Raw genomic sequence first — 576,716 nt, forward strand, 5'->3', positions numbered from 1 at the left:
AGAGTTCCCACCTCATGCTAAAAATATCTTGTTTATCTTAATAGAGATTATGATGTTCCTAGCTTGGTTTTAGTTGGCTGTTTTGGTTATTTTTTTTATCCTGGTCAGGGTCGTGGTGGGTCTGATTCAATGGGCGAACAGCAGAAAATACCCCAAACAGGTCCCCAGTCTGTCACAAGACTTTTTTTGAAAAAAAATAAAAATCTGACTTAGTCATGCATGTGTACAAGTCTTACTTATGGTTACTCTCTGTGTGGAGGACCCTAGTTTTTATTTGGGTTCTCTATCATTTGCCACCAAGTGTGAGTAAATGAGCATCCTGTTCCCCCATCCAAAATGTTAAGATATTTTTGTCTGCACCCAAAGTTTGTTCTAAAAGCATCAGTGCAGGTGGTACTTACAAATCAGAATCACTTTTCACAATGTATGTTACACATACAAGAAACTGTCTTGAGTGCACTCGTATGACATGTAACATACTAAACAGACTATTAACAAATGAAAATATCCCAGTAACTGGACAATAGTATATTACTACTTAAAAACTATATAAAACATACTACATGTAGTTCATTAACAAACAATTTACAAGCATATTACACACCACAAAACTTTTTATATCTTTATTTCTCTGAAGTAAAATGTATTAATGTTTCCTGTTATGCTGTAAAAATCTGAAAAATGTAAATGTCAGTGGCCAGGGTCCTGGCATGTGTGAACTGTGATGTGATGTTAGCCTTGGTCTGCTCCCTGAGCTTTGCTCAAGTCCTCGAGTGGGCTTAGAATAACACCACAGGACTGCACAATCTCTGATCATCTCAAGCTCTACACACATACAGTGAGAAGGATTCTGAACTTTAGGATCTCTTTACTGTAAGGCCAGCCATTGTTGCTAATTTGTAGTCTGTTCCATTTATAGCCCCTTGTAACTCTTGCTAAGTTCCCATGTTATCTTTTTCTAGAAATACTGGCCTCACATCTTCATTTTTGCTAACATGTATTTTATTCTCGAGAGATTAATTGTTTCTGGCTGAAAGTCTCCAGCACTCTTATTTCACTCTGATGTTTTCTATAGGTAAACCAAATTATTGTTTAATGACCTAAAGAGAGAAAGAAAGAGAGAGAGAGAGAGGTGTTTGCTTAAAATGCCTGGATAGCAGCCCTCTGTGGAATGTAATGCTAATGCTCTGACTTGCTTTGTGTCTTTTGTCTCATGCAGATAACTAAAATGTGTTTCACTATATGTGCCACCAGAATAGCTTTAATGCAGCTTGGCATGAAAATGGATTTGAAAATGTACTAGGGGATTGGAACATCTGTCCTTTGTAAGATAGTCTCTAAATTGGTAACTTGAAGCGCAATGTCTAGCATGTTGATCCCAATAAGAGCATATGAACCATGTCTGGAAAATTTACCTCACAGCTTACCAGAGCCACAAGACACCCAGTACAAACAATAAGTGTTTAGTTTTGTATTGTTCTCTTACTGTTAGGCACACATGAACTCTTACCCACTTGTCAAGAATTTGGTGAGAAATGTTTTACCGTATTACCACACATATATTCATTTGTGCAAGGAATCTGTGAATAGGTGTATATTTATTAATCCCGAGCTATTACTAGTACAGGGCAGTTGTAGCCTAGTGGTTAAGGTACCGGACTAGTAATTGAAAGGTCGCTGGTTCAAACCCCACCACTGCCAGGTTGCCACTGTTGGGCCCTTGAGCAAGGCCCTTAACCCTCAATTGCTTAGACAATATACTGTCACAGTACTGTAAGTCGCTTTGGATAAAAGCGTCTGCTAAATGCTGAAAATGTAATGTAATGTAGTACTATCCTGGTCACGGTTGCAGTAAACCTAGGGCCTAAGTACCCACTGAGTAACCAGGAGCTTACTTAATGTTGCTAAAAGGCAATATTACCTGCTGTGGCACTATGCCATCCTTTTGTGATAATTTTATGAATTTTTTTTTTTTTTAATTATCAGCATGAGCATGTTTTATTCTTTTGTTCAAACTACACTTCAGGGTTGCATTTAACAAGCCTACTAGCGCTATGAGAATACTTGACATTTGCCACACTTTTTAAACTTCCTTAAAGAATGACTTTTCCCCTTCTTACATCTTAATATAGATACAATCCATATCCATTGACAATCACAAATCATCTGATATTCTGACTCAAGTAGCATGTGGGTTATGACTCTGCTTTCTATTCATTGTAATACAGCTTGCATGTCTGTGTAAAACCAAATCCTTACTATGCCAAATACATAGATAAGATTCTGACATAGGTCAGAAAGTCCACTAGTAAAAATGCTTCTATTTTGCAATTAGCACATTCAGTTTTCAAAATTAGAATTCTTGGAATAAGCATAAGAATTTGAGTGGCTTCACAGAAAGCCTGACCAAGACAGTTGAAGAGAATTAATAAATGAATAACCGAAAAGTATGATCAAGGCTGCCCTCTAGTGGAAACATACTTAATGCATAACATTACTTGTGTTAGGATGAGGCTTCATTCTGTACTAATCTACAATGGTAAGGAAGACATTGAGTTTTAATCAGTTTAAATAAAATACAAACAAATTTGATTGGTTGTATGACATTCAGATTTTAATAACAATAATAATAATAATCTTTATTGGTAATAACGTCACACTTTGCAGCACAGATTTTGAAAAACCTCACAGTGTTGCATGTGTAATGATCCGATTCCAAAAGAAAGGCACGCACAATTTATGATCATTACCAACAAAAAACTGAACATTTAAACAATTATTAAACAACACAGTTCTGATTGTCCTTTTTACCATTATTCATATAGCGTATACATAATGCATACAATATATACTGGTGCTGGTCATAAAATTAGAATATCATGAAAAAGTTGATTTATTTCAGTAATTCCATTCAAAAAGTGAAACTTGTATATTATATTAATTCATTACACACAGACTGATATATTTCAAATGTTTATTTCTTTTAATGTTGATGATTATAACTGACAACTAATGAAAACCCCAAATTCAGTATCTCAGAAAATTAGAATATTGTGACAAGGTACAATATTGAAGACACCTGGTGCCACACTCTAATCAGCTAATTAACTCAAAACACCTGCAAAGGCCTTTAAATGGTCTCTCAGTCTAGTTCTGTAGGCTACACAATCATGGGGACTGCTGACTTGACAGTTGTCCAAAAGACGACCATTGACACCTTGCACAAGGCAAGACACAAAAGGTCATTGCTAAAGAGGCTGGCTGTTCACAGAGCTCTGTGTCCAAGCACATTAATAGAGAGGCAAAGGGAAGGAAAAGATGTGGTAGAAAAAAGTGTACAAGCAGTAGGGATAACCGCACCCTGGAGAGGATTGTGAAACAAAACCCATTCAAAAATGTGGGGGAGATTCACAAAGAGTGGACTACAGCTGGAGTCAGTGCTTCAAGAACCACCACGCACAGACGTATGCAAGACATGGGTTTCAGCTGTCGCATTCCTTGTGTCAAGCCACTCTTGAACAAGAGACAGAGTCAGAAAAGTCTCGCCTGGGCTAAAGACAAAAAGGACTGCTGAGTGGTCCAAAGTTATGTTCTCTGATGAAAGTAAATTTTGCATTACCTTTGGAAATCAAGGTCCCAGAGTCTGGAGGAAGAGAGGAGAGGCACAGAATCCACGTTGCTTGAGGTCCAGTGTAAAGTTTCCACAGTCAGTGATGGTTTGGAGTACCATGTCATCTGCTGGTGTTGGTCCACTGTGTTTTCTGAGGTCCAAGGTCAACGCAGCCGTCTACCAGGAAGTTTTAGAGCACTTCATGCTTCCTGCTGCTGACCAACTTTATGGAGATGCAGATTTCATTTTCCAACAGGACTTGGCACCTGCACACAGTGCCAAAGCTACCAGTACCTGGTTTAAGGACCATGGTATCCCTGTTCTTAATTGGCCAGCAAATTCGCCTGACCTTAACCCCATAGAAAATCTATGGGGTATTGTGAAGAGGAAGATGCGATACGCCAGACCCAACAATTCAGAAGAGCTGAAGGCCACTGTCAGAGCAACCTGGGCTCACATAACACCTGAGCAGTGCCACAGACTGATGGACTCCATGCCATGCCGCATTGCTGCAGTAATCCAGGCAAAAGGAGCCCCAACTAAGTATTGAGTGCTGTACATGCTCATACTTTTCATGTTCATACTTTTCAGTTGGCCAACATTTCTAAAAATCCTTTTTTTGTATTGGTCTTAAGTAATATTCTAATTTTCTGAGATACTGAATTTGGGGTTTTCATTAGTTGTCAGTTATAATCATCAACATTAAAAGAAATAAACACTTGAAATATATCAGTCTGTGTGTAATGAATGAATATAATATACAAGTTTCACTTTTTGAATGGAATATTTACTGAAATAAATCAACTTTTTCATGATATTCTAATTTTATGACCAGCACCAGTATTTTAGATATGCACATCTTTTCTGCAAAACACAGTCTAATCTGCTACATCTCTTCCAAAAATATATTGTTTTTACATACTGCACAAATTATCAAACATCTACAGCATGCAAACACACAGTATATGATGGGTGAATCTTAAGACTCTCCAAAAACTACTGTGTGTCTCTTTTTCTTTTTGTATACCCACCAGAAGACAGTTCACATTCAATAAACCAAAAAGAACAAGAGCTGAATCTTAGAATAAAGCTGTACAACAGGTACTGTAAAGTAAAACAGTATTTGCCTCCAACAATTTTTCTTTATATTTGCATATTTGTTCCACAAATTGGTTTCAGATATCAGGCAAATACAAGATGAGGAAACACAAAACAGTTTTAAATAATCTATTTATTTATTTTATATATATATTATGCATTTTCTCACAATTTAGTGTAGTCAATTTGTCTTCCGCTGCTGGGGGATCCCTGATTTCTTGCAGTTGAGGAGGGTATATTGCTGCTCACGCCTCCTCCGACCCGCGCGCAGCCCTTAATGGAACCCTTTTCCACCCATGCACTCTGCACAGGCACCTCTATCCGCTAATCATGGTTCTTACACAGCGTTTGAAGACCCTGCCCACATATTCCGTTCATCCCTCCCTGCAGGCACTGCCAATTATGCCCGCTAGATGTCACCCAGCCGACCGGTGGCAACAGCGAGTTTTGAACCGAGGAGTTCAGAATCTCTGCACTGGTGCGCTAGCAGAACATCCCGCTGTGCCACTTGGGTGCCAATAATCTATTTATTGATGCAACACTTACTGTATATCACCCATGTGAGAAACTTTACCTTCCTAAACTTGTTAACTGGTTGTGCCCCTTTAGCAGCAACAACTGCAACCAAATCCTTCTGGAGATAAATCACATTGCTGTAAAGAAATTCAGCAGAACTACAAATGCATTTTAAGCATGATCTGTTTAGAAAATCTCAGTAAGGGTCAAGGCAGGACATAGGCTACTCCATAGGCTTTCTCTTATATTTCCAACAAAATTTAAACATTTCATGAAATATTTCATAATTCACAACAATTAAACCATCTGTAAACAATGTGATGCTTTGGAAAATACAAATGACAAACATTATGATGAACTGACACTTTTAAAGCTTAAATGTTACTTTTGGAATGGAACACCTGGGCTACTACTGTAAAATGCTACATAATGTATGTCTAACAAAACGGAGACTAATCCGTGCTATAGTGCTTTGGTTGCTGTTACCTATGTATGGTTATAACTATTACGTTAAGTCATAAAGTGTATATTTAAGCATTAATAATTTTTGCACAACACTATGTTGGTTTGGATTTGTGTATACAATTATGTTGCCACTAAAACTGGTGTGCATACAGCAGGCATTCTAATGCCGCAGGTGTGCGTTAGCCTACTACCACTGAGATCCGGGGAGATTCAAAATTAAAATCACAGTGGTGCTATCGGTCGGTTGAGTGTTTGCACAGACATGTTTGGGTAATGTCTGGGGAAAGGGGGCAAAACAACCTAGCTATTGGGAGGTGCATCAGTGTACTCTCAGTGCCGGTCCCAAGCCCAGATAAAAAATAAGAGGGTTGCATCAGGAAGGGCATGCAACCTAAAAACTGTGCCTAAAAACTGTGCCTAAAAACTGTGTCTGGTAAGCCAACTAGATCTGCTGTGGTATAATATATGGAAGCAGCTAATATAAATAAATAATATTGGTAAATATAAATAAATATATAAATAAATAAACAGCACCTTTTAAATAAAGACAAATGCTATTGTGAATATTAGTGGGGGTTTTTCTGTACACTGATTACCACACAAACTTCTGATTGCTGCATGTCAGATTTTGTTACTAGTATTGATATTGAATATTACAAGTGTTTGAAGCATTTGAATATTACTCGACACATTCATATTGCAAGATTTGAGATATTATGCATATAGATTAGAATCAGTTTAGATTTTCTGTAATGTGGACGATAACCTTGGCAGCTAAGTGTAACACATTTAAAGGGTAATCTCACCATGTGTCCATGTCAACAGTATGCTTTTCATTCAGAGCACTTTACAGTTTGAACTGTAATAGCATATAGTGACTTGGTATGAAAACAGTAACATGCCAAAGTTTCAATATTTCAAACTAATAGGGTAGGAGTAATAAGATTAGAAGTGAAAAATCTCCCCACCATCATTAAAAGCATCACATCAGTATAAAATTAGTCTCATTGTTTCCTTCTTTGTCATTACACTGGTTTGGCCTTAATTCAGTTGCAGGTTAAATAGGTGCACCTACTTTTCGCTTATGTCATTTTATCAGCTACACCTACCATATAAGTGCATAGTTACTGACTATAGCTTGTTTGTGTGGTGGTCTATTTTCAGCAATAGTTAGAAAGTGTTTTGCTATTAGTGCATCAGGCACAACAATGTTAATTGCAAGAGTTTGCACACTGTACAATGTTGATACCAGCCATCAGGCAGTATAGTATGACATGGTACTATATATACGATACCAATCAATAATCCCACATGATGTTGTTTTTACTGCTAAGTGCGGCATACCATACCCAGTTAACCCTACTGTATCTAAAATAGCAAGTTTACATAGTCTACAGAACAGTATTACAAAGCAATCTTTAACAGAACTGTAGCAATTGCCAAAAAATCTTTTTGCATGTGTTTTTTTCTGATTGCTATTTGAGTCACATGAAATTATAAACCTCTAAAGGCTTCCAATTTGCCATATATTCTCACTCTAAATAGTATAACATAATAAGTCTGACTGTGTTGTGTTTAATAAAAACCGTAAAACATATTAAAATTAAATTGAAGATAAATGTATATGGTAGTTTTGTCACCTTTCTCTCCAGTATTCCTCAATATCAGCTGTAAACAGGAACACAGGGAAATCAGCAAACATATTTTCTGTCTGTTGTTATTTTTTAGGCAAATATCTTGCTAGGATTGTGTAAAGGCATGCTTGCTCCAAACAAGGGAAGATTTTTACTGACAAAAGCAGTTTCTTTTCCTATAATGCTGATGTTTTTCTTATTAATATTTATAAACGCATTGTCAGGGTCGCAGCAGGTCTGGTTCCACCAGAAAAAGGCAGGTATACCCTGGACAGGGCACCAATTCATCGCAGGGTTTCAGCCATACCCCTTTCAGACAAAGCCTGATTTATTGAGAGTAGTTTAGCATCCTTCATGCAGTTAAAAATACTAAATATTATTTTAAATGTTAAGTAGTTTTTTTATTTATGTTGCAGGTCAATATACAGTTTTAATGAAGATTTTGTGTTTTTAAAAACTTTAACTGTTAATGTTAGTTTTTGTGAAAGTTTTTGTGAAGTTACGTAAGTACCAGGTAGGTGTACCTAATAAACAAGCAACTGAGAGTATGTATTGACTAAAATTCGAATACACAACAATTTAAACACAAAAAATGTTCAGTAAAGCCATGGACCAAGTCCCTAAACCTCATAACCATCTGACCTTCCACCCTGAAGCCAGCTGTGATGTTCTCGTCTCTCCCCAGAGGCACGATGCCCATGTAGCAGCTCCTCATCGTGGTCAGGCTGTGCTACTGTAGACCTAGCAGTAAATATCGGAAAAGGTAGGCTGTAGATTGTTTTATAGCATTTGTTATAAATCCAGCATTTGTATACATAGTACATTTAAAAATTACTCTTATTTATTCTATAATGTTGACAAATAAAGAGAAAAGAATGTTACTAAGCCATAAAGCATACAAAAAAAACCTAATAACAAATAAAGAAATACAAGCTGAGCAATAATGTTGAAAATTTTTACTAATAAACCCGAGAAATAATCCTTTTCTAGCCTTGTTATAACTTAAAATGTAATGAGCAAAATATGTATGTTGCAAGGGCAAATTAGGCAAATGTTTATCAGACAACACCTGACTTTACTGTCTGAAAATGTAATGAGCACATTTCAATGCCACAAAATGCTTTCCTAAAAATGACAAGTTCACAAATATATGCTTTTAATATTTATACAGTACCTGCTTTTCTTGATTTTTAGATGACCTGTCTCGGTCAGAGCAGATACCTAAACAAACAAGAGTTGTGTGAGTAGGATTTACAGAGACATGCTGTTTGCATTAGCCAGCAATATGGATGAAATCAGAATGTAAGGGTTTAAATAAAAATCATCAACTAATTTGAATGTAACCTTTTACATTTAATTTGGAGTCTAAATAAAATTGTATATATACAGATAACAAAGTTTTGTACATTTAGAAGCTTGGACCCTGCACATGTGAATCTCATTAAAATGTTAAACCTTATTTTATTAATGACATCTTACATACAAGATGTTAAACCTGCAGCTTCAACAGAAACAATTTATAAAACATCTTACAGCCTGCATTGTCACTTTGAAGCACACAGTGTGAAATTTATGCATTGTCATGTGATCTTACAAGTCTGACATACCGAGTGAGCTGTGCAGTAGTTCTGATGGGGATTGTTCTGGTAATATTCCAGCAGCCTTTCAGCAAGAGCAATGCGACGTAGCAGGCCTTCGATAAACCGACGCAAACGGACTTTTCCACATATCTCATGTTGTGCTGCCGCTTCCAGAAATTTCTGAATTGCAATCACTTCCCTAAAACAGTTTACAAACTATTACTTTACAACCGCATTAATTAACTGCTCATTTAAAATATATATAGTCTTTTTATATACAGTGTATCACAAAAGTGAGTACACCCCTCACATTTCTGCAGATATTTAAGTATATCTTTTCATGGGACAACACTGACAAAATGACACTTTGACACAATGAAAAGTAGTCTGTGTGCAGCTTATATAACAGTGTAAATTTATTCTTCCCTCAAAATAACTCAATATACAGCCATTAATGTCTAAACCACCGGCAACAAAAGTGAGTACACCCCTTAGTGAAAGTTCCTGAAGTGTCAATATTTTGTGTGGCCACCATTATTTTCCAGAACTGCCTTAACTCTCCTGGGCATGGAGTTTACCAGAGCTTCACAGGTTGCCACTGGAATGCTTTTCCACTCCTCCATGACGACATCACGGAGCTGGTGGATATTCGAGACTTTGCGCTCCTCCACCTTCCGCTTGAGGATGCCCCAAAGATGTTCTATTGGGTTTAGGTCTGGAGACATGCTTGGCCAGTCCATCACCTTTACCCTCAGCCTCTTCAATAAAGCAGTGGTCGTCTTAGAGGTGTGTTTGGGGTCATTATCATGCTGGAACACTGACCTGCGACCCAGTTTCAGGAGGGAGGGGATCATGCTCTGCTTCAGTATTTCACAGTACATATTGGAGTTCATGTGTCTCTCAATGAAATGTAACTCCCCAACACCTGCTGCACTCATGCAGCCCCAGACCATGGCATTCCCACCACCATGCTTGACTGTAGGCATGACACACTTTTCTTTGTACTCCTCACCTGATTGCCGCCACACATGCTTGAGACCATCTGAACCAAACAAATCAATCTTGGTCTCATCAGACCATAGGACATGGTTCCGGTAATCCATGTCCTTTGTTGACATGTCTTCAGCAAACTGTTTGCGGGCTTTCTTGTGTAGACACTTCAGAAAAGGCTTCCTTCTGGGGTGACAGCCATGCAGACCAATTTGATGTAGTGTGCGGCGTATGGTCTGAGCACTGACAGGCTGACCCCCCACCTTTTCAATCTCTGCAGCAATGCTGACAGCACTCCTGCGCCTATCTTTCAAAGACAGCAGTTGGATGTGACGCTGAGCACGTGCACTCAGCTTCTTTGGATGACCAACGCGAGGTCTGTTCTGAGTGGACCCTGCTCTTTTAAAACGCTGGATGATCTTGGCCACTGTGCTGCAGCTCAGTTTCAGGGTGTTGGCAATCTTCTTGTAGCCTTGGCCATCTTCATGTAGCGCAACAATTCGTCTTTTAAGATCCTCAGAGAGTTCTTTGCCATGAGGTGCCATGTTGGAACTTTCAGTGACCAGTATGAGAGAGTGTGAGAGCTGTACTACTAAATTGAACACACCTGCTCCCTATGCACACCTGAGACCTAGTAACACTAACAAATCACATGACATTTTGGAGGGAAAATGACAAGCAGTGCTCAATTTGGACATTTAGGGGTGTAGTCTCTTAGGGGTGTACTCACTTTTGTTGCCGGTGGTTTAGACATTAATGGCTGTATATTGAGTTATTTTGAGGGAAGAATAAATTTACACTGTTATATAAGCTGCACACAGACTACTTTTCATTGTGTGAAAGTGTCATTTTGTCAGTGTTGTCCCATGAAAAGATATACTTAAATATCTGCAGAAATGTGAGGGGTGTACTCACTTTTGTGATACACTGTATATATATATATATATTTATATATATTATAATATATATAGTCTCTTTAAAATATATATATATAATATTAGCTAATATTAATTAAAGCTATCTTTTTTAAATATCTGTTTTGATAGATAACAAACAGCGCCTCCCTTCTATGTTCCTTTCTATGTGCCCTCCAAACCCATCTAGGTTAAAATGCATGTGTAAAAGATAAAGCTTTCTGAATTATCTAATAACATTTTTCTTCTGAGCTTATTTTGTTTGACAGATGACAGCTTTTTGATGACTATTGCATTGCACAGTTAAGTTATCCCTCAAAATTGTGTGCCATGTATTGCTTTGGGATGTATAGTACATAGTAGTGACATAAAACCCTTTTTACTAGCAGGTTATTCAAACAAGTTTGAAGACTAAAACTACAATCTAACCTAAATAGCCATGTAAACAAACAAATCAGTTTTATAAAAATTCTTTTAGAGGATGTTTTAGTGTGCATTCAAACAGTTTGTAAGACCGAAGCAGACTGTGAATGTAAACAGTTCTAAAAACTACACCAGATCTCTTGAAATCACCTACTGCACATTGAACTGTCTTGGAAGTATTTCTCAGATATAATTGTTTAAATTAATCAACCGAGGTAAGGCAAATTCAGCAAGAGACACTTACTGTTCCCTCCGCTCCAGCTCGTGCTCGGACAGGCTAAGCTGCTGTCGCAGTGTGGCAATGACCATGACGGCAGCATTAACCTGCCTGCTGAGAGCCTGCTCCCGTTCCAGCACTTCCTGCCGCTCCTGGGCCAGGTGGTGCGAGTGAGCACGTTCACAAATAAGCGCTGTATCTGTCTGGGCAAGCTCAGAGCTGAGCCGGAGCAGCCGCCTCTCCATGCTGCTACTGGCCATCCTCATCATACCCTCCAGCCTCTGCCCAACCGATGGCAGTGGAGCAGAGAGGAGCTCAGTACCAGTGGGGACCTCCACTCCAGCTACACACTTACCTGGGGACACTAATGGCTCTGGGCATGTGTCTGCATTTTGAGGGGCATCAGGGCTGAATGAAAAGTCATGTGAATTAGTGTCAGTGCCGGCGTCTTTTTTTGTCTTGGTCTCAGGGGTGGCCCTTTTGTTGTGAGAGCTTGAGTACCCCTTGCTGGCTGGGAGACTGAGATTGTGTCTTGGTTGGTATGTATGGCCAAACTCCAGATGGGCCCTCAATGCAGCCAGGCTGTGAAAGCGTTCATGTTCGCCACAACGGGGGCATCTGAATGGTAATGGTGGTTCCCCTGTGCCACAAGCCATGCCATTCTCCACAAATAGCGTTGTGTTGCCTGTGCACAACTTTTGCTGCATGTTAATGCCAACCTGTCAATAAAACACCACAGATGCTTAGGCAGAATTTGATCATTTCAACTTAAAAGATGATGTGAATTAGTAATTACTGTAGGTGAAAACAAGTATTTAAACCACGTTTGTTTTGTAAAATGCAGTAAAAACAAGAATTCTCATAAAACTCTATTTAACTGCCAGTTAGGTGTCTACATACAGTGTTAGTTAGCTATGTCTAAAAAGTGGGGCTGGCTGAGGCCCCTATGATGGATTGGCATCCTGTCTGGGGCGTTACTGCATTGTGCCCAGTAAATTCATGGAAATCAGACTCAATATAAAATGCAATATATATATAGACATTTTGCAGCATACTCAAAGTTAACAGTGGAAAGTTCACCACTGTGTTATATCACCTTTCCTATTAATTACACTTTTTAATGGTTTGGGAATTGAGGTTACTAATTGTTGCAGTTTTGCAAGTGGAAATTATAGCTATTCTTGCTTGATCCAAGACTTCAGCTGCTCAACAGTCAGTTGTCGCTGCTGTCTGATTCTTCTCTTCATAATGTGTCATGTATTTTCAATAGGTGACAGATCTGGACTGCAGGCAGGCCTGTCAAGCACACGCACAAACATGTATGGACTTTCCAAGTTACCTTGATTTCAGCACGTCTCCCTAGAATCCCAATATGCACCTACACGTCAGTGGTTCCTTCACTGATGTAAAGGCTACCTGTGCCATAAGCTACCTGTGCCATATTGCACCCCAATACCATGACAGATTTTGGCTTTTGCATCTTCAATTGACAACAGTCTGGATGGTTCTTTTTATCTTTTGCACAAAGAAAACAAGATTTTATTTTGGATTTTCAAAATCTTTTTATAATATTATGTGTGGTAGATGGTAAAAGACCTAATTAATTAGCAATTTTGCATTGAGAAATGTTTGAACGAATTGCCAATTCTTGCTTGTAGGTTGGCACAAAGCAGTAGGCCACAACCTATCTTTGCTTGCAAAAAATGAGTCTTTGGTAGATTCTAATTTTATACCCAATCATCATACACTCACCTGTTACAGATTCACCTGTTTATTGTAAAATGTTACAAAACATTGCAACTAAAATTCTCTAAACTGTTCTCATCTGTTCTTACTTTTGTGTTGTGCCCTTGCCAATTTGTTTATCTTTACAAAATACCATAAAGTTGGTCAGCAGTTGGTCAAGAAAATTAACAAATAGATTTTTTTTTTTATTGCATTTTACAAAATACCATCCATACTCTTTTTTTTTTTTTCAAATATATATGCTTAGAAAAGTTTGTATATGTTTAAAGAATATAAATTAATATGAAAACCATATTTATACACCAGTTAAGAAGTTAATAGTCTGTATAATCTGAAAATTGTCTAATGATCTAATAATCTAAATTGAAATCTTATATCACCAAAAACCTGCTGGTAGGTTGATTGTCTATTTTAAATTGCACCTAGGTAAGATTTACTGGAACAGAACCACAAAGACATATCCTCATTTTAATAATGCCATTTTAGTACATACATTAGTGTTTCCAGGCTATGATTGAGTAATATTTTTACACATCGAAATGTGAACATTTGAACAAGATTAACAAGCACATTATTTTGTATGACGTACATGGCAAATCCATTGAACGCAGCTTGTCTTACTTGTTCAAACGCTTTAAATATAATGATCAGTTAGAAATTAGATGATCTTTGTTAGATCTTAGTGGCTAATTGCAGAAGAATCCATTCTTTTGGATCATGTAGTTCTTACAGTTAGTTCCTAACTAAGCAGCACATAATAACGTAGCCAGTAAAATGAATAATATAACGTCATTCCATCATTCATACCTCTGTGGAAGGTTTCACCCTGCAGACCAGTTCAGTCTGGTACTCAGAATAACTGCGCTTTGTATCAGATACCTTTCAGATGACGATCAGTCGGATGTGTTCGACCTGTAGCTGGTTCGGATTCTCATTTTTCACTCAGCTGGCCTGATGATCACATCAACGTGTAACAGCAGCGAAACTGTCACTCACATGTTTGCTGAAATGCTAAACGATGTCCTCTGGTCACAAAATCGTGAAATAAACGTGATAATAATCGCTTAGTAGCTGCATGAAATTATTTTGAGTAACTATGTCGGCGATAGTGATTTAATGAGCTTAACTGGGACGAAGGACTGGGAGTCGATTTTATAATGAGTCGATTCCTCGAATCTATTTTATTTAAAGTGCACTCCGACGCTGTGCACTTTGTCACAGAACCTTGTTTTATATGTTTTACATCTGTTTAATTTAGTGAAAGATGCTGGTGTTTATCAAACCCTAACTGTATGTTTGAAGGATTTTTTCCATTTATTATCAACCTCTTTATCCTGGTCAGGCTTGTGGCGGGTCCGGTTACACGGGGAAACACTAAGCTCAAGGTGGGAATATCCTGGACAGGGTGCCAATCAATCGCCAATAGCCTATTTTTATTGCTGATACTTTTATAGCTGATACATGCTGTTTGTTAAACAAGCTAAAAAAATCACCTGGGCATCTATTGTAACTTTGATTTAGTAACTTACAGGAATATTCAGTTAAAGTACATATACTATTGTAATTGTCTAGTATTTACTCCGTAATGTCATGCTTATGGAATTAAGAGTCGGCTCTAAAATCAGTTCTACCGATCCCTAACACCTGGAATCAAATCCGGAGTCGACTCTGAACTCGCACGGCTTTACCAGGGATTCATTAGCATGCAGAGCGCGACGGACTCTCGGGTTGAACCATTCGTGCACAGACGGGAGAGTTCACCTAAGCGTATTAACAATATAATCGTTTTTAGTGGGCAAAATTCACAAAAAAAGCAACATAATTAATTAATATTTTTCAAGAACTTGAAATACTAAAGGGATCACATTTAACTGGTGAATTTACTTGCATTCGTTTATACTCATTCATTGCAAAATTCAAAAATGGTACAACCCTTCGGTTGTTTAGCAACGGAGAGGCTCTGGAGCAGATTATTGGCTGAATCAGAGCTGTAGACTCTGAGGCGTTATTGAAGTAAAGGAGGTCTGGCTCAGATAGGCAGCCAATATGGATTTACCGCGGGATCTTCAAACTTTTAAACGGAATGACAGGGCAAGGTCCACCATATCCTCATGCTCATCATTCGCCATGGAGATCAAGAGAATGAAGACAAGAGAAAGTGTTTTGTTTGTGCAGAATGAGGTACGCTTATGTTGAACGACTTCGATGATAATATAGCAGCGTCCCACACCGCGTATAAGTGTTACTGAGTATTACACGGTATATTGAATGTAACGACGGGGTTGGTAGGACACTCATTTAACACACTTTTTAGTAAATCAGTATGCGGTTTGGGACGCAGCCTTTGATTGCTTAACGTTTGTATAGCGTTTAAAACTTTTTTGAAACTACGCCCTGCTCAAATTACCAAATGAACAGGTGTGTCTAGAGTGGTCAGTCAACTCGACTCAAAAGAAGCTTTATTGGCATGACAAATAAATAAAGTTACAGAGAAATAATAAAAATAACAATAAGAACAAAAATATACAAAAATATAAAATGGAATAAAATAATAATAAAAACAGTGCAAATAATAACAATAAAAAGGTGACATTTAGAAAAGAATTAGCTAGTGATAAATCTACCAAAGCACTAAATTACTTATTAATAATTTCAAAATCTTGTGTAAATAAATGAGCACTTGACAAATAGAGGTTAAACAGAATTTTTTTTTTTTAACTGCTCATTTTCATAAGGATTTTATGAAATTCTAAAAGTCAAAGTTTTTCTTTTTGCTCCATTTTGCTGTTTACCACTTACCTTCATCTTTTTTCACAGTTTTTTAAGCTTTGCTCACCGAGAGGAACATATATTTTCTTTTTACAGTTAAATTGTGCAGTGTTTTCAAAAACATGAGGATTGAATTAAATGTATTTTCATAAAAGCCAATTAATTTTATTTGAAATTATGTCATACCACATTTTCATTACAGCTCTTAATTTACTGTGATTATTATTGTAGGAGTAAAATCAGGAGTCATGTCACCCACCCACATACAGAAATATTTAAACACCTACAAAACATTTTACAGAATCTGATCTTATCTGTAAAAAGAATTTCCTAATGGCTTTACAGATCACAATCACTGTAGTTGTGTATTGAAGAGCACACAAGAAGAAGATATAGAAGATATACTTTATTTGTCATATATACATATACAGGTGTACAGTACAATAAAATTCTTTCTTCGCACATCCCAGCTTGTTTGGAAGCGCAGGGGTCAGCCATCGTACGGCGCCCCTGGAGCAGGGTTAAGGGCCTCGCTAAAGGACCCAACAGTGGCTGCATAGCCTGGATTTGAACCACCAATCTTCCGGTTGATAGCTCTACCCACTAGGCTACCACTGTCCCAATAAATGTTTGAAGAGACTGCAGGAATGAGCATACAGATTTAATTAGATAACTGCAAAACAAACCTGATATTCACCAGTCAGAAACTGAAAGGAGGTCCAGCCTTTTACAGTAATGATGCCTTATTTAAAATACTACTCTTATAAATAGATGAAAGATTGAAACTTGTTTTGTATTCCAATCCTTAAATAAATAAACCTTTTTTTAAATATTTTTTCCTATTTTTTTTTTTTATAAGTTACTGCTAGGTCATGAACAGTATCATGGTGTTATTCATTTGGTGCTGTGGAAAGGTGTCACTTAACTTTGTGGTATGGCCTTCTAATTCTTATTAATGTAGGTGATTGACTACAGCTGGTGACTTCACTGTACACACATAAATAGGTCTAGTTTGAATACACCTATTAAACTATAATATGGAATAGTGTTTATCTGCCGAGGTTAGGAAGAAAACCAAAGGTTTCTTTGTATGTTGTAACGGAAATTCACAAATCACCAAAAAAAGTCTATAAGGAATAAGAAAATGGAGAATGAGTGACATTTGTATCATAGTCAAGACACACTGAATTATTTATTTAGGAGCAGGACAACTAAACAACATTTCCCAGTTCTTTAAACTGGTTTGGTAGCTAGATATTATTAGGGTTGTTCTTTGGTCTTTCCCACTCCACCCTCTTACATGTATTATTTTCAACAAAGTGGAAACATTAGAAAAGGTGCCGGAAATATTTTCCAGCTTTCTTTTTTCATTGCTTATAAATGATTGTTCCTGTGCCATTCATACTTGTATGGTAAAGGCACATGACTTCCTTTAATCTTTTGTCATGTGTATACTTGTATAAATGTATTAACATTGCTTTGAACCTACAAAAAGAGTGTACTTGACATTGGGTCCACAGAGTTTACAAGGTTAATAGAACAAAACAGGGGCAAATTTGAGCTTTTTTGTTCAGGTGATATAACACTGCTGTTTCAGATTGCATTTCTGAGGCTAAGCTATAGTCTAATTTTTGTTTCTTTACTTTTACTTTAGGAGAGGACTATGACAGTGTTTTAGTTCCTCTGTTTCTTGTTTGAATATGAGTCAAAAAAGTCCAAATGCAGCCAAATGTAGGGTGTTCAACAGAGAAATACCAACCTCCTTGTGTTAAACCTCGGCCCTCTATTAATACTCAACTTTCCTAATTTTAAGAGTCACAGTTCGCTACTGTCAATAACAGTATTGATATTGTGTTGTCATATTGCTCTTCTAAAGAATTGGCATACATTTTCCTGTGCGTGTACTGTTGCCTGCCTTCATAGAAACATGTAGAATCTCTGCTGCTGTATTTTAGGACCGTGATCTACAGGAAAAGATGGACTTTGAGATGAGAATGAGAGCAGGAGCATACAAGCTTCTGGTTGCTAGCACCAAGAGAGAACAGATCCTTGATGCAGCAAAGAATCTCTTCACCTGCAACACACGAATCAAAGCCTTCATGAACAAGGCACAGAGAGAACAGCACAACATGGCTCCATGTCTTAAAACGAGGTTGGGCTCAGTGTGCTTATACATTGCTGTGCAGTATTTTTTTTTACAAAATGTGGAGAACAGATAATGTTAAATAAATATTCATGTGATTGCGTTTGTGCTTTACAGGTCATCAGATTCTGATATTCAAGTGTCCTGCAAGGGCAAGGTAGCCATAACAGGTACTTATTTTGGTGTTCAGTTAATGCTTTTATAACACAAATTCATATGGTTAATTGGATTGTTTATTTTTTTACATTTTGTTTAAAGGTCTGCGCATTCCATTATTTTGGAAGGATTCTGAGCACTTCAACAGCAAAGGGAGTAAGTGTTTTGTTTCTAAAAACCTCTGTTTGGTGAATGTTATTAAATGTTATTGTGTATATATAAAAAATTCCTTCTTATCAGTAATAATACAGTGGTTGTGATGTTATGGTTGATTTGTGACAACACAGAGACACATGTACCACTCCCATAATTATTAACCCATTAAAAGTAGTAGTAACTGTCTGCCAAAAAGCATAATCTTAGGGTTTTTTTTTAATTTAAATTAAATTATTGGAAAAAGCATACTGTAAGGCCAAATATACAGGTCCTTCTCAAAAAATTAGCATATTGTGATAAAGTTCATTATTTTCCATAATGTAATGATAAAAATTAAACTTTCATATATTTTAGATTCATTGCACACAAACTGAAATATTTCAGGTCTATTATTGTTTTAATACTGAAGATTTTGGCATACAGCTCATGAAAACCCAAAATTCCTATCTCAAAAAATTAGCATATCATGAAAAGGTTCTCTAAACGAGCTATTAACCTAATCATCTGAATCAACGAATTAACTCTAAACACCTGCAAAAGATTCCTGAGGCTTTTAAAAACTCCCAGCCTGGTTCATTACTCAAAACTGCAATCATGGGTAAGACTGCCGACCTGACTGCTGTCCAGAAGGCCATCATTGACACCCTCAAGCAAGAGGGTAAGACACAGAAAGAAATTTCTGAACGAATAGGCTGTTCCCAGAGTGCTGTATCAAGGCACTTCAGTGGGAAGTCTGTGGGAAGGAAAAAGTGTGGCAGAAAACGCTGCACAACGAGAAGAGGTGACCGGACCCTGAGGAAGATTGTGGAGAAGGGCCGATTCCAGACCTTGGGACCTGCGGAAGCAGTGGACTGAGTCTGGAGTAGAAACATCCAGAGCCACCGTGCACAGGCGTGTGCAGGAAATGGGCTACAGGTGCCGCATTCCCCAGGTCAAGCCACTTTTGAACCAGAAACAGCGGCAGAAGCGCCTGACCTGGGCTACAGAGAAGCAGCACTGGACTGTTGCTCAGTGGTCCAAAGTACTGTTTTCGGATGAAAGCAAATTTTGCATGTCATTCGGAAATCAAGGTGCCAGAGTCTGGAGGAAGACTGGGGAGAAGGAAATGCCAAAATGCTTGAAGTCCAGTGTCAAGTACCCACAGTCAGTGATGGTCTGGGGTGCCATGTCAGCTGCTGGTGTTGGTCCACTGTGTTTTATCAAGGGCAGGGTCAATGCAGCTAGCTATCAGGAGATTTTGGAGCACTTCATGCTTCCATCTGCTGAAAAGCTTTATGGAGATGAAGATTTCATTTTTCAGCACGACCTGGCACCTGCTCACAGTGAATGGTTTACTGACCATGGTATTACTGTGCTCAATTGGCCTGCCAACTCTCCTGACCTGAACCCCATAGAGAATCTGTGGGATATTGTGAAGAGAAAGTTGAGAGACACAAGACCCAACACTCTGGATGAGCTTAAGGCCGCTATCGAAGCATCCTGGGCCTCCATAACACCTCAGCAGTGCCACAGGCTGATTGCCTCCATGCCACGCCGCATTGAAGCAGTCATTTCTGCAAAAGGATTCCCGACCAAGTATTGAGTGCATAACTGAACATAATTATTTGAAGGTTGACTTTTTTTGTATTAAAAACACTTTTCTTTTATTGGTCGGATGAAATATGCTAATTTTTTGAGATAGGAATTTTGGGTTTTCATGAGCTGTATGCCAAAATCATCAGTATTAAAACAATAAAAGACCTGAAATATTTCAGTTGGTGTGCAATGAATCTAAAATATATGAAAGTTAAATTTTTATCATTACATTATGGAAAATAATGAACTTTATCACAATATGCTAATTTTTTTAGAAGGACCTGTACATGAATTATTGAGCTAGGCGTTACAGCCAACTTCTTATTAAAACAAGTTTATGGTCAGGTGTCCACATTCTTTTGGCCATGTAGTGCATGATTAGCTTGGCCATATTATTAAAAAGACAGAACTTGTAGTATTATCCCACTTTGTACTTTTATTTCATTTAATTGTAAAGAAAAATCCAGTTAGTTCCGCCTATTATTTTCTTAGATCACACATCTTCAGGGACCAGAATTTAAATTAACCTCTACAGGGCTCTAGAGTGCGACCAGCACATGCGACCTAATTTCTCAATGGTGCGACTAAAAAAAATCTCAGGTCGCACCGGTGCGACCAGGCGTCCGAGGGAAAAAAACAACAACAGACACACATTAGGCCAATATCATGGTCTAAACCAATCAGAGATGGTGAAGGGCGGGACAATATTGTAGCGGCGATATGTGAGCGACATTCAGCTCAGCCAATCAGAATGCAGCACCAGGTTTATACACGTGCGTTCGGACGTTCTGCAGTAAGTTTAGTTTTGTATATGAGACTCGCCGGATGTTCCAGAATGGAAGTTCGGGTTCTGGAGCTCGGCGGTGTAAAGTGTTGTAACGCTCACTTAAGTCCTGACTAAACAGTTAAAGTGACTCGACCCTGTCGTGTGCCTTTATTCCCACACCTCCACCACCGCACAGCAAAAGACCCGCAGCATCCCCACCGGACAGCGGCTAGGTGAGCCGACCCTCTAGTAGCAAGTGGCTAATGCTAGCGGTAAAGTGCCGCGATAGTGAAAGTAAAAACACGACAATATTTTCGTTAAGTAAAATATTAAAATAACTAAAAGACCAAAATATATTACAATACATGTAGTCAAAATACGCAGTGAGTGCACCGCAAGCGATTTTGGGAATCTGTGTAAAAGATTCAGTAAAGCCGATAATATAATGCACTGCATTTAAGATTACACTCTAACACACACACAAACATATACATATAATTTTAAATATACACACATATAAGTGTGCTATAATTAGTCTGTAATACTATAATTAACTGTAAAGAAGACAGTGGCCGGCAATAGTATATTTGTGACCGGTTCTAATACATTTTGAATTGAAAGGCTGAAAAAGCCCAATGCATCTATAAAACACATTACATGCCGCGATAAATGCACTGCCCAAGTGTCCCCTCTCCCCACTGCCCTTCATTGTCAGGCAGCAGCAAACAGATCATCAGACGAGGCCATGTTGACCAGATTGTTAGTTATTTCCAAGTCAATATTGCCTGTATGGACAGTGATAAAAAAAAAAAAAAAAAAAGTGAACCTGTAAAACTGCGGTGTTAAATGCGATGCGGTCGAAAATTTGGGTGCACCTAACTTTTGTGCTGGTGCACCTAAGAAAAAAAGTTAGGTGCACCAGTGCAACCAGTGCAAAACGTTAGTCTAGAGCCCTGCTCTAGTTACTTTTTATCTTAAGTTTGGTATGTTATCCCCTGTAACTGTTTTCTGTGGTTACTGTGGTTTCCTTTCACCCTCCAAGAGCATATCAGTAAATATCTTGACCACTAAAATTGCAGCTGTTTGGGCCCTGACCAAGGGTTTAATTACACCTTTTCTCCAAATACGTGTATGCAATTCTATTCTTATTTTACAGACTCACAGCGGGTGGCTGTCTTTTGTTTAATGAAGATTGGCACTGAGATTTTTGACACAGAGATGGTGATTGTAGACCGAACAATGACCGATATCTGTTTTGAGGCTGTAACGGTCTTGTAAGTACTTGCACTCCTACAGTGTTTGTAATGAAAGTTATACACACAAAGGATCTCTAATGATGTCTGACTGTCTATCATCATAGCTCTGAGGCTAAACCAGAATTTGAGCTGACTATTGAGCTCTACAGCTGTGCAGTGGAAGAGGAGGGGACTATGGTCAACACACCGAAGAAACTGGCCAGAAAGCTGCGCTCATCCTTTGGCAAGGGATCTGGGAAGAAAGTCTGCAACCTTCTTCAGGAAGGAGACCCTGACACTTTTCTTCAGTCTAACCCAGTACCACCGTATGAATGGATCTTTATTTTTACCTACTCAAACCACTGTAGAATTATAAAACATATAAAATGTTATTGTCTCTTTCAGTGGAACACAATATTTACTTTTGGCATATACAACTTTGGATTTGGAGAAGACAGGGACCTCATTTCAGTCTTGCTCAATGATTGTTTCACAGAAAGGTACGTAAAAGCACACCTAGATAACAATGTACTGCTGTTGCATGCTAAATGTATTTTTTGAATAGCAATACGAACCCCATTTCCTTACAATGGGATTTTTTTATGTAATAAAATGAATAATCTGTGCATTGTGAACTGTCTTAAACCTTTACTTAGCTTAACTATCTATATGGGAATAGAGACGATCAAATGAAATTTATACTAGTGTTCCAATCATCCAAATGTTAAACCATTCTGTTTGGGCTATATATTAGATGTAAGTGTTATTTATATGAAATACGATCATGACTCCTGACTCTTACCTTAGCGGAAGCAGGATCATGGCTGCCTCTGTATGGGAACCTGTGCTGTCAGCTGGTGGCACAGCCTGACTGCATGACCCAGGATATGATGAGTGGCTATCTCATCCAGCAGGTAGGATGCACACATTTTTGTGTACAGTCATATACAACATGTTTGCATGAGGGTTCTGATGTTTTATGTTACTAGAAATGTAATAAATCTGTGTGTTTAGCAAAGCTTTGAGGGTTTGCAGCGCTGCTGCAGGCTATACTGTGTGCTAAAGGCTGGTCTGCTATCCTGCTACTACTCCCCTGAAGAGATTGAAGCCAAGATTGAATCCAGCCTCAATATTCCTATAAATAAGGTGAGACATTGACAAAAAATGTTGCATTTACCATATCTAGTGCTTACATTAGGTGTCATCATAGTTTTAATAGCTTCAAGGCTACAGCTACAGGAGTCTTTTAAGCTGTCACCAGGAAGGATTGGTCTGTTATTGCTATTGTTATTGGAATTGAATGCAAACATGATTATGGCTTTGGTGGGGACGCCAAAGGGAAAGACTGTGTGTTTCTAGTTATTGTTTTAAAATAGTGAGCTTACTAAAATTACTAATTTTATATAACTGATATAATAAGCAAGCGTGGCCAGTAGTGCTACACTGTATAAACTGTTTTATCACACTTTTTGGGATTGAATTTGATTTTCAATATCCAACAGTAATATCTTACAGATATTTATTTAAATTTCTTTGGGTACTCACACCCATATTATATCGCAAAACATCCTAAATATGCTCTTATTCAAACAAAGCATTGACAGAATGTTTTAGGAGACATTTTATCCAGCTTGTTATATGGACATTCCTTTGCATTTAGCCCACCCAGCCATTTGACAGGGTCTTGTCACAATTATTGGAGAAGAGCCCTCCTCTCAGTTTTTCCTAATTTTTATAACAATGTGTCCTAGGTCACCATATGTACTATGTATGCTACTTTCCATCAGTTAATGTATTACACAGGGCTTGTTGGATAACTTAATGCTAAATGTAACTCACATTAAGGGATTAATGTAAATACAGTTTATTTCTTTACTATAAATTTATTGGTGTCTTTTTCTTTAAACAGTAAAAATATGTTTTGTCTGTAGGACACTCGCATTCGTAAAGTGAAGGATCAACTTAAAAGTGGGGCCAGGCTGAGCCTTATCAATCCAGGAACAGGAGACCCTGCAAGCCACATATTCATAGCTGAGACACCTGAACTACTGCAGGATTGGCTGAAAGCTTTTTGGCAACACATCTATGACCAGAGTGAGTTGTGTGTTCGTTTATAGAAACTATTATGCAGTTTGGGATGCAGCACCTTTCATGTGAAGTAGTTCTAAGAACTAAATCTATTAGCTTGTAAAACTGTCATCTATTTTTTGAATGTTCTCATAAGATATGCATTTTCTCTGAAACTATTTAGCCTGCTGTAATATACAGTAGATTGTAGCACAGTGGTGCAGCAGGTTTGCAGTATAGGGTACTACACAGCTCCAGGGTCCTAGGTTTAATCCTTATCACTGCAGAACACACAGATTTTTGACAGTGAGTTCATATTGGTCCATCTGGTACCTATTACTTTTAGGTATGAGTGAGTTGAGAGTGTAAAGCGCTGAGATGTATTGACATGCTGTCCAGGCTGCACCTAGGTTTTAGATCCACCATGTCCCTGATCAGTTAGAATTGGTTGTTAAAGGTGAATGACTATATTAATGAAGATACATCAGATTGTATGAAAGCAGTAAACACAATATAGCCATTTTTGCAAGCTTAGCACACTTTTTAAACCTTAAGACACAAATAGTTTGCTTGTGCTGTAGGTCAGTGGCAGCATGCTTGTGACAGGCTGATGGAGATTGAAGTTTTGTCACCCAGGAAGCCTCCACTTTTCCTCACCAAACAAGCTGACTCTGTCTACAATGATCTAAGTAAGTAGCATGCAATGAACAAAATGGACCGTCTGCATGATTACCTAATCAGCTCGAATTGATTTTAAAGCTAATATCTATTTTTGCAGGTATCAGCTCACCAGGAAAATTTGAAAGTCTGACTGACATAATTCACAGTAAAATTGAAGAAACCAATGGGCGCTTTCTCATTGGTCATGAAGAGGAAAGAGATCCTCCTCACTGGGCAGCACTGTTTGAGGGTTCGCGACCAATGGTGGTGCAGAAAACTGTGATGTCACCAAATAAAGAAGGCATCCCTTTTCCTTCCAGTCCAGTCCAAAACAGCAACAAAAAAAGAAGAGCCCCTCCCCCTCCCCCTGACAAATTACCATTTGTCCAGTCCAGCTCTGGCCCGTCCTGTCAGGAGAAGGAGAACTCCTGTAAGAGTGTAAAGCCTCGTACAGGACGGCCATCCTTGGATGCTAAATTCTCGGCCATCATACAACAGTTACAAAAGAGCCATGCACCCTATCGGAAAAATCCACCATTAGCCCAGATTGAGCCCCCTTGCAACCTTTATACTCCAAAAAAAATTGACACAGAGACTGAATTGGTAGAACATGCAGAATATGTGGGTACCCAGGTTCCCCTACCACCCATCCCTGCTCCAAGAAATAAACTGAGAAAGTCTTTTAGAGAAAAGATGAACCCAAAAGCCTGGTAAACTATTAATAGGCTATCAGGGACTAAGCTAGTTCAATGTTGTTTGTTTCCAATAAGCTCTGATGGAATTTTAATACCATGAAATTACTCCTGGCCTTCTCTTCTTGGTCAGTTGTGTTTACTGAGTTTTCGAGGTGTGTTAGTGTATTAGACTGCATTGCCCCTTGGGCACCACCCGTACCCATCAGTTTACATTGCTGCCTTTTTCTCAAGGGACCAAAACTAAGTGCAAAATTGAGCCACATTATTTTATGATATCTTAATATCTTATTTTATGAGATCTTATTGAGACACAGTTGTGAAAAATGCTTTAATACAATGTCAACTTCAGCTCCATCACATCAGTTGACATGTTTATTTTGACCAATTAATGTTTATGCTTTTATAATTAAATGACAGAACTGGAATTTTGGCAGCTAATATTATGCATGTATTTTTTTTAAAATGGAAAATGAAACACTCGCAATTCCAACATGAAACGAACCACTACTTTCTTCGCACTTTTTATAAGAAGCTTTGCAAATGTGAAAATGCACATTAGGATGTGGCTGCTGGCTTTATATCTTATTTTTATGTTCTTTAAGGGTATTGCACATGCAACATTTCAACCTGTATTTATCAAATGTAACACATATAGCATGATGATCATGATATTCACTAAGCCGTCAGCTACTATTGTTAGTGGAACAAATATAATTAGTCAAACCCTAGCAGGGATTATTTTATTTTTTATTATTTGCCTTATACAATACACAGTCATGAACTAATCCATTTTCAGTTATTTTCTTCTGCTTTAAAAATAGTGACTTGTTTCCAAAATGTGTATTTGGCTAAATGTCTTTTATCTAAATACTGCAGACTATAAAAACAGCTCTTACATTTAGTCTTACAGGATTAAAAATATACATTTCTGCTATTAATTGAAAATGCTTAATGAAATCTTACTATTAAAATGCAATATGTGATAGTTCTAGCTATGGAATGTTGCATATTCATGGGAGATGTACAGTAGAGCCACAATGTGTTTCCTGTGATCTAAGGATTTAGAGGGGTACATTAGATTAGTTTTTTCTCAGAGCTTACAAAGATTTCTTCAGCAATTTATTTTGCATGGCTAACCTGCTCCAATTGGGTTAATATGCTGGTTATCAGCTGCTAAAATGGTAACCATGTTTGCCATGTGCTAACATAGATACAACATGTGTGGATTGTGTAGAAAAGCTTCATTTTAAATAGTTTGTTGTAAGGAATGTGATTTATCAGACTGTAATAGCATATAAAGGCACATATGTTGGAGAATAATTCAGCTGCTGATAAGTTATTAAATTGACTTGTCAGATCTATTTGTTGCACAGCCCTTATGTTCCTTTATTCATGTTATGACTAATAGAGCTACTAATATGGAGTGTGAATTAAGTCATGCTTCTAACAAACTTTAGTCTTAGTGTAGTGAACAGTTGCTGTGCAATATGTGATTAGAACGTTCTCTGAACTAATTTTCTTTTTGTATTTCATTACTACCTTAATTAACTTAATTACAGTTTGTCTTTGTATTGTCTTTGGTCCAAAGTAAAGCACTCTGTAACCCGGCTTACTTACCTGTACTAATTTTCGTGTACAGGGCAGTTGTAGCCTAGCGGTTAAGGTTCTGGACTAGTAATCGAAAGGTCACCGGTTCAATCCTCACACTGCCAGGTTGCCACTGTTGGGCCCTTGAGCAAGGCCCTTAACCCTCAATTGCTTACAGCACTGCTTTGGATAAAAGCATCTGCTAAATGTCATAAATGTAAATGTACATTCAAATAAACATCATGGTTTAGGGGTTGACCTTAATTCATTTCACATTTTATTATACTGTACAGTTATTAAAATGCTCCAAACAGGGAAGCATTCTTTTGAACAGACACTGTATGGCCAAAAGTATGTGACACCTAACCATGAGCTTGATAAACATCGCAACAGCCTCCAAAATTCTGTAAAAATGTTTGCGAATTAAGTTCAATTGGCATTTAAGGAATTGGGTTGGGGATTGATGTTGAACAAAAAGGTTTGTCTTGCAAGTGATTTTAATTCCTCTTTAAGGTGTTCACCTCAGGGTTGAAGTTCGGGCTCTGTGCAGACCACTGGAGTAGGTGTGGCAGTAACAACTAAGCCCAATGTTTAGAGAAGATGTCTGAATACTTTTGGCAACACAGCATAGAAAACATAACAAACAGTAAAAATGGTTGTAGTTGTTTTTATGTAGTTATTTCTTGACTCGAGGAAGTATTTCTTCTAGATGCTGCTCTCTGGACTTGTTTCTCTAAAGTCTGCTCCAGCTCTAGCCAGTGCTGCTCCTCCAGTACCTGCTGCTTTCATGGGTGGGAAGGGGTATAAAACATCTCATCATTATTATACTGCTAAATATTATTGGTTACAACATTCATGGTTACTTATAGAAGAGTGAAACTTCTCACCTTTTTATGAGTGTAGCTCTTGACTTTCTGAGTTGCGATCTGTTCATTTATCTTTTCTTTGGCTTTTCGATTTTCTTTAATTTTCTGTCTCTCCTGCTGTTTCATCTCTAGTGTCCTCTGCAGGGCCATCACTCTGTCATCCATGCTAACTGCTCTGTTCAGCTTCAGTTTTGTTTCCTTTTCCACCTGCCTGTTTAACATAGACATTAACACATGTAATTTTACTGAAAACCTTTATAGCTGTACTGTGTTTTTTAAGCTGTTTTACCTCTAACTTATATATTTTCAGAAAACTTCACAATAAACTAATTTTTTAAATAGATAGATAAATAGAATGCCTTTATTTGTATACAGTGTATCACAAAAGTGAGTACACCCCTCACATTTCTGCACAAATATCACAAATATTTCATTATATCTTTTCATGGGACAACACTATAGACATGAAACTTGGATATAACTTAGAGTAGTCAGTGTACAGCTTGTATAGCAGTGTAGATTTACTGTCTTCTGAAAATAACTCAACACACAGCCATTAATGTCTAAATAGCTGGCAACATAAGTGAGAACACCCCACAGTGAACATGTCCAAATTGTGCCCAAATGTGTCGTTGTCCCTCCCTGGTGTCATGTGTCAAGGTCCCAGGTGTAAATGGGGAGCAGGGCTGTTAAATTTGGTGTTTTGGGTACAATTCTCTCATACTGGCCACTGGATATTCAACATGGCACCTCATGGCAAAGAACTCTCTGAGGATGTGAGAAATAGAATTGTTGCTCTCCACAAAGATGGCCTGGGCTATAAGAAGATTGCTAACACCCTGAAACTGATCTACAGCATGGTGGCCAAGGTCATACAGCGGTTTTCCAGGACAGGTTCCACTCGGAACAGGCTTCGCCAGGGTCGACCAAAGAAGTTGAGTCCACGTGTTCGGCGTCATATCCAGAGGTTGGCTTTAAAAAATAGACACATGAGTGCTGCCAGCATTGCTGCAGAGGTTGAAGACGTGGGAGGTCAGCCTGTCAGTGCTCAGACCATACGCTGCACACTGCATCAACTCGGTCTGCATGGTCGTCATCCCAGAAGAAAGCTGACGCACAAGAAAGCCAGCAAACAGTTTGCTGAAGACAAGCAGTCCAAGAACATGGATTACTGGAATGCCCTGTGGTCTGACGAGACCAAGATAAACTTGTTTGGCTCAGATGGTGTCCAGCATGTGTGGCGGCGCCCTGGTGAGAAGTACCAAGACAACTGTATCTTGCCTACAGTCAAGCATGGTGGTAGCATCATGGTCTTGGGCTGCATGAGTGTTGCTGGCACTGGGGAGCTGCAGTTCATTGAGGGAAACATGAATTCCAACATGTACTGTGACATTCTGAAACAGAGCATGATCCCCTCCCTTCGAAAACTGGGCCTCATGGCAGTTTTCCAACAGGATAACGACCCCAAACAAAACCTCCAAGATGACAACTGCCTTGCTGAGGAAGCTGAAGGTAAAGGTGATGGACTAAACCCAATTGAGCACCTGTGGCGCATCCTCAAGTGGAAGGTGGAGGAGTTCAAGGTGTCTAACATCCACCAGCTCCGTGATGTCATCATGGAGGAGTGGAAGAGGATTCCAGTAGCAACCTGTGCAGCTCTGGTGAATTCCATGCCCAGGAGGGTTAAGGCAGTGCTGGATAATAATGGTGGTCACACAAAATATTGACACTTTGGGCACAATTTGGACATGTTCACTGTGGGGTGTACTCACTTATGTTGCCAGCCATTTAGACATTAATGGTTGTGTGTTGAGTTATTTTCAGAAGACAGTAAATCTACACTGCTATTCAAGTTCTACACTGACTACTCTAACTTATATCCAAGTTTTTTTTCTATAGTGTTGTCCCATGAAAAGATATAATAAAATATTTGCAGAAATGTGAGGGGTGTACTCACTTTTGTGATACACTGTACATATACAGGTGTAACAAAATTATTTCTTCGCATATGCCAGCTTGTTTGGAAGCTGGGGTCAGCCATTGTACTGGGGCAAAGAGGGTTTAAGGGCCTTGCTCAAGGGCCCAACAGTGGCTGCATGGCAGAGCTGGGATTCGAACTCCCAACCTTTCAGTTGATAGCCCAAAGCTCTACCCACTAGGCTACCACAATGTGTCCTTGTCATATCCTTTATTAAAATCAGCTTCATAAATCAGTGAAATCCAAAAATATATTTAAAAAGTCACTTTTAAAGTACTTTTGTATTTCAGTTTTATCAAGTAGATTAAAATGTCATGATAGCGGTACTACAATGCTGTCCCTTAATCTGAAGAAGTTTTCTATAAACATATTCGTTACAAAGTATTTAGTAAGCATGACCATAAACAGTATAACTAAAACAGTCAGTCTAATCAAGCATGTTATGTGACTGCAAGCCATATTGGCTCTATTTTTATGTGATAAAATCTCATGGATCAAGTCAGGGCTTCGTTCATTTAAGAACTACTCGTCTGGAGCATGACTATGTATGCCTGTCAGAAATCTGAAATGGAAAACCACTGACTCAGAGAATTTGTAATTTATTTAAAGTAATTTGTTTTAGCCATTTAACTGTCCATGGCTCTACACTACACATGTGGTGAAAGGCAGTGGGTTAAAACACTGAGACATTACTTCACTATCCTAATCTCATATTTAGTCTAAGGTATGCTTGTTTCTGGAGTAGCCCAATTACTTTCGTGCAGTGACAAGTCCTGCGGCAGTTCTGCGTGTAGCAATAGTGTCTAACTGCTCGAGCAGTAGCTGTTCTCTGCTCTGCTTCTCCTCTAAGATCTTCTGTCTCCTTTTTTCCTGCTCTTGTCGCTCCTCCTCCTTTAGCCTGGCCAAGCGTTCTCTTAGTTCTGCCAGGGACATCTCACTGAGAAGTTCGTGTCCACCTGTCTAAGGCAACAAAAATTGTGAGCTAATGATGTACTTGCTCGGACAGATTCATAACCAAAAATACAGTATTAATTATAAAATGGTAAATACCTCTGTGTCGTCCATAAACCTTTGATTAATATGAGGTACTGACTCAATAGCCCGAATCTGACGGATGAGCTCAAACTTCCGACTCAGTTCAGCTTGAGCATTCTCTAGCGCCTGTCGAAGCATCTCCTGGCTCTGCTCAGAAACCTCCTTAACTGCAGCACACATGCACAAAATATGCAGCTCAGTTTCACAAAAGCAATGACATCTTAAGCTAACATGATCAGTTTCACTACATCAATCTAAAAAAATAAGAAAGAAATACCAATGCGTTTCTTGATCTCCTGCAGTTTAACTTTGGCAGCTTTGGAGTTTTTATGGCCATTGGCCACCTGATGCACCAACTCTTTCATCTCTCTTTCTTCCTCCAGTCGCTTTTCTGCATACTTGCGCATCAGCTCTGCTTTCTAACTCACAAACAGCTTTGTTTAAGTCATGTTAACATGCACTGGAATATTAAATATTACAAGCACAAATGACATAAATACTAATAAACTGAGTAAATAGGATTAACCTCTTCCTTTTTAAGCAATGCTTTGTGCTGGTTCTGCTCCAGGACACGTTGTCGGGCCAGCAGGGCTTCCTCATGGCTGATTTTTCCTTCTAGTCTCCTGCGTTCCAGCTGAGCCAGCTCATCATGGAGATCCTTCTCCCTCATCTCCTTCTGCCACTGCAGAAATGCTGAAGGCTCACTAGCACCCTGCATCAGATGCTCAAGCCTGCAAAGACATTTAATTGTGGTTATCAGTGTTTGCAGTGTATATATTAACATCACAAAAAAATTATAATGAGTACCTGTTCCGCTCCTCTTCCATCTGACGATTATACAATGCTCCCTCACGCAAGATAGCTGTTGTGTTTAGTCTGATGGGTAAGTTGTTTATCTGGAACATTTTAAAACAAATGCTATAAAGCCTTAAGAGTATTAAGTAAACCATTCATAGATTTGTAAAAACAAGCTGCACTTAAACATTTAATTTATTTTTCTGTACCTTATGGGTAGCTGGAGTTCCAGAAGAGTAAACAGTGTCAAATTTAAGTTTGGTGTCCAGGTTCTGCTGAATCTGGGACACTATGTTCTGATTAAGAGAAGGAATATGCCTTTAAATGTGAAGCAACATTTAAAATTACATGGCTTGTTTAAATTAAATTTAATATAGACAGACTCACTTTGGTTTTCTCTGACTTTTCTGGGTTTGCACATCGGAACTGTTGAGTACTTGCTTCATACAATACTTGCTATGAATCAGAGAAATAAAAGTTATCTAATATGGAGATGGGGGTAGGGATTGGCATTGTGATGAGCTGTCAGAAAAACAAAGCTGCTTATCTTACACTGAGTGTGCAAAATTGCTTTACATAATTTCCATGTGAAATTGTGAGATGAAAAGGCATGAGAGACATTTCATTTATGAAGAACAACAAATGATCACTGAGTTTTTAATAAAAAAAATCACACTAGCTTTGTTGTGTGAATATGGTTACATTTAGATTTAAATCTGACACTAAAGAAAAACATAACAAAAACAACCGTTTGTAACACTTTTCATTTACACATTGTACCATACTGTGATATTCACTGTTAACTGGTATATAAAATCACTTCTACTATAACAGTGGCATTTTTTCCAGTAACAGCAGGATGCAAAAGCTTTAAAAGCAGTTTGATTTCCAAAAACTCAAACCTGTGCTTTCAGGTGATTCTTCTGTTTGATGTCTTCTAAAAACTGTTGTTCTTTGGGAGCCTTGTATGTGCTGACAGGTACCTAAGTAGGAGCGAAGTATGTGTTTAATTATAATAAGGTAAGAGGTATTAAACACATATCAGGTCTAACAGTTTAACATCAACAGCTTTCTGAATCACAACACCTTAAATTCAAATCTAAAACCATTAACATAGCATGGATATGGAGTTTAACCCACTTTTCTTGAAAGGTTTTCCATCAAATTTTGGACCATAACTATGTGTTATTTGCTTTTATTCAGCCATGAGAGCAATAGTGAGGTTGACCTCTAATGAGACCACAAAAGGGTCAGCCTACTGTCAATATTTTCATTTATTCCAAACTAAAACTATGAAAATTCACCCCAAACAGTTAACAGCTGGCACTATTGTAAATAAAATTTGCCGGACATCAACAAAACCCAATTTATCTTTAAGGCTGACATATGTTAAGGTGTGGTTTACTCCAGTGTATGTGTTTCCACTGTTTCAGAGTTAAATGGTGATATGCCCTACACTCCTCCATCCAACCATTGGAATTGTATATGGCAATTCTTTGGTCACCTTGACCATCTAATCATTGAAGTCTATGCTAAACAGTTTTTTGTGCTGATGAGGTTTCCATAGGCGGTATGAAACTCAGCAGTATATAATGGAACCGGGTACAAACATGCTGTCCCTCATTCTGTGAGCTTATATAGCATCACAGCTAAGCTGCTATTGCTACATGACTATAAACTATACAAACTGTATGACTGTAACCACAGAGTTGGCAGTGAGTGTGGCTGAAACAGCTAAATTTACTAGTTTAATGGGATTTATGTATTTTTAAGTTGTAGCGTATGTACTGTAGTATGCATGTAAAGTGGTAGGGTATTCGAGTAAGTTATACTAACCAGCTTTGTATTTTCTTGCTGTGAAATCAAGTCAGGAACAGGAAGTGGACGAGGTTTGGGTTTTGTCAGATCAAACTCCTGAGGTTCAGTGTACCTCTTAGGGGATTTCCTTGGCAAGATGTCCTTTGTCATTTTTTTCCCAAGCTGATCTAACAAATCGTCAATCTCATTCTGCCAGCTTATTAGAAAGAAAAGGAAAGACTTGAATTAGGATTACTACTATTGTGTGTAATTAAATAAGTAATTAATTTGTAAGTAAAAATGGTTGTAAGCCTTCTGGACCCAACACTTTCTAATACCCATGTATTACCTTAACAGTGGTGCTATCCATCTGCGCTCTACATAGTTAGCATCATAGATTTGACTCCACTCTCCATGGATCCATGTGGTGAGGTTGGTGGAATTTAAGAAGAAACTCAGGAACTGAGATGGCAAAAATTAATATCAATAAAATCAAACTATATATTTTCCTGATGTATTAGTAAATCATTTTGTTAACAGTTACAAAGACAAATGTTTACTAAAACATATATTTATTAGTCTAGAGAAAATCCATGTAGATTTTGACAAGAATATGACATGTACATTTCACCTTACTTTGTACATTTTTGAGCTGTCCAGTGACTTAATCACTGCACTAAACTGTTCCCAACCCAGGTCATCAAGATGAAACATGGTGATGTACAAGACAACTGAAAAAAAATAGATTAAGGACAAAAATAAGGACTCAAGGCTTCATGTAAACTTCTAGCCATAATTAAAAAGATGCACAATTGTCACAGGCAACACTGCCATCAGTGTGTGGGGGTGCATATAAATTTGCAAATATATAATGCAAACCTTATACACATACCAACAAATTGATTCCGATCAGCCTTTAAAAATAATTTTCCCTTCTGGTCGTAAAAGACATTGACCACAACATTTAAAAGCTTTTGATGTGCAAAACATCCATAAACAATGTCGATGATAAACTTCTGCTCACTTGATGGACAATTCTGAAAAAGAGAAAAAAATGAATTTTCAGTGTCATATGATTTCAAGTAAATGTTTGTAAACGCATTTGGGTAACCTGAACTAAGCATTAATTATTCATAAAATTCCTCTTAACAGTAGCTTCCAAAATACTTTTTTAAAAGCACTTTTATATTTGCATTGTTCAACTTCTTGACTTGATTTTTCTGTAAAAACATTTGCAATAAATCAAATTTTTCCGTTTTATATGTAAGCCGTTCTGGCCCTGAGGCAACAAATCACAATGCTTTATCTGCCACCAATCACAAGTGTATTAAAATGTCATTGTACTGTCACTGTTGTTTTTTACTGTTCACTGTTCATTTTTGCCAAAACCTTCCTTTGTCCCAGCTTTTTACATAATATTTTCTCACATGCATCAATGTTTTAAGAGAGCCGTTGTTTGCCCTTTTCAGTTGTAACAGCCTCCACTCCTATGAGCAAGCTTTTTACAAGATTTCAGTCAAAAGAGCATGTGTAATGTCACATTGATGTTGAATGAGACATATTTGATCATTTCAAAAAGGTTGGTTTGATTGATTATAAATGCATGAAAATGTGATATACTTACATATTAAGCTACATTTACATTTTGTTTTGTAGTCAGTACACGGCTAGTGGTGCAAAGCTGACTGCAAAGCCATTGCAGAGTTAAAAAATTTATATTTGTGGCTACTTTTCAGCTCTAGATGTTTAATTTTGCTAGAATAATTGTGTGTGAGATGTGTAAAGAAGAATACAATTAATGTTAAGACATATGACATTAGTTTTCTTTTTAGGTTTCAGAATTAGTAAAATCAATCAAAACAATAAACTACACTAATTGTGTTTGTAATTTGCAACCTTATTTCAAATTATCAGGTCAATTTGTTACTTTTTTGGGCAACAGAAACTGTGCAGTCTGAAAACTCTTCTTCTTAGGAACTTTGGGGTTTTTTCACCTCCTTTAACATCACACCTCTTGTCATCTTTACAGGAGCCTCACTCCTTCAGACAACAGCAGCAACACTGCATGTGATTAATTTGTAGAGAAAATGTCTTCTTGTGAATTGATAAAACCACCAGATTTATTTTTGTATATATTTTTAGCCTTTTCCTCATCATGCAGTTTTTTTTAAATCATCTTGTAACAGATCTTCCTTAAAAAGAGCAGACCTGACTTTAATCCACACCTTCATTCTTACATAAATAAATGGAATACCTAACTACAGAAGTCAGTGATTTACTTTCACATACTTGTTTCAGTCTGGACAGTAAATTATTATTCAATGTGTGAATAAAAGACTGATTGTGTTTTATTGGTATTGTAACCAAATAATGCAAAAAATTATATTATTACAAATTGTTTAAAAACTTATGTCTTGCAAGTGTATATGATGGATTACTTTCATCTAAGAATACCTCAAGGATCTTGGCAGATTCGTCTACAAAAGTGTCCACACGCTGCTTGTCAGGTTCGTACTTGTCCAATACCTGAATGGCCTCTTTTACCAGCTCGCTGTACTTCATCTTGTCACTGGTTCTAGAATTACCCACTGTAACAGGGGTGTAACCTGAAACTAAACTCAGTGCGAATGTAATTAGGTTAAGGCTTAATAAAAAGGCACGTTATTTTTAAAAACCATTCGGACGGTTTAAATTCAGTTTACACCTTATATATACACAAGTCCTAAAACTATGATAACAATGTGACGAGCATTCTCCGCTCCTGGCTTGAGATGTTTGCTGTTGCTAAGCAACAGTTTTGGCGGCTCCCAAACTGAAAACAAGTCCTCACACATTTTTATATTATGAACAATATTATGAACACAGTCCAGTGTAAAATATTTTCTCATTTTATGTTTGACGAAATAAAAGAAAATTATAGGAAAAACAGAATACAGGCATTTTGCAAGTTAGACCGAGCTTGTCTTGGGTTGCTAAGGTTGGATACCCGCAAAGGAGTTCGTTTGGGAGAGTGAGATAACAGCCAATCGTACAGCAGAATGAAAGCTTCTCACACTATTACTAGCCAATTAAAGTACAAGAGGCGGGATTAAACGCAATACAAGTAGAGAAAACAACATGAACCTAGTGCGTTTAGCGTTGGCGTGTAGAGATGAGTGTTGTTATCTGAAAAGTGTCTTCAAGTCGATTTCCACGATGATATAGTGTTTCCCTAGAACATTATGTCTTCTGTTTGGTGTTTCAGGCTTCTTAATGGCTCGTTTATTAATACTCTAATTGTATGCAAACATGTTGCTGGCCGTCCTCATTTTTTATTTTTAACCCTTTCAAGCATATTTCTCCTTTCCGGTGAATTGGTTCTTTTTATTATTATTATTACTATTTTAATCTATTTTTCTCACTTTTTTCCCCCAATTTTTCTCCACTATTCTAGTCGTGTCCAATTACCCTGATTACGTCCTCTATACTGGTTCAACCCTTCACCGCTGACTGAGGACGCCTCTCAACTGACTTGCACCCCCTCCAATACGCACAGTCAGTACAGACTGCATTTTTCACCTGCATGAGTCGAGTTCATACACTAATGGACGCTGTGTACGGAGGGTCACACCCCCATCAGCATTATTCCTCAACCCTGTGCAGGGGTCATCAGTCAGCCAGCAGGGGCCGCAGTTGTACCAGTTATGAGGACCTATGATCCGACTCTCTACCCTGTAACCCTGAACAACAGTCAATCGTTCATGCTGCCGCCCAACCCAGTCAGAAAGGTAGAGTCGAGATTCGATGCGATGCATTCAAATCCCCAACTCTGGTGCACTAGCGTACTTTACCGCTGCACCACCCGAGCAGCTCGAATTATTAAGCTACCTTCAGTTAAATTATTAAGGGCATTATTTTGTTCTTTCGCTTCGTTCTTTGCTGTCAAATGCACTCTCCATAAAGTTCTTCCTCTGCAAAGTGCCAGTCTGTGTAATATGTTCTGATTGCTGGTTACGTTGTTAATAATTGATCCAAATAGGCAAAAGCTGTCCAGGTTGAACAGGAATGGGTTAGAGAATACATGATTCATGTTTCTCCTTCAGATTTCTAACTTTGGCATTTCAGTCTCCTATAATCATCAGCACATCTTGCTTGAACTTCATCATAAAACTTCTTTCTTCGCTGACATCTGTTGTTGGTCCATCAATTCGGATGACATTAATGTTTAGTGGTTTTGCATGAAATCAGATTAACATCGGTTGATCATTAACAGCGTTGTATCCAGGAACGGTCTTGTTGACATCCTTGTTTATGATTAAAGCCACTCAATTTCTTGTTTCTTTGTTTATGACCTGAGTATTAGTGTGTTCTCCTGAAATGTTCTGATCACTAAGGATGTGTAGACAATCCATTTCCATCTTCTCGACTTCCAGCTTGCCAAAATTCATATTTTATTGTTTCGCAGCTTTGAATTCTCTTTTCTTGCTTGTCAGCTTCAGCAACTGGGCATCCAGAATGCTTTGACCTAGGTACCATACCATGAGAAGGAGTGATAAGCAAGTCACATTAATTAGAGTAATCTCTTTTGTTATTGACATTAATGTAGCACTGTACGTTATAAAAGGTTTAATATTAACCAACCTTTTTGAAATCATCATCAAATACATCTCATTCAACATAATTCATTCATTTAGACTTAGATAGGTATTTTATAACATTTGTGCAGTTTCAAAGTGTCAGAAGTACATATATTTATAAATAATAGTAAAAGCTACAGTTAGCATGTCAATTTTCTAAATGTATACAAGGACGTTTGTAAAAGTGAAAAAGTAAAGGTATTTACGGAATATGCAAACAATCATCGTACTGTACACGTGTATAAACACATATGACAAAATTACTCTTCTTCCTAATTGATCCGATGAGGAAAAATAGATCAGTGTTGTGTTAAGAGAAAAATGAAGCTGACATTTCTGTGTACATCAAATAAAGATGATTGAGCTCAATTGTCACATTTACATGTTTATGCTGCAAAAATGCAGTCCCAAATACCATCCAGCAGGGATGGCTCGTTCCTTAGCGCGATCAGGCAACACACCACCAAAGGGCGAAAGGGAAGAAATTTTTCTATCACAGCTGTGACTGTTCTGGAGTCTGTCTTGCCTTTGAATATCGTAGTCCAATCAGCGTCGAGTTGTGTTCCGTACAGTACCGCCCCTTTTAGGGCGATTTCAGTCTAACTGAAAATCGCCGGGAATTGCTCTCATAGACTCTCATGTTAAGGCTCTTTTTTTCAAACTGCAGGCACTGCAATACATTCTGAATGGGTTCTGGGAGGGCACGCACTTACGTGCTTGTGTCACACGTAACCTGGTGTCGCGATCTCGTCACCATGACTACCATCACCTCAGTTCGGAGCAACTCCATCGTGTCAAATGCCATTCAGTCGTCGTAGTAATCAGGATAAATTAGCAACTTAAGAATTAGGGCCACCCAGACCAAATTTAAATATCAAGCATCTACAAAGGGGGGAAATCATATAAGTTACAAGTAAATTACAAGTAAGTAATACAATTTTTTTATTGTGAATTGTGATTGCACTTATTGTATCTCCCCAATTGTTTAATTGTACTTTTTTATTCATTGCACATGAGCCCGGATGCCAATCTTTATTCTGGATCTGCTGCACCTAAAATAAAATGCTATCTGATGAAGTCTGAATTAAATTGTTAGGGTGAAGGCTTTACTTAATTTTATGATTAATAGTAAAGCTGGTCTCTCTCCATGTTCAAAGTTTTTTGTGAGGGCAAACTAACAGATGACTTAAGATGTTAATTATTTAAGCTTTAATTTACCCATTGAACGGGTCACCTTGGCCATCATGGCAACAATTGCCCCCCCTGAGAGTTTTGGCAGGAGCCGCCACTGCCATCCAGTATACTAATCAAGGGTCTAAATTAGATTTCGACCAACTTCTAGGCTACTGTTTTGAACACACTGTATAGGCTATTGAGGGCGGATTAAAACACAGCCTTTCAGCTAACCCGCAATAGTGCAGTGTAGTGAGAGCACCTTTGACAGGTTGGGTAAAGTTTAGTGTTGTCGGTGACATTGCTGCCACGCATTTAATATTTGTTTCAGTCCGTGCGCACATCATTTGAATTGCTTTGTTTTACATTTCAACGTTCAGTTGGCAGCCCACCCTACTTAAATATTTTCAAGCGCGTTTGCTGCTCAAGTCAGCTCAACACAGATGAAAAAGAGCCGACTTAAAGAGCCGACTCGTTCTAAAACAACTCATGAGCATTGGCGTCAGGTTGATGTCATTTCCGCAGTCCGGCTGTGTACCTGTTCAGCTCTGTTTCAGCTCAGTCATGAGAAAGGAGCTGGATTCAGGGCTAAACGGCGTCAGAATTGACACTTACATGGAGAGAATACAACACAGCTGTATATGTACACTGAAGTAACACGGAATGGCTTTATTTTAAGCCATTTCTTACCCCAGCTAACATTGAAATTAAAAGCTGGGTAGTCAATATTAGGTTAGCTAGCTAGTTAGCTGTTTTTCAGGGAGCTGCTGCGCTCGCAGTCAGGCTATCCGAGCTGACAAAGAGTCGAGAAGCTGGCGAGGTGACTCAGGATGAACCGCTTCCGAAAGTGGCTGTATAAGCCAAAGGTACGTGAGACCTAAATCTCGACATGATTATTAACTGAACGCCTACATGTCTTTCACAAAAATGCTGCAAGATTGGCTGTAACAGCTATTGTTTTGTTGAATTGTCAAGTGTCGGTCATTTGTGCGCACCCAGTGTGCCGCTCAGGTAAAGATAATACATTACTTCTGTATATCCTGACAGGCATTGAGGGTATCATCACAACAATACTATTTCTCATTTAATCGCCAGCAGTTAGGAGCTGGTCTGTTTCAGCGTCTACTTTTACCAAAATGCGTGCAATTATTAAATTACATTAAATAATAAATGCATTTATTCATTGAAAATTATTTAAATAGTATATAATAATTAAACAGTAAATACTTTGTTGGAGGGGAAAGGAGTAGAAGGTCAGAGGGCATTATGAAGGTTTGTCCCTTTGCGGGAACAAAAGGTTCTACATATTATCCAACAAACTATGGTCCCATTTTTAAACTCAAACATCAATTTGTAGCAGCAAATGACTTTTCTATCCTCAAGAGGGATTCTAAACTAGGTATGTGCGATGATGTACATTGTGAACGTGTACCACTGACACACATCTTTTGCATGAAATACAGATTAGCAGGCCACCATCAAGCCTATACTATTTTATATGCTTATGGACACACGTCAATATAAAACTATTTGCCAATACTAAGCTTTAAAATGAACATTAAATGGAATAAATACAATATTGGAACAAATAATTTAGGACATATAGATTTGACATATTTGTCGAATATCATTAAGGCATGTATGTCTGACACTTCATCCACATTAACACTAGACACAGCAAGTCTTAGTCTGGTGCTATCACACCTCTGATGTTTGGCATGCATTGTTTGATAAGAATTGACAAGCTTACTTTGAAGACATCAGAATCTGATGTCTAAGTAAGATCTTTAAACTGTGCACTATAGTAACTAGGTAAAGCCTTTACTGTTTTGCACAGGACTAGCAGATTGTTTGTTGCTTTGTAATCTTTTTGTTTTTTAGTAATCAGTTTTAAATATGTAAAGTAGTCATGTTGATAAATAACATAATAACGGTTAATCAATTCAAGAGTTAAGAGAATTGTATGCTGAATGACAGTTAATCACCAATTAATTTTTTTTTAAATAAGACAGGCCAATAGTGTTGGAATGGGTTGGTTTGGCTGTAGTGCTAGACATACATTTCATACAGTCATCTGTTAGTATTTGTTTGCCAGTCATAAATTACAAGCAAATGTTCTGCAAATTTTGAGCGGTTTGTAGCAAAGAAATGACTCCAATTTATTTATTAAGACTTAAAGGCTTGTGACATAGAAATCTGGACAGCCGTGTTTTTTTTTATTCATATTCTCGGACAGTAAAGATTTTGGTAGCGTGGAAGGATTTTGTGGAATTGCCAATTTTGTGACTGTCTGGGAGAAGCTAGGCTTTGCGTTTTTTAGATACTGTTAATGAAAATTCTGTTTTATTGCTTTCTTTAGCTATTTTACTTTATTTTTAGAGGCATTTTAACATTAATCATTGCAATTTCTACAATTTATACACAAAAACCAAACAGTTTTGTCACATTGCTTTTTAATGACTGGGAATTTGTGGGACATGTGATAGTAAAGTTTTGAGGCCTACTTGTTTTAATAATAACTGCTGCTTTAAATGTGAGAGAAATAAACTCAATCAGGTCAAGTTGGCATTGGCCATAAGTAAATTATTTATATTGTGGAGTATAGCGACAGGGTATAGCTGGAAGATATCCTTTTTTATTTTTTGAAAAGTTTGTCATAGTGTGCTGGAATTCACTATCAGTTCAGAGTGAAGTAACATGCTACTTATCAGCACTTGTTTGATTTTGTAACTGGTATGTTTACAGTGTTTTTGACAACCCATAAACCTTTTGACAAGTACATATGTTTATCAGTAATGTGTGGCCTATAAGGTCTGACTTTGCACCTCTGCAATATCTGATATCTGTCTGACAACCCCATTATGACGAAGCATGTATAGTTCTCCTTAATATGAGTAGAAATACAATATCAAGATAAAGAGGGCATGCATTATATTTTTAATACTCTTTGTAAAAAGCTGTTAGAAAAGTTTGCTATATTGACATGACAGATCAGGTGTGACTTTCAATTCCAAACTCTTTAGTTCCAAATCTCTTTTCACTCAATTTAAAATAAGCAGCACTGTTTTTTGACAGTTCACAGTGTAGTTATATGTCTATTTGTATTAATACAATCCTTGCTTGTGCACCCTATATAAGTTTTTAGGGTTTTCCCTTCCCAAATTTAAGGTAGGTCAGCTAACTGTAGCATCCATCTAAATAAAAAAATATTAACTATCATATGTTGGGTGTCAGTTCTAAACAATGAGGCAGAAAGTAAAGCCTAGCTAGATTAGTGCTTTTTGACTTAAAGGCAATGTCAAAGTTTTTTTTTTAATTAATAATACCTTAAAATAACTCTTGCTGAACTGAATCTAACTAATAAATCAACCACACCTCTGTTCTGTACTTAATGCTACTGGCAGGCCAAATTGTTTTTAATTACACATTACAGGATAGACACAGCTAGTAAAACATACACAATACAGAAGATACAAAATGATAAATATAAAATGTGACCCTCTCAGTGTATATTTATATAAGCATCATAGAGTTATGGGTTTGTTGGGCACAGAAATCGGCTTATTTTCTATGCTGATATGTGTGCCAAATACATTTCATTACCCTTTTATTTTTAGTTAAATTCTGCACATTAGTCTCACCTATATGAATCAGTGACCATAATGCTTGAGTAGAGAAAACCATAATATTAGGGACAACATGTCATTAGGCTTGGTTAACAAGGAACAATAATGTAAAAAAAAAAGCTTTCATGGAATCCTTTCTAGAATGCTCCCCTCCCTAACCCATAATGCACTGCCTGGAGAATGTTCCATTTGATGTGTGGAATGTGGCAGAAAGAGGCCAAAGGTTGGCCTCTGGATCAGGGCACTTTTTGAATCCAGTGGTGGCATCCTTTGCTGCTATGTTAGACATTTTTTGTGTGGGTGGCCTAAAATTCTCAAGAATGTTGTCAAGGAACATGGTTGTTTTACGCAGTATTATGCTCAGTAGAAAACTATTTTGGTTTTTCATATGCATACTAATATAACAATTGCATTTTTTATGTCATTCTTTAATAGTAGTTTAAGACACGCTCTCTCACTCATCATTTTGTGTGGTACAGAGGTCAGACCCACAGCTACTCGCTCAGTTCTACTATGCAGATGAAGAGCTGAACCAGGTGGCCTCGGAACTGGATAGTCTGGATGGCAGGAAGGATCCTCAGAGATGCACACTGCTCGTAAACCAGTTTCGCTCCTGCCAGGTTAAGTCTCTTATCTGTTCCATATTGCAGGAGACTGACTGAGATTTATTTGCAACCAATGTCAACAAAAGCCACGTGCCTAATAACTTCATGCAGAGGTTGTTTTTCTGCCTTTGTTTTTTTCTTTTGCAGGATAATGTGCTGAATATCATAAACCAGATCATGGATGAGTGTATACCAGAAGACCGAGCAAACAGAGACTTCTGTGTGAAATTTCCAGAAGAGATCCGTCATGACAACCTTGCAGGACAACTGTGGTTTGGTGCAGAGGTATATTTTAATGTTGCTCCTCACATGGATTCTTTCTGTGACACTGTTCTTTGAAGTTTTAAGGCACAGAAAGCTGTATACAGTATATGAAAAGTGAAATGGCTTAACCCTTCATTGCATCGCGTAGCCTATTTGCAACAAATTTTTAAAAAATCAACGCTCTGCCAAAATCTATTGGTGAGATATATATTTGTTGCATGTTGTTGAATTAGAAATAAATTACTTTTTTTCTGTGTATTCAGTGGCTTTAACAAACAAAAAAATCATGCAATGAAGGGTTAAAGTTCCCTGGTAATCAAAATCAGTGCTTTTTGAATAGCCAATTCAAATAATTTGGGTCACATTCATTGACAACGGCTCTCCTTTTTAAATAGATTAACAAATGGGATTAACTCTGTGCAGGTCACTGGTGTTCCTTTACACCAAACTCAGTAAACCAAGGCTTTATAAGCCATTATGTTTTATTCACTTTTTATCAGAGTGTGACAAACAAAAAAAAGTTAGAGGTGTTTCTACACACTGTTGGTGATACAGTGTATTTTTATATATAAGCACAATAGAAGAGAACAAAGTGCACATCCATGTAGCACAGAACATTCCTGGGCATGTGTGGCTATTTTTATTTAGAGCAGTTAATTTCTGAATATTTACCTTTGGGCAAAAAGCACCGATATACATTCATCAGCCAGAGTATTTGGCCCACCCCCCAATGCCAATGCCTGTTATATTACAGTTGTGCATGTCAACATCAGGGATATGTTAAATGTTTGGCTGATGTTGGTTACTCATAGTACATGTGTTAAATGTGGCAGATATGATCAGGCATAATGACCTGACTGGCTTTGACAAGGGCAAAATTGTTATGGCTGAGCGACTGGGTTAAAGTATCTCTGACACAGTAAGGGGTGCTTACTGGCCATAATGAGTACTTGCAGACAGTGGTTCGAGGAGAAACAAGCCACAAACTGATGACAGGTTGTTGGGTGGACAAGAGTCAATAATGCCAAATGACTGTAAGGGTATGGAGTCTGGTATGGATCAAGCAAAGGGTTTTTTGTGGCTCAAATTGTGGTGCACTTAATCCTTCGGTGCGTGGGTCTGCGTAGTTGCTGGCCAGTCAAACTTCTTATGCTAACTCCTGTCCACCGTCAAAGGTATGCAGAACAGAACATTGGAAAAAATGGAAGAAGCTCAACTGGTCTGACAAATTCTGTTTTTGACAAATTCTGTAAAATGTATTAAGTGACATGTTTGAGAAGAAGTGTCGAAGTACTTGTGCTGATTCCTAGCAATGAGAAATGTGTCGTTTCCAATTTGCATAGGTTGCATATTTACGGTGAAGGTATAGGAATGTGCTTAGGCCATTTAATATGTCATTGGTCACTGCAAAAACCCAATATATTATTCATTTAATTTTTGATCATTTAAGGGGAAAAAAGAAAAATGAATAGTTGAAAAACGTTTGTTATTTTGGGTCTTTGTCCAGTGCCTGGCAGCTGGCTCCATCATCATGAATCGGGAAATTGAAAGCATGGCAATGCGACCACTGGCCAAAGACTTGACACGTTGTCTGGAGGAGGTGCGCAACATAACACGTGATCAAGCTCTGAGAGACCTTAATTTCTACACAGAGCGTATGAGAGAGGCGCTACGTCAGTTTGACAGCCTTTTTGCTGAGTTTGAGCTCAGGTACGTTCACCTTTAGATTGCAAAAATAATAATGCAATCACGTTATATTATTAATTAACATTCTAAAAGTATATATTAATTTTGTTAATTTTGATTGCAATTGTATCTGAGCTGTAATTGTGACAGTAACAGCACTGCAAGAAAAAAAATTATGTTATGCTTAATGCTGGTTATATTGTAGTTACGTGTCAGCCATGGTGCCTGTGAAATCTCCTAAGGAGTATTACGTTCAGCAGGAAGTGATAGTGCTCTTCTGTGAGACTGTAGAGAGGTGAGTGACACACAGATTGCTAAAGCAGTATTTTATTTTCACCTGTAATGAACATGAATGGCTGTAGGAAAAAAACATGTAATTTTGGTTATTCAGATTTAGCTCTGGGACAAAACAAGAATCCAAATTTAATTGTATTATTATTTGTTATTATATTCACTCACAGACTTAGTCAGTATTTATATCTTATATCTTTATATGTTATTTATCTTATTCTTTATCTATCAGTTTTATGCTGAATAGTATAGTCCATTTAGATTTTTTTTTTTTAGCAAATAAACATTGTTTCTTTTGATTTGTTATGTATGTCAATTTGACGTCAAGTTGATTTAGACTCCTGCTGAACATTTTCTTCCTTTTTTTTTTTTTTTACTTTCAAGTCTGCCAAGCATAATTGTATTTTCCAGTAAAAAGGTTCTTTACATTAGGTGACTTGGCAAGTGTTCAGCTTAGTTGATGAACTCAACACTCATGTGCAGATACATAGTTTTTTTTAAGTAAAAAAAAAAAAGTCTGGCTTGTTATCAAAATGTAACTGAAGCATCCAAGATTGTGGCTGTCATGTCCTTATAGCTACAACTGAAATCTGGCAACCCTGCCAAAACAGTCTGTAGCTTTCGTGTTTCGGACCAAAAGATAGATATCCTTTATATCCAAAAGAGTCATTTCATTTATTTCTCAATGCAGTGCCATAATGAACAACTAACTTTTGTTTTTGATCACACATTGTGTTTGTATTCATAACATTCGTAGAATTATTTTTTTGCTTTGTCTTATCTTTGTGAACATTAAATTAAAATGTTTTGTTTATATTTAATTTATCTACATTAAAATATTATTAAGCATTTTTATTAATAATTGTGTTGGCAAGATTAGGCATTGTGCAGTATCTGTTTCCAGGGCTCTGAAGCTTGGCTATCTTACTCAAGACATGATTGATGATTATGAACCTGCTCTCATGTTTACAATCCCTCGACTAGCCATTGTCTGGTAAGTCATTATTTTTTTCCAATACTGTAGATAACAATTTAAATGTTTTTAATTAAAACATTTATTATGTTGTTTTTAGTGGCCTTGTAGTATATCCAGAGGGGCCCCTTAACCTGGTAAACAAAGCAGAAGATATGTCTGAACTCTTCCGACCTTTTCGCACATTACTGAAGAAAATCAGGTACTTGTGGTGTCCAGAGTGGGTTTTGACATGTCCAGCCAACATTATGTGCTGACTGTCACTGTGCTTATGTACCAATTACAAACTTTGTATTGTTAGTTATTTAAATATATCTTGTTGTTGTTTTTGTATGGCCCTTAAGCCAGTGGTTATAAAGTAAGAGGTAAAACACACCCTCCTGTGACCAAGCTTAGCCAGGCTTAGTGTACTCATACTGCTAATAACAGTATGTGGTTTTCATGGTTCGTTTGTTGACCACTTATTTTCAAAGCAGTGTTTTAAAATGACGTTTTGGCATTATTCTTTCAGGGACCTGCTGCAAACTCTGACGGAGAATGAGTTAACAACCCTGGAGCGGAATCTGTGCATCTCACAGGATGGAGAGTTCCCCACAGGCTCTAATATCTCCACTTCAGAACCAGTCAGCTCAAAGAATAAGTCTCATCCCAAAGAAGAGTCTCATCAGAGAGAGGAGCAAAATGAGGTGGATAAAGTGGTAGAACTGGCTCTGTGTGCCTCTCAGTGTGAGGAAGATGAGGTGTGGGAAGAGAGCAAAGGCCAGCAGGAGGTCCCAAGTGAGGAAGAGGAGGATGTGGAGGTTGACCTGGCCTGCTCCATGCAGTATGATGAAGAGGAGATAGAGCAGCTTAACATGATGGTGCATCGTGTAGGTGATCACATGTCGACACTGCTCTCACCTCCAAGCCAGAAACCTTCTCCAAGCCACTATCACCAGAAGAACCGGCCCAGCCTGTGTGCATCAAGTGCACCTTCTAGTACTGAAAACTCCCCTCACAAGGCTCCTGTCACCCACCATGAAGGGGATGAACGGGTTTTTTTTATGGATGACCTGGAGGGAATGGGTGGTGGCGGCAGTTTTGAGACTAGCTTAGAAGACGTCCTCCAAGGACAGCTAGTGTCTCCTACTACACACCTCAAACCCCTAAAGCACACCATCTCTCTAGGTGACTCCACCTGCAGTGGTTGGACGGTGGCCTCTTCTGAACCTGGCGAAAGTTTAGACACATTACCGTTAGTAAATGGTTGGGAGGGACAGCAAGAAGAGGGGGAGGATGGAGAGGAACCGGCAGAGGTCATTGCTAACCGAACTGGAGGGATGAAATTGTCGGCCACGGTAATCTTCAACCCACGCTCGCCTAGCCTGCCTGACCTGGTGGTATTGCCACGATCATCCGAAGGAGCTGCCCACCGCCTGCTTAACTCCTGTGTGTGCTGTGCTGCTGGCTGTGTTGACACCTGTGACGATTCTTCTACATCAGATATCACCACTACAGATGGGGCACTTGAGTTTGACAAGCTCAAACTAACCATCACCAGCTCTGTTATCCAATCAGCAGTTGGGAGTGGTAGCGGAGGGAAGGGAGACGCACCTTTGGCCCTTCCGCCTCCGCCTGGTCCGCGATTGCTGAAGGAGGAAAATGAGGAGCAGCAAGCAAGGTTTTCACACTCACCCTGTTGTGAAAAGTGCCTTGCTTGTAGCTTAAGCACCTTGCCTTCACAACACAAAGACTCTGGAGAGTCAGCAAACAGATGTCCTCGTCAGGACAGAGCCTGTCAAAGCCCAACCAGCTCTTTAGCGAATGAAAGACTGGAAAAACAGTCCATAGAAAACAACCACAAATGCTCCAGGTGTGTATGTTTGTGTGAAATGAACATGATTAAGTTTAGTTCATCCTATATTATTTTTATTTGTTTTGATTTTATATACATATATTGTGATTGCTGTTTGCTTTTTGGGATATTTTTTTTCAATATTGAGTTCTTATCCTTTTTTTCCTTTGTTCCCCTTTTTCCCTTGTGTACTTGTAATTGGTGGGCTGCAGTTTACAGGTGTCACCTCTCAGTTCAGACACCAGCAGTGACTGTGAGAGTGTGTCAGTCACGACATGCAGTCTGTCCAGTTCATGCACACCCAGGTAAACAACTACAGCTTTGGGCAAATACAGTGTCAACATTTTGGTTGACCAAAGCCTAGTCTCAGGGTTGGGCTTCAAGTGCCACAAAATAATTGCTATTTTTTCTGTTTGACAGAAATGTTAAACATTTAATTAAAAATACATAATCATAAACTGAATGCTTTAGCTTGTGTCCTTGCCACAAAAGAAAGTCACCTAGTTGTATCTAGCCTACACTGGCTCCTTGTTAACCTCTAAATTAATCATGTTCTGCTAAAAACGTTCATATCTCATACTGGTCTTGCATGAAAATATTTTGCTAATCTCCTGAAGCAGCTAAGCCTATCCCAAGCAGTGTGTTCAGCCAATAACATTTTTTCTGTTAATTCCTGATTATAACTCATAGTTTAGCCTCCAATTTATGGGAGTTGGTAAGTTTGTACACACCTGATTGAAGTAAATTACCTGAGCAAATAAATGAAAAAGCTTTCAAAGTGGCACAGCCCAATCACTTCTTCCAGGTTGCTAATTCTTAGAAGTTTTTTTTTTTTTAATTATCTATTTTTCCCCCACTTTCCCCCCCCCAATTTTTATCCCTATTCTAGTCGTGTCCAATTACCCTGATTGTGTCCTCTATACTGATTCGACCCTTTTTGCCGCTGACTGAGGACGCCACTCCCCCTCCGGACGCCCCCTCCGGCAAGCAATCAGTACAGCCTGCATTTTTCACCTGCACGAGCCGAGTTCATACACCGAGAGACACTGCGCACGGAGGGTCACACCCCCCTCAATGTTATTCCTCAGCCCTGTGCGGGCGCCGTCAGTCAACCAGCAGGGGCCGCAGTCGCACCAGTTATGAGGACCTATGCTCCGACTACCCCTAACCCTGAACAACAGCCAAACGTTGTTCATACTGCCGCCCAACCCAGTCGGAAAGGCAGAGCTGAGTTTCGATACGATGTATCTAGAAACCCAACTCTGGTGCGCTAGCATACTTTACCGCTGCGCCACCTGAGCGGCTCTTAGAAGTTTTTAAGGGTTTTTTTCTTTCTTTGTAAATACATATTAATTACATTTCTTTTTTTTTTGCACCAATTATATTTTGAATATCAATCTATTTTGCCTTTATTTTCCTAAATATATAAGTCAACATGCCAATTACAATTAATAGTGTATTTTATGCATTATTAACCTATTGAGTTTACTCTGTTCTTTCTGTGCCTTTGTATTTCTATTAGTTCTGTCAGTAGTCTGACCACCAGCACTGAGATGTCAGAGGATCTTGATAACCAGGAGATTCAACTGGCTCTGCATGCTTCTAAACTGGTTGCTCACAACAAAATACGTGCACGTTTCCATAGCAGTAGTGACCTCATCCATCGTCTGTTTGTCTGCATATCAGGTATGTGCTGACTCAGTCATTTAATCATTTGCATTTATAGAGAACTTCAGGCAACAGTTGGAGGGTTGAGAAACACTATGGTGATGTGTGTGGTTACTGTAGCAGTGCCTGATGTCAGAGAGAGGCAGAGACCTTTTTTTTTTTTTTACATTCAATGACCTGTCCATTTGTTTGGTTTCAATTTATCTTGAATGCACACGCACACCCACACATTCTATTTTTAAAATTATTGAGAAAACAAGTTTAAACAATCTGATACATGTTCTACATCCGGATGCATTATAGTGTCTCATTAAAGAATTGCACACAATGCAGAACAAAAGGGGAGCATAATTATGAGACCAGAAATGAATTTGGGATTCGCTGTCCCAGAAATTAGGAGGAGTGTGTTTAATCTCTATATTTAACAATTTTCTTAGTAGTCCATCTGTGATAGGGAAAAAAATCATTTTAAGAGACACTGAAGTGTTTTCAGTGTAAATGTAAGTACATGCTGACTGTCTAACCCTGTATACACAGTAAATTTAAACCTTTTAAACAGTAATTGTAGTGTTTGTCAACCAACAATTTTTTTAATTATTAGTTAATCTCTTTCAAATCTGCACTTGCTCACCGCACCTCTGCTCATTATCTTGTATTGTTGCTGTCTTTAAAGTCAAATGCAATCCTAAAATATCAAAACATAGTTCTCACCTAAATGAACTGGCCTTGCTGATGATTACATTAATTGTTGTACTCATGTCTGTATTGTGTGCCCTTAGGTGTGGCTGATCAGTTGCAAACAAACTATGCAAGTGACCTGCGGAGCATCCTTAAGACATTGTTTGAGGTCATGGCAACAAAGTCTGATCAAGGGGACACTGAGAAGCAGAAGAAACGTAAGTAAACAAGGGAATAAAAACCTTACCAGGCTTGTGTCTTGCATCAGTGAGGTGATTTACCATTTGATCTTTTTGCAGGACCAAGAGTGGGAAGTGCTGGGTTAGAAGACTGTGCTCTTTGCCAGGAGACGATGTCCTCATCAGAGCTTGCAGCCAAGGCACGAGACGGACAGTTTGAAGGTTGGTACACACCTCATCATGCTAATGTAGTTTGCAAAAGGCTCTGTTTATTAGTAAGAACTGTTAGAAGTTATTGGTATTTTGTTGATCAGTTAAAAAAATAATTTAAAATGTTTAAAATTTGGATAAAGTATGGAACATCTTAACAGTTTCAAAAAATGTGAATGCAGAAAATGCTAAAGCAACTGCCCCTGTTTTTGCATCATCCCAGTTTGGATATCCTTCTGTGCTCTGGCAATCTATGGGGGTTGCACAACTCTCTTGTCTCAGCCGAAACAGTGCCTTGACAATACAATACAATAGTTGCCGTGAGAAGGAGGTGACCTAATGTTTTTACACTTTTACATAACCAGTCATGGTTTTGGTTCCTTAAGCTCAATCGAAACCCACTGACCTGAATGTTTTTTCCTGCTCCAACTCACTGAATGCATAATAATTAGCTCATGAGCTAAATCAGGTGTGTTGCGATAGAGAGAAATTGAAGCTTTGCAGGGATAAATGCTAGCAGGACTGACATAGAAATCTTGGCCTATAACAAGCTTAGCTAAATAAGTAGTGATACACTTCATATTACTGCCACTGCCCTCTAATTTTGACCAATGTTTTGTTTTTCTTATTGCCAAAGACCCTCCTGAGTGGGTTCCAGATGAGGCCTGTAACTCCTGCATTGCCTGTAAGGCTCCATTTACTGTTATTCGGAGGAAGCACCATTGTAGAAGCTGTGGAAAGGTACAGTGCGGCACAACAGCCATGGCACCCAGTTCAATTACATACTGTTTACTACTGAAATACAAGACTGATTTATTTAAGTGTCAAAAATGTGAAGTGATTCATTATTTAACATTGCTGTTTGATCTGAAAGACATGTCTTCACCAGTGTAAAGTATGTAGAGTTTACATTTAATATAAGTTGCCTCAAATCCTTTTGCTGCCAGAAATAAATTACTAAATCACATATAGCAATCAAACCTCGAATTTGCTGCTGAGAAAACACTGAAACTACTGTGTTCATTTTCATTTAAATTTTAAAGGATCTGTGGTGGCAAAACCTCAACTTGATCAAACCACCACCAGAAGTAGCAGAAAAAATATAGATTTATTGCATATTACAGTGAACACACAATAAAGCGAGCCATCCTGGGTAACGACTGACATGCATTGCCTTTGTCCCTCTCTTTATTCTTCCAATTTCTGAGGGTAGGCTTTGGTGGGCCTCTCTTTACCTACATAAATTTCATATACAGACATACAAGGCACCTCTCTTTTATATGAGCTAATTCCTTTTTGTCACTGGGCCCTTCTTCCCACAATTTAGAGTCACCTAACATCTGGTTCTTATAACCTCAAGTTGAAAAACAATCTTCTACTCCCACAATAACTGACCAATCCAGCCGATAGTAAATTTCTCTTCTTACACATAGACTAAACAAAAGCAGTACAGAATATGACCAGAGACAAACGCATCTGACAAATATATTGGTGATTTACCATATAGGATATTATTCCAAAATTCTGCACTTATATTGATTAAATATTTAACTGAAAAGACACTTCAAATCACAGTCATAAATAGTACATTTTAAATTAGGGTAGTGTGGTGTATCCTTTTAGATCAGGACAACACAGTTGTAAAAAAACTGAATAGAGATTATTATTCGATTATTATTTTCGATTTCCTTTTTTTTTGTCTGTTATCATTGTTTGTCATTTACTGTTAGGTATTTTCAGAGAGGAAAATATCTATGTCGATTATAAATGAAAAACATAAAAACATATTGTTAATTAATCTGTATTGATAATCTGTATTAATTCCCATGCAGTAATAACATTTTTATGCTGTATGTTTTAGTCAAACTAAACTCCACCACAGAAAGACTCAACATAATATATAACAATGTAATATATATATATATATATATATATATATATATATACAGTGTATCACAAAAGTGAGTACACCCCTCACATTTCTGCAGATATTTAAGTATATCTTTTCATGGGACAACACTGACAAAATGACACTTTGACACAATGAAAAGTAGTCTGTGTGCAGCTTATATAACAGTGTAAATTTATTCTTCCCTCAAAATAACTCAATATACAGCCATTAATGTCTAAACCACCAGCAACAAAAGTGAGTACACCCCTTAGTGAAAGTTGCTGAAGTGTCAATATTTTGTGTGGCCACCATTATTTCCCAGAACTGCCTTAACTCTCCTGGGCATGGAGTTTACCAGAGCTTCACAGGTTGCCACTGGAATGCTTTTCCACTACTCCATGACGACATCACGGAGCTGGCGGATATTCGAGACTTTGCGCTCCTCCACCTTCCGCTTGAGGATGCCCCAAAGATGTTCTATTGGGTTTAGGTCTGGAGACATGCTTGGCCAGTCCATCACCTTTACCCTCAGCCTCTTCAATAAAGCAGTGGTCGTCTTAGAGGTGTGTTTGGGGTCATTATCATGCTGGAACACTGCCCTGCGACCCAGTTTCCGGAGGGAGGGGATCATGCTCTGCTTCAGTATTTCACAGTACATATTGGAGTTCATGTGTCCCTCAATGAAATATAACTCCCCAACACCTGCTGCACTCATGCAGCCCCAGACCATGGCATTCCCACCACCATGCTTGACTGTAGGCATGACACACTTATCTTTGTACTCCTCACCTGATTGCCGCCACACATGCTTGAGACCATCTGAACCAAACAAATTAATCTTGGTCTCATCAGACCATACGACATGGTTCCAGTAATCCATGTCCTTTGTTGACATGTTTTCAGCAAACTGTTTGCGGGCTTTCTTGTGTAGAGACTTCAGAAAAGGCTTCCTTCTGGGGTGACAGCCATGCAGACCAATTTGATGTAGTGTGCGGCGTATGGTCTGAGCACTGACAGGCTGACCCCCCACCTTTTCAATCTCTGCAGCAATGCTGACAGCACTCCTGCGCCTATCTTTTAAAGACAGCAGTTGGATGTGACGCTGAGCACGTGTACTCAGCTTCTTTGGACGACCAACGCGAGGTCTGTTCTGAGTGGACCCTGCTCTTTTAAAACGCTGGATGATCTTGGCCACTGTGCTGCAGCTCAGTTTCAGGGTGTTGGCAATCTTCTTGTAGCCTTGGCCATCTTCATGTAGCGCAACAATTCGTCTTTTAAGATCCTCAGAGAGTTCTTTGCCATGAGGTGCCATGTTGGAACTTTCAGTGACCAATATGAGAGAGTGTGAGAGCTGTACTATTAAATTGAACACACCTGCTCCCTATGCACACCTGAGACCTAGTAACACTAACAAATCACATGACATTTTGGAGGAAAAATGACAAGCAGTGCTCAATTTGGACATTTAGGGGTGTAGTCTCTTAGGGGTGTACTCACTTTTGTTGCCAGTGGTTTAGACATTAATGGCTGTATATTTAGTTATTTTGAGGGAAGAATAAATTTACACTGTTATATAAGCTGCACACAGACTACGTTTCATTGTGTCAAAGTGTCATTTTGTCAGTGTTGTCCAATGAAAAGATATACTTAAATATCTGCAGAAATGTGAGGGGTGTACTCACTTTTGTGATACACTGTATATATATATATATATATATACATATATATATATATATATATATACAATAATGAAATATATGAACATTATTAAATTTTTTTTAGTATTTTTATCACAATTGGCATGCGTTTATTTTTAACTTAGTAGTACCAGGTGGTGTGAAAATGTGCATTTGTTAGAAGCATAATTAAAAGTTTTATAAGACCTTTCTGTACAGTTATTCATTTGTACTACCATTGTGTGATTATTTTTGCCCTGTGTCTTACAGATCTTTTGCTCTCGCTGCTCTTCACACTCAGCCCCATTGCCCCGCTATGGTCAGATGAAACCTGTAAGGGTGTGCACTCACTGCTACATGTTTCACGTCACACCTTTTTACAGTGACAGGAATGGTGTTTGACGGTAACCCTTCCTTGAACCAGCTTAGTACCATCAGACATGAACATAAGCACATTACCTTGCAGCAAGATCAACTGTTTAGTTAGAACTGCATACTTCTTTTTTAAGTTTGTAAATATGTGACATTCTCATTTAATTTAATTTAAACATTTAAATATAAATGCACTACTGCATTAGTAAAGCAACCCTGAGCAAAGAACAAATTAGCTTTAAAGTAATAAATAAATAAATTATTTAAAGTTAATGAATGCCTACTGTTAAGCACAGATGCTCTGTTCAGTATTTGTTCCTCCCAAGTTTTTGCGAATCTGGCAGTTACAGGTGAGCTGTGATGAAAAGCAAATCTAGTCTTAATGATTCTGTCTCAGTTGACTCTGAGAACGTCCTTATTATTTAAATGAAATGAAATCATTTTATCTCTTTTGCTATGTTTCACAGGGCTAAGATACATTACTGAATGTAAATCATGATAAACACATGAGCAACTGTGACAAGTATGAAGACAATAATATTACGTTGTTCTAATAATGATGTAATAATAGAACATTGTTTGCACCATTCATTTTAAGTGTGGTCATTATAGCACACTAAAGAGTTTTTAAATAATATTATTGTTATTCAGATGTTTTTATGTAAGAAATGATGCTGCTCTCTGTAATATAATATTGGGGTTTTAGGACATGTGGAATGGCTAAAAATGAAATGTACATATGTTGAAGTGGTTACAATGGGAGAAGATACTGTGCTCGTAATAGCAATGAATGTGTAACCATATAGACGTGGATGCTTTTTATATTATTTACTGAACTGGAAAGTTATTGCTTTTTACAGCAGCGTCTGATCCCTGATCTCTTTAAATGCCCTCACTGTTCCCCCAAACCAGGTACAACCCATTTATTTTAATTTCACACCATGTGAACTGCTAAGAAGCCTGCAAACATTTCCATCGAAACACACTTATGATCAGATTAAAAGTACATTTTTAAAGAAGAATTTTTTACAATTTAATGTTACAGGTATATTAATAGATTTGCAGAGCTGTTTTTGGCGGAACCTTACAACCCCTACCTCTTTAGTGCAGAGGACTTATTCTCATTGTTTTAACATTAGCCATGCGTTGTGAATACTCAAAATTCTAATTCACGGTGACTGTGTACTAATTTAACACACTGCCCCCTTCTGTCAACCCAGTGTCTACAAAATTTTTCAAGCAGAAACTGCTTCTACAGAAACCAAGTACCACAGATTGTCCTTAAATAGTCACTTAAAATTTATAGTATAGGCAAAAACTTTGCAAGCACTTAGCACTGTCTTTTTTTGCTTTTTTTATTAAATGTTAAATGTAGAGAGGGAAAAATAAAAATTTTAAGCTCCTGAGTGGTGCAACAAAAATTGTTTGTTTTGTCATCTCTTTAGGCCGTTAGTTCAAGCTCCAATAATGCCCCTCACAAGCCATTTAGTGAGAAGCTGTTGAATGTTGCTTCTTGGGTGGTAGCAGTGACATTTATGTCTCCCTTGTGTCGTGACACCAATCAACCCCACACTTGTCAGCTCATGTATGGACAAAAACAATTAGCACCTCATCTAAAGCGCATTGATTTGCCCAATTACATTGCGATTACATCCAGCTTAACTAAAGAGAGAATAGGGCAGGGGAAAAAATATTTAGTAATTGTTTAAGGATAAATATTACTTAAATAAAACACTTTATTAAGATCTGGTTCATTCATTTGGCTTAGAGGTGTATTCTGGAAACACTGGACACAAGGCGAGAAGGACAGCCGTTTATTGCAGAGCATATGAAAAGAAAAAATCTAAAATATGACTAAATAATTACTAATTTATTCAACTCTGCATTTTAAATAACAAGCTATACATGGACTGCTGTCGCAAAATACAGCATTTACAGTTACAACAAATGTGTTGGTACTCTGTGTCCTAGTCTTGCAACACAAAATTGACTTGTTATACAGTGTATCACAAAAGTGAGTACACCCCTCACATTTCTGCAGATATTTAAGTATATCTTTTCATGGGACAACACTGACAAAATGACACTTTGACACAATGAAAAGTAGTCTGTGTGCAGCTTATATAACAGTGTAAATTTATTCTTCCCTCAAAATAACTCAATATACAGCCATTAATGTCTAAACCACCGGCAACAAAAGTGAGTACACCCCCAAGAGACTACACCCCTAAATGTCCAAATTGAGCACTGCTTGTCATTTTCCCTCCAAAATGTCATGTGATTTGTTAGTGTTACTAGGTCTCAGGTGTGCATAGGGAGCAGGTGTGTTCAATTTAGTAGTACAGCTCTCACACTCTCTCATACTGGTCACTGAAAGTTCCAACATGGCACCTCATGGCAAAGAACTCTCTGAGGATCTTAAAAGACGAATTGTTGCGCTATATGAAGATGGCCAAGGCTACAAGAAGATTGCCAACACCCTGAAACTGAGCTGCAGCACAGTGGCCAAGATCATCCAGCATTTTAAAGAAGCAGGGTCCACTCAGAAAAGACCTCGCGTTGGTCGTCCAAAGAAGCTGAGTGCACGTGCTCAGCGTCACATCCAACTGCTGTCTTTGAAAGATAGGCGCAGGAGTGCTGTCAGCATTGCTGCAGAGATTGAAAAGGTGGGGGGTCAGCCTGTCAGTGCTCAGACCATACGCCGCACACTACATCAAATTGGTCTGCATGGCTGTCACCCCAGAAGGAAGCCTCTTCTGAAGTCTCTACACAAGAAAGCCCGCAAACAGTTTGCTGAAGACATGTCAACAAAGGACATGGATTACTGGAACCATGTCCTATGGTCTGATGAGACCAAGATTAATTTGTTTGGTTCAGATGGTCTCAAGCATGTGTGGCGGCAATCAGGTGAGGAGTACAAAGATAAGTGTGTCATGCCTACAGTCAAGCATGGTGGTGGGAATGCCATGGTCTGGGGCTGCATGAGTGCAGCAGGTGTTGGGGAGTTACATTTCATTGAGGGACACATGAACTCCAATATGTACTGTGAAATACTGAAGCAGAGCATGATCCCTCCCTCCGGAAACTGGGTCGCAGGGCAGTGTTCCAGCATGATAATGACCCCAAACACACCTCTAAGACGACCACTGCTTTATTGAAGAGGCTGAGGGTAAAGGTGATGGACTGGCCAAGCATGTCTCCAGACCTAAACCCAATAGAACATCTTTGGGGCATCCTCAAGCGGAAGGTGGAGGAGCGCAAAGTCTCGAATATCCGCCAGCTCCGTGATGTCGTCATGGAGGAGTGGAAAAGCATTCCAGTGGCAACCTGTGAAGCTCTGGTAAACTCCATGCCCAGGAGAGTTAAGGCAGTTCTGGGAAATAATGGTGGCCACACAAAATATTGACACTTCAGGAACTTTCACTAAGGGGTGTACTCACTTTTGTTGCCGGTGGTTTAGACATTAATGGCTGTATATTGAGTTATTTTGAGGGAAGAATAAATTTACACTGTTATATAAGCTGCACACAGACTACTTTTCATTGTGTCAAAGTGTCATTTTGTCAGTGTTGTCCCATGAAAAGATATACTTAAATATCTGCAGAAATGTGAGGGGTGTACTCACTTTTGTGATACACTGTATACTTATCTTAATTGTAGGCAAACTGCAGAAGATTCTTTAGCAAACTGCAGAAGATTTTTTTAATGTCTGGTGCCATTTTATCCTTCTTTGTGCCTAGTAGGCATGTCCAGCTTTGCAAGAGTTTCAACTTGCCTGTTTTTATCTTGTTGCCTATGCTTTCTCCTTCACTCTTTGAGAGATTACCTCATTGACTATACCTCCGAGTTTATAAATAGTTCTAGGATTTGACCAAGTTGCTTGTCATTGTGTCTGCAAGCAAACCAGAGGCATGAAAATGCACCTCAGGATATTTCAGTTCACGATGAAGTCTTCTTCAACTTTGCTGATAATTCCATATTAAATAGAGATTAAATTAGATTTATTATTGCTACTTCTCGAGAGCTAATGTAACTGTACATTGTTTTAGTTATTTATAGTTCATGCTAGCCCTTGAATTAGTCCTGCTTTCTCACACACCTCTATTGGTATCCTCAATGTTTGAGGTCCTCTAATAGCAGTACTCTGTGTACGTAGTACATTAGTGTCTGCTCACAGTAAGCTTTAAAGTACAGTACCTCTACTGCTTTTTGATCAACTAGTGGTCATATTCATATCTTCAGCTAAATACACTGATTACTATTGTTCACACAACTGAACATCTAGTCCTCTGCTTTTACAGGGACCATTTAAAAACAGCATACATGTCTTCACAAAATATTTACACGTAAAACTGCATTTGATATTACTGACCTGGCTTCCCATATACTGTTGCTTCCTTTTCTAAAAGAATTGCGGTTTCAGGACTGTATTTGTACTTTGACATGGCACTAAATAAGGATATGCTCTTACGGATTAGATATGAAATTAGCAGGACAGTCAAGACCCAGTTGATATCTGTTGGCTGTTTGTAAATAGCTGTTCAGCTGTTGAACTTGTGTGGAAAGTTTGGATTTAACTTGCAACCAATCCTCAGGCCTCAAAGTGCAGTTTCATTTTGCCTTTTCAGTCTTTTTTTACACAAAGAGCAAAAACAACGAAAATATTTAAATGTACAAAACTTTGTTTTCTGTATAAAGAAGAATCTGTGACAAAATTGTAAACCCTATTTATTCAAAGCTTGTTTTTATTTTAGAATGGCTGTTTTAATTCAACTTTTCAAATTCTAAAATTACGTATTTATGTCATGCAATGAAAATAATAAATACATTTTTTCTTCCAAAAGCAAGAACTTTGTCTTTTTTCCAGAAAAGGTTGTTGCTGCTAGGATTGGACTAGTATCAGTATGATAATTAAGAATTATGTTTTACAAACAACACAAACATAGTATTGCAGTTGAAAGATTAATGATAGTTGACCAGTCTTTTTAAATTCAAAATAAGAATGAATCATGGTCCAGGAAAAAGCTCTAGGTCTACCACAGACCTTTATTGGCCTAAGTCTTCCTAAACTTTAACATGATTTGAAATGTTGGATGGAGAATATAGTTATACAGTGGGTTCAGACAGTATTTTAAATTCTTTGACATTTTGTTGATTTGAGTATGAATGTATATAATTGCCAATTTTGCTCAGAAATCTACACTTATTTCACTCATGGAAAAGTAAAAACGTTTTCTCCCTGAAACTTAATTAATATATATTTTTTTTCAAATATAACTCCAGGTACATCTACTATTCACATCATTACACCATAATAAGATTTTTAAAAACCTACTTTTATAGTAATTTATTGTTGTTTATTTGTCCTTACAATAGCTAAAAATTAAGACGTAGGTCCCACTTGTTTCTACCAGAGAACAATGTGAAATGGTGTAATTGCACTAACCAACCTGTCCATTGTAGGCACTTTTGGAGCTAGACGCTGGTCAGCATGAGTACTCTGACTGGTCTGTGGCTATGCAGCCTCATATGCAACAAAGTGTTTTGACACTTTTCTATCACAGCCAGCACCTTTCAGCAATTTGTGTTACAGTAGCTCTTCTGTGGCATCGGACCAGACAGGCTAGCCTACGCTTCCCACAAGCATCAAGCCTTGGGCACTCATGACCCTGTCACCAGTTGTAGCTTTAAAAAATTGCTATAAAAAGAAAACAGCTTTCTAAAGCACTCCTTTTTCATGAATTCATGATGTAAAACACTCTGAAAAAGTGTGTAAGGCCTTGAGAAAACATGGTAAGTGGTAAACAAAGTCATTCCTGTTTTAAAACTATATTGGAATACTTTAACTAGATACAGAAATCAGGCTTGTGTTTACCTGTGATAAATAATTTCTAACAATTATTATCAAATCTTCTGTAATATTACAAATCAAATTTGAAATTAAAATTTTATATTATTCATAGATATTTGTAGCCATTTAAAATTTTACTGACTAGGTCTAAGGGTGGCATGGTGACACAGCAGGTGATGTTAGCTTAATGATGCTCTCAGGGTCCTGTAAACCTGGATTTGCATGTTCTCCTTGTGTCGCTATGTGGAATTTCGCAAGGTACTCTGTTTGCCCCTGTCTCCCAAAAACATGCCCGTATAGCTATTGGCTGTTCAGGATTGCCTGTAGTTGCGGTAGTGAGCAGTTTAATTTTTTTTAATTTTTTTTTTAATGCATTTTCTCCCCTTTTTCTCATTTTTAGCGCGTCCAATTGCCCGATTGCATCATGCTTCCTCTCCACCAATGCCGATCCCTGCTCTGATTAAGGAGAACGAAGCTAACCCACGCCCCCTCCGACACGTGGCCAGCATGCCCTATGCATCTTATCACCTACACTTTGACGAGTGCAGTGCAGCTCAGCGTTGCGTATGGAGAGGACACACCCTGACAGCACTCTTTTCTCATCTCTGTGCAGGCGCCATCAATCAGCCAGCAGAGGTCGAAATTGCACCAGTCATGGGAGAGAGAGACCCCATTAATTAACTGGTTAATTTTTTATGCCTTGCACCCGTGTTCCAGCTAGGCTCTGTACCCAGTGTAACACTGATCAGGATGAAGTCATTATTAAAAATAAATGAATGCTTTGTAATATTTTATTAGGTATTTATAGGTATTCAAACCATTTAAATGGTTTGGTAGGACTAAAAACCTTTAAATTGTGTGGCTTTTAATGAGGAAAACATGGTAGGTGACGGTGTATGTAGCGTCCTTGACAGCTTTGATGTGATACAGTCTTATATCAGTAGTTGTCATGGTAACGGCTGTTAACTGCATTGCTCTGGTAAAGGGCTTAAGAATCTAAAAATAAATGTTGTCTTCTGTTACCAGCACAGAGCTGTTAGAGAAATAATTCATAGACATGCTGGAGGGAGTGGCCTGTGAGATGACTGACAACTAATTCAACAAATAAAGAGACAGAATGCCAAGAGGAGGAAATATAAAGCTAAATCACCCCTAGACGGCTCTGGTAAACTGAAGATTCATTCTATAAAGCTTTTTCTCCATACTCTTCACTATTGATCAGCATCCATCCAGCCATATTTCCCCAGAGGCTGCTACTGGAGATCAGCGAAGGCAGGGGCTTCTGTTTCTCTGCCATAAAGCAGCAGCTGCAGCAACAATGAGCATCAGCAATGAGCAGACCATTAAAAATGTTGATGCAAATGCTTTGGAGGGCAAGAAGCTGCAGGATCAATCAACCCCGACCAGGAATCCTCAACCAGTGAGTCTAAACTGTTTAAAATAGAATAATTGACCATGTAGATGTTGTTTTTATGTTGCTTTGGAACATATAGCCATTAATCTTTTAGGCTGTTAAATCATGATAGAATTTCTTTAGAAAATGTAAAACATAATTTTATCATACATTTTAACTGTCATTTGTTTTTCTTTGTAATTAAATTGTTGCCATTATATGATATGCACTGACCAGACCAAGTACTGATAATGCCATATTAAATTAGCTCCACTTGGTGCAGGACACAGAACAGATGCAGGAGTGTAGCAGGCACTAGGGAACTAGACCTGTAGAATACTATTTCTTTTAATATAATTATATAATTTAATTTAATATAATTTAAGATCATTATTATTTCATATAAATCCATTGTTTTGTGGTTCTTCTAAAAACAGTGATAACACTGAGACATACACATTACTTAATTTGCTGGGTTATATTTATTAGGTGCTCAGTTTGTTTCTTTTCTGAAGGCTGTTTATATTAGCATTTTAATGTGCACCAATCTGACATTTTTACACTCCTGAACTAACCTGCATGTGCACAACAGCACTCATCAGGGACTATACTAAATGTATTTATTGTCCCTAAGGCTTCATACAATAACCTTCTCTGTCCTAATACTATTGATCTTTCTAATACTTATAGATTTAAACTGTAAAAAACATTCCTTTATATTCTGAAACTATCCATAAATGTTATAATTTAACAAGTCAACATAGGGTTCAAATAAATGCATGTCATTTAACCCATGCATTTTATGCATTACTTACTATTTGCATGCATCAATATTCCAATTAAAAACTAACAAAAACACTTTAATAAGCTATAAACAGTTTAGGGATGGTGCTTTTCTGTTTCAGCATGACTGTGCCCCTGTGCACAAAGCAAGTTCTATAAAGACATAAAGAAAAGCTTGAATTAAATAAACCTCAGTGACCTGCACACAGTCCTGACCTCAGCCCCACTGAACAGCTCTGAAGTTTACTGGACTTAAGGCTTTTATAAGCAACATCCGTGACCAGTCATACAAATGCTATTTTGAATGGGCCCAAATTCCCACAGACATATTTCAAGTCTTGTGAAAAACCTTCTAAAAAAAAAAGTGGCTGCTGTTATGGCTGAAAAGGTCAGATAGAGGTCACACTATTTTATACTGTCTGTTTTTGAAATGGGATGTACAACAAGATCAGCTGTCCAAATACGTTTGGCCATATAGTGTAAATTTACCAGCATATATGCAATTAGAGAATGAAAACATATTAATGGGTAGCTCGTAATTTAATGTACTATAGTAAAACAAAACACTGCTTTCTGACGTTAGCCTATTAGCTAATTTATGTAAACTACCTCACCAGTGTCTCAGCAGGTTATATTAACACTTAAGGACCAAAAAATATGATCTGTGTTTTAAATACGATTGGTGTGCATCCCTAAATACCATAAAGCTACACCCATATAACACTTAGATGTTTTTCCATGATGTTGCTGAATAAGGTGTTATGATTGTAGCATAGCAACATGTTCATGTTATTATTCAAAACCACACCAGCCTGACTGAGCTCATTAAATGTATTTAAAATATTGTTCTTACTAAGCTTAGCGGTTACATTTACAAAATCTTGTGGAAACCTTTGTTTAAATACAGTTTATCATGTGGGCTGAAAGTGCTTGCTAACGAAAGTCTCCATGTTGAGATTAAAACTCCAAACAGAAGTCAATCTCACTGAGAATTAAGGAAAATAAACTAAATCTTTTTCACTATTTATTTTGTTGGTTTTATACAATTAACATAAACTAATTAAGTAATTTAAAGCAATGTAACATCCAGATTTCTATCTTTAAAAGATGATTTTGTGTTTTCATTGTGTCTATTATCAAATAACATGTTTTATTAGTTTAAAACGTTATAGTTTTCTTAATTTAAACTGCTATTGGGTGTGGTGTGGATATATCTCTGCCTGGTTCTTCTACACGATAAGCAAACGTGCTAAGCCCGATCAGAGACATGATCAATTAGATATTTTATACAAAATTATAAAACGGATAATTCCGATCCTAAAATCTGATTGGCTGAGCCGCGTTCGAAGCCGTTGTAAAATCCCCGATAAACGCACACCTATGACCACCTCACATCATTCCATATTAATACGCCACTGAAAAGAAAAAGTTAATGTTATTTTCGCCCTCATGTTGCCTAGCAACACTGTTAATCGAACTACCTTGCGTCGCGGAAGAATGCTTTATTGTAAGTTTATACACAATAAATACATTTATGAATTAAACATTGTTGTATTTATTGTATTTTATGTTGACCGCCGTTTTATAAAAGCAATAAGCCACTCGAGACCGTGCGTTACTGCTATGATTTTAGCACGGGAAAGAAGTTTTAGCAAAAACGTCATTCCCCGTGCTAAAATCACAGTAACGCACGGCCTCTCGTGCCTTATTGCTTTAGTATCATTCCTGATAAAAATTCGCTTAGTAAATTATAAATTTTTGTGGTACGGTAGGTCCATATAGCGGTAGTGCAGTATATCGTACGTAGTTTGTATTGAGCCTAGTAACATCCTAGTAACATGTTTTGATTCTCGGTATGTACATACAAACATAGAGCTAATTTATCGTATGTAATTTGTATTGGTCCTAGTAACATGTTTTGATTCTCGGTATGTACATACAAACATAGAGCTAATTTATCGTATGTAATTTGTATTGGTCCTAGTAACATGTTTTGATTCTCGGTATGTACATGTAACATAGACCTAATTTATCGTAAGTAATTTGTATTGGTCCTAGTAACATCCTAGTAACATGTTTTGATTCTAGCAGGTTATACATTATAGCGACGCGGTATTGTTATTATTCAAGACGCGTCGTCAAAATAGCGCCTCCTAGTGCAGTGTTTCTGTATCAGTACATAACGTGACCCATCATTCTATCACAGAATGCAAACTGTGTCTTCTAACACCGACACACCGAGTGTAAACTTCGTAAGTTCCTTACATACCTGAATAAAACTAGGTAAAGTTAAAAATAAAATAAAAAAGCCGTCATCTATGACGATGCACTGCACTGTTGGATTTAGCGTTAGTATCATAGAACCACAAAACGTGTATTTAAAACCGCTGTGTGTGTGACTCAGACTGTATTACTGATGCCAAGACTTTACAGGCAGCGAGATGCATTATAAAATAGTTTAAAATAAGCTTACATTTTCCTTGGGAATTCTTTAAACATTTATATCTGTGGGTGTTGTTAAATGTATAGTAATAATTTAAAGATTGAGGGAAATTAATAAAAATAAACTGTCAAAAAATCTCTAAAATCACATTTTTCCATAGGCTGCCCCCATACACTTAATTAAATACCATGTTCTAACAACGTTTGTTTTTCCTGTATTTAGCCCAAGCCGGAGAATGCCATTACTATTGCAGTCTCATCCCGTGTCCTGTTCAACATGGACTTGGAGCAGCAGATTTATGAGCAGAAGGGCATGGAGGATTATCTGAAGTACCAGGTTGACCATGAAGCAGAGCCATTTTCACCAGGACCTGCTTTCCCCTTCATTAAGGTTTAAATTAAAGTATATAATTGATTGTATACTGTACACATTTATATACACATTTATTATTTTATCAATTATCTTGATTTATGTTGAAATTATGTCAATTACATTTTACATTTTCTGCATTTAGCAGACGCTTTTATCCAAAGCGACTTACATTACAGTTACAGTATACAGTCTGAGCAATTGAGGGTTAAGGGCCTTGCTTAACCCTCAATTGGTAGACGCTTTTATCCAAAGCGACTTACATTACAGTTACAGTATACAGTCTGAGCAATTGAGGGTTAAGGGCCTTGCTCAAGGGCCCAACAGCAGCAACCTGGCAGTGGTGGGGCTTGAACCAGCAACCTTCTGGTTACTAGTCCAGTACATTAACCACTAGGCTACTGCTTGCCTATTAAATTGTCTGTTAATAAAAAGGCAGCTTTTGAGTGAGAATGCTAAAAACAAGGTGAAATAGGCCATTCAGCTCTGTTATTCAAACAAATTATTGCCATTTAAAAACTAATAGTCTTTTCACTTATGATTGTCATTTTTGGTTCATTAATCTTTGCTACTGTACTTTTGTTACTAAACTACTTCATCCTGGTCAGGGTCACTGTGGGTCACCTGGAAACCATGGACACACATTTAGAAAAAGTTGGAACAGAGTCATGTTTACAACTGGATGACATCTCTTTTTTTTTTAATTATACTTTTTAATTGTTTGGGAATTGAATATACTAATTGTTGCAGTTTTGCAAGTGGAATCTACTATATACAAGATTTGAGCTGCTCAACAGTCCATGGTCACCGTTGTCTAAATCTCCTCTTTATGATGCGCCATACATTTTCAATAGGCATATGTCTCTCTCTCGTCTTGATGCAGCAGCATACTGTGTTTTTTTGAGTGTGTTGCCAGCGTCACATTCTATATTTACAAAATACTATTGGGTTTGTCAGTGAAATATAAGTTAAAAGTTAACAAATTACAGTTTTTAGTTTTAATTGAATTAATTGTCCCAAATTTTCTGGCAATGTGGTTTGTAGAATATCCAATTTACCTTTTGTGTTTTTAGAGGAAACCAGAGTGCATATACATGATTTGGCTAATTCGTAATAGTAGTAATTTTTTTAGTCAGACAATAACATATTATTATGAATTTCAGATTATGACAGAAGCAGTAAGTGGTGAAATTCTGTGTGTCATCTACAGGCTCTGGGTACTGTCAATGATCAGCTGAGACAACTTTACCCAGACAGTGAAGAGCTTTTCGATGTAGTGCTGATGACTAACAACCATGCTCATGTTGGAATCAGACTTATTAATTCACTCAACTATTACAGTAGGTGTTGATGTCAAAAAGGGGGTTAACAAGCTTTCAAACTAAAGAGTATGTTATATTAAATATTTCCGTCTTACATGATTAAACAATTAAGTAATTGTGTGATTAAATTCAGTCATTAGATTACCTTTTTACCTTTTTGTAATTACATGACAGCCCTAAAACGTATACATTTCTGTCCCCATTAGAGCTGTTCATTGAGCGCATCTGTATGACTGGAGGTAACAGTCCGATTGGGTACCTGAAGGCCTATCACACCAACCTATATCTCTCTGCTGATTCAGTAAAAGTAAGAGAGGCCTTAGAGGAAGGTAAGAGTGAATAATCTTGGTTTTACTTTAGAATTTTTACTTTGATGAACCACTCAGTGTTGTAATTGAAACTTCTGTTTAAGGCATTGCTGCAGCGATCATGTTCAAACCAGAGAAAACAAGACAGGTTTCAGAGACTCAGCTGCGAGTGGCTTTTGATGGAGATGCAGTGTTATTCTCAGATGAGTCGGAGAGGATCTTTAAAACGCAGGGCCTGGACAAATTTTTTGAACATGAAAAAGCCCATGAAAACAAGCCACTTGATCACGTAAGTATGTTGTTATATGTGGGCAGAGTAGCAAATGTGTACCGTTGTTAAAATACTTTAAAGTAAAAGGAACAACTTAAAAGAGAAAAATAATCTCAATAAACTCAATATAGTGCATTAGTTCTTGACAGTACAAATAATGATATACAGTGTATCACAAAAGTGAGTACACCCCTCACATTTCTGCAGATATTTAAGTATATCTTTTCATGGGACAACATTGAAAAAATGACACTTTGACACAATGAAAAGTAGTCTGTGTGCAGCTTATATAACAGTGTAAATTTATTCTTCCCTCAAAATAACTCAATATACAGCCATTAATGTCTAAACCACCGGCAACAAAAGTGAGTACACCCCTTAGTGAAAGTTCCTGAAGTGTCAATATTTTGTGTGGCCACCATTATTTCCCAGAACTGCCTTAACTCTCCTGGGCATGGAGTTTACCAGAGCTTCACAGGTTGCCACTGGAATGCTTTTCCACTCCTCCATGACGACATCACGGAGCTGGCGGATATTCGAGACTTTGCACTCCTCCACCTTCCGCTTGAGGATGCCCCAAAGATGTTCGATCGGGTTTAGGTCTGGAGACATGCTTGGCCAGTCCATCACCTTTACCCTCAGCCTCTTCAATAAAGCAGTGGTCGTCTTAGAGGTGTGTTTGGGGTCATTATCATGCTGGAACACTGCCCTGCGACCCAGTTTCCGGAGGGAGGGGATCATGCTCTGCTCAGTATTTCACAGTACATATTGGAGTTCATGTGTCCCTCAATGAAATGTAACTCCCCAACACCTGCTGCACTCATGCAGCCCCAGACCATGGCATTCCCACCACCATGCTTGACTGTAGGCATGACACACTTATCTTTGTACTCCTCACCTGATTGCCGCCACACATGCTTGAGACCATCTGAACCAAACAAATTAATCTTGGTCTCATCAGACCATAGGACATGGTTCCAGTAATCCATGTCCTTTGTTGACATGTCTTCAGCAAACTGTTTGCGGGCTTTCTTGTGTAGAGACTTCAAAAGAGGCTTCCTTCTGGGGTGACAGCCATGCAGACCAATTTGATGTAGTGTGCGGCGTATGGTCTGAGCACTGACAGGCTGACCCCCCACCTTTTCAATCTCTGCAGCAATGCTGACAGCACTCCTGCGCCTATCTTTCAAAGACAGCAGTTGGATGTGACGCTGAGCACGTGCACTCAGCTTCTTTGGACGACCAACGCGAGGTCTGTTCTGAGTGGACCCTGCTCTTTTAAAACGCTGGATGATCTTGGCCACTGTGCTGCAGCTCAGTTTCAGGGTGTTGGCAATCTTCTTGTAGCCTTGGCCATCTTCATGTAGCGCAACAATTCGTCTTTTAAGATCCTCAGAGAGTTCTTTGCCATGAGGTGCCATGTTGGAACTTTCAGTGACCAGTATGAGAGAGTGTGAGAGCTGTACTACTAAATTGAACACACCTGCTCCCTATGCACACCTGAGACCTAGTAACACTAACAAATCACATGACATTTTGGAGGGAAAATGACAAGCAGTGCTCAATTTGGACATTTAGGGGTGTAGTCTCTTAGGGGTGTACTCACTTTTGTTGCCGGTGGTTTAGACATTAATGGCTGTATATTGAGTTATTTTGAGGAAAGAATAAATTTACACTGTTATATAAGCTGCACACAGACTACTTTTCATTGTGTCAAAGTGTCATTTTTTCAATGTTGTCCCATGAAAAGATATACTTAAATATCTGCAGAAATGTGAGGGGTGTACTCACTTTTGTGATACACTGTAACTGTGAAATTGTTAAATTCAAATTTACTCATTAAGAGGTTCACTGATTAATAGGTTTTAAATATTATTATGGGTATAATTTTAGATTTGTTCAGTTTTAACTGTTTACTTACTGAATTGTGTTTGAACAGAGATGAAAAAGAAAAGCTCAACTGATTGTCTCTTTACTCTGTAGGGTCCACTAAAAGGATTCTTAGAGGCACTGGGAAAACTTCAAAAGAAATTCTATGCTAAAGGTCAGCGCATGGACTGTCCCATCCGCACTTACCTGGTGACAGCTCGCAGTGCAGCCAGTTCAGGTGCTCGTGCACTGAAGACCCTGCGTTCCTGGGGCCTGGAGACAGATGAGGCTCTTTTTCTGGCTGGGGCCCCTAAGGGCCCTATGCTGGCAAAGATCAAGCCCCACATCTTCTTTGATGACCAGATGTTCCACATAGAGGGAGCTGCTGAACTGGGTACTGTTGGAGCCCATGTGCCTTATGGAATCTCCCAGAAGCTGCCACCTAGAAAACCCAACAATCCAAAAGACACCAATGGTGCCAAAAAGTGACTTGAATGAAATAAAATAAACAGCATGGCTTTATGAGGAAATATATTTTGCATTATATTTCTTTTTTTTAACAGGGAAATTCAGCTGCTGCATTTCAGTGAAGTGGTTGTTTTAATATAGTACAATTATTTTTGAAACTTACATGGAGTATTTTAGGTATAGAATAAGATGCCATTAAGTCTTGTTCTGTACCTTTTAGAAAGTTTCCTAAGATTCCTAGCTACATCAGAATTTATCATATTGTACATTTATTAATTATTTTATTATTAATATTTTTTGCTGGATTACAAAGAGATAAACTTACATTTATAATGACTTGAGCCTTTAGGGTAGTATATATATACTACAAGAAAACTCTACTCTGTGTCACATATTATATTATTTAAAAAAAAACCCTGACAATAAATTTTACTGTCAATGTGTGTTTAATATAAATAAGTGTTGAATGTTGACACAAAAACAAAAGCTGAGTTTTCCAATAGTGTGGGTCTTGTTATTTAGCTGTAAATAATGTATTGTCTGTGTATGATATACATGTAAACTATTTAACTGTTAAATGTGCTTTGTTTTGTGTGGGATCATTGTGTATTTTGGTACCTATGTTATTGTTATATTCCATTTAAGATATGTGTTACTGTTTTTCTAATAATTAATTACAGTGATTTAAAATGGTTTTAACCCAGTAATACACCTCAGAAAGATGACAAAGGGCTTTTAATATATTATTACCTGTGCTTATATCCACTTCTAACTGACATGCATGATGTCTTTTGGTTATGGACTTATGAATATGAACTAAAAATACATATTCATAAGTATAAACAAAGATACGCTATTTGACCAAAAGTATTTGGATACCTGGCCATGAGCTTGTTGGACATCCTAGTTCAAAAACAAGTGGTATTAAAATGACCTACATGTGATCTTTTAAACTATAACAACATCCACCTTTGGAGAAGGCTTTTCATAAAACTTTGTTGTTAGTTTCTCAAGTTTTTTTTTTTTTATGTATGTTTGTATTAGTTGTCTTGTTGAAGTGTCCAGATTTAATGTCTTGACTGATAAGATTAAATTTTAATTAAAATATACCAAATAACATCCCTTTGTTTCTTCCTTGCATGTGTACTCCTCCAGCTCTATATTGTGTATGCTCCCAACTGTATACTTAATTGTGGATATGGTGTTCTTGGAATGAAATGCACAACACTTTTTCCCCAAGTGTGACTAAATTCAGCTTTGGTTTAATATAATTATTATTCATTATTGATTATTCTGATTTGTCTAAATGTTCATGTGCAAATTTTAGGTGTCTTAGTTAAAATTTTATATGACATGTAGAAATGGAAATGACTGCAGTTGAGTTAATTGCCTGTTTACTGTGTAACTGCTGTTTTCAAGTAATTATCCAACTACATTCAACTGTGCTCCTTTTTAATATTGAGGTCATATATATATATATATATATATATATTATCTTTAATCTTTAAATATATATATATTAATCTTTAACATTAACTTGGAAGACTTGTGGTTTCATTAACTTGGTAATTATTTAACCAATCGTATGAACAAGAGTGTTTAAGACGTTTGCTATTGTTTTAAATTTTAGATTATTTTTAAATTTTGATTTAAGAATTCAATAGCAGCTTTAATATCTAGAACATTTTTGCGTAACTTTTACATACACTTTATAGTAAACAGTAACAAAATGTACATATACGTATATTAAGGATGTACATATCCAATCAAATCCACAACACAAACTGAGCAGTCAAGGTGTTTGAATACTTTCTAAATTTAGAGTGTATCATATATATATCATATATATATTGTACAACAAAATTTTAATGATTCAAGTAGGGCAGTGGTAGCTCAGTGGTTAAGATGCTGGACTGATAATCCTAAGGTTGCCGGTTCAAGCCTCACCACCACCACTGTTGGGCCCCTGAGCAAGGTCCTTAACCCTCAATTGCTCAAACTGTATTCAGTCATAATTGTAAGTCGCTTTGGATAAAAGCGACATTAAATGCTGAAAATGTAAATGTAAGTCACTTACGTAAATAATAGTCACTGTTACTTAAATAATATTCGGCTTTAACAAGGCTACAGTTGCTGTAGCTTTCCATGTGAAGACAGTTAGCCAAAAAATATGTAAAAACTCATTTATATTAGTGAGTATAGAAATTCTTGTACCACACAATCCTATCATGTGCATAAAATGTAAGTAGAGCAGTTCATACCAGTAAAGAGTTTTTTTTTTCCTAAAAACATCACCTTGCCTATGTCAAATCTCTTTCCTGATACCTTACTGAATTGTGAAATGTGTTATTGTAAATATACAGTATGAATATATAGGAAAAACAGCTGATGAACTCAGGAGCAGTAGAAATGCATTCTCTGCCATGATAGATCACATTTAACCATCTACCAGTCTAAAATATAAATCTGGGTTTGGCAAATGCTGGAAGAATCCTCCCCATCCAAATTAAAAGGCTTAATTTTTGAAGTGTCTAGTAAAGCAGTTTATATTAATGACCATGTTTTGAAATCGGATGCCCTTGTGTCCTATTAATCAGGCGTCCACATACAGGGGTTGGACAATGAAACTGAAACACCTGTCATTTTAGTGTGGGAGGTTTCATGGCTAAATTGGACCAGTCTGGTGGCCAATCTTCATTAATTGCACATTGCACCAGTAAGAGCAGAGTGTGAAGGTTCAATTAGCAGGGTAAGAGCACAGTTTTGCTCAAAATATTGCAATGCACACAACATTATGGGTGACATACCAGAGTTCAAAAGAGGACAAATTGTTGGTGCACGTCTTGCTGGCGCATCTGTGACCAAGACAGCAAGTCTTTGTGATGTATCAAGAGCCACGGTATCCAGGGTAATGTCAGCATACCACCAAGAAGGACAAACCACATCCAACAGGATTAACTGTGGACGCAAGAGGAAGCTGTCTGAAAGGGATGTTCGGGTGCTAACCCGGATTGTATCCAAAAAACATAAAACCACAGCTGCCCAAATCACGGCAGAATTAAATGTGCACCTCAACTCTCCTGTTTCCACCAGAACTGTCCGTCGGGAGCTCCACAGGGTCAATATACACGGCCGGGCTGCTATAGCCAAACCTTTGGTCACTCGTGCCAATGCCAAACGTCGGTTTCAATGGTGCAAGGAGTGCAAATCTTGGGCTGTGGACAATGTGAAACATGTATTGTTCTCTGATGAGTCCACGTTTACTGTTTTCCCCACATCCGGGAGAGTTACGGTGTGGAGAAGCCCCAAAGAAGCGTACCACCCAGACTGTTGCATGCCCAGAGTGAAGCATGGGGGTGGATCAGTGATGGTTTGGGCTGCCATATCATGGCATTCCCTTGGCCCAATACTTGTGCTAGATGGGCGCGTCACTGCCAAGGACTACCGAACCATTCTGGAGGACCATGTGCATCCAATGGTTCAAACATTGTATCCTGATGGCGGTGCCGTGTATCAGGATGACAATGCACCAATACACACAGCAAGACTCCCCCATGGCCTGCACAGTCACCAGATCTAAATATTATTGAGCCACTTTGGGGTGTTTTGGAGAAGCGAGTCAGGAAACGTTTTCCTCCACCAGCATCACGTAGTGACCTGGCCACTATCCTGCAAGAAGAATGGCTTAAAATCCCTCTGACCACTGTGCAGGACTTGTATATGTCATTTCCAAGACGAATTGACGCTGTATTGGCCGCAAAAGGAGGCCCTACACCATACTAATAAATTATTGTGGTCTAAAACCAGGTGTTTCAGTTTCATTGTCCAACCCCTGTATCTCTTTTTTATCAAGTTTACTTAAGAAGCCAGGTCACACTTTACCCCAGACACCGTGACTTGTTTGTTTATGGGCGTGTCTTTGTTTTGTTATGGGCGTGGTTTCTAGCTGAAATAATAGTCTGTTACCCCTTTTCCACCGACGCGTGTTGAATGTGTTAAACATTTTCATGGAATCGTGCTGTGTGTAGGCTTTCTAACAAAAGCGTTCGATAATCAAAACCTGAACAAATTACACTGATTTCGACAGCACAGAAATCACATGATAGTTATTTTCCATATGACATTAAAAAGAAATGGAACGGTAGGAGAAATGAGTAAAGATGACTGAACAGCTCATGGATCTTGATTATACTTCGAGCAGCTTTAAAAAGACTTTAAGATATACATTTATTTCGAAAGAGCAAATGTGACTTCTCAGGAAACAACTGAAATATGCCACAGGTTCGAGTCCACGTTGTGTTTGTGGTTGTCACGTGTATGTTTGGTAAGTCCAGTCACTGTGATGACTGTATTTTATGTTGATATTCTAATTCACATTAAATGCAGTCAGTTAATTTAGAAGTAACGTGTATCTGAGCATGGTTGATGAGGACGATACAGACTTTATTGTCTTGTCAGTTGTATTATGACGTGAAGTGTGTTTAAACAAGTAGGAGCATGAGCTGAAAAGGTTGTAATTTAAGACGAGGTGTTATTTTAAATCAGATCACGTCAGGTGTTTTTTTACTGTTAGTTATGTTAGTTGTGGGTAGTTATGAAGTCATGGTAAGATGTACCTAAGTTAGAATGGAAAAACACTGGGTTGCTGTGTTGTCAGTTGTGTTAAGACATGGGATGTTCCTGAGTTCGAATAGGGGGACATGGGGTTGGTTGTCTTGTTGTCAGTCTTGTTAAGACATGGGATGTATCTGGGTCAGAATATGGAGACACAAGGTTGGTTGTCTTGTAAGTTGTTTTCAAGACATGGGATGAATCTGAAAATAGAGGACACTGATTTGTTGTGTTTTGGGTTAAGCTTCATTTTCTTAAATGGAAAATATCTGTTGTTGCCTTTAAAAAAATCTTAGATCCTAAGATTGCATGTCAAGTTATGACACTACTATTGTAAATTATTGCTTTTTTATTTATTTAACAATAGCCAAATGTAAAAATGTACAATGACAACTGTGATGAATCAGAAGAGAGGCACTGCTGCTGCCTACAAGCTCAAATCTCAAATTTCATAATACTTATTAGAACTGTTTAATATGAACGAGTGTTCAAAATCTGTTGATAAATAAGTCAGTTTACACCAGATCAGATAAATAGAAAGGGAATTTTATTAATTTGGTTGCTAACACAAGATGACCTTAATCACATTATCCATGTAAACACAATACAGCCAGGGAGGAATTCAGATTCAAGGTCAATTTTAAGAGCTCAAACAAAAAATTCACAATATGGCTTACCCACCGTATAGTGACATTTTAACGTGTGGTCATACCTCTTTTTTTTAACAACTAAAACATCAGCAGTGTTACTGGGACTTTTGAACCTGGGACAACATTTCAAATTTTGGGTGCAGTGTACCCCTTTAGCCTGAACATTTGATCACCTTTTGAATCCTGTGGCACCATCTACTTTACAAACATGTTTCTGGACCATCTAAGTAAATGGAAACCTGTTTGAATTCTTGTCAGTGATAATTATTCAGACTGTAGATGGAAGTTACGAAATGCAGAAATGTTCTTTTATGAGTAATAAGAGGAGTTAGGTCTTGTTTAAGTAAGTAAAGGGATGGCCTACTTCCTCAAACTAGGTTAAACAAATGAACATTTCACAATGAAAACATTATTCAGAGTTTCCAGTGTATGTACGTAGGGGTAAGAAATTGAAAAAAAAATCCAACTTCTCTCACTGGTGTTAGCATATTTGGATTTGAAGTCATGAGACCTGGCTCTAAGAATAAGGGCATATCAAAAGCCACATGCTTTATGTGATTACTTGCACAATACAGCCTCTGTTTTCCTCTGTGCTGATATGTCATTTTCAGATGTAAAAAAATATGTAATTTTAATATTAGAATTTATAAAACGATCTACATGTTTCCTGAATCCATAGTTTTATAAAACCTCAGAGGTGTACCAAGCACCTTCAGTTAGTATGTTTAAAAATCCTTTTTAAATCATACAGTTTTGGATGACCCTTTCATATAATTTGTCTAAATATGTCATTATTGATAATATAATGACATTTTACTGGATTACTTCATTTTTGTTTTATTGTGTATCATCTGAATCCTATTCATCTTTTAGTACATAAGCATGATTCCTTTCTGCCCTATTTCCTAGTGGCTTGATTAGCTCATGAGTTTAATAGTTTTTGTTTCTACGTAAGCACATTAGGTGAAATATGCTAATGTAGCTAATAAACTAGGTGTAATTCTGAAATGAGAATTATTTAATTCCTCTTTGTCCCTGTTTTTTAAACTGTGATCCTAATTATTATATCAAATATGTGAGAGCGAGAGAGATTTGTAGTCATGTAGAAAAGAATGTACACTCCTCTTCAGTTCGTTCTCATCTACTAAGTAACAATTGTGTAGTTCTTACCATCATCTATAAACAAATAACATTGGGTGACAAAAACACCCTAATATAACAGATTTTAATAAATAGTCATATTTTGTCCCCCAAAAAGTAAACCAATTTTTATGTTAGGTGGGAAATAAGTACACTCTACCTACTTCCATAATAATTAAGAAAGTAACAAACAGGCAGATGTTACTATTTAAATGCACAACATTAATTATCAAGAAGTGTGACTACCTCTTTACAAACAGAACTTGGCAGTTTGATAAAAAAAAAAACGAGCTACATCACATTAACTACAGCTCTTTGTAAACATGAAACATCTATATTCATGACAGCACAACTAGAATAAGACTAAACCAATATTTCTTGCATGAAAAGGGGGCTAGGAAAAGCCTAATCCAAAAAAACATAGGTTTGCAAAATTGTATCTGAAAGAACCAAAGCAGTTCTGAAACAATATCCTTTAGTTTGATAAAACCAAGGTGAAGATGTTTGTTCAAAATGCATTGTACCATGTTTGGTGAAAACCAAATATAGCGTATCACCACAAGGATGGAGACAACTGGGAAGTCAAGTGGGCTGAGATTGGGTCATGCAACATTAGCAAATGACTTCTGAATGGCTAAAAAAAAATCAGTGTTGGTGTAGCCAAGTCAAAGTCCAGACCTCAACCCCATTTAGATGCTGTGGCAAGATCTTGAGAGAGCTGTGCTTAAACTAATGTATTATTGTGGAAAAACAGTTCACCAGAACAATGTGAGGGACTGGTATCTAATAAGGAAACTGTTATCTAGTAAGGAAACTGTACTATCACTATACTGTTTTATGTGTTTGTTTATATGCAGGGCTAGTGAAAAGCCAGACCACCTTTACTCCTTTTGTGACTGCCAACACAGTCAGTGAGAATGTAAGCACTACCACAATCATTTTGGAGAATGTGACCACCACTGGTCCTGTTCTGTTCAGCACCACTGCACCTGGCTGCTCGGCTCTGAACACCTCCAGCTGTCAGGCCTGTGCTCCAGGCTTCTACTATGATAATGGTGGGTAGAGTTCAGAAAATCTGCATTAGGGCTACAGTCATTACTTTAGCTCTTTACTAAACGTCTGACGTGTTTGGTCATATCTTGTCATTAGTGCTGTAACTTTAGAATTCCTTTTTAACTTAGTTTAAGATGCATTGTTTTTAATTTTCCATTCATATTATGACCAATAGTGCCTTCCACAATACAACTGTCTTCTGGTTATTACAAGCTAGTTTATGTGACTTGAAAACCATAGCAAATTCTAAATAAACTCAAAATAATTATAAATGTTCCATTAAAACAGTCATATCTTAAAAGTCATTTGTCCATTTCAAATATATTATGTCTGCTACTCCATCAACCAATAATTGTAAAAATGTTATCATACAACATCTCAATTAATAGTTTTATAGTAATATGGTTAATGCGACATATTGCATTTAATAAAACAATGAAAGGAAAATGGACAACCATAAAGGTTTTGTTATTATAATTACTATTCTTTTTTCTACCAGAGACCTTGCTGTGTTCATGTTGTCCGGTGCCAGGGCTGTGTATGTTTCCTGGGGCTTGTCGTTCTTGCCCTCTGGGCTTCTATCAGCCACTAGCAGGCCAGCAGGCATGTCTGCCCTGCACACCAGGTTTCTACACCAAGTAAGTCCTTACTACTTACACTTTGATATCAGTGTGGTCTGACTAGTTGCTTTTGAGATAACTTATAAAAGAATACATTGAACCAAACAGCTTGATTGTTTTTCCTGTTTTTTTTTTTTCAGCATTACTGGAAGCCCTGTGTGTCAGGCCTGTCCTCCAGGTTCATATAACAATGAAACTGGTTCCTTATCCTGTAGAGTCTGCACACCGGGTATACATTTAGTCTTGTAATGTGTAACAAACGTTCATAAGGAATACAAAACATTGATGTGTATCTGCTTTTTATAGGTTCTTATACATCCAGGCAGAATGCTACCATTTGTAACCCATGTCCAGAGGGCACATATTGCAAGTAAGCAGCACACTTATCTGCAGAATTTTATTGCCATAATTTAATCAGCTTTATTATATTAATGTGTTCAATTAAAGGTTTGGTGAGTCAAGTACAAATGTTTGATTTTGTGAATGCAATCATGTGTAATAAAATATATTACATAGAATGTATAATGAATTGTAGGCTATACAATGCAGGCATACTTTTTATACCATAGACTCCTAATTTAAGTGTTTAAGTGTCTAGCTAAGTCTAGATAGTTTAAGGCAGAGTTACAGTAACACTGTGTTATTACACTCTTCAAATCAGTGTATTCACTGACTGGAAAGTGGTGTCACATGCCTCCTATCCTGGGATTTTAATTAGAGGCTGCAGTTCATGATTTTTCTCCTGAATGGTAGAGTGGACATATCGACAGTCACAAGACAGCACAGATTTAACGCTGCCATTAAGTATATTAAATAAAGCATTCTGAATTGTACCCATTTCTTCCTTTCACATAGCTCATCCAGTTGTGCTCAGTGTGAAATTTGTCCTGCTGGCTCCGAAGCTTTACAGATTGGCGCCAAAGAGTGTACCCTCTGTCGTCCAGGTAATCTGTACCAACCAATGATATTCTGTGTTACTATATCAGCAAAGGGAAAGTCATTGTTTTATGTCTAGTAGACATTAGTAAATAGTTTTGCAGCCTGTGCTCTAAAACTTGCCATGAAGTTTTAATGTTTACATTTGGTGATCAAATGGGGGGGGGGGGGGGGCAGTAATCACACTGATACAATACAGTTTTACAGTGCCTGCATTTTATGCAATTTAATAAAAAATTTTGTCAGAGCTAATTTATGCATGATACATGCTGTTTAAGTCTAATAAACCTTATGTGACTCACCTGTTCGACTACTGTTGTGTCTGTTGTTACTGCTGAAATTGCGATTAATCCAATTTCAAGTCCTGCTCATGTTTATGTGGCTATTTGTCAATCTGTCCACTCCCTCTGTGTGTAATTTATTAAAATATTTTATAGCAAAATTCCAATTAGTGACCAAATGATTGTCATTTTGCTTTTTGTCTTTTTTAATAGTGAACATAACTTGTTGATTAAATGGAATAATATGCTGGATTTGTATAATGCGCTTGTTTATGTGTATGTGTTGAGCAGGTATGCACAAGCCCTCTCACCAGACAGTGTGTCAGATCTGCAGCAGTGGTTTCTACCAGATACACTGGGGCCAGGAAAACTGTGACATTTGCCCTGATAACCACTACTGCCCTGTGAGTAATCAAACACACGCACACACACACAAACACCTAGGTGATTCCCTGTAATGAATGGGCACCCTGCCCAAAGTGTATTCCTGCCTTGCACTTAGTGTGTGCTGAACACACTGCAATCATAAATAGGAGAAACACGTAATTGAACTCAAACAGTTAATGAATAAACAAATTTTGACAAAAATTACATTCTGCAGGGATACTGGGTTATTTTTTTATGAATTTTCCAGCCATTGTTCCTTTTTGCTGATAAACCCATGTGGTTTAACTCCATTGGTCCGGCTTTCTTCATTTTTTTTTTATTATTTGAGGCTATATAGCCAGATGTGGCCTTTCAAATGTTAACTGTTTGAATAAAGTAATATTTAAAAGTTAAATTCTAGAGTAATTAGTGAGTACAATATGAACATTGGGCCATTTCTCTTTCAGAGTCCAGATGTGAATCCAATCCAGTGCCCCAGTGATGCATTTTGTCCAAAGGGCAGCACTGCTCCAGGTTATTGTATGGAGACTTTCTACAGGAAGGCTGGGAAGACATGCGAGCTTGCTCCTGTTACTATAGCCCTAATTGTTATTGGAGGAGGATGTATGAACACTTTTCATTTTTTCATTCTTACATTACTGTTAAAATAAATTAATGTAATTGCTGAGTTTCTCTTATGCTAACATCTCTACCCCATTATTTTTAGTGGTTCTGCTGATTTTTACACTCCTGGTTCTGCGAAGAAGAAAGGATTCAGACAGTGAGCTGTCCCAGTCACGTGCCCCACTTTTGCGGAAGGATCGACCTCCTGGTCATTTGTATGGCGTCCCATGTGATGCAGAGCCAATGTATGCAGGCTGGTAATGTCCACCAACTCTAAAAGCAAAACAAGCTAAATTTTATGAAACTAATGGAAATGTCTATGCTGTGCAATTTATATACTCTGAAAATGATCAGAAGACATTTTTTTACATTTGAAGTTTTTAGCTGATAGCAGCACGGATTTTGTCTTTGAATGTGCTTTCAAACAAATCAAACCGTATTTTTAATTTATGCTGTTCTTTTCAGTGTGTAGTTTTAAAACGCTTAATTAATGAGAGCAGGTATTATTTTGTGAAGTGCTGGTTTTTATTCTGCAGCATTGGGCACATGGAATTGTGACCCACTGTTCTGTATTATAAGCCATTTTTTTTACATCAATGAAGGTATGCGAGACTTGCTTTAGGCCACTTTTGTGATACAGTTTACAAAAAGGTAGGAAACCACTGTTAAAGAGGTACTGTTTTGTTCCACAACATTTGACCTTATTGTAAAGGTGTGATTGAAAGAAAATGTTATTTAGACTTTAATTATTGTTTGTTTTGCAGCCGACTTTAGAACAAGTACTGTTTAAGAATATGATTCTGCTGGACTTGTTGAATTGTATTGCCTGTGTTACTGAAGAAACTGTGTATAATGTCATTTATATATACATAAGTGGTCTATTAGAACTTTTAAAAAGGCACAACTGTTAACGGTTTCAAGGCTTTTGCTGGATGAAAAAGCTTTGAGCAATTTTCAAATAAAATCTTGTAACCCTCATGTTTTACATTGTACGTTTTATTCAAGTGTTTTCCTTAATTAAGGTTTTTTATAATGTTAATTAAATTCATTAAATTGTCTTCTAATTTCTGGCTTGTGATTTGTTGACTAGCTCTTTACCATAAAAATAGGTCTAGATAGACTTGCACAAAAGTACATGGAAATTGTTACCGACGCCACAGAAAAAAAATACAAACTGTCACCCTGTACATATGAATAGATAAATAAAATAAAAGCTTCTGGAAAACAGGTGACAGTTCACTGTCAAAGTATGTTTTAAAGAATATGAGGTAACAGGGATGCAAATTATTTACAATAATTTTAACCAATAACCGACGGTCATTAGTCGATGGTTAACCGTTATCCATCTTAACTTCTGGGGTGCCATCAACACAGAAAAACATCACTTAGGTTCATAAAACAAATCTTCATATTTAATTGAATAAAAAGGGGGAAACCGTTATACCTTAAAGCTACAATCGACTGAATCAATTTCACTTGTGTGGAATCGATTCTTCTTTTAGGTATCGACACCCAGAACATAACGCTAAAGCTAGGACCTCGAGCGATTGGGCTGCAGTATTTACCAAACTAAATAACAGCGCAAAGTTTTAGTACCATTAAGAAACACAAACATTACACAACTGTTGTATTATAAAAACTGAACTTTACTTCTGTAAATAAATCGTTGCGTTTGAGAAATATCTCACATTTGTGAATTCTGTTTGGTCTTTGGATTTTTTGTTTCGCATTTTTTTGATCCAAACTGCACACTGTAGCTTAACAGTCTCTGTGGAGATCCAGCATGGCGGCCACCTTGACTAGAGGACTGTCAGGTATTTATTCTTTAGTTCTTTATAACGTAAAAGACATACACATTATTAAAATTCAGCTTGTTTTTAAATAAGCGATGTGTAAAGATATATGAATGGTTCTGTTTATTTATTTATATGTTTCAACGTATACGAGCGCTAGCGCTAGCTAAATTAATATAAGCAGCAAACGTATGCTAACCGGTAGTTTTTTTCACTGTACTTTACATGTATTATAAATACACACTAATGTAATAACTGATACATTCTAATGTTGTGGTGGTAACATTTTATCTCACAGCACGTTTGCTGCTATACACACTTTGTCAGCATGTTTTCCGCACAGCAGAAACGGTGACATTGGCGTGGTCGCGTTTGTTGTGGTGGTTTGCAGGTGTAGCGTTATTACTGGGGTTTTAAACACATTTTGTTTGCGTTGTTAGTTAAGATAGTAGTTTTTCTTTTTCCATGTGCAATGAAGTGTTAATCCTCTTGTACGCGTCAGTGGTCTGGGTAATGTGGACTGTTCACTGCAGCAGTGACAGAATAGTTACTATGCTGGTTTGCGTATACTGGGTTTAGTTTCACATTGTTTTTATGAGCAGTTTGTGTCTGTAGTTTTTTTATGCTAGTGAAGGTAAAGAACCCGCTCTAGCATTTCGAATACTTTTAAAGACTACAGGCTTAGCCCTTGTTTCATCAATGCCTAAAAGCCACTTTGTCAAGAAATGCTCTTTAAATTAATTTTAATAAAACTACTTCTGCAACTGGGTACTTAAAAAATCTACTGCACATATGTCAGATAGGGGGGGGGGGGTACAGGGGTACAGCCCTTCTCATTTAGGGTAGGGGTCTGCAGCAGTAGAAAAGATACAACCATTTAAATATGATGATTGTTTTGCAGTCGACTTTGGAATAAGTACTGTTTAAAAAGATTATTCTGCCTGTGATTATTTTATTTCCTTTGTTACTGAAGAAACTGTGTGTAATGTCATTTTATATACATAAGTGGTTTATTAGAATTTTAAAAAAGGTACAACTGATAATGGTTTCAAGGTTTTTGCTGGATTAAAAAGCTTTGAGCAATTTTCAAATAAAAGCTGGTAACCTTCATGTTTTACATTGTACATTTTATTCAAGTGTTTTCCTTAATTAAGGTTTTTTATAATGTTAATTCAATTTATTAAATTGTCTTCTAATTTCTGGCTTGGGAATATTATATTAGGGAAGAAGGAAAAATGCGTAAATAAAATGAAACATAATTCAAGTAATAACATCACAGAGCAATTTGTGCTTAGTGACTTCTCTTTAGACCATGGAGCAGAGTGCACCTGATGTGACATTTTTAATCCCATTATTAACTTAACTTTTATTGCGTCATGTAGCCATTTAATCGTTACCACTCATCTAAACACTTAAAATCATCTCTGTTTTATTGTCAGGGTTTGTGCGGCCTCTGACAGTCCTGGGAAAGAATGTCTTCAACCACGCAATGAGAGGTTCTCTATCCATTCCTCGCTTTTCCACACTTGTCCAGAGACAGCTTAGTTTTAAGCCACTGCCTCCTATCAGTGGCAGTGGATCTCAAAATACTCTACTTCAACGGTAAGATCCAGAAAGTAGTCATTACCTATAAATCAAATACTTTTGCAAAATTCTTGAATATTGTTTTCCATTTCCGTTCCTAGAGTACCCCCACTCTGTTTACTTTAATCTCTCTTTAATTTGATCAAGACTACTCAGAAAGAGTCTGTCAGTTAGCTTATTAGTTATATTAGGGTATTCCACATTCAACTATGGTGAGCGGTGGGCTTAGGATTAAAAACCAGGCTGCCCTGCTTTGTTAAAAGACGTAAGTAAAGTAAGTTTCAGTTGTGTCAGTATTACTGGACTGGTCATGACATTTTGTTTAATGCAGAAGTGTCATGAACAGTAACTTTTACATTAATACACATCACAGAATTAGCCTGCTGTTTGAGCAGTGCCATATATTAGAATATAGTCTGTGCTGGTTATGAGCATATTAAGTTATTGGCTCACAAGCTACTTTTAAAGCTGAGAAATAATCTGGTACCACCTCTGTATGGTTAACTAGTTTTGTATAATATAATGTATATGAAAAAAAAGCATACCTGTTGTTATATATTTGAGGAGATGAGGGGTGTTGGGTGTGTGGATGGGTTTGTGTAAGTTCTCTTATTATCTCTTATTGCACAGAGTCACTCCCCTTCTGCCATCACTGATGCAGCAGCCCAGCAAGAATTTAACGTACTTCAGTGTTAAGAAGGGGAAAAGGAAGACTGTGAGAGCTGTGGTGCACAGGTTTCTCAGGCTGCACTGTGGCCTCTGGGTGAGGAGAAAGGTAAGGCATAAAGCACCATTCAAAATCACAAGTTATTTCAAAAGATATCCAATTGATATTCTGAAATACAGACACACATGGAAATGATTTGTGCTCTGCGTTTATCATCTCACTGAGTGCTATTATTTCAGTGAGTTAGAGTTCCTGTTTTTTACTCACATTTAGCTTTTGCCACATTCATTAAAATTTTGGCCTATCCATCTATTATCAAATTACTAAGTATATCTGTAGTCAAAAACAACCAAACACAAATTAGTGATAGTTTTAGAGATACTGCACTATTAAATGACATGCACTAAATGAATTACTAAAGTCTTTCTACTACACCATTTACAGTGAAGTTTGTAAAGAGGTTTCTATTTCAATAAATTTTCCTTACAGTAATGTACTAAAACATGAGTGGGAATTATTCATATTGCAGGTAGTTTTGTTTTCCTTTATCAAAGTGAGAGTTAGGCATGCAATGAGTAATGAGTTTGATTAGCAAGATCCTGCATTTTTGTCAAAGTTTGTAAGCAATGTCACTGTGCATTGGATTATTTAAAAATAAAGGCTGGAAAAGATGTAAAAGTGGTTCTGCCATCAATAACATGAACTACCACATGCAAGACAATATTCTCTCTGTATTTCCATAAATGTTTATTTATGGAACATTATGGACAGACACCTCAGCACTGTGTTCTGCAGAGCCTGCATTTACATTTGCGGCATTTAGATACTTTTATTTTATAGAACTTTGTTATAAGTAAAAATAAGGTAACATCATTTTCAGGTAACAAAATTACACATTGAACAAAGAATAAATGTGCCATACATTTTGCACATACTACCATCTGTTTTACTTTTTGTTACATGTTATATGTAGCTAATGAGCAGTAATTAATGTATTTTCACATGGAAAATCATCAGAACAAAGCTTAATACAATGCAGTTGTGGGTTTACATAAATGTAACCATTATACCTGCAAATTTATATCTATTTTATGGTCATTTATTTTAAGTGCCGCAGTGGAAAAAGGTTATAGTTTGTATCCAGCCAAACTAGAAACCATAGTTGGTCCTGGTCTCTAAGCAAGAAAAACATCCCTGAGTATCACTAGCCAACCATGATCATCTGTGAGTGGACAGAGGAAGGCAGTTAACATCCTCCTTAAAACACATTGATCTGCCCGATGCTGCTTGCATAAGCAGTATTTTTTTTTTTAAAAGAGATGGTCTCTGGCTTCAGGGGTCTAAAAAGGAAGCATGTGCTACCCCCCACCCTCCCAGGTTGGTAGCTTTTTTGTCATGGCATTGACTAAATTGAAAGAAAAACAAGAACTTTAGTGTGACCTTTTTATTTTTCAGGCTGGATATAAGAAGAAGCTGTGGAAGAAGGCAGCAGTCAGGAGAAAGCGCTTAAGGGAGCATGTTTTCTGCAATAAGACCCAGTGCAAGAAATTAGATAAAATGACGACGTCCTTCTGGAAAAGAAGAAACTGGTACCTTAATGATCCCTACCAGAAATATCATGATAGGGTTAACCTATCAGTGTAAAAGTCTGTTATAATTATTTTCACATACAGAAAATCATGTATAAGCCGTAATATTGACCCTAAAACCACAACTAGTAACACATTTGTTGTTATTTGTCATCACTGTAAATAGCCATGATTTATTAAATAAATGAAATAAAACTTTGACATGTTCAGATTGTCTTTATGTGTTAAAGTTTTGTACTGTATCATAGCAAGAAAGAAGTCAAAAGAGACACTGGTTGATTTTCTCTTTTTTAATAGCTCATGGTAACACACTGTCAGATCCATTTGAAGCGTCTGTAACAGAGATGAGTCCACCATTTCACACCAGTTTCTTTTTCCACATTATTCACAACAGAATACCATCATTTCTCTGGCCTGCCAGACATGAGAGCTATAGTTTACAATACATTTTAACAGAGGTATAGTAAGCTTCAAATTAATGATCAGGCTCTTCTACACAACAGACAAACAAAAAAAAATCATTGTAATGTCAGATGTATGGAATAGAAATAATAAAAAGGTATTAATGTCTTTAAAGGCACAGCCTCTTTCTTACGCATGGCTCTGATGTCACATAGAGATTACTTGTTTAATAATGCAGGACTGCTCTCACATTCATCTATTTTTTAACATACATTTAGGCTAAAGGTTTTATGACTTTTGGGATTTATTAAGCCAGCTCAGACTCCAGACTATATATAGCTAAGGTGTTGTAAAAGTAAGCCTAACTTACACTGCACTCTGGATGGGTAGGATGCTGTACTTCTCTATGAATCAAATGGTGTGTGTCAGCATCCACCCATCCATGATGTCTAATGTTTGCTGTGTAGGTTCAAGCCAGCACAGATAAATGAAGAGCTCTCAGTCAGCTGTATAATCTTGGTGTTTGCAGGATCATTTATATGATTGAGCACATTCTTCCAGATAGGCAGATCTGTTTTATGACATTACTTGAGGTGCAGCAAAAAGAGATTGTTGGGCGAAAACTGGCAATATTGAAATTTGGAAAAATAATTGTGAAGAGGGCGCACAGGTGGCGCAGCAGTAAATTATGATAGCCCAATAATGCTGCTATTCAGGGTTTGAATCCCCAGCGATGCTGTTGGTCAGTCAGGGTGTCTACATACAGACACAATTGACTATGTCCAGGGGGGGATAACCTGAACAGGATAAAGCAGTGGTTAAACATGAAAATGTTGATAAAAATTGTAACGAGACAAACGAAAATTGTTGGAAATTAGCTCAGCTTTAAGAAAAGGTTGTGCCTCTAACTTAAAAAACAACTTTCAATCATACCTTACACTACCTTGATATCTAATCATTCCAATAGCTATGCACAGAGCAGTTTAGTGCAGCATACATTTAACAGAAATCATTCACCCAGGCTGTGTACTTTTTGTTTGTCATATGTTAGCAAAATATTGCAGTCCTGTCCTCTGCAACATTCAGTGTTAACAAAAAAAAAACAGGTTGAAATTCTTTACTTTACACAATGTTGTATGCTATGTTGTATGTTTTGTAGCAATTCAACATTTAATTATTTTTGCCCTTTGAAACAGAGTAGATGTGTTTAAAATAAAACAAACTATACCTGAGGCAAATTTAGCAACCAGACTAAATGAAGGTTTCAGCTGTGTAGCTGTGAGACAGTGAGCATTTGCTACCTGATATCAGAAGTAAACAGGTTGAAATAAAATATGATTGTCATTAAAATTTCAACCTGACAGATGCACTGTCTATCTCCAGCTCCAAGTCATGGACCCAGTGGTGTCCAAATACAGTGAGGATTGTACAGCTGCAGTGATATATTATTCTTCATGCTTTAATGAGAGTATGAAATAGTATTGTTAGAAACATGACATGTAGGCTGAGTGCACAGTGTTTTGACAATATCTGGCTATTTGGCTCCTATTTGTGGTTAAATGTGTGAATGCTACAAGAACTAAACTAAACCATGCTCGATGAGAACTAAGTTCTGTTTTTAATGAACCACGTTCACCATCCAGTATGTATTGAACAACGATCAATACGGTTCACAGCGTCATAATGCTTGTTCAAGCACGAAAGTGATACGTGCCAATACTGACCAATAGACAGCTATAAAGTGGTGAAAATAACTTTCAGATTCCATATGAGTTCATTTAACAACAAAAATGGTCTGAAAGGTGAGTCGAGAATTTGCTTTTTAAACTGAAATGAACAATTTAACAGAAATTAAATGCTTGGTCTGCTTGCTCCAAAGCAACAAAATGTCATTACTTAAAAATGATTACATTGCACATCTTCAAAAGCTTATTCGATCAATTATAAATGCAACTAAAAGTGGTGACTTAATTTCCATGCATGAAATATGCGTAAAATAAGGGTAATAACTTTCCTTGAATAATGACGTTGCATCAGCAACGCTGATGCATTACCCATTTGACGTTTTTGCTAATTATTAATTTCTTATCATTATCTAAGTACAGAATGAATAGAATGAATGTATTTTGCTATCAGTGGCTCAGTTTAAAAAGCTTTTCACGTAGAGTCAAATGTAAAGTAACAGCATTGCACACTTGTCCTTTATACATTACTTTAACATATACAGGTCCTTCTCAAAAAATTAGCATATTGTGATAAAGTTCATTATTTTCCATAATGTAATGATAAAAATTAAACTTTCATATATTTTAGATTCATTGCACACCAACTGAAATATTTCAGGTCTTTTATTGTTTTAATACTGATGATTTTGGCATACAGCTCATGAAATCTCAAAAAATTAGCATATTTCATCTGACCAATAAAAGAAAAGTGTTTTTAATACAAAAAAAGTCAACCTTCAAATAATTATGTTCAGTTATGCACTCAATACTTGGTCGGGAATCCTTTTGCAGAAATGACTGCTTCAATGCGGCGTGGCATGGAGGCAATCAGCCTGTGGCACTGCTGAGGTGTTATGGAGGCCCAGGATGCTTCGATAGCGGCCTTAAGCTCATCCAGAGTGTTGGGTCTTGTGTCTCTCAACTTTCTCTTCACAATATCCCACAGATTCTCTATGGGGTTCAGGTCAGGAGAGTTGGCAGGCCAATTGAGCACAGTAATACCATGGTCAGTAAACCATTCACCAGTGGTTTTGGCACTGTGAGCAGGTGCCAGGTCGTGCTGAAAAATGAAATCTTCATCTCCATAAAGCTTTTCAGCAGATGGAAGCATGAAGTGCTCCAAAATCTCCTGATAGCTAGCTGCATTGACCCTGCCCTTGATAAAACACAGTGGACCAACACCAGCAGCTGACATGGCACCCCAGACCATCACTGACTGTGGGTACTTGACACTGGACTTCAGGCATTTTGGCATTTCCTTCTCCCCAGTCTTCCTCCAGACTCTGGCACCTTGATTTCCGAATGACATGCAAAATTTGCTTTAATCCGAAAACAGTACTTTGGACCACTGAGCAACAGTCCAGTGCTGCTGTTTCTGGTTCAAAAGTGGCTTGACCTGGGGAATGCGGCACCTGTAGCCCATTTCCTGCACACGCCTGTGCACGGTGGCTCTGGATGTTTCTACTCCAGACTCAGTCCACTGCTTCCGCAGGTCCCCCAAGGTCTGGAATCGGCCCTTCTCCACAATCTTCCTCAGGGTCCGGTCACCTCTTCTCGTTGTGCAGCGTTTTCTGCCACACTTTTTCCTTCCCACAGACTTCCCACTGAGGTGCCTTGATACAGCACTTTGGGAACAGCCTATTCGTTCAGAAATTTCTTTCTGTGTCTTACCCTCTTGCTTGAGGGTGTCAATGATGGCCTTCTGGACAGCAGTCAGGTCGGCAGTCTTACCCATGATTGCAGTTTTGAGTAATGAACCAGGCTGGGAGTTTTTAAAAGCCTCAGGAATCTTTTGCAGGTGTTTAGAGTTAATTCGTTGATTCAGATGATTAGGTTAATAGCTCGTTTAGAGAACCTTTTCATGATATGCTAATTTTTTGAGATAGGAATTTTGGGTTTTCATGAGCTGTATGCCAAAATAATCAGTATTAAAACAATAAAAGACCTGAAATATTTCAGTTGGTGTGCAATGAATCTAAAATATATGAAAGTTTAATTTTTATCATTACATTATGGAAAATAATGAACTTTATCACAATATGCTAATTTTTTGAGAAGGACCTGTACATAGTTCATCGACAACTTAAGTGACATACAATTTCTTTAAAGCCTGTCCATAAAAGTCAGTGCATGTATATACAGATGGGTGACAAATGTAGGAAGAACCTTTATAAAGTGTCTGAGTAGAGTGATGAGACATGACAAGCTGCCTGCTGTCTCTGTAACCTTACTGAAAAGGTCGGAACTCCTTTCTATCAACAGATACTCCATTAATTAGTGCACTGACTAACGTGGCTCTTACTCAGTCCAAAATCTGCCACGGATGTTCGACTGAGTTGAGATTTAAATAAGCTATGGCATGTTATTTACATCATTTTTATACTCAAGCATTGAGGCCTGCTTTATTTAGTTTTTATATGCAACACATGCTATTAAACACATAAAACACTAGCCAGCTGCGCAGTCTTAATGGTCAAACCCTCTTTCACTCATTTTCCTTCTCTGCTAGTCTGATCCAACATCAAGTTGAACTGGGATGACCTAATATTTTAATACGTTTGAAGTTTGTTTCTTCATTGTATTATGCAGTCTGAAGGCCACACTTAATGATTCTATACTTACATATGTATTTTTCCTTTTCCTTTTCCATTTGTCACCTGTGTTAGTAATTCTGTATTCAGTTTTTAATCTGATCATTCATCTATAGGCTACATATCCTTAGAAGGAGCAAGAATAATGCCCTTCTGCTCTGAGTATGTGTGTGGGCTTGGAAATTCCATTAGAGAGTAGGTCAGTTGCTTCCATGGGTGACAATTGCAGCTTCTGTACATTGTTTCAAGTGCTCAGTGAAGCTTCAATGACTGACCAGCAGAAGGACATGCATGCTTATGTCTTTCAAACCATAGAAACAAAAAAAGCAAACATACACTCTCCACATGAAGGAAATATGTACAACACAAAAATGCTGAATGCTCAAAAGAGTCTTTTGAATAGTGCGACATACACGTGCTACTTTAAGAAACCTCCCGTTTGAGTGTCAAAGATCGGTTGCAATAAGGCCGCACATCGCTTTGGTTACCTCAGAGAGCAAGGCTGCTTTAAATATTTGATCTTTTGGCTGCATTCTAATGTACTGAGTCCGTCTCCATCTTCTCTTTTTACTTGTCCTCAAGTTGCATCTAAGGCAGCTAAAGCAGTCTTGCAGCATCCTCACAATCACATGGCCTCTGAGTTTGCACATAGGGTATTCTTGGATCTGGATCTGGTAAGAGGCCTTAAGGTTCTAAGAGGAGGCTGAGAGGGAGAGAAAGAAAATAAACTGAATTTAGACACAACACGTCTTACTTGTGACCATGTTTACTCCTAATCTGAGATTTCTAAAGCCAACTTGTATCTCTGGGTGTTAGAGGTGAACGGTAACATGCTGGGTGTACTTATTTACTCCACCTTTTAAAATACATTTTACTAGTGTTTAGACATATTTAATTTTTTTTTTTTTTTTTTCAGTAACTGCTTTTTGATAAAGAGGGTCACAGTGGGAAACATTTTACAGTTTGGTGATTTATCACTTACTTTAATGTACTGTACTTACACCTAGGGGCAATTTACAGTAGCCAATCCCCCTTCTGCATGTTTTTGGGATTTGGGACAAAACTGGCACCAAGCCACTGTCTTACTCATATAAAAGGACAAAGGACAATTTAGTTTTTTTGCCCACGTCTATCCTGCTACAATCTCTTAGGAATGTAGTGCATTAATTAGTCTCTCTTATGGCCATTATGTACAGAGGGAGCTTAGATAGTGAAAAGAGTGTCATTTGGGAGTTGGCATGTATGTTTAAAAATAGCCCAGTGTGCTGACATGTCTCTTGCAGACAAGGTGAAAGAGGCAGATTATGGGTGGGCAAAACATGTTACTGCCTTATTTATGTTTTAATTTCAATGTATGCCTGACGTAATGTATGCACATGATATGCACCTATGTACATCATTGGTGTGTCCAGATTGAGCCCAGACAACAAAGTTAAGATTGTCTGTTTATAAAAGTTCTGACAATTACAGATGATTATAAAATATAATGCTTATATCCTGCTTATTATTTAGCTTGTTTGCAAAAGCAGCTGATTTCATCTTTTGCTTTTTAGCTGTAGTACATAATAGAGCACTACAGCTAGTGTATGTGCCAGTGTAAAGATTCATTTAAATGCATTTTAATAACCTTTAATAACTTGAGTCTGGCAGCTCCAGGTTAATACAAATGTTTTGACCAAAACATATTAAAGAACTGGTCATATCTTTATTTAAATATGTACTTTTTGTAATAAACAATAATAAACTAACTAGAACCAATACAAAATGCACAATCTTCTGTGGAACAGATTTAGAATGTATGTTGACATCTGACCAAACTCATACTGGACATCTTATTCCAACGCCATGAGCATTAATTTTAATGTACTTTTGTCATAGAATACCATAGTTCTTAGCTGGTTTATTACATTTTTGTATATTACCCTCAAATGCAGCACTTAACTAATGAGTTCTAAACTGCTTTTGGAAGCAACTAAAGCATAAAAACAGTTTATCTGAAACTTTGTGACGTTTTCATGACCAAGCAGCCACATGCAATACATAAAGGCAAGCACTGAAGTATCATCAAAGGGGGACCAAACTGTATTAATGTTTATGATTTTAGAATCAGGTATTAAACAAGCATATGGATGTGTCACAACAGAATAGGAAATCTTAATAAAACATGATCCACAGCAACAAAACACAGTGTTGCATCACCACCATCCACTCTACAGCCTAAAAATATCACCTGCATAATATTGCCCATGCTCCCTAGTAATGTGATTTGAGGAGGTCTCTATTAATGTCAATTTAAACATGCATTTCTGGAAAGGATTCTAGATCATCTATTGTAACATTTTAAATTCTTTTATTTTAAAATGTTTTAAAAACATTTTAAAATGTTTTAAAGTCACATTTAAACAGTGATATTATGTTTTGACCATCTGAAGCCAAGAGACTTGTATGATCTTGGTTAAACACTTTTGCTTTTTTTAGAAACAGATCACAGCATCCCAGACACAAACTTCAAAAAACCATGCTGATTAGTGTTTGAATTAGTTAAGTTACAGACAGACCAACAGAGCAGAGCCAGATATCTACAGAGGGGGGCTACCTCTGGGGCACGCCTCTTTAGCGGTCTGAGATCGGCTGAGTCGGTTTTGATGCCCCTCTGATTTTTACTTTCCTCGAGAACCTCTGGGGACTCAGGTGACTCAAGCGAAGGGGCCATGGGGTAGTCCTGGAAGGGCTCAGGGAGTGATATAGGCTGGCTTGGGTTGTTGACGAGCAGACTTGGGTTCACAGTGGGTTTGGGGGTCAGAGGGCAAGAAGGCTCCCCAGAAGGACACTGATCCATTCCTAACATCTCAAACTCACTCGTGTCAAAATCTGGGCCTGCACCATAACAGGGGAATTAAAACAGGCATGTACTCATTCAATTTACACAGCTGTTTCTTCTTTTCTCTCAGTGCAGAATGGTGTGTAGTGAATTCAAGCTAAAATAGTACATTTGCGGTAAAGTTAGATAAATGGGTTGCTGAAACCCACATGGCTCATGGTGGGGCATAAAAAAGGCTAGCCTTGGATTATCTTACACTAATTGTTACATAAAAGGTCATCATGCTTGTCATGCTTAATTATAATTTTTTATATAATTTTTTTTTTTAAATAAACTAATAGTCACAGATTACTGATGCCATCAAATTTAGATGTTTTTGTTTATGTGTACAATAGTTACTTTCTGCACACATCTCATGATGTGGCATTACAATTTTGACATGATACAAATAAGATATAAAAAGATTATAGTTTAGATTAAAATTTTTAAATCACCATCAATATCAATTTAGAATCTGAACCAAAAATTAACGATTAATTGTGAAGCCATTAAATATTTACTTTTTTTATTTTTTTATTTTAATAATTTAATAAATATATTTACAAATATATTTTAAAAGAATTAGTCAAACATTAAATAAACATGCCCATGACAAATAAACAATTGTAGTCATTTCAGGAGATTCTTCATTTTCATTTAAATAGACACACAGTTTTTTATGTGTATATAATGTATATGAGCAAATTTTTATGGACTTACCCTTGGTGTATGCAGCATCTGATTTGCTGCGCATCATGGCGCGTGATCTTTGCTGAGCTGATGCAGGCTGGGTGGTGACTGAAGCAGAAGGTCCCTGACCTTCTGATTGGATGGAGGTCAAATCATGCATGCTGAAACTCCGAAGTCGATCTGATAGCACACCCTGACCCTACAATAGACAAAGCATTTTATTTCACATTTTTGTATTGGTAACTGATGTACATATTTAAAATACAAGGATGCAACAGACACATCTACTATATAGTCAAAGGTTTGTGGACCACTGGCACCCTAACAACACATTCAAAATCATGAGCATTAATATAAAGCTAGTCCTCCTTGCTATTATAACAGCTTCTATTTGTTTTTAAAACATTAATGCAAGAATTTGCTTCCGTTTACCTTCAAGAGCATAAGTGAAGTGGGCCATGCTGCTGCGTAATATGACTTGCTAATAAATCCCATTTAACTAATGGTTTGCAAGCTAGTCAAGTTCACATCACACTTAGCAAACTTAGCTTCGTAGACTGGGGCACTGCCATGCTGAAACAAGAAAGGGCCAAACTGTTCCCAAACCATTGTCTCAAAGCTGGAAGCACCCATTTATTGTTGTTGTTTGCTGCGGCATTAACATTTCTATGCTCTGGAACTAGAAAGTCCAGTTTGGACCACAAAACCTTATAGCGGACACTGTGGCAACCAAGAGTAGCTTTTTTTCTGGTATTCTTCAAACTCTGATCAGACTGCCAAGTTGTAAATACTAGACAATATGTCCAGTGGTGGTGGTGTTTAGAATTAGGCTAGCTGATGTTAGGTGTGGCAGCTTAGCCATTAAACATGAAATCTTTCAAATCCTTCAAAGAATAGTATTTGTCCTGATGTTGCTTTCAAAGGCAGTCTAAATCTAAACTGGAAATACGATCTTTATGGCTATAGACTTGGGGGTTCTGAACTTTAAGCTTGTGTGGCCTACCATTTGGTGGCTGACCATAACTTTCAAGCAAGGAAGAATCTGACAGGCTGATTTTGAATGAAATTTTCACAGTTCACAAAACGGCATGTAAATAACTATGGCAACATGAGGAAAAAAATTCTCTGGTCTGATAAGATAAAATTTACACTCAACAAAACATCAAGCATAATGCCTAGTAAAAAACAGACACTGCACATCACCTGGCTAATACCATTCTTATTGTGAAATGTGGTGGCATCATCATGCTATTGGGGTGCTTCTCAACAGGAGGGACAGAGAGACTGATAAGAATTAAGGGACGGATTAATACAGTCAAATACACCGATCAGGCATAACATTATGACCATCTTCCTAATATTGTGTTGGTCCCCCTTTTGCTGCCAAAACAGCCCTGACCCGCTGAGGCATGGACTCCACTAGACCCCTGAAGGTGTGCTGTGGTATCTGGCCCCAAGATGTTAGCAGCAGATCCTCCTTACTCCTGTAAGTTGCGAGGTGGGCCTCCATGGATCGGACTTGTTTTTTCATCACATTCCACAGATGCTCGATTGGATTGAGATCTGGGGAATTTGGAGGCCAAGTCAACACCTTAAACTCATTGTTGTGTGAAAGAGGCCACAGCCATCATGGAATACCGTTTCCATGAAAGGGTGTACATGGTCTGCAACAATGCTTAGGTAGGTGGTACGTGTCAAAGTACCATCCACATAGATGGCAGGACCCAAGGTTTCCCAGCAGAACATTGCCCAAAGCATCACGCTGCCTCCGCCGGCTTGCCTTTTTCCCATAGTGCATCCTGGTGCCATGCAGTGTTAATTTCGTTGACGAATGATTTTCGTCAACGAACCTTTTTTTCATGATGAAAACGAGACGATAACTGAATAAAAACTACATAAAAAGATAAAAACTATGACGAAATAAATCGACACTTTCGTCAACGAATAAAAACGAGATGAAAATGTTTGGACATCCAATCAGAACTGATTTAGTTTTGTGGAAGGAAGGGACAAGTTAGGAAGAGATCCAATCAGAACTACTTTAGCGTATGTGGAGAGGCGGGACAAGCCGATTAGCCATCCAATCAGTACTAATCTTTTGCAGTACCGCGGTAAGAGCACACTTGCACATATTTGATCTAAACCCGGGAAGACCAGACTAGCCTGTGAACTTTCTTTACTCATGGAACTAGATTAACTCCACTATGTCAACAGGGAGGAAGAGGAGAGTCGATATATGGACACATTTCTCATTTGACGTCGTGAAAAACAAGACGATGTGTAAACCATGTGGGGCACAGCTGCTTTTATGGTACCCAGTTTTATAAAGAATGTAATATGCAATTTGTTATGAACAATGCATATATTTTTCAGGCAGAGCAGGTCTACTGGTCATTAATATTTTGTTATTGTTATGCTTAATAAGCAAGGTCAGGTAAATAAAGATGTTTGAAATAAGTTAAATCTGTTTTTGTGTGTATTGTAATTTCAAACATTAATAATATTCCATAACTGGTTAAAACATTTTTAATTTTGTGTAAGTGTATATAATGACTTAAATAATTCAAGGGAAGTGATAAAAAAGCATTTACATTTTACACCCTTTATATTTATTTTAGGGCGGCACGGTGGCTAAGTGGGTAACACTGTCGCCTCACAGCAAGAAGGTCCTGGGTTCGAACCCCAGGTGGGGCGGTCCGGGTCCTTTCTGTGTGGAGTTTGCATGTTCTCCTCGTGTCTGCGTGAGTTTCCTCCGGGTGCTCCGGTTTCCTCCCACAGTCCAAAGACGTGCAAGTGAGGTGAATTGAAGACACTAAATTTGTCCATGACTGTGTTCGATATAAACTTGTTTAATGAGTAACTACCGTTCCTGTCATGAATGTAACCAATGTGTAAAAACATGACGTTAAAATCCTAATAAACAAACAAACAAACAAACAAATATGTATTTTAGTCGACTGAATCGACTGTAGATTTAGTCGACTAAAGTCTTATGATAATTAGTCGACTAAAACTAGACTAAAACAATTCAGATGACTAAATTATGACTAAAACTAAATGACATTTTAGTCAAAAGACTATGACTAAAACTAAATCAAAATTTGCTGTCAAAATTAACACTGGTGCCATGTGTTTCCCAGGTAAGCAACACACACACACCTGGCTAATATATCCCACCCACTAACACTATCAGTGTTCTCTTCACCTATCAGTGGTCATAATGCTATGCCTGGTCGGTGTACATTCTTTAAGAAAACATCTGCCCCAATGACTGTGGCACCATTAATTATTTACCTTAGTAGCAGCCATTACTGCAGCTGTGGCAGCCACATTTAGACTTTTCCTTCCAAAATGTACCAGTGTGTCATAACTTTTGTCCTTTGCTTGGCACAGGTATTCATCAATTTCCTGGAAAAGGAAAAAGGTCAGTAAAATCAATACTGGACATGATGTGGAATCCTAAATAATAATAATAATATAATAATTGGTACCTTTTTCACATAACTTGTGATTCTTTGTTTCCCCACCAAAACAGTTTCCTTGCATTTATAAAGAGGTTTTGTTTTATCTTTGTTTATGGCTCTTGGACTTTTACTCTATAGTAACCCTGATAAATAATCTTCCTTACAGGGCAGAGGAAAATCTTTAGAAAAAGGAAATGAATAAATATCCTTCCTTAGAAATAAAGGGCAAAGTCCTCTGTGCTTTATTTCTAAGGAAGGATATTTATTCATTTCCTTGTCATCATTTTTCACCCAAAACACATTACAGGAAACAGGATCAAGCCCACTTTTTTCCAGTGGCTCCAAACAATCCAACTTTTTACTTCCAACAAAAAAAATTGGAATTGCCCAAATTCCTTTTACTCTGCACCTATCAGCAAAACCCTTAAAGGTGCAGCAATTTCATGTTTAATAGTTTAAAAAACATCTCTTTGCTTAGGAATAAATATCTAAGAACACAGGAAGAAACACAATAGGTTCAGATAAACAGATAATGGGAAGCATACCTTCTCTTTCGAGGACAATGTAGGGTGGACAAACTTCCTATACAGCACACTGGATCCCTTTGTGTAGGGTGAAAGTAGCCACACCATAAAGGCGATTTTCAACTCATAGTAGAACGGAAGCCTTTAAAAGAGAGAAAAAAGTGATAGAACAGTCACATATCCTGTCGTCATGATTTGAAACTTTTCACTATCAGGCATTACCAACCACATGCAATAATGGATAAACTCTTAGTGGAAAATGAAACCACAGGATAATTTCACGTACCAGCACAAAAATATGTCTGTAATCACTTCAGCTGTTGTAAACAGTGCAAAAATTATCCAGTACATCATCCATTTCACCTGTGAAGTGAAGCAAAAAAATGAACTTTAAATCTAATAAATATAAATGGCAATAAATAAACATATACATATTTAATAATACATATGTAAAATGACACTGACAGGAACACTGTGTCTTATTAAAGCAGGAATGAAAAGCATTAAATGTGGAGGTTTGTAGCATCATGCTGCTCATACTCACATATTCTCTCACATCTTTTGATTTGACAGCTTTATATGATGAGTAGGCAGGGTAAAGGGTCCCAAAGATGAGCCTATCAGACACAAACAAATCATCAAACTCAAAGTGTTATACAAGTTTATGATGTTTTAAATAATAATTGCTGTTGATGGTATCCAGTAAATACTTATTTTTAATACTGTTCGATGTTCATGGGCTTAAGACTAGGGCTAATTATCTGCAGGTTGACTTGGCTGTGACTGTATAGTAGTAATAACATTTATTTAGAGGATCTGAAAAAACTGCTTTTGTATCTGGTTTAAAAACATTTAATCTCTAAAAAAGGTTACAAAATTACATCTTGTTGATTTTTTGGCTGGTGTATCTTTAGCTGTTGTGGGTAATTTGCATAATTTTTTCTGGTGCCAAAAGCACCAGAAAATCCTTTTCTATAACCAAACGATTTTTTTCCAGGCAACATTTCAGTCTATGAGTGCTTTATTCTTGTTATTCCTTTTCCACTGATTATATAATTTGTGAGGACAAAGTGCTTCTGATTCTGTAACCCACACCCATTACAATAATCGGTCAGTATTTGCTCCTTTTTTTCTCTATTTTTGTATTTGTCGCCCTAAATAGTTCTAGATTCCCATATTGAAATTTGTCAAAAGGCAATAACATAAAGAAATACAAACATTTAAAAATTATAATTTAATTTACTAAAATTAAAAATGCAAAACATTTATCTTCCATGTACAAACCACATTTTCAAAAAAAAGTTGGGATATTTTGTAGAATGCAAGAAAAAGAAGAATCTGTGATTTGTTAATTCTCTTACATTTCTGTTTAACTGACAGAAGTAAAAAAAAGAAGATTTTCAATGTTTTTAGTAATGAACTTAATTTAACCATAATCATACAGTAATCATACTTAATATATTTTGTAAAAATATAAAAAAATTAAGAATTTGATGTCTACACTTTTTCTTTTCATTCTTTTTTTTAACTGCATTATAAAAAAGTGCCACATTTAACAGCAATAACTGCAACTTAACGCTCCAGTTAACTGGAGTTCAGTATTTAACATCAATATTAAGTAGTTTTGGCCCAGGCTTTGCAGAATTAATTTAATTAAGTCACATTAGAGGACATTTTAACATGGACTGCCTGTTTAAGAAAGTGTTTTAATGAGGACAGATACAAAAGCTTAATTTTGTTTCTTTTGAGTAACATTGGGAAAATAAGAAAAATAAAATTTTCTGTCAGCAAAAGTGTATTTCAAAACCCTAAGCACGGTACACAATTGTAAAAGTAATGTTACTTAGTAATTTATTAAAGTGTTATTACTTAGGTTGGACAGTATGTAGACACAGTAATTCGAAACTGTATTTACTTAATAAATCACTGTTTTTAGTAGAAGTGATATTTCTACATAGAAAAAAATGTACTTGAAGGTGTAGAAGAGTAATGAAAACAAAACAAACCCAACAATTAGGACATGCATCCCACTCATTCTGAGTAATCGAAGCATTGATTGAAAGGGGCTTGTTCAAAATAATAGCAGTGAGGAGTTCAATTGGTGAAGTCATTCATTCTGCAGAAGAACGGATGTCAATTTTGGCCCTTATTTAAGGTAGGAGGGTGGCAAATGTTGCACAGGTTGGTCATAGCGCATTTTCTTTTGAAATACTGGGTAAAATGGGTTGTTCCAGACATTGTTCTGATGAACAATGATTTGATTAAAAAGTTGATTGTAGAGGGAAAAAACATACAGAGAAGTGCAGCAAATTAAAGGCTGCTCAGCTAAAATGATCTCAAATGCCTTGAAGTGACAACCCAAACCTTAAAGATGCAGAAGGAATCGTGGAACTACTGTTTGAATGGATCAGAGAATAGCCAGAATGGAAAAGGCTCAGCCAATGATCACCACCAGAAAGATCAAGGAACATCTGAGGTTACCAGTGAGTACAGAAGATGATTAAGTGAAGCCAATTTACCAGCAAGAACTCCTTACAAAGTTCCGTTGTTAAGAAAAAGACATGACCTGAATGGGTTAAAATTTGCCAAGGAACACATTGACTGTTTCAAAGAGAAATGGCTCAACATTTTGTGGACTGATGAAAGCAAAATTGTTCTTTTTGGGTCTAGTGGCCGTAGACAGTATGTCAGACGACCCCCGAGCACTGAATTCAAGCCAAAGTTCACTGTGAAGACAGTAAAGCATGGTGGTACAAAATGATGATATGGGGATGTTTTTCATAACATGGTGTTACGTCTATTTATCACATACGAGGGATCATGGATCAATTTAAATATATTAGAATACTTGAGGAGATCATGTTGCACTATGTCGAAGAAGAAATGTCCTTAAAATGGATGTTTCAACATGACAATGACAAAAAAAATCTTGGTTACAGACAAACAAGATTGAGGTAATAGAGTGGCCAGCCCAATCCCCTGATTTCAATCCCATAGAGAACTTTTGTTCTGACATCTGAAACGTGTTTTTTGAGGCAAAACCCAAAAATGCAGAAGAACTGTGGAATGTAGTTTAATCATCCTGGACTGGAATACCTGTTCAGAGGTGCCAGAAGTTGGTCGACTCCATGCAACACAGATCTCGGAAACAATTGTTATGCCACTAAATATTAGTTCAGTAATTTAAAGTAAAGTGAAACCTTAAACATCTTCAGTTTATACATTTTTGGAGTTTTTAAAGAAAATGCTGGCACTGCTATTTTTTTGAACAGCCTAATATTCATTTTTCTTAACTTTCTGTAAAGGATTAACACAAACTGACTAAATGTTGTTAATGTTTTGATTTAGAATTGAAAGTGTAGTATTTTCAGTGCATTTGCATTTATGGAAATAAAAGTTATTATAATGATTTTGTGCTTTATTCACTTTTTTAAAATCACTGCTATTTTTTTGAACACTACTGTATATACAGGGGTTGGACAATGAAACTGAAACACCTGGTTTTAGACCACAATAATTTATTAGTATAGTGTAGGGCCTCCTTTTGCGGCCAATACAGCGTCACATATGACATATACAAGTCCTGCACAGTGGTCAGAGGGATTTTAAGCCATTCTTCTTGCAGGATAGTGGCCAGGTCACTACGTGAAGCTGGTGGAGGAAAACGTTTCCTGACTCGCTTCTCCAAAACACCCCAAAGTGGCTCAATAATATTTAGATCTGGTGACTGTGCAGGCCATGGGAGATGTTCAACTTCACTTTCATGTTCATCAAACCAATCTTTCACCAGTCTTGCTGTGTGTATTGGTGCATTGTCATCCTGATACACGGCACCGCCTTCAGGATACAATGTTTGAACCATTGGATGCACATGGTCCTCCAGAATGGTTCGGTAGTCCTTGGCAGTGACGCGCCCATCTAGCACAAGTATTGGGCCAAGGGAATGCCATGATATGGCAGCCCAAACCATCACTGATCCACCCCCATGCTTCACTCTGGGCATGCAACAGTCTGGGTGGTACGCTTCTTTGGGGCTTCTCCACACCGTAACTCTCCCGGATGTGGGGAAAACAGTAAAGGTGGACTCATCAGAGAACAATACATGTTTCACATTGTCCACAGCCCAAGATTTGCGCTCCTTGCACCATTGAAACCGACGTTTGGCATTGGCACGAGTGACCAAAGGTTTGGCTATAGCAGCCCGGCCGTGTATATTGACCCTGTGGAGCTCCCGACGGACAGTTCTGGTGGAAACAGGAGAGTTGAGGTGCACATTTAATTCTGCCGTGATTTGGGCAGCCGTGGTTTTATGTTTTTTGGATACAATCCGGGTTAGCACCCGAACATCCCTTTCAGACAGCTTCCTCTTGCGTCCACTGTTAATCCTGTTGGATGTGGTTTGTCCTTCTTGGTGGTATGCTGACATTACCCTGGATACCGTGGCTCTTGATACATCACAAAGACTTGCTGTCTTGGTCACAGATGCGCCAGCAAGACGTGCACCAACAATTTGTCCTCTTTTGAACTCTAGTATGTCACCCATAATGTTGTGTGCATTGCAATATTTTGAGCAAAACTGTGCTCTTACCCTGCTAATTGAACCTTCACACTCTGCTCTTACTGGTGCAATGTGCAATTAATGAAGATTGGCCACCAGACTGGTCCAATTTAGCCATGAAACCTCCCACACTAAAATGACAGGTGTTTCAGTTTCATTGTCCAACCCCTGTGTATATTTAAATGTATGTGGACACCCATCCTAATTAGTGAGTCATGCCACACATATTGCTAGTGCCCCTATGCACAAAGTGAGGTCCAAAAAGACAAGTTTGATAAGCTTTGTGTAGAGAAACTTCAATGGGAAAGGGAGCAAATACAGGTCAAGGTACAGAGCATGTAGAACAGTGTATTTATTATTCAGCCATGAATAATTTTTCAAAGTGTTTTGCCCAACCCTGGTTATAACTATTGTGCTGAACTGATCCCTGCACATTTCTATAGCAGACGACAGCTTTGTGGTCTGCAGGCTAAACACATTTGTCTGACCCTGATTTTTTCCAGGTTTACACTTGTCCAAAAATAGCATGGACAAGTTACTGAATTAAAATAACTCATGGACACATTAACGCAACCTAAGCAAGCAGAACAGAGGTAAACAAAGATGATTCAGAGAGCACTGCTGTGAGTTGTGTTAACTCAGTACAGTTAGATGAATCAGAAATGCTAGAAAAGCTTAGATTAGACCTGCACCTGTGTGAAGAGCACATTTCTGTTTACATGTGCTGTCTCACTGTCACAGCTCAGCAACAGCTGCTCATCTAACCTGATCAAGTAGCCAACCTACATATAAGCTCTTGACCAACTGCCCAGAAACGCACACTGATATGTGACCGATATTTAACTATCTGGTAGTAACTAACACCATAATAGCTTCACCAGGATTGGGATATGGCCATATTGTGGTCTTTCAAACTGAATGCCACACATTGCACACTATATTTAGAATGTTTTATAGCACAGTTTTATGTGGATCAGTCTGGCAAAGTGTAAGTCATGTAATCTGATATTGTTATCTAAATTTAATTGATATACTATTTCCAGGTTTCTTGTTGGCTAAGTATGAGGCATGGAGAATAGTACCACTTTTTTTTTTTTTTCATCTTTAAATATCCATAAATATCATGAGGGACGAAAAAAAAACAACTTGTGGCTGAATAAATATTTTTTGGGGTAAATCTTCAGATTTTTCTACCACTTATACTGTGAAAATTTATCTCTTGTTAATAAAATAATAATGTATATCATAAATACACATCTCAAAATATATATTTCATGGATTATTTACCAAAAATCTAAATTTTGTTGAGGTACAATGTTAACTGAACTGTGAAATGTAAAGAAGATTTTATTTACATTAGTAAATAAATTACATATATTAATTAGTCAAAATTACATAATAGATCTTAGGTTTGATATTCAGTTATGACATGTAAATTGCTTCTGATCTGATAATAACCAATTGCGTAAAAGTTATATATATATGGAGAATTTCTTCTTAAGTCTGTTTACTTTTCTGTATTGTAAACACTTGAAAAACCCAGTTGTTAAGATGACTTATCTATCATATTGGTTCCTTCCCAACAAGTAAGGGTGTGTGGTGGGGGAGCAAATTGATTTTTTTGTCTCGTATCAATTACACTTTTTATTGATGATACATTAGCAAAAAGCTGCTATAGTGGCTGTTGACACCCGGCCCAACCTTAAAGTATTCTTCACTGCAAATGAGGTTTTCTTTTCTTAGGAAGGCATACCCAAAAGCCATGTGGGCCACATTATTTCTTTTAAACAGTTATGTAATATAATATTGAATTAATAATGAATTTTAAAAAAAAATATTCCTAACATTTAAACTGGTAATGGGTTTAATCATTGGTTAGTTTACATGAAGCCACTTTAAATGTTAAAGGGGACACCCCCCACCCCACCACCATCAGTCTCCTCTGGTTCCTACGCCCCTGCCAACAGGTACATGTGCCAGGCCCAATGTCATATCTGGACATCAGGCAAAATTAATCTCCAGCCCTAATGCATTATCCTTGTAAACTGAAGACCTTTAGGTAAGCACTATGTTTACACGACACCATTTCATAATACAGTATCCAGATAGAAAGCAGCAGCCCAGCAGATAGCGTCATACCGCCTTTGTTTGGCCCTTAATCAGCTCCTGTATATCAAAGACTCAACTAACCAGTGTATTTAAAACAATGACATTTCGCAAAAATAAATACTGCAAATAAGACATTTTCCTCAGAACATGACATGGATCTGATCCTTTTAGAATTAATAATATAAACAAGCCATGGTCCTTAATATGACACCTTACTTGGGAAAAGACGACAAAACAGCACTAGCTTTATGTAAATCTTAACTGCTCTATTATAATAAAATAGCTGTATGTATTAAAGAAAATACTTACACCACAAGTCTAGAAATAATCCACGATACCATTGCGCTATGGGAGCAGCAGAGCTGGCTGGCAGCAGGGAGGAGCTTCCTTCACGAGACTGCTTGCAGTGACCGTTTGACAACAGCCGCTCATGCGCATGCGCACTTGTCCAGAAACTGTTTGGCAGTAACCAGAACTACAGTGTGTGTAACAAACATACAGCTAAAAACTTTAATATTCAACATGCTTCATGTGCATATGTCCACTTTAAAATTTATTTAATAACATTTGATTAAGGAAATTACTACTTTAATTGTAGATTTTAACGATTAAAGATTTAATATTTAATATTACATTGTCCAAGCCTGTTGTCCTGACATTGAGAAGTAAGCAACGGAATGTCACGTGACATATCTAACTATTATAAATGCAGACCAATTATATATTTACCCCTAATTATACAATTATATCAGTTTAAATAGGCCAAATACAGCAACAAAGCAGATAGCACATTCCACTGGCTGCTAATGGAGCGCACCCTTTGGTATGTTTTTATAAGGCCATGAGTCACTGTAGAAGCCAACACCCTCTGTTTCAAACATAAAATTACAACAAGAAAAAAATCATTAAATGCAATCTAGTGACAGCTCAGTGGTTAGGGTACTGGACTAGTAATCAAAAGGTTGCCGGTTCAAGCCTCACCACCACCAAGTTGCCACTGTTGGGCCCCTGAGCAAGGCCCTTAACCCAATTAACCAATTGCTCAAGATTGTGTTCAGTCATAATAGTAAGTCGCTTTGGATAATAGCGTCTGCTAAATGCCGTAAATGTAAAAAACCAAAAGACAAAGGAAATGTGTGCTGTGATCAGATAAGCCCATCAGTTTAGCAAAAAAACTGGATTGATCAAAAACTGTTATCAAGTTATTTGTGCCAAAGATGAACGGTATGTCCTGGTATGGGGTTACATCAGTGCCCATGACATGGCTAATTTGCATACATGTGAAAGTAGCATTTCTGTAGAGGCGTATATTTGGATTTTGGATAGACACATCAAGGTGACATCTTTTCCTGCAAAGTCTGTGTTTATTTTAGCAAGACAACATCAGGCCTCATTCTGTATATAATACAACAGTGTGGCTTCATAGACAGAGAGTGCACATGCCAGATTGGTCTATTAAAATGTGTGGCACATCATGTAAAGGAGAATCAGACAACGGCAAACACAGGCTGTTGAGAAGCTAAAGTTTCATAAAAATGGAGCAAAAATTAATTCCACTTTTAAAACAACAATTAATGTCCTCAGTAGTAGGTGGTGCTACCATGCCTCTCTCTCAGCTTTTTTGGAGTGTGTTCCAGGCTTCAGTTTCTAAATGTGTTTATATTTACAAACTACAATAAAGTTGATCAGTGAAAACACTGGAAATCACTTCCATTTTGGCAGTTAAATAAAGATTCAGGATAATCACAGATTCTTCATTTTATTTCATTTTACAAAACGTCCCAACTTTTCTGGAAATAAGATCTGTAAAATGTAGTGTTCAAAAAGCCCAATGTGTTAAATTTTGACCTTCCAAAGAAGCAGAAATTGTGGTGAACAATGCCACATCACAAAACCTCTTACTGCTAGTGTTTCACAAGGTGACCACTCCAATGAAATGTCTTGCAATGAAAATCACACACACAGATACAAAGTTGATTAAAACTATAGGTTCATCAAGACTTAAGGCTTAAACCAAGACTTAACCAAATTATAATTTCATTAAAGGTTGACACAAAAGTATTTCTTGTAGGACACACTGGATGTTTAAAACAAACATTCCGCCAACAGGAAACAGTCTAAACTTTTATTACAAGCTGCATTTTTGGACATTAATATTTTAAAGTAACATAAAAGAGGAACCATTACATATTATTTTTTCCTGTTATTTTACTAATATAAATGTTCTCAAACACATCAGAGGTCCTAAGTGGATCAACAGAAGAGCATTGCCCTGTTGTCCAGAAAGTGTGACAGTATCATTACAGGTCGCAACAGTCTAAGCAAAAGTGGTCCTACTTTTTGGGTAAGTATGGCATTTCTGTCTTCCTTTTAAGCAAAACCATTCCCAGCCAATCTTAGGTGCATTTGAGCTCATGGAAGGTTGGCAAAGTGAATGCCATCCTTCAAGTATGTTATGCATTATAATATTACATGAGCTGCTGTTTAAAATGACAGTAACTTCAGATCTCTTGGACAAACATGTTAGACACTTACATTCCCAAATTGGTTTCTGTTGTGTGATAGGGTGGAAATTGGCAATGACTAAACTGAGGAAGGATGATGTGTGTTTAAACTGTGAAATACATACCATGGGAACATATCGCAGTGAGTTTAAGCTCAATGGCATGTAAAATGTGATTCCAATATCAAACAAGTGCAAAAGAATAGATTCATTACAGGAGTATCTGTATTCTGAATGTGTTACAAATACTGGCTGTGGCGCTAAGCTCTTTGTGAAGACATGACAGTGACCAAAAGTATGCAATGCATGGCTTTTATCAACCTTGTTATTAGCCAGATCATAAAAAATGACATAAATAGAGGGCTTTACTTGATATGAAAATAGGATAAACACAATCAATATTTATATACAAAACATGCATACATTGACCATAATAAATTTCTCTTACTCAACAAAGCCATATTTTTACTGGTAGATAATAAAGTGGAGCATTCATTTTAACACCAAATAAGGCTTGAGAAACCACAGTGAAGATAAAGATGGAAGGAGACCAAGACAACTGCAGTGTAAAACAGATTCCTCATCACGTTACATCAGTATGGTCTAAACGTACATGACCATTTAAAGCAGAAATCACTGACATGTTCACAGAAGATAAACAGAGTGAAATAACCAAGCAGCCGAAACTAACCACTCCAAACTGCTTATAATAAATCCTGTTCATTAAACCCCACAGTAAGCAAAGATTATTAAAGCCATACAAGCTTTTCTCGATCTCATTTTCTGAGTAATCTGATAACCTGCTGATTCTAATCCAATCCCTACAGACACACACACAAGAATCAAGAGTCAATAGTAAGTGATTCAGTGTAATTGAAATGAAGCTTCTATCTATGCCTATAAAGCTTTAGTGGGAGGAGCTGTGGTGTTTTAGCTCCTCAGTGCTGCCAGTCTAGATTGCATTTCCTCAATGTCCTCCTCTTCATCCTCTGATGCTGCTGTAGCACCGCGTGGCTCTGGCTCAGGAAGAGCATCTGTGACTTTACTGGGAGCTTTTCCAAGAGCTCCTAATAGAAACCAAAACAAAAATGCTGCATTAGATTGTTATAAATAAGTTTTTTATTATTCTGTCCATCACAATTAAGTACTTTTACTGGCAAACAATTACACAACAACAACAAAAAACTAGAAAAAGGACATCACTGTGATGCCATTGTATCTGTAGAGAGAAATTAACTTCCAAGAAATAATGTAATGACTTTTGTTTGTACTTTTACCAAATGTTCCCTTAGAGGAGTAACTCATAGCAAATAGAAATGCAAACAACAGAATCTCTATAGATAGGAATACTGGTACGTTACCTGCTGTAATCTCAAAGAGGATCTTATCAACCTCAGCCTCTGCTGCTTCCTCCATTTCCTCATCCTCCATGCCCTCAAATGTGTCTTCCAGCATCTCTTCTATAATACCAGCCTAGACAACATGAATTACCTACATTAGGGATAACAAAGCCACTTAGAACTGTAAATGGCATATACATTTTCTGGTGGATGAATGATGTACCAAAAGTGGCTTTATGCAAAACGTCACTACACATAACCCATACATTCTCCAATCATGCGTACTGGCATTGGGTCCTATAAAATTAGTTTTAAATATATGCTTTAATTACGAACTGGAATAAAGAGCAAACCTAGTGGATAGCAAATTGTCTAATGAACAGGCACACAGTATGGACAAAAAAATTGGGACACACATTCTAATGACTAATTTTACACCTTTCAGCCACAACAATTAAGAGGTGTAAAAGATTCATTATATAAAGACAAATATTATGCTTTCAACTTTGCAGCAACAGGCTCTTTCCTGTTCCAACATTGCTGGACCCCTCTGCACAAAGCAAAGTCTATAAAGACATAAAAAAGCTTTGTTTAAAGAAACTCCAGTGGCCTGCGCAGAGCCCTGACCTCAGCCTCACGAAACAGCTTTGGAATGAACTGGAACATCAAGTGAGCCTTTACAAAGACCACAAAGAGATCACTCTAATTCAAGATGGGCTAGTCAGCATTTTTAAGAACAGTGATGACTTTTCAGTTGGATAGGGCATTACAAAACCTACAGTACAGTTACTATTTGACTATTGTGCCATCTTGAGCTAGTCACCCTTTCCTTTAAGTTAATGTGCTCTCAATGCCTGTAATCTATTGCATGTGTGGTAAATACTGGCTACTCTAACTTCTGTTTTAATTGGCACAAATGGCAGCTGCAGAAATCAATGTTCAGCCTTTATTTTTGTACAAAATATTATTTATTTGTCCAAAATATAGGCTTGTTTTTTTCTATCAGATGCAGGCTACACAGCCTACTTTTATTTTTTGTACTGATAAGTCTATATATATAATGTGAACAGTGTTATTTCTAGTACTGTCATATCCATACCTAGCCATCTCACTTCTGTCTGGATTGATAGAAGAACAGAAGGACAGACAGATGGACAGGCATGCAGGATTGAGCAATGGCTTGAAGTACCAGGTGATCAGAAACACATGTTTTCATGAACTCTGATCTTCCTTTCCCTAATTTTGATTCATTTAAGTAATTGAAGGGATGAGGCAAATTACATTTCTGTGAGATACCTATCTGTGGCTTTTGTAAGGTCAGGCAAGTGACCCTACAAAAAATCATGAATACCTAATTAATATGTAGGATCTCATGCTTGATGTCTTATTTTTATAAGTTGCATGCCCATCTTAAGTCAAAGATTCAGACCTTCATCATCTCTTTTGAAAGTTCCCTCATGGTAGCCTGGATCTCTGGAACTTTAACCAGGCTCTGCATGGCCTTCATGACTTCTGTGCTTTTCTGCAATGCACCGGCTATTCTTAGTACAGCTGTTAGAACATAAAAAGTCATCAAGTTACTGTTGCTGAAAGATTTTTTGACAATACATTTTATCAATATACTGTAGCTAAATCGTATAAACCGATAAACCATGTCAATATAATATGTAGAATACTCACACAACTGATTCTTCATACTTAGAAGCACTGAGTTCATTTGAGCTTTGGATGCATAAAGTTTGTTGACTGCCTTCTTTGACTGTATCATCTCTTTGGCAAGAATGATGCATACATCCTTTTGTCCTTTTTTAGCTGCATCTTTGATCGATCTCTTAACCTTCTCCTCCTCTCTCTGTATATCTTCATAGTGGTAAAATGTTACATGTAAATATACAGGAAATGCTTAATCCAAGTACTGACTAAAGCAGCATATAGAAACCAATAAACTGAGGTAAATTCAGATTATTATTTAGTCAATAATATTTAACATTAATTCTTTTTCATGGAGCTGCATTACATTTCTTGTTTTAAAAACTTACCTCGGATTTGCCTGTCCATAACTCGCATTTCCTTTCGTATTTTTAATGACCATTCATTGACCTATGTAGGAAAGAAAAAAAATCAACGTAATGTACTACAGCAATGGCATATTATCCACTCTGAAACAACAATAATATTATGACAACAGCTAAAATTACAGCTTTCAAGGATTAAACAATAAACAGAAGAAAAAAAAAAACTAAAGATTGCACTATTCTCTGACTGCAGTCTTCTTTTGAATCACAGTGGTGTCATATAATTGACATTATTTACATGTAATGTAAAATTTTATTTCCCTGCTACCAAGATAATGTTACATTACAATCTTGTTAGGTGTCGTCCGGAAGCAGATTTCTTGTGTTATTGTGTCTAATTTGATCTTGAGCACTTTGCACAGCTGAAGATAGTCTTCTGTCTGGGTGGCCATTCCCAAAAATTAAAAACACCCAGTTTTTTTTTTATTCTTGTTCCACCAAACTTGGCACTATGAAGTCAAGCAGATAGCTTTCTGAAGACATGCCAAACCCAGATTTATCAAACTGTCCAACTGAAAAGCTTGACTTGTTACCACAATGGTGATGTGCTCTTTACGATTTAAACCAACACATTGCATTGTGCATGTTGTTCTTAGGCTTGTGCCCAGATGCTTGGTCATGTGGATGCTGCTTCCAGGGGATGTTTGGCAGTTAGTGTTCTGCCATTGAAGACTGCCATTTTTGTATGTTGTATCCTTAAACTTTTATGAGTTTTAGCTGTTCCTCAGGCTTTTTTGGCTGTTTTATTTCACAACAATGTCTGATCTTGGATGTGTGTTTCACTTCGCAATTACAGTACTTACAGCTAACCATGGCAGTTCTAGCATGTCTAAATAACAATGATAAAACGTGACCGCTCTTTATTATGATTTCTTCTGCTACCAGTCATGTTATGGACACTGATTGTCTGTTTGATGCTTAAATGCACCTACTGATTAAGTGTTTGTATACTTTTGAGCGTGTATCGTATCTGTAATAAGAACATAAGCATAGCACACTGGTGCTGAGTAAGTTTGGGTTTAAGTGCTGCAGTACGAGGGTTGGAACTGTGAGTGTTGTGTTACCACTGAGCACTTTAACGCTCTGTGCCCGTCAGTCAGTTAGCTTAGCAATGTTAGCTAACTGATCAACGATTAGTTATTACAAAGTAATTAACATTCACATTGTCCAGTCTATCTAAATAATTTACATTATAGTCTGTCTGTAACATTAACTTTTAATAATACTCAAAAGTGTAGTTTATATATCTAACTAAGGTAAGCTAGCCACACTAGCATACGACCTGACAAGCTAGCTGACGCTTCACATCGGAAACTTTACACTCACTGTTCAATCTGTGATAAATAATTCAGTCATCTACCCACCAGATCTTTGGGAGGTTTATCTGATGTTTTACCGAACAGTCCCATTCTGAACGTGTAGCTCGATCAAGCAGCACTGCCCAGAAATCTACCAAAACAAAACATCACTTCACTTCCCCATTCCAAACAAGCTACGTCAACCTTCTGACATCACGTGCGGTCCCAAAGCTCATCCCACTCATGTTCAGAGTAAAAGTACATAGAGAGAGTTACACACAGCACACGCAGCTTTACTTCACTTATACACATGTACAGAGTAAAAGTACATAGAGTTACACACAGCACACGCAGCTTTACTTCACTTATACACATGTACAGAGTAAAAGTACATAGAGAGAGTTACACAGCACACGCAGCTTTACTTCACTTATACACATGTACAGAGTAAAAGTACATAGAGAGAGTTACACACAGCACACGCAGCTTTACTTCACTTATACACATGTACAGAGTAAAAGTACATAGAGAGAGTTACACACAGCACACGCAGCTTTACTTCACTTATACACATGTACAGAGTAAAAGTACATAGAGAGAGTTACAGCACACGCAGCTTTACTTCACTTATACACATACAAGACTGAATTACTCTTCGATTTCTTCCTTTTGTTAATTTTTACTTAGGTCTTCTACATGAATTGTTAGACTATATTCGAATTACAATGTGTATAAAATGTGCTGTGCATGTTCAAAGAAAATTTCAGTCCTTACATTGAACTTTCAGTAAAGCACTGGATTCATTTTAATATCCTCACATTTACAAATGTTCAGATGCCACAGCTTATTATTATTATTATTATTATTATTATTATTATTTTGGGTTGCTATGATCATCATATGGTATTATTATTACTATAAGTAGTAGTAGTATACAGTGTTGTTATAGTTATAATTATAATCATCATAATATTAGAAAATTAGTAATAATATTATTAATATAATTATTTGAATATATGGTGTTATTATTGTTATTATTAATACTTGTTATTCTTATTATTCATAGTAGTAAAAATGTTTATCTGGTGTTCTTCTTTATATTATTGTTATTGTTATTATTATTATTTAGGGTTGCTATGATCATCATATAATATTATTATTACTATAAGAAGTAGTAGTAAATTAAAATCATCATAATAATATTAAAACATTAGTAATAATATTATTAATATAATTATTTGAATATACAGTGTATCACAAAAGTGAGTACACCCCTCACATTTCTGCAAATATTTCATTATATCTTTTCATGGGACAACACTATAGACATGAAACTTGGATATAACTTAGAGTAGTCAGTGTACAGCTTGTATAGCAGTGTAGATTTACTGTCTTCTGAAAATAACTCAACACACAGCCATTAATGTCTAAATAGCTGGCAACATAAGTGAGTACACCCCACAGTGAACATGTCCAAATTGTGCCCAAATGTGTCGTTGTCCCTCCCTGGTGTCATGTGTCAAGGTCCCAGGTGTAAATGGGGAGCAGGGCTGTTAAATTTGGTGTTTTGGGTACAATTCTCTCATACTGGCCACTGGATATTCAACATGGCACCTCATGGCAAAGAACTCTCTGAGGATGTGAGAAATAGAATTGTTGCTCTCCACAAAGATGGCCTGGGCTATAAGAAGACTGAAACACCCTGAAACTGAGCTACAGCATGGTGGCCAAGGTCATACAGCGGTTTTCCAGGACAGGTTCCACTTGGAACAGGCTTCGCCAGGGTCGACCAAAGAAGTTGAGTCCACGTGTTCGGCGTCATATCCAGAGGTCGGCTTTAAAAAATAGACACATGAGTGCTGCCAGCATTGCTGCAGAGGTTGAAGACGTGGGAGGTCAGCCTGTCAGTGCTCAGACCATACGCCGCACACTGCATCAACTCGGTCTGCATGGTCGTCATCCCAGAAGGAAGCTGGCGCACAAGAAAGCCCGCAAACAGTTTGCTGAAGACAAGCAGTCCAAGAACATGGATTATTGGAATGCCCTGTGGTCTGACGAGACCAAGATAAACTTGTTTGGCTCAGATGGTGTCCAGCATGTGTGGCAGCGCCCTGGTGAGAAGTACCAAGACAACTGTATCTTGCCTACAGTCAAGCATGGTGGTGGTAGCATCATGGTCTTGGGCTGCATGAGTGTTGCTGGCACTGGGGAGCTGCAGTTCATTGAGGGAAACATGAATTCCAACATGTACTGTGACATTCTGAAACAGAGCATGATCCCCTCCCTTCGAAAACTGTTTCGAAAGCAGTTTTCCAACAGGATAACGACCCCAAACACAACCTCCAGATGACAACTGCCTTGCTGAGGAAGCTGAAGGTAAAGGTGATGGACTAAACCCAATTGAGCACCTGTGGCGCATCCTCAAGTGGAAGGTGGAGGAGTTCAAGGTGTCTAACATCCACCAGCTCCGTGATGTCATCATGGAGGAGTGGAAGAGGATTCCAGTAGCAACCTGTGCAGCTCTGGTGAATTCCATGCCCAGGAGGGTTAAGGCAGTGCTGGATAATAATGGTGGTTACACAAAATATTGACACTTTGGGCACAATTTGGACATGTTCACTGTGGGGTGTACTCACTTATGTTGCCAGCCATTTAGACATTAATGGCTGTGTGTTGAGTTATTTTCAGAAGACAGTAAATCTACACTGCTATACAAGTTGTACACTGACTACTCTAACTTATATCCAAGTTTTATTTCTATAGTGTTGTCCCATGAAAAGATATAATAAAATATTTGCAGAAATGTGAGGGGTGTACTCACTTTTGTGATACACTGTATGGTGTTATTATTGTTATTATTAATTCTTGTTATTCTTATTATTCATAGTAGTAAAAATGTTTTATATAGTGTTATTCTTTATATTATTGTTAATATGATTATTATTATAATACCATACCATAATTATTATAAAGTGTGTTGTTATTATTATTATCTTACTAGGTAATTGTCCCTGCTTTAAATAAGTGAGTAAGAAAATGTGGGCATGTGTGTTCTTCTGTGATGATTTGGCACCATAGTGTATTTCTTTGCCCCCAGTGTTTCTGGGTGTCATCAACGTGACCCTGACAAGGATGAAGTGGTTATAAACAAACAACCTCAAGTGAAAACAAATGTACTGTTTCAATATTTAGACATTAAAACACATTTTAAAACCAGGTGGGAGAAATATGTAAGCTATAAAATTTAGCAATAAATGCGAAGTGAATATTTTCTCTGAGAGCTTTTAGTATTATTCATGCTGATTTGCTGGTTTCCTTGAACCATTGTCCTGTTGACCTATTAAGTTCAAAATTCAAATACATTCATATATTGTAATAATATCTAATTGTAATCAACATAGCGACATAGATTATAAATTTGTTAGTGCAAAAGGTTTGATTATTACAATTTTACATTATTCTTCATTAGTGATTAAGATTGAATCCAGCTGGTGACTTCTCTATGCCCAAATACATAGGGCTAGTTTCTCTCGCCAAAGCCATAAGGAACAATCAGTCAGTTACTTTATGCTGATAGGAAATGTATCTAGATGGTCAAATAAAATAATATGAACTATTAAAAGCAGGTCTGTCATTAGTGTAAAGTCAAGTGAGCATGACATCCCAGTGGGATTAGAAGCTGCAGTACAAAATCGAAACAAATAAGCCTGACATTAGTTTGTTGCTGATTATGTGTTTTGGTGGTTCTTGAATTGGGGCGGAACGGTGGATCGGTGGGTAGCACTGTCGCCTTACAGCAAGAAGGTCCTGGATTTGATTCCTAATGGTCTGGGTCCTTTCTGTGTGGATGTTGTATGTTTTCTCCATGTCTGAGTGGTTTTCCTCCCACAGCCCAAAGACATGCAGTCAGGTTCATTGGAGTGTGTGTGTGTGTGTGTGTGTGTGTGTGTGTCCTGTGATGGACTGGCAACCTGTCCAGGATGTTTCCTACCTTTCATTGAGTGAATGCGGCCAACTGCAACCCTGACTAGGATAAAGGATAAATCCTTTCTGTGTGGATGTTGTATGTTTTCTTCCTGTCTGAGTGGTTTTCCTCCCACAGCCCAAAGACATGCAGTCAGGTTCATTGGAGTGTGTGTGTGTGTGTGTGTGTGTGTGTGTGTGTGTGTGTGTGTGTGTGTTTGTGTGTGTGTGTGTGTGTGTGTGTGTGTCCTGTGATGGACTGGCAACCTGTCCAGGATGTTTCCTACCTTTCATTGAGTGAATGCGACCAACTGCAACCCTGACTAGGATAAAGCTTTTGTACAACAGACAATGAATTAATAAATAGTTCTTGAATTACGTCTGACCATCCAGACAGCGTTCATTAAGCCATAAGACAGTTTGAGATACAGTTATTAATTATTATTATTATTATTATAGGTGTTGTGTGTTACAATTTGTTGTAAAAATGTATTAATGTTTTTTGTATATATATATATACAGGGGTTGGACAAAATAACTGAAACACCTGTCATTTTAGTGTGGGAGGTTTCATGGCTAAATTGGACCAGTCTGGTGGCCAATCTTCATTAATTGCACATTGCACCAGTAAGAGCAGAGTGTGAAGGTTCAATTAGCAGGGTAAGAGCACAGTTTTGCTCAAAATATTGCAATGCACACAACATTATGGGTGACATACCAGAGTTCAAAAGAGGACAAATTGTTGGTGCACGTCTTGCTGGCGCATCTGTGACCAAGACAGCAAGTCTTTGTGATGTATCAAGAGCCACGGTATCCAGGGTAATGTCAGCATACCACCAAGAAGGACAAACCACATCCAACAGGATTAACTGTGGACGCAAGAGGAAGCTGTCTGAAAGGGATGTTCGGGTGCTAACCCGGATTGTATCCAAAAAACATAAAACCACGGCTACCCAAATCACGGCAGAATTAAATGTGCACCTCAACTCTCCTGTTTCCACCAGAACTGTCCGTCGGGAGCTCCACAGGGTCAATATACACGGCCGGGCTGCTATAGCCAAACCTTTGGTCACTCGTGCCAATGCCAAACGTCGGTTTCAATGGTGCAAGGAGCGCAAATCTTGGGCTGTGGACAATGTGAAACATGTATTGTTCTCTGATGAGTCCACCTTTACTGTTTTCCCCACATCCGGGAGAGTTACGGTGTGGAGAAGCCCCAAAGAAGCGTACCACCCAGACTGTTGCATGCCCAGAGTAAAGCATGGGGGTGGATCAGTGATGGTTTGGGCTGCCATATAATGGCATTCCCTTGGCCCAATACTTGTGCTAGATGGGCACGTCACTGCCAAGGACTACCGAACCATTCTGGAGGACCATGTGCATCCAATGGCGGTGCCGTGTATCAGGATGACAATGCACCAATACACACAGCAAGACTGGTGAAAGATTGGTTTGATGAACATGAAAGTGAAGTTGAACATCTCCCATGGCCTGCACAGTCACCAGATCTAAATATTATTGAGCCACTTTGGGGTGTTTTGGAGAAGCGAGTCAGGAAACGTTTTCCTCCACCAGCATCACGTAGTGACCTGGCCACTATCCTGCAAGAAGAATGGCTTAAAATCCCTCTGACCACTGTGCAGGACTTGTATATGTCATTTCCAAGACGAATTGACGCTGTATTGGCCGCAAAAGGAGGCCCTACACCATACTAATAAATTATTGTGGTCTAAAACCAGGTGTTTCAGTTATTTTGTCCAACCCCTGTATATATATATATGTTTTAGATGTTTTTGGGGATGTTTTATAATTGGTGGCTGCTCTGCACGATTATCTCTGATGACGTAGGCTGCTGCCTGTGCTAAGAGCTTCTAGATGTTTCGTGCTTATCTGTAGCTCTGCACCAATCCCGCTGCCCTACTCCAGCCACTGTCCAATAAAATACCACACAGGGCGGTGTTTACTCTATTCCAATGCGCAATTTTACCGTAATACCGGCCGCAAACACCAGTGGAGGCTGCGAGAATGCAGTAAAAGCGTCCTGATTCAGGGTTACACTGGACTGAAGGGCTGGCGTTATATAATAGCTAGCTAGCTCGGTTTGAAACGCACTGTGAAGGTGGTCACGCATTTTAGAGTAGCGCTGGTTCAGAAATACAGGCTCTGGAGGAAACGAGATAAATAAAACACATATTTAAGCTAAGATGTCTGTTGTAGGTTTTGATGTGGGGTTTCAGAACTGTTACATTGCTGTTGCCAGGAGCGGCGGTATTGAAACCATTGCTAATGAATACAGTGACAGATGCACTCCGTAAGTACAGCACTAACATCTGTGTAAAGCATAGCTCTAGTTTCTTATGCACTGTTCAAAGCTGAGCTGTCAGTGCGCCCTTTTCAACGTGTACGAGTCCTAGTGCTTGTTTTTATCGCTGTTTTACACTTGCTACATGATACCATGTATTAATTTTGTATGAATTGAATTTAACTGAGAAATAGTGGCTCAAACGAGTGCAAAGGCTGCCGGGATATCGCTACGCCCTGACCGAGGTTAAACCCATGTTACCTCGGTGATGGCTTTCTGTGACAAATTCATCCTTTCCCTTCCCAATTTACAATATCATCATGCCTTATTTGATGCACTGTTTTAATCAGTGCATATGCACTGCAAGTCGAAGTATCAGATAATTACTTGTCATTTACCTCACTGTCAAAATGTGCTGCACAAATTCTTGGTGTTCAACCTCCTCCCGATCAAATATTAATGGTGGATAACATTACAGTACCCTGAAACATCCCTAAAGGCATGACTGAGGGTGCTGTCTGAGGTCCTGATCTGTGGTCACCCCTGATCCGTGCTCGGCCCTGATCTGTTATCCTGTGACCTCTGTCATAGCCTGAAGAACACATGAACTGTGCATGTGATCTACTATAATAAATGCAATGTCAATGACAGGACAATTGACATCTTTTTCTCCCACAGGGCATGCATTTCTTTGGCATCTAAAAACAGAACCATTGGGAATGCTGCTAAGAGTCAGGTAAAGAAACAGTAGTTAGCTTATTTAATTCCATTGTGTTAGTCACTGAACACTTGTTTTAAAGAGCAACATTTTCTCCCTGTACTGAATAACAGATTTCTTGACAATGTGATCGCACACAAAATTTCATTAGACATCAGAAAAAGGCACAGATGCATGGATTATGGAAATCCTTATTTAAATAAAAAGATTCAAATCAGCAGTAATGCACACACAAACATTTTCTAGTAAACTTGTGTTGCTTGGTCTGCATTTTGGAAATGTTGATGACTCAAAATTTTGACACACCAACACTTGTTTAATGATAACATTTTATTACTGTGACAAAATCACCATTGTGCACTCAAATGTATTGTCTCAAGATAATTAAAGAACAAAATGTTATCAAAAACATAAGCTTGATAATCATGTTTCTTTTAAAGAACAGTAATTGTGACTAAGGCTTCTGTGCTTCAAGCATCAAAATTCTTTTTGATCATTAAGATATTTTCATTTTTCTTATCTCCTGTCTGTACATATCTAATATTATTAGCAGTTAATTATCTCCAACAGATTTATTTTGGTAGTAAAACATCCTAAATGTTACCTTACAGATCATTACAAACTTTAAGAACACAGTACATGGCTTTAAGAAGTTCCATGGTCGAGTGTTTGATGATCCCTTTGTACAGGCTGAGAAAGCAAAATTGCCTTACAGCCTTCATAAGGCCCCCAATGGCAGCACTGGAGTGAAGGTAAGGTTTTCATTAACATTTTATTGTCACGCTGCGTTATAAAAATTAAATGCTTAACTAAAATAAAGATGAAAATAGCTTTATCTTTTTTTAGTATTGTATAAATAAACAAGTGTTAGCAATGTATAGTTAAAAAATCCTCAACCAGTTTGGTTGAAAGATCAACTAAAACATCCAGAAAGTTATTTTAATTACAGTTGCTTAAAACAGTAAAGAGCACAAAAGGTGATGTTTTGAAATGTCAAAGATTTGAACCATGTGTGGAAATTACTTTTTTAAATTGTGTTTCAAATTTCTTTTTTCCCTTTTTTAGGTTCGTTACTTGGATGAAGACAAGGTATTCACTATTGAGCAGGTGACAGCCATGTTGCTCACCAAACTAAAGGAGACATCAGAGAGCGCTCTGAAAAAGCCAGTGGTGGACTGTGTCATTTCTGTATGTTGTCCTATTGCTTCACAAAACCATAAAAAGTAATCACAAGTACATTTTACCTTTTTTGCACAATACTAAAAACTAATTTGTCTTTTCCTTAAACATGTAGGTCCCCAGCTTCTTTACTGATGCAGAGCGAAGATCAGTAATAGATGCTTCTCAGATTGCTGGGTTGAACTGCTTGAGGCTAATCAATGACACAACAGCAGGTCTGTGAGCAAAGACAATGATATTGAACAGGATTGTTTTTATTTTGAGGGTAAATGAAGGATTTAAGGGAATTTTTGCTGCTTTAACAATAATGGGCAAGTTTATTTCTACAACACTACTCTATAAAAAGTTAATTAAAATAAGATTTAAGGAAAGTATAAAAGACAGGTGTTTTGTACTCTATAATTCTTTACAATTAAGTGTATTTAGATTTCCATTAATCTACTTCATTTTGAATATCTCAAGTATGTTATTATTGCCAGTCTTGGGCAGTTGTAGCCTTGCAGTTAAAGTACTGGACTAGTAATCAAAAGGTTGCTGGTTTAAACCACACCACTTCCAGGTTGCCACTGTTGGGCCCTTAAGCAAGGCCCTTAACCCTCAATTGCTTAGACAACATACTGTCTGTAATGTACTGTTAGTCGCTTTGGATAAAAGTGTCTGCTTAATGCTGAAAGTGTAATATAAATGTAATGTAAATGTAAGTATTGTATAGTACACAGATTTAAAATGGGCAGACCTTCAGCACCAAGGACAGCTCTATCATTGCCTGCTTTTGGCAGTTTCAGCAGTAAGGAATGTTAATGGAATGTTAATGATGAACCAAAGGCTGACGAAGAAGTCATTGTTGGCTTAATATTAGTGGTTAAAATTTAATTTACATTTCTTACAGCTGACACTTGATTTGATTTGAAAGCGGAGTTAGTTATTTCTACACACAGGAGCAACAGATTGAGAGCCTTGACTGTTGAATTGAGACACCCTCACCCACAAAGTGCATAAGTTGCAGCTTCAACTTGAACAGTAAAAGTTTTTAAGTATTTAAATTATTTAAAATACTTATATACATATACAAATACATATCATAACTCTGCTCCTCAAAAAAAGTTAAATACATTGATTGAATCTGTATACTCTATAGCATGTTTAGTTAGTGCTTTTAATCAACTGTTTGCTACCTGGCCAACATATTAAATCTACATTAAGAATGTTGAACTAGTTCTGATCATATTGTCTGAGTTCATCTTATTGTTCTACGTTATAGCTACATTTACTCTGCTACTACACTACTATGCTTTTTAAATAACAGAGGCATAAGACTTGTTGATATGAAACTCTGTGATGTGTTTCATATAGTTTTGGGAAGTGATATGCTTAGTATATGGTTATCAGGTGACACAATCGGCATCCTATTGCAGAAATGAGTGAATAACAGTAACAGACTGATTTATAAGTTATTCATATATTATTAACCATTAGTCATCAAATTTTTGTGCTTTGTTTCCTTTGTTACAGTTGCATTAGCCTATGGCATCTACAAACAGGATTTACCAAACCCAGAAGAAAAGCCACGTAATGTTGTGTTTGTGGACATTGGTCACTCGTCCTACCAGGTCTTGATTGTCTCCTTTAACAAGGGGAAACTAAAGGTAAATTGTATGATTTAAACTAATGAGCTAGTTACATTTTCACATTTAAAACTACAATTTGTAACATTTTGGGGGGTTGTAGTCTTCAATCGAAATAAGTATTACCACAAGCATCTCTGTTTATATTAATTAAAACAATGCAGCAAGAGAATCTGGAAAACTGCCTTTGCATAACTTTATTTTTAATAGCATAAGTTATGTACTGCAGCTTTAAGTTGTAATTACACTATATTTGATTATAGCTATTCCCTACATTCTCTTAGTCAGCAGTATTTTAACTATGCTTAAGCAATGTAATGTTAGCAGCACTGTAATGCTAACCCACCAGGAAAAAAAGGAATGGACTAGATATAGATAGATTAATATCCACACACAGTAGGAGTTCTGGTACCATATTCTCCTTTTAAACGTCTCTCTTCTACTCCTAAATTCCCACAGGCCCAAGGCATCTGTGAGGATACTCATAAATATCAGGCTAATGGCCTCGCAGTTAGAGTTTGTCCTGGTAAATGAGAGAATTTCTTCCTTGAGACTTCGGGTTTCAGTGAAGAAAAAAGATTTTTTGGCAAACCGTCTGATGCCTCAAAAGGGAAAGGCAATCTAGAGGAGATTGTTCATTATTACTGGGGAAACAGTTAAGATGTAAAATAAGTTATTTAAGGAACCCAGTGGACATTGCTTACTCTCTAAAAGCAGCACCACATACTAAGGTTCACACAGTTATTAAAAACCTTCAGATGGATGAGATTCAAACAGAGATGTTTAAGGAATAATGGACCAGCCTTACTGCTATGTAAGAGGTTTTGGGCATAAGCCAACACATGCTAGTCCTTGATCTATGTTGTGGGCGGTGCTGCATGAGTATAAGGTATCTGCACTTATTATTTGGACATCCAGTTTAATAAGTGTAGTAAGAAGTGATTAGTTAAAGGTGGGTGTTTAAGTGCATCAGCATGTATTTGATTGTTTAGCAGCTTAGTGTGAAGTAGGTGGGATATTTTGCAGATGTTTTCTTTGATTAGCTCCTGCTGGAGCTGTTTCAGGCATGATTTAATGGCCTGAGAGCACAGGGTAGAGCAGGAAACTGAATGTAAATGGTAGATTAAATGAAATAAGATATATTAATACTAAACAAAATTTTAAACAAACAGTCCCATTTAATGAAGCTTAATAACCTTGCATTGTCATTTATGACACTTGTGTGGCCTGGTATTGGTTATAGGCCCAGTGGTTGAAAACTTCAGCTGCACAAGACATTTAAAACCTAGAAACAAGTTGTACAAATGTACATAATTTGTCTTTTTCCTTTACCAGGTATTGGCGACAGCATACGACCCATATTTGGGTGGGCGTAACTTTGATGACGTGCTGGTAGAGCATTTCTGTGAGGAGTTTAAGAGTCGTTACAAGTTAAATGTAAAGGACAATCCTCGGGCCTTGCTAAGGCTTCATCAAGAGTGTGAAAAGCTCAAGAAGCTCATGAGTGCCAACTCTTCAGAGCTACCGCTTAACATTGAGTGCTTCATGAATGACATTGATGTCTCTGGGAGAATGAACAGGTAAGGGCACATGGAAAAATAGTTTCATACAACATGACTGAAAAGCTTATGACAGTTTGTGTAAAGGATGCATGGGCCTTCGCACGTTGCCGTATGTAACTAGCACTGGGAAATAAGAATTGTCCGGCGCTTGTATTTAACAGGGGCCATTTTGAGGAGATGTGTGCTCAGCTTTTGAGCAGAATGGAAGCACCACTTAAAGCAGTCGTGGAACAATCAAGTAAGTAAAACTAATACCTTTGAACAGCCAAATGGTCTCTAAGTGGAGTCATAAAACAAAATATTTCTTTGTCTTTGTGACAGAGCTAAGCAGAGATGACATTTATGCTGTGGAAGTTGTTGGTGGTGCTACTAGGATTCCTGCTATTAAAGAGAGTATTTCCAGGTTTTTTGGTAAAGACATCAGTACCACCCTGAATGCAGATGAGGCAGTGGCTCGAGGATGTGCCCTGCAGGTAAAGAGTTAGGAAACAGTCAGAACACAAACCCATTCAAAACACTAAGCGTTATACATAAGTAATATAAGTAATTATTGACTTATATAGTCTGTATAGTTATTTATTTGTTTAGTCTTTAAATGCCTAGTACGTACACATATATTGGATTTGATTGACCACAAATAGCTGAATGAAATAGCAAAAAGGGGCGTTTTGGTGTTACAATTGTTATGTTAGCCCTCTACCACTTGATTCCAGAGTTTGAATCCACAGTGGTGCTTATCTGTTGGCTGGGTGGCTAAAGCTGGATGGATTGGCATCTTGCCCAGGGTGTGATACTTAGTGATTCTTAGGAAACCAGACCCACCATGACACTGACCAGAATAAAGCAGTGATAAAACATGAATATGAAAATAAAACATTAAATATTAAAATACTAATACTGTATGAATGTAATACAGTTTTATGTACTGATTAAATGCAGGAACTTTTTTCAGTAAGTCAGATGTAATCCAAGAACTGCCAAAAACACACCTGCCACATCTGGGTGACACTGTAAAAAGTTAAACAAGCTTGACATACTATGGGCCCAAGGTGACATAAAGCTCTTGTTGGTTATAGACAACAAGGATCGACCTTGGCAAAAGGCAGCTTCTTTATAAAGTGTATTTATAAAGGCAAATAAAGGTGTCATAACTTACATTCCCCTTAAAAGTGTATGTAAACATTTTATTTTAACCACACCATGAATTCTTGGATTAACAGGCATAACTAGCACTAATTCATATCAAAATGCTTAGTATCATGCATTGATGTGTGTATCTGTGTCTTTCTGTGTCTATGTAGTGTGCAATCTTGTCCCCAGCTTTCAAGGTCCGTGAGTTTTCTATCACAGACGTTGTTCCCTTCCCAATCACTCTTCGCTGGAAGTCTCCCACAGATGGTGTTGGGTAAGACCTTATGAAACTGAAAATAACCTAAACGTAATTAAATCATCTGGGTTATTATGAGATGCATCATTCATATTAGGTTGTTCGTTCATTATTATTGCTGTTATTATAGCAATAGTTATTATAGCATAATAAAGGTTAATAGTTCATAGTGATAATTAGAAAATGTAACTATTTTCACACTACATATCTCCACTTGATGTGTGGCTTGGTTACAAAATCATGTGCTTCTGCCCTACCCAATATGGCTGACACAATGGGCATATAGGTTCAGATGATTAGTGTGTCAGTTTCTCCTATCTGACAGTCACCTGCATATCTTTGAGTGTTAATTCGCTCTAGGTGGAAGTGTTTTTATCTATCACAGTTTCTTCCTCACAGACTTGCCAGTCTCTCTATTGGGCAACCTGCTTTTCTCTTGAAGCCATGATGATGGACTTGGTCCGATTCAGTTTTCCGCTGACATATGAGGCCTGAATACTTTGTGCTTTTCTGGAACTTCAGCCTGTATTTGGACCCAACATTTGGACCAATACTTGTACATTGCTATCTCTGTTTTTTTTCTTTACTCTTTTTCCAAAAACTTGGTTGTCACAGGCATTCTTTGGCACACATTTTCCATCCAGTTTTTTCCACTGTAGGCTGCAGATGTTTTTGTGTCTTTCATTTGTTACTATATTTCTGTTGTTTTGGCCACCGCTTTTATTTTCTTGTTACTCTTCTTGCTTGTTTCTTTTTAGCCACATTATTGATCTACTTCTGCAAACATGGTTTGTAATATTGTTTTACCATCCTGCAAACATGGTTCATTTTCAATTCCTGCAGCTGCCTTACAAAAAAAAAAGTATTCAAAAAATAATTGTTATTTATTTATTTTATTTATGTCAATTACTTTATATGGGTTAAATGAAAATGTATTAAAGTTACAAGTTTAAAAATCACAAAGAAAACATTAGGAAATTGCAGTTATATTATTAAAGTTCATTTTAAATGGGTCATGGCTGTATTGTCTTAGTGTAACTGGGAGAGCTATTCAGAATGCACTATTTGGAAGGGCCTTAAAGTAATAGTCTGAACTGTTTGTAAAAATAGCTGCTGTAAGCATATGCATATGCTCCCATGCATATGATCCAGGTAATTTGTTTGAACTAGACCAGATGGGACTTTGCTGTTAATTATGTGACAGTGAAGAAGAGTAACGTTAGGCTGTCTGTTTCTGGGATTATTTACAGGCTATGATTGCTCACTCAGCTTTTTGTTCCTCTTATATTCTTAGTGAATGTGAGGTATACAACAAGAATCATGCAGCACCTTTTTCCAAAGTCATCACCTTTCACAAGAAAGAACCCTTTGACCTGCAAGCATTTTATAGCACTCCACAAGATTTGCCATATCCAGACACCAGAATAGGTGAGTAGTGTATTTAGAGATTGCCCCAAAATTCAGCAGCTCTAATAACATAATAATTACTTTAAAATATCATCTTGGAAATACTTTGTCCAGAGTTCTAATAGGCACATGCACTCCTATTTGAACATAGGTACATTATTGCTGATGATTTACTATGTACTAAGCTAAGCTGAAACTAGCATACTAAAAATGATCTGCCTCTAAGGTATGGTGCAAGTGTAGCAGCTGTTTAGAAATTAATATTAAGACATTTCCATTAATGTCCATGAAGCATTGACTTCCAAAGAACATGAATTACCAAATCTTGTCATATTACGTGTTTTATGTTTTTTAGCAGTAATCTTTACTTTTTTGCTTATTTTCTCACCCTTTAGGCCGCTTTACTGTCCAGAATGTTGTGCCTCAGTTGGATGGAGACAGTTCGAAGGTCAAGGTGAAAGTGCGTGTTAATGTGCACGGCATCTTCAGTGTATCCAGTGCATCACTGATAGAGAAGCAGAAAGGCGAAGTGGAGGATGTGCAGATGGAGACGGATCACACAGTTCAGAATGAGGGCAGGCCAGAGGACCAGGTGGGAAGATAGAACACCTTTCTTACAAGTGATAGCTGAAACAGCAGTACTTGGTTGTGAATGTGAGCCAGCTGATTGAAGTGGTGGGACAACTCTGTATTAACGCCCATCATTCTGAAAGAGATGTCCAACAAGCTTATGGTTTACGTTTAGCTATGTATTGTATTTGATACACTGAGTTTACATTTACAGTATCCACAATTTTAAAAATGAATAAGGAACCATGAACTATGTGGTAATGTACTGGCCTAGTAAGGCTGCTGGTTCAAGCCCCCTCAATGCCAAGTTGCCGTGGGTCCAGTTCTACCAGAAAACACTGGGCAATGGCAGAAGTACTCTGGACAGGATGCCACTCCATTGCAGGGCTTCAGCCATCCCCTCAGACATAGCCAATCATGGCTGGCTGATAGCACCAATGCAATGAAATTTGAACAGCAATCAGCAGTAGTGGGCTACAATGATAGACTGTTGTGTCACCCAACCGCCATAACAGTTTATATGCCTAACTGTTTGGCATAGGGCCTGATGCTTTATATGACTCATATTGATACAGATACTGACTGTGTGTGCATGTGTGTAGGCTAAAATGCTGGTGGATCAAGATGCTCAAGGTGAGCATCTCAGTGAAGAGGGGAAAGCGTCAAGCTTTGATAATAAGGTATAACTTACATTACCTCACACGTGACACATTCTGTTATCTGCATACATCTGTGTAGAACCAAGACTGAATTATTGCTTATATGTGCATGTTTGGTGATGATTTATATATGTATATTATATATACTATTTCTGTTTATTCTAAGGAGGGTGATTCCCCTGAAAAGCAGGGGGCAGGCACAAGCAAACCCAAGACAAAAGCAAAGAGTGTTGATTTGCCCATCCTGACCTACACTATTAGGCAGCTGGACAGAGAGCTGTTGAACAATCTGGTAGAAGAAGAGGTGCGTCTTATTTAATCTGTTGCTCTGTACATTTTGTCACCCCTTGTACCCTATTTATGAATGGAAAAGAACCCCCATAGGACCCACAATGACAAACATTGTTTGAGTGGGTGACTATTCTGACACTAACCGGGTAATAACATGCAAATGTTTATGTTATTGGTAAGTTTAAACAATGTGTAAAATCCGGACAAGACTTGAAAATTGCTCTAATGCCTAGTTCACACTACACAATTTTTGCCCTGATTTTCGCTCGGCGACTGGTCAGCGCTTGATTTTCCGGGTCGGGAGCAACTCAGCGTTCGCTCGGCGATCAAGACTCGGCTCTCAGTCGCTAAGTGTGAACTATCCAACAACTCGACCTGACCGGCTCGCCGACCGCTCGGTGACTGGATTGAGTTTTCTAGCACGTCAGATGTCTGATCTCAGATGTGCGACTGAGAATGAGTGACATGCCGAACAGCCAATGAGAACGCAGGATACAGCGTGAGGGGAAACGCAGGAGAGGAGGTGTAAACACTGGGACAGGGGCTTAATTAATATAGTTTATATCAGAATACACCGGCACACACACGTTTTACAGTATTTCTGACTTGATCGTCCTCTACAAAACATAACACCCACGCTGCATTGCAAAATTATTAATTAACCTCCAACTTACTACAGAACAAGCCATATACTGTTCGTGTTGCCAAATCCACTCAGATTCATTTATTTTTCCTCCTTGATTTCATCACGTCAGCGCACAAACTTTGATCTCTCGCTATTTGTTGACGTGCATTTTTGGACGTGGTATCATTAAACTTCTCGCCACATCTCACGTGTGTTTTAAAAAAAAAAAGAAAAAAAGGGAGACCAGAGAAGCTCGTCTGCGATTCCAGTTGGTGATGGATCATGTGGTGTGAAACCCCCTATTGCCGATCAGTCGTGTAGTGTGAAATATACAGGTCCTTCTCAAAAAATTAGCATATTGTGATAAAGTTCATTATTTTCCATAATGTAATGATAAAAATTAAACTTTCATATATTTTAGATTCATTGCACACCAACTGAAATATTTCAGGTCTTTTATTGTTTTAATACTGATGATTTTGGCATACAGCTCATGAAAACCCAAAATTCCTATCTCAAAAAATTAGCATATTTCATCCGACCAATAAAAGAAAAGTGTTTTTAATACAAAAAAAGTCAACCTTCAAATAATTATGTTCAGTTATGCACTCAATACTTGGTCGGGAATCCTTTTGCAGAAATGACTGCTTCAATGCGGCGTGGCATGGAGGCAATCAGCCTGTGGCACTGCTGAGGTGTTATGGAGGCCCAGGATGCTTCGATAGCGGCCTTAAGCTCATCCAGAGTGTTGGGTCTTGTGTCTCTCAACTTTCTCTTCACAATATCCTACAGATTCTCTATGGGGTTCAGGTCAGGAGAGTTGGCAGGCCAATTGAGCACAGTAATACCATGGTCAGTAAACCATTCACCAGTGGTTTTGGCACTGTGAGCAGGTGCCAGGTCGTGCTGAAAAATGAAATCTTCATCTCCATAAAGCTTTTCAGCAGATGGAAGCATGAAGTGCTCCAAAATCTCCTGATAGCTAGCTGCATTGACCCTGCCCTTGATAAAACACAGTGGACCAACACCAGCAGCTGACATGGCACCCCAGACCATCACTGACTGTGGGTACTTGACACTGGACTTCAGGCATTTTGGCATTTCCTTCTCCCCAGTCTTCCTCCAGACTCTGGCACCTTGATTTCCGAAAACAGTACTTTGGACCACTGAGCAACAGTCCAGTGCTGCTTCTCTGTAGCCCAGGTCAGGCGCTTCTGCCGCTGTTTCTGGTTCAAAAGTGGCTTGACCTGGGGAATGCGGCACCTGTAGCCCATTTCCTGCACACGCCTGTGCACGGTGGCTCTGGATGTTTCTACTCCAGACTCAGTCCACTGCTTCCGCAGGTCCCCCAAGGTCTGGAATCGGCCCTTCTCCACAATCTTCCTCAGGGTCCGGTCACCTCTTCTCGTTGTGCAGCGTTTTCTGCCACACTTTTTCCTTCCCACAGACTTCCCACTGAGGTGCCTTGATACAGCACTCTGGGAACAGCCTATTCGTTCAGAAATTTCTTTCTGTGTCTTACCCTCTTGCTTGAGGGTGTCAATGATGGCCTTCTGGACAGCAGTCAGGTCGGCAGTCTTACCCATGATTGCAGTTTTGAGTAATGAACCAGGCTGGGAGTTTTTAAAAGCCTCAGGAATCTTTTGCAGGTGTTTAGAGTTAATTCGTTGATTCAGATGATTAGGTTAATAGCTCGTTTAGAGAACCTTTTCATGATATGCTAATTTTTTGAGATAGGAATTTTGGGTTTTCATGAGCTGTATGCCAAAATCATCAGTATTAAAACAATAAAAGACCTGAAATATTTCAGTTGGTGTGCAATGAATCTAAAATATATGAAAGTTTAATTTTTATCATTACATTATGGAAAATAATGAACTTTATCACAATATGCTAATTTTTTGAGAAGGACCTGTACACTGACTGAAAGACTCCCGAGTGCAAAAGATTCAGTCGTATAGTGTGAACTGTACAGCGACCTGACGACTTGGAAAGTTGTGTAGTGTGAACTTGGCATAAGTGTGTATACTGTATATGTAAGTGTGTGTGTGTCTGCCCTGTGATGGACCTGTCTGGGGTGTTTTCTTGCTTTTCGCCCATTGAATCAACCCACCGCTACTCTGACCAGAATAAAGCAGTGGTAAAACAGACAATAAATAAATAAATGTATAAATGAATGAATGAATTAATATCAATATCAGGTCCGTTTTGGTTGTTACCTTCTAATATTTGTTGAACTTAAGAAATTCTGCATCTGTAATTTTATCCTCTTTCTTTCAGAGGAGAATGATTGCTCAGGACAAGCTGGAGAAGGAAAGAAATGATGCCAAGAATGCTGTGGAGGAGTATGTGTACGATTTGAGAGACAAACTCTGTGGCATGTATGAAAAGTACATTACTAAAGAGGTAAGTAGATCACCCCTATAATTAGCTAATGCCAATTATACCTAAAATATTAATCTGTCTATTTAAAGTAAGTCAATTACTAAAAAACATAAAAAAGGGTTTGTTTACTACACAGATGCAGTGTTTACACTGGAATGCTATACTCTGCTTAATATTGTGTATTTACAGTCTTGTGTATGTGTGTGTGGCCCATGTAAAGGAGAGTAACAGACTTACTCTGATGCTTGAGGATACAGAAAATTGGCTGTATGAGGAGGGTGAAGACCAACCAAAGGAGACCTATCTCGATAAACTGACTGAGCTGAAAGTAGGTATTTTTGCTAACATACGGCTGAAGTCAAAAGTTTACATACAGTTGTAGGGAATGTATATTTTAGGGCACTCTTTTCATACTTACTTACTTTAATATACTGGTTCAGAAATATACAGCACCAGAACCAATAGACACTCAAAAATTTAGAGGACTCAGCCTTAAGCTAAGTACAGAGATGTGAGAAACGTTTGGTTAGGCACAGAGAATGCTTTTAAAGTTGTCGATTATGTAAAGTTTTGACTAACCCCTTTGTAACTTGCTCATATTCTGTGGAGATCGGTGGGGGGTCGGTTTGCCGAATCATTCCATCTGCCATATCATTTAAGAAGGTGCAAATGACTGACATGTCATTATCTGTTCACTGGCAGTCGCTCTTGTTGAGCATTAATTCGCACCAGGTTGAGAGATGTGCATTTAAATCATAGTTTCCACGCTAAGCAGTGCTAACTTCTCCGTTGGCAACCTGCCTTTCAATGAAAAACCCTGATGTTGGGGTCGATCCAGTCTAGTTTTTTGCTGGTGCAGCTGTTTGCACTCTGTATTCAGGGGAACTCAGTCTTTAGTGGCAGCGTGACAGTCCTTTCTGGAGCAGGTCCCATCATTGATCCATATTGGATGCAAACTGCACCAGTCTCTGGAGTGGCTGTCCTGCTCATTTTATTGCTTTCCCTAGTTTGTACTGGATTTCCCCTCTTCACTTATTTCCCAAGAATTTGGTTGTTGCAGACTTGTGGATTAAGCCTTATTGTGCTAAGCAGTTTTCATTCTTACTCTTACTCTTTCCCTTTCCCTGTTTTCTCTCTTAATCTTAAATGACATTTTTCATGTTTTTAGAGGTTTGGTGAGCCTATTGAAGAGCGATATCGGGAGCAGGAGGAAAGACCACAAGCTTTTAATGAATTGGGCAAGAAAATCCAGCTTTTCCTAAAGGTCTTGGATGCCTACAAGCAGAAGGTAAGCAGGTTTACTTGAATCTTCCCAGTGTGTGAGTAGTGGGGGCATTATCAGAACTGGACAAAGTGGTTGGCATTGGCCCCTAATTATTTTAGCCAAATTTGCTTACTGGTGTATTCTGTGTTCAGAAATCTGGATCTTGGGTGTTCTCTGTGTTACACAGTTTGATCCAATTATACAGTCATAGTTGTCCTATGACATATGAAATGCTCATTATGATTCTATAATAATGTGTTGCGGCTTGCAGGGTTCATGATCAAGTGTTCATGAGTATGATGAAAATAGCGTAGAGTATAATAGGCTAATGTATTTAAAAATTTGATTCTAAGCTTTGTCATCTCTTTAAAGAATTTTAATGGATTTTCTAAATATTGCTGCACTGCTAGGTCTGTCCTAATTACTTTTTTCCCAATGCTAAATATTTTTCTTCTCAGCCTGCTAGATGGGTCTTGTTTATTCTGTGTAGAAACATATGCATTATTTTCTGAGGCAGTGTTTAATGAGAACAGTCTGTGAAGTCATATTAGGTATGGCTATTTAAAGTAGAAAAACTAACTAAAAATAATGAATTATTAAACAAATAGTTAAATACAAATGAACTACTTACAATACTATAGAGGCACACCCTTTAAGTACAGTTGTAGCTTAGTGGTTAAGGTACTGGACTAGTCATCAGAAGGTTGCCGGTTCAAACCCCACCACTGCCAGGTTGTCCTTGTTGGGCCCTTAAGCAAGACCCTTAACCCTTAATTGCTTAGATAATATACTGTCACAGTACTGTAAGTCGCTTGGGATAAAAGCATCTGCTAAATGCTGAAAATGTAAATGTTTAATGTTTGGCAAGTATTGGATGAGGCAGGATGCATTTGCCTGCTCAAACTTTTAACAATTGTGGACAAGCATTCATGTTCATTACTTGTGTATTTACATTTTAATGACAGTGAACTAAGAGATTTAAGAATACAGATGTTGGGCAGAAATGTTGTTCAAAGAAATTGTTCTGTTATCAAAATTCAATTTAAAATGTTCTACAATTACCTTAACAAATCTAATTGTTATTAAATAGAGATAGGCATATAAAAGGGGTGTTATGTGGTGTGTGTTTTGACCATCAGGACGAGCGATACCAGCATCTAATGCCTGAGGAGATGAGTACAGTGGAGAAGAGTGTGAATGAGGCCATGAACTGGATGAACTCCAAGATGCTTGCTCAGAGCAAACTCAGCATCACTCAGGATCCTGCAGTGAAAGTAGCAGAAATCATACAGAAGATTCAGGTGGGTTAACAGCAGGCGGATCCATGCCATAATTAACCAAATATGAAGGAAAGTGTAGTCCTTAAATATGCTTTCAAGCATACAATGCAGAATAAAAAGCCAAAAACACTACTGTAAAATAATTTTTTCTGTAATGGGTAGAAGAGTACCTTGCCACAGTGGCACCAGGTAAAGCCACATGCCTGCAAAGTTTTAGGAAATGAACCCAGTTTGCAGAATGCAGGAACTGTCTAAGCCATCTGGCACAATGATTAAGCATTTAAACTGCATTGTGAGGCAGTTTAGCATAAGGTGAAAATGTGACGGGTTCTCACATGGCTGCATGGGTTTCCTTTAGACATTCCACTTTGCTCATACCTCTCAAATACAATGTAGGTTTTTGCTATAACAGAATGTTCCTAGATGCTGGTGAGTAAGTAAATGGTTGGGGTGGCACGGTGGCTAAGTGGGTAGCACCGTCACCTCACAGCAAGAAGCTCCTGGGTTCGATCCCCAGGTGGGACGGTCCGGGTCCTTACTGTGTGGAGTTTGCCTGTTCTCCCTGTATTTGCGTGGGTTTACTCCGGGAGCTCCGGTTTCCTCCCACACTCCAAAGTAATGCAAGTGGCGTGAATTGGAGATACTAAATTGTCCATGACTGTGTTCAGTATAACCTTGTGAACTGATGAACCTTGTGTGATGAATAACTATTGTTCCTGTCATGAATATAACCAAAAGTGTAAAACATGACGTTAAAATCCTAATAAACAAACAAACAATAAGTAAATGGTTGAATTTGTGATGTCTTATGATTGATTAGTGCCCTGCCAAGAATGTGTTTCTGTATTCCCAGTGTGACACTGGGCCCACCATAACCCTAATCAAAATAAAGTGGTTACTGAAGATAAATAAATCAATTAATTGATAACTATCTTAATGTTTTCACTGAGCGCAAGGCAGGAATACACCCTGGGAATGGTGCCAATCCATAACAGGGTTTTAGCTAATCCCCCCATAGACACAGCCAATCATGTCTGTACATAGACACCGTACTGGCTGATAGCACTGCTGAGGATTCGAACCCTGGATCACAGCGGTAGTGGGCTAGCGTATTTTACTGCTGCACCCCTCAAGCCCCTTGTATTGTATAGTTTTCATTGTTTTTGAACAAAATTAAAAAGACACACTAATTTCACTTTATCAACAGATCATTCAGTTTGTTATGGTTGAATGGTGTTTTATTTATTATTGTCTCAAGTCAAGGAAGGGGGAAATCCACTGTGACCTTGACCAGGATAAAGCTTTGGTAAACATGAAAATGAATGAATGAAAAAAGTTCAGATTTGAGCAAGCAGACATGGGACGATTAGAAATCCATTATCCACATCCACTGATCCTTCTTTTAGCAGTTCGGTATTAACCCTTTGTACAACCTAATTTTCTGTACTAGTCACTGGTAGATGACAACTGATCAATAATAAACAAAACAAAAATTACAAAAAACAAAAGTTAAAAAAATAGTTAAGTTTTTTCTCCAATTTTGGCATATTTGGAATTTTTGTAAAATTGAATGGGAAAAACTAAATAGTGTCATACTCTCCTGTGTTTCTTTACTGCAGGAGCTGAATGACATCTGCAGTCCTGTGGTGAACCGACCTACAGACGAGAAGCCAGCGGAGGACAACAACGCTCACAATGGCCCTACAGCAGGACAAGCCCCTGACAACAAGAGCAGTCAGCACACGAAGAACCAGGGAGAGGGGGAAATGGACTGAATGGTTTAAGCACTCTTGTTGTTCTTACAGCAGTCATTGTTGGACCCTCACAGCTGACTCTTAACCTGTCATCAGTACCATTCCCGTTTTGTCCACAGTTCAGCTGGTCGTAGTTTGCACCCCAACCTGTGTTACGTGTGCTTTCTGGTTTGTTGTGATGGAGTCAGTCTGTTCTTGGAATATTAAAGTTATGTGTGAATCTAGGACCAGGGTGAGGCATTCATGGTAGAATCATTATTAGCTGTAGCTTAACAATGACAAAATGCTGCCACTCTTGACAAAATGTTGTCTTAATGCAATGTGATTCTGGATTCTGTGTAATCCAAAGTGCTGGTTTTATCAAGACTTATATTGCACATGGAAAAGTGAATAAATTGCTACTTGAATCATTTCTAAGGTTAAGGAGACACAAGTATGTATGCAATTATATGCAGTAGATGATATATTTGTATATGACATTCAAAAAAGATGTGTGCTACCTAGGACTGTACATATTATATTAGTAATGTGAATTTATAAGTTCATAAAAGGATAGATATGGGATCTGGTGATAAATTAGCAATGCTTCCAGCTCCAAGCGATTAGTTAAAAGTAGAATGCAATGAGCTCTTTATTATTTTCACCTTATTCATCCATTTCCCAATATCCAATATCAAGGAGAGATTTAATGATGGAATCTAATAAAAACTAATCTTCACGATCAAAGTGTGTTGGCTTTGTAAAAGATATATCTATCTGATGTGGTTGAAATCTTTCCTTCCACTGTTTTTTTTTCTGTTTTGACTAGGGTATTATTGTACTATATCAAAGTTTAGACAATAAAACAACTGAAAAATATGCAAAAAATTAAAGGCAGCAAATACTTCTTTATGGCACTGTATTAGCAGATGATTTTTTCTTTATTATTTTTTTGGCTGCTCTTGTGTATATTAAGCGGTCGCCACAGCAGATCATACAGGACCCACCGCGACCCTGGCCGAATTAACACGCTGAGTGAAAATCAAATAAACAGCTGAATAAGTGACCCGCGTGGGGACTGTTATAAACAATCGCGCGCAGGCGTTCAAATACTTGAGGGGCGTCGGTTGCGTCGGTTTTGCGTCATTACGTCACTAACGGGCGGCTTTTTCAAAATGGAGGAAAGAAAAATATTTTGGAAACGAGCAAATGTAGAATTTATAAATGTATTTTTAAACAGAGGAACTGGCAAAGACTCCAGTTTAATGAAATAAAAACGAATTCGAGCACATTTAAGGACTATTTTCGAGTGCAGAGGATATGAAATGAAGATGAGTGTCTCTATCGGGGATAAAATTGAGGTAAGTGAAGTTGCGCGGCCACTTTTGCAAGCTATGCTAGTTCACACTTAGCTCGCTAATTCAGCAGCTAATGTTTGGTTTAATATTTTATTTAAAATGAGACCTGTTATTCCGACTAATTAACAATGTTTTGGACTGCATTAGACCTCGCGTTAGCTGTGTGGATGTATTGATGAGCTATGTAGCTTTTGTAAGGTTGTAATGATTGATAGTATTTAGAGTTAGAAAGGTTTGCTTCAGTGATGATGTATCTGACTCCAGCTTTGTTGATCTCTAGTAATCGCAGTCTGACAGTTTATGTTTGGGGAATTGGGGCTTGTGCGGTTGCTAGGAGACATGTGAAGCATCTAATCGAGGTGCGTTAGCGGGAGGAAAGCCGGGATAAATCTCCTCATGTCGGTTTACCTAATGTCATTGTCAGATGCAGGTAACCAGGGACGCTATCGGAGCATTGCTCATACACAGATCGACCTCAGCACCGATCACATCGCAGTCAAATATCACCGTCTTACACTGTAAAGATGTTTGACGTGATTCAGTCTTTAATGCATAACTTAACAGCCAGCCGAAGCTGTGCAATAAATGATAAAATCTTTTCATCATCCCAGGATCTAAAAATCCAGGTAGTAAACAGATACTGTCTAGACCTACATTTGCATTGTGATGCTTCGGATCTTTTAAAAATGGCACAAACTACTTCATGTAAGTGATTTTACCTGATTTTCTGTCTGTTTTTATTCTTAGGACTTTAAAGTCCTTACCTTGCTGGGTAAGGGCTCTTTTGCGTGTGTGTACAGAGCCAAATCTGTGAATACAGGACTGGAAGTGGCAATCAAAATGGTAAGACAGTTCTCTTTTCCCTTCACAGCTTTGTATTCCAACAGATGGGCGGATACGGGCGGCATCTGTTCTAATTAACTGTGGTTGATGCTTGTGTGTGTGTCCCTGCAGATTGACAAGAAGGCCATGCACAAAGCTGGCATGGTGCAACGTGTTATTAACGAGGTAGAGATCCAGTGTCGGTTGAAACACCCGTCAATACTAGAGGTGAGATACACTTACTCCCTAAGGAAGGCTCAAGCTGGTGGATTGTAACATGACTTTTGTAATACAAGTATTTTCTAAAGGAAGAATTAGTCATTTTAAGAGTTAATATGTTCATTTCTACTGGTTGACACAGGTCAGTCCAGTTAAAGTATCTCACACAAGCTCACTGACATTTTGCTGAGCATATGCTCATTACCTATTTTTTTTTTGTTTTTGTTCAAGCTGTACAATTACTTTGAGGATAGTAATTATGTGTACCTGGTCCTGGAGATGTGCCATAATGGGGAGATGAGCCGTTATCTGAAAGACAGAAAGAAGCCATTTGCAGAGGAAGAAGGTAATTTTATTTACTGTGTCTGTTATTGCTTGAATGGTTAAGCTGGTTAAGAAAACATATTAGAAGTAACAGAACCATCTGTATTTTAAAGTAACATGGTTACGCTGACAGTTTTAATTAATCCTCTCTTGTTGAGCAATACAAAAGCTTGAAGAAAGCAGCCTTGGTAACTAAAACAATATCAGCATAGGATTAGTGTCCTAAGTCTTAGCCAATACGATTATTTTCTTATACTGAAAATAGAAAATAATATTTAATGCGTATTCACTAAACTATATTTTAGATATTTATTTATTTTGTGTACTTGTGAATCTTTTCCAACAGCAAGACACTTCATGCATCAGATTGTAAAGGGCATGCTTTATCTGCATACCCATGGTATTATGCACAGAGACCTGACCCTGTCAAACCTGCTACTCACCAGCAACATGAACATTAAGATAGCAGACTTTGGCTTAGCCACTCAACTCAAGCTGCCCACCGAGAAACACTTCACTATGTGTGGCACGCCTAACTACATCTCTCCTGAAGTGGCTACACGGAGCGCCCATGGCCTGGAGTCAGATGTTTGGTCACTTGGCTGCATGTTTTACGCTTTCCTCACTGGCAGGCCTCCTTTTGACACAGACACTGTCAAACACACCCTCAGTAAAGTGGTTCTGGGGGAGTACCAGATGCCTACTCGTGTATCAGCTGAGGCTCAAGATCTGATCCAGCAGCTGTTGCAAAGGAATCCTGCTCTGAGGCCGAGCCTGTCAGCAGTGCTGGACCACCCTTTTATGACTAAGAATGGATCCAGTGCAAGCAAAGACTCTGGGTCTAGTGATGGAGGGTCCATGGACAGTGGCATTGCAACAATATCTACAGCATCCAACGCTGCCAGTAACAGTGGCAACAGTCGACTCCAGAGAAAAACTATGCAGGTGATTGGACAGACCTTGCCCAACCGCATGATGCCTTTGCCAAGCCAATCGCAGCAATCTACAAGCTCAAGTTTTAAGGGGGAGCAGGACTGGCAACCACATTCAATGGGTAATGTTAGGGTTCCTGTGAATCCTGTCAGTGGAAGACCATATTCACGCTACCTGAGACGGGCTCACTCCTCAGATCGTTCTGGTTCTGGCTTTAGCCACTGTAAACAGGATGTGGAGCTAGAGCGATGCCACTCGGAGGAGGTGCTTCCTGGGTCTGACCGCATCTTCCCATCAACTTCCAGTTACCAGGACATTCCCCATGGCTACACTGAACATGGACGACTTCCTTCACCTCCTGTCAAACAGCCTGCAAAGTAAGTGATTTTGTTTTGTTTTTTTTACAGAACAGGGATATTATACACTCACTGAGCACTTTATTAGGTACACCTATCTCATACATACAGTACATTTAATTATTTATTTTATAAGCTACACTATCCATACAGATGAACAGATGAATTGGTGTGTACACAATTACTTACTGTAGCCCATCTGGTGCTCTGTACACCTTGCCACCCCATTTATTAATCAGAAGGGACACCGAAAGGACCCTGAGTGGCCAGATGTTATTTTCAGTTCACCCTCAAACATCATATTTTGCCAAATGAAATGTAAATAATTTATTACCTACTGTAACTTCTTCATCATGGTCCAGGATCCCATATGGGACACTTTAAAGTATACAGTCCACCTTCTACATGTTTCTTTGAAGATAAAAGAAAACCTGTACCTGGAGAAACCCAATTGGACTGTATATCTCAGAAACTTTTTACAGTGTTAGGAATCTTGTGCTTTTGTAGCACCCACATTACCTGCTGCACTGTCTCAAATGTAAATATATAATGTACATAATATTAATAATAATAAAGGTAAAATTTACATAACAAGTAGAACATATTCTGTGTTTTTTGTGGCATTGCAGTTCACTGTGCCTGCCCACAACCAGATAATTGAGTTTGGTTTGGCACCCAACAGACACAATTGCATGTTTCTAAAGACAAGATAGCCAGAAGGGTAATCCATTCTCCGGCTTTAGTATCTGCCAAAGACAGTGATTGTGTTATGGCTTGCATAGAAGGCATGTGCAAGTCAGCAGCCCTCCTTAGCCAGCAAGGGTGTGGTGCAAGTGGCAGGGGGCTTCTAATTGCACAGGGGAATTGTATATAACCAAATTGGGACAATGAAAAAGGAGCAAAGAGGATTAATTCTGTGAATGATTATGACTTGTGTGATAACAGATCGTCCACATAAATACAGGACCTAAACTTAAAGCATATCAGTGTCATGTCTTTGATGATTTGTATAACTTGCTTTTTGAAATTTGACTCGGGTACTGTGACTGCGACGTCTCAAACATCTGATTTTAGAGTTGGGTTACAACAATTCAGTGCTTTGGAATGATAAGATGATTAGGATTCTTACTTTATGTGCAATTGCCTCTTTTTTACTCCTACAGCTCTGGGTCCTCCTTCTCTGCCTCATCACATCCTGTCAGATTACAGACAGCAGAAAATGGGCCCTGGTTCAGCTCTGATGGTATTACATTTTTTTCTGATTCTTTTTAGTTTTAGCTTTGACATTGGTTAGTTTTGGGCTAAAGATAGTTAATTGGCCAACTGGCTGTAGTGCATATTGTACACCTCTCATCAAAAGTAATATATAATTTATAGTACAGTGGGGAAAATAAGTATTTGATCCCCTGCTGATTTTGTAAGTTTACCCCCTTACAAAGATTAGAACAGTCTATAATTTTTATGGAAGGTTTATTTTAACAGAGAGAGACAGAATATCAACAAAAAATCCAGAAAAAAAACATTAAATAAAGGTTATAAATTAATTTGTATTTAATTAAGGGAAATAAGTATTTGATCCCCTACCAACCAGCAAGAATTCTGACCCCCACAGACCAAAGGGACCATGAGGCACACAAAATAGTCCTGTCCCTGTATAAAAGACTCCTGTCACAGAATCAGTTTCTTCCGTTCAAATCTCTCGACCACCATGGGCAAGACCAAAGAGCTATTAAAGGACGTCAGGGACAAGATTGTAGACCTGCACAAGGCTGGAATGGGCTACAAGACCATCAGCAAGAAGCTTGGTGAGAAAGAGACCACTGTTGGTGCGATCATTCGAAAATGGAAGAAATACAAGATCACAGTCAATCACCCTCGCTCTGGAGCTCCATGCAAGATCTCACCTGGTGGGGCAAGAATGATTCTGAGAAAGGTGAGGTCAGTCCAGAATTACACGGGAGGAGCTTGTCAATGATCTCAAGGGAGCTGGGAGCACAGTCACCAAGAAAACCATTAGTAACACACTTCGCCGTAATGGATTGAGATCCTGCAGTGCCCGCAAAGTCCCTTTGCTCAAGAAGGCTCATGTACAGGCCCGTCTGAAGTTTGCCAATGAACACCTGAATGATTCAGAGAAAGCTTGGGAGAATGTGACATGGTCAGATGAGACCAAAATTGAGCTCTTTGGCATCAACTCCACTCGCCGTGTTTGGAGGCAGAGAAATGCCCGGTGGGGAGGGTGTTCTTGGGGTCATATCCAGCATTTCTCTGCTCCCAGCTCCCTTGAGATCATTGACAAGCTCCTCCCATGTAATTCTGGACTGACCTCACCTTTCTCAGAATCATTCTTACCCCACCAGGTGAGATCTTGCATGGAGCTCCAGAGTGAGGGCGATTGACTGTGATCTTGTATTTCTTCCATTTTCGAATGATCGCACCAACAGTGGTCTCTTTCTCACCAAGCTTCTTGCTGATGGTCTTGTAGCCCATTCCAGCCTTGTGCAGGTCTACAATCTTGTCCCTGACGTCCTTTGATAGCTCTTTGGTCTTGCCCATGGTGGTCGAGAGATTTGAATGGAAGAAACTGATTCTGTGACAGGAGTCTTTTATACAGGGACAGGACTAATTTGTGTGCCTCATGGGCACATAACCGGTCTGTGGGGGTCAGAATTCTTGCTGGTTGGTAGGGGATCAAATACTTATTTCCCTTAATTAAATACAAATAAATGTATAACTTTTATTTAATGTTTTTTTTTCTGGATTTTTTGTTGATATTCTGTCTCTCTCTGTTAAAATAAACCTTCCATAAAAATTATTTGTAAGGGGGTAAACTTACAAAATCAGCAGGGGATGAAATACTTATTTTCCTCACTGTATATATAAAGTATGCAGTACAACTCCTTATAACTCATACAACTGCTGCTTAGTTTTAATATTTGTTATATTTTTTATTGTTAGGCTCGTTTAAGAGACCAGCAGACGTCAGCACCTGCAGCAGCAGCAGCAGTTTTCATTCTGGGCGGGATACAACGGGGGCACTGCCTACCTGTAGTGGCAGACCAATGGCAAGAGGAACGAATGGCATTCCCCATCAGTTGTACCAACAACCTGCCTCACAGAACAACACAGGACCCTGTAAGGAGGACGGGTTTGGCATGAGCCACTTCTCAGCACCGCAGGGGTGTTTTGAAATGCAGACGGCTCCCCTGTCCAAGAGTAAATCTACTGAAGAGAAGAAAAAGCCATTTCTTCCTCTGTGTGCTGCCAGACTGAAGCCCATCCGACAGAAAACCAAAAATGCTGTGGTAAGTGTTGTTATTCTGAAGGAATATTTAATGACTGAGAGTTTTCATATCCATTAGAATGCCATACAGCCAAATATAGGTGGACCCCTGATTATAAGCTTGTTGGATATCCCATTCTAAAACTATGGATATTAGTGTGGAGGTGTTAGCCCGGCACAAACCTTTCCACACAATACTTTTCTAGGAAGGTTTGTTTTCCACAGGGTTTGGTGATGTAGGACTTTTCCACCCATTTAGTCAAAATTTGTAAGGTCGGGCAATTGTGTTGGGTCAGGAGGCCTGACTTAATCCCAAATTTGTTATATATGTTCTATTTAGGTCAGCATACTGGACACAGGAGAGGTGTGTATGGAGCTTCTGAAAGGCCAGGGAGCTCAGGAAAGGGTCAAAGAAGTCCTGAGGATATCCTGTGATGGCTCCATGGTAAAATAATAGCTTGTTTATTTTCTTATTTCATCCATGAATTAATTATTAATGTATGTGTGTGTGTGTATATATATATATATATATATATATATATATATATATATATATATATATATACATATTGTACATAATTCATTAATGTATTTAATTAATGTATGTAATTAATGTGTTAATTATCTATCTGTACAGGTGACTGTGTACCAACCCAATGACGGTAAAGGTTTCCCAGTTCTAGACCATCCACCTTCTCCCCCTGAAGATATTTTTATATGCAGTTATGAGGATTTGCCAGGTAGCACACTGAATAAGTAAAATGATTACACTTGGGGATTCTAAAATTCAATAAACAAATGTATTTGCTTGTTTTTGTGTTTTGCGTGGCTGCCCTTGTGAACTAAAAAATTGTTTTTGCACTATTTTGCTATCATTTCTCTTTCAGAAAAGTTCTGGAAGAAGTATCAGTATGCCACCAAGTTTGTTCAGCTGGTGAAATCAAAGACTCCCAAAGTAACTCTATACACCAAATATGCCAAGTGCATGTTAATGGAAAACTCTCCTAATGCAGACCTAGAAGTGTGCTTCCATGATGGTGAGTAGTACTTTTGATTTATTACTACCATATTTGTGTTCTTGAGTATATAGTATTAGTGTATCATGCTTGTAGGTAGTCATTTCTCTTATTCTTGCTCTTCTAGGGCAGCCAGCATGCCTGTATTTGTAAGATCTTAGCAAGGGAAACTGAATAATTGCTTTCCATGACATGATAGTAAATGATCATTATCTTTTGTCCTTTATTTTCAGGTGCAAAAACTCATAAGACAAGCGATCAGATGCGAGTGGTCGAGAACAGTGGCAAGTCGTATACAGTGAAGGGTGATGTAGGTCTGAGTGCCGTTAGCCCTGAGTGCAGACTCTACATGGAGCTCACAGAAGAGGTAAATTGATTTTGAGCAATTGCTTAAACTTTGTTGGATTTTCATGCAGAAAATATGTGTTGATGCAGAGTCATCAATTAAAAGTATTTTTTACATCAGATGCCTTTCCTGACAACCTTCCTATTTCTATCTGGGCTTGGGACCAGCATCGTAAGCACACTGACAAGAGAATCTCCTAATGGCTAGGCTCTGACTGGTCGATAGCACTGGGGTTCGAATCTCAGCAGTAGTGGCCTTGTGTGTTTTAATGTTGTGCCACTCTAGTGCCCTGTTTCTGTGATTGTCAGCCACATACACTAAATAATCAAAAGATTTCATAATCAAAAGATTCTCATTGTCATTATTAAAAAACACATGCACACACACAACAAAACATGGAGCTGCTTACATGACTACATTTTATGTGCTTTTTCAAATAAAAATCTATATAGTGCTTCACAGAAGGAGGAAAGCTGCTCTGCAGAACTACGTTTTATATAAACCTTGTTAAATAAACAAATCCTAGAGTATATTTGTATGTTAGCTATACTCTATAGCAGGGGTATTCAACTAAAATGTAAAGAGGTCCAGTTAGAGAAAATTTCTTGAAGCAAAGGTCTGGAATGTTTAACTATATATATATATACATACAGTATTGATATATATTATTTATAAATAGCCTAGTAGTTGTATCAACATCTGCATGTAATCAATAACTGACTGTCAAATCAGATGTCTGTTTGTTTATTAGGATTTTAACGTCGTGTTTTACACTTTGGTTACATCATGACAGGAACAGTAGTTACTCATTACACAAGGTTCATCAGGTCACAAGTTTATATCGAATACAGTCATGGACAATTTAGTGTCTCCAACTCACCTCACTTGCACGTCTTTGTACTGTGGGAGGAAACCGGAGCACCTGGAGTAAACACGAGAACATGCAAACTCCACACAGAGAGGACCTGGGCCGCCCCACCTTATCAAACCTTTCTCTTATCAAATTAGGAGAAAATAAAAATAAATTGTGCTCCAGTGGGAAGTAAGAACAGAAATGAGTCTCTCCATCACGGATTAAATGCTGTATTTTTGCTGTACACGTTTCTTTTTTGGAGAGCGCCATTTGTCTCCTGTCTCACTCGTCTTTTTCTCAACTTTCTCCTGCACAGTCGTCTGTATCTCTCCCTTCGTTTTTTCTACGTTCGCTATCTTTCTTTTTCTTTCCACCGTCTTTCCACATGTAACTCGCCTCTAACTCTCTCATCTGTCTGCACTGCAGAGTCGCAGTGTTTACCGGCTGGAATGCACAGACTTGATTGGCTGAGTGGTGTCACGTGATTGGTTCTCATCCGCTAAACCGCTACCGTAAAGACTACAAAAGCTGCGCCGGTTAAAATAGAAGCGCTCCGTCAGGTTTCAAATAATAACTTTCTGTTTTGGCTGTAGGTCCGGGTCCGTATGGGACAGCTTCTGGGTCCGGATCCGGACCGCGGTCCGCCTGTTAGTGACCTCTGCTATATAGTATATAAAAGAATCATAAATTTATCTACAAAAATACAAAACATTTGACTTCACCAATAAGAGTCGGTTGACCCTTAAGTTTAAGAGAAACCTTGTTTTTCATTTTTATTTAGTATGTTAAAGATTCTGTTGTGATTCCACATATAGTATGCTTCATGAGATGGATAATTAATGGTAGCATAAAATCCTTTATTTATTGTAAGCTTTTTGTTCAATGGATAGTTTTTGTTCAGATGAGTTACTTTAATTCTTAAGCTCATAATGGGTTTGTGTTTGTAATTTAATTGAATGTACCTTTTTTTTAGGGACACAGGATGTGTCTGTCTCTGGAGGCTGCCATCAGTGCTGAGGAGCAGCGCAGTGCTAAAGCCACTCCATTCTTCCCCATCACTATTGGCAGGTGAGACTCTTTAAACATATTTGAGGCAGTTCCAGGTGTATTCTGGTATTTTCAGGCCTCTCGTAAAACACATGCACACATGCACTGAGGCACTGATGTTTCTTAATATTATTTATTTTTCAGAGTAAAACGACTCTGGTCTCTGTATTACAATGTCCTGAATGTCTAAGTCTCACTCTTGTCATCTGTTTGCTTTCTGTGTTTGTCAGGAAACCAACTAACCCCGCCTCCCCGTTCTCTGTGGCCCAGCCTGCCTCTGACCGGGGTCCTGCAGCCCCTGTTGAGGTTGAGCAGGTGTGTTTGAGCCCGCCTCAGCCACCCCACATCACTCCATCTGTAGGTTACATTTTATATTCCACTTTTTAAAGTGAGTAAGAATGGGGTTGTAAAAGCACTGATGCTGTAGTCCTAAATACCTAATACATAATTTTTTCAACTTAGAGTTGAAATATATCACATTATTAAATTCATGTTTTGCAGCCATATTCATGATCCTATTGTTGCATTTATTTTACAAATGTCTCTGTCAATGTTGGCTTTTTATTAAGTATAATATGTTTCTTTCCTTTTTACACAACTGTAGATGATTTCCTACAGTGGCTCTGATTTTACGACAGCCAGTCTGGCTAAAGGCAGCTCACCACAATCACCTAAAGATGGACGTACAGGAAAAGTACTCAAGTCCATCTTTGTACCCAACATTGGCTGGGCCTCACAGGTAAAATCTTGCTTTTGCACTTTCTGAAAAGAAATATAATAGATATAATAATATAATTATATTTACCTGGCCGGGTGTCAGACAGACAATTAGCTGTGTCAGAGGGAGTGAAATGCTGCTGTGATATGCGACTGGTTTAGACGCCAACACAGGTGGTGAGGGAATCACACAGGACATAGTGTGTCTCTCCATACACTGTATGGCTCTGTTTGAAAACCCAGCTCTCCTAGGTGATAAGAAGTGGTCGGCATGTGGCAGAGGAACTACAGTGAGGAATAGGAAATGACTAAATTGGGAGGGAGAGATTAATAAAAAGAAAAAAAAGAGTTAAACAAATCATATATTACTTACTATCTAAATCTGAGTTCCACTGTAAGCTGCCAGATAATCGTAAAGATTAACCTGCTTTTCTACCTAAACCATTTATTTATTGCCTTTTCCCTGTAGTTAACAAGTGGAGAGGTGTGGGTCCAGTTCAATGATGGGTCCCAACTGGTGGTCCAGGCAGGGGTCTCCTGCATTACATTCACCTCCCCTGAAGGACACACTACCAGGTAACGAAACACTAAAACATATAGAAGTTACAAATGGCAAGCAATGGAATTGCACTTTCAAAGAGTATTTAAGTTGTGACACACATCTCGATATGACAGTAAATCATACAGTAGGTTTAAATATTTTCTTACGTTTTTGTTTGTTACATTCTTGGCTCAGGTATAAGGAGAATGAGAAGTTACCAGAGATTGTCAAAGAGAAGCTCCATTGTCTGTCCTCCATTCTGAGTCTTTTGGCGAGTCCTGCTGCACGACGCTGAGCAGCAACAGTTGAACAGAGAACGTAGAGCAAGCTGTGATCACTGAACGTGGTTAAAAGCAGTCAAAGGCACTTCTTTTTTAGCTTTGTGAAATGCATTACATGTCTGTAAATACGTTTTAAACATTTGTACAGGTGGTTCCAAAATTATGAAAATGATATATTTTTTATGTTGTACAGCTTTTCCTGAACTTGTCTTGTGCATTTGTACTGTGTCAAAGAATATTTTTTACCTTGCAAAATGTATCTCAGTGGCTTCAGTAAAATGTCAGATGTATTAACAATAAACATCTGTCTTCTGGATATATGACTGGTTAGCCAACAATTTCTGCTTGTTCTGCTGATTTCAGCTCAACACTAAATGGATGAAAGAAGGATTTTGCTGCACTTGTTGTAAATGTTACTAAAATGCTTGATTTTTGCAGCAGCATCTCTTAAAGCTTTTAGCTGTGGACAGATGCTGGGATCTGATTGCCACTGTTGAAAGGGATGGCATTTCTGTCTCCTGTTAATCAAGTGACACCAGGCATGAGCTTGTTTGTAGATGAAGGCGGTTAACCTCTCCCAGTGTACTTTGATCTACTTAACGACAAAGAACAGGAAAGATGGTAAAATAGGTTAAAAAAAAAGTTAAAAGATAAGTTAAAGTGAATACACTTATTCCTTTTTTTTGCTTCATTGTGTAAAATGGAAGGTTAACAATTATCACAGCAATATTGCATAGACATCAGCAATAAACATGTCTTTTGACAAAAAATTTTAATATTGGCAAAAAAAAATTAACTTATGAAACATGAAAATATGTGAATTGTATAAATACTGCTTGTACATTTGTAAAAGTGTAGCCATGTGTAACAGCAGTTATTAACAAAAATAGGTAGATTTGAAGTAAAATGGAAATCAGTTGTGAACAAAACCACTCTTTACATTGTAGAAGTGTCCAGAGATTTAAAAAAACTTTTTATTTATTTAATTTATATATTCACTCCATGTGGGTTATATGTTTGTTTACATATGATTGATTCCAGGGTTGGCTCCTGACACCCCGAGATTATAGAACATTAAAATATACACACACACATACAGTTCTTCCCCGTTTGTAAGATGTTTTAAACTTCATGTGAGGTTTCTGTTATTTAGTCCACTAGCAGTCATATCTATCGGGGTTTAAAAATGTAGTCCAGGTACAAAGGCACTAGGGCTCAGTAAAATACAGATGTGTAATGTGTGTATAAAACAGCAGGAGGAGCTGGTGCATTGTGGAGCTGTAGCCTATAGCAATGGGCATTTCGGATCTTTGAATAATACATATCATTTGAATCAGCTCGGTGAGAAGAATCGGCTCTTATGGCTTTGTTTAGTAGCATTGCCAGTGTTGCCTGTAACCAGAAGTATATGCTGGATTTAACAATAAAGAGTCAAAGTGAAAAAAAGAATTGACCAGTCCATTTATTCTTTCATCTTCAGCAGTTCTAATTTTGGTCGGGGTCGCAGGGCAGCTTATTCTATTGTATGGAACCACACAGACAAACTGAGTCACTCACATTTAAAGGAAGTTTAGAGCAGCGAATCCATTAATTTTAAGTTCTGAGGGTTTTGTGAGATACTTTATTATTTATTACTTTATTACTTATTGTATTCAGATTTGCTCAATTGTCCCCTTGAAATACTAATATAAAACCTTGAATATATTCCTCTCACCTGGGATAGTCAAACCAACTGAGCTAAATTGCCCCATAGATCTGAGTGAATAGGTGAGTAAATGGCTGTGTGCCTCCCTGTCTTGCCCTTCCTGACACGACCCTCCCTATTTTATCCGGGCTTGGGACCGGCACTACAATGCACTGGTTTGTGCATCTAGCGGTTAGGTATCTATAGGACAATTCAGTATTTAAAATTAGCCTGGTGGCATGTTTTTGGACTGTGGGAGGGAACCGGAGCCCCCAGAGGAAACCCACGCGGACACGGGGAGAACATGCAAACTCCGCACAGAAAGGACCCGGACCGCATCACCTGGGGATCGAACCCAGGACCTTCTTGCTGTGAGGTGACAGTGCTACCCACTAAGCCACCGTGCTACCCACTAAGCCACCGTGCCGCCCCCTGTCTTGTTTTATGGTTTATTCATGCCATAAGCCCAAAGTTGCCATGTGGTGCTGAAACCACCACGAGCGCGAACAGGATGGTAATAAAAATGAAGAAATGAAGAAATACAAACATTTCTGAATGTATTTGAAACATCTGGGTACTCATCCTATATGCTGTGCACTTTACTTTACTGTTTTGTAAATATTCCACATGCTGCTAAATTGCATATCTGTATATTGCCTGTATATAGTCTCATAGTTTGTATATTTTTGTGTTTAATGTTTAATGTATACTGTACATTGCTTGTACACTGTATTAATAATAGAGAGATAACATCAGCCGAATACAAATTCCTTGTGTGTATCCACATACTTGGCCAATAAATCTGATTCTGATTCTGATCCCAAAGACGTCTTTTCACTGCCCGTTGCCTCGGTCACTCACCTGAAAGATCCGATTCAAAGAACCGACTCGTTCACCAGCACCCAAGACTAACAGGAACGCTGCCAGCGTGACTTGAATGAAGCCGGCCTTACGTCACGAGGGTGTGATCAACCCAGAGGTTAAAGCTCAATATTTCTGCGCGGTCGGACTAAGATTTGATGCTGGGTTTAGTCTCGGTGCGTGTTTTTAATCCCTGCTAGAGAGATCATGGCGAATCTCTTTCAGTCCTGTAGCTAGTACTGAAGAAGACGGTGGGAATGGGAGATGTGTTAGCTGGCTAGCTTGGTACGTACCTGAACAAGTTGTTTGTATCCCGTTATTATGCGTTATAAATGCGTGCAGCTCTGTTGAATCTTACTAGGCTGTAAAATGTGACTAGTGTTCGTTATGTGTTGTTTGTTTTTTTTTGGTTCAGGGCTTGTAAACAGGGCTGACTGAGACGGTGTATATAAGCCACTGCTAGCTAGCTAACGTTGCACTGTGTTTCTGTAGTGAAATGAACAAGTTAGTGAGCGTGTTTAGTTCTGATTTCATGCATGTAACAGTTATTTGAGAGTGTGGGTGACGCACATAGCGTTTAAAAAAGTGTGATATTTTTCACATGTAATAGATTAACGTTACCGTTTAACCAAAGCAGCAGCATCATTTGCTCAGCACTAAGTGGAACTATTGATTGCGTTCCTAATTTCTTCTCATCATATGAAATAAATAGCATGTCAGACAAGTACACCATCAGTGGTGTCGTTATTGCTGTTGCACGAAGGTTAGTTAAAAACAGCCATGCTGACACCCAGTTTCTATCTTTCTAATTAATTACAGTTAAATATTACAGTTAATATTTCATTAGGGATGTTTTAGCAGGCCTTTTATTTCTGGGTTCCTCCACCACTGGTCAGGTTTTCTCCTTTTGGAGATAATGGTTTTCTTTCACTGTGGTTCGGTAAAGTCCTTGATTGTTAGTCCTTGGTAATTCTTTCATCAACTATTTCTTTAGATTGTGGTATAATGTTCCTGTAGAAACTTTAAAGGTGCAACAGTCAGTACAGTTGTTGTTATTGCAAATATTGTGGAAGTATGTCAAGTCGTCACCTTTATTTTTATAGCACATTTAAAAGACAACGTGTCAACCAAAGTGCTGTACATTAACATCAAGTATAAATACCACTCAACTATGCAACATTTAGCAAATCATTAACATACATACAAAATAACATACATACGCACCAGCATATAAATAAAATAAAACCACTAAAACAAAGATGGCTATGACAACCCAACAAATATTAAAAACCTATTCATTAAGAGGACTCAAATGCCAAAGAAAACAAATGAGTTTTTAAATTTGATTTAAAGGCATCTGTTGTGTGGGACTCCTTTATGGAAAGTGGAAGACTATTCCACTTGGGGCAATAGTCAGACATAGACAATAGACAGTCTTGGGGCAGCTACAGAAAAGGCCCTGTCACCCTTGAACCTCATTTGAGAGCAGGGAATAGCTAAGAGTAGCTGGTTAGAAGATCGTAGAACCCATGGAGTGGAGTGAACACAGAGAAGGTCAGCGATATAGCTCTGAGCCAAGCCGTGTAAAGCCTTAAAACAAATAATAGAACCTTAAATTTTTTCCTATACTTTACTGGTAACCAATGCAATGATGCAAGTATGGGGGTAATGCTCTCCCTTTTCTTGGTACCGGTCAGGAGCCTCGCGGCTGCATTTTGGACCAGCTGTAGACGTGACAAGCTTGACTGACCGATTCCCAAGTACAGTGAATTGCAAAAATCAACAAGTGAGGAAACAAAAGCGTGAATTACTGTTTCCAAATCATTAAAAGAAAGGATACTTTTTATTTTAGCAATGTTCCCAAGTTGAAAGAAACTAGCTCTCACAACAGCATTAACTTGTTTCTCAAACTTGACACCCAGTTTTAAAACCTGGATGTAAAACCACAATGGAACATACTTGTTCCATATAACAAGTATAAAATAACAATACGATATAAAAAAGAATATAATCCAAGTAGGTTTTAATATAAGGAAACAACGGCTTTAAACAATAATGGATGCATGTTATTGACATGCCGGCATGAAACGTCACTCGCCACTGCTCATAAATAAAAACATGACCGACTTCCTTGTTAAACATCTAACATTTAATAATGGCATTGTGGGGGAAAAAAAGCAAACAAACAGAATATGTTTTGCCACAGTTAATTTCGAGCCAGAATCTACCCTTTACATTTTGATGTAAATATGTAATGTAACATGCATGACAGTCTTGAGGTTTGAATGATTGGAACATGTACTATTTTTTTTTTCAAATAACGTTTACAACTATTAATTATTTTATACATTTATTGTCTTTTGTTCTCGCCGTGTCTGCATGGGTTTCCTCCGGGAGCTCCGGTTTCCTCCCACAGTCCAAAGACATGCAAGTGAGGTGAATTGGAGATACAAAATTTTCCATGACTGTGTTTGACATTAAACCTGTGAACTGATGAATCTTATGTAACCAGTAACTACCTGTCCTGTCCTGAATGTAACCAAAGTGTGAAAAACATGACATTAATATCCTACTAGTGCGGCACAGTGGCTACGTGGGTAGCACTGTCGCCTCACAGCAAGAAGCTCCTGGGTTTGATCCCCAGGTGGGGCAGTCCGGGTCCTTTCTGTGTGGAGTTTGCATGTTCTCCCCGTGTCTGCGTGGGTTTCCTCTGGGTGCTCCGGTTTCCTCCCACAGTCCAAAAGACATCCAAGTGAAGTGAACTGGAAATACAAAATTGTCCATGACTGTGTTCGATATAACCTCGTGTGAACTGATGAATCTTGTGTAATGAGTAACTACGTTCCTGTCATGAATGTAACCAAAGTGTAAAACATGACGTTAAAATCCCAATAAACAAACAAACAAACAAAATCCTAATAACTAAGTAAAATTAACATTTATAGTGGATGATCTGAGGATCACCAAATTAAGGTCTTTATATAAACACAGGTAATACTCTGTAAATGCAAGCAACTTGATATTGCCACTGGCTTGAAGGCATTTTACATGGTGCAAATTTGTCACCAGATATAGTTAATCATAACACTAACAGTGAATTACAAGACCATGTCAGAGAGTTGACATTCACAGTCTTAACTTGCTTAGTGTATATATTTGACCAATAATCATTTAAAAAAAGATTAATTGCCATTGACTGTCACAGAAAAATAACAGTCGCGTAAATTCAAATTCATGTAAAATTTTAAATTCAGTGACTTAAATTTACTGTACCTGTTACAGCTGGATATCTAATGAGTTCTCTGTTCTTAATTTTACAGGGCTATGTACTGTTAATAAACAGTTTTTCATTTGCACTTCTGGGCTGAAACTGGGCTTGTTGAGGACCATGCAGACCTTTCTGAGAGGAAAACGTGTGGGTTACTGGCTCAGTGAGAAGAAAATGAAGAAACTTAATTTTTTGGGGTTTGCTGAAATGTGCAGGTAGGTTTTAAGACGTATAAGACATAAACGCACACATGTGTACACAGAAAATGGTTCACCTATTGCTTGGCTGAGCTGCTGTCAAAATAAGGAGAAGTCTGTAATATGAAGAACCAGTAGAACTACAGTGCAGTAGCTTCCCTTTGTGAAGAAACCCCTGCAGTTTGGGATTTTTATTAGATTCTCATTCATAAACTGAAACTAGAATGAGCATAAAATAAAATCATTGTAATAATCTTAGACCATATAGGTGTCAGGACGGGTGCTTTTGTGGTAGGGGTTTACATTTCATTTCCCATGGATTTGGCTAAACGATGGTCAAAAGGTAAAAGTGGACACTGGATGCCATTAGGATATGTGGCATTTTTTTAAAGCAGTGAAGTAGAACAGAACTGCCAGCTTGACAAAAGGTTACAGCTACGTGCTGGTATGTGTAATCACATCTGACAGTGGAGAGCATAAAAGCCACTGTAACCTAGATCTGAAAGTTTGATAGCAAATCTCTCGTGTTTTAAAGTAGGCTGGTCTTCACACACATGAGTGGTTGTAGGTGTTATTAAGCTTAATAAGCTGTGATTTAAAGAACAAAACCATGGTCACTGAGCTCCCACTAGTTTAATCTACAGCATGTTATACGTTGTCTGACTTGTTTGGACTATATTTATGTTTACATTTTCAAAGCAGTTACAGAAAGATTACAAGTTCAAACCCTGACATAGCCACCCATTGGATGGAGTCCAAAAGAACGTATTTGGACTTGCTCTGTGGGTGGTAGGAATGACAATTATCTATCTCGTATCGATCAAAATGACATTAGCCAATCTCTACCCTGTCTTCAATAAGTTTGTTTATAAGGAAAAGCTTATTTCTAACTGTGCTTAGCTGCATTATGATACTTAAAAAGATCTGGTGGCTTCACATGTTTTAGAGGAAGTACATGTCCTCCCCATACTGCTGAATGCCTGTTGTGATAAGGGATGTAAGCAGTGTGAGAACTAATTTATAGGTGGGAAAGGGGATATGAATAATTTAAAAAGAGAACACTTATGTTGAAATTATTATTGGAGTTTTTCAAGACACTTAAAACCTTAAACTACATTAAACAAAAGCAGAACATTTTGTAAAGAACATAAAATTATAAATGCTTTAAAAAAATGTCTTAAGAGACATCTGGTCAAGAATTTTAGAAAGCACATTTTTGGATTTTAACACTTGAAAGTGTGTTGTTAGGCTCTGAATACACTGTATGGCCAAAAGTACTGAGACTGAGATTTTTGAGTTCAAGTGTTTCAACAACACCCACTGTTAAGACGTCATCATTTGCTTTTACTTTTGAGGCAACAGTTTAGGCAAGGCCCTTTTATGTTTCAGTATGACTGTGCTCCCGCCCGCAAAGCAATTTCTGTGAAGACAGTGTTTGATGACACACGGTTCGGTGTGGAGAAACTTCAGTGGCCTACATAAAGATCACTATTGGGCTCAATTACAAGATGAATTTCAAACCAGGCTTTAATCCTAGATCAGTCCCCAACCCTAAAAAGTGCTTTTTTGACTTAATAGGTATAAATTCCTAGATACACACTTCAAAATCTTTTGGTAAGCTTTCTCAGGAATGTAGAGACTGTTCTAGCCATGATCAGGATGCCAGCTCCATATTATTGACCAAGGTTTTGGAATGGGATGTCCAAATAGCTCATGGTCAGGTTTCCATGAATCAAGTCTAATGAGTCATGAATTAAACTATGTTTATACATTAACTGTTCATTAAAACGTTTGCTGCCGCAGCTGTAATATAGTATTGGAGGAGTAAAATTAGTTCCGACAGCATTGGCGGCTTGTTTTCTCTAATAAGAGTTGGATACAGGACACAGTAAAATGCTAATATGCACAAAGTAAAAATAAGTTTTAAGCAGAACATTCACACCTCACAAAATAAGAGCACAGTAGTGTTTTCAGTCAGGCAAATGCAGTCTGTAATGATTTATGTAGGTTTTGGTTGTTGTGCTTGAACGTGCAACTACATTAATAACAGTGTCAATTAAAGTCAATCGTTTAATATTGTTTGCACAAATATATTACTCCAGCCAGTGCATATCACATTTAATCACATTTAAAGAGAGATCATCCTTTCCTAAAGAAATGATAAAACCTCCAAAAAGCTTTGATATAATTGAATCCTATGTAAAGTATCAGCAGTTTTCTTTCTTTCTAGACATGTTGTAGTTTAAGGGTTGCTATGCCACATCCTGTTCCTTAAAAGTGATGAGTGCAGTTTGAAAACTACACAGTGGTTTAGCGAAAAAAATTAAAGAGCTGACATACACAACGCTTCAAATATAAAAATCAGGTTAGGATTTATATACATACACACAAAATACCAAAAATATCTGACACATGAACATCAAATCTGTACATGCTGTTAAGGAACTCTCTTCTAAAAAAAGCAGGTCTAAACTTTTCTGACAAGGCTTTTCACTAGGTTTTGTAACATGACTTTGGAGATTCACTTTCAGTTAGTCACAGGTGCTTTAGTGCTGAGTAATAAGACATAGCACACAGTCTTTCAGGTCATCCCAAAAGTGCTGGATAAACCATTTTACAGACCTTGTTTTGTGTACAGGGGCATTGCCATGCTGCAACAGAAAACAAGCTTATTTAAAGCGATGCTACAAGGTTGAAAGTGCAATTCTCTAGAATGTCACTGTGTGCTGTAACATAAAGATTCTGGCAAACCAAAATGGTAAAGAATGATTTAAATAGCCAGTTTTGTTCATCTGTAGTACAGTGGTGGTGGGCTTTACAAGTCCAGTCACTGCCAGCAAATATGACTCATGGCTTGTAACTTTGTGAGAGATTTGCAAATCACATTTTTCAATGCAAGATTGCAAATTGTTTAGGTCTCAGGGATTCAGGGATGATACAGGGAATAAAGAGAGAAATCACTGTTGAATGTGCTTGACCTTTTGAGACTTCAGACTGCATTGCATGAGAAAATGTCATTATTATGTGATTAAAAATAGCCACAGTGGCTTGGGTGTACTTCGGAAAACCGTTGTCAATCTTAACACAGACCACCACTGCAGCAAGAATTGACATATGAAAGTCTATTATGCAAAGAGAATACCATACACCAATTCTGTGCAGAAAGGCCACTTTGGTGTTTGGGCTTGAACTCCTCTCAGATGGATTGAAGGACAGTGGAAACATTCTGTGGATAGATGTTTCAGCTTGGGGAGAAACGGACATTGAGCTGTCTGTGCCAAAGACAGAAAGGACCATCCTGACTATTATCAGGTGCAACTTCTGTCATGGGATGGGGGTGCATCAGTGGGGGACTGTCATATGTATGACGGTACCATTGCCATTGGGAGAAGAATCGGACAATGACCACCACAGGCGAAATCTGTTGCAGGCATTAAATTCTCAATTTACAAAACATGATTACGTTGGTTATTAAAAATATTGGAAGTATTTTTGCCATACTGTTGTCAGCTAAATAAAGTTTCAAGAGAATCAACAAATCATACATTCTTGTTTTTATTACATTTTGCAAAATACCTCAGCTTTTTCAGAAATAGGGTATTTATTTATTTATTTTTTAATGAAAAGTGTACTGAACGTTTAGTGTTCATTTTTTTGAAAGTTGCATCTCCGTTATAGACAGCTGAGTGTGGGCATAAGTAAATTACTGCTGGAAGTAAATGAAAACTGTAAAGTAAAGGTTACAGACTCTGACCTTTTTGTAGACACTAAATTTAGATAGAAATAACACAATGCAGGAGAAAACCTGTTCTAGAGGAATTTCAATTACCAAATGGGCATCTTGGACTTCATACAGCGCAGGAAGGCATTTGCACTCAGCATGAGGGGGCTCATGGGTATTACGCCACTAAAATCTTTATAGGGAACTTCAACATCGGTACTAAAGCAGCCTTGTACTCATGGTTTATGAGTTTCCTTATTTAACAACATACTTTACAGACTCAGAAAAAAACTATAAAATCTATGTAAGTAAATTATATTGGCCTTTTATGTAATAAGTTAATTGTTTGCACTGAAGGATCAGATAGATGTTTAGCTCCAGTGTAGCAGTAACTAGAACCATCAACTCTTCTTCAATAAAGAATATCAGATTTAAAATTAGACGACTTGGTGCATGGTGACTTGTAATTATAAAATTTTTCTTAACTTTTTAGTCTTTCTACAAGTATTGTTTATGTAAAGTGGTGTGATGAAATTATTTCACCATTTTTGCACATTTTATATTATATTCAAAAAGTAGATATTATAATTCACATTCTTTTGCAAGGGAAGTAAAACATTTTGTAAAACATATTATTTATTTATGATTAAATGTAGTCCAGTTCTTTTAAAAAGATCACTTGTTAAGATGGGATTGGCCCTGTGATTACTTATTTGAACGTTAACAAAATGTAATCATTAAACCGGTTTGTCTAATCAAACATGTCTTTTTGGTCGTCCCTGTACAATATCAGTCTTGCTCCTCCTGAACCTTACCATTCAAGTTAAGCAGTCACTTTTTATTCATTGTCTGTTTCTTTGTGTTCTTCAGTTGTTTTAATCTAGTCAGCAGTCGTGAGAACAATCAAATATTGGCTAGTGCACCTTTCAAAAGTCTCTTCATGAATACTGTTATAACCTGAGGTCAAGTAAGAAGGAAATCACTAACTGAGTGTGATCAATGCTCATCTGACATTTACAAAAGCATCTGAATGACTTGCTAAATGTTCAATGAATAGTATTTTTTGGGAAATGGGTCATACATTGTTCTTTAATTCTGAAAAACAGGCCAGACTAACACTGGCACTCGTTTACTATAAAGCTATGCTCTTTTGCCACATGCAGAATATGGTTTGGCATTGTCTTGCTAAAACAAAAATGGGGTCACCTAGATAGAAGCACATGTTGCTTCAAAATGTGCTTAATTTACAGATATCTAAGTTACCCATGCCATTAGCACTAACACCCCAAATCATGGCAGTTGCTGGCTTTTGAATTTTGCATTAATAATGGTCAGTACAGTCCTTTTTTTTTTTTTCTTTTTTTTTTAATATGCATTTTTCTCCTCTTTTCCTCCCCCTTTAGCGCGTCCAATTGCCCAATTGCATCATGCTTCCTCTCTGCCTATGCCGATCCCTGCTCTGACAGAGGAGATCGAAGCTAACCCACGCCCCCCTCCGACACGTGGGCAGCAAGCCGTATGCATCTTATCACCCACACATTGACGAGTGTTGTGCCACCTAGCATTGTGTACGGAGAGACACACCCTAAGAGCACTCTTTCCTCATCTCTGTGAATGTGCCTCTAATCAGCCAGCAGAGGTCGTAATTTCACCATTCTGACAGAGAGAGACCCTATCCGGCTTAGTCCCGCCCAATCTGAACAACAGACCAATCATTGTTCATGTAACCACTCATGCCTCAGCTGGCAAGGCAGAGCTGAGATACAATACGATGTATTCGAGATCCCAGCTCTGGTTGCAGCGTGTGTTTTTACAGCTGCACTACCTGAGCGGCCCAGTCCTTTTTCTCTAAGGAAGAACACAAAGTTTCCCAAGAACAATTTAAAAGGTGGACTCATCAGTTAATTCGTCTGTTCTTATTCAAATGTCTTATTTAATTAAAGTAATAAAAGCCACGTATGGCTGTTAAACGCTGTATTTCACATTCAAATTATTTGGTAGTATGAGACAGCGTGGATGAGTGCAATCTGTGACCTAATATTGCAGATATTTAAACAAGGATAATTGAAAAACATAAAAGGTGTATACTAGGGATGTCCCGATCCGATCTCACAGATCGGGATCGGGGCCGATCAAGGCATTTTTAACTGATCGGAAATCGGCATTAGATCATAACCCGATCTTTTGTTTTACGTCAGCATGTCCGCTGTGTGGAAATACTTTAAATTGGAAAGTGAAACGTGTCCAACAGCGGTGTAATGTCTGCAATACGAGCGTTTCACGAGGCGGTAGGAGCAGAGCTGCGTTCATTACTGTAGAATTTTACTGTTTATATGGTGTGTGAGTCGAGGATCACTCCGGTTTACAAAACAATAACTTTTAATCCCAGTATGAAAACTTCAGGACCATAACATACAGCTTTTACAAGTTTATGTGTTACAAGACTGAACGACATCTCAGTATCAAGCTCTCTGATTGGCTTAGTTATGTAACCGAGCGTCGTAGTGATGCACTCGCTTAATAAAGAAATAAAATACACGGTATATTCACAAATTGTCGGGAGCAAAACACTTTATTAACTTCTTCTGTTCCGAATAGCGGACAGCCAGAGCCGAGCACGCTATCCCATGCACTATGGAAGCCCCAAAGGGTCAAAACACACTCACTTTGCGTAGACCCGTCCATCAAACCATTGTCACAATACAAGCACTTTAAGAACTGGCTTTCCTTCATAACAAAAGAGTGACTTTCCATTTTATTTTGGTATTCAGGTTTTACTGTAATGCTGTTAAGTAACTTATTTGTTTTTTTATATTCAAGTTAAGCTGCTACACAGTTAAGCTGTGAGTGGAGATTTTTGTTCATTTTTAGTGTATCACTGCATTAAACAGAATTATGTTCTTTGAATATAAAGTTCAAAGTGAAACTGTAATTATCTCACTTCATTTTTACTACAATGCTGCACAATGCTGTTTGTTTACTTTTATTTTGTAAAAGAACATTAAGCAATAGCTTGGATGCAGGCAATTTTTTTCCTACAGCACTGCAGAGCTATTCAGTTGTTAAACATGTACATTGGATTAATTTGAATAACTGTAATGTACTTGAAGTGTGCACTGTGTGAACAGTGTTATCTAGTTCTTATCTAGACAATATCTAGAAAATACAAGTATCGGTTTGAGAATCGGTATCGGATCGGGATCAAAATTAAAGATCGGGATCGGGAACAAAAAAACGTGATCGGGACATCCCTAGTGTATACTTGTAATTTCAGGCATATTAAACACTTAATATTTGGAAAAAGTTTATTGATCAGTGTGATTACATTTCTCACACATTTATATACTCAGTATCAATGAAAATATTTATGTAAACTAAATATAGTACTTGAAAAGTTTTACTTTTAGAATTTAAACCAATTGCATTTTTTTGTTTGTGCATTTTGGCAGGACACAGTGTTCATGACATGGTACAAAGTACTTTGTGTTACAGACATCCTAACCCAAGCCTGTTCTGTAAATATGTGAACATCTACCAGCTTATTAGCCACACTTTTTAAAAAGGTATGATTGAGTTACCAATTTAACTATCAAGCTTTGGTGCTTTGTGTGTGCAAGGCTTTCACCAATCACATGACACTCTGCACTGTTGCGATACAGTATTTCATTTTGTCATTGGTTGTGTCACATACCCTAGCTCTGGCAACATATGCTCAAATGTTTAGCTTTTTTCCTGTTGCTTGGGGAAGAGTAGGGCTGGACGATATACAGTGTATCACAAAAGTGAGTACACCCCTCACATTTCTGCAAATATTTTATTATATCTTTTCATGGGACAACACTATAGACATGAAACTTGAATATAACTTAGAGTAGTCAGTGTACAACTTGTATAGCAGTGTAGATTTACTGTCTTCTGAAAATAACTCAACACACAGCCATTAATGTCTAAATGGCTGGCAACATAAGTGAGTACACCCCACAGTGAACATGTCCAAATTGTGCCCAAAGTGTCAATATTTTGTGTGACCACCATTATTATCCAGCACTGCCTTAACCCTCCTGGGCATGGAATTGACCAGGTTGCTACTGGAATCCTCTTCCACTCCTCCATGATGACATCACGGAGCTGGTGGATGTTAGACACCTTGAACTCCTCCACCTTCCACTTGAGGATGCGCCACAGGTGCTCAATTGGGTTTAGTCCATCACCTTTACCTTCAGCTTCCTCAGCAAGGCAGTTGTCATCTTGGAGGTTGTGTTTGGGGTCGTTATCCTGTTGGCAAACTGCCATGAGGCCCAGTTTTCGAAGTGAGGGGATCAGGCTCTGTTTCAGAATGTCACAGTACATGTTGGAATTCATGTTTCCCTCAATGAACTGCAGCTCCCCAGTGCCAGCAACACTCATGCAGCCCAAGACCATGATGCTACCACCACCATGCTTGACTGTAGGCAAGATACAGTTGTCTTGGTACTTCCCACCAGGGCGCCACCACACATACTGGACACCATCTGAGCCAAACAAGTTTATCTTGGTCTCGTCAGACCACAGGGCATTCCAGTAATCCATGTTCTTGGACTGCTTGTCTTCAGCAAACTGTTTGCGGGCTTTCTTGTGCGTCAGCTTCCTTCTGGGATGACGACCATGCAGACCGAGTTGATGCAGTGTGCGGCGTATGGTCTGAGCACTGACAGGCTGACCTCCCACGTCTTCAACCTCTGCAGCAATGCTGGCAGCACTCATGTGTCTATTTTTTAAAGCCAACCTCTGGATATGACGCCGAACACGTGGACTCAACTTCTTTGGTCGACCCTGGCGAAGCCTGTTCCGAGTGGAACCTGTCCTGGAAAACCGCTGTATGACCTTGGCCACCATGCTGTAGCTCAGTTTCAGGGTGTTAGCAATCTTCTTATAGCCCAGGCCATCTTTGTGGAGAGCAACAATTCTATTTCTCACATCCTCAGAGAGTTCTTTGCCATGAGGTGCCATGTTGAATATCCAGTGGCCAGTATGAGAGAATTGTACCCAAAACACCAAATTTAACAGCCCTGCTCCCCATTTACACCTGGGACCTTGACACATGACACCAGGGAGGGACAACGACACATTTGGGCACAATTTGGACATGTTCACTGTGGGGTGTACTCACTTATGTTGCCAGCTATTTAGTTATTAATGGCTGTGTGTTGAGTTATTTTCAGAAGACAGTAAATCTACACTGCTATACAAGCTGTACACTGACTACTCTAAGTTATATCCAAGTTTCATGTCTATAGTGTTGTCCCATGAAAAGATATAATGAAATATTTGCAGAAATGTGAGGGGTGTACTCACTTTTGTGATACACTGTAGCTCAAATTTATATCACGATATAACTCCTAATTTCGGTCGATACGATATAATTCCGATATCGATATGAATAATACAAATGTCAGAAAAACTGCCAAAAACACCAACATTGAATGGCAGTACCTGCAATCCTCTTTTCTGGTTTCTGGCAAGAAATACAAGCTGAATACACCACTGAATTAGTCCTTCCTCTCTTATCAGCTATTTCATCTAATTCTTTTTCAACTGTGGACAGTGGCGGAGCCAGACAATCATCTGAACCCCAGAACATGCTAGGCGTGAATGCATGGAAAACAAATTTTAATTTTCTTTAAAGAATATGATACATTCTGACCAACACTATTAAGCCAAATCAGCATTGAAAATTGATTTTACTTTTAATAGCCTTCTACAATGCTGGGGCTTCTTAAAACTGAATTATTCTCTTTTTAATAGAAGTGTTATTTAAATGATATTATATTGTTTTTCTAAAAAAAAAAAAACGCCCAATTTGGAGGAAAACCGCCCAATCTGGCAACACTGGAACGCGCAGAGTCCGTTCGTGCCTTTACTCGTAGCGCGCAACAACTAATATTAGTTGTATTAGTACTCACTAGTATTAGTACTCACTAGTATTAGTACTCACTAGTATTAGTACTCAGTAGTAGTACTTTTCTGTAATAGTGTTGGTGGTTGACGTTTATGTTGAGTGTATTACTGCACTGTTTTGGTGGAGAACTACTTGCTTGCGCTGTTGAATTGCGTCCCTGTGGGAACACCTGCGAGCAAAAATGCTTCCGCAAAAAAGTACGCACTGATATAATACGTAATATATATCGTTCGAATTTGTTTAAAAATCATATCACCGTTATTGAAACATTTTCTATCGCGATATATATCGATATCGAATTATTGTCCAGCACTAGGGAAGAGCTACGATAAGAAGGAACATTACATTTACATTGAAATAAAAATTTAGGAATGTTGGCATTGGTATTGATACCAGTATCAGGTCTGATCGCGCCTCAATGCTGAACTGATTTGATATGGCGTTGGATCAGACGTGCTACATTTGAACTGCATATTAACTGCAGGGTTTCCTCTACTTATTGGTTATTGGTATTCTTCTTTCTGAGTGTTTTAAGTTTGACTTGTTTTTTGTAACCATATCAGTATCTTATCAGTGTTGTTACTGGTCAAGATTGAGATAATTGCTATTGTAATCAGAGTGGTAAATAGATTATACACATTATATTAACTAGGCTAAACTCTTTATTTCTAGAATAATCCTGGTTAATTATAGCCTGAGGTTGCTTGTTCTTTTGTTGGTAGAATGTTCGTGATTTACAAAGTGAACATGTTAGAAATATCAATAATTCAGTAGCTCAGTTCATGTCTCATGGTGCGTGTGTTTTCTCAGCTGTCCTGAAAGTGGTGGCTTTAGTGTTATTCTGAAATAAAATGTTATTCTACAGTTTATCTGTCTGCATTGTGTTGTAAAGTGTAAAGTTTGATGGAGGAGGAATAATGCTATGGGGTTGTTTCTCCTGGGTTGGTCTAGGTCACATAGTCCAGCTAACATTGTAGTGCTTCAGCATACCAAGACATTTTGGACAATTGTATGCTTCCAGCTTTGTCGGAACAGTTTGGGGGAAGTTCTTTTCTGTTCCAGAATTACTGTGACCCAGTGTACAAAGCAAGGTCTATAAAAGCATGGTTGGGTGAGTTTGGTATGGAAATTGACTGGTTTGCACAAAGCCCTGATCTCAGCCCGACTGAACACCTTTGGGATGAACTAGAACAGAGATTGCGTGCCAGGCCCTCCTATATAACATCAGTGTCTGACCTCACAAATGCTCTTGATGAATGGGCAAAAAATCCCACAGACACACTTCAAATTCTTGCAGAAAGCCTTCAGAGACAAGTAGAAACTGCTATAGATGTCAAGAGGGACCAACTCCATATCAATGCTTATGGATTTAGAAAGAGGTGTCATTAAAGCTCATATAGGTGTAATGTGTAGGTGTCCAAATACTTTTGTCCATATAGTGTATTTGTTTTCCAGTCGAACAGTGATTAATTAATGTTACTGATGGCCCTTGTAAGGAAGAGTCTTTTTGTTATTAACTTTTTATTAAGACACATGTCACATAATACACACATGCACTAATACATTTACTAATACTACTAATACATTTTCTTCCAAATGAAAGGAATGGAGAGAGAAGGGTCCCAAAAAGCAGGTATAAGAAAAAATTCAGTCATGAAATATCACAAATGGCAAAAAATGCACTGAACTGTATGTTAAGAATTTCTTGTATAGCTATATGTACCTTTTCCCAAAAAGTTTTAATTTTATTACAGGTCCAAAAAAGTGCCTTTGTGAGATTGACATTTAAAACATAAATCGGATCTCTCTGGAAATATTCTATGTAGACGCACTGGAGTAAGATAAAACCTGTTAATAAACTTAAAATTAAGTTCATGTATATTTATTGAAGTATACTTAGGGTACAGGTTAGAACAAATAGAGCAGGAAGAGTTTTAATACTAGCTATTTAGTTATGTCATATTTTATTGTTAGCTTGTTTTTTTTTCCCCAGTGTCATTAAAAAGTGTAAGCAAAAGTCTGGTTAGTTCCTGTCTTTAAATCTATTTAACTTAAACGCCTATGATAAGATTCTGTTTTTGGATTCTGTAAAATTCTAGAAAGTGAGGAACCAGCTTGACCATCTGCCCTTCTCAGACACAGCAACAGTGTCCAGCCTATCTTTAGCACATTTGAGATTAGAGCTGGTGATTTCAGCAGTGGTGGTTAGCACATTAAACCACTGCGCCACCACGCTGATTTGTGTCCTAAACATCCAGGTTACTGACTTGTCCATTCCTTTTAAAGCCTAATAAATATTTTGTAGTAATTGTGATTTTAGACAAGAGTTAAAAAGTGTACAATGCTAGTTATCCTTACACTTCTTCATGAGTGGCTTCCTTTCACTGTGTGTACAAATTCTAATAGGTATGCTTTGTGTTCTTTTTTTATTTTAGGAAAAGAGGAATAGAAGTGTTTCAGGTAAGTTTTTTTTTATTATTAATGCTGTCATTCTTTCATTTATTAATTGTTTACTTGGATTGATTTAGCAGCCAACCATCACAAAGCGATGATGGTGTAGTGCCATGATGTGATTGTTCTGTAAATACATTTACATGTTCACTTACTATGTGCATAAAACTTCTTGTGTATGCAGTAAAGCCTAGTTCAATTCCAGATACTGCACAGATGTAGATTTCCTAGTGAAGTTTCCACTAAAACATCTTAATGACACTGCACAGACCCAGTCTAATGTAGCTATAATATAGGCAGCTCCAGTTTGTGTAAAGTAGCTCCATCTAGCTTGTTTGTGTAAAGCAGCTCCATCACTATGCAGCGAGTCCAGTCATGTCCTTATCATTTACAGCACAGCTGCTTTTGATGTCTAGCTGACATTCACTAGAGTTGGGGGGGGGGGAATGGGTCAGTTTTTCATGACGTCATTTCATGTGAACTTTTAAAAACCGACCCGTTCCCACATGAAAAAAGAAGCGGACTGCTATTTTAATGTGGGATCAACAAAGGTATTTCCCAAGGGTTCATTCTCTTTTTCAGGATCTTTCCTGGCCCTCTAGTTTTCCATTCTTTGTTTTTGCTGGACAGCAGAGTGAGTTGGTCCAGATGTGGCATTTTGCTTACTGACTAATACTATGCAAAGAACCTTTTAACATTTGCTAGTTAATTTTGGCGCTTCATTTTTAATCACATAAAAATGACAACACTCTTACTTGCATTTTAGTACCTTACTTATTTTTTCAGTAAGTAGTCAGTAGAAGTGTAAGAAATGAAAATTTCTAAGGCTTTATAAAGTAAAAAGCAAACCCAAATGCTTAGATCAACATCTAAGAGTTGCTGTGGAAGAATGAGATGAAGATTGAGCTGTAAGAACGAATCTGAAACAAAGCTTTATAGATATTGCAGACACAGCAGGATAGCTGCAAATGAGAAAGTGGATCAACTAGCTATATAAAACCACGAATGAATATCTACATCAAACAGAAATGGCAAACTGAATGGAATGCTCAGACCACCAACAAACTCCGTAAAATACACCCAAATATCGACACAACACGGACGGCGCATAGACCACGTCATATACACAAGGTGCAGAATCGGTCACACAAGAATAACCCACCAACCACCCGATGAAAGGAGAAAACCCCCCCGACATGTCAAATCTGCCAAACACCTGTTCAAATAAAATTCATTTTAATAGAATGCCCCAAATACACCAAGGAAAGACAACAGGTACACATGCCTGACAACCTAAAAAAAAGAAACTCTTACACAAGACAACACAAAAACAGTTTTAATCTACCTTGCAGCCATGAAAAATATAAAGACCAAAAATAAAGACAAGATAAAGTGAACAGACAAACATAATTTGTTTAATTAATTGCCATTAAATGACGTGTTAAAACCCAAATAAATAAATATAGATATTGCAGTAATGCCCCATTGTATAATGATCTGGTAAACGAGCAGAAGCTACACAAATGACTATTCTAATTTGTGTATTCACACGCATCACTGGTAGGCTCTAGACTTATCGTAACCCTGATCTGAATAAAGCAGTTAGACAGTTTCAGGTTTTTGTTTGACGTGAAATATAGAAAACAAACTGCATTTGCATGTAGTTTGGTGAAAGTGTTCACCTTGTTTTAGTAAGCTGTTAACTTGGAAGTGTTGCAAAAACATGGCATTAGTATCACCAGACTCATTGTTTTGGTCTGTATTTTTGTTGGCAATTTCTGCTGTAAGTGATGTAAACAACTTTTTCAATAGTTTACTACTGTCTGCTAAAGTGTGGCTCACTTAGTCATGTTTGAAGACTACCAGGATAGAAACAGTGTTATAGATGTCCTCCCATAATGTTTTGCATCATTCTTGACTGCAATTTCCTTCCTCATTTCAGTGAGTTGCTACATCATGATTGAAGTGCAAGATGTTTTTCTAATACCAGCGATGATATAGCAAAGAAATGAATTAGTCCAAACACTGTACACAAGTGCAAGATGTTTTTCTAATTCCAGTGTTTGGACTAATTCATTTCTTGGATGGAAAGCCACAGGAAGTGGACACTTGGTGTTTTGCTAACTGTGGCTGTTTTGTTGATGACATAATCCAACAAAAAATGTAGAGTAATTATGTCATTACTTAGAGAACAAAGACCATTGCATTCCAGCAAAATATTTCAATCCAGGCTTTGTAAAAATGCTGTCTTTAGACTCATCTGATTTAAAAAATAATTGTCATACTGTCAAGCCAGACTGTATCTGTAGATGGACCTTCTTTTGCTGGACTGCAGGTGAAGCTTACTAATATGTGCTCATTAAATATGAACAGCGGCTCAGTCTGTCAATATTTTATGAAGGGAAACATAAAAGAGGAATGACATCAGTACTTGGAGTATTTTTTTTACCCCTGCTGCCTTTTCTCTGTTGTATCTGGGGATTTGTTCTGACGGCTATGATCTCAATCCTTTCAAAGAGATTAGACTAATAGCTTATGTTTTGTCTGATTTTTTTTCTCGAGACTTCTGATGTTACTACTGACACCCTTAATTGTATTTTGTAAATATGAATGAATTTTGAATTTGGGGGCCCTCGGGTGGTGAAGCAGTTAAGTAGTTTGATTGCACCCATTAGTCTAAACCACAAGCATTATAATGGAAAATTCTGAAAGCACTGTACAGATCTTAAAGACATGTATTCTACATCCAGGAATCCCACTTGAAACCATGTGTAAGAAACTTTAAATCTGTAAATCAGCTTTACAAACAGTGTTCATAGATGCTAGAAGAACTAAATAACATGACAAATGTAATTCAATCCACCAAACCATCAAAAAAACCCAAAACAAATAAAAATCCACATGCCTACAGTAAATTAAAAGCTCCTGAAATACAGATGACTGACTACAAACAAACAAGCTTTGTCATGGACTAAAATTGCTTTATTTCTTTCTGGACTGATTAGTTAGACTTAGCATTATTTATTACAAAAAACTCTCTGAGTCTTTTCCTCTACCAGGTGATAAAAATGTGGGTGGCTACTGCATGTGGGCTGGATGGGGTGCCTGCTAGTCTGTGACTCTCCTGGGTCAGGGTGGGGTGATGCATGTGGCAGATGAGTTGCAATCAGGAATTGGGATTAAAAAACTACACAATCATGTACAGTTGCAACAGAAAATACTCTTTATCGGTTAAATGTAACAGCAAATAAACAAAGAAAATGTTATTATATTATTATTTATCTATATGACCTAAAATTTGGTTACGGCCTGATTGGGGACTCAATAGAGACCCTTAATTTGCTTCAGCTGTGATGTGTTGTATAAACACCACACACAGATGTGTTCTAGATGTGTTGCAACCATGGTAAAGACTAAGGAGCTGTCACAAATGCTGAGAGAAAAGATCATTTAATTGCACCAATAGGGCAACAAGTATATTAAGATGTTCAAGACCTTATAAGCATTGTTTAGAAGTTTCAAATTTATGACACAGCAGCAAACCTGTCTGACTGTGGCAGAAAGCCCAAAGTTTTCATCCAGAGACCTCAGTGATTTTATTAGGACTATAAAGAAAAACCCCTGTGCTACTGCAAATGACTGTCAGTGGCAAGGAATTCATGGCGGGACTCCACGACACTCGCAACTCTTGACCAAGGGTAAAGATTCCACAAGAGAGATATCAAAAACTTGTTAGCACCTAGCATCAAAATCCCTCATCAGGGGTTATCAAGGCAAAATAATGTTTCACCAGGTACTAAGACTGGTGGTTGAATAATAGGGCACATGGACACTTGTTACAGAGAACTAGATGTTTTTCATTTATACTTAAAATCAAGCCAACTTAAGTTATCATAAGTGCTTGTACATATGGATAAATGTTCTGTCTCTGTTTACTGAGAGGGGGGGGGGGCAGATAAACAAAAGACATCAAACATGCTTATATCTCACAGTGCAGAGATGTAAATCCATGATGTGTCATATGCTTTGGTAAACTGGCTGTAGGCGTTGTAGTCTTGGGTTTACTTGCAAAGACTCATAAACCCTGAAGTGTGTGTGTGTGGAGATACAGAGAATGAGGAAAACAGCCCAGACACAACATATTAATGCAGATACACATGGGCCACCCATGGCTTGAACCCCTACCTAATTCACAGGAAAATGTGCTTAATTTCATGGACCTCATTTTTCAAAAATCACAGATTTCACGGATTTTTGAAGAAAAGTGACGCATTTCACAGCAGTCATTAAATAACACTCATAAATTGAATGATTAAAAGGAAGCTACAATACACAGGCAGCCTATCTTAATAGTTAAATGCATGTAAACACATACAGTGTATCACAAAAGTGAGTACACCCCTCACATTTCTGCAGATATTTAAGTATATCTTTTCATGGGACAACACTGACAAAATGACACTGACACAATGAAAAGTAGTCTGTGTGCAGCTTATATAACAGTGTAAATTTATTCTTCCCTCAAAATAACTCAATATGCAGCCATTAATGTCTAAACCACCGGCAACAAAAGTGAGTACACTCCTAAGAGACTACACCCCTAAATGTCCAAATTGAGCACTGCTTGTCATTTTCCCTCCAAAATGTCATGTGACTCGTTAGTGTTACTAGGTCTCAGGTGTGCATAGGGAGCAGGTGTGTTCAATTTAGTAGTACAGCTCTCACACTCTCTCATACTGGTCACTGAAAGTTCCAACATGGCACCTCATGGCAAAGAACTCTCTGAGGATCTTAAAAGACGAATTGTTGCGCTACATGAAGATGGCCAAGGCTACAAGAAGATTGCCAACACCCTGAAACTGAGCTGCAGCACAGTGGCCAAGATCATCCAGCGTTTTAAAAGAGCAGGGTCCACTCAGAACAGACCTCGCGTTGGTCGTCCAAAGAAGCTGAGTGCACGTGCTCAGCGTCACATCCAACTGCTGTCTTTGAAAGATAGGCGCAGGAGTGCTGTCAGCATTGCTGCAGAGATTGAAAAGGTGGGGGGTCAGCCTGTCAGTGCTCAGACCATACGCCGCACACTACATCAAATTGGTCTGCATGGCTGTCACCCCAGAAGGAAGCCTCTTCTGAAGTCTCTACACAAGAAAGCCCGCAAACAGTTTGCTGAAGACATGTCAACAAAGGACATGGATTACTGGAACCATGTCCTATGGTCTGATGAGACCAAGATTAATTTGTTTGGTTCAGATGGTCTCAAGCATGTGTGGCGGCAATCAGGTGAGGAGTACAAAGATAAGTGTGTCATGCCTACAGTCAAGCATGGTGGTGGGAATGCCATGGTCTGGGGCTGCATGAGTGCAGCAGGTGTTGGGGAGTTACATTTCATTGAGGGACACATGAACTCCAATATGTACTGTGAAATACTGAAGCAGAGCATGATCCCCTCCCTCCGGAAACTGGGTCGCAGGGCAGTGTTCCAGCATGATAATGACCCCAAACACACCTCTAAGACGACCACTGCTTTATTGAAGAGGCTGAGGGTAAAGGTGATGGACTGGCCAAGCATGTCTCCAGACCTAAACCCAATAGAACATCTTTGGGGCATCCTCAAGCGGAAGGTGGAGGAGCGCAAAGTCTCGAATATCCGCCAGCTCCGTGATGTCGTCATGGAGGAGTGGAAAAGCATTCCAGTGGCAACCTGTGAAGCTCTGGTAAACTCCATGCCCAGGAGAGTTAAGGCAGTTCTGGAAAATAATGGTGGCCACACAAAATATTGACACTTAAGGAACTTTCACTAAGGGGTGTACTCACTTTTGTTGCCGGTGGTTTAGACATTAATGGCTGTATATTGAGTTATTTTGAGGAAAGAATAAATTTACACTGTTATATAAGCTGCACACAGACTACTTTTCATTGTGTCAAAGTGTCATTTTGTCAGTGTTGTCCCATGAAAAGATATACTTAAATATCTGCAGAAATGTGAGGGGTGTACTCACTTTTGTGATACACTGTACATCAAACATTGTCAGCTACAGCACAGAAAAGTCTGTTACACTTAAGTGGGGGGCACAGTGGCTAAGTGGGTAGCACTGTCACCTCACGGCAAGAAGGTCCTGGGTTCAATCCCCAGGTGGGGCGGTCCGGGTCCTTTCTGTGTGGAGTCCCCGTGTCTGTGTGGGTTTCATCCGAGTGCTCCGGTTTCCTCCCACAGCCCAAAGACATGCAAGTGAGGTGAATTGGACACTCTAAATTGTCCATGACTGTGTTCGATATAACCTTGTGACTTGATGAACCTTGTGTAATGATTAGCTGCCGTTCCTGTCATGAATGTAACCAAAGTGTAAAACATGACGTTAAAATCAAACAAACTTAATTGCTGTATGATTGCTAGGGCCGCCTCATATTTCATACTCTACACAAATGAAAAATCTTAAATCCCCAAAACACAAACCTTAAAATTAGAATTTTACAGCAAATCTCATATTTCACGAGAAATGTCTCATTTCACGGTTAATGGCATGCTTTTCACGGCCATGAAAAAGGTAGGGCCTTACCTATGGCCGTGTATCAGAGGCAGGGTACTAGCTAAACAAGACTTGTAAATAAAGTTGCCAAGTTATAATAATGGACAAGCCTGCTTGATTTCAGAGAGTTGTTATATTACAGCCATGATTGTAATCTAAAAATCATTTTGAAAAATTAGTAATCAGCAAATAGAATAATGTGGGGCAAAAAATGTGGTATTAAACGCGTATAACAGCAGTATTCCCTTTATTAAACACAACAGTTAAAAGCTGCAATGAAAAACTAGCTTTATACTTGGATTCATCATGTATTTATATATACAGACACTTGAACTGTAGTTATTCATCTGGAACAGGATGAGAGCACAGTTTCTCGCTTTTGTACAACAGAAAAAAAACACTGTTTAGATTATAAGTTCTGAGAGAAGGTGTTGTGTAGAATAACTTCCTTCCATGGAAATAACTGCCATCGGAGAGCAACTGTGTGTTTCTCTTCCACATATGGCTGTGATCTGGGTCTGGATTGTCAGTGTGATGTAAGCAGGAGATTAGAAGAACATAGCAGAGTACGCTCGTCAACAAGTCAGCGCTAGAACTCCCTACAGCATTCCCGCTCAACTTTTTATATTGTAGTTTCTTACCAGTAAATAAACTCACTTTAAAAAACTATAATGTGGTAAAGTCTTCAGGAAATCAGTTTTATTTGAACATATGTTTGCTTAATGCTGATGACTGTGAGCATGTAGCCTGCTTTTAGTGTCTTTATGGTCTCTCTTTTTAGAACACTTATGAATTTTACATAGCTAATCCTTTAGCATTGATTTTTATATGATCACTTTGCTTTGAGTTGAACCCTAATCCTCTTTAACCTTAGCTGTACAGAGCAAAGAGAGTTTTACTCAGGCTTGGAAGGATGAGTGCAACTATACCTCATTTAAATAAGCCTATTCTACCTCACTAGCTGTGTGTGCCTGTCTGTCTGACCTATTTTTCTAAGCAGCTTAGTGAAAATATTATTGACCCACTGTGCATGTTATTTTTATAGCTCTTTGGTTAGTCGTCGTAGGCTTACCAATGCAAGATACAGACTGCACTCTTATTATTCTTGCAAAACTATGACAAGATGCTCCAGTAACAGGTGTAATTGATACCTGCATTCCACAATGTACTTCATTCAGGGCGGCACGGTGGCTCTGTGGGTAGCACTGTCGCCTCATAGCAAGAAGGTCCTAGGTTTGATTCCCAGGTGGAGTGGTCCGGGTCCTTTCTGTGTGGAGTTTGCATGTTCTCCCTGTGTCTTTGTGGGTTTTCTCCCAGAGCTGACATGCAGTCAGGTGAATTGGAGATTTACATTTATTTTGGAGATTTGAAAATCGTCCATGACTGTTTGACATTAAACTTGTGAACTGATTAATCTTGTTTAACAGTAATTACCTGTCCTGTCATGAATGTAACCAAAGTGTGTAAAACATGATGGTAAAATTCTAATAAATAAACAATGTCAACTTGCAGCTGTATAAGCTGAATGAAGTACAATGTCCGAATTTCCAAGTCTAAATTTTGATTTGTTTGTACGAATCAATTTTAATATATTCTCAATTGTAAGGTAATTAGATGAATATCTGTAATGTAACATGCACTAATTAGTTCAAGATCAATCATTTATTTTAAAACCTTTGAAAGCTAATAGGTTTTTTGTAGGGCTGTCGAAGTTAACGCGATAATAACGCATTAACGCAATCTCAATTTAACGCGATTATAAAAATTAGTGCCGTTAACGCAAATTCTAGTTCATGTTGAGACTTGACTGGTAGAACAAACGTTTTAATGTCGGACTTGCCACCGTTTTTTATTTGCGGTTTGTTAACATAATGTTACCGAGCGTGGTAGTGTCGTAGTAATGCACTTGCATAATAAAGAAGCTGCCAGTCCTCCATTCACGTAACGCTAGGACGGACACTTAAAAATCCTCCTTTTGGAGTGAACTGGTTTCATTTTTGATCAATATTATTTACCATTGGCTCAGGTACATGTCGAAACAAATGCTTTGTATTTCATTGGTTTAACAGCCTCATTTGACTCCTTATAGAGCTACCACTGGCCAATCGGAGAAGGTCCGCCCTCTAAATGCTAGTCTGTGATTGGGTGGTTGAATTTCGCCCGCCCACTCCGTTCTGTAAACACCGCGGTACCTGAGTCAATCACTCAGCTCTCATGATCAGGAACGCGGTGAAAATGCCAAAAAGTAAACTTTTGAGGCAGCGATGAACGGACCTAAATATGAAAAGACACAACATTTAGTGAGTAAAACAGTCATTTGTTATATAATTCTTGCTTAAATTGGTCAAAAACTGTTATATGGGTTCTGGATTCATTCTGTGTGTTGCAGTATCATGTCCCCCTGTTCCTAATAAGATGTCCGGCTTTTTGGGGTGTAATGAATTTTTTTTGTTACTATGAATCTGGCCACCCTAGTTTAAACACACTCAGTTCGTGTAGAAACGTCCATTAAACCACTGGATAGTATTACTGCCTAGTATGTGAGTGAATAAAACTCCCTTACAGTTTTCTCTTGTCCCAGCAGTTTTTAACATTAGTACATTTAGCATAAAATGTGTTCACCATTGTAATTGTAACATTTCACTTAAAAATCCTTGTTTTCTATAACATTTACACAGATTTTTTTTTTATGCGATTAATCGCGATTAACTATATGAAATTCTGAGATTAATCGCGATTAAAAATTTTAATCGTTTGACAGCCCTAGTTTTTTGCCCTTCAGCCAATAACAGTAGCCACAGTTGTTGCTCAAATGTTTGTGAGCAGCTGTTTTAGGGAAAAATGAATTCTTACATGCTAATAGACAGAAATGCATTTCAAGTGATTATTATGTGACTACTAACACCCTTAGCATTCCAACAGATCAGTCAAAAATCTCCAAATGGTTTAACTGGTTTGTTTATTAGGATTTTAACGTCATGTTTTTACACTTTTGGTTACATTCATGACAGGAACGGTAGTTACTCATTACACAAGGTTCATCAGTTCACAAGGTTATATTAAACACAGTCATGGACAATTTAGTGTCTCCAATTCACCTCACTTGCATGTCTTTGAGCTGTGGGAGGAAACCGGAGCACCCGGAGTAAACCCATGCAGACACAGGAAGAACATGTAAACTCCAAACAGAAAGGACCCGGACCGCCCCACCTGGGGATTGAACCCAGGACCTTCTTGCTGTGAGGCGACAGTGCTACCCACTTAGCCACCATGCCGCCCCTATGATTTAGTGTAGCAGCCTGTGTGCCGCTGAAAATCTCACGATGCTGAAAGAAGGGTACAGATTAAAAAACGTGTATGAAAACCTCAGAGAATAGCAGAAGTACGTTGACCTTAGGATGACTTGAGTAAAACTTTTCAAGTCTTAAAACAGGTTTTCCAGTTTTGCAGGCGATGTTTTTACTGAAGATGTTCCTGCGGTATTTATTAAACAATCATTTTTCTCTTTGCCTTTAGCTTGACCTGAGTCAGCCTCTGGAGGAGCAGGGCCCACTGGATGTCATCATCCACAAACTGACAGATTTGATCCTCGAGGCAGACCAGAATGACACCCAAGCTGTGTTACTAGTCCAGCGTGTACAGGTAAGAAGTGTACCAGACAGCATAAACTCCCCTGAAATTCAGTTCTGGGCAGTTAATATTTTTGATTATTTTAAAAGTAATGCTTGCGAGACCGGGATGTTAAGGATTAGCTTTTTGTTTGTTAATCATTTTTACTTCAAAATGCCAGCAAATATTAGAATATTCACTCGACCATTAAAACCATGTTAAAAAATGTTGCTTCTGTGTCGAGAACTTAAAGACTTTAAACAAAAAAGTGTCAAACATTTCGAGACCCCATAATTAAAGCAATGCTGTCAAAATAATTGCTTTTATTAAAACATTAGAATGTTTTTTCATGGCAGTTTGGTTGCCTTATGTAACACTGTTGTTCTGGATCTGTGCTGGCAATATGTGCATTCCTCTCCACATGCTGACGTTCTTGCTGACATTGCAGACGTGTGCGCAGTACGTGTGTGTACTTGTGTAAAGGGATGGGGACATGGTGAAAGGATCTGTGGATATCAAGCTATAATGTGGTGTTAACATAATATAGCAAATGTTAAGTGAGGCAGAAGCAAATAAAATGAATGTGATTTAATGGCACCCTGAGATGTGGAGAAATTCTAGTGATGATAACTAAAATTAAATGCCTAAATTTGTCAGTCAAATACATACAAAACAATCCTGGAATAACCATTAAAAACTGTAGTCAATTACTAACAAGACATTAAGAGTGTTGCAAAGTTAAATGACAGTATTTAGCTTTTTATTATTATTATTATTATTACTATTATTAGTTATATTATTATTATTACTACTATAATTATTACTATTATTATTATTGTTGATATTTTTTTATTATTATAATTATTATCAAAATATTGTCAGGTTGATCTGTCTTCTGGTGACCATATGGACAGTGTTTCTACAGAACATCTTGTCGATGATGAAAGTTGGTTTTTGCTCCTCCTTTTGGTTCTGAATGGTTTCGCCTTTGGCATGTTCGTTTTTTCCTGACTACAGTGCACATTTTCACTGTCTTTCAGTCCATCTGAGATAAGCTCAGGCCCCTCAAATTCTGTGACATTTCTGCATAGTATTGATGTATGGCTTTCTCTTTGCATGCTAGAGTTTCTTAATGCAGCTGTGTACTGTGTTAAGTGACAATGGTTTTCCAAAGTACTCCTGAGCCACTGTGGCTATATTAATCACAAAAGCATAGTTGTTTCTTATGCTATGCTGTCTGAGGGGGCTCGAAGTTCAATCATAGTCAACAGTGGTTTCATATGTTACATCACCCTCCCTATTAATTATACTTCTTGATCATTTGGGAATCATGAACAGTCTTGCTCTACATGGACTGAGATTTCTTTCGATTCCTTTTTACAAGATTATGTACAGTACTGTATGGTAAAAGATCTAAATCTTTTGCAAACTTGCGTCCAAAAAATGTTCTTTTTGAACTGATTGTAAGCAAAGATGTTTCATGGCTCAGCAATCTGTGCTGAACTTGGTGACAGAATTCTCTGGAAGTGATACTTCAATATACAGGGGTTGGACAATGAAACTGAAACACCTGTCATTTTAGTGTGGGAGGTTTCATGGCTAAATTGGACCAGTCTGGTGGCCAATCTTCAATAATTGCACATTGCACCAGTAAGAGCAGAGTGTGAAGGTTCAATTAGCAGGGTAAGAGCACAGTTTTGCTCAAAATATTGCAATGCACACAACATTATGGGTGACATACCAGAGTTCAAAAGAGGACAAATTGTTGGTGCACGTCTTGCTGGCGCATCTGTGACCAAGACAGCAAGTCTTTGTGATGTATCAAGAGCCACGGTATCCAGGGTAATGTCAGCATACCACCAAGAAGGACAAACCACATCCAACAGGATTAACTGTGGACGCAAGAGGAAGCTGTCTGAAAGGGATGTTCGGGTGCTAACCCGGATTGTATCCAAAAAACATAAAACCACGGCTGCCCAAATCACGGCAGAATTAAATGTGCACCTCAACTCTCCTGTTTCCACCAGAACTGTCCGTCGGGAGCTCCACAGGGTCAATATACACGGCCGGGCTGCTATAGCCAAACCTTTGGTCACTCGTGCCAATGCCAAACGTCGGTTTCAATGGTGCAAGGAGCGCAAATCTTGGGCTGTGGACAATGTGAAACATGTATTGTTCTCTGATGAGTCCACCTTTACTGTTTTCCCCACATCCGGGAGAGTTACGGTGTGGAGAAGCCCCAAAGAAGCGTACCACCCAGACTGTTGCATGCCCAGAGTGAAGCATGGGGGTGGATCAGTGATGGTTTGGGCTGCCATATCATGGCATTCCCTTGGCCCAATACTTGTGCTAGATGGGCGCGTCACTGCCAAGGACTACCGAACCATTCTGGAGGACCATGTGCATCCAATGGTTCAAACATTGTATCCTGAAGGCGGTGCCGTGTATCAGGATGACAATGCACCAATACACACAGCAAGACTGGTGAAAGATTGGTTTGATGAACATGAAAGTGAAGTTGAACATCTCCCATGGCCTGCACAGTCACCAGATCTAAATATTATTGAGCCACTTTGGGGTGTTTTGGAGAAGCGAGTCAGGAAACGTTTTCCTCCACCAGCATCATGTAGTGACCTGGCCACTATCCTGCAAGAAGAATGGCTTAAAATCCCTCTGACCACTGTGCAGGACTTGTATATGTCATTTCCAAGACCAATTGACGCTGTATTGGCCGCAAAAGGAGGCCCTACACCATACTAATAAATTATTGTGGTCTAAAACCAGGTGTTTCAGTTTCATTGTCCAACCCCTGTATACTGACCTGCCACTTGTAACTCAAAGCATGTTCAATATTGTATGTCTTGAAAATTCTCATATTTAATCAGGGAACGTACATGTAAACAGAACATTATGTGCCCCAATTCAGACCAAGAATAAAATTGGAAACATAATTGTTACATCACTGCAAGTGTTTTTGTATGAAAAGGTTTCTGTTTTTTTTATGTTGTTAATGCAGTAGCATGAATAAAACATAATGTTAATACTTCTGCTGATAATTGAGCAGCTGTACTTGCAAATCAGTGCTAGACGGCGGGAGAGTGAACAACCAGCATAATTGTGTTTATTTAATCATATGTTTATTACAGATTAGTGTAGTTTATAGTAAAATCTTATTTAAATTAGTCTTGCTCATGTTACTCTATTACAGTCTAAAAGAATGACGTTTTTATTAAAATGATATTGTCTTGGTTATTTTTGTATGCAGTGGTTTATAAGCACGGGTGCTACAGGTATGCTTGCCTTGTGTATGACACTTCACTTCCAATGGGAATTAATTAGGAGACATTGCTTTATATGCTTATGTTATATTTCAGAGTCAGAATGTGATTTATTGCCATTCAAGTTTTCACATACAAGGAATTTGAGTTGGTGTATTGGTGCATGACACAGAAACATAGACAATAAGGCTTTTCTTTTTTTTAAACAACAGGTGCATGGTGTAAATTAGCATTAACAGTTTACATTAATTTCATTAATTATTTCTATAAGTTAATAGCAACATGGTATGTGTTTCATAGTCACTTCAGCGTCTTTATTCCAGGATGCCTTACACTAACATTAACAATTAATCAAATTGGTCATTTTTTTTTATTTTAGAGCCTGACATACAGCAATAAAATGTCTTTGCTTTACTTCACTGACTGAGAAATATAGTGTAGTTGATCACAGTTATATTAGTGTGTTAGTGTGTGACTTGCCTCTTTGATATAATTGAAGAAGGATCTTAGAAGCCTGCATGGTGCTATAACATGAATATATTAGTAAAGAATGACAGAAGCTGGCACAGAATTATATGCTCCCCAAGAATTAATATCAGTTATATTTGAGTACTTTTTAACGTGGTCATCTGACCGTGAGTTGTGATCATGAGCTTGTTGGACATCCCCTTCCCAGTCTATGGGCATTACTATCGAGAGTATAAGCGCTATAGTTAGGAGAGGTGTGCACATACATTTGGCCATATAGTGTGGGTTGTGCTTTTGGCATTACAGTTTTATGAAGTTTATTTTATGTACTTGTAAGGTTAAAAATTTGGTTTATGTGTGTGATTTCTGTTTCCTGATGATTAGTATTGGGATATAGATAATATAGGTAATGTGAATGCTAAATGAAGCCCTGCTCCCTCTGTATAGTAGTAGTAGTAGAAGTCACATCTACATTTTTCTTGCTTTTTTTTTTAAATATAACCTTGTATTATGGCTTTGCAGGACTACATAGATGCTCACCCTGAGACCATAGTGCTGGATCCGCTTCCAGCCATCAGAACTCTGCTCGACCGCTGCAAGTCCTACCAGCTGGTCCACCGAATAGAGGACTGCATGCAAGGTATTTCATCTTCACACTTTGTGTTGTAGATCCAGTAACAGCTGTGTATTAGATTGTGTGTTAGACTACATTGTGTGTTGGACTTATTTGTTGTAGGGACCAAACTGTATCTAAAATAAATACATTTGATATTCTGCAATACAATAAAAAAATTGAGTTGGGGCAAAATATGAGTGAAAAAGGCACACCTTTTCCTAAGAGGTCCATGTTTATTTTAGCAAGACAATGCCAGGCCTCCTTTTGCTCACACTACAACAGTGTGGCTTTGTAGACTCCGAGTACTTGTGCTTGACTGGTCTGCCTGCAGTCCAGATCTGTCAAGAAATCTGACAACAGTGACCACACTGTAGAGCAGTTGAAATCTTGTAGCAAGCCAGGATGAGTGAAAACTGTAACAATAACTGTCTAGTTCTCAAATGACTAAAAGTGTAATTAATAGAGAAGGGAATGTAAGACATTGCTAAACATGCCTGTTACAACTTTTTTGTGTGTTGCAGCCATCACATTTTGTGTGTGTTTATATTTACAAAATACAATTTAGCCGGTCAGTAAAAACATTGGAATTTTTTTTTGTCAATGAAATGAAGATGGAGTGATCAAATTACAAATTCAAAATTTTATTGCATTTTACAAAAATGTCCCAACTTTTCTAGAAATTGGGTTTGTACAAGTAAGTACTTCAAACTGGCACAAACCTGTGTGTGTCTGTGTGTGTCTGTGTGTGTCTGTGTGTGTCTGTGTGTGTGTCTCTGTCTCTCTGTCTCTCTGTCTGTCTGTGTTTATTCAGCGATTTTTTTTATTACTGTGCTATCACACATGGCAGATGGTTATGTAACTAAATCGTCTGTAAGCCCCAGTCTGTTTCTGTTCATTTCCTCTCCTGTTATCACGCCTACATAACCTAGTGCTGTCATTGTAACACTGATGGTTTTGTGTTTGCTTATCTCTATTCTCTGTAAATCCTCACTTTTGTACAAATAAATATTAGCAATAACTAAAATATTTATAAGCATAAATATTTTACAAAAACTATTGGGTTAAAAGTGGTAGGACTCTATGTTAATCAATGTACAGTGGATATAAAAAGTCACATTTATAAGCATGGTACCTCCTGACTTGGCACTGTTTGCCTACTTGTCCTTGCAGAGGTGCCCCATATCTGTCAGATTACATGGGAATCTCCTGTGCACAGCCCTCTTTAGGTCACCCAGCAGATTTTTAATTGGATTAAGGTCTGAGCTCTAGCTGAGCTATTCCAAAACTTTGATCTTCTTCTGGTGAAGCTTTTTTTTGTTGATGTGGGTTGTAGTGCTAAAGAGTGAAATTCATCTTCATCTCTTATTAGCAGAGGCTTGAAGGTTTTGAGCCAAAATTGACTGATATTTGGAGCTGCTCATAATTCCCCCCACCTTGACTAAAGCCAAAGTTCCAGCTAGAAAAACAGCCCTAAAGTATAATGCTGCCACCACCATGCTTTACTGTGGGTGTGGTGTTCCTTTGGTGATGTGCAGTGATATTTTAATGATTTTTTACTCAAACATACTTTTTAAGATTATGGCCAATAGGTTCAGCCTTGTTCTCATCAGACCATAACACATTTTCCCATCTGCTTTTGGCAGACTTGATGTAGGTGTTTGCAAAATGTATACTCAAGTATATTTAGACACCACATAATTACTGAAAACTTCCATTAATTTTTATACGAGAACTTTTGTATTTTTTAACTAATAAAAATGCCAAATTTGGCAGAACAGATTTCTCTTTGAAGTCTCCTAGGAGTCTGTGTGAACTTTGAGTTTGACTGTTTGTCGGTGTGAACATAAGTTTAGTGGGTTTAGTGTGTAAAGATTAATTACACAGTATTTAAAACCTTTTTTAATTAATAACATGGATAAATAATAAAGAAATTTAATGAAAACCAAACCAGCATGTTTAAGAGTTGCTGGAGTATGTTGCTCTTTACAGAGTGTAACATTACCTCCAGGATGTCCTTCAAGTGACACAAGCTGGACTCAATATGCTCTGCCTAAATATTATCCACTCCTGTCTTCTGTCCTACACCTCTGGAGAATCCACAGACCAGGAGCATGACTTACAATCTCAAATCTTTTCCCCTCTTATGTTTATGTAATTTCTCTGCTGGTTTCCGTTTTTGTACAGATGGCAGAAGTGTTCACACTTTAAAAGGCCAGACTTCTTACTCATGTGTGAAGCCAAAATCTTTGCTAGTTCCAGACTTGCATAAATGTATTGATCTGAGCATTTTCAGCAAAATGCCTTGTTTCAGCTACCTTATTCAACAACAGGATTAGTGTTAATTAATTGCTGAGTATCATCCACTTTGCTTTTGTGCTATTTAGAATATAACAAAAGTGCTCCTAGTGGGTGAGGATATTTACCAGCATTGTTTTTAGATAATAGAACCTATTTATCAATTTTGGCAGTAATGTACATTACAGGTCTAAAATTTTGGGACATTCCAATTTCTCATTCCGAGGTCTCAACGAAATTAAAGAACAGCTTTAAGTTGATTTCAGTTAAAATAAAAAGTTTTCAGTTTTTGCTGACCATAAATAACTGGCAGTTTACCGCTTACATTTGTACTTTTTTTTTTAGGTTATTCAGTGGACTTGAACTGCCTATAATATCAGTGAAAACTGGAAAATATTTTGATGGGTAGTGTATACACTGTAGTTATTAAATTAGTTGTCTTCATTCATCCTTAATAACTTTTAGTTTTGCACTGAAGTTAGGGCTATGTAATGACAGTCCCTGTCACTCAAAACATGTTGAAAGATATAAAACAGCAAAAACAAAAATGTTCCATAACCTTTGAGCATTTTTTTTTCCTACCAAAATGTCAAATGTATTTAACAAACTAATTCAGCTACTTTTGTTTAATATAAATCTGGTGCATAAAGCAGCTTTGTATGTTTACATATAATGTTGGTTGATTTGTATGTGTGAATATACCACTAACATAAGTAGTTTCAAAGCCATTGTTCTGTAACTAGGTTTGAGATGTCTACACTAAGAAATATTTAGCTTCTTTTTGCATGGTGCTTTTTGGCAAATCATTCCTCAAGGGTTTCTGATGGATTTGAACAATAAGCACACAAATTGCACCACTATTTGTTTGAGGACAGATGCACCACAAAGATGCATAAACATGCTTTCAGATTAATGTAATTAATACAGTTTAATAAAAAGCTCAAGGAAACCCAGCAGTCTTCTCAATACAGTTACAAGAACACTCTAAAAACAACAGTTACACAATAAACTATAAGCAAAACAAAAAGGCATCTGCTAAAAAGATGTATGTCTAAAATTTAGAATAAATAAGTAAACCAAAAATAGAACTTATCATGATTCTTTTGCCTCAAATGGTATTACACGCCATTAACCCAAGACCTGTTTCTGAATAGGAAGCCAAACTCCAGACTTAAATTGTATTGACTGTTTGAGAGGGGCTCTTATAACCTTCTGGAATTAAAAAGAGGTGAAAGAAAGAGATCAAAAACACCTTTACTGTTTTATGGAATAGCACCATTATGATCCTGCACTATTTAATTGTACTTCAATTGTAGTGATTTACAATTATCTAATAAAATGTCCACAAGTGAACATACCTGGTAGTTACCTAAATTAGCAGCTCCAGGTGTGTAACAATGCAGTTGTTAGTCAGTTTTTTAGTATTTGCTGAATAAGTTGTAGTTAATTACAGAGAATATATATACAGTGTATCACAAAAGTGAGTACACCCCTCACATTTCTGCAGATATTTAAGTATATCTTTTCATGGGACAACACTGACAAAATGACACTTTGACACAATGAAAAGTAGTCTGTGTGCAGCTTATATAACAGTGTAAATTTATTCTTCCCTCAAAATAACTCAATATACAGCCATTAATGTCTAAACCACTGGCAACAAAAGTGAGTACACCCCTTAGTGAAAGTTCCTGAAGTGTCAATATTTTGTGTGGCCACCATTATTTCCCAGAACTGCCTTAACTTTCCTGGGCATGGAGTTTACCAGAGCTTCACAGGTTGCCACTGGAATGCTTTTCCACTCCTCCATGACGACATCACGGAGCTGGCGGATATTCGAGACTTTGCGCTCCTCCACCTTCCGCTTGAGGATGCCCCAAAGATGTTCTATTGGGTTTAGGTCTGGAGACATGCTTGGCCAGTCCATCACCTTTACCCTCAGCCTCTTCAATAAAGCAGTGGTCGTCTTAGAGGTGTGTTTGGGGTCATTATCATGCTGGAACACTGCCCTGCGACCCAGTTTCCGGAGGGAGGGGATCATGCTCTGCTTCAGTATTTCACAGTACATATTGGAGTTCATGTGTCCCTCAATGAAATGTAACTCCCCAACACCTGCTGCACTCATGCAGCCCCAGACCATGGCATTCCCACCACCATGCTTGACTGTAGGCATGACACACTTATCTTTGTACTCCTCACCTGATTGCCGCCACACATGCTTGAGACCGTCTGAACCAAACAAATTAATCTTGGTCTCATCAGACCATAGGACATGGTTCCAGTAATCCATGTCCTTTGTTGACATGTCTTCAGCAAACTGTTTGCGGGCTTTCTTGTGTAGAGACTTCAGAAGAGGCTTCCTTCTGGGGTGACAGCCATGCAGACCAATTTGATGTAGTGTGCGGCGTATGGTCTGAGCACTGACAGGCTGACCCCCCACCTTTTCAATCTCTGCAGCAATGCTGACAGCACTCCTGCGCCTATCTTTCAAAGACAGCAGTTGGATGTGACGCTGAGCACGTGCACTCAGCTTCTTTGGACGACCAACGCGAGGTCTGTTCTGAGTGGACCCTGCTCTTTTAAAACGCTGGATGATCTTGGCCACTGTGCTGCAGCTCAGTTTCAGGGTGTTGGCAATCTTCTTGTAGCCTTGGCCATCTTCATGTAGCGCAACAATTCGTCTTTTAAGATCCTCAGAGAGTTCTTTGCCATGAGGTGCCATGTTGGAACTTTCAGTGACCAGTATGAGAGAGTGTGAGAGCTGTACTACTAAATTGAACACACCTGCTCCCTATGCACACCTGAGACCTAGTAACACTAACGAGTCACATGACATTTTGGAGGGAAAATGACAAGCAGTGCTCAATTTGGACATTTAGGGGTGTAGTCTCTTAGGGGTGTACTCACTTTTGTTGCCGGTGGTTTAGACATTAATGGCTGTATATTGAGTTATTTTGAGGGAAGAATAAATTTACACTGTTATATAAGCTGCACACAGACTACTTTTCATTGTGTCAAAGTGTCATTTTGTCAGTGTTGTCCCATGAAAAGATATACTTAAATATCTGCAGAAATGTGAGGGGTGTACTCACTTTTGTGATACACTGTAAATTACATTGGCTGTATTAACAAATGATTGTATGTGGTTGTAGAGACTAAAATAAAATACATTAAGCTAAAATCAACATTCTTTATTTCACTTCAAACTGTTTGGATCTTCATCCCATTAGTCATCCTCAGGTCTACATCCCTGAGTTTTAACATAACATAGCATCAGTTAGCCTTTACAAATGTCCTGTAAACTTTCCACAAATGTCACGTAAATGGCTCTGCTGGCTCCTACAGGTCTGCAGAGCACTATGAGTGTTTAGAAAAAGCTAAAGATTGATTCCACAGTTTTAAATTATACAAACTTTCTGACAAAGGAAATAAATGACTATTTCCAGGCATTGTTCTGGGCTCAGGTTTGCGGATGCTTTTGTAAAAGGTTCTTATGTAGATCTACATAAACTACTTAAATCATAGAGCTATAGTAAAAGATACATATTATAACTTATTTAAATCTGGGTTGCGCATGCAGGTTATGTACCAGTCACTGTGATTGCTCTTTTCATGTAAATCCCTTGGAAGACGGGATCCCAGTTATTGTACTCGGTGCCCCCAGAAACCCAAATAAAGAAATGTGGACACGTTGTATGCACATTTCATTTAGATCTACACCGATCATGCATGACATTATGACCACCTTCGTAATATTGTGTTGGTCGCTCTTTTGCTGCCAAAACAGCCCTGACCTGTCGAGGCATGGAGTCTGACACCTTTCTATCAGAACCAGCATTAACGTCTTCAGCAATTTGAGCTACAGTAGCTCATCTGTTGGATCGGACCACACGGGCCAGCCTTCACTCCCCATGTGCATCAGTGAGCCTTAGCTGCCCATGAACCTGTCGCCTGTTTACCAATGTTCCTTCCTTGGACTACTTTTGATAGAGACTGACCACTGCAGACCGGGAACACCCCACAAGAGCTGCAGATTTGGAAATGCTCTGACCCAGTCGTCTAGCCATCACAATTTGGCCGTTGTCAAACTTGCTCAGATCCTTATGCTTGCCCATTTTTCCTGCTTCTAACACATCAACTTTGAGGATAAAATGTTCACTTGCTGCCTAATATATCCCACCCACTAACAGGTGCCGTGATGAAGAGATAATCAGTGTTATTCACTTCACCTGTCAGTTATGCCTAGTCGGTGTATATGAGAAGTTTGTTTTAAAAATAAGATACACAAATTTATCATTATTAATAAAGATTAGCATAACAAAATAATAATGGGTGATTACTGATTAGAGCTAATCCCTTTCCAATTATTGTTGCTTAGAAAGATTTGATAAATCTTTCTAAGATTTGATGTTTTTGTTTGTAAAATTGGACTTATTTATTTATTTATTAGGATTTTAACATTATGTTTTACACACCTTGGTTAAATTCATGTGGAAACAGAATCATTACACAAGATCAGTTCACAGGTTTAATGTCAAACACAGTCCTGGACATTTTTGTATCTTCAATTCACCTCACTTGCATGTCTTAGGACTGTGGGAGGAAACGGGAGCACCCGGAGGAAACCCACACAGACACAGGGGTAAACGTGCAAACTCCACACAGAAAAGACCCGGACCGCCCCACCTGAGGATCGAACCCAGGACCTTCTTGCTGTGAGGCGACAGTGCTACCCACTGAGCCATCGTGCCGCCCAATATTGGACACATCCGTTAAACAGAACTCTTAATGTAGTGACAGAATTCATTAACTCCACAGTTAATTAAAAATCATACAGTTTTGGAAGAAACCTTTTTTGCCTTAATAGGTTTGTAGTTTGCATTGAACGTGACTTTCATGGTAAAATAAATTGTCAGACAGTAGCACTGGAATTAATGTTGTTTGTTGGCAGATTAAATATCACATAGAAACGAACAAACTGCATTTAAGATCAAATTACGCTCTGTTAAAGGAGAAAACCTGTGTTTTGGAAATCCATCACCACCCTGTGTGCACAACCTGTAACCGTCTGAGTACCACTCAAATCCAATTAAGTCTGTACTCAGAATACCAAACACCCTATTTAACACTACTCTTAGTGCATAGTCACATGAAAAATGTCATCTAGGATGTCAGTCTTTACCAGAATAGGTTGTTGTCAGTGCCCCTTTTACTAGCTGGCACTAAACAGCTTATTGTAAGCTTCCTCATGAGAAGCTAAACAAAAGCTCAACCCTTGTTGCTGGATATATGTGCGTGCTGATAAGAACACCATAGTGCTGTTTAATTTTGTACTGAAACACTACACATTCTCTCGAGGGACCCGATGCCGTCATTCAGAGGCTCAGAAAACAGTTCAGCCAAACAGGAAATGAAGTGCCTAGCTCGTGTTCTCTGGGTCATGCGGGGTTAAACACTAGGCTTTGGCATTCTTTTGGCTGACTATTCAAATGTGCATTTCTTATACTGCTATTTTTGCAACCTGAGCTTGAGTTTTTGCTGTCATCAGGGATTCAGCAGTCATGTAGTTTATCTTTAACCTTGGTCATAAAAGGTTTTCAGTAAGTACTGGAAACCTATTTGTGGGATTCCTCAGGGATTTAGTCTGGGCCATGTTTTTTTTTTTTTTTTTTTACATACATGTTATCTGTACGATATATTAGTTAAATGCAATTCTTGTTTTATTGGTATGCTGGTGATGCACAGCTATACATTTCATTAAAATGAAGTTGTAATGAGTCAGTCACATTATTCCCCCATGATCTAAAAATACCAGTGATTAGAATCAGAATAGTTTTTATTCACCAAGTACATTTTCATATACAAGGAATTTGACTTGGTCTAAGTTGGTGGCAATCCAAAATACTTTAAAAAAAAAAGAAAAGTTTTATATATATTTAATAAAATACAAAATATAAACAGAAGTGCAGTATTTATTAGGATTTTAACATCATGTTTTACACAGTTTGGTTACATTCATGAAAGAACAGGTATTACTGGTTACACAAGATTCATCAGTTCAAGTCTTTAATGTCAAACAGTCCTGGACAATTTTGTATCTCCAATTCACCTCACTTGCATGTCCTCGGACTGTGGGAGGAAACCGGTGATCCCGGAGGAAACCCACACAGACGAAGGGAGAACATTCAAACCACACAGAAAGGACCCGGACCACTCCACCTGGGAATCGATCTCAGGACTTTCTTGCTGTGATGCAACAGTGCTACCCACTGAAAGTGCAGTGTGATCAATCAAAATTGGACAATATAACTGTGATTATTATTGAAGTTATTTATTAATGGTCCCGGGCCGGGTTCATAAGGCTGAATAAAAGCTGGCCTGTTTTGATAAATTATGACCTTAAGCCAAGCTTTCACAAATGTCTAAGAAACTAAGAATAAACCTTAAACAAGACCTAAAACTTGAATGAAGAAAGTTGGTTTTTATCAACACTGTAAATGCATTTCTGCTTACATGAATTAAAAGCAAGACCACTGTCCACTAATTTTAATGAAACTAAAAATGTATATGGTACATTGTATATCTGGCATTAGTACTATTGCATAGCAGTCTTGGTCGGTTGGAGCGGTTGTAAACACAGCTGCTACTCATTCACAGACATCGATCCTTTCCTTTCATTCCAGCCACAATGTTTGCTCATCAGGGCAAGATGCAGGACAGTGAGACTACAGTGTTTTGAAACAAAGCCTTGAACTTGTAGCTCCGATTGCACTGACCTATTGACTGTCCTTTGAATTATGCAGTAAAAGTCAGCGCTCATTGCTGTGTGGTTATTGTTCTACTGGCAGTAGTGTAAATAGGGAAGAGAATGAACTGATGAGTGAAACGCTTTCAGAAGTGGCAGCATGCAATTGTTTTATGGGGGTGATCAGGGATAACATCTGCTCCTGCCAAACGTACTTTCTCACTAAAGAGGAACTGTATTGTACTGTATTACCTGTTGCTTGTATCAGAAGTGTTTTATTGTGCTTATAAATGGGACAAAATGGTGTTAATGAAGGTACACCACTGCACTCAAGAGAAAGTCCAGAGATTAATTCTACTGAAATGAAATCAATGTTAAATGACTTAAAAATGTATCCTTCTCGCTGTGCAAGTTTGATTAGCAGCTACAAGAATCATTACTGTTAAACCAGTTATGAACTACTGATCATGGTTTACAGTCAGGATTGGAAAATATGAATCTTTGTGTGTTGATGTACAGGGGTTGGACAAAATAACTGAAACACCTGGTTTTAGACCACAATAATTTATTAGTATGGTGTAGGGCCTCCTTTTGCGGCCAATACAGCGTCAATTGGTCTTGGAAATGACATATACAAGTCCTGCACAGTGGTCAGAGGGATTTTAAGCCATTCTTCTTGCAGGATAGTGGCCAGGTCACTACGTGATGCTGGTGGAGGAAAACGTTTCCTGACTCGCTTCTCCAAAACACCCCAAAGTGGCTCAATAATATTTAGATCTGGTGACTGTGCAGGCCATGGGAGATGTTCAACTTCACTTTCATGTTCATCAAACCAATCTTTCACCAGTCTTGCTGTGTGTATTGGTGCATTGTCATCCTGATACACGGCACCGCCATTGGATGCACATGGTCCTCCAGAATGGTTCGGTAGTCCTTGGCAGTGACGCGCCCATCTAGCACAAGTATTGGGCCAAGGGAATGCCATGATATGGCAGCCCAAACCATCACTGATCCACCCCCATGCTTCACTCTGGGCATGCAACAGTCTGGGTGGTACGCTTCTTTGGGGCTTCTCCACACCGTAACTCTCCCGGATGTGGGGAAAACAGTAAAGGTGGACTCATCAGAGAACAATACATGTTTCACATTGTCCACAGCCCAAGATTTGCGCTCCTTGCACCATTGAAACCGACGTTTGGCATTGGCACGAGTGACCAAAGGCTTGGCTATAGCAGCCCGGCCGTGTATATTGACCCTGTGGAGCTCCCGACGGACAGTTCTGGTGGAAACAGGAGAGTTGAGGTGCACATTTAATTCTGCCGTGATTTGGGCAGCCGTGGTTTTATGTTTTTTGGATACAATCCGGGTTAGCACCCGAACATCCCTTTCAGACAGCTTCCTCTTGCGTCCACAGTTAATCCTGTTGGATGTGGTTTGTCCTTCTTGGTGGTATGCTGACATTACCCTGGATACCGTGGCTCTTGATACATCACAAAGACTTGCTGTCTTGGTCACAGATGCGCCAGCAAGACGTGCACCAACAATTTGTCCTCTTTTGAACTCTGGTATGTCACCCATAATGTTGTGTGCATTGCAATATTTTGAGCAAAACTGTGCTCTTACCCTGCTAATTGAACCCTCACACTCTGCTCTTACTGGTGCAATGTGCAATTAATGAAGATTGGCCACCAAACTGGTCCAATTTAGCCATGAAACCTCCCACACTAAAATGACAGGTGTTTCAGTTATTTTGTCCAACCCCTGTAGTTTGCTGCAACTTTTGCGACATTGAATAAACCATGTTTTGTGAATAACTAATGCAGAAGTTCACGTCTTTCTGAAATTATATTTTGATTTTAAATATTTGACCCCTGCTTTTCCTGTTGGTAGATAAGAGGATCTGCTCTCCGCCATTCATGGTGCTGAATAGTGAGTGTGGGCCAGACACACTGGAACAGATCGAGCAACATGGTCTTACATTCCCCTTCAGTAAGTCCCTCCCTTTCCTGTTGGGGGGGAAAAACCATCTTGTTTTACTTAGACACCCATTTATGTCTTCATGCAATATTGATTAAAAAAAAGTACATAGATGATTTTATGCAAGAATGGAAAAAGAAGTAATCTAAGGAACATTATTTTGAACCTTTAGTATGTATTTAGTCAGCCACTGATTGTGCAAGTTCTACTTAGAAAGATGAGAGAGGTGTGTAATTTTCATCATAGGTACACTTCAACTATGAGAGACAAAATGAGAGAAAAAAATCCAGGAAATCACATTGTAGGATTTTTAAAGAATTTATTTGTAAATTATGGTGGAAAATAAGTATTTGGTCAATAACAAAAGTTCAACTCAATACTTTGTAACATAACCTTTGTTGGCAATGACAGAGGTCAAGCGTTTCCTGTAAGTCTTCACCAGGTTTGCACACACTGTAGCTGGTATTTTGGCCCATTCCTCCATGCAGATCTCCTCTAGAGCAGTGATGTTTTGGGGCTGTCGCTGGGCAACACGGACTTTCAACTCCCTCCACAAATTTTCTATGGGGTTGAGGTCTGGAGACTGGCTAGGCCACTCCAGGACCTTGAAATGCTTTTTACGGAGCCACTCCTTCATTGCCCGAGCGGTGTGTTTGGGATCATTGTCATGCTGGAAGACCCAGCCACGTTCCATCTTCAATGCTCTCACTGATGGAAGGAGGTTTGGGCTTAAAATCTCACGATACATGGCCCCGTTCATTCTTCCCTTAACACGGATCAGTCGTCCTGTCCTCTTTGCAGAAAAACAGCCCCAAAGCATGATGTTTCCACCCCCATGCTTCACAGTAGGTATGGTTTTTTTGGGATGCAACTCGGCATTCTTCTTCCTCCAAACATGACGAGTTGAGTTTTTACCAAAGAGTTCCATTTTGGTTTCATCTGACCACATGATATTCTCCCAATCCTCTTCTGGATCATCCATATGCTCTCTGGCAAACTTCAGACTGGCCTGGACATGTACTGGCTTAAGCAGGGGGACACGCCTGGCACTGCAGGATTTGAGTCCCTCTCGGCGTAGTGTGTTACTGATGGTAGCCCTTGTTACTTTGGTCCCAGCTCTCTGCAGGTCATTCATCAGGTCCCTCCGTGTAGTTCTGGGATTTTTGCTCACCGTTCTCATGATCATTTTGACCCCACAGGATGATATCTTGACCCCAAGGGAGATTATCAATGGTCTTGTATGTCTTCCATTTTCTTACAATTGCTCCCACAGTTGATTTATTCACACCAACCTGCTTGCCTATTGTAGATTCACTCTTCCCAGCCTGGTGCAGGTCTACAATTTTCTTCCTGGTGTCCTTCGACAGCTCTTTGGTCTTGGCCATGGTTGAGTTTGGAGTCTGACCGTTTGAGGCTGTGGACAGGTGTCTTTTATACAGATAACGAGGTCAAACAGGTGCCATTAATACAGGTAACGAGTGGAGGACAGAAGAGCTTCTTAATGAAGAAGTTACAGGTCTGTGAGAGCCAGAAATCTTGCTTGTTTGTTATTGACCAAATACTTATTTTTCACCATAATTTACAAATAAATTCTTTAAAAATCCTACAATGTGATTTCCTGGATTTTTTTTTCTCATTTTGTTGAAGTGTACCTATGATGAAAATTACAGACCTCTCTCATCTTTCTAAGAAGGAGAACCTGCACAATCAGTGGCTGACTAAATACTTTTTGGCCCCACTGTATATATTGTATATAAAAGTTCAGGATATGTAGCATTGAGGGTACTGCCACAGATAAATAGACGCACTAGAAACGTACCTGTTCAGGCTGTTCAGAATTTGTTTCTGTTCTGTTTTATAATGTATGATGTGCAGTGACTCATCAATTGAGCTTATTGCATTATTGTCATTTACTTATTAATCAGTTATATTAATTTATTAGTCTGAACTAATAACATCAGTGAAGTGGTTATGGAGAACCAAATTAGGCTCACGTTTGCATAAAAATAGTGCCGCAAGTTTAATCTAGACAGCAAAATGTTGCTCTCCAAACGTCTAAACCACATTTATATATACACACTGTTCTTGCATGTATTAATGCAGTACACTTTATGTAGCATTGAGTTTAAGCAAATTGTGTCTTTTTTTTTAATTTTCAGTTTGTAAAACACGAGTTGCACATGGAACCAACTCCCATGAGGTAAGACTCATTGTTATTTCTTTGATAGCTAATCACATGTAATCAAATATTTACATCCTTAACATATACAGTGTATCACAAAAATGAGTACACCCCTCACATTTCTGCAAATATTTCATTATATCTTTTCATGGGACAACACTATAGACATGAAACTTGGATATAACTTAGAGTAGTCAGTGTACAGCTTGTAAAGCAGTGTAGATTTACTGTCTTCTGAAAATAACTCAACACACAGCCATTAATGTCTAAATGGCTGGCAACATAAGTGAGTACACCCCACAGTGAACATGTCCAAATTGTGCCCAAAGTGTCAATATTTTGTGTGACCACCATTATTATCCAGCACTGCCTTAACCCTCCTGGGCATGGAATTCACCAGAGCTGCACAGGTTGCTACTGGAATCCTCTTCCACTCCTCCATGATGACATCACGGAGCTGGTGGATGTTAGACACCTTGAACTCCTCCACCTTCCACTTGAGGATGCGCCACAGGTGCTCAATTGGGTTTAGTCCATCACCTTTACCTTCAGCTTCCTCAGCAAGGCAGTTGTCATCTTGGAGGTTGTGTTTGGGGTCGTTATCCTGTTGGAAAACTGCCATGAGGCCCAGTTTTCGAAGGGAGGGGATCATGCTCTGTTTCAGAATGTCACAGTACATGTTAGAATTCATGTTTCCCTCAATGAACTGCAGCTCCCCAGTGCCAGCAACACTCATGCAGCCCAAGACCATGATGCTACCACCACCATGCTTGACTGTAGGCAAGATACAGTTGTCTTGGTACTTCTCACCAGGGCGCCGCCACACATGCTGGACACCATCTGAGCCAAACAAGTTTATCTTGGTCTCGTCAGACCACAGGGCATTCCAGTAATCCATGTTCTTGGACTGCTTGTCTTCAGCAAACTGTTTGCTGGCTTTCTTGTGCGTCAGCTTCCTTCTGGGATGACGACCATGCAGACCGAGTTGATGCAGTGTGCGGCGTATGGTCTGAGCACTGACAGGCTGACCTCCCACGTCTTCAACCTCTGCAGCAATGCTGGCAGCACTCATGTGTCTATTTTTTAAAGCCAACCTCTGGATATGACGCCGAACACGTGGACTCAACTTCTTTGGTCGACCCTGGCGAAGCCTGTTCCGAGTGGAACCTGTCCTGGAAAACCGCTGTATGACCTTGGCCACCATGCTGTAGCTCAGTTTCAGGGTGTTAGCAATCTTCTTATAGCCCAGGCCATCTTTGTGGAGAGCAACAATTCTATTTCTCACATCCTCAGAGAGTTCTTTGCCATGAGGTGCCATGTTGAATATCCAGTGGCCAGTATGAGAGAATTGTACCCAAAACACCAAATTTAACAGCCCTGCTCCCCATTTACACCTGGGACCTTGACACATGACACAACGACACATTTGGGCACAATTTGGACATGTTCACAGTGGGGTGTACTCACTTATGTTGCCAGCTATTTAGACATTAATGGCTGTGTGTTGAGTTATTTTCAGAAGACAGTAAATCTACACTGCTATACAAGCTGTACACTGACTACTCTAAGTTATATCCAAGTTTCATGTCTATAGTGTTGTCCCATGAAAAGATATAATGAAATATTTGCAGAAATGTGAGGGGTGTACTCACTTTTGTGATACACTGTATACAGGTGCTGGTCATAAAATTAGAATATCATGAAAAAGTTGATTTATTTCAGTAATTCCATTAAAAAAGTGAAACTTGTATATTATATTCATTCATTACACACAGACTGATATATTTCAAATGTTTATTTCTTTTAATGTTGATGATTATAACTGACAACTAATGAAAACCCCAAATTCAGTATCTCAGAAAATTTGAATATTGTGACAAGGTACAATACTGAAGACACCTGGTGCCACACTCTAATCAGCTAATTAACTCAAAACACCTGCAAAGGCCTTTAAATGGTCTCTCAGTCTAGTTCTGTAGGCTACACAATCATGGGGAAGACTGCTGACTTGACAGTTGTCCAAAAGACGACCATTGACACCTTGCACAAGGAGGGCAAGACACAAAAGGTCATTGCTAAAGAGGCTGGCTGTTCACAGAGCTCTGTGTCCAAGCACATTAATAGAGAGGCGAAGGGAAGGAAAAGATGTGGTAGAAAAAAGTGTACAAGCAATAGGGGTAACCGCACCCTGGAGAGGATTGTGAAACAAAACCCATTCAAAAATGTGGGGGAGATTCACAAAGAGTGGACTGCAGCTGGGGTCAGTGCTTCAAGAACCACCACGCACAGACGTATGCAAGACATGGGTTTCAGCTGTCGCATTCCTTGTGTCAAGCCACTCTTGAACAAGAGACAGAGTCAGAAGCGTCTCGCCTGGGCTAAAGACAAAAAGGACTGCTGAGTGGTCCAAAGTTATGTTCTCTGATGAAAGTAAATTTTGCATTACCTTTGGAAATCAGGGTCCCAGAGTCTGGAGGAAGAGAGGAGAGGCACAGAATCCACGTTGCTTGAGGTCCAGTGTAAAGTTTCCACAGTCAGTGATGGTTTGGAGTGCCATGTCATCTGCTGGTGTTGGTCCACTGTGTTTTCTGAGGTCCAAGGTCAACGCAGCTGCTGACCAACTTTATGGAGATGCAGATTTCATTTTCCAACAGGACTTGGCACCTGCACACAGTGCCAAAGCTACCAGTACCTGGTTTAAGGACCATGGTATCCCTGTTCTTAATTGGCCAGCAAACTGGCCTGACCTTAACCCCATAGAAAATCTATGGGGTATTGTGAAGAGGAAGATGCGATACGCCAGACCCAACAATTCAGAAGAGCTGAAGGCCACTATCAGAGCAACCTGGGCTCTCATAACACCTGAGCAGTGCCACAGACTGATGGACTCCATGCCACGCCGCATTGCTGCAGTAATCCAGGCAAAAGGAGCCCCAACTAAGTATTGAGTGCTGTACATGCTCATACTTTTCATATTCATACTTTTCAGTTGGCCAACATTTCTAAAAATCCTTTTTTTGTATTGGTCTTAGGTAATATTCTAATTTTCTGATTCTAATTTTCTAATTTTTACTGAATTTGGGGTTTTCATTAGTTGTCAGTTATAATCATCAACATTAAAAGAAATAAACATTTGAAATATATCAGTCTGTGTGTAATGAATGAATATACAGTGTATCACAAAAGTGAGTACACCCCTCACATTTCTGCAAATATTTTATTATATCTTTTCATGGGACAACACTATAGACATAAAACTTGGATATAACTTAGAGTAGTCAGTGTACAGCTTGTATAGCAGTGTAGATTTACTGTCTTCTGAAAATAACTCAACACACAGCCATTAATGTCTAAAGAGCTGGCAACATAAGTGAGTACACCCCACTGTGAACATGTCCAAATTGTGCCCAAATGTGTCGTTGTCCCTCCCTGGTGTCATGTGTCAAGGTCCCAGGTGTAAATGGGGAGCAGGGCTGTTAAATTTGGTGTTTTGGGTACAATTCTCTCATACTGGCCACTGGATATTTAACATGGCACCTCGTGGCAAAGAACTCTCTGAGGATGTGAGAAATAGAATTGTTGCTCTCCACAAAGATGGCCTGGGCTATAAGAAGATTGCTAACACCCTGAAACTGAGCTACAGCATGGTGGCCAAGGTCATACAGCGGTTTTCCAGGACAGGTTCCACTCGGAACAGGCTTCGTCAGGGTCGACCAAAGAAGTTGAGTCCACGTGTTCGGCGTCATATCCAGAGGTTGGCTTTAAAAAATAGACACATGAGTGCTGCCAGCATTGCTGCAGAGGTTGAAGACGTGGGAGGTCAGCCTGTCAGTGCTCAGACCATACGCCGCACACTGCATCAACTCGGTCTGCATGGTCGTCATCCCAGAAGGAAGCTGACGCACAAGAAAGCCAGCAAACAGTTTGCTGAAGACAAGCAGTCCAAGAACATGGATTACTGGAATGCCCTGTGGTCTGACGAGACCAAGATAAACTTGTTTGGCTCAGATGGTGTCCAGCATGTGTGGCGGCGCCCTGGTGAGAAGTACCAAGACAACTGTATCTTGCCTACAGTCAAGCATGGTGGTGGTAGCATCATGGTCTTGGGCTGCATGAGTGTTGCTGGCACTGGGGAGCTGCAGTTCATTGAGGGAAACATGAATTCCAACATGTACTGTGACATTCTGAAACAGAGCATGATCCCCTCCCTTCGAAAACTGGGCCTCATGGCAGTTTTCCAACAGGATATCGACCCCAAACACAGCCTCCAAGATGACAACTGCCTTGCTGAGGAAGCTGAAGGTAAAGGTGATGGACTAAACCCAATTGAGCACCTGTGGCGCATCCTCAAGTGGAAGGTGGAGGAGTTCAAGGTGTCTAACATCCACCAGCTCCGTGATGTCATCATGGAGGAGTGGAAGAGGATTCCAGTAGCAACCTGTGCAGCTCTGGTGAATTCCATGCCCAGGAGGGTTAAGGCAGTTCTAGATAATAATGGTGGTCACACAAAATATTGACACTTTGGGCACAATTTGGACATGTTCACTGTGGGGTGTACTCACTTATGTTGCCAGCTATTTAGACATTAATGGCTGTGTGTTGAGTTATTTTCAGAAGACAGTAAATCTACACTGCTATACAAGCTGTACACTGACTACTCTAAGTTATATCCAAGTTTCATGTCTATAGTGTTGTCCCATGAAAAGATATAATGAAATATTTGCAGAAATGTGAGGGGTGTACTCACTTTTGTGATACACTGTAATATACTGTATGTACAAGTTTCACTTTTTGAATGGAATTACTGAAATAAATCAACTTTTTCATGATATTCTAATTTTTTGACCAGCACTTGTAGTTGCAATCAGATATTCAAAGAAAATAAGGATGTTTAACTGTAGCAGAGCTAGATTTTGCTTTAAATGAAGTATTTATTAGTTGAATGATCCAGAAACAAAGAAACTAAATGCTGTATTTAAGAGTAGCAGGATATTTTGTTAATACTGCCATGTCAGTTATTCAACCCCTAATATTGCTGATCCTAAAACATACTGCTGATCTGTATGACTCAGTGTGTATGTAATAATAATGTAATGTACTACTATGTGGATTGGCAAGCGGATCTTATTTCAACAGACATTGCACCAAGAACAACAACACTGTGTCAGTTGAAACGATATCGCATTGACGTGATTTAAAAGTCTTTCTTCTAAACTGACTGATAAACAACTATACAAACAGTATAACAAATTGAAGTCAATGCAGTTATAGCTACTTGGCTTGAAAAGGGTGCTAATGGTATGTGGTAAATGGAAGTTTAAGCAGGAAAGCAGTGGAATTTTGGCAACAATTGAATTCATCCATTGTCATTTACACTAGCAATCGGAATTCGACCTTAATGAGAACCCCCTCATACTGTGCTGAGATGATTTATACTACATTCTCTCTGCAGATGGCCATTATCTTTAGTGCTGAGGACCTGAAGGGTGTGAAGCCTCCATGTGTAATTCAGAGCTTTATTAACCACAATGCAGTGCTCTATAAGGTGTTTGTAGTGGGCGAGTCCTACACTGTGGTGGAAAGACCCTCCCTAAAGAACTTCCCAAATGGTCAAGCTGGTAAGTCTGAGTTATGTTCCCTAGTGATAATAATAGTAATAATCTGTGTATTAAATGGTATTTTGTTTCATCACTCAGATCCAGGCTCTTACATAGATACATAGAAGTGGTGTTTTAACATGTCCTGCATTTTTATAACTTGGTCAAACGTAAGGATTTGCCCTTAACTCGTCTGAAGAAAGGTTGATGTTGATGAGTATTGAGTACTATCTATTGAAGCGTGCTATCATAAATAACACTGAACTATAATATGGCTTGCACTGTAGATTTATGTTAGCACACAGACTCAAACGTTCTGTTCCTTTTATTCAACAATGAATTAATCATTAATGTGGCCAGTCTCCATTGCCTTATTCTGCATTTTCTTTTGCATGCATTACTGTACAAGCCTGCATGCAAACTAGTTAACGACTCTGTAAGCTTTATGCAAACATGTACTGATGAGCATCACCCTGGAAGATCCAAATAAGTCTTAGGTCACTTACAGCCGTACTCCTCCTGTGTGTTGTAATCACCTGCTGGACTCTGCTGCAGCCTAGTGGCTGCTTTGAATCTCTACACTCATGTGATACTCTGAAAAAGAAACCACGGAAACCATGTTTATTCATTTGCCTCCTTTTGTCTTTACAGACAGGAAAGCTATTTTCTTCAATAGTCATAATGTGTCCAAGCCAGAGTCATCCTCAGATCTCACATCTGTAAGTACCACTGACTGACTTTTCCCTAGTTTCATTTTTTGCATTCTACAGGCTCTTATTCAAAGTATGAGAGTAAAGGAAGTAATTTTAGGGGTGAAAAAAATAGATAAATGAATGGGTGGTTTGTTGAAGAGGTAAATGGTTGTGTCATTTACATAAAGGGCTGTCTCAGGGGATAAAGAAATGGATGTGCACATAAATAGATGGGTACTTGTGGAAAAATGAATGAATGGATGGGTGGGTGGGTGAATAAATGGATTGGTGCTTGTGTGAAAAAAATGAATGAGTGGTTGGGTATTTGGGTGAATGAGTGGGTAAATAAAAAGATGGCTGCTCGGTCAGAGGTATGGTTGGCGGGTCAGATGGCAGTATGAATAGAAATATTGATGGCTTGGTAGTGAGGTGGGTATATAAAACAACGTTGCAGCGTTTTGAAACATTTCTCTTTTGTTTCTTTAGCGAGATAATGTAGAAGGGGTTTCCCAGCCACCGAACGATGAAGTTATCAGAAAGCTGTCCAAATCTCTGCGACAGGCTTTGGGAGTGTCGCTATTCGGTATTGATGTCATCATCAACAACCAGACAGGTCAACATGCGGTCATTGACATCAACGCATTCCCCGGTGAGTAATGATCACAAAACATAGCAATTCAGTGAAATTCAGGGCCAGTGATAGCTCAGTGGTTAAGGTACTGGACTAGCAAACAGAAGGTTCCCGGTTCAAGCCCCGCTACCACCAAGTTGCCACTGTTGGGTCCCTGAGCAAGGCCCTTAACCCTCAATTGCTCATTGTGTAAGTCGCTTTGGATAAAAGCGTCTGCTAAATGCTGAAAATGTAAATGTAAATTCAGTGTGCACTAGTGCATTGTAAATATCATATCTTAATTACCATTAAGTATTTAGCCTCTCTGAGTATTTGCTTATGTGTATTATTACAGCAGTCAGCTTAACATCCCAGAGCAAGAAAAGTTATAAATCCGACAGTTTAAAAAGGACTGTGTGTGTTTTGGTCATGTTTGGGTTAATTCAGCCCAACATTGTTATATTCAGTACCTATTTAGGAAACAATTTTATCATAAGCAATATGTATGTTTTGCTTCATTACTAAGCACATGTTTTTTTTTAATGCAGCTATGCAGGTTTAAATAAGGAACCATCTAAAAAGGGAACACAGTGCTGGACATTGTAAGATTCCACAAAGCTGGTAGTAAAATAAAACATAAAATGACTTGATCCCCTCAGGTAAATTAACTTGTTACAGCAGTACAAAATGGAAAAAGAACAGATAAGAACATGTAGAGAAAAAAGACAACTGAGAAATAAATACAGACTTAAGAGCTGCCAGTTGCAGAAAAAATTGCATATTACTACCACTGCTGTATAGAATAAAAGTAGAAGATCCTTGTAAATACCAACCACAGTTATATTTAACATCATGATTTATGACTTTTTAAATGTTCAATTGTTGACCTGTCTTTGATTCTTCCAATATTCAGGCAGCCTGATGTGGACAGTGCACTGTTTAACATAGCCAGTAAAGCGATTCCTGTTTGATACCAACACTAGTCTTGTGTCCTATAGTCTTACAGATTAACATCTACAAGTTATAGTTCCACACTGATCCAAAATTAATTCACGTAGCAACAAGCAATCTATACAGCTACATTTACATTTTTGGCATTTAGCAGATATTTTTATCCAAAGCGACTTACAGTACTGTGACAGTATATTATCTAAGCAATTGAGCGTTAAGGGCCTTGCTCAAGGTCCCAACAGTGGCAACCTGGCAGTGATGGGGCTTGAACCAGCAACCTTTTGATTACTTGTCCTGTACCTTAACCACTAGGCTACAATTTTTGTCAAAATATTTTTTTAATTAAATATAGAATTACAGTACTGACTGTGAAGTATTTGGTGAATAGTAATGCTTCTGTGGACTGGTAAAAAAATCTAAAGCTCTAGTATGTAGTATTTCTAATATGGGGATACGCCTTCATTCTTACATGCTGCACCTGTTTGCAGGTTATGAGGGGGTTCCAGAGTTCTTCACTGACCTCCTGAACCATATCACCAGCGTTCTGCAAGGCCAGACGTCAAGCGACAGACCCGCCTCTTCATTGGCTCCGCTCACCTCGACAACATTACCGACCCCAGCTTTAGAGGAACGAGATGACGTCTCCCTACAGGAACGCTGCGACTCAGACACCAGCAGTAGTGCATGGATCTTGGAGGGGGACGAAGGACTGAAAAGTCAATGCCAGAGACTGGGCTGCAACTCGGCCATGTCACCCAACTTCCAGCAGCACTGTGTGGCCACCATCGCCACCAAGGCCTCATCGCAGTGACCAGCTTCTGTCCTGCCATTAAATAAAATGCAAAAACAGTGGGGGGAAAAATACATATATATTAATAAACACGTTGATATTAATAATTGATATTAATAAGATATCTGTAATCAGAATGAAACATTTACTATATTTGACCATCAGTGTTGATACTGAGATGATGGATTCTTTACACCGTTTGTGTACTTTTTAACACTCACAGTACTGTATTGTGAACTTCTGTGTTGATCAGCAGATTTGTTGTACAACTCATGCTGGAGTTTTTTGTGGTTTATGTTTAAGCACTGTGGAGAATGAGTTCAGACAAGTTTGAGGAACACACTAGGCATTTGGAGAGTTTGAGGGACAGGAATGACATTCACAGCTGTTTCGCTATGCTGTTGGTTTTGGCAAGATGGTGGATGTAAAACGTATTTCTGTTCTATTAGACTCGTACACTACATAGCCAAAATGATCTTAACACCCCTCTCTTACTAGTGGATTAATATTGACCGTAGCTTTAGGTTTACTAAAGGCACCTTCATTGAACTTAAGTTTCCCATCTGGTTTTGGAAGTTCTCTTGATCAGAAGGATGACACTAGGACACTAGATGCTAGGAGAATGCTGCCTATGTGCATCATGTCACCTGAAAAGTATTGATGAATTGTGTTTGGTTCTGTTATTTTATGGTTTGGGCTGGGCCCAATAGTCCTAATGAGGGGAAGGTAATTAACATGTAGATAGTTGTCTGCTTACAGCCTTGTAGCTACAGATTAGGAGATGCTCTTTTATTTTTAGTGTAACAATTCCCTTACACACAATGCTAGGTCTATGTATGGACTGTGCTAAATTTAGTTGGGATGAGCTTTACTGACCTGAAGAGCCCTGATCTCAATCCAATTTCATATATCTGGGATGCTTACTTGTTACTGCTTAACATCAGTGGCCGACCTCAGTAATGCTTTATATCTTTTATATATAAATGGAATCCTAATTAGTTATGAGTTATGTTTCAAAATATACAAGGAAGCCTTCTCCAAACAGTTAAGGCAAAAGCAAGTCATTATTTATTCCCGTGGGTCCCATTGGACTGGATGAGATTTTTGGGTTTGGTTATCCATAAACATTCAGCCATATAGCGTACGTATCTAAATAATACATTTTACTACATGGGGAGATGGCTTCATGTGTCATGTCAAGTATCAGTCTTAGGTTGTGATGGAATCTGATGTGTTTTTGTGTGAAGCTGGTAGACTTGCGCTATTACTCCACCTTTTCCCTCCTACAGAGAGAGGTTCAGTGTCATGGAATTTAGAATTCTTTTATAAAGCTTTAGTAAAGCATCAGGATACCTGAAATGTCTCTGCATGCATTGCTTTATGACGTATCATGATCCTTTCAGGGCAGTGGTATTCAAACTGTGGGGTTCAGGTTAATATCAGCTAGACTTTTCCAGATCTGTAAAGTTATGGTACTGCAAGGAGGCAGTCAATATTTTAATAAACTGCCATAAACCCCTATGCATAACCAAAACATTTATTTAACAATTCCAAATACTAAATAAAATTTCTAATAATTTCATTCATATAATAGCATATATTGTACTTATGTACTCCATTATGACTGATGTCCAGAGCACCTAACTGAGCAGTCTAATTGACTTACATAAAAAATACTATAATATACTATAAATATTGTTATAATAATTAGATAACAGTATCCTGACCCGTCAAATATAGCAGAGAAGTGCAGCCTCACAAATGTTTGGATGCCCGTGTAAAAAATTAAAACATCCTTTATAGGCACCAGTTTGCTAAGTTAAAGATATTAGTATAAAATGGTACATTTAATATTTTATTTTTTAAAGTTACCTGTATGTTAAAGTTAGCAAGTAAACAGCTGTTGCACACTAAAACAACACAGAGTATGTGTTAATGTAGTTTTACTAGCTGTATCCGTATATGCTTCTATGTATTAGTGTTAAGAAGAAATAATATATATGGGGAGATGTGTGGTGGGGAGGTATGTACATCTATCAGATGTATGTAAGACTGGCAGAAAGTTTGAATACCACTGTTTTAAAGGAATTCAATGCGTCATTGCAATGTCAGGTGTCATTAATGTTTGAACTGTAAAACTAATTTACCACTGTGTGTGTATGTTCTTGCATTCCAGTATTTTTGGTGGAGATTATTTTTCGTATAACAGCGAAATCCATTATTTACATATTCTATTAATGAAACGAGCAATTGCATTCCAAATAGCAACTAATTTAGTTCTAATTCAAACAAATGTCGGTGATTCTGGAGACTCAGCAGGTTTTTTGCTCCTTACTAGAAGAATGCAAATGTTTGACTGAATTAAGGGCATTTTATACATCTTTAAAATCTAAACATTATGACTTAATTTTTTATTTGTTTAGTGTAATTGATGTCTTAATACATGCTGCATTCGTGGTTTTATTGAGCTAAAATTAGGTCTTACTAAAAACAATAAACCCTGTATATTTTCAGATCAGAAGAGAACAAAATGTAGAGAAGATAAATGTAGTAAGTTAATGTTCTGTATAAAATGAAATATCACCAGTTTTTTTATGTAAAGTTAATAGACATTTATGTTTACTTTGCATAAGAACAAGCAACAGCTATTTTTTGTACAGGTGCAGTTAAAATATGGACAGGTTAGTACAAAGTTCTGTGATGTATTGATTTGCCTTTCTCCCATTTTTTACACAACAAAGATGTAAAGTCAGCACTGAAGCATTTGAATATTTAATTAATACAGAGAAACTTTGGTACTTCGACTAAGCAATTTGAAAATACCTGCTTTCATCACCTAGGGGATTTACTTTTCAGTGTAGAAACCAAATGTATAAGCACCTTTGCACAACGTGAATCAAAAAGGATTATTTTATACTTTGGCTAGTTGAAATACAAAAAGTATAATATTCTAAGTCTGTCTAATGGATGTTTCGAACCTAATGTATTTCAATGAGTAGATATGAAATAAGTGCAGTTTTCCACTTTTGCAAATCATAATCTCACAAGGAATGATTTCTACAGGTTTTATATGACTGGTATTAGCTAGTATGAGGTTAGATTAGGGTTGTGTTGGATCACATGGCTCATTTCTCAGCTGTGTAAGGTAATAAGAGTATGATGGCTTTGTACACTGCTCTATATTGTGACTCCGTATTGTACTCTTGCCTTTGTGCTTCGAAATGGTTAAACCCTTCTCTGTACTTCAACTGAGCATTGTTCTCTTAAAATCAACTTGAATGTTTACTTAGAAACGTTGTATTATAGGCTGTGTGTATGTGTTCAGTGCACAACCATGCTATACATGCAATTATATAGATAACATAGTGTGTTTTATAAGTTACAAATCAGATATATACTTGGTGATTCCTTTGAGATAAAACATTTTTAAAATGTACCGTCTGGTCTTTTCTGTTTATTGTTTGAGTGCATCAGCAATATGTGTTGGCCGGGATCTTTATCAGCCATGTGGGGAATTTTATTTCTAATTCCTTCTTTTATTTTAAGAGAAACTGGTTTGTGGATTTTACCCACTCTCTAAAACTGTCTCATTTCCCTTTGGAAGGTCTCACAGGAACTAAATTGGTACAGTTACAATGTTGACGTCTAAGCTGCTGTAATAAGACCATTGTGGCTCAGTAGTTCAGTTTTGAACTAGTGATCATACTACCACCAAGTTGCCACTGTTGGGCACATGAGCAAGGCATTGTTTTTGAGACAGTTATGAGTTATGTCCGCTTCTTCTTGCAGAACACTTTGGATTTAAAGGTTTGTTCATGCCATCTTGCATGCACAGCATGTTTAAGATCTGCCTGCAGATTTGTATCATCTTTAATTCAGAAGACTGTGAGGACTATGCAAAAAACTTCAGCTTGTTTTTCATAAAGTAGTTTATAGTGGAGATATTTGATCTTTGATTTGCTTACAGTGTCACATTTGCTTCCAAAATTTGTTGATATTCAGTAAAATACATGCTTCTATCCACCAGTGCAATGTTACCAGTTCCACAAGCTACCACACAGCACCAAAGCTGTCCTGAAGGTTCTTTAAATTCACAGTTTCAAAATTTGGTGGGCCAGGGTTCAATTCATGCCCATGCCCAGTCTGATTCCTGCCCCCACCATCTAAGAACATACCAGTATGGACACTCTACCCCTTAACCGTAAAATACCAAAACCACAATTACTACTCGTTGACAACCTGTACAAACTTTGTTTGTAGGACAGGACTACACACTCAACAGTGTAGCAATCCACTACATGGCACCAAACATTAACTTGGTCACCCTTAGAGGCAATTAAGCACAGCCAATCCACCTTCTGCTTTAAGGTGGGAGAAGACCAGAGTACCCAAAAGAAAATAAACCTGGCCAATGTAAAAGAAAAAATTATTTAGCTGCTTATTTAGACAGTAACCAGAGCAAGGATTCATTAAACTTTTCCAAGATCAATGTTGCTGTGTGGTGCACACAATCTACTAACTACATCACTATGCTGATGCACTATATTATGATTTTATTGGATATCATGCCAGTCTAGTACATGGAGCCATTCATTCAACTCACTTAACCTCTCACAACTAGTGGCCAATCCACCTTTTGAACGTTTTGGGGTGGTGGGAAGAAATCCATGCTGACCCTGGCAGAATATGCAAAACTTCTCATAGTGAACTGAAACCAAGGATTGAACACAGGTCCCTAGAACATATGTTGCTGTGCCAACATGAATCATGATTCTGTAGATGAATAGATGTAGTGCACTGCTCAAAAATTAAAGGAAAACTTATTCTTCACAGTATAACACCAAGTCAGTGGGATTTCAGGTATATTCATTTTTCCATTTAGGCAGCATGAGCGATTGTAAATCAATTTCACCTGCTTTGGTGCAAATGAAAGTGACAACAGGAGCACTGGAGAGGGTAACAACAAGCCCCTCCCAAAAAGAAAACGGTTTTGCAGGTGGTGGCCACTACTGGTCTGTTCAGGTTGCACAGGTAGTCCAGCTCCTACAGGATGGCACATCCATAAGTGCCATTGTGAGAAGCTGTACCTCCTAGCACATGAGTCTCAAGACCATGGAAGAGATTCCAAGATGTGGGCTGTTACAAGAGGAGAACTGGACAGGGCAGTAGAAGGGCATCAACCCAGCAGCTCCTTTGTGCAAGGAGGAGCACTGCCAGAGCCCTACAAAATAACCTCTAGTGGGCTACTAATGTGCATGGTTCTGACCAAACTGTCTGACTCTATGAGGGTGGCATGAGAGCCTGACATCCTCTATTGGGACCTGTGCTTACAGTCCAACACCGTGCAGCTTGATTGGCATTTGCCAGAAGACATCAGAAATTGCTGGTCCATCATTAGTATCCCTTCTCTACACAGATGAGAGCAGGTTCACATTGAGCACATGTGACAGGAATAAAAGAGTCTGGAGATGCTGTGGTGAACGTTTTGCTGTCTGCAATATCATTCAGTATGACTGGTTTGCCGGTGGGTCAGTGATGAACGGTAGCCTGACTGCTGTTAGGTACTGGGATGAAATCCTTAGAACCATTTTCAGACCTCATGCTGGTGCAGTGAGCCCTGGGTTCTGAGTTTGTAGGCAGTTCCTGGATGGTGAAGGCATTAATGCCATTGACTGACCCTCACGCTCCCCAGACCTGAATCCAATTAAAAACCCAGAGGATGTAGTGTGTCAGTAGCGTCACAGACTGCCCATGAGCTCAGTGATGCCTTGATCCAGGTCTGGGATGAGATAGTCCAGGACACTATCCATCGTCTTATCAGAAAAAAAGCCCAGCCATACACACTACTGAGTCACATCATGAGTTACTGTGATGAAAGTAACATAAACTGAATAGGCCTGTGATTTAATTGTATTACATTGATGTTTGGGGTGATGTTCAATCCAGGCTTTAGTGGGTTGATGATTTTGGTTTTCACTGACCGTCCGTTGTCTTATTAGGAAAATGCCCAGTCATACACACTACTGAGTCACATCATGAGTTACTGTGATGAAATTAACGCATACTGGATCAGCCTGTAATTTAATTTTGTGACTTTGATGTTTGGGGTGATGTTTAATCCAGGCCCCAGTGGGCTGATGATTTTGGTTTTCATTGACCGTCCGTCGTCTTATCAGGAAAATGCCCAGCCATACACACTACTGAGTCACATCATGAGTTACTGTGATGAAAGTAACATAAACTGATTAAGGCTGTGGTTTAATTGTATTACTTTGATGTTTGGGGTGATGTTCAGTCCAGGCTTTAGTGGGTTGATGATTTTGGTTTTCATTGACCGTCCGTTTTCTTATCAGGAAAATACCCAGCCATACACACTACTGAGTCATATCATGAGTTACTGTGATGAAATTTAGCAAACTGGATCGGCCTGTGATTTAATTTTTTTACTTTGATGTTTGGGGTGATGTTCAGTCCAGGCTTTAATGGGTTGATGATTTTGGTTTTCATTGACCGTCCGTCGTCTTATTAAGAAAATACCCAGCCATACACACTACTAGTCATATCATGAGTTGCTGTGATGAAATTAACGCATACTGGATCGGCCTGTGATTTAATTTTTTCACTTTGATGTTTGGGGTAATGTTCAATCGCAAATTAACGCAAACTGGATCAGCCTGTGATTTAATTGTATTACTTTGATGTTTGGGGTGATGTTCAATCCAGGCCTCGGTAGGTTGATGATATTGGTTTTCGGGGTCGCACGGTGGCTCAGTGGGTAGCACTGTCACCTCACAGTAAGAAGTTCCTGGGTTTGATTTCCAGGTGGAGCGGTCCGGGTCCTTCCAGTGTGGAGTTTGCATGTTCTCCCAGTGTCTGTGTGGGTTTCCTCCGGGAGCTCCGGTTTCCTCCCACAGTCCAAAGACATGCAATTGAGGTGAATTGGAGACACTAAATTGTCCATGACTGTGTTTGATATAACCTTGTGAACTGATGAATCTTGTGTAATGAGTAACTACTGTTCCTGTCATGAATGTAACCAAAAGTGTAAAACATGACTTTAAAATCCTAATAAACAAACAAACAAACAAACTCCGGGAGCTCAGTCCAAAGACGTGCAAGTGAGGTGAATTGGAGATACAAAATTGTCCATGTCTGTGTTTGATGAATCTTGTGTAATGAGTAACTACCGTTTTTGTCATGAATGTAACCAAAGTGTGTAAAACATGACGTTAAAATCCTAATAAATAAATGTTGGTTTTCATTGACAGTTGTTGTCAAATGACACAATTGATATCAGTAAAGTTTTTCAACTTAAATCCTTCGTTCATCGAGATCCGATGTGTTATTAATGTGTTCTATTATTTATGTATTATTTGATCAGTGTACTGTGTGAATAGACCGTTGTTTAACCTGTGACATTGTCATTCAGATGACCGCTATTGGTCTCTTAAATTTTCACTCACGGCTGCGTGGAGGTAAATTTGCTGTGATGTGATTGGCTGGATTGACCATCAATCACTGTTACAGCTGGGTGATTGGGCGGTCCGAGCCAAACGCGCTGCCAAAAACATTGAGGATTTTCACAAGGCACAAGAAGAGCGAAGCCGCCCGGTCAGGAGCTGGAGGCATAGTGTACACCTGCACACAAAGTACACAGCAGGATTAAATAATAAAACAAATCAACTGTAATGATAAAATGAATAACGCGTGAAATAAAAGGATGCGAAGAGAGGAAAGTTGAGGAGAGAGAGAGAGGACTGACTGAAGAAAATGTCGGGACTCCAGTGTTCAGCCGGATAAGCTGCTCTGACAGCGGACTGAGCGGATGAGGAGAGGCTGTGTGAGGGAAGCGGGTCGTTGTGGATGATAAGAAGAGTTCGTTTCAGAGAGAAAAAGTCCAAACATGGCCGACAGAACAGCTCCGAACTGCCATCTGCGCCTGGAGTGGGTATACGGCTACCGGGGCCACCAGTGCCGCAACAACCTGTACTACACCGCCGCCAAGGAGCTCGTCTACTTCGTAGCAGGTGTCGGAGTTGTGTACAACACACGCGAACACAAGCAGAAATTCTACCTGGGCCACAACGACGACATTATCAGGTAAAACTATTCAACTTCAATACAAATGTCGACAGTATGAAAACAGCAATGTGAACTAACCACATAATCACTTAACAGTTGTTGTTTCAGCACCGTACGCTCCGGTAGTAACGTTATTTAAGCACCTATGGGTTGCGTCCCAATCCGCACACTTTCATGCTAAATAGTATGTCAGGTTAGTACACCACCAATTCTGCCTTTATTATTTGGACAGTCGGGTGATTATTAGAACACCAATGCCACATTTACTATTTGAATAGGTGGTGCCGTTATTATTTTGACAGATATGTGAATAGTTTACATTTATTATATTGACTCTTAGTGTGTAATTTGGACAGGTGTTAGATTAGTAGATCACCAACACAGTGTGTAATTTGGACAGGTGTTAGATTAGTAGATCACCAACACAGTGTGTAATTTGGACAGGTGTTAGATTAGTAGATCACCAACACAGTGTGTAATTTGGACAGGTGTTAGATTAGTAGACCACCAATGCTGCATTTATTATTTGGACAGGTATGTGATTAGTAGACCACCAACTCTGAGTGTATAATTTGGACAGGTATGTGATTAGTAGACCACCAATGCTGCATTTATTATTTGGACAGGTATGTGATTAGTAGACCACCAACTCTGAGTGTATAATTTGGACAGGTATGTGATTAGTAGACCACCAATGCTGCATTTATTATTTGGACAGGTAGGTGATTAGCAGACCACCAATGCTGCATTTATTATTTGGACAGGTAGGTGATTAGTAGACCACCAACACTAAGTGTATAATTTGGTCAGGTATGTGATTAGTAGACCACCAACTCTGAGTGTATAATTTGGACAGGTGTTTGATTAGTAGACCATCAATGCTGTATTTATTATATGGACAGGTATGTGATTAGTAGACCACCAACTCTGAGTGTATATTTTGGACAGGTGTTTGATTAGTAGACCATCAATGCTGTATTTATTATATGGACAGGTATGTGATTAGTAGACCACCAACTCTGAGTGTATATTTTGGACAGGTGTTTGATTAGTAGACCATCAATGCTGTATTTATTATATGGACAGGTAGATAATGAGTACACCACCAACTCTGAGTGCATAATTTGGACAGGTATGTGATTGGTAGACCACCAATGCTACATTTATTATTTGGACAGGTAGGTGATTAGCAGACCGTCAGTGCTGTATTTGTTATTTGGACAGGTATGTGATTAGTAGACCACCAACTCTGAGTGTATAATTTGGTGAGGTATGTTATTAGTAGACCACCAACTCTGAGTGCATAATTTGGACAGGTATGTGATTAGTAGACCACCAATGCTGCATTTATTATTTGGACAGGTAGGTGATTAGCAGACCGTCAGTGCTGTATTTGTTATTTGGACAGGTATGTGATTAGTACACCACAAACTCTTGAGTGTATAATTTGGACAGATGGGTGATTAGTAGACCACCAACTCTTAGTGTATAATATGGACAGGTAGGTGATTAATAGACCATCAACACAGCATTTATTATTTCGACAGGTAGATGATTAGTACATCACCAACTCTAAGTGTACAATTTGGACAGTAAGTGATTAGTAGACCATCAATGCTGATGTTATTATTTGGACATGTATGTGATTGGTAGACCACCAAATCTGCCGTTATTATTTGGGCAGGTAGATGATTAGTAGACCACCAAGTCTAAGCGTAAAATTTGGACAGTAAGTGATTAGTAGACCACCAACGCTGCTGTTAATATTTGGACATGTAGGTGGGATGGGGTTAGAGAAGGTGTCAATAACATTCACACTTTGCTCTGAACTAACATTATTATCTGTACATATTTTTAGCTAAAGGCTGTGTCCCAGACTGTTTATTACTACACTAAATGGCATTGTACAGCTATTTATGAGCAAAAGATAAATACAACACTTGCTGTGCTCTGGGTAAACCATGCTGAAGTTAAACTAGCTGCTCCTAATTATCCCTAGGTGTGAGCAGGTGAATAAGTGAGTGTGTAAAGACCTTTGATAGATGCCCAGTCCCCAGCATATTCCTACCTTGGGCTCAGTGATTCTGGGTGCTGCTGGATCCACCATGAACCTGTTCATGATGAAGCAGTCAAAAAAAGTTACTAGTTGTTCGCTTTAAGCCGCTTTGTATCAGTTCATTTTGTGATGATTCGATTCCCCGGCCAGGCCGACAGGATCTTTCGTTGTGGAGATTGCATGTTCTTTGTCTGTTTGCATGGGTTTCCATTGGGTGGTGCAGTTTCTTTCCACAAGTCCAAAGATATGAAGTCATTCCAATTGTAACTACTAAAATTGCCGTAAATGTGTGTGTGTGTCCTGTGATGGCATGGCAACCTATCTGAGTTTTTTCTCTGCCTTTCGCCCAATGAATCAGACCCACCTTGACCCTGACCACGATTTTCATCAACCTCATTATCCAAGCCAGGGTCGCAGCAGGCATTGGGCACAAGGCAGGAATACCCTGGATAAGGCAACCCCCCAGATTATATTTGAGCTGTTTTGCTCTGTGTAGTCTGGTTTAACCATCAGCGTATTCAGTGCTGGACAGAGACACAACAGCTTAATGAGCACTGCTGTCTGCCAGGTTTCAGATTTATTTAGAGTCTTTCACTACGAACAATTTCCACCTCACTCATATGCTTGAGCCTCTACTTTGTCCTCTGTTCTCATGTCCATGATCCTGTCTGATACTGCAATAAGTAAAAGCAGTTAACATTATTTTATAGTAATATTATGGTTGAAATTATATCACTTTCAATACTTGTGGCTATTCTTCCCTTACTGTTTTCAGAAGTATTTCTGAGCCCACATGGTTATATTTGTTACAGAAGCATGTCAGTTTCAGTGCAGTGCCATCTGAGGGATTGAAGGTCATAGACAATCAATACTGGTTTTGGGCCTTGTCTATGGGCACAAAGATTTTTCTGAATTCTCTAAATCTTTCAATCATGCTATAAATGGTTGATAACATCTGGTCCATATGGATTCCCTTTTGATGGAAAACAATGGGGTACAAGGCGGTACATGTGTACAGAGTAACAGGAGGGCTAGGGTCAGTAATTGTAGACCCAGTTTATCTGTAAGGTAGGTGTAGCTTATAAAATAATACATGTTTGTATCAGACAGGTGTATTTAATGAAGTGCTCAGTGAGATAATGGTGCAGTGTAAATATTATATTGTTATACCATCCAGCCCAGGTATTTGTTGTCCTTGTGATAGTAGCAGGAGGTGGGTGGATACCTTGTTGCTAGTCAGCTGGCTCAACCCTCCATTATTAATTAGCTTAGAGTGAAACTGACCTTTTCAACTGTGTGTGTGTGTGTGTGCACACCTTGAATATAAATATGCAAATATTGCAGCAGCGACAGACAGACAGACAGACAGACAGACAGACAGACAGACAGACAGACGGACAGACAGACGGACAGAAACATGATACAGACCAGAGGCTGTTTTAAGAAGCATGATGTTACTCAATTATAGTGTTAGTCAATTATCCAAACGCTATGTTCAGAGAGTCAGCCTAAATAGTTAAACGCTCAGATTAAAGACAAATTTAAAAAAATAGAAGAATAATATACATACTTTATTACAGAGACTAGGCAGCCACTGGTGATACATTTGCCCTTTATATTCTGTCGGTTGGCATGTATGTCAGTTCAGATGTCATATAAGTGCTTCTGCTTCTCTGGTTACTTGAGTAGCAGGATAGGACCCTGTGGTTCTCACACTGAGATGACTGTTGTTTACTGTTCATGCATAACAAATGCATCCATATGACACCAGTGTCATATTGTTCAATTAATTGACTCGTGTGATGTGTAAATGCTTGGAGCTGAAAAGTATGTGTAGTAAGTATTTGGGGGTTTTGACTATACAATATTATTGTAATCAGTATAAACCCCATTCCTTAATTATTTAGGGCATTTTGTATGATGCAATAATATAACACGTGGTTTGTTTTTTTAATGACAAAAGAACAACAAATTTCTCTGACCAACTCATTTAGACAAAATTAAAATTGGTGCCCGTGACGCTCAAAAAAGAGGCATGTTTACCGCTTACAAATGACACTTTTTAATCATTTGGGAACTCGGGATACTAATTGTTGCAATTTTGTAAGTGAAATTTTCAATAGGAGACAGATCTGGATTGCAGGCAGGCCAGTCTAGCACACACACTGTCCACACAGCCTAGCTGTTGTAGCACAAGCAAAATCAGGCTTGGTCTTGTCTAAAATAACCATGACCTTCCTGGGAAAAGATGTCACATTGATGCCAGCATATGTCTCTCAAAAATGCCATTAAATGTCTCCATGTCAATGGTACCTTTACACAAATACAAGTCAGCCGTGGACACTAATGCTCCCTTGTACCATGCCAGATGACATGTGTTTGGTTTTGCACTTTTTGCTGAAAACAGTGTTGACAGTCCTCGTCGTCTTGGCATGGAGAAATTGTTAAATGTGTACTTATCTAACCACAGCATCCCTTCCCACTGTTTTAAGTCCATCTTATATGAGCTCCAAGCTTAATCAGACTCGTTGGAGACTGATTTTCCAGTGGGTTCAGCTCCATTGGGATACACCGAGCACAATGCAAAAATACCATGTACAGGGTGCCAATTCATTGCAGATTATGTTAAGTATGTAGTGTTCATCTTAGAGGTCAAAGTGCTTCATCATTAGAAAGCCCATTTTTAATTGAAATCAAATGCCAGAAAGTAAACATCCAACTTGAAAAGCAATGAGTGAGTGTGAAGTGATTCAGTAATGTAAAGAATGTAATGAAAAACGTGATTGGGTGGCACAGAGGTGTATTATGCCAACCCACTATCACTTAGGTCTGGGTTTGAGTACAGGGCTAGTCAGAAACAACCCACAGGTCACCGTTCAGTTGTGTTTATATAGTGTGTGTTTGAGCAGGGGGTGATTATGAGCCTTGCTTAGCCCATGTGATCATAAGCTCAAGCTCTCTGACTCTCACTCTTGCCAGGCCCTCTTATCCATGTGCACTTGCATTCAATCATTTTAACATAATCCTTAATCCGCATTCCCTTGTGCTGTTTGTGCTGTAACGGTATCAATAAAGAAGCGAGGATGTGTTTGTCTGTGTTTGTGGGGGTGGAAAATTAAAGGGAAAGGGATATGACTCTTAACATTGTTGCGATGAGTCTGAACTGTGTGGGTGGAGTGTTAAATACGCTGTGAGCTGGATGTATATTGTTGGTGTTTTGCGTCCAATATTTTAAGGTAAAGATATTCCAGGAGTTGATATGGTCATGAATGCGTTTTTTAGTTCTTTTTGGAGTAAATCGTTTGGCGACAGAAGTGCTGGGGAGCAGGCTTGGCCTGGTTAGTTGTAGCCACCCTGCCATATTTGTAATTAAATAAACACACAGAGACCAAGCTGTAAGATTCTTTGGCTGTGTTTTCAGTGAGTATTAGTTCTGAAGATGCACATTTATGTTATTAGTATTAGTTTTAGAGAGACACACGGTTTTTATTTTCTTGGAAACATAGAAATATAGTGCAGTTTGTCATATGGCATTTGCGTCTCGGTCATTGACTTATATTGACTTGAGAAAAACAGTTTCTGTGACCCATACCGAAAGAATAACAAAAAATCATAATATTACTACTTTTCCCCTCACTATTTTGGGGGAAAAACATTACTGAGAATCTCCTGGATCTCAGCGGTGGTATACTTAAACCTGGATCTCAGCGGTGGTATACTTAAACCTGGATCTCAGCGGTGGTATACTTAAACCTGGATCTCAGCGGTGGTATACTTAAACCTGGATCTCAGCGGTGGTATACTAGTGTAAGAGATTGCTGTGCCACCTGAGCGCTGCCAGATTACACAGACATGATTGACTATGTCTGAGGAGGGTGGGGGGTCCAGGGTATCCCTGCCTTACACCCGGTGTTTCCCCATATAGCTGTTGATAGGGATGTCCCGATCCGATCTCAAAGATCGGAATCGGGGCCGATCAAGGCATTTTTTAACTGATCGGTATCGGCTTTACTAAACCCAATTCTTTGTTTTACGTCAGCGTGTCCGCTGTGTGGAAATACTTTAAATTGGAAAGTAAAACAAGTCCAACAGTGAAGTGTAATGTCTGCAATGCGAGCGTTTCACAAGGCGGTAGGAGCAGAGCTGCGTTCATTACTGTTTATATGGTGTGTGAGTCAAGGATCACTCCGGTTTACAACACAACGTAGTGATGCACCTGCTTAATAAAGACATAAATACACGGTATATTCACAAATTGTCGGGAGCGTAACACTATTAACTTCTTCTGTTACGGTTCCGAATAGCGGACAGCTAGTCATCACGTTAGCCAAGCACGCTATTCCATGCACTATGGAAGCCCCAAAGGGTCAAAACACACTCACTTTGCGTAGAAACGTCCATCAAACCATTGTCACAATACAACCACAGAAAAGTTTGTTACAGTTACAACACGCATACAAGAACGGTGGCTCATAAGAAACAAACCAGATATCATTTAACCAAACGATCTACAATTACTACCAATTTGATACGGCACCTAAAAAATAAACACTCAGCCGAATACAGCGAGTTTATTATTATATGATGAAAAGAGGAACCGGCTGTCCGCTAACACGACAGAGATGCTGATTTTCCTCAAAAAGAACCTTCACTTTATTTTGAGTGTTCTAGTTTTACTACTACAATGCTGCACTGTTTGTTTACTTTTATTTTGTAAAAATAAAAGAACATTAAACAATAGCTTGGATGCAGGCAATTTTTTTCCTACAGCACTGCAGAGCTATTCAGTTGTTAAACATGTACATTGGATTAATTTTAATAACTGTAATGTACTTGAAGTGTGCACTGTGTGAACAGTGTTATCTAGTTCTTATCTAGACAATATCTAGAAAATACAAGTATCGGTTTGAGACTCGGTGTCGGATCGAGATCAAAATTAATGATCGGGATCGGGAACAAAAAAACGTGATCGGGACATCCCTAGCTGTTGATAAAAAAAATAAATAAAAAAAAAAATTTAATTATAATATATATATACAGTGTATCACAAAAGTGAGTACACCCCTCACATTTCTGCAAATATTTTATTATATCTTTTCATGGGTACATAAGTGAGTACACCCCACAGTGAACATGTCCAAATTGTGCCCAAAGTGTCAATATTTTGTGTGACCACCATTATTATCCAGCACTGCCTTAACCCTCCTGGGCATGGAATTCACCAGAGCTGCACAGGTTGCTACTGGAATCCTCTTCCACTCCTCCATGATGACATCACGGAGCTGGTGGATGTTAGACACCTTGAACTCCTCCACCTTCCACTTGAGGATGCGCCACAGGTGCTCAATTGGGTTTAGTCCATCACCTTTACCTTCAGCTTCCTCAGCAAGGCAGTTGCCATCTTGGAGGCTGTGTTTGGGGTCGTTATCCTGTTGGAAAACTGCCATGAGTTTTCGAAGGGAGGGGATCATGCTCTGTTTCAGAATGTCACAGTACATGTTGGAATTCATGTTTCCCTCAATGAACCGCAGCTCCCCAGTGCCAGCAACACTCATGCAGCCCAAGACCATGATGCTACCACCACCATGCTTGACTGTAGGCAAGAAACAGTTGTCTTGGTACTTCTCACCAGGGCGCCGCCACACATGCTGGACACCATCTGAGCCAAACAAGTTTATCTTGGTCTCGTCAGACCACAGGGCATTCCAGTAATCCATGTTCTTGGACTGCTTGTCTTCAGCAAACTGTTTGCGGGCTTTCTTGTGCGTCAGCTTCCTTCTGGGATGACGACCATGCAGACCGAGTTGATGCAGTGTGCAGCGTATGGTCTGAGCACTGACAGGCTGACCTCCCACGTCTTCAACCTCTGCAGCAATGCTGGCAGCACTCATGTGTCTATTTTTTAAAGCCAACCTCTGGATATGACGCCGAACACGTGGACTCAACTTCTTTGGTCGACCCTGACGAAGCCTGTTCCGAGTGGAACCTGTCCTGGAAAACCGCTGTATGACCTTGGCCACCATGCTGTAGCTCAGTTTCAGGGTGTTAGCAATCTTCTTATAGCCCAGGCCATCTTTGTGGAGAGCAACAATTCTATTTCTCACATCCTCAGAGAGTTCTTTGCCATGAGGTGCCATGTTGAATATCCAGTGGCCAGTATGGGAGAATTGTACCCAAAACACCAAATTTAACAGCCCTGCTCCCCATTTACACCTGGGACCTTGACACATGACACCAGGGAGGGACAACGACACATTTGGGCACAATTTGGACATGTTCACTGTGGGGTGTACTCACTTATGTTGCCAGCTATTTAGACATTAATGGCTGTGTGTTGAGTTATTTTCAGAAGACAGTAAATCTACACTGCTATACAAGCTGTACACTGACTACTCTAAGTTATATCCAAGTTTCATGTCTATAGTGTTGTCCCATGAAAAGATATAATGAAATATTTGCAAAAATGTGAGGGGTGTACTCACTTTTGTGATACACTGTGTATATGTATATACATTGATTTATTATTGAGTCTGCTGTGTGTATGTTACTTTGTTCTTCTAGTCACAAATTCCTACAGATTCATGCAAAAAATAATGTCATGAATGTTGGGAAAAGCAGTGCTGCTGTAAGACCAGGCATTTTACTCCCAACACTGAAAATAAAACCCCAGCTGAGATTCTGGTGGGACTGTTACATATGCAGAAGTGTTCATGGCTGTACTCTGAGACCTCTCCAATTTACAACCAAGTGTCCACAACTACTGCCGGGCATCTTTGTTTGTTTGTTCTCTTCACTCTTTAGCACATTTGAGAACAATTAGAATTGCAGTGAGTGTGTAGTTTATGTGATATCAGGCTTTGAGTTGTATCTGCATATAAATGGTGTGTAGCTGACGTGGGTGACTTTGAGTGCATGTGGGTGTGCGCTCTCTGTGAGAAGTGTGTGTGTGTTGACGGGTGCACTCATGCATATGTGAGCTCATTACTGTAATGTTAATGCTAAGAGACAGCTCTCCCGTGCTTACTGGTTTCACAGTGATTACCCAGGCTTCCCCTGTTACTGTCCTGCGCTGTCTATGCACCAGGGAATCCTCTCTCTCTTTCTCTGTCTCTCTCTCTCTCTCTCTTTGTCTCTCTCTATGTCCTACTTGGTCACTGTAACCTATAGAACCAGTGCACGTCCTACAATCATTCATTCTCAAAGCTGCTTATCTGATCACAGAACCGCACAGCTCCTACCTCCTGCTGCCCTGACAGACAGACAGACAGACAGACAGACACACACACACACACACACACACACACACACACACACACACACACACACACACACACACACACACACACACACACATACTTATACACAGTAAATGGGGCAGTACCATGGCTTGGTGGGTAGTACTGTCAATGCATAGTTAGAAGGTCCTGGGTTTGGTTCCTAGGTGGAGCGGTCTGGGTCCTTTCTGTGTGGCGTTTGCATATGTAACCTAATTACCTGTCCTGTCATGAATGCGACCAAAGTGTAAAAAATGACGTTAAAATCCTAATAAACAAACAATCTTAAATGTTCTTAATAGCAGAATGTATATGGTTTGTAAACACTGTCTGAAAGAGGTAGTGCCTGGCCTGGGGTGTAAAACCTATTAGTCAGTAATTCCCAACTCTGCTGTTTAATCATGTGACAAGTGTAGCCCTGCACTTGTAAGAATTGAAAAAAAAATATACCAAAATATGTTATACCAAAATAACAGAAACAAATGAAAGACACAAAAAATACACAGTCCGCATTGGAGAAAGGGGGTAGAAAAGGGATAGAGCAGAACGTTAAAATGGTTGTCAGAAAATGGCAAGCTGCTTAGACTGCCTGCAACAACCAAAAAAGGAAACCCAGAACAAGCTGGGGGGCTACAATTAACACATACATGGGACCAGCTTCAGATTCTGTAAATTTTTAACCCCAGCCATTGCTTTATTAAGGGTGTTCTGTATTTTAGCACCTACCATATTGGTGCACTTTATTATTGCCTACGGGCCATCTGCTGCTCTGCACAAAATATCCGCCCCCACATTAATGAAAAGGGACACCACTGACAACAAATCATTAACTGCTATTAATTTAGCACACATTTCCACTAGTTAGGGACATAGAAAATAATTAATCCCCCCCACCCTCAAAAAAATCTATAACAATGTAGCTCCTTTGCCAATTTAACTGGTAACCAACTATTATAATTCGCCAACAGTAAATTGTTAACCAACAAGCTGATACATAACTATCAAAATATAAAACACATCACTGACTTTCATATCAGTGAGGCGTTTTGCTTTATTAAGTGAAAACAGCTTAATCAACATGGCAATCATTTAAAAAAGTCAGTAACCCACAGTCCATTAAAAGTTCTGTCTACACTCGAGAAAAAGAAATGCTGCTGCTTTCTTAAAGTTCTTTCAGATAACACTGAGTTTGAAACTCAGCTCTGCTATCCGGCTAGGCTGATTGGCTTGTTGTTCATACAGGGTGGGAAGCCCGAGCAGGGACCTCATAACTGATGCAATAATGGAATTATTAGTCGAGGAATAATGCGTTGATCAGGGTGTGACTCTCCGTACACAAAGCTGATCCACATATGAACTGGTCTTGTGCAGGTGAAAAGATGCAGTCGACTACTGCACACATGTTGGAGGGGGCGTGTGCCAGTCTTGCTCTTCTCAATCAGCAGTGGGGATCAGCATCAGTAGAGAGGTAGCGTAATGCAATCTGGTAATTGGATACGACTAGATTGGGAGGAAAATTGGGAACAATGCACAAAAAAATCTTAATAAATAAATAAATGATACTGGTGCATTTATGATTTCATGATATATTAATAGTTTTCCTGTTTTGATTCTGGAATAAATCTGTTATTTATTATATAAATAAAATAAATTTTATAAGTTTTTCTGTTCACATAAGAACTGCAGCATGACTGGATGCATCTGTAAACAGAACAGGCAGGTTTCAGCGCAACTCACACTGTTCAGCTTGTGTGTGTGTGAGAGATCTGCAGCTCTGCTATCAATCTGAATCAAGCATCAATAGTTGAAAATGAATTGAATGCATTTTTAATCTACAGCATTAGTGTCTCAACTTGAAACCTTTAAGCTTGCTTGCAAAAAAAACAAGTCAACTGTACCAAACACAAAACATGTTCCATTTCATTGGCAGTCAGTACAGCACAGAAGTGTAAAATCAGCAGTGTAGGCATGAGCTGCTAGTCAAAACTGTTTTGATAATGTGACTGCTGGTGAGTCAGAAAGCTAATGGAGTCGAGCTCTGTTCAACTGGTCGATCCACCGATGCAGGCTCTCCTCCATCCCATTAGCTAAAAGCCTAGCAGAGCAGCAGCAAAATTATCGTCACTACATCAGTTTCCTCATCTCAAAGAGCGTTTATTAATTGTAGAGACCAGATTGTTAGCTAAAATTCAGTTTTTATTAGGCTCACTTCAGACATTCTATTATATTTCAATTACTAATTAAAATGTAAGTCCAGTTTGAATGTTAAAATGCACTATATGGACAGAAGTATTGAGACACGCCTTCTAATTTTTTAATTCATGTGTTTTAGCCACAACAATTGCTAACAGGTGTAATAAATCAGTAATATAATAAATTATTTTCCCCCAGCTTTTTAGTAACAGTTTAGGGAAGGCCCTTTCTGTTCGAGCATTACTGTGCCCCTGTGTACAAAGCAAGGTCTATAAAGACATGAAGAAAAGCTTGGTTTAAAGAAACTCCAGTTGCCTGCACAGAGCCCAGACCTCAGCCCACTAAACAGCTTTGGAATGAACTGGAACATCAATTAAAGCTGTCTTGACCAACACCCGTGCCCGGTCATATAAATACTCTTTTTTTTTTTTTTTTTTTATTATCTATTTTTCCCCACTTTCCCCCCCCCCAATTCTTCTTCCCTATTCTAGTCATGTCCAATTACCCTGGTTGAGTCCTCTATACTGGTTCGACCCTTCACCGCTGACTGAGGATGCCTCTCAACTGACTTGCACCCCCTCCGGTACGCAATCAGTACAGACTGCATTTTTCACCTGCACGAGTCGAGTTCATACACTAATGGACGCTGTGTACGGAGGGTCACACCCCCATCAGCATTATTCCTCAGCCCTGTGCAGGGGTCATCAGTCTGCCAGCAGGGCCCGCAGTTGTACCAGTTATGAGGGCCTATGATCCGACTCTCTACCCTGTAACCCTGAACAACAGTAAATCGTTGTTCATGCTGCCGCCCAACCCAGTTGGAGAGGTAGAGTCGAGATTCAAAGCGTACTTTACCGCTGCACCACCTGAGCGACATATAAATGCTGTTTTGACTGAATGAGCACAAAGTCCCTAAGACATCAAAGTCGTGTGAGAAGCCTTTTCAGAAGAGTTGCTGTTGTTATAAATCAAAAAGATCACATAGAGTATTAAAAATGGTATGTTCAGCAAGCACATGATTGGGTGTGCAAATACTTTTGTCCATATAGTTTATTTGACTGCAAGCTTGAAGGCTGTGTGCTGATCAAAAGCAGTGAGGGATGAAGCTGCTGCTCTGAGCCTACATACCATGTGGGATTGATCTGTTCGACCATGGAGGAAAAAAACATAAACCAACACACTGATATTAAAATACATGTCAGGTGCACAGCACACACACACACACACACACACACACACACACACACATACAGGGGTTGGACAAAATAACTGAAACACCTGTCATTTTAGTGTGGGAGGTTTCATGGCTAAATTGGACCAGTCTGGTGGCCAATCTTCATTAATTGCACATTGCACCAGTAAGAGCAGAGTGTGAAGGTTCAATTAGCAGGGTAAGAGCACAGTTTTGCTCAAAATATTGCAATGCACACAACATTATGGGTGACATACCAGAGTTCAAAAGAGGACAAATTGTTGGTGCACGTCTTGCTGGCGCATCTGTGACCAAGACAGCAAGTCTTTGTGATGTATCAAGAGCCACGGTATCCAGGGTAATGTCAGCATACCACCAAGAAGGACAAACCACATCCAACAGGATTAACTGTGGACGCAAGAGGAAGCTGTCTGAAAGGGATGTTCGGGTGCTAACCCGGATTGTATCCAAAAAACATAAAACCACGGCTGCCCAAATCACGGCAGAATTAAATGTGCACCTCAACTCTCCTGTTTCCACCAGAACTGTCCGTCGGGAGCTCCACAGGGTCAATATACACGGCCGGGCTGCTATAGCCAAACCTTTGGTCACTCGTGCCAATGCCAAACGTCGGTTTCAATGGTGCAAGGAGCGCAAATCTTGGGCTGTGGACAATGTGAAACATGTATTGTTCTCTGATGAGTCCACCTTTACTGTTTTCCCCACATCCGGGAGAGTTACGGTGTGGAGAAGCCCCAAAGAAGCGTACCACCCAGACTGTTGCATGCCCAGAGTGAAGCATGGGGGTGGATCAGTGATGGTTTGGGCTGCCATATCATGGCATTCCTTTGGCCCAATACTTGTGCTAGATGGGCGCGTCACTGCCAAGGTCTACCAAACCATTCTGGAGGACCATGTGCATCCAATGGTTCAAACATTGTATCCTGAAGGCGGTGCCGTGTATCAGGATGACAATGCACCAATACACACAGCAAGACTGGTGAAAGATTGGTTTGATGAACATGAAAGTGAAGTTGAACATCTCCCATGGCCTGCACAGTCACCAGATCTAAATATTATTGAGCCACTTTGGGGTGTTTTGGAGAAGCGAGTCAGGAAACGTTTTCCTCCACCAGCATCACGTAGTGACCTGGCCACTATCCTGCAAGAAGAATGGCTTAAAATCCCTCTGACCACTGTGCAGGACTTGTATATGTCATTTCCAAGACGAATTGACGCTGTATTGTCCGCAAAAGGAGGCCCTACACCATACTAATAAATTATTGTGGTCTAAAACCAGGTGTTTCAGTTATTTTGTCCAACCCCTGTACATCTGAAGGTCTCTGGGTTTTTCAGTGTGTAAGGGTGTTTTTGTTTTTATTCTAGATCTTAGCACTTCTAACCTAGAGTTCAGTGGTTTAGTGTAAGGATTCAAATTTTGCCAGTGTTTTTAATTAATCACCTGTTATTATTAAACTGCTGCCTTAATCGAACTTCTGCTTCTTAACAAAAACTGCTGTTTCTTAACCAAACTGCTGCTTTTTAACCACATTGCTACATCCTTACCAAACTTCTGCCTCTTAACTAAATTGAAAGAACATAAGGAATTGGTTATTCCAGTTTATAAATGGGCCAGTATTATTAAACATTTATTAATTTGCTGCCAGTTCTTTCTTTGTCTTGATTGAGGTTTCAGTGGACCTAGAGCACTGGAACAGGAACTCTGGACACCAGACAGTATAATGATTTTAATCATTTCACTGCTGCTGAATGACTTGATTGGAAATTGTACCCATCGCAACCCTGACCAGGATAAAGTGGTGGTAAAACATGAAAATGAAATGAAATAAAATCGTCTTAAATGAACGTTTTAAAATAGAACTTCAGGTATGCAAACCCAGTGAACAAACCAGTGATGACAGTATCAGGACAAAACCCCTGCTCACCCTCATGTGTACACTAACAGTGGTGAGAATGGCACCCACGTAGAGTTTGCAGACCTGAAATTAAACATTGTCTGTTTTGACCCACTTCCAGTTTCTGATAATGATAGTTATGTTGTTCTGTTGTTTTCTGTCTGTGCACAGTTTAGCCCTGCACCCAGAGCGAGTGTTGGTGGCCACAGGACAGGTGGGAAAGGAGCCGTATATTTGCGTGTGGGACTCTTACACCGTCCAGACTGTGTCTATTCTAAAGGACATGCACACACACGGCATTGCTTGCCTTGCCTTCGATCTCGACGGACAGGTAAGCACAGACTGGCTGCTTGTTTCTTGGATTAAGAAAATTCTTTAAAATCTTAAAGCTTTGAGATCACCCTGCTTTGTTAAAAGTGTTATGATCTAATTAGGATGCACATGGTAGGATATTCTCCAAAGTAATGCGCTCAATATCAGTGGGAAATGGCTGTCAAGCTAATCGCACACAGCTCTCAAGTGTCACATCTGTGAATACTTGCCTAGTGTGACACTGACAGGCTGACTGACAGCGAAAGCACAACAGGGTAAAAGAGACTGTGTGTGTGAGAGGGAGTTTGTGAGTTTTGTATGAGTCAGCCTGAATCTCCTCTATACTCAGATGCTCTGACAACAAGCCAACTCTATACAGCTAAATCAAACGGGTTAGTAAAATTAGTAGCAAGCTAGTCAATTTTCTATTGTTTAAAATGTTTTTTTGTTACTATAGATAAGGCCCTTCCTAATTCACAGTCGTAAAAATCACGTCATGGACATGAAATGAGCCGTTCCCAGTGTAATATCCAATTTGCTGTGAAATTCAAAATGTGAGGTGTGTGTTTAGCGTTTTAACAATTTTCATTCTTGAGCATATAAAATATGAGGCGCTATATGGGTCATTCTCACGAAATCCTGATTCAAAGGGCATCCAACATTAAAATTTTCAAAAGGCATTTACAGACAAATTTCTTTTTGATGATTTAAGATCAAGGTCTAAACCTACTGTGTCCATTAATTTCATAACATTTAAACAATTATTTTGTGTATTTCTTTGCATTTTAAAGATGAAGTCCACAAAAATGTATCATTACCGCAATGTGACAGTACATCAAATATATGATTAAAAATACATATTTTTGGCAATTTTAAAAGCAGATTAACAACACTCATGTACAGAGCTACATAAAATGACGTTGAGTGTTTTTTTCATATTTGTTATTTTTAAAAATTTTCTTAATTTCTCTCATTACCGCAACATACTCAAGAATTTACTACTTGTTTTTTTAGGATATTAGACTGAAACAAATATGTTTCTTTTTTTAATAAACAGAGATGAATTAAAAAGTTTAATAAATTATGTGAATACTATTAAGAATAAAATATGTCTCTCTGATAATTAATTAATTTGTAAATAAACAACAGTTTCGGTAATGAGAATGATGATTCGGAAATGAGGTTGAATATTTCGGAAATGAGATTTAGCAAAGTTAATCAGTTTAATACATTAACAAATAAGCAAGGGTTCAGATGACTTACATATTGAACATACAATATCTATTTTTCATGAACAATTCATATTTTCTATGAACATTTAACCTACAAACATTTGGTCATAAAAAGAAGCATTTCATGTAGCCTACAGCTCCCTCAACAATAAAACATCTCAAATACAATGAACTAATGGAAACTGTCCAACAAATTTCAAACAAAGATCTCTCAGAGACTCCAACTCCACAAGCTCGTAAGACCAGTGGTGCATGCCTGCTGTGACCAATCAGACTTTAAAAAATTTTTGTCACTGATGTGTAACTTTTCTGTGTCTTGCCCATATTTCAGGCAAAACACAGAAGTGTCTTGCTGAAGAGGTAACAGGAAGTGGTTCCGGAATTATGTTATATCATATATGAGGCGGTCTTAGCAATCATAACAGCACTTAAAGTAGTGTAAAAAAAAAAAAAAGTGTGCTTCTCTACACATGTAATCATCTCTTTGTAGTCTGTGCTGCGCCTCAAAAGAGTCAGTAAAGTATTATGCTCCTGATAGTTTGTCTATGTACAGTTTATGCCTTTCTTAACTCAGCAAACTCTAAAGACGCTCGGATACACTAGCAATCAGTTAGACAAAATGTCCAAGATGTTGAAGTCTAAAGCAGCTAAAAACACGACTCGGGTAACTGAGTTTGGAAAACTCCCAACCGATTATGTGGACTGGGGGTGTGGTTTCAAAACACGGACATTGTTTAATTTATGAGTGTTATTTAACAACTCCCGTAAAATGTGGCACTTTTCTTTAAAAATCTGTGAAATCTGTGATTTTTGAAAAATTAAGCACATTTTCTTGTGAATTTAGCAGGGCCCTATTCATAAGACATGCAAAACTGTAGCTCCAGTGCTCTTTAACTGAATGTTTTTAAGGTAGGCTTTTGATTCAGTGCTATTCAATGTGTTGTTTTTTCTAATGCTGAAGCAACTTAATCATTTATGGCCCAAAGATATTATTATTTGTGTTTTTAGCCATAAGAGAGTCAGTCTATAGTGATGACAGACAGATAAACCAAATAGTCTAGTGCACTACCAGAAGTATACTGACATAGTATCTAACACATAGAAATCAGTTACTTTTTTTAATCACTTAAGTCTGGCAACTGCTCTGACAACAAGCCAACTCTATACAGCTAAATGAAACGGGTTAGTAAAATTAGTAGCAAGCTAACCAATTTTCTATTGTTTAAAAAAAATTTTTTTTACTATAGATAAGGCCCTTCCTAATTCACAGTCGTAAAAATCACGTCATGGACATGAAATGAGCCGTTCCCAGTGTAATATCCAATTTGCTGTGAAATTCAAAATGTGAGGTGTGTGTTTAGCGTTTTAACAATTTTCATTCTTGAGCATATAAAATATGAGGGGCTTGAACCGGCAACCTCCAAATTACTGGTCCTGTACCCTAACCACTACGCTACAGCTGCCCTGTATTAATACTTTTTCACTTTTCTTTAGGCAAAATCCCAGACATCCCTTTGTTTTATATACTGTCAGTCAATTATATCTGCTCAGCGACCAGCCAGGCACCCGAGACCTGAGAATTTGGTGGGCTAGTAATACTGTGTCTAGCACATCACACAACTCAGTTATTGGTGCGATATTCCATCTTGCCACAGTGTTTAGCCTCACAAAGAGTGCAGAATGGTGTCGGTGCCAAGATGCCCACAGGGATCTATAAAGCACTCAGTGTATTCCATTGAAGTTGCTGTACTGTTCACTGGAGAGAAATTACATTTAAAAAATCAATATTTCTTGGCTACGCAAGGATTTATGGCAGAGAATCCTTTCCTCCTCCCTGGAGGCTGGTCGATGCCAACAGAGAGGTTTTAAAGGTGACATGTGTAAAGAACAGCAGGAGGAAAATAATCTTCCCTTTTTACCTAGATCAGTGGCAAAAGATGCAGCAAGATATTGTCTCTGAAACCCTGAATCCCTTGGCCGTTTACACCTCATTGAATGCTTAAAAGACATGAAGCACTTTAATGAAGGTATATAAAAGGGACACCGTAGTATAGGGGCTTATGCAATGTCAACTCTGTGTTTGATTTTAAATCTGCTGTATCAGGGTTGGTGGGATGGAGGTAAAATGCTGAAATGCAATTCTGTAAAAACAATAATTGGAAATAGAGTATGTGGTAAAGTAAAAAGAATATGTGCAATTTATACAAGCAAATACAGTAGACTAAAATATGAAGGAAACGTAATACCAATTCTTTACCATTAAATGACACATATGTGTTAAATACGGTGTTAAAACCCAAATAAATAAATACAAGCAAATACAGATTCCTACAGTTGTATTGGGGCATCACATTTTACATTATTGGCAAACCAGTCAAGAATTTACATTTTAGTGTTTCACTAACATCCTTAAATGATTTTAAATTTGATTTGCTGTCAGTTTGACCCCTTGATGCAGTTTCTATAGGCAGACACAACATGGTGGGAACTAAAATAATGTTTTTAGACATCATAAAAGCTTAAATGCATAACATCATGCCATGCTGACCTGGCCTGGCATCCAAACAGGCACAGTTTGCTGTGCTTGAGGGAGTAAAGTACAACCAACCTCTTCTGAGTTCATAGTATGTCTCTCCAAATCAAGATATGGCGGTCTGTGAGACTGCACCACTTACTGGAGAGAAGATGTGACCAGTAACCTCTGTGCTTATCTGAGTGGATGTGCAATAGTCTCAGCTCTCTTTGGAAAGCACGGGGGTGGTACAAGTGGCAAAAAGGGAATTGACATTTATTATACTTGGAGGAAAAAAAACATTCGTTATTGGATAATACTCTATATGGCCAAAAGCATGTGAACACCCCTCTTAATTTTCAAGCTTTGCTATTTTTCCAACTATGTGGCATCAGTTTGAAGAAAAACCTTTTTCCATTTCCAGCATGACTGTGCCCATGTGCACAAAGTAAGGTTGCTGTGAAGGAATTGCAGTGAGTCCTGACCTCAAGCCCACTGGGGACACAAGTCTATATTACTGACCAAGAGGCTAAAAGTCAGGTTTCCACATATTTTTGACCAGTATATTTGACGACCATATTCCATACAGTGGACATCACACTTCTGCACGTTGGATTTCAGATCTTTTTGTAGCAATTTTTTTATTTAAATCTGCTCTCTGTCAGCCCTGGAATTAATTCCTGGCACCCACACAGAATTTTAAATTCGGAGCTTCCAGTTTCAGCAAGACGACTGTGGCTTGCACAAACCAAAACATTTAGAAAATACATGGATCACTTTGAGTAATTGATCCTTTGAAGGGTAAGATGTTGAGGGTTTATATCACAGGTTCTCGGGCTACTTAAAAACCATTAATCTGATTATGCTCTGACTTTGGGTTTTGATCATACTTACAGAGATCTGTAGGTATGTAGCTAGTGTTTGTGCAAGGTGCATGCAGATGAACTTCAATTGATCTTGTATCTCCTTGGCAGTGTTTGGTATCTGTGGGGCTTGATTCTAAGAACACGATCAGTGTGTGGGACTGGAGAAAAGGAAAAGTGTTGGCTGCTGCTCCTGGGCATACAGACCGGGTAAGAGTGCACGCACTCTTCTAATGTATTGGGACAGAGTAATGTCTCATTGTGTGTTAAATTATAATGTGCATACTGTTTCATCTTGTAAGGATTTTAGTCCTAGCCTTTCAAGCAGACTACTATAAATAAGTTAGTACTGATTAAATGTTTGGCTTCGAGATGACATTGATTGGGAATTCACTAATAAAATGAATTTATAATGACATTTTTATAAATCTGTAAAGCAGTCTTTCTGTTCATGTTATATTAGCCTAATTCCATTTCTCTGTTATTCTGGACAATTCTGTTCTTTTAAAGATATTTGACATATCATGGGACCTGTATCAGCAGAACAAGCTGGTAAGCTGTGGTGTCAAACATATCAAGGTAATTATCATTTGTACTGTAAATGATTTGCTGTAAATTCTGACCTCGCCTATTAATTCTCAGAACTAACATGCCACATATGTTTAGTAAAATGTTATACCTTATGTAGGCTGGTTGGACTTAAAATATAAAGAAAATAAACTATAAACAGACAAACGTAATATTTAACAAAAATTCTAACTAAAAGGGTTAGTTTTTAATCTGTTTGGCAACATATGAACTGCATACACTAAAGGTATTGGTGTATCAACTACATTTGGGTTTAAAATGTGTATTGTTGTAAGTTTGCCAAAAACAGCTGCTCAGGTTGCACAGCGGTAAAGTACGCTAGTGCACCAGAGTTGGGGTTCTGAATGCATCGCATCGAATCTCGACTCTACCTTTCCGACTGGGTTGGGCGGCAGCATGAACGATTGACTGTTGTTCAGGGTTAGAGGGTAGAAAGTCGGATCATAGGTCCTCATAATTGGTACAACTGCGGCCCCTGCTGGCTGACTGATGGCGCCTGCACAGGGCTGAGGAATAATGCTGATTAGGGTGTGACCCTCCGTACACAGCGTCCATTAGTGTATGAACTCGACTCGTGCAGGTGAAAAATGCAGTCTGTGTCCTCAGTCAGCGGTGAAGGGTCGAACCAGTATAGGGGACTCAATCAGGGTGATTGGACACGACTAGAATAGGGGAGAAAAATTGGGGGGGGGAAAAGTGGGGAAAAATAGATAATAATAATAAAAAATCATTTCAATAATATTTCATCTCTCTGCCTCTTTTCATCTATGTCAAGCTAATCCAGTAGAACTAGGTCTCATGAATGCTGCTCACTCAAACCCCTAATTTCCCTTCTCCCTTTCTCTATTTAATCCACCTTCTCCATGGTGCTGGCAGGGTAGTGCAGCATTTGTTCAACAACATTTCTGAGTCTTTTCCATCAGACCATCTGTATCTGCTCCCAGGACAGTGCTCAGTCAGCGATTACAGCCCAGTGTAATGACCCTTTATCTGTATCTCTCTCTCTCTTGTAGCAAACTACGTACATGTAAGAACTGAGGCTTTGGGAAACAGGCTTTACTACCGTGCTGTAATTACTACTAGAGCGGCTGCAGACAGTATCTGCTCTATTTACTCTTACGACTGTTTAGTTTCGTTTCTGTTGAATTGATGCTGTTAAGTGATTTATTGTTACTCACACAGCCTGTTGTTTGTGTTTGTATGTATGTGTGTGTGTGTGGGTAAAATAAATGATGACAGAAATGATAAACATATTAATGAAGTAAGGGCATCCTAAACCTAAAAACAGCACCTGAAAAACACCAGTCCAGGCTGGCTTGCTTACGTTACTCTTGCCAGCCACATTAAAGACTTTAGGGATTAAGAACATATAGGGTTTAAGGTGCCTTAAAATCCACACTTCTGAGGCATCTTATTATTTCAATGTTATTTTGGCTCAAGAACGAGTGAGCATCGAACGCTGCCTTAGTGATCAAGACAATCCCGGCATTCATGGCTGACGGGGCGGAGAAACGAATGGAGTTATTTTCAAACGTAAATAAAATATTACTGATTTTTAACTTGTATACACTTGTACCGAGTGTTTTTATTTGCAAGTTCGGGCTTGTCAGGAAATTTAACCGTTATCGGTACATGAAGGGAGATGTTATTGACGTTAGCGTGCTATGCTACCTCAGTTTATTGGTTTTAATGGCGAGATGCTAAACGCGAAATGCTAAACCCGATGGAATCGCTATCTAAGTAGTGCGTTCGAATAACCTGACTTATAAGTCACTGACTTATTAGAATCCTCTCTACTAAGTCAGCTGCCTATGTAGACAGTAAGACAGCAAGGCAGCTCCCTAGGTTTTCGAACACACCCCCAGTGACTTTTTTTTTAACTGTAAGCATTTCAAGAAACTATAGCTTGTCAATCACTACAGTCGAAATTCTACCTGGTGGATCTTTTAAATTCACTGGGGAAAGCCCGCCTCGCCATAATTGCAGCTGGGTGTGTCGCATCTCACGCAAGTTTGTAGGATGCTTAGCTAAAATGGAACAATACTGTGGCTAAAAAGCCACAAACAAAAAGGGTGATGGGAAAATTAAGGGAATGGCCAAAACATTGGAACCAAAGTAACAGATAAAAGACACAAAAACATCTGCATCTCACAATAGAGAAGGTGGATGAAAAAGAGAGGGAGCACAGAAATGAATACCAAGTCTGCCATAAATGAAAACGATATGGCAAGCTTAGAGTGCCTGTGACAACCATGTTCTCAGAAAAAGAGAAAAGAAATGAAATGCAGAACAAGCTGGGACAGCAATGCATGAGCAGCACACCAACCCACCAGCTGGCACATCCCGCACCCTACGTGGGGCTTGCTCCTGAAAAGAGCCATCAAGCTGATTCTGAAGCTTCTCCTTTGTCCCTTGTGATGTCCTGAAAATTCTGTTTCTGTTTTATCTTTCCACAAGATATGTCTTATATCAGTTACAATTACATAGTCATAAAACAAAATACAGCAGTGGCTTAAATCACACAGCATTAATTGATACTAATTCTTTGTGCATGTACAATTAGACTCGCAGAGTTATGCACAACATAGTTCTTTTCTTTACCCCATTTTAAACTCATCTTTTCCGATACAGGTCTCGAGGAAGAGTCAATATAGCATTCAGTTGGGGGAGTGAAAAACACTGACTCTACAAGATAGTGGAAATTTATTGGATGTTCTGTATATGTACTGTGGAAAGGTTGTCTAGGGGTTGAGTTGAGCTAGTGGAGACTGGTCCTTCAGCGTGTTTGCTATTTATCTACCATGCCTCTTCACTCAAGCTGCGATTCATTTTGATTACATTAAAAGCCTTTCTCAAAGAGCAGACTTTGCAGTCCCCAGGTCTGTGCTTCAGTGATGCGTCTTGCTGTGCTGGCATAATGCTTTCCTCTAGGCTCAAACATCGACTGCCTGGCTCTGGCTTATTATTCTGCACTTTTTTTATTTTTTGCATTTAGCATTTATTCCTAACCCTGCTTTTATACCAACTTTTATTCTTATTTGTTTATTTGGTTGTGTGTGTTTTTTCTCCCCATGCTGCCCAAATCACTCTTTGCTTGCTGCATGTAGGCAGCTCCTGACTAGTTGCTAGTTGCTAGGCTTCATAACAAGGCTTGTTAAATTACAACTATGGCAAAGTGAATGTTAGTTGTCTTTGCTGTTATACTTACCTTTTTATACACTCCTATATAGAAATATGGCAAGCAGAATGGGACACACATCAGTAACAAACTGCACAAAGCCAGTGGGACCTGGTCATATACACTAGATGCCACATCAGGCATACAAGAATAACACACTCATCCCTGTTAATGTGTGAGCCCCCCCCCCCCCCCCCCAGCAATGCAAATAATTCCAAACAGCTATGAGAGATGGCAACTAACCACAACAACAACCACAAATGAAATATTCAACCACACTAAAGCAAACATGCACATTAGATAACAGACATAAGCGTACAGTTATAAAACGAACAGTAGTTTTTTTCATGTCCCCTTACAATTGTTACTATAGCCCAAAAAGTAGCAAACAAACTTGCCTTACAATTGTTTTAATTTCTTCATTTTGGAGAAACGATGCATCTGCTCATCAGTTGTGTATCCAGACTAAATTTGAATATCTTTATTTTAATCACTTTATAATGAATACAATTAATGTTAATTAACTGATTAACCAGATTTGACAAAGTCATAGTTTGATTCATGCTGTTTATTTAAGAAGTCATTAAAATTCATTTCCAACAGCTGTTGGCTGATTTGAATAGAGAGCAGAACTTAAATGTGTAATGATCAGGTAATATTGCAATCTCATATATGCTTTTCTCATTCATTTTCAGTTCTGGAGTTTATGTGGGAATGCTCTGACCCCGAAAAGGGGTGTGTTTGGGAGGACAGGTGAGCTGCAGACCATTCTCTGCGTGGCCTGTGCCAAAGACGAAGTTACATACTCTGGTGCCTTGAATGGAGACATCTACTTTTGGAAGGGGGTCAACTTAATACGGACCATTCAGGGGGCACATGGGGTAAGCAGTGTCCTTTTACAGTTCCTACTACAGTCATCGAAAGCTGCAGGTCTCAACCATTGGTAGGCTAAAGCAATAAAAGGAAAAGCATTGTTTTCCACTAGCTTTAATGATTACTGCTGATAATATAGTCTGAGCTGATCTACAAAGCTCTGTGCAAACACACAGTCTGAGCCAGTAACATCTGATATTTCAATTATTTTAAAATAAAAAGGTCCTGGAAACCTGTGGGTTTCTTATAGTCACTTTGCTACCTACATAAAATCATAGTTATTGTGATGTATTTTTTACATTCTTCTATTAAATAAATTATTAAGTAAGCATACCACAATGAGAAAAACGATACCAACTGTCAAATGATGTTTGTCAAATGATGGTTATGCTTTGCTATTTTAGAGCCTGGACAACTTCTTATAAGTGACAGGGGAGGGGGGGCTCACACTTCTGTGGTTGCCACATAGGCCATATAGTGCATAGTATTAAAAAACAAGATGTATGTTATGGGAATGCTTGTAGAATACTTGTTCTGCTCCTCTATGTTTTTAGCCCCTCAGTACCCTGTGTGTGTATGTGTGTGTGTGGATGGTTTTGCAGTCAGGGATTTTCAGCATGAATGCTTGTGAAGAGGGTTTTGCCACTGGCGGCAGAGATGGCTGCATCCGACTGTGGGACCTGAGCTTCAAACCCATTACTGTCATCGATCTCAGGGAAACAGACCAGGGTTATAAAGGTGATTCTTCAGTTCATTTAGCCTTTAAATCACTGTCATTTATGACACTTAGGTTAATACATAAATCCTAAATGAACTAATCCTATTATAGTTATTATGGACTTTTTATTATGGAGTATTTTTTTTGTACTGCTAATGATGGCTTTTTCTTCTTTTATTGTTTCACACATTTGCTTTGGCTCATCCGTAGCTAGAGCTGAAAATTCTAGAGGTGGGTCAAGGCTCACATGTTAAAACAATCCCACTTTAAAAGCAACTGTTATGCCCCGTACTAGCATCACTGCAGATTTGTAGATGTCTACATGTACAACCCCTGGCAAAAATTATGGAATCACCACTCTTGGAAGATGTTCTGTCAATTGTTTAATTTTGTAGAAAAAAAATAAATCACAGACATGCCACAAAACTATCATTTCTCAAAATGTCAACCTTCTGGCATTAAGAAACAATAAAAAAAAGAAACAAATATAATAGTTGAGGTCAGTCACAATTGCTTTTTTTAGATGAAGTAGAGGAAAAAAATATGGAATCACTCAAATCTGAGGAAAAAATTATGGAATCACTCTGTAATTTGCAGTTTAAAAACAAAACATCTGCAGCAGATTAGATTTGCTAATTATTCTTCAGTTTAAAAAGAGTGCTTACACCTCGGAGAGCTGTTGCACAAAGCAGATTGTCATGAATCATGGTTCCAACACAAGATATGTCAGTTGAAACAAATGAGAGGATTATAAAACTCCTTCAAGAAGATAAATCATTGTGGAATGTCGCAAAAGATGTTGGTTGTTCCCAGTAAGCTGTGTTAAAAATCTGGACCAAGTACAAACAAAATGGAAAGGTTGTAAAAGGGAAGCATACTGGTAGACCAAGTAAGACATCAAAGCATCAAGATAGAAAACTTAAAGCAATATGTCTTGAAAACAGAAAATGCACAACAAAACAAATGAGAAACAAGTGGCCGGAAAGTGGAGTCAATGTCTGTGACTGAACTGTAAGAAATCACCTAAAAGAAATGGGATTTACATACAGAAAAGCCAAACAAAAGCCATTATTAACACCTAAAAAGAAAAGAACAAGGTTAAAGTAGGCTAAAGAAAAGCAATCGTGGACTGTGGGTGACTGGATAAAAGTGATCTTCAGTGATGAATCGCGAATCTGCATTGGGCAAGGTGATGATGCTGGAACTTTTGTTTGGTGTCTGTCCAATGAAATTTATGAAGATAACTGCCTAAAGAAAACATGTTAATTTCCACAGTTGTTGATGATATGGGCCTGCATGTCGGGTAAAGGCACAGGGGAGATGGTCTTCAATAAATGCCAAAGTCCACATTGAAATTTTGGACGCTTTTCTTATTCCATCAGTTGAAAGGATGTTTGGTGATGATGACTTCATTTTTCAAGATGATAATGCATCTTGCCATAGGGCAAAGGACGTGAAAACTTTCCTTCAAGAAAACATATAATGTCAATGGCATGGCCTGCAAATAGTCCGGATCTCAATCCATTTGAAAATCTCTGGTGGAAATTGAAGAAAATGGTCAATGACAAGGTTCCAACCTGCAAAGCTGATCTGGCAACAGCAAGAGACAGTTGAAGGCAGATTGATGAAGAATACTGTTTGTCATTAGTTAACTCCATGCCTCAGAGAGTTTAAACCATTATAAAAGCCAGAGGTGGTGCAACAAAGTAATAATGGTGCAGTGTTTTCTAATGATTCCATAATTTTTTCCTCAGATTTGAGTGATTCCATATTTTTTTCCTCTACTTGATCTAAAAAAAAGCAATTGTGACTGACCACAACTATTATATTTGTTTCTTTTTTTATTGTTTCTTAATGCCAGAGGGTTGACAGTTTGAGAAATGATAGTTTTGTGGCATGTCTGTGATTTCTTTTTTTTCTACAAAATTAAACAATTGAAAGAACATCTTCCAAGAGTGGTGATTCCATAATTTTTGCCAGGGGTTGTATAAGCAAGCTTCCAGTACATCCAGTTCCCCTATCCTGTGTGCTTCTTCAATCCTGTGAAATCATTTCCATTTGTCTACACTAACTCTCTCCCTTAATGACATAAGTGCTGCCACGAATAACTAAAAGTGCTAATTGCTTGTGGTATGTCTGTCTGTGGTCTAGGCTTGTCTGTGCGCAGTGTGTGCTGGAGAGGAGACCACATCCTGGTGGGCACTCAGGACAGTGAGATTTTTGAGGTGGTGGTGCATGACCGAACTAAGCCCTTCCTTATCATGCAGGGCCATTGTGAGGGCGAGCTCTGGGCTCTGGCTGTGCACCCTACCAAACCACTTGCCATAACTGGTAGTGATGACAGATCTGTCCGGTACCTGGCTCACTTTATGTGCATGAATACAGTTGTATACAGTCTGTTGTATAAAGAACAGTGAATTCATTAAATAATTTTATGGTTGTGTTACATAGTATCTGGAGCCTTGTGGACCATGCATTGATAGCCCGCTGTAACATGGAGGAGCCCATCCGCTGTGCAGCAGTAAGCCCCGATGGCATCCACCTGACACTGGGAATGAAGGACGGATCCTTTACTGTGCTGAGAGTCAGGTGGGTTATGTATATGAACCCGTCATGTAAGAATAATAATTTGCTATAACTAGGGCCCTACTAAATTGAGGTGGGCGCGGGAATATGTGCTTAAAGTTCGGTGAGCTTGTGCGGTGTAATGTAAAAGCCATGTTGCTGGTAACAACAGTGCCTTAGTTCTGGGGGTTGGAGTCCTAAGCTGGACTCACATTCACAATCTATATTAAGGCAAGTTTATTCATATTGAACTATCCAAACACTTGGCCATTTAAAGTATTTAATTTATATAAATGTAGCATCTACTTATAAATTGAAATCTGTAAAATCAACTTTAAAACCATTTTTAAAGGGACATGACCGAGGTGGTGCATATCAAGGACCGTAAGGAGGCCATTCATGAGCTGAAGTACGCTCCTGATGGAGCTCACCTGGCTGTGGGCTCCAATGACAGTTCAGTAGATATCTACGGTGTGGTTCAGCGCTATAAGAAAGTGGGCGAGTGTGTCGGCTCCACCAGCTTCATCACACACATGGACTGGTCCACTGACAGCAAGTACCTGCAGACCAATGATGGCAGTGGCAAGAGACTCTTCTACAGAATGCCCAGTAAGATTAGCAGATTTTATTTACAGCTTTAGTGTTTTCCAGACAGGATCCCTATTGACTTTAATTGTTAATAATTGATGTCAAAATATGTCTAGTAACGTCTAGTCTGCTCTTTGATTAGCGGGGAAGGAGGTGACTAACAGAGAAGAGCTGAAGTTGGTCCAGTGGTCCTCATGGACGTGCGTTCTTGGTCCAGAAGTGAACGGGATCTGGCCAAAATACTCAGACATCAACGACATCAACTCCGTAGACGCCAACTTCTCTAATCAAGTTTTAGTTACAGCAGATGATTATGGATTAGTTAAATTGTTACGATATCCGTGCATAAGAAAAGGTTTGTATTTTTAATTGGACTTTGTAGATGTCTTTGGTTTGTTGGTGGTGGTCTGTTTCCTTGTGTAATAATGAATGCTTTTTTGTTACTTTTTAGGTGCAAAATTCAAAAAATATTTAGGACACTCTGCACATATAACCAATGTAAGGTGGTCACATGATTATCAGTGGGTGATAACTACTGGTGGAACTGACCATTCAGTCTTTCAGTGGAAATTTGTACCTGAACGGAAGTCGAAAGATACTCACCATATAGCCGCACAAGGTACAGTTTAATAACTAAGCATTACAGAATTGTGCAATTGCCAAACTGCTATTGAATTCATGTCTGCAGGGTTTGACTGAGAGCTTTACAGGATTTAATGACCTAATCAGCTAAAGCTCTCCTTTGCAATTAACAAAATGCAGGATGCATACTTGCTTTTTGCACATTTGGCAGCACAGTACAATGCACAGCAGTTAAGATTTCTAATGAAACTTTTCCAGCTCATCTTAGCCGTGCTGTTTCTCAGCATCAGCATATCTGACTATGAGCTTGACTAATGAGACTGCAAAGTGGGCCAATATTCAGATTTAAAAGATGTATAGGTTGCTCTGGACCTCCCATGTTTGCAGCTGATTTTTTCCCCACTAATTTCACAGAGATGTTGGCAGACTCGAACAGCGAGGAATCAGATTCTGATCACTCAGATGTGCCTGAATTGGACTCGGAAATTGAGCAGGAAACGCAGCTTACATACCGACGGCAGGTATGTAAAGCCTTTTTTGTAAAACTCACCTTGCTTTAAAAACAGAACTAATGACATGCCTTAATCACCAGGTGTTGTATTCATAAAATGTTTTGAACATTTGAATAATCCAGATTTCTTTTTGTTGTTCTTGATTTATTGGTCATTAAGTGCTGTCTATTTGTCACCCAAGTCGTCATATTGAAAAATTCTCATTATTTTAAGTAGAATGTGTTCATTTTTAGAAGCTGTAGGTATATAAAGAAATGAGTGAAGACATTTAGCAACTCCCTAGGGGTTTGCTGGTTTACCTTTCCCATTTGAGGGTAGATTTTTCCCCCTATTTCCATCTCAAAACTCCAATTTAGGGAATATCTTATTTCACTACAGGGTGTAATATCTTTAGCAGGGTGCAGTGTAGCTGGTACTTAATCTTAGTTTTGGCTTAAATTTATGGTGCCAGGTGTTCTTGTAAATGAAATAAGATTAGACGTGTGGGTTATAGAGAACATACAGTGGGGTCAAAAAGTGTTTAGTCAGCCACTGATTGTGCAGGTTCTCCTTCTTAGAAAGATGAGAGAGGTCTGTAATTTTCATCATAGGTACACTTCAACTATGAGAGACAAAATGAGAAAAAAAAATCCAGGAAATCACATTGTAGGATTTTTAAAGAATTTATTTGTAAATTATGGTGGAAAATAAGTATTTGGTCAATAACAAACAAGCAAGATTTCTGGCTCTCACAGACCTGTAACTTCTTCTTTAAGAAGCTCTTCTGTCCTCCACTCGTTACCTGTATTAATGGCACCTGTTTGACCTCGTTATCTGTATAAAAGACACCTGTCCACAGCCTCAAACAGTCAGACTCCAAACTCAACCATGGCCAAGACCAAAGAGCTGTCGAAGGACACCAGGAAGAAAATTGTAGACCTGCACCAGGCTGGGAAGAGTGAATCTACAATAGGCAAGCAGGTTGGTGTGAATAAATCAACTGTGGGAGCAATTGTAAGAAAATGGAAGACATACAAGACCATTGATAATCTCCCTTGGGGTCAAGAACTCATCCCGTGGGGTCAAAATGATCATGAGAACGGTGAGCAAAAATCCCAGAACTACACAGAGGGACCTGATGAATGACTTGCAGAGAGCTGGGACCAAAGTAACAAAGGCTACCATCAGTAACACACTACGCCGAGAGGGACTCAAATCCTGCAGTGCCAGGCGTGTCCCCCTGCTTAAGCCAGTACATGTCCAGGCCCGTCTGAAGTTTGCCAGAGAGCATATGGATGATCCAGAAGAGGATTGGGAGAATATCATGTGGTCAGATGAAACCTAAATGGAACTTTTTGGTAAAAACTCAACTCGTCGTGTTTGGAGGAAGAAGAAGAACCCAAGAACACCATACCTACTGTGAAGCATGGGGGTGGAAACATCATGCTTTGGGGCTGTTTTTCTGCAAAGGGGACAGGACGACTGATCCGTGTTAAGGGAAGAATGAACGGGGCCATGTATCGTGAGATTTTAAGCCAAAACCTCCTTCCATCAGTGAGAGCATTGAAGATGGAACGTGGCTGGGTCTTCCAGCATGACAATGATCCCAAACACACCGCTCGGGCAACGAAGGAGTGGCTCCGTAAAAAGCATTTCAAGGTCCTGTAGTGGCCTAGCCAGTCTACAGACCTCAACCCCATAGAAAATTTGTGGAGTCTGTGTTGCACAGCCCCAAAACATCACTGCTCTAGAGGAGATCTGCATGGAGGAATGGGCCAAAATACCAGCTACAGTGTGTGCAAACCTGGTGAAGACTTACAGGAAACGTTTGACCTCTGTCATTGCCAACAAAGGTTATGTTACAAAGTATTGAGTTGAACTTTTGTTATTGACCAAATACTTATTTTCCACCATAATTTACAAATAAATTCTTTAAAAATCCTACAATGTGATTTCCTGGTTTTTTTTTCTTTCTGCACAATCAGTGGCTGACTAAATACTTTTTGACACCACTGTACAAGTAAAAACACAATAAAATGCTGTCAATGGAAATGCAAAGGTATTGTTGGGTGGACAGAGGAGACAGGGCACGTGCATACAATTAGAACTCTTTTTATTTTGGCAAAATCCATACTCAAAATTCATAAGTAAGGGTTGAGTACAGGAGATCAGTACAGCAGGAAACACATAACCAGGGCATGAATCAGGATCATGAAATGATTATAGGATAACAGGACTAGGACCAGGAATAGAAACTTTAACTGGAATTAGAATCGGAAAACAGAAAACATTGTATTAAATACAAGAAACCAGAACTTTAAATGGAAATGCTTTAGAACCTAGAAACTGCAATACTCGGCCCAGAACAAAGGACAAACAGAGGTGTATTTAGACACACTAATTACAGAGACAATGGGAAACAGGTATGGATAATAAGCAGGAGCATGGATATTAAGCAGTGGGTGGAGACAGGGTGTGGGAATCAGACATGAACACAAACAGGGAGATCAGGGAAAATGTTTCAGCACTGTGTGTTACCACTACAACCTTATCCTAGTTGTAAAGCATGGTGAAGGAAGCATTGTGGTTTGGGTTGCAGTCATGGAGAAAACACTTTTTATTAGTACACAATACATAAATCCATTTATCTCAAATAATTATTACATATTTGTTGAGTTGTATGTATGGCTCAAAGTGTGCATATATTTCTGCCCAGGTTTACAAGGAAGATCTACCTCAGCTTAAACAGCAGTACAAGGATAAGTATCAAGTGGCAGCTTTGAAAAAGAGGGAGAGACCTCCAGCTAGTGGCTTAAGGTTACACTTTGTCCATGGGTAAGATCAAGCTCAATCACCTCTGCCACTGAATTTCACAATCCCTTATGCCTTTTTAATGTTTACACTTGATGCAATGGCCCACTGTCAATTTACATTGTTGCTTGATTGGTGCTTTTCAGTTACAGAGGCTCCGACTGCAGGAGCAATTTGTTCTACACTCAGACCGGAGAGATTGTCTACCATGTGGCTGCTGTGGGGGTGGTTTATAACAGACAGCAGAACACTCAACGCTTTTACCTGGGCCATGATGATGACATCCTCTGTCTGGCTATCCACCCCATTAAAGATTACGTAGCTACAGGCCAAGTATGCTCATGTTTATTTTTATTAAACCCTGAGGAAAAAGCTAATTTATTCATGCTTCATCATTTCTATTCCCCCCTCCATAAAGCTGTTTGCTTAGGCTAATTAGTCATTGTTCATCTGAGTGCAGCCTTTCGGTTGTTTTTAGTCTTAAAATCATTTCAGTTCATGCACATTTTACTTCTGTTCTAAACAGGTGGGAAGAGACTCCTCCATACACATCTGGGAAACTGAGTTTTTAAAGCCCCTCTCAGTTCTTAAAGGTTGCCACCAATTTGGAGTGTGTGCACTTGACTTTTCAGGTACTGTGCAGCAATTGTCATACATAGTTTGAGAAAATGGTTGTTGCAGGCGCTCTAAGCCGTATTCTGACGATCAGTTTTCAGTTCTGTTTTATTCATTTTCTATCTACTTTCTCCGTTGTATGCTGCAAATGTTTTTTTGTTTTTCAGCCTTTTATAGTTTTTAATTACTCTTTTTGCTTGTGGCTTTTTAGCCACAGTATTGTTCTCCCTTGGTTAAGCATCCTGCAAATTGGGTTTACTGCAGGTGCAAGGCTTCACCTGACACTTTAGTGGTGATTTATTTTTAAAATGCTGTATTTACCTTGGTTTCCTGTAGGAGATGTGTTTTACCCTAAAAATCAACAATGGAATGTAAACAGGAATGTATAAAGGTCTGCATAAAAGTATATTTTTTGGTCTACAAATTAAAAGGTGTGCTGGAAAACTGATTTTTGTGCTTGATATTGTGCATTTCTGGATTAGAGCTGCTAGTCTTGACTATCCTTTTCTTCATTTTTCTCAACACCTTTGTGACTGCATAATTTTTAATTGGTGCTTGCTTATATCAAGTTATATTATTTTTAAAAACAGAATTTGACCCATTGTCAGGCGTTGGTACATAGTCAACAAATTAAAGAGGTCTTTAACCCTTTAATGGTCTGCTTAATCATTTGGTTGAGCTTACTTTGAGTCTAAATATGTAAAAAAAAAAGAAAAAAAAAAGCTGTATTTAAATAATCTTGTTTGGGTCGTACTTACTCCTCGGTTGACGTGTTAAACTCAGAAATATTGATGGATGATTTTAAGAAAACAGCCTTTCTAACCTATATGTCACTGTGAAGCTAGCAGCTGAAAAATCATCCATGAAAGTTGCATTATTTTTGTGATCATTTTAACTCTTTGGTAGAGGCTTATTAAAAAAATGCTGTGTGCACTAGTAAAAACATATTGTTTGTTGTTGGTATAGTCCCAGAAAACTAAGAAATGCAAAGAAATAATTTTGTAACATTATATTCTTGGTGAGACTATTAACGGTTAATTTAAAAATAGTTGGAGGATGTTGTATTGGATGGTGTCCTTGTAAACCCAATTTTTAAGAAATACTGTTACTGTAGGTGATCTACTTTAGCTTAAAACAAGCTATGCACCCCTGCATCTCTGTTAGAGTGTGAGCTCTCTGCTGTCTGTCTGCTGGCTGAAAATAGCAGAAGACTCCGAGTACGCTGGAGGAGGAGAATGTCTGGTCTAAAGGCTGAGAGAAAAACATTGTCTCCACGGCTGTCACTTAAGCATGTGTATCTAATTATTCAGCTAGGCGTGTCATGTTTAAACCATATGATTTCATTTTAATCAGGAATGTCACAGAATATGACATTTTTCCACACCTTTAGTTACAGTCACAATGCATTTCTGGTGACAACTTGCTATAACAGGCACATGATAACAAGTCTGAGATTACTTTATAAACTACACGGCTACTGGTTACTGATACGTTGTGTGTTGTGTCTGTAGCGGATGGAAAGCGACTAGCATCTGTTGGTCTTGATGACAATCACACCATTGTGCTCTGGGACTGGAGGAAAGGAGAAAAACTCTCAGCTTTTCGGTAAGTTCATTTAAATGAATGTGGTCAGTTCATCAAGGCATCATTTTTTTAAGCACTAGCTACTGTCTTTAAATAAAAACAAATCTGTTATGACTGGGAATCTGTAGGACCTGGACCTTTAGAACTGTGATTTAACTACCTCTGATCTAGTGGAAAGTCTTTTCAGACAATGGAAGCTTTCACAAAAAATCCTTTCATTTTGGCTGTGATGTTCAGATAGTGGTTGTCCACAAACTTTTGGCCACAAAAGTGCTTAACCTTTTGCTTTGTTTTATTCTTTAAAAACCCTTACATCTTGTTCAGTAATTTACGGTGGCGCTGCATTGATTATGTGCATTTCTCCATCTATCTTTTCTAAAGAACTGCCTGAAGCTACATCTGGCGAAACCTAATGCGATTAGCTCTGTCTCATTCAGGCATGGTTATTAATGCAGCAGTTGGCTGGTTAACTTGCTGTGCCATCGTCTGTTCTCTCTCTCACATGATGAATAATGAGAGCTGATAAGTACTTATGCATGAACCATTATTACATGAAATAACCCGCTATTCATCCTGCCTGATTTACACTCTACTTTCTTTATTTCTTTAATTATAGGTCAGTCAAACATATATTTAACCTGTCAGTTGTGCTTGAAAAATGTCTATGCGAAGTCTGCGCTGTTAATGATTTTATGTAATGTGTTCAGTAACAGTTTACATGTTTTGCTAGGAATGTTGTATCAGCCTGGTGGTGTCTGAGCTCAGAATTAAAGTGCTTGTTTGGCCTGGGCTGAGGGTTGAGAGGCGGATGGATGAAAATAGACACTGGCAGTGCAGCTATTGCTTAGTGCTTTGCTAGTCTGTGACAAGCCTGATGCAGAGTGTGAGACAACAAATAAAAATGGTACAGCAGACAGCTCAATTACAGCCAGGTTTTAGCTTGTTATACTTTTACTCATCTCTGTTATGACAGCAAGCTGCTTCATTTGGTGGCTTTTTAAGCTGACACCTAAAAGGGCGTAATATTAATATTGTGAGTCAGTCCCTACAGAACTGATTCTTATACTTTAAATTGTCTCTATAGTTAAAAAAAGAGTAAAAAATACACACCCTGGGAATTTGATAGGAGCGTCTGGACACTTATTTTTGGAATTATCCAATCAGCCAATCATGTGGCAGCAGCGCAGTGCATAAAATGATAGAGAAATGATAAATGATAGAGAGAAATGATAGAGGCTGGTTTTAGTATGTCAGAAACTGCTGAGGTTTCTGAACAGTTTAGGTTCTGAATAGTTTTGAGAGTTAAACAGAAGGTTCTAGAGAAGAAGAAACGAAAAACATCCAGTGAGCAGAACACAAAAACACGTCAAGTGCAGAAGATCTCTGGTTCCACTCTTGCCAACCTAGAACAAGAATCCATAGGATACAGTAGGCACAGGCTCGCCAACAACTTAAGATGTCTGATCTAATCAACTTGTGTGACTGGTTCAGGCTGTGATGGTGTGGTGAATTTTTTGACATGTCCCACCTCCCTGATTACGTTTTTTTCTTTTCATTGCTACAGTGGAAGCAAAGAAAAAATATTTGTGGTTAAAATTAATCCATATATGCCTGACAAGCTCATCACTGCTGGAGTAAAGCACATAAAGTTTTGGCATAAAGCAGGTAAGACCATTAACATTTACTCCACATTAAATGATGGGAAGGGAGTTTTATCATTTCAGTAATTGCTGTATTAAAAGAAAATGGGTGTTTTATCCACTACATTTTTATTTAATGCATCTGTGGGATGTGTGTGATTATCACAATCTATTGTTCAGACACATCTTTATGCACCAAAAGAACAAAAGACATAACCTCTTCGTTTAGAACTTAATTATATTAGAAATTTAGAAGCTGTCAATGAATGTTTCAAATATGCAGGTATATTATACTATTGCTGTTACAATGATACAGAGAGATATGAAAAAATCTTGTTAAACATACATGTTTAGGTGAAACATAAGGCACTGAGGACTTTTTGTGCTTGCATTAATATGTATAACTTCAAGCTGTCCAGCAACCCTTTGTGTTTTTTTACTTCAATTCATTTTAACCCAGAAATACACTGAGGTAGAGCCCTTATTTACAATATGTTTGAGTAAAAAATAAATTAGGATCAATAAAAAAAAAACCTAGGCTGCGGGTAACACATATAAGAAAGTTTATTATTTCCACTTTACTCACCGTTTATATTAAACAACCAATTTCAATTTAAAACAAATGAAACTATTACTAAGTGACAGAAGTGAAATAAAATTGCTCTGCATATATATTATCTTGTTTTATTCAAGCCGGCACCTGCAACGTAGTTCAGTAATTTGAGCATGTTATGTACAGCCCGTAATAAAAGACGGTAAAAAAAATGAACAGGGTCACGGTCGGCACAGCTTTGAATCACAAGGCACAATGCAGTAACACACCCCAGACAGGATACCAGTCCATCACGGGGCCTTAGCCACATAGCCAATTATGTTTGCATGTAGAGGTCTAACCAGCCACTAGGGATTCGAACCCTGGATCCCAAGAGTGGCAGGCTAACACAATTTACTGCTGGGCCACTCAAGAGCATAAGCCTTAAAGAGAGAGAGAAACACTCATCTTTACAACCTACATAGAACTCTAATTATTACTCGTAATAAATCTTACTACAGAGGGATAAACAGAATCCAAGAGACCGAGAGGAAAGTTGTCCCAATAAACACCTTTCTACAATACAAAAGGAAGCATGTTTTATTCCAATAAAGAAACCATTTTCAGACACATGATATGTAAAAGTTATTTTGTCATGATTTAAAATGTCAAGATGATACATTTTTAATATTCGTACCACTCTTGGTAGAGATGATGAGATTTTTTTTTACTGCTAATTAACATGAATGTGCTTTTTCTTTGCATTAGGAAATAATATATGGTTGTTGAGTGCAAAAACAAAATGCACTGTATCTGCAGTACAGTATTAGATAGTTTTATCAGCAAACAGATGAACTTTACGTCTACTTACAGAAAAAAAGGTTTTATCTGTTTTAAGTGTAAGCAGAACAAGTCCCAGGGTTAAGCCTTGTGGTACATATTTTGCAAATTAAATTTGATACTTGAAAATGAAAATGTATATTAACAAATGAAATTAGGTTGAGCAGACAAAACATGAAATATTTTGGGTTCAAACTGTCTGCAATTAAATAAAAGTCAAAGTAAATGTAAGAAACACTGCACACATCTGTAAGGAAGAGTTAGGCTTACGAGTTATTGGTGTGATCAACCTGCCTGATGCAGATGAAGTTCAGAATAGTTCAGTTATTTTCTGGAGTTATCCAGCATCCAGAGTAATTATTTGAAAGTTATTTGTAGTATATTATTTATTCATTTTATATTTTTTATGATCATGCTTGTTCTGTGCTTGTACAGGTGGAGGTCTGATAGGAAAGAAGGGAAACATGGGGAGGACTGAGACCATGATGTGTGCAGTTTATGGCTGGACGGAGGAGATGGTGTTCTCTGGGACGAGCACTGGTGACATCTGCATATGGAGAGACATGTTTCTGATGAAGACTGTCAAAGCTCATGATGGACCAGTCTTCAGCATGCATGCGCTGGAAAAGGTACATGAGAGACACTGAGGGAGAGAGACATAAAGAGAAAGTGGGATAGATGGAGAGAGAGAGAGAGAGAGAGAGAGAGATGATAGCCTGAATGCTAATCATCAGTGTTAAAGTGGAACTCTTAAAGCTTAAAAACAACCGAACAGGTTCTGTTCTATTTTATTAGCACAATAGCTGTGATTAGGGCTGTCGCGGTGAAATAATTTCCCCATGCGGTATTCAGCGTGGCTCAACACCGCGGTATGCGGTAATATCGCCAATTTTTTTTTTTTTTGGAAAATTATTTAATTTATCTGGATTTTAGAGCTATATAAACAAGCTTTATTGTTAGGCTACGATTCAAGTCAAGTCAACTTTATTTATATAGCGCTTTTTACAATAGACATTGTCTCAAAGCAACTTTACAAAATCCAGGACCAACAGATACAAAAACCCCTGTTGAGCAAGCCGAGGGCGACTGTGGCAAGGAAAAACTCCCTGAAAATTACAGGAAGAAACCTTGAGAGGAACCAGACTCAGCAGGGCCCATCCTTCATGGGTGGCCTGGAGGATACTTTAAATAAATACACGATTTACACAAATCATACAAACACAGAATTAAATGATCTAAAAGTCATAACTGGTAATAAATAGATAAATAAACAATTAAATAATAATAGAGTTGTTATCCGCTCTAGTCTTCAATAAAGTCTGTAGTGATTTCTTGTCGTTGCAATTACTCCAGACCCGTCACATCTGACAGGAGCAGCATCGTTGTCCCGGCAGTCTCGACTTCAATCCTTAACCTCGGCGGGTAAACAGGTTTCCATCAGAATGCCCTCGGGGTAAAACAACAGAGAATGTAGTCAATAATGTACAATGCTGGTTGACAAACAGTTTTACAGAGAGTTTTAGACTCCGGCAGCCCTAATTATTACAGCATAACTAAAAGGGAGAGCGAGCAGGTAACTAGGTCATGAAGGATTCAGTATATTATTGCTTTATAATGACAAAGATGAGACAGCTTTAAGACAAATCAAATGCGTGTTTATTGTTAAATACAGAACAGAGCAGGGATGCGCGTCTTTTCTCTATTAAAAAAGGTTTAAATTTAGCTTCTAGCCTAGGCTAGATATACACTGTGAAACGAAAAACAAATGTTTAGGCTAAATATTTTAAATGCACATCTAATCAAAATATGATAAAAAAAATAGAATAAAGAATAAAGTCTGTAAGACCTTAAACCTGCGTTATCATGCACGCTAAAAAAACATGTTCACCTGATGTGGTTCCAGAGAGGATCTGAAGACGGTTTTCCATCCACCAACTTTTTGCGAATTTTAAAAATGCGCATTAAAAAACCTGGATGGAAAAGCTAAAAATTCGCAAAAAGACCCAAATATCGCAAAAAAAGTTTTCACGCTTGAACGAGGTGGAAAAGTTAGAATATCGCATCGCCGAAATGCGAAAAAAGGGGATGGAAACGGGTTTTGCGAATAAACGATGACGTTTCAAGCTCTAAATCACACACACACGCGTGTATATATTAACGTGTGTAGCAGTGGCGGCTGCTGGTCTTTCAAAGAGGGGAAGCTCATTGTCGGCTTACATTGTAAAATTTGTCAATTTATTTATACATAAATTCTGCCCTCCGTTCCTTTTCAAGAAAATGTCCTGAAATGGGTTGCAGTTTGTCTTTCGACTTCACTCGCAAAATCCGCAATGGGACTGAAGCTCCCAGTGATAGCTGTCAATCAAAACGGGATTCAGCCTTTCGACTGATCCTCCAATCATCTTGCAGAAGCTCAGCGTCCAGACCCGCCCACAGCTCCATTCACCCCCAGAGATGCTCAGCGTCCGGGGGCGGGACAAAATCACGGCATTTATCCAATGACCGGCGAGTTTCGAAGCAATTAAAAAAAAAAAACATGCAGCCCCATAGAAGTGAAGAGACGCTCAGCTTCTGCGGGCAAATGCATTGACGCTAAGGGAAAGTATGATAAGTAGCGGATTCTGAACGAACTCGTCTTCGAGATGAACGTGTTCTAACGCATTTGTAGTCAATGAAATGTTAACACAACTGTACATATTTGACCATTTAATTTTTGACATTTTAGGGGAAGCTGAGCTTCCCTTGCAGTCTTAGAGAAATCACCACTGGTGTGTAGTGTACCTGAAAAGGTGCGATGTTTTAAAGACTAATGGCTCATGTGCGCTGCCGGGCTCATGTGCGAGCCAACACATACATCACGAATCAACAACTGGTCATCCACAAGTGCCTGTAAAACAATCGATGGCCATCCCGATTTACATAGTCCCTGTACCCGACTGCTGGAGGGAGGATTGGAATGTGTGTACCATCCAGTGCACCGTACACCTGTGGTATGTGGTGCGCTGCATAATTACGCTGTGCTATTTCTTCTGCCTCCTGCGCATTTGGTAATACGACGTAATGTTTCATTAGTTTTTATGTTATTGCTTGGCATACAGCGTATACACTACAGTGAGTAGTTGGCACAGGTGGCCGGTGACTGTAAACTTTTGGCTCTACAGATGACCCGATCATGGTGCATAGCTCATCAAAGGCTGATTTTGACATTCTGAAATTCTAGATCCAAAGCTCGTTTGAAAAATGGTTCTGCACAATGTGCTCCCCAAATTGTTTAGTTTGTTTACGTTCCCAGATGCGAGGTGAATGTCGCCGTGGCACGGAGATTTGAACCCACATTAGACGGGCCATTGCTCGTTCTGCCTGACGTCTCTCACGTCATGTAAAGGTTTTTTCGCATAACTGTAGTTGATGGAAACGTGACATTTTCCGCTTTTTTTCTGCCGATATTTCATAAATGCGCATTACACTTGCGAAACGCTTGTGTGCTCGTTGCACTAATACACGGGTACTGTACCTGCATGCGACTTTAGAGCGCAGAGCAAATCTAGCCTGGTTGTCGCGCCACTATTAACCATCTATTTAGTAGGTATAATTAACATAACAATATATACTACATTTCAAGTTATTATTCGTTTCAATAAATTTTTATTCAACGAAAAAATACATTTAAATCATTCCAGCAAGCGAGCAAGAGAATATTTGCAGGCTGCAATGCCATATTAACCGTCATTAAGTGTTTTAGTACGCCAAGGCTGTTTGAATATAGTCTAAATTACAAGTATTTTATTGAGTGTGAACTCAATTTGATCATTAATAAACTTGCCTATAATTAATGTTGCCATTGTTTCCATTTTAAAACACAAAGCCTGACACTCAGCAGCAACGGATGCGAACAGGTTGCGGGAAAATGACGCTGTTAGCTCATTTTCATTATGAACTTATTTAACATTTATTACGCCCGAATGTAAGCGAAAAACAAGATGGACTTTGCAACAAAAAAAAAAAACCGTGAACATTGCGGTGTTGCGGTTGCTTGGCATGCCCTGCGGTTGGCTGATCTATACCGCGATATTTCAAAATTGCGGTTAGCGCGACAGCCCTAGCTGTGATTGATGCTTCCACTCTTCCTGTAGGGCTTTGTGACTGGTGGAAAGGATGGCATAGTTGCCTTGTGGGATGATACATTTGAAAGGTGCCTCAAGACATATGCCATAAAGAGATCTGTACTTGCTCCAGGCTCCAAAGGTGAGTCAGTGTCTCATCCTTCACACTTATGATCCAGAAAACGTAACCAGATACAGAACATGATAGGGTTTACCTTGTAGCTTAAACTAAATGCAATGTTTCTCATGGTCAATCTTCTCTGTGAAGGATTATTGTTAGAAGACAACCCCTCAATCCGTGCCATATCTCTGGGTCATGGACACATACTTGTAGGAACGAAGAATGGAGAGATTTTGGAGGTGGACAAAACCGGACCCATCACACTATTAGTCCAGGTAATGAGCCATGCTGAGATGTTTATGTCTCTGGAGCACCCCAAAAAAGGCGAAAAACAAAAATGTTGATGTTTTAGATGAATTCTTGGTCACTTTTTAACAGGAAAGATAGATGTCCTAAAGATTTTGTTTGTTTGTTTGTTTTTACTAATTTCACTTCTTTTTTATTATGCCAGATCTTAACAGCACTGTATCAGTACTGTTCTAATACTGATGTTCACACTGTAACCAAGCCCTCCCTCAACAGTACTGTAGTTATGCAAATGCAAAAAGGGTGCTAATGGCTTTGTGTCTTATGTCGAGATGGATGATCCAAGCAGTATCAGTCAGAATCACACATTTGTAGCCTAACATGCATCACTGGATACTTACATTTATCTATTAATACCCCCTTTTTCAAAGGCCCAGGTCAAGAAGTCTTAGCTTTAGTAATCTTGGTGTTTGGTATTGATTTTACATTGTTGGGCCAGTTTCTTGTGTCTGATATTATCTGACAATCTAGTCATTTCCAGTTCCCCTTTGTGAATCCGCTGCCGCTATCATATCAAGGAGAGCTGGATCACCACACACGGCCACTTCTTATTACCCACTAGTGTTAGGTTTTCACACAGAGCCACATCATGTATGAGGAGCCACGCTAAGCGCCACGTAAACCCACCCACACCCCTCCCCCTATTCCACGCTCACACAGCCACCCAGACTAGTCCCAGAAATTACATATCACAGCTTCAGCGAAAGAGGCCTTGTCCAATTTTTCCTCCTCCAAACATGGCCAGTTTTATTTGTATGGACTCCTGGCCTGGTCTGTGGCTCTGCTGAGATTGAAACTTGCGAGTTTGAACGCCTCGCAATGGCTTGTGCTGTGCCTACTGGGCACTATATTTAATAATAACTTTGAGTCTGGGAAATCTTCAATTCAAATTCTGCAGAGCGAAATTAGACTTAATAGCTTAATAGCATGAAGTAGTACAATAGAAAAATTGATGAGGTGCACTTACCTACTTGTGCTCTCTAAAATCCATGTTCATTTGAAAAATTGTTTATTTCCCATAAGATTTTTCATAAGATTTTAGGAGGTTCTTTATAACATTGTATAATGAAATTGCCCGTATTTCCTATATAATTAAAAAGGCTTCAAGTTTGTCCAGTCTTATTAAGAAGGGGTAAAAGTAAATATCTGCAAGAATGGTGCAATGAGGAGGACATGCTGGTGAATGCCATGTCAGCAGTACACGAGTCACTTGTTTGCAATTATGAATAAAAAACTGCTGGGCTGAATATATGAGCCGCTTTCACTACTCACTTGGTCTAGGAATTGGTAAACTCGATTTCCATTTCCAAAAGTGTTTCACTGGAATTTCCAGAGTGTACAATTTGTCATTAGGTCAGTATAAATATACAGGGTGGGCCATTTATATGGATACACCTAAATAAAATGGGAATGGTTGGTGATATTAACTTCCTGTTTGTGGCACATTAGTATATGGGAGGGGGAAAACTTTTCAAGATGGGTGGTGACCATGGCGGCCATTTTGAAGTCGGCCATTTTGGATCCAACTTTAGTTTTTTTAATGGGAAGAGGGTCATGTGACACATCAAACTTATTGAGAATTTCACAAGAAAAACAATGGTGTGCTTGGTTTTAACGTAACTTTATTCTGTCATGAGTTATTTACAAGTTTCTGACCACTTATAAAATGTGTTCAAAGTGCTGCCCATTGTGTTGGATTGTCAATGCAACCCTCTTCTCCCACTCTTCACACACTGATAGCAACACCGCAGAAGAAATGCTAGCACAGGCTTCCAGTATCCGTAGTTTCAGGTGCTGCACATCTCGTATCTTCACAGCATAGACAATTGCCTTCAGATGACCCCAAAGATAAAAGTCTAAGGGGGTCAGATCGGGAGACCTTGGGGGCCATTCAACTGGCCCACGACGACCAATCCACTTTCCAGGAAACTGTTTATCTAGGAATGCTGCAGCAGCTGGAGTTTGTAAGGGTGCCATTTGTGAGTAGCTAATATCCGCCGAAGTGACATGCGGCGAGTGCTACGCTGTGGGCTCTTGCTGAATGAAGCTAGGACAGCCACTGATGTTTCTTCATTAGTGACAGTTTTCATGCGTCCACATTTTGGCAAATCCAACACTGAACCAGTTTCACGAAACTTGGCAAGCAGTTTGCTAACTGTAGCATGGGAGATGGGTAGTCTCGTAGGGTGTCTTGCATTGAAATCTGCTGCAATGACCCGGGTACTGCGTTCACCAGACATCAACACAATTTCTATCCGCTCCTCACGTGTTAACCTCGGCGAAATGTCAATGGCTGTAAACAAAGAGAAGCTTGTAAATAACTCATGAAAGAATAAAGTTACGTTAAAACCAAGCACACCATTGTTTTTCTTGTGAAATTCTCAATAAGTTTGATGTGTCACATGACCCTCTTCCCATTGAAAAACTAAAGTTGGATCCAAAATGGCCGACTTCAAAATGGCCGCCATGGTCACCACCCATCTTGAAAAGTTTTCCCCCTCCCATATACTAATGTGCCACAAACAGGAAGTTAATATCACCAACCATTCCCATTTTATTTAGGTGTATCCATATAAATGATTAGTGATTAAGGTGGCTACTTTAGATAAACACAGCCGTCGTAAATGTTTCAGTCAGCAAATCAATGACAGCCTTTTTGCCAAGTTAGTCGCATTGACTGTTGTTTTATTTATTGTATGAACAAATGCCTTTGTAAGTGCATTTGTGAATCTGAAGGCTAGGCTGTGTGTGTAAATTCTGTGCATGTAAAATAACATAGATTGCGATATTTACATTTACAGTAGAAGTACTTTCTCAGTAAATATTTCTGTACTCTAGTACAAACAGAAACAGTCTAAAAATACAACTAAGTGGTGACCACTTAATTGAGTGCAGGGTTAGTTTCCATTTAGGTACTTAGTAAAGAGGTGGGCCTTTACTCGTCGTTTAAAGACAGCAAAAGAGCTGTTCAAACACATCTGTGGTTGTACAAAGTAGAGCCTTGATGCCTGTCTTCCTTAAGTTCTGATGAGTGGAGTAAGATGAGCCAGACTTGTGTCTTGACGGGTCCATGGTACAGAACAAGGTTTGATAAGGGCCGAGGTAAGGCGGGGCTGGTCTGTTGGTCTGTTTTTGGCTTTGTAGCTACGGAAGCCAGTAAGGGGAGAACAGCAGTGGGGTGATGTGGCAGCGTTTGGCTTGAACAAAGTATGTGGCTACATTTGGAATCAGTTGCGGAGGTCTAGAAGACCTGCCAGAAGAGAGATGCAGTAGTCCAGCCTAGAAATTACAAGCAGCTAGACAAGAATCTGAGTGCATCATTGTAAACATTCTCTCTACCAAATATGCTGCAGTGTTTTGAGAAACATGGCTGGGACTGTTGCAGCAAGAGTGAGCATTGTTTAGTAAAAGTGGACTTGTGTTTTGAATGGCCAGGGTCATATGGAGGCAGAGGTGTGGGGTTTGGCCACCCATCCTCATCTGCCGCTATGTGCCACTGTGAGTGATGACAAGACTTTGCGCATATGGGACCTTTCACCTAGCCACTGCATGCTTGCTGTGCGCAAACTTAAGAAAGGTAAGTGCAGGATTTTTTTATTTATAATATTTAGTTCAATCAACACCTACTAATGCTTTACACTCACGTACATTCTGAAAGATTTGGTTCTGTACATGGTACATTGTCCATTGGCTCAGTACAGTGACATACCCACAATTCAGAATTATCGGGGTAATGTAGTTCCAACTACCCAATCTAAGTTTTTTAATCATCTTCTACAGTGGTGCTTGAAAGTTTGTGAACCCTTTAGAATTTTCTATATTTCTGCAAAAACATCATCAGATTTTCAGATTTTTCTAATAGTAGATAAAGAGAACCCAGTTAAACAAATAAGACAAAAATATTGTATTTGGTCATTTATTTATTGAGGAAAATGATCCAATATTACATATTTGTGAGTGGCAAAAGTATGTGAACCTTTGCTTTCAGTATTTGGTGTGACACCCCCTTTGCAGCAATAACTGCCACTGAACGTTTCCGGTAACTGTTGATCAGTCCTGCACACCGGCTTGGAGGAATTTTAGCCCATTCCTCTGTACAGAACAGCTTCAACTCTGGGATGTTGGTGGGTTTCCTCACATTAACTGCTTGCTTCAGGTCCTTCCACAACATTTCGTTTGGATTAAGGTCAGGACTTTGACTTGGCCATTCCAAAACATTAACTTTATTCTTCTTTAACCCTTCTTTGTAGAACGACTTGTGTGCTTAGGGTCGTTGTCTTGCTGCATGACCCACCTTCTCTTGAGATTCAGTTCATGGACAGATGTCCTGACATTTTCCTTAAGAATTCTCTAATATAATTCAGAATTCATTGTTCCATCAATGATGGCAAGCCGTCCTGGCCCAAATGCAGCAAAACAGGCCCAAACCATGATACTACCACCACCATGTTTCACAGATGGGATAAGGTTCTTATGCTGGAATGCAGTGTTTTCCTTTCTCCAAACATAACGCTTTTCATTTAAACCAAAAAGTTCTATTTTGGTCTCATCCGTCCACAAAACATTCTTCCAATAGCCTTCTGGCTTGTCTACATGATCTGTAGCAAACTGCAGACGAGCAGCAATGTTCTTTTTGGAGAGCAGTGGCTTTCTCCTTGCAACCCTGCCATGCACACCATTGTTGTTCAGTGTTCTCCTGATGGTGGACTCATGAACATTAACATTAGCCAAATTGCTTAGAAGTTACCCTGGGGTCCTTTGTGACCTCGCCGACTATTACACGCCTTGCTCTTGGAGTGATCTTTGTTGGTCGACCACTCCTGGGGAGGGTAACAATGGTCTTGAATTTCCTCCATTTGTACACAATCTGTCTGACTGTGGATTGGTGGAGTCCAAACTCTTTAGAGATGGTTTTGTAACCTTTTACAGCCTGATGAGCATCAACAACTCTTTTTCTGAGGTCCTCAGAAACCTCCTTTTTTCGTGCCATGATACACTACCACAAACATGTGTTGTGAAGAGCGGACTTTGATAGATCCCTGTTCTTTAAATAAAACATGGTGCCCACTCACACCTGATTGTCATCCCATTGATTGAAAACACCTGACTAATTTCACCTTCAAATTAACTGCGAATCCTAGAGGTTCACATACTTTTGCCACTCACAAATATGTAATATTGGATCATTTTCCTCAATAAATAAATGACCAAGTATACAGTGGGGTCAAAAAGTATTTAGTCAGCCACTGATTGTGCAAGTTCTCCTACTTAGAAAGATGAGAGAGGTGTGTAATTTTCATCATAGGTACACTTCAACTATGAGAGACAAAATGAGAAAAAAAAATCCAGGAAATCACATTGTAGGATTTTTAAAGAATTTATTTGTAAATTATGGTGGAAAATAAGTATTTGGTCACCCACAAACAAGCAAGATTTCTGGCTCTCACAGACCTGTAACTTCTTCATTAAGAAGCTTTTCTGTCCTCCACTCGTTACCTGTATTAATGGCACCTGTTTGACATCATTATCTGTATAAAAGACACCTGTCCACAGCCTCAAACAGTCAACCATGACCAAGATCAAAGAGCTGTCGAAGGACACCAGGAAGAAAACTGTAGACCTGCACCAGGCTGGGAAGAGTGAATCTACAATAGGCAAGCAGGTTGGTGTGAATAAATCAACTGTGGGAGCAATTGTAAGAAAATGGAAGACATACAAGACCATTGATAATGAACTTGGGGTCAAGATCTCATCCCGTGGGGTCAAAATGATCATGAGAATGGTGAGCAAAAATCCCAGAACTACACAGAGGGACCTGATAAATGACCTGCAGAGAGCTGGGACCAAAGTACCAAGGCTACCATCAGTAACACACTACGTCGAGAGGGACTCAAATCCTGCAGTGCCAGGCGTGTCCCCCTGCTCAACTTGTCGTGTTTGGAGGAAGAAGAATGCTGAGTAAACACCATACCTACTGTGAAGCATGGGGGTGGAAACATCATGCTTTGGGGCTGTTTTTCTGCAAAGGGGACAGGACGACTGATCCGTGTTAAGGGAAGAATGAACGGGGCCATGTATCATGAGATTTTAAGCCAAAACCTCCTTCCATCAGTGAGAGCATTGAAGATGGAACGTGGCTGGGTCTTCCAGCATGACAATGATCCCAAACACATCGCTCGGGCAACGAAGGAGTGGCTCCGTAAAAAGCATTTCAAGGTCCTGGAGTGGCCTAGCCAGTCTCCAGACCTCAACCACATAGAAAATTTGTGGAGGGAGTTGAAAGTCCGTGTTGCCCAGCGACAGCCCCAAAACATCACTGCTCTAGAGGAGATCTGCATGGAGGAATGGGCCAAAATACCAGCTACAGTGTGTGCAAACCTGGTGAAGACTTACAGGAAACGCTTGACCTCTGTCATTGCCAACAAAGGTTATGTTACAAAGTATTGAGTTGAACTTTTGTTATTGACCAAATACTTATTTTCCACCATAATTTACAAATAAATTCTTTAAAAATCCTACAATGTGATTTCCTGGATTTTTTTTTCTCATTTTGTCTCTCATAGTTGAAGTGTACCTATGATGAAAATTACAGACCTCTCTCATCTTTCTAAGTAGGAGAACTTGCACAATCAGTGGCTGACTAAATACTTTTTGACCCCACTGTAATATTTTTGTCTCATTTGTTTAACTGGGTTCTCTTAATCTACTTTTAGGACTTCTGATGATGTTTTAGGTCATATTTTTGCAGAAATATAGAAAATTCTAAAGGGTTCACAAACTTTCAAGCACCACTGGACATATTTCATTCTTACACCATACACGTATCAGAATATTGACCACTGGTTGCTAAGTAACTGTAGCAGCCCTTTCAGTTACTGCAGACAGTTTAACCATAAGTTTAAACATGAAATAATAAATGGATTGATTATATTATTACGACTATTAAAACAGAGATTTGCACATTACACAAGGGTTGCTCTTTCCGCAACTCTATTTATTAAGAATTTCAAAAACAAAAATGTATTGGAAGGTGACTGTAGAAAAGTCATTTGTTTTTGAAATTCTTAATAAATAGAGTTTAAAAAGTGTGGAAACTTTTTGAAGAACCCTTTAAAATAATTGCCACTAACAACCAACAAGTGTGTAGTCAGGACTAAACAAACACATTTGTATTTTACAATCTGTGGAAAAAAATGCTAATTGGTAAACACAGAATTTTTGCAACAAATAAGCAGCTCTTGTATAATGTTATTAGAGAATGTGACTTGCATGTAGACGTATTGCTGTAAATATGACTGGCATAATTGTAGGTGGTCGCTGCTGCTGTTTCTCTCCGGATGGCAAGGCTTTGGCAGTTGGGTTGAACGATGGCAGCTTCCTTATTGTAAATGCAGACACTCTAGAGGACCTGGTTTCATTTCACCACCGCAAGGACATCATCTCCAGTATCCGCTTTTCCCCTGGTAAGTCAGCTTGAAAAAGCAGACACGTCAAGAGTACAGAGACTATTTTTGCTTCAGCCACAGACCGTGTTTTCAGGGATTGAAATTTGTCAAGCTGTTACAACTGCAAGATTATTATAAGTAATAAGACCAGATAAGGTTTGAAAAGAAGCACTGCAAAAAGATGCTTTTTTCGAGGACATAAATAATTTAGCTTGAGAAAATGTCACATTACGTATTTCATTTAGATATTGTACATTCTTTATGCTAATGTAATTAGGCAGAAATATTTTGTCGTAAAAATAAAAAGGCTGTTGATGAATTATGAGTAAAGTGTGAATGAAAGAGCTGATAAATGGGTCCAATTTTTGCAGGTGCAGGAAAATATTTGGCAGTGGCCTCGGCTGACAGCTTTGTGGATATATACAACCTGATGAGCAGCAAGAGAGTGGGTGTATGCAAAGGCTCAATGAATTACATTAGCCACCTGGACTGGGACAAAAGAGGTACGACAAAATATGACGAGGCCATGTGCCAAAAAGTCATTATGGGGGGTTATGGCCTAATCACAACAGGTTGTGCAGTATCATTATCAAAACCTAATTATAACTTTCTGTTATGTATTACACACTACATTAAGTATTAGAATTATATATAGCTTAAACAGACTAATAGCTAATTTAATGTGGGTTATTAGTTAATAATAATTCCTTAAATTATAATTTATAATAATAAAAGTGCAAAAAGTATTTGAATAACATCGTGAATGCAGATTTTGTTTGTTAACACTGCCAAGTTTGTATTTAATAAAAATGTCACAAATACAGTATAAATTGTTGTTTAAACTGCCCAGTCCTCCACACTAATACAGTTGGCCATGCCTGAAGAAGGGGAGGTCGGACGGGGTTGCCTCCCGCTGCCGCCAAAATATGCGATCTTTAGGACTTGTCCGGGCACCTGCGGGAGTGTAGGGGGGTCACATGGAGCTTAGCGTGTCTCTCTGTGGGAACTCAATGCTGTCTGGTTATATGAAGTGCCGGAGATTGAACAAGTGTTGGATAGGGTTTGTGGTGATCTGGCTCTCCTTGATTAGATTGGGGGTTGTGCAAGCAGCAGCGGATTCAGAGTTGAGGACTATATAATATAGATATAGATAAAGGGGGGAAAAATATAGGAAAAGGGTAAGAGGGGTAACAAGTTGTGTATTGTTTTAAAACACAGTCCTTGATAGAAACTGTTATGTAGCTTACTCATTTATTTTGCATGTTTTTTTTTACAGAAACAAGCCTCAGTTAGTCATTACCTTAATTAGTTTTCTGTACCTTTTTAATCATCAGGGAAGCTTTTGCAGGTCAACACTGTGTCTAAGGAGCAGCTATTTTTTGAGGCTCCTCGTGGGAAGAAGCAAAGCATTCCTGCCGCAGAGGTGAGGGCTGCTCAGTGTTGTGGCATTACCGTTATTAACGAGACTTGCCCTTATAATCTCTCTGCCAGAAGAAAGAGCACTTATAAGGGCACAAACATGGCCCACTTTTCATTTTGCATTGGGTCTAAATTTGGAGACAAGGAATTGGGCCACAATAAAGACCAATAGTTTATTCAATTATTACAAACACCACACTTACTGTGATGAAGCTCTTTAGCTTAGCCTCTGTGCTCTGCCCCTATTTAGGTGGAGAAGATTGAGTGGAGCACATGGACATGTGTGTTAGGAAGCTCCTGTGAGGGCATCTGGCCAGTGGTCAGTGAGGTTACAGATGTCATTAGCTCATGTCTTAGCAACGACAGGCAGCTGCTGGCAACAGGCGATGATCTTGGATATATAAAGCTCTTCAGGTATCCTGTTAAGGTAAGAGTGAAATAAGCTTATTAGGATTTGGCTTCTGATGTGGCACAGAAATCTACTACGCTAACCCACCACCAAGGACAATTTGAGCTCTAGGGTCTCAGTACAGTTCGAAATAAAGTGAAGACAACCTTAATTGAAAACATATGTAATTTTGTTAGTTTTAATTCCCCTGTTTCTATTATCCTCAACTTTTTCTATGGACTTTTACCTATCTCTACCTCCTCTCATTTTTTTATTCTTATATGTTAGAATACGTCTTGTTGTACTCATACGCGTCCAGATATCATAGAACAAAAGCCCTGAGCACCTAAAAATGGCACTAATACATTTTCTTTCCCTTTTTTTTGGTTGCTTTCATATTTAGGGGTCACCATATACCTCACTCTGCACAGTTTTTATGTCGAATGCACTTTCTGATTCTGCCCTTCTATTTTTAACTGGGCTTGAGACCAGCACTGAGAGTGCACTCACAAGTGCACCTCCCAATGGCTAGGTGGTTAGACCATCAGACACATCCAGTCATGTCTATGTAGACACCTGACTGGCCGATAGCAGCACTTGAACGAACCCCTGGAACCACTTGATTTGAACCCTGGATCTCAGTGGTAGTGGGCTAGTGCCTCTTGAGCACCCCTTAATATAAAAAGCAGTAAAACGCACTTTTTTTCTCTTTTTGTCAATGTTGAAAAGCGGTCTTTTGAATTATTAAGTTCACCTGTTACAGATTTGACCTTTTTTTGCATTTTAATGATATATTTTTTCAATCCAAATTCTAAAAATACTGCCACTTGTGCATTCTGTGTATTTTTTTTTTACCCACATTCGAACCATTCTGCTGTGTACAATTATTTACATCACCACGGGAATCATATGCAGACAGTAGTAGAAGTGTGTAGAAGTAGTAGAAGTTAAATTGGATTTACACGTAGTGCTGTAGTAGTTCATATTTTTTTATCTACTGCAGGGTATGTGTATGTGGAGGGGGTGGAGGAAGGCATTGCAACAAGAAAAAATTGGCAGCTACTAAGCTGATAAAAAAATGATGTGTAAGGAAAAAGAAAACCAATGCAAATTATTATTACTTGTATTTTAAATCAGGGAAAGCACGCTAAGTTCAAGCGGTACGTGGCCCACAGCACCCATGTGACCAACGTGCTTTGGACGCACGATGACTCTCTGCTGGTGTCAGTGGGCGGAGCCGATACATCTCTGATGATTTGGAGCCATGACACTGAAGGGTGCCGAGAGGTGCGCCAGTGTGATAGTGAGGAATCCGACATTGAGAGCGAGGAAGATGGGGGTAAGAAAAGTGCTTTAAACACATGTAATACCTATACAATCCATTTAATCTAAACTATATTATTTCTAAGTTTTGGATTTGTTCATTCTAAAAGATGTCATCCCATCTTTCGCTCCTTGTCTTTTTCTGCTTGCAGGGTACGATAGTGATGTGACTCGGGAGAATGAGATCAGCTATGTAATTAAGGCCTTATCTACCAACATGCGCCCCATGGCAGGGGTCAAGCCCCACTTACAGCAAAAAGAGCTTTCTGTAGATGAAAGGTATGTTCTGAGTAACCTTTTAAAAACCTACCCTGAACCTGGTGGGAATATGCCCTTAACAAGGCAATGACAATTACTCATTCCCCTATCTGGGCCTAGTTGCAGTTTAATGAAATAAAGCTGTAAACACTGCACCTCATAGTTTCATAGAACCGATCTGAAAGTATTATACTGTTAATATTAGTTCAGCCCTGTTTGTATTAATATCTATCTTTAGGTAGAATACAAGCGTATCAGTTGTGCTGGTAGAATTTTGCTGTCCCACTTTAATTAATACAAGTTTTGGGTTTTTCCTGGATTTTTCCCTTCTAGTCCTTTCCGATTCCTGATTGTAAATCCGTTGCCACTTGCACAGCCCCTGGTCTGATCACATTTCTCCTCCACCTCATGTAACCCTGTCTTATTACCTGCCACTGTTGGGTTCCCACACTGAGTCGTATCACATATAGAGTCCATGTGATCCCCATACACTCCATACACCCACCAGTTGTGTTTGTGTGGATGCCCTGTGTTAAGTGGGTGCTGAGATTTGAACTTGTAAATTTGAACACCCAGACACCCAGTGGTGTGTTAGTGCCTCGATACAAACAGTTTTATCAAAGATGAGATGTGTGAAACGTGCTTTGCATATATCTTGCTGAAAAACTAATCTCATCTGAATGCGGCTTGCTCTGTGCATGCTTTGTTGTAATATGTCAAACATTACATATATAATAGCAGCAGACTTAGAATGCCTACTATACTATATGCACATACAAGATATGTGTTTTGTCACAAATTTACACACAAAACATGGCAGAAGTTTAAAATAATATATTCTGATTTTACTAATAATAAGCATTGGATTGCTGCACCCCTAAAGGTCTTACAGAAAATCTTGAGTACTGAACAAAAAGAACTCCACTTATTGATCATTCTCATCCAGCAATCATAACATAAGCAGAAGTACATCTTTAACACAACCATTAAAACCTCGAAAGTCTCCACTCCCTAAAATTGACCAGCTGCACTGGAAAATTCTTTACTGTCTGCAATAAAGTGTGTCCTATACTATAGGGTTCTTTTATTGTCTTAATAGGAATATACTCTCTGAAAATCTGAATGAAAAAATAGGAGTATTTTTGGGAAATAGACCCAGAATGGTGGTGCTGTATGTGGAGCATTTTGGCTTTAGGTTATACAGCATCTTGGTGTCTTTCTTTTCCTCTCGTTCTCACTTCTGTGTCTGTCTCTCTTTGCACTCTTCATTGTCACCTTCTGAAGACAGGGGGTAGTGAGGTAAGAGGAACATTGTGCTGCTTAAGACAAAAAAGTGCCTCGCTTATGCTTCTTGTACATCTGTGAAGAAACAACATAAAAGCACTGTTTTCATTCAATTCACCCTTTTCCAACCTTTTTATCAAAAAAGTGCAAGATCAATCAGCATTTCACTTATTGTTTTGAAAGAACATTACATTTACATTTTCGGCATTTAGCAGACGCTTTTATCCAAAGCGACTTACAGTTGTGACAGTACACAATCTAAGCAATTGAGGGTTAAGGGCCTTGCTCAAGTGCCCAGCAGTTGCAACCTGGCAGTGGTGGGGCTTGAACCGGCAACCTTTAGATCACTATATATATATTTTACATTTACATTTTCAGCATTTAGCAGACGCTTTTATCCAAAGCGACTTACAGTACTGTACTGTACTATACAATCTAAGCAATTGAGGGGTTTTTTACCTCCTTGCAGATGCAGCAGCGACTCATACTGTCTGGTTAAGTCACAAGTGAATGTTAGGGCTCTTTGTAAGAACTTGCCATTGGCAGGTGTAAAAGAATATAAGAAAAAATACCACCTAAAGACAATGTATTGTCACCTATTTTGTTATTCAGGATGCAGTCACAGAAAACACATCTTTCATTACCTCTCTGAAATGTTGTTGCTTTGGAAACTATGCACAAGCTTTAATTGCTTAAGACTTTGCATAATGTTCTTGTGAGTATAAATAGTTTTTATTTCCACTTTTGTGTTGCCAGCTGTGAGCCATTGTGAGTTGATTTAGGCCACACACACTTCACTTGCATAATCATTGCTGTTAGTTATAGGTGCTGCGCTTTGTGTTGTGTATCTTGTGTTCTCAGTGTTGTCATTTCGACCTGATTCACTTGACTGACAGCTTATTGAAACACACTGGTTCTAATGTTTTCTGTTCCTCTGTCAATGCTTTCATGAAGAGGCTCGAGGTAAGCTATCTCATTCAATACACTCTATACTCTCTACATATAGCCTACATAGTTCTGAACTTTAATTTTATTTTACTATAATATTTGTGAAATATTCATACCAAACAATGATCTTCCAGTCAATACGCATTGGCAGTGATTTTTAACCTCAGAGTCAAAATCCCACATGGGGTCATCTAAACTGATAAATCTTTTTTACCGGTTTATCCTGACCCGTGTTGTGGTGGGTCTGGCTTCCCTGAAATCACTGAGCGCAGGAAGTTAATCCATCGTGGGGCCTCGGTCACCCCCACAACCAGACTTGGCCAATTATTTCTGATTGTAGACCACCAATAAGCCTATAGCATCAATGAGGATTCAACCCTGGATCCTAGTGGTAATTGGGTAGTGTAATTTACTCTTGTGAATAACCTAGCTTTTTGATTAATTAAGACCATTTATTCATGTTCCCCTAGCTAACATTTAGTAAAATATGCGCCACTTTGTTACATGGTATTAAAAAACTAGGGTTGTGATGGACAATTTGTATTTGTTAAAATAGGGTCACTGGCCATAAAAGGTTGAGAACCTCTGTCCTGTGGTGTAATTCATGTTCTTTTCTTTCACTGAAATTGTTGAGGACAGTTTCCATGTCCTGCATTTACCTGTATATTTATGCTTGAATTGCTCACAGACCCCCAGTGAGCAGGGCTTTACCAGTACCAGAAAAACTGCAAACCAACAATGTAGGCAAGAAGAAAAGGCCCATTGAGGTAAGCAACTTTAAAAACAACACACCTACATGGCATAGGCAAAAGTATGCATACCTTTACACATGACATTTTAAACAGGACATTATAAAAGCATTAACAATCATGTGAATTTAGTTTCTCTTGTGCTGCAACATCAGCTCATTTATAATGATTTTCCACATGTTCTCCTTCATTCATCTCTGAGATCTTTAGTAAATACAGCCAGATGTTGTCTGATAAGGTGTTGAATGACGTTAAGACCAAAACTATGCGGCAACAGTTTTGGGAATATGACTGATAAACACAAAACTTTTTAAGCATTTACTGGAACAAGGGTACAAACCTAAACTATAATAAACAGTCACAATTTAAAGGGCTATTCAATACAAACTTAATTTTCAATACAAAATTAAATTTGAATATTCTTTATTTAAATATCATTCTTGGTAGATGTGCTTGGGTGACGCAGCCATATGTTATGGGTTTAAATCTCAGCAATGCTATTTAGCTGGCTGGGCGTCTACACAGACATGATTGGCTATGTCCGTGAGTGTTGGTAGCTTAGCAATTAATATACTGGGGGTTGCCAGTACGAGCCCCACTACCACCCAGTTGCCACTGTTAGGCCCCTGAGCAGGGCCCTTAATCCTCAATCTGGATAAAAGGGTCTGCTAAATGCCATAAATTTGTTGTGGCTTGAGGGTTTGACTGATACTCTATGATGGATTGGCAGCCTGTCTAGGGTATTCCTGCCTTACACCCAGTGTTTCCTGGACTCGCCATGACCCTGCATGGGTAAAAATTTAATGAAATCAAATTTACCAATGTTCTGTGCTGGTGCATCTCTAATCAAATCTGGTTTAAAAGCCAAAAAGCTTTTGAGGCTAGTTTGTGCTAGACGCGGTATCCAGACACGCAGCCATGAGGGACAGCCATTAGCCTCACTCTTCTTGTTAACCTTGCTTTATTTAATTGGAGCAGTTTTTCTCCGCCTGTCTTTTCTCATTCTGATATCGAGTCCTTTAACCTCTCTGCCATCACCATGGAGATAACCTCTGTCTATAACCCCAGTTTGACTCTTCCCACAGGACCTGGTGCTAGAGCTGGTGTTTGGTTACCGGGGCAACGACTGCCGAAACAACGTGCATTACCTGAACGAGGGGGCGGATATCATCTATCACACGGCTTCAGTTGGAATTGTTTTTAATTTAACGACAGGTACAACTCTTCCACGTCTAGTAGAAGACAAAGCCAGATTACAGGTTCTGCCTGGGATTTGTGTGTATGCTGAGTGTGCTCTCTGTGTGTGCTTCCAGCATGCCAGAGTTTCTATGTGGAGCATAGTGATGACATTCTGTGCCTCACCATTAATCAACACCCCAAATTCCCCAACGTTGTGGCAACTGGCCAAGTAGGTATGTTTGTGAGACGTGAACTGCCTTTTATTAGTTTTCCACTGTTATTGTTGTTAAAATGAGCTACTATTACATATCATGTGTATCATTCTTCAAACCGCTTCCACTGCTACTTTAATTTCTCCACTATTTGCAAGGTTTATACACAATATTTAATCTCTTTGTGTTTTTGCACAGGTGATGCTGGTGACATGTCAGGTGAGAGATCATGTCCATTCTACATACTGATTTTCCTAGATCCCCAGTTAGGATTTACGGCATGTTGCAATGAAAGTTTAATAATATAGAGGCATTAGAGCTAACGTTATGTAAATGTATTTATATTTATAGTGGATAGCTTAAACCCTGCAGTGACTTAATGCCCTGCTATTACACCTAGTGTTTCCCAGTTGAACCGGACCCCCTGCAGCCCAGACCTGGATGAATTAGTTGATAAAAATAAAATGAAAAGATCTTGTCTTTGTACTGTTTTAAATTGAATACAGGTCAATAAGGATTTACAAATTGTTGCTGTCTGTTTTTGCTACTGTCCCAACTTTTTTGAATTGTGTATTGCACACAGGTTTTGGATAAATATTTTTCATTTTGTAAACCAAATTTGTAATATGCTTCTTAGCCACCTGCCCATCTATTCATGTGTGGGATGCCATGAACAAGCAGACATTGTCTGTACTGCGCTGCTACCACTCTCGGGGTGTGTGCTCAGTCAGCTTTAGTGCCACTGGCAAGCTGCTCTTGTCTGTGGGTCTGGACCCTGAGCATACTATCACCATCTGGAAGTGGCAGGAAGGTACCTTATCCTTTATTCTGCGTTTTATCTTTCGCATTGTGTAGAATGCTATTTTGTAAGCTTTACTTACAGCATCACCTGTTTTGTTCATCTTGCCAAGGTGCCAAAGTGGCCAGTCGCTCAGGCCACACACAGCGGATCTTTGTTGCAGAGTTCAGGCCGGACTCGGACACTCAGTTTGTTTCAGTGGGCATAAAGCATGTGCGCTTCTGGACGCTGGCTGGAAGGGCTCTTCTTAGCAAGAAAGGAGTGCTCAGCTCTATTGAGGATGCCCGCATGCAGACCATGCTCTCTGTGGCGTTCGGAGCTGTAAGTATATCTCTTTTTTCTTAAACACAGGTAGTTTTCTCCTTGTTTGATATAAAATACATTGCTGTTTTTGATTATAGTAATTCACTAGGGTTCAAAATAAATAGTAACACACATTAAAAAAAGTATATTTAAATATCTGAATTTAAAACATAGACCAGACAAAAAAGAATATAAAAAACCCTGCAAAAATGCCTAGTAATAATATTTTAACATGTTTAAAATTTCAAAATTTTAGGCTATTATTTACATTGTTATATACTGTACATATCTTTGTTAAATTAGCAAAAAGTCTGATGGGTATGTGCTTTGTGCTTTTATAGAGAAGAAGATATACTTTGTCATATATACATTTACATATACAGTACAATGAAATTCTTTCTTTGCATATCCCAGCTTGTTTGGAAGCTGGGGTCAGAGCGCAGGGTCAGCCATCGTATGGGGCCCCTGGAGCAGAGAGGGTTAAGGGCCTTGCTCAAGGACCCAAATGTGGCTGCATAGCAGAGCCTGGATTTGAACCGCCAATCTTCCGGTTGATAGCCCTACCCACTAGGCTACCACTGTCCCACTGTGTCCATTATAATGAGTTTAACTAATAGGATTGCATAAAATAATTCAACTTATTTAAGATATTTACAAAATAAGTGTGCAAATTGTGCATCAAATTAGTACCTGTCTGGAAATAGTTCACAACCACAATTGCTATGATGGGAATGACTTTAATATTTGTGAAAATTATGGTTGCTAAGCTCATTTATTTGCTCAGATTCCGAAGTTTGCTTCAAACGTTCAAAACAGGCAATTATTTTTATTTTTCTGTGGACCTTTTTGGTTACTGATGTGATAGCATATGTTTTGTGGGTGTCTGCAGATTTTCACACACACACTCACACACTATAAATCAGTGCTGGAGTGAATTTGTTGTGATTTAAAAAACTTGATTACATTTCATTTTGCAATGAATTTTATGTGAGTAATTTCATTCCTGTTTTACTTATGCTACTGAATGAACTGTTTTGAAATATGCCATGCTTGTATTGTGTTCTGTCTCTGTCTCTTAGAGGTCACTAGATTAGTGCAGGTTTGTTTTCTTTTCAGAATAACTTGACATTTACAGGTACCATAAGTGGAGATGTGTGTGTATGGAAGGAACACATTCTAGTGCGAATTGTGGCCAAGGCACACACTGGTCCTGTTTTCACCATGTACACCACCCTGCGAGATGGCCTCATTGTCACAGGTGGAAAGGAACGACCGTGAGTGACCTTCCTGTTTCATTTAATATTCTGGAAGCTATTGTGATGTCTGGAATGATTGTGTACAGATAATCTTATGTCCTGCAAAGCTTTTTAAATGCCATTACTACACCAAAACTCCTGCAACATACTTATTACTGAAAGACTAGTCCTACTAAACAAATACAGTAAACGCGCTTATTCCTGTGTGTGTGTGTGTGTGTGTGTGTGTGTGTGTGTGTGTGTGTGTGTGTGTGTGTGTGTGTGTGTGTGTGTGTGTGTGTGTGTGTGTGTGTGCGTGTGTGTGCGTGCTGCCCCCTGCAGGTCTAAGGAGGGAGGTGCGCTAAAACTGTGGGATCAGGAGCTGAAGCGCTGCCGGGCTTTCAGACTGGAGACTGGTCAAATCATCGACTGCGTGCGCTCTGTCTGCAGGGGAAAGGTACACCACTCACTCTGCACTTCATAATATTAAAGTAAAGCTTTTTCTTCATTCATTCATCTTCACTAACCTCTTCATCCTGACCATAGCCGCGCTGGCTCCAGTGCTTACTCTGGATGAAAGGTTGGAACACAACCTACACGCAGGGTAACAATCCATCTCAGGAAAGCATTTACCCAATCAGTTGGTCACTGCCTAACTACCTAGGGGCAGTTTATAGTTTAGAGCCTCATATTTTTGGAAGTCCAAGGAAATAGTTTTCCCTGGAGAGCAACCCACTCAGACAAAATTAGGGCACACAAAATTAAAAAAGACAGTACACACCCAGGGTACCGAATGTTCGAACTTCTGCCCTCGGGTAGACGGTACAGGCAAATCAAAACAAGGACTAATAGACTAAGAGACTAGGACCATAGCTCTGTTAAACACAAACATGTGACACAACATGCGTCATTCAATGAGTATTGTGCAATTTCACTTCATTTCACTTTAATGGGACATGTGCAACTTCTAATTTAATTTTAATAGGACATGTGCAATAGCTTCGGTTCTGTTTTGTTTGAGTGCTGTTTTATATTTTTATATTTAAATTTGTATATAGTACTTTTATTGTTTGCTGTTTTTTTCCCCCTTGCACTGGGGGGGGGGGGGGGGGGGTTGTATTCCATTTTCATTGTGCAAGTGTACAAGTACAATGTGCAATGACAATAAAGGATTCGTATTCGTATTCGTATAAAAGGAAAACATTCTGGATGCCAGAATCAAACCTAGTTTCCCAGGACTTTGGAGCTGTACACCACCCACACATTTTGCTGCACCAACTTTTTAATCTTCACTTTTAACTTCAGTGGTTAAAATATGTGAGTGATCAACAGTCCACTCTCTAAATAAATTACATGTCATTGTCATCACCACTTTATCCTGGTCGTGGTTATGGCAGGCCCGGTTCCTTTGGAAAACACTAAAGGCAAGGCAGGGATACTCTGGATAGGGTTCAGCTATTCCCCACTTAGACATAGCCAGTTGTGTTTGTGTAGAAGCCAAACAGCATAATAGACCACTGCGCCAGCCACACCGTTTGTATTTAATCCAGTAGTTCATTTTAGAATCCATTTGCTATTTTTTACTCTTGTTTAGGGTAAGATCTTGGTTGGCACCCGGAATGCTGAGATCATCGAGGTAGGGGAAAAGAATGCAGCTTGTAACATTTTGGTGAACGGCCATATGGACGGCCCCATCTGGGGACTGGGGGTTCACCCTACACGAGATGTCTTCCTGTCTGCTGCAGAGGATGGCACAGTACGACTGTGGGACATTCCAGAAAGGGTAACATTTTCAGATTCATACACACAAAGTACCAAACAGTTAAAGAGTGAAATGTCTGATGATGATAATACACTGTTGCACTCTTGTATGCCAAAAACAGAAGATGCTAAATAAGGTGAACCTGGGCCACCCTGCACACGCAGTGAGCTACAGTCCTCAAGGGGACATGGTAGCAATCGGAATGAAAAATGGAGAGTTCATCATCCTCCTTGTCAGCTCACTGAAAATTTGGGGTAAGAAGAGAGATCGTCGCTCCCCCGTCCAGGATATCAGGTTAGATAGCAGCTCTTTTAACACACACAAAAAATTAACAGGCAACATGCAGATGTATTAGGGAACAAGTTTGACCTATGCAAACTTGTAATCCTGTTGAAAAGGTTCAGTCCAGATTCACGTTACCTTGCTGTGGGCTCGAGTGAGAATGCTGTGGACTTCTATGATCTGATGCTGGGTCCACAACTAAACCGCATTAACTGCTGCAGAGATATCCCAAGCTTTGTGATTCAGATGGACTTCTCTGCTGACAGCTGCTACATACAGGTGTGTGCATGTGTGTGCGTGTGTGTGTGTTACCTTGAAAAGCATAAAACATGAAGTAGCTTGAGCTGTCAGCTGAACATGCTCCTCTGTCACACCAACTACCTTCATGTCATCCCTTAACGCATCCATAAACTTCCTCTTTGCCTTTCTTTTCCTCCTTCTGCCTGGCAGTTTTGTTCTCAGCACCTTCTCCTGACAACTCTCATCCCTTCTCTGCACATGCCCAAACCATTTCAATCTCTCCTCTGTCCCTCTAATAAACTTCTTCCTAATCTTGAACATCCTCGTCACTCCAGCTTGCTCTTCTGTCTTCAAGTCAGTGCCAACTTTTCCGAACCGTATAACATAGCAGGCCTCACTGTTGCCTTGTAAACTATAACCTTCACTCTGGTAGATTCTCTTCTGTCACAAATCACTCCTGCCACTCTATGCCACCCTCCCCACCCTGCCTGCTTTATCTCTCTAACACTCTCTCCATTACTCAACCTCAAGTATTTAAACTTGTCCATTTTTATTACCTCAACTTCTGAATCTTTCGCCAGTCTCCCTCTCGTTTATACACATGTATTCTGTTGTCTGAGTATTTGCACATGCCTGCCCTGAGGAAGACTGGTGATCATGGACATGCAGAGCCAAAGGGCTTTGACCATCCGCCCTTTCAATCATAATTAATCATGTCTGTGTGGACACCTGGCACTGCTGGGATTCGAACCAGGTCTCAGCAGTGGTGTGCTAGAGTAATAGACTCCTGTGCTACCCAAACGCCCAATTTGTTCCAATTTCAGTTTGTGCAGCTGTGCAACCAAAATGATTTCCTAACCAAACTAAAACATTTTTAGGATGCATTTATAATCTACTTATTTGCTATGTATCCATGTTATGTTTCTGAATTGCTCCCTGCAGTTGTCCACTGGTGCTTATAAACGCCTGGTGTATGAAGTGCCTTCTGGAAAGCAGATCACAGAACAGGCAGTCATAGACAGAATCACCTGGGCCACATGGACAAGGTAACTCGCATTAATCTGCATCATTAAGATTTCACATTGCTGTATCCATGTCTGGGAGGGAAATCTTGACACAAAGTGGCTGAGAGCCATGCACTGCCATCCGTGATCAGTCCCTGTGCAGGTGCCTCAACCAGTCAGCAGATGTTGTAATTGCTTTGTGACAAGGATCCGTGTTTCACCTATTGTCTGTGTGGGAGCCCAGCCGACTAATATCAGAGCTGAGATTTGAACTCGGGAGCTTGAGATCTCCGCGCTAGTGTGTTTTACCAATGCACCATCCAAGCACCCTCTTTCCCATTCTCCACAGGCCGGTGGAATCGCTGTAGCAGACAAAAGGGTTTAGGAAAAGATAGGAATTTTTATTGTTTAAGCTGTCATGAAAACAATACAAGTCTGTATCACATATGGTATGAGGGAAAAGATAAGAACATAGTAAATCAGCAGTTCTAGCATGGTGAGTTGTGATATTTCCTTATTGTAAATGAGGCAAAAATGTGCCTGTGATCCAATAATAGCAGTGTCCATGTACCAGACTTTCTAAGGTATGCTACACCACTAAACCCACCCCCTCTAAATAAAAAAAATACTAATTCTAACCACAATAGCTCTTATGTTTTACATCATGTTTTATTCTCTCTTTAATCTGGTTAAAAGCTTAGTCTAGAACAAATAAAAACTTGTAGTTTAATTCAGTTCAGGCATTTATATTTACTTACTGTTTTAAATCAGCATTTCCAGTGGTAACATAAAATCTTTTCCCACCTGCCTTTGTAATTATTGCAGAATTATTTCAGCAAATAAAACAATTTGTGTAATATCAAATACTTGTCTTAATTTATTAGTGATTGTGTGCGCAGTGTGCTTGGGGATGAGGTGGTAGGAATCTGGTCCCGCAACACAGATAAAGCTGATGTAACATGTGCCTGCGTCTCCCATTCTGGCATCAACATCGTCACGGGTGACGACTTTGGAATGGTGAAGCTGTTCGACTTTCCATGTCCAGATAAATTTGTAAGTATATTCTGTCTAGGCTTTTTGTGAAATTATGCAAAGCATGTTAATAATAATTGTGCCAGTAATTACAGTTTTTTTTCTTCAATTCTATCCCATTGCATTGTCAATATCTGCCTTATGCACAACACCCATGATGGTCATAGAATATTGCAGACATGCCCCCTTTTGACACATGTGAATCCAAAAGCCAATTGGGACTTAAACATAGAGCTGTAACATACATCAAGGAAAATGCTACAATGTATTTTCCTTGCTTGATTAAAGTAAAAATAATAATAATAATAATAATAATGACACCAACCTAAGCAGGCATAGCTAAAGTACCTAGCTAAAATACAGCTATAAATGGAAAGGAGGGTGTTTAAGATGCTACCATCCTATCCTATAGTACTTTCAACACACACTGCACCTTTCTGTAAATGTGAAATGGATGCTTCTTAACAGCTTCTGTGTTTTCTCAGGCCAAACACAAGCGTTTTATGGGCCACTCAGCCCATGTTACCAACATCCGCTTCACTAATGGAGACCGCTTCGTCATCAGCGCTGGAGGCGACGACAGAAGGTACTGTCAGTGCTGTGTTCTTGTCACTGCTGTGTGTTACTTCTGTTAGACAGTTTTACTTCTGTTTGTTTGGACAATAGAGTTTTTGAAATACAAAGCTTCCCTTCATTATAGTGGTCAATTAAAGAACAATAGCAGTGCTGCATTCCAGTTTTAATTTCACAACAAAATGTGTAGTTTTGGTCTTATGTTAAAATAATTTTCATACAGTGCTATGAAAAAATTTTTTCCTATATATTTGCATATTTGAAACACTAACTAGTTTCAGAGCTCAGATCTCAAGATTTCTGAAGTTGGCAGGTCTGGGTACAAGACTTCCCCACGGAAATTTTTTTTTGTTGATAAACTGTTGTTTAGTTTTTGTCAGAAAATTCACTTAGGTATTTTTTCTTGTAAATAAAAATCTAGGCACTGTATTCTTATATATAATAGCCAAATACAATGATGTTCTGAGGTTTTAATATCATATATGTCCTCTGTTTTGTTTCACAGCCTGTTTGTGTGGAAGTGTGTCCATGTTCCACACTGACACACATACACACACACACACACACGCACACTTTGAAATCCAGTCTACCTTAAAGTTATCATAAGACTGGAGGAACATGCAGCATCTGGGCTTCTACAACTCAGTCCAGTGTGGTTTTACTGAAGAAGGAGAGAAAATCTATGCATGAAGAGAAAGAGCGAGTGGCCGGTGCTCCTAACAGGGGTTCCAGTCTAACATTTCTACAACCAGGTGCACACATCTGAATGAGCCTCCTGTTCCATCATTCCACATGCCTGAACCCTACTTTATTGTCTTACGATTCCAAACAGGCACACTGGAAATGTCTTCCCACCATGTTTGTACTACTCTTCCAGCTTAGATCAGGGATGCACCAATTTACTCTATATTACTTAATTGTGTTCTTTCTTTTAGCTGCTCCTTTTTGTAAGTTATTGTAAGCTGTTATTTGGTAATATTTAAAAAATATTCCAAGTGAATATTTTCTTTTATCACCACCTCTTTAACCAATAATTAACTTAAGAAAAATCAATTAGTATTTCTTGCTTTTGTACATTTGCCCGTGTAAAGACACTCGTGTGTGTGTATATAGAAAAGGACAGAAAATAAAACGGATACACCCGGAGAATTTAACTTTTGATTGACCAACCTATATAAACAAGGAAATTAATTCATATTTGGCAGATGTTTTGTCTGAATATGTATGTAATACAATTTAGTTTAAATTTAGTTACTAAAGTCTAAACTTCTACTTTTGTCCTGTGCTTGCTGTGGTAGTAATGGTTACTAAATCATTTCTTAACTGTCCTCTATCAGCATGCCAGTAAGAACTACTTACCGATCATAACACAGGGTGCACAGTTTTTGTTAGACTTGCAGCAATTAAAAACAAGAAAATAATTTGAATACAGTGATATTGCAGTGATTTTGTATAGGGTTAACAGTGATAACAAAAAATAGAAAAATTACAGTCCTAATGTTTATTGAAAAATTCTAATATTGACATTTGATCAAACTAGAAAAAAAATCTGATTGGTGCATCCCTATTTCCTTTTAAGTCTATGTCATTTATTCATTGAGTTATGTTTCTTCCAGTAAGAAGAACTAAGAAATGTGTAGCAAGCAAAACAAGATTAGCCTTAAACCCCCCTTCTTCTTTTTTGAGGTGTGTTGGACCGCTCTGTTTAAATAGTTCTTTTGTTTTGTCTGGATAATTTCTGTTATTACCATGTTTTATATATCTGTTTGGTTTGTAAATTTTTTCATTGCATAACAGAACTCTTGTGGCCTTCTCCCTGAATGTAACACGGTCGTTATATTCTTGGACATCAGCATGCCAAAGCATACTATGCACTGTATACATGACCTGCTCACTGTGGTTCTTCAGTGGTCTCTGACTGTGGTATTCACTCATCAGACCTCAGATACCCCCCACACCTTCACACAAGCAGGTGGCATAATTAACCGTAGCATCTTTAGCTTTAAGCAGTACCCGTGGTTTCTGTGTGCAAGTCCTTGTGTGTAGGTAAGTGTGCCGTTTAAGTGTAGATGTTCCTTGTCTGAGAACAAATTATTAAACAGATGGTGATTATTCAGTGTCTCTAAAATAAATGGGAAAAGGATATGTAGTGATGCAGTGTTGCATCGTATAAATTGCTACTCATCGTGCTGCTGAAACCTTTTTGAAAAATCATATCTCATAGTGATTAAGTATGTAAAGAGCCTTTCTTCCATTATCAGATCTAAAATCACTTTACTGGAATGTTTTAACTGAGAAATATACAAGCAAACGGAAGAGAACATGCAATCTGTTTTCTATTTTATTTCCTGTCATACTGAAAAATAGTGCAAGGTATGTTCAGTGCATATTTTCATTTTCTGAAATCAATGTAAATATTAATTGTAAAGGCGTTCATTTGTATATTTTTGTGAAATGTTTTCTTAAAAATCAACTTTGATTAAAAAATGTGTGTACAAATGAATCCATGACTGGTATATAATTAGTTCTATCATTTGGTATGTGAAGATGAGGGTATTGAAATTTATCAGCCTGGAATGTAACAAAGACATTTCTAAGGTTTTATGACTTCAGGAAGCCACAGTGGGAGCACTAATAAAATATTTATAACATTATATTTCTAGAAGGGACCTGCCTACAAGAATTTCTCCAAGAGCAAATTGTTGTCTCATTTACAGGGTGTTTGCGAGTTCTGCATGTTTTATCTGTCTGCAATGGCCCTCTGAAAAATGGTAACTGCTTATAAACAGTGAACTGGCTTCATGCCACTGGGTGTAAGTGGAACGGTGGGTGTGTAATGCTTTACAATAGATTGGTTTTCTGTCCAAGGTTTATTCTCAGTGTTTTGGGTAGGTTTTGGACCTGTCCAAACTCTGAAGAAAATGAGACCATAAATAATTAGATGATAAATGAATGAATGAAAGAAAATAATGAATGGTGAATTAATAATGCAGGGCTGCACCTCTTCAGCCTTTGGAGTCTTAAAACCTAAACATAACAGCTAACTTTCACCCTTGGTAAATCCGTGGTCATATTTTGGTGTTGTATTCACCCCACAGAGGTTTAAATGGATCATAGAGAAGGATAATTACTGTATCTAAGGATGCAGATGGAGGTTGTGCCATTGGTAATTTTCCTGCTTAAACAAATCATTAGTTGTGACAGCATAACAACCAAAGTCCAAGCTGTGCTGAACCCTGAATGCACCCCAGTTCCAATCAAAACTTTAAACTTTACACAGAGATAAAACGTGCCAATGAATCAAATGGGGCAGTCACATCTTTGATCTAATCAGAATGAAAGCCAGCAAGACTGGAATTGTGTTAATCACCATAATTTAATCAAATAGAATCACTGTTCAAGAATGATCATCAATTTATCTTCACAACAGTCAGAGCAAAGCCCTTAAGAACATGTTTCTTTTGCTTTTTGAAGAGGACACAGCACATTTATGGCTTCAGCACTTGCTCAAGTCTTGATTGTGTAAGTTAGAAATGCAGCTGGTTAATCATACTGCTTTTTCATCTACATCTACTCATCTCCAACAAAGTATTTGAAACAATATAAATATTTATTTTAATTATTGAATAATATTTACAGAATTTCTGTACAGTTTACATGCATTTCCTAGAATATTAACCATGTGGAATAATCACCAAGCATGCTGAGTAAAACAGTACAATTCTTCAAACTGCTCTGTAATTAATACAGCTCAGTTATATTTATGGCATTTAGCAGTTTGCACATCAATAGTGTTATTACAATCATAACTGAATACAATTCAAACAATTGAGGATTAAGAGGCTCAAAAGTGGCAACTTGGTGGTGGTGCTTGTACCAGTAATCTTCTGACTTTTGATTATGTTGTGAGGATCATGCTGTAATTCTCATCATCTGCATTGTGGGTTTATGTTCTGCATTCTCAAGCACACCTGATTCAAATCATCACTTCCTCTATTTATTATAAATACAAATGTGAAACTAGGACTGAAAACCACTAACAGACACACTGAAAATAATCTTGATGCACATACAAGTCTCAAATTTTGACAGAGAAAGAGCTGCCACAAGAACAGCCATGTTCAGCTTGTGGGTTCCTTAGCACCTGGAAGGAGGAACGTATGAGCTCCTGACTGAAATCAAGCGTACATCCTTTCATAAACTCCAGACTGTCCTCATCTACGATCACCCCAACACCATTCTGTTCAAAAACCCTGCACAGATTCAGAGACACAAACAATGATTATGAAATCTTCATAGTCATAGGTGAACCAAAACAAAAATCCATTTCTGTTCGATTAATGCTGGCACTGGGTGCAAGGCAAGAATACCCTGCACAGGGTGCCAATCAAATGTCCCCCCCCCATTAATGCCCCAATCATGTCTGTGTTGATGCCTGGCTAGCTAATTGCACCACAGCCAACACTGCTGCAACACCCAAGCACCTATTGGGTAATATTAAGTTAATATACATGTATATTATTCTGTTATCGTTCTTGCTGGTGAGTGAATGTGTGATTATATTACCTGTCGTCTTCGTTTTTGACAGTGTCCACAGAGAACTTGTACTGGAAGCCAGAGCAGCCTCCTCCCTCCACTTGTATCCTTAGATACTCGCCCTGCTCCATGATCTCTTTGAGCCTCTGTGGGGTAAATACAATAACAAGGTATGTCCAAGGTATCCAAACTTTTGCATAAGAATATAAACCAAAATAGGAAAATTAGTAAAATGGCATTTTAAGTCCATCTGTAAAAGTAAAAAGCATTTCAGGCTATATACAGTATACTGTATGATTAAAGAAAAGTCCAAAAACCTAGTGAAAATAGTCCATCAACCAAAGCAGTGGTATGTATGGAAAACAATTAGATAGAAGGTGGCCAGAATGTGAGGGCTTGACTCTTAAGGTTTCACCCAACCAAAGATTTAGGGTTGAGACTAATAAAGACATCAAAGGCTTATTAGTTTAGTGGATGTTGCAGTGTTGATTCCACAATTTGCTTATTATTACTTTACAGAAGTAATGTTTGCTAGCACCACTGTGGAATGTTCAAATTTGCAAGTTCAAAGCCCCCAACCTGGTCAGTCATCCACACAAGAACAACTGGCCATGTTTGAGGATGGTAAGGTCAAACAGGCTTTGTGATCTCTGGGACAGCGCAACATGGGGAGCATGGTTAAGGGAGAGTCACATGGAGCTTAGTGTGACTCCAATACAGCTATGTGTGGAAACCCATCATTGGCAGCTGATCAGAAGCAGCTGTGTGTGGGAACCCAACCCTGACAATTTGAACAAAGCAGCAGATGAGCTACAGACAGTACTTGTATAGCTACAAAATGTGAAAAGGACAATATAGATTAAGAAAGTACAAACCTTTACACATGCATCACTTAGATTAACTTTATCAACTGCAAAACCAGAGGTCTGGTGCTCATGAGATGAGCTGCTGTTATAGCGCAGTGTGGAGACGTAAGGGGACGTGGGACATGCTTGCAAGGGTCTCACTGCTGTCGAGGACACACTGGGGATAAAGAATTAATTAGTCACATACACATATTAAAGTATGGATATCTATACAGTGCATAGAAATATTATACAACTGTTCACAGATGTGCAATCTAACACTGCAGAATCTGCAAAATGTGTGTTAAGAGTTGCTGACTTACAGCTGCAGCTAGATATTATTAATTCCACCAAATAACATGTTTTTGTTACTTCACATCAATGTAACATCACAGTAGCTAGACTAAAAGCTTTGAATGTATAGCGTACCTGCATTTAAGTCCTAATTTGTTCTAATTTACACAGTTAATTAAAACAACTCAAAGCCAATATATACCAGCTAACACTGCTGGAAGGACAGGAGACTGGTGGTGCTATCAAACTTAAATAACTTTTATTCAATATTAATAAAGGTTTAATTCTGGTCAGCATTACAGTGAGACTGATTATATTCAGAAACACTGGCTCTGATCGATGTCTGTCAGATTTTATCCTCATGTCGAGTAGGTTTACTATCAGGCTATCGGGTTTTCTTCCACTGTCCAAATCTCGATTTGCCCCTTGTCTAGAATATACAGTAAGTGAAACACTACGTGCGGACCACTGTGTTCTTACATCGACTAGTATAATTAATGTTATGTAATTTGATAAAAAGCAACACTGTAATTATTTATTATATATAAAACTAAATGAGTGTTCGCAATGACTCTGCTAAACCTTAACCAAACTACAAACTGCCCTTTACTCTGCACCGTTAGCCTAGCCTGTTAGCTAGCTAGCAAAACACAGCTAAGTGCTTAAAATATTTAAACTCAAGCACCAAAAAGCCCCATTACCGCGCAACAAATTGCTCTGTATTTCCTACCTACTTACAATAATACATAATTTCATATTGCTATTTGCAGAAATACCTACTGTATATGGTTTAATGCGTTTGTTTTGAACGCTCTTATCAATCCTCTAGCCAGTGACATTTCTACAACCGTAGCGCCTCTACTCCGGGTTGCCAGGTATTTCCTGCTCTATTCAGACACATACATTGTTTAAATGTAGTCGGAAAATGTAGGAGAAGTTACACTTTAAAAATACAGTGGACCCTTGACTTCCCTTAATTTTAAATTATAGAATAGACATTACTGTAATAAACAATAATAAACAATACACAGTAGTACTGTACATAAAACACACACCACATTTCAGTACAGTATGTGTGCTGTACTATATACCATAATAAATTTCATCTTCTTTTTTTATAAAATGTATCTATCAGAAACAACAATAACTCTCATATTTACCTATTATTTCCTTCTTTATTTCAATTGTATTGTATTTTATAGGTGTAATTGCACGAAAGAAAGAATACTTTACTGAGCCGAATTCCTACTTCTCTCTCACTCACTGTCCCCTCTGTCTGATACACAGTGACAGCTACTGACAGGAGTAATTATACAACAACAAATGTAATAGATTTTTTAATTTTTCAACACTAAGCTTTCTCTGCAGCTTCTATGGGGACATTTTAATATTGAATTTTACAAAATATAAAGAAAACACAGGAAAAAACACCGTCCGCTGTCCAAATGTTCGCTCACTGTATATATATATATATAGAGAGAGAGAGAGAGAGAGAGACGGTTGGAGTGAACTGGTTTGTGACATCACGTGTTTCGCGAATTTCTGTTCGTAATCCGAAATTTGTTCGTACGTTAAGTTAAAAAAGATCGTTCGTAACCCGAAATGTTTGTATGGTAAACCATTCGTAACTCAAGGGTATACTGTACATAAATAAAAATCCCGTATTTAAAAAATCGACTACTTAATCTGTAATCTAATTGCAAATTATTACTGTTAAGGTAAATTTCCATACACTTGTATAGGGCACATACTGTATGTCACTGCTGTTGTTATTCCTACTGAAAACACAATTTGCTGGGTAAAATATACATACAGAAGGTCAGAATATTTATTTTGTGGTGTAAAAAGTTTTAGTGTTATGGTGGGTATTGGATCACATCTCACCACCCAGACAAATATCCTGGTAGCATAAGGTGACCATTGTTTTGACGAAGAAGGTAATTATTCAACCACAAAAAAGTTGATTTTTGAATTCTCAACAGTGCCATAATGTGCACATGCAAACTACAACTGTTTTAGCTGTAAATTTTGTATTCTAACTATTTAAGGTCTCAATTCTACCAATATTCATGACAACTAGCCAACAACAACAAAAGGTTATTATTATTTTTTTTTTTATTAATTATGAAAAATACTAACACTGTACAGTTGTTCTCAGTTTCACTGAACACAACCGTTTGATTGTGACATAAATTACTCATTCTAGTTGGCTGATTTAGATTTAGATTTTTTTGTTTGTTTTTGGGACCATTTGGTCATCACAGCATTGCATTTTTCCAATTTTCATGATTGTAAATAACTCAAGATGTGAGAAAGTGAATGGGTGGGTGTTATAGCTGGGAGGTATGAAGGTACATTCGGTATGCCAGCATTGATTCCTTGTACGGTATGGATTTTTCATATACCGCCATACCGTAGCACACTTAATACAACAGCTGTAGGCTTCAATAGGACACAAATCATCTAATATTGTTTGCCGCTGTGCAGATACAACTCACTTGTTAACAAGGTAGCGTTACCATAACAGTGTTAACAGATGAGAGAGGTTTTCTTAGTATGATGAAAAAAGCAAAGAAATAAGCTGTGTCTGCAGTTTTAAAGACAGATTAAAGATTAAAACACTATACACTGTATGGTTTTGTCTGGGCACAGTTGTTGCAAAAAAGCAAACAGTTAAACGATGTTTCTATCGGGGTGAAAATACTTTGAAAATGTTTTATATTCTATGTACTCATGACAGTAAAATCAGCCACAGACATATAAGAAGTCCCAGTCATACAAAAAATAAAACATACCCTGATATACCGTGAAACCGCCAGAATCTTAAAAAATACCGTGATACAAATTTTTGGTCATACCGCCCAGTCCTAACAGTCCTAGTGGGTGTGTGATATCATGTGATGGATTGATTGTTGCCCTGTCCAGTAGTGGTGGGCGGATCGATCCAAATATCGATATTATCGATACCAACGTTAGTATTGATCGATACTTTAGTTTTACTTTTTCTCCGCTACATTCAGCACGTTTCTACCGTTTGGGGGCGATTTTAAGGAAATAATAATGTAAACTATACGTACGTAAAGTACGGACGCACCTTACGCACATGAATCAATCCAAATATGCATTTGCATGCATAGTGAGGCTCTTATTCCGTTTTTTGGTGAATGAGAGCTCCTTTTGACTTTGTGCTTATAAATGTAAACAGAATAGCATCGATATTTTATTTTAAATTAACAAGGACACATGTATTTGATCACTATTAAAAATGTACAAATGTATTCACCCAGCAAACACAACTATGCGTTAGCCGCTTGGTGGTGATACGCCCTGATGGTAACGTTGTGAGAAAGTAAAGCACCAGAAACAAGAAACTGGACCACTTTAAATAACTAAATTTATTTACAACCCTACTGAGAGCAGCTACTTACTAACAATTTATGTATTATGATAACACACTTAAATGTCATGAAAATTCATTCAGATTTAGCAATTTGATGATGCATCTACCATAATTATTAAAAAGTATTGGTATCGATATCGGCGATACTGGCCCTGTATTTACTTGGTATCGGATTGATACCAAATTTTGCAGTATCGCACACCACTACTGTCCAGGGTGTATTCCTGCTTTTCGTAACTAGGTCACTTAGAGGTGCACTTTTTAATGCGCTCTCAGTACAGGTCCCAAACCTGATTCAAAATAAGGAAGGTTGTGCTAGGAAGGGAATCCTGCATAAAACTGTGATCCGCTGTGGCAACCCCTACATGCATGGGCAGCCAAAAGTTCAAAATCATTATAATGTACGGTTGTCTGGTGCTACTGGTACCTCATTTACTGAAGTGCCGAGTAATTATACAAAGATTTGAAATATCTGGCAACATTCATTTAGTTGTTTTTTCACTGTTAAATACGCGTAATTTTATTGGTCAAAGGTTATGAACAGCTTATCTGTTATTGGCTGAGGGAGCTGTCGATTTGAACACGTCTTCACGACGTGAGATTGTCGGCTCGTCATAAACTAGTGCAGGTGGGGCAGGTCTTGTGATTAGATACAGGCAGTGACTAGCAGCAGCAGCCGTGAATCGCTGGTGAGGATTCTTACTGATTTCTTTTTGTTTAATAACACAGATAAAATAAGAAACACTCAGCCTTTTGTCGTGTTTATAAAAGTGTTATTATAAAGCGTTATTAGCAGGTATTTTACAGGACGGAACTCAGCGTATGTGGAAGTGAAACTCGGTAAAGTTCACGTTTAAAGTTGTCAGCTGACTCATGAGATCATGTGACTAAGCAAATCCTAGTCTGTTCAGTCTGAATTTAGATGGTAGTTCAGGATTTAGGCTGGTTTAAAGGAAAAGTTTGGTTGGATGTAACTGTGTGTTTGTGTATCAGCAGTGAGGACTCTAGTTGCTGTGTTATGATGGATTACCGCGTTGTTTGTGCTGTGTTTGCCCCCCTGATGCTGCTGGTCACGCTCTCACACGCAGAGATGGTCAAATTTGCGGACTGTGGTGAGTAAAAACGACTCTTGTTTATTTCCCATAAACATTTTACATGTTTAGGACCTGTACTACAGTATGGTCTAGCCCTTATCTTGTATTACTAACAATATTAAGTATAATAATCTTTATTCATAAGTAAACAGTATATTCTAATTAAAATGTAAGTGTAATAATGTAAATAATATAAAATAAAACCCCCAAACTTAGCAGTGTGCCACACCCTGGTCATCCACCTGCCATATGACTAGCTACTGAAATGTGTTGTTTCCTCATTGTACATGTCATGTTGGTCTGAGACTGACATCAGTAATAATAACAGAGTGCAGATCTACTGTTTACTGTGCTGCATTGGGACCATTTGCCTAATATGCTGTCAGAACAGCTTTGACCCACTGTGACAACCAATGTACTATTCATGTACCACCTTACCAGCGGCTTCCACCCTGGCTGGATGACTGGCTTCCCATGTGATCTTGGGGGGAAAACAGAAGTTGTACCTTTACAATGATGCCTATGTGACTTGTAGTTGCTTTAGATGGTGGACAGAATTTAGTATGGGTACTTAAGCAGCCTGCAACTACGCACCAAATACACACAAGTGTTCAGTGCTCTGTGTGACACACTCACTCTACACATCTCCAGTCTTAAAACTATTGTCCATACCAGATGCCATAGCCTTTATGTCCTTTGGCATCAATGAGTCTTCGCAGTCCAACAAACTGTTGACAGTTTGTGACTTGTCTGTTCTCTGACCATTGTCGGTGGGTGCTCTCTACAGCTGCGTGTGAGCACCCCTCACTGTTTCAGAAAAACCTCAACCCATTTGTTTGGCCATAATGATTTGGCCCTTGTCACTCAGGCTGCTTTTGTAATATTTTTAACAACATTTCTCATGACATTAAATCCAAGAAAGCATATGTAACTTTTAAAACAACCTAAAAACATGCAGTTAGATGTAAAAGAACAAACGGTATGTGCAGCAATGCACACAGTTAAACCTTGTTTAAACACAAGTCAGTCCCCTCACTTTAGTTTAGTGAGCTGTAGTAACCACATGCTGCGAGTGATTTTTTGGCTGTGTTCAAAACTGTCTTTTTAGACTTGTTTTTGATTCTGCATATGTATGTTGTGTAGTAGACTTATCCTAAAAAACAACTTTATTATATGTGACATCCGATCGATCCGATTTTAGACAGTCTGCCTCAGAGTTTTAGAAGAATTCCATCTGTCATCCCATACAGACTTTTGCTGTCTTGTACATTTCAATACAATTAACATATTTATTTCTGACACATTTGTGTTTATTATATGCATTAATTATGTCTTTTAACACAAACAGGCTCAGCTGTTGGAAAAGTGATTGAAGTCAACATTAATCCCTGCCCCAAACAGCCATGCCAGCTTCACAAAGGACAGTCCTACTCTGTAAACGTCACATTCAACAGCGGTAATTAGCTTCACATTTTATTGCCACCACAAAGATTCATGTAAAATTACACTGTTTGAAACTTTGAACTGAAACATTTACTTATGTTTACTGGGAAACATGTTTTTACATGATATCTGTTATGCTGCTAGTGCACACAATATTTCAGCTGTTCTTTTGATTACATCAGGACTTAGTCTTTGGTTCTTCAGCATGGCATTAGCATAACTTGTATTATGTGGTGAATAGATTTTGGCTAAAGATGAAGCCACAACCTTTTAGTAATATACAGCAGAGCTTTTAGTCCCTTTCCCAAATCTAAATGTAGGCAGTAGTGACTTTAGTTTGATTGATTGTAGGTTAGTGTAAGGAAGGTTGTACGTTCATGTACTAGATAAAAGCATGGATTAAGTTCCACCTCAACCATCACTTGGCATTAAAGTGCCTGCCAAATAAGGAAATGCAAATGTGGTTATAGTAAACTTCTGCTTTTACTTGCAAATGAACATGGGTGAACTTAAGAGCACATATAAACACATGTCCACTTTTACACATGACTAGGTCATTGTTACATTATCATGTTTTGCAATATATAAACTCAGCCTGAGAGAAGCCATAGGGTCATTTTTGTTCTTCTGTATTATTTGTAGCGGTTGATAGTAAGTCCGGCACAGCAGTGGTTCATGGCGTGATCGCTGGTGTCCCTGTACCTTTCCCCATTCCTGTTGAGGATGCCTGCAAGAGTGGAATCCAGTGTCCTATTCTCAAGCAAAATCAATACAGTTATGTCACCCAGCTTCCTGTTAAGGCAGAGTATCCCTCAGTAAGTATTACACAACTTCACTGAACACAACTTGTATGTTACATAAATTACTCATTCTAGTTGGCTGATTTAGATTTAGATGACCAGTTGGTCATCATGGCATTGCATTTTTCTATTTTCAACAGAGACATACTAACAAAGTACTTAAAAATCTATTTTAATGAGGTGTCAATTTAAGTATTAAAGTGTTTTGGTTTTTTTCAGGGGGGGGGGGGGGGGGGGTATGTTGCTGAATAACAACTTTATTGTTTGCTATGTTTTAACTATTCTTGTAATTATGGCAATTATGTATGTTTAGCTGGTCCTGGGTACAAACCAGTGGAAGGCCCCATCCATGTCAGGTTTTGCATAATTTGCACAACAGCTAATGTCCAACAAGCTCGTGCCTGCAGGGGTCCACATACATATAGAATAGAAATCCCTTTTCTAGAAAAAGTTTGGACATATTAGAAATTACAATAAAACAAGAATCTATGATTTGTTCATTTTCCCAAACCTTTATTTAATTGACAAAATACAAAGAAATGACTCTTTTGGCTCACCAATAATTTGTAAATATTAACAAATGTTAAATGTTAGAATTTGTTATCTGCAACACACTTAAAAAACAGGGGCATAGTAAGAGTGGACAGTGGCCTGTGCACATGCTGCAGCAGCATGGCTTTATAGACACACGGTGCATGTCTGCGCCTCAAAGTGCTTGACTGGTGCAATTAATAAGGTGACATAAGGGTAAACAAACCTCTGTCCAAACTTTTTGTGAGTGTGTTGCAGGTATCAAATTCTATGTGTTTCTGTTTACAAAATACTATTGAGTTGATCAGTAAGAATATTGGAAATCTTTCTTCAGTGACTCACCTGCTTTAATCAGATTTTTTTTAATTGAAGTTCCACGTCTTTATTATTTAAAAAAATGTAAATGACATTTCAGAGATTGTTCTTAGAAATTTAGGTAATTTTATCTAAAATATTACAGAATTCCTTTTACCTTCTCCCAAATTGTCTGTAATGTGGGGTAAGATCCATTGTTACAAGATTCAACTGTTGATGTATAATTTTTTTTTTTAAAGATAAGACTTGTTGTGGAATGGGAAGTGAGAGACGACAACTCAAAGGATTTGTTTTGCATCAAGTTTCCAGTTCAGATCGTAAGCTGAGTTCATCACTGATGCCAAAACTGACACCACAGAAAACTTTTAAGGGAGGTCACATTTTCTGTGAACTGAATTTTTAGACTTCTAATTCTGAACGCATTTTATGATTCCGGTTCTTAATGAATGTAGTTTTAAAGTTTGATTAAATATTGACTGATTTACTCTTAAAATTGCTATTAGTGTAAGAAAGTGACTGCTGGTAAACAGATTCTTGTTGTGACTGACCAGTCGTAAAAATGTATGTAATTTTTTTTTTATGTTTAACAGTTGGCTGCTGTGTGGCTAACATTTTTCTAATCTAACTTCTAACCTATGTTTTATGTGCACAGATTACACAGAAATAATACATGTCAGCTTGAAATAAAGAACTTAATTTTTACCTCAGTAAAACTTGGTGTTTGTTTTTATCAATCCCAGTAGTTGTGAGGGTTTGTAGTAACCTGGCCAATGATCAAGGTCCGGTAAAGATAACTAATGTTCAGTGGAAAATGTGTAACCTTGCACAAACAAGCACAAAAATCATTTCATAGTGAATGGGTCCTTGGTGCAACATACTCTGTGGCAAAAGGTATGCACAGTGCGGTGAAAAAGTAATTGCCCCCTTATCTACCAACCAATTTCAATTGACAATTACATTAATTCTACTAGCCACACCCAGGCTTGATTACTGCCAGACCTTTTAAATCCAAAGATCACTTAAACAAAAAAAATGCCAGGTTTTAAAAAGATTCAAATACAGATGTGAAATCAAGTCAGTGGAATCTACCAGTCTGGAAAGGTTTACAAAATTATTACTGAGGTTCTGGAACTTTAAAAAAAAATATGATTTTGGAATGGAGTAGAATGCTGTATTTGGAATCAAGATTAGCATAAAAGTGTTTGACAGCTAAATGGAGGTTAAGATTCTCCTACTACTTACACAGGACAAACTAATGTGGGACTGTTTAAATGTTTTGCACTGGCCCCCTCATTTTCAGTAAACATTTCCAGTGGAAAAAATAAATGCTTCAGTATAATGTGCTATTGTAGTAAACAGTGTGTTCATATTTCAGCATGGGTGGCTCAGTGGTTAGCACTATCGCCTCACAGCAAGAAGATCCTGGGTTCGATCCCCAGGTGGAGTGGTTGTGGTCCTTTCTGTGTGGAGTTTGCATGTTCTTCCTGTGTCTGCATGGGTTTATTCAAAGCCTTAGAGAATACTGAAACATTACTGTTAGCTAGACCCTATCAGCATGTCAGTGCCTGACCTGGAAGTGAATTCCTGCAATCATGTTCTGTCCTGTCTAGTCAGTGTAGACTGTTCTAGCAACAAAAGGGTAATGATCATGGTTTTGGAAGTGTAAACTTCCAATTTCTTCCAAATTAAAAAAAAAAAAAAAAAAAAAAACCTGGAATTTGACCAGGATTATGCAATCTTTTACAGTAAACTAGGTTGGCTCATAACTCAGGCTGTTGTGAGGGTTTGCACATTCATGACTACAATTGCCTTTAATACCACTTATGGGTGATTATAGAGCATGTATCACTCATTTATGTAGATTGTACAAGCCTGAATACTATAGAAATTATTTTGGTTTAATGCAGGAAAGCAGCTTTACGTCTGTAATTTTCATCATAGGTACACTTCAACTATGAGAGACAAAATGAAAAAAAAAAATCCAGGAAATCACATTGTAGGATTTTTAAAGAATTTATTTGTAAATTATGGTGGAAAATAAGTATTTGGTCAATAACAAAAGTTCAACTCAATACTTTGTAACATGACCTTTGTTGGCAATATGGAGGTCAAACGTTTCCTGTAAGTCTTCACCAGGTTTGCACACACTGTAGCTGGTATTTTGGCCCATTCCTCCATGCAGATCTCCTCTAGAGCAGTGTTGTTGTCGCTGGGCAACACGGACTTTCAACTTTCTTCACAAATTTTCTATGGGGTTGAGGTCTGGAGACTGGCTAGGCCACTCCAGGACCTTGAAATGCTTTTTACGGAGCCACTCCTTCGTTGCCCGAGCGGTGTGTTTGGGATCATTGTCATGCTGGAACACCCAGCCACGTTCCATCTTTAATGCTCTCGCTGATGGAAGGAGGTTTTGGCTTAAAATCTCACGATACATGGCCCCGTTCATTCTTCCCTTAACACGGATCAGTCGTCCTGTCCCCTTTGCAGAAAAACAGCCCCAAAGCATGATGTTTCCACCCCCATGCTTCACAGTAGGTATGGTGTTTTTGGGATGCAACTCAGCATTCTTCTTCCTCCAAACACGACGAGTTGAGTTTTTACCAAAAAGTTCCATTTTGGTTTCATCTGACCACATGATATTCTCCCAATCCTCTTCTGGATCATCCATATGCTCTCTGGCAAACTTCAGACGGGCCTGGACATGTACTGGCTTAAGCAGGGGGACACGCCTGGCACTGCAGGATTTGAGTCCCTCTCGGCCTGGTGTGTTACTGATGGTAGCCTTTGTTTGGTCCCAGCTCTCTGCAGGTCATTCATCAGGTCCCTCCGTGTAGTTCTGGGATTTTTGCGTGGGGCCCCAGATCGAGGGAGATTATCAATGGTCTTGTATGTCTTCCATTTTCTTACAATTGCTCCCACAGTTGATTTATTCACACCAACCTGCTTGCCTATTGTAGATTCACTCTTCCCAGCCTGGTGCAGGTCTACAATTTTCTTCCTGGTGTCCTTCGACAGCTCTTTGGTCTTGGCCATGGTTGAGTTTGGAGTCTGACAGTTTGAGGCTGTGGACAGGTGTCTTTTATACAGATAACAAGGTCAAACGGGTGCCATTAATACAGGTAACGAGTGGAGGACAGAAGAGCTTCTTAAAGAAGAAGTTACTGGTCTGTGAGAGCCAGAAATCTTGCTTGTTTGTGGGTGACCAAATACTTATTTTCCACCATAATTTACAAATAAATTCTTTAAAAATCCTACAGTGTGATTTCCTGGATTTTTTTTTTCTCATTTTGTCTCTCATAGTTGAAGTGTACCTATGATGAAAATTACAGACCTCTCTCATCTTTCTAAGTAGGAGAACTTGCACAATCAGTGGCTGACTAAATACATTTTGGCCCCACTGTAGGTATTGTGATGGCCCCTATGCAAGTGCACTCTGAAGTTCACCATGTCACACAAATGTGTTCTCTGATTTTTAATTTATATATTTATTTGGATTCACAGAAATTTGCTGAGAGTAATGTCAGTCCTGCTGATTGGCCTGAAAGCAGTATCGTCTGTATCAGAAAAACAGCTGATAAGCAATATGAAATTGTTTGAAATGCAGGTTGAATGAACAAGTTCATAAAACATGGAAACATTTGCTTGTACTGCTTTATTATTTAAATGTTTAGATTAAAGGAATGTGACATGGTATATTTTAGTACCCATGTACAAAGCTTCACATGTGGGCCACTGTGTTGTCATACAGTGGTGTTCAAAAAAATAGCAGTGATTTTAAAAAAAGTGAATAAAGCACAAAATCATTATAATAACTTTTATTTCCATAAATGCAAATGCACTGAAAATACTACACTTTCAATTCTAAATCAAAACATTAACAACATTTAGCCAGTTTGTGTTAATCCTTTACAGAAAATTAAGAAAAATGAATATTAGGCTGTTCAAAAAAATAGCAGTGCCAGTATTTTTCTTTAAAAACTAAAAAAATGTATAAACTACAAAAATGTTTGAGGTTTCATTTTACTTTAAATTACTGAACTAATATTTAGTGGCATAACAATTGTTTCCGAGATCTGTGTTGCATGGAGTCGACCAACTTCTGGCACCTCTGAACAGGTATTCCAGTCCAGGATGATTAGACGACATTCCACAGTTCTTCTGCAATTTTGGGTTTTGCCTCAAAAAACGTGTTTCAGACGTCAGCCCACCAGTTCTCTATGGGATTGAGGTCAGGGGATTGTGCTGGCCACTCTATTACCTCAATCTTGTTTGTCTGTAACCAAGATGTTTTGGATCATTGTCATGTTGAAACACCCATTTTAAGGACATTTCTTCTTCGACATAGGGCAGATTTGAACCCATTCAGGACTTGTCTTTTTCTTAACAACGGGACTTTGCAGGAGTTCTTGCTGGTAAATTGGCTTCACTTAATCATCTTCTGTACTTACTGGTAACCTCAGATGTTCCTTGATCTTTCTGGTGGTGATCATTGGCTGAGCCTTTGCCATTTTGGCTATTCTTTGATCCATTCGAACAGTAGTTCCACGCTTCCTTCTGCATCTTTCAGGTTTGGGTTGTCACTTCAAGGCATTTGAGATCATTTTAGCTGAGCAGCCTTTAATTTGCTGCACTTCTCTGTATGTTTTTTCCCTCTACAATCAACTTTTTAATCAAAGTACGCTGTTCATCAGAACAATGTCTGGAACAACCCATTTTACCCAACATGTGCAACATTTGCCACCCTCCTAAATTAAATAAGGGCCAAAATTGACACCCATTCTTCTGCAGAATGAATGACTTCACCAATTAAATTCCTCACTGCTATTATTTTGAACAACCCCCTTTCAATCAATGCTTCGATTACTCATAATGAGCAGCATGCATGTCCTAATTGTTGGGTTTGTTTTGTTTTCATTACTCTACTACACTTTCAAGTACATTTTTTGCTATGTAGAAATAGCATTTCTACTAAAAACAGTGATTTATCAGGTTAATTATGTTGGACTGCTATTTTTTTGAACACCACTGTACATTCGGCAAGAAGTGAGTGTGCAGTTCAAGATCTTTTGTGCCTATAACATTTTTATGTGTTTCTCCCCCAATTTTTCTCCCAATGTAGTCATACTCAATTACCCAATCATATTTCACCTCTACCGCTGCTGACCTTTACTCCTGACTGAGGAGGGCTGTACTTAACACACTCCCCCTCTGACACGTGCAGCAGCAAATGCAGCACTGGCACCTATAACATTAAAAAACCTTAGTAAACAAACTGATCTAAAATGGAGTTGCAGTGAAATTACAATAAACTGTAAATAAAGACTTATGTGAGGGTTACATTGCCATTTAACTGTACAACATAGTATCTTGTGGCTGCTGTGGCCATTAATAAGTAATAGTCTTATGTATCTTTGAAAGCTCTTATTCTAAGTGCATTCTTGATAAGATGCCTAATCTTGAGCCAAATCTCGAACTACCTTTTAATACAAAGTCTTTCACTATTAAAAGTTATAAATGATTTTGAACTTGAAAACCTGCCTTCTAAACAAAAGCAGCAACACAGTTAAGCCAAAGAATTAATCCATAAAGTAAATCATTTTGTGGTGTTTTAAAGAAAATAAAGATGTCACATTTTCAAGTTTTAAGTGTATTGCAAATAGATTACAGCTTTTGCATGTGCCATTTTTTTCAAAACACTGAAGCAGTGAAACAGAACATCATTAGTTTCTAGTCTCAATACTGACTGGCCATTTGGTGGAATGTGGAATGACATATTCAGTTGTTTTTTCATCATTCAGAAATACCCATACAACATCAAATCTCCCTTAAACACACAAAAACATTCATTCACACAAAAAAAACCTGTAAATGTAACCAGAGACTAAAATGTAACTAAAATGTAGCATAACTGAAATCAGCTAATAAAGTATTCTCTAAGAAAGGCTACTTTGGCTAAAGCTGACTGGTACACAGAATCACAGCATAAGCATTAGCTAGCAGAGATGCTTTCAAAAAAGCAAACCCTTTCCTAAGGGTCAAATTCTTCATTGTCCATTTTGATCAAGTCTTTCGAGTCTCTGGAGCAGTGCATTTCCAAATGCTTCTCTGTAACCAGGGCTCAGGGAGTCCAGCAGCGAATAAACAGTCTCATGGTACTGGGTGCTCAATCCTTCCTCGACCTGATCGAAGACATAGCCCACCACCTGCAAAGAGATAGAATAAGCCATTAAATCATAGTAAGCAGGCACAGTTACCCAGAGAGTCTAACATCTAAAGATATCAGTAAGATAAGGCAGTGCCAAATACAGGAGTCAGGGCTGATACACAAACTAGTGCGATTAGTAATGTTATGTTCTTTCAATACTTACTATGGGTTTGGATCAGCCCTGATTTAACATTTTGTAAATCCAACACAATTTATTTCTTTGATTGTGTCTGGAGCTGGCATACACTGATCCTCCTAAACAACTCTGGAAACACATCTTAAAGCATAACTTCCCTGTTACCCTGTATGATCAGTGTATGTACAAAATGTGCCCACTGTTGTGTGCCACTCTTACACTGAGCAAGTATGCCATTTGGAACACAACCACATATCAAAACAGGGAACGCAGCATAGGGAGCCTAAATGCCCACTTACCCTCAGCCCAGCTTCACTGAGCTCTAAACAGTATCTGTTTCCTTCTCGTGTCTCCACGTTGATAAAAGCCACATCCAGTCTGTTACTGAGAGTTTTGGACACAAACATGTCTCTCACTGCGAAATGCACATCACTGATTATAGCCTCGGCCTCCAGCCTCATGTCTTTAACACCTCCATGTTCAACACTCTGCTCTTCATAGGTGGATTTGGACACGTCCTCTGGTTGACAGTCCACTTCCATTCCCTAAAAATAACAATAAGATAATTACTGCTACAGACTGATCTAGAACATTCTTACACTGGCTGCATCTATCTCAAACCACACAATGCTCTACTAAACAGCATATAGAAAATAGAAACAGGTAGCATGGTGTTAATACTATCGTACTATACTATTCATTACACTAGTATGGACATGTTACTGCTGCGTGTTTTATAAATCACGAATAGCTACAGACTGATCTAGAACACTTACACTGGCTGCATCTCAAACCACATACTGCTCTACTAAACAGTATATAGAAATAGATACAGGCAGCATGGTGTTAAGACTATCTTCCCATACTATTTAGTACGCTAGTATGCAGAATGGACAACAGCCATAGCAGTGTAGGCTAGTTAGAGAACACAAAGTTTGTGTGATTTTGAAATTATAGACTGACACACAAAACAAAAAACATGACAAATATAAAATAAATAGTGATAATAAAAATAAAAATCATACTCGCGTAAGCAAACAAATTAATCCACATGAAACCATAGTACGCACCGTGCAACCTGCTTGCTAGCAATATTTCGCTACTACAAAGGCTGTGTCTCAAACCCTATTCCTCTTTATTGAATAGTGTGTTAAAATGAGCACATCACCAGCCGCTTCTTTTCTCTTTAACACACCTTTTAGTAACATGCGGTTTGGGACGCAGCCAAAATAATAGCGTCTTCGAACTGCTGCTAAAAGCAACACTGCCAGATAGACAACAATGCTAAAGGTAACACTATCATATATATAATAATGCAAGTATGCATTAAAACTGTAAATTATGTTTATTGTAGGTAAAAGATAACTTATGTAATTACTGTTTTAAATGAGTATACACGCCTTTTTCTTAAAAACAAAGACATTTAATTAACAACAAACCTCCTCCGGGAAAGTTCATCTGTACACTTCCGGCTCATGCCGGTGTTACGGAGAATTCAGTTCCCCCTGTTTCCCCTTTAACGCGCATGTGCAAAAATCATGACGTTTTTTTCAGTCGCTTGAATCGTTGAGCGTCGGTTTATTTGGAATATGTGTTTATAGCGGTATGTTCTTTTTAAATTTCATGTTGTATGTTAGGTAGTTTGTGATTAAATACATACTTTAAAGTGCTGAGTGAACTACTGTCAGAGGTTTTATTGCTCCACCGCAAGTCAGAGGTTTTCACACTGCTGTCTTCAGCCTTGCTGTCAAACAACTAGAATTAACGTGTCAGATTTATTTGTAAATAAATCCTAATACAGGACATGCTCTTATTCACACACTAGTTTGTTTCTTCTCGTTTTGTCACACAAGATAAAGTTTTGGTGCAGATACAAATAAACTATATGGTACAGGACAATAAGTAGTCTGTTATTATTTAAGGTTATTCATCTCAGCTGCACTACCATTTACTTTCAAGAATAGTTTCATTCATGGTGATCTCTCTTGTTCATTTAAACTTCACAAACTGCATCCATGTGATTTTAAAATTAACAAACAGTATGTAGAACAAGTTTAACCTATAGATCAGTCCATTACACTAACAACACAGGGGGGAACACATTTACCTGGAGACCTGGAAAAAATGGTTCCCCACATGTATATCACTGTGTGTGTAATTATAAAACTCTACAGTGATGCTGGTGATGTATTTAACTGTTGTCATTATGTAGAACAAGTTTAACCTATAGATCAGTCCATTACACTAACAACACAGGGGGGAACACATTTACCTGGAGACCTGGAAAAAATGGTTCCCCACATGTATATCACTGTGTGATGATTTTTTTTTTTAATTGCAAACTACAGGCACACAAACAAACAAAATATCTGTATTAGAAATTAGTGTTAAACTAAATTATGCATATATTACAATTATGCAAATATATAATAAAGAAATCCACCTCAATGCAAAGTAAAACGTAAGTACTTGAAAAATTAACATATTTATAGCTCAATACAAATATTTTTTTTTAAACTAAATAAAATAAAATCTGACGTGCAAATTTATTTGGGGATTGACTAGCATCCCATCCATAGTGCACTCCTGCCGTACGTCCAGTTTCCCCAGGAACAGTTCTGGATCCACCACGGCCATGACCAGGATAAAGCAGTTACTGAACAGATATGAATGATTAATTTACTATCTACTTTTTAAATAAACTAAAAGAGCAGCATAAAATAAAATACAGCAACAAGCAAACTTTTTAGAAATAACGTCCCAGTTAACCTTGGTCTAATCTTCAGTACATGCCGGACAATGAAGGTCTTCCTCTACTGGTGGGTTGCCAACACATGACTGGTGGTACCATCTGTCACATCCATCACAGGCAATCTCAATGATCACACAGTCCTTCAATTGATCAATAAAAAGTCACACAATAGTTTTATGGTTACATTAGACTTCTCAATTACAAGTGTAGCTATAATAGATAGATCACTTTATTAATCCCAGAGGGAAAGTCAAGGACATATATAATAGCATGGTGCAATGAAAAAGCCAATAAAATTAAGGCATTATTACTATTTCTTTGGTACCACCAGTCATGTGTTGGCAACCCACCAGTAGAGGAAGATCTTCATTGTCCGGCATGTACTGAAGATTAGACCAAGGTTAACTGGGACGTTATTTCTAAAAAGTTTGCTTGTTGCTGTATTTTATTTTATGTTGCTCTTTTAGTTTATTTAAAAAGTAGATAGTAAATTAATCATTCATATCTGTTCAGTAACTGCTTTATCCTGGTCATGGCCGTGGAGGATCCAGAACTGTTCCTGGGGAAACTGGACGTATGGCAGGAGTGCACTATGGATGTGATGCTAGTCAATCTCAGGGCACCATCCCCAAATAAATTTGCACGTCAGATTTTATTTTATTTAGTTTTTTTTTAAATATATTTATTAAGCTATAAATATGTTAGTTTTTCAAGTATTTAAGTTTTACTTTGCATTGAGGTGGATTTCTTTATTATATATTTGCATAATTGTAATATATGCATAATTTAGTTTAACACTAATTTCTAATACAGATATTTTGTTCTTAAAATGTGTGTGCCTGTAGTTTGCAATAAAAAAAAAAGAAAAGAATCATCACACAGTAATATACATGTGAGGAACCATATGGTCTCCAGGTAAATGTGTTCCCCCCTGTGTTATTAGTGTAATGGACTGGTCTATAGGTTAAACTTGTTCTACATACTGTTTGTTAATTTTTAAATCACATGGATGCAGTTTGTGAAGTTTAAATGAACAAGAGAGATCACCATGAATGAAACTATTCTTGAAAGTAAATGGTAGTGCAGCTGAGATGAATAACCTTAAATAATAACAGACTGCTTATTGTCCTGTACGATATAGTTTATTTGTATCTGCACCAAAACTTTATCTTGTGCCACAAAACGAGAAGAAACAGACTAGTGTGTGAATAAGAGCATGTCCTGTATTAGGATTTATTTACAAAAAAATCTGACACGTTAATTCTAGTTGTTTGACAGCAAGGCTGAAGACAGCAGTGTGAAAACCTCTGACTTGCGGTGGAGCAATAAAACCTCTGACAGTAGTTCACTCAGCACTTTAAAGTATGTATTTAATCACAAACTACCTAACATACAACATGAAATGTGAAAAGAACATACCGCTATAAACACATATTCCAAATAAACCGACGCTCAACGAAGCGACTGAAAAAAAGTCATGATTTTTGCACATGCGCGTTAAAGGGGAAACAGGGGGAACTGAATTCTCCGTAACACCGGCATACAAGGGTCTGTTCGTCAGCACAATCGCTGAGCACAGACACATACAGAGTGGGTAAAGCCCTTTGGTAGCAATTACAGATCATATGTGAAATGTGTGTGCGCTCCAAAAGGTTTTCTTCAAGGATGTTCTTGTATTTGACTGCATTCATCTGTCCCTCAATTCTTACCAGTCTCTATGTTCCCCATGGCACGATGCTGCCAACACCATGCTTCATTGTGGCTATGGTATTGGCTAAGTGAAAAGCAGGGTATTTTTGCCAGACATAGTGCTATATGTTTGCCCAAAAGGTTGACTTTTGGCTCATCATATGACAGAATCTTTTTTACTCATGTTGAGTCAATTACATTTAATTTAGCATACTACAACAGGTTCTTCCATTTCTGCACAGGACTTTTGGAGTTAATTAAGAATAAGTGTTGGATTATTATTATTATTTACTTTTTTTTTTAAGTCTAGGAAGGTTTATTGTTGTGCCAAGCTTCTTTGATTTCTGAGGCATGGAGGCAACTACAGTCATGGTAACACTCAAAGCCTTAGATAATGTGTTACATTCTTACCCTGATTTATGTTTTGCCACAAACTGATCACACTTTAATCTGCACAAATTCACAGACCGTTTTTTGGACTTTTTGGCATGGCAATGCAGTGTAAATTGTGGTCTCGTTTAGACCTGGGTCTTTGTCTTAATCAATCCAAATTGCAACAGGTGTATGACATATGAGTTTTAGACACATCTCAAGGATAAATAAAGCGAGCAGGATGGACCAGACCACAATTTGGAGTGCTGCAGCAAAGGTTCTGAATACTCAGAGTCAGCTTTATCGTCATTCAACCACGTACCCAGGTCTCGGTGTGTGTGTGATATGAATAAAATAGAATAGAATAAACTAAGATAAGTAATAAAAAATAGAATAAACTGAGAAACTAAAAAAAAGTACAAGTACAAAGTATTTACTAGTGATGGGCAGATGAGGCCTCATTGGGTGTATGGCACATTTCCCAAACTGTGTCGACACTGTGTTGCTGTATCACTTAATGGCGACATCTGCTGGATTTAAAAAGTCATTGCAGGCAACTTCAATAAAGACTGGAAACAAACAAGGTTCATTCATACGTTTTTATTTTACTTTATTATTTACTTAATTATTAATTAGTTACTTTATGAATACAATTTAGCGCGCTCGAAACCAAACGATACAGGAACTGTATCGGTCACGTGGTTTTCCTTAAAGTGATACGCGCACCGACACGGGGTTTCGCTTTGTTTACTCGGCGCAAGCGCCGAGGCTTCAGTGTCGTCAGACCCATCACTAGTATTTACATATGAAGTATTGCACAAGAACTGCAGCAGCTTATGTTGATTAAAGCAAAAACTAAGCAGCAACAATCACAATATGGTTAAAGTGACAGTGTGCCAGTTGTGTTCAGTATGGCAATGTGTGTTGACAAGGTGTTTAGTATATGGGGGGTAGAACAGTTCAACAGTCTGACTGCATCTGGATAGAAGCTGTTTTTCAGTCTAGATGTTTTTACCTGGATGCAGCACAGCCTCCTTCCGGAGGGAAGGGGGTGAAAAGTCCATGTGCAGGGTGGGTGTGGTCACGGAGGATGCAGGTGGCTCTTTCCCTATATCTGGATGAGTAAATGTCACTAATGGGTGGTAACTATTATGAATAAGAAATTTCAGCTTTTGATTTGGACTTAATTTGACATCATGAGTGATTAAGTGTAGAGTGATGGGTAAAAACAGCAAATACAGTATATTCATTCAAAATTAAATCCTCAACACAGTGTGCAGAAAGTGTGAATACTTTCTGAATCCATTGTATCGATGGTAACTAACCAATTTCGTATTGAATAATTATGTTAAATATCACCCTTAAATATTCATTTAGGCAGCACAGCAGGCACAGCTGGTAGAGTGGTGTTGCGCAAGATTTCCTGACAATGTTCCTGACCAGTGCTGCGCAGATTTGACAGTATCGAACACACCGCGCTTCGTCGGCCTTGTGAGCGCGTGTAGTGTTCAGCAGCAGACTGAGCAGAGTGCACTGTCATGAGTGTGTTAGTAAACACCATTAGCTTCATCTACACACAGGGTGAGTGATGCTGCTGCTCTTCCGTCACTCTTAATAACACTATCTTTTAATAATTTGTTGCTTTATTGTGTTTAATAGAGAATATTACTATGCTTATGCAGTGGTAATTAAATAATTTGAGCTGAACCTCTGGTGGGGTTTTTGTTTTGTTGTTGCTAAACTAGCTAGCCGTGCAGCTAAAGGTAGTCGACTAGCTAACTTGAGCAATGCAACGTAAAAGCTGCAGTTCATTTGGAGTGTATAGCAAGTAAATAGTTGTAATATTAACCATATGCACTATTTAATTGTTGGTTTAGCACAACTGGTTGATTGACAGCTGTCTATCATGTAGCTCAAACACCAGTAGCTTTTGACACTATTGTTGTCATATATAGGGGTGGGTAACTGGGCCAAAACATCGCGCGATGTGTAGAAACATTTCCACGCTACACGACGATATGAACAACGATATGGTGGTGGTGTCGGTGCTCCGGAGACTACTGTTCGAGCTTCATTATCTTACTGTCAATGCAGATGTTAAACCTAAAGCGAATTATACCAAAACTCAAAGTGTATTCGGTGCTAAACCAAATATTGATTTGGTCGAAGGGTATCTAAATATTTGTAACATCACAACCTAGACCAAATGAGGCTTGAACTCTTTTAAATAAAAATGGCTTAAATAACTTTGCTCTGATGTATACATTTCTGTTGATGTACTTTGGTAATAGGAAAGTTGACTGATCATAGAACATACTTAACAGACTTGATTTTTGATCTTTGTCTAGGTGCTGTTTTAAGCAGTTTTTTTACCATCTGATATGTTCAGACAGCCATGCCACCTCACCTGGGAAAACAGGACTGAACCACCAAAGCTGCAATGACTGGGCAAACAGTGCTGTAGATGTGTGTCTTATCACAAACACGCTCCTAGTTTAAGAGCTTTCTTGCTACACCACAAGCTGAGATCAGTAGGCAGACAGAATGCCGTGGCCTTTTTCAGAGTCTATTAAGAAGCGGGCCTGCAGGTATCTGCTGCACAGATACTTGGGTAATTTCCTGCAAGAAAAACTAAGTTTGGACCAGCTTAGTGTGGACCTTTACCAAGGCACAGGTTCGCTTGCACAAGTGCCACTGGACAAGTGGGTAAGTACCTGTGTTATCGTGCGAATGTCACTACCTTCTTCTTCTTCCTCGGCCTTTGTCCCGTTCGGTTGCGGGGTCGGCTCTGGGCGGATCATGATCCGCATTGATTTGGCACAATTTTTACGCCGGATGCCCTTCCTGACACGACCCTCCCTATTTTATCCGGGCTTGGGACCGGCACTACAATGCACTGGTTTGTGCATCTAGCGACCAGGTATCTATAGGACAATTCAGTGTTTCCATTTAGCCTGGTGGCATGTTTTTGGACTGTGGGAGGAAACCGGAGCACCCGGAGGAAACCCACGCGGAGAACATGCAAACTCCGCACAGAAAGGACCCGGACCGTCCCACCTGGGGATCGAACCCAGGACCTTCTTGCTGTGAGGCGACAGCGCTACCCACTAAGCCACCGTTCCGCCCGTGCTAATGTCACTACCATTTAAATGAAATCATAAACCTGAATAATTTATCATTCATCATGGTGAATATTTTTGGTGAGTGGGTTTGAAAGTCTTGAAGTCACTCTCTTGCCCAGTCCATGTATCAATGTCTAAATACACAGTAGTGGACGCTACATGTTGTAGTACCTATATTGAAGACGTTGTTTCTATCTGTTTCATTATCTCTGATATTATATCCTCTTCATCTGTATCACTCATGTCATTACATTTGTTTTAATATGATTCACGCAATGTTTGTTACAATAGTATTGTTGCACTTTTTTGTATGAAACAACCACATATAAGTAATGCCTTTATCCTACGTTCCTCCAGTCACTAAATGAAGTCCTGGAGTCAGTGGATGCTCCGCTTGAAGTAACCGAGGGCTTTATCCAGACTATTTCCCTCACTGTACCATGGGCATCTTTGCTTCAGGACAACTGTGCTCTGGAAGTTAAAGGCTTGGAAATTGTTTCCAGGCCAAGGCCTCGAATGAGTGAGTGGCTTCCTTTGTACATGTCTGATTTTTTTTTTTACATCACTTTCCAACCTGTTCACACATAATATGTATGCTGTTTTCTGTCTTCAGCATCTGGGATGGAGCCTATGTACTGGTCGAGCTTCATGACCAGCAGTATGCAGCTAGCAAAGGAATGTCTTAGCCAGAGACTCACTGATGACCTAGGAGAGAACTTCCAGCCTCTGGAGGGTCTAGAGAAGTTTGCGGAGACAATTGAAACAGGTAGCGAGTTGTAGATGGGCTTGGTTCAGGTGGAGTTGGTATAAATAATTCACAAGTTCACAGGTTATTGTCTAGCTTTTTCCATTGGCCTGCTGTTGTTAGTTACTGTCTTAATTTCTCTTTTCTTTAGTTTTGAGAAGAGTCAAGGTCACATTTTTGAATACAGTCTTCAAGATAGAACATATTCCAGAAAATTCCAAAACTGGAATTGTCCTTGAAATTAGAATAAAAAGGTACGTTGTTGTATTGAAACAGAATCGTTATGTGTTTTGAATTAGTTTTAAATAGTTAAAGATCACTTTCCATTTCAATTTTTTAAGGATGGTGTTAATTGACATTTGTGCCCACTTAGTCAAAAGAGCATTCAGTAGAAAGCCTTGTTTGCAACTGATGCTGCTCTTCATCCCTAGGGTGTTTATTGTTCACACAGTTGGCATACAGTTTTAAAGTGTTGATTTTATCAAAAGTAAAACATTGATATAGTTATGTTAATAAGGAAAATTATGTTACAGTGGATAGTAATGTAAAAAATAGTTTAGTAAGAAATTAGTTTAGCTACATTGTTTGCATTCCTCATAAATAAGTAAATATTAATTTAGATGACTTAATAGAGTCATTGAATAGTTGTGCTAGTGTGAATTAAAATGGCAATTTGTGTTTTGCTCTTAGAATGGTTTACTGTGATGAGGCTGCTGAAGAAGGCTCAAGCATGAATGTTCACCAACCCACCACATTTGCTCACAAAAATCTGACATTGGAGGGTGTCAGTGTTTTCTGGAATGAGTTTTCAGAGGCATCCCGTGCCAGCATGAAATCTTCCCCCACTCAATCAGTGAGTTTTTATTTTGTCCCTTATACAGCATGTGTGAGTGCATTTTATGTGTTATCCAAGAAATAACATTACCAGCAAACTGATCTGTTATAGGAAAACCTAAAATACTTTACTTTTGTGTTTTATTTTTTTGTGTCAGTGAAATAGTGTTTGTATAGTATTGGTTATGTACTGCAACGTTTATTGGTTACAAAATGAAGAATTAATATTAATTTCTTCACATGCCATTATCTTTACAGGAGACTGAGCCTAAGCTGTCCCCTAGCTGGAATCCAAAAATCATCTGTGAGCCTCACCCGCAGTTCACAGAGCCTGTGTGTACCAGCACACAATTTGAACCTGTGCAGGTGGGCTGCCTAAGTGGCAAAATGGAACTGTCCCTGGTACTGAAGCAGAATGAAGCCATGCCTGGAGCCAAGGTATGGGACCCCACTGTAACGTGTTCTCATTAAGTGATGTGGATATGTGTAGGAGTAACAGTGATGCAACTATAAGTGTGAAGCCTTACTCAAAAATTAACATTATATCAGCAAAGGAGTGACCAACAATAAAAAATGTCAGTGGTTATCTATAATGTGTTTTATTAGTTTAGTTAAATGCTTATAAGACAAACCCTAGTAAGATATAAAACACTACCTCTGCCGTGTATACCACAACAATGTGCAAACACGGCAAAAAACAAACAATGGTTGTTAATGACTGACCTTTAAAATGTTCTCAGTTGGACATTGATGGACAGATCGATTCATTGATCATGCTGCTCTCGCCAAGGCAAGTCCATCTGCTGTTGGATATGTTTGGAGTCTTTTCTAGCTCAGGTACTAAATATACTGTACATCCTCACCCTGTATAAGAAAGATATTTTTATCCATAATGAAATGGCTTTCCTTATGGATTTGTGCAGCAGTCCAGAAGTGGTCTGGCTTGGCCAAGGATAGAAAAAGTCGGCCCATGCAGCAGGAGGATGAATACCGTCTTCACATGGAGCTCAACCGCTGCTTAAAAAAGGAGCCCATGAGTGCTTGCACTGAACAGGACCTGTTTGACAGCAAGATTGACAGAACAGTATCAAGTAGAGGTAACCTCTAGCATTTATTCATCTTTAGGCCCCGCAAAGCTTAAACAAAGTCAACTGTGTCTTCAAGCTGAAGTGTTTTTACATGCCATTTCTCTTGTCGCTGTGTTTTTTCACTATAATTCAAGCAGAAGATGTATTTTTCTCCATGGCTGACATGGACATGTCACACAGTCTTTCATCTCTTCCTCCCCTTGGTGACCCGCCCACTGTAGACCTGGACCTGTCTCTTAACAGCAATTACTCCACCTCCCTGGGAGAGTCACCCTCTGGCAATGCAACTGTGAGTCATCCAGTAAAAGCAGAATAATCAGCTAATTCTCTACTAGAGATTTACAAGTGTGTTTGGATCTTACAGGCTGTGTGGGAGGAGTACTTGGACATGCCTAAACAGAAGGAGAAAGAGACACCTTCATTCTCCAGAGACTCTCAGCTAACACATAAGCTGCTCAGACAGACCTGTAAGTACAAAAAGCAAATCATGGCAACTTTGGCAATATTTTGGGGACACTAGTCATTGTCAATTTCCTGTTGCACTTGTGACTTTTGTACACACCCACACTTGCTAGGTGAGCTTGCAGGCTTGCACACACAGAGCTTTAACATTCTTGAAGAAACATGCTATGCTCTTTTTTTTCACACAGTAGTCATTGCCATTGCAGCGGCAATATCAATAGCATAGGTCAATATAGATGTGCAGCACTAGGACTTTAACACAGGTCTTTGCTATGCTTAGCTGGTGCATTATAACCAGTGTTGTATCACTAGCTGTACCCAAGATGCCACAAAGAAAACCACTCTGGCAACAGCTTAGCAGTAATGCGGTAACACTCACAAGTTTAAAGCATGGATCATTAAGTGCTTCATCATCAAGTGTGGAGCATAAACTTCTGTTTTGAATTTCCCCTTCGAGCAACATCAGCACAATGCTTGGGTCTTTATGACAGCTGTAGGGCTAATATTAGTTTGTCAGACATCAAGTCAAGTGTTAAACAAGGGTTTTTAAAAGGCCTATATGATATGCTTTAGATCCTGTATGATGATTACAACCTAATAAACTTCAAATCATGACTGACTGCTTATTTTGTCTCTAGCTCATTCATCTAAGGGTCACTGTGATGAGTCCAGGCCTGAGCTGGTTTTTAGGTTGACGGTGGGCAATATCTGCCTTTCTGTACTTCACATCGATCCTCTCCCGCCACCAGACTCTGCTCTTAGCCCCCTTGCACCAATGGCTTCAGAATTTTTTCGCATGATGACGGCTGATCAGCTTTATGTTAGAGGGTTTCTCCAGTCTCGAGCTGTTTTTGACCAGGCCTGCCCACATGATCATCTCAGGTATGCTTGATATGGTATTAAATATTTAAGTATGTGCAGAATTTTTTCACACTATATACAAAGCATTGCACTTGAATATCGAATAAGCTTCTGTCTTTCCATATTTGCTTGGAACTTGCTCCTTTCTTCATGATATACTTACAATACTTATCCAACTCCACAGATTCATAGGTGAGGGGTTGAGGGTGACATATGAGCATTGCCAGGGCTCTAGTATGCGCACTCTTTGTACAGATCTGTCCCTAAGGTGTATGGAGTTACTAGAATGCCTCTACCCCACTGAGCACTGCGGCATGAGTGCGCAGAGTAAAGTACAGTACACTGAGGTGCCTATCGTTTCATTAAAATACTTTAATGCTTATAAAATGCTAATAATATATTCTGTATTTGATTACCAGTTACTAAATGTTCATTTCTGTATGCCTTTTCTTTTCTTTTTTTAATTACCAGCTCTTGACATTTGATTTGGCTTCCAGTGGTGTGTCTCCCAACCATAGTTGTCTTCATCTGTTCTACAAGCTTACAGAGCGCAAAGGCCCACAGGTGAGTAATTATAGTTTAAGTAATTATAGTCACCCAAAACTGCTGTTCTTACACCTTTGCTTGATGGTCTTGATGGTCAGTGTTGCCTTACCTCAGAGTAGAGTCCTAAAAAAGAAAGAATAACTATTTCGGCTTAAACTCCTCTTAAGTCTGGTGGCTCATTTTCATGTTGTTACAGGCTGCATTAATGCAGTTTATCAGGTGGTGTGAGTGAAACTAGTTACAAGTAGTAGAAGTAGAGTTCTTTGGTTGATGGAGCGGTCTAATGTGCTAGCCCAACACCACTGAGATTCAAACACAAATTGGGGAAAGGGGGGGGGGGGGGGGGGGGGATTGGCACCATGTCCAGGGTATTCATCCTTGTGCTTAGTGTTTTCTGGTGGAACCAGACCTGAATAAGATGAAGATTACTACCCCAGATTTAACCACTTGGCACACCAGCCTAAAACTAAGTCTGCCTGTTTTTGGAATTAAAGTACTACTATTTCCTGGTTTAAGCAAAATTACTATTCTAAATGTTTTTCTTTTTAAATAATACTGAGAGCAGTAAATACTAAGAATGTAAAATAAACAGCAAACACAAATGTTTTCTATTTTTAATAGTTTTAAAGTCTGTAAGAATGTATTGACATCATGATTTTAAAAACCACAATAAACAATAGTGTCCTTTTTTCTTTTCATTCTTTTTTGGTCAAAGGGTGGGCAGGTGCGTCTGAGTGCTATGCCCCGTAAAGCGGAGTTTCAGGTGGAGCTCGGTATGGCTCAGGCAGAGTGTGACATCAGCATTGTGGACCGGCTCCACTCCTTGCTCCAGCCCCAGAAACTGGGAACCACTGAAACCATGGCCTCCCACATGTACACCTCCTACAATAAGCATGTTAGCCTTGTAAGGCCAGCTTTGATCACTGCTTTTACAGGTCATTTTATATTAGCTCTACACTCATTTGTCTCTATATGATCGTGTCACCCCTAGCACAAGGCCTTTGCAGAGGTGTTTCTTGAAGATAGCCGTAGCCCAACAAACTGCCTGGTAGCCGTGTCGGTGAATGCTCCTAAGCTGGTGCTGGTGATCCGGTTTCCCATCCCAGACCTGCGCTCGGACCAGGAGAGGGGCCCCTGGTTTAAAAAATCTCTACAAAAAGAGGTGCTGCGCTTGGAGCTGGAGGACCTGGAGCTGAAAACTGAGTTCACTGGAGACAGCTCACCTGAGCAAACCAAGATGGAGCTCACCTTTAAAGAGCTCAGTGGTATGTCTTCAGAAGCATGAAAACATTAACTAAAGCTTTATAAACACTTTGAAGGCTCAAGACACTTGTCAGAAAACTAGGATGTTATTAAGTCATTAAAGCCATTATTCAGCTTTATTACATTAAGCTTTATTAAATTTTTTCACACATATCTACTTAACAGTCTTATGTGTACACATTGTTGTATGTATAATAAGAATGATTTGTTTTACTAGAGAATAGTGTGTGTTAAAATATAGATCTTCATCGCCATATGGAACAAATGCACAGGAAATGCTATTTCAGTAAGAACTAGGTCATCACAGTGTTTTTTTAATCCCAGGTACATTCCAGAATGACAAGGATGAGTCTGCTGCCAAGTTCTTACGTGTGTCGCACACAATGGAGGAGAACATGACCTCTTCCGACAGCGGCAAGTTTGATTGGCCCAGGTATACTAGTTCCTCTGTACTGTGTCAAGCAGAGCTCTTTTGCCCAAATTTATTTAAGAATTAGTTTCTGTGTGCACATTTAGTTACGATGTATAAATGTTTAAATTAAATATTGCCCTGACCCTTTTATTTAGAGTGGTCCTTAAGGTAAACCCCAAGGTTGTGCACTCCATCTTGGAGCGGGTTACCACTGAAGAGGAAGAGGAAGGCGCTGAAGAAAATTTACAGGAGGAAGAGGAGGAGGAAGGAGCTGCCCACTCCTTAAAAGATGTGTGTGATTTTGGCAAACCTGAGCCCTCGCCTTTCTCCTCTCGACGTGTTATGTATGAAAATGAAGAGGTAAGATTTAAAAAAATATTACAGAGGAATTTGGCTTAATTACAAATATACATGGGTTTCATGAGTTTTAAATGGTATAAAATTATTAAAAATTATACTATTTAAACAAATTATGAAAAATATAATATATTTTTTTAATAAAATTTTGTTTTATCTGAAATAATTTACTCATGTATTTATATCTTATTTATATATTATAAGCTGTTAAGGTTATTACATTTATTAAATTATCTAAATGAACCATTATTTGATGATTATTATTAATAAATTACAAGCATTTTATTAAAGTAGCCCACCGTCACTAAGACACAAGCTTGAATTCCAGCAATGCTATTAGTCAGCCAGGCATCTACACAGACATGATTGGTTATGCCTGAGTGGGGGATGGCTAAAGCCCTGTGATGGATCGGCACCATGTCCAGGGTATTCCTGCCTGCCGCCTGGTGTTTCCCACCACACCCTGGACCAGCGTAAAGCAGTTTATGAAAGTCATATTCTTTTTTAATTTTGTTAACTTATTTCATGAAAATAAAAAAAATTCTTTTTTTTGTGCATTTTCCTCCAATTTTTTACCCAATCTAGTCGTATCCAATTATCCAATTGCATTACGCGTTCTCTCTACTGATGTTGACCTTCTTCCTGACAGAGGAGAGCCCCCTCCAACACTTGTGCAGTAGCCGACTGCATCTTTTCTCTGTGCAAGCGCCATCAATCAGCCAGCAGAGGTCCTAATTGCATCAGGCAACCCCCTTTGAACAACAGCCACAGATCTTTGCGGTCATTGTTTATCAATGATTAGAGCACTTTTAAACCTGCCATAATTTGCAGCTTGTAATACATGCAAAGGTCTTGGATAACAAAATCAGTGCTAAGCTACTTTATTTTGTATATCAAATGATTACACTTTTTAACTGCTTAAATAGCTTATTTTAGTTTTGGTTAGATGGCCAGACTACCTAACTTTTTTTTTTTTTTTAAAGGCCAGAGAATGAAGTCACAATAAGTATTAAAAACCATGCCATAGTAATATAGGTTAAAGATATCTCTTCAGCTGGAAAACTCAAATACCATGTCTTTGTCCCATGTGGAAATATTCATAAAGGTTGTGTTTATATATGCTGCTCAGATTTGGATTGTGTTAATGCCTAGTTTTGTTCACTTGTCAGATGGTCATCCCAGGAGACGTAGTGGAGATGACAGAATTCCAGGAGAAAACCATGAGCAACTCTCGTTACATTCTTGAACTGTCTTTCCCCAATGTGCAACTATCTCTACCCAATAAGGCCTTTTATGAGAAACTCCACAACAGGTAATTAAATGATCCATTAAAATATATTTGCTATATTATTATTTACTGTAAAATTGACTGTTGTTATTTGTTTAGTAGCTGGTGTAAATAATAAAGATAAAATCAGTACAGTTTTGACTGTAGTTACAGGTAGCATTTGTAAGTTTTTTCATCAGTCAGAGTATTTTACTATGCTAGCTATTTAGCAAGGAAGTTCACCATGTTTTTATTTGTTAACATTAAAGCTAGGGACATAGTTAAAGACTTATGAGGGAGAAGGTATCTATATGTGACTGGCAGAAGGAATGTAAACCTGTTTTAATTTTTTTTATAGGTACTTTACTCTTGTCAAAACAATAAAATACTTATCAGTCTTTTTAAAATTGCCTTTTTTTGTCAGGATAAACAATGACCTGCTGTTGTGGGAACCCACTGCACCATCACCAGTAGAGACGGTGGAGTGCATGCCGTATGGAGTTGGCCTTTCTGTTGCCAGCCAGCTCATCAGCACCTACAGCAAGGACAGCTTTAGCCAATTTAGATCTCCTGGCACTGAGGGTAAGTTCTGCTTTCCACCTGCTGTAGTCCACTAAGCAATCTTCGTGGAGAGTGTACATGATCCTGAGAACATTCTTCCAGTATTTAGGAGTCTAATGGCACTGTACTTTACACCACTCCAGATAATGCACATGGTGAAAGTCGGCTACATGCTGGTTCGTTCTGTTAGATTGTGCGGCCTAGCGCTGAGCTGTAGTTGCTCCCAGGTGTTTTCACTTTACATTAACTGCACTTACAGATGACTGGCCCAAATTTAATTAAATGAAAAGTTATATCCTTCAATAAAACTACATGTACCTCAGCTCAGTCTAATGTAAAGGCAAGACATGAATTTTGACAAACTAAGCCAAAATATATAAATTTTTATATTCTATGGCCAGAAGTATGTAAAAACAACTGACCAAGCTTGTTCTGACATTTGATTTCAAAAGCATAGGCATTAATATGAAATAAAACAGAATCAACATATTACACAAGCAAGCTTACTAAGTTCAGTCACTGTAGTTGGACAAAAAAATTATCTTAAAGGTGTTTAATGTGGTTGAGGGCCATGTTCTTTCACATCAAACTTGCCAAACTGTGTGTTCATGTACCTGACTAAAAGTAGTGTAGGGCAGAGAGATGCACCTTCACAAATCCACCTATCTAATCTGTTGGACATGCAGAGTATGTAAATGTTACTATTTCCTGAAGTGATATTGTCTTTTATTGTAGTGATAGAAGTTGTGTATTTGCATTGTGTCAAGTGCTATTCTGTGTTTGCAGATGAAGAGAGTGGATCAGAAGATGAAACGCTCCCATACTACACTCCTGATGAACTGAGCTATAGAAACATAAGGAGGAAGAAAAATAAGATGCAGTCTAGGAACTCACAGAGTCTGTTCTCTGTCCTCCTGTCTGTCAATCATTGTCTGGTAGCATTGCATACAGAGGCTAAGGTACACTGACTTGGTTACAGTTACATATTGTATACTGTATATAATCACAGACATTTCAGTATTTTAAAAAAATAACTCACTTTGCTGTAATAACTGTGTTAAAACAGCAAACTGATAACTCTCTGCTGAAAAATAAGCATGGGGAGTTCTGGATGGAGGTGAAGAATGGAGTTGTGTTTGGTGTAACACAGTATGAAGGATATAAAGACCAGCACTATGTCTGCTTTCACACCTCCACCATTTGTCTCTATCATCAAGGTAAACTTAATCAATAAAGGTCAGAAGTCTTTTACTCCAGAAATGAATTTAGGTCTGTTGTTTAGTTGTGGTCTATATGTCTGTATGTAAAAAAAAAAAAAAAACCTAGCACTTAAGTTCTGGCAACCTCTTTATGTCTCTACATTTGCTCATCTCTGTAAAGAGATGAAGGTTTCCAAAGTGAAGGTTGTGTGCTTATATGAGTTACTGCATTTGGCTCCTCTCAGGATCAGTAGATGGTGATGTCCCAGTGTGGGATGTGAAGCTGCCGTGCAGGACGCGCCCGCATTGGTTGGAACCAGTGGTGTATGTATGCGAGTCTCCGACCGAGAAAGCATCTCCCTCAGAGGGGCTGAATTTGGAGCCTCACAGTATGCTGTCCCTCGCCCTGAAGATTTCCTCTCAGAGCACGGAGCGCAATGTAAAGGTATTAGGGAACAATGCATTTTCCATACTGTCACAAATTTTTTTTATTTTTGGTTGTAGATAATAAATAAAGATTTTATTAGGAGAAAAACTGTGGTCACCAGCATACCATGGGAATTTTATATGAGATTGTGTTTTTAGGAGTTTCTGATTGCGGTTGGAGTAAGGGGAGCCACATTGCAGCACAGAGTTGTGCCCTCCTCACTGGGCTGGTATGACCAGGTAATAACTTTCTCCTTTATACACTCTATATTCTCCTCAATATTCTTTAACATACACATTCAGAAATAGTTCAAGTATAGAGACAGAAGACCTTGTTTATTATTTTTTTTGCAGTTGGTTGACTTTTTGAACGTGACCGATGAGCCTGTGCTTGGGTACACACCTCCATCCTATCTAACTACATTTCATTTGCATCTGTGGAGCTGCTCTCTGGACTACAGGTTAGGTCTTTTATGGTTAAGTCTTCTTGGCTTGCTGAATCTAAGTTTGACTGACACCTTAAATCACAAGCAATTATGCAAGCAATTGAGACTTAAGGGCCTTGCTCAGTGACCCAACAGTGACAATTTGGCATTGGCGGGGCTGCTAGAACCTGCGACCTTTTAAGCAAAAGTCCTGGTATATTAAATGACTGTAAATATATGGATATGTTTCATGTTGCATTTTGTAAATAGTTTTGTAAAGTAGTTTATTCGAATTGAATAATTTTATTGTAACTAATTCAAATTTTTCTAAATAGTTTGATTTATTTTTTATTTAGTACTGTTACAAAGGTACCTCATGTACTGTATTATTATGTACATGCAATCACATTAGTTTTTTATGTGAATTATGGTGTTTGTAAACGTATGGTAACTGCTTTTTAGTTGTGTTTAAAACTACATTATGCTGTATAAAATTATAAAACACCTTTTCCGTGTGTCCACAGGCCATTGTATTTACCTATAAGGTCTCTGCTCACAGTAGAGACGTTTAGTATTTCCAGCAGTGTGTCTCTGGATCACTCATCCTCCACTCTCAGGTAGATAACCTGTGCATTCATCATGTATTTGCTCCACTAACCATGTCTGGCACCACTAATCTTAATTTGGTCCTATAGAATCATTCTTGATGAGGCAGCACTGTTTTTGTCTGACAAGAGCAATGCTGTGTCTGTCAACCTGGCCCGAGGTGAGAAGTCCTAGTTGGGAATTTTCAGTGATAGTAGGACAAGAAAGTTAATTATATTGTGATATAAATGATGTGATTGATCTATTGCCTTTATATCCAGATTATGTGCAGGTGGTGGATATGGGAACTTTGGAGCTCAGGATCACAGCAGTCAAACCTGGTGCAGATGGAGAAAGGGTAAGACATATCTATCTTATAAAGCTAACTATTTGGGATGGATCTTGATACCGTCACCTCTTACCAAAGTCAATTGCTCTTTGTGGAATGATTTAAAATGTTGTAACTTAAATATTCAATACACCTGTTCTGTCTTCTTTTAGTGTGTTTAAGGCATTAAATTCAAAATTTGTATACATTTACAAAATATGAAGTTGGACCACCAAAACATCAAAAGTTTTTTTTGTACTTTTGTCAGTTAAACAAAGTTTAAGAGAATTAACAAGTCACAGATGTGGTGAAAACCCCTTAATGAAAGACATTGTATTATGAGTAGAGAAGAGTTTTAATATTGTCTGCACAGCAGGACCACACCAACACACATGGCGACTCGGATGCGATACAGAGAAAAGAAAATAATCATGTTCAGTGACCTCACAGGATAGTGGAAGATTCCACCATTACCAGAGATTTCAGTCTACTGTTTATTCTATACTAACATGGCTAAATATAAAATTGCTGATCTTGTTTGCGGGAATGTAAACAAAATTTAATTCTAGTTGTACTTACGTTCATTGGATACTACTGAGAAAATGGTACAAACATCAAATGTGAATAATTTGGATTGTAATAGTTTGTTGCCACCATGAATGTGCAGTAGATATGCAATGTTTCTCATTGGACCATAGTCATTATCGGTTGATGATAGTGTTTAGTTTGAGTTGTCTAACTGCATCATGGATTAATTTTCATCCTTCATACCCTATCAAAAAATACTACCTGAATATAATATAAATATTAGGGATGTCCCGATCACGTTTTTTTGTTCCCGTTCCCGATCCCGATCTTTAATTTTGATCCCGATCCGATACCGATTCTCAAACCAATACTTGTATTTTCTAGATATTGTCTAGATAAGAACTAGATAACACTGTTTACACAGTGCACACTTCAAGTACATTACAGTTATTCAAATTAATCCAATGTACATGTTTAACAACTGAATAGCGAGTGCATCACTACAACGCTCCGTTACATAACTAAGCCAATCAGAGAGCTTGATACTGAGATGTCGTTCAGTCTTGTAACACGTAAACTTGTAAAAGCTGTACGTTATGGTCCTGAAGTTTTCATACTGGGATTAAAAGTTATTGTTTTGTAAACCGGAGTTATCCTCGACTCACACACCATATAAACAGTAAAATTCTACAGTAATGAACGCAGCTCTGCTCCCACCGCCTCGTGAAACGCTCGCATTACAGACATTACACCGCTGTTGGACACGTTTCACTTTCCAATTTAAAGTATTTCCACACAGCGGACATGCTGACGTAAAACAAAGGATCGGGTTATGATCGGCATTAGTAAAGCCGATTTCCGATCAGTTAAAAATGCCTTGATCGGCCCCGATCCCGATCTGTGAGATCGGATCGGGACATCCCTAATAAATATAAATGTAAATATGTGGTAAATGGGAGATATGTAGGATAAATGTGTAACTGACCAATCTCCATCAATAATTTGATATAATGGACCAAAATCTCAAAAGGAACATCTTGTGGTGCCACATTTAAGGGGGTTTAGGTGCAAAGGGAGGTATTATTTAGTACTTATTTAGTATTAGTATTTGTTCTTAACGAAAGTGGCTGGCGAGTATAAATCACTGTGTTAAAACCTTTTTTTTCTCTGCTCTAGATGGAGCCACGGTTCGAGCTGCGTTGTTCGAGTGATGTCATTCACATTCGGACTTGCTCAGACTCGTGCGCTGCTCTCATGAACCTTATCCAGTACATCGCTAGCTATGGAGATCTGCTGCCTCCAGTCAGACTTGAGAGCAAAGGCAACAGCGCCAAGCAAAGGGCAAAGGTCAAGTCTACAGTTTTTTTTTATAGTCTGTATTTTGTGTAATCAAGCATCTCATTGTCTTGGCTTATAGCAGAGTGTAAGGTCAAAGTTGTAATTTGGCGACCTAAAAAAGCCTTTGATAATCTGAGTAATATGAAAATCTATTAAACAAATCTATAAAATCAGCGGAATGCATAAATGGACAAGTCATCAGTAAAGTTAATATGGACAAAGTGAAAGGGTACAGAACTGAGTTGGTCAACTTGGTTTGTTTTTCTCCACTTTGTAGCTGGAGGTAGTGAGCCAACCGGTTTCCCACGCTCCATTGCTACCTGAAGCTGAGCAGCAGATGCTGCAGGACCTGATGAGTGATGCCATGGAAGAGACAGACTCCATGCAGAGCCACACCCTGCAAACCAATGGTTAGAAACCCTTGATTTACCTACCTGTGTTACTAATTACTCAATAATAATACCTCTTCTACAACTATTCTACAACTGTACATCTGCAGAAAAACTGAATAGAAATGCAAGAACATTAGAATGACTTGACTAGTATGCTGTCAAAACAGCTTTGACCCACCAAAACATGAAGTCTATGAGACGTCTGAAACATAGTGTAATATCTGGTAGCAGGACATTACCAGCTTTTTGTATATTGCAAAGTGGATCATGCTACAGTGTATCCTGGTGTCTTTTTTTTACACGGGTAAATAATGCATGCATTCTCAAACAGGATTCGTCTGACCAGTCCACCTTCTTCCATTGCTCCGATGTCCTGTTTTTATGCATTTGTGCACATTGTAGACACATTTGATTGTAGACAGGAGTTAACATTTTGATGGACTCCATACACAGAAGGGTTCAATGCACTGTGTATTGTGACACATTCACCTTATCACCCTTATTAAAATTACCTGCACTTTGATGCCAGATTTCATGAACTCTGTGGCTCAATGTGTTTTGGCCATCTAATATATTTCAGCTTTGTGGCTTGTTTCTTCCATGGCCAATGTCGATGGGTAAACATAGGGTTAACATTTAATATAGCCCTGAGCGTGGCATGCTCAGTCGTCCAGAATAGGCATTGTTATGCACATTTTGATTGGGTGGTCCTTATGCTTTGATTCATCATTGTGTGTGTTTTTAATAAATATGTTTATGTTCATTAAAATGTTTAATAGATGTCTTACATAAGATGACTGTGTATACTGTGTAGGTCTCCATAACGATCAGATAAGCGATCATGACCCACCACACTCTGACCTCTTCCTTTTCCCGGACGAGAGCGGCTCAGTGACCCAGGATCCTAACCCCACCTATCCAATGCTGCATTCGCCCCTAATTTCTCCTCCTGTTTGTAGCACGCACCATGAATCTGATGACTTCTGCATTCTGGATTCTCCAGGCTTAAGAGCATTGGTGAGCTACTCTACTCTATCTATTGTATTTACTGCTGGTTTGGTTAAATAAGGAGCGTTAAATATGAGTTGACTATCCAGCCTGTCTAAATTTAGGAAAGCTTGGTACAAGAGATCTAAAAATGTCCATGTTTCAAATGACATTTAACAAAATCAATGCACTTGAAACGCTTAAAGCCTCACAAACATTAAATGTGACACTGATAAGCAAGGATATTTAACTGTGTGTGTTGTGTGAATCAGGAGAGGGATGAAGAACCAGTGGTACAAAAGTATACCACAGATCCCATTGTAGTGCTGGAAAACCATTTTAGTGAACCAATGGAGGGCAGCAGTTCCAGCAGAGGCCCACTGAACCTTCCTGTGCCTGAAGTTAGGTACCTGGTTAAAGAGATCTCTGTGGTCTGGCACCTTTATGGAGGAAAGGACTTTAGCAGCGGTCTGCTCTCATCCTCTCCGGCTCGCAGTCGCGGGTAAGGGTCATAGTCACTCACAGGGTCAGCAAAAGTTCCATAAAGGCCGATGCTATTTGGAGGTAGTGTTAAAATAGTTTTTTATGTATTAGTCATTATGTATTTGTGTGTTTTTAGGTGCACTCCTTACAGCTCCCCCTCTCAAACGCCTGTAAGACAGGCACGCAGAGGCTCCCGCTCTGGAGGAGGTTGGGGCAGGAATTTAGACGTGTTAATGGAGATCCAACTCAGCAAGGTTAGTAGGACCAAGTATAAATCAAGACTTTATACATACTTATTAACCTTATCTTTATAGTTAGTGACATGATGCTACACGAATATTCAAAGATCTGTGGCAGCTGGGCTCGTTACACATATCTATTTTCTAACCTGCCCACCCACTCACTCACAACTAGGGCAATTTACAGCAGCCAATACTATTTGTTTTTAAGACATAGTAAAAAATGTACCTGGAGACAACCCACAAACTTATTGGAAGATGAGGTCTTACAGTCAGACAGACATGATAAAAATTTGACCATTGCGGTAATTATGTAGCTTCTTTTCATTTAAATGCTGGAGCAACACATAGAAACCAAGAGGCTTTCTTTGAGACTGTATTTGGGCTATCTATACCTGACCCATCTAATCGTGTGGGTTAAAAAGAACAGGGTGTCTGTCTGTTACTACAGAAAAAACATCAACATTTTTGGATATTTGCTTAAAGTTTGCAGACTTGTCAGACAGTGATCAGTATTCTAAGAAGCTCAACACATTTAATGATTAAGTATTTTGCTGTGATCTTAGGTACGATTTCAACATGAGATTTACCCTGTGGTGGGCCCAGAAGCTAAAACACTGGCAGAGCAGCCAGTATCCAGACAAGTGTTCTCAGTGCAGGATCTAGAGATACGAGACAGACTGGCCTCATCCATGATGAACAAGTTTCTGTACCTGTACTCTAGCAAAGAGCTGCCTAGGAAAGCCCACTCCAACATGGTGAGAGAATCTCGTACAATCAGATGTACAGTAAATACTCTTGACATTGTCTTGACATTAAGTTTTTGTAAATAACATGCAACACATGTGCACATTGTATGTTACTGCAGCTGACAGTCCGAGCATTGCATATGCGCCCAGAGGCGGGACAGGCTCCACAGGAGTGCTGTCTGCGTGTCTCCCTAATGCCACTGCGCCTCAACGTCGACCAGGTGAAGTATCATGATAACCGAAACCCTGAAAGCTACTAATATGTAAACGCCTATTAAGTAAGTACAAAAACATTTTGATCCTGATGGTGTGTTGCTGTTTGTTTTCTGCAGGATGCTCTGTTCTTTCTAAAGGATTTCTTTACCAGTCTGGCTGCAGACGTAGAGCTCTTTTCACCACCAGAGCAGGAAGGTAGGCATTAGCATGCAAACAAAGCTATATTTATGTATTGTTCATGGTTTTAATGTTACCACTGATTTTTGTTTTCTACTATGTAAGTGTTCAGTTTATGAGTGTGTTTTCATTTTTACATCGTAGCACTGTGTGTATCCATGAAAACAACTCCAGGACCAGAGGTAGCATGCACATTCTCTAAATACAGCGGAGGAGCAGGTCAGGACCCTGCACCAATTATCTCTGTTCCCACCCAAACTCGCTCTACTCAGAACGGTTTAGAAGCCTCGAGTGGTGAACAACAACCTGAGACTGCCACCACATCATTCACAGACCAGCCTATCTTTTTCAGGTATTTTCAGTTATAATCTGACATGACTTTATTTTACAAGCTCAAATATAACGAAATGTTGGAAAAGGGTTGAAAATGATTGAAAAGTTTATAGAATATTCAAGTTACACCAACCTGGAGATTGAACAGGAATCCACTGTTGAATGTGTGTGAGAAACTGTCACACTACTGTCAAAAATATCTATCAATGTGTTTGCAAAAAATGCATTAAAATTATTTAATTTAATAATAATTGTATTTAATAGTAAGGAAATTTAATGGTTCTGGGCACAACGAAATTTTCTGATTATTCTTAAAATGCATACATGGCAATCTGTACATTCTAATCTTGGTTTGTATTATTATTAATTCAGAGAGTTCAGGTTTACTTCTGAGGTGCCAATCCGGCTAGATTACCATGGGAAACACATGGCCATGGAGCAGGTATGCCTTACATGCAATCACTTTATTTTCTAGTAATATTATATACCTAAGATACAGCAGGACTGTAATGGTTTCAAAGTATATATCAATAACTAGATTCTTTCGAAACTGTGTATGTAGCTGAAGAGGGGGGGATTTTGGCTGAATAAGCTTTTGCATTTCTTTCTTTTAGGGTACACTTGCAGGTATAATAATTGGACTGACCCAACTAAACTGCTCTGAACTCAAGTTGCACCGACTCTGCTACAGACAAGGGTGTGTTTTCAACAACTCCTACTTCTAATACAGTATTAAAAGTTTTTTTATAAAGCTTTTTGATGTAATTGTGGTTATATTCACTTGGTAAATGAGCAACTTGTCTTTTCTGCAGGCTGCTGGGTGTGGACAAGCTCTTTTCTTATGCTCTTAATGAATGGCTCAATGATATAAAGAAGAACCAGCTTCCAGGGCTGCTTGGTGGAGTGGGACCTATACATTCCCTAGTGCAACTGGGTAAGTGTGTACTTATTCACTCCCAGATACACAACAGACATCTGTATTAATGAACCTTCTAGAATGAGCTCATTTCCCACGGTGCAGAGCACCAGAACTTTTGGTGTAAATTGGCCTTAGTCATCTCACAGCAAGAAGGGGGCCTTTCTGTGTGGAGTTTGCATGTTTTCCATGTGTCAGCATGAGTATCATCCAGGTGCAGACATGCAGTCAGGCCAATTGGAGCTACTAAATATTGCCCTGGATGTAAGTGTGTGTATGAATGTGTGTGTGACTACCCAGTGATGGACTGGTACCTGTCTGGGGAGTTTCCTTCATTTCGCTCAGTAATCAGACCCACCGTGACCCTGGTGAGGATAAAGTGGTAGTAAAAAAAAGACATAAAATGAATAATGGCATCTTGCAGTATAAACATACAGCTGCATTTATTCTGTTTTTGCAATAATATGAATTTTGAGGGTAAATGAACTTCAGCAATGCGATACAGGGGAACCTTACATTAAATTCATCTGTGGCAAGCTGTAATGACCAAATTTTTTTACCAGTTTTTTTCACATCACTATTTTTACCTGTTTTATTGACTGTAAATATACAGGGGTTGGACAAAATAACTGAAACACCTGTCATTTTAGTGTGGGAGGTTTCATGGCTAAATTGGACCAGTCTGGTGGCCAATCTTCATTAATTGCACATTGCACCAGTAAGAGCAGAGTGTGAAGGTTCAATTAGCAGGGTAAGAGCACAGTTTTGCTCAAAATATTGCAATGCACACAACATTATGGGTGACATACCAGAGTTCAAAAGAGGACAAATTGTTGGTGCACGTCTTGCTGGCGCATCTGTGACCAAGACAGCAAGTCTTTGTGATGTATCAAGAGCCACGGTATCCAGGGTAATGTCAGCATACCACCAAGAAGGACAAACCACATCCAACAGGATTAACTGTGGACGCAAGAGGAAGCTGTCTGAAAGGGATGTTCGGGTGCTAACCCGGATTGTATCCAAAAAACATAAAACCACGGCTGCCCAAATCACGGCAGAATTAAATGTGCACCTCAACTCTCCTGTTTCCACCAGAACTGTCCGTCGGGAGCTCCACAGGGTCAATATACATGGCCGGGCTGCTATAGCCAAACCTTTGGTCACTCGTGCCAATGCCAAACGTCGGTTTCAATGGTGCAAGGAGCGCAAATCTTGGGCTGTGGACAATGTGAAACATGTATTGTTCTCTGATGAGTCCACCTTTACTGTTTTCCCCACATCCGGGAGAGTTACGGTGTGGAGAAGCCCCAAAGAAGCGTACCACCCAGACTGTTGCATGCCCAGAGTGAAGCATGGGGGTGGATCAGTGATGGTTTGGGCTGCCATATCATGGCATTCCCTTGGCCCAATACTTGTGCTAGATGGGCGCGTCACTGCCAAGGACTACCGAACCATTCTGGAGGACCATGTGCATCCAATGGCGGTGCCGTGTATCAGGATGACAATGCACCAATACACACAGCAAGACTGGTGAAAGATTGGTTTAATGAACATGAAAGTGAAGTTGAACATCTCCCATGGCCTGCACAGTCACCAGATCTAAATATTATTGAGCCACTTTGGGGTGTTTTGGAGAAGCGAGTCAGGAAACGTTTTCCTCCACCAGCATCACGTAGTGACCTTTCCACTATCCTGCAAGAAAAATCGCTTAAAATCCCTCTGACCACTGTGCAGGACTTGTATATGTCATTTCCAAGACGAATTGACGCTGTATTGGCCGCAAAAGGAGGCCCTACACCATACTAATAAATTATTGTGGTCTAAAACCAGGTGTTTCAGTTATTTTGTCCAACCCCTGTATATCTTATGCATTTTATAGACCTGTTGTACAGACTTCCCATCAAAATAATTCACCCAGTCATTGTTTAATACTTGTTACTATTGTAAATGAATAAGCTTGTATTAATTTAATAGCTTACTGTTTGGTTCAAAGCACAGTTATTTTGAGGTGATTTGCTTTTTATTTGTCCATTATTTTGGTCATTTTACTTTTAAAATATAATTATCTTAATGGTGGAAAAAGCAAATCATGTCATTCTTTTTAAACATAGTATATGTAAATAGTATAAACTATAGTACTGTGTAGTATGTTAGCACAGAAGCAGCACCATTTACTTGTTACTTATGCAATACAGCACCCTACGCATTGTGATAACTAGCAAGATGCGTTTCTGCATGTGTTTCAAATCTGAGAGTATCTGTTTTTCTTTTCTTGAGTACTGTTACGTTGCTGGACGTCTTCAGATAGGTAGACAGATCTAAATGATAAACATGGGCGTGTAAATTCATTAAAGTTATTTCTTGTATTAAAAAGTGAAGCACTGAATTAATAAAATGTATGGGTTCATAAGGGAATTCAATTGCTGAAAATAAATTCTTTTTGACTGTTAGTCCAGGGCTTTAGAGATCTAGTGTGGATGCCTATAGAGCAATATCGGAAGGATGGGAGGATTGTGCGGGGCTTTCAGCGGGGTACTGCCTCATTCGGGACCTCGACTGCAATGGCAGCCCTGGAGCTTACCAATCGTATGGTGCGAACAATCCAGGTAAACACTTCTCTCTGCATCAAGGACTTTTTACTCTCGTAATGTACCTAAAGTCAGAACATCACTATGTTTGTAAAATTGTATTTACAGCAGTGTGGCTTTAAAATACTTTGTTTGTTTGGCACAGGCAGCTGCTGAGACAGCCTATGACATGGTGTCTCCAGTGCCAGATGAAAGAGAATGCAAAAAAGTTAAACGGTACTCACACTATCGACTTACTCATCAGCCTGTGGACCTCAGAGAAGGAGTAGCCAATGCCTACAATGTAGTAAGGGAGGTATGTACCCACTCTGGCTAGTTCATTGGTGTGGGTTAGGGTTCACACAAAGAGACCCCATCTGACCAAAATGGGTCAGTTTTTCAAAAAGTACTAATACCTAAATGATCTGTAAGTGTATTGTAAAAAAAATAGGTTAACATATGTAATACTTCAACACCTAGTCTTAATCTTAAATTTAGCTTTCTCAATTTAATCTAAATTAAATAACATTGATTTATTTCATACACCTGTAGGGCATCACGGACACGGCTTTGACAATTTACGGTACAGCCACCCGTGAGCATGAGCAAAGAGGGATGACTGGTGCAGTGGGCGGAGTCTTACGCCAGCTTCCACCTGCTGTTGTTAAACCTCTGATCGTTGCAACGGAAGCCACCTCCAATGTTTTGGGAGGAATGAGGAACCAGATTCACCCAGACGCTCGCCAGGAGGAATCGCAGAAGTGGCGTCTTGGAGAAGAATAAGTGAAGATGCAAATGGTGTTTAATGACTGTACGAAGAGACACTACACCAAGCTGGGCTACACGGGTAGAGTTAACTTGGCTTATTGCCACCTTATAACTTTGATGGTTGATGGACAGTTTGTAAAAGATTATTTAGGGTAGTGGTAGTGCCATGATACCATGGTACAGGGACCACTGTAGCAAAGCCCGAGCTTCAGTTGTCAGAAGCAAAGTAAAGCTGGATTAACCAAGGTTTCTTTATTTTTTACTGGCATTGCTTTCCCCTCTGATTTAGATGAAGTCACGTTACACTGTACATTCAAACTAGAACACTGGAGACATTATTGCTGTTAGTACTAAAGTAATGAAATGCAATGTTTGTCTCCAAACTTCTGTTAGCTGTGGTGTCTATAAAATAAATTGTTTACCCCACCAAAAGACATCCATGCAGTGCCTTTAGAGGTTTATTATAAATATTGATTGAGATAATGTGCTTCAGTCTACAGATAATACATCTTAATCAGCAACATTCATGTTAATTTCCATTTCTATAGACAAGAGTTGTGTAAGGTTGTACGACGCTGTAATATCTGGGATAATGCTACAGTAATTTCTGGTGCATTAGGCTGCTGAAAAAAATGCTATTATTTTCTGAAACCCAGGGATAAGCATAAGAGAATGACAGACAGATCAATATTTTTATGGATGAAATTTAAGATTTTCGAAACAGCCAGTCTGTGCTGTCACCTGTGGTTGTAAATTCTGATTAGTGCTTTATAAAATCCCCTCGCCATTGGTACTTGGTAAACTCATTGTTTGCAATGACAAAAGGCTTTCTAAACTTTGTTAGATGTTTTGTGGGACGTTCGATACATTTGCTTTTGTAACATTTTCTGAACAGCTTCATCACAAAACAAGAGTTATGCAACTGAACATTAGAAGGTTAAAACATTATCACATAACACATTTGGAAAATCATCCTTAAGCATATAAAATGTGAATATTTGTATAGATTGTGCAGTTGTGACTTGTGCAGTGTTTTATAGTTTAGTGTAACACATTTCTGAAAGTATCTTAAAGGTGCATAACATTTGCTTAACGATCTTGCAACTACCCACCTTAATCACCTACCTAATTTTGTTTTCTTTCAAATGGTCGTACGTTTTGTATATAAGTGTACAGTTGATTTGTGCAGTTTATATGAATGCACGTGTTATCAAAAAAGGGAAATAAACTATTTAATGTCCACCAGTTTCTTTTGGTTTTTGTTACTAACTGCCTCTGAATGCAATAGCTGAGCATATGAATGAGACCCAGATGTACACGTTATAGCCAAAAGTATGTGAACAAATTTCAGGTGTTTTAGGCTGACCTTTGGACATTAAACATTCAAAATTTTCTTAACAAATTGTCAACAATAAAGAATTACCCTTTGCACCGGTACTTCAAATTGTGGTCAAGTGTATTCTATTTGCTTTAATTATTCTCAAGATGTGTCAACTCAACTGGAGACCTTCTCTTTGAATTTAAATTGATTGGACATCAGTTGGAAAGGCCCACAACTGAGTCTATACGAGCTCACATTTTCCACTGCATTGTCAGGACAAAAAACTAGGTCACAAAACTGTCAGGTAAAACTCAGACTGAATTTCCTTTGAAGATTTGTGAAGAGATCTTAAGATGGCAGCTCATAAATGCTCACCATCCAGTCTAAAAGAGCTAGAGAGCATCAGCCATGGAAAAAGGGATAAACCTATTGTCATACCCTATAAGTTGTGGCATTGCAATAGAAGTGGGGTGGCCTGGTTTTCGGGAAATATCCAAGTAAAAAAAAAAGTCCTGAAATCTGGCAACCACAGTTGGAAGTTTACTTGGTAATATTATGATGTGTAATTGTAAGTTAAATTTCCCCCCACTTTTGCTGATGAACATGGCAGCGACTTCCAATTATAATTTAATCACAAAAAGGTTTTGCCAAGGTACATTGTGTTTATAAAACTGATATTAAATTTTGCTTAATTCAATTATGGTGTTAACTTTGGTCCTTCTTAAGGTTCGACCAGAACCCACTTTCGTCACGAGTCGGCTCCCAACGATCACCTTAAAGAACCGACTCAGAGTCGACTCGTTCAAGAACGACACATCATTCATACAACAGCCACGTAGTGCTACATCTAACTTCTTCTGTTTCATTCAACAATAGTTACATTTCTGCCATGAAATTAGTGAGTAGAGGAAGAAAACTAGATGATTAAATGTTGCGTAGTAGCACTGAGGAGGTAACGGTCGGTTATAGTTCAGACGGCGGAACATGCAGCTGGTCCTCCACAGACCAGCAGTACAGCGGAGCGGCTTCTCGTCTACAGAGAGATGTAGCAGTGAGCCTGTCATCCCTGCCCTCCACAAACCGATCAGACTGTATCAGCACCGGCTCCGCTCCCTCATCCACCTCCGCTAATGCTAATGCTACCACTGAAACTGCTGCTGTTCAGCCGTACCAAACACCTGCTGTAACAGGTAACACAAGGTCCCAGTGTTACAATGGTAAGAAATACAAGTAAAACGATTCATTCTCTAAAACTTTCATATGTAATTGCAAACATTATGAGAAATACCGTGACCCCAGGTTAACACGCCTACCAAAATTAGTGTTACCTCAGTATTATATGTTACATTCAAGCGCTTCTCGAAAGCTCCCACTTCATGAATCACAAGTCATTAGTGCAACCTGAGTGATTTAGCTTGGAAAAATATTGTTGCCATTATATTTTAAAACTTGTTTTCTTCTACTGCCGAAGTAGGAACCAAATTTAAAGTATAAATCAAATAAGATGCACATAATCACGTAGTATATGTTCATAATCATATTTTCCTTTGTCAGTGACAGTAGCCAGATGTTCACAACTTTGGGGTCAGGTCATCACCTCATATGCGTCCCCAGGTGTGGTCCCAAAAGATTTTTATAAACCACTGATAAACAGTTAAGAGCATAAGTATATAGTGATCTTAAGTTTTGGCTGTTCGTTTGGTTCTTCTCACTGCTTTTCAATGGGCGCAAGGCACACAGTAACACCCTGGACGGGGTGCCAGTCCATCGCAGGGCAGACACACATACACACACATACACACACCCATTCACCTATAGGGCAATTCAGTGTCTCCAATTAACGTGACTGCATGTTTTTGGACTGTGGGAGGAAACCCACACAGACACGGTGAGAACATGCAAACTCCGCACAGAAAGGACCCGGACAGCCCCGCTTGGGGATCGAACCCAGGACCTTCTTGCTGTGAGGCCACAGTGCTACCCACCGAGCCACCGTGCCGCCCTTGGTTCTTCTTACATTTTTAAATATTAGATGTGCCATGTACTCCTCTTTACAATAACACACTGGACAGTGGTTTGTTGTGGAGTTATGACAATTAAGCCATTAACATGGGGCTAGGTTGGGAAATACCACAATAAGCCATTTAAAAAAATTATATAGCCTCCAAGGAGCCATATCTCACTTTCAAATAACAGAAATACAAACATTTTCTATATGTGTTTTAACTGCAGCATCCATACCTGTTGCCAACTTTACTTTTTTTTACTGGCACGCAGAGTCATGAACTTTGGGTCAATAGATATCAGAAGAAAACATTGATTCTTCACTAGAAGTTTTTAGTTTATGGTGGTGGTCATGTCTGTTTTTTATAATTATGATATTTTCACTAGTACTTGAAGGCAGAAGTAACTGAAGTACCTATTTTCAAAAAAATTAAAGAATAACATGGCAGTAATTAAGTAAATAAGAATGACTGTCTATATGAACGCTTTGGTATTTATTTATTTGACATTGGCTTAGCAACAATTACTCAAGAAAAAGTCTGTTCCAAAATCAGCGCCTTAACGCATGATTAAAGAAAACACCAGGAGCTAAGGTGTTAGTGATATAAAATTCACTTAATTGTGGACAGTGCCACCCATGTTCCAGAAATATTTGAAATCCAAGAAATGCCATACACATTTCTTACAAATGTACACCTATGTAAATATTTGCTTTCAATTGTACATTGGACCCCTTTAGTAAAACTTGTGTGTTTAGGTGTGAATAGAACAAGCTCTAGTTCTTCATGGACCAGTGGTGTTTATCGCTCACTATGCCGGAGTTCAAGCACTCCACATCTCAGGAGAACTCCAGGCTCAGCCTCTCGTGGACCAGCACTTCTAAGAGAAATTAACAGTAAGTGATGATAAACTAGTCTGAATCTAGTTCAAAATTTAAAACCTTTCAAAAATGTCTAAATGTCAAAATGTTTTTAGCTTAGGGCTAAGGCTTAGGGGAGTTTTTATTACACAATTTATTTTCTTGTTAATCCTGACCAGAATGACAGTTTCTTCTACCTATAAGCATCCCAACGACATGATGCTCCTACTATATTTTGCATTGGGAATAGTTTTACCTGGCTTTGCCACAATAGCACCACACATATTGCCAAGAAATCAAGCTCAAAAGTTCAACTTTAGTCTTGTCAGACCACGAGAATTTTGATACTTTTTTGGAGTGTTGTCTTTTTTTTTGCTCCCATAAATGCCTTTTTGGTGTTACATCCTGGATGTGGCTGATCCACAAACATCATCTTTAATCACAGCCACTGTCTTCTATGACTAAGAAGAGTAAGTGTTTGTGTCAGAGAAGCCATTCTAACAAGTGGTCTTCTAGTTCAATGACCATGTTTAGAGGGGGCAGCCTGACATAGGTTTTATGGCTACCGTTTCTCCATCTTCTTACAGTTTACTGATAAAAGTTTATAGATTATTTTGATTCCTAGTACATATCTGTATTTCATTATTATCACTTTCCTGACTTGTTTTAAATACTTTTTTTGATTTTTATGCTGATATGAAGAGTCTCTGTCATACAAATAAATTCTGAGCTATTTTAAAACTGCTATTTTTTTACATAGCAGAGAACTGAACACATTGTCATGTTAATGTGATAAAAAATTAAAAGGTTTTACTACTTTAAGAAGAGAAAACTATGCCATTTTTTGGCTGTTGGTTTAACACTAAACTAGACTGGGTTCACCCTGCCTCCAAAGAATTATAAGATTTGCAAGTATTGGCAAGTGTGCATTATGTATTGACGTGTTTTTTTTTTTTTTTTTTAATCTAGTGACAACTTCCTCATCTGCAACTGTGTGCCATGCTGCATCTGTGATCGTGGCTGTGGTTGAGGGTCGTGGGTTGGCCAGAGGAGAGATTGGCATGGCCAGTATCAACATGAAATCCCCTGAATTGGTCCTGTCCCAGTTTGCAGACACTGGAACTTATGCCAAGGTAAAACTTCAGCCAAGTTGGCTCACTTTTCCGTTTGTTTGGCACAGTTGAAAACAATTTAGTTAATATATATGCTCTTTATTGTAGGTTAGCTTAGCATAGGTATTTACAACAATCAGATTTACGAGTTCATTTAAATAATTCAACTGGTGATTGATTTTGTTAGACCTACTTCCAGTTTGATGAGCAAAAAAGATGTTAATTAGGACAATATAGCATCTCTTGTGTCTGTTAGCAGTTTTATGTAATGTGGAAAAACAATGCAGGTAATTACCAAACTTCATATCCTGATGCCACTTGAGATTCTGATGCCAGACACTGCTTGTGACAAAGGCCAAGCAACCAAACTCTACAACCTCGTCACTGAGAACTTTCCGGTAAGTTTTTGTTTATTCACTGGATCTGTTTCCCTTTAAATAAACATTGGCCCTGTCACAAAGAGCATAATAAGGTATCAAAAAATAACAATAATTAACATCTCATTGTTAGAAACTAAGCAAGTACCATTATTGAAGCTAAAGATATTAATAAAAAATGCTGAAAATATGTTGTAATTTTTGCTATTGCAAATAAGGACATGTCTGGAGAACAAAATAGAGCTTGTATAGATCAAATAATCTACACATAGCAGGTAATCTGGGACCTGGGTTTGATCCTGGTTTATGGTCACTCTCTGTATGGTGTTTTGTGTCTGGTTTCCTTCCACCTTTCACAATATGCCAGTAAATTGCAGTAAATTGCCCCTAAGCAGGAGTGGTGTCTTCACAATAGAGATCAGTTCATGAATGAATAGCAAATAGTCGTCAGCCTTAATAACACAACATTCATCATAACAGTACGTGTTACTTTGAGCAACAATCTTACATTCCAGTTATTGTATTATATTATGAATGATATGTTTGGTCAAAATGAGTGTAAAGTGTCATGTCTATATGTTAACGCTACTCATACAGTCTGTAGCATTCAGTGCTATTCAGAGGAAGTACTTTAATGAAAGGAAAGGATTGGAATACATCCAGCAGCTTTCTGCTCCTGAGTTCAACACTGTTCTAATGGATGTACAAACCAAGTATGTTCTGCATATACTTAACATGTTTACCTTGTTTTATTGAATTTAAATATAATACAAATAGCATATCTTGGATGTGTTTATGTGACAAAAAAAATCCAATGGTTAATCCTTCAGTAAGTAATGCTGAATGCTCTCCAGTGTGGATTCAGTTTGAGTAAAAGCTATAATGTGATATTAATGTTTTTGCAGATACTACTGTCTGGCAGCTGCAGCTGCTCTTCTTAAGTACTTTGAGTTCATCCAGAACTCTGTCTATGCTCCCAAGTCTCTGAAAGTGAGCTTCACAGGCAGTGAGCAAACAGCTATGATTGACACTTTGTCAGCCAGTCACCTGGAGCTAGTGATTAACAACAGGGACCACAGGTTAAAGAAGTCAAACTATTTAAGAATTTAAGATTTAAATAAAAATCTAGCTCTACAGAAAAGATATCTTATAAATCCTGATTTTCTTTTGGGGGCTGAATATTTGTGATTGCAACTTTACATAGTGAATTATGTTTTGTCCTCATATTTTACTTTTGTTATATACGAGGGTTCTTCAAAAAGTTTTCACACTTGTTTAACTCTATTTATTAAGAATTTTAAAAAATCAATTGACATCACTCTTCTACAGTCACCTTCTGATGCATTTTTCCCAGCATTGTAGCAACTTTTTTTTTTTAATGCATTTTCTCCCCATTTTCCTCCCGATTTAGCACACTCAATTTTGTCTTCCGCTGCTGATAGAGCACGTTTCTGTACACGCCTCTTTCGACACGTGCACAGCTTTCTTTTCGCCCATGCATTCTGCACAGGCGTCTCTTCCTCCAATCAGGGTCCCTACACAGCATATGAAGACCCACCCACCCACACATAGTCTAGCCCCCACCCTGCAGATACGGTGGGCAATTCGTATCTGCTGCAGGCACTGCCAATTATGCCCGCTAGATGGTGCCCAGTCGACCGGTGGCAACACCGAGTTTTGAACCGCGGAGTTCAGAAACTCGGTGCAGTTGTGCAAGTGGAATATCCCGCTGTGCCACCTGGGCGCCCGTACCAACTTTTTAATGCCATCAGCAAAAAATGTTTTTGGAGCACGTAGCCACTGTGCACCGCTGCTTTCACATCATCATCACATGAAAATCTTCTTCCCCTTAAAGCTTCTTTGAGCGTCCAAAAAGGTGGAAATCAGATGGCGTTAAATCCGGACCATTACCTTTCTCTCAGTCTCTTAGACACGATTAATTACTACTCCTCTGGCCCACCGCTTCCAACCAAAATATAAGTGTGAAAACTTTTTGAAGATCCCTCTTACATTTTGTATGAGAATCTGAAATTAATTAGTGTGATGAATATGCGGAAACAGAGGAAATTATAGGGGAGCAAATATGCGTATTACTTTGTACATAGTCTCTACATACTCTATGGTAACTTAACCCAATAAATTGGCAACTAAGCATGTATGTAGGCTCAAGTACTTGTACATGTTCTACCATTTAGGAGTGAACACACTCTGCTTGGTGTCCTGAACTACACCAAAACACCAGGTGGTGAGAGGAGGCTTCGCGCTAACATTCTGGAGCCTCTGTTGGATGTTGACACTATTAATACACGACTGGACACCATACAGGTAAAACATCAGTATGAAGTTAACTAACAGTAAACATTGCTTTCTGAGGATCATTTACCCAACATCCTGCTGGTCTGTTTTTTAGGAACTGTTGCAGGATGAGGAACTCTTCTATGGTCTCAAGAGTGGTGAGGTCCCTAAAGTGGTGCTGAACTAGTCATTTTAAACATACTTCAATAATACTTATTGTAGACTAACTAATTTAGTACATATTTTGATTTGTAAAAGCCTTGTAGCGTTAGCATTAATTAGTTACTTTATAAGTTACCATTTCTTTATAAGTACTCAAATGTTCTAGAACAATTAGTCTAGAAAATTGCCTAGCCAGATAGTAATCCAGCCTCCATTAGCATAGCAAAGAATTACATTAGCATGGCTGCCAGGACTGGCTCCAAATTCAATTTTGTTACTTATTTAGTGACATCACCCTTAAATTAATTGTCCTACCTCTCAAATTTATCTTGCTGAAGGCTTTTGAGTGCCTGTTTTAATGATGAGTGTCTGATTAGTGGTGACAGACGATTTGATGTCAGAATTTACATAATCAGAATCAGTCATAATACAGGTTTTTGAAAATCAGTTGTACATTGGGGGCAGGTAATTTTTACTGCTTTCTAAACTTAATACTATATCTTTTTGTGTCCTGTCTAAGTTATCATATTTTAATGACAAGGTGGTGCTAACTAAGCATTAATGTGGTACATTTTTTATGTTTACAGCAATTGCACACTTCTTAGATATAGATCAGCTGCTTTCTGCTTTGGTGCAGCTCTCTAAGCAAGAGACGGTACAGTATAGCTTCTTTCACACTTACAAACTGTGTAAATATTGGGTTACCTTTATTACTAATGATATATCATGATGAGTGATGTCATTCACACATGCCAGCTTCACACAGTAATTTATTGGAATGTACACAAGTGACATACTGGGATTTAGAGCATTTTTCTGGATGTTCCACTTCATCTCCCAATGTAGTCATTTCCAATTCCTGATTTGTGCGGTTTGCACAAACACCAATCTGATCAATGACAGCTGGAGCACCACACCCCTTTCCGCTGACACGCTATACTCATGAAGGCGTTCTTCCTGATGCAACCCTCTTATTTTCATTCGGTAAAGATTGGTGATGGCCAAGGTGTATAAATTAATCTTGTTGTCTTCAAAGGAGGTGTATTATTTTGTAGTCACATTTTGTAGAACTGATTGTGTGTGTGTGTGTATAGATGTGTATAGTGCCCATAGATTTTGCCATTTAGTGTATTTATTAGTAATAACATCCTAAGTAATATAATTCATTCGCTGGCAATACTTGTAGTTACCAATTTGTGTATATAACTTCAGAACTGAAGCTTTTTCATTAAATTGTGCGACAGGTAGTACGATTTCTGACAGCTAGAGACAAAAAAAACTACACACACTCTTTTTCTGTTGTATACAGGTGGAAGTGGCTGAAGCGAAAATAATGCATGTCATTCAGCTAAAACACTCTCTAGAGCTGATTGCACCACTTAAGGTAAGAACTTCTGAATGGTTAGAACAGTTCTTAGAAAAAGCTTTAGAAGTGAGTTTTGATTAATGATGAGACTGTATATAAAATATATTTTGAAATTTGCACATCCAACCATGGTTTTATAAAGTCAGAAAGAATTACTCAGACTCTACAGATATACGTTTATTAGTAATTTAAAACGACCTGGATTACAAGAGTTTTTGCATAATTTCACCATAAAATGAGAACAGGTTTGTCAGATCTTAAATTCGTAATAGACAAGCCCATGTCAACACTCTTAAGCTTAAGAATACTGACTGCGAACCTGGCAGTTTGTAATTCTCACAAAATTACTTGTGGTAACAGTATTGACTTTTTGGCCATTTTGAAGGAGATCTTTCTCCCTCAGACATACCCAATCATGTCTGTATTTAGATGCGCGCCGGTAACACTGCTGGGGATTCCCTGGATTCCAGAGGTAGTGGGTTAGCGTAATTTATTCCAGGTTATTTTAAATGATTTAGAAATTTTTTTTGCTGCCGCTGTATGACTCCTGGTAAGTAGAGTTTATATGTCTCTTTGACAGATGGCACTAAAGGAAGCTAAAACAGCTTTGCTAAAAGCATATTACACTTCACTAGAAGACAGCAGGTGATAAACCTTTCTTACTTACTTGGCCAAATCGGCCATTTTTTTGTGTATAAATCTGTGATTTGTTAACTCCTTTAAACTTTTATTTAACTAACATCGCAAAGAACAGATGTTGACAAAATTGTAATTTGTAAATATAAACAAATTAAGAATTTGATGCCTGCAGCACACTCAAAAAAGTTGGGACAAAGGCATGTTTACCACTGTTTTACATCACCGTCCTATTAATTACACTTTTTAATAGTTTGGGAACTGAGGACGATAATTGTTGCAGTTTTTTAAGTGTAATGTTTTCTTTACTAATTTCTTTTTACTTTGTCAGTTAAGTAAACGTTCAAGAGAATAAACCACAATGTGTTCAAAAAACTACATTTATTGGAAAAAAACACATTAATAAAAATACATAGACTGTAGGTAGAAGTTAAAATTAAACTTCAATGCTGCAAAAAGTTAATTACAATCATGTAGATGCCTCAAAGCTGTAATTTCTTAATTTTTCCTGTGAATTATATTTTTTAAAATATTTGTTAATGCTAATAAATACATACTTTTTTTATTTCTGTTTACAGGCTGTGTGTAAATTTGAAATGGATAAATGCCTTGGGAATGTACTAAATAAACACAACAAATCTTTTTCCCCCCTCGCTGTATGATCTTCTTTTCTAGTGTTTTATTTGTAATTGCTTAGCACCTTACATGAACATTCTTAAGTCACTTTGCTGCACAGTGTTTGTGAAAGCAGTAAAATTAACAAGGCTTTTTATTTGTATTGGTGTAGGTTTGTCAGCATTTTGGATCACATCAAAACAGTGATTAATGATGACACCACCTACATGAAAGGCAGTTTAAACCTGCGCACTCAGAAGTGCTATGCTGTGCGTCCTAATGTCAATGAATTCCTAGATATTGCAAGACGAGCCTACACTGAGGTCGTGGATGACATAGCAGGTATGTTTGGCATCTAAAACAATAAAATTAAGGTGATAACATTAAGGCTTGTACTGTTTTTGTTAGTAGTATCTGTATTGTGATTTGTCTGTTGAGGATTAGTAAATCAGCTCGGAGAGAAGTACGGCCTGCCTCTGCGCACTAGTTTCAATTCTGCTCGTGGTTTCTTTATCCAAATGAGGCTGGAGGGTGTTGGCTTGCCTGATGGTCAGCTTCCAGGAGAGTTTATTAAAGTAAGCCCAGCAACACGGTTGGGTTGAGTCATGTTTGGGTTCCTTTCATCTTTAATAAACCTGCCAATAGAACACAGTCATAGACAACTTGTGCCTCCAATTCACTTCACTTGCATGTCTTTGGACTGTGGGAGGAAACCGGAGCTCCCGGAGGAAACTCATGCAGACAAGAGGAGAACATCCAAACTCCACACAGAAAAGAGCTTCTTGCTGTGAGGGGATAGTGCTACCCACTAAGCCTTTGAGGTCCTTGTTGGTCTGTGTGCATAGGCCGTTGTGCCTATACAACCTGCAAAAATCTTAAACTAATCTAACGTATATTAGTCACTTATCAGCAACCAGTACTGCATCTACATTGTGCAAAGTAAACATTTAAACCAAACCGATTACAGGTAACTAGACAGAAAAACAATTACAGCTTCACCACTTTAGACCTGATGAAGATGAATGATCGCTGTGATGAAGCCCTGAAGGAGATCTTTCACATGTCTTACATGTAAGCATCTAATATAGATATCATAGAATTGCATTAATGTTTTTTTGTATTTTGGTTGTGTGTAATAAATTGCATTCAGGAACGTAGATGATTTAAACCTGTCTGTGGTACCCACATACCTCTGCAGGGTGGTGTGCCGTTTACTGAATGGAGTATATGAACAGATTCACTGTTTGTATAAGCTGTCTGATGCTGTGTCCATGCTAGACATGCTGCTCTCCCTGGCCAATGTTTGCACAATCTCTGATTATGGTAGGATGACTAAATATGCCTCATTTATGAATGGTACATGGCTGCTGATTAAAAAATGCATATATTTCATATATTACATAGCATTAAATTTTTCTGTGTTAATGTTTCTTACAGTGCGCCCTGAGTTTACTGACACTATGGCAATAAAACAAGGTCGCCATCCTATCCTGGAGCGCATTGGTGGCCAGCAGCCTATCCCTAACAACAGCTATATCTCAGAGGGAAGCAACTTTGTAATAATCACAGGGCCCAACATGAGTGGCAAATCCACCTACCTTAAACAGGTTGCCCTCTGCCAAATTATGGCTCAGATAGGTACCTGGACCTATACTGTTTCTAATCTACATGGCAGTAATATACTGTATATACTGTATAATATATACATACTATTTTGTTTAATAGAAAAAAAATGCAACCAACTTTTATGTAATCTGTATAGACTAATTCTTTCAAAAACTGATCATATTAAAGATTTCAGTGATTTTTTTTTATGTGGCACTTTTATAGAATGCCACCTTTCTAGCATGTCATTTTTTTCAGATATTTCTCTTAACTGCAAATTGGCAGAACACACAAGCTCACAGGACAGGACTAAAATAAAATAAACATAATGTAAAGTCATCCGCCAAATTTATAACAAAATTGGGTTTAAGTGGCTACACAGTTGCACACAAGCCCAAGATAACCATGCACAGTGCAAAGCATCAGCTGGAATGGTGTCAAACATTTGGATTGATGAATCTTGCCTTACTATTTGGCAGTCTGATGGAAGTGGCTGCCTGCACAAACACCTTTGAGGTAAATTAAAATGTTAATGGTTTTCCATCTAGCATCAATTCACTAATGCTTTTGTGGCTAAATGGATTTGACTTCCTCCAGTTACGTTCCAAAACCTCGTGGAGGTGAGAAATTAGTAAATAAGAGTGGAAACTTCATACTAATGCCAGTTGTTTAACCGGTATATATGAATGTGATATTTAGGTGTCCACATACTTACATACGTTTTTGTTGCTGTTGCTATGGCTGCTCTCCCTATGACATTTTGGACGTAGGATCATTTGTGCCTGCTGAGTATGCTTCCTTCCGAGTGGCTGATCAGATATTCACCAGAATTGGAGTAGACGATGATTTTGAGACCAACTCCTCAACTTTTATGGTTGAGATGAGGGAGGTGAGAATGACAGGGCTGTCTTTATAAATCTACATTAATATTTACATGTTCCTGGTGTTTTTTGTATAGTTATACTTCTATTTTATTACTGTACCTTCAGGTGGCATACATAATACATAATGCAAGTGAGAGATCACTTATCATTATTGATGAGCTGGGACGTGGCACTAGTGCTGAAGAGGGTATTGGCATATGCCACTCAGTTTGTGAGTTTCTCATCAATCTGAAGGTAAAGTACTCGGGTCGTAATTTTAGTCTTAAACCCCAACTCAAGTCCCCAACATTTTGATTTGTTGATTTTCAAATTATTAGTAAATAAAAGTAGAACTGATCACTTTTTATATTACAGTATATTACTATATATTAGATTATTTTTAGAAAATCTTGCTCCTTTTCTGAGGGTCTAGGGCAGGGGTTCTCAACTGGTCTCAGCCCGGGACCCACATTTTCTCATGGTCATTAAGTCGCGACCCACTTTTATAGATTACAAACCAAACAAATTTATTTTTGAAAAATAGCCTTCAAAAACACATTTAAACATACATATGCATGCAAAGTGAATTTAAGAGCAATTTCTTTAAGAAACTGAGGAGGACCATGCCAACTGCATGTATAAAAGTTACTACAATAAAATTAAATATCAAAACTGCACAAAATAAATAAGGCTACAAAATTTGATATTTCACTTCTCTGCATATCTCTGCATTCAGAGTACATTAGTAAGAAACTGAGGAGGACCATGCCAACTGCATGTATAAAAGTTACTACAACAAATTTAAATATCAAAACTGCATAAAATAAATAAGGCTACAAAAAAGATGCTTTCATTTAACCTGTCTTTTGTGGAAGTCAGTGAGACAGTTGGGCATGTACTTTACTTTACTCTCTTTAAAAAAACTCCACCGGCTTGTCTTTACATGCGGGATGTTTTGTTTGTAAATGTCGCATTAGTTTGGATGGTTTCATGCTCATGTGCCAGCACTTCATTACAAATAACACACTGGGGTTTCTGTCCGTGTTTGTCCTCAATGAACGAAAATCCACATTTCAAATACTCCGGGTTATATTTGCGTTTCGCCATCTTGCCTCCGAACATCATCACAAATTTAAAGAGAAGGGTAACCGGCAAACGAATGGTGGTTACCATGGCAACGAGAATGCTGCGCGCGTCTGATGCGTGCCTCTCTCTGTCTCTTTGTTTCCAGATAAAAGACGAGTACAAAATCAGATAAGCATTAATTATTTTAAATTTTTTAAGAATGTATTTATTTTTTACAAGCTGTCTGCGACCCGCCCAGAACGTGTTCACGACCCACTTTTGGGTCGCGACCCACCAGTTGAGAATCGCTGGTCTAGGGGACCCTGACAGTTCCCCTCTTTTATGAAGGAATCTGCTACTGGCTGGTAAAAAGAAGAGCCAGGTGGCATCACATTTGTCAAAAGGGACGTATGCTAGTCTGTGGTCACCCAGGGATGTTGCGTATGAGGCAGAGGTTAAGAAGGCAGTAAAGGGTGAATTGGACAGTTATAAAAAATGGCTTTTATAAGTTTATGTAAACCTTTGATTTTACCTGTAAACATTAAAATTAAAATTCAGCCGTAACAGGTTATTTCTTTGTTTTTCAGGCATTTACTCTGTTTGCCACCCACTTTCTGGAGCTGTGTAATTTGGAGACGCTTTATCCCAATGTGGAGAACCATCACATGAAGGTTCAGCACATGCGTGACAGTAAAAACAGCACAGATAGTGTGGTGTACACATACCTTCTGACCCGAGGCTTTTTTGAGGAACGCAACTATGGTATTTAAAATCTAAATGAAACAAGACAGACCTTTTAAGTCAAATAAAATGGCTACTTTATACAATCTACTGTATGTGTATAACTGTGTTTATTCCACTTATTGCTGGTTGCATTTTGTGTTTACTCTGTTGTGTAAGGTATAAAAGCAGCAGAGATTACATCATTTCCACCATCCATCATCCAGGAGGCCAAGTCTATTGCAGCAAAAGTCAGCCAAAAGTTATGGGTAGGGTTTTCTCTAACTGGATGTTTTTTTTTTTTTTTTTTTTTTATTTATTTTTTTTCTGTTGTGGGCGTATCTAGTCCTTAGGACAAAGCCTCACTACAGGCAAAGCTTGTGGCCACAGACAGTTACTCCCTCCCTGTGTTAACTAATAGATTTTTCTCTTTTTTCAAATTTTTTTTTTTTTTTCAAGTTTTTTTTTTTTTTTTTTTTCCAAGTTTTTTTTTTTTTTTTTCCAAGTTTTTTTTTTTTTTTTTTTTTTTTTTTTTGTGTTCTTGTCACTACCTGAGGCGGTACCTGCAGCCTATTTAGGCTGCACAGGTACCCCAGCTCCTCCAGGATGACACATTCATACATGTTGTTGCAAGAAGTAGATTGATAGTATCCTGTCAAACAAATCAAAACAAACCCCTTCACAATATGAGGGCCCTTCAAATCATGAAAACAATTGGTTGACCTAAATACAGTTTTTACCATGCATTCAAGCAGGATGGCATTTTCTCACATCCATCATATCTGTCAGAACTCCTGTTGGATGGTGTTTGATATATTACTTAATGGATTCCCACTGCTTCAGTGTCCAATTGTGCTGGGCTTTACATCAATCCAGTCTAGGCCTGGTTATTTTAATTTTATGTCTGTCTGCTGGCCCATGGAAACTCATTCCAAGAAGCTCTGAATGAACAGTTCTTTTGCCTCTAGGGGAGGTTTTGCATTTTTGTTGTCTTATTGTGTGGCTTCCAAATTGCAGTTGACTAGTGCAGAAAGACTTTTTTGAAAATGTACCATTTTGACATATGGCTCACCTTTACACAAGCTGTTTGCTGCCATTTCTTGTCTAAGTTGACTTTAGGTCATACTTTCTTAAATGACTTGTATGCACTTTGCTATTTCTCTGTGTCCCCCTAGGCCAAGCATAACAGTGATCCAACTACCCTGCGACAAAGAGCAGTGTATCATCTTGCCACCAGATTGTTGCAGACGGCTCGAAACTCCAGGCTGGATCCGGATAGTTTGCGGCTCTATCTGAAGGGTTTAAAAAAACACTATGAGGCTGAGTTAAAGGAAGGTTTACAGTGCATAACCATGGAGCAGTAAAGCACTTCACATACAGACTGATGAAAATGGCCTGGCTTTGAGTTGAACTTCTCTAATTAGCAAACCCAGTATTACAGCCAGTAACTGAGCAAAAATATGTTGTATTAGTCAATTGTTTATACTTAAAATTTTAGGCCAGATTGTTTATTTTCTGGTAGTATTAAGGAAGAGAAATAGTTAGCCTGATAAGCAAGTGACTGTCTGGAGACCATAAATAACTTAATGTATTGCACTGATAACGTAGTTTTTGTGTGTGTTGTAGTTAGCTTTTTCTGTAGATTGTTGTTTAGTGAACAAAGGTTTTCAAACTCAGTTTTCATGAGACTTTTAGACTTTTACAAACCATTAATATGAAGTTCTACTTAGTTATTTTCCTGTATTGTCTTTAATCTTATTGCAGTTTTATATTCCTAGACTATTTTTTATTGTGGACACTGATTGTAATTGTCCAGCATAAACGTGTGAGTAGATGTCAAATTGGGATGCAAGTGAATGCTCCAAAAATATGCTCCAAACATAAAAACTATACTATTTACAAATATTCATGCAGTTCTGTCCTCTATTCAATCACATATAAAGCATAATTTAGAATCTATTCATTTCCTGGTCAACTTCCACATACACACAAAAAATCCTTTAGTGTGCCCACACAGCCTTATATATAGGCAACCGGGCATTGGTGTTATGTCACTTCAATCGTTGTATTCAATCGCGGGAGATGGTGAATAATCAGCAAACAATAAAAAAACAGAAATGGGTGCCACTTGTTATAAAAATGTACGTTAATTACAGTCTTCTATCTTTTAGAAATTAGTCAGTGTAAAACACATTTGAAGACAGAACTAAAACAAGATTCAGCTGTACCAACAAAAATCAACAACTTGAATTAAAAAGAACATGTTCCACCTTCAATGCTTACACAAACTTTTTCTCCAAACTGTTTCTTTTCTCCAGGTTTTCCTCTCTTCTCGTCGACGCCCAGATCCACTTAAAACAGCAATTAATGAAATTAATTAATGTTTGCATTTTTTTTTTTTTTTTGCATTTTTCCCAATTTTCCTCCCAATCTAGTCATATCCAATTACCCGATTGCATTACACTACCTCTCTACTGATGCTGATCTCCACTGCTGATTGACACACACCCCCTCTGACACGTGTGGCGTAGCCGACTGCATCTTTTCACCTGCACAAGGTGAGTTCATATGTGGATCAGCTTTGTGTACGGGGAGCCACACCCTGATCAATGCATTTTTCCTCGACTCTGTGCAGGCGCCATCAACCAGCCAGCAGAGGTCGTAATTGCATCAGTTACTATCCGGCTTCCCACCCTGTATGAACAACAGCCAATCGTTGTTCATGTAGCCGCCCAGCCGATGACAGAGCTGAGTTTCGAACAGACGAGTTCGAGATGTCAGCTCTGGTGCGCTAGCGTATTTTACCGCTGCGCCACCTGAGTTGCCCGTGTTTGCATTTATTTATACTGTTAAAAGTCCACAAACATTTTATGTATATGTTCATACTCATTAAAGTACAAGCTACACATTCTGACTAAAAGCATTTTTTTGCTAATTGGCACACCACCAAGTCAATCAGTTTGCTGCTGATAAACAAGTCAGTCAGGTTTGATTGATGATGGCAAAAGTCTTTTTATAAATCTAACGCCTACTTTAGTAAGCAGAGTTACACTAATTTGCATAAAGTTATGATCTGCTAAAATGTCATGCAACATGCTCAGATTCTGAAATGCCATGTACGTAAAAAAAAATCTTGAGCACATGAAATAGGGTCACTGGCCAAAAAGGTTCATGCTTGAACATTTCTCTCCTTACTTCCTGATCGGTTTTTAGCCCAAGAGTTACGCTTGATTAGTCTGTCTCTTTCATTAGCAATAAATCACATGCTTTTGTTGAGGGTGGGAAATTTCAGCCAGAAATAATCCCTTATTGGCTATCACTAATCATTGCCAATAGACCTAGTAGGGTCGCCAGATTTTACATTTGATCAAAGTCTTTTTATTAAAGATTTTTACAATATATAGAATACAAACAATCCCAAGTCCCTTTCACCCCTCCCACCCCACCCCCCAGACCTGCATACACCAGATTTCAAAAAGATATATTTCTACATCATAAAATAACAAGGCACATAGCAATACCAAAATAAACACATCCTTCATATCATAAACCTAATATCTCTTAATGGGTCATATTTCCAGCTTTCATATTTTCCACAAATATCAAGAAGGACTGCCAGGTTGTATAAAACCTCTGCACTGATCCTTGAAGAGAGTATCTTATTTTCTCTAATTTGAGGTATTGCATAACCTCTCTAATCCAGTGGGCATAAGTCGGGGGAAGAGAGTCTTTCCACCTAAACAATATTAATCGTCTGGCTAGCAGAGTGCAAAAAGCCAATACATTACACTTATTGTTACTTAGGTGAGTATCTACTGGCATAACACCAAATAGTGCAATATAAGGCGAATAGTCTAGTGGTACTTCCAGAATTTTAGAAAGGGTATCAAAAATGGACTGCCAAAACTGATATAGCTTTGGGCATGTCCAAAACATATGTAGTAAATTTGCAGGGTATTGTTTGCACCTATCACATGTGGGGTCCAAATTTGGTCTGATTTTAGACAGTCTAACCTTGCTCCAATGAAGTCGGTGTACTATCTTAAATTGCACCACAGAATGCCGTTGACAAACAGAAGAAGTATGTACTCTCCGAATAATTTTCTGCCAGACTTCTTCTGAAATTTGATGGCCCAGATCCTCCTCCCACCTACTTTTGAGATCGTCCAGGGTCCAGATTTTACATTTGGGTTAAAATAGGATGAGGGATGTTAGATGCTTCAGTAATTTTTTTAATCTTGAATTACTCAGTGATATAGCCTAACCATCTGGCAACCCTACTCCCATCTCTAAACCATTTTATATTTTTCACCTTTCAAGCATAATGGATGTTATTTTATTTGGGGGATAAAAGCTTCCTGGATTCTACACCACAAATGACAGTACAGGACAAGACTTAATTCTGGAGCTGGCAATGAGTTAATATCTATTTGCACACAGCTTACTCAAGGAAAAGACTATGTTTTGTTTTAAGGTGTAGTGTTTGTGGTCTGGGTGGTGCGCCATGGGTGGTGCGACATTTAGAAAAGCTTGTAGAACATATTTATTATGTCAGTAAACAAAAAGCTATAAAATCACTTGAAACTTAAACGTAACTGGGTACTGCATAATGGTGCAGACTAACAACAACTAAAAGTGTTTTATTCCGACATTCTACAATAAAATGCCCTGTTATTAAAACCTGTTGAAAAAGATAAACAGTTCAGGGCGCTCGGGTGGTACAGCAGTAAAACACGCTATCACCACCACTGCTGGGATCTCCAGTTGGAATCTCAGCTCTGTTATCGGCCATGCGCAGACTTGATTGGCTTTGTCTGAGTGACTACTAGGGGCAGTTGTAGCCTAGTGGTTAAGGTACTGGACAAGTAATCAAAAGGTCACTGGTTCAAACCCCACCACTGCCAGGTTGCCACTGTTGGACTCTTGAGCAAGGCCCTTAACCCTCAATTGCTTAAACAATATACTGTCACAGTCCTGTAATGCCAAGTTCACTATCTGATTTGCCGGGTCACTGTACAGTTCACACTACACGACTGAATCTTTTGCACTCGGGAGTCTTTTCAGTCGGTGTATATTTCACACTACACGACTGATGGGTGATAGGGGGTTTCACACTACATGATCTATCACCAACTGGAATCGCAGGCGAGCTTCTCTGATCTCCCAAACTAGGTTTTGTCACGAAAACAAACATAAAAAGTGACAAGAGGTTTAATGATACCACGTCCAAAAATGCATGTCAACAAGTAGCAAGAGATCAAAGTTTGTGCTCTGATGTGCAGCGTAAAATCAAGGAGAAAAAATAAATGAATCTGAGTGGTTAATAAATATTTTTGCAATGTTGGTGTTATGTAGAGAATGATAAGGTCAGAAATACTGTAAAACTTGTGTGTGTGCCGGTGTATTCTGATATAAACTATATTAAGCCCCTGTACAGCCACACTCCTCCCCTGCGTTTCTCCTCACACTGTATCCTGTGTTCTCATTGGCTGTTCGACATAGCACTCATTGCCAGTTGTGCAACTCTGATTGAGATATCTGACATGCTAGAAATCTCTTTTCAGTCGGCGAGCCAGTCGGGTCGAGTTGTTGGGTAGTTCACACACAGCGACTGAGAGCCGAGCTTCGATCGCCGAGCGAACGCCGAGTTGCTCCCAAGCCGGCAAATCTAGCACCGACCAGTTGCCGAGCGAAAATCTGGGCAAAGGTCGTGTAGTGTAAACTAGGCATAATTCGCTTTGGATAAATGTAAATGTACCACTGAAGGGATTTCTCATTGCTGTGGCGTTGCGGCCTTTGCTGACTGAACAGAAATGTACCATTTTTGAACAACTATAACATAGACAATAACTTAAATACTCCCATGACTGTTGTTGGTCACTGTGTAAATGTGTGGCTAACTTACATTTTAGCTTTGACAGCTAACGTTAGTAATGGTTGATTGATTAGCCCTGAAAAAAAGGGAAAATTTTCGCTAAAATGTTTGTTTCTATTTTATACAATAACTGACACATTTTTATTTTTTTTGCAAAGATTCAAGAAAATTAACAAACCACAGATTCAGTTACAGCACATAATGACATACTGACGTTAATGTTACACTTTCATGCAGGTAAGAACAGTTATAAAGGCCTAGCTGAAGTGCTGGTGTTATGGTGGGACTGATTGTAACCATGGCTGGATTACTGACCGGGCCAGTGGGGCCAGCGCCCAGGGGCCCTTGAGGTCAGGGGGCCCCGGGGGGGCCCTGGCCCAAAACATTTTGCGATGCCTATCAACATTTATGATACAATATACAGTGTATCACAAAAGTTCACAAAAAGTTAATTATATCTTTTCATGGGACAACACTATAGACATGAAACTTGGATATAACTTAGAGTAGTCAGTGTACAGCTTGTATAGCAGTGTAGATTTACTGTCTTCTGAAAATAACTCAACACACAGCCATTAATGTCTAAATAGCTGGCAACATAAGTGAGTACACCCCACAGTGAACATGTCCAAATTGTGCCCAAATGTGTCGTTGTTCCTCCCTGGTGTCATGTGTCGAGGTCCCAGGTGTAAATGGGGAGCAGGGCTGTTAAATTTGGTGTTTTGGGTACAATTCTCTCATACTGGCCACTGGATATTCAACATGGCACCTCATGGCAAAGAACTCTCTGAAGATGTGAGAAATAGAATTGTTGCTCTCCACAAAGATGGCCTGGGCTATAAGAAGATTGCTAACACCCTGAAACTGAGCTACAGCACGGTGGCCAAGGTCATACAGCGGTTTTCCAGGACAGGTTCCACTCGGAACAGGCTTCGCCAGGGTCGACCAAAGAAGTTGAGTCCACGTGTTCGGCGTCATATCCAGTGCTGCCAGCATTGCTACAGAGGTTGAAGACGTGGGAGGTCAGCCTGTCAGTGCTCAGACCATACGCCGCTCACTGCATCAACTCGGTCTGCATGGTCGTCATCCCAGAAGGAAGCTGACACACAAGAAAGCCAGCAAACAGTTTGCTGAAGACAAGCAGTCCAAGAACATGGATTACTGGAATGCCCTGTGGTCTGACGAGACCAAGATAAACTTGTTTGGCTCAGATGGTGTCCAGCATGTGTGGCGGCGCCCTGGTGAGAAGTACCAAGACAACTGTATCTTGCCTACAGTCAAGCATGGTGGTGGTAGCATCATGGTCTTGGGCTGCATGAGTGTTGCTGGCACTGGGGAGCTGCGGTTCATTGAGGGAAACATGAATTCCAACACGTACTGTGACATTCTGAAACAGAGCATGATCCCCTCCCTTCGAAAACTGGGCCTCATGGCAGTTTTCCAACAGGATAACGACCCCAAACACAACCTCCAAGATGACAACTGCCTTGCTGAGGAAGCTGAAGGTAAAGGTGATGGACTAAACCCAATTGAGCACCTGTGGCGCATCCTCAAGTGGAAGGTGGAGGAGTTCAAGGTGTCTAACATCCACCAGCTCCGTGATGTCATCATGGAGGAGTGGAAGAGGATTCCAGTAGCAACCTGTGCAGCTCTGGTGAATTCCATGCCCAGGAGGGTTAAGGCAGTGCTGGATAATAATGGTGGTCACACAAAATATTGACACTTTGGGCACAATTTGGACATGTTCACTGTGGGGTGTACTCACTTATGTTGCCAGCTATTTAGACATTAATGGCTGTGTGTTGAGTTATTTTCAGAAGACAGTAAATCTACACTGCTATACAAGTTGTACACTGACTACTCTAACTTATATCCAAGTTTTAGTTCTATAGTGTTGTCCCATGAAAAGATATAATAAAATATTTGCAGAAATGTGAGGGGTGTACTCACTTTTGTGATACACTGTATTTTTATTTCCGAGGGCCCTCCATTTTAAGGATCCTCTGACTATTAGGGACTTTGACCCCAGGGCCTCTTGGGGGCCCTAGCCATGCTTTTGGGCCCCTTATGAAAATGGATGAGGCGTTGTGGCACTGCTCTGACTTCGACTTCTGGCTATTAGGGGTCCTAGGAAAGAGGGGGGCATATTTTTAGAGGGCCCTGGTTATGAGAGCCCCTACCAGGGGGCCCTAGAGAAGAGCAGGGCATACCATTAGAGGGCCCTTGATCACGAGGGCCCCTGCTATGGGGCCCTTGACTTCCATAGAAGTCGTTTACCATGGCTCCTTCACTTTCTAGGGACCTACAAATTGCCAGGCAAGCTACCATATTTCATAACAGACGTTTTGTTGCAAATATGCGATTCAGGCCCTTACTTAATGTTTCTGAATTTGTATTGTTTCAAAATTATTATGTTCAATTTCTCTTAAGCACAGAGACACAAATTAATTTAGCAATTTTGCAATTTTTTAAATTTAAGACAAGCAATTTCAAGCAGTTTGAATGCATACACACACACTTAACTGAGCTAGTTGATGTTCTTTTCATGCCTGACAATATGTCCAACAGTGAGCTCACTTTAAAGGCTAACTCACTCGCTGCAGCATATCCTTCAGATCTGAACATGAGCCTGGCAGATGAATTGATACAATACAAATCATTCATAACAGAAAAAGAAAAATGTCCTAGTAAAATGCTCAAAACCATGATAAATTTGAATTTACAGTCAACCTTTCCAAATGTCTACACAGCACTTAGACTTTTTTTGACTGTGCCTATCACAAATTGTGAAGGGGAGCGTTCATTCTCCAAACTGGCTCGTATTAAGAATGAACTCAGGATTAGGATGCGCCAAAACCGCCTGAACTCACTGTCACTTCTGGCCATTGAATCAGATTTGGTCAGACAGCTTAATTTTGATGAATTAGTGGATGACTTTGCAAGAAAGAAGAGTAGAAAGAAACTTATATAAAATAGATTCTTGTGTTAGGGTTAGTTATTGACAGGTTGTTTAATGTATTAATTTATTTATGTTTTTGGAGGGGGTGGGGTGGCCCTGGGCAACTCTTTGCCCAGGGGCCCAGACTATCCTTAATCCGTCCTTGATTGTAACACGTTATTGTTTATAACGTTATACAAAGCTAGTGAGTTAAATGTTTATATTTTTTACATTAGTATATTTGATGGGGGCACTTTAAGCATAACTGAATATTATATTGTGATTACGGCCTTGCAACACAAGGGTCAATTAACTAAAATCAATACTGGTACTTAAATGATTCCCTCAATTGGACAAATCAGTGAGTCATTTATATGAATCATTCTGTGTATTAAAATAAGCGAATCGGATCATTTAAATGTATCGTTTGCACATTCCAGTGAATTCTTGCGGTTTTTTTTCTGACCACGCCCTCAACTCGAATTTCCATTGCCCTTTAATAAACTAGGCTGGGCAGATTTCCCGTTCTCCTTTTCCCTACCTGTTTTAGTTAAAATCCCGCCTCTAGTGTTAGGGTTGGCCGACTCTTACAAAAACTGTCCAATAGACGTTACGATTGTGAAGTGTTGGCCAATCCTAGCTTAGAAGGCGTGCTTGGTTGGAATACGGGTAGGGGAAATACGGCGTATTGTGCGCAGGGTTTTAACGTGCTGACCCGCCTCCACGATTCTGAACACGACAGACTCACCGCTAACTACCGGCTCGGAGCTGAGCTGCTGTCCATCGCGCTCTATAAAGATAAACGGTTTTACTCCAGCTGTAATTAGCTTTGGCAGAAATCTAACAGCAGGTATGTATTTGTTTCAGTGTATGTTGACTGGTGGAACTGAAGCGTGTCAGACTCAGCTAGCCTCTTGGAATAAACCGTACACACGCTGGTTAGGCCTGGTTAGCTCGGATGTGTCAGAAGGGAATGGGGCGGTAGAGGATCTTCAGTGTATCTAAGATTTTTCAGAACGGATGCAGCTCAGGTTTTATAGTTTGTACTAAATTAGCAGCATTATTTAAAGGAAACTGTAGACCCGATCTCTTTATATTAATCTAATAACCCAGGTTATTTTAAACCGCTTGAGAGCTCATGTCCGGCGACACAGCATTTGCTACGTAAGCTAATCTGTTCTGCCCTATAGATAGCTAACTGCTTAGCTGATGACCAGGACATTGTTGAGTGGTATTCTGATTCACTCAAGCCATATATTACAGTATTTAAATCAGCAATATAAACACTAAATACCATACTTACCAAGTGGGATTGCTTTAATTCCTCTCGATATGGTTTGTTGTATTAAAATATTGCAATTTATTAACTTCCTGATACTTAACAATTTAGGTTTTATCAGATGTCAATCCTCTAATTAGACTTGATTTTCAATGTACCAAGGAACTGCTTAGATGTTAAAATGTGTGATTATGTAATCATGTACCGAGTACCAAAAAAAACTGAACAGCCACACACACATTTATTTACTTTTTCTAAAGTTTCTGGATTTTTACTTTTTCTAAAGTAAAGTCCCCCTGGGTTTACTTTGAGCACGTTTTTTCCAACCTCCTAAAGAGGATCAGCCTCAATGCTGCAGTCCAATGTATTTCACCATGTCCATGGCTTGTCCTGCCATGTGTCCTTGAGTGGCACCTGATCCACTGTAACCTTGACCTGGATGAAGCTGGAAGTGAAACTGAAGGAATGAATGTGAAGGCTATTTTTTGTTTTTATAATCTTAGGTTATTTGTCATTATCATGAAATTAATGTTTTCTCACGATTATTTTCCTGGGATGTTGACAATTCATGTGAGATGCTGTAAAAACCCAAATCGGTATACTTCCAAACAAGCTGGGATATTCGAAGAAAGAATTTCATTGTACTATACATCTGTATATGTATATATGGCAAATAAAGGATATCTTATCTTCTCTTAAGTAGCCGGTTTAAGGAATAGACTAACCCAGGCCTTTATCACTGTTGGAAACAACTGTTTAGTGCAACAGAAGCATACTGATCAATCATTTTAATATTAATAATAATAATAGAGAACCATTACTGCAAAAATGATTATCCTCTTGGTGACAATAATCAGATTCCCATTTAGTATTTAAAATATAATATCTGTAAAATATGTTTATAGCTTGTTTAGTCTAACCCACATTATTACACTGCGGCTGTGCTTATATTATAGGATGTCATTCAACAAAAGGGCAAATAAAGCAAAGTCTTGTAATAGTGACACCCATTTTCTGTGACCCAGTGTTGGTAGTGTTGTAATGAAGTGTTCCTTTTCCACTGAGGATAAGACTTCCATATGCACATAGTTACATGTAGCTTAGTCAGTTGGTATTGTAGCTTAAATTTGATTGTGCTATAACTGATTTAATAATAATAGAGTATTTCTGAGCCAGTGAGTCAAGTGGACTGTGGTATTTATAAATGCAACAGATTAGCTCACTAACTGGGTGATGTGTAGCTTTTAATAGCATGCATATTCAGCTCTATTGGTCTTGCCACTATATACACACTTGGAAAAACTCTTGAGAGTGAAAATTATCCTGGCTGTTTTTGTAAAGGATTTTAACTTGGCTTCAACAGAACTTGGCAAATCCTTCAAATACTTATTGTATTGCTCTTGTGTGTATTTCAGTGCAGCTCAGTTTAAGCTGAGAAGAATAGGTTAGGTCACGTAGCCTTCCTGTGCCTGTGATAAGCATGAATAGTCTTGTAGGTGGAGCTGAATGGTGTTGCAAGTGATTGTTCCTACTTTTGATGACAGATTTCATGTTTAATAGAGGAAGCACTTTACATAACATTGATGGGAGAGTGAGGTGGTGACAGTCGCGTGAAAGAAGTTTGTAAACCATTTGGACTTTACCTCAAAAAGTCATTAAAAAAACAAGTGTAAGTACTATGATTTACTGAACACAGTGAATATTGTAAACCTTGTATTTAATAACTGGTAGATCGTCTTGTTGTAGCCAAAACCTTTCCTGTAGCAGCTGACTAGACATGTTCGATGGTGAAGTTTTCAACCCTTTTTATGTTCTACCACAGCGTGTTAACCAGGTTGTATTGTAGACATTGACAGGGTCATTCAAAACACAAATTGCTGTTAATTGGTGTTAATTTATTCCCTACCCTGATCTGTTTTTACATTAAAAAATAATTTATGCATTTTATTTCCCTTTTTCTCCCCCTTTAGCGTGTCCAATTGCCCAATTGCATCATGCTTCCTCTCTGCCTATGCCGATCCCTGCTCTGACCGAGGAGATCGAAGCTAACCCACACCCCCTCCGACACGTGGGCAGCAAGCCGCATGCGTCTTATCACCCACACATTGACGAGTGTTGTGCCACCTAGTGTTGTGTATGGAAAGACACACCCTAAGAGCACTCCTTCCTCATCTCTGTGCAGACGCCTGCAGCCAGCAGAGGTCGTAATTGCACCAGTCTGACAGAGAGAGACCCATATGCAGCTTAGTCCCGCCCACCTGAACAACCGGCCAATCGTTGTTAATGTGTCCGCTCAGCCTTCAGCCAGCAGGGCAGAGCTGAGATTCGATACGATGTATTCGAGATCCCACCCTGGTTGCAGCGTGTTTTTTTTACCGCTGCGCCACCTGAGTGGCCATCTATTACATTTTTTTTATCAAAATGCTAAAAACTTTGCTTGCATTGTTTTCCCCATACAAAGCTTTTCTAACTGTCAAGAGGTTTCTTTGGCCTTGGTAAATGGCAGTATAACGCATTTACTATTGAGATCTTTGTTCACATCTTTCAGCAGTGCACATTATAACATTTACACATTGTGTGAAGAAATAACCCATAGTTTATCACAATTAGGCTAGTTGGTGCATGTTTAAGTTGCCTTGAGGTACAGTGGGGCCAAAAAGTATTTAGTCAGCCACTGATTGTGCAAGTTCTCCTACTTAGAAAGATGAGAGAGGTCTGTAATTTTCATCATAGGTACACTTCAACTATGAGAGACAAAATGAGAGAAAAAAATCCAGGAAATCACATTGTAGGATTATTAAAGAATTTATTTGTAAATTATGGTGAAAAATAAGTATTTGGTCAATAACAAAAGTTCAACTCAATACTTTGTAACATAACCTTTGTTGGCAATGACAGAGGTGAAACGTTTCCTGTAAGTCTTCACCAGGTTTGCACACACTGTAGCTGGTATTTTGGCCCATTCCTCCATGCAGATCTCCTCTAGAGCAGTGATGTTTTGGGGCTGTCGCTGGGCAACACGGACTCCACAAATTTTCTATGGGGTTGAGGTCTGGAGACTGGCTAGGCCACTCCAGGACCTTGAAATGCTTTTTACGGAGCCACTCCTTCGTTGCCCGAGCGGTGTGTTTGGGATCATTGTCATGCTGGAAGACCCAGCCACGTTCCATCTTCAATGCTCTCACTGATGGAAGGAGGTTTTGGCTTAAAATCTCACGATACATGTCCCCGTTCATTCTTCCCTTAACACGGATCAGTCGTCCTGTCCCCTTTGCAGAAAAACAGCCCCAAAGCATGATGTTTCCACCCCCATGCTTCACAGTAGGTATGGTGTTCTTGGGTTTTTCTTCTTCCTCCAAACGCGACGAGTTGAGTTTTTACCAAAAAGTTCCATTTTGGTTTCATCTGACCACATGATATTCTCCCAATCCTCTTCTGGATCATCCATATGCTCTCTGACAAACTTCAGACGGGCCTGGACATGTACTGGCCTAAGCAGGGGGACACGCCTGGCACTGCAGGATTTGAGTCCCTCTCGGCGTAGTGTGTTACTGATGGTAGCCTTTGTTACTTTGGTCCCAGCTCTCTGCAGGTCATTCATCAGGTCCCTCTGTGTAGTTCTGGGATTTTTGCTCACCGTTCTCATGATCATTTTGACCCCACGGGATGAGATCTTGACCCCAAGGGAGATTATCAATGGTCTTGTATGTCTTCCATTTTCTTACAATTGCTCCCACAGTTGATTTATTCACACCAACCTGCTTGCCTATTGTAGATTCACTCTTCCCAGCCTGGTGCAGGTCTACAATTTTCTTCCTGGTGTCCTTCGACAGCTCTTTGGTCTTGGCCATGGTTGAGTTTGGAGTCTGACTGTTTGAGGCTGTGGACAGGTGTCTTTTTTTATACAGATAACGAGGTCAAACAGGTGCCATTAATACAGGTAATGAGTGGAGGACAGAAGAGCTTCTTAAAGAAGAAGTTACAGGTCTGTGAGAGCCAGAAATCTTGCTTGTTTGTTATTGATCAAATACTTATTTTCCACCATAATTTACGAATAAATTCTTTAAAAATCCTACAATGTGATTTCCTGTCATTTTTTTTCTCATTTTGTCTCTCATAGTTGGTGTACCTATGATGAAAATTACACACCTCTCTCATTTTTCTAAGTAGGAGAACTTGCACAATCAGTGGCTGACTAAATACTTTTTGACCCCACTGTACCTCACATGTTTTTGCCAAATTTGGTTGGCTTGGCCAAGTGCCTAGATTTCTCACAGCCAGGTCACTAAATAATATTGTTTATGGGCCTCATTTCCATTGCACAGGATACCCTCACAGCGTTAGAGCAACCTGCTCTCTCAAGCTTTACATTGGAATTGGGCCATGACATTGTAAATACAAAGTTCAGATGACTGTGTTGATAATGTTTGATCTGCCTCTTCCTGCCTTCATATTAAAGAGACAGAAACCTGGAATTGAAAGTCAGTACTGAACGTCTTTACATGCTCACTAATTTGATTGATTATGGCAGTTATCAAAATACAACCCTATTTCCAAAAAAGTTGAAATGTTTTGTAAAATGCAGTAAAAAAGAAGAATCTGTGGTTTGTTAATTCTCTTGAATCTTTATTTAATTAATGAAACCAGAAAGAAAATTTTTTAAATGTTTCTAGGATCAGCTTTATTTTTGCAAATATAAACACATTTAGAATTTGATTCCTGCAATACACTGCAAAAGAGATGTTGACATTGTCTGATTCTCTTGTTTATGCTGCACCATACATTTTTGATAGAAGACAGATCTGGACTGCAGGCAGGCCAGTCAAGCACACATTTTGTGTCTACAAAGCCACACAGTTGTAGAATGTACAGAATGAGGCCTGGCATCGTCTTGCTTAAGTAATCCTGGAAAAAACATTGCCTTGATGGAAGCACATGTATACAATTACAATATATGAATCTGTGTCATACATATGCAAGTCACCATGCCTTACCAACACAGATATTGGCTTTTGCACCTTTCACTGATGACAGTCTGGATAGTCCTTCAGATGTCAATCAATGACATAGGACTGCAGAACTTGATTATTAAATGTGGTAATATAAAGAAACCTGGATTAATTTAAATAATTGTGTGTAGATTATTCTACAGTAACTCACAGCCCTAACTATATACCCCACCCCTGTTTAAAACTAATCCCAAACAGAATGTTCTGCAAGCTGGAGTGGTTCAGAAATAAAAAATCTTGCTCTGCCAAGATTCATAATTTAATGATCAGTACAGTTTAATAATGTGGTTTTAGGATTACCATTGAATTATCTTGTGAACTATGCGGAAATAAGAAGACACAGATGAACTTGGGGATCTGAAACAAATTTTACTAAAGAATTAAAGAATTTACTAAAGAATTTAGAAATTGCATTAGATCTCACATTTAACAAGTAATTTGACTTGAATTACTGCAACTGAGTAAATTCAGGGCATGACTGGTATAATAACATGGTCATTTTATGGGTTTTAAGTATTAAAGGGGGTACAAGACCTCCATTGTGCCTGTGCAAAATACACTTTATTGCTAATAGATCTAAAACTTACGTCTCTTTGTTTTTCTTTATAGAATGGCGTTTGACATGGCTGACTCACAATACCTTCTCATTCTGGCACCTTCACTGGTCATTGTCCTCATGTTTCTCTTCTTCTGGCTCTTCATGAAAGAGACCTCTTACGACGAAGTTCTGGCCCGGCAGAAACGAGACCTAAAGTTGCCACCTGTTAAGACAGATGTGCGCAAAAAGAACGAGAAAAAGAAGAACAAAAAGAAGGAGACCACTGAAACTGGAGGGGGACGAGGTGATGAATTTGAAGAAGATCTTGACTTTGGTGCGCCTGATGTCTCCACTCCAGTTGAGAATGATGATGAGCCTGAGGTGGTGCCTGTAGCAGTGGCAGTCGCTGCCCCTGTACAATCGGAGCCTCCTGCTGGCGTGAGGGAAAGAAAGAAAAAAGAGAAGAAGGCAAAAGCTGCTGCCTTTGCTGTAACAGCTACTGTTTCTTCTCCTGTCATTGCCAAGGAACCAGAGATCAACGGTTCAAAGCCTGTTGTTCACAAGGAGCACCCTCTGCCACTTGCTAAACAGCCTCTACCCCTCACGAAACAACCCAGTCCGGCAAAACCGCAGACCACTCCGCCTGCTCCAGCCGAAACAACTAGCAAGAAGAAAGGCAAGAAGCAGAAGACTGAGAATGGTGAGTAGGTTCTGCTGTTAGAGATAATTTGGGGTTTCAGCTCACGGGTGTGCATTCTCAGTGGCATGCAGGATTACATAGTTACACTGTATACGATGATCTCCCTTGTGGATAATAAACTCATATATCAAGGATAAATTGCAAAAAGAATAGAACACACATCAGAATAATAAATTACACAAAGCGAATCACATTATTGGACAAGAAATGCTGACCTACCTTATGCCGACCCAAATTGTGCAACATGCCAAACACAGCTTACAATAAAACATTTAATCCTGGAACGTATTATTTATGACCGCAAGTGAAACACATCCTAACAGCAAAGACCATGAAGGAACTATCCAACAACACAAAAGCAAAAACACTCCTAAAAATGTACAACTTCACTAAATACAACACAACAGTGAAGAAAATACATATTACAACCTTTCCTGCCATGAACATGGCCCAAGGGCAGACATGGCTTTAAAAGCTAAACACTAAACTAAACTCTAACTTGTGGTGTTGTTGGTACGGATACTTTAGAAAGCTCTAGAAAACTCATCAATGTCTGAAGCAGTTATCTGAGCTTGCTGGTTTTATTCACTTCGGAGTGATAATGAGTTTGGGTATTGCTGCCAAACTGCAACCTGGATTCCATTGATTGCTGTTTTTCTATGCAAACATCTTTTTTTTCTGTTTATTGCTAGATGTACACTTAAAACATTTTATTACATTTGGTTAAATGTTTCTGTATTTGCATCAAACATAAGGTAATAAAGTAGAATATGTACAGGCTAAATATAACTCATTACAATAAAAACTTGTCAGTAAGTGCCATTACATGACATTTAAGTAAGCGAGTGTGTGTCGTTTGGCTAATGCGTTCATTCTGACTCATCTTTCGTCATGTCATTTTCTTGCTTCCTGTTCTCATGTTCTTGAAAGGATGTGAAAAGCGTCAAGAAAATGAAGTGAGGAAATTAATGAAGCAGGTGACATTAAAATGTCTTTGTGAGCCAGTTTAATTTGTCATAGCATTTTTTCATCCCACCTTCCAGTTTTCTATGGTTAGCCAGATACCACCAACTGGATAAGGCGTGATAAATGGCGAAGATGTATTTAATTTAAAGAAACATGCATAAACTTCACCTGTTCACATTCTACTAGTTCTGTTTCTTTTCTTTATTATTTTATTTATTCTTTTTCTCCCAGTTTACCGTTGCCAATTAGTGTTCTGCTACTAAGGACCTCAATCGCGTCAAAGGAGGGTATATTTGCCTGACACATGGTTCCTCCAACCCAGCATGTGCGCAGTACACCAATCCCTCCTTATTCACCCAAAACACAGCTCACGATAAAACATATTCTAATTGAATGCCAGACACACCAGAGAGAGACAACAGCTACACATACCTGGAACTGTTAAAGAAACCCTCAACCAAGAAAACACACGAACAATCCTAAACTTCCTGGCAGAAACGAAAATGAAAACGAAAATATACATGGACAAATAGAAAGAAGAAAAAAATGACTTAAACATCAATCAAGTGTATAAAGTGGCGTAAAAAAAATCAAATAAATAAATAATTCACCCATACTTTGGTGTATTTGTGCACAGAGTCACATGCTCATCTCCACAGTCCTCTACTTCTGTACAGGCACCTTGGGGCTACTAACCAGGGTCCTCACACAGCGTTTTAGTTCGATCTTTTCCCACTCAGCAGACAAACTCAGAGAGTTCAGAATCTCAGCAGTGGTGTGCTTGCAGAAAATCCTGCTGCACCACCTGGACACCCTAGTACTGTTTCTGTTTCGGTGCAGGTTCTGGTAAAACACAGATGTTGAAAAGTTTAGAAACCAAAGTGGCAAAATGCAAATGTGTTTAATGACTTTGGAATTAAGTTTGCATATGCGTGTGTTAATTCCTTAAAACCCAGAGAAGCGGAAATTGGTGCTGTTTTATTTAAAATTTCATGTTATGGCCTACATAGTCTTTTCTATCTGTATTTTAGTACTGATTCTGGTAAAACTGGTTGAAACGTTTCTCATGTGTAGAAAATGGAAGACGTTCAACAGTTTCAGCCTGTACGCAGCAATTGTGTGCTAGTGAGCGTACTCTCTTCAGGAGCTAAAAAGTCTAGCTGTGTTTAATCTAAGCTGATAAACTAGGGAAAGATTGCAGAAGGCAATGTTTCTAATCAAGGTGGTTGGCTTGTTTTGACTTGTGTCTGCATTAGGGTGTGTGTATGTGAATAAGCCAAGTTTGTGCTACCTTAAAGGAAATATTTAGAAACTCATATTGCAACTAGGTAATTTAATGTAGGTTTTAATTTAAATTTACATGTGCAACATTTATTCCTGCAAAGAGTGGTTAATGCTATCAGCATGGTAATACACATTGTTACTTATAACACTAACTAATAACAGACTGCTATGGTTGAATATTTTTACTATAAGATAACTTAGTCAAAGGATTATTGTATTTAGCAAAACTAACAAAAGCCTAATTTGAAACATAGATTAATTATTTTATATTAAATAACTCACTTCATTATACTTTGACATTAATGTCTGCATACTTTAAGTCCCTACAAACCAAGCAACAAAGTCCCTAAATTCAAGTGATTTCTGTTTATTTTTTTATTTTTATATATTTGTTGTTGTTGTTGTTGTTGTTGTTGTTGTTGTTGTTGTTGTTGTTGTTGTTGGTGGTGGTGGTGGTGGTGGTAGAAGAGACAGCTTTAAAACGTTACTTTGAAGCAGATGTCTAGTACCAGTAAAGGTGTGTAAATTGTGGGCAATGCTTCAATACTGCTGCTCGGCTGATTTGATCAGTGTGTCTTTAAGCATGTTAGAAGCAGATACAGTGTCCCAAATTCATTACCATGCCTATTTAGTACCTAATACAGAAACTTTGCTTTATAATAGCCCTGGGTTAGTACATGTTTTAATGTTAATTGGTATGTTTTGGTAGGCTACTGTTTAGGTCTGGGAACACTCAAACATTTTTCCCCCATTATAAATTAATGGTAATTGTTTTTTTTTTTTTGCTTTATGCCATTTCGGAACACTACATTCAGATAGCCGAGGAGACCTGTATAGAAGCTCTATTAAATTTCTAGGTCATGCAGTTGTGTGCAGATTGGAACAGAGCCTGTGGTTTGAGAAATGGCTGTAGGATACCATGTTTGCACTGTATTAAACGTGCATTTACTTATATTGGTGTGGAACAGTTAAAAAAAAAAATTAAGTTGCTTGCTGTTGTCCTTAAAAACAAAAACAAGTTTCTTTTGCTTTGTCACACTATAATTTGAACACAGGATTAGACCTTGAATCTTTTCTATTTTTTGTGGGCCAACTCTTGGAAGGAGTGAAAAATCCTTTACAAACTTGAAAAAAATGTGCTCAAACATGCCTTTATGTGATTTGTCATGTTTTTTTCACAGAAGCAGCTGTGGCTGAGGTAAAGCCTGATCAGTCTCCTGTTTTGGTGAAGAAGGAGGAACCTGTTCTAGCAATTCCCAAAGTGCAGGATGATGCTGCACCTGTTGCTGTTGTACCTGCACCCACCGCCTCCACCGGCAGTGGCAGAAGAAGAAACAAGAAGCAAAAGACAGAGGCTGCTGTTACAGGTAGATTGCTTTTGAAAAATACCTTTTCAGATTGCAGTGGGGAATTGGAATGGTGTGGAATTGTTGTTATGAGAGCAGTTGGACTGTTATTTTGGAGAACGTTAAGTCAGTTATGAGGATGGTACTGTCAGCACAGCATGTGTGATGCTTAAATTTCTCTGTGTGTTTCTGATAGAGATTTTATTACTGAAGAATGAATTTAATAAACATCACTGAATCCTTTTATTTAAAGATTGCAGACAACAGTAATGTGTGTATTACTTTATAACTGGGTTGGGGGATGTGACTAATAGAATATTAGTAAAGTGCAGGGCTCTAGACTAACGTTTTGCACTGGTTGCACTGGTGCACCTAACTTTTTTTCTTAGGTGCACCAGCACAAAAGTTAGGTGCACCCAAATTTTCGACCGCATCACATTTAACACCGCAGTTTTACAGGTTCACTTTTTTTTTTTTTTTTTTTTTTTATCACTGTCCATACAGGCAATATTGACTTGGAAATAACTAACAATCTGGTCAACATGGCCTCGTCTGATGATCTGTTTGCTGCTGCCTGACAATGAAGGGCAGTGGGGAGAGGGGACACTTGGGCAGTGCATTTATCGCGGCATGTAATGTGTTTTATAGATGCATTGGGCTTTTTCAGCCTTTCAATACAAAATGTATTAGAACCGGTCACAAATATACTATTGCCGGCCACTGTCTTCTTTACAGTTAATTATAGTATTACAGACTAATTATAGCACACTTATATGTGTGTATATTTAAAATGATATGTATATGTTTGTGTGTGTGTTAGAGTGTAATCTTAAATGCAGTGCATTATATTATCGGCTTTACTGAATCTTTTACACAGATTCCCAAAATCGCTTGCGGTGCACTCACTGCGTATTTTGACTACATGTATTGTAATATATTTTGGTCTTTTAGTTATTTTTATATTTTACTTAACGAAAATATTGTCGTGTTTTTACTTTCACTATCGCCACACTTTACCGCTAGCATTAGCCCCTTGCTACTGTAGAGGGTCGGCTCACCTAGCCGCTGTCCGGTGGGGATGCTGCGGGTCTTTTGCTGTGCGGTGGTGGAGGTGTGGGAATAAAGGCACACGACAGGGTAGAGTCACTTTAACTGTTTAGTCAGGACTTAAGTGAGCGTTACAACACTTTACACCGCCGAGCTCCAGAACCCGAACTTCCATTCTGGAACATCCGGCGAGTCTCATATACAAAACTAAACTTACTGCAGAACGTCCGAACGCACCTGGTGCTGCATTCTGATTGGCTGAGCTGAATGTCGCTCACATATCACCGCTACAATAATGTCCCGCCCTTCACTATCTCTGATTGGTTTAGACCATGTTATTGGCCTAATGTGTGTCTGTTGTTGTTTTTTTCCCTCGGACGCCTGGTCGCACCGGTGCGACCTGAGATTTTTTTTAGTCGCACCATTGAGAAATTAGGTCGCATGTGCGACCAAATTGGTCGCACTCTAGAGCCCTGAAGTGTCCAACAACATTTATATTAAATCCACTATTTATAGTGCTGTACAAATGCATGGTTGAAGGTGCTATAACACACAGTTTGGTACTTTTTTGTTAAGGATTTTGGTATAATGCTTACCACCCCTGATATATTGGTTAACTTGTTGCCAAATGTGAAGATGTGATCTCATTTATTTGTTCTTTTTTAAACTATGTATAGCCTCATACCATGGGCACTTTGTAAAGAGTGCATTTACATGCACAGACCTATCAGATATAAGAAACCTTTAGTGAAGCCGTTTCATTCTTATAAACTACATTAGGTATAGCAGTTGTCCTGGTTGCTGAGGGGGAGAACCACAGTTCGAATCAGTTGGTTGGGCATCTACACAGACTTGATTGGCTATGTCTGGGGTGGCGTGTGGCCAAACAGCCTAGTCGTTGGGAGGTTCACTTGTCGGTGAACTCTCAGTACCGGTCCCAAGCCCAGATAAAAGGAGGTTTGCTTTCGATTTAAAAACTGTGCCAAATCAAGTATGCGAACCAGATTGATTCACTGTAGCAACCCCTGAAAAATACAGAAGCAGCCGAAAAGCAAAAAATCTACAGCAGTAGACATCTTTAGACTGTGCATCTTAACCCACAATTCGCTTTAGTATGAAATTTGCCTTTTTAAATGGCTGACAAGTTCCATGAACAGGCAGCTGGAAATAAAAGCAGCTATTTTGTTCTGCATGAAATTGCTTGACTAATGCAGTGTCCATAATACACAGATAAGGTATTTGTTGTATGGTACATAAAAAGTAAACAGCTTCAGTACTAAGAACCTTTTGGATTCATATTGCTGGTGGTGTACTGTATTTAAAACATTTGTCATTTGGTTTGTAAATCATTTTTAATTCTTGGGTTTTATTTTAAATATTTTTGTGACAAAATTCTTTGTTAACTATACTATGTGTTAAGCATGAATGGGTTTGTCCATTTGTAGTCAATGAGTCTCTGCTCCAGTCCTCTCCTCCTGTGACCCTGACCGACGCTGCTCCTTCAGCAAACCACCAGAACAGCAAAATTGATGAAGCTCCTGGGCCTGCCTCACCTCCAGCTTCCATTTCTACCAAACAAAGCAAGAAACAAAAGAATGAAACTGACAAAGGTATTTATTAATTAACAGATGAGGTTGACTCACTGCATGTCTGCATTAAATTTAGATTAATATGCTGCCACACCGGCTCTTTGTGGCAGGAAATGAACACGCCTGATTATTACAAACTAGGAATGAGTTTTTAATTTTGACATATAGTTCTGCAATGAGTCATTGTTACTATTTCTCTCTCTCTCTCTCTCTCTCTCTCTCTCTCTCTCTCTCTCTCTCTCTCTCTGTGTGGGTGTGGGTGGGTGTGGGTGGGTGTGTGTGGGTGGGTGTGGGGTCGGTAGAAACATTAGCATGCAACTGAGATCTTAGCACACCTTTGCCTTAGAGTTATGTAATGTGATGTTGTAAATGATTTATAAACTATTAGACAAATTGCTAAGACTTTTGTGACATCTGTGGTATTCCCCAACCATGAGCAGTGTATTTGACAGTGTTAGTTGGTAAACGCAGCCATTTAAAACTCTGGCTTATGGCTACTAGTGGTTGGTAGGAGATCATGGGATGTTTCCTTTATGTTTTTTCTATGGTCAGATTTTGTAATGAAATGTAAAAATTTTTATTATTACTCACACACACACGTGTGTGCGTGCAGAAAACTCAAGGGTGAAGCTGAAGGAACTGCTGGCCAGTCTGGGTGGACTGGTGTTAACTGATGCAGATGTTGTTTCTGTGGTCTCTCTGCTCCGCAACAAGAGCCCCAATGCCCTGGACACCTGGTATAAGGTGAGCCAGGAGTCATTTTGCATTCCTTAACATTTTACATACATATAATAGCTAATTTCATTCTCATCTCCTATATGCTCCTTTGTTTGTGTCTCAGTCTGCAGCCAAGTTTGAACCCTCAGCTCAGCAACTGGCAGAAAAAGAGCGTCTGTTTACCACCCTGAAGGAAGAAGCCTCTATCGCCAAGGACAAAGTCAAACAGCTTAACCAGGTACTACACAAACTTTAACAACACTTCAGCATAGTCTCTGCCTGAGTGTTTTAGATTACTGTGTTCACCTTGTTCAGCTGGCAATGTAAATGCAACGCTTAGTTGTTTAAAACAGAATCCTATCACAAATTAAAAAAAAAAAATTCTAAACACACCATAAATTATTCAAATCATGTATTTATGAAAAGGGAGAAAAGTTTCTTAGCCTCTTCCTTTGAGGATACGAGAGAAGAAAGCAAGGGGAATAAAGAGGACAGAGAAATTAAGGCTAAGGGTATTTGTAATATGCTGTGTCCTTGCTTACTAAAGCCCTTCTTTAAAAGGATGTTACTTCACTGCCATTAATCAGATGTCGAAGGCTATGAACTAAGGTGAAAACCTCTGCATTGGCTACAGTGATGAACCCCCACTCTAGAAGTATCTGCTTTCCTAGTTTCTGGATTTCTCTAAACATACCTATTAATACTTAATATTGCACACATGGTCTACCAGTAATATGCTGGGGCACAGAGTTTTTTTCCTACCGCTACGGAGGTTGTCCTGCATAGGATCTGCGCCGTGTTCAGTGTGTATCTTTTACACTGTGCCCAGTGATTCCGGGAAAACCGGACCCACCGCAACCCTGACCGGGATAAAGTGGTGATAAACCATGTAAATTAGACGAAGTGCACCAACATTTCAATGCAGATATTGTTTCGATTTTTAAAATCTGACACCCACAACAGTTTGCACCAGTACCAGAATTGCACCAAATGTACCAGTAGTGTGGTATCACACAAACTGTGCTGGAGGATTTTGTATAAGTTCCATCTTTTTTCTATCTGATGTTTTAAATGTAATAATTCTGTGCATGTTTTTGTAGGAGTTGCAGGCTGAAAAGCAGAAAAGCACTCGTGCAGAAGCTGTGCTGCGGGAACAGCGGGTTGCCATGGAGAAAGAGCTGAACGTCATGCAGGCCAAAACCCAGGGAAGTTACCAGGAGCTTCAGTCCATGCAAATCAAGGTAAGAACTCTGACAGGTGACTAGTCTGTGGTGCACTGTGATATAGACCATGAACTTGCTTACATGTACAGAAAAATCTGATCAAATGCAATGTTTACAAAGTAATCTGATATTGAGAACTCCATGGATTACCACTAGAACTTGAGAATTCCTTTGCAAACTCAGGAGTTTTTTTATATGTCATACAAATTGCAATAGTTTCGTTATGAGGTGGTGAAACTGAGAGGTTTATTAAGGTGGAGTAGTGAAGTTGATGAGCAAGGTGGGTTGGTGAGGTTCATATTTATAAGTGAGCTGGACCTGTGAGGTTGATGTTGGTAAGTGAGGTGGGTTGATGAGGTTGATGTTGGTAAGTGAGGTGGGTTGATGAGGTTGATGTTGGTAAGTGAGGTGGGTTGATGAGGTTCATATTTATAAGTGAGCTGGACCTGTGAGGTTGATGTTGGTAAGTGAGGTGGGTTGATGAGGTTGATGTTGGTAAGTGAGGTGGGTTGATGAGGTTGATGTTGGTAAGTGAGGTGGGTTGATGAGGTTCATATTTATAAGTGAGCTGGACCTGTGAGGTTGATGTTGGTAAGTGAGGTGGGTTGATGAGGTTGATGTTGGTAAGTGAGGTGGGTTGATGAGGTTCATATTGGAAAGTGAGGTGGGTTGGTGAGGTTCATATTTATAAGTGAGCTGGACCTGTGAGGTTGATGTTGGTAAGTGAGGTGGGTTGATGTTGGTAAGTGAGATGGGTTCATGAGGTTGATGTTGGTAAGTGAGGTGTGTTGATGAGGTTGATGTTGGTAAGTGAGCTGGACTTGTGACGTTGATATTGATAAGTGAGGTGAGTTGGTGAGGTTCGAGTGGTTTATTAGGTGTGATCGTTCAATAAGTTCAAACATCTGTATAACCAGTTTTCTTTGGGTGTGTAAGAATGTGCTGAACCTCCAGGCTGTACCTCGGCCTAATAGTTTTGTGCTTGCTATTACAAATCTAAATTAGTGATTTGCTAATAAAAGTATTTAAAGAATTCATGCCAGGTTGAGTCATACCTACTTAGCATGTGAGTTTATTCCTCTTAATTCAGTACATAGAGTACTGATACAGTCAGTTTTAGAATTATTGATACCATTGGTATAATGGGTAAAAAAAATGTAAATTTATTCATGGAGATTAGCTGCTTTTTTTGAGGAACCACACTTCCTTCACCACCAAATCCATATTTAGTGTTTGTCTGCCAACGTTTGTCATGTGACCAGTTTCATCATGCGAAAAGGCCTCCTTCTAATCCACCTTCCCAATAGATGGTGTAGAGTTGCCCATGACAGTGTGTTATGGCTTCAGACATGGAGCGATAAAATTCCATTGCCTGATTCATGTAGGCCAACACTTTTTTGGTCTAATTTTAAGCGTTTTGTCATGTTTGCCCTTTTGATTATGACCAATGTTTGTTGTATTGTACGCTACCTATTATAATTCCTGCCTATTGACTAATTCATGATTAATTGGTGCCCTATCCAGGGTATTCTTGCCTTGCGATCTGTATAAAGCTATTGATAAAATGGAAATGACAATTTTGTGCACGATTGTGACTAATACCATAATGTAAAGTTAGTTAATGATAAAAAAACAATTTAAGAAAAAGTTCAAGGTCTACCAAAGTAGTTTGATGCAGGTAATATTAGGTATCTGACTGGGCCAGTTGGGGTTTTATGGGGTTTGGGATTTTATGGGGTCCCCTTTAATTAATTAAAATGTGTATAGAACAACAGTTTGACTGTAGTCAGTAACTGAATACCTACAAAGTTCATCTGTATGGTGGGTGTTGCTTATAAATTAATCAATAAAAGTATGTAATAGATAAGTGTACATAATAAATGCTTCTTTGAGTGTATTTATTGAAATTGCATTTGCTATATGAATAGCATGTTGGTTATTTTTTTGTGAACCTGTATCTGATTCTGTGAACCTGTACCTGTTCCCAGTTCCAGAAGGTGAGGGAGCAGTTGGAGGGGCAGATCATCAAACTGCAGAATGAAAACAGTATCTTCAGAGATGCTGTTAGCACAACATCCAGCCAGATGGAGTGAGTCTTCTTAATCTATTAAATAACAGCATAAATATACAGCAATGTTTAGAGTTTTTCTAATGGTCAGGCATAAATGTTCAAATTTGGACATTTCAAAGTTGGACATGTACACAGACTTTAACAGGCCCTTGATCCCATGCATTTCCGCTCTTTGACTATCCAAATGTCATATGGTCTCTCCAGTAAATTGACTTTTTGTAGCATTATGAAGCTACAAGTGTGTGTGTGTCTGCCTTGTTCAGCATTGTGATCTTGGTCTCTCAGCTCTCCTTCATGTGTGTGCATGTGATTATTTTTCTCAGGCAGGCAATGGAGCTGGAGCAGCTGCAATCCAAGTGCTCGGGGCTTTTGAAGGACCTGTCGGAGACTAAAAACAAGCTGCAGCAGGAGGAACTGCAGAGGAAGAGCCTGGAGGCCAACTATAAGCAAAATGTGGCCCAGCTTGAGGTGCTTCTCCTAGCACTCATGCACTATCTGCTTTTTCAGTTCAGTGTGTGCATCATCATCATGGCATTTTTAGATTTATCTGAAAGGTTGTATGTGTGTTGTGCATCAGGCCCAGCTACAGGATGCTAAAAGACGGTGGGAAGAACTGCAGAACTATTTGCACAGTGTCAACACCGAGAGAGAAAAACTACAGGCTGCCAAACAAGGTACTTTTGTTTTTGATCAGACTAATCATAATAGTACAGAAGGTTGTAATTACCTCATTTATCAAAGGAACTTACTAGTGGTGGGCATTTTGTCTTCTTCAGGGTGACTTGTGGGGTGACACAGCTAGAAATTTACATTTACTTTTATTGCTTTTGGCTGATACTTTTATATACCGTTGCTTACATATGTGACTGAATACAATGCAATCAAGTGGGGGTGAAGGGCCTTTAAGATGTGATGCCAGTGGTAGTGGCAACTTGCTGCCAGTCTGGAAAGAAGTTTGCTACCATTAACTGGTATGGAATTTTCTGAAATGTTTGGCTACTTTTAAGTAAATTGGCTATTTAATTAAATAGACTAAAACAGTCTTGATGAAAATATTGTTCGAAAGTTTACTTGTTTTTACTTGGGGATGCTATGCTAATAGTTGTTAGCGGCTAGACTCTTTATTATTTGCCAGCTATTATGCTGTATTCTGTATTCACTTCACTTTATGTCTGAAGATGCACAATTAACATAAGACATGTGGCACAGATGTATTGTGTCTGTAGTCAGCAAGTACAATCCTGGCCTCACTCATCAGACGCACAAATCTTACTCAGTTTTATGCCCCACAGAGCTGCAGAGTCAACTGCTAGTGGTGGAGACTGAGATGAGTAATAAGAAAAAGGAGATCCAGACTCTCCACAGCAGTCTGACAGACACCATTGTGTCCAAGAAGCAGGTGGAGCAAAAGGTCATGCAACTGCTAGAGGTCTCAACGCATAACCTCCAACCTGACAACTCACTGCAGGCTCAAGTGCAGGTACCATGTCTGCTCTTTACAAGTCACTTATAGGGCTAAATGCACTGGCTAATTTTTCTTTTCTCACTTTTTTTCCACATTGGCAGGACCTTATGAATGACAACAAAGCACTTCAAGTTCAAATTGAGACTCTTCAGCACCAGGTTGCCTCTCAGGTAGCTCAGGTAGATTTTGTGTGTGCACGCACACACGCCAGAGTGCACAGCACAAATGAATCATGTACAGATTGGTCTGAAGACAGGGTAGCAATTTTCAGTCCTGTCAGTCTCAACTCAATGTGCACATGCTTTTCTACTAAACATCAAACAGGTGTTAACCAATACAACCCTATCAGCTGATTTTAAAGGCCTTGTGTAAGGGTCTGACACTAGCAACTTTACAGGGCTTAAACCCTCAGTTCTTCTAATTAATAGCCCAGTACCTTAACTGCTTAACTATTGCCCTTACAATTACTTAACATGAACTGCTATACTCTAGCAATAACATCTTGGGAGGAACAGTATTAAATGCATGTATGCACTTAGATGTGTGTTATTTTTTGTCTTATTATATAAAAAATATAAACGATTTAGTATAATAAAATATATAAACACAAATTGGATACACTCAAAAATATAGAAAATCTGTATTAACAAAATCCAGTGACTTACTGTGACAAGTAAAAGTTTTAAAGTCTTAATTCAGGGAAATCAAACAAAGACCCTGCTGTTCTTATAGCTGTAGCTGTGTTTATTAGATGCAGCTTGTGTGATCTGAAGCTCATGTTGTCCCATTTCTTTTCATAGGCTAATGCAGTATCCAATTTTGAGGAACTACAAAAACTGTAAGACCTGCTCTAAATAGCTAGAAAGCTTTTATTTTTGAACAGCAGGGCTCTAAATAAGCATGCTTGTTTGTTTAGACTGGCTGATAAGGAGCTCCAGAGGAAGAGTCTGGAGGATTCCCTTAATGCAGAGAGGAGCAGTGGGGCAAGCAGGGAGACCAACATGCAGGTGAATGCTCTTTCTTACATTAAATTATCCAAGTGGTTATCTAAACAATAGGCTCAGTGGGTAGCACTGTCGCCTCACAGCAAGGAGGTCCTGGGTTTGATACCCTGGTGGAGCGGTCCGGGTCCTTTCTGTGTGGAGTTTTCATGTTCTCCCCATGTCTGCGTGGGTTTCCTCAGAGAGCTCCGGTTTCCTCCCACAGTCCAAAGACATGCAAGTGAGGTGAACTGGAGATACAAAAATAATAAATCAAGTGAAATTCGAGAACAGCGTTTCTGCAAGTTTAAAGAAAAGGATTATGCCTAATTTCATTTTCTTTAAGCTATTTAAAGAGGTTATATATTAAAGTTATATATTAAAGTTACATGTGTTTTTAGAGCCACCGTCGTAATACTACTGGTAAATGTAACGTTTTTAAGTTAAAGCTTCCTAGTCATTAAAGTAATTTAATAATGAATAAACTTTACTAAATTTAAAAAGCAGCTATTTCACCCCAGTGAAACAATATAGTGCATCCTCAGCAGGTTTATATTTATGTTAGTGTCAACTTGTAATTATGTCCATAGTCATAGTCACATTTGTGTCCTTTTTTCCACAGGCCATTCACAATGAGAACATGGCCTTAAAGGCTGAGCTCCAGAATCTGCAGGCACAGATTTCTGAAAAGGTCAGACATCTCACACCAACACACAGACTAACATTTACCACATACAACACTCACACTTTCTGAAAATCTGTCCCACTTTTTCTTTAGGCTTCCTCTCAGCTGGCATTGGATCAACTAAAGCAGAGGTAAGTAGGTGTGTGTGTGTGTGTTTTAAATAGAATATCTTGATGCTGAAACACACCCCACGCCATGGCACGATGCTTTTAAAACATTCCACCAGAGGCAGATTTTAATGCACTCTTATGCAACAAGTCATACATCAAGTGAATGAGTCTGCAGCCAAACTATTCATGCTTCATCTTGTTATAATCGGCATGCCTTCAACGTTAAAGTGGAAAGTGATTATGACGTGTGGTTGGCACTAGGCTTGGTTCTGTTATTCAGTTATTCACTCTTCCTGGCAGCTTGCAAGAGAAGGACGAGAAGATTAAGACAGTGGAGGTGCTGCTGGAAACCAGCCTTATTCAGGTGGCCAATAAGGAAGAGGAACTTAAGGTGAGCAGGTTTGGTGTGCCAAAACAAAACACATTTTTCTGTAAGCTTTGATTAGCATGGATGAACATGCTATGCTCTTTGAATTCCTTCACCAATTGTACCAGAAACTAGCTGCAATGACTTCCCATCTGGCATTCGCTTTTTTTGCACACAGCCGACTGTTGTTTGGGATTGGGAGGAAACAGACTGTTTCTAACACATGGTGTTGGGTTGATGTCCGCGTGAATTCAATAAAGGTGGTAGTTATAATAAATTCTTTTCACTGGGTTATTATAGTAATCACTGTTGTGACTGGTAGGTCTAATTCCTTCATATTTCTATTCCTTGTAACACATGGATAGAGGGCACTCAGGTGACGCAGCGGGATAATACGCTGGCACACCAGCACCAAGATTCTGAGCTCCCGGGTTTGAATCCCGACTCTGCTACCGGTCAGCTGGGTGCCTTCTAGCAGGCTTAATTGGCTAATGCCTGCAGCAGACAAAATTGGCTTCCAGTCTGCTTGGTGGACCGTCTATACTTCCAGTATAGACACCTTATTCTGTGGTAGAACCTTAATGGAAAATATGCAGTTCATGTGTGGTTCAAGTGTAAATCTGTTGGGTTTTTTTTCCTATGAGGGTGGGGTTATCGAGCTGTTTAAGGACCTTGCTTGCCCAGGGTGCCTGTACAGGAAGTGAAGCCGACCTCACATGCAAATACACTGAAGTACGGATGAATTAGAAGGGATTGGTAGGAGTGTGTGAAGTCGAACACATTTCCACATTCAACCGGGCACTGTTTATTTTCCATAAAAAAACACAATAATCTTCAAATGCTGATTCTTCTTTTTATTCATATAGTGTGCAAGCTGAAGATAAGGGACATTCAATTTTATTACTTTTCTGGCAAATGCTGCCAGACCCATAAAGCACCATAAAATGATGACACACAGTTGGAGGTCAAATTAAATGTCATACTTGACGTCAACAGGACTTCCAGTATAGACACCTTATTCTGTGGTAGAACCTTAATGGAAAATATGCAGTTCATGTGTAGTTCAAGTGTAAATCTGTTGGTTTTTTTTTCCCTCTGTAGACCCTAAAGGAAGACAGCGATAATCTGAGGTGGCACATTAACACCCTGCAGCATCAAACAGCAGAGCAGGTGAGGTAGTCACCTTTAAGTTAAGCTGAAGCTTCAGTCTTTGTGGTTGTGCTCCATTCTTACTTTGCTTTTCTCTTTTAGAATCAGTCTGAGGCAACACGGCTAGAGGAGCTGCAGAAGCAGTAAGTTTAGTAGTCAGACCACTATTCCGAGTCAAGTCAAATGTTTTTGTATAGCGCTTTTTACAGCAGACATTGTCTCAAAGCAACTTTGCAGAATCCTGGGACGACAGACCAAAAAAACCCTGTTGAGCAAGCCCAGGGATTCAGTGGCAGGCAAAAACTACCTTAAATTACAGGAAGAAACCTTGAGAGAAACCAGAATTAGCAGGGACCCCCATCCTCCTTGGGTGGCCTGGAGATTAAGTTGAATGAATTAGACACACATCATACATGCACAAAATTATTTTAAACTAAAAGTTATAATTAGCGAAAAGAATAAACAAGCAATCCTTAAATTTTACATTTGTTTCTGCATTTATTTGTGGTAAAATATCTACTTGGATATAAGAATTTGCAAACCATTTTGCATTGTTTTGTCAGGATTCAGATCAAGGATGAGAAGATCAAAACGGTTGAGGACAGTTTAAAGTCAGCGCTGGAGAAAGAATCAAGTAGAGTAAAAGTTATTGATGTATGTAAAGTTTATGTTTATTTATTTGAGATTTTTTATTGTAATTATGCTATTTGATATACTAGGTCATCATGTTTGCTGACACCAGTTGTCGCAAAAAAAACCCAGCTGATTTCCTTTACCTATAAGGTTTAATATAAATTTACGTCCTGCAAGTAATGAAAACGCCTGCCTTTAAAATGTACAGAGGATCACGCTATACTCTCTTGTTCCTCCACCACATGCATTTTCAGCAGGTGAATCTCCATCCAGCCTTCCTTTCATCAGACAGGGCTATTGTGTTCGTTGGGTACCCATCAAGCCAGTGGCTAGAATGCTAGTTTGCAGCACTACCTGATTGCCCTTGCTGGCAGATTTTAATCATGTGCATGATACTGTATACCCATTAATAAATACCCATGCAAATTCTGCATACAGGATTTCTTTTTTTCCCCACAGACATTTAGGTCTTTCTGTCTCAACACTGAAACAGTAACTAGCTAAAGTCTAAGGATACAACAGTTTAACTACAAAACCCTTAATTAAATGCATTTTTACACATTTTTGCTTTTGTATGGTGTAATCTTTGTAGCAATTCTTTTTAAACCTTGTATGCAAGATGCCCAGTAACCATATACAATAACATGTAAATGAATATCCTTAATAATACATGTATTTTTAGATTTTTCTTTATTATGATAACCATGAAAACAGGTTAAAAAAAAGGTTGCAATGAGTATATATTATTTAAATGTAGAAATTCACAAGTACATTACAAACACTAATAATAAAAACTATTATGGATTGTTTTATATAAGGATCTTCAGCAGCAGTTGGAGACTCTCACCTCCGAACTAAGCAAGGTAAAAAGCAGGGAAACTCAGGAGAGCTCTGACTCAAAAGCTCAGCTTCTGGACCTTCAGACACAGTAAGTTCTGACTCTAGTGATTTACTCTTGTGTTAAATCCGGATTAAACTGAGTGATTTCAGCATTATTTCCTTGTGTATTGTCCCTGTTTTGTGGTGTAGGTTAGCCACTAAAGACCAGGAGATCCAAAGATTACAGAAACAGATGAAAGAAAAGGCCAGAGAAGCAGAGCAAATGATGGGAGCCAGTGCTCAGCTTACGGAGCTGAAGACTCTGTATGACTGCTTTGTAGTATACCTATAGTTACATTTGTTTTAAATTGTTGAGTTTGTCACATTGATATCTCTATGTTTTTGGTGTAGGTTGGCTACTAAGGACCAGGAGCTTCAGACACTACAAAAAGAGATGGAGGTTAGGACCAGAAAAGCTGAAGAAAAGATAGAGCAGTCACAGCAACAGGTCTGTTTATACAGAAACCTTGACAAAGTGTTAAAACTATTTTTAGCTGTGTAAAGAATAGGGCAATGATATCTAATCCTTTCAGTGTTCCTGGGACCACAGTAGCCTTCATTGTTTTAAGATTGATATCGGAAATCGGAACAACCTTAAAACTTCCTAAAGTTGACCATCCAGATAAAATGGGCATCCGGGCAAGAAGGGCTTTGGTCAGGAAGATGAGCGAGAACTCAACAGTCATTTTAAAGACTCCAAAAGTCTGGGAGAATCTTGCTGCAGGACACCATAAATCAGTCCTTTGTGGCAGTGTGGCAAGACAGAAGACACTGCTGACTTAAATTTCTCCTGTGTCATAAGACAAGCACTGAACCTGTGCAGGGTCTGTTTTCACCAAGCATACCGGTTGGTGTTTTGCCCATGCCCTGGCTAATACCATCCCCACAGTGAAAAATGGTGGTGGCAGCATCAAACTATGAATTGCTTCTCTGCAGCAGGGACAGGATGAATTGAGGGGTGGATGAATGCAGCCAAATATATGATAATTCATAAAGGAAACATCATCCAGAGTGCAAACGCACATTTCATTTCATTTTCTGCATTTAGCAGACGCTCTTATCCAGAGCGACTTACAGAAGTGCTTCCATAGTAAACATTTAATTTCTCAAGTTTTAGTAAACAACAAAGAACACGAATCTGCTGAAACCTGTTAGAACCAAAGTGGGGTTTTTTTTTGGAAATGGAAAAAAAAAAAATGTTAGTAAATAGGTACAAGTCAGCTTAAGTGTTTAGTAAAAAGGTGGGTTTTTAATCGTTTCTTAAAGACAGCAAGAGAATCAGATGTTCGGACAGACAGAGGAAGTTCATTCCACCACTTGGGTGCTAGAACAGAGAAGAGCCTTGATGCTTGTCTTCCTTTAGTCCTGGGTGGCGGCTCAAGTCGAGCGAGACTAGTGGCTCGGAGGTTGCGTGGTACAGAGCGGGGTTTGATTAGGCCTCGAAGGTAGCTTGGGGCTGGTCCATTTTTGGCTTTGTAGGCGAGCATCAGTGTTTTAAACTGAATGCGTGCAGCTACAGGAAGCCAGTGAAGAGAACGCAGCAGTGGGGTGATGTGGCAGTGTTTGGGCTGGTTAAAAACCAGACGGGCAGCTGCATTTTGAATGAGCTGCAAGGGTTTAATAGTGGATATGGGAGCTCCTGCCAGGAGGGAGTTGCAGTAGTCCAACCGTGAGATTACAAGTGATTGGACCAGAATCTGGGTAGCTTCCCTGGAGAGAAATGGTTGAATCTTCCTGATGTTGTACAGGAGGAACCGGCACGATCTCGTCATGACATAGACTGAGCTGACAGTTCACCTGTCAATGCGATCGTTACCCAAAGCCAAAACAGCAGTACAATGGCCTTGGGGCAATTTTGCAGTCTTAAGTGGCCCTGCCAAAACCCATTAACTATCTGTGTTGAGACCTGAAGATTGCAGGTCTGGTGGAACTTGAACTCGAATCAAGGTGTACAGAGGTTGTAGACACGTCTCCAGGAATACTTGCAGCTGTAGTTGCTGCCGAAGGGACTTCTACAAAGTGCTGAATTATGGGTCTGAATAATCTCTTATTCACAAAAGTAAACACTTCATCTTTATGGGTGATGAAATGTAGATTAATGGATGAACATGGCACTTCAAAATCAAATCCACAACTCAAAGCATTCTGTACTTTTTTTTCTTTTTTTAACACAGAGCCATTAGTAAAGTAAGAACTATTACTGACATGCATGTCAAACATTTGTTTATAAAATGGTATGTTCAACAACCTCATGGTCAGGTGTCCGAATACTTCTGGCCATATAGTGTGGGTCTGTAAAAAGCTCAAAACATTCTATTACTGTTTTCACTGTGCTGGCACAAGTTTATCAGAATACCCTAGAGCTCATCCTATTTTGCTGTTACACAATAACATTTTACTATTGTCTCTGATATATTACTGCTGTCACTATTCCTGTGAAGCTTGCACTTTTATTTATAAATATAATGTATAATTGTTTAAATGAATTTATTTTTCATTGAACATTTCATAAATGTAAAAAATCCTGTGCACTACAGTTACTTCTAGCGCTCATATTTCAGTTTCTAACCTTCAATATTGTTTTTGCACTGCAGGTGGTATCAGCAGTTCCCAGTCAGGAGTTTTTGTCAGCGTAAGTGTTTTTTTATTTCCTCACATTAAGTTTTTAATGCATTAGAGCATATATAGGGCAGCACGGTGGTTCAGTGGGGTAGCACTGTCGCCTCACAGCAAGAAGGTCCTGGGTTCGATCCCCAGGTGGAGCGGTCTGGGTCCCTTCTGTGTGGAGTTTGCATGTTCTCCCTGTGTCTGCGTGGGTTTCCTCCGGGAGCAAGTGAGGTGAATTGGAGATACAAAATTGTCCATGATCGGCTCTGACTGCCGGCTGAGGCTGAGCGGCCACATGAACAATGATTGACCTGTTGTTCAGATAGGGGCGGGATTAAGCCGGATGGGGACTCTCTCTCAGACTAGTGTGATTGCGACCTCTGCTGGCTGGTTGGTTGGTGGCGCCTGCACGGAAGAGGGTGTGGCTCTCCGTACACAGCGCTGTGCTGCACTGCACTCGTCAAAATATTGTTTTTTTTAATTATATGTGGATAAATAAAGCAATTCTGCATAATGTAACACAAGTGTCATTTTCATTTTACTATTTCAGGATTGCAGAGAAGGACCGGCATCTTTCTGATGTTCAGGCTGAACTGCTTGAGTTGAGGGAGAAAATGGAGCTTCAAAGAAAGAAGAATAATGTAAGTTAAAATTTTAATGCTTTGAATAGATCCTCTTTCATCCATAGCTTTTTATGATTGTTGATCTGAATATTATTAGTAATTTTGAAGTTGAATTGGTTGATCTCTACAGTTTAAGAATTGGATCCATTGTGTTTGGAGTTAATGTGGGCTGCACAGTCAAGCTTTTTTCTGATGCTAATAAATCAGTGCTCATATTATGATTCTGAACTAACACCCAGCAGGCCTTGGAGAGCAGTAAACCCTCCAGCATCCTCTGTGGCAGCTTATGCTCTGTTTCCATCAGTAGTATCCGTAAATGATGATGCACTGTATGACTAAATCTGAGAGTTTACACAGCTTGTTTTTATAATAATAAATTCAGATCTTCATTACAAACACACTAGTGAAATTTTGTGACAGCTGGCCAGCTATAAACATGGTCAGTTTTGTTCTTTCAGCTTAAGTCATTTGGGAGTTTAATTCTCAGCTTGACCTAATTTCGATTGCCAGCCTTTTAATACAAGCTAATTGTACCTAGCCTAATTGGCCATTGTATAAATAAACTGACTGTAGCTGTGTACTATTAATGCATTTTATAATCGAGCTTAAATAGTAGTCATCACAAAAATGTTTAACATTTTAGTCATTTGTAGGTTTATTAAAGGCTTAGTTGAAAAAAATAATAATAAAGGGATAAACATTTTATTATTCATTGCAGTGCAGTGATGCATAAAGCTTGTCCAGCTCACTTAGAGCTGTGTTACTCTAGTAATCATATTTAATGTTCTTTAATGGTTATGAAGCAGTGGATATGATGGCGTTCTCCTGACTCCTTAGTGTTGTGCCCCTAATGGTGTCTTTGTTGCAAATTGTGGACTTACATAGAATAACAAGTTACTGGTTACATAGAATAAAGTTCTCCAAACTTCATTATCTGTGATGTTCATGGACTCAAGACTGTTGTGAGATTTAGAGAGGAACAAATAGTTTGGCTTCCTGCACATATTGACAAAGCTTCATTTAAACACAGTTCAGTCCAAAATTTCACAGATAAAATAAAGCTACCTTTATACATGTAAAGCTGGTAAGCCAACACATTGTGTTTACATTGTACTTTTGTCAGATATATAAGGATCATGAGAATTAACAATGTTTATTGTTTTCTCTCAGTCACACTTCCACAGCTGTATAAAAATCACACTTCTAGCCTAATTATTGGTGATTATTTATGCTTTTTTTAGTTTACAAGAAAAAATAACTTTTGGCTAGAGTCAAAGATATGGTTTATAATTCAGAAGGAAGCGTTAAATTTGAGATCTCATAGTCTTTGCAGGTGCATATTTATGCAGGTGCCGTTTATCCAATCTTGAATATGTTTAGAAGACTTGTGATTGTGCTTGAACCAGGATTTCATATTTTGTCATTACATCCAAGCCCCAGCTACCTTTTTAAACAGATGAGAGAGTATGTTGACCTATTGGTGTGGAGAAATACAATGTGAGGCTCATAACAGGACTGTAGCCTGAACTGAAAGTGGTGTGTCTTTAAAACTGAATAGGAGCTTCGGGAGAAAAACTGGTGCGCTATGGAGGCGCTGTCAGCCACCGAGACCATGCTACAGGGAAAACTCAACAAGACAGTCAAGGTTCGCATTGCAATACCAGTCTGCTTCATTCTGTAGCCAAATCAGTGCACTTCAAATACTGCTGTTAATTAAGCAGTTAGATATTCTGCATTGTTATTAACTTTGTCATGTACAGCTGCATAGTCATTTTTAATTGTAATAATGGCTGTTTGGCTGCAATGCATGTTACTAACACTTTCAGTAAAACGTGAGAGTAAAAACATCATGCTGAGGACTTTGATGCTTTGCAGTTTAAACTAAACTGCTCTTACGCAGTTGGATTAATGTAGCTTTTTAGGTATTTTCCTGCCTGAAAGAGTTCTGTTCTTTTTTAATTAAAAAGAAAGTACGAATATATAAAATGAGTGTGCAGCTTAAGTCATGTCATTTAGTTTAGAATCATGTGGGGGTGTAATGATGCACAGATTTCCCTATTTATGTGTTGGGGTTTTTTTTTTGTGCATACAATACATTCAAGTATTTTTTTTTGTCAAATCCACAAAACAGAACTACCGTGTACGAAAAAGGGTTAATTAAAACAAGTTATTTTCTTCAAAGACAGTTTGGAGCTAGAAATTGGATTATAACTGGTCTAAGGCTTTCCAGCAATCTAGATAATCCAGCTATGACTTTCTATAGTGAAAGTTATTCACCCTTTCAGAATGAGCACAGAGTGACTTAAATGCTGATAGGAAAGCAGTTTTGTGACTCGTGTGCAATCTTTAATCTCGTAATCAATGCATTTAGCTTAAATAAGAGTTATTATGGAGCTTTAATATGACTTTTTGAGAAGCATCGAAAAGGTTAGCAGTTTACAGATGCACAAATACATTTCTACTAGTTTTAGCAGTAACTATCTTGTTGTTACTTTTGCCAGCTGGGATGTAACTGCTAAATTGACATTAGAAGCAAGTACTGCTCTCTTGGCTCCTTATCAGTGTAGAACGCTGTTTAATGACTGAGACGGCAATATCAGAAGTAGTGTTGGATGTTTATTCTTTCAATATTATGATATGCAGATTAAATTACTTTTAGTAAGCTGAAGTTTAAAAATGTATTATAGGGCTATTTGAAACTGTAAGTGAAAGTGGGTTAGAAATGGTGCTCTGGTTGGAGTTTTATTTGGTACTGTATTTCAAGAGAGCAGAAACAGGTGAGGGTCACAGTGTTCCTGGAGTAATGCAGTTTACAGTCATTATGAAACTCCCAGAACCTGAAATAGATATGGTAGTAGAGTACCGTTAGAGGAAAACGTCATGGTACACCGAAGAGTAAATTGTGGAAGTGCTGCTACTGCTTACCAGTGAGACAGTAATACTCCTGTATTATGTTTTCAACCTTTACCACCCATATTTTACTATTTATTTGGCTGATCAGCCCGTTTGCAGATTGCTAAACAAATCTTTCCCAAGTTGTGGTGATTATTACAAATAGTAGTCAGAGCCTATAAAAAATAAAACATTTGTTTTTTTTCTTATGGTTCAATTTTTTATGGAATATTTTTTAGTGGGAGAGAAAAATATACCAATAAGATTACTAAATCTGACATTATATTCTATAACAACAACAGTGTATATACCATATTGCAACTCTTTATTGACTAAGATGTATATTAATGTGTATCGTTACACCCCTATTTAACTATCATGTCATTCCATTTCATTTTGTACATCGAATTATCACCTCCACATTTCTAGATCATTCTGCCCATTATATCTCTTCTTAATTCCATTCTGATTTGCCTGTGGTAAAATCTAATGAATTGCTCTAATCAGTTCTTCTCCAACACAGATTGCAAAGAAAAAGCCTTTATTTGTCAATAGTTAAAATCTTACACCTAAAAATTATGCAAATTCATATTAGATTTGTGTGCACAGTTAGGTCCATCCTCTGTTGTTGCTATTCCACCCTGTGCATGTCTTCATCAACTGTAAAAGAAGGTGTTGGTAACTCCATCTTCTAAAATGTGTTTTCCATTCTGGCGATGCGCCCCGCTGCTAAATGTGGCGAGGTATTTTAGTAAATCACTGTATAGAAGAACCTGTTGAACTATAAACAGGTCCTGGAGTTCAGTTCAGTTTTGCTGACACCTCATGTGTGATTTTGCAGCATCTCCAGCTTTTTTCCAGGACAGTGGACAAAGTGTGTAGTACATTTAAAACATCTGCTTTCGATCATCTTGTGCAGAGCCCAAGCACTTGTTTAATGTTCTCAAAAATTACCACTTTTTCCATCTCAGAGAAGTGTTGCTTCAGCCAGCAAGCTGAAGAGCTGTGCCTCAACCTACAGTCTGTTTACTATACAGTGTGCTGAAACTAGTATTGGTATTGGTGGATAAATAATAAAGCACACTATTTAGTACATAGTATGGTTTTTGGGACTGTGTAGCTTTTCTCAGTTTCAACTTCAGCCTAGTATAAAGAGTTTAGGTAAATGTTTTAGGCTGGTAAAGGCAGGTATGCTACATGATTCACTTATTTTTATGAGGCTAGTTATTTCTTGTTGGCTATTTGTAATGATCTTGCTACTAGTCAATGGAGTGGATTCTACATGCTAAAAATCTACAGCAACTTAAGAAATCAAGTCACTGAATATTGTCCACGTCTAGTAACTGGTCAAGGGAGCTCCCACAAAGTCACCAACAGTCACCCAAGTAACTGTACAAAATAATCATTTCTTTGTTGTACTTTGTAAATTATTTTTTAAAATAGAGGTGTACGTCGTACATAAAATGACCCAGTTAGCTTTTCAAACATAAATTCAGAAACACTCTTTTGCTGAAACATAATTTATGCAGTTCTTTATTTAATACAGAACATCTGTATTTTAGCCCTTTCAGTTTTCTGAAATGTGGTTGGACCAGCAATTCTTTTTTTTCTCTCTGTTATTTACAGCTTTGTTTTTCTTTTATTAATTTGATTTGTTGTGTTAATGGTATATAAAAAAAATTTGTTTTAATTTTTGAAAAGTTCCTTATGCTGTGCCGGATGTTTTGCACTGAATTTCCAGCACTTGGTGCAACAGCTCAGGGGTTCAGCTCATGGTTTCACTTTGCACTGGGTTTGTATTTGCACAGATTTAGTTAGTTCAGTGTTTTAGTGATTCTCTTGAGTCATAATTGACTCTCTCTAGGTCCTCAACTCTTTTCAGCCAGTTGCACTGTCATATTTGCACAGTTGCTTGGTGTTTTGGGGTTTAAGTAATCACAATTTACACAGTTAATGGAATATACTTGAATTGATTAGTACTTATGTTTACTCACTGCTGGATGTGGTGTTCGTTTCTGTCTCCCTCTGTAGGAGAGTCATTTAGCTCTGGAGTGTGCTGAGGCTGAATGCCGAGCAGTTCTACACAGACTTCTCCCACACGTTCCTCTGCCGAATGACCAGGTGTGCAATGCGAACACACACACCCCTCTGTAAGTATGTTCTTAAATCAAATGGAGTGTGACAGCTGTTTGTTTCCTCCTCAGAGTCATAAAGAGTGGCTGCAGAACTTTGAACATTCATTGATGAATGCTGGAGGAGTGGCTGTTCATGAGGCAAACTGTGCACCAGACAGCATTAAAGACGAGGTGATGAACACAGTGATCAGCATCATGTTATACAGCATCAGTCCTTTAAAGCTACTCTAAAATACATTGTATGTTTGTTTTTACATGTATAATTCATGTGCTGCTACTGATAGTTGTTGTTTTAACAGGGTTTGGCAGAAAAGCTGAAGAAAGCTGAGGAAGCTCAGAAGGTTTTACAGAAAGATTGTGAGACATACAAGAAAGTTCTAGCAGAGACGGTAACATGGTTTTATCATATTTATCTACAATTATTATATTGTGTTCACAAAATTAAGATAAATTGAGGGTTAAGGGCTTTGCTCAGGGAGCCAGCAGTGGCAATTTGGCAGTGATTGGGCTTGAACCAGCAACCTTCTAATACTAGTACAGTACATTAACATCAAGGTTATCACTGCCCAACCAGCTAAACACTTGGATTACTAAGACAGAGTGCCATGAACCTTGTGTGCACAAGTGTTTACAGACTGAGATGTGAAGATTACCGGCAAGTTCTGATAATTGAGTCTCTATATACTGTACATTATATGGCCAAAATGTTTTATATGGGCAGAGGTATTGGGGCACCCCTTCTAATTTTTTTTAATTCATGTGTTTCAGCCACAGCTATTGCTAACAGGTGTAGCAACAAAGCAAGGTCTATTAAGACATGAACCTGTCCTGACATTAACTTAACCCCATAGCAAAGAACATGAAGTTAAAAACCTAATAAACAAACAAAAAAAACTATTAAGACATGAAGAAAAGCTTGGTTTTAAGAGATTCCACTTGCCTGCACAGAGCCCTGATCTCAACCCACTGTACAGCTTTGGAATAAACTGGAACATCATCTAAGGCTTTCATGTTCAACATCAGTGCCCAATCATACAAATGCTCTTTTGACTAAATGGGCACACACATCCACAGACATACGTCAAAGTCTTGTGAGAAGCATTCTCAGAAGAGTGCCTGTTGTTATAGCTAAAAAAAAAATCACATAGAGGTCGCTCTATTTTAATACCATTTGTTTTTTAATTGGGATGTTCAACAAGCTCATTGTTAGGTGTCCATATACTTTAATAGTATAAGTCAATGTGAACATCTAAACATTGGCTTGTTGAAAGCTTAGTTGCAAGTCTACTGGCAGTATTATGAATTTAGCACCCTCTTCATGGCCACAACAACCTTTTCATCATAAAGAAACACCTTTTACCTGTATTTGTGCTTATTTAGTCAAGAGAACATGTTAGCAATGACCTTGGACTCACTTATTAGGAGGAGTGTTCGTGTTCCCAGCGTCACAAACTGCATTGCTGTGTTAATGGTTCAGAGGCTGATCTTTTACATATGATTGTACACAAAGCGTTGGTTAATCTACTCTCATGCTGGGTGTGATTTTAATGTTTTGACAGGAAGGTATCCTGCAGCGGCTGCAGAGCAGTGTCGAGCAGGAGGAGTGTCGCTGGAGGGAGAAGCTGGAGTTGGCCCAGGCCGAGATCAAAGAGGCGAGTTTAACACTAAATCAACCAGGAGTCGTATGAATAACACAGAGAAACATTATTAGCTCAGGACATGAAAGCGGCTGCTACTGTGGGCAGCATGGGTTTTTTAGGAACTGCTAATGCTACCAGTTAAAATTGTGTGAAATCCTAAAGTTTTGCTCCATTAAGCAAATCTTTCAAAAATATTTTGTGTTCAGTGTTCTGTTAATTTGCACAAAATTCTAAAGCATTTCTACAACTGTTAAAAGAGACTTTTATTATGAAATCTAAGAAATTTTGTCTTTAAGAATAAAGGCTGTAATACGTCTTCAGAGGTGCTGTTAATCAGAACAGAAGGATGTTCTTAGCCGGCAGGTTGTAAAGTAATTGCACACTGTAACACAAAACTTTTTAGCAGTTTGTATGATATTCTAAAGAACTTTATTTAAAATGATTTTCATGGCCTAATGTTGCTAGGAATAGCCTAACAAAAAAAGCTCAAATTCTGTTGGTCCAACTTGCTGCGGAATGGCTGTTCCGGTGCATTAAGACATGATAACATGTTTTTTAAGAATATAATGGGAGAAAGCTTCACACAAAAGCATGATGGCATTTTTTCTTAAATATTGATTAGGCAAGTCTCACATCTCTAAATGGTTATCAGATTGACATTAAGATTGTGGGTTTTTTTTTAACAGGATGTTAAAATGTAAATCATAGAGGTCCTGGCTGTGAAGATCAGAAGTGTTAAAACTGGATTTTGCAGACATCACAACATAACTATTGAGATAATAATCATCATTTAAATCAGAATTAAATCCTGACATTAGTAAAAATTCTTCATATGGACAAATCAGCCTGATTATCTATGGGTCTGTGTGACCTGAATTATTCTACAGGCATAAACAATGCTTAATCACAAGTCACTAAACTGCAAAGGGTAAAAAATGCCTGTGCCTAGATGTGCTTTGCAAAGCAATAATGGACATCACAAGGTTAAATGTGAAGGTCGAACAATGTAAGCTGACCCACAAAATGCACTTATGATTTAAAAGCCACAGTGTGGCGTGCTGTTCCTCTGCTGTTTGATAGTTAGATTTTATTTTGCCTTTAAAGTTTCACTGTTCCATTCCACAGCACAAGTACTGTATATTAAACAAACTACCATGTGTGAGCTGTAGCAGTCATGCATTACACTCTCACCAGAGCGTAGAATATCTGGCTCCAGCTTTAGTCATGAATCAGTACATTACTAGTATTGTGTTAGTGAAATGGTGTTGACCTGATGCTTGAATTGAAGCAATGTTTTATTATTTATTTTATTAATGAATAACCGTTACTACTAGTACATAATAACAAAAAGGTAACTTTCTGCTGGTGTGTTTTTTAGATGACTTTGAAGATGACCGTGTTGGAACAGGAAGTGGACAGACTGAGTGCAGATGGAGAACTGGAGACTGTAAGTTTACTTTCTGTTTCTTAGAAACATACAAAACAGGAAGAGATAGATAGAGAGACAGATAGATTCAACTTTATTGTCATTGCTCAGTACAGGTACAAGGCAACGAAATGTAGTTAGCATCTACCAGAAGTGCAAATAGTAGCATTGTGCAAAAAAACAGAGAATATTAGTAACATATACCTATGATTAATATGAATATAAAGTTATACTATAGCTATTTACATATATGAAATTATATCTATGTACGTAGTTCTATATACATAATAGCAATAATAACAATAAGCATATTAATAAAAAAATGAATATGTATTATAATAATAACAGCAATAATAAAGATTAGTTAGGTATATATTAGTAATAACAGTACTAGTAATAAAGGATGAGTAAATAGTAACTATACAGCTGTAACTATAACTATGGTGGATGGTGAAAAAAAAGCTATAACTATATATATATATGTGTATGACAGTTGTGTAAAGTGCAGGTGCAATGATAAATAATTACGGCAGTCCGGGGTGATGGTAAAATGCAGGGGCAACTTGTGCAATGATAAATGTGCAATGATAAATAGTAACACAGTGCAGTGTGTAATCAGATGGTGCAATGATAAATAATAAATAATAGGTCCAGTGTTTAGTCCAGAATGTCCAGAATATTGTGTGTTAACGGCGAATAGTGGTGTTCAATAAAGTTATTGAGGTGGGGAAAAAAACAGTTTTTAAGCCGACTGGTCCTGACACGTATGCTCCTGTATCTTATCCCAGACGGCAGGTGGTTATACAGTGTGTGGCTCGGGTGGTAGGGGTCCCCGATGATGCTGTGTGCTCTGCGCACACAGCGCTGGTGGTGAAGGTCTCCAATGGTGGGGGGCTGTGTACCGATGATTCGTTGAGCAGTCCTCACCACCTTGTGAAGGGCCTTCCTGTCAGCCACAGTGGAGCTGCCGTACCACACTGTCACACAGTTGGACAGTACGCTCTCAATGGTGCAGCGGTAAAAGTTTATGAGAATCTGGGGAGACAGATGGTCCTTTTTTAGTCTCCTCAAGAAGTAAAGGTGCTGCTGCGCTTTCTTCACCAGACAGGATGTGTTGTGGGTCCAGGAAAGATCCTCAGAGATGTGGATGCCCAAAAACTTGAAACTGGAGACACGCTCCACCTCGTCACCGTTGATAAAGACAGGGAGGTGTGTACAGCTCCTGGTTTTCTGGAAGTCCACGATGAGCTCTTTGGACTTCTCAGTGTTCAGATGAAGGTTGTTAAAGGAACACCACGCCACCAGGTGCTGGATCTCCTCCATGTAGGCCGATTTGTCAGTGTCTTTGATGCGGCCAACCACTGTGGTGTCATCTGCAAACTTGATGAGGATGTTGGATCTATGCAGCGGCACACAGTCGTGGGTGAACAGCGAGAAAAGCAGTGGACTTAACACACAGCCCTGTGGAACACCAGTACTCCGAGACAGGCTAGAGGACACCTGACTACCTAACCTTACAGACTGGGGTCTGTTTGTTAGAAAGTTCAAGACCCAGTTACACATGGGGGTGCTGATTCCCAGGTCACTGAGCTTGGCTACCAGCTTGGTTGGGATAACCGTATTGAAGGGGGAACTGAAGAAGGAAGAGGAGAGTACTATAGTACAAGATAGTTAGAATCCTTTCTGATTTTAATATGTAATGTAATAAAAGATGTCATAGATTGTCCTTTAGTCATCAACATCCACCTACCCCCTTCCTGTAACCACTCCAGTATTTACTGGAGTATAGGATTTTAACGTCATATTTTACACACTGTGGTTACATTCATGACAGGACAGGTAGTTACAGTTCAAGTTTTTAATGTCAAACACAGTCATGGACAATTTAGTGTCTCCAATTCACCTCGCTTGCATGTTTTTGGGCTGTGGAAGGAAACCAGAGCTCCCGGAGGAAACCCATGCAGACACGGGGAGAACATGCAAACTCCACACAGAAAGGACCCAGACCACTCCACCTGGAAATCGAACCCAGTACCTTCTTGCTGTGCCAGTGCTACAGTGCTACTTACTGAGCCACTGTGCCACCCTGTATTTACCCAGAACAAAATCCTACTAAAAATATGACAGCAAACACCCAGCTATCTCTTGCTGTGTGAATAGTTGGCGCATTTTGCAACAATTGCAACAAAACAATTTATCATCTAAAGCGATAAAACGTGTTCACAAGAAACTCTTTTGAACTAAATAAGGGAAATAATCGCATTACAAAAGTGACACAGTTAAGAAACAATAGTTTGAACTAAAGACGTGTCTGACTTTGTTTCCTTTGGTCACTGTAGCTAAGCAGAGATAAGCAGCATTTGGAAGCTGAATTAGAGAGAGCAGAGCGGGAGAGCGCCACCTATGTGTCTGAAGTTAGAGAGGTAAGCTGAACAAAATCATGATTCAAATGCTACAAGCCTAATTCTACACGTGATCTGTTTTCATGTGATTAGCTCACCTTGTCCTTAGTTTTAAAGCCTTGTTGTGTTTTTAACCATTTAACTTGGTGTGCTTTATTCTTGATCCAAACTGTGTTCTTACTGACAGGTAAATGTTGATTTATGCTAATGTAATGTTTTGATAGTCAGCCCAGCCAGTATTATAAAATACTGAGCATATCAATTACTTTTCAAGCAAACACAACTTTTAATTATTTTATTAATACATGTGGACTGGCAGTAGAGCTTATCAACTCAATAATTACAGTACTGACAGCAATTTATTGCTTATTACATTCTGTTCATGGGTGTAAAGCTACAATCACATTAATATAAAATATGTACAGCTCATTATTAGTGTGACTTTTTATTGTTTTAGCAACTGAATATTCAGATTTTTTTGGCAGTTGTTGCCTAGTGGTTCAGGTAATTGCTTAGACAAAATATGCTGTCACAGTACTGAAAGTGTCTGCAAAATGCTGAAAATGTAAATGTTTAGTATCTAGATTAGATCATTTTGGTGTGATGCTATTTTTGTAAACATAATGATATCAGTTATTATATAATCAGACTATATTGTATAGTCCCCCAATGGCTATACAGAGGATATCAGCATTTTTAGCCAGAACTGTTTAAGTTGTGGCATAAAGCTTCTTTACTTTTCCTGTTACTTACAAACACCCCCAATCCAAATGCAATCTCCCCATTCACATGTCGAACTTCATTGCAGCTTAAAGATCTCTTGACCGAGTTGCAAACTAAGCTTGATGGCTCTTATACAGAGGCTGTCAGGCAAAATGAGGAGCTGAATTTGGTAAGATTCCATCCTAACGCTTTAATTTCTTTTCGCGCTCCTGCACCTCGGCTAGCACATGGTCACTGGGCTCAGTTTTACACAGTGGCAAAGGGTTCCTGTCCTTTTATCCTAAAATCATACAAACCCTATTTCTGATGAGGTGGGGACATTTTATAAAATGCAATCAAAACTAAAATCTGTGAACTTTGTTTTAACAGTACAAAGAAATAACAAATTTTAAATTGGTAAAAGGTGATTGCGTGTATCTATATGCATCATCTTAAAATTAACCATGATAAGTTGTGTAAACATGAGTAGGAATGTAAGTAAAGGGTGAGGGGGGGGGGGGGGGTGAGGAATGAAGAAATCTGGAAGAACCAGTAGGATTACCAAAAGATGAATAATGGATAAAATAAAATAAGCAATCATTTGAGATTAACAAAGAAGAAAACGTTGATCTGGTGCACCACACCGTGTGCTGTCCAGCTAAAGAGAAATAGAAAAAGTTAACTAAAGCGAATTATGGTGCAGTGGTAAAGCACATTTTAAATCTCAGCAGTGCAACTAGCCGGTTGGACATCTACAAAGGCATGATTTGCATGATTGCACTCTTGGTTCCAAGCCTGGATAAAAATAAGGAGGATTGCATCAGGAAGCGCATCTGGCCTAAAAACTGTGCCAAATCAGGTAGACAGACCAGAATTTCTAAAATATGGGACCAGCTGAAAAAAAAAAAAAAAATAGTACTGTACACTGAATTACTGAAAGCTGTTATTGTGAACGACGACTATGCAAGTACCATTGACATTTTGTGGGGGGTTTTTCTTTATAAATTTAAAATGCATGTTTGTTCATGCTGTATATTTAAAAGTACAAATTTTGTATACATTTAAACTGGATATATGCACTGAATGTCTTAAGTACTAAAAACAAAAGTGGATAATTATTTCTTTCCCAAGTTGTATGAAAACATTTAAAACAAACAAAAAAAGATACATTTTTGTTATTTTAGTTATTTGGTATTTTAGTTATTATCCTAAGCAGTTCAGGTGTATCTATTTCTTGAACAGTACGTTGTAGTGTGTGCAGTAACAACACACTGATTGTCAGTGCTGTATTAAATGTAAATAAAGTGCAGAGTTGTTAAACTCGACTACTCGCCTTTCGGATCCGTCGCTGTGCGTCATTGTTACATACAGCAGTGGAATTTTACACATGCTGTAGTATTATAGAATGTATGATAAAGGATGACGTACCCTTTGCCAAGAACATATTAACCACCAATCTAACATCTCAAATTTTTTCCTTCTATGGTGGCAGAAACTAAACCAGGCTTGCTTCTCAGCCTCCCTCGCTTCACAACACACTTTGGAATGTAAACAGAAACACTTGTACAAACAATTTTCCTTTCCAGCTTCTCTGGAAATTATTACAGCTTTTCTGTGTGTCACTAAATGAATGTATTTGTCTGCATTGATTCTGTGTTTGCTCAGTTGTTATATTGTTCTAGTGTGCTGCTTATTTGTACCTGTCTTTTGTCAATGTTCTCCTGTTGGTACAGCATGTCCTGATACTTTTAGGATTCTGGAACTTTTAAACACCTTATTATTATTACATGTTAAAATACACAACTAAAATATACATGTTAAAATATACATCGTTACTTTGCTTTTGAACATACTACCCCTCTGTCCATCAAACGTCTTTTATTCAAATGCTCCAGACTCTAACCCAATATATTAGAACCAAATGAATAATGTATCCTGCCATGAACATAACGTTGGTGTAAGCATAATGTTAAAACCCAAACAAGCATACTACCACTGTGTAGTTTTGAGTTTATTTCAGTGCTCATGTAGATTAGATAGTTTAAAACCAGCACACTGCATTAGTGACACAATGACACGTCCCAGAAGCATCCTGGTAGTGACACTAGTGTTAGAGATGACACTTGCTATTTATTTATAAGGTGTGGTGCTTAGTTAAATACACTAAAACTTAGTTGCGGAAACCAGGGAAAATAAAACCAAATCTAATGTTTATGTAAAATAATGAAACTAATAAATTCCTTAGCAAATAGGAAGAAGGAACCGTTGTCATCTCACAGACAAAAAATGGGCATACACACAAACACAGTCGGCTTTGTTTGAGGGAGGGAAGGTCGACGGGGTCTCTTCTCCCATTGCCGCTATGATATGCCAACTTTGGGACTGGTCTGGATGCTTGTGTGTGTGGGAAGGGAGCGAGCGATGTGGGAACCAAACACTGGCATGTGATAAGATGTGGTCGTAGATTGGACATGCCAAAGGAAGCATGTGGTGATCTGGCTCTCCTTTATCAGATCAGGGCAATCAGCAGCGGATTCACAACTGAGAATTGGAATTGACTAGATTGGGGGATAAATAGGGAAAATCTGAAAAAGAAAATACAAATATACAGTTTGTTTAGCAGTGCAGCTGGCTCATGAGATTTATACATGCATTACAAACTGTGCTGTTCAGACAGTGAATCTTATGTTAATCCTAGCTAGATTAATTACATAAGTTACTTGTTTTAACTGGTCTAGACTTTGCCCACATTCTTTTAGCATTATGGTTGAACTTTAATACTCCAAGAATTAGCTCCAGGATTCACAAAAGCAGCCTTAGCTTAAGAACATCTGGTAAATAGAACTCTAGAACTTGAAATGCAGGTTCTGGACTCCAGTTGTTAACCTCTATTAAGGGAACTGGTTGGTTTTTGATTGTGTTGTAGCTGAAGACACAGCTGAGTGAGACTTTGGGGAAGCTGGAGATGGAGGAGAGTGAGAGGCGGAAAGTTGCTGGAGATCTTTACAAGGTAAAGCATTAATATGGAAACAGTCGTGTATTATGATAACAGCAGATTTTTAGGAAGCTTACAGTAAACGTATCTATTATGAAACTCTAATTAAAATTAGTATCTACTTAATGGGGATTAATTAATTAATTAAATGGGATTAATGACTGGCTAGTGTTGCCAAAATCGGATTTCTTGTAGTTAATCTGGATGTTTTGTGCATGTAACAATGTTCTTTTTTCATTAGGCGCAGCAATCTCTAGAACAGATCCAGGATGAGATTTCGAAGGAAGCAGGTCGAGCAGATCTGATCGAGAACAGTAACCTTACCACACAGACGGTGAGTGCTCTGCCCAAAATAACTCATGTTACACTGTTTGTTCTCAATTTAATGAGCTATAAATAAGAAATGTGTGAGAAAAGGTTTGCCATTTAGATTTTGTCAGGGTGTCATTTCAGGAAAAGAATTTGAAATAGAGTTCTGAGTGTAAATATATTACAAAATCCTAAAGCCATTTAAATAAAAAATAATTCCTACTTTTTATCACTATCATTACATTTATTTTGTTATTCCAGGAGGACATAGACCACAAGGAGAAGATGGCTGCAGGGCTGAACCAAACAGTACGAGAACTACAGGAATTACTACAAGCTATCAACAGACAGCTTACCAAGGGACACGACAGGGTGAGGCCTTCACTCACGTACCCATGCACATTCAAACTCTGCAGGTTTATTCATAGCTATCAGTCAGTGATTCAGAACAAATATTCATGTGTTTGTTAAACAGACTGATTCAGCCACTCAGGTGGTGCAGCGGTAAAAACATGCGCTGGAACCAGAGCTGGGATCTTGAATACATCGTATCGAGTCTCAGCTCTGCCTGCCGGCTGGGCTGGGCTGAGCAGCCACATGAACAACGATTGGCCTGTTGTTCAGATAGGGGTGAGCCGGATAGGGACTCTCTTATAACTAATGCAATTACGACCTCTGATGGCTGATTGATGGCGCCTGCACAGAGACAGGAAAAGAGTGCTGTCAGAGTGTGTCTCTCCATACACAGTGCTGATCCGCATTGCACTCGTCAAAAGTGTAGGTGACAAAATGCATACGGCTGCTGCTCACGGGTTGGAGGGGGCGTGGGTTAGCTTCATTCTCCTCAATCAGAGCAGGGATCGGTATTGGTGGAGAGGAAGCATGATGTAACCGGGCAATTGGTCACACTAAAAGGGAGAAAAAGGGGAGAAAATGCATAAACAAAATATATATTTATATAAAAAAAAACCAGACTGATTCAACACATTAGCAAAACAATAAGAGTGGAGCGAGAGTGTGAAGGAGCTTTTAATAATCTAGTGTCTATCAGAGCTCAGTGAAAAGCTTGTTAGGTCTTATTACTGGCAAGTTGCCACTGTGTGGCCCTTAAACAGTGGCCTCATCCCTTAGTGATTAGGATTGTTTCCCGTCTTAACTGTAAGTCACTTTAGATAAAAAAAACAAAAAAACTAAACATCTGCCACACTGACTTCATTTTTAGAAATGATTTTCTACAAGCTGTCTGCAGTATTAAGTTGCTGCAGCAGAGGTCTACAAATCCTCCAACCTCAAAATGCTACATGCAGCAGATATAACCGCTATTTTTTGCATAAAGTGTTCTATTGAGTGATTTATTTCTTCTGTTTTTGTGTGTTTTTATGCAGGATAATGGGAAAAATTAACTGAATTAAAGAGGCAGTCAACAGATTGTCTCTAAACACCACAGATCTCTCATCAATCTCTGACCTAATCTTTGTTCCTTTCACACCAAACCTGACTCTCCAAACCTACAGCACTAATTCAGCCTGGCTGCAAAGAAGAGGAACTGGCCAAGACCTGGCAACACACACTCCAACAACTAATCCTACTAGATCCTCTTTCCTTGACTGTGTCACTGTTTCTGCAGTGAGATTCCTCTTTATTAATTAAATTGCAAGTGCAAAGCCATCCAGACGGACAAAACGGTTAGACTCGTCAAAGTTTTGATTTATTTTACCCCTTTTTTCTGTTAAAACGCTTGGGATACTACTTTTTTTAAACTTTTTTGACAGAAGGGATTTTTAATCCTTTTGTAAAAATAAATAATAATAAATGGAAGATATTTGTTTTTAATTACAATTCTTAGGACCTACTGGCTCACTACATTCTCAGTTCATGTCCTGCGATCTCAGCCTTGTTGAGCGTGTAACACTGGGGCTTTGTTTTTTATGTTATTGTATTTGTTTTCAGGGGTACTCATTTTCAAATAATGTCTGTAATACTGACTAAGGCAGGCGGGCATCTGTTTTGTGCTACACTTCAACGCCAGTGCAGCACGCTGGCATTGAAAGCAGATGCAGCAAGCAGCTGTTTCTTCTACTGTAAGAGATTCTCAGTAAACGGCAAGAGGAGAGAAGGCAACTCATAATATATTCCGTACATATTATATTGTCTATTTCGTTAACAGGACATGTTTCCGTTTTTGTAAGACGTGACCAGAATTAAAGGGATGCTTGATAAATATCCACTGTGTCATGTGTTGTTGTTACTGTAAAAAATATTTTAAATGCTTCCCCTCACATGGTCGTTTTTGTTTATATAGGTTTTGTTTTGAGTCAAAACGGGGATTTGGCTGTTGGAGTAGTGGCAGTTGTTTTTTGTTTTTTTTTGCTTATGCATTTTCTCCCCTGACTTTAGTGTATCCAATTACCCAATTGCATTATGCTTTCTCTCTACTGATGCTGATCCCCGCCCTGGTTGAGAAGAGCCAAGACTGACACACACCCCCTTCGACACATGCGCAGTAGCCGACTGCATCTTTTCACCTGCACAAGGCGAGTTCATATGTGGATCAGCTTTGTGTGCAGAGAGAGACGCCTTAATCAACGCATTATCCCTCATGTCTGTGCAGACACCATCAATCAGCCAGCAGAGGTCGTAATTGCATCAGTTAGGAGGAATTTCTGTCCTGCTTCCACCCTTTATAAACAACAGTCAATCGTTGTTCATGTAGGCGCCCAGCCTACCGGATAGCAAGGCTGAGATTCGAAATTATGAGTTCGAAATGGCTAGCATGTTTTACCGCTGTGCCACCTAAGCACCAGAGCGACTTAAACGCTAACTCTGCACCGCAGAGATTCAAGTCAGTGAATGGAAACTCACCTTCCAGCCATTAACAGCAGCTTTTACTATCTGTTTTAGGCACCAGTACTAGCTGCAGGGCATAGCTATATCCATAGGTGTTCGAGCTCTGTAGGAATCCTCTAGTAGCCTCATACTAAATTAAAGGTGAAATCTGCTGCTAGTGTTCATGTTGTAACCATCACAGATTAAAGTGTTCCCCATACTGTTTAAAAACCTTTGAGGGCTCTGTGGTGGCTTAGCTGCTAAGGTACCAGACTAGTAAAGGGTGGCTAAGTGGGTAGCACTGTCACCTCACAGCAAGAAGGTCCTGGGTTTGATCCCCAGGTAGGGCGGTCCCTGTCCTTTCTGTGTGGAGTTTGCATGTTCTCCCCGTCTCTGTGTGGGTTTCCTCTGGGAGCTCTGGTTTCCTCCCACAGTCCAAAGACATGCAAGTGAGGTGAATTGGAGATACAAAATTGTCCATGACTGTTTGACATTAAACTTCTGAACTGATGAGTCTTGTGTAATGAGTAATTACCTGTCCTGTCATGAATGTAACCAACGTGTGTAAAACATGACTTTAAAATCCTAATAAATAAATAAATAAATAAGGCTCTGTAAGAATCCTTTAGTAGCCTTGTACTAAATTAAAGGTGAAATCTGCTGCTGGTGTTCATGTAACCACCACAGCTTAAAGTGTACCCTATACAGTTTAAAAAACCTTTGGGGGCACTGTGGTGGCTCAGCTGCTAAGGCACCAGACTAGTAATCAAAAGACTGCTGGTTCATGCCCCACTGCCAATGTACAGTAGTGTTCAAAAAAATAGCAGTGATTTTTAAAAAGTGAATAAAGCACAAAATCATTATAATAACTTATTTCCATAAATGCAAAAGCACTGAAAATACTACACTTTCAATTCTAAATCAAAACATTAACAACATTTAGCCAGTTTGTGTTAATCCTTTACAGAAAGTTAAGAAAAATGAATATTAGGCTGTTAAAAAAAATAGCAGTGCCAGCATTTTTCATTAAAAACTCAAAAAATTATAACATGAAAAAATGTTTGAGGTTTCACTTTACTTTAAATTACTGAACTAATATTTAGTGGCAAAACAATTGTTTCTGAGATCTGTGTTGCATGGAGTCGACCAACTTCTGGCACCTCTGAACAGGTATTCCAGTCCAGGATGATTAAACTACATTCCACAGTTCTTCTGCAATTTTGGGTTTTGCCTCAAAAAACATGTTTCAGACGTCAGAACACAAGTTCTCTATGGGATTGAAGTCAGGGGATTGTGCTGGTCACTCTATTACCTCAGTCTTGTTTGTCTGTAACCAAGATGTTTTGGGTCATTGTCATGTTGAAACATCCATTTTAAGGACATTTCTTCTTCAACATAGGGCAACATGATCTCCTCAAGTATTCTGATATATTCAAACTGATCCATAATCCCTCGTATGTGATAAATAGGCGTAACACCATGGTATGAAAAACATCCCATATCATCATTTTGTACCACCATGCTTTACTGTCTTCACAGTGAACTGTGGCTTGAATTCAGTGCTCGAGGGTCGTCTGACATACTGTCTACGGCCACTAGACCCAAAAAGAACAATTTTGCTTTCACCAGTCCACAAAATGTTGAGCCATTTCTCTTTGGAACAGTCAATGTGTTCCTTGGCAAATGTTAACCCATTCAGGTCATGTCTTTTTCTTAACAACAGGACTTTGAAAGGAGTTCTTGCTGGTAAATTGGCTTCACTTAATCCTCTTCTGTACTCACTGGTAACTTCAGATGTTCCTAATTCTTTCTGGAGGTGATCATTGGCTGAGTATTTGCCATTTTGGCTATTCTCTGATCCATTTGAACAGTAGCTCCACGCTTCCTTCTGCGTCTTTCAGGTTTTGGTTGTCACTTCAAGGCATTTGAGATCATTTTAGCTGAGCAGCCAATAATTTGCTGCACTTCTCTGTATGTTTTTTCCCTCTACAATCAACTTTTTAATCAAAGTATGCTGTTCATCAGAACAATGTCTGGAACAACCCATTTTACCCAGTATTTCAGAAGGAAATGAGCTATGACCAAGCTGTGCAACATTTGCCACCCTCCTACATTAAATAAGGGCCAAAATTGACACACGTTCTTCTGCAGAATGAATGATTTTACCAATTGAACTCCTCACTGCTATTATTTTGAACAAGCCCCTTTCAATCAATGCTTCGATTACTCAGAATGAGTGGGATGCATGTCCTAATTGTTGGGTTTGTTTTGTTTTCATTACTCTACTACACTTTCAAGTAAATTATTTGCTATGTAGAAATATCACTTCTACTAAAAACAGTGATTTATCAGGTTAATGGTGTTGGACTGCTATTTTTTTTTAACACCACTGTACCAGTGTTGGACTCCTAAGCAAGGCCATTATCCTTCAATTGCTTGCTTTGTAATTGGTTACAATTGTACATTACTTTGGATAATGGCGTCTGCTGAATGCTGTAAATGTAACGTTCCAGACAGGTAGTTCTTGTACTGCACTAGTTCTTGTACTGCACTAGTTCTTGTACTGTTGGGCTGTTGGTGTGCAGTATTCTTCCAGCTCCTGTCTTCTATGGACTAATTTTACCCAGGCACTGCAGATACACAACTGTTTCTTTTTGTCCCCCTAACTAATTAAATCCACATCGTTTTTACTCTGTTTTCACAAATAACACTGCTGTGTTGTACATAGATGAGGTAGCTTTATTGTGCACACTCATAAAGATGGAGCACAGAAGCAGCCTCTCTTTACCATGTGGTTAATGTGGTAACCAAACCTGCTGTGTTTTGCATTAGAAGTGGTGAGTAACAGAGGAATTTACCAGATGCGTTGGTGTATATTTATGCATTGCTGATGTGTAATTTGAGGGTTCATTACCAAATGACAAATATAACACTATAATGCTCATTTTCCCTGATTGATTAGTTCCATCAACTGCAAAAGGCAAGGACAACTGTTCTCAATCTTAGAGTCAGGCAGCTTAGATCTGTGGAGGATTTTACTAATTCTAGCCAGATTAAGCAAACAAAATTCTGCAATGTGAGAACTTCAAACTTTTGCTTTAACAGTTTATTAAATTTCATTTCAAGATCAGCTCTCGGAGGTTATAGTGGCACATCTGGAATACGGTGTCATACAGCATCTTCGGTCACTGAGAAACAGGTTCGAACCCCAATCACTATCTGGGAGGAGTTTGCTTGTTCTTTCGTGTCCATGTGGGTTTCCTGTGGTTACATAATTTTCTTTTCACTTATCCAAAACATGCAGCAAGTGGAGTGGCTGCTCTAGGTGTAAGTTAACATTTGAGTGTCTGGTGCTCTGGACTCTCACCCTGTCAAGGGTGTTTCTGCCTTGCAGCATAGTGTTTGCAAGAAGCGCTGACCCACTGCAACACTCAACAGGATGAATCCTTTAGTGAAAATAATTGATATTGAGCATGAGGGTTCTTCAAAAAGTTTCTGCATTTTTTTTAAACTCTATTCATCACTTTCTGATGCATTTTTCCCAGCGTCGTACCAGCCATCACCAATTTTTTTTTTTCTGGTTGAGCTTGTAGCCACTGATGCATCGCTGCTTTCACATCATCATCACCAAAATTTTCTTCCCCTTACAGCTTCTTTGGGGTTGGCACGGCGGCTAAGTGGGTAGCACTGTCGCCTCACAGCAAGAAGGTTCTGGGTTCAATCCCCAGGTGGGTCCTTTCTGTGTGGAGTTTGCATGTTCTCCCTGTGTCTGCGTGGGTTTACTCTGGGAGCTCCAGTTTCCTCCCACAGTCCAAAGACATGCAAGTGAGGTGAATTGGAGATACAAAATTGTCAATGACTGTGTTTGATATAACCTTGTGTGAACTGATGAATTTGGTGTAATGAGTAACTACCGTTCCTGTCATGAATGTAACCAAAGTGTAAAACATGACGTTAAAATCCTAATAAAACAAAACAAAAGAAATCAGATGGTGCTAAATCCAGACTATAAGCTTTTCTCAGTCTCTCAGACATGACCAATTACTAATCATCCACCCTCACAGTTTCCAAGGAAAATCTAAAAGTGTGGAAACTTTTTGAAGATCCCTCGAATCATTTACAGTGGTGTTCAAAAAAATAGCAGTGACTTTAAAAAAGTGAATAAAGCACAAAATCATTATAATAACTTTTATTTCCATAAATGCAAACGCACTGAAAATACTACACTTTCAATTCTAAATCAAAACATTAACAAAATGTAGCCAGTTTGTGTTCATCCTTTACAGAAAGTTAAGAAAAATGAATATTAGGCTGTTCAAAAAAATAGCAGTGCCAGCATTTTTTTTTTTTAAACTAAAAAAATTTATCTATAACATGAAAAAATGTTTGAGGTTTTACTTTACTTTAAATTACTGAACTAATATTCAGTGGCATAACAATTGTTTCTGAGATCTGTGTTGCATGGAGTCGACCAACTTCTGGCACCTCTGAACAGGTATTCCAGTCCAGGATGATTAAACTACATTCCACAGTTCTTCTGCAATTTTGGGTTTTGCCTCAAAAAAACAAGTTTCAGACGTCAGAACACAAGTTCTCTATGGGATTGAGGTCAGGGGATTGTGCTGGTCACTCTATTACCTCAATCTTGTTTGTCTGTAACCAAGATGTTTTGGGTCATTGTCATGTTGAAACACGCATTTTAAGGATATTTCTTCTTCGACATAGTGCAACATGATCTCCTCAAGTATTCTGATATATTTAAACTGATCCATGATCCCTCGTATGTGATAAATAGGCGTAACACCATGGTATGAAAAACATCCCCATATCATCATTTTGTACCACCATGCTTTACTGTCTTCACAGTGTACTGTGGCTTGAATTCAGTGCTCGGGGGTCGTCTGACATACTGTCTACGGCCACTAGACCCAAAAAGAACAATTTTGCTTTCATCAGTCCACAAATGTTGAGCCATTTCTCTTTGGAACAGTCAATGTGTTCCTTGGCAGATTTGAACCCATTCAGGACACGTCATTTTCTTAACAACGGGACTTTGCAGGAGTTTTTGCTGGTAAATTGGCTTCACTTAATCATCTTCTGTACTTACTGGTAACTTCAGATGTTCCTTGATCTTTCTGGTGGTGATCATTGGCTGAGCCTTTTCCATTCTGGCTATTCTCTGATCCATTCAAACAGTAGTTCCACGCTTCCTTCTGCATCTTTCAGGTTTTGGTTGTCACTTTAAGGCATTTTAGCTGAGCAGCCAATAATTTGCTGCACTTCTCTGTATGTTTTTTCCCTCTACAATCAACTTTTTAATCAAAGTACGCTGTTCATCAGAACAATGTCTGGAACAACCCATTTTACCCAGTATTTCAGAAGGAAATGTGCTATGACCAACCTGTGCAACATTTGCCACCCTCCTACATTAAATAAGGGCCAAAATTGACACCCGTTCTTCTGCAGAATGAATGACTTCACCAATTGAATTCCTCACTGCTATTATTTTGAACAACCCCCTTTCAATCAATGCTTCAATTACTCAGAATGAGTGGGATGCATGTCCTAATTGTTGGGTTTGTTTTGTTTTCATTACTCTACTACACTTTCAAGTGAATTTTTTGCTATGTAGAAATATCACTTCTACTAAAAACAGTGATTTATCAAGTTAATGGTGTTGGACTGCTATTTTTTTGAACACCACTGTAATTTCCACTTACATTTTCCCCTGCAGGTCAGTGTGTCTTAAGTGTTCTTTTTGGTTTGGGTATGATGCCCCAATGGTTTGGTAGTTCTGGTCATGTAGACATACTTTTGAGTATCATATTGTTCTCCATATTTGCCACAGACTAATTTGACTTCATTTTTGATCCAGTCCACATGATTCCCTAAAACATGTTGTTTAACATCATAAATAACACATATGAACATATAAACTGTACTTAAGCATGTTTGATTTGCATGATGATAGCATAGTATGAAGGGCAAAACACTGACTGAACATGCCTAACTCCAGTGACTGGAGGTGAGGCCAAACCCAGGATCCAGTGTAACAGTTTACTGTGATTTTATACCTCTTAGTGTTTAAGTGTACATGACTGTGAATGGGAGTTCACCTCTGATGGACTGGGGCCCTGTCTAGACTGTATTCTTGCCTTGCAGTCACTGTATCCGGGTGGTCCCAAGCCCACAACGACTTTGACCAGAATGAAGCGTTTAGCTAAATGAATGTCAATCTTACATGTGGAGACTTGGCTGATAAGTAATTTCAGTATTTCATTACAAATGGTTTGGAAAATGTTTATTTTTAGCAGTTTTTTTATAAAGCTTTGTGGGTGTCATTACATACTCAAAAATGGCATTTTTATGCAGCTTTGAGGTCAGCAGAGTGGGTGCCAACGCTTCAGCACATTCCACTCATTTTTCAGGCATGTCATACTGCAGTCAGATGATTCCAAATCTGTCCTGCGGATAATATAGCAGGACCTCACAAAGAGTCTGCCCTGCGTAATGTCAAAGCATGCTAGTCAGTGACACACCCAATCCACAGGATAATACCAGATACAAACAACAATGTTCAGTTCAAAGTTTTCTAAAGCCAAATTATGGCTCTTTACTACAGGGTGGGACTTCATTGTATGTTCTGTGATATGAAATACACAAAACTATAAAAAGAATAATAACAATTATACAATGGATTCAGAAAGTATTTGGACACCTTGACTTTTTGCACCTATTGTGTACTAGATTTGATTTTACATGTTACCGAAGTGACATGTTAGAGTTTGTAAACATTTAAAAACTAAAATCTTACAATCACAGAAGTATTTAGACCATTTGCTGTGGGTCTCCAAATTGTGGTCAGGTCCATCCAGTTGGTTTAATTATCCATCAGACGCAGAAGCAAACCAGCCCTCTGACCCAACCTTCGTCTAAGGGGAAAAACCCCAGTCTATTTACTTTGTACTGCAGTGGCGTTTTAGAGCCACTGTTAAATAAATTATATGTTTGACATAAATAATTAGTATTTTTAAAATATAGAGTAAATATTTCGATTTTGAAAATAAAATTGAAATACTTAATAAATGCAGTTTCTTGCTAAGCCATTTCAGCATTCTTATACTAATTACCTCACCTCACAGTCACCTCACAGAAAGAAGGTCCTGGGTTCAATTCCCAGAAGGAGTGGTTTGGGTCCTTTCTGTGGTTTCCTCCCACAGTCCAAAGACATGTAAGTAAGGTGAATTGTTATTACAAAATTGCCTGTGATTGTGTTTGACATAACAACCTGTCCTGTCATGAATGCAACCAAAGTGTAAAACGTGATGTTAAAATGCTAATAAACAAATATACACACCTGTTTCTAGGTGCTACCAGATCTACAGTGACACATGTCACTGGACAAAGAGGTTTGAATGAATGAGATCACAGGTCTGTGGTGATTACTTGCACCAGTGATCAGTTTCTTTTGGTGAAACTGTACAACCCACTAAAAGGTGTGTTCATATGCTTGTATATATTACAGTATGTGTTCTTATTACAAAAGGCCTCACCCTTGGAATTTTTAGAACTACATGAAGAACGTAAAATAAGCCAGTGAAATATTTGTTCATGAGTATTAAAGGTGGTGCTCTATAGAGAGCAGTAGAGAACATGATGCACTTTTGAACCCTTTTGTTAATGTATTTACTTTTTCTTAGTAAAACAGTCAGGAAGTGTGTAATTGCAGGAATCACTCCTATTCAGTCTGCACATTTGTCCAATCAGAGCACTATATTCTTACTAAACAGGTAATTTGAATAGACATGTTGTACAGTTATATGAAGCATGCAGAATAATGGATATTGCGGGAAATAAAAAATAATTAACAAATATTTCAGATAAAAGCAAAGTGGCTAAGTGGGTAGCACTGTTGCCTCACAGCAAGAAGGTCCTGGGTTCGATCCCCAGGTGGGGCGGTCCGGGTCCTTTCTGTGTGGAGTTTGCATGTTCTCCCCGTGTCTGCGTGGGTTTACTCCGGGTGCTCCGGTTTCCTCCCACAGTCCAAAGACATGCAAGTGAGGTGAATTGGACACACTTAATTCTCCAGGACTGTGTTTGATATAACCTTGTGAACTGATGATTCTTGTGTAACCAGTAACTACTGTTCCTGTCATGAATGTAACCAAAGTGTAAAACATGACGTTAAAATCCTAATAAACAAACAAACAAACGATCCCCAGGCGGGGCGATCCGGATCCTTTCTGTTTCTAAGTTAGCATGTTCTCCCTGTGTCTGCGTGGGTTTATTCTGGGAGCTCCGGTTTCCTCCCACAGACCAAAAACATGCAGTCAGGTTAATTGGAGACACTGAATTGCCCTATAGGTGAATAGGTGTATGTGTGTATGTCTGTCTGCCCTGCGATGGACTGGCGCCCCATCCAGGGTGTTACCGTGTGCCTTGCGCCCATTGAAAAGCTGGGATAGGCATTGTTTTGTATCTATAGCTGCATGTATTAACATCATTCCATGGATAACCTTAAACCTCTAAGTGAATCAATCAAAGTGATGTGCAATGCATTTATGCTGTAAAAGAGCTGCTACATTAGTGTTAGTCAAAATGTACTTTACACTTGATAAAAAACATATGGGGATAGTAAATGTTATTTAGTTGTACACAGTACTATACTGTAATGTGCTCTACTATGCTATACTATTCTACACAATTTTGCCTAGTTTCTTTTGTATTATAGTATAGCTGACCTAGCTTAGGCTAGATGTCTGCAGTTCTTTTGAGGTTCTTTAGGGTCTAGGTGGATTTAACACTGTTTCAAGTTTCCTTCATTTGGAGATCATTTTTTCCATCTCACAATTTTGCATTTGGTCATGGCACAGCAATTCTATAAAAACACTGGCTGCTTGACTTTATTGGTGAAGTTGAAAAGGAGTAAGAATTATATTGTACACAGCTAGCTTACATTAAGCCCAACTGTGTTTAATTAGCTAAATCATCTTACCTAGGGTGCAATTAAATAAATGATGATAAAATATTCTTGGTAGTTTTGTTCCTTTAATCTGATGAGCCAAAATCACCAGCCTAACTGTCACTTGTTGGGCCACTATGGGTGGGTACTTACCAAGACTGCCTGTGAACACCCTTTGCTGTTTCAGAGACACTTCAACCCAGTTACCTGGCCATAACAATTTGGCTCTTATCAAAGTCACTCAGGTCTTTATACCTGATTATATCTGCTGCATTTACAGTTATTCCGAGTAACTACCATCTGCCCGACATGTAATATACCACTGACCGAGACATGCACAATTGTTACAAAATAGATATTGCCATAAATGTATTGGGGGCTGGTCCTAATGTTTTGGCTCACCAGAGTAGAATTTAGAAAGACACAAGAAGTTTAGGTTCCCCCTAGGTTTTCCCCATTTTTGGACAATGGTTCTCACTGTGGTTTGAGAGTCACAGAGACTTAGCAATGGTTAACAGTTTGATTGAATTCCCAATTACTTTTATACATAGGGCTACGTATGGGCTGAACAAAGTTTTTCCTTGAATAAAGCATCATTTAAAAAAGCATTTTGTGGGTTATCTTTGTCTAATAAAATAAAAGTAGTCTGATGATCTGAACGATATAAATGTGACAAATATGCAAAAATAGAAAAAATTAAGAAGAAACAAATACTTTTTACAGCACTGTAATAGCACATAAGAGGAAGTGTACTCATAAACAACTGTTTAAATGACACATCTTGTATGCGTCACTATTGCGCAATCCCAATTTCATTATTCTGTAGAGAGATCACGCTTCCTGTCTTCCCCAAAGCTAGTGTTCATTGTGCACACAGACAAACAGGGTGTCTAGATTAAAACCAGCCCTATATCTTTTAAGCACACAGTGTCTTTGCATCTGTTATCCATCAAAATGGTATGTGGGACACCGCCTTTGATCCCTTAGCTTGTGTGTGTGTATTAAGGCTGGAACAAAATTATAGGTTACAGATTTTATGTTGTATTTATTATAAGTTAAATAATTATGTGAAGAGTTGTTTTTGTTGTAGTAACACAACAGAAAGACATGATGGCCATAAAAACATACATTTGTGGTGTTGTGGTGTTGTACCTAAATTGAGTTCTAATGGAGTAAAGTGTATAGACGTGATAAAAAATTAGAACACTAATTTAGGTAGAACACTGTTTTGCAATATATATATAGACACCTTTTCTAACCAGTTCTGCAATTTCAGCCACAAGCACTGGTATAGGTGCAGAAAATTCAAGCCTACAGCGATGTACTCTCCATGGATAAGAAATTAGCTGTAGAATAAGTCATTCATAAGAGTACTGGTATTTTTATCCAGCCACTGTTAAAGAATATCAGCTTTTACTAGGTTAGTTTGCCAAAAACAAACTAGTTTAAGAGAAAACAGCCTGTCATCAGTGCTGTTACTGTTATTGTGTGGTGGAAGCAGTCAAACTTAGCTGGTAGGCAAAAGTGTTAGGTCACCCAAGGGGACAGGCCTGGACCTCTAAGTGCTTACTACACTTACTACTCACATCCAAACTGCCCCTGAGTCTAATGTGGGCACAATAACTATCTAGCAGATGCTAGGTTCTCAATACTTGACACAAAAAGAACCGCCCAGAATGTTATCAGTAAGATGTGCAAAAAAGCCAACATATTTTATTCTATAGGGGTGCATCCGCTGCCACAGCATGGGTAACGGTTCACTGACACAGAGGCCTGTCTTGGGATTTTAAAGAGAGACACATGCTGCCATTAAGACAATGTGTTTTCTCAGGAAGTTCATCGTTATTTCAGCAAGAAATGCTACGCCTCATTCTGCATGTGTGTGTGCTTGATTGGCGCACCTGCTGTAGGGTTGCCAACCGTCCCGTAAAATACGGAATCGTTCCGTATTTGGAAACTAAATGTCGCGTTCCGTATTGAACTGATACGGGACGCGCTTTGTTCCGTATATTATCAATGGGAGAGAAACGCTGCAGATTAGACTGTTCAATACTAAAGCTTGGCGGTTCCTGAATCACCCGGGTTAATGATTCGATGATGAATCAGGAATCACGAGTCCGAAAACTCAATTAACCCGGATCCTACGAGTCCTCTGACTGGCTGCTGCTGCTAAGTATACAAGGCGAGTGAGCCGACTCACTGGAAACACCTGACTCTGAACCGACTTCACTCCAGTCTATGAATCTAAGTAATAAGTTAAATATTCCAATAAACAGCGATTAAACACACTGGTGTTTGTTATGTGGCTGATTTTATGCACATGCTATTATTATTATTATTATTATTATTAATCAGTAGTAGTGGTATAGATTAGTAATGCAGCATATTTTCTTGTAAGCAAAAGAACATAATATACTGTAGTTATATTATTATTAAAATGCAAATGCTTACAGGCGTACAGGTACTGTACTGCTTAAGGAGTATCACAGCCCCCATGGTAATTTTAAACCCCTGACCCATTCATATACCCATCAGATTGGTAGGTGAGTCCACCCTCCTCTCCCGCATGGTCAAGATTTCACTTAAAAAAAGTGTCAACTTGTCACTGACAAGAGAAGTGTGAGGTGCCAATAGAATTAAGAGAGAAGAATTTATTTACAGAAGATGAGGGCATGGAAGACAAGTGATATTTGGATGCATTTTAATGCAATAAATCAATCGCAATCTGAATGTCAGTACAAGTGACTCAACTGACTCAAGTGACCCAAGTGAACCGGATCACATTACTGAGTGACTTAGATTAACCCGAGTCCATAAAATGAACCGAATTTACCGCCACTATAAATACTTCACTGTTTGAGTAGCGCAGTGGGCAGAGCGCATCACGCACGTTCTTCTGCCCTAGGTTCGAATCCGGCTTAGGGCGAAACTAAAGTAACACAAGCAGGGCCGGCGCTATGGGGGCGCTGGGGTGGGCATTGCCCCAACCCTCCCCCAATTTTCTTACTGCCCCCCTAAGCAACGCAGTCCAGAACCGGGCTGCATGTCGGTGTGAAGATGGATTATGTAAAAATGTTGTTTTCACTATTGAGAAAAAAAGTTACATGATGATATGCATGTTCTTTTACCTTAATTATGGTTCTGATTTATCATTAAAGAATGAAAATAATATATGTTAAACAGCTTAAATTAAACATTTTGATAATGTTCCTATGATGGTGTAAGACCCGTTATATTGTTTACAGGTACAACCCTAACACCCCCCCCCCCCCCCCCCCCCCCCCCCCCCCCCCCCCGCTCAGGTAAACAGGGTGTTCCTTATTTCCAGTTCTGAAAGTTGGCAACCCTAACCTACTGTTCAGATCTGTTTCCTATTAAAAATGTATGGTGGATCATGAGAAGGAGAATCAGACAACGGCGATAACAGACTGCTTAGGAGCTGAAGTCTTGTATGCACCTGCAAAACTGCAACAATTACCAAGATTTTTTTGTCTTACCATGAAATTGCTCTCATGCACAAAGCAAGCTCTATAGAAATGGTCGCCACAACTCCCTTCACAACCTTTGTAATAAATTGTAATTGTAATAAATTGACTATATTGCACAACATCCCAAGAGCTAATGTTCTTGTTACGGAATGGACCTGAATTCCAAAGTTTATGTTCTAAAATGTTGTGATGTATTTTCATTTGTTTGTAGGCTGTTATATTAGTAAAGGTGGACCAACTCAACTTTAATGCCCATAGTTTTGAAGGAGGAACTTTTTTGTCGTCATTCATTTATGGCATTTAGCCGATTCTTTTATCAATGAGACTTACAAAAGTGGCAAAACAGTGCAAGCTATTAAAGACTTTGGACACTGCTCAGGGGCCCTACAGTAACAACTTGGCTGTGGTGGGCTTGAACCAGCAACGTTTCAATTAATACTCCTGTACCTAACCCCTTAAATAATACTGCCCTCCCATATAACTTGGATTAAAGTAAATTACATTGATTAATGTATTTTCTTTAAATATTATTTCTACTTGTGTAAACATCAGTGTTCTAGTCCCAATCATTCTATTAATTTGGTGTTAATTAAATATAAATAGGGGTGGCACTGTGGCACAGTGGGTAGCGCTGTTGCTTTACAACAAAAAGAGCCTGGGTTCAATTTCCTGGCGTGTTTGTGTTTGCATGTTGAATGTGTCTGTTTGGTTTCTGCTTGTTTTACTGGTTTCAAAGACATGCAGTCATGCCAATTGGAGTTACTAAAAACTGTCCATAGTGTGAGCATGTGTGTATGTGTGTCTGCGCAGTGATGGACTGGCAACCTGTCTGGGTTGTTTCCTGCCTTTCACCCTGAATCAGGCCCACCGCGACCCCGACCAGGATAATGCAGTGGTAAAACAGAATGAATGAATAAATATAAATATATGTCAGATATATGAGCTCAAAAATGTAGGTCTCTCTATGACTCCGAATTATTTTGATCTAAACTGAAAATACCATGGCATTTCCCAAATTTTCCAGCTCTGGTGAAAACATATGTCCAGTGGAAGGCTCATGTTGTTTTTACAAATGAGTTTCAGAGGAAGGAAAAGCATCCTAAAAAAGCAGCAACGGGTTAAACCAGAGGTGACACATTCATCAAGGATGTGTGAACGACTTAGCTGACGACTACATGGGACAACGATAGACATGCCCGGGACCAGAGGCCCCAATGGGATGTTGACAAGAATTAGTGAATTACAAAGAACAGTTTACATTGACTTATCAACTGCATTTACAAAAGGATAGCAATTATGATTCTATATCCTAATAATAACAATTACTGTCAAGACACAATGCATGGTAAGACTATAAATTAAGATTCTTTGTTCTCAAACAGTGCTTTTACACATTAATTACAAGTAATTTATGAGTACAAGAATTCTTCCATAAACATGTACAGGTGGGAGAAATCCAGAATTTATTGACAAAACCCAGAGGGACTAGGAAAATGTTCCAAACAATACACATAGAGTAACTGGTGGCAAGAATGACTATGTGGGCTCCTGGTGTTGTGCAGCACAGACACTACATACTGTGTCATATTTCTACACAAGGACACAAATACATTAAAGATGTTTGCAGTCTTTTACAAATGCTGAAATGGCCAAGAATTCTTTACAAAGATTACATTTACAGCCTGGAAACGTGGAGCAACAGTTTTATATCGTCATAAACTTGCATCTGCTGCTACTGCTCTCTTGAGGTTAGCACAGGTCAAAAAGGCTAACATTAAAGTTTCCCCTGCAATAAGGTTATCTCGTCAACTTGCAACATACATAATGAAAGCGTACACATTTTGTTTACAATTGAATTATCTGAATGCAAACTAGTGTTTTGTTATTGACATGAAATAAAGTGCACTTATCAGTGAGCTTTTAGTTCTTTGAGCAGGCTTTTTTGTTTAACATTCCCTTTTTTCCCCAATGATCTTTGAACCTAGAATGTAAAATGGACAAATAAGATCTAAGAAAGTTGTAAGTTGTATTTTTGTTGGTGACAGCATAAGTATTTTCCAAGTCAATAAATTAAATAAATTAAATAATTTGTCCTTGATATTTTATGCTCATTACTTACAGTATAGTGCAGTTTTATAACTGAAGGACCGTGAATAATATAAAAGTGGATATATGCAGTTATGTATTTTCATTTCCCGTATTTCCATATTATAATTGTGTGGTTCTATTAATGGTGAAGATGAAGGCGTAGGAATTGCTACTTCAAATACTTACCGATCTCAGACTGTGGCTTTTGCTGTAGTTGTATATACTGTAGATAGATAGACAGGTAGATAGATTTAACTTTATTGTCATTGTTCAGTACAGGTACAAGGTATCTACCAGAAGTGCAAGTAGTAGCATTGTGCAAAGAAAAACAAAGAATATCAGTAAACATATATCTATGATTAATTTGAATATAAAGTTATAACTATAGCTATTTACATATATGGATTTATATCTATATACATAGTACTATATACATAATAGCAATAATAACAATAACCATATGAATAAAAATGGGTATGTATTATAATAATAACAGTAATAATAATAAAAGATTAGTTAGGTATACATTATAATAATAACAGTAATAATAAAAGATTAGTTAGGTATACATTATAATAATAACAGTAATAATAAAAGATTAGTTAGGTTAAATTTTAAATTAATATATGATTCATTTAAAATGGTTTAAGAGAAAATGTATTTTTAATACAGTGACTCCAGATCTATACACTCTGAATAGACAATACAATATGAATAGACAAACTGAACACTTTCAGCCTTTTAAATGACTATCAGCTGACTAACATAACTACAGTTTCAGTAGTGTTATTGACGGCTAGCTAAGGCTTGATGTCATACTCCCAAGCCCTACTGGCATGACTCAATACAATTAGCATGTAACCCCGCTAGCAAATACAGTGTGTGTGGCCCTTTAAATATTTCCCAGTTTTACTCTTTGTTTACACAATTGAAGGTGCCGCCTCAGCCCGTATCGCGTTTAGATTGCGCCACGGGAGGGAGAAAGAGTTATAAAGGTTGAGGCTCTTTCATAAACAGCAAGTCTTGTGACGGAAATAATTTCCCCACAGTTCAATAAACATATCGTAATGCTACATAACGTACTGTATGTGAGAGTAATATTGTGTACTTAGATAGCTCTTTACATTTTATAAAACCTTCCCCCCCTGTGTAAAGTAGGCGAGAGTAAGTGGTATGTTCCACCCCCTGCTGTGTAGCTTAATGTTTTTCCACTTCGCAGCTTGAGAGGACAGGAAAGCGAAAAGTTAGTCGCGTTTTAACTTCTCGAAATGTTTTATAAACACACTATCTTAAGTCTTATTTTAAACCATAAGGAAACTTGAGCTGGATAGAAGCGAAAAATGGCCGCTAGCCGCGTCCTTTGAAGTATTTCTTCCTGTGATCTTTTTTTCGCTGGACTGGAGCCACTCTCTCGATGCAGACCGAACAGCAGCAGCAGATTATTGAAGTGAGCAGCCTCATGTTTTCATCCGGACACGAGGAAACCTGCTCGCTCACCAAAGAGCCTGTAAAGTACGGGGAACTGGTGGTTCTGGGGTGAGTTCCTCTCTCATTTATATCTGGGTGTAAGTCGAAGTTAATCAGTCTGTTTGATCTGATATCATTTCTAAGTTCGTGATGGGAACTGTGTTTATTTGTACTGTAGAACTCCCCTTCTGTCGAAATCCAGCCGATCACGTTACTCTAGAATTGAAACACGTGCTTTCGACGCGGGAACACACCGGAGGGACTTAAGGCTATCACAGGACATTAATCACTCATCCACACCTAGGGGTGATGTAGAATAGACAATCCACATAATGACATGTTACTAGAAGGGTCTATGATACAGAGGACACAGATTAAGCCCAAGGAGAATATGCCAATCTCCCTTCAAGCTTGTTGGAAATGATAAACGTCAGGTCTTCCATCAACATGTATGTTTGGTGATGAAGGGAACATTTTAAAAGTATTAAAAAATCTAAGAATGATAAGTCTAAAATTGTCCATAAAATTATGTGGGACAACCAACAAAAACTGCCTTTTATTATGGTATGTTTTATAATGAAGTTCCCAAGTGGCTTTTGTGGTGCAGTGTTCCAAACATAAACCATTAAAAGTTGGTTTAGTTCAGGTGGTGTGATCCTTTGCCATTTCCCCACTGTGGGACTAATAAAGGATTGTATTATCTTATCTTGATACACTCAAATCCTCAGAATGGTACATGTTGACTATTTTGGTTTACATATGTATTTAATTTTTTTAAATTATAAACTTGTATTGATATTTTTCAGTGGTAAAATACATTTACTTTTTTGAATTTACCATGAATTTTGGCATATCACCTGACACCAACCAGTGATAGACCTTTTATGTGATTAATAAATCACATTAAGTATGTTTATATGCACCCTAATAAATCACCTAATAATCATTGTCTGTAATCTAAGTGCTGGTGTTGAAGCATAGAAATACATTGGAATTGATTTTGGTTTTTCAATAGTCAATATGCACGTGTTGTTTCTTTACTAACTACTAACATAACTAGTTATTACATTTAAATTACAATCAAATTTCAATACACTGAATTAAAGGTGGGGCAATGTAATATCTTTTACATTAATACTGGTGTATGTTTTTAAATAGGACAGGACTCATGATTAGTCACAATATTGTGATGTAGCCCCACATGACTTGTGCATTACTTGTGAGGGGAAATGAAGGTTTTACTATTGGCTGCGGAAGCTTCGTAAAACCTTCTTTTAATCATGATTGCAAAAATTTCTTACATCTTTTGGATGATATTTAAAGGCCATATTGCTCGTACCTACACAGAACAAACTGCATTTTGTATTCATTTATTTCAGACTTTTTACTATCATTTTAGAACTCTAATTAAAGCATTTAAACAATGTTTGTTTTTTTACAAAAATGCAAATATTGTTCTGATTGTTAAAGCAAATGTTACACTAAATACCATTTTTGATATACATATCACAGTAAGCCAACACACCAAATGTTATGTAAGGCTAGCAAATGTGTTTGTATACTGACCAAGCCCTCTGACCTGGAAGAATTTCAAGGTGTCTGATTTAGCAGCTGCTGTTGTTTACTCAATTACATTATTTCTTTACCACTCACCCTGCTCGACACTAACTCAGGAACTCCCACGGCAATTCAGGGATTTAGAGGAATTCGGAAGTCCACCCACATTTTTCCCCCTATTTCCTCTCCTGTGGTCTGCCTGTTATTTCTCTGTTCAACTGTACATCAAAGTTATTTGATGGAACTCTGAGACCCGGCTGCAGGCTGAGAGTTTTTTATATACCATTGTAAACTGTACTTGAAATACAGGTCCTGAAGCTCATTAAATTATAGTGCAATGGAAAAAAAGCCCTTCTGCAGTTTTGTGGTTGTTTTGTTGGCTTACTGGGACTAATTTTAGGCATAGGCTAGAAATAGCCAAGAGCAGGTAACACTTGGGTGGTAGGAATGGACAGTATGGCAGTGCGCCCTGTGGTGATAATATTGCGCAATATTAACATGATTATTTCTGAGCATTGAGGCTATCACAGATGCTGTTTTTTTATATAACTCACTTTCACAGATGATCGGATGTAAAATGTATTATGACCCTCCTAATCAAATAAAGTATAAACAGTTTTTGCCATATTGCCCATCTCTGTTAGCTAGTTTAATGAGTTTTTTCGTAAAATGTGTTGTGTTGGAAACTCTCTAGCTGAAGTAAAACTGTGGGTTTGGTAAAAGTATAGGCATTTTTGGCTCTGAACCTCATTCTGCTGTAATAAATTGTAGGTCAGATTAGTGGTTTAATTCATTTACACTATTCCCCCAATATGGCCTATATTTTTCTCTTAGTTTTATGCATTAGGTACAAATGGTACCAACGTTTTCAGATGCAAAATGTTTCATATTCATATCCAAAATATCTTTAAGCGTATTGCCTTGTATGTAAAACATACTAGATCCTAACTCCACCCAGCTTTATCAAAAGTGCACTTTAATCACAACTACTCATGTTTATTTTAGATGTGTTGGAAACACTGTTCTAATTTGTTTCTGTAGAATATGGTTTGGTATAGAGCCTTTGTATAAAAAAGCTTAAGAAAGGACAGCGTGACTGGTGTAAAAATACACCATTATCAGTAAAATGAATCAAGGGTGTATTTTACACTCTAAAGACGGTTGTTTTTCCATCCAGCTGAACAAAACCACATGATATGATATGTGAATACGTATATACAGTACGTGCAATCTAAATGTTATAATTCTGCCTATATATTTCACTTTTTGATACACACTTGCTTAGCTAAACTTCATTAAATGGTATTCCTCATCCTTGTGTCTGTTTTTCAGTTGCCATATTAGCCATGTCATTGGCTAGTGATTGACTCTGGAATGTATTTACAAGAACGTGTTGCATTTTCTTAACTGATTCAGGACACAAGCTTCAAATCAGTACCAGGCATTCACTCTCATGCAAAGCTTCCCTCTACTTACTAGCAGTGCCAGGCTCAAGCCCTGGCACACTCAGGCACATGAAAAAGAGGCTGGGGCTGAATGACTGTATTATTGATCAGGGCACAGGAACCCGGTCTCTTCAGTGTCCTGCTGTGTCTGTTCATTGTTCTCACTGGTCTGACTAGCTTTATTGATGGCTTCTTGTGTGACCCTACTGGCCTGTTAAAGAAAACACCTCTAGTAGACCTTTTTGTATCCTGTCTGACTGATCTCTGTGGGTGGAACAGAGGAAAAGGGATCTCTCTGACTCATTCTTAGCGACTGCAGTGTCCTATTGCTTGTTTTCGAAATGGCCACACAAACAGCCACCTTTAACCTCAGTCATCTGAGAATGGCTGATGAGGTTTTTCTCGTGTATTTGCAAACGGAACTTAATGGCTTTTAATTTAAGATAAAAGAGATAAATGGGTATTTTAGACGTGTTAGTGTTGAATACAGTCGTAACCTCTTTAGATATTTAATTTTGGTTTCACTAAATGTTTGTGCATTTTGTTGCCAGTGCCACCCATTTGTGATCCAAGTTTGTTGTTTATTGAGCCGACTCTCTGCAAGCAGGTTACGCCAAAGGCTTAGTGAGGTTGTGCTTGATAAGGTATTCCAGTATTCCAGGTTATTCCAGTAGTATTGTAGAAGGTTTGCGTCTCTTTATTCAACATTTAAGACGTTTACAGCATATGACAGAGAAGCCTGTAGACTAGCCTGTATTAGAAACCAATCCTCTTCTCCTCAATGTTTGCATATTTATCAAACATAGACATGGAAGCAGTGTTGCAAATCACACACTAGTTCACTAAATGGTAAAGTGCTCCACTAATTTATGTAATTTGGGCCACAGCTGAACTTCTTTCATTTTTCTGTGCAGTTATTGAAATTAATTAATTAATTACACTATAAAAACCTTTCATTTACGCATTAATTCGGCACTCGGTTGGCGCAGTGGTAAAAGATGCTAACCTACTACTGTTGAGATCCATAATTTGAACAGTGCAATTGGGTGGTCAGGCATCTACACTGACATGATTGGTTCTGTCCTGGGGGGTGGCCGAACAGCCTAGCCATTGGAAGGTGCACTCTCGGTCCCTGTCCCAAGCCCAGATAAAAAAACAAGGAGGGTTGCATCATGAAGGTCATCTTTGGCGTAAAAACTGTGCCAAATCAATTTTGAGGACATTGAAACAGTTGGTGCTGAGAAAGGATACTGATTGGACTCTTTGACCCACACTAAACTCATTGTCATGTTTATGGAACCTGATTAAGATTCCTTGTGTATTGGGAACTGGTGCATTATCATAATAAGAAAAGCCATAAAGGTCCTGGTCAGCAACAACACTAATAGGCTGTGGTATTCAAACGATGCCTGATTGGTATTAATAGGTCCAGTGTATGCCAGTAAATCATTCCGGATAGCAAATCCACCACTACTACCACCAACACCCTGTACTGTTGACCCACATCATTTCGAATTTATTGATTTATCTAGGAGTCCATAGACCACACTATCTACACGTTGCTGCAAAAGCTGTGCTCTTTTATCTTTTATCTGTGACTTAGCAGGCGGCACGGTGTAGTCTCAGATTACTTTTCTTGGCTGACAGGAGTAGAATACAGTGTGTTCAGAGATGTTTTTTGCTTACCACGATTGTAAAGAGTGGTTATTGAGTAGCCTTTCTGTCAGCTTGAACTAGTCTGGCTAGCCCTGTTTGACGTTTCCACCAACAAGATGTTTCTTCCTGCAGAACTGAAATGATGTACAGGTCCTTCTAAAAAAATTAGCATATTGTGATAAAGTTCATTATTTTCCATAATGTAATGATAAAAATTAAACTTTCATATATTTTAGATTCATTGCACACCAACTGAAATATTTCAGGTCTTTTATTGTTTTAATACTGATGATTTTGGCATACAGCTCATGAAAACCCAAAATTCCTATCTCAAAAAATTTGCATATCATGAAAAGGTTCTCTAAACGAGCTATTAACCTAATCATCTGAATCAACGAATTAACTCTAAACACCTGCAAAAGATTCCTGAGGCTTTTAAAAACTCCCAGCCTGGTTCATTACTCAAAACTGCAATCATGGGTAAGACTGCCGACCTGACTGCTGTCCAGAAGGCCATCATTGACACCCTCAAGCAAGAGGGTAAGACACAGAAAGAAATTTCTGAACGAATAGGCTGTTCCCAGAGTGCTGTATCAAGGCACCTCAGTGGGAAGTCTGTGGGAAGGAAAAAGTGTGGCAGAAAACGCTGCACAACGAGAAGAGGTGACCGGACCCTGAGGAAGATTGTGGAGAAGGGCCGATTCCAGACCTTGGGGGACCTGCGGAAGCAGTGGACTGAGTCTGGAGTAGAAACATCCAGAGCCACCGTGCACAGGCGTGTGCAGGAAATGGGCTACAGGTGCCGCATTCCCCAGGTCAAGCCACTTTTGAACCAGAAACAGCGGCAGAAGCGCCTGACCTGGGCTACAGAGAAGCAGCACTGGACTGTTGCTCAGTGGTCCAAAGTACTGTTTTCGGAAATCAAGGTGCCAGAGTCTGGAGGAAGACTGGGGAGAAGGAAATGCCAAAATGCCTGAAGTCCAGTGTCAAGTACCCACAGTCAGTGATGGTCTGGGGTGCCATGTCAGCTGCTGGTGTTGGTCCACTGTGTTTTATCAAGGGCAGGGTCAAGGCAGCTAGCTATCAGGAGATTTTGGAGCACTTCATGCTTCCATCTGCTGAAAAGCTTTATGGAGATGAAGATTTCATTTTTCAGCACGACCTGGCACCTGCTCACAGTGCCAAAACCACTGGTGAATGGTTTACTGACCATGGTATTACTGTGCTCAATTGGCCTGCCAACTCTCCTGACCTGAACCCCATAGAGAATCTGTGGGATATTGTGAAGAGAAAGTTGAGAGACACAAGACCCAACACTCTGGATGAGCTTAAGGCCGCTATCGAAGCATCCTGGGCCTCCATAACACCTCAGCAGTGCCACAGGCTGATTGCCTCCATGCCACGCCGCATTGAAGCAGTCATTTCTGCAAAAGGATTCCCGACCAAGTATTGAGTGCATAACTGAACATAATTATTTGAAGGTTGACTTTTTTTGTATTAAAAACACTTTTCTTTTATTGGTCGGATGAAATATGCTAATTTTTTGAGATAGGAATTTTGGGTTTTCATGAGCTGTATGCCAAAATCATCAGTATTAAAACAATAAAAGACCTGAAATATTTCAGTTGGTGTGCAATGAATCTAAAATATATGAAAGTTTAATTTTTATCATTACATTATGGAAAATAATGAACTTTATCACAATATGCTAATTTTTTGAGAAGGACCTGTATATTAAATCACATTTGTGTATGGTTTATATGACCACATGTTCCTCCGACATGTGTCCAATCTGTGACCACTTTCTAATTCTCACAAACTTGAATTTGTACAGTTACTCTCCTCGTCACTGGCTCGAATGCATGAGCCATTGTGTTTCTTTCGAATTTCCTCAAAACACCGTTCAGTTTCATCTACTGCCATGAAGCAGCTAGCACTTACTGCAACTTCTTGTTGCAACTGCAAAATGGCGGCAAACAAGGACGTAAGCATAAGCATTTTTTTCTCCTAAATAAATCCTAACGCACTTCCACTGTACAAAACCTGTCAAAATTAGGGTGTTTCATGTCCCCTTTATTTAAGGTGTTTTTTTTTTATATAAATAATTGCCCAAATCTGTTTTAGTGTGGATGTCAACATGGATTTTATGTTCCTTTCATGTTCTTAACCTTGTGTAGGTTTATTCATGTGTGCACAAATGCCTATTCCCCAGCAAAACTGGTCTCTGGTGCATCTGTGTCTAATCTTAAGAATGTTCTTGATGTTTAGATTTATGGCAGACGGGAAATCTCAGCGTTTGGATCATCTTGAATAATCATTTGGGATTATTTTAACAAAACATATGATATCCCCTCTTTCAGTGTGGCTTGTTTGTTTCTTTGCGAGCTGTTGGAACATGTAAGACTAGGGTTCTAGTTCTGGTCCTGACTGGATGACAGGTGATTTTAACCATTTCCACAGATGATTGGAGGAAAACTCTAGCAGTCTGTCTGGTTAAGGTTCAGGGAGAAGTGATTATATATGGATAGTTAAGTGGGCAAACAATTCCACAAAGATTTCCTTTACATACATTGCTCAGGCTCCGTCTTCTCTTGTTGACTTGCAAAGTATCTCAAGGCTTGCACATGTTTAGTCTAAAGGGTGTCACCAGTGACCTGTATTCCTGCTGCCACGCCCCTCTACCTGAGACAGCTTTTGCACTAACAGCTGCTGGACATTGTGAGGTATTAATGGGCGAGTCATATGTAGAATTAATTCTTACCTCTGTTGAATTAATTCTCGACTGTTTTTCTCAAGGACTGCCATCAGCGTTTGGTAAGAACTGGCATACTGGTAAGAAAGTGTGGCTTTAGGCTCATGAATCTTAATCATGTTTTATTTATTTCATTAGATCAATAATACTACTTTTTAAATCCAGGGTTTGAATTCTAAGCAGTGCTGTTGACACAGACATGAATGTGCCTAAACTAACCCTAGCCATTGAGCCATTGGTTGCTAAAATGCATGGCTTTGCGATTAAACCGGGGACACTGAAAGCCATACAGCACCAATGAATAGCAAACAGGAAAATGTCTAAATCTTTGAGCACTGCCATTTACTAGAGTTGTTGTGTAAGACCTCCGGTCAGCCACTTCCGTTTTGGGTACATGTTTGGATCTCAGTATCTTTTGGTGTTAGCAGTGTTGTTTTAAAGTCGACTCACTCTGAGTGACTGCTGGCTTCTTTCTTGCTATCCTTATTAGCCTTTAGGTGCATAGGTGAACCAGTGACCCGATGGTGTTTAATTCAAAGGTGAAGCATGTTCAAAAAGAGCAACCGTCTATTAGACTGCTAATGAAACACAAGACGGTTCTTTGCCACACATATTTATTGCCCTGTAAATGTATTGCCCTGTTTCCTCTCTAAAAGACCAGTGCTGCTCCCCGTCCCATTTAGGTACACACTGCAACTTGTTGATTCATCATCATCATTCATTTATTTATCCTACCCAAATTATCTTGGTCTGTGTCGAAGTTTGTCTGGTGCCACCTGGAAAAACTGGTAAAAAAAAAAAAGCAGTAATACACCGTAGACAGGATGCCAGTGGGCAGTCCACATTATAGGATTTAGGAGTGGCCAGTCCACCTTGGTCTTTAGGAAACATGTTGTTTGCAGCACCTGATTTACCAGCTACACCACCCTTGTATGTTGATTATGGTGTTTAATGCTAATCAAGGTACTGGCATCCTCCAGGAAGCTGTAATCAGACCCCAAACATTACTGGGCTTGTTTAAGATTGCTGCTGGGATTATTATAGTGTTTGTTTGGCGTTGTAAAATTGCAGCATCCTTCCAGCATGCCTTAATTGGTCAATGATAGTTTTCTGATTGGATATCAGATGATATTCATTGCCTAAGCAACCATTATTTTTTGAAGGCATCATGTATTTAAAATCTTTTAAATGTTTATTTTCTCAGTGCAATGGTACATTTAGCTCCTGTTCTTTATTTTCATAGTGAAAATATAGTGTTCACATTTGTGTCTCTGTATTTATTGGACTTAATAAAAGTGCTCTGTAATGTAGGTGGCTAAGTACACGCTTTACATTCAACAACTCTCATGGCTAATGGTTGGTTCCAGCAACAGAGATTGAAATGTCCTATTTACAGTACTTACCTTTACTAAACCTGAACCGATCACTAAACCTGAATCGTACTTACCTCCACTAAACCTTCACTACTAAGCCACCTGCAATGCCTAAAGTTAGTCTAAAAATCATTGTAGTGCTAACAATCAAACAATGGTGGAGTTACTTGATTTTTCCCCCAGACCACAGTTCAGTTATTTGGTGCATGCTAGAGTGTGCGCTGGACTGTTCACACCTGTCACAACAAACCAAACTAAGAAAAAGCCTGGTTTACATTCTTCATCAGAATTGCTTTGGAGAACCACCCAAAACAAACTTTTAAAGTCTGGAGCTGGATCCTATTTTTCATTTTCGATAATGTACTGATATAAAAACAGGTGAATCAGTTCTTACATTCTGAGAATAACATGTCAGCTTTTTGTAAGCAAGTTATTAGCAGATTAAGTCTTGAGTAATACTGGCATGCTTTAAGACTTTGTCCCATGACCATGTAAAAGATTTGTCATATAGGTCAGAAAAGGGGAAAAGCTCACAGCTCAAAGCTTATGCATCTATAAAGCGTGGAAGCATGAAGTGGAAGTATAGTAACAATAGGTAGAGGTTCTCACTATGCTGTCTGATCCTGCACGTTAACAGAGACTTGGTTATTGCCGTGTTCTCAATGACAAGTCAACTGTCTGTGCATTGTTGGACAAGATACTTCAGAACTATTCTTGACTTTATTTACTTTTTAGTGGCTGGCTGCTAGAATGACAATGCACAGCAACATGAGTCCTGGGAACTGGGTTTGATCTTTTACTTCACTGGGGAGTTTTTGTGGCACTACTGGTTTACTCTGTATTTATATTCAGATTTGCCCTGTTCTGATGGATTCTTGGTGAAAGGTCAGACTTGAAGGTACAGTGGGGACAAAAAGTATTTAGTCAGCCACTGATTGTGCAAGTTCTCCTACTTAGAAAGATGAAAGAGGTGTGTAATTTTCATCATAGGTACACTTCAACTATGAGAGACAAAATGAGAAAAAAAATCCAGGAAATCACATTGTAGGATTTCCGACGAGTTGAGTTTTTACCAAAAAGTTCCATTTTGGTTTCATCTGACCACATGATATTCTCCCAATCCTCTTCTGGATCATCCATATGCTCTCTGGCAAACTTCAGATGGGCCTGGACATGTACTGGCTTAAGCAGGGGGACACGCCTGGCACTGCAGGATTTGAGTCCCTCTCGGCGTAGTGTGTTACTGATGGTAGCCTTTGTTACTTTGGTCCCAGGTCCCGGGTCCTGCAGGTCATTCATCATGTCCCCCCGTGTAGTTCTGGGATTTTTGCTCATCGTTCTCATGATCATTTTGACCCCACGGGATGAGATCTTGCGTGGGGCCCCAGATCGAGGGAGATTATCAATGGTCTTGTATGTCTTCCATTTTCTTACAATTGCTCCCACAGTTGATTTATTCACACCAACCTGCTTGCCTATTGTAGATTCACTCTTCCCAGCCTGGTGCAGGTCTACAATTTTCTTCCTGGTGTCCTTCGACAGCTCTTTGGTCTTGGCCATGGTTGAGTTTTGAGTCTGACTGTTTGAGGCTGTGGACAGGTGTCTTTTATACAGATAACGAGGTCAAACAGGTGCCATTAATACAGGTAACAAGTGGAGGACAGAAGAGCTTCTTAAAGAAGAAGTTACAGGTCTGTGAGAGCCAGAAATCTTGTTTGTGGGTGACCAAATACTTATTTTCCACCATAATTTACAAATAAATTCTTTAAAAATCCTACAATGTGATTTCCTGGATTTTTTTTTCTCATTTTGTATCTCATTGTTGAAGTGTACCTATGATGAAAATTACAGACCTCTCTCATCTTTCTAAGTAGGAGAACTTGCACAATCAGTGGCTGACTAAATACTTTTTGCCCCACTGTATAATGAACAAAAATGTACGCTCACCTAATGTGTGGGGATCCCGGACGAGCCCCCAGCCTTACAAAAAGGTAGATTGTCTACTGCATGAATGGATTGTGTTGGGTTGCCAAGCTATCCAGGGTTTGTTCCACATTGGGTGTAGTGGTAATAAATAAGGGTACTTTACACCAAATCAGTTTGAAAACACTGAGTTCTATGCACACTAGACACATTCCAACATTGATACATAAATACATTGAAGGACACAATACATACATTCCTGTACAATGAAGGATTGAAAATGTGCACACTAAGGAAAATAAAACCATGTATCAACGTTGTTCTGCTATTTGTATAATAAATAGTTGCTACTTGATTAAAAAAGTTATGATGCTACTACTTTTTCACTTTTCAGTGCTTCACAGGGTGCAGAATAAAAATGCACATAGCAGTTGGGCAGTAAGTTCATACCTTTGTGTTCTCTGAAAAGTCTCACCCGTAACTATTTAAATTGCTGATTTAAAGGCTTTAAACTCCTTTTCAGTATGAAAACATGAACTGGGTTAAAGTTACAAAAAAACAGGAAGTTTCTCATAGTTTATTATAATGCTAGAGGGATGTTAGTACTTTCCCAGATCAAGTTCTTTCCGCTACCAATAAAGTATTTCATAACATTTTTATCATGGATTAATAATCAGTCCCAGCATTTGTGGTAAATGCTGTTGACAGAACATTTGAAGGACATTTTGCATCTAATAAAGACATTGTGCATAACATGTTTAGTATGGGCAAGTCTTAAGGGTATGGAAACTCAATTTCTTCTCTTAATCATACACAGCTACAACGGATCTCTCCCCAATGGAGACCGAGGAAGAAGACGGAGTCGTTTTGCCCTCTACAAGCGAGCCAAGGCCAACGGCGTCAAACCCAGCACTGTACACTTTCTCAACAACCCACAGGCTAGCAAGGTAAGCCACAAGGCAACCCTTTTTCTGAAGGTTTTACTCATGGCCAGCAAAAGCAGAGTAAGTAGATTGACTTAATGCTATAATGATTACTCCTAAGTACCACAGAAACCGAGGTTAGCATTCCCAGCTGCGAAATATCTGGAACATTGCTAACAAGCTGTTGAAAGCCAGCTGTTTTGCTGCTTGTCAGGAGGTCTTGTTGGCTTTCCCTCGTCTCTTTCAGTGGTGGGTGTGTCACATTGGAATCCAGCTTCTGTCAGATTTGCTTAAGGGCTTTGTATGGCATGCAAATGTTAATAAAGGAGAAGTAAAACATTGACTGCAGCTGTTTAATCCCAGCTGAACTTTTCATGAATTGTTGGCCTGTGTTACAAATATGTATTCGGGGACATAGATTCCCCTCTGCCCTCCGTTTTGTCTGTTTTATAAAGAGCTTCTGTCTGACTTGCTGTTGTGGTCCTTCAGTTAACAAAAGACCAAAGTATTTATCCAAGAAGTTCCTTCTTAGTGATAAATAAATATGTACATTTACATGTACAAACCCAATTCCAAACGTTGGGACAGTAAAAGATATGTAAATAAAACAGATAGCAATTATTTAACAAATTTATTTGGCAGTTGTAGCCTAGCGGTTAAGGTACTGGACTAGTAATTTAAAGGTCGCTGGTTCAAGCCCCACCACTACCAGGTTGCCACTGTTGGGCCCTTGAGCAAGGCCCTTAACCCTCAATTGCTTAGATAATATACTGTCACAGTACTGTAAGTCGCTTTGGATAAAAATGTCTGCTAAATGCCAAAAATGTAAATGTAAATTACATTCGGGGCAAGGGCAGGATTAACAGGCTACATTCCTGTTTCTTTTATTGATGTTTTGTGATTGGGAACTAAATGCAGCAATTGTTGTGATTTCTGTTCCATACTTGCTTTATATAAAACGTTATCTGCTCAACAGTCCAGGGTCTCTGTTGTCGTATATTTTTGCTTTATAATGTGCTACTCATTTTTAATGAGAAAGAGGTCTGGACTGCAGGCAGACCAGTTTAACACCAGCACTCACTCATGACAAAGCCACACTGCTGTAGCACATGCAGAATGCGACTTGGCATTGTCTTACTGAATCAAGCAGGGACGTCCCAGTAAAACATGTATAAATGGCAAAAAGTGCTCCTTTACAGATGTGTATGTGAATTCAATGCTTAACATGAATCTATAGATTGGCACACTGTCTAATGTGCGTTCCTGTACAGTGTTTCAGGATGCCACAAGTCCAGTGCATCATTAATCACAATGAAGCAGTCAGTGGAAACAGAACAACTGAATGACAGAGACCCTACATTATGCCAAATAAAAGTATTACTGTTTACATAAGCACTTGAGTAATCAGATAACCACCCAAATCTGATGATAATTTAGTTATTAGTGTGAATGTAAACACAGTCATTTAAAAAGTTTTAGTTCCCTTTTAAAAGACCAGAGTAGAGAAATGACCAAGGTAAATACATACAGTGGGGGAAATAAGTATTTGATCCCCTGCTGATTTTGTAAGTTTACCCCCTTACAAAGACTTGAACAGTCTATAATTTTTATGGAAGGTTTATTTTAACAGAGAGACACAGAATATCAACAAAAAATCCAGAAAAAAAACATTAAATAAAAGTTATAAATTAATTTGTATTTAATTAAGGGAAATAAGTATTTGATCCCCTACCAACCAGCAAGAATTCTGACCCTCACAGACCGGTTATGTGCACAAAAGGCACACAAAATAGTCCTGTCCCTGTATAAAAGACTCCTGTCACAGAATCAGTTTCTTCCATTCAAATCTCTTGACCACCATGGGCAAGACCAAAGAGCTATCAAAGGACGTCAGGGACAAGATTGTAGACCTGCACAAGACTGGAATGGGCTACAAGACCATCAGCAAGAAGCTTGGTGAGAAAGAGACCACTGTTGGTGCGATCATTCGAAAATGGAAGAAATACAAGATCACAGTCAATCACCCTCACTCTGGAGCTCCATGCAAGATCTCACCTGGTGGGGTAAGAATGATTCTGAGAAAGGTGAGGTCAGTCCAGTATTACACGGGAGGAGCTTGTCAATGATCTCAAGGGAGCTGGGAGCACAGTCACCAAGAAAACCATTAGTAACACACTTCACCGTAATGGATTGAGATCCTGCAGTGCCCGCAAAGTCCCTTTGCTCAAGAAGGCTCATGTACAGGCCCGTCTGAAGTTTGCCAATGAACACCTGAATGATTCAGAGAAAGCTTGGGAGAATGTGATATGGTCAGATGAGACCAAAATTGAGCTCTTTGGCATCAACTCCACTTGCCGTGTTTGGAGGCAAAGAAATGCCCAGTGGGGATGGTGTTCTTGGGGTCATATCCAGCATTTCTCTGCTCCCAGCTCCCTTGAGATCATTGACAAGCTCCTCCCGTGTAATTCTGGACTGACCTCACCTTTCTCAGAATCATTCTTACCCCACCAGGTGAGATCTTGCATGGAGCTCCAGAGTGAGGGTGATTGACTGTGATCTTGTGTTTCTTCCATTTTCGAATTATCGCACCAACAGTGGTCTCTTTCTCACCAAGCTTCTTGCTGATGGTCTTGTAGCCCATTCCAGCCTTGTGCAGGTCTACAATCTTGTCCCTGACGTCCTTTGATAGCTCTTTGGTCTTGCCCATGGTGGTCGAGAGATTTGAACGGAAGAAACTGATTCTGTGACAGGAGTCTTTTATACAGGGACAGGACTAATTTGTGTGCCTCATGTGCACATAACCGGTCTGTGGGGGTCAGAATTCTTGCTGGTTGGTAGGGGATCAAATACTTATTTCCCTTAATTAAATACAAATTAATTTATAACTTTTATTAAAAAATTTTTTCTGGATTTTGTGTTGATATTCTGTCTCTCTCTGTTAAAATAAACCTTCCATAAAAATTATAGACTGTTCAAGTCTTTGTAAGGGGGTAAACTTACAAAATCAGCAGGGGATCAAATACTTATTTCCCCCACTGTATATTGTGTGTAGCTGACATCACTTGTTTCTCCACTTGAAATAGTTTAGCGTTTCTTTTGAAATCCCATTAACACATTAAGTGATTTGAACGTTTTTAAGAGCTCTCTTAGAGAAAGCTATACTAGTGCCTAAGTCCAAAGGTCTTCTAGATGTGGCTGATTGTTCTCTGTGTGGGTTGGGCACGTTGCCAACAGAACACAACCTTCTCTAAGTTATGTCAGGTTACAGCTCAGAATAGCCCCGGAATTCTACCACTTCCATTTTTACACTCTTGACTCCATGGGCCTCCCCAACGTCTTGCTTTCAACCTATGTTGAATCAGAGTCAGGCTTGCATGAGCAGAGGCTTGATATTTTACTTAGTTCATACTAATAAAATCTAGTGATATGACAAGTTCTTTCCAAGAACAGTTATTTGGGAAATATGCTGATTCATCCAAGAACAGTTTGCCTTATTTTTCAAGTAAAAAACAAAAACTGTTCTATGTTTTCCCAGCAAATTAAAGCTGGTATGCATTCTTTTTTGGGAAATGGGTGTTTTATTTGTTGCTGTTGGCCAGTCTGCATTCTTTTCCTGTGCTTAGTCTGGGCTGTGATATACTTTCTCAGACTCACATCTATAAGCCATTAAAAATGAAAGTTGGGTGCCTGGAGCTTTCATTGTTTTTTAGAACAGTAGGACTTTTTGTTAGCTTTTTTAGTCTATCAGACAAAGAGGCAGGCAGTAAACATAAATACATAAAGCGTAAAAGTCTTTCCTTTTGTGATGTGCTGTAAATACATTATATGGCTTAATGTACCAAAAAAGTTAAACAACCCACCAATATTTCTCTTAAACTTTTAATTAGAAATGGAACGATCGATCGGCTATGAATCGGTATCGGCCGATTTTTAATCAAAATATGCTATCGGCGATCGGCCGATATTTCCTAAAAGTAGCCGATCCGATCGTGTGATATATAAAGATCACGTTAAGTTAACAGCTCAGTGGATTGATCCAGACTTTGAGCTACAAAGCACCAACCATCACATCACCATTCATCAACAATCGTACAGAAACCATCGTGAAAGCTCTTCATGACCTAAAATAACATCATTAATGTTGTGCATCATACATACGATGTAATTTTGCTGATTGAAATATTTACTTTATAAAGATAATTCAACCCGGTCACATCTGAGTCGATTCTATCAGCACGTTATATAAACTCCTGGTTCACTTTGGTAAATCGTGAGCGGTTCTTACTTGTGATGTACAGTAGATGAGAACAGAAAACGTTATAGAGCCAATCAGAGGCAAAAGTTTATTCATTATCAAATTCGTTAGTTCAGGATCATCTGCTGAACTTTTAGGATAATCAGAAAACTTTTAGTTCCTTAGACGGAACGAGTCTGACTCGGTTACAGATCTGTGGTAATATCAGTTTAATTAAGCTTTTTAATGTAAGAGAGTCACACAAAATGTTCTGTAGTAGCTGGTGTTTATTTAAAACCACGACATTTAATTAATAACAGTAAACACGGAGAGATAACTGAGAAGAGAAACTTACGCTTCGCGAAAAATGAATCGACTCGTGAATCACTTTAAGCGATACAGTGAACAGATCATTTCTCTTAAAGGCACAAACACACACACACACGCGCGCGCGCTGCTCCGGTTTATCTTCACTGTAAGGCTCTTTTTAAGGTTTTTTCAGACTGAACTGGATAACATTAAACCTGCGTGTGTGTGTGGTCAGTTAGACTAATGAAATATGTCTCCTTGGGGAAAAAAAAATTATTGTTTGATGTACTTTATTTACTGCAAAATTTGCAACCCCCCCCTTCAGCGGAATCGGCCGATATCCCTGAAAGGAGATCGGAATCGGTGCCAAAAACCCCGATCGGTACATCTCTAACCGTAACTGTGCAGTAAAGCCTCATTAAGCCACTGTCTTTATAACGTGTCATAATAGAAAAAACCTGACACTGTGTGATTGTCATATACACCGATCAGGCATAACATTATGACCACCTCCTTGTTTCTACACACACTCTCCATTTTATCAGCTTAACTTACCATATAGAAGCACTTTGTAGTTTTACCGTTACTGACTGTAGTCCATCTGTTTCTCTACATGCTTTTTTTTAGCCTGCTTTCACCCTGTTCTTCAAAGGTCAGGACCCCCACAGAGCAGGTATTATTTGGTTGGTGGATCATTCTCAGCACTGCAGTGACACTGACATGGTGGTGGTGTGTAAGTGTGTGTTGTGCTGGTATGAGTGGATAAGACACAGCGATGCTGATGGAATTTTTAAACACCTCACTGTCACTGCTGGCAAACCAAAAATATCCAGCCAACAGCACCGAGTGGGCAGCATCCTGTGACTACTGATGAAGGTCTAGAAGATGACCAACTCAAACAGCAGCAATAGATGAGCGATCGTCTCTGACTTTACATGTAAAAGGTGGACCAACTAGGTAGGAGTGTGTAATAGAGTGGACAGTGAGTGGACACCGTGTTTAAAAACTCCAGTAGCACTGCTGTCTGATCCACTCATACCAGCACAACACACACTGACACACCACCACCATGTCAGTGTCACTGCAGTGCTGAGAATGATCCACCACCTTAGTAATACCTGCTCTGTGGTGGTCCTGTGGGGGTCCTGACCATTGAGTGAAAGCAGGCTAAAAAAGTATGTAGAGAAATAGATGCACTACAGTGAGAGGTAAGTGGAGCTGATAAAATGGACAGTGAGTGTAGAAACAAGGAGGTGGTTTTAATGTTATGGCTGATCGGTGTATATGACAAATAAGGGCTTCTTCTATTATTCTACTCAGCCTGACCTTACATTTGTACTAATTATAGCATTAAATGGCTCATGGTTTGTCTCTTTTTTGGCATGTAGGAAGCCATTTCTCTGTCAGATTTGTCACTGAGTGATGGTAGGGCCAGTTTGCATAAAATTGACAAACCCCAATTCAATGTGTTGTTTGGTTACTGTGTCACTGGCTGCTGGGGCTGGAAATCCAGCTCTGTGTTGCACTTCTACTGAGGAAATGAATGGTCGCTTGCAGATTTGTTGCTTGGTAGTTTGAACATAGGTTAAAACTGTTCACTACATTCCTACCACCTGACTGGCCACTTCAGCATGACTTTTTTTTACTTACAGGCATAAACTGTGGGTATTTGCTGAAACAATAAAGTAGCGGGTACTAGGGCTGGGCGATTTTCACGATTAATTCGGTTAATTCGCATGAACGTTTTCACCCGATGTTAGAATGTGACAATCGCGATTGTTTACATACTTTATATTTTAATTAAAATACCAACATGTCACGAGTCAGAAACTGAGCAGACGCTCGCGGAATATAAATCAGGGAAAGTTTAATATAAAAAGGGCGAAAACTGTACAAAATCAGGTAGAGTCCAAAACCAGTGAAAACCAAGACAGTAAACGGAAGACAACAAGGATTATACACGGTAACAGTTAGATTCAGTAATAAGGAGCGCAAACACGATCGGCAAAACGAGACACAAACAGAAGAGTTTAATTAAGATTCACTGAATCAAACACCGCTGAACTGAATCAAAATACGGAGCCGATGAGCGCGATCAGGATTGGCTGGAAAGTAACGAATTACATTTACTCGCGTTACTGTAATTAAGTAGTTTTTTTGCGTACTTGTACTTTTTAAAGTAGATTTTACAGCCTGTAATTTTACTTTTACTTAAGTATGTTTTGTACTAAGAATTGTAATTCGCTACATTTTAAATCACATCCGTTACTGAGTAAAAAAAATCGCGTCTGGGAAACTGCTGCAGTGAATTCTGCGATAGGGAGTCGGATCTTTTGTCTCGGTTCCTTTTAAAGAGCCGTATGTATGTAACGACTCCCAAATGCGAATCGGTTCCTTTATTTTGGCTTAAAGGGCCGTTCAATAGAATCGAATCATTCTACGACACATAAAAGTGGTTAATACAGTTTGAAAGTTTTATGGGACTAAAATGACACATTACACATCCTTAAAGGTTTAAAATGTTGTATCCACCCCCCAAATCACAAAAGGACAAAATCAAAGCTGAGCTGAGTGATCACTTGATGCCCCCCCAATGTACTGTAGATACTGATACAGACCCACTCAGTGGTGGAAACAGCACAGTACAGGCTCGTGTTTCTTTTAATAAACCTGTAAAGAACTTTTTGTAGTTTTTTTCCTAATGTAAGGAGGTTCTGCTGAACATTATTTAAAATAAAAGTTGTTTGTGAGCTATTCTTAGATATAGATAGATAAGGATATAGATAATTTAGATATATTTTTTTTTAATTATTGTTAATTATTGTGATATCGTTATTGTTATAAAGTTTGAGTCCCTTAAAAGGATAATTATAGGTGGTGCTGTTACTATTTTTGCACTTCTGCAGCCTTTAATTACAATGCAAAAAAAAGAAATTTGAGTCTTATTTTAATTGCATTATACAAGAACAAAAAAAATCGAAATCGTAATCGACAATTGGGTATAATTTTAAAATAATCGAGATTTTTTTTGTGTGCAAAATCGCCCAGCCCTAGCGGGTACATGCGGCACAAATAAAGTTCCTTAGCTGGATAGCTGGTCTTACTCTTGAAGATAGAATAAAGAGCACCACGATTTGGGATGCTCCTTTGCCAAGGGGAAAGCCAGGTAAGTGGTTGAGAGATTTCCCTAGGCTCCCCCCTAGTCTGCTCCTGCTGGAGCTGTTTCAGGCCAAGGATCCTGTAAAGACATTATATCCAACGGTTAGCTTTGGAGCACCTAGTGATCCTTCAGTAGGAGCTTGAACCTGTAAACCTTGACGATGGCAAAAAAAAAAAAACTTTTGAACCCAAACATTATGAGGAAGAACCCTTGAGATACTCAAAGAGGACCCATTCTTCCTGGAGGGCTTAGACTGCATTTGGATTAAATTAAGAATAAAGCAGGTTTAAGGTGCTTTCAAATGTCTGCACACATGGTTATTCATAAATCAATGGTTGTTTTTGTTTAAGTACATGCTACTTAATTTTAAGCCTGGGTTTCCAGTTACAGACAGTTTGGGGAGGTGCCCCAGCCTCCCTGTATTACTTGTTTAGTGTGAGCCATTAAGAAGCTGGATTTCCCAAGCTCCTGTTGGAAATCGGTTCAGTTCAGACTGACTAGTGGTTTGCTTGACTTTCCTGGGAGGAGGACAGTTGCAGTTTACAGTTTTCAGCCTAACTATGTGTTTGCAGGACAGAGTTAACAAAACATTGTTAATTGTAAGTCTTTTGTTTGCTCAGTTTATTTTAATTCGGCAACGTTGAACGGTTTTTCGGCTACATCGAGGGTTTTCCTGGCTCTTCGAACTTTTAGCTTCTGAATGGGTTAAAGCAGAAAGAGTCACCCAGCTGCCTTATACTGATGTTAAAGTGTAGCCATTCTGATTACTCCTAGGGTTGCTCTGAAATGGAGCAACAGGCTTTTACCCAGGCGGCAGGTCACACACCGTCGCTGAACTCTTTACAGAACAATGCATGAGTCCCTGCAGGTTTTTTTTTTTAACGTGAATAGTGTTCTTTTGTAGCATTGATGGTCACTGCACTGGCTGTAAAACTCCTATCTTGCATTGACCTCACAATGGCTTTCCTCATAGGGCAGAGTTGTTCAAAGATACAGTGTATTCTACTGCCAGAGGGCCTCGGTGCCTATTGTCTCTACATGTTTATAGTGCTTTTGTGCCCTGCTGTATGTTTGGGATAGGGTGTGGGGGATGGTGTGTGAACTCTTTGTTATGCTGGAAGTAAGAAAAAAAAGTGATTCTCTCCATATACGAGAACCATTTTCTGAAACTTTTAATTTTGCCATATGTTTGTAGTTTGAGCGACATTTTTACAGATTGGCCAAAACACACATTTAGTCAACAAGTAACAATAAACAGAAACACTCAACCGTGGTGCAATATATATTTTTAATTCCTTAATTCTATTCATGCATTTGTCCCTTTTTCCTGCAATTCAGTCTTATCCAATGACCCAGTTGTATTTCCTCTACTGCTGCAGTCTCTTAATCTGACGGAGAAGGGCCGTACCATTTACATTTTCGGCATTTAGCAGACGCTTTCATCCAAAGCAACTTACCGTACTGTGACAGTATACTGTCTAAGCAATTGAGGATTAAGGGCCTTGCTTAAGCGCCCAACAGTGGCAACCTGGCAGTGGTGGGACTTGAACCAGCAGCCTTTTGATTACCTTGAGTACCTTAACCACTAGGCTACAACTGCCCTATACCGAACACACACTGACACGTGCAGTTGCCAACCCTCTTCACCTTCTTGAGACCGGTTCACACACGGATCAGTATTGTGTACAGACAGTCACACACCGATCTCCATCAGTCCCCGTTTCTGTGCGGTCATCATCGACCAGCCAGCAGAGGCCCAATTGCAGCAGCAATAAGAATTCCCTTCGGCTCGCGCTCACTCATATGTAGGGGTGAAACGATTCCTCGAGAAACTCGAGTAATTCGATTACTAAAAATCATCGATTCAAATTTATCGCATCGAGGCATTGTTTAATCCATACAACTATATACAGCTCACGGTGTTTCGCACGGACTACTTTCACTTTTGCACAACGTGTTTACGCTGTGGGCAGATGACCGAGGGCTGCATCCGAAATCTCATACTTAAACAGTACTTAACAGTACAATTTTGGACACGCTCGCCGCTCCCGCATACTGTTTAGTATGAAAGTGCCGAGAGACAGCACGGACTGCAAAATGGAGAGAGAGAGAAAATAGCAAGGGGCGAACAGAGGAGACTGGACAGAAAAAAACACAAAGTTTGAGATCATTTTAAGCTGGAAAAAAACGAAAACTCAGGACAACATCCACACCATCAGAGCATCTTGTTGATTGACTTTTCTTCATTGTAACCACCACAGGCTTTTTTAAAGGCTTAGGCAAACACACATGTACACGCACACAAATGCATACAGTCCTGACAGAACCTCCTACAAATGCCACAAAGCATCCCAACAAAATATTAAAGGTTTATGTTGTGCGTGAGCTGTAGCTGAAACTTTTAGTTCTGAAAGTTGCAGAACTATTGTTTATTATTATTTATGCCTTAGTTTTAGGTTGTCTGTATACATTTTAAAAGTAATTTGATTTATTTTTGATGTTTTTTTTTGCATTTTTAAAAAATGTTCTCTTTAAACTGTCCTAATAAAAATGTGCAGTTTGTTTTAAGAGACGCATCTTATTTAATCTTATATGTATTTATTTTTGCTCTTTATTAAAGCAAAAGTATTTCTTATCCGATTACTCGATTCATCGCTGGAATAATCGATAGAATACTCGATTACAAAAATAATCGATAGCTGCAACCCTACTCATATGTAGTTAATCGTAATTGTGTAGGTGTCCGGCCGGCCGATAGCAGAGCTGTGATTTTGCATTTAAGAGCTTGAGATCTTAGCAGCGTGTGTGTTTTACCGCTGCACCCCCTCTTTCCCCAGAAGCCTGTATGTGAGTTTTTTTTGGGTTCTTATGGCAGATTTTTACAAAAACCCCAAACAAACAGTACAATACTACAGGTTTGCTGTATGTTTTTTCTGCATGCTGATGTTGTAGGCATTGCAGTGTGTGTCTTTTTTTTTTTTCATAATGCTCACAGACACAAAGTCCCGACTCAGTTTCAGTGGCGGCGTTATCCATGCCATTCAATTATTTTTTTTAATTTAAGGTCGGCCACCTTAAGTTTACTCACACCAACCCTGCAATGGATTGGCTTCCTGTCCAGGGTGTGTTACTGCATTTCGCCCACGGTAGAAACCAAGATAAAATGTGAAAATAAAATAAAAAGAAAATCATTGGCAGGCCTAAACCCATCCTCTTCTACACTAAACTACCGACACTCTGCAGCCAGCTGTAGTGTTTAACCAAACCTAGGTTGTGTTTGGAGATCCAGGCTTCTGTGTGGCTGACAGATGGATTCATCTAGCTTTTTCTCACTCTGGTTCTGTTCTGGAAGTTTGTGTGGTGTACTGTTTTGTGCCTGAGCTGATGTTGCTTCTAGGCGTTTTCACGCACAATAACAATTGTACAGGGCAGTTATTCTTTTCATTATGCATCTTTATGACAAGGCAGCGTCTTATGAATGTGATACTTTTAAAATGACAGCTTATCAGTATTCCCATTTTACTTCCTGTGTTGATTTTGAAAATTACAATGCTGTATGCTTCTTTATATATATCTTTTAGCAAAAGGTGTGGCTAGCAGCCAAATGTAGAAGGGGTGTATACATAATTCCCGCCATAATTCCTTAGAGCAGTTGGGAATTTAGTTGTTATTAAGAGACTTTTATAAACGTATAAAAAATGGACAAAAACAATCTGTTTTCAGACTAAAATATATAATTAGTGAGCACATACCTTGAGTGTATATTGTAGTCTGACAACAATCTTTTAATGCAGTTTCCAGGGCGACACGGTGGCTAAGTGGGTAGCACTGTCGCCTCACAGCAAGAAGGTCCTGTGTTCGAATCCCAGGTGGGGTGGTCTGGGTCATTTCTGTGTGGAGTTTGCATGTTCTCCCCGTGTCTGCGTGGGTTTCCTCCGGGAGCTCCGGTTTCCTCCCACATTCCAAAGACATGCAAGTGAGGTGAACTGGAGATACTAAATTGTCCATGACTGTGTTTGATATAACCTTGGGAACTTGATGAACCTTAATGAAACTATCGTTCCTGTCATGAATGTAACCAAATAGTGTAAAACATGACGTTAAAATCCTAACAAACAAACAAACAAATGCAGTTTCCACGTTTTTACTCCCAATGTAGCTGTTCCCAATTCTTTGACCCCCCATTCGGGCAGCATGGTGGCTCAGTGGGCAAGAAGGTCCTGGGTTCGATTCCCAGGTGGAACGGTTTGGGTCCTTTCTGTGTGGTGTTTGCATGTTTGCGTGGGTTTTCTCCAGGAGCTCCGGTTTCCTCCCAGTCCAGAGACATGCAAGTGAGGTGAATTTGAGATACAAAATTGTCCATGACTGTGTTTGACATATAACACTTGAACTGATGAATCTTGTGTAACGAGTAATTACCTGTCCTGTCATGAATGCAACCAAAGTGTGAAAAACATGACATTAAAATCTTAATAAATAAATTAACCCCTCATTCACTAATCATCTTCTAATAATTACACAAATGTTGTCAGGAAGAGCTATAACTTACTGTCTGCATCGCTATTAGCAGGTTTAATTAGAGCCGTCTTGTAAGAGTAAACTTTTTGCTACTGAATAATTTAACTCATTATGTTTGTTACTGATACTGTTCTACATCACTGCCATCTTTGCTATGTTAGGATTTTTTAATTATTAAACAGTGTATTGTTGACATGAAACTCAGGGACACTAAGGTTACCAGTTAACTGTTGACTAATAATGATTGGTTGTTGGTTAAAAGAATCACACAAAAATGACATTTAATTTGACGTGCACTGTCTACAGGAACAGGAATTGTGTGTACGCAGCCAGTGTTTGCTTCCAACACCATTATCTACCATTTGATAAAATTTTCCCAAACATATTATCAAACCCATTACAAACATAAGCCTATGTTGTCCAGACATTCCCTCTCATTACCAGCTTTTTCCTGGCTCCTCAAGACTAGTTCTTGCATGATAAAAGAGAATACTTTTACTCTACTATGTTATCTTGTTGGCTTGTGTTTAGGTTTGTGGTCACCGTCTGCCGAGTCAATATAACAAACCTTTTTTTTCTCTTTCAGGCTGTAAACTGTAAGGGTCAGCACAGCATCTCGTACACACTATCACGAAACCAGACGGTAGTTGTGGAGTACAGCCATGACAAAGACACAGACATGTTCCAGGTACAGTAAAGCTATTACATATTCAAAATCTGTCTTAGAAAAAAGTCTGTTTTGAACGCAACGATGAACCGGTCATTTCAGATTCAAAGACTCTTTGAATTTTTAGAATTGGCATTATACACATGTTCTGTATGTTTCTGTAAATTTTTTATGTGTAAGAAGATTGTACAGTATGTCTAGAACATCTTTACCCTCTTAAAATATACCAAAACATACACTTTCCAACACTCCTATTTAAAACCTTGGGCAATAGTATGAGTTGGCTTCCCCCTTTCAACCGTATTAGCTTCCAATCTTCTGATATGACTGTTTACAAGTTTTTGAAGTGTTTATAGAAATTAGTGCCCATTTAGGTAAAGGAGCATTTGTGAGGTCAGTCATGCTGAAGGAGGAAGGGTCTTTCCTCAAATTGTTGCCACATAGTTGAAAGCAAATAATTGATTAGATATTATTGATTCTGTACACCTGTTAACAATTGGCGTGTATGAAACGCATATTTCATACAGTGTATAAAAATACTTCAGTATGCGAACAGGAAATGGCCCATATACTCATGCCATTCTGTGATAATAGGCAAGACCATGCTGTTTAAACAACCCAAATACAACAGTACTGAATAATATCAGAAAATAGTGCACTACCCTTGGTGCCCTTTGGACTCACCACACTGTATGCAATTTTATGTTTTTTAATAACCATAATATTAAACTATAACAACCCTGATTATTTGTAAGTTAACCTTGGAAATAGAAAACTAAGCATTGGATGGTCATCATTAGCATAGCAGCCCTAAGTGAGAATGAGTGAAATGTTTCGTATCAGTGACTTTGCATTGTTAAACCCTTATAGCAGTGTATTAAATAGGAACAGCATACATTTGAATTTATCATAACTGTAATCTTGCCGCTCAGGTGGCGCCGCGGTAAAATACGCTAGCACACCAGAGCTGGGATTTCGAATACATCGTATCGAATTTCAGCTCTGCCATCCGGCTGGGCTGGGCGGCTGCATGAACAACGTTTGGCTGTTGTTCATACAGGGTAGGGAGCCGGATAGGGACCTCATAACTGGTGCAGTTACGACCTCTGCTGGCTGATTGATGGCATCTGCACAGAGTGGCGGAATAATGCTGATCAGGGTGTGGCTCTCCATGCACAAGGCTGATCCGCATAAGAACTCAAGTCGTGCAGGTGAAAAGATGCAGTCGGCTACTGCTCGCGTGTCGGAGGGGATGTGTGTCAGTTCACTTTCCACAATCGGGGCGGGGGTCAGCACCAGTAGAGAGGAAGCATAAGGCAATTGGGTAAAAATTGGACGCGCTAAAAATCGGGAGAAAAAGGGAGACAATTCAAAAAACCAAAACTGTAATCGTATGTAGATCATTGTAGCGAACACTTAACAGATTGGCTAGCCTGGCCTCTGGGAGGTTGACTTTTTGTGTCTTGAATACAAACAAGCAAGGTTTTAGTGTTAAAAGTGAATTGCATTTATCTTATGCAAATGTCATGCCTTTTGTCCCACAATTTGTCCCCTCCCAATCTAGTCATATTTAATTACAGGGCGCCAAGGTTTTTTGTTCTTTAGTAAATCAATAAATATCAACAAATGATGAAAAATGACCAGTGGTTTCAAAACATTTGCATAAAATTGTTGATTTAATAGGAGCCACATTTATCAACCAATCACATTCAACACACACCATCAGCTGGTGCTAGTACACATTTCATTAACTGTTGTGGCTGAATTCAAAAATGATGAATGATGGAGTGTTCTAATACTTTTGTTTATGTATGTATGTAATATGTATTTAATATTCTAGCCAGATAAATGGTAGATACTCTGTTTGTTCACATTGATCTGTGCTAATTGGTCATATGATGCAGGAAGTTTTCAGCTTTGCTATTTTTCAGCCTTTATCCCTGAGTCAGGCTCTGTATTTGGAAGTCTGATCCTCGTCACAGCTAATCTAAATCTATCAGAGAGAAACAGCTACTGCAGCTCTCCCATGAGAAAGCATGTACAGTTTCAGGCACGTGTTCTGACATGAGGAAGCCTGCATGTGTCTGGAAGCATGTACGTGTCTAAATGGAAACTGGAAAATGGGCTAAAGACAAATAGCTAAAAATGAAAAGAAGAGAAGAAAGAACAGGAAGTAAAAGACTACAGGGGAAAAAGATCAGCGGAACTAGAGTAGGAGGCTGTTAAAGTACCTTCATTTCAAACTGCAGTTTTACCCCAAAAACCACTAAAGACGTGGGCATTTAAGCTTCACTTATAAGAAAAGTATATCATACAGGAATTATATACAGTATACTTGAAATTATAATTATTAGCAGGAATTAACAAGTCAAATGAAGTTTATTAGACAAAACATGAAATATTTTGGGCTCATTTTGTCTGCAGTGAAATAAGTCAATCTAAGAAACAATTTTTGTCATTTGGATTTTTCATATTGTCTCAACCTTTTTTTCTGATATACGGTTGTATAACCAAATGTATGTAGACACCCCTTTATATACTGAGTTTAGGCCAGAGCAAACGCATTGTTAAAAGGTGTATGAGAATAAATGTATGAAAAACATTGCATTCTTTGAATGAATTTTAGGAAAGGCGCTTACCCTTTCCATAATCTTTGCAATTTTGTCTACAAATTAAAGTCAATAAAGACATGTTTAATTGTTCAGATCATAGTTCATTGGTAGCTGCATATAATAATAGCATTCATGTTAGTAGACAGCAAATTGCTTATGTTCTGTAGAGTTTGACTTACTGGGTGTGTAGAGAACGACTGCTCTTTTTGTTAGTGGGTGGATACGGACAAATGCCTAAACATACAGTTTTTATTCATTACTTTGTAACATATGTAACTGTTTTAATGTCTTGAAAAGATAGCAGTTATTTGTTTTGCTCTCAGTGGTTGATGTTGGAAAAAACCTAAGTCATATGACTGGTCTGTAGACTCTACCATAGCCATACACCAGGCTTTGTCTCAGTACTGTCCTAACTAATTCTAATAATCACAGCTCTGCTTTGTATCTCTACATAGTAAGTGAATGGTAACCTGTTACTTTGATGTATTCTGGTTTGATAGCAGGGCTAATGGACAAGACTGACCTAAAAGAGTTTTTTCTGCTGGTATATTTGAAATATCATGTAGTTATGATGTGTGGAAGCAATACCAAAGCTTTGGGGTCATCACATAATTACTGTTGCCTAAAAACGAGAATGAAGCCTTGGCTGTGTTAAATAGTAAAGTAACTAAGAGGTCTGTTTAACTCGTGTTAAATAATAGTAGTTTTGAAATTATCAAGTTACATCAAGTACATCCAATGGTCTTAATATTTCTGCTTTTTAATTGGTGACCAGTATTTGTTTTATTCTGTGAATTTAGATTGGTCGATCGACAGAGAGCCCTATTGACTTTGTGGTGACAGACACTGTGTCTGGGGGAGCAGACAGCGAGGAAGCACCGATCACTCAGAGTACCATCTCACGCTTTGCCTGTCGTGTGGTGTGTGAACGCAACCCTCCGTACACAGCTCGCATCTACGCTGCAGGCTTTGACTCCTCCAAGAACATTTTTTTAGGGGTGAGTGAGTGTGGTTTTACTATGAACATGTATGCATGAACAAAAAACATCAACTTTTGACTCCTTTTAATACTGCTATTTAAGAATGTGAATATACAATGGTGTTCAAAAAAATAGCAGTCCAACACCATTAACCTGATAAATCACAGTTTTTAGTAAAAGTGATATTTTTACATAGCAAAAAATTTACTTGAAAGTGTAGTAGAGTAATGAAAACAAAACAAACCCAACAATTAGTCCCGTTGTTAAGATAAAGACATGACCTGAATGGGTTAAAATTTGCCATGGAACACATTGACTGTTCCAAACAGAAATGGCTCAACATTTTGTGGACTGATGAAAACAAAATTTTTCTTTTTGGGTCTAGTGGCCGTAGACAGTATGTCAGATGACCCCCGAGCACTGAATTCAAGTCAAAGTACACTGTGAAGACAGTAAAGCATGGTGGTACAAAATGATGATATGGGGATCTTTTTCATACCATGGTGTTACGCCTATTTATCACATACGAGGGATCATGGATCAGTTTAAATATATCAGAATACTTGAGGAGATCATGTTGCACTATGTCGAAGAAGAAATGTCCTTAAAATGGGTGTTTCAACATGACAATGACCCAAAACATCTTGGTTACAGACAAACAAGATTGAGGTAATAGAGTGGCCAGCCCAATCCCCTGACTTCAATCCCATAGAGAACTTGTGTTCTGACATCTGAAACACGTTTTTTTGAGGCAAAACCCAAAATTGCAGAAGAACTGTGGAATGTAGTGTAATCATCCTGGACTGGAATACCTGTTCAGAGGTGCCAGAAGTTGGTCGACTCCATGCAACACAGATCTCGGAAACAATTGTTATGCCACTGAATATTAGTTCAGTAATTTAAAGTAAAATGAAACCTCAAACATTTTTGTAGTTTATAGATAAATTTTTTTAGTTTTTAAAGAAAAATGCTGGCACTGCTATTTTTTTGAACAGCCTAATATTCATTTTTCTTAACTTTCTGTAAATTAACACAAACTGGCTACATTTTGTTAATGTTCTGATTTAGAATTGAAAGTGTAGTATTTTCAGTGCATTTGCATTCATGGAAATGAAAGTTATTATAATGATTTTGTGCTTTATTCACTTTTTTAAAATCACTGCTATTTTTTTGAACACCACTGTATACAGGTATGTTCTGATCATTATAGTATCATCATCTGCTGATCCTGTAGAGCCATTTAGATTAAGCTTGTAAATTGTAGACATGAACAAAATAAGTCACTGCAATTGTAAGCGTTTATGTATTAGTGTGTGTTAACCATTTTTCATCCTTCTACAGGAAAAAGCAGCTAAATGGAAGAATCCAGATGGCCAGATGGACGGGCTGACGACCAATGGCGTTCTGGTCATGCACCCACGTGGTGGGTTTACAGAAGAGTCTAAGCCGGGTGTATGGAGGGAGATATCAGTGTGTGGAGATGTTTATACACTGAGAGAAACTCGGTCTGCACAGACGCGAGGCAAACTGGTCAGTGCTGCTACAAAGTCTTTCATGCTTCTGTCAATCACAAATTAGGCTTTAAACATAGAACTCCTTTGGACGACATTATTAAACATTGTTTATTAAAACATTATGATAAAATTCACGAAGGCGTCATTAAATTCATAATCCTCACTGTTCAAAGGTTTAAATTCAGCACAGACTGCAAGGTTAGTCACAGGTTGATAATTTTTACATTTGACTAACACTATCTAAAGTCACTTACAATTAATAAAGGTCTAAAAGTGAACAATTTTAATTAAGAACAACCATTCAATTATTCAGTATCTTTACTACTAGCCACATTAGCCACAATCTTAGTGCTTTTTGAATGATATGTGTTATTATTGTAGAGAGACTTATTTACCAAACAACTTTTTTCCTCATTATACCAGTTTGTCTGGGTGGCACTGTGGCTCGGTGGGTATCACTGTCGCCTTGTAGCAAAAAGGTCCTGGGTTCGATTCCCAGGTAGAGCGGTCCGGGTCCTTTTTTGTATGGAGTTTGCATGTTCTCCCCGTATCTGCGTGGGTTTTCTCCGGGGACTCCGGTTTCCTCCCACAGTCCAAAGACATGCAAGTGAGGTTAATTGAAGCTACAGAATTGTCCATGACTGTGTTTGACATTAAACTTGAACTGATGAATCTTGTGTAACGAGTAACTACCTGTCCTGTCATGAATGTAACCAAAGTGTGTAGAACATGATGTTAAAATCCTAATAAATAAATAAATAAATACCAGTTTTTCTTGAACACTGTTAGAACAAGCTATATAATGTACTCACTGGCCACATATTAGTTACAGCGTTCTTGTATGTACATTTTTGGCAATTGGCCATACCCCCCCTCCATCTATTAATAAAAAGGTACCCTCATAGGTACCCCACTGACTAGATATTATTTGGATGATTAACTGTTCTCAAGCCTGCAATGTGTGTTGTACTGTAAAGATTTTGAACCACCTCAGTGTCAGTGCTTGAAGGAGAGTAGTGCTGCCACCAAAAAATGTAAATCATGAAGTTCTTCTTAGCTGGATGTGATGTTTTTAGTTCTCTGCTACCCCCTAGAGGTCAGCTGATTTTACACACTATCTAAATGGCTCAATTTTTAGGGTTTTGGATAAACACAATGAACTTGCTGTAAATAGTGTTTGAGCTGTTGCACCAGGACAATTTATAAGCTAGCTATTTTACAAAGTACAGGTACTTAAAGTACTTTGCAGATGTACGTTTTGGCCATACATTATTTAACCATGCATTACAAATTTCCAAAGTGCAAAAATTCAGATTATTATATTCTCAGGTGGCGCAAAGCTACATTAGACCGACTACCACTGGGATCCAGGGCTACATACAGACAGTAATTGGCTATGTCTTCCTGTTTGGGGTCTGTTACTGCATTGTGGCCAGCAAAGGAAGCCAAACCCACCATTATTCTGACCAGGATAAAGCTGTTGTAAAAGGCTTCTTGCTTGAATTCTGACTCATGGTTTATTTTCTATCACATAGGTGGATAACGAGAGCAACGTGCTGCAGGACGGCTCACTGGTGGACCTGTGCGGTGCCACGTTACTCTGGCGCACAGCTGAGGGCCTCTTTCATGCACCCACGGCAAAACATCTGGAGGCACTGCGTCAGGAGCTGAACGCTGCTCGTCCCCAATGTCCCGTAGGTCTCAACACGCTGGCCTTCCCCAGCATGCATCGTTCCGGTCGAGCACTGCCCAGTCTCGCACAGCAGCAGGACAAGCAACCCTGGGTCTATCTTGCGTGTGGGCATGTGCATGGTTATCACGAGTGGGGCCATGGCTCAGACCGCGAGCCCAACAACAAGCGCGAGTGCCCCATGTGCAGAGCTGTCGGGCCCTACGTACCGCTGTGGCTTGGCTGTGAGCCAGCTTTCTACGTGGACTCTGAAGCGCCAACACATGCCTTTGTACCATGTGGTCACGTTTGCTCGGAGAAGTCAGTCAGATACTGGTGTGAAATTCCTTTACCGCACGGCACCCACGCTTTCCACGCAGCATGCCCGTTCTGTGCCATTCAACTCGGTGTCACACAAGGATTCGCCAAGCTTATTTTCCAGGGGCCTATAGACTAGGAGCAGTGGACAGTTATATGGTGTGAAAGCGTGACTGGTTTTTCTATGCTAGAACCTTTGCAGGAAAAGAACACAGTAAAGGATTGTTGCACTGGAAAGCTGTTCTCCTATGCAGAAATACTTCCAGTAGTTGGATTTACCCAGCTGAGCTTGTTATTCTTTCACATCAATCACTGTTACATCATAAGTTGCCTTGGAACTCAGCAGAACTGTTGGACATGTTGTTTTTAGACAGTGAAACAGTCTTATTTAGTGCAAGCTGTTGGATGGGTGGATGCACATGTATTAGATTTCAACACTGTGTGAACACTTTCAGTAGACATTTTTTTTTTATCCAGCTGCAGACCAAGTTTAGTAACCACAGATTAATCAGATAAGTTAAGATTTCAACTGTTTAGGGATTTATATTTATATAATCAATAATCATTTCATTTTAGATAACTCAAGCACTGACCACATCAGGTCTGGGCTAAATGTAGCAAAAAGTGATTTCTGAAGATGTTGCCGAAATGATGAGCTATTGAATTAAATCCTGGCTGAAGCAAAAATATACATATCACCCATTAATATATATATCACCCATAGTCCTGTACATGAACAGCTGTACGCATTGCGTGCATGAACAGTTGCTAGAAAAGTTTTGTATTTTTCTTAATGAAAGAAATGTAGCTGCAAATAGGTTTTCTAAGTTGTTCATTCCAATCTTAAACCATTAGAATCTGTGTAGTGTATCACATCTAACAGCATTATTTTGATTTTAAGAAAATTACAACAGCCTATAAACATGGCAGATAAGGAACAGGAGCTATTTGTCAAAAATAATTTGAAGATTGTGCCAACATTGACTGATTTAAAACAAATTAGTCAAAAAACATTGAATCTTTTTTTGAATAACCAAAAGCAAGAGGTTTTACCAAAGCCTTTCATTTTTACAGACATTATTTTAAAAATGCAAATCAGTAGCCCCACTGCACATGATCAGCTGATTGTGTCTGGGCTTTTAGTTTTATTTATACTTGCTCAATGAATAAATGACAACATAGGATATTGACAGTAAAAAAATATGTTCATGTACTGTTTTGGTTGTACAACTGAGACAATTAGCAAGTGTTGGAATATCTGGGCAGTGCTGGAGTCATGGCTATCCTGAATGCTTTTGAACACTTGTTCCCTCAAGGGCTTGTACACTAGATCTATGCATTTAAGACATCGAATGTCGGATCAGGAGGAGTGCTAGGGCAAGTTTTACAAAGAAATTTGAAACTAATTCAGAATTTGAGAGCCTGCAGCACACTTAAAAAGGGACAGATGTATATTTACCATTTTTACTTTATTTATTTTCTATTAATTACACTTTATAAGAACTGAGAACACATTTACAGTTTTGCATGTGGAATGTTTGCTTATTCTTGCTTGATACAAGACTTAAGCTGTAACAGTCTGGTCACCATTGTCTGAATCTACTCTTCAAGATGCAACATTTTAATGAGGAGACATTAGAACTGCAGGCGGGCCAGTCAAGCACACACTTTTTGTGTCTACGAAGCCCCACTGTTTTAGCTAGTGCTGATTAAGGCCTGGAATTGTCTTGTTGAAATAATCATGTTGCCTTGATGGCAGCATGTGTCTATCTACAGTAGTGTTCAAAAAAATAGCAGTGACTTTAAAAAAGTGAATAAAGCACAAAATCATTATAATAACTTTTATTTCCATAAATGCAAACGCACTGAAAATACTACACTTTCAATTCTAAATCAAAACATTAACTAAATGTAGCCAGTTTGTGTTAATCCTTTACAGAAAGTTAAGAAAAAGGAATATTAGGCTGTTCAAAAAAATAGCAGTGCCAGCATTTTTCTTTAAAAACTAAAAAAAATTATCTATAACATGAAAATTTTTTTGAGGTTTCACTTTACTTTAAATTACTGAACTAATATTCAGTGGCATAACAATTGTTTCCGAGATCTGTGTTGCATGGAGTCGACCAACTTCTGGCACCTCTGAACAGGTATTCCAGTCCAGGATGATTACACTACATTCCACAGTTCTTCTGCAATTTTGGGTTTTGCCTCAAAAAAACGTGTTTCAGACGTCAGAACACAAGTTCTCTATGGGATTGAAGTCAGGGGATTGTGCTGGTCACTCTATTACCTCAGTCTTGTTTGTCTGTAACCAAGATGTTTTGGGTCATTGTCATGTTGAAACACCAATTTTAAGGACATTTCTTCTTCGACATAGGGCAACATGATCTCCTCAAGTATTCTGATATATTTAAACTGATCCATGATCCCTCGTATGTGATAAATAGGCGTAACACCATGGTATGAAAAACATCCTCATATCATAGTTTTGTACCACCATGCTTTACTGTCTTCACAGTGAACTGTGGCTTGAATTCAGTGCTCGAGGGTCGTCTGACATACTGTCTACAGCCACTAGACCCAAAAAGAAAAATGTTGCTTTCACCAGTCCACAAAATGTTGAGCCGTTTCTCTTTGGAACAGTCAATGTGTTCCTTGGCAAATTTGAACCCATTCAGGACACGTCTTTTTCTTAACAACGGAACTTTGTAAGGAGTTCTTGCTGGTAAATTGGCTTCACTTAATCATCTTCTGTACTTACTGGTAACTTCAGATGTTCCTTGATCTTTCTGGTGGTGATCATTGGCTGAACCTTTGCCATTCTGGCTATTCTCTGATCCATTCGAACAGTAGTTCCACGCTTCCTTCTGCATCTTTCAGGTTTTGGTTGTCACTTTAAGGCATTTTAGCTGAGCAGCCAATAATTTGCTGCACTTCTCTGTATGTTTTTTCCCTCTACAATCAACTTTTTAATCAAAGTACGCTGTTCATCAGAACAATGTCTGGAACAACCCATTTTACCCAGTATTTCAAAAGGAAATGAGCTATGACCAACCTGTGCAACATTTGCCACCCTCCTACATTAAATAAGGGCCAAAATTGACACCCGTTCTTCTGCAGAATGAATGACTTCACCAATTGAACTCCTCACTGCTATTATTTTGAACAACCCCCTTTCAATCAATGCTTCAATTACTCAGAATGAGCAGCATGCATGTCCTAATTGTTGGGTTTGTTTTGTTTTCATTACTCTACTACACTTTCAAGTGAATTTTTTTTACTTCTACTAAAAACAGTGATTTATCAAGTTAATGGTGTTGGACTGCTATTTTTTTTGAACACCACTGTAAAATCCCAAGATATGCCACAGCAACAGTGGTAATTTTACACAGTCACCTATGCCACTGGCATTGATGCACTTTTACACTTTTTGCTGATGAAAGGATCTGGTTGGCCCTTGTAGTCTTCGGCATAGAGAACTTATGTTTATCTCGTTAACAGACTGAAATGTGGTTCTGACTACAGCCCACATGTGAGCTTGGACAAGATAACTCTGCTGCATTATTATAGACATAAAATTGATGTTTGGCCCCATGGTTGTGTGCATTCAACAGGGTTTTCTGGCCTTGCTTTACATAGTCTGAAATTTCTCAAGATTCCCTAAATCTTTTAACAATATTAGGTAGAGTAGATGGTGTAGGAGCTAATTATTTGCATTCATGCATTGAGATGTTCTTTATGAACTGATTGACCATTCTTTCACAAAGTTTGACTTTGCTTACTGAGTCCCTGGGTGAATGTAATATGCAATCACCATTAAACCTACAACTTTTCTTATCAGTGTAGCTTTTATTCTTATTTTGCCCCTGTCCCAACTTTTTTTGTGTGTTGCAGGCATCAGATTGAAGTGTTGCTTATAATTGCAAAATACAGTCAGTTTGGTTAGTCTGTAATGTATTCATTTTCTTTTGCAGAGCCAATGATATATACAGTACATTTTCAGAAGCGTCTGCCCTAAACGCCAAAGAACTGCCCAGTCTTCCAACACATACCTCAACCCTCACGAAATATTGACATAAAACAACAGATTTTCCACATTTACTGAAGAATATTCATACTTGTGGTATGCACAGAACCTTTTCATGGTTTCCCAGTAAATGGAGGAATTCCATCTTCTGTATTTAAAGGCAACAGTAAACATTAAAATGTATAATTAACGTCTGCAGTTATATTTTTTATCCCACCTCTAAACCACTCCAAAGGTTTACTGGCTTCTCTAAATTCTGTTTATATACACTTTAGAAAGCAAACACCCTGCCATAAATTGTCATCCTTGTCACTATCCCTGCTTTGCATCCAGTGTTTTCAGAGCAGCTCTGAGCCCATTCTGACTGATCAGGATTACTGACAAAAATAAGGAATAAATGAATTTCAGTTAAATTCTTTTCTGCCTGTAATCATTGATGGTTTGCCACTGACCCGTCACTGGATTTTACTCCTCTGTAATTCTGCTTCCACTTCTGGTGAAGTGAACATTGTGCAGCCAAAGTCATTTTAAACATTGTGTCCTGAGAGCCACATCTAAAATGTTAACACTGTTTAACATGCTTTACCAAACAACATTTTAATGTGAAGCTAAAGGTTAAAGAATTTTAACAGTTTTTATATTGTAGGCTTCTGGCTAATGCTTTATTACCAGTAAAGTTTAAGTCTTCAGTCTTAACAGGATGTGAACCTTTGTGTAAACTTGTTTTAAAAACGAAAGAAGCATTTATTGTTCTATTTTCTTAAGCTTTGTACAGGGATCGATTTTAGCACCTGCAAAAAAGAATTCAGCAAGGGGACTTTTGATCTGCAGAGGATGTATTGCATTAAACTATTAACTATTCATTAAAACAGTTGGTTTTCTCTTTTATTTTAACTACAGTTATATTTTTCTATCATTGAATCATACATGTGTTTTTACATTGTTTACAATGTTTTTACTTTGCAACTTTTTTCATTGCAAATTGCGTTTATTTCCAGCTAAGGTGATTCCACTTCAGTGTTGAAGATGTGTTTACATACTTTTGGCCACACAAATTAATTCAATATTGAGTTTGGTGTTTTTAGAGAACAGGTGTATATGTTAAATTATTTAAAATAACTTTAACTAAAGAAAAGCCTGTATAAAAGTTATTTGGAATACTAAAATTATACAGACATCAAGAGATAAACATGACTTTTGAACATCATATTATGCATTGCTACAATTATTTGATTCATCGTTAAAACGTACATATACTGTATAACTATATTGAAGTGTATAAATTTTGGCACTATGTGGCTAAAAAAGTGCAGCCACCTGTTCATGAGCTTGTTTAACATCCCATTCCAAAACCATCAGCATTAATAAGGAGTTGTCTCCCTCCTTCTCTTTTCTACAATAACTTATTTCCACAGATACAGTTCAAATTCTGTGAAAGAACATTTGTTAGGCGAGGCACAGATGCTGTACAAACAGATCTTGTTCACAATCAGTTTTTCAATGTGATGTTTCCAACTTACCAACCAACTTTGGGGGCAACAGTATTGATAAACTCTTTGCTGTTTCAGCATTACTGTGCCCTGTGTACAAAATAAGGTCAATAAACATGCCTTACTAAGTTCGGTGTAAAGTACTCTAGTGGCTTAAAACTGCCAACCTGTCCTAAACCCAATTCATTTATTTTGGAATAATTGAAATGTTGATAGTGATCCAGATCTCCTGATCAAACAACTTGGTGGTCAACTTTATTTTAATGGCCCTGGTTGTGGAATGAGATGTCTAACAAGTCAAAAGTCGGGTACACACTGGCTGTATGGAGTACGTCCAAACGTACTGTTAGCTTAAAGCTATTTAAGTCAAATTGATGCACTGCTACTGATTCAGTACAAAGCTAGGTACCTATCTTGCCATGAGAATGACCAATGGGTAAACATGGTGTTAAACAACAAACAAACATACTGATTCACTTTAATGAAACTGGGAAGATCTAGCAGCATGATTTCAGCAGGTTGGTTATTACACCCATACAAGTTGTAATGTCAGTGCTTATTTTTCTTAAAAAATTGTTCATGTTTTTACTTGCTTGACCACAGTAGGGAGCTGTTGTTACAGTCACTGGTTAGGACAACAAGATATTCCAGAAATACATCAGTGTCATTTTTTTTTTACATTTAGATAGCTGCTAAAATGTTGCTGCAGGGCACACCAAAAAAGTAAACAAATAACTGAATTTCATCCCAAAGGCTACAAAGGTCAGATCTTCGACTGTCAGATTTTTAAATTATTTTTTTTTCAAAGGCTACATCACAACCCACAAAAATGACTTTCATTGTTTTAATAAGTGAGAAGGGTATTCAGATTGGTAGCTCTTTTAGTTGACCAGCTTAGGTGTTTTGATTGCAGGATGTGAGGGGAAAAAGTAAAACTTCACAATATGGTTAGTAAAAAGGCCTGTCATGTCATGATCTGAGTCCTTCCACAAGTTCTGTCATAACCCTGCCTTCAATGTTGTCCCATGGGTGCCTCACATGCTCATCACAGATAACATAACTTGCGAGTCTTAATGTGGTCAGTAGCTCCTTTTCTGTTCCGACTATCTTGTAAACCTGTTTAGTGGTCATTACCTTCATTCATTAGATATTTAGCTATTTTCTGATGCACTTTTCTCAAAAGCCTGAATGTGTCTTTCTTCCCCTTTCTTCAGTGTCCAGGCTTCACATTCATATGTGGTTACTGGCCAGACAAATGCTTTCAATAACTGTAGCTTGATAATGGTCAATTTGGTCATCACAGATATACCCATTGTTATTCTTGACTTCACCAGCAAAATCTGCAGTTCTAAATGGTCCATGTTAAAATAATACACTGGCACATACTACAGTACTAAATGGCCCATATAAAATAGTAGCCTTGTGCTAAGTGCTTTAGTTTATAATTTGGCACAAATGTATTTTCAGCAGGCCAGTCAAAGACACTTTTAAATACAATATTCAAACAAGTGACTATTGGTCCTATATGGGCTAGCATGTGTGCTAAATGTCAACTTTTAAATCATCCTAGTGACACATATCTTTAAAAAATGTCATCCACTGTCCTTCACAAGAAGATTGCATATTTATCCTTTTTAAACCATTTCTTTAAACAAATAAGAGCATATAAATGGATTTAGATTTACATCATGTGATTCAGCTGCTATGAAAAGCAGAAATCAGTGGGATGTCATGAGTGCTAATTAACATTTGTTTTGGTAGATGTTATAAAGATGCGACACACGTCTTAGTCTTCTAGAAATACCGCCTTGGCTTGCTCTCACCTTACAGGGTTTATTAAGAATGACAGTTTAATAATCATTTCAGCACTTGTGGGGTAACACCAGGCTGATTTCAGTGTTTATTGAGTATGACATGCTGTAATCTATGCAAAACCACACAATGGAAATCTGAAAAAAATGTGAATTATCAATTGATATACTAAAATCTTAATCAGCAGTTTTACAAACTATTTTACAAGTTACTGTTGTCAGATTATTACAGTGTAAAAGAGTCCTTTTAGATGTACTACATGGAGATTTAAGATGCCTGTATATCATATCTTTAACCCTAAGCATTAAAATAGAATTGGTACTATTGCTTATATAAGGTATAAGGTAAACTATTAAATATCTGTAAAAGACTAACATGCTTGACTAACATGCTTGGTTGAAAAAAAACCCCAAATGACATTCATGAGGACATGAAAAGAACATACCAAACTCCATCCAGAGACGAGTTACTGTTCAAAACCTGGTTTTCTGGAGCTGATTAGTACCAACACCACATGTTAGAACCACTATCTTACCTTTTAACAAATGTCATCATAAACACCAAAATATTCAAATAGTAAAGTATATTGTGTTATCTCCCTCTCCCTGTCCTTCATGTGCTACAGGTTTCAGTACGCTGTGAGCTAAACCCTGACAGGCTGTAGTTCCAGCTGTTTACATCCTTCCACCAAAATGATAACACTGATGATTGCCTGTAAGTAGGAGATAGTACAACTTCCCTCTGCTTACAGACCACACACACACACACACACACAAACCAACACAGCACAAGGTTCACAGTTTCATTAAGTAAATTTGGCAGTCGTCCTTAATCTCGCGGCAAATTGGAGTGGTGGGGGAGCGAAGCAGTGCTGCATGTGTGTTGTTAATTCCTAAATATCAGCCGATTGCAATTAGTCACTGTTTGCTGCTAAAATGCCCTATTAATGATATAAGTTTTCGGCGTGGCCGACTCTAGCTTTTTGAGGGTCTTAAGCAAGATCTTGGGGTGGGGTGCAGTCTGCAAATTAAGTATGAACTATCAATGACTGATAAGATTAAATTACCCTGTTAATCTGATTTATGATTCAACAATACGATTACAACAAAACATGATGTGTTGAAACTTTAGCTTTAACACATTATATCAGCATTGTTGTTTCCAAATATACAAGATAAGTAAGGGTAGCAGAGTGGTGCAACTGGTAAGGTAGGTAATGCACAACAACATGGGTCCTCAGGAGTGTTTAAAACGAGATTCTGGTCACTGTTTGTATGATGTTTGTAATGTTCTCCCTATGCTCACATGGGTTTCTCCAGATAAACCAGTTTCCACTCTGTTTCTAAAAAAGTGTTTGCTTTAACTTGAATGAGTAGTGAGTTTGAGTAAATGTGTGTTGCTTTACGATGGATTGGGACCCTGTCCATGTTGTATTCCTGCTTTGCTCCCAGTGTTTCTGGGTGCAGCAACACTGGCAACATTACAGCAGGCATAACCCATTATGTTTATTTGTAAATTCCAGAAGGTGTTAACTGTTTTAGCTAACTACATTACTAACATTTCAGTTTAGTAGCATTTAAGTTTACTACCCACATGCTAAGCTAAAAACAATTGTGACTTTCAGGAACTGAAATACGTATGAATTCCAATCGCTATCATACCACATGAAAACTCCCTAACAGGTGTACAAAACAAACACCACAAGAAAAAGGAGCTTGACATTAAGGTGTGTAATTACAAACACAGCTGCATCAATGAGTTATCTTAGGTTAATTGCTTGATTTGACACAGTAATTATGCTAGACGCGCTTTTTGATGCAACCCTCCTTATATTACTGGGCTTTGGACCAGCACTGAGATCGCACAGACAAGTGCACTTCCCAACAGCTAGGCTGTTTGGCTGTTAGGTTATAGCAGGTGGCTAGACAATGCTGTCATTACAATGAGTGCCACACAGTAACATAAGTCCTTGGGACTTGCAATCAATTCCTGGGTTCAGTGACTGTCTTTCCTGTGGCTGTGAGGGTTTCCTCTAAATACTCTGTTTCACACCTAGTTCTAATATGTGGACTGGCTGCTTACATTTTCCAGAGGTCTTTTTTGTGTGAAGTTTGCATGTTCTCTCTATGTCTGCGTGGGTTTCCTCCGGGAGCTCCGGTTTCCTTCGACAGTCCAACTACATGCATTGGAGATAAAACAGTCCATGACTGTGTTTGACAATAAACTTGTAAACTGATTAATCTTGTGTAACCAGTAACTACCTGTTCTGTCATGAATGTTCTGTCACTTGCAAGTTATAACCAAGCAATTAAGGTACTGGACTAGTAATTAAAAGGTCACTGGTTCAAGCCCCACCACTGCCAGGCTGTCACTGTTGGGCCCCTAAGCAAGGCCCTTAACCCTCAATTGCTTAGACTGTATACTGTCCAGTACTCTAGGTCACTTTGGATAAAAGGCAAATGCCAAAAATCTAATGTAATGTAATCATAGTGAGTAAAACATGCCATTAAAATTCTAATAAATAAATTATTCTGTTGTGTTCTGCCATGAACTGGTGCCCTGTCCAGGTTGGGTAAAAATTAATGATATTTGTCCCCTGGTGACTGCAGGCACTTAGAAATGTGCTTCTGTTTCTTATTAGGTAGAGCCAACAGGCGCACTGTTACCTAGTTAAGGTCATGTTGGGTCTTAAAGCTTAAAAAAACAAAACAAAAAAATTAATTTGACATGAAAAACAAGTCTACCCCTAGTTACAGTAGCCTCACTTAAGCAAAATGAGCTTAAAACACTGTCAGTGCTTCATGTTGCTTCTCAAAATGGCATAACAAACATGATCAAGTTTAATCAAGAGAGCACAATTATAATGAGACATGAATTATCATTAGGTTCCTGTTGCTTTTGCCAGATTGAATCCTCTTATTTTAATTGGCCTCCATTAGGTGTTCTGCTTAAGGCAATTCCAACTGGGCACTGCTTTTGTTGCTTCACACGACCCAAAGCACTTCCATGGAATATTGATCATAATCACCCTAATCTCTAATGCTTTTAATTGCAGACAGCTTCAGAAACCTCAAAGAAGTAAACAGGGCGTAAAGTTAAACAATATGCATCTCTTTGTGTCAGTTAATTTTTACACCAAGTCCTGCTTAATTTTAAAAGAGCTGGCAGTTTATAGATGTGGAATGTGGAAAACTGTTATGCTCTTAATTCAATTTCATATATGACCTTATTCTGATGAGAACCAGTGGTGATGGTGGTTTTGGACTTTAGTTGTGGAGCTTACGTTTGAGCTTATTACAACAATTCATCTGAAAAAAAAAAAAAAGATTCCAAATAACCTTTTCTTTGTTTATGCATTTAAAATGCAAAAGTCATTACATACACATATATCCAATTATGTTTGTAGAATTTCTCCATTGTCATAAACTAGTGTGTTAGACTACTGTGTCAACAATAGCAACCAGAATGTAAATCATGATTACATTAAATTACATAATTTTGAACCACATATACTGTTATATTTATGAGGAAATGTGAAAAATAAAATTGCTGAAAAAAAAGGTAAAAAATTGTGTTGGGATGAGTTAAGGGCTTAAATACTAATTAGACAGAATGGATTGTAGTGAGATGAAAAAGGATTAGAAATTGGAGGTGCTGACACGTCTCTCATTTTAGGCAGGGATCAGATTCATTTACGATAGATGGGATTACCAATCAGTGTGACATTTTTATGAATTGTAAACTTCAAAACTGACATAGCACTGAAGGGTCCACATTCTACATCCACCTTTTGCAGACAGCACTAAAAGTACAGTTGGCTGGTCATTACATTTACAGATAGAATGCATTTATTTGTCATATATACATATGTAATAAGCCATTGTATGGCGCCCCTGGAGCAGAGAGGGTTAAGGGCCTTGCTCAAGGGCCCAACAGCTGCATGGTAGAGCTGGGATTCAAACTCTCAATCTTTCAGTTGATAGTACAAAGCCCTACACACTAGGCTACCACAGTCCCATGGCATTTAAAAGTCACTTTTTATTAGTAGTGCACTATATGCAGTATATGTTGGAACATTTCAGTTCAGGATATCAAATAACATGGAAAGGTAACTCTGCTATGTATTTCGATACATTTTCCTGTTAGTCAAGGGCTAGCACTTCTTTTGTAACTGCTTATTAGACAGAACAATACACTTGGAAGAAAAGTATCAGATACGCTCTTTGGGTCTTAAGATGAATATGACATTTATGAGATTGAGATAATTGAGATAAATGTCAATATCGGAATGAAACCCTGTCATAGCATTTGTCTAAGTATTTAAATTAATCTATAACAACACTTTAATGTGTGAGTTAGTGATGAACATTAGGCTAAGACTTACCTTAGTAATTTCTATTATTTTACAGAACTGAGCTTTTTATTTCACAAAGCACAGTCTCATGTAAACATCTGGACACTGTCAAATTTCATGTTTTGCTGATTTTTAGGTTATTTGCTAAATGTACAATAATAAATGCAAGTAAAACAAAACACGTGTCATTTTCAGTTTAAATTCAGCAATTACAAATAAATAGTCCACCCAATTTAGCTACAGAAAATGTTAGAAAATTACCCAAATTCAAGATGTGCCCATTCATTTGCAGCAAATGTATTACATGTAGTAGTAGTAGTAATAATAATAATAATAATAAACTATTTATTTAATTACAGATTTATTCTAATTAAGGTCACGCAAGGCAAGAATACACCATGAACAGTGCGCCCTAGACCTTAACAACAAGCAAACATCAATTTAAGCATTATTTTAGTACTTTAAATACTTTAGAATATCTTAACGTACGTTATAGTATATTATGTAAATAGTGTAAGATATATAACATTAATCACACATGAAGGTTTTTATGTGAACTTTACAGGTGGAGAAGTTGGATTACCTTCGGGATTTATGGACTAAAACATTTTAAGTGGCTAGCAGAATGAAAGGAAAACATTAGATAATTAAAATGAATTCGTGTGTGACTGTAGAAGCAAACTATTTTATTAATTAACATTTATTTTTACCTTTATTTTACTTTTATTATAAAGCGCATACAGACCGACTTAACTGGTGCTGTATTGTTCCCACTGAGCCCTCACATAGGAAGTACATAAGCTACTACAGACGGCGGCATGCTAGTGCAGTGATGTGTACATGCGCTTTAACCGGACTGTCGTTAGAGTGCAGGATGAAGATGATGATGATGAGGATGGAAACCTGACTACATGGATACAATCGTAGAACTAGTTCTGAACTGCGTGCGTGGTTAGGACTCAACAATGAACAATTTAGCACAGCAGTGTTAGCCTAATGCTACAACAGTTAAACAGTAATGCTACAAGTGTTCAGCTGTTATCAGTAACTCCGTTTGTCTGTAAAATGCTGTGTTTAACTTTTTTAAACAATATTCAGCTTCCAGTCCAGTCCGTATGATTCAGCGTTAGGAAATCCTGATGTCTATAAAGAAGAGTGTAAACACGAAACAGTGGAGAGAACGGACTGAGATGTCGGAGGATAAATGGTGCTGGACTGTAACTGGAGCGACAGTAGCAGGTGTTACTGCACTTTACCTGGCCGGTGTGGGGAGGACAGTACCTGGTGGAGATTCAGGTAAGCAGGACACTGACTGCACTCGTATAGAAAATGACACTAGTTAGTAACCGGTGAATACTCAGAAATGTTGGGCAGTATTTTTACCGGGTGGAGACTCGGGTTAACTGGACAGTATTTGTTAGTGAAAAATTTAAGCTGTACCTGTGGTGTGAATAATAAAAGTACCAGGTAAAGACTAAGGTAATCTGGACAGTATTTGTACCCAGTGGTGACTCAGAAAAGCTGGACAGTATTTGTACCCGGGAGAGGCTCAGAAAAGCTGGACAGTATTTGTACCCAGTGGAAACTCAGAAAAGCTGGACAGTATTTGTACCCAGTGGAAACTCAGAAAAGCTGGACAGTATTTGTACCCAGTGGTGACTCAGAAAAGCTGGACAGTATTTGTACCCAGTGGAAACTCAGAAAAGCTGGACAGTATTTGTACCCAGTGGTGACTCAGAAAAGCTGGACAGTATTTGTACCCAGTGGTGACTCAGAAAAGCTGGACAGTATTTGTACCCAGTGGAAACTCAGAAAAGCTGGACAGTATTTGTACCCAGTGGTGACTCAGAAAAGCTGGACAGTATTTGTACCCAGTGGTGACTCAGAAAAGCTGGACAGTATTTGTACCCAGTGGAAACTCAGAAAAGCTGGACAGTATTTGTACCCAGTGGTGACTCAGAAAAGCTGGACAGTATTTGTACCCAGTGGTGACTCAGAAAAGCTGGACAGTATTTGTACCCAGTGGAAACTCAGAAAAGCTGGACAGTATTTGTACCCAGTGGTGACTCAGAAAAGCTGGACAGTATTTGTACCCAGTGGTGACTCAGAAAAGCTGGACAGTATTTGTACCCGGGAGAGGCTCAGAAAAGCTGGACAGTATTTGTACCCGGGAGAGGCTCAGAAAAGCTGGACAGTATTTGTACCCGGGAGAGGCTCAGAAAAGCTGGACAGTATTTGTACCCGGGAGAGGCTCAGAAAAGCTGGACAGTATTTGTACCCAGTGGAAACTCAGAAAAGCTGGACAGTATATTTTAACAGGTAAAGACTCGGGTAAGATGGACAGTATTTGTACCCAGTGGAAACTCAGAAAAGCTGGACAGTATATTTTAACAGGTAAAGACTCGGGTAAGATGGACAGTATTTGCACCCAGTGGTGACTCAGAAAAGCTGGACAGTATTTGTACCCAGTGGTGACTCAGAAAAGCTGGACAGTATTTGTACCCAGGAGAGTCTCAGGTGGGCTGGACAGTATTTGTACCTGGTGGAGATGGTGGTAAACTGTATATAAGAGCACCCATTGCAGCTTTAGGTAAACTGAAGATTAAGTTAAAAATAATAGTACTTGAAAGGTACTGGTTTATCTGGATTAGACTCCGGTAAGTTGTAACTTTACAGTAAATATTTACAGTACCTAGTTGAGACTGAGGTAGCCTGAACCCAAAGCTGTTTATGTAAATAGTTAAAGCTGTTAAGTAAATAGTAACAACCAGTGGCAACCCATGTGAGATGTCATTAGCTGGACCTTTTTTCAAAAATCACAGATTTGACTTTTTTTTTTTTAAGAAAAATGACACATTTCAGGCCAGTCATTAAATAACACTCATAAATTGAATGTGCCAACCTTAATAATTGAAAGATGAAAATACTCGTGTGCATTTTGACACTCCATCCTTTGCTTCCACAAAATCATTTGGGAGTTTTCCAAACTCAGTTACCTGAGTAGTGTTTTTTTAGCTTTTTTAGACATCGACATCTTGGACATTTTGTTTTACGGACTGCTAATGCAACCGAGCGTCTTTAGAGAAATAAACTCATGACACTCTACTGGCTTGTTCTTTCAAGGCGCAGCACAAACTACAGAGAGATGATCACGTGTGTAGAGAAGCATGCTTTCCATTAAATTTGGAATCCCAAAAGGGACAAAATACACTCAATAAGTAAACACATACATCAAATATTGTCAGCGCACTACACCACAGAAAAGTCGGTTACACTAACTTAATTGCCATGTGATTGCAAGGACCTCGTATTGCATATTGCGCCTCATATTTCATATGCTACATGGGTTAAAAACGTTAAAGCACTAAACACAAACTTTTGCTGTAGTCAGATGAGTCCATGGTTTAGCTTGTTTTCTGGAAAAATGAATGGTGAGCTACCTTAAATCTCCCACACTGCAAATCTTCTGTTGTTCTGTAGTCAGGATGCTTGTACAAGCGGTAGCAAAGAGCAGGATTAAGGGACTATTTGAAGCATTTTGTGAACTTAATTCATTTTGTTTAAATAAGCAACTGGGCATCAGTATCTCTGCCTTAAGTCACTGGACTAAATTAGAAGGTTGCTGGTCACTTCGATAAAAGTGTCTGATACATGATATAAATGTAAAATAGAAATGCAACTCATTTACAGTTTTCTGTAAACAAATATCACAAATATTTTAGATGAAATTATTTGAACAGAGCATCGTCTTAAGACATTACGAAGGTTTTGTCCCATTTGAAGAACTGCAACTGGGGCATACAGTATTAACACAGACAGAGCAGTAATTAGATTGGCGACAAAATAATTCTTTTTAAGAAGCAGGTGAGCGGCCAGTCTGTTATCTTTTGCCTTGTATTGAATCCAGGTCGGCATTTTGAAGGATGAAAAAAACCCTGAGCAATGCCTGAGCCTGGCATTAGGCAACAGTGCTGGATGCTGGTGTGATAGAGCCAGCTAAATGCTCGGCAGAATATTTTCAGGTCTCCGTTTTCCAGCTCTAATCCTTTTAGGTGTGCTACGCCCTGGAGAAGCTGAGCAAGCTCCCTGTGGGACCACTGTTGTCTAGGAATGCGAGTGTGGAAATGATGGGGATTATGGGAGAAAAGGGCTGCTGTGGATGCCCAGTGCTTTTCTATAACAAAGACACTTGGCTTCTTCTAATGCTCCTCTTTCACTGCATTTCCCCCACTTGTTTTTCGCCTGTGATCTCTACAACCAGGCCTGATTTTCTGCTCTATCACAGCATTGCACGGCTGAACGTGCGAGAGAAATATACCTATCATTATATATAATGAAAAACATTTGATCTAACAAGGGAGCTGTGTCCTTGGAGACGTTGTAGGTCTGACCTCACATGTTTAAATATGTACGTGTTAATGCCTGGGCTAAATGGTGCAGCAAAAGCAAAGAAAATTTCAGCATTGAGAAGTGAGAGGTCTGTGAGCACAGATAGGGACGTACCAACGTGCCAGCCAAGCGCACAGCCACTAGTGAAATTGTGGAACTGCCAACTAGTGTTTTTAGGATTTAGTAATGCAATGAACATGTAGGATTGCAACATAAAATAGTTTATATGACTTTCAATGTTTCATCAGACAGCATGTCTTCCGTTTAACCTTATCAGAATTTTCTCTATTTTGTGTACTATATGAACAGAAGTATTGGGACACCACATCTAATTATTAAATTCAAGTGTTTTAGCCACAATAGTTGCTATCAGATGCAAAAAATTGATTATATAAAGTAAATTATATGCTCCCAACTTTACAGCAACAGTTTAGGGAAGACACTTTCCTGTTACAGCATGACTGTGCCCCTCATACAAAGCAAAGAGTGGCTGTTGTAATAGCTGAAAAAGAACCGAGGTCACTCTATTTTAATATTATCTGTTTTTGAAATAGAATGTCCAACAAGCTCATGGTCAGGTGTCCTAATATTTTTCACCATGTAGTTTATTTACCAAAACTTACAGACATTTTATGGCTTTTTATTTTTTAGTATCAAATAATTTCTGCAAAAGGTCTTTTTGGCATTTACTAGCTCTGTGATCTCCGAAAAAACTGACATTACACCTGCAGTACAAATAAAAAGCTGTATGTTGAAAATATGTACATGCATGTCTTACGTGGCCAGTTTGTGCTGGCAGCAAAACCTTTCCCAAGTTGTTTTTGTTACATGTGTTCCGTTACATTTAACATTACATTTAATATGTTACATGCATAATTTAGAGATTCTCACAAACTTAAAACGTGAAGTCCACTTTCGATAATTTTAATAGGGCATGGTGCTGCTGTATAATCCCAGAGCTCACAAAAACCTGTATTATACGTTATTGCCCCCTCCAATATGCTGATATATAATATCAATGATATATAATATAATATACTTATTCCACCAAAGGGTTGCATGATGTTAGGATTCGACAGTGTTCTCCAGGACAAATGCCCCCCCAAGGTTCATTCATGGCTACGGTCTTGGTTTCTATTACAAAACGGTTTACTTTAAAACTACCCTGAGATTCACTTGCATGGACAAGTAAACGTTAGATTATTTGCTTGTGTTTTGTGTCAGCCCTTCTTTAAAAGTATAAGTCAAAAACGTGTTGTGATTGCAGTGACTTTACAATGATCGGATTAATAACCCACCCTGAGTGAAATAAGGAAACATTTCTATTCAGCAGACCAGATGAAAGACATTTAAAAAAAAAAAAAAGTTTCACCTAATAAGGAACCCAAACTCTAGATGCAGCAGATGTTAAACCTTTCATATAGAGACTGAGCACTGGACTAGCACTCTGCTAGGCACAGAACATGAATGGTTAGTGTATTATTATAGTCTATTATTTAACTTGATGTATGTACAGTGTATCACAAAAGTGAGTACACCCCTCACATTTCTGCAGATATTTAAGTATATCTTTTCATGGGACAACACTGACAAAATGACACTTTGACACAATGAAAAGTAGTCTGTGTGCAGCTTATATAACAGTGTAAATTTATTCTTCCCTCAAAATAACTCAATATACAGCCATTAATGTCTAAACCACCGGCAACAAAAGTGAGTACACCCCTAAGAGACTACACCCCTACATGTCCAAATTGAGCACTGCTTGTCATTTTCCCTCCAAAATGTCATGTGATTTGTTAGTGTTACTAGGTCTCAGGTGTGCATAGGGAGCAGGTGTGTTCAATTTAGTAGTACAGCTCTCACACTCTCTCATACTGGTCACTGAAAGTTCCAACATGGCACCTCATGGCAAAGAACTCTCTGAGGATCTTAAAAGACGAATTGTTGCGCTACATGAAGATGGCCAAGGCTACAAGAAGATTGCCAACACCCTGAAACTGAGCTGCAGCACAGTGGCCAAGATCATCCAGCGTTTTAAAAGAGCAGGGTCCACTCAGAACAGACCTCGCGTTGGTCGTCCAAAGAAGCTGAGTGCACGTGCTCAGCGTCACATCCAACTGCTGTCTTTGAAAGATAGGCGCAGGAGTGCTGTCAGCATTGCTGCAGAGATTGAAAAGGTGGGGGGTCAGCCTGGCAGTGCTCAGACCATACGCCGCACACTACATCAAATTGGTCTGCATTGCTGTCACCCCAGAAGGAAGCCTTTTCTGAAGTCTCTACACAAGAAAGCCCGCAAACAGTTTGCTGAAGACATGTCAACAAAGGACATGGATTACTGGAACCATGTCCTATGGTCTGATGAGACCAAGATTAATTTGTTTGGTTCAGATGGTCTCAAGCATGAGTGGCGGCAATCAGGTGAGGAGTACAAAGATAAGTGTGTCATGCCTACAGTCAAGCATGGTGGTGGGAATGCCATGGTCTGGGGCTGCATGAGTGCAGCAGGTGTTGGGGAGTTACATTTCATTGAGGGACACATGAACTCCAATATGTACTGTGAAATACTGAAGCAGAGCATGATCCCCTCCCTCCGGAAACTGGGTCGCAGGGCAGTGTTCCAGCATGATAATGACCCCAAACACACCTCTAAGACGACCACTGCTTTATTGAAGAGGCTGAGGGTAAAGGTGATGGACTGGCCAAGCATGTTTCCAGACCTAAACCCAACAGAACATCTTTGGGGCATCCTCAAGCGGAAGGTGGAGGAGCGCAAAGTCTCGAATATCTGCCAGCTCCGTGATGTCGTCATGGAGGAGTGGAAAAGCATTCCAGTGGCAACCTGTGAAGCTCTGGTAAACTCCATGCCCAGGAGAGTTAAGGCAGTTCTGGGAAATAATGGTGGCCACACAAAATATTGACACTTCAGGACTTTTTACTAAGGGGTGTACTCACTTTTGTTGCCGGTGGTTTAGACATTAATGGCTGTATATTGAGTTATTTTGAGGGAAGAATAAATTTACACTGTTATATAAGCTGCACACAGACTACTTTTCATTGTGTCAAAGTGTCATTTTGTCAGTGTTGTCCCATGAAAAGATATACTTAAATATCTGCAGAAATGTGAGGGGTGTACTCACTTTTGTGATACACTGTATGTTGACATCTGCACCAAAAGAAATTATTTGTACATCTGGTACTTGAACAATAAAGATTCTGATTCTGATTCTTATTAACTATAAATAGACATTTTTAGAGAACATGTCATTTACATAGTCATAGATGCTTATATGACAGTAAAACAAACAAACAGTTTGACGCAGACCATGTTGATTTTTCAGTACTTTTTGGAAAAAAAGTAGTAAAATGGGGAAGCCCGGCAGATGAGAACAGCCTCTGTGGGATTATTTGTTTTGTCTTTTATCTGCACAGCTTTGCAGTAAGGAAGTAGACCTGAGGATGTGTGGGATTTTTACATTCTTGAATTATAAAGGGGCCGTGCTGCAAGAGAGTCCCAGGCTAGGACTGTGGAAGGACTGAATATGTTTGCTAGTGTATGTATGTGGCTGTGTGTTGAATGGGCACCATGGGAGCAGCATGCAATAGGAGAAATAAGCGTGTCATTTAGACAGTGTCACACTGGGAAGATTTGCTGGGTTTGATCTGTGCAAATTAATGCAAAACCTCACTGCAACTTTCATTTGTGAAAACTTTTGGGAATGGACTTGTCTCTTAATAATAATTACTGGGTTTACATTCATTTCCCCTCTCTGTTTTTCTACCACAGGAGAATTGATCACTGCTGCTTGTGAGCTGGGGGTAAGCATTACTGCATTGTTTAATCAATTCACTCATTAACTCTCTTATAAGCCTTAAGAAAGTTTAATTAAGTATGTGGGGAGGAAAGCCCTGGTTAATTTACTTTGCAGGCTACAGGTTTTTCCTTCATCCTCTTTTTATGCACTTTCTAAAAACTAAGTTAATTCTAGAGAATGCTATAATTTGCAACCTTGTTCTTTAAATCCAATTAGACTGAATGGTAAGGCAAATGCTTTTGTAGGCTTTGCCTTACGTACTGTATAAGGCTCATTATACTCGACCATTTTCTTTTTGTGTGCACCATGTGCGCGCATGTGTAAGCCGCAAAGAATGAAGTAAATCGGGTTAACAGTTATAATAAGTTTTATTATTTAATAAAGTTTATTACGCCAGCATGATCCTTTTAGGGAGGCTGTGGCAATGTCAGTATGCCAGTAATCCTTCTCCCTCTGTCCGTGTGGCCCAGGGTTGGAAAGCTCTCCCTGGGCAGCAGGCTGCCGGCCCTCCCCTGCTCCTCCCTAGAGCCCTGGATCTACTCTGCTTTAAGCTCCCTAAGGCAGAGCTGCTATACCCCATCCATGTTCTCATGGTGTGTGTGGAGTGTACCACACAAACTGGCAAAATAACACCTATTCTTTTTGCCTTATTTTCTTCACTATACCCCCATAGAACCTGCACAAACCTGGACTGTATGAGCAGTAGCATCTGAGACCCACACATACACCTACCTCTATTTCCACTTTGCTGGCACTGCAAGGTGCCTCTCCTGACCCTACCATCTGTTTGCCATACTGTCACAGTTTCTTGTGTCCTTTTCGTGCCCTCTGTTTTCCTCACACACTCCTACTGCTTTACCCCACAGTATTTCTTTTTTCTACGTCATTCATCCTAAACTACGTTCTTGTCAGTTTAATGTTTAATACTAAATCTAATGTATTATTGAATTGCAACTTACTGCACATTACATCAAACAGGCTCTTTAAAATTTGACTTTGTGTTTTGTGTCTCCTCAGGTGTAAAATTGACGTTTATTTTTTCTTCAAAATGACACTCAACACATTCTTACTCTTTCATTAACAAAACACTAATCTGTGCATCTTCTAAATAAATTATATTGAATAAAATTACTGGTTTACCTTCTGTTATTGCCACAAATAGAGCTTTCAGATTAAGGGTCTGATTTAAAAGTGAACTGATTCAGATCGTATTAACTGCTTATTGAATCTTCTGCTGCCATTTACTTTATCTATCTGTATATTCAATGCATAGGTGATCAACAACACATTTCTCGTGTTATTAGGAATAATACAATTATTATAATAAAGCTCTACTTCATGCTTTTGTCTTTATACAGATAGAAAAAGTGGTCATTCATTCTTTATTGTTGTTAATTGTGACTTATTCTATACAAAACGATACATTTTAGTCAGTTTAGTCAACGTGAACATAGAACATAAAATATCTTTATATAAGTTATATAAAATCACAGATTGTTGATGTCGGTGTTGGATCAGTATAGTATTGGTCAATACTCAGAACTCTATCCTAAAAATAGGATCAGAACATTCTCATTTCAAACAAATTTCTCTCATTTCATCCTTTTTCTCTCTCTCTTCTCCCTTAAACGTACCCTTTGCTGTAGAGTACAGTGTTTGTCATGCCTTTGTGTGTTATCAGGCCAGTAGAAGCGAGGCAGCCTTTAATAGCATAGCCCTTATCGCTCCTGAGGGGACTTGGTGCCTAATTGCTGGCAAAGCAAGAAGACAGGAGATCATGGTTTGAAGGGTTATTTGAAGGGAAAGTGTGTGTGTGTGTGAGTATAGTGTGTGAATGATACAGAAAAATAGTGAAACCACAGCAAATAAGACGGCCTCTCCTTGAACAGTAAACAAAAAAAGGATGGCCTGGGGAAAGAAAAGTTAAGGTCACTTGAACTCTGATTTCTCTTGTTTAAATATGTCATTTTTTTCTCAGGTGGCCCATCCTCCTGGATATCCTCTCTTTACCATGTTGTCCTGGCTAGCCATTCATCTGCTCCCAACTAGTTCTCCTGCACACAGCATCAACATAATGTGTGCTCTCTTTGGGGCTCTGGCTAGTGGGGTGCTCTGCTTCACCGTCTGCAGGTAGGAACCGTACAATTCTAGATATATTGTCAATTACCCCCTTTCCTCTTACACACACCCATCAAAATGAGATGTAATAAAAATAGTGCATACAGATCTATTTATAGACCCGTGATTCTAATTAAATGGACTATGATGGCGATCAAAAGCCCTTATTAAACGCCGCACTTTATTTGGCATATGAAAAATGATTTACCCTGTGGCTAGATGTAAAATGTGAAACTCCAGAAATCTAGGAAGGGAAACAGTTATTGCCCAGATCCTGGGATTTCATTTCCTTCCATCCTTACAGCTATTTGGCTGGTGGGTAGGCCGGCAGCTCTCACTGTGAAAAGCAAAATCCCACTTAGAAATGAAGTGTCAGGATATAATCTGTGTTTTATTTAAAAGTATAATCATAACAGTTTCGTTGGTTATCTTTGTGGAATAAGGATGTGGTTTTGGCCTCATGCTCATCTGCTGTGCTGAAAGCTGTACCTGGCAGACATAAGATGCCAGGGATGGGGGTAGACTGCAGGGATGCCCTTCTGAATTGGCATTGGGGTTCTCAGGTGTAGGGTCTATGCTCAATGGAAGTTCTTAAACAGCATACCACACCCAGCAAGAGTGCTACCTGGCAGGCCTATCCCCAGACTGCCACCCTGGCATCTTGTGAATTTTGTTTTAAGGCAGACCAGTCCAAGACTCATGTTCACTTGTTTTGTTTTGTTTGGATCAGAATTTGATATGAGTATTGTGTCCATGTGCTCATTATGTAATAACTCACCAGGGCAAATATATTTAAATTTTATTTACATTTTCAGCACTTAGCAGACGCCTTTATCCAAAGCGACTTACATTACAGTTACAGTATGCAGTCTGAGCAATTGAGGCTTAAGGGCCTTGCTTAAGGGCCCAACAGCAGCAACATGGCAGTGGTGGGGCTTGAACCAGCGACCCTCTGATCACTGGTCCAGTACCTTAACCACTAGGCTACAGCTGGCCCTATGTATGAGTTCATAATATATGAGTTCATAACTCAAATCTCTGATGCATATAAAAATTGTAGGCATCATTCACTCATTTCCCACACATTCCTATGATCATAATTACATAACAAAAGCAGCAAGGTGGTCTAAAACCTATCCTGGACTTTACCTATCCTCCCAGTAGCCTCTCTGTCCCCAGTCTTTTTTCCTCCACACCTACCAGGATCAGCCTGCCCAGTTCTACATAGAACAGCTGATTTTACAGCTGGCCGCACTCCAGAGCCCACCTGCCCAACTGTGTTTGTTTTTTTGAGGGCCTTTACCATATGGCTTAGATTCTGCTCTTCCTAGCATAACCCCCATATTCACCCAGCCATCCTGCATGGCTCTGCAATTGACCAGGACTTTAATAAAGGGCTAAAAAGTACACTATATTGGGACACCCATGTGTTTCAGCTCCAACAATTGCTAACAGGTATAATACATTATATAAAGGAAATTATATGCTTCTAACTTTGCAGCAATAGTTTAGGAAAGGACCCTAACTGTTCCAGCATGACTGTGCCTCTGTATAAAAAAGCATCTATAAAATACATGAAGAATTGCTTGCTTTACAAAAACTCCAGTTGCCTGCACAGAGCCCTGACCTCAGCCCCACTGAACAGCTTTGGAATGATCTATAACACAAATTAAGGTTATATTAACCACCATCAGGGCCCAGCAATACAAATGCTTTTTTGACTCAATGGACTTAAATTTGCCCAGACATCCATAAAAGTTTTGTGAGAAGCCCTCTCAGAAAAGTGGCTGTTATAGCTAAATCACCTAGAGGTCACTCTTTTTTTAATATGATGGTCAGGTGTCCAAATACTTGTGGCCATATATGGAAGTGTTGCATGATAAAAATGACTTTAAACCCTTGTGTATAGGTTTACTCATAGCTCTAGATCCACACCAGTGTTTATTGGTTTGTTCACTTCTTCTTACTTATGTCAGAAAGAATGTGTCTTGAAATCTAAGGCTGATGCAAACTCAAGGCCCATAGGTTAAATAAGACTAGCTATTCTAGGTATAATTTAAATGACTTATTTATTTTGAATCTTATATACATAAATACCACATCATATTCTTCATATTTACTTTTAATCAGCTGAACTGTTCTATAAATAATTGTTTAATTTATTCAGTTTGTTTATCTGGGATTAATCCAGTTTATACCTAAATTCATGTGTAATCCGTTTTTTCTGTTCTAAAGAGTGGCCCAAACACACAATTTACAATGCTTACAAACAATGCTTTTATTACTTTAACTGTTGAATTCATTTTTCTTAAAGCACTGAAAGTGGTTTTCACATAAAAAAATGTTGTTGTTTTTTTGCCTTAAATGACAAATTCAGACATGACTATAGCGTACATATCAGTACTATACTAAAAGTAAAAGTGCTAGTACAGCCAACCATCACAAAGCAATGATGGCAGCACAGGTATGTCCTTTTTTACCATAATATCATTTAATGTTTTAACCCAACATTCTGCTTTAAGAACATAGATTATTATTGTTTCAAATAATAAAAATTGGGGTTGACATGTTAATATTTAGCAGCCTCATTAAAATGCTGATTATGTTTTTTTCATTTGTTTAAAAATGTTGGATTTGGTCCCAGACATGTGTCCAGGTATTTAAAGATAATAAAAAAACATATTTTTCAAATGAACATGTATTATTCTTATCCTAACAGTATTCCACACCCTGTGTTTTGTCCTACAGTTCTCTCCCACAGCATGTCCAAAGGTTCATTTAACACACATGCAGTAATATATGTTAACAGATCTTTAATGAAGAGGCCTTTACCCTCATTACTCCGTTCCGATTAGGGAAATTTATAGTTATTTTTTACACCATTACTATCATTTCTCCTTGCCTGGAGGCCCAAGATTGTGCCTGCCATGTTGGATGTCAATATTACACTCCTATGAAATTTTTCCGTCTCCACAGGCAGTTCTTAATAGCAGTCGCCAAGCAAGGAAAGAATCAGCATCTGCCTATTACCATACATTCTGAATTAATAGGTCTATACAACTGCGCATAATACAGGACCACAGAAGCTTAATGACGGTGGAAGACATTGCTGAATTACGTACACGTTTTTATTTTCCATTAGGAGTCCATTTGCCAACATGGTGAGTGTAGTTATGGGATTAAAGATAGCTTGCTGGGGGAAATTGTTTCTGTGGTTGTATTGTTTGGGGAGTGATTAGTTTTTAGTCTGTGTTGTATACAATTCTCTGTACAGTTCTGGTTTAACCTTTCCCTTATCCTTTACATCCACCACACCAGCTGTTGTGTATAGGTTCTGCACTGATAAATTCTATTGTATTTTTATGAGAATATGAGTCTCAGGTACACACAAGTGGCAAAAAACAAGCAGTTTATATTCTTTGTTAGCATGGAACTTGTGTCATGTAGACTTGGCTAAGCTGTTTCTCTCCCACTAACACCAAGTTGCCACTGTTGTGCCCCTGGTCAAGGTTTTAATTGCTTGTATTGGTAGCTTTGGATAAAAGCATCTACTATGTGCTATATATGTAAATAATAACAGTAGCTTGTGGAGTGTTGGATAGACTAGACAGCTGTTGATAAATGGTCAATTGTAATAAGGTAAATATTTGCTATACCTACTAGATAAATAATACCAGTAGAGGTACAGTTAAAGTTAATAGTTTACATACACTTGTAAGAGACATATATCATCTCAATGGTGTTCATGTCAAGACTATAGCTATATCTGGGCGCTTAGGTGGCGCAGTGGTAAAACACGCTAGCACACCAAAGCACACGCTAGCCTCTCTCTGATGCCGCAGTGAAGTGTCATCCACTTTCCTTTATCACAGGGTCTAGAGAGAGCAAAAGAGGGTGAATGAGAGACCAGGGTGGTCCTGTTCTTGCAGATATGAGAGACGTGTAGCATGCAGCCCATTAGACACCTTTACTCAGACTAACTGAAGTTTGTAAGTGGAGAGATGTCAAACGTCCTTACAAGGAACGAGATTCAAAGAGAGAAATGAATGCACTTCAGCACTTCTGTCAACCCCAGCTGCTGACATGTAGGATGGGGGCAGTGAAATCAGTTCTAGACGTGATGTTTCACGCTGTGGACCCCTGCGTACAAAATTTGCTGAGGGTTAATTGACACACACTGCAGTATAAAAGGGAGGGAAGTGTTCATGGTCTGGGGGTTGTTGTCTACACCTTAGATGTTTTTTTTTAGTCACCTGAGTTGTGACCACCAGTACACTTGACAACTGCACACACACACACACACACAAACTTACTCCATATATTTTAAAACAGGGAAAATAAACAAAGGCGGGGACTTGGAAAATAAGTAGTGAAGAAGCAAAGTTCTACTCCCCCTTTTCCTTTTTCCAGCCATACCCTCCACTCCTCTCCCTTTTTCCAGACTTACTTTGCTTTCCCTGCAAAAGCGCTATTGTTCCCCGACTAAGTCTCATCAGGCTCTTTTGTGACCAACTATCACGGCAGCAGGCAGAACGGTGCTGGAAATGTCTAAATGGTATCATGGCTTGTGATTAAGCGTGCGCGCTGCAGCAGCGCCGCCGCCGCTGCTTATGAGTCAGGTCTGATAAGGCGGGGGCCCTGCACTCTACTCAATTTCAGATACCGTTAATGGAATCTGTCTTGTGCGATTGTAATGTGAGAGCGCCTAATTTGCCATGGAGCTTGAAGCTGTCAGCAGCGAGGGATTGCAGGGTCAGGAGAGACCTGGCAGCCGCTTGGCCCGCGGCGTGTATCTGTGCCGCTGAATAGAGCAGCTCTCCGCCTGTCACTTAGCTGATAGGCTGATGAGGACTCTAAGCCACTCGCTACAATGAGGAGAGGGCCATACTGCCTGACGACACCCCCCTCTTTAATTGTCAAGCCCGCTAAAATTTTCCAAGCTTGTGTGCTAGACTGGGTTGATTTTTTTTTTCCCTCCCTGTTTCCAGCCTTTTCTAGACAGCATTCTCAACTTTTTACTCTTCATTTCTATCTCACAGATTCTTTTCTTCCAACTTCTGGATACCTTCACTCTTGGATTAAAAAAGGATTATTGCAAGTTTTCCACAATTACTGTTAAAGGTGGGGATAGTGCCAGGGGTGGGATTACTGTTTGAACTTTTTTTTTTATAGTAAGGGACATGTTCTTTTTCATGTTGGTATTTTGCGTCTTTGGTTTTCTTTCTTCCTGAAAGTAGAAAAAAAGATAAAAAGAAGCAAAACTGATTAGGTTTGTATAAGAGTAATGTGTACACACGTAGTACTGTGTTACCAAGCCTTGGAAAATAAAGGAGGCTCTATGATAAAACCTGTGTTTACACTAGCAGGCAGTGTTGGACAGTAGCATTGCTAAAAGTAGCAATATTTGACAAAGATTTAAAGTAGCATTTGGGGGGTACATGGGTAGCGCTGTCACCTCACAGCAAGAAGATCCTGGGTTTGATTCCCAGGTGGAGCGGTCTGGGTCCTTTCTGTAAGGAGTTTGCATGTTCTCCCAGTGTCTGCATGGGTTTCCTCCAGGAGTTCCGGTTTCCCCCCACAGTTCAAAGAATTAGAGATACAAAATGGTCCATGATTGTGTTTGACATTGAAGACTTGAACTGATAAATCTTGTGTAACCAGTAACTACCTGATCTGTCATGAATGTAACCAAATTGTAAAACATGATGTTAAAATCCTAATAAATAAATAAATAAATAAAGTAGCATTTACAAAGACATTAATAAAATCATTTGTGAGCCATGTACAAGTATTTCATTGTAACACAGATTAGGTTGATTGATGCAGGTCAGTACACAGCAGTGCTTCCGCTTGTGTTGTCAATTTTGATAAACTGGTATCAGTTCCAACCTGACAGCTCTTTTTGCAGGGTTTTGCCAATCCATCTTGGGGCCTCGGCCGTTCCCCCCTGCCCTCAGACATAGCCGGTCATGTATGTAGATGCTCGACCGGCTGATAGATAGCACCACTAAGGATTCAAATCCTGAATCCAGGTGGTATTTTGCTAGGTGGACTGGCTAATACATTGTGTTTGTGTGTGTCTGCGTGTGCGTGTGTGTGCGTGCAAGATGCTCTATGATTGATTGGCATCCTGTTCAGGTTGTACTCCTGCCTTGCATTCAGAGTTTTGTGAATGAAATCTTGCCAAGGCTAGAATGGGCCCAGATTCTAGAGTGTGTCTGTGGGAATTTCATTTTATTTGGGAATGAATGAATTTTGAGGTCAGCCACTGATGTTAGAATAGAAGAACTTTGCTGCTAGGGTCGAAACTATGAGCAAATCTTTTACTAGCAGGATGGTGCAGACCTATTCAATTGCTGTTAATATCGGGACCTTGCAAAAGGCCGAACTCCCCAGTGTGACCACCAGCTGCTGAACCAGGTTGCTTTCTGTAAATCCTTACCATATGGCCTGCATACATAATAATAATACATAAAAACAATTAAATATAATAATGCCAGACTATCATGTACTGTTAAGTATGCTTTTAGAGCATTTTGTATTCTTTCCTGGTCTGAGAGCTTCTAAATATTTGACAAAGAAATGTGTAGTACATCAGTATTTGTTTATCATTATGCCAATACCAGGGAAAGTAACCTTACTTCATTAATGCCATGTACTGCAGAAATCAGACTGTAATCCATACCAGTTTGGGGGATTATGCACGGGTATCTTTTGTTTATTAGCTACCATTATACAGAAGCTTAGTGGTAATCCCAGAGAGAAAGTTGGCAGTGTGCTTAGACTCTGTGTGTTTCTCTTTTCAGATTGGCCAGACGGGGTCCGGGAGCTGTGCTGGCAGGTGGAACCTTTGCTGTATCCAGGCTTGTGTGGCAGTGGTCAGTTGTAGCAGAGGTCTTCTCACTTAACAACTTGTTTGTGGGGCTCCTTTTCTGTCTCTTGGCCTGTTTTCATACTGCAGAAACTGTGATTCAAAAGCAAAAGGTGATGACAAAAATACCAAAACTTGATTACATTGCAAGCTTTGTATGTCATTAATTCTGTGAGTCTTTCATCTTCGCTTTGAACAGTTTGCTTTGTGGGGGGCGCTGTGCTGTGGATTAAGTCTGTGCAACCAGCACACTTTGGTTGTGTATGTTCTCGTCGTCATTCCTTGGGTTCTGATCCAGCTCTACATTTACAAAGTAAGTACTGAGATGTTGTGTTCTCAATACTTTAATGTGTTTTTCATTCAAGTTTAAAATGTAGCCAGCAAACCTTACATTTTAAAACAGTGTTATTTAAACATTAGAGCAAGGTGTATAGAGCAAGTATATTTTTACCCAAAGTAAACTTCTAAAAGATTATCAATTCTCAAACAGACAGTTCAATTAACTGAATCTATTGGAATCAAATCACTGAAATTCAAACTAACATGTCCTTACAAGTTTCACTGCAATATATTAAGGTTTTATTATTTATTTATTTATTAGGATTTTAACGTCATGTTTTACATACTTAGGTTACATTCATGACTGAACAGGTAGTTACTCGTTACACAAGATTCATCAGTTTCCAAGTTTAATGTCAAACACAATCATGGACAATTTTGTATCTCCAATTCACCTCACTTGCATGTCTTTGGACTATGGAAGGTTAATAAAGACATGGTTTAATGAGTTTAGTGTGAAGCAATGTGTGGCTTGTATAAAGCCCTGACCTCAACTCTATTGAACACATTAAGTAGAAATCAGAACATCATCTGCAGGCCAGACCTTTTTGTCCAGACCTCACATACGTATGTTCTTACCTGATGGACACACATTCCTACAGATACACTTCAAAATGTTGTGGAAAGCCCTTCCAGAACAGAGTAGGCTGTGACATCTGTGGGGGCCAACACTATAATTTTGCTAATGGTTTTGGAATTGGATGTACAACTAGCTTATGGTTATGTGTCCACATACTTTTGGCCATATAGTGTGTGTATTTATATGCTGCAAATAATTTGCACATGATAACTGTCCATAAATATAGCCTTATCCCAATTCTATTAGCAATTGCTTATTATTTTAATGATGTACTGTTCCAGGCATTGTGTTTGTTTACTCTGGTATACCTGGGTTTGTGTTTCCTGGCTGGATTCCTGCCATACCTCTACCTGCCCATCTCTTCATATTTAAATACAGCCCAGTGGAGTTGGGGAGATCAGACAACCCTTCATGGCCTGCTCACACACTTACTCAGGACTGAGTATGGCACTTTCAGCCTGGTATACACTCTCATTCTTATGAATTTAGTAAATATTTACATGTGTGTGGGTGCCTAAACTTGTCACCTCTCATGCATAATATTTGGTTTGACCACAGGCAAAATCTGAAGAGGGAGTTAACCTGGTGAAGATGCTGCAGTGAGTATCAGCTCTGCTGCACTGATTACATAAACATGATGTCGTTATGCAGTGGATGGCTGTGTCCCAAATCAAAAAATACTATTCTTAATATGTCAAATGAAAACACTAATGTATGTGGACACTTAAATATATTCATATCACTCCTCAGATACAAAGTATATGTGTTAATAGCTGTTGTTGTCTTTTTTAGAGCTCAGTTAAATCACTGTATGACTGACCTCTCTGTTCCTGTGCTCATATTAGCTGTGCTGGGTCTTCTGCATGCTTTCTGGAAAAGGTAGGACTCATCAGACAAGTCAGCCTCACATAGTTAATATTGAGCAGGTTAAGCGTAGAGGTTTAGGTATATGTTCTTTTTATTTCATTCAGTCGTCCTACTTTAAAGTAAGATTTTTAAACCCTTACTACTGAATACTGGTAAAGCTTAACCACAAATTCTGTTCCTTTGAAAATGTCCCATTGCCGAAAAGATAGCATAGCATATGATATACATATAGATGTATGGCATAACACAGTTTGATTGATTGATTAATTGGCTATAACAGTATGACACTGACAAGTAGTGCAGGCTGCAGGTTAAATTATAGCTCATTTTAATATATTTTCTTGTTGTATAATTCACAGAGAGTTGTAGCCCATTTCTATTTAACTATTTCTATTTAACTATTAATATATTGTGCTTATATGGAACTTAAAGTTGGTTTTCATACAACTGCTCAGTATGGACACTAATTTTAAATTACAAGCTTACTTCTCAAGACATTAAGACAGCATCAACTTTTCATAAAAATGAAAAAAAAAAATGAAAACCTGCGTGTATTCTTTATTTTCAACACAGGAGCTGCTGTGCTTTGGTGTGCCTAATAGCTCTTATGGTGAGTGTCTATTCTGTGTTCTTTGCCTGGAGAGCCAACCTGGACATTGAGAAGCCCCTGCTGTTAGGAGTGGTGAGTGTCATGCGGCTGTAACAAGCAAATAATTATTTTCAGGACTGGAATGATATGAAGTGGTTGATATGTCAGTGCTACGCGCGTGTATGATTCACAAACTGCGTATTCAACTAATTTGTTTTTATCTAGTTTGCAAGATGGCCTCTGCTTGTAATTGAAATTGGTATAGTTTGGCAATAATGTAGACAAAAATGTTGAATGCTGTATATGCTGTCCTAAATATTTTTGGTAATGTATTTGATTAAAAGTAGTAAAATAGAGTGGGAAAACAAATTGAAAAGCCACATGTATTACGTCTTTACTGCACTAATATAGGGTACCCACTTTTTATAACCATTTACATCATTGGCATTTAGCAGATGTTTTTGTCCAAAGAGACTTGCAACCTTATAAATTCCAGGCACTTGAGGGTAAGGGCCTTGCTTAAGGGCCCAACAGTGACAACCTGGCAGTTTTGGGGCTTGAACCAGGGACCTTCTGATTACCTTAACTGCTTACCTACCGCTATCTATTTTAACCAATGACAATGAAGTATATTTTCTTGAACAGTTGCAGGTTTGGATTTTATTTTTTTGTTTGGATAATCAATGTAATTAAATTAGTTTTTGCTTGTGGATGCTTGTCTATGTAAATGTATGCGTGTGTGTAGGTAGAGCGGTTCTGGCTGCAGGCTGATGCTGGTGTGTGTGTTCTGGCTGGTGTGGGACTGAACTGGACAGTGTGCTGGTTGGAGAGACGGATAGGTATAGGAACTGTCTGGACTACAGTAGCCTGGCTCCTCACTGCTGGACTTCTTTCACACATGGTCAACATCAACCACAGGTAAACAAGCATGTGGGGCTATTTGTCAGAGGAATACTCAATTTTTGTTGTGTTTTTGGTTGTTTTGGACTGTGGACATTGCAAGTGCTATTTTTAAGGTAAAAAAAAATCACTATTTTTACAAGTGGTTTGGAACCAGAGACTTCTATGTTCTATGCAGGGGGAGAAAGAACAGCACAAATCAACCACAGCTTTGAAAAAACCTAAAGGCTGCTTATATGTTACTGTTCAGTTCTATTGGGAAAGGGGGGGGGGGGGGGGTGTTTACCTTGGAAAAGTCAATCCCCATATCAGAAGTACCAGATTTCTCCATTAACCTACCTTTGCTGTAATTGGCTAGTAACGAGGTGTGAATGAGTGTGGGTGGAGCTTTGAGTTTTCTGCTAGGCTGATGAGACCAGTATGTGCATGTGCACCAAATTAGTACTTAGTAATGAAAAAACGAATATTTAAAATTTTACTGTTGATGAGCTGTAATGCAAACGTCTTGCAGCTCGTGCAGTTGGATATGTTGTTTAACTTTTTCTTATTGGATGTTAGACTGGCCAATACAATTCACAAAAAATAAACATCTTTTTTAAGGTTTAGATTAAGGAATGTAAGGTCTGTGAAAACTGGCTCTGAAATGGTGATTGCAAAGCCGTTAATTTAGTAATTATTAAAAAGTGTACATTGCTACCACAGAGTGACTGTGTGGATAGCCAGAATTTAAGCCCTAGCTGTGTCACTGTGATCTGTGGTCGAAAGTACAGAAAAACTTAATTGACAAGATTCTTTTGGTGATATTGATGCCAATAATTGGAAAAACATCATCACTGAGCTTGTATACAGTATACTATTTTTTATAAGTGTGTTCAGAAACCCAAACACGGCACCCACCTCGATTGCAATCAGGGATCTCCCAGCAGCGGAAGACAAATTGACTATGCTAAATGGAGAGAAAAATGTCTTATGTCTTGGAGGAAGCATGTGCTAGCCTTAAACAGTTTGGTAGCAGTTGCAAAAAGGGGAGTAAATGGAAATTGTGAGAAAACGGGTAAAACTACAGGATTTTTGGGAAAAAAAGTTCCTTGTATGCCAAATGCAATCCGATATCAAGTCAGCTTTTTAGGATCAGCCCAGTAATAATATTTGAATTCATTAATTTCTGCAATTGTTCCATTTTAATTATGTTCTGTTACTTACTAGCATTTTGTATTGCATTGTTTGCAGTTAATTCTTCTTCGCAATGGTTCTCAATAGTTTCCAGTCATGGTAGTAACTCACCTTGTTCTTCAGCATGTCCACGCTACATCAAACATCAAAGCTCCCAGAGCTGTGATGTTCTGTCTCTTTAGACTCTCTGCTTGATTAGCTGTCCTGGCCACGCTAGTCATGCGGATTAAAGCGCCGCCGCTCTGTGGTTGATTGGGCGTACTGGCCACAGCAGTCGTATAGATTAGAGCCATGCGGTTTGGTAGATGGCTGCCTCGCACTGTGCCGCTTTGATCATTTTGCTAGAATTAGGTACATTTTGAAGCTTATCACACCTGTCAGAGACTGATTAGAGCAGCAAGTGCTCTGCTTTATTATCTGAGAAAGTTTAATATCGCTTTCATTCATTGCTGCATGTGTTGGTGCTGAGTGGGAGAGGACCTGACAGCAGAACAGCTGGAACCCTGATAGTGTCATGGAGCTCACATATTCTGCAGTGCTTTCAGAGGGTTTCACATTATGTACATAACTAATGTAATGTTCTATTCTCTCAGATACCTTCATCCCATCCACTTCTTATACAAATTTTTAAAACTGTGTTGAAGAATCTAGAGGCGCTCGGGTGGTGCAGCAGTAAAACACGCTGGTACCAGCAGGCTGGGCACCTACAGGGGTTGGACAAAATAACTGAAACACCTGTCATTTTAGTGTGGGAGGTTTCATGGCTAAATTGGACCAGTCTGGTGGCCAATCTTCATTAATTGCACATTGCACCAGTAAGAGCAGAGTGTGAAGGTTCAATTAGCAGGGTAAGAGCACAGTTTTGCTCAAAATATTGCAATGCACACAACATTATGGGTGACATACCAGAGTTCAAAAGAGGACAAATTGTTGGTGCACGTCTTGCTGGCGCATCTGTGACCAAGACAGCAAGTCTTTGTGATGTATCAAGAGCCACGGTATCCAGGGTAATGTCAGCATACCACCAAGAAGGACAAACCACATCCAACAGGATTAACTGTGGACGCAAGAGGAAGCTGTCTGAAAGGGATGTTCGGGTGCTAACCCGGATTGTATCCAAAAAACATAAAACCACGGCTGCCCAAATCACGGCAGAATTAAATGTGCACCTCAACTCTCCTGTTTCCACCAGAACTGTCCGTCGGGAGCTCCACAGGGTCAATATACACGGCCGGGCTGCTATAGCCAAACCTTTGGTCACTCGTGCCAATGCCAAACGTCGGTTTCAATGGTGCAAGGAGCGCAAATCTTGGGCTGTGGACAATGTGAAACATGTATTGTTCTCTGATGAGTCCACCTTTACTGTTTTCCCCACATCCGGGAGAGTTACGGTGTGGAGAAGCCCCAAAGAAGCGTACCACCCAGACTGTTGCATGCCCAGAGTGAAGCATGGGGGTGGATCAGTGATGGTTTGGGCTGCCATATCATGGCATTCCCTTGGCCCAATACTTGTGCTAGTTGGGCGCGTCACTGCCAAGGACTACCGAACCATTCTGGAGGACCATGTGCATCCAATGGCAGTGCCGTGTATCAGGATGACAATACACCAATACAGACAGCAAGACTGGTGAAAGATTGGTTTGATGAACATGAAAGTGAAGTTGAACATCTCCCATGGCCTGCACAGTCACCAGATCTAAATATTATTGAGCCACTTTGGGGTGTTTTGGAGAAGCGAGTCAGGAAACGTTTTCCTCCACCAGCATCACGTAGTGACCTGGCCACTATCCTGCAAGAAGAATGGCTTAAAATCCCTCTGACCACTGTGCAGGACTTGTATATGTCATTTCCAAGACGAATTGACGCTGTATTGGCCGCAAAAGGAGGCCCTACACCATACTAATAAATTATTGTGGTCTAAAACCAGGTGTTTCAGTTATTTTGCCCAACCCCTGTATATGGACAGTAATTGCCTTGTCTGAGGGTGGGGCATGCCGGAGGGGATTCCTCATAACTGCTGCAATTACAACCTCTGCTGGTTGATCGATGGCACCTTAACAGAGACGGGGGATAATGAGGGTGGATGTGTGACACTCTGTGCACGATACAGATCCACATTTAAACCCTATTAGATCCTAATATCTGACTGCCTGATCTAGGATCAGGAGTTGTATTGATCCATTGGTCCATTGAGTTTGTGCCTCTGTCACATGTTTTGGCATTCGAGTATACACAATGTACCTCTAATACTTTAAATGTTCAGACATCTTCATAATGTTGAACCACAACAGTGTATTTAATAATAATAATGTTTTCTTTTAGAGTTGTAACAGCTGATTGCACTACTTGATTGAGGATAGACCACTAACCATTAAGGTTTTTTTGGTCAGAAATTGCAAATTCAACAAATTAATGGCCATCTTTTGTTTTTTAAAACATAATGCATTATATATTTTAGTGGGGCCATTAATGTTGCAATCATGTTGAATTGTGACGCCACTGTACAGTTGTGTCACTTTTCAATGCTGTGTCACAATTTAAGTTCTGTCTGCTTTCAAAGTATTATATTTTTTCAAGCGGTGAGGCGGGAGGAGTAGTAACTGGTCGTGTCTAAGAGACTGAGAAAGAGCTTATAGCTGATATCCACCTTTTTGGACCTCTTAAAGAAACTTTAAGGGGAAGAAGATTTTCATTTGATGATGATGTGAAAGCAGCTGTGCTTTCTTTCAGTGGTTACACGCTCAGCCAAAAACATTTTTTGCTGATGGCATTAAAAAGTTGCTACGACGCTGGGAAAAAATGCATTGGAAGGTGCAAAGGTTTTTGAAATTCTCAATAAATAGAGTTAAAAGACATAAGATAAGATTCCTTTATTGATCCCCATGGGGGAAATTCAAGAATTTAGTGTGAAATAGTGTGGAAATTTTTGAATAACCCTCATACTTTTTCTACTTCTCTTTTTATTTTATTTTAGTAGTCATGCAGAGTGCTATATGCTTGTACTTTCAGAGAGTGTGATCAGAGCAGGAATGAAGTTGTGGAGAAGTTTGCTCTTGAGCTCGTGTCTTCATTCCCTGAAAACTCCTTGGTGCTAACCCGGGGTGATCTTCCTGGCAACACACTCCGCTACGTACACTACTGCCAGGGCCTGCGTCCAGACCTCAGCCTCGTTGACCAGGAGGTCATACAATTAGCAATAAACATTTACAATACTGTAAAATAATGTATGACCTTATTCATTCTTGTGGTTACTTTGCTCTTTCTGCTGCTTCTCAGATGATGACGTATAGCTGGTATGTCCCTAGGCTGCGTAAGCATCTTCCTGGAGTGACGTTCCCTGGAAGAATTTGGGACCCAGCAAAAACTGAAAAGAAGAGCTTTAATATTGAAACCTTTCTACAGAACAATATGCAGTGAGTTTGCTGTGCACACATTTACATTCCTTGTTTTTGACAGTATTATGAGCTTCCTCAAAAACAGCACAGGTCTTTATTTGCCACTTACTTATTATAACTATTGCTTATACAACAGCACATCAATAAGCTTTTACATGGAGTAACAGATATGTTAAAACTATGACGTCTTACTACACAGCATATGACAGGACAGCGAGTGAGAATTTGTGTTGTATTTTCCCCTTCATCCACCAGACGGCAGTATTTCCTTGTCAGAGTCATTCGGACTGTTTTAGCACCTAACGCTCCATTCTGGAGACTCCAAAAATTTAAGGAGAATGTAACAGAGAAAATGATTAAACAACAGATAAAAGATAAACAGCTAGAATGTAAATATAAACTTCTCATGATCCACATAGATTTTAATGAAAGCATATCTTGCAGTCATGTACTTTGCAGAACATTAAGAGACAATATTAAAAACAAATGACACATCACTTATGCTTTTATCTAAAATGATTTTTGTCAGTTGTGACTAAATACAGTGCAAACAATTAAGGGTTAAAGGCCATGCTCAGGGTCCCAAAAGTTGGTGACTGTACTTTTGCCACTTGTACCACTAATTTAAACAAAACACCTCGTCTGAATAGATTTCAATAACTTCCATCATATTTTATATATTTAAAGTATTTTTGATATATCTGATTAATAGATTACACAGCATAAAACCGGCTGAATTATAAGTGTATGATTTGGAGTAGTTTTACAAATAAACCACATATATTTAATATAATACAATACAATAATATATAATATAAAGTACATATAAGTATAAATGTATTTACATTTACATTTTAGGCATTTAGCAGACGCCTTTATCCAAATCGACTTACATTGCAGTTACAGTATACAGTCTGAGCAATTGAGGGTTAAGGGCCTTGCTCGAGGGCCCAACTGCAGCAACCTGGCAGTGGTGGGGCTTGAACCAGCGACTTTCTAAGCACTAGTATGTGTATATATATATATATATATATATATATATATATATATATATATATATATATATATATATATATACAGGGGTTGGACAATGAAACTGAAACACCTGTCATTTTAGTGTGGGAGGTTTCATGGCTAAATTGGACCAGTCTGGTGGCCAATCTTCATGAATTGCACATTGCACCAGTAAGAGCAGAGTGTGAAGGTTCAATTAGCAGGGTAAGAGCACAGTTTTGCTCAAAATATTGCAATGCACACAACATTATGGGTGACATACCAGAGTTCAAAAGAGGACAAATTGTTGGTGCACGTCTTGCTGGCGCATCTGTGACCAAGACAGCAAGTCTTTGTGATGTATCAAGAGCCACGGTATCCAGGGTAATGTCAGCATACCACCAAGAAGGACAAACCACATCCAACAGGATTAACTGTGGACGCAAGAGGAAGCTGTCTGAAAGGGATGTTCGGGTGCTAACCCGGATTGTATCCAAAAAACATAAAACCACGGCTGCCCAAATCACGGCAGAATTAAATGTGCACCTCAACTCTCCTGTTTCCACCAGAACTGTCCGTCGGGAGCTCCACAGGGTCAATATACACAGCCGGGCTGCTATAGCCAAACCTTTGGTCACTCGTGCCAATGCCAAACGTCGGTTTCAATGGTGCAAGGAGCGCAAATCTTGGGCTGTGGACAATGTGAAGCATGTATTGTTCTCTGATGAGTCCACCTTTACTGTTTTCCCCACATCCGGGAGAGTTACGGTGTGGAGAAGCCCCAAAGAAGCGTACCACCCAGACTGTTGCATGCCCAGAGTGAAGCATGGGGGTGGATCAGTGATGGTTTGGGCTGCCATATCATGGCATTCCCTTGGCCCAATACTTGTGCTAGATGGGCGCGTCACTGCCAAGGACTACCGAACCATTCTGGAGGACCATGTGCATCCAATGGTTCAAACATTGTATTCTGAAGGCGGTGCCGTGTATCAGGATGACAATGCACCAATACACACAGCAAGACTGGTGAAAGATTGGTTTGATGAACATGAAAGTGAAGTTGAACATCTCCCATGGCCTGCACAGTCACCAGATCTAAATATTATTGAGCCACTTTGGGGTGTTTTGGAGAAGCGAGTCAGGAAACGTTTTCCTCCACCAGTATCACGTAGTGACCTGGCCACTATCCTGCAAGAAGAATGGCTTAAAATCCCTCTGACCACTGTGCAGGACTTGTATATGTCATTTCCAAGACGAATTGACGCTGTATTGGCCGCAAAAGGAGGCCCTACACCATACTAATAAATTATTGTGGTCTAAAACCAGGTGTTTCAGTTTCATTGTCCAACCCCTATATATATATATGTATGTTGAGAATTTAATGTTGAGGCTGTTTAGACTTGCACTGGCTATTACAAATAAGTACCAAACCCATCTCAATGGTTGATTAAATGTGCTCAGTAAACAAACATTTTAAAGTGACCCATCTATCCATTTTTATCTATACAAAGCCACAATCCGTTTTTGGTTGTACCGAGTGTGTTGTGTATCTGTAAATATACAGTACTTACACAACAAAGTAAATAAACTAAATTAATAATATATAAAAAAAAAATTATATAATTATGATTTCCATGTCGTAATCAATGTAGTGTTTTGTGTGTGTGCGCTTGTGTCTGTGTGCACAGCCGGCCTGTGTTTGTATGCATAGGTATTTCGGAGGGTGACCAGAGCTGGGAAAGGTCTTTCTCCCGCTGGCCGTATGGGGTCTGTGAGCAGCTGATGCCCATTACGAGCCGCCTGCATCCCGCAGAGTGGGTAGAACGAACACAGCACCTGTACAACTGGAGTGAACCTCATGACAGGTACATCACCTCCTGAGTTTGCATGCAGTACAGTGGGGCCTAAAAGTATTTAGTCGGCCACTGATTGTGCAAGTTCTCCTACTTAGAAAGATGAGAGAGGTCTGTAATTTTCATCATAGGTACACTTCAACTATGAGAGACAAAATGAGAAAAAAAAATCCAGGAAATCACATTGTAGGATTTTTAAAGAATTTATTTGTAAATTATGGTGGAAAATAAGTATTTGGTCAATAACAAAAGTTCAACTCAATACTTCAGTACGTCAAACGTTTCCTGTAAGTCTTCACCAGGTTTGCACACACTGTAGCTGGTATTTTGGCCCATTCCTCCATGCAGATCTCCTCTAGAGCAGTGATGTTTTGGGGCTGTCGCTGGGCAACACGGACTTTCAACTCCCTCCACAAATTTTCTATGGGGTTGAGGTCTGGAGACTGGCTAGGCCACTCCAGGACCTTGAAATGCTTTTTACGGAGCCACTCCTTCATTGCCCGAGCGGTGTGTTTGGGATCATTGTCATGCTGGAAGACCCAGCCACGTTCCATCTTCAATGCTCTCACTGATGGAAGGAGGTTTTGGCTTAAAATCTCACGATACATGGCCCCGTTCATTCTTCCCTTAACACGGATCAGTCGTCCTGTCCCCTTTGCAGAAAAACAGCCCCAAAGCATGATGTTTCCACCCCCATGCTTCACAGTAGGTATGGTGTTCTTGATATTGATGATATTCTCCCAATCCTCTTTTGGATCATCCATATGCTCTCTGGCAAACTTCAGACGGGCCTGGACATGTACTGGCTTAAGCAGGGGGACACGCTTGGCACTGCAGGATTTGAGTCCCTCTCGGCGTAGTGTGTTACTGATGGTAGCCTTTGTTACTTTGGTCCCAGCTCTCTGCAGGTCATTCATCAGCGTGGGGCCCCAGATCGAGGGAGATTATCAATGGTCTTGTATGTCTTCCATTTTCTTACAATTGCTCCCACAGTTTTATTCACACCAACCTGCTTGCCTATTGTAGATTCACTCTTCCCAGCCTGGTGCAGGTCTACAATTTTCTTCCTGGTGTCCTTCGACAGCTCTTTGGTCTTGGCCATGGTTGAGTTTGGAGTCTGACTGTTTGAGGCTGTGGACAGGTGTCAAACGGTGGTCAAACAGGTGCCATTAATACAGGTAACGAGTGGAGGACAGAAGAGCTTCTTAAAGAAGAAGTTACAGGTCTGTGAGAGCCAGAAATCTTGCTTGTTTGTGGGTGACCAAATACTTATTTTCCACCATAATTTACAAATAAATTCTTTAAAAATCCTACAATGTGATTTCCTGGATTTTTTTTTCTCATTTTGTCTCTCATAGTTGAAGTGTACCTATGATGAAAATTACAGACCTCTCTCATCTTTCTAAGTAGGAGAACTTGCACAATCAGTGGCTGACTAAATACGTTTTGGCCCCACTGTATGTGTTACATATTTCCACACGCTACCAGCTATTATTTTTTCAGATCTGTGACAGTTTAAAAGAAAGACATTATATAACGGCCTAAATAAAACCTGACTAAAGTGTTGGGACATTTTGAGTCACAAAATAAGATTTAGTACAGTTTGGTGAAAGTGCTACATGTCTCTGAAAATCAATATCTTGTTTTAAATGACTGGCTTTCGGTGATGTTGAAGTCCAAAAATTTTTTATGTGATCTGGCTACTGCAAAGATCACAGTCTGTGTTTTACATGGTTTTCATACATTTCAAACCATTCAGTAGTTATTTATTCCCTGTAAGTAGAGGCATTACCATCCTGAAAGAGACCCCCCATAATAAAATTGTTCCATCATGTTGATCAAGTGATCAGTCAGAATAACTCTGTACTGATATGCATTGATCCTTACCACAAAGAGGACAAGTGGTTCCAAAAAATATTTTTTCAATTCTATACGAAGTAGGAAATTAACTGCTTACTTATTTTGCAGTCTGGAAACATCAGTACTCATTATGTGTCTTTTTTTGCTTGATGTCGTTATTTTAATACTCTATAGAACAGATTATAGCCCAATCTTCATAGTCTTTAGCACATACACCTCTCACATTGCATTTTCCACTGCTCAAGTTCACCTCTCCACTGCATTGGCGTCCTGTTGAGAAGGCAACCACCGTCTCCATCTTCAAAGTTGTTATTAGTCTGCTGACCTCACCCTAATGACTTTCTAAACTGTAGCGTGCCGATACATGTGTATAAAGTAAAATTAGTTCTAGTCTCTGGCGCCGAGGCTTTGCGCGCCTGCCTGGTATTCAGCAGGCTAATCGGGGTTGAATGGTGTGACATTACTCTCCTCTCGGTCGCTACAAGCGTGTCCGTCCCTGCCTGGCAGCCAAATATTAGCAAGGAAGTCACATGCTAAAATATTCCTTTGATGGAGAGGCTGCATGGTTATGCACAATAAAATGGAATGAAAGAAATGCGGAAATATATAGGTCATTTAACCAGTGGAAGTGCTTTTAAAGATGACAGGAGCCGAGTATCAGCTGCCACATAATTTTAGGAGGATCTTCTGGATTACTGTGTAGTTTTTTTGGACTGTGCCTTTATTGATGAAAGGCTCTGTTAACTGTCTAACATTCTGTATTTTGGCATTAAAAATATTATTGAAATTATTTTATATCAATGTTTTTCTTATTTAAAACAATCTAATAAAAATAATTATTTGTTTTATAGCTTTTAAAATAACATCATTAATTTCACCAACCTGATGTCAGGTGGTACAACCACATAATTTTGTTTATATTAGTCAAATCCATAAACATTAATGACAGGAGCTGTTTTTAATTAGCCAAAAGACAATTTAAGATCCACAGTGATTCCACAGACACACTAAATCTATACTGCTTATTTTGGATTGTTTCCTTAAAAACAACAAAATTCATACACCATTGATTTAGTTTTTCCTAAAATGTGAAGGTCATTTAAAGGTTGTTCAAAATTATACACAACAAACTAATAATAATTATACCAGTCACATGTAGACAAATGTTCAAGGTAGGTAAGAACATAAACAAACAAGCTGCTCTAAAAGTTAGTCAAGTAAAAGGGACGTCTGTGCACAAGCATTTAGTAAAGCTCAGAGGAAGAAATACTGTTGCTGTACACTGCTGATTTATGTTTTTTGGAGGGTATAATTTTCTTTGTTATTATTGTTAGTATGGTGGGGGGTTATATGCAAACAGGGTGGCACGGTGGCTCAGTGGGTAGCACTGTCGCCTCACAGCAAGAAGGTTCTGGGTTCGATCCCCAGGTGTGGTGATTTGGGTCCTTTCTGTGTGGAGTTTGCATGTTCTTGGAGATACAAAATTTTCCATGACTGTGTTTGACATTAAACTTGTGAACTGATGAATCTTGTGTAATGAGTAACTACCATTTCTGTCGTCAACGTAACCAACCAAAATCCTAATAAATAAATAAATAAATATATGCAAACATGAGTAAGTGGAGCTTACATAATTTTATAGATGTGTACACTGACATTATACTCCCCTATATTTACTAGTTGACTGGGCCAGTGATAGCTCTACTAGTTGCTGGACTAGTAAACAGAAGGTTGCAGGTTCAAGCCCCGCCACCACCAAGTTGCCACTGTTGGGTCCCTGAGCAAGGCCCTTAACCCTCAATTGCTCATCGTGTTCCACTCATTGTGTAAGTCGCTTTGGATAAAAGCGTCTGCTAAATGCTAAAAATGTAAATGTAAAATGTAAATTTAGATTTAGAAATACAATAAAAAAAGGTGTGCTGCACATTCCTGCTTGCAACTGGTTTGATCTCTATCCCAGTTATGACCTGGGTAAAATTTTATATGTTTAATATGCATTCATTCAGATGTGAGCAAGTGCGAATGAATAAATACATATAATCTGTAAATATGTGATGCGGTGTGATGGACTGTTTCCTTACACTTGATGGAAGAACTGTAGAAATGTCATGTTTATCATGTAACTATATTTAAAGAAAAATAAAGGACACAAAAATACATCAAGGTACTATATCAGTAGTAGATGTTCTATTTGTCTGCTATACCATGGCAAGATAATCTATTTATATTGATATGTGAGTCTTATGCTGTGCAGATGTGCAAGAGTGTTCTTACTAGTAGAATAATTGGATTACAAGACAAAAATCAGAAGCTGGTGTTATGTACGCAGTATTCACATAGCCATATAGCTCAGTATTACAGGTTTTCTCATCTTCTGTTATAGCTTTCCCCCTGGCTCATGGGAGAGAGTGGCCAATGAGGAAATGTGGCAGGCAAGGTAACACATTTGACTCTCACTATTATCCCATTGCCAGCAAGCCTTAAACTACATTTGTTCTTTTCCTGTGATGTGTTCACAGAATCATCTAGTGAACCCGGAATTCCATTTCTGTGCTTGTGTTATAGGATGAAAAATGCATTCTTCCTCTTTGACCTTGCTGAGAGGATGGAGGGAGGGAGCCAGACTCATCTCTATGAGCTCTCTTACAATGTGAGTTTCATCTGGTCTAGTTTCAGATTTGATTTTAAAGGGCATATTTGCTGAACCGTTTTTGTTATGGTTATGAATTGTTGACCTTGGTATGCTGGGTTTACAGAACGTTTTTTTTTTTTTTTTTTTTTTTTTTTTTTTTTGGATTAATGGATTAATGGAAGGTGAGGAGAACAGTCAAAAGTGAAAATTCACAATATTGTGTAAATATTTAAAATTTCTGTAATTGTCAGAACAGTTTGGTTACAGACTTTTTTTTTTTTTACATCAGAAATAGCTAAGGTTCTTCTTTTATTAATTTTTTCTTTGTGTATGTTGTTGGCCATTTAAATCCATTCACTAGCCTCTAAACCATCTTATAGGTTTCTGTTAAACAGGCTACTGGTGCACAGTATGTTTTAACCAGACCCATAAAATCTTTACGTTTATATTCACATATATTGTGTGTTACTGATGTGATGTAACACAGGTATACTTATTTAATTATCTTTATGTATTACAAAGTCTGCATTGTTTCATGAAGAATATCTGAATAACTAAATATGAAAATAATTCCTATGGTGCATATTTAAAAACCGAAGACAGACAGTGAACACTGTTTATTGTATGCAGTTGTTACAATTATATAAATATTTTAAACAAAAAATAGCCAAAAATTTAGGAAATTACAAGAAAAATATATTATTATGCCATTACATCTTCTTTCTACTACATTTATTTTGCTGTAGCTGACTCTTGGATGCCTTTTCAGGTGCACTACTAATGTAGAGCTATGTGGGATTTGGTATAACTGTTGGTTAAAAACAATTACAGTGTAAAAACACTTTTAATAATAATCTAGATTAGATATAATAGAAAGCATTTATTTGTCATATACACATGCACAGTACTGTACAATGAAATTCTTTTTCTGCAAAACTCAGCCTTGTTTGGAAGCCAGGGTTAGAGTGCATGTTCAGCTATTGTATGATCTCCCTTGAGCCATGATGATTAAGGGCCTTGCTCTAGTGCCCAAAAGTGGCTGCATGGCAAAGCCAGGCTTTAAACCCACAACCAACCTTTCAATATCCCAAAGCTCTGCCCACTAGGCTTTCACTTGTAAATTACTAAAATTGTGTACATGTAAATGTAAAAGTTTACCATCTTCTATTTTTATTTTACTGCTTTATGACAGCTGTATTGTCAAATTGTGGATGCCCAGGCAGACTACCCAGCCAACTGGGATAAGAATTTGGCTCTGGCTGCTGAGCGTTTGCTCCGTTCTGGTGGAGGGACTTATGGACCAGAGACCCTTTTGAGTCGCAGTATCCATCACTTCAGCCTCTACCTTCAGAAAGAACCCACAGATGACCAGAGCAGCGCCATCCGTTCTGCCATCACACACCTCAAAAAAGAGAGGGACAGACTCAGAGATGCACAGAGACAAAGACAAAACAGACCCCCATAAAACTGATCTGAAAAACCCCTCACGACCAAGACCCTCCGGCTGATTGTAGAGGGGTGAATCGAAAGAACCAAAAGGTAAAATATTGCTAAAACAGATACATTTGCTTACAGGAACAGCACTTTAAGTTTTCTTCTGTTTTTGTATATTCATTATACTAAATGGATGGTTTAAGATCCAGATCATCAGATCTTTAATTCAGCCTCATTGGAAGCTGTTCATGCTTGGAGGCTGTTTAAGCATGAACTGACCATTTAGGGTCCTGCCACTGCATCTTAGTGGGGTTGCAGTCAGAACTTAGACTAGACTCAAACCTTTTGAGCCATTTACAGGTTGACTTGCTCGAACATTTTTTGTTGCCTAACCAAGATGTGCTTGAGATTTAGATTGCAGACGGGGTAAAGGACAGTCTCCCTCAGGATCTCCTGGTAGAGATAGGATGGAATTAATTTTAAAAGTAATATTTGTCAATTATTACAAATCACACAGACCTTAAAGCATCTAAGCATTCCCACACTAAAAGGGTAAAAATAGAAGAATCATCTAACAATGTGAAAGAAAAAGTATCAGTGTTACTGTGGTATAAGTAAATCAAACTGTGGTCAGTTATTCATTCCACTACTGCATATAGAAGGCTGTGGCACTTTATGACCAAACTGAGCTGCTTTTAGTATCTTAAAATTTGGCCAGTTAATGCTTTGCTGTTGTATCATTAACAAAAATATGCACAAAACAAGTTCATATCAAGTCTAATAAAACACACTAAAACAAAAGTAACGGTTCATGCAGACATACTGTTACTTGTCCATTCCATATTTTTTTCCTCATTTTTATCCCCAGGTGGGACGGTCCGGATCCTTTCTGTGTGGAGTTCATGTTCTCCCCATGTCAGCAGTCCAAAGACATGCAAGTGAGGTGAATTGGAGATACAAAATTGTCCATGATTGTGTTCGATAGAGCCTTGTAAACTGATGACTACGGTTTCTGTCATGAATGTAACCAAAGTGTAAAACATGACGTTAGACTTCTGAGCCTTTAATTAAAATGAAGCTTTCTAGGTAAAGATGGGTGGGATGAATAAATTCATTAAATTGTTAGTATTTTGTAACCTTTTTTTGTCCTGTAAACACAATGTTACTATGTTCTAAATGTTTACAACATAGAGTTATCTTTGGCAGGTAGCAGTTTTTGTAAAGTTATAACAACCCAAGACAGGTAGGTCTGATGTAAAACTTTCGAGGTGCTTAATGTTAAAAGTATTTTAAATAAAGTTTATTTCGTAAAATATTTCACATCTTACATTTTTGTTTTAAATAATAAATTGTTATAATAATGTTTATTATATTAGAGATGTCACTGCCTCTATCATTTTCAGTCCCTCCCTCATACTCAGTCGTAATTATCCTTTTGCCCTCCTGCTGTCATATGTCTCCGTTTTCGACATTAGGAGTACTGCAGTCTGGGATTGAGACTGGAAGGAAAACCAATTTTGGAGCAGCCATAGGAGATTAAAAATGGCCCACTAATCTGAAGCAACCTTTTATAATGGCCCCATTCTTTTCTGTATTGCCTTTTCCTTCTGTCGCCTCTCCCCCTCCGCTGCACTGTTCACACCCAGCTACTTTGAACTCCAAATGATAATGCATTGAATGAGCCAGTTCATTATATATTCATAAATGTGTGTGTTAAATCGTTGGTCAAGGCTGTTGCCTGTTGGACTGAATGGAGACCCCCTAAGTGTGCCATAGATCTGACATCTCATCAGCTATCTCACTAACTTCCTAAACCCATACAAAACTTTAAGCATTTCAAACTTGCATTGAATGTTATTGCTGATAGAATCTGGCTGTGTTTATTGATTTGTAGGAGGTATGTTTCATTTTCTAACTTTGATTTCTGGCAAATATTGTTATATTTGAAGACAATTTCATGATATAGATTAAAGCATTTACTTGCTGAGGTTTTCTATTCACTTACAAAACAATATACTAAATTAAAAACTGATCTATGAAATATGAGATGATATAGACTGAGATGAAATAAAAAGGTTAAATTAAATAATTTTTCCTCAAAGACAGACATAAATATGTTAGTCGATGTAACCAGATGTTATTACCCTGGCAGGATTGCAGCAAGTCTGGTTCCTCTGCAAAATACTGGAGCCTAGGCAGGACTAACCTGAACAGGACTTTAAACATTTAACTGTAACATCCCTACATAAAGATACCCAAAAAATAATTTGCCACAGGTTGCCACAAAATAATTCAACTCTTCTGTACAACTTACAATTCACTTACAATTCACAATTGATTAATAAAAAAATATAAAGTAATATTTCCAAGTTGATGGATATTGTCTTAATACAACCATAATGATGTAACTCCTATTTAATAATGCTGTTTTTAAATCATCTGCTAGTGCTATAACAAATAAACAGTTTTTGATAGCTAAAATGAACACTCAATCTGCTGTTACATACAGCGAGGGAAATCAAGTATTAGACCGATTATATGTAAATAAGTGTGTGTGCTAATTCTTAATTTCATGGCTGCAACATGTTTTAAAAAAGTTGGCTGAAGGGTTTGTTTACCACTGTGTTACATCATTTTCATTTTTAACAACTGTAATTCTGTAATTGTTTGGGAACTGAGGACATAAGTTGTAGAAAAATTACACTCTAATTGCTTAATAGTTCATGGTTTCTGTTGTCATAGATTGTGCTTCATGACCTTCATGACCTTTTCAATGGGACAAAGGTCTGGACTGCAGACAGGTTGTTCTAGCACCAGCATTCTTATATTTTTTGTATATATTTTATATAGTCTGAATACTTTTTTTATATAAATTAACTTCTAAAAGTATACTGGAAAAATGTATTTTTTGTATTTACTTTTATTTTTTGTTGTTTTTGTGTAAGCCAACAGGAAAATCTATTACTGTTAAAAACTTGACTAAATAATGGAGGGATTAGAACAGCATTGCTGAATACCATACACACACTTAAACAAGCAATGATTTTATGGTTCAAACCCTTGCTAAATATTTATATACACGTATATATATATATATATATATATATATATATATATATATATATATATATGTATATATAAAGAATATGCTAGAATGGATTTAGAAAGGCCTGTGTAAGAATGGCAGGAACATTTACACAGTCAAGCATAGAGATAGATCCCAATGGTGTTGTCATGGTTTTTACCAGGCCATTTTGGTTCTGTCTTGAGTGTCTTCTGTCTTTGGTCTTCAGTGTGTTAATTGAAACTTGCTGATTATGTTTACAGAATTGCCCAAATTTGTTGGTCTTAATTTAAAAGCACATTGCATTTTGAGGAATAAGTGGCGCAGCTGTCTTTTGTAGTATCAATATACACTCATATCACTCCACATGTAATAGGACTATTGATTCTCTGTGAATGGTAGCTTTGAAAAATACTTTTCTGTTTTTGGCCTGTTTACTGTTTTAGTGTTTCTTTTCCTGACTCGTCTGTTTTTCCCCACCCTTCTCTGTGCTCACTGTTGCTATGTTTCTTTCTGTTGCTTCCTTTGCCACTTTCTCTCATCTAAGGGATTGTGGGAACACATGGAATCACCGTGACCATGGATGTAGGCAGGGCGCCACAGCAACACTGGAATGTGGGCCGCCTGAGCAGATAAGAGTGGAGAGCCCAACCAGCAGGAGTCAGAGGGGCTGAAGAAAGAAAGTAAAAATGGGAAAAGAAACAAGTGTGATGCTGAAGTCAGGAGTGTGATAGGACCGGAATAAACAAACTGGTAAACTGTTATAATGCATTGACTAATGGACAACAGACATTTATAAACACTTTTAGGGGTCAAATCTAAAGAAGAAGAAAGGGTAATGGGGATAAACTGTGTTTGGCACAAACACCAAACAAGGGCCAAATGAGAGTAGAGTAATGGCACCAATGTAGACACAATGGAGATGGGAGGCCAGTTTTGCTGCTCTTTGCATTTCATTTACATTCCTGGCTGTATCGACCAATCGGATTTGGGAGCAAATCCTGGGGCTTAGAACAAGAATAAAAAAAGACAAACATGCCTCCACTGCACTCATCTTTTTTGATAATACCCCATCTGTTTCCTTTCCCCCCCAAATGCCCAGAGAATAGTTGATACTGTCCGAAATGCCAGAGCAAAAGCGACACCTCTGCTTGCTGCTTGCTGTGCCTCAATGATAGACTTTGCCAGTGGCATGCTAAAGAGAGTGCTTCAGCTTCTCTTCTTTCTTCAATTCCAGGGAAAGGAGTGGAGGGGCTAAGGGAGCGGTGACGAAAAAAAGCTGGCCACTGGACTGGGAGAAATGTGTAGAATTGAAATAAAACTTTGGCCACTGAGGCAGATTGCTGTGTGGGTGTGTGTGCATGTGGAGGCTGTGGAGTTATATGGCTTGTTTCAAAGCTTGTTGAGATGAGGAGGCAGATGAATACTGATCTCATGAACTAATAAATCAATAAGAGGTCACATGACCTAAACAGTGTAGAGTTAAAAAAATGTATGGACACTTTGGAAAACATAACACCTGTTTGTATGCATGTATGTGTCCTAAATAACAAAAAAGACCCGATATTCTTCAACCAGGCTTAATAGTTGGTATTATGCATTCGGGTAGGTAGTATTATCCTGGCATCCACCAAAGCCAGATTGGTCTGTTACAATAAAGCATGATAATCAAGTCAGTTAATTACTGTATTTAATGCTCATGAGTCCACTGGCAGTATGCTTTACACTACTCCAGTCAACACATGGTCAACACAACGCATTGGCCTTGTGTGCTGCTGCTCTATCAGCTCAGTCCATGATGCTTCAGAGAAACAGTACTCAAGCTGTTCAATGTAATGAACACATTATTGATTGAGCATTTGGTGTTTTTTTTTTTTTTAATGGAGTTCCATGATTGCAGTCTTTTACATTTACATTTTCAGCATTTAGCAGACGCTTTTATCCGAAGCCACTTCCAGTACTGTGACAGTATTCTGTCTAAGCAATTGAGGGTTAAGGGCCTTGCTCAAGGGCCCAGCAGTGGCAACCTGGCAGTGGTGGGGCTTGAACCAGCGACCTTTCGATTACTAGTCCAGTACATTAACCACTAGGCTACAACTGCCTGTGTCTTTTACATTAGCCCACCACTGCTGAGACCCAGGTTCGAATTTCAGCTGTGCTATCAGTTGCCTGGGAATCTACACAGACATGATTGGCTATGTCCAAGGGAGGGAGGGGGGGGGGGGTGCTTAAAGCTCTGCGAAGGTTTGACACCTTGTCCAGGGTGTGTCCATGCCTTACGCCCAATGATTTTGGATGGAACTGTGTCTGACAGTGTCGATTCAAAATAACCAATTTTTAATGTAACAACAGACCTTTAACAACAGACATGTAATTGCAGAGCTCTATATTTACACAATGGTTTAACATGTTTTGTAGTGAAATTACAAATATAGTTTTTGGTAGTTGTTGGCAATGAACCTAAAACCTTTGAAATATAATTTGCACAGATATTCCTCTTCAAATGAACCCATAACTGTTAATCCTGTATTATAATAAAAAAGAGCTGGTAATGGCCAAGATTAGGATCAAAGGCTGTAACATACCAATCCATATATGCTTATAGTCTCTGTGACTCCCTAGTTCACTGGCTTTTGTAATACCCCCACCCTCCCACTCGTCCCTGCCTGCCCCCTGCTTATTAAACCTTCCAGCAATAGAGATAGATATTCTATGGATTAGGAAAGCTCAGACACTGGGACTGTCTTGATTTTTCTGTGATGATCCTTGAACCCTTAGTACATCCTTGGCCCTGGACCCATATAGGAGGAGGTTTGGGGTTCAGGTCAGTTAACTGTAGGTAGCTCTTGAATTTAAATCTATGGGCATTCCTGATGGGTATTACCTCAGCTCTGCAGGTCACAGGAAGGAGTGCTGGGGAATAACTGGTATTCAATGGCTGAAAGGGGCTTAGACAATAGATTTTCTCCTTTTGATGAATTATATGCTGGTGTATGTATGTGTGTAAATGCCTGTGCACCTGCTTGCTCGTGCCTGAACCATTGAAACATGACGAATGTAATTATTTGTTCTGCACACTTTCAATCAGAGGTTTGCAGCATGTCTTTCTGTGATAAGATGCTATGACATTTATTAGAATATCAGACATAACTCAAGACATTTTGGGTAAACAAATGAGAAGCATTTAGGAGAGATCTGCTTTGTCTGTTAAAGAGACCAATGCCCTCATTATGTGATCGCTGTGAAGAGCTTTTTAAATAATTGAGGGTAAACTCAGACATTAGACACCTTTATGAAACCCTGCAGGCCTTAGCAGAGGTGCCTTATAGATGAGACCGCACCGTTGGTGGGTTAGAGATGATATCTCAGCTTTCATGCAATGATTTACTCGTGCGTGTGTGCGTTTGTGTGTAGGCCCAGAGCGTTTTTTCCAATTAAATGCGCTTCTCTTTCCCACCCCTCAGGTTTTAATTTTGTGCCACATTAAGAAAGTGTGGCACCATTAAGGACAATTTTCATAATTTGCTGCCTTAGTGTGTGTCGTTCCTGCTGCAGCTGTGCTCGTGTTTGAATGCCAGCCTGAGGAGAAAGTGCAGCCTGCCTTCCACTGGGAACTGAGACTGTAAAACAGAGCTTTTAAAAACAGCCAGTTCTAGGGCAGCAATTGCAGACATACAAGACAGAAGTTAAGGTAATGTTAGTGCTGCACAGCTCTCTCAGCCCAAGTTCTTTGTGGACACAATGTTACATGCAGTCTCTACCCACCCTGACTGCCTCAAATCCAGGTTGTATATTCAAATGATAAATACATCAGAAGAGATAAGGATTGACACTGTTGGTTTGTGTGCATAGTTTCAGTAGTTTTTAATGCACTATTATGCCAAGCTGAATTTTTTAACAATTTCTTACTGGTTCTTGTTGTAATATTTTTGAAGGGTTTGAAGGGTTTAAAGGGATGCACCACATTTTGAAAAGTTTACAATTATGCCTTGACAGGCAGGAGGTAAAAGAGCTATTTAGGTAATGTGAGTGTTTCATTAGCTTTCATTAGAGTTGAGCAGGATAATTTGATGTGCTGTAATGTGATGTAACCAGCCTGTAATCTTGAGTTGGTGGTGGAGACTGTGTGATCATTTGGGTGTAACTGACTAAAGAGAGCCTGGTGGCAACCAAAGCAACCAAAGCCTGGTTGCTTTGCCCTGCTCCAGTCTTGGGCAACATCTGTCAGGTTGTAGTGTACCTGCTGTACAACACTGCTGAGATGTGTGTCACGTTTGCTGACAAATGCTTTTCTTGTCTTACGTCTACCTCTAGCAATCCTAAGTGATTGGACATAGTTTGGAAAGGTGTACACCTGGAACTGCCAGGGCCAACAATTTTTACACTGCAGTGTCAGGACCAAAAAACAAGGCATGTTTGTGGTTCCCTGTGATCAAATTGTGGTGAGGAATAGATCGGGGCAAGAAGATAAAGCAAGTATGTACTGCTTTGAAGGGCCTTAATAAGGAAGGTAAGAAAGAACCTAACAGTTACTCTAAAAAACTCCTCAAAAGTCCTGTGTGATACATTTATTGTAGACTGAAGTCACTGTTGAGTTAATTACCGAGTAAAATACTCAGATTAGAGTTTAAAGGTGTCTAATGAGTTGGAATTTATACTTTGAATAATTGAGTATTTTTTGGAGTATCTGTACCTTACTTAAGTTTTTAAAATTCGTCAACTTTCACATTTACTCCTTCATTTTTTAAGTTACTTTGATACATTTGCCCTATGTAAATTTGTGACTCGTTACTACGAAATAAAACCGCTAAATGATGTAAGATGTGTGACGGACTGCAAGCAAGCAGGTTTGGTGAATTTGTGAATTGTTAAGCATATTAATGCACAAATGTAAAGTTCTCTGAAAGCGATGAATACATTTTGATTTCCACTCAACTCCAGGCATGACAGATGCTAGCAGAAACCAGATAGTGGTAAGCTATTTGTACTTTCAGGTACTTTATCCACCACTGCTCTCATCTAAATGGTTCTGCTACTTCAAACGCTGTCATCTATCACTGCTAAAGGAGCACATTTGTAATCATTCATCATCATGTCAACTGACTTGTTCATAGAATGCAACAACAGAAAAAGGATCTTAAAATGCCCATTAAAAACTTTAGCTTGTGCAAAGAATAAATGTTGGGTAACGGCCATGCCACTCTCAGTATATGCATGCACTCTCAGTATACCTGCACCCCTTGTCTTCCTGCCTTTCTTTTGGTTTTGAAGTGCCCCTCCCCCTCTCACACAGTGCCGTTCTGCAGATGTGCACAAACAAGTGGAGATTAAAGCAAAATAAATCTAAACACACAAACAGAATTAGACTAACGGGTGCTGGTAGGCTGGCACACTGTGATAAACACTGTGACTCTAAGAGAGTGAGAGGGAGGTGTGTGTCAGTGTGTGTGTGTGTGTGCATTTCAGTGTCTAGAGGATTAACCGTGGTGAGGTGTGTATGTCAGAATGATTGCTTTTTTTGTTGCAATTATGGTTTTCCTAATTTCTATGTGACATCTGTCTGAACCTGTGTGAATTTGTCAAATGCATACACAAACACATACCCTCTATGTAACGTTCATGTGTTTATTTAGATGCAGTAAAACTTTCGTATTCTTAAACTTCCTTGAACGTGTGACTATTTAAATTGCCTGAATGAAAAAATGAAAGTATAAATGAAGGTGAAATGAAATTGAGTAAGATGGAGAGAGAGCCATAAAGAGAAACAGTCTAGGAAAAGTCGTAAAGCAGACAAAACAGGTTTAAAAAAAAAAAAGACAATGGAAAAGATGAAAGAGTAGAAAAAATAAAATCATGGAAAAGAAAAATTCAGAGAACAATAAATGAACAAATGGAGTAGATAAGAAGCAATTAAGCAATGTGAATATACAAAAAGAAGTTAAGAAAACCAAAATAATAACTACAGAAAACAGAGAAGAGGCTGGAGCTGGGGAAAGGGAAAAGAAAACTGAAGATAACAAAAAAATAATTAAGTTAAGATGTTAAGATGAAAAATGACAAAATAAACAAAAACAATGGAAGACAGTGAAAGAAGAAGTAAAGAAAACACGTGAAAACATATGCACAAAAGGATAAAAGATAAAGACATGGTTTGACAAGTTTGGTTTGAAGGAACTCAAGTGGTCTGCACAGAGCCCTGACTTTAACCCACTCAGGCCTTCTTATCCAACATCACTGTATCACCTCACAAATGCTTTTTTGACAGAATGGGCACAAATTCCCACAGACACTTTATAATCACAAGTGAGATGCTTGTCAAGATTGTGGCTGTCAGAGCCACAAAGGTGTGTTCATATACTTTTACCCATAATGTTTACTAATAAATTACTAACGTGGATGCTACTTTGAAGTACTATACAACTATACTATATACCCACATAGCCCTCCCCCCCTTTTTTTTTGTTCTTCAGCGTATATGTAGAAATAAATTTGTTTTCTTTGGACACTTTTGTGATCAAGTCTGATGAGTTATTGAGTTCTTGTCACTTGTCACCCAAGCTGAATCTGTAAAGAAATGCACTAATGCACACACTTGTGTGTGTGTAAGTGTGTGTGTGTGTGTGTGTGTGTGTGTGTAAGTGTGTGTGTGTGTAAGTGTGTGTGTGTAAGTGTGTGTATGTAAGTGTGTGTGTGTAAGTGTGTGTGTGTGTGTGTGTGTGTGTGTAAGTGTGTGTAAGTGTGTGTACGTGGAAACTAATGTAATGTTTTGATCACCTGTCTGTGTCAGATTTCTGAGCTGCAGGCAATGACTCCTCCAGGTTCACCAGTAAGTGAGGAAAGGTAACATTTAGTACATTTTCTGTGCTTCACACACTGAGGTTCTGATTTTGTCCTTATTGCTGTTTTATTGCTATTAAGGCTGGTGCCACATTTAAAAAATTAAGTTTTTGTTTTGCCTTATTAAAGTGTCTGAACTGGTCAAGAGATTTAATGGATTTGTTTTGGATTTTAATTTCATGACAAATTTTGAAAATTAAATATAAGTCATATGCTGAAATCTTTTATTCATAATAGTATTTAGATCCTTTGCTTTGGCACTTTTAAGTTTGGTCAGGTTGATCCTGTTTGTTTGATTTATCTTTGAGATGTCTAGAACATAATTGGAGTCTACCTGGACATAGTTTGAAAAGACAACAGTAAATGTAACAGTAGAAATAGTCTCAGTCATTTTAAATGTGACACTTCAGAAGTCAGTAAAATTTGAATCCCATTAGATCTGCCCTGGGTAATTGTGAGCACTATTATTTTGAAATAGAAGAGGTAACATTTCTGTGATATGATAACTTATGTAAACTCACAGACTATTGAGTGCTATTGAGTGCTGACCTGTGACTACTACTGCATGGCAAACTGTATGTAGCTCTATACAAGCCTAAAATCACTATGCACAATGCCAAGTGGAAGAGGTTTAAAGCATGCTTACCTACTTTATATCCAACTAAAACTCACTTAATTCAGCATTAAATAAGCTTAAAACATGATAATGTACATCTTGAGTTTAACATAAAAACCTGCTTGTGTATGTCCTGTACCAATGCAAGCTAGTGCATTAGCAGTTATTTAGCTGTTCCATAAGCTCAGGTATGTGTGAAATACATTTGGGTTTGCAAATAAAAGCTGAATGACTTACTTTTTTATGATTCCTAGACGACCACTGCCCTGCAAAAAATTAGGTAGGCTTGATAATTAGTGTGTTCAGCTGGCGTTTTTGCTATGTTCTTACATTAGATACATTATGTTTATTATAGTGTAGTTTTTGCTGCTATTAAATAAATCACTGAGAAGATGTGGGACACAAGACTCACAACAATTTTTTAGCTCCTATAATTGAGTCACTTGACAAGTAAAGTTAGAAGTCACTTGGTTACGCCTGTAATAAATAAAACACTGTGTCCTAAATCACTACTACACACAAAATTCAAACATCACTGGTAGTAAAATAAATTGACCTCTCGAGTATAGAAACCATACTTCTTTGATTAAAAAATTTTTTGTGGGGGGTAGCTTAGGGTTTACCTGGGTGTTGTATTTTCCAAATTATGCTAGTAGATGGACTGGTTACTTTAAGTTGCCTCTGGGAGTGAGTAAGTGAATAATTACATATCTAGTGCCCTACAATTAATTGACACACAGTTTTCTAGATGGCACTACCTTTCTAGATGGCACTTCTATATGATCAGGAAAACGTCTCCACTTCCACCTGGGAGCCACTCTCTTTCTGGCCCCTGTACAGAGGCGTAGCTAGGAGCTCATGGGCCCCAGTGCAAAAAATTTTTTGGGCCCCCTCAAGATCTAGTAACATTACACAGATTCCCAAAACCCCTTGCTGTATTCTGATATTTAATTGTCTTTTAGTTATTTTAATATTTTACTTAACGAAAATACTGTCGTGTTTTTACTTTAGTTATCGCCGCACTTTACCGCTAGCATTAGCCACTTGCTACTGTAGAGGGTCGCGATTGAATGAGCGATACAATACTGCCTAGCTCCAGCACCCGAACTACCTACTGGGTTCAATGCTGGAGCCATACGGCGAGTCTCATATACAAAAGTAACTAACTGCAGAACGTCCGAACGCACATGTATAAACTGGGTGCTGCATTCTGATTGGCTGAGCTGAATGTCACTTAAATATCACTGCTACAATATTGTAATATAATAATAACGACCTGGGGGGGGGGTTGAGTTCATGTCGTGGAGGCCCCCCCCCCCCAGCCATGGGCCCCAGTGCACCTGCCCCCCCAGTAGTTACGCCCCTGCCGCTGTACAAATCTTTCCTGCAGTACCATAAAGCCTATTACTCTAAAAAAGTGTACGAAGATTAGATTCTTCCAGCATTTTCAGCCTAGTGGCCTTTTTAACAAGCTTCCCAGGCATAAAGCAGTTTTTCAATCCCCACAACATGAATTGGTCCCTACATAGCCTTTTGGCCTGCTTTAAATGTGGAATTATTTTTAGTGCAACAAGTGCACAAAAGGTATCATGCTTACACGCATCTCCAGTGCCATGTCTGCTCAACTGGCATTAGTTAGGCTTTGGAGTTCAACTGGCTATGGGCGTTTAGAGTAGGATTTAAAAAGAAGAAAAAGAGATGGGAAGGGAACAGAGAGAACCTCTCCGTTGTTGTTGAAAAGCTGTGTTTATCCAGGATTAGAGACACCAACATGTTAATAATTGTTTCTCTGAGAACTGCGAGGAAGCACTTCCCCTGTAATCCCCTAATCAGACATTACACCTCTGAGCATGCCCGCTATAGTCACACACCAACTGTGCATACTCACTCGTTCAGACACAGAAAAGTACTTGCCCATTCTGTCCAATGATGTCTAATAACACCTAGAGTGCACTAATGCAATAGAGGGACTTTATATTTTTAATCTTAATTGCTTTTCATTTCTTGGTTTTAATAAATATCAAAGGGCAGTTACTGAATTCTTTTAAGTGGGCAACTACCTGTAATGCAATTCTAAGCCGTGACGTTTCATAAATCGGAGAATGTCTCACCAAAGCTGATTCATCTAGCTGTTATCTTGGCCCCATAGGTCATGTGTTATCGATGTGCGATCAGGTCTTAATTGACTACATCTGTAACAGGTGGCCAAAAATTATTTACTTTGAAAAAAGATGGTCCATCTCAAAGTGGTAAATAGTGCAAGTGTTTATTCTCTTGTCTTCAGTAATCACTTCATTCTAATTAGGAGTGCGGTAGGTCTGAAACCTACCTGGATACCTGGAAATTCTGGGTGCAAAATCCATTGTAACTTTAAATTTAATGATCATGGGTTCCCTCTAGAGGTTAAATAAATCCTTCAGTCATTAGCTGGGCTGTTTAGGAAAATGTTCCTTTAATTACAACCCTTGCAGCCAATTATCTGTTAGAGGCAGAGGCGATTTAACCTGCCTGTGGGCCCAGGGGCTACGGCTGGTTGTGGGCCCCCACGTGTATATACAGTATATATATATATATACAGTGTATCACAAAAGTGAGTACACCCCTCACATTTCTGCAAATATTTCATTATATCTTTTCATGGGACAACACTATAGACATGAAACTTGGATATAACTTAGAGTAGTCAGTGTACAGCTTGTATAGCAGTGTAGATTTACTGTCTTCTGAAAATAACTCAACACACAGCCATTAATGTCTAAATAGCTGGCAACATAAGTGAGTACACCCCACAGTGAACATGTCCAAAGTGTGCCCAAAGTGTCAATATTTTGTGTGACCACCATTATTATCCAGCACTGCCTTAACCCTCTTGGGCATGGAATTCACCAGAGCTGCACAGGTTGCTACTGGAATCCTCTTCCACTCCTCCATGATGACATCACGGAGCTGGTGGATGTTAGACACCTTGAACTCCTCCACCTTCCACTTGAGGATGCGCCACAGGTGCTCAATTGGGTTTAGTCCATCACCTTTACCTTCAGCTTCCTCAGCAAGGCAGTTGTCATCTTGGAGGTTGTGTTTGGGGTCGTTATCCTGTTGGAAAACTGCCATGAGGCCCAGTTTTCGAAGGGAGGGGATCATGCTCTGTTTCAGAATGTCACAGTACATGTTGGAATTCATGTTTCCCTCAATGAACTGCAGCTCCCCAGTGCCAGCAACACTCATGCAGCCCAAGACCATGATGCTACCACCACCATGCTTGACTGTAGGCAAGATACAGTCGTCTTGGTACTTCTCACCAGGACGCCGCCACACATGCTGGACACCATCTGAGCCAAACAAGTTTATCTTGGTCTCGTCAGACCACAGGGCATTCCAGTAATCCATGTTCTTGGACTGCTTGTCTTCAGCAAACTGTTTGTGGGCTTTCTTGTGCGTCAGCTTCCTTCTGGGATGACGACCATGCAGACCGAGTTGATGCAGTGTGCGGCGTATGGTCTGAGCACTGACAGGCTGACCTCCCACGTCTTCAACCTCTGCAGCAATGCTGGCAGCACTCATGTGTCTATTTTTTAAAGCCAACCTCTGGATATGACGCCGAACACGTGGACTCAACTTCTTTGGTCGACCCTGGTGAAGCCTGTTCCGAGTGGAACCTGTCCTGGAAAACCGCTGTATGACCTTGGCCACCATGCTGTAGCTCAGTTTCAGGGTGTTAGCAATCTTCTTATAGCCCAGGCCATCTTTGTGGAGAGCAACAATTCTATTTCTCACATCCTCAGAGAGTTCTTTGCCATGAGGTGCCATGTTGAATATCCAGTGGCCAGTATGAGAGAATTGTACCCAAAACACCAAATTTAACAGCCCTGCTCCCCATTTACACCTGGGACCTTGACACATGACACCAGGGAGGGACAACGACACATTTGGGCACAATTTGGACATGTTCACTGTGGGGTGTACTCACTTATGTTGCCAGCCATTTAGACATTAATGGCTGTGTGTTGAGTTATTTTCAGAAGACAGTAAATCTACACTGCTATACAAGTTGTACACTGACTACTCTAACTTATATCCAAGTTTTATGTCTATAGTGTTGTCCCATGAAAAGATATAATGAAATATTTGCAGAAATGTGAGGGGTGTACTCACTTTTGTGATACACTGTATATATATATATAAAAAATTTTAGCCATATTATTAGTATAGTGTAGGGCCTCCTTTTGCGGCCAATACAGCATCAATTCGTCTTGGAAATGACATATACAAGTCCTGCACAGTGGTTTTTCAGTTTCATTGTCCAACCCCTGTATATATACAGTGTATCACAAAAGTGAGTACACCCCTCACATTTCTGCAGATATTTAAGTATATCTTTTCATGGGACAACACTGACAAAATGACACTTTGACACAATGAAAAGTAGTCTGTGTGCAGCTTATATAACAGTGTAAATTTATTCTTCCCTCAAAATAACTCAATATACAGCCATTAATGTCTAAACCACCGGCAACAAAAGTGAGTACACCCCTTAGTGAAAGTTCCTGAAGTGTCAATATTTTGTGTGGCCACCATTATTTCCCAGAACTGCCTTAACTCTCCTGGGCATGGAGTTTACCAGAGCTTCACAGGTTGCCACTGGAATGCTTTTCCACTCCTCCATGACGACATCACGGAGCTGGCGGATATTCGAGACTTTGCGCTCCTCCACCTTCCGCTTGAGGATGCCCCAAAGATGTTCTATTGGGTTTAGGTCTGGAGACATGCTTGGCCAGTCCATCACCTTTACCCTCAGCCTCTTCAATAAAGCAGTGGTCGTCTTAGAGGTGTGTTTGGGGTCATTATCATGCTGGAACACTGCCCTGCGACCCAGTTTCCGGAGGGAGGGGATCATGCTCTGCTTCAGTATTTCACAGTACATATTGGAGTTCATGTGTCCCTCAATGAAATGTAACTCCCCAACACCTGCTGCACTCATGCAGCCCCAGACCATGGCATTCCCACCACCATGCTTGACTGTAGGCATGACACACTTATCTTTGTACTCCTCACCTGATTGCCGCCACACATGCTTGAGACCATCTGAACCAAATAAATTAATCTTGGTCTCATCAGACCATAGGACATGGTTCCAGTAATCCATGTCCTTTGTTGACATGTCTTCAGCAAACTGTTTGCGGGCTTTTTTGTGTAGAGACTTCAGAAGAGGCTTCCTTCTGGGGTGATAGCCATGCAGACCAATTTGATGTAGTGTGCGGCGTATGGTCTGAGCACTGACAGGCTGACCCCCCACCTTTTCAATCTCTGCAGCAATGCTGACAGCACTCCTGCGCCTATCTTTCAAAGACAGCAGTTGGATGTGATGCTGAGCACGTGCACTCAGCTTCTTTGGACAACCAACGCGAGGTCTGTTTTGAGTGGACCCTGCTCTTTTAAAACGCTGGATGATCTTGGCCACTGTGCTGCAGCTCAGTTTCAGGGTGTTGGCAATCTTCTTGTAGCCTTGGCCATCTTCATGTAGCACAACAATTCGTCTTTTAAGATCCTCAGAGAGTTTTTTGCCATGAGGTGCCATGTTGGAACTTTCAGTGACCAGTATGAGAGAGTTTGAGAGCTGTACTACTAAATTGAACACACCTGCTCCCTATGCACACCTGAGACCTAGTAACACTAACAAATCACATGACATTTTGGAGGGAAAATGACAAGCAGTGCTCAATTTGGACATTTAGGGGTGTAGTCTCTTAGGGGTGTACTCACTTTTGTTGCCGGCTGTTTAGACATTAATGGCTGTATATTGAGTTATTTTGAGGGAAGAATAAATTTACACTGTTATATAAGCTGCACACAGACTACTTTTCATTGTGTCAAAGTGTCATTTTGTCAGTGTTGTCCCATGAAAAGATATACTTAAATATCTGCAGAAATGTGAGGGGTGTACTCACTTTTGTGATACACTGTATATACAGTGTATCACAAAAGTGAGTACACCCCTCACATTTTTGCAAATATTTCATTATATCTTTTCATGGGACAACACTATAGACATGAAACTTGGATATAACTTAGAGTAGTCAGTGTACAACTTGTATAGCAGTGTAGATTTACTGTCTTCTGAAAATAACTCAACACACAGCCATTAATGTCTAAATAGCTGGCAACATAAGTGAGTACACCCCACAGTGAACATGTCCAAATTGTGCCCAAATGTGTCGTTGTCCCTCCCTGGTGTCATGTGTCAAGGTCCCAGGTGTAAATTGGGAGCAGGGCTGTTAAATTTGGTGTTTTGGGTACAATTCTCTCATACTGGCCACTGGATATTCAACATGGCACCTCATGGCAAAGAACTCTCTGAGGATGTGAGAAATAGAATTGTTGCTCTCCACAAAGATGGCCTGAGCTATAAGAAGATTGCTAACACCCTGAAACTGAGCTACAGCATGGTGGCCAAGGTCATACAGCAATTTTCCAGGACAGGTTCCTCTCGGAACAGGCTTCGCCAGGGTCGACCAAAGAAGTTGAGTCCAGAGGTTGGCTTTAAAAAATAGACACATGAGTGCTGCCAGCATTGCTGCAGAGGTTGAAGACGTGGGAGGTCAGCCTGTCAGTGCTCAGACCATACGCCGCACACTGCATCAACTCGGTCTGCATGGTCGTCATCCCAGAAGGAAGCTGACGCACAAGAAAGCCAGCAAACAGTTTGCTGAAAACAAGCAGTCCAAGAACATGGATTACTGGAATGCCCTGTGGTCTGACGAGACCAAGATAAACTTGTTTGGCTCAGATGGTGTCCAGCATGTGTGGCGGCGCCCTGGTGAGAAGTACCAAGACAACTGTATCTTGCCTACAGTCAAGCATGGTGGTGGTAGCATCATGGTCTTGGGCTGCATGAGTGTTGCTGGCACTGGGGAGCTGCAGTTCATTGAGGGAAACATGAATTTCAACATGTACTGTGACATTCTGAAACAGAGCATGATCCCCTCCCTTCGAAAACTGGGCCTCATGGCAGTTTTCCAACAAGATAATGACCCCAAACACAACCTCCAAGATGACAACTGCCTTGCTGAGGAAGCTGAAGGTAAAGGTGATGGACTAAACTCAATTGAGCACCTGTGGCGCATCCTCAAGTGGAAGGTGGAGGAGTTCAAGGTGTCTAACATCCACCAGCTCCGTGATGTCATCATGGAGGAGTGGAAGAGGATTCCAGTAGCAACCTGTGCAGCTCTGGTGAATTCCATGCCCAGGAGGGTTAAGGCAGTGCTGGATAATAATGGTGGTCACACAAAATATTGACACTTTGGGCACAATTTGGACATGTTCACATTAATGGCTGTGTGTTGAGTTATTTTCAGAAGACAGTAAATCTACACTGCTATACAAGTTGTACACTGACTACTCTAAGTTATATCTAAGTTTTATTTCTATAGTGTTGTCCCATGAAAAGATATAATAAAATATTTGCAGAAATGTGAGGGGTGTACTCACTTTTGTGATACACTGTATATACAGTATATACTGTATATATATATAGAGATATATATATATATAAATATATATATATATATACAGTATATATACAGTATATATATATATATATATATATATATATATATATATATATATATACATATATATATACAGTATATACAGTGTATCACAAAAGTGAGTACACCCCTCACATTTCTGCAGATATTTCAGTATATCTTTTCATGGGACAACACTGACAAAATGACACTTTGACACAATGAAAAGTAGTCTGTGTGCAGCTTATATAACAGTGTAAATTTATTCTTCCCTCAAAATAACTCAATATACAGCCATTAATGTCTAAACCACCGGCAACAAAAGTGAGTACACCCCTAAGAGACTACACCCCTAAATGTCCAAATTGAGCACTGCTTGTCATTTTCCCTCCAAAATGTCATGTGATTTGTTAGTGTTACTAGGTCTCAGGTGTGCATAGGGAGCAGGTGTGTTCAATTTAGTAGTACAGCTCTCACACTCTCTCATACTGGACACTGAAAGTTCCAACATGGCACCTCATGGCAAAGAACTCTCTGAGGATATTAAAAGACGAATTGTTGCGCTACATGAAGATGGCCAAGGCTACAAGAAGATTGCCAACACCCTGAAACTGAGCTGCAGCACAGTGGCCAAGATCATCCAGCGTTTTAAAAAAGCAGGGTCCACTCAGAACAGACCTCGTGTTGGTCGTCCAAAGAAGCTGAGTGCACGTGCTCAGCGTCACATCCAACTGCTGTCTTTGAAAGATAGGCGCAGGAGTGCTGTCAGCATTGCTGCAGAGATTGAAAAGGTGGGGGGTCAGCCTGTCAGTGCTCAGACCATACGCCGCACACTACATCAAATTGGTCTGCATGGCTGTCACCCCAGAAGGAAGCCTCTTCTGAAGTCTCTACACAAGAAAGCCCGCAAACAGTTTGCTGAAGACATGTCAACAAAGGACATGGATTACTGGAACCATGTCCTATGGTCTGATGAGACCAAGATTAATTTGTTTGGTTCAGATGGTCTCAAGCATGTGTGGCGGCAATCAGGTGAGGAGTACAAAGATAAGTGTGTCATGCCTACAGTCAAGCATGGTGGTGGGAATGCCATGGTCTGGGGCTGCATGAGTGCAGCAGGTGTTGGGGAGTTACATTTCATTGAGGGACACATGAACTCCAATATGTACTGTGAAATACTGAAGCAGAGCATGATCCCCTCCCTCCGGAAACTGGGTCGCAGGGCAGTGTTCCAGCATGATAATGACCCCAAACACACCTCTAAGACGACCACTGCTTTATTGAAGAGGCTGAGGGTAAAGGTGATGGACTGGCCAAGCATGTCTCCAGACCTAAACCCAATAGAACATCTTTGGGGCATCCTCAAGCGGAAGGTGGAGGAGCGCAAAGTCTCGAATATCCGCCAGCTCCGTGATGTCGTCATGGAGGAGTGGAAAAGCATTCCAGTGGCAACCTGTGAAGCTCTGGTAAACTCCATGCCCAGGAGAGTTAAGGCAGTTCTGGGAAATAATGGTGGCCACACAAAATATTGACACTTCAGGAACTTTCACTAAGGGGTGTACTCACTTTTGTTGCCGGTGGTTTAGACATTAATGGCTGTATATTGAGTTATTTTGAGGAAAGAATAAATATACACTGTTATATAAGCTGCACACAGACTACTTTTCATTGTGTCAAAGTGTCATTTTGTCAGTGTTGTCCCATGAAAAGATATACTTAAATATCTGCAGAAATGTGAGGGGTGTACTCACTTTTGTGATACACTGTATATAATAGGTGTTGTAAGGTTGTACACTCACTGTGTATTGTGATTACATATATTCTGATATTTCATTGTCTTTTAGTTATTTTTATATTTTACTTAACGAAAATATTGTCGTGTTTTTACTTTCGCTATCGCAGCACTTTACCGCTAGCATTAGCCCCTTGGTACTGTACAGGGTCAGCTCACCTAGCCGCTGTCCGGTGGGGATGCTGCGGGTCTTTTGCTGTGCGGTGGTGGAAATGTGGGAATAAAGACACACGACAGGGTAAAGTCACTTTAACTGTTTAGTCAGGACTTCAATGAGCGTTACAGCACTTTAGACCGCCTAGTTCCAGAACCCGAACTTCCATGCTGGGACCATAAGGCGAGTCTCATATACAAAACTAACTGCAGAACGTCCGAACGCACATGTATAAACCTGGTGCTGCATTCTGATTGGCTGAGCTGAATGTCACTCACATACTAGCTCTAACGTTCACGTTGCTTAACTGAAACCACCAATCAGAATTACGGCAGCTCGTTTATCTGGCCAATCAACAGTCAGAAATATGAATAACGTGTAAATGATTTACAAAATCATTGGTTTGTAAGCTTCCCCATTCATAACAAAATAAATAAAACATAAAACAGCCAATCCGAGGCCCTCAATTATTCGGGGCTCCTGGGCTGAAGCCCAGGTAAGCCTGTGCATTAAATCGCCCCTGGTTAGAGGAGACATCTCTTTCAAACATTTCATACTAGCATTGGATTAGGTGACACTTACTCTGACTATTATTTAATGAACAATAATGACTTACATTTTGTATAAATGTTTAATGACTGTTCCATCTACTTCCTTTTAGACTTAGGTGAATGTCTTGGGCACTCTGGTGGCATAGCGGTAAAGTACGCTAGCACACTACCACTGATATCTGGTGATCCTTTGGATGCAAGATGGTAATATAACGTAGACAGGGTGGCAGCTCATTTAAGAGCACCACACACCCACTTATTTAAACTTACACATTAACTTTGACTAGTGTGAGGAAATTGGTGTACAAGGTAGCTAAAGATTATGTTAACAAATGCAGGAATATTATTTTAAAATGAAATCCCTATAGTATTGTTGCATAAAGCAATGGCAAATGAGGTGTAATTCTATCTGGTTATCACACATAATAAAGTGAGATAGATAGTCTCACATCCTTCAGGTTAAAGAAATCAGTAAAGCATCATTCCTCAAAGGCTGGTCTAGTGCAAACAAGTGCCAACAGTCAAATGTGTGCTTATGGGCAGAGCATGCTGGGAGAATGACAAGGTGATTACCTCTTTCTCCAGACCGAGTGATAAAACTCCTGTGATGAAAGTCATATGTTATGCTTCTTGATTAGGATTTTTGAGGTGTTTTTGTTAGTCACCTGTAGTACTTATGCTATAGTATAGGGACAGTATAGTATAGTATGGTATAGTATAGGGACAGTGGTAGTTTGAATCCCAGTGGCTTTCATGTGTTGGGCCCTTGAGCATTGCCCTTAATCCTCTCTGCCCCAGGGGCGCCGTACAATGGCTGACTCTGCGCTCTGACCCCAGCTTCCAAACAAGCTGGGATATGCAAAGAAAGAATTTCATTGTACTGTATATACAGTGTATCACAAAAGTGAGTACACCCCTCACATTTCTGCAAATATTTCATTATATCTTTTCATGGGACAACACTATAGACATGAAACTTGGATATAACTTAGAGTAGTCAGTGTACAGCTTGTATAGCAGTGTAGATTTACTGTCTTCTGAAAATAACTCAACACACAGCCATTAATGTCTAAATAGCTGCAACATAAGTGAGTACACCCCACAGTGAACATGTCCAAATTGTGCCCAAATGTGTCGTTGTCCCTCCCTGGTGTCATGTGTCAAGGTCCCAGGTGTAAATGGGGAGCAGGGCTGTTAAATTTGGTGTTTTGGGTACAATTCTCTCATACTGGCCACTGGATATTCAACATGGCACCTCATGGCAAAGAACTCTCTGAGGATGTGAGAAATAGAATTGTTGCTCTCCACAAAGATGGCCTAGGCTATAAGAAGATTGCTAACACCCTGAAACTGAGCTACAGCATGGTGGCCAAGGTCATACAGCGGTTTTCCAGGACAGGTTCCACTCGGAACAGGCTTCGCCAGGGTCGACCAAAGAAGTTGAGTCCACGTGTTCGGCGTCATATCCAGAGGTTGGCTTTAAAAAATAGACACATGAGTGCTGCCAGCATTGCTGCAGAGGTTGAAGACGTGGGAGGTCAGCCTGTCAGTGCTCAGACCATACGCCGCACACTGCATCAACTCGGTCTGCATGGTCGTCATCCCAGAAGGAAGCTGACGCACAAGAAAGCCCGCAAACAGTTTGCTGAAGACAAGCAGTCCAAGAACATGGATTACTGGAATGCCCTGTGGTCTGACGAGACCAAGATAAACTTGTTTGGCTCAGATGGTGTCCAGCATGTGTGGCGGCGCCCTGGTGAGAAGTACCAAGACAACTGTATCTTGCCTACAGTCAAGCATGGTGGTGGTAGCATCATGGTCTTGGGCTGCATGAGTGTTGCCGGCACTGGGGAGCTGCAGTTCATTGAGGGAAACATGAATTCCAACATGTACTGTGACATTCTGAAACAGAGCATGATCCCCTCCCTTCGAAAACTGGGCCTCATGGCAGTTTTCCAACAGGATAACGACCCCAAACACAACCTCCAAGATGACAACTGCCTTGCTGAGGAAGCTGAAGGTAAAGGTGATGGACTAAACCCAATTGAGCACCTGTGGCGCATCCTCAAGTGGAAGGTGGAGGAGTTCAAGGTGTCTAACATCCACCAGCTCCGTGATGTCATCATGGAGGAGTGGAAGAGGATTCCAGTAGCAACCTGTGCAGCTCTGGTGAATTCCATGCCCAGGAGGGTTAAGGCAGTGCTGGATAATAATGGTGGTCACACAAAATATTGACACTTTGGGCACAATTTGGACATGTTCACTGTGGGGTGTACTCACTTATGTTGCCAGCCATTTAGACATTAATGGCTGTGTGTTGAGTTATTTTCAGAAGACAGTAAATCTACACTGCTATACAAGTTGTACACTGACTACTCTAAGTTATATCCAAGTTTTATTTCTATAGTGTTGTCCCATGAAAAGATATAATAAAATATTTGCAGAAATGTGAGGGGTGTACTCACTTTTGTGATACACTGTATGTATACTGTATATGTATATGGTATAATGCTTAAATTCAGTTATTGGCCTAAATTGTACAACTGTTGTATTTTGTACCATCTATGTCTTTGAGCTGTAATCACCAACAATGTATTTTTATGAGTTGTTAAATATATCTTGCTAATTTCTGCATATGCTTATTTTTATAAACACAAAAGTCAAAAACAATTTGTGTGTAAATTTGAGTAATTTGTTTACTAAACTTCATCATTGTACAAAAACAAAGTTATACCAAAGGTTTGGTGGTCATCAGTATATTTTCTGACAAACATGAGTCAAGCATTTGCAACTCTATAGATACTGTTTTAACCAGAATCTTTCTAATGGTGGAATCATAACAATGACCTTATCTGAAATTGGTAGGGTAGCTCTGTAGTTAAGGTACTGGACTTTTAATAAAAAGGTTGCTGGTTTAAGCCAGCTACTACCAAGTTGCCATTGTTGGACCCCTGAGCAAAGCTGTTGACTATCAATTGCTTGCACTGTATTCGGTCAAAACTGTAAGTCGCTTTGGGTATAAGCATTTGCTAAATAGCAATAATGTAAATATGACTTTATCTGAGGTGAGCAAGGCCTGCAGTTTCTGTCACTGATGCACTTTGGATACATTTGGTTGGCTGCTCACTTCTGGAAAGATACCCGTTTGGTCTGTGTTTTCTTTATTTGGTGACAATGGCTGTCAGTGGGGTAATGTTGTGTTCCAGTGCTTAGAATAAACTTAATATTTCACTTACTCACACATAGCAGACATAAGTTGGTACACAAAGAGAAATAGTTGACACCAGTCACACTGGTGCTTTACATACACTGATCAGCCATAACATTAAAACCACCTCCTTGTTTCTACACACACTGTCCATTTTATCAGCTCCACTTACCATACAAAAGCACTTTGTAGTTCTACAATTACTGACTGTAGTCCATCTGTTTCTCTGCATACTTTGTTAGCCCCCCTTTCTTGCTGTTCTTCAATGGTCAGGACCCCCACAGGACCACCACAGATTAGGTACTATTTAAGTGGTGGATCATTCTCAGCACTGCAGTGACAATGACATGGTGGTGGTGTGTTAGTGTGTGTTGTGCTGGTATGAGTGGATAAGACACAGCAATGCTGATGGAGTATTTAAACACCTCACTGTCACAGCTGGACTGAGAATAGTCCACCAACCAAAAATATCCAGCCCCGTAGGTTGATCTACAAGATGGCCAACTCAAACAGCAGCAATAGATGAGCGATCGTCTCTGACTTTACATCTACAAGGTGGACCAACTAGGTAGGAGTGTCTAATAGAGTGGACAGTGAGTGGACACGGTATTTAAAAAAAACTCCAGCAGCGCTGCTTTATCTGATCCACTCATACCAGCACAACACACTAACACACCACCACCATGTCATTGTCACTGCAGTGCTGAGAATGATCCAACACCCAAATAATACCTGCTCTGTAGTGGTCCTGTGGGGGTCCTGACCATTAAAGAACAGGGTGAAAGCAGGTTTAAAAAAGTATGTAGAGAAATAGATGGACTACAGTCAGTAATTGTAGAACTTCAAAGTGCTTCTATATGGTAAGTGGAGCTGATAAAATGGACAGTGAGTGTAGAAACAAGGTGGTGGTTTTAATGTTATGGCTGATCAGTGTATATGACTTTTTGTTTTTGTTTTTATTTGGTCATTTACTGTTAGTAACAGCTTAATAATGTAGTGGTGTAGTTAAAGCCATGTGCAGTAATGTGTTACTGATGTAACTGTCCAGTATTTAGTTTTTCTGTTAGTGGTAGTTTGTGTTGAACGCAGCAGGTGTTTGTGTTGTTCCTGCAGTTATGTCCATGTGTCCTTTTCAAAAGCAACTCGGCCCAAGTGATTCATTGTTTATTTCATCATGCCTGCTGGTTTCTGATTGTTTTTTGTGTTATTATTTTTGCTGCCGTTGTTAATGATGACTGGTGATTGTTTGTCGTCTCCCCCTCCTTTTCTCCCCCACTACGCGTGTGTGGGATAGAGAGTGAGTGTAGGGGACATGGAGGGATTAACCTGGCAGAATTTAATTAGTGAAGCTGTTGTCTCTGCCCACAACCACCAAATCCCTTAACTGCTTCAGCCCGGCCTCTGACGGACAGGCGTCATGGGTGGGGTATGCAGAGAAGCTCTAAGTGTGGGTGTGAGCATGTGTTCTTGTAAACGTACAATTAAGCATGTTTGTTTTTTGTGTTGCTGTTTATTTTTGCATATTTATATTCTGGGTTTACCACCCTATGCATGGACTTAAATAAAATTTAGAATGTCTATAAAGAAAGTTTCATAAGCTACTTTTTTTGCATGGACTACTATATACTGTATTGATAGAATTGGTTTGATAAAGGTATTGACAGAGGTATTGACAGATGTCCCCACGGACAGAGTGGCAGATTGTGAGGAATGATTGTAAACATTTAGAATACGGGTGTAACTGGTAGTACATCTCGTGTTACCCCCACCACTTCCCCCTCTGGGTCAACCTGAATATGAGGTTGAGCGCGTGGTCTCGGGGGTCGTCACTGCCAAATCTAAAGCTGACACTGTTGCATTGTAATCATAATGCTAAGCTTCCCATTAACCCATCTGTACCCCAGGCGCCCTGTTTAACCTCACCAGCACATGTGCATGCACACACGAATAGAAGGACGCATTCACTTTTGGTGAGGCCATGTGCAGAAAGTGTGCTGACAAAAGCTAGCACCTGTTCAGAATTAAGAAATTGAAGTGTAAACAACAGTAATGTCTGCTATCATGTACAATACAGCACAATACAATGGTTCTGTCTGCTAATCAGACAAACATTATGAACATGTTTGAGTGATTATTTCAACTAATTGCAAATAGTGCAACATTTCATTTCATGTTCATGTTTTACCACTGCACAATCCTGGTCAGGGTCGTAGTGGATTCAGTTTGCCTGGAATCACTGAGTGCAATGCAGTAAAACAACCTGGATGGGATGTCAGTCCATCACGGGGCAACCCCGAACTTGATCCCATATCTTCAACATAGCCATTCATAAATGTACATAGATGGTGGACTGGCATAGTAATTCTGTCTGATAACACTGAACACTCACAATGTGGTGTCTAAGTCACTGTTTTTATGCATTAGGCATGGACCACATCTCTATCTTCATCATTTCAATTTAACATTTCTTTACAGTTTGCATAGGAACTGCTTATGAAATAGATTTTCAGGAGGACGGATCATCACCATGAGCATGAGCAGGGTAAACCAGGTATAAATTTATATTATTTATATTATATTTTAATGTAAACTTTAAGAAACTAACAACTGCTGAGAAGTTCATTTATGGGTGGCCACTATTTATCAAATTTAGTTTATATTTATTATCATATATATGGTGTACTATATTTAATGGTTTTAGGAAAAGGGCTCTGTTGAGCCACTAAGGGGATGTCAGTCAAATTTCTTAATTTTAAGGCCATTTTGGATTTCCTTTGACACTCCTTTGCATCAGTGTTTTTAAAACCTTCTTTCTAGTTTAGGCTGTCTGGCAGAGAAAAGCAGGTTTTATTTAAGATCTGTCTTTACTTGCACCATTCATTTTCTCATCAGTTCTGACCAGACTGCCTAACACCCAGCTGTTAAAATACATAACATAATGCCACCATAACTTACAGTTACACCACCAAGCTACTTAGAATGCAGATGAATAAGAATGTTTTATTTAAGTCTTCTTGACCTGAGGACTTTCTACAGCTTTGTTGGAGTGTCTTCCAAATAATGTATTGCTAACCTGTGTACTAACCACTAAATCCCTTTGTTGAGTAACGATATGTTTGAATTTGAGAGCAGTTGTGGCCTACTCGTTTAGGTACTGGATTAGCAGTGAAGGTCAGTAACGCGTTACTTTAATCTGACCGCATTTTTCAGTAACGAGTAATCTAACGCGTTACTATTTCCAATCCAGTAATCAGATTAAAGTTACTTATCCAAGTTACTGTGCGTTACTATTTTTGTCATTTTCCTTAGTAAAAAGATACAGTATATATTTGCTTTCTTCTTGCATCTCGGGGAGTGACGTCTGGCCTATGCGACAGTTAAGTGACGGGCTGCGTCCGGAATCGGTTACTTACAGAGTGTGCACTAGATTGGAGGAAGTATGCACTACACGGCCAACGCCGAGTGATGACGTGGGACGTGATGACGTAATATCACCATGGTTACAGACTCATTACAAATCCCACTCGCCAAAATGTAGGATATTTATCGTCTGTTGGTTATTTATTTGTCTTTAAAATTGTTATTTTATTTATCTTACTTACACTTGTGAACAGAGGACTCTGTTTTCCGCGTCTTTCTTGTTTCTTATTCCGCTTCAATCGCAGCTCCAGTTGCATTATGGGATACATTAGCGGACCGCATTATATAACTAATAAAGTAACTTGTAATCTAACTTAGTTACTTTTAAAATCAAGTAATCCATAAAGTAACTAAGTTACTTTTTAAAGGAGTAATCAGTAATCAGTAATCAGATTACTTTTTCAAGGTAACTATGCCATCACTGTGGATTAGTAAGTAAGAGGTCGCTAATTCAAGCCCCACCACTGTCAGGTTGTGACTGTTAGGCCCTTGAGCAAGGCCCTTAACCCTCAATTGTGTATACAATATACTGTTACAGTACTGTAAGTCGCTTTGGATAAAAGTGTCTGCTAAATGACTAAAATGTAAAAAAATTGTTTAATTCAATTTATTTTTAGTTGCTCCCACAATCTTATTAAATTCTACCTCTAAGATATTATGCTCAGTAAAAAAAGCTAGCCATACAATAAGTATATATAACCTTTTTAACTTCTCTGTATTGTTTTATTTAAATAACTAAATAATGTTTGTTAAGTTTTTTAATTTGACATCATTCTCACTGATTTATAGATCAACTGAAAGAAAAATAATGTCATTATATTCATCTGTGCAATCAGAGAATAGTTCATGGGCTAATTTTTAAAGGATATCTTTGAAGGCTATGTGACATGTATCAACTGTTATGCTATTAAAATTACATTTAACAATTATTCCAGCATTTCCAGGTGTCAAATTCAATGTAGCCTGAGACGTGATAAGTCATTTGAAAGGGGAATTAGAGGTTAAAGCCACCACTCCCTATAGAGGATCCAACTTGACCTCTACTGTGTTTTGGGACTCCCTCTGGGACAAGGAAGTCAATGAAACTGCACAGTGACTCAAAAGGGACCAAAACTGAGATATCTATTCAATTTAGCTTTATGTACACTAGACCATGGCTTTCCCCAACTCTATGCTGTCATGATATCACTAAGCTGTTCACAAAAAGATCCAGGATTGATCTTCCCTGAAAAACAGGCAAAAAGCTGATAGTATAGGGACGCTGATTTGACCTTGACTTATGCTCTGGTGAATAAGCTGAATAACATCTATATAGTACTCAGGATGGCAAGCCTTTTTAAATGCCACTTTAATAAATAGTGGTAAGAAAATAGTTTGTGACCCATTTTGAATTACCTGGATATCAGCCTTAATTACTCATCAAAGTGTGTCTAATCTTCAACCTAGTCATAGTAGTTAAACACTACTTTTTATGTATTTACAGACCACTTTGATTGATAATTTAGAGTCCAGCCTATACACAATACTTAAATCAATTGGAAGATGACTTGTCATAAGCCATGTCAGTTAATAAGATAAGAGCAGAGGTGTGGGTCATCAAGAAGCCCTTCATAAGGGCTCTGAATTTGCTTTTTTTCAACATAAAAATTATTTTATGTTTTTTAGCCCGTTTAAAAAAAATCTTTGGAAAGACTGCACACAATACAACAAACCATGTAGATATGGACAACAACACAAAACACAATGTAAATCATAAAATAAATTATTTAACAGATGAAAATTTTTAGACTAGATTTTACCACAATTGAGATGAGAGTCCAAAATTGCTGAAAAAATACACAACCACAACATACTTATCCATACCTGAATACTCAAATAAGTTTAAACAGCTGCCTGTGAAACATGCCACCCATCAGCAGCCGGTCTGACAGCCTAAATCTCTCAGATTTGCCCCATATTACCCACCTGCCCCACAACAAATCCATTGCCTGCCCTGGGGCTTTATAGCCCACAATCTCTGTGGCATAATAACCAGTGACTAATTAGCTAGTATGGCACGTGCTGTCCCAAAAAAACTTGAAAAAGTTTTCTTTTTTTAATTAGTTCTACCTGTAGGCAAATTCAGGTTGGTCTAAAATTAGTGATGAGCTGTGCCACCACCCTCACTTAAGTGATCGATTTCTCAGAAACCATTGTCATATATTTATCCCCACTGAATTAGAGACCTTTGACTTAATTAGACTATCTAAACAATTAAACATTTGATGTGTAATAAAAAAATAAAGTATATTATATTTTATTATTTGGTTGAATATGTGAACATTAAAAGCATAATATATTTTAATGTCTTTTTAATAACAAAGATACAGATTCCTGAAGAAAGCACATTTAGTGACATTGCAAAACACAGACATCTGTTACATAAATGTGGAAATAATAAAAATGACCCAGTTGCATTCTAAAAAGCATGCTCTAATAAATAAAGCATTAATTAAATTGATAATAGACCTAGTAAACACCAAAATATGATCAGTAAAATTAGGAAGGTCACATAAAGGGGAACATATAATAAGCTTTGTTGAAGGAATGCACCAAAATTATTTTCTTTTATAAAAAATAAATAGGTACTGTAATACAGTTAAAAGTGAATTTTTTTTCTAAAGCTCAAACCTATCTCTAAAACAAGTCCCATACAGTGTAAATGCAAAATGTAGATAAAAAAAAAAAATCAGATGTTTGTATATGGAGACCTACTCTTTAATTAACAACCACTCTCTGGTGTGTGTGTGTCTGTCTGTCTGTCTGTGTGTAAGGGAGGTCCTAAGAAGCTCCGGTCCCATGTTTTAGATAATTATTTTTTACTATCTGTTTTATTTCATTGCAAGCATCTTATTTGCAAGAGATTAGGAACACATGAGAGCTTGTTAGGAAGGTAAATGATGGATTAGGCCTCCTCTCGTCACCTGCTTAATTGGGATAATGACAAGTCCCTGAGGTGAGTTGCAACTTCTATCTTTACTCAGATTTCGTTCAGCTCACAACGTACACTATATGGCCAACAGTATATTGACAATGAGTTTATTGGAGACCCCATTTCAAATCTATATTAAAAATCAAGTCATTCCACAAGATTTAGAAATTTGGCTGGGGACATTTTTTCCCCATTCAGTGAAAACGGCATTTGTGAAATCAGACATGAAATGCTGTTCCTAAAGAAGTCTAGATATTCCAAGCTAAGTTAAAAAAGGTTCTCTTTAGGTTTTTTTTTGTTAAACTTATCTCCCCTTAAATTTGTATAATGTATCGTAAACTAATATTAACTGCACTTGCTTGATAATGAAATCTTTAGCTTATTGTAAATTTTTAAATTTATTTATTTATACATTCATCAACTAAACATTTTAAAGTAGATTATTGACATTTTGGCCAAGTATATACAGTAAAATTAAATACAAAATTTATTACATTAAATCTTATATGTCATATATGTTAAATCTTATATGTCATATATATGTTAAATCTTATATATCTTATAATCTTACAATATATGCGACAAAATGTGTTTTCACACTTGGGTGTAGCTGTAAATAGTTCTGTGTAATTAGTTGTATATATGGGCAACCTTGACCATAAGGATATTCAGAATGGTTGGGAAGGCATATAGAATTTAATAATAGTATTTGATAATAATAATACCTAATGACCTGTATGTGATGTGTGGAATTATGTGGCCATTTCAGTTTTGTATTAATTTGGAAAACTTGCACTCCCATATTTTTAGTACAATAAGTCAATCCCATTATGATTTATTGGCTTTTAATTTTGTATTTGCCATAATGGACACACTGACTTTTTATTTATCATCAAACCTTTTTTTACAAACCCCATTTCCAGAATAATTTGGACGTTTTGTAAAATGCAGTAAAAAGAAGAATCTGAGAGATTTGTTAACTCTCTTAATCTTTATTTAACTGACAAAAGTAGAAAGAAAAGATTTCAAATGTTTTCACTAATCAACTTAAATGTTGTTTGTAAACATATAGGGTGGGCCATTTATATGGATACACCTAAATAAAATGGGAATGGTTGGTGATATTAACTTCCTGTTTGTGGCACATTAGTATATGGGAGGGGGGAAACTTTTCAAGATGGGTGGTGACCATGGCGGCCATTTTGAAGTCGGCCATTTTGGATCCAACTTTAGTTTTTTCAATGGGAAGAGGGTCATGTGACACATCAAACTTATTGAGAATTTCACAAGAAAAACAATGGTGTGCTTGGTTTTAACGTAACTTTATTCTTTCATGAGTTATTTACAAGCTTCTCTTTGTTTACAGCCATTGACATGTCGCAGAGGTTAACACGTGAGGAGCGGATAGAAATTGTGTTGATGTCTGGTGAACGCAGTACCCGGGTCATTGCAGCAGATTTCAATGCAAGACACCCTACGAGACCACCCATCTCCCATGCTACAGTTAGCAAACTGCTTGCCAAGTTTCGTGAAACTGGTTCAGTGTTGGATTTGCCAAAATGTGGACGCATGAAAACTGTCACTAATGAAGAAACATCAGTGGCTGTCCTAGCTTCATTCAGCAAGAGCCCACAGCGTAGCACTTGCCGCATGTCACTGGAGAGTGGCATCAGTCGAACATCCCTTCGGTGGATATTAGCTACTCAAAAATGGCACCCTTACAAACTCCAGCTGCTGCAGCATCTCAACGAGGATGACCCAGATCGGCGCACTGAATTTGCAGAATGGGCAAAACAAAAATTGGAACAGGACCCTCAGTTTACACAGAACATTTTGTTCAGTGATGAGGCAAACTTTTATGTGAATGGTGAAGTTAACAAACAAAACCACCGCTATTGGTTTGACACTAACCCACATTGGATAGATCCCTCCAAGACTGTTGGAACACAAAAATTGATGGTATGGTGTGGTATATGGGGTACAAAGATAGTGGGGCCATTCTTCATCAATGGAAACCTCAAGGCCACTGGATATTTGAAATTGCTACATGATGATGTGTTTCCCTCTTTATGCACTGAAGCTGGCACGTTCCCTGAGTTTTTCCAGCAAGATGGTGCACCACCACATTATGGGTGTCAGGTCCGAGCATTCCTAGATGAACAGTTTCCTGGAAAGTGGATTGGTCGTCGTGGGCCAGTTGAATGGCCCCCAAGGTCTCCCGATCTGACCCCCTTAGACTTTTATCTTTGGGGTCATCTGAAGGCAATTGTCTATGCTGTGAAGATACGAGATGTGCAGCACCTGAAACTACGGATACTGGAAGCCTGTGCTAGCATTTCTTCTGCGGTGTTGCTATCAGTGTGTGAAGAGTGGGAGAAGAGGGTTGCATTGACAATCTAACACAATGGGCAGCACTTTGAACACATTTTATAAGTGGTCAGAAGCTTGTAAATAACTCATGAAAGAATAAAGTTACGTTAAAACCAAGCACACCATTGTTTTTCTTGTGAAATTCTCAATAAGTTTGATGTGTCACATGACCCTCTTCGTATTAAAAAAACTAAAGTTGGATCCAAAATGGCCGACTTCAAAATGGCCACCATGGTCACCACCCATCTTGAAAATTTCCCCCCCTCCCATATACTAATGTGCCACAAACAGGAAGTTAATATCACCAACCATTCCCATTTTATTTAGGTGTATCCATATAAATGGCCCACCCTGTACATACATTTAGAATTTGATGCCTGCAACACACTCAAAAGAAGTTAGGACAGAATAATTCTTAGAGCTGTTTCATTATCTTTGCTATTAATAAGATTTTTCAATGGTTTGGACACTGATTGCTGCAGTTTTGCAGAATTTTTCTCCTCTCTGGCTATCTGCTATGAGACTTTGGATGCCTAACAGTCTGTCACCCATGCTGTGGGCACTGACACACTCCGATGACATTTGTTGGCTTTTGCAGCTTTCACTGATAACAGTTTGGATGGTCCTTTTCATTTTTGTCATGGCAAACTTAATGTCCTTTTTTTTTTTAGAAAACGTGGATTCATCTGACCACGGAACATGTTTCTACTATCTTTCAGTCCATCTGAGATAAGCTCAGGCCCAGAGAACTCAGCAGTGTTTATGCATAGAATTGATGTTTGGCTTTTTCTTTTCTTGATGCAGTTCAAGAAATTAAGTACTCCCAAGCCCATGTGGCTATATTTATTACGGTAGCACATTTAGTACATTCATTAGTGGTTTTTGCCCTACATGGACTGAGATTTCTTAAAATAAATCTATTATGTAGTGTAGATGGTGAAAGTTACAATCCTGCATTCAGAAATGATATCGACAGTTCTCTCATGAAGTTTGGAACACAATGGTGAGGAACACGTCTTTACCTGTACAGACTGAGCATTTGGTAGATCTTCCTTTTTTACCCAGTCATGATTCTCTCGCCTGTTACCAATTCACCTGCATATTGTGAAATGTTTCAAAACACTGTATCTTCAATATTCTATCAACTGTTCATGCATATTTTGCCCTGTCCCAACTTTTTTGGAGGGTGTTGCAGGCATTAAACTCTAATTGTATTTAAAAACACTGGAAATCTTTTCTTTCAACTTTTGTCAGTCAAATAAAAATTCAAGAATTAATCACTGATTGTTCTTTGTACTACATTTTACTAAATGTCCCAAACTCTTTGGATATGGAGGTTGTATATTTATTTAAAATTAGACAAAATCCCGGACATTATTTAGAATTGTATAAACAGTAATCTAAAACAAAATTTATATGCAGATAACCTTTATCAGATGATAAAGATTTCCATTGACTATTATTGTATGCAATTATGTAGGCCAGATGCTAATAATACACTTTATACTGTATTGAAGCTGATATATAGGCCTTCAACTATTTAGCCTTCATAATGACTTACATATGCTGTACTGTCAGTAATTACAGATAATGCAAAAGATTGTTAAATTTGTTTTGTTATAACTGGCACTAGTCATTTTTAAAGGCTGGCACACAAGCTATGGTTATACATTTACCGAATTTAGCAGACATTTTTATCCAAAGATATTTAATAAATCTAATAAAAATTCAATGCTAATGGTCTTGCTCAAGAGCCCGCCAACCTATGGGGCTTGAACAAGTGACCTTCTGTTTACTTTTGTTTACTAGTCCAGTAGCCTTTACCCGTTGAGCTACTGCTGCCCTGCACAGTCCGTTGTATCGTATATAAGCTTTTGTCAAGTTTGACATTTTGTAATGTTTACAAAACCAATAAAACAATTACATAAATTATGTGGGTGGCACGGTGGCTAAGTTTGTAGCACTGTCGCCTCACAGCAAGAAGGTCCTGGGTTTGATCCCCAGGTGGGGCGGTCTGGGTCCTTTCTGTGTGGAGTCCAAAGACATGCAAGTGAGATATACCTTGTGAACAGGGGCATTTCTTAGGGCGATCGGGCGACGCACCACCAAAGGGCGAAAGGAAATAAATGTTTCTATCACAGCTGTGACTGTTCTGGACAGTCTGTCTTGCCTCTGAATATCATAGTCCAATCAGCGTCGAGTTGTGTTCCGCACAGTACCGCCCCTTTTGGGGTGATTTCAGTCTGATTGAAAATTGCCCCACATTGCTCTCATAGACTCTCCATCGTGTCATTAAGGGAACTGCCATTCAGTCATTGTAGTAATCAGGATAAATAAGCAACTTAAGAATTAGGGCCACCCAGACCAAATTTAAACATCAAGCAAGTATCTACAAAGGGGGGAAAATCATATAAGTTACAAGTAAGTCATATAATTTTTTAATTGTGAATTGTGATTGCACTTATTGTATCTCCCTAATTGTTTAATTGTACTTCTTTATTCATTGCACATCAGCCCCGATGCCAATCTTTATTCTGGATCTGCTGCACCTAAAATAAAATGCTATCTGATGAAGTCTGAATTAAATTGTTAGGGTGAAGGCTTTACTTAATTTCATGATTAATGGTAAAGCTGGTCTGTCTCCATGTTCAAAGTTATTTGTAATGGCAAACTAACAGATGACTTAAGATGTTAATTATTTAAGCTTTAATTTACCCATTGAACGGGTCACCTTGGCAATCATGGCAACAATTGCCCCCCCTGAGAGATTTGGCAGGAGCCGCCACTGCTTGTGAACCAATGAATCTTGTGTAATGAATAACTACCGTTCCTGTAATGAATGTAACCAAAGTGTAAAACATGACGTTAAAATCCTAATAAACAAACAACCCAAATGATGTAATAATATATCGTTCTGTTTTTAACCTAATTTTAAATTGCTAATACATAAATTGTTGTCGTTGTGAAGTATTTAGCTACACGTGACTTTTAGTCACGTGTTTCATTTAGTGACAAATAGAACAGGCCCTTTTTGATAGGCTAATGCATTACATTAGTGTAATAAATATGCTGAAAATTATATAATGGATTATTCATTTTTATTACAAATATTTGTCCTGTTTGATCACTCGTGTATTATGAGCACATTAATGCATTCTTTTGCATTTTGATATATTTTATATATGCTGCATAGACACAAGTTCAGCGATGCAGTGTAAACTAGAACACGTTTTCATATACTGTAGTGACTTTATAGTTTTCATTTAGAACGTTAACTTTTATTAATGTTACACTTGTATTGTATTACTGAGAACACATAAATAAGCAATGTGGACGTTTTATGTTGTATTGTGTCTACTGTGACAGCACTGACATTGTGTTACTGGTGTTACAGTTACTGGTTTAATTTTTAGCGACATATTTAAAAAATATATTGCACTGGAGCTTCTGTACTTAAAAGGTGGTGACAGATAAAGCAAAAGAACGGCATGATACTTAAAGGACGGTCATATTTTCGTCTACTCTGAACACCACTCTGTCCAGATAATGACAGCTGAAATTAAAGTATGACCTCCGATTACATTGCCTATTGAGTCAGTGTTAACGTTCTTGAAAAGTATCACGTCTTTTATCCAAACTGCTGTTCTCTGTTGCAAACCCAAAGTCAGACATTGTAGTGAACTGGTGAATTTTAAAAGAACAGAGGGTCGTTGTTTAGTCCAACACAGTGACCAACGAGGGGGCGGATTATAGAAGAGTCCCACATGTTCCTTCAGGGCCGCGTTGTCCTTAATTAAAAAAGAAAGACGCTCTCTGCGGGAATAGGCTCCCCCGGGCTCGGTCCGTTTCTGATCTATGGGTGACTTATGCACTCCTGAAACAGCTACAGTTTCAAAGTTATAACCTTTTTATGACTTCCTATTATCTGCGGCCGGGAAGGCAAGTATATGAGTGTAACTACAACGCTGTTTTGAACTTGACGTTGTTCTCCAGTTCACAAATCAGACAGTAAAGCACACTGGCACAATCAAAACATCAGACAGAGTGGGGATATGGAATTGTATATTAATTTTAAAAATTATTGTGTTAATACCAATGCAAAAATTATTTAGACAGCAGAATATCAACGCTAAAAATCCCGATTGAGTAGCAAGTTTATATATTTAATTATACATGTACTTCTTGAAAATATAAAGTATATAAAATAAACTTTGGTATGCCTTACGTAACAGAATATGTTTTGGGGAAGAAGTCTGGTATGTCAGGGAGTTGGTAATCATGCAGATTCTCAATAACTGTCAAAGATTCGACAGTTGCTACACAACTGACACACGTCTGTCGCTACACAAAGCAGCAACTGTCACGACTGACCTACATAACGTAGGAAACCTGTTTTAAAATAGAATGATTTAATTAGATCATTAAGACAAGATCAGTAACGCACAATCCAGGTTGTCGTTTATCAAAGTATGGATTTATTGTTCGTTTCCTGCTATAACATCACTTAATAATATAACTGGATCATAAAGAAGGGGCCTCAACGTCTTTGTCGCTGGGGTGATACCCTCAAGGGTGCAATAATACCTTGATTTTTTTTTTTTTTTTTTTTTACAAAAAAATATTATTGGCCTTTAAGCTAATTTAAGGTACACACTATGCTGGGTCATGTACCTTTAAGTAAAAAAAGCTACAAACTAAAAGTACAAAAACGTAGAATACTCTTGATAATACCACCCCAGCAACAGAAAAGGTACATTTTTGTTTTTAAGAATGTAAATCTAAGTCTTAAAGTCTAAACGTCTACATATTTTGACAAAGTATATTTTACAGAGTAAATCTGTGATGTTCCTGTCCCACCGAATTGGGCGTTATAATGGGCTCATGCAAATTTCACTTGCCATATGAATACGTATAAAAGTGACTGACGAAGACTGTCAGCTCTGCATACATTAAAGCTGCAGTATATCTTTATTTCGTTTAATTACTACCTCAAAACACACATAAGGCAAACCGATCATTAAATTGCATTTAAAAGTGATAAAACACCTTTATTATTTAGGCTATTTATTGTTAAATTAAATTGTACATGCTGTAGCTTTAAATATATATCTGAATTATAATTTTATTGTTTAACTGGAAGCTTTCGGTTGGTATGTAAAAAGCCTTACAAAAGACATTATATTTTGATAAATAGAAAAGAGACGATTAGCGTTAACAGACGAATAAAGACTGTGTGTGTTAAAACTAGTTTTATGAACTAATTTGAACGTTTTCCCTAGAGACGCTATATCTACGTGCGTTTTGGTTTCAAGTATGTTGAAGTTAACGGGTTTTCTCATGAGATGTTTTTTTTTTTACTTTAAAACAATACAACACAGTGTAAACATCATTTATATTTTTCCTTAGATCATTTTTAGTTCATCGTGGTTTTATGAGAATTGTGTAAATAAAGTACAATATTTTTTAAACAAATTATCTGCAAGTCTTAGTACTCATTTACTAGTGACTTTGACAATTTATTGATAAACATCACAACCCTAAACTTACTTTTAGTGAGAAAAGAAAATGCACAGTTAGCTTAAGGCAGAATTTAAACTTAATTTAAAATTAATTCATGCTTTTTTAGTGATCGTGTTTTAGTAATAACGTAAATACGTAAATGAAAGTGAAATTATTGGCAATGTCAAGCGAGCTAATGGTCAGTGGCCTGCGCCTACTGAATGGGATCCCAGTCACTTGGGGTTCTATTACTCATGTTTATAATGAAGTTAGTCACTGGTACTTTACCCCCCTTCCCTCCTTATTAACCCGTCTTTTACCTGTCAGCGCTGTTTTTAGTTTTTTCCATTGACACAGGGGTGTATTCGTTCAGCAACATTCTGTAAATATAGTTCGTCTAAAAATACGAACGCAAAAAAATTTAATATAAAAATTCACTATAACATAATTTAACTAGTTAGGCCTATCTGACCGGTTTAAGTCAGTGACATTGAGATGCTCAGACGTCTCAGTCCACAGTGCACATCAAATTTATCAGTAAGAGTTAATTTAAAAAAAAGAAGTGCATAGAAGAAATGATAAACTTTTAAATGTGTGAAGTGGCCACCAAAGAATGAAGTGAAGCGGGTAGATTCATTTCGTAGACATTTGGTCATGAAACTTTTTTGTAAGGGCGGCTATAACATGTCTTAATGTGCCCGCTGTGGCCTCTGGTCCGCATAAAAACCCAGAGTATAGGAAAAGCGGGATTAGCAGATCTTTGAGGCTTGAATTAGTACTACTTTCCCAAACCTTCCATCCTCTGTGCCACGGATTTTGAGGCAAAAATAACTCGACAGCTCCAATGCAAAAAAAAAAAAAAAAAATTAAGTCAAATTTAATTATACTTGGTTAGTGGAGAGATGCTTTTAATTAAACCTTTAATGTAAGTACAACACGTGATATTTTCTACCTTGCGCACTTCTGCGGGCACTGTGGCGAGAGGAAATTATGTACATTAAATCCTATACGTTTAAAATTGTGGAGCAAATTTAGCATTTGCTGACATATTAAAACAACATACTCCATCGCGTCCAGCATAACATATCTCACTACAAAACACAAGAAAACCTTAACATATGCCCTAGCAAAATTTTCCTTAAGTGGGCAATGAAATTCTGCAAAGCATATCATATTACTGAAGACTTGGCCTGAAAAAAAAAAAGATTTTATTTTGCTTAAATGCTCCACATGGTACTCAAAACCTTCACTGTTTTTTAATAAAAAATCATTTGTCATAACAAAATCATTTACATATTCTAACCATTTTAATTTGTAAAAACACAAAACAGATGCTTACACATTAAGATATATTTTATGCAATCATACAGACAAGTTAAATAACTTTTAATATTCAGTCAAATCGTTTATTAATTTTTTTCTGCAATAGTGGGACCACTTTACATTTGTATCCACGTAGACACAGTGGATGGTAGATCACTGAATTTCAGTGGAAGGGGAAATCCAGGCAAGTTCAATCAAGTTCAAGTGTTATTATTTTTTTGTTTTGTTTTTTTTGCAAATTAGTCTTTTACATATTAATCAAATCGATTCCATAGGTAACTGTTTCTTGAATGTCTTCAAAGAAAATGAGGAAAAAATCTATTAAAACCAAAGCAGAGTTTTCACGAATGCGATGGAGCTCACAAATTGCATACAATTACAACAGATCACAGTTTCTTCGAAGTCTACAAATAAAAAAAACACATGTACCATTAATATAAGACACACATTGATTGTCTCTTAAAAACTACATACTGACTCCTTATAAACACTTTTTTCTTAAATAAAGTAGTGCATCCAGGTCGCCTTGGGGGCGCGCGCGCGCACGCACACACACACACACACACACACACACACACACACACACATTCTCTATGTTGTTTAAATTGTTCTGATGGAAGTGTCTCTGGCTTTGCCAACATAACATTTGGCGTGCTGTAAGAGGTTATACACTGTCTCCTGTTCACAGGTTCACAGTGTTGTTTTCTCGCCTCTACTTAGATGAAGATTTGTTCCATGGCTGCGACCTAACTTAGTACAAGTTCACACGGGCTCGTTTCACAGTTGTAGTCGTAAAAGCTCGTGTATGCGCCCTTATGTGACCCCGAGTGCGTTCGAAATAATTTACCTTATAATCAGTCAGGGAAGCAGGAATGAATAATTTGAGACAATGGGCAACCCATCCACCTGACGAAATACTGTTTTAGTATAGGAGGGCAGGTCGGTGGTGCGCCTGTCTGTTCTTATTTAGCGTTCAGATTTCTTAAAAAGCAAAGCTTCCTTTTACAACACCTGGAACTTCCAGGAGGAAGTCTGATCTTTGTAATCCAAGCAGTCGGCGTTGAAGTTCAGCTTCCAAGAAGACGCCTGATCTTTATAGTCCAGGCAGTCTGCTGTGGTGGAGTTAAAGCCGAGGCCAGATGCCCCATAGCCCTGGGTGGCTGTCTGGTTCAGGTGGCCCGTGACGGCATTGGTACTCATAGGGCTAAGCGCGGAGGCGGCGGGTGTAGACAGCTGATGGTGCATGGGCGCCAGGTACGAGCCGCACTCCATACCGCTGAAGTAGGATGCTGAGCCGGCGTAGCCTTGGCCGTAACCAGACGCTGCTTGCGTGTAGGTCATAGGGTACGAGCGCTGCATACACGACGAGGACGAGGAGGTCGAGAGTACGTCCGACAGCGGTGAGATGGAAGCTGGGCTCCAAATAGACACGGGCGCAGTCGTGCTGGAGATGGTCGGTACTGAGGTACTGGAGGGGGGTGTAAATTGGCCGCTAGCGCCGCTTTCTGAACTCGCCTCCCGCGCCGGGGAACTTTTCTTTTTAACCGGGCGAACTTTGTTCTGCCCACCGTTCTGCTGCTGCTGCTGCTGCTGGCGACATTTCGCCCGTCTGTTTTTAAACCAAACCTGTCAGAGGAAAAACAAACAAGAAACATAGGGTTTAAATTGTTTACATTTACATCAAGTTGTGCATTACTAAACTAAAACTGTTATTTTTTTATTTTTAAGGTTAGGTTATTTTAATACCTAATAACCTTACACATAGTGTAGGACATGGTTATTTAGTTCATTATGAACAGAACAAAGAACGTACACATCAAAATTCCCTAGCCAATGTTGAATTGTAGGAATGCTGTTTGTTTAAAACTGGACTCAGATAAACATTATTATTGTTGATTTAACACTGGGTACTAAATTTAATAGACAAAGATTTATGCAGAACAACATAATTATAGTTATTATTAGTTTTATTATTATTTTTTGCATAGTCCTAGAACTCAGATTAAACAATTTACAACTATTAAAACCACCAACGCAAGAAGGTCCTGGGTTCGATCCCCGGGTGGGGCGGTCCGGGTCCTTTCTGTGTGGAGTTTGCATGTCCGCGTGGGTTTCCTCTGGATGCTCCGGTTTCCTCCCACAGTCCAAAGACATGCAAGTGAGGTAAATTGGAGACACTAAATTGTCCATGACTGTGTTCGATATAACCTTGAGAACTGATGAATTTTGTGTAATGAGTGGCTACCGTTCCTGTCATGAATGTAACAAAAGTGTAAAAGCATGACGTTAAAATCCTAATAAACAAACAAACAAACAAACAAACAAAACCACCAACAATTATTAATATTATGCTTTTATAAAATGAGAAAATATGAATGAGATAAAATATGATGCAAAATATTTTAAGATATAAACTTTAACAGTTAAACAAGTAAATCCAAGCAGACATAACTGCGTCGTAAAAATCCCAAGTACAGTAAGAGGTTCTCTTTCTAGATTTAGGAACACTTGGAAGCCCTTTCTCAGATATGTGGAGCACCTGCAGTCTGTTAATTATCCAGAGTGACTTCCTAGTCCTCTGCTTTTAGCTAGCCTCTATCTGCATTAAACAAATTCTAAATGTAGTCATTTGTTAGTATGTTTGTTTGGGATAATATACTGGTGTGGCACTAATATGAAACAGGCCAGGGTTTTGCTTTGTGTATTTAGTTATCTCACGTTTAATTGAGTCATATTGCATATTTATATTAATGCTTAACTGTTTCTCTCTTATTGTACAACACAATTTAAATTGCTGTAATATGTAAAATGAATCATTTCCTTTGTATTGTGTGAAAAAGCGAACAAATGAAACTGAGAAAAAAATAACTGCGTCGTTACGCTCTCATTTTGGTCTGCATTTAAAAAAAATGTATTTAAATTAAAGACAAATTACATACTTTTTATTATGACATGGTTATTATTTTAAGCCCATACTGACCTGTACTCGGGATTCTGGTAGGTTGATTTTTAGCGCCACCTCCTCGCGCATGAAGATGTCCGGGTAGCGCGTTTTAGAAAAAAGCGCCTCGAGCACGTCAAGCTGAGCGCGAGTGAACGTGGTTCTTTCCCGCCGCTGCTTTCGAGGAGTAGCTGTTTTAAAAAAAAAGTCACACAAATGTCACACTGAAATCCAAAAAAACACGTTTTTATTTATTTTTAAATAAACTTTACAACTTGCTATCTTTAAAAAACGATTAAATACCCACCTTTTTACTAAGCACTTAAGCTGACTTGTACTTACTTACTAATACTTTTTTCCATTTCTTAATAAAAAAAAACAACAACAAAAAAAACCTTCTAACTTCTGGTTCTAACAGGTTTGAGCAGATTTGTGTTCTTGGACTGTTGTTTACTTAATCTAGAGTAATTAAATGTTTACTATGGAAGCACTTCTGTAAGTCGCTCTGGATAAGAGCGTCTGCTAAATGTCGAAAATGTAAAATGTAAATGTAAACTTAAAATATAATGCCTTTGTATTTATTGTCTAAAAATCAAATTTAGCATCATAACAAATAAACACCTACAATTTGTTTTATTTTCACGGTTTTGACTAGTTTTTAGTTTACCTCTTGTTAATCGAGTAAATTATATTTTTGATTTTTTTATATTTTAAAGTATTAACATCAACAATAACGTGGGAGATTTTTTGTTCTCCATCAGATCAAAAGTCCTGAAAATTGACTAAAATTCCTCATAGACGTCCTGATATGTCCATGATATAAGCCAACATATGCTTATGTTAATTAAGACCATTTAATTTAGGGACAGAAAGTCTACATTTACACTGAACTGGTCTGGCCTGGTACCTAACTTAAAAACATTTGAAAATGTTTTAGGGAAGGCATGAGTTATATATACTTCATATAAACAAATATTTTTTATTTACAATTAAATGCATTTTAATAAATTATTAGGGCAAAAATACAAGATAATATTCTTTACGAGGATGCCATAGAACAACATAAATGTGTCCCTTTTGATTTCCCTTTTCTAAGTTTTAATTGTGTCGAAGTATTAAATCTATGTAGATATTATTGTGAAATTAAATGAAAGTTGACGATGTAAATATCAGATCGAAACATAACTGATATTTGCATGCACTGAGCAAGGGTGGGATAGGTGGGTCTGACTCACCTGGGTATCCCACTGACGGATGCAGCAGGTCCATGCCGGACGCGGTTAAACTCAGCCCGTTCACCGAGTAAGGCGGTTGCTTAAGATACGACATCATGCTAAAGTTGGTCGCGAAGAAAAAGTTAGAGCAAATCTTGAAAAGTGGTTCTTCTTTCTCCACTGCTAGGACACGATGCTCCAGTGGAGGTGGATAGCTAAGCTTGCTCTAAAATAACATAAGAAGAGGAGATTACAGACAGCACCGGTACGTTGACGGCGTCTGGTCGCGGTGAGGAGTTAACACTGAATAACGCGCGTACGCGACGCAGCTGCGCTCTTAAAGCCGCTGCAGACCTCCAGCTGTCCTCATGAAGTGAGCAAGACTCATCTCAACAATCCCCCCAATACAACCCACCCCATTACACCCCCCACACACGTTCTTTCCATCTACCCTAACAAAAAGTAGCATCTAATTGCAACAAGTCCCCGTAATGCACAAATTTAGTCTTGCTAATGTACATGAGGCAGTCCACAGCGATGTCCATTTGCATAGGAACCAAGCTAATTGTCTTCAGCATAAGGGAACTGATTGGAGACCATTTGTGCCAACAAAGGCCACTGTTGGTCTGATAAATAAGGCCGATAACAAAAGCCCCACCGGCGAGAAGCACAAGTAACAATACAAGAGAACCTCATCGTTTCCCATTCAGTCATTAAATGAGTGAATACATCCATAATTACGTGTTTTAGTGTTCCCTACTGTCCATGTAAATACAAATAGGGCTATTTTGACTGACGAAAGGTAACAGTGGTTGATTAGTCGGCTAAAGAACTTCATTCACCGATAACACCCAGTTTAGCGCCTGTAATTGGATTCGGAGTGAGAAATTATGTGGATGGTTTTGGGGTTAGAAGGTGAAGAAGCTAAGCATCTTGCAATTACAGTCAATTGATAACATCAAAGGATGTAAAACTAAATGTAGCTATCAAATGCTTTGAAGAGTATGCTTTTAAAATCTGAACATTAAACGAAAATTATTCCATGCCAGACCAATAAAAAACAAACATTAGGCTCACTTACTCTCAGTCCTTCTGAGTGGCAGTTTTTTTCTTAACCTAACGGTTTTTTACTTCAATCTGTCACATGCCTCGTGTACCAGTTGCACAACCGCTCGATAATAATTACCTCCTCCAAGAATTAATTATGATAAATGTTTTTGTTGATAAATTAACGAGATAATCCGGATAGCACGCGCTTCACTAATTACTGGACGCTGAATCTTCCAACCTTCGGTTAAACATTTGGATCCATTGATTTGGTGAACACTCTCTCTCTCTCTCTCTCTCTCTCTCTCTCTCTCTCTGTCAGAATTATTTCATTATTCCCAACATTGCACAAAAATTAAACATAAAACTTGGTCATTAAAAACTTTTGAGATCCACAACAAAAATATTTAGACTATGTTTCATCTAGCTATTCTTAAGAAAACGACAATTAATTTTGAGAATTATCAACCAGTAGGGTTAGGGTTAGGGTTAGGGTCTGTTTTCTTCGGACATTAAACACATTAAATTAGGCAACTCTGGGCAGCTGTGTGCATAGTATAAAATCTCATCTAAAACGTCAATAATGTTTAGACATAGCTCCCAGCCTCTTACTCCTCTGTAATTATCACCCTTTGTCTTCTTCTCACACATGAGTAAGCAGGAAAACAAATTTAAATAACTTGACTTATATTATGTTTCAGTTCATTCAACACTCTGGAGAGAAGAAATTAAATTACTATATTTACTATCAACTAATAACAAGAAATTATTCCCAGTCATTTTGAGAGCCATAATAGTAATAATAATGCCAATACTACTACTACAACTACTACTACTACTACTACTACTACTACTAATAATAATAATAATAATAATAACAATAATGAAAAATCTTGAAAGAAACGACCAAACAGGTAAATCTCCGATACTTACTGCAAACGATCAGCTTGTTTATCAATATAAAATAGGTCCGATAATTTAGGCTACATCCGACTGTTACATTTTAATATAAAGTATTTGCATTCCGACTAAACCCGTAAAATCTGAAGAAACAAGGAGCGCGCAGAACTTGAAAGCTTCAGCTCCTGAACTGAAAGACAGCAGACGAAATCGTTTAGAGAGATTAAAGTACGTACGGTTATAATTGGCTGGTGTTCTGGCTAAGTTGCAATGCGGGATTTGTACAGAGCACTGGCCAATGGAGAGGCGGCTCTCAGGCTCTCTGGCTGGAGGCTCCTGGCGGGGCGCTTGGCACGAAAACAAACCTGCAGGCTACTTTTTGACGCGCAAACTCTTTAGCCAATCACAGAAGACCCTGGCGGACCGCGTTCAAGAGCCAAAAACACTTCGTTTGCATCTAAGCATCACATATCTACAATGTTTTAGTTTTCTGCCATGTACCCAAACACCTTTTATATCTAAAACATGACCTATTTCTTAAAAAATAAAGTGATTTTACTGTTTACAGTTTTATTCATTAATTTTTCCTGAATTGTCTTTGGGCACGCATTCATATTCCGGTCAGTAGTATTAAGGATGACGACGGTATCTTTAATCTAATACATAATCATTAATCCTGAAGAAAAAAATCCGTGAGAACTGTTATCCCTGCCAGTGTGTGGAGACGCTCGGGTAAAGGGGGTAAAAGCAAACACTAAACGCAGCAGACGCAAACCTCCTGCATGCACTTGGTTGCGCAGCAGAGGAATGTATGAGACTTAATTCCTTAAAACTGCCCTCTTTTCTACATTACGTTCAGATTGCAAGTGCTCAAACTAAAACACCGAATAAGTTCAGAAGATGATCGAAGAGGAACTGCCACGGGGTTAAGTCATTTTAGGTAATAAAGTAATAATCAGTTATCAGAGCATCGTGTAACATTTTGACTAAAGCGCATAATACGCAGCGGGGATTGTGTTTAAAAGAGGTGACGGTTATATTATAAACTAAAAAAACAGCCAAACGTTGGGAAGGACCATCTAAACACGGGTGAGACTTTTTAATACTCATTAGTTGTTTTTCCGTTTTATATTTAATGCTGTTTAGTTAATTTATATTAATACTTTATATTAAATATGCATAATAACAACAACAATAATAATAATAACAATAATAATAATAATAATAATAAAAATAAATATTGTTGTTGTTGATGCTGTTATTCACCAGTGCACAATTTATGTTTATTTTTTTCTCTGTTCTTTATTTTAGGTTCTCGTTTACAATACTCTTAGCTTAGTACACCAACAACCATATACTACTACTATAATAAGGGTAATATGTTACCACCCAGCGAAGCCTCAAAAATAACCAAATTTTTAAATCCATGTTTTAATGTATATTAAAACAAGGGGTTTTCTTAATTTTTTTTAAGTTTTAATCTTTTAACCTTAAATAACTTATACACCTGTTTTATTTTAAGTTTATTTGTTACTTTAAAACAAATATGTTACATTTTGTTTGTTAGACCTATTTACAAGTTGTACAAAGATAGCACTTTAATATATGCCGTTAAACCGATAAAGATCTTTACCAATCAGTCAACAAATTTTTCGTGGATGTAATCTAACCAAAACAAACAAATAAAAACAACTTAAATGTGTTAGATGCGTTGAGATGCATCAGTATTTGTAAGTAATGGTGCAGCGTAAACTAAACGTTTAATCTGACACTGGGCTAATTTTATACATATTTGCAATAAATTTAGAATTTATTACATTTAAAGAATATTTACACCAACGATGAATGAATCTCCGTGCTGTGCTGGAACTTTTTAACCGTGCGGATAAAACAGTGATGCAGAGCGGTCAGACAGAAGTGCACCTGCTGCTGATGTCGGTCCGGACGGAGAGCTGCGCCACTCACATCCTGAGTACTTCTAACAGACGTTTCTCTCTTTCGGAAATTAGCACAAATTTCATCCAGACATCTTTCAAATTGTTGTGATATGGTCATAGGCCATACAAACGTATTCATGATGGTTAAAACCGAAAAAAAAAACCAAACACCATCTGTAATAATATGAATATATAATTGTACATAGACTAAGTTTATATGAAGAGCAGTCAGTAGAGGTTAATGTGAGATTCATTCCTGCAGTGCTGAATGTTCTTCTGCAGCCCAGCATCGCCCCACTCGCGCTCTTTAAAACCATTCAATTATTTATCAAGCGCTCAAACACCGGGCGTCCGGAGGGGATTTTTTATCCTTCAAGAGCTTCTGCTTTATTTAAGTAAAAAGAGCAAATGCGTGTTGATGCTTATAGCTACAAACCGCAGAACTGACACACAGTCCCGGCTTTTCACTGGCCCTGTTTAATATGTATGCAAAAATGATAAGGATGGATAATTATCTTCTATTGTTATTGAAGTAAATTGGACTTTCTTTTCAGATTAAAATAAACCTTAAACTATTGGGACTTTAACCACACAAAAATGAGCAAATCGAATACATTCTGTGCAAAAGTGGACACCCTAGATCAAAAATAAAATATGAAATAAGTCAACACATTCTCTATCAAATACGTCTGAATTTTTTTAGTATATGTGCTGAAGTTAACATATTATAACATATTAGAAGTGCAAACTTTATGGCAAAATTATTTTGTGCTTTATTAAAATTTTATTAAAATCTGTATTATTATTATTATTATTATTATTATCATCAGCATCATCATTATTATCATTATTATCATATATTTTCTTTGTTATTTGTGTTGTATATTTATAATGAACAATACCATTATTGTTATTGTTATTATTGTTATTATTATTAAAAACATATTTCTGACACTAAGCTTTGAACAAAAAAATGTATTATAGTTTTATTGTATTAAAATTGTATTAAAAATTATGCATAAAGTGGTCCCTTGGGTCACCCTAAGCACGCCTCTAATAATCCTCGTGGAATTGTATGATAGAAGGGTACTAATAATAGATCATTAGAGACACTGACACCTTTAAAGCTTTAACCCTCTCTCTCTCTCTCTCTCTCTCTCTCTCTCTCTCTCTCTCTCTCTCTCTCTCTCTCTCTCTCTCTCTCTCTCTCTCTCTGTCTCTCTGCAGGTGCAAACGTTTGGTGAGCAGGCTGTGATTCTAAAAGGAAGACTCAAATTCGCCTATAAAAGACATTTTATCACTTATTTCGAATGCACTTTTCCTTAAAAATCCTCTGAGCAAGAAATACGTGAAATCACTTTTGCAGGTGACATGGTAAACTATTACAACAGTATTGAAGGCCTGCAACACAGAACATTTGTATTAAAAAGTGTGCAATAGCGTAAATATTTTAGTAAATGTCACAAGTAATTTAAGGGTGCTGTTGTTTTCAGGTTGTATTTGAGTAAATGATAAATAAGAGTTTCAAAAAAGTTACGAATGGGTTTTATAAAAAAATTGCAATAGTAATGAATTTATTAAGACAATGTTTACTATGTATGCTGAATTATATCTTCAATATCTGTATTTATTTTATAGTTTTGTAAATTTTAAGGAAAATGTTTAGTGACTGCAGGTGAAAAAACATTTTAAAGTTCAACTATAAAGGTTTAAATTAATATAATAATTTAAATGATTGAATGCACTGGATAAATGTATGAAACAGGAATATAGGCATTTCCCCCAATATTAGTTATAAGGCTACTGACCTTGTCGCTGCGCCACAAATGTATCTTTATGATGAAATCCACCTTCCTTAAAAAAACATTCATCCTAAATTAAATATCTTGTTGGCTTTGCCAATTAAGAACATATTTCTGTAGGCAATAACAATATTTTAAAGCTCAAATACTTTGCATCAAGTTTTTTATGGAAAATAATGAACCCTTACAATAATATTCACTTTGTCATATCTGACAAATTACAAAAATAAATACAAAAATGCTTAATGTAGTGTATTTTAAAATGTTGGAATAACATGCTACATGAGATAACTGTAAAAAGTATTCCAGAAGAATATAATCCCTTGTATTTTTAAAGTAAGTTACATTTTTAAATTTAAAAATAATAAGCTCAGAAGGAAAACTGAACACTCAATGCATTTAAATATATATATCAATGCACTGCACATAAATGTGCCACTATTGTGGCATGGTAAAAGCCACAGCAGAGAGTGGCGGCTTTAATGAGAGAAGCACTTGATCGTGAAGGTGTATTTGCACAGAGTAATTAGTGTGAATAAAAGAGCTCGTTTGATCCTTATTGACATTCCTAATTTCCCCTGTGCCACGTGTTCCCGATGTGGAACAACTCAAAACGAGGTTAAACGAGATGCGTCACGGTCCGAAAAAATCAGCGATGAAAGATTTTGGTGGGAAGGAGAAAAATGAGAAAGAAATCATTCAGTGGAAGAGTTATTTACAGATACAGAACTCATTTATTATAACCACAGAAACAAGTTTCATAGGAAATTAAGTTTACACCTTTTGTATATAAATCAGCCATCTCATACAAAGCAATGAAAATAGACTTAATACAATAAGTTCATTTACTTTTATTTCATTTTCTTAAAAAGCTTTACCCGGGTCAGGGTCGCGGTGGGACCGGTTTCACTGGGAAACAGTGGGCGCACGGCAAGGATATCTAGACAGGGCTCAATAAAATTATGCCAACTGAAATTATAAAATGATAAAAGAACAGAAGTGAAAAATGTAATTATACAGGCTTATTGCTGAACAGACTAAATAATGAATTTAATTCTAACCAACTATGCCAGTATAATTAAAATATATTTACATTAGTAAATATTTATTTCATGTATTTATTTATTTATTGCACGTAAACATCTATAAACTCTCAAAAAATAAAGTATCAATATGTACCTCTGCTGGTCTCTGGGTTGTTGTGATCAAGGGTATTTTTGTTCTTTTAGCATTTTTTAAATGAAGTGTGTCTTTAGAATGCGACTGTTAACATACAACAAGATTAATAAGAACATTGTAAACACATTTACTCTTCATCAGTGACTGAATAGTAACTGCATACAAATGAAAACATTGTGGACTCACTTGCTAAATGGCTAGCATTTCAAAATAAGATCCCTGTGAGAGAAAACATGATCCACTGTATAGTCACCTTTCAAACATCAGGGCCAAAATTCTACCTTATGCAGTCATTTAAGATGCAATAGTAAAAAGTTGTTATAACAATAAATCTGCAATATGTAACATTTGTATATAAAATGTGGTGATCATGCATTGGCTCTGTATAGGTCACCTAGCTCGCCTAGGAGCAGTTTCTTCCCACAGGCCATCTCCCTCCTCAATAAATAAATAAATGACTGACAATACAGACTTGAGCGTGACAATATTCACCTGCTGCCAATTGACTAAATATTGTAGTACTCATCCTACATGCACTGTGCACTTTACTGTTATTTTTTAAACATTCCACACGCTGCTAGCTTACATTATCTGTATATTACTTTATATTGCCATTGGTATGTTACCATATACTGTGTACTTCTGCTTATATGTAAATATGTATATATATACATACATTGGTCACTGAATACTGTACATATATACATGCACACGTCCATACTATATATTGCCTGTATATAGTCTTATAGTTTGTATATTTTTGTGTTTAATGTTTAATGTTCTTGTGCATTGTCTGCAACTTGTACATTGCTTGTATACTGTATTATACTAGAGAGATACCATCAGCCGGAACCAAATTCCTTGTGTGTATCCACATACTTGGCCAATAAATCTGATTCTGATTCTGATTGTAAGTACCCTAAAAAAAGTTTGATTCCCTAGCTAGGCAGCCAGGGTCTTTTAAGTGTGAATGTTCTCCCTGCAAGTGGATTGCTTTAGGGTGCTTCAGTTTCCACCCACAAATCCAAAGATATACAATCAGGCCAGCTGGAGCTACTAAAATATTGTGTCTGTAAATGTGTGTGTGTGTGTGTGTGCCCAGTGATGGTCTGGCGACCTGTCAATTGTCAATTGTTTTTTTTTGTTTGTTTTTTTACAAAATGCAAATGCAGTGAGTGGGGTAATTGTGTAGGCAGCTGAATTTGCTCAGTGTTGTTCATGCAGCACTTATTAATCACTACAGTAATTATTTGTGTGCTGTTTGCACAGGAGCCATGTGACAAACAAATGGATTCAATTAAAACAGAGCTCACACTTCATGTCAGCAGTACGAGGAGGTAAACTCTTCACTCTGTGGAGACGTGAAGAACACACACACACACACACACACACACACTAATGGTAACATAGGTACATATATTTTAACAGACAACAAGGGAACATATTTTTTACCCAAGAAAATACTTTATTTTGAACCTACAAAGACTGCAGTGAACACATATAACTGGAATGTGGACTGCAAATTCAAGCACATTACTGCTGCTCACACTGTGTATAACAGTTTTGCACATATTTCAATACTACATACTACTTATTTTATTATGTATGATAAACTATATATATTTTACTTTATGTTAACCTTGTGTCAGAAGTCTGGGGTGGACCCAAAGCATTACTGTATCCCTTATGTGGAAAGTGCGATCCATAAAGACATGGTTTGATAAGTCTGGTGTAAAGGAACTCACTGTACTAATGCGAAAATTATTGAGTTCACACTGTTCACAGTTAAACAAGCTTTATATTGCTACTGGTTTAATGTATGGCATGCAAGAATTAAATCACTGCGTCAAAACTGACACCTTATAGCCTAAAGATTGTAGATGATCACATGGAGAAAGAAAAGGCAGGAAGAAGGACTTTATTTTTGCATGGTAGCCTTAAATACTTTAAGTGAAGTCAAAGTAGTGTTATTTATCTGGACACAGTTGCCAGCTCTATCATAATTACTTATAATTAGGAGGTCATACTATGAAGTTAAATCTCATTATATAACTTTAATGCCATAAGATTAAGTTGTTGTTTGTATATTGTTGACAAACATATAAAAAAAGACAAAGAAGTTTGTGTTTAAAATATTTAATCAAAGAATCTTAGACCAACCCTTTTTGGACTGACCCTCCCCGAAATAAAGGAAAAAAAAAACAATTGCTCCCTAACTTATTGTCTGTTCCCTAACTGTGCATCCATGTTGCAGTGGGTGTTCTTTTCTTTTTGTAGCCTGCAGTCCGCAGCACACCCCTCTCGTCAAGTTCAAAGGCACAGGAGCTCAGAGGGCTGGATTTGTTAAGGCATATTTGGTAAACCCCTGGATGTGAATTGTAGTGTGCAAGGCCCCAAGATCATATTTAAGAAATGTTACATTGTGAGATTTTGTGTGAAATTCCCATAATAATTCACCAAATATGCATCAGAAATGGCTATTTATGATTGCGGTCATATCTTATTACCTTGAAGGTATAGGTGTATTTGTATACAACTTGTGTGTATTTTAAATATATAAAAGGCCCTAACAAGAATGACTATAAAACAATCTACAGTTCATCTTAATCTAAACAAAAACACTCTTTAAAGCTTACCACCAGAATCATGGATGTGCCACTTGATGTTCTTTTAACTACTGAAAAGTTCATATAGCAAGCTTTAGAAAGGAACTTAAAGGAACATACTGTATATTTTCAAGTCCATTCACTGTGAGGAAATGTCATGCTTGTGTTGTTAAAGATGAATCAAACAATGCATAATAGTGTGCTATAACTGTAAATCCAAATAACATGTACCTGTTTGTGGTAGGTATGTAGGTATGTATGTAAGTTTTATTTGTCTGAGGATTTTTCATGTATGCATGTGTGTGTATGTATGTATGTATGCACATATGTATGTTTGTGTATGTATGTACATATGTATGTAAGTTTTATTTGTCTGAGGATTTTTCATGTATGCATGTGTATGTTTGTATGTATGTATGTATGCATGCATATGTGTGAATGTACATATGTATGTTTGTGTATGTATGTGTGTATGTATGTGTACATTTCAAGGTTTCTTTATTTGTTTACCTATTTATTTCTTTATTTACTATGTAGGCTACTAATGGTCTATTGATACACACAGCAACACATCATGCTTTTAATTATGTGAAATAATTAACCCTCCATCCAATTTGAAAAGCATGTGAACTGTGGAGGAGCCCCCATGTGGACTGAGCATTCCTTCTTTGCGCTCTGTCCAAACCCCATGTTGTTTTGAGTGACACTTTGGCATTCTTGCTCACAAACCCTCGATTAGTCTCTTAAGTACACCAGCTACACCAGCCTGGTCACACGCGCCCCCTGCCCCACACCTACATTTACACATCTGCACTGCTTCTGACATTGCCAGTTTCTCTCATCTCTTTAATATCTTTTTTAGGCTGGTGGATGGTGTCGGGACTCCCCTCCTGACAGTTGGATGTTTTCATTACATTCCCACCATGTTTCTGCCATGTTCGTACTGTTCCCAGCCCACCGTCCAGCACTTTCCCAGCCTCTGGCTGCCAGCCGCACTGAGCAGTTGGGAATCTCTGAGGGCTTGTCCGTCAACTGGAACCCTCCCTTCCAATTAGGAGAGTAAACACAAGGCCCTGGAGTGAGTGAGTGCTAGTGTGTGTCTGTCTGTGTGTGTGTGTGTTTTTTTGTAAAGAGGCGTCAAACTGACTCCTAAAGCTCGGTGAGCCATCCAGCTATGATAGACATGACACCAGACTCTCATCACTGTGATCTCTCCATTTCTCCTTCTCTTCTTGGGAGGGAAAAAAGGCCAAGACGAGGAGCCAGTAAGGAGTCTACACATGCACACATACATATCTGTCACTAAGACAGAATTGTGCGCTAATGTGGTCCCTCAGTTTGTATTTATTGTGACACAAAAACTAGTAGTCCACGTCTTATTTTTATACCCATAAATGCTTAATTATCTGGTGTTAAACAACATGGACATTACATAATTTAATTTACATTAATACATGATTGATTATAATTACATAATAAATAGATTATTATTAAACACATTAGTATTCAGACTTTTTTTGCTGTGGCACTGTAGATGTGGTCAGTTGCATTCTGTTTGCTTTAATAATCCTTAAGATGTGTCTAAAACTCAACCAAGTCTGCCTGTTGCAATTTGAATTGAACTGGAAAGGCACACACCTGGGTCTGTAAGGACACTCAATTTACATTGCATTGTCAGAACATAAACCATGCCACGAAATCCAATGAACTGTCAGTGGAAGCTCTGCAATCAAATTGTTGCCAGGCATATATCAGGGCAAATTACAAAATATCTAATGCTTTTAGAGTTCCCAGGACCACAGTGGTCAATATTTGTCCAGCCAAATTGGACAACAAAAAAGGATCAATCTTTTGTTGGTGAGGGAGGTAAAAGGGATCTATTATTAAATAAATTTTTAACATGTTTATTTAATTACCCGATCGTATTTCTCCTCTACTGCAGCTGACCTCCACTTCTGATGTGCAGTAGTCAATCACTTCTTTTTACCTGCATCTGACAGGTTCATATCAAGATCCATATCATGCACGAAGAGTCATGCACCAATTTCCATTATTCCATATCTCTGTACAGGCACCATTGATCAGCCAGCAGAAGTCGTAATTTCAGCAGTCATGAGGAATCCACTCCTGCATGCCCACCCTTGAACGAGCCAATCATGGTCTGTATATATTCTTTATTTAGGATTATGTGTCATATTTTAAACACACAATATGGCTAAAAGTTAAAAGTTAAAAGTAAAGAAAAGTCTAAAGTATAATGATTTTTAAAATATTTGACATTGCATGTTAGGCCCTTATAAAACCTCCTACTATGTAGCAAATCATTGTGCATGTTTTCTTACAAGTCATCTAACATTTTTCTGTTAATCTTTTTTGTCAATTGAATCACTTGTGACTTGCTTATTATCAGAATCTACCACTGTGTTTACTCTTGTAGTTACCATGAGAAAGCAAGCACAACTAAAAGGAATGTTGAATCTGATGGAGTTGCAGATTGGCATGAGGTATTGTGTGTGTGTGTGTGTTGGGGGTGGGAAGGCTCTGAGAATCTCGAGTGTCCAGTGTGAAATGGCTGGTGATGGGGATGCAGGAATTTAAATGAACCCACTGCTAGATAAATGTCAGAAACATGAAAAAGATGGGGTAATTATGTTAGTATGTGATTTAGGTAACAGAGGCTCTCTACTGTAGGGACGTGAGAGCTGCTATTGCATCTATAGCAATGTGGACAATTGTGTAGGCTATACAGAGACAGCATACTTCACCTATTTGTTTGGACTGATCTGTCTGCACAACTTTTACCTGACAAAATGAGAGCTTTACGTTATAGCTGCAGGAAAAATATTTCAGGATGAATAATCACAGCTTTGATAGATCAGACTAACATAATAAGAACATCAGCTGGCCATGCAACATCTGATTTTGATTTCATAACATACAGCACTGATACTGCAAACAAGTTATCAGCGTCTGGAAATTAACTAATACTGGAGCTTTGCCACATACTTTTTCTGTGAAATTATTGAAATAAATAACTAGGTTGTATCTGTAATGTTGACCTGGTAGATACTGGCTAAAAGCTTGTGAAACACTGTTCTATACATTTTATCACAGGATTATTTTAGACATGTGAAGAATATATAATAGATGATCCTTATTTCTGGTTACTATGTGTGTAAAATAAGGCATGTTCAGGCATGTTTTGTTCTGTTTTGTGTGTATAGCTGTATTAACAAAAGACATTGTCACAAAGCAGATTTAGAAAGAACTGGACACTAAAATAATAATGAGTATATTCTCCCTCCCAATTTTCTTTGACCTCTTTTCTGACTAGTCCAATTCCACCTTTGTGTGAGTGTGTAAACTTGATTGGTGCCCTGTCCAGGGTGCCAAATACAAACCTGAGCAGGATATAGCAGTTTGTGTAAAAACCGTAAGAATATAACCTTCTTCATGTATTTCATAGGGGCTATCCTTTAAATTTACTACTAATTTTCTCCAAGGTATACAAGATAAAATAGGTGAATGTGAATGTTTTTTTCCTGTGGTAAAGTGAATGCACATTGCCTTATGGTGTTGCCAGAGAAGGCTTCAGACCCACTTAATATGGATAACTCGATCAATTGTGATAAATAGCTTAAAAGATAGATAGATAGATAGATAGATAGATAGATAGATAGATAGATAGATAGATAGATACTTTATTAATTCCCAAAGGCAATTAAGGCCACAGTAGCTTGATACATCAACAATCATAGTACACAGTACAAAGATTAACAATTACAAAAACAAGCAAAATGTACCTGCATGACATGTAAACATAGTGAATTAACACATACTACAAGGACCTGTAGTATAATATGAAGACTGCATATTTATTATAAAATGGTCTACAGTGCAAAGAAGCAAAAATACAGTGCATCTCTAAATGTGCAAATGAATGTGCAAAGAGGCACACATTTATATGTATCTCTGTGCATGTGCATACACACACATACATAAATACATATACATGTGCACACAAATAAATAAATAAAATAAAATAAAACCCAAATGAGTGACCTAAATGTGTTCTGTAAACAAATCCAATTAATTATGTATTTTATAATTGTGGCGTACCACTATTTGGTGTTAAGAGGAGATGTGTGGTTCACTCACTCTGGAGGTTTTGTGGGTCTCAGTGTAGAGTGTATGTGGTCCAGTTCAAGAAAGCTTCAGCATAATGGGCTACCATAGTGGAGCCTATCGAGTCATGGTGCAACATCATGCTCCGCAGCAGGGGAAGACATTGGGCAGATGGGTCCAGTGTAGAGCTACAACTCCCTCCCTTCTACACTCTTTCACTCTCTCCCCCTTCTCTTGCTCTCTTATGGCACATTGGGTTTCAGTCGGATAAATTGGGCAAAAAGGGTGATGGTGCATAGTTGCAGATGAGCAAGGAGCAACACAGTGTGACAATATGGTGTATATCTACCATGGATGACTGGTGACAGACACGGAATGTAATAATGTTATGAAAAAAAGGCCAAGTGAGTGAGCAACATGGAAAGAGAATGAGAGTTTCAAAAAACATGGGACTAAAAGTGAGAGGCCCGACATATTCCTTTGAAATGCTCACTCAGGGGTAGAAGCCTAGAGAGGCAGGCTGGACAGACAGGCAGTCACCACTCTGGGCGCAAGTCCAGCATCCCTCCGTCATTCCCACCAGATCCTCCCTCTACTCATCATGGACAGACTGGCCGTGCCCCCTTCTTTCCCCATCAGTCCGCCAGCCCCCAGTGGACCAACTGGAGCCTCACAAACTCTGCTTGCCAACCAATGGCTCAGACCCAAACTGCAGAAAAAAAAGCTTTCCTTAATCAATCTGCCCCACTAAAGCAATCTCTGCAATGTAAATGAGTGATTACTGTGGGATGGCACATTTGAACAAATACACAGTTCAAATGTGTTTGTCAGGATGATTGTTACAGCATATAATTAAAATGTTTTCATTAAAAAATGAGCTAACCTGTTAATTTGTCTTAGTGTGCGAGAAGTGGATAAAGCACATTTGGCTGTCCAAAGATTTTTGCTTGTACATTTTTACCTTTTAAATTTAGACTCATTCAGAATATAGACATCAGCAAACTGTGCCATTTTCCTGTTAAAACTTATTTTACCACCTTGTTTCTCAAATGAACCACCATCCAGCCTACTCCTCCTGTGCTGCGTATTAGCACAGACAATTGCAACCTCCAGGCCTTTGACAGGCATACCATACTCCCATGGTAACAGCAGCGGGCCCTCATGATTCGGCATAACGTGAGCGGGAGTTTTGCCAAAGTCTGAGTGTTTGGGTGGGAATATCACAAGAGGTCACATGCAAAGCATTTGGGGGCCTCAATTCACTGGCATAGAGCTCGAAATAACAAGACAATGAACAATAACAATTACTGCCATCAAGTGGTAGCCAACATTCTCTGTTATCCACTGGGTCTACTTACAAATGTAGGTGAATTAAACTTTGCTTAAAACATATTAAAATATACTGTGAAGAAACAGCAGCGTACAGCTGGTTTTAATATCAGTGCTTTTTCACTGAAACATAAGCTGTGTTGTCAAATGTAGCATAATGTATTACTTTTAAAACTAAATTTACTTACTTACTTACACCTAGAGGTAATGTAGAGCAGCCAAGAGGAAAGAAAACCACAGATCACACAAAGGAAGCCCACAGAGCCATAAGGAAAAATTTACAAACTCATTAAAGACTCAGGCCCATAGAAACCTGGATCTGTGCAGCACCCACACAACCTGCTGTACCCCTGTGGCAACCATGACAAAATTATAAAAGCATTGTGGAATGTTCTGAAGATAATGTTGTAATATATTATTATGGAATTAATTAAATAAGAGATTTTATACTAATGCTGAAAAAACCCACACAAAAAATAAAACTCTGCAACCAAATTTAGCTTTTCACTTGGTGTTCTTTTAAAGTAGCTCCCTGAACACAGATAGATACAGTGGGGTCAAAAAGTATTTAGTCAGCCACTGATTGTGCAAGTTCTCCTACTTAGAAAGATGAGAGAGGTCTGTAATTTTCATCATAGGTACACTTCAACTATGAGAGACAAAATGAGAAAAAAAATCACATTGTAGGATTTTTAAAGAATTTATTTGTAAATTATGGTGGAAAATAAGTATTTGGTCAATAACAAAAGTTCAACTCAATACTTTGTAACATAACCTTTGTTGGCAATGACAGAGGTCAAACGTTTCCTGTAAGTCTTCACCAGGTTTGCACACACTGTAGCTGGTTTTTTGGCCCATTCCTCCATGCAGATCTCCTCTAGAGCAGTGATGTTTTGGGGCTGTCGCTGGGCAACACGGACTTTCAACTCCCTCCACAAATTTTCTATGGGGTTGAGGTCTGGAGACTGGCTAGGCCACTCCAGGACCTTGAAATGCTTTTTACGGAGCCACTCCTTCATTGCCCGAGCGGTGTGTTTGGGATCATTGTCATGCTGGAAGACCCAGCCACGTTCCATCTTCAATGCTCTCACTGATGGAAGGAGGTTTTGGCTTAAAATCTCACGATACATGGCCCCGTTCATTCTTCCCTTAACACGGATCAGTCGTCCTGTCCCCTTTGCAGAAAAACAGCCCCAAAGCATGATGTTTCCACCCCCATGCTTCACAGTAGGTATGGTGTTCTTGGGATGCAACTCAGCATTCTTCTTCCTCCAAACACGACGAGTTGAGTTTTTACCAAAAAGTTCCATTTTGGTTTCATCTGACCACATGATATTCTCCCAATCCTCTTTTGGATCATCCATATGCTCTCTGGCAAACTTCAGACGGGCCTGGACATGTACTGGCTTAAGCAGGGGGACACGCCTGGCACTGCAGGATTTGAGTCCCTCTAGGCGTAGTGTGTTACTGATGGTAGCCTTTGTTACTTTGGTCCCAGCTCTCTGCAGGTCATTCATCAGCGTGGGGCCCCAGATCAGTCTTGTATGTCTTCCATTTTCTTACAATTGCTCCCACAGTTTTATTCACACCAACCTGCTTGCCTATTGTAGATTCACTCTTCCCAGCCTGGTGCAGGTCTACAATTTTCTTCCTGGTGTCCTTTGACAGCTCTTTGGTCTTGGCCATGGTTGAGTTTGGAGTCTGATTGTTTGAGGCTGTGGACAGGTGTCTTTTATACAGATAACGAGGTCAAACAGGTGCCATTAATACAGGTAACGAGTGGAGGACAGAAGAGCTTCTTAAAGAAGAAGTTACAGGTCTGTGAGAGCCAGAAATCTTGCTTGTTTGTTATTGACCAAATACTTATTTTCCACCATAATTTACAAATAAATTCTTTAAAAATCCTACAATGTGATTTCCTGGATTTTTTTTTCTCATTTTGTCTCTCATAGTTGAAGTGTACCTATGATGAAAATTACAGACCTCTCTCATCTTTCTAAGTAGGAGAACTTGCACAATCAGTGGCTGACTAAATACTTTTTGGCCCCACTGTAGATAGATAGATAGATAGACAGACAGACAGACAGATATATATAGATAGATAGATAGATAGATAGATAGATAGATAGATAGATAGATAGATAGATAGATAGATAGATAGATAGATAGATAGATAGATAGATAGATAGATTGCTTTATTGACCTCAGAGGGAAATTTGTGAATGAATCCCAGAGGCAAATTCATGAAATAAAGCGAAATAAATGATCAAATTCCCATGTGTGCTCTAGATATGCAAATATGATGACAGACAATTCTACTTTTATTAATCGGTTGAATGTCGTCTATGTTAGTTATATATGTTTTTTCTCTCCTGCTATTGATTTTGTAAGCTACAAGAAACAGTTTTGTCTAACATGGAATGAATTAACTGAGCTAATTACCAGTTTTCTCTTTATAAATTTACAGAAGAAAAAAGGTTGAGTAAGTGATCCATGAGGTGCTTCACAACTTAAATTTTAGTTTGTCATTTAGCATTTAACTGTCTTTTGAGATCCTTTTCTGCTTAGCACGTATGATGAATGATTTTACCATAGTTCTTAAAATATATTCATAAGTAAAACTTCCATTGTTATTTTTGTGTTAACTCAGTATATTCTGATAATCCATCTCCAGCATAATGACCAGGAATTATAACCTGTGGAATGTGGTTAGGGTTCTACAATATGGCTCACTGGTTGACTAAATAAGCACCAGCTCAAGTTAAAGTACCAGGAGTAAAAAAGACTGAACAGGATTTACTTTGTCTCTGCATGTTGACTGTTGACTTGATCAGCATTATTACAAGCTGGGTTTTGTGTGCTTCTAGTTTCTTATGGTTCTGTGGTTCTCATTGTGGCTCCTAAATATCTCTGTGGTTAGTGTTTGGTTGTGGAGCTGAGTATCTAAAAACATTGTGCTACAAATAGGGCTTTTTTTTTCATTAGAAATCAACATAAATTAATATTTCTTTCTAAATGCAAATGGCTTCATGCTATAATCACAGAGTAAAGTTGCTTTACTACAATCCAAAGATGTGGACAGGTTCTACACTGTTTACATCACCACAATAAGTGTTTATTACACTATCTCTTATTGTTATCTCTTGGTTCCCCATACATTATGCTGACCTAATTAGTAATCTTAGGTGTGCTTGAAAGAGCCCTAAATGTACTGTTTCTCAATATACGGCATGTTCGACACAAGTCAACCATGTTGTTTTACCTTCTCCCACACAAAAGAATTGATGAGGGTAACCAAATGCTACAGATTGAATTGAAGGAAAAGAGAAAGAATAAGGAGGTGGTGGGTGTCATGTTTTCCACTGGCACATCGTTAACCTCCTGGGTCTGTGGGAAGAATTGGAGCTGCTGTGGAGGCTTATAGCATGGGGGCATTTGTTTGTGGGACCACTGGGGGAGAGTCAGACCCCATGCCTTCCAAACCAGCAGCGTGCTGACGAGAGGGGAGGGAATGAAGGAGGGGAAAGGGGTTTAAAACAAAAAACAGCCCCAGGACAGAGATTCACCCTGTACACAGACCCACTGCTAACTTTTCTTGCAGTGTGAGCCAAATATACTAATCCAAGTAAGATCTCTATGAACGTCTGTTACTGGTCCTTAGCAAGTTTGTCTTGTTTATAACCACAACAGTAAAATTTTTTCTATCCTTTCTATGTCTTTTTAAAACATCACTAGGCAACCTTATAAAAAGTGGTATTTGCAGGAGCCCTCTCTCTGTAAAAAATGCATTTGATTGGTTACAATAGATGTGAGAAATCAATATTTTTTTCAAAACCCATGTATACATGCATATATATATATATAAACTCTTTGATTAGGAGCATTTAGCAACTTTTTTCATATAGTAAATAATAACATTTTTGTTAAACAAAAAGGAGTGATTTCCAAAAAAAGCCTTGCTCTTTTTTTTTCAGAAGCGTCCTTGCTCCACATCTAAGAAAGCAAACCCTACTGCATTGTTTTGACCATATGCCCTATACTGCTGAGCTGCTAAATGCTCTTACAAGCAGCGTGTTTCAGACCAACCTCTCACCCCCCATTTCTTTCTCACAACAGTGAACCACTATTTTCCTACCTCTTTATCCCTTTTAATTAGAAGGCAAATTCTGCAGGGTTGGAGAGACCTAATCCTCAGCTGCCCAACAATGCCCAGAGTTTACTTTGAACAGCCGACCTGCAGGCCTCTCTCCCTGCCCCCTGTCCTTTTAGAAGGTCTCTTGTGCAGATAAGTCTTCAACTGACTTAGGAACAGTTGCAATAAGTGGATAAATACAACAATGCAGATGTACTGCTGTCCCAAGATTAGCTGAATTTGTTACATAAAGATACACAAAATCACACGTAACTACATATAACTGTCATTATCTGGCTGATTTGTGGTCTGTACAATTACATTCTGAAATATTGCTTGGAAGTAATGAACAGGTGAACCATGAGCATCATGTGACATGAATGCAGAAAATAATCAATGATTAACATTCATTTGGTTGGAAAACTTAAAAAACTTGCATTTAAAACAAATAAGAAATATTATAAATATGCCAAAGTAATATAAATGAGAATGAAGAAGAGATACAGGATGTAAGAGCCAAGCAAGAGAGGGGCATCACAATATAGCAATGACAGCTAGTTCCTGCTAATTTACATATATATTAATGTTGTTCATTGCAAAGAAAGGATCTCATTAGTTTATGAGATTTTTACTCAAGATGCAGTTTGTGGATATTCATAAAAGTCATCATTACATACACGTGAGTGTATGCTATGTGTGTCTTTGTGTGTGTGTGTGTGTGTGCACGCTTAACACTGATGGATTTGGAAAACAAAGGTTGTAGAAAATGTAACCCTAATAAGAAAATTACCACTATTACAGTGTATTGCCATTAGTTTCATTGTCAGTGCATGTAGGAAAGGGTTAACAGTATTTTAATATGTTTTTAGCAAATCTTTGACTTTTATTTCATTGCACAGAGTATAAACCCAAGATATTTTATGTTTTGTCTTGCCAACTTCATTTTATTTCTTAATATGAAGTCATTCCTGCATTTCAGGCCTGCAACACATTCCAAAACAAATTGGGGTGGTGGTAAAGCACTTTGTACCACTTAGTAATGTTAGCATTCCCTCTCACAATGCCTAAAATACATTCTGACACAGAGAACACAGAGCAATAAAGTGTTTCAGTTGTGATGAGGTGGCATAACCTGAAAAAAGTTGTGCATGCTATACGTCCCAATGGAAAAAAAGGATCAGCAGATTTAGTGACCAACATTGATGCTAAAGGAATGGATTTAATATTCAGACTTCTTGCCCCCTTGATTGTGTTATTGATTTGAATAAATGCTATTGGCGTTTTTATATGTCAATCTACAAATCTACCCCTGTTGTAAGCTTTAAATTAAAAAAAAAAAAAAAAAAACATCCCAAAAGGCTAAATCACCTGGGTTGTCAGTGTTCTCCTGGTATATTGTCTAGAATTACATGACAATTAATTTATGCAATAAAAAATAAAACACCTCTGTTAATATAAATTGCACCCCTCTTTCAGTCATTCCATTACTCATTCTCCTTAAATTTGTCTCCTGACATCATGACTATCTCTCTCTTGGACGTACTGTTGTCTTAAAGAAATCCAAACACAGTTAGTATTGACATAATAGGCAATCTTTCAAAACAGACACTGATTAAACATAGTAACTTCGTTTAACTTTCAAATGAATTACAGCTAATCAGTGCAGATAGATGAGCAGTAGCAGAAGAGTATAGGATGGAAATGAGATGATCGTTTACACATCCTGTCTTAATTAGCTAGTGGAACTGTCATACTGTCTTTCAGCCCCGTGGCTAAGACACAGGGGGTTTGCAGAAGATTGGAAAACACTGAGTGTGATAAGAAGGAAATATTGCTATAATTATAGTTGATATATGTAATAATTATATAGAATTCAAATATAGAATTTTGAATTGTACATGCAGGGCAGAGCGGAGGTGCAGCTAGCAGAATGGGTGACACAGCACCAGGGTTCTGAGAATTTTGCCTTTAGTTACTATCTGTAAGAAGTCTAACATGTTTTTCTTATCTCTGTGTTTTTTTTTTAAGGTATTTAATTTTCCTTTTACCTCTCAGAAACACGTAGAAAGTGGACATACAACAATAGTGGTCTTTGGCATAAGTGAGGGAGTGAATGGTTGAGCATGGGTTAACATATAATTAAATGGCACCCTCTTCAGAGAGTGTATCTACAGTACTTTGTGCCCAAATGTTCTGGGTGGCACTGACTTACCGCGAGTCTGACCAAGGTAAAGCAGTAAGTGAAAATGAATTAATGAATGGTAAGTGATGTGTATGACTTACACACCTGAATTCAATAATTAATAAGGATATTTACTGGTCAGATAATGTGAATAAATGTATTGGTCACTCACTGTTATTTTAAGCAGTAACACTTTACTTTGTCCCTTAATTATTTATCAAATCAGACCAATTAATAATTCATTGGCCCCTGACTGGTAATGTTTGTGTCAGGTCTTGCCATTACATGATTATTATTTTGATCTAATGTTAATATGCTCTGATCATAAGTCTGAGTCTCCAGAGAGCCTGGTGGGAATAAAGGTGGTATTTCCCCGAATGGCTCACAGATGGGGGGCATCATTGAGGTCAGTGTTGGGGCCTCAAGGGGCTTGTGTAAATGATTGCTGTATTACGATAACTCTCCTTGTACAGTTTTGTAGTCTAAATGTTTTGCTGACTTAATTGGCATCCTCAAGGGAGCCCCAACAGCTGGCTGCCTGATGCCACGGATGTTTAATTAGCAGCCGGGCATGGCAGGGCAGGCATCTGAGCTGCTGAGAGAGACAGAAGCAGTGAAGCAACTAGGCACTTACCGAGAGAAACGATCTGCGGTCCCAACTTTCTCTTTCGCAGTGCATCTGACGATATTTGTTTTGAATAAGGCACAACTTTGTTTTCCCCTTTCTGGAGACTGAACAGATGTGGTGCATTTTTATTCAGTGCAGAAAAGTATGAAAAAATGCTGAAGCTGGTAGAGTTAAAGCAGGACTGATTTTCATTTCACACCCAGATGGGTAGAAGCCCCAGATTCTGGGAGATGTGCCATAATATTGCTCAAAATGGCAAAACTATTGCTGTGAAGTCAGTAAAAACAGGTCGCCGAACCACAGTACCTCTATCTCCAAAGACAATTGAAATAGAAAACTTTACTTTATTATTACTACAAGTTGTTAGGCTTACATACTAATTCCATCCCTGAATCACTGTCCACAAAAATCGGAATACCTTAAGGAAACCCAAATCTTGGAAAAAGCTAGGTCCCAGTGCCAGCAGTGTGGCACATACTGTATGTAGATGCTATGACATTGTATGCCCAGACAGCTTTGTATATAGTTATTTTTTACTGACGTGCTATCTTGAAATTAAAATAGGTAGAAAATATAAAATAGGAAGAAAACTCAAATTATACTACTACTACTACTATTCAAATTATAATCAAATTTGAATCAAAATACAGTTTTATATAATCAAAGCCATTCGAGCATGTTGCAGGCAGAAATTTTAAGAACATGATAACTAGGACAACTGATTTTTGCATTAAACTCTGTGTCTATAGGACAGTATTCAGTGCACATGCTATCCAGCCTGATAAATAAATGCATTGCTTATAAAGCATATTGCGTCTCTGCAGAGGAAGTCAGGGTAGTGTATGTAGCATCTATTCTATATTTAAGGAATGTCTCTGCAGAGGAAGTCAGGGTAGTGTATGTAGCATCTATTCTATATTTAAGGAATGTCTCTGCTGAGGAAGTCAGGGTAGTGTATGTAGCATCTATTCTATATTTTAAGGAATGTCTCTACAGGAGTCAGGAGAATGAAGATGTTGGCTTGAAGCAGTCAGCAGGGCTCGGGTGATGGGACATGTTGACTCTGTGCATGTCATTACTGGGCCATGTGTCTGCATAGTCATATCGGATAATGCAGCCTCTCGGCTGGGGCATGCCACCAGGAAATGTAAAAGTAACAAGCTTTCAAGGGTAAACAGGGCTCCTTGTCTTCTGGCAAGGTGGAGACAGCTGGGCGATTTATAAACATTAGGCAGTAAACAAGAGCTCCACATCTCTATTTTATTCCTCTAATACATAGACAATGAAAAAGAAAAAGTAACAAAAACGTACAGTTTAAATACAGGAGCAGTGTTTGCTCAGACATTGTTTGACTCAAAGGAAAACCCCAGCATCAATTAAATATGTGTATCTGGGGCAATAATTCAGATTTCTTTACACTGAGAGAGAAATTAAAAACTGTTTACTCAGAGGTCACATACAGTGGGTTAAAGTAATTGAAAAATATTTACATTGGTTATTTAGTGACTGCATCTGATATCTGTTGTAATGTTTTAGGGTTATGCAGCAGAACAGTGACCCAAAATACAAATGCAATTTCACATCTAATTAGTTAAATCTTAAATATTAATATTTTTGGCCTGAATTGAACTCAACAGAGACCTAAAACGTCCAGTTACTGGTTGAAAACATTGATATAAAGCAGTTCTGAACATGGAATTTGACCAGACTTTTTTGCATACCTGTGCACAGCTCCACAGGTTTACATTTTGGATTCAGTCACTGACTGTGAGAAGGTAGAACTCACCTCAATTGTGTTCTAAAGTGTGAGAAAGTGAGCGGTACACCTGCTCTCTGTCCAGGGTGTATTCCTGGCCTCCACCCATGTGTTTCCAGGTTGGCACCAGGCTTACTGTAACAATATATAGATCTAAGCAGTTATTAAAAGATGAAGGAAATTAATGAATGATTAAGTGACATAACTGCCACTACGTAGAAATTAAATTGTGGATTGAAGATACAAAGAAACCTTCAACCTTTCTATGATTCCACTCTAAATTCCAGGCTAGATGATAATTAATCTTATTAGTAGACTCTGAGTGAGCTGTTGTGGCGTAATGGAAAGAACCACACAGCAGTGTGTGAGCTCTGGGGGTTCAAACCCGGGCTGGACTTGCAAATACAGAAGGCACACATCGTTATGAGAACCTAGGCATTGAGGACAGAGGGACACATATCAGTTCACCCTTAGTCCCAAGCCTGGATAAATTGGAGGGTTGCGTTAGGAAGGGCATCCAGCGTAAAAACTGTGCCAAATTAAACATGTGGACCAATGATCTGCTGTGTGACCCCTAACAGGAACAGCCAAAAGGAATTATCATTTATTAACAGACTCTGACCCACCGCCTTGTCTTAATTTTCTGCAGGCAAGGAGCTTCTTTTCAATACCCATTTTCTTTTTCACTATGATGACTTAGGTTGTACCTTCTAAATGACCTTTTGTTTACTAAAATACTTCATATATTATGTATTAAAGAATAGTTCCATAAAAAGCTGTGAAACAGTCAGAGTTAAGATTTTCCTAGGCAGCGTTGTGTTTTCACACTCGATTACTTGCAGTGCGGAATGAGTGTGTGTGAGAAAGTGAGCTGACAGGTTCATTTGCTGGGTGAAGAGCGGTGCTCAGGGTAGATGAAAGACTTTGTGTCTTCACTACAGAAGGTCAAGCTGGGCAGCACTCATCCGTGAACAGTTGCTTTCTCCTTCTCTTACTTGTTTTTCTCTTTTCAGCTGCACTTTCTTTCTCATCTTTAATTCTTTTCCCCACCTAAACATCTGTTTGAACTCTGGTTAAAGGCAAAAGTTAAAAGCAAAACAAACTGTTGGTATTTTATATAAAAATGCCAACAGTGAAATACGATCCTTCATAACCCAGGTTTATCTCAAATATTCAGTATCTTGCAAGACTAAAATGTACACACAGGAACCATGAGGATTTGTGATATTCATTCATTGTCTGTTTTATCACTGCTTTACCCTGGTCAGGGTCGCGGTGGGTCTAATTCACTGGGTGATAGGCAGGAAACACCCCGGACAGTTTGCCAGTACATCACAGGGCAGACACACACACACATTCACACTAAGGGCAAAGTATTTGAACTGTAAAAGGAGACCGGGGCACCTGTAGAAACCCACGCAGACACACAGAGAACATACAAACTCCACACAGAAAGGAATCTGGCCACCTGGCCAAGAAATCAACCCCAGTCCCCCAGTTCTTACTGTTAGGAGACTAACTACTGTGCTAACTACTGTGCTACCATGCCACCCAAGTTGTAACATTATACATTTTAGTTGTTTATATTCACTAACCAAACTTCTGCTCTAACATTTACACCTACATGCAATTTAGAGTAGCTAATCCACCTTCTGCATGTTACACAGAGTACAAAATCTATGTGGACACTGTGGGGAAACATTTCAGAAAGTGACCAGAGGCAAAGATCGAACCTTGTGTGCACCACCATGCCACTCTAGAACTGAAGACCACTAATTCTGAAGACATCAACAACTCGTTATAATGAAAACACATCAAATATTAGCTGGGATTTTTAGAACAAAAATGAAAAAATGAACTTTTTTGGAATTTGGAATAACCACAGGACTGAAGTCTCAAACGTGAGTGACCTACTAAATCTTTTTACAGTTTTATCACACAGATGCTGAAACCAGAACAATCCCTGTACAAAACCGCTCTCTGTTTTACCATGTTTTGAAAGAAAACTTTTGTCATGCTCAGTTTTATAGAATAAACTGGAAGGAAAATGGCAAGAATCCCAGAAACATCAGAAAAGTCAAAGTTGTAATGTTTGTTGCTTAAAACAAAAGGACACGCTATCAAACTCCCATTCGTTACGGCGAATTGAGTGAGCAGCTTGCTCTGTGCTCCAAATGCAGAGGTGATAACACTCGGTAAAGGCAGGCCAGCCTGCTAATTGCATGCTGAATATTTATAGTCCAGACAATTAGCTTTCACCTTTTATATGCAAACAAACAGCCGAGAAAGGGAAACACAGTGAGAGTGTGAGAGAGAGAGGACGAGAAGAAGTAATTAAGATGCTGAAGCAGGACACAGACTAGCTGTCTGTTGTACAGTGATTTGTAGCAAACAAACACCATAATTAGCCTGTCATTGTAGGATAATGAAATTGGCGGCATTTTTCTCTCACTGCCAAGTGCCATCCTGCGCTAGGAAATTTTACTTAGTCCTCAGCCATATGGCACATTACGAGAGTTGGAGGCTTTGTCTTTCAGCGTTCAAAGGTCACCATGTGTGGAGTGGCTCCTGGGAGAGGTGATGAAGTTTGGTAGATGAATGTAATAGAGTGGTAACACGGGGGCACAGAGAGTACGGTGGCTTAGGGAATGCTCATAAATATATGATTACTGGCTTAATTAATTTTGTATTCATATAAAGACAAAATGTACACATTATTTACTCAAGTCTTTCTTCCTTGTATTTAAAAGTAAATTACATTAATTAATGTTACATAACCCAGTATGACAATATTATAGTTCATAATATTTATCAGAATTGCTCCACCTCGCATTACTCTGACTGATTAGTAAAGTTAAATTTAGTGAACATTTACACACTAAACACTACTTACACAAAAAATCCACTAAGAAAAAAAAACATACTACTGTATATAGGTTGTATACTAATATTAAAAGTTGTACATATTCTTAGAACTGTAAGCAATTAACACACATAAACAAGTATATATATATATATATATATATATATATATATATATATATATATATATATATATATATATATATATATATATATATATGAATGTATGCATGCATCTTTAGTTATTGCTTAACCTGGACTGGGTTTCAGTGGGATATAAGAATACCAGGCACATATCAGAAACACACCAATGTCAGAATGCCAAGCTATTAAAGGCCCTTACTCTCAGGTAAAAACATTTGCATTTAATCCTACACACAGAACATGTAGAGTGCCCAATCAAACGTATGGCATCTGAAAAGGTGGAAGAATACTAGTGCCTAGAAAAGAGAAAGATCGTGCAGAACACATGCCAACATAGACAAGTACAGAAGTTAGGAATTAATCCTAAATACTACAGGCAGTGTGGCACAAAAATACCTGTTGCACTAGAGTGTCAACCCACATAGGTAAATATGATAGGTTTTATCTACATGGTTCACATTGATGCGCTACAAGGAGCAGGAGTGATGTATTTTGGGAAGGTCAGCTTGGTCAGACAATTGTGGAAAGACATAAGAATGCAAAAATTAGCTTAAAAACTAAATTTTTAATGACTGATTACTATAAAGCTAATATAAATGTTTTTTTCATGTTTTTTTTTTTTTCTGAGAGAAAAGTCAGGAAGATAGTCTTCTCCGCTCCACTGAATTTGTATTAGTTAAAAAGGATGCACAGAATAGAACATTTGTCATACATATACATGTGTACAGAACAATGAAGTGATTTGTCTGCACATCCCAACATGTTTGGTGCCCCTGGAGCTGAGAGCGTTAAGGGCTTTGGGGGCTCCAGGGATCCAACAATGGCCACACAGCAGAGCCTGGATTCAAACCCACAATCTTCTGATTGATAGCCCAAAGCTCTACCCACTAGGCATCCACTGTCCAGGTACAATGGTATAATGCAGGACGAAGCCCAATAGAATTAAGTCTACTTAATTGCTTAAAATTGAACAAGGAAAAATTATCCATTCAATCTAAGAGCTTAATGCTGGTATTTAAATAAGCAGTCTTGTATAGATTTTACAGGTATCATCATACACAACCATGTTCACCCGTCATCATTGGCTTGTTGTACTCACACTGTACTGACCTGACATAAACATGGATTTTGTTCAGGTACAAGGTAGGGGATTTGCATAGTTTAGACAGGTATAAACATATCTGTCAGTGAATCAGTCTTGACTGTTTGTTTGAAATATGTCCCAAAAACCCTGAGCAACATGGAGCCACACTTGAATGTATTCTAGATGTATATGCATTTCCTATTCACCTGTAATAAGAATAAGAAAACTTCAGAAGAGAAAGTATTTAGCTTCTGTTGATGGCTGAATTTTGAGAAGCTAAAAGAGGATTATAACATGTTGCTAATAGTATGGTGTTAAAAAGAAGTAGTGATCTCAGGAAAGGGTTATACTGGTCCGAAGTATTTAACATGCTTAACAGTACAAAAAGTACCAGAGAAGGGAAAACTCCAAAAACAAGAATGTCTCTTCTATTCAACAGTCTATTATAAATGGTGTTATGGAATTAGTATACAATACAATGATTTTTTTGATAGATTGGACACTAGTAAGTAGTAACTTTAACAAAGGTTTTTGGTTAATAAATGCTTTGTATGGTTTGGATTTCCTGAAAAAAAAGATCAGGTCAACTAATGCACAAAAAAATCCAAGAAAAATAACACCAGAAAACAGAAACAGCTACGTTTAAAGTCTTAAATTAAAGAAGCACTTACCTATAGTACCATGATCAGTGGTAGGACAATTACCATAAACAATTACTATTAATATGCACAATAAACAAATGATATAAGCTACAATGTCAGCAACTGAGTAAACTGGATTTAATTTAATTTTGCTACAAACTTTTGAGGCCATGGCACATTTCGAATCCATGGTAGTGTTAAAGGTTAAGTTTCTTTTCACTTTTCTTCCTTTTTTCTTTTTCATGTTCTATGTGTTTCTTTACTGGACTTATTTGATGTCAAGATTTCTTGCCTGGTGGTAAGATAGGTATTTAACACATTTCTTGACAGAGCAGGCTGAAAAGGGATCCATGTCACTATTTATGTGTGAATGAAACAGGGTCTTATCAGTAACACACGTATGTTTCTCTGTTTAAGTGCTTTCTTATCTGTGGACTTGTCTCTCATATGAGATTGTTAATATGAGGGCACAGGTTCAGCAGGCTCCCCGCTCTGTGGACAGGATCATTTAGAGGCAGCTGATTTGATATATTGCTCTGATAGGGACTGGAGGAGGGCCTTTGTTGCATACTATTGTTACCGAGCTTAAGCCCAAACCCTCTTCATCCTCCTGACTAGCAGGGTTAATAATGTTGATAAGGCATCACTTTGATAGAATCATCTTTGTTCTGTGTTTTATTCTCACCCTCCTGCTCATCATTCAGGAATCCATCATCTGTCAGTAGCTTTTTCTTGTCTTCAGCTTTTTCTTCATACCTAATATCTGTCAGTCAAACACAAAGTGGCTAATGAAGGAGGAATGTGTAATGATTAATTACAGATCGTGTTTACTTAAGTTGGATCAGACCTAGGATTATTTACCAATTATTTGTTTATATGCAACTAACAAGGGTTTATGAATCCCTTGGGATAGTTCCTGTGTTGGTCTACCAAGGACATTTGTTATTGTTTTATGTAAAAATGAACAAGGTATCCACATAAGACACAGAGCTATAATAATTCCAATTCATGCATGTACTAGCATTTCAAAATTTAAGAATACTTTAAATTACAGTTTAATTACTAACAGTAAGCATAGCACAACGAGATACACAACACCAAAGAAAGTAATAATTAGTCTGTACATCTTAATAAAAAGGAAAAAAGAACATCTTTTGCCGTAATACATGTCATTTAATGTACAAAATCATACTGTTTTTGTTTGTTTAGACTATAATAGATACATTCAGAAAAAATAATTGCATCAAATGACCAAATACTGATGCTGACATCATACAATAAACACTGTGGCATTTCTGCATATAATTCATATATGGCTTTGTCTTTGTGTAATAAAGTTTCAGTTTGAATTTCTTGATGCAGTGGTGGACTGTGTTAAGTGACAACAGTTTTCCACAGTACTCCCATGCCCCTGTGGCTACATTTATCACAGTAGCATGATGGTTTCTTGATCTGAGGTGTCGAAGATAACACACATTCAACAGTGTTTTCTGGCCCTGCCCTATACAGACTGAGATTTCTCTAGTCCTTTCATAATATGATGTACGGTGGACATTGAAAGACACTGAAAGATATTCTCTCAAGGTTGGTATAAAGTGGTGAGCCATAACCCATCTTTGCTTGCAAAAAACTGAGCCTTTGATGGATCCTACTTTTATACCCAACCACAAAACCCTCACCTGTTGCCAATTCACCTGCTAATGTGGAATGTTTGTGAATAGTATAACTTGACTATTCCATGGAATTTTCACTCCCCATCATTTTTAGACCATGTGTATGTAAAGATATAATAAAGCATATAATTTCCATAATATAATTCATTTATTATACCTGTTAGCAATTGTTGTGGCTGAAACACATGAATTAAAAAATTATATTGGTGTCCCAATACTTTTGTCCATAAAGTTTATTTGTGAAATAAAACATACTGTACATACTGTGGACTGTATTATTTTACTGTACATTAAGATAGTATGTTAAGGTCTGTAGTTCCAGCTAATACATTTTCTGACAATGGCAGTAATTGCTCTTAAAGATGATGCTTTTAGGGAACACGGGCAACTGTACTTTTGGAAAAGCAAAACTGAGAGAGAAAAAACCATCTAGCTAACTCCTTAACTAACTAACTAACTAACTAGCAAGCTGAGGGTGTTTGCCTTTTTATCAATGTATTGATCAAGTCTGTAAACCAATCAAACTTACGTAAGCATACAGCGACACTAAGCTCTAGTATGTGTTGCACGTGTAACAGTAATGTTCGCCTGGACGGTTCAAGCTTCTGAAAATACAGGTTTTTAAGTGTCATTCATAAATTTCATTTGAAAACAAAAAAAGAAACTATTCATAAAATAATGTTTGTAAAGAAAAGTGGATTTGGAATATAAACACAGACACTATAGTTTTAACGGATCATACACTGTTTGATCACAGTGATTGCATATCCAGCTCTCTCTCTCTCGTTCTCTCTCTCCCTCTCTTTCTTGCAGTCACTAATCTCTGCAGGTATTTCTTTCCTCTGCGTTATTAGAATGCAGCCAATGTTCTCTATTGATGCATGTCAGAGGCTCATTCTTTCATCTCCAACATTTAATTTACCATCCTGTTGTGTGGCTAATCCTGTGTCGTGCCATTTCCTCCGCTCCTCAGATTGCTCTCTCAAAGCCCCTTCCTTGGTCAGATAAAGGGAAAGGTAATCGCCATTGTCAGCCACAGATACACTGCCGGGATCCCCCCCACTTCAGGCCTAAATGAAAGGGGCTGTACTGGCCTTCCGCCCCACTAATCACTGGCCTGCTTCTCAGCAAGAGTGGACCGAGTGGCTAGCACACTTTCATCATGAGAGAGGAAAGAGACAGAGAGTCAACAAGCAAGAGAGTGAGGCAGTGACAGAGAGAGAGAGAGAGAGAGAGAAAGAGAGAGAGAGACTTAAACAGTTATACTGTAATGATTAGTGGTGCTGGAGTCTCATGCTGTACTTTGCACAGCTAAATTCTTCTTATTAATTATTATCTTATTATTTTATTTCATACCCTCTGTTTTTACCACAAGGTGGTTTTGACATGTACAGTTTCTACCACCTGAGGCTAAAGTCTGGAGGTCTGATGCTGCAATGCCATTCATGCAGGACTGCTAGAAGTACTGAGAATTTACATTTTAAATTTTCAGCATTTAGCAGATGCTTTTATCTAAATCGACTTACAATACTCTGACAGTATATTGTCTAAGCAATTGAGGGTTAAGGGCCTTGCTCAAGGGCCCAACAGTGGCAACCTGGCAGTGGTGGGGCTTGAACCAGCAACCTTTCGATTACTAGTCCGCCTTATCCACTTTTTTTGTGTTTAATGTTTAATGTATACATTGCTTGTACACTGTATTAACACTAGAGAGATACCATCAGCCGGAAACAAATTCCTTGTGTGTATCTACATACTTGGCCAATAAATCTGATTCTGATTCTGATCCACTAGGCTACAACTGCCATGAATTTGTATCACTGAATATATTTGTATTGCCTGAATCACTGAATTTGCAGCGATTTCCTTACAATTTCACTATCAAAACTCTAATTACTTTCTAGATGAACTCTAATTATGTTTATTACCCTTTTTTAGTAGTTTTAATTATCTAGTTTACTCAAGGGGTCACTTTTGAGTTTTGTTCCTCTCAAGATTTCTTCCTTATAATATATAGGGAGATTTTCCTGGCCACTGTTGTCCTTGGCTTGCTCATTTGGGTATTTTGGACCTGGAGCCTGTAAAGCTGCTTTAAGTGTACATTATAAAAAGCGGTATACAAATACATTTGACTTGGCTTGAAATATCGAATTTAGGAACATACAATTTCATTAAATATTATATCAACATAATTTGAGTAAAAGGGTAATTCTTAAAAAAAAAAGCTTAGGCTACATATTTTTAATTTGTTATTATTTGACTGAACAGCAAAAAAGCACATGTAAAATGACCATGTCAATTACTTTGTAACAAATTGGTTATTTCTATAAAGCACATGCTCAAACAACTTTAAGTATGCACATTTGATTTACCCTTCAGAAGCTTGTTGTTCATCTATAACAAATATTCATAATATTAGATCAAAGGGACTAATGAGCTAAGGTTGTTCATTTTCAACCACTGTCTAATGAAGGTTATTAATGGACCCCTGGTCATGAGCTTGTTAAATATCCTGTTCATAAACTATGGACATTAACATGAAGTAGCCGCCCAAGGCAACAACAGTCTTCACTCTTATGAGCAGGTTTGTGTGTGTTTTATTTTGTGTGTGTCTGGAATTTGTGCCCATTCAGTAAAAAGAGATGTTTGTGTAAAAAAAGAATTTTCAGTAGGAAGAACTATGCGTTTGTGAACCCCAATTTGTGCACAGGGGAAAAGTAATGCTGTAACAGAAATGATCCCAAACTGTTTCCTTAAAGATCATATCATTGGCATATCACTGTCATATACGTATACATGTACAGACGTACAGCACAACGAAATTCTTTCTTTGCATATCCCAGCTTGTTTGGAAGCTGGAGTCAGAGCGCATGGTCAGCCATTGTACGGCGCCCCTGGAGCAGAGAGGGTTAAGGGCCTTGTTCAAGGGCCCAACAGTGGCTGCATGGCAGAGCTGGGATTCGAACTCTCAGCCTTTCAATTGATAGTCCAAAGCTCTACCCACTAGGCTACCACTGTCCCTATTGTATTGTATTATTGTACATAATTTATTTTATACACCTGTTAGCAACAAGTGTGGCTAAACAGCTGAACTTAATTATTTGGATGTGTGGTCACATACATTTTGCTATATAATGTATGCTGGTATGTGTTACCAAATCCATAAAAAACTTCCTACATCAGCCAAGTAACAAAATTGAAACTCCATTCACACAATGGATCAACCACTACAGGTGTGGGTGCTGATTCTGAGCGTTTCTGGTATGTAAAGTGGCTTTCCTGATCAGTGTTGGCTCCACCAGCCAACAAAACAGCAAGGATGATAGCATTAAGCAAGTTCAAGATGGACAGTCAGACTCTAAACATGATCTGAAGTGCTCCCTCTGCATTCAGCACAAAGACACTCAGAAGAGCAATGAGCTCTTGAGTGCATATTGGCCTGAGAGCATCTGTTAAGTGAAGAGCACTAGTGGGATCTGGAGGCTACAAAAGCCTTGCTCTTTGCTTGTCTGCCATGCTAACACCAGTCACCTACTATGACACTGCACATTATGGTGGCTGCCCATGAGAGGGAAATCCTCTTTGACTCGAGTAGTGAAGCTGCTTAATATACAAAGCAAATTAATGGACAAAATAGCTGTGTGCTACACCACTGCCTGAAGATTGGGAGGCTGGGGGAGTGATGAATTCCTGTGATGTGGCTCAAGCTTAAGGTTGTAATCCCTGGCCAACAGATTCTACTGTCTTTCTCCTGCTCTCTCTTTGACTTCATGGAGCCCTTCAGCCAAGGATCACTGCAAGCTTAATTAGAGAGAGAGAGAGAGAGAGAGAGAGAGAGTTGGGGGTGGGGAGAGAGAATGTAAGAGAGAAATTGGATGGAGGTGTAGCTAATTAAGATCATAGCTGGGGCTAAAATGGTTTAAATTGCAGTGCTACAGGAGTCCCAACCCCAAGGAAAATAAGCAAAAGGAGTAAAATACTGTTGCTACAGTTTTGTATCCTGCAAGATCAAGGTAGACCTTAACTTGGTCCAGGAAAAAATACATCATTATTCTCAGAGTTCTCAGTTCTCAGTCAATTAAGATTAAAACATTAAAAATGGTTGAGCTGCACTTTGTCAGTTTAAGTGAAATGTTTGTGCCCAAACACAGAACATGTAGTATCTGTGCGATGGTTTTAAAATTGTCCATCACCCTAATTATACTCCTAAATATATTTTTACCAAATATTTGTTTTAATTCTCAATGCTTTAGAAATTAAAACACTCAGTGAATTCTAATGAGTAAGTCGAAGTTTCAGGGGTTCAATTAGTTTTGCTTTTTAAAAAAAAAAAAGTGTTAAAAAATATAAAGGTAAATGGTGTAAATGATAAAATATATTTTATAAGTACTCCATTTGGTCATTGCAAAATTTCCCTACAAGCTGGGAAAATAAAAGCTATTTTACACAATATGTTGGATTGATTGTTTAAACTTTATAGAGAAATTATGCTAGTTTTAATCATTAAACTTATAATAACAATGTTTATTTATAAACCTGGCTAACTACTTTTTGAGTGGTAACATTTGGTAAACTTACAAGTTAGCAGGCTTTTGTAATGAAAATCAGGATGTGGATTGATCTGAACTGAAAACACAGATGGCAGTGGTGGGCTAGTGGAACAGACAAGCGCCTTGATCCACCTTTGTGAAGTTTCAGGGAACCTGGAGAAATCTCAGTCCATGCATTGCAAGGCCGGAAACCACTTGTATGACCTTCGAGTCCTCAGATGGCATTGCATGAGAAACCGGCATACTAATGTGATAAATATAGCCACTTTGTCACTTTGTCACTTAACACAGTCCACGGCTGCATCAAGAAATGCAACCTTAAACTCAAATTATGCATAGAGAAAGTTATACATCAAATTTATGCAGAAACAATGTTCACTGAGTCTCTGGGCTTAACCTCATCTTAGCTGGGGCAAAATATACTGTGCCATGGTTAATGAGTCCATGTTTCTCTATTAAGTTCTTTGAGTCAAACACAAAAAGGACCATCCAGATTGTTATCATCAAAAGGTGCAAAAGCCAATATCTGTCATGACATGGGGGTGCATCAGTGCCCATAGGATAGGTGACTTGTACATGTTTGAAAGTGCCATTGACACAGAGGCATATATTGGGATTTTAGGGAAATATATGCTGCCATCAAGGCGACATCTCAAGAGTTCAAGAGGCTTTATTGTCATTTTAGCTATATACAAGTATTGAACCGAAACAATGTCCCTCTAGGACCAGGGTGCAACACAGAACACAAGTGCAATACAAAATACACAGTGCAGATAAAAACAGTACAATACATACAAGAGACATTTTCAATCTAAAGAAATTGAGAGGGACGGAACCAATTTTTTCCTTGTGAAGTCAGTGGTTATTGAAGTCTTGTATCAGGCAAGAATAGCAAAAATTACACTTTAAAACTGCAAGAATTATTATCAAATCCCAACTTGTTAAAAAGTCTGATAGATAGGAAGAATTATGTAACAGTGGTAAACTTTATTTTAAGTGTTACAGGCGTCAAATTTTGAATTTGTTCTTCTCGGATTGTGAAGCTGAGTGTGCCTGGGGCTGGTGTTGTACATAAGTGGCTGTGTCTGTCAATCCACTAACTTTTCCTCAGGCACCAATTATTCTAACTCCTTTACTATGTCATTACCTAAGTAGCCCCATTTGACAAGACGTGTGCTGTTTTGATTTGTATATTCTTTCTGGTGCCCTGCCAAGGCTTTGTAGCTCCCTGATATTCAGCCAAACTTAAATAAAAGCTTTGGCTGTGGAAATCACTTTACCCAGATGGAGTGTGGTAAAACATTTGTTACACATATGACAGTATAGAGGCTTTTGAGTTCATTAATTATTAATTTAGTAGCTATCGTCTAGTGGGTTCATTGACAGACAAAATATTGATGAGTGATAAAAATCCCAGTTTGCCAGCACAAATCATTTACTCACTTTAACACAGATCAAATGAGATTTAGTGTGTGTTAAATCGGATCTGAGATTGTCTCACTACTTAATTCTGCTCCTCTCACAAACTTGACCTTTTATTTTAGAGATTTCTATTCTCCCCCTCTGCTTGCTATTCTAAAGCAGAGTATCTAAATGTAGCGAGAAAGCTGTTATAGCATAAACCACCCCTCCTTCGCCACCTTTCACCTTTAAATCTGTCTTTTCATATTCCTCTCAAAGCTCCTTGTCTGAGGAAAAGGCGACACACTAAACAGGATCTCTGGGCAAACAAATGAGGAGGGACAGCAAGGGAGAGGGTAAAGCGAAGTGGGGGCACTTTGTTCATGCAGTATCACAGGAAAAGCAAAACAGCAATAAAAAAATCTAACCTTAGCTTTTTCTTACTGATCTAACCTTAGCTTTGTTGTTCCTAAAATAAAATGAAATATAAAATTAACTGTATGATTTTATTTGTTGTTGCAATAATTAACATGAATCAATCTCACACATAATAATGGTTCTGACTTAATATTTCTCTTACTACAAACAATATAAATTCATATAATAAAGAACAATTATTATATTGTAAATTTGATACACTGCATTAATACATTGTTCAAAAGCATGCTGTGTATTTTTCACATATTTATTGTTGTGATACATGATGTGTCACATTCTCCTACAACATCTCTTTTATGTGGACACATTATTAATCATATGTCAATAAACTGATACATCATAAAGTAAAACATATATCAAGCAAAGTAATCTTTAATTTTTAAATTTAAATTTAAACTTAATGAAACCTGGTTTAAACTGGAATTGTTTTTCATCACTGCCCAATATTTAATCTTTAAAAAAATTCCTTTTATGCCCTTCACAAATTATAAAATATAAATATATAGTACAGAGGTTTGACTGTATAACTATATATGTTTTTCCAGGCTGCCCAAAGGAAATGGATCACTTTGGAGCCCTGAACATGCCATCCTGGTGTGCTCATTAAAGAGTTTGGACCCCCTGGATTTTTTTGTTTTAAAAAGTGCTATAGGATACATGTGTATTTAAAATAAGCATGTCAATAAACTTTATTAAAAAGCATAATTGTGTGAGATTCTAAATAAAAAAAATTGTTACATGGCGTCTAAATCTTGCAAAAAAAGTATTTTGGAAAATATTAAGAAAATCCGGAAAACATTTACGTTGGTAAACGTTGGTGGGCAGGCCACAGGTCAGCATTGTAGTGTACTGAAGGGTTAGTAATGTATCATGACAGGTGGCATGTTAAAAATGTGCTTTTTTCATAACTATAAAATATAAAAATGTATGCCATTTAAGCACCACACAGTTAAAAGAAGAATGTCTAGGGTGATTTTATTGTTACAGAATATTTACGTTTTAATCAATGAATTGCAATGTAGTTTTATATTTTGTCATATTATTGATGAAAGGTGTCATTACTGTTGTGTATTTGACCCTAGATAAATTATGAAAACTTACAGCACATTTGCTAAATGTAAAATGGCAAAACTGTAGATTCTTGTAGTATTTTATGTATGATTTAATACAATCCATGAAATGGAACAGGGCTGTAGTAAATAATAAAAGAAGACATGTACATGTACATGTCTAATAGATTGTATAGTCAGTAAAAGGCAATAAGGCTTAATTTTATGAGGAAACCCCGCTAGCCCATTCATGGTTGTGTACACTGTTGAAGAAACCACAAAATGGTAATCACACAGGCGTGAATCATAAGCCTAAAGTAAGCTATGTAATACTGGTAAGACGGTGTGCTCTGTTTTATTGGTGCAGAAAGAAATCCCTTGCACCATTCAGAAAAAGAATTGCAACAGTAATACCATTAACTTGCACTAGGGATCCCCAAATGGCATTTAATTGCCAATAGCAGGTCTATTGTTTGGCGGAGGTAAACACAGGCTTGGCATAAGGGGGGTTCAAGATGAAGGAGTGTCAGCAAGTGAGAGTCTGGCGACCAGTGGCCCTTTCTCTTAGGCCCTGCGATGTGAAGAGGGATTTAACAGACACACACACACTCACATTTACACACACACACACACACACACACACTCACATTCATACACAGAGCCCCCTCATCTCCACCTAAGCTCCAGAGTAACTAGCTTAAGTAGGGACCTTCAGGGACGGTAAATTGGGGCAAAGTCTTCTCTTCCTCCTTTTAATACCAGATTTGTTCGACAACATGATTTGAGGCTTTCGTATTCAAAGCCCTTTACAGGTTCAGAGTCGGGGGCTTTGGGGCTCAAGGCATTTTACCTCACACATATTCTTCGCCAATTTAGGTTGCTTTAAGAGCTGTGTTTGTAATATTGTTTGTTTTTGGAGTTAAAACTATTCATCTGCAGAGGTTTTGGTTTGGAATCTTGATATGCTTCAGTCTATTTTAATGAACTGAATAAGAAATGACATTTGCTTGTTGCACTTGTTGCACTTTCCTGTATTTTTACTGCCAGCACTATACAAAATGTAAATTTTTTTACTGGCTAGTGGTGATTTAAATAAATGTTTGTGTTTTTAGTGTTTGTGCAGTACATTTGTGTTTTTTTCAGATTTATTTACCCTTAATTTTGAAAGACAGCCATTATTGGACAAAGGTTTTGTGGAGTGTGTGTGTGTGTGTGGTAACAGCTCACAGCACACTCTATTGTCCACAACTAGAGTCTGGGCAATAAACGGCCATCAGCATTTGTCAACCCTGATTGACTTTGACAGCACTTCAGGAGGAGGTAGGCAAATGGTTCTCTTGCCCCTTTATTCAAAAGGAAAAAAAAATCGAATTTATTACACCAGCTTTTTTACATCACTCACCCACCTTCTTCAACCCCTCTATTAATTCTGTCCCTTTGGTTTCTCACTTTCACCTTTTCTCAGCCTTTCTTACTGACTGTGCCTGATTATCTGTAACTCCATCATAACAATGCATCAGCCAACAGCCTTACATCACCACTTTCACTCTGCTGTATTACTGTTGTTAGAGCAAAGTTACTAAATAAGAAAACATGACATAGATGCAACATATTTAGCCAAACTAACTCAGCTGTCAGGCTGCTTTGATGCAGAAATAATAGTCATCAGTATTAATAGACTTTTTAATTAAACTTTTATAAAGCACATTGAAAGTGCATTGAAGTGGCTTTTTGTATTTTACTATACAATGGTAACAAATGACACACGAAAATATGCCAAAGGACATATAAAAATGTCATTTGAAACCATAAAAATAATCAATGTATGAGGGCTCTTCAAAAAGTCTCCCCATTTTTATATTTTCGTTATAAATGGCGAGGGTGGGAGGAGTAGTAATTGGTCGTGTCTGAGAGACAAAGAGAGAGCTTATAGTCCGAATTTAGTGCCATCTGATTTCCACCTTTTTGGACACCCAAAGAAGCTTTAAGGGGAAGAAGATTTTCATGTGATGATGATGTGAAAGCAGAGGTGCATCAGTGGCTACACACCCAACTAAAAACATTTTTTGCTAATAGCATTAAAAAGTTGGTAAGACGCTGGGAAAAATGCATCGGAAGGTGACTGTAGAAAAGTGATGTACTTTGTTTTCAAAGTTCATAATAAATAAAGTTTAAAAAAAAAGTGCAGAAACGTTTTGAAGAACCCTTGTAAAATTTTGCAATTTTGTAGTTTTTTTAGTCAAACAAATGACCTAGAGCTGGTCAGATATGCGACTGCTAATAATGTTAGCTGTGAATCTGGTTGAAACACCAGAGTACACCTGAACTTGACAATTAGAAAAAATGTCCACATACCTTTGGTCATATAATAAACTTTAGCATACGTAAGTGGGATTTTAGAATCTCTATTTGTTATATCATCAGTGATTTATTTGGCAGAACATCCACCCTTTTGGCTCAAACAACATTCAACTTTTAACATTTAACAGTTTGTCAAACTAGAACGATACTCATGGTGTGTGGTTACTATTGGTTATTATTTAGCCAGTCATGTGTGGTTTGGAATGCAGCCTAATGCTAATCATATGTAAGTTGTCAGACAGGCTACCTAACTATTAGTTTGTAATGATCACAAGTAGAAAGAAATTGATTATAGACATCTTGATTAACATTGTTATATTTATTAGTGAAAATGAACAGTCCAACTACTTTTCTTCCAATAAACTAGCCCATATGTTTTAAGGGCATTGCTATACTCTTTAGTATCAGTTTAAAAGGCTTCTGAATGGAAAAATATCTGTTTTAGGCTGCTTTAATGTTATATTTTAGAGGGGAGTAAGGATAGTTCTTTTAAAAGGTTTTTGTTACCTGGTAGGAAAATTCAAACATTTGCTTAAAATGAAAAGCTTAGATGTTAACAGTTCATCTTTCAGTTTAAAAAATCAGATCTGTTCAGTTAATGTGCTGGTTTTAACATCAGAAGCACTACAGAACATCAAACCACAGTTTTTTTTGTTCCTATTCCACTCCAGTGGATTTCGGGTAGGCATGGTCCCCAGTTCCCTGAACTCCTTATTCGATGCAAATAACCATCATCTAAAATCCAGTGCAATTTCTTCTGGCCGCACATTGCCTAATCAATGTGAAGTGCTGTGTAAAAAAAAACATTGACCGAGTCAAGTGTGGCTGCTAAAATTAATCCTGACCTGAGATTCATTTGTAAATGCCTGACTAAGCAAAGGCATTGGAACCGAAAGGAATCCCCCCACCTACACCTCTTTTTTCCGTGTGTTTGTGTGTTAGATTTAGTCATGATTATACATTGTAAAGCTACAGCAGATTTTTTACAGATCTATATAATTGCTTTGCCTTGAGGCTATTTGATTTTCTCTGATAACAAGGTCATAAAATCAGAAATACTTGGTGGATCTGCTCTTGGTCAAATGTTGGTATTAATGGGGTTGCATAAACATGACTTGCTAAACCTCTTTTGGATTAATGACAAAGACATAGGTTGGTTTTTGGGTCATATTAAACAACATTGTTTTAAAAAGTATGATTACCAATAAAAAGTGTGAAGGTCCACAGGTTTGAAACTGTTACATCTGATCTTCATGATCTTCAGGTTGAAAGGGTCTTTGGAAACTTCAGAGTTTCTTATTGTTAATTAAGAGCAAAAATTACATACATACATTTTGTGCAATTATAATTTGACATGTTATGGTAGAATTTAATAATATGGGCCTTCTACAATATTATAATATGTATTTTATATCATAATTGTGTATTATGATACTTAATGACTTGATCAGTTCAAATTTAAGCAAATAAAACTTTTATACCCACCTATTCAATTTGAGTTGGAATTTGAAGGGCTAAATTAAAGAAGCCCCTTGGAAAGAATGTTGATTATTGGTGGTCCAACTACAAATTTTCAGAGGACCAAGCAAGAGTAATTTAATGAGAGACCAATTTCAAATGACAGTAAAATTGGCCAATCATATTCTCCCTCTAAACAGGTGGGCTTTATGACAAGTTCCACCCACTGTTGACAGTGGAAGCTATTGTTTGGCACTGTGAAGACTGCAGAAGGTGAGGGCGCTTCTTTAGTCTAATTTACATTCAGTGACATGATCATGTACAGAATATAAAAAATGCAATGTGGAACATTTTACACTGACAAAACTAATTGCCACCTTTTAAATTAGCTTCCCCATCTGAGAAATACATGATCATTTCACAATGCATTATCTGATAGAAATGGACATGTCCAAGAGGCAAAATGCAGAATGTAATACAATGCATGTAATCTCTGAAAAAGATGTATGTTACCTGACAAGTATGTTTTGATGTGTAGCAGCTTAGGACACACAGGGGAATTCTGTTAATTCATTTCCTGTCTTATTTTGGCAATTATGACTGTAAGACATAAGTTTATGACAACTTGAACTTACAAGCATGATTTTACATGTTAAGTCATCTTGAATCACTAATTTGTATAACAGCCTTTTTTAATATTCATGTGTAATCATAGCAAGGAGAGAATGCTAGATGAGGGTCACTTCCTTGCTACTGCAACAGCGATGCCTACTTTCTTGTCAAGATACTGGCAAACTGATAAATACTGTGTGTTCCTCCTTAGATTTTATATGGCTTTATATCTGATGCTGGCTGGTCATTAGAAAGGGTTCCACATTTGTAGCCTGTGGCCTCCTCAACCAGCAAGTGCAAAAGGAGGGGAGGGGGTAACAAATTGAGAAACAATTGAGAAATTGGCCCAACAGTGGCAATTTGCAACCTTTTGATTAATAGTCCAGCATCTTAACTGTTGAGCTAATACTGCCCATACAGCACAACCCCACACACCCTGAAATATGCACCTAAAGCAATAATATGCACTGTTATGATTTGTTTGGTTAATATAATATTTTAACTACATTGTTTTTTAAATAGGTTTGAGGCTGCCATGCCAACAATGATGTTTTTGCTGGTTTCCTGCTTAATGTAATGGGGATCTAAAGTCATGGCACTCAACACTGTGATGAAACTCACCATAAGACTTTGATTTAAGTGATACAAATATCCTCTAGGTTACTAAAGGAGGATGAGTCCCTATTGATTCTGATTCCTGATTCTGAAGATTTGTTACTCATTTTGGGTTTTTGAGCCTAAATCTGTTGCTTTGACATCATATTCATTGTAAAAAGGGCTATACATAAGGTTGACTCAACATGATCAGAACTGTATAGTACTAATAATACTAATATCAAACAAAAATAGCTGTAGTGTTATACAATACCTAGTTAAAAAGAACAGTACCCTGTCTTTCATTTCCCCATAACAATTTAGTAAAATTTTAAAACTTGGTGGGATTATCGTGGAACAATCTAATGTTTTGATGTATCAGTTATGTCAGTGTTTAATACATTTGGGTACAGTTGGCTTTTATTTATGTTAAAAAGATTTTTTCTCCTGTACAAGAATAAAACAGAAAGGAAACTTTAATTAGATTAGCATTCTGAATAACATTGTTTGAAAAGTGAACCCCAACCATACCAGCAAAATCCTGGTCACAGCTAACAGAGCTACTAGAATTCCCTACTCTAGGGGTGTAGCATTTTCAAGCTTGCACATTCATCCAGTTGTCAAAAATATGTTGGATAAGAATGATCTGATCATATCACTTTGAACCAATGCCTATGGATGTATGTATGTATTAAGATTGTAACGTCATGTTTTACACACTGGTTACATTCATGACAGGTTACATTCATGGTAGTTACTCATTACACAAGATTCATCAGTTCACAAAGTTTAATGTCAAAATCAGTCATGGACAATTTTGTATCTCCAATTCACCTCACTTGCACGTCTTTGTGACACAGAAAGAACCTGAACCGCTCCACCTGGGGATCGAACTCAGGACCTTCTTGCTGTGAGGCGACAGTCCTACACACTGAGCCCCTGTGCGAACAGTGTGAACAGTTCTTTATTTCTGTTCATTTAGTTAGGAGATTTTCCTTAATTTGTCTGTAGTTTAGTAAGGTCTGACATACTTGTTCTAATGTGTACAGGTTGTTTTGCAGGCCTATACCAATAAAATAATACAGGAAACAGGGTTACATTATAAATTTTCTTAAATTAGATAACAGTTAAACTGAATTTTAGTTTTAGCATGTCTAAACAGTTTCCACTCAGAGTGTTTATTCCATTAGCTTTGGCCAACTCTTATACAGTGTGTGTAAGTTGAAATCGGGTGGTCCACATAAGTCATCACCTCATCAGCTCTTGATGGCATACGCTCATTAAAATAAGTGGATGTCACATAATTGACAATTTTATCAACTACTTCTCTATCCACTCTTATTTACCGAGGTCTGAATGTGTATTTTTAGAATTAGCCAAGAAAACACTGAAGCAAAACTGCAAAGCTCTATTTGCAAAAAAAAGAAGTAAGGAAGAAAATTCCATAGGATTAATTTTCTGTGAGTCCCCCTCTATTCCCCAGCCACCCCCGACCGTAACTTCAGCTGTGCAGCCCAGTGTTAAAAGGCCCAGAGGAATACTGTCTTTGTCATTCCGTCGATTCTAGGAAAAGAATGAGAGAAGTTTAATCCCCATTGTCCATGGGTCTGGTCGGGAGGGGTGTTGGCGGCTGTAAGATGATCCAACCGGCCCCGCTAATCCCCACATAACCAATGCCCCCTCCCCATCACCATCCTCCCTGTACACCCCAACAATAGCACAGTCCTGACTGGGAGTCAGATCCCAATGTGCATGTTGTAAAGAGGAAAATAGAATGAAGTAAAAGTTGCCACAGCAGAAAAGAATAGAGAGAAAGATAGCAGGACTGAAGATGGAAGAGTCCAAAGGAGGTGTGGGTGGCTAAGCACTTCGTGTCCCTCCAAAACCTCTTGTTGCTCTTTTGTGGATGCTTGCAATAGGGCATTCCATGGGAGTCCACGATACCCTCATACATACATCCCACAGAGTAAGACCCCACAACAAGGAAACAATTACCAAACATACATCAAACCTTCAACACAATCATCATTTTTTTGCATCTGGTTGATGAAAAGCATACATACATACTAAACTCATGTTATTGTAAACAGATTTAATACTGTGCCAGATTACCAGAATATGTTTGATTAGTTGAGCATTCTAAGCATAGATGGTCCTGGATGATCTTTTTTTATCTTTGGCATGGAGAACTCTATGTCTGTTGTTTCTGATAACAAGCTGAAGTGTTGCTCATCCAACCACAGCACAAGTTTTTACTGTCTTTTGGTCCATCTGAGATGAGCCCAGGCCTAGAGACCTATTGTGTTTCTGCATAGAATTGATGTACAGCCTTCTCAATGTGTAAAAGAGTTTTAGTTTGCATTTCCTAATGCAGTGGTTGACTGGGTTGGGTAAAAATGGTTTCCAAAGCACTCCCGAGCCCATGTGACTATACACCGATCAGCCATAAAATTAAAACCCCCTCCTTGTTTCTACACTCACTGTCCATTTTATCAGCTCCACTTACCATATAAAAGCACTTTGTAGTTCTACAATTACTTACTGTAGTCCATTTGTTTCTCTACATACCTTTTTAACCTGCTTTCACCCTGTTCTTCAATGGTCAGGACCCCCACAGGACCCCCACAGAGCAGGTATTATTTAGATGGTGGATGATTCTCAGCACTGCAGTGACACTGACATGGTGGTGGTGTGTTAGTGTGTGTTGTACTGGTATGAGTGGATCAGACACAGCAGCGCTGCTGGAGTTTTTAAATACCGTGTCCACTCACTGTCCACTCTATTAGACACTCCTACCTAGTTGGTTCACCTTGTAGATGTAAAGTTAAAGACGATCGCTCATCAATTGTTGCTGTTTGAGTTGGTCATCTTCTAGACCTTCATCAGTGGTCACAGGACGCTGCTCATGGGACGCTGTTGGCTGGATGTTTTTGGTTAGTGGATTATTCTCAGTCCAGCAGTGACAGTGAGGTGTTTAAAAACTCCAGCAGCGCTACTGTGTCTTATCCATTCATACCAGCACAACACACACTTACACACCACCACCATGTCAGTGTTACTGCAGTGCTGAGAATGATCCACCACCCAAATAATATCTGCTCTGTAGTGGCCCTGTGAGAGTCCTGACCATTGAAGAACAGCATGAAAGAAGGCTAAAATGGTATGTAGAGAAACAGATGGACTACAGTCAGTAATTGTAGAACTACAAAGTGCACCTATATGGTAAGTGCAGCTGATAAAATGGACAGTGTGTGTAGAAACAAGGAGGTGGTTTTAATCATGTAGCTGATCGGTGTATTTAGAACAGTAGCATGACGGTTTCTGATGCAACTATGTTTTAAGGTTTGAAGGCCATGCACTTTCAACAGTGGCTTCTGGCCTTGTCCTATACAGACTGGCAGAAATGTTTCTGGATTCCCTGAATGTTTTTACAATAGTAGGTACGGCAACTCATTAAATTAAATTAATTAAGTTGAGAAATGTTCTTTTAAACCACAAACAAGCAGTCCCCCATTTACTGCTATAACAGCCTCCAATCGTCTGTGAAGTGTGTCACGAGAAGATTTGTGAGGTCAGGCTCTGATGTTGGATAAGAAGGTCTGGCACCATTCCAATTTATTCAGTGCATCCAAATGCATTCAGTAGGGTAAGTTCATAATTCAGAGTTCTGTGCAGGCCCGAAGTTCCTCCACACCAGACTGATCAAATATTGTATTTATAGACAAGTTTACCAATGTTTGTCCAATGTAATACACTTTACAGTAAAACATTTCCCCCTCTTCATTAAAAAAACAATTTATTGCACTTATGCAGCAGATTACGTTTCCTCACACAACAATAATATCTAGAGATGCTAGCCATTTAGCAAATGCTTCTAATTGTGAAGTTCATGTGAAATTTCTGTGCTTGGTTTTAGGGAACACAGACCTGGGCCCAAGTTTTAGCAAAATGATATAAATAAGAAAGAGTGCAAGCACAAAGTTAGATATATCTTAATTCTGAAAAGTGGAAAATTTCATTTTTGGCAGATAAAGAGATTACTGAACAGAGATTTTAGGTGTACTGTATATGCTGTTGCTCACCTCACCACTAGGAAAATCTACACACTGACAAACCTGATAAAATACAGACATGAAAATCTAGGGAAAAAAAGAGCCATGTTTGGATGAAAGGGGTGGGGGTGCCTGTATATCTGTGTGAAAGACAGCCAGGAGACAGCCATTTAAAATTCAGTTTCCTAGGAGTGAAGAGCCTAATCCTGCCCTCATAATTCCCTACAGCAAAATCAGCCCCCCCCCTTTCCTTCTTTATTTCTTCCATCATTCTTTCCATCCTCTCCACCCTCATCATCACTCTCCTCCCTCTTGCCATCTCTTAGTTAGCTCCATTCCTGTCTCAGTGTCTAACATTTTCTATCTTTTGCTCACTGTCTCTGCTTAATCTTTCTGTCTCTATGCCACTCCTGTCTTTCTATCTCCCTGTGTCTCTCACTTTCAGCTTCTTTTTCTGACTGACAGTACAATGCCCAATACCCTCAAATGCTTATCTAAGTCTAGCAGATGGTCGACTTGGATCAATGCACACATGCCACGATCAATGGCTGTGATAAAAAGCGGCAGGGATGGTACTTGTTTTCCCCACTCTTACCCACTTTCTCTATTTTCCTCCCCTTATGCCCACCCTTCCGCCTTGCCCAATCATCTCTTCTTGAATATGCATCTGGACTAGCACCCAGTAATGGAAGGCCTTCAGGAATAGGGACCTTCTAGTCCTTTAGGACATCCCACTGCTAGCACCTGCTGATGACCATCCCTTACTCATTCTCCTGAGTTTATCTTCTTCCTCCTCATGTTCTTCACTCTTGCTTACTGACTGAGGACCAATTTGCACTTCCTATCAGACATCATTGTGTTTCCACTGTTCCACTTCTCCCCATATCTCATTTTTTAATCATTCCCTGTTTGCAAACAAAATGATTTTAGGGACTGGAGAATGCACATTTTCTCTTACAACCCATGTTACGCTACCTACATATGCACATACACCCTTATTCATGCCACTATTTTAATTATGATTATATGAACTGCTTATATGCTATCTGCAGATCCATCGGATCAAATTTTTCTCCATTCCACAAAACAATGTGTCTTAATGGTGAGAATTTACACAACATAATTTATCAAATAATAACAAATCATTAAGTGTTTAGGTTTGTTTTCTTATAAACATATTATGTTTTTCCCTGAATATTACGACGGCGAATTAGGGCCACTGTAAAAAATATTTTTAAGCTTTGATTTCAAGAATAAAGTCGTATAAGTTTTAATTTCGAGATTAAAGTGGAAATAATTATGAGAATAAAGTCAAAATTATTTTGAGATTAAAGTCAAAATGATTATGAGAATAAAGTCGAAATATTATGACCAAAGAGTGTGCAGCCGTCGTAGGCTTGTCAGTTCAGAGAAGCACGGGTCTCAGTACCTGGATCTGCAGACAAGCGCTGAGGGCGAGGGCAGCCTCCAATGCGCGTTACTGTGGTTATCCAATAACCTGTTATTACTTTTGGGGTCGTTGCTTGTACTTCCATTCACATTACATGATGACTAAACCCGTCAATGCAACCACTTATAGCTATGCCATACTGCTTTAGTTTATCGTACGAGTCCATAAGGCTCGGTTGGAGTACTGGCGACGATGCAGACACTGAGCACACCGGTGGCGCACGTTCTTCTAAACAAACACAGTTTATTACAAAGCTTTTTCAGTGTCCTTATACTAAAAACAGACTGGTGCTGATGTCGCAGGAGATTGAGGATTTCTTTGTTTGTGAAACCAATATGAAAGTATAACTTTACCAGATCATGAACATCCCTCATTTTAACACAAGGAGGTTGCTATGACCATAATATTTCGACTTTAATCTCGAAATTGAAATTTATACGACATTAATCTCAAAATAATTTTGACTTTATTCTCAAAATCGAAACTTATACGACTTTAATCTCGAAATAATTTTGACTTTATATCGAAATCAAAACTTATACAACTTTAATCTCGAAATAATTTCGACCTTATTCTCAAAATCAAAATGTATACAACTTTAATCTCAAAATAATTTCGACCTTATTCTCAAAATCAAAACTTATACAACTTTAATCTCGAAATAATTTTGACTTTATTCTCGAAATCAAAACTTATACGACTTTAATCTCGAAATCGCAACTTTAAAAAAATATTTTTCTTTAAAGTGGCCCTAATATGCCCACGTTGTGCCAAACTTTATCCTGAACCTGGTTGCCTTTCCTCTCCTGTTTCTCCTTTTCCAACAAACTACTCAAAGCGTAGAATACTCCTGTACTTCTTTGGATATTTTTTTGCCATTGCTAATGTAATGTTTCTCATAATAAACCCATGAAGTCATTTTTCTCCTTCTCTCTCCTTTGCAGATGAAAAGTGTTGTGTTAGATGAACACCTTGGCTATTTATACCACCCTAAATCCTCATGAATATTTACGGGGCTTACTTTTAGGAGTCACAGTCTTTTGGAGCTATTTTCCTCAAAGACCCGCACCAACAGCATCTAAAAAAAATCAGC

The 576,716-nt window shown here is 38.6% G+C and overlaps 22 protein-coding genes and 1 long non-coding RNA gene across 50 annotated transcripts; 15 read left to right on the plus strand and 8 right to left on the minus strand.

Annotated features, from left to right (window-relative positions):
- Positions 1–7,943: 7,943 nt before the first annotated feature.
- Positions 7,944–14,064, minus strand: znf365 (zinc finger protein 365). The gene is made up of 5 exons (XM_063008052.1): positions 14,001–14,064; positions 11,475–12,166; positions 8,931–9,102; positions 8,498–8,544; positions 7,944–8,064 (listed from the first exon to the last, which is right to left on the minus strand). Exons 2-5 carry the CDS (start codon positions 12,152–12,154, stop codon positions 7,944–7,946), a joined length of 1,020 nt encoding a protein of 339 aa, XP_062864122.1. The 5' UTR covers positions 12,155–12,166; positions 14,001–14,064.
- A 1,162-nt stretch (positions 14,065–15,226) lies between these two features.
- rtkn2 (rhotekin 2) lies at positions 15,227–25,775 on the plus strand. The gene is made up of 12 exons (XM_063007548.1): positions 15,227–15,374; positions 17,918–18,114; positions 18,223–18,275; positions 18,364–18,417; positions 21,915–22,032; positions 22,119–22,319; positions 22,399–22,493; positions 22,801–22,907; positions 23,008–23,139; positions 23,925–24,087; positions 24,642–24,749; positions 24,839–25,775. The coding sequence occupies exons 1-12, from the start codon at positions 15,240–15,242 to the stop codon at positions 25,432–25,434; spliced, it is 1,959 nt and encodes a 652-aa protein (XP_062863618.1). The 5' UTR covers positions 15,227–15,239; the 3' UTR covers positions 25,435–25,775.
- Positions 25,776–27,653: 1,878 nt separating this feature from the next.
- cfap99 (cilia and flagella associated protein 99) lies at positions 27,654–36,177 on the minus strand. 2 transcript variants are annotated; one of them, XM_063007965.1, is made up of 15 exons: positions 35,928–36,177; positions 34,366–34,510; positions 34,110–34,204; positions 33,823–33,935; positions 33,513–33,690; positions 32,579–32,659; positions 32,064–32,132; positions 31,886–31,972; positions 31,689–31,777; positions 31,408–31,612; positions 31,159–31,300; positions 30,897–31,048; positions 30,601–30,806; positions 27,890–28,079; positions 27,654–27,784 (listed from the first exon to the last, which is right to left on the minus strand). In XM_063007965.1, exons 1-15 carry the CDS (start codon positions 36,033–36,035, stop codon positions 27,671–27,673), a joined length of 1,974 nt encoding a protein of 657 aa, XP_062864035.1. In that variant the 5' UTR covers positions 36,036–36,177; the 3' UTR covers positions 27,654–27,670. The 2 variants fall into 2 exon arrangements, with proteins under 2 accessions (XP_062864035.1, XP_062864036.1); XM_063007966.1 differs by having other exon boundaries at positions 27,654–27,781; positions 35,928–36,164.
- A 3,677-nt stretch (positions 36,178–39,854) lies between these two features.
- zfyve28 (zinc finger, FYVE domain containing 28) lies at positions 39,855–56,979 on the plus strand. Of its 2 annotated transcripts, XM_063007745.1 has the most exons (15): positions 39,855–40,128; positions 43,368–43,508; positions 43,641–43,778; positions 45,265–45,467; positions 45,649–45,738; positions 46,639–46,728; positions 46,808–46,909; positions 47,219–48,559; positions 48,754–48,846; positions 50,064–50,227; positions 50,989–51,105; positions 51,187–51,288; positions 51,914–52,017; positions 55,114–55,176; positions 55,683–56,979. In XM_063007745.1, the coding sequence occupies exons 1-15, from the start codon at positions 40,093–40,095 to the stop codon at positions 55,686–55,688; spliced, it is 2,790 nt and encodes a 929-aa protein (XP_062863815.1). In that variant the 5' UTR covers positions 39,855–40,092; the 3' UTR covers positions 55,689–56,979. The 2 variants fall into 2 exon arrangements, with proteins under 2 accessions (XP_062863815.1, XP_062863814.1); XM_063007744.1 differs by having other exon boundaries at positions 55,114–56,979.
- Positions 56,980–62,056: 5,077 nt separating this feature from the next.
- nt5c1ab (5'-nucleotidase, cytosolic IAb) lies at positions 62,057–70,358 on the plus strand. Of its 4 annotated transcripts, none has more exons than XM_063007249.1 (6): positions 62,057–62,486; positions 65,908–66,075; positions 67,265–67,394; positions 67,583–67,705; positions 67,789–67,973; positions 69,939–70,358. In XM_063007249.1, the coding sequence occupies exons 1-6, from the start codon at positions 62,385–62,387 to the stop codon at positions 70,311–70,313; spliced, it is 1,083 nt and encodes a 360-aa protein (XP_062863319.1). In that variant the 5' UTR covers positions 62,057–62,384; the 3' UTR covers positions 70,314–70,358. The 4 variants fall into 4 exon arrangements, with proteins under 4 accessions (XP_062863319.1, XP_062863321.1, XP_062863320.1 ...); XM_063007251.1 differs by having other exon boundaries at positions 62,058–62,486; positions 65,908–66,021; XM_063007250.1 differs by lacking the exon at positions 62,057–62,486 and adding an exon at positions 64,660–64,749.
- Positions 70,359–74,403: 4,045 nt separating this feature from the next.
- On the plus strand, positions 74,404–81,575 carry si:dkey-21a6.5 (laminin subunit alpha-5). Of its 2 annotated transcripts, none has more exons than XM_063007639.1 (9): positions 74,404–74,616; positions 77,551–77,748; positions 78,246–78,384; positions 78,507–78,595; positions 78,673–78,736; positions 79,222–79,310; positions 79,875–79,987; positions 80,417–80,573; positions 80,677–81,575. In XM_063007639.1, exons 1-9 carry the CDS (start codon positions 74,565–74,567, stop codon positions 80,832–80,834), a joined length of 1,059 nt encoding a protein of 352 aa, XP_062863709.1. In that variant the 5' UTR covers positions 74,404–74,564; the 3' UTR covers positions 80,835–81,575. The 2 variants fall into 2 exon arrangements, with proteins under 2 accessions (XP_062863709.1, XP_062863710.1); XM_063007640.1 differs by lacking the exon at positions 74,404–74,616 and adding an exon at positions 75,030–75,065.
- Positions 81,576–82,338: 763 nt separating this feature from the next.
- mrpl35 (mitochondrial ribosomal protein L35) lies at positions 82,339–86,405 on the plus strand. The gene is made up of 4 exons (XM_063007918.1): positions 82,339–82,387; positions 83,806–83,968; positions 84,581–84,725; positions 86,073–86,405. The coding sequence occupies exons 1-4, from the start codon at positions 82,357–82,359 to the stop codon at positions 86,259–86,261; spliced, it is 528 nt and encodes a 175-aa protein (XP_062863988.1). The 5' UTR covers positions 82,339–82,356; the 3' UTR covers positions 86,262–86,405.
- Positions 86,406–91,272: 4,867 nt separating this feature from the next.
- Positions 91,273–105,469, minus strand: reep1 (receptor accessory protein 1). The gene is made up of 7 exons (XM_063007476.1): positions 105,438–105,469; positions 99,006–99,078; positions 98,748–98,824; positions 98,483–98,603; positions 97,768–97,881; positions 94,504–94,672; positions 91,273–91,626 (listed from the first exon to the last, which is right to left on the minus strand). Exons 1-7 carry the CDS (start codon positions 105,467–105,469, stop codon positions 91,616–91,618), a joined length of 597 nt encoding a protein of 198 aa, XP_062863546.1. The 3' UTR covers positions 91,273–91,615.
- Positions 105,470–106,870: 1,401 nt separating this feature from the next.
- Positions 106,871–112,522, minus strand: chmp3 (charged multivesicular body protein 3). Its single transcript, XM_063007351.1, has 6 exons — positions 112,411–112,522; positions 111,011–111,071; positions 110,652–110,831; positions 110,401–110,522; positions 108,993–109,104; positions 106,871–108,698 (listed from the first exon to the last, which is right to left on the minus strand). The coding sequence occupies exons 1-6, from the start codon at positions 112,453–112,455 to the stop codon at positions 108,562–108,564; spliced, it is 657 nt and encodes a 218-aa protein (XP_062863421.1). The 5' UTR covers positions 112,456–112,522; the 3' UTR covers positions 106,871–108,561.
- A 5,930-nt stretch (positions 112,523–118,452) lies between these two features.
- On the plus strand, positions 118,453–136,119 carry hspa4l (heat shock protein 4 like). The gene is made up of 19 exons (XM_063007349.1): positions 118,453–118,618; positions 119,288–119,345; positions 119,939–120,079; positions 120,393–120,515; positions 120,622–120,721; positions 122,019–122,152; positions 123,467–123,711; positions 123,855–123,931; positions 124,015–124,166; positions 124,995–125,098; positions 126,375–126,508; positions 126,883–127,079; positions 127,660–127,737; positions 127,883–128,020; positions 130,913–131,038; positions 131,238–131,345; positions 132,186–132,305; positions 133,421–133,582; positions 135,181–136,119. The coding sequence occupies exons 1-19, from the start codon at positions 118,512–118,514 to the stop codon at positions 135,334–135,336; spliced, it is 2,460 nt and encodes an 819-aa protein (XP_062863419.1). The 5' UTR covers positions 118,453–118,511; the 3' UTR covers positions 135,337–136,119.
- On the minus strand, positions 133,283–139,202 carry LOC134325231 (uncharacterized). The gene is made up of 3 exons (XR_010014269.1): positions 139,125–139,202; positions 137,961–138,002; positions 133,283–133,544 (listed from the first exon to the last, which is right to left on the minus strand). It is a non-coding gene; the product is annotated as an uncharacterized LOC134325231 (long non-coding RNA).
- On the plus strand, positions 136,532–147,686 carry plk4 (polo-like kinase 4 (Drosophila)). Of its 3 annotated transcripts, none has more exons than XM_063007347.1 (16): positions 136,532–136,655; positions 137,400–137,495; positions 137,607–137,702; positions 137,925–138,039; positions 138,364–139,327; positions 140,470–140,549; positions 142,265–142,611; positions 142,930–143,034; positions 143,227–143,329; positions 143,477–143,626; positions 143,839–143,972; positions 145,778–145,872; positions 146,082–146,208; positions 146,456–146,590; positions 147,038–147,144; positions 147,305–147,686. In XM_063007347.1, the coding sequence occupies exons 1-16, from the start codon at positions 136,620–136,622 to the stop codon at positions 147,402–147,404; spliced, it is 2,790 nt and encodes a 929-aa protein (XP_062863417.1). In that variant the 5' UTR covers positions 136,532–136,619; the 3' UTR covers positions 147,405–147,686. The 3 variants fall into 3 exon arrangements, with proteins under 3 accessions (XP_062863417.1, XP_062863415.1, XP_062863416.1); XM_063007345.1 differs by lacking the exon at positions 136,532–136,655 and adding an exon at positions 137,095–137,278; XM_063007346.1 differs by lacking the exon at positions 136,532–136,655 and adding an exon at positions 137,095–137,278 and having other exon boundaries at positions 146,082–146,166.
- A 2,326-nt stretch (positions 147,687–150,012) lies between these two features.
- On the plus strand, positions 150,013–205,283 carry itpk1b (inositol-tetrakisphosphate 1-kinase b). The gene is made up of 11 exons (XM_063007350.1): positions 150,013–150,220; positions 153,256–153,418; positions 165,495–165,519; positions 175,554–175,679; positions 179,915–180,032; positions 190,939–191,037; positions 193,185–193,225; positions 198,660–198,825; positions 199,456–199,523; positions 199,983–200,145; positions 201,546–205,283. Exons 2-11 carry the CDS (start codon positions 153,324–153,326, stop codon positions 201,866–201,868), a joined length of 1,224 nt encoding a protein of 407 aa, XP_062863420.1. The 5' UTR covers positions 150,013–150,220; positions 153,256–153,323; the 3' UTR covers positions 201,869–205,283.
- Positions 205,284–209,567: 4,284 nt separating this feature from the next.
- Positions 209,568–276,535, plus strand: eml5 (EMAP like 5). 6 transcript variants are annotated; one of them, XM_063007148.1, is made up of 44 exons: positions 209,568–209,947; positions 224,732–224,891; positions 229,591–229,689; positions 229,990–230,058; positions 233,941–234,126; positions 234,721–234,856; positions 236,988–237,189; positions 237,288–237,425; positions 237,754–238,010; positions 238,132–238,344; positions 238,441–238,608; positions 238,986–239,092; positions 241,779–241,897; positions 242,020–242,206; positions 242,400–242,505; positions 244,000–244,093; positions 245,637–245,737; positions 247,520–247,713; positions 251,218–251,329; positions 251,456–251,583; positions 255,050–255,191; positions 258,925–259,077; positions 259,431–259,562; positions 260,394–260,482; positions 260,729–260,905; positions 262,004–262,205; positions 262,342–262,468; positions 263,732–263,746; positions 264,686–264,694; positions 265,368–265,446; positions 266,514–266,643; positions 266,742–266,840; positions 267,018–267,038; positions 267,457–267,630; positions 267,731–267,939; positions 269,038–269,195; positions 269,499–269,613; positions 270,751–270,939; positions 271,040–271,212; positions 271,317–271,479; positions 272,383–272,486; positions 273,344–273,497; positions 273,962–274,062; positions 274,555–276,535. In XM_063007148.1, exons 1-44 carry the CDS (start codon positions 209,751–209,753, stop codon positions 274,589–274,591), a joined length of 5,925 nt encoding a protein of 1,974 aa, XP_062863218.1. In that variant the 5' UTR covers positions 209,568–209,750; the 3' UTR covers positions 274,592–276,535. The 6 variants fall into 6 exon arrangements, with proteins under 6 accessions (XP_062863218.1, XP_062863223.1, XP_062863219.1 ...); XM_063007153.1 differs by lacking the exon at positions 267,018–267,038; XM_063007149.1 differs by lacking the exon at positions 264,686–264,694.
- A 1,105-nt stretch (positions 276,536–277,640) lies between these two features.
- isca2 (iron-sulfur cluster assembly 2) lies at positions 277,641–280,586 on the minus strand. Its single transcript, XM_063007424.1, has 4 exons — positions 280,505–280,586; positions 279,461–279,608; positions 278,616–278,731; positions 277,641–278,302 (listed from the first exon to the last, which is right to left on the minus strand). Exons 1-4 carry the CDS (start codon positions 280,561–280,563, stop codon positions 278,128–278,130), a joined length of 498 nt encoding a protein of 165 aa, XP_062863494.1. The 5' UTR covers positions 280,564–280,586; the 3' UTR covers positions 277,641–278,127.
- A 3,138-nt stretch (positions 280,587–283,724) lies between these two features.
- LOC134325175 (NPC intracellular cholesterol transporter 2-like) lies at positions 283,725–288,020 on the plus strand. 2 transcript variants are annotated; one of them, XM_063007260.1, is made up of 5 exons: positions 283,725–283,813; positions 284,121–284,236; positions 285,567–285,674; positions 286,304–286,476; positions 287,547–288,020. In XM_063007260.1, the coding sequence occupies exons 2-5, from the start codon at positions 284,143–284,145 to the stop codon at positions 287,631–287,633; spliced, it is 462 nt and encodes a 153-aa protein (XP_062863330.1). In that variant the 5' UTR covers positions 283,725–283,813; positions 284,121–284,142; the 3' UTR covers positions 287,634–288,020. The 2 variants fall into 2 exon arrangements, with proteins under 2 accessions (XP_062863330.1, XP_062863331.1); XM_063007261.1 differs by having other exon boundaries at positions 283,732–283,813; positions 284,118–284,236.
- A 4,916-nt stretch (positions 288,021–292,936) lies between these two features.
- gskip (gsk3b interacting protein) lies at positions 292,937–295,198 on the minus strand. Of its 2 annotated transcripts, none has more exons than XM_063007621.1 (3): positions 295,088–295,198; positions 293,948–294,193; positions 292,937–293,510 (listed from the first exon to the last, which is right to left on the minus strand). In XM_063007621.1, the coding sequence occupies exons 2-3, from the start codon at positions 294,188–294,190 to the stop codon at positions 293,352–293,354; spliced, it is 402 nt and encodes a 133-aa protein (XP_062863691.1). In that variant the 5' UTR covers positions 294,191–294,193; positions 295,088–295,198; the 3' UTR covers positions 292,937–293,351. The 2 variants fall into 2 exon arrangements, with proteins under 2 accessions (XP_062863691.1, XP_062863692.1); XM_063007622.1 differs by lacking the exon at positions 295,088–295,198 and adding an exon at positions 294,719–294,875.
- A 5,686-nt stretch (positions 295,199–300,884) lies between these two features.
- On the plus strand, positions 300,885–323,877 carry atg2b (autophagy related 2B). 2 transcript variants are annotated; one of them, XM_063007053.1, is made up of 42 exons: positions 300,885–301,167; positions 301,941–302,103; positions 302,197–302,349; positions 302,480–302,582; positions 303,019–303,181; positions 303,421–303,600; positions 303,903–303,999; positions 304,086–304,259; positions 304,385–304,539; positions 304,615–304,717; positions 305,351–305,594; positions 305,758–305,920; positions 306,045–306,137; positions 306,835–307,023; positions 307,111–307,384; positions 307,707–307,815; positions 307,950–308,154; positions 309,321–309,463; positions 309,843–310,000; positions 310,766–310,938; positions 311,046–311,196; positions 311,424–311,623; positions 311,764–311,844; positions 311,959–312,065; positions 312,554–312,646; positions 312,725–312,795; positions 312,896–312,972; positions 314,647–314,817; positions 315,086–315,218; positions 316,015–316,217; positions 316,460–316,689; positions 316,807–316,924; positions 317,476–317,667; positions 317,778–317,879; positions 317,991–318,069; positions 318,196–318,403; positions 318,757–318,826; positions 318,999–319,081; positions 319,197–319,318; positions 321,752–321,906; positions 322,034–322,183; positions 322,420–323,877. In XM_063007053.1, the coding sequence occupies exons 1-42, from the start codon at positions 301,006–301,008 to the stop codon at positions 322,648–322,650; spliced, it is 6,231 nt and encodes a 2,076-aa protein (XP_062863123.1). In that variant the 5' UTR covers positions 300,885–301,005; the 3' UTR covers positions 322,651–323,877. The 2 variants fall into 2 exon arrangements, with proteins under 2 accessions (XP_062863123.1, XP_062863124.1); XM_063007054.1 differs by having other exon boundaries at positions 304,388–304,539.
- Positions 323,878–324,811: 934 nt separating this feature from the next.
- msh4 (mutS homolog 4) lies at positions 324,812–339,540 on the plus strand. The gene is made up of 21 exons (XM_063007647.1): positions 324,812–325,173; positions 326,718–326,855; positions 327,789–327,952; positions 328,219–328,329; positions 328,906–329,021; positions 329,214–329,387; positions 330,504–330,633; positions 330,719–330,761; positions 331,353–331,420; positions 332,075–332,149; positions 332,712–332,776; positions 333,555–333,724; positions 333,821–333,957; positions 334,350–334,453; positions 334,581–334,705; positions 334,820–335,020; positions 335,758–335,876; positions 335,977–336,105; positions 337,503–337,677; positions 337,816–337,904; positions 338,811–339,540. The coding sequence occupies exons 1-21, from the start codon at positions 324,885–324,887 to the stop codon at positions 338,997–338,999; spliced, it is 2,811 nt and encodes a 936-aa protein (XP_062863717.1). The 5' UTR covers positions 324,812–324,884; the 3' UTR covers positions 339,000–339,540.
- A 7,657-nt stretch (positions 339,541–347,197) lies between these two features.
- ktn1 (kinectin 1) lies at positions 347,198–390,439 on the plus strand. Of its 7 annotated transcripts, none has more exons than XM_063006856.1 (37): positions 347,198–347,298; positions 353,346–353,974; positions 357,406–357,591; positions 360,063–360,227; positions 360,820–360,950; positions 361,048–361,161; positions 362,024–362,164; positions 364,135–364,235; positions 364,541–364,685; positions 364,795–364,891; positions 365,510–365,697; positions 365,784–365,861; positions 366,483–366,520; positions 366,599–366,689; positions 367,285–367,353; positions 367,441–367,478; positions 367,758–367,848; positions 368,926–368,994; positions 369,076–369,116; positions 369,537–369,627; positions 370,425–370,534; positions 370,636–370,749; positions 370,837–370,933; positions 373,080–373,117; positions 373,643–373,733; positions 375,274–375,360; positions 378,639–378,728; positions 378,812–378,913; positions 379,042–379,131; positions 380,302–380,394; positions 381,761–381,829; positions 384,148–384,231; positions 385,019–385,102; positions 387,839–387,922; positions 388,149–388,241; positions 388,478–388,588; positions 389,602–390,439. In XM_063006856.1, the coding sequence occupies exons 2-37, from the start codon at positions 353,347–353,349 to the stop codon at positions 389,617–389,619; spliced, it is 3,957 nt and encodes a 1,318-aa protein (XP_062862926.1). In that variant the 5' UTR covers positions 347,198–347,298; position 353,346; the 3' UTR covers positions 389,620–390,439. The 7 variants fall into 7 exon arrangements, with proteins under 7 accessions (XP_062862926.1, XP_062862930.1, XP_062862927.1 ...); XM_063006860.1 differs by having other exon boundaries at positions 365,784–365,852; XM_063006857.1 differs by having other exon boundaries at positions 357,409–357,591.
- Positions 390,440–406,891: 16,452 nt separating this feature from the next.
- peli2 (pellino E3 ubiquitin protein ligase family member 2) lies at positions 406,892–439,471 on the plus strand. The gene is made up of 6 exons (XM_063007102.1): positions 406,892–407,116; positions 418,571–418,700; positions 431,484–431,585; positions 434,977–435,174; positions 436,498–436,686; positions 438,206–439,471. The coding sequence occupies exons 1-6, from the start codon at positions 406,995–406,997 to the stop codon at positions 438,794–438,796; spliced, it is 1,332 nt and encodes a 443-aa protein (XP_062863172.1). The 5' UTR covers positions 406,892–406,994; the 3' UTR covers positions 438,797–439,471.
- Positions 439,472–451,153: 11,682 nt separating this feature from the next.
- Positions 451,154–488,874, plus strand: tmem260 (transmembrane protein 260). 6 transcript variants are annotated; one of them, XM_063007632.1, is made up of 19 exons: positions 451,154–451,636; positions 458,517–458,548; positions 460,523–460,674; positions 467,469–467,646; positions 467,733–467,846; positions 468,734–468,913; positions 469,011–469,051; positions 469,245–469,331; positions 469,893–470,001; positions 470,654–470,826; positions 474,991–475,162; positions 475,258–475,394; positions 478,058–478,234; positions 482,466–482,519; positions 482,648–482,732; positions 483,907–484,253; positions 486,891–486,949; positions 487,760–487,965; positions 488,450–488,874. In XM_063007632.1, exons 1-16 carry the CDS (start codon positions 451,480–451,482, stop codon positions 484,177–484,179), a joined length of 2,121 nt encoding a protein of 706 aa, XP_062863702.1. In that variant the 5' UTR covers positions 451,154–451,479; the 3' UTR covers positions 484,180–484,253; positions 486,891–486,949; positions 487,760–487,965; positions 488,450–488,874. The 6 variants fall into 6 exon arrangements, with proteins under 6 accessions (XP_062863702.1, XP_062863703.1, XP_062863701.1 ...); XM_063007633.1 differs by lacking the exon at positions 486,891–486,949 and having other exon boundaries at positions 451,154–451,284; positions 451,439–451,636; XM_063007631.1 differs by lacking the exon at positions 486,891–486,949.
- Positions 488,875–524,478: 35,604 nt separating this feature from the next.
- Positions 524,479–527,794, minus strand: otx2b (orthodenticle homeobox 2b). Its single transcript, XM_063007236.1, has 3 exons — positions 527,653–527,794; positions 526,457–526,608; positions 524,479–525,102 (listed from the first exon to the last, which is right to left on the minus strand). Exons 1-3 carry the CDS (start codon positions 527,747–527,749, stop codon positions 524,479–524,481), a joined length of 873 nt encoding a protein of 290 aa, XP_062863306.1. The 5' UTR covers positions 527,750–527,794.
- Between the last annotated feature and the right edge of the window lie 48,922 nt (positions 527,795–576,716).

The sequence above is a fragment of the Trichomycterus rosablanca genome, chromosome 13 (genome assembly GCF_030014385.1).
Source record: "Trichomycterus rosablanca isolate fTriRos1 chromosome 13, fTriRos1.hap1, whole genome shotgun sequence".
Lineage (NCBI taxonomy): Eukaryota > Metazoa > Chordata > Actinopteri > Siluriformes > Trichomycteridae > Trichomycterus > Trichomycterus rosablanca.

Bases quoted from the DNA above. Each gene is read 5' to 3' on its own strand.
- znf365 (XM_063008052.1), bottom strand. From the start codon at position 12,154: ATGCAGCAAAAGTTGTGCACAGGCAACACAACGCTATTTGTGGAGAAT. The intron at 9,103-11,474 runs GTAAGTGTCTCT...AAACTGTTTTAG, and splicing joins GAGCTGGAGCGGAGGGAACA to GGAAGTGATTGCAATTCAGA. The intron at 8,065-8,497 runs GTACTGTATAAA...ATTTACTGCTAG, and splicing joins CTAAAAATCAAGAAAAGCAG to GTCTACAGTAGCACAGCCTG.
- rtkn2 (XM_063007548.1), top strand. From the start codon at position 15,240: ATGGATTTACCGCGGGATCTTCAAACTTTTAAACGGAATGACAGGGCA. The intron at 18,418-21,914 runs GTAAGTGTTTTG...CTTATTTTACAG, and splicing joins GCACTTCAACAGCAAAGGGA to ACTCACAGCGGGTGGCTGTC. The intron at 24,750-24,838 runs GTAAGTAGCATG...CTATTTTTGCAG, and splicing joins CTCTGTCTACAATGATCTAA to GTATCAGCTCACCAGGAAAA.
- cfap99 (XM_063007965.1), bottom strand. From the start codon at position 36,035: ATGAAGTACAGCGAGCTGGTAAAAGAGGCCATTCAGGTATTGGACAAG. The intron at 33,936-34,109 runs GTAAGGTGAAAT...TTGCCATCTCAG, and splicing joins ACAGCTCAAAAATGTACAAA to TTCCTGAGTTTCTTCTTAAA. The intron at 27,785-27,889 runs GTGAGAAGTTTC...CACCCATGAAAG, and splicing joins AGAGCTACACTCATAAAAAG to CAGCAGGTACTGGAGGAGCA.
- zfyve28 (XM_063007744.1), top strand. From the start codon at position 40,093: ATGAACCGCTTCCGAAAGTGGCTGTATAAGCCAAAG. The intron at 40,129-43,367 runs GTACGTGAGACC...TGTGTGGTACAG, and splicing joins AGTGGCTGTATAAGCCAAAG to AGGTCAGACCCACAGCTACT. The intron at 45,468-45,648 runs GTACGTTCACCT...GTTATATTGTAG, and splicing joins TTTGCTGAGTTTGAGCTCAG to TTACGTGTCAGCCATGGTGC.
- nt5c1ab (XM_063007249.1), top strand. From the start codon at position 62,385: ATGAGCATCAGCAATGAGCAGACCATTAAAAATGTTGATGCAAATGCT. The intron at 66,076-67,264 runs GTTTAAATTAAA...TGTCATCTACAG, and splicing joins CTGCTTTCCCCTTCATTAAG to GCTCTGGGTACTGTCAATGA. The intron at 67,395-67,582 runs GTAGGTGTTGAT...TGTCCCCATTAG, and splicing joins TAATTCACTCAACTATTACA to AGCTGTTCATTGAGCGCATC.
- si:dkey-21a6.5 (XM_063007639.1), top strand. From the start codon at position 74,565: ATGCCACAGGTTCGAGTCCACGTTGTGTTTGTGGTTGTCACGTGTATG. The intron at 77,749-78,245 runs GTGGGTAGAGTT...TTTTTCTACCAG, and splicing joins AGGCTTCTACTATGATAATG to AGACCTTGCTGTGTTCATGT. The intron at 78,737-79,221 runs GTAAGCAGCACA...CCTTTCACATAG, and splicing joins CCAGAGGGCACATATTGCAA to CTCATCCAGTTGTGCTCAGT.
- mrpl35 (XM_063007918.1), top strand. From the start codon at position 82,357: ATGGCGGCCACCTTGACTAGAGGACTGTCAG. The intron at 82,388-83,805 runs GTATTTATTCTT...TTTTATTGTCAG, and splicing joins CTTGACTAGAGGACTGTCAG to GGTTTGTGCGGCCTCTGACA. The intron at 83,969-84,580 runs GTAAGATCCAGA...CTTATTGCACAG, and splicing joins CAAAATACTCTACTTCAACG to AGTCACTCCCCTTCTGCCAT.
- reep1 (XM_063007476.1), bottom strand. From the start codon at position 105,469: ATGGTATCGTGGATTATTTCTAGACTTGTGGT. The intron at 98,825-99,005 runs GTGAGTATGAGC...TTCACTTCACAG, and splicing joins CAAAAGATGTGAGAGAATAT to GTGAAATGGATGATGTACTG. The intron at 94,673-97,767 runs GTAAATAATTAA...TGTCTATTGTAG, and splicing joins CAGTAATGGCTGCTACTAAG to GGTCAGGGTGTGCTATCAGA.
- chmp3 (XM_063007351.1), bottom strand. From the start codon at position 112,455: ATGGGACTGTTCGGTAAAACATCAGATAAACCTCCCAAAGATCTG. The intron at 110,523-110,651 runs GTGAGTATTCTA...ATGTTCTAACAG, and splicing joins AAGTATGAAGAATCAGTTGT to CTGTACTAAGAATAGCCGGT. The intron at 109,105-110,400 runs GTCTGAATCTTT...CATGTTGTCTAG, and splicing joins TTTCAAAAGAGATGATGAAG to GCTGGTATTATAGAAGAGAT.
- hspa4l (XM_063007349.1), top strand. From the start codon at position 118,512: ATGTCTGTTGTAGGTTTTGATGTGGGGTTTCAGAACTGTTACATTGCT. The intron at 123,932-124,014 runs GTAAGTAAAACT...TCTTTGTGACAG, and splicing joins AGCAGTCGTGGAACAATCAA to AGCTAAGCAGAGATGACATT. The intron at 131,346-132,185 runs GTAGGTATTTTT...TCATGTTTTTAG, and splicing joins ATAAACTGACTGAGCTGAAA to AGGTTTGGTGAGCCTATTGA.
- plk4 (XM_063007345.1), top strand. From the start codon at position 137,177: ATGTTTGACGTGATTCAGTCTTTAATGCATAACTTAACAGCCAGCCGA. The intron at 137,703-137,924 runs GTGAGATACACT...TTTTTGTTCAAG, and splicing joins AACACCCGTCAATACTAGAG to CTGTACAATTACTTTGAGGA. The intron at 146,591-147,037 runs GTAAAATCTTGC...TTTTCCCTGTAG, and splicing joins ACATTGGCTGGGCCTCACAG to TTAACAAGTGGAGAGGTGTG.
- itpk1b (XM_063007350.1), top strand. From the start codon at position 153,324: ATGCAGACCTTTCTGAGAGGAAAACGTGTGGGTTACTGGCTCAGTGAG. The intron at 180,033-190,938 runs GTATTTCATCTT...TCCTGTTGGTAG, and splicing joins AATAGAGGACTGCATGCAAG to ATAAGAGGATCTGCTCTCCG. The intron at 200,146-201,545 runs GTGAGTAATGAT...ACCTGTTTGCAG, and splicing joins TGACATCAACGCATTCCCCG to GTTATGAGGGGGTTCCAGAG.
- eml5 (XM_063007148.1), top strand. From the start codon at position 209,751: ATGGCCGACAGAACAGCTCCGAACTGCCATCTGCGCCTGGAGTGGGTA. The intron at 209,948-224,731 runs GTAAAACTATTC...GTCTGTGCACAG, and splicing joins CACAACGACGACATTATCAG to TTTAGCCCTGCACCCAGAGC. The intron at 267,039-267,456 runs GTGAGAGATCAT...TATGCTTCTTAG, and splicing joins TGATGCTGGTGACATGTCAG to CCACCTGCCCATCTATTCAT.
- isca2 (XM_063007424.1), bottom strand. From the start codon at position 280,563: ATGTCACTGGCTAGAGGATTGATAAGAGCGTTCAAAACAAACGCATTA. The intron at 278,732-279,460 runs GTTTGTACTTTC...TTTACCCCACAG, and splicing joins TAAGTGATGCATGTGTAAAG to AGGCTCAAAGAGATCATGGA. The intron at 278,303-278,615 runs GTAATATAATCA...GAATCTGTGCAG, and splicing joins GTCAAAAACGAAGACGACAG to GGTTTTTGAACAGAATGGTG.
- LOC134325175 (XM_063007260.1), top strand. From the start codon at position 284,143: ATGATGGATTACCGCGTTGTTTGTGCTGTGTTTGCCCCCCTGATGCTG. The intron at 285,675-286,303 runs GTAATTAGCTTC...TATTATTTGTAG, and splicing joins AAACGTCACATTCAACAGCG to CGGTTGATAGTAAGTCCGGC. The intron at 286,477-287,546 runs GTAAGTATTACA...TTTTTTTTAAAG, and splicing joins TTAAGGCAGAGTATCCCTCA to ATAAGACTTGTTGTGGAATG.
- gskip (XM_063007621.1), bottom strand. From the start codon at position 294,190: ATGGAAGTGGACTGTCAACCAGAGGACGTGTCCAAATCCACCTATGAA. The intron at 293,511-293,947 runs GTAAGTGGGCAT...ATCTCTTTGCAG, and splicing joins TCAGTGAAGCTGGGCTGAGG to GTGGTGGGCTATGTCTTCGA.
- atg2b (XM_063007053.1), top strand. From the start codon at position 301,006: ATGCCGTGGCCTTTTTCAGAGTCTATTAAGAAGCGGGCCTGCAGGTAT. The intron at 303,182-303,420 runs GTGAGTTTTTAT...TTATCTTTACAG, and splicing joins AATCTTCCCCCACTCAATCA to GAGACTGAGCCTAAGCTGTC. The intron at 304,260-304,384 runs GTAACCTCTAGC...CTATAATTCAAG, and splicing joins CAGAACAGTATCAAGTAGAG to CAGAAGATGTATTTTTCTCC.
- msh4 (XM_063007647.1), top strand. From the start codon at position 324,885: ATGTTGCGTAGTAGCACTGAGGAGGTAACGGTCGGTTATAGTTCAGAC. The intron at 330,634-330,718 runs GTAAAACATCAG...TCTGTTTTTTAG, and splicing joins CACGACTGGACACCATACAG to GAACTGTTGCAGGATGAGGA. The intron at 333,958-334,349 runs GTAAGCCCAGCA...AACCGATTACAG, and splicing joins TTCCAGGAGAGTTTATTAAA to GTAACTAGACAGAAAAACAA.
- ktn1 (XM_063006856.1), top strand. From the start codon at position 353,347: ATGGCGTTTGACATGGCTGACTCACAATACCTTCTCATTCTGGCACCT. The intron at 364,686-364,794 runs GTGCTTCTCCTA...GTTGTGCATCAG, and splicing joins AAAATGTGGCCCAGCTTGAG to GCCCAGCTACAGGATGCTAA. The intron at 367,479-367,757 runs GTAAGTAGGTGT...TCTTCCTGGCAG, and splicing joins TTGGATCAACTAAAGCAGAG to CTTGCAAGAGAAGGACGAGA.
- peli2 (XM_063007102.1), top strand. From the start codon at position 406,995: ATGCAGACCGAACAGCAGCAGCAGATTATTGAAGTGAGCAGCCTCATG. The intron at 407,117-418,570 runs GTGAGTTCCTCT...AATCATACACAG, and splicing joins GGGGAACTGGTGGTTCTGGG to CTACAACGGATCTCTCCCCA. The intron at 435,175-436,497 runs GTGAGTGAGTGT...ATCCTTCTACAG, and splicing joins CCAAGAACATTTTTTTAGGG to GAAAAAGCAGCTAAATGGAA.
- tmem260 (XM_063007632.1), top strand. From the start codon at position 451,480: ATGTCTATAAAGAAGAGTGTAAACACGAAACAGTGGAGAGAACGGACT. The intron at 469,332-469,892 runs GTAGGACTCATC...TTTTCAACACAG, and splicing joins CTGCATGCTTTCTGGAAAAG to GAGCTGCTGTGCTTTGGTGT. The intron at 470,002-470,653 runs GTGAGTGTCATG...GCGTGTGTGTAG, and splicing joins AGCCCCTGCTGTTAGGAGTG to GTAGAGCGGTTCTGGCTGCA.
- otx2b (XM_063007236.1), bottom strand. From the start codon at position 527,749: ATGATGTCGTATCTTAAGCAACCGCCTTACTCGGTGAACGGGCTGAGT. The intron at 526,609-527,652 runs GTGAGTCAGACC...TTTTTAAAACAG, and splicing joins TCCGTCAGTGGGATACCCAG to CTACTCCTCGAAAGCAGCGG. The intron at 525,103-526,456 runs GTCAGTATGGGC...TTCCTCTGACAG, and splicing joins TACCAGAATCCCGAGTACAG to GTTTGGTTTAAAAACAGACG.